This window comes from Gorilla gorilla, chromosome 2, assembly GCF_029281585.2.
Source record: "Gorilla gorilla gorilla isolate KB3781 chromosome 2, NHGRI_mGorGor1-v2.1_pri, whole genome shotgun sequence".
In the NCBI taxonomy this organism is placed as follows: Eukaryota; Metazoa; Chordata; class Mammalia; order Primates; family Hominidae; genus Gorilla; species Gorilla gorilla.
Window position 1 is genome coordinate 38035747 of NC_086017.1, and position 576716 is coordinate 38612462.

Below are 576716 nucleotides of genomic sequence, written 5' to 3' on the forward strand. Positions count from 1 at the left end.
TTCTTTGAAACCAAAATGAGAACAAAGACACAACATACCAGAATCTCTGGGACACATTTAAAGCAGTGTGTAGAGGGAAATTTATAGCACTAAATGCGCACAAGAGAAAGCAGGAAATATCTAAAATTGACACGTTAACATCACAATTAAAAGAACTAGAGAAGCAAGAGCAAACATATTCAAAAGCTAGCGGAAGGCAAGAAATAACTAAGATCAGAGAAGAATCAAATAGACACAATAAAAAATGATAAAGGGCATATCACTACCGATCCCACAGAAATACAAACTACCATCATGGAATACTATAAATACCTCTCCGCAAATAAACTAGAAAATCTAGAAGAAATGGATAAATTCCTGTACACATACACCCTCCCAAGACTAAACCAGGAAGAAGTGGAATCCCTGAAGAGACCAATAACAGGCTCTGAAATTGAGACAATAATTAATAGCTTACCAACCAAAAAAAATGTCCAGGACTAGATGGATTCACAGCCAAATTCTACCAGAGGTACAACGAGGAGCTGGTACCATTCCTTCTGAAACTATTCCAATCAATAGACAAAGAGGGAATCCTCCCTAACTCATTTTATGGGGCCAACATCATCCTGATACCAAAGTCTGGCAGAGACACAACAAAAAATGAGAATTTTAGACCAATATCCCTGATGAACATTGATGCAAAAATCATCAATAAAATACTGGCAAACCGAATCCAGCAGCACATCAAAAAGCTTATCCACCATGATCAAGGGGGCTTTATCCCTGGGATGCAAGGCTGGTTCAACATACACAAATCAATAAACGTAATCCAGCATAGAAACAGAACCAAAAACAAAAACCACATGATTATCTCAATAGATGAAGAAAAGGCCTTCGACAAAATTCAACAGCGCTCCATGCTAAAAACTCTTAAGAAATTAGGTATTGATGGGACGTATCTCAAAATAATAAGAGCTATTTATGACTAACCCACAACCAATATCATACTGAATGGGCAAAAACTGGAAGCATTACCTTTGAAAACTGGCACAAGACAGGGATGCCCTCTCTCACCACTCCTATTCAACATAGTGTTGGAAGTTCTGGCCCGGGCAATCAGGCAGGAGAAAGAAATAAAGGGTATTCAATTAGGAAAAGAGGAAGTCACATTGTCCCTGTTTGCAGATGACATGATTATATGGTGGTGATTCCTCAAGGATCTAGAACTAGAAATATCATTTGACTCAGCCATCCCATTACTGGGTATATACCCAAAGGATTACAAATCACGCTGCTATAAAGACACATGCACACGTATGTTTATTGCAGCACTATTCACAATAGTAAAGACTTGGAACAAACCCAAATGTCCATCAATGATAGACTGGATTAAGAAAATGTGTCACATATACACCATGGAATACTATGCAGCCATAAAAAAGGATGAGTTCATGTCCTTTGTAGAGACATGGATGAAGCTGGAAGCCATCATTCTCTGCAAACTATCACAAGGACAAAAAAAACAAACACTGCGTATTCTCGCTCACAGGTGGGAATTGAACAATGAGAACACTTGGACACAGGAAGAGGAACATTACACATTGGGGCCTGTTGTGGGGTGGGGGGAGGGGGAAGGGATAGCATTAGGAGATATACCTAACGTAAATGTCGAGTTAATGGGTGCAGCACACCAACATGGCACATGTATACATATGTAACAAACATGCACGTTGTGCACATGTACCCTAGAATTTAAAGTATAATTAAAAAAAAGAAAAGAAAAGTTGCTTTGGCTACAATTTGAAAACGTTCTGTAAGGAGGAAGGACAAGGCTAAGAGCTTACACTTTCATTAATTCTGTTTAAGGCCCAGATACCCAAATAACTTTTTTGATTTCTCACAAAACTCCAGAATCTTGGAATTTGGAAATAATTTTGGAGTTTACTTCTCTATTCTCCTATATCCTGTAAGAATGCCTCTTACAATACCTGATGCCTATAACTGGCTTTAATGAAACAGAAATCAGTGTCAGATTTTAAAGAGAAAACTTCCACTAGATAAAAAGGCAGGAGACTTAAAATAAAAAGAGCACAGTTATTGGAGAAAGACAGAGCCAGATGTGTGTCCTGACTCGTTAGAAGCTTTTTTTTTTTTTAATAATTTATTTATTTTTTTATTATTATACTTTAAGTTTTAGGGTACATGTGCACATTGTGCAGGTTAGTTACACACGTATACATGTGCCATGCTGGTGTGCTGCACCCACTAACTCGTCATCTAGCATTAGGTATATCTCCCAATGCTATCCCTCCCCCCTCCCCCCACCCCACAACAGTCCCCAGAGTGTGATGTTCCCCTTCCTGTGTCCATGTGATCTCATTGTTCATTTCCCACCTATGAGTTTTAACCTTGGGCAAATTTCTTAACCATTCTGAATATTCAATTTGCCATTGTCAAAATCAGGCACACCAAAGGAAACTTTTATACAGTTTCATAATAAGGAAAGAAGAAAATTATTGAAGGTCTCCAGCAATCACTGCAATAATGTTTTTCAGGCCATATGAATTTTTTGTCCTGAAAAATCTAGACAGGGCTGACTGTTGATGAAATATACATTCGCATGGTCTCCTTTACTGTTACAACTAGGATAGGGCAACCCAAATCTGTATGATTTACCACTGGTGCCAAGAGACTAGACCACAATCATCAACACCTCAAGGGGCCTCCTTTCTCAGAAAAATATACTAGCTCTAGTAAGTCACCATGAAGATATTACAGACACTCATATTAGTTTTCTAGAGCTGCCATAATAAAGTACCACAAACGAAGTGGCTTAAACAACTAAATTTATTGTCTCATAGTTCTGGAGGCTAGAAGTCTAAGATCAAGGTGTTGGCAGAGTTGGTTCCTTCTGAGGGCTGTGAGAAAGGATCTGTTCGGTGCCTCTTTCCTAACTCCTGGTGGTTTGCATCTTTGGCATCCATTGGCTTATACATGCATTGCCCCAATCTTTGTTTTCATGTTCACATGATGTTCTCCCTGTGTTTGTGTCTGTCTTTTCAAACGGAATTATTTTCGAATGGACACCAGTCATATTGAATTATGGGCCCACTTTACTCGGTATGACCTCATTTTACCTTAATAAATTACATCTGCAATGACCCTATTTCCAAATAAGGTTACATCTTATTTGGAAGTACTGGGAGTTAGGACTTCAATATATGAATTAGGGGGCAGGAGAAAATTCAATCCATAACAATGCTGAAATAAATCATCTTTATTTTACATTAGTTGATGTCCCCTAACCCCCAAAAAACATTCTGTTTAAACTTTTCTAGTGAAGAAAAAAACATTTTTAGAATTACTTAGGACATTCTGTTTTAAAAATATTTCTTAAAAGCATCTACCTTGTTAAAAAATATATATACAACATTATAAAAAGGAATTAAAAATGGAGTCGAATTTGATGCAGACCTCCCCACAGGGCTACCACTGCCACCACTTGTTCTCAAAGTTGACATTTGAATCTCAAGGGCAATCACAAACATGGAACTCATTCTGAAAATCTCTGTTGCCCTGTTGGAACAACTGTTCGTGTTTATAAGGCACATGGTATGATGAAGATTACATTTATTTTATATTAGTCTGGGGGCTGGCATTGTTGTTCTAAAAGTCTGAAGATGAAATTACAAATTTAAATAGTTACTCTTTGTAGCAAAGCCTGCTGTTTGCTATAGCAGATGCTGACAGTGTTCTGCCCATATCCTATAGGCACTCATTCACTGAAAGCACCTGTGACTCTCTGCCAGAAGGCTTTCTTTAAGCCTGTGTGTAGCGCAGACTAGAAGTGCTGGGGGTTAACACCACTGGGAGCACCCCTCAGCCAATGCTAGATGGGAGTTGGCAGATAAATGCTCCATTTTCTTTGCAACTTGGTTGGAAAATGTCTGCACTGACTTCCAGCAACTCTAAGAAATGTCTACCCTGACTTGCAGTGTTCCCAGCTGCATTAAGCTTCCGTTGCCCATTCTTGCAACTTGATTTATAATGTACCTTTTTTTAGCTGCCTTCCTTTTCTTCTCTCACTTCCCTACATACCCAGAATTTCCTAGTTTCATCCCCTAAATAAACCACCTACACAGTTGATCCTTGAACAAAACAGGTTTTAACAATGTGGGGTCCACTTATATGCAGACTTTTTTCAATATATTAGAAAACCTTTTGGAGATTTGAGACAATTTGAAAAAACTTGCAACGAACTGCATGGCCTAGAAATATTGAAAAATTTAAGAAAGTCAGGTATGTCTATTTTATCATTTGCTATCATAAAATGAACATAAATCTATTATAAAAATTAAAAGTTATTAAAACATATGCACACAAACACAGATTACACATGGAACTATTCACTGTCAAGAGAAATGTAAACAAGTGTGATGATGCAATATTAAATCATAACTGCATAAAATTAACTATAGTACATATTGTACTACTTTAAAAATGTTATAGCCACCTCCTGTTGCTACTATGGTAAGCTCAAGTGTTGTATTTGCTTAAAATTCCATGTGTATTAGTCCATTCTCATGCTGCTATGAAGAAATACCTGAAACTGGGTAATTTATAAAGGAAAGAGATTTAATTGAGTCTCAGTTCCACATGGATGGGGAGGCCTCAGGAAACTTACAATCATGGTGGAAGGTAAAGGGGAAGCAAGACACCTTCTTCACAAGGCAGCAGGAAGGAGAATGAATGCAGGAGAAAATACCAAGCACTTATAAAACCATCAAATCTCATGAGAACTCACTATCACAAGAACAGCATGAGGGAAAATGCCCCCATGATCCAATCACTTCTCACCAGGTCCCTCCCATGACACATGGGGATTATGGGAACTACAGTGGGGACACAGCCAAACCATATCACATGTGAGGCTAATCATTGCCGCATGAGCAGTTCATCTCTCCAGTAAATTTCATTTTGCAGTAAAGAGTGATCTCTTGCAGTTCTCACATATTTTTCATTGTGTTTAGTGCAACTTCGTAAACCTTGAAAAACACCAGGGGACCCAAAAAAGCTACCACTAGTGATGTTGGAAGTGCTCCCAACAAACAGAGAAAAGTCATGACATTAACAAGGAAAAGTTGAATTGTTTGATATGTACCATAGATTGAGATCTGCAGCTGTGGTTGCCTGCCATTTTGAGATAAATGAATATAGTGTAAAAATCATTGTTTAAAAAAAAAAAAAACAGAAAAGGAAAAGAAATTAGGGAAGCTGTCTCTGCAGCTATGCCAGCAGGTGTGAAAACTTTGCACTTTTTGTGTGAAATACTTTATCTCATATTGAAAATGCAGCTTTATATGGGTGAGGATTGCTATTAAAAAGGCATACCTACAGACTCAAACATAATACAACAAAACATGGTTGGCTGGGCATGATGGCTCAGGCCTGTAATCCCAGCGCTTTGGGAGGCAGAGGCAGGAAGATCATTTGAGCCCAGGAGTTCATGACCAGCCTGGCCAGCGACCCCCGCCTCTACAAAAATTTTTAAAAATTAGCCAGGTGTAGTGCTGTACACCTGTAGTTCCAGCTAATCAAGAGGCTTAGGTGGGAGGATCGCTTACGCCTGGGAAGTCAAGGCTGCAGTTAGCTGTGATTGTACCACTGTACCCCAGCCTGAGTGACGAAGCGAGACCTTGTCTCAAAAAAAGAAGAAGAGGAAAAGAGGAGTCATTATATGACAACTTAGAGCAAAAGGAAGGTGAAGGATCTAAAGTGAGAGAATTTAATGCCAGCAAAGGATTGTCTGATAATTTTAGAAAGAGGTTTGTCTTTAAAAACGTCAAGATAGTAGGAGGAGCAGCAGCAGCAGACAAGTTCTAGGACTATATGCCATTAAGAAAATTGAGAAAAAAGGGTATCTGCCTGAACAGGTTTTTAATGCAGATGAAAGTGCCTTATTCTGGGGGAAAAGTGCCACAAAGGACCTTTCTTAGTCAGGAAGAGAAGTGAGCACCAGAATTTAAGGCAGAAAAGGATACGCTAACTCTAGTGTTTTGTGCAATTGCAGTCAGGTTTATCATCAGAACTCCCTTATCTATAGAGCTGCTAATCCCAGAGCCTTGAAGAGAAAAGATAAACACAAGTTGCCAATCTTTTGGTTGTACAACAAGAAGTCCTGGACAATCAGAACACTTCTTCCCGATTGGTTCTATTGATGCTTTGTCCCTGAAGTCTGGAAGTACCTTGACAGTAAGAGACTGCCTTTTAAAGTACTTTTGATATTGGACAATGCCCCTGGTAACCCATAATCCTATGAGTCAACACCAAGGGAGTTGAAGTGGTCTACTTCTTCCCAAATGCAACATCTGTAAATCGGCCTCTAAATCAGGAAGTCAAAAAGATCTTTAAAGTTCATTACACAGAATACTCTATGGAAAGGATTAAGGTCTGCGGTCAGCATTATGAAAGAGAACCCCCCAATATAAAGAACATCCTGAAAGTCTGCAGAGATTAACCATTGAAGATGCTATTGTAGTCATAGAGAAATTTGTGAAAGCCATCAAGTTTGAAACAATAAATTCCTGCTGGGGAAAATTGTGTCTAGATGTTGTGCATGTCTTCACAAGATTTGTGGCAGAGATATTCAAGGAAATCATGAAAGAGATTCTGGATATGGCCCCCAAAAAATGGTAGGGAGTGAAGGATTTCAAAATATGGATCTTGGAGAAATTCAAGAGCTAATAGACACCACATTAGAGGAATTAACAGATGATGACTTGATGGAGATGAGTGCTTCCGAACAAACGCCACATGATGTGGAAGAAGATGTAGAAGAAGCAGTGCAGGAAACAAATGGACATTAGGTAATCCAGCAGAAGAGTTCCAATTATTCAAGACTGCTTTCGACTTCTTTTACAACATGAACCCCTTCTTTGATACAGGCACTGAAACTAAAGAAAATGGTGGAAAAAAGGTTTGTACCATATAGAAACTTTTAGAGAAATAAAATAGCAGAAAAGTCAGACAGAAATTATGATGTTATATTGAGTATGCCTGCCTCTCCTGTTTCCCATTCCGCTTCCTCTACCTCTTCTACCTCTGCCACTCTTGAGACAGCAAGAACAACTCCTCCTGCTCCTGCTCTGCCTCAGCCTACTCAGAGATAAGACAATGAGAATGAAGATCTTTATGATGATCCACTTCCACTTAATGAATAGAAAATACATTTTATGATTTTCTTAATAACATTCTTTTTTCTCTAGCTTACTTTATTGTAAGAATACAGTATATAATACATGTGATATACAAAATATGTGTTAACTTACTGTTTAGTCATCAATAAGGCTTCGGGTCAACAGTAGGCTATTAGTTAAGTTTTGGGGAAGTTAAATATTAGACATGGGTTCTTTTATTGCAATGGGGGAATTGGCACTCCTAAACCCCTTGTTGTTTGAGGGTCAACTGTACATTGTTTAAGAATTTGCCTCTGGCGTAATTCAAACTAAGACCATTATCTTCTTAACAGCTATTCTCTTCTTCCTTATTTACATGACTCCAATTTTGTGAAGTTCCTATCCTCCTCTGCAGTGCCATAGACTTTAAGAAACGTTGGCCCAGTCCCATCTCTGGAAAGGGTCCTGAGTGATCTAAATTGATAATGATTTCTTATTTTTCTAGGCATGAGCAGGCAGCTCAGTTATGACCAATGAGAGACATGCAGGAAAGTCAGCTATAGGACTCTGGAGACATAGAAAACACCAGTTTATTTTCAGCCTCTGGATTTTGTCATGTCTAGATGAGATACTAAAACTGTTGCAGCCATCTTGCAACAATGAAAAGAGGTATTGGGAGGACAGAGCCAACACAGTGGTAGGGGCAGAGCCATGAGAATACCCAAGAAGAGCCGGAGCTCTAGTTACACTGAACCTGGAGCTGCCCTTTCTTTAGAATTCTTGTTATGTGAAATAACTCTCATGCTTCTGATCAGTCTAGTCAGGGTTTTTTGTTACTTCAGGCAGTAAGCATCTAATTAATATATTTATGAGTAGAGAAAAAAACTTCACAATCCTTAGGCTGTGTAGAAGCTGGATGTGGCCACTGAAGCAGAAATCAAGAGCCAAAAGGGTCAAACAGACATCAGGACACACAGACCATGGGCAGGAGGAGAAAATAGGGAATAATGGTCAACAAGTAATAATGGTAAACAAAGCTAAAATGCACAGACTCCAAAAAAGTAGGCATCAAGGTTGGAGAATCTTACAACCTGTCTTATTTCTTTCCTCCCTTCCTTCAACTATCATTCACTGAGCACATACTGTATTCCAGTGCACATTTAGGAACTGGACATTCAGAGGTGGACAGGAACAATGGGGCCAGAGCCCTTGGGAGGCTTGCATCCAAGAGAATCACTGGCAAGTTAGAGCCTAGGATTACATTCTGGAGCAAGAAAAAGGAAAGTGGACACATGCATAGGCCCAGATAAAACTCTGGTTGCAGCTGAGATGCTATTTCTGCTGCTGTCTTCCACATGTGGATACCTCCATCTAGGCTTCAAAGGATCCAAGAATGACTTCTGACCCCAGACAAAAATATTAGGGAATAAGCCATGCTAAAGAAAGAAAACTCTTCAGAAGGCCACTATGGAAACCCTGATATTGGTAAAACAGCCCTCAGAGAGAGAAAAGTCACTTTTATTAAAAATATAACATGAGGTGGATAGTGGTGCTTGGCAAACTATTTTTCTCCTCAGGTAAGCAATAGTCTAAGTTGAGGAGGTCAAATAAGATCAACTAAACAGCTCTGTGGAAATCTGTTGGTAAGTTCATTCTCAGCAGGAGAAAAAAATGGCAGTAATGTCTGCCATGGGTACAGAAAAAATGGCAGCCATTTGGAAACCCATTTGCAATAGCCTAACTGCAGGAAAATGTGAAATAAGAGAAGTTTTGACTCCCATTCCTATGGGAGAAATTATTTTGTAGCTGAGAGACAAACAGAGCCAAAATATAAAACTATACTTATTTTTCTTCTTGTGATCAAACTTATGCCATAAAAACTGTGAATCTTGACATTGGCAAGTACGCATTCCTGAGTGTTGAGCAAAAAAATGAATCAGTTGACCTAAGCATCTCTTAAATGCAAAGTACAATATTACTTATACAATTTAAAAGTAGATTTTACCATATTATTTATGAGCCTGTGAGATTTACTTAAAGTGTACTGAATGTTTATCATTTGTACATTAAATCTGATAACACCTTTTCTTTGCATTGAATTGCAAATGGCTGTGTTACCTAATGTCGTTCTACTTTGCATATGCTCTACTTTATTTACATATTAAAAATATCCACTTATACACATTTATGCTCTCTTTTCAAGGCAATATGGCTAAGCATTTTATTAAAATGTATAATTATTGCTAAAAATAATTGTTAGCACATTATGAGAGCATAAAGACTAGTTTTTATTCATTTATTTATTCACTCATTCAACAAATATTTGTGGAATACCTGTTAATTGCCAGGTGTGAGAACACTGGGTTAAAAGCTAGATTTATCACCAAAAGTCTGTTTATAAACCTACTTTTCTACTGTAGCCTTATGATGGAACCAGTTAACCATTAATTATTTGTACCAAGGTCTAAATAATGAATCAACACAAGACAAAAAAAAGCCTTGATGGGACATGAGAACTAAGTTTTGGGGGCAAAAGCAGAGTTGGGGCAAGGCCAGATTCAGATCCTGAGAGTATTAGAATGAACAATACAAGACAGCGGCTGGACATGGTGGCTCATGCCTGTAATCCCAGCACTTTGGGAAGCTGAGGCAGGTGGATCACCTGAGGTCAGGAGTTGGAGACCAACCTGGCCAACATGGTGAAACCCAATCTCTACAAAAAAACACACACAGAAAAATTAGCTGGGCATGGTGGTGCACACCTGTAGTCCCAGCTACTCTGGAGGCTGAGGTGAGAGAATCACTTGAACCCAGGAGGCAGAGTTTGCAATGAGCGGAGTTCATGCCACTGCACTCCAGCCTGGGCGATAAATCGAGATGCTGTCTAAAAAAAAAAAAAAAAAAAAAAAAAAATACAAGATAGAAATAATCAAAAGAGACTATGAAGACCATGGAAAAATCTAAAGCCAATGACTACAGAAACTTACAAATAGCAAGGAAAGCACACTTTAATCTGTGCTTGGTTGGTGTGAGCAAATTCTCATTGACAGAGAACTGTGTTGAAAGCTCTGAGCTCCATTCTCTGAGAGGTGCATCTAGCAGCACCTACAAAGTACTATTTTCAACTACCTGAGACTTTACCACTTTGTCACAGAAAGCTAATCCTTCTACAATCTCTGTTTTATGTTTGTTCCTATCAAGTTTCAGTTGATTTCCAATTCAGATGCAGAATTCTGACACTATTAGAAAAGGTGTGATACGTATTTCTTCTCCCATATTAGACTATGGTACATCTTCTTTGACTCATGACCTAGCATTCACTTAGGCAAACATCCCTATCCTCTAAGATGCAAAAAACAGAATATTATATCATCAAAGCCAACAAGTTAGAAAAAAGGAGACTTGAAAACAGTAACAAGTTCCAAATTAAAATAAGCTCATATAAATGTACAAGGCTTGATGGATTGGGTAGAAAAGGTTGGCAGGCTAATACTCAGCGAGTCTTGGAATTGAAAAGGCAAACTCTGAGGCCGGGCACAGTGGCTCACGCCTGTAATCCCAGCACTTTGGGAGGCCAAGGTGGGTGGATCACTTGAGGTCAGGAGTTCAAGACCAGCCTGATCAACATGGAGAAACCCCATCTCTACTAAAAATACAAAATTAGCCAGACATGGTGGCACACGCCTATAATCCCAGCTACTTGGAAGGCTGAGGCAGGAGAATCCCTTGAACCCATGAGGCGGAGGTTGCAGTGAACTGAGATTGCGCCATTGCACTCTAGCCTGGGCAACAAGAGCAAAACTTTGTCTCAAAAAAAAAAAAAAAAAAAAAAGAAAAAGGAAAACTCTGTTCAATGGTATAGACACAGAAATTCTTTATTATTATTGTTCTCAGAGCTAATCAGGCCCTAGAAGCCGACATATATTAACTATCTCAGAAGAGATAGAACTATGTATCAGTAAGTCAATTACTTTTTTATGAGAAGAAATGGTCAATATCCTTACATCTCCTTTCCCAATTTCAAGGTATTTCTAAACCTCATCAACAGTTTTTTTGGGGATCACAAACTAAAAATAACAAAAGTCAAAGTTTCTTGATGAGTCTTTTATCCAGGCCTGGTGATATGACCATTCCATGTCATTAAACTCTCATGCCTAGCAGGTGGGGCTGTGGGGCTCTGAATAAGGCTTCATTTCCAAGTTCTACAGTTTTAAGAGTCAAGAATGAATACTGGAATGGTGTTGAGCTGACCCAGAAACTAATTTGTATGAAACAAGTAGAGAGAAAAGATGGAGGTTTTCAAAAGGAAAGTCATAACTGAGAAAAAGGAATAATTAATCTTTGAATAGACAGGAAATAAAATCCAGAGGGAGACTCAAAGTGCTGGGTTAGAGTCCAGGACTCCTTCCTGGGGGCACTTATGGGCCTCATCAATAAATGGAAAAGATCTGTCGAGGTTGCCAAGTAGTTCAGATACATGACACGGGAATTCCATTGACTGGAAACTTTGTGCTCCTGGAGTCTGTTGGATTAAAACTGACAGACTTACCTTTTGTTTTATTAAAGTCTGAAAATCACTACCTTTCTTTATACAACCTATGAATTTTATTAAACATTAATGGCAAGGCCGAAGTACCAAAAAGGAGGGACCTGACAAGCTGTTTGCTCAGTTTTACTATGCAATCCTGATGACATGAGAAAATAGATGATAAAAGTATTTAGTAGTATATTCTCATAGGAATTTTAAAGATTATGGATTAAGCCCAATACAGCACAAAGATTATCTCTGCTAGATGTTCTGTGTTTGCCCCTCAGCATCCACTCTGTACCTCATCCACTCTACCCTGTGCTGCAGGAAGCTGACATTTATGGATACATCAACCAGTTTAGCTCCTCTTCTGCCTTCCACTTCTGTCCGGCAGATGGGAACTACTAGCAGTAAATTAGAAAGTGGAAGAAGGATGAGATTATAGCAGCATAATTGAAAGACTGTGGCCTCAGAACTTATTAATACCCTTAAAAATTATGTTCATTGATAAGAGAAACTAAGACAAAAATTATATCTATTGATTTTACCATATGAGAAATTAAAACAGAAAAATTTACATTGATATAATTTATTTTAAAAAACAAACTCATTGTACATTAATATAACATGTTTATATGAAAAGTAACTCTATTTTCCCACATAATAGCAATTAAATTGGCATTGTTTTATGTTTTTGCAAATCTTCTTAATACCTAGCTTAATATAAAACAGCAGGATTTTCATATCTACTTCTGCATTCAATCCGTTGCAATATTACATCATGTGGTCCCTGGAAAACTCCACTGTACCCTCATGAGAACATTAGAGAAAATAAGGCAAATAACATCTCAGTATTAGTATAAAGATATTTTTGAAAATAGTTATCAGAGGTCTTGAGAACATCCAGGAGTCCCCAAAAAACCTGCTGGCTAGACTATGCCCCTGGGTCCGCTCTGCCAAGCTGCAAGTTGGCAGTGGCAATGTTCCCTTATCAAAACTGCATCTCCTATTGGGCAGCCAACCCTCTCCTATAGTTATAGGATAAATATTCCATCCTCTAGCCCTCTCTCCAAACCCCGGGGGTGATAAAGGCTCCCTGTTGTTGCTAGTCCTAGGGTGTTTCAAGATTCCTTGACTTGCCTTAATCTTGCCCATACCTTTGTAAGTAGGCCCTTAATTAAACTCTCCTCAATCTTTTGTATGTATGCCGGTGGTAGACAGATGTAAGTTGGACCTCAATGATCTCCATCTCCTAGTATTTGCCTTTGTGTAATCTCATCCTCTTGAGTAAGGGAGGACTTGTGACTTGCTTCTAACCCACAGAATGTGGCAAAGATGATGAGATTTCACTTCCATAGTTTTATTGTGTTGTGCAAGACTCTGTCTTGCTAACAGATGCATTCTAGTGATGGACTTGCTGACTTGATGAAGTAAGTGACCATGTTTGGAGATGTGGCCATATGTCAAGGAGCTGTAGGCAGCCTCCAGAAGTACAAGGCAACCTCTAGCCAACAGCCAGCAAGATGCTGGACCTCAGTCCTGCAGCCACAAGTAAATAAAATGTGACAACAATGTGACTGAACTTGAAAGCAATTCTTTCCCAGTTGACTCTCCAGATAAAAACACAGCCTCATCAATACTTTGATTGCAACCCTAATAAGACTCAAAGAGAGGAGCTGCCAAAAATGTACCCAGATTCCCTGATTCACAGAAACTGTGAGATACTAAATGCATATTGTTTTAAGGTGCTAAATTTGTGGTAATTTTTTACACAACAATAGATAACACAGTGCCATTTTCTCCCTAAAACCCTAACTCAATACACACCAATTAAAAAAAAAATTCTTTTTACCACTGTCTTCCTATTTTTATCAGCCTTTCCATTTATTTACATATTACCTAATGTCTACAAAGCCACTAGCAACTAAAAATGTGAAGAAGTATGTAGTGATATTGGAGTTAAGCATTTTAATCATTTAAAATCTTGCTCCAGTTGACTTTTTCCTGAGTTGAAAAAATTTAGTATATACTAGTCATACAAGCAAGGCCCATTTGTTTTTAACTTAACAATTATTCGTTATTCATTTACTCAACACATATTTATTGAAGGCTTACTTTAGATCAGGAAGTATTATAGGAACTCTGAATGCAGGAGTGAACAAAACAAGCCACCTAATCTCATAGAATTGATGTTCTACCAGAGGGAGACAGGCAGTAAACAAGAAAAATAGGTAAACTATATAACACATTGGAAACTGATCAATACAGTCAAAGAAAAAATGTCATACAAGGAAGGAGCATAGGGTGAGGTGGGGTGAGGAAAGAGGTACAATTTTAAATTAGTTGGCCAGGGAAGTATTATCTGAGAAGAAGACATCTGAGTAAAGCCCTGCAAGGAGGTAATAAAGGAGCCACGAGAAATCTGTAGGAAAAACAATCCAGGAAGACCAAATAGCAAGTGCAACAGCCCAGAGATGGTAGCATATCTGGTGTGGCTGAGCAAGGGTAAGAGTAATGGAGTTACAATCTGTAAAAGGGGAATGGAGATCAAATAGGGCATTTAGGTCATTGAAAGGACATTGACTTTTACTCTAAATGACACAGGAAGCCATTGAAAGGTATTGAGCAGAAGTATGATACGACTTGACATGTATTTTTAAATGCATCACTGGCTGCTGGGTTGAGATAGTCTACAGGGGACCAAAGAGGGAGCAGGGAAATGTTTAGGAAGTAAAGGCAATAATTTAGGCAATGGATGATATTGGGTGAACCTGAACGATAACAGTAAAGGTGATGGGATTTCTAGACTGAGCAGCAGGGTTTGCTGGTAGACTGGTTGTTGGTGCAGGAGGTGGCAAACGTGTGAGAAAACGAGAGTTGCCAAAGATGACTCCCCCTTTTTTAGCTTGAGCAACTGGAAGGATAGAGGTGGCATCAGTTGAGCTGGGAAAGGGTGTAGAAAGGGTAGGTTTGAGAAAGTCAGAGATAAGTTTGGATATGTTAAGTTTGAAATATCCATTAGATGTCCATATGGAGATGTTAAATGCTCACTTGTATATATGAGAATGAACCTCAGCACTATCAGCATTGGGCCAGATAATTTTTTGTTGTTGAGTGTTGTTCTGTGCATTGTTAGATGTTTAGTGACATCTTTGCCCTATGCCCACTAGATGCAAGTAGCACCCTTCCCCCCATCCTCCAGTTGTAACAGCCAAAAAGGCTCCAGGCATCCCTAAGTATCCCCCAGGTTCAGGAGTGAGGGACATAATTGTCCTGAAGTAAGAACCACTGTAATAAAATGAAGTTATAAAGAGAAGTCTGGCTGAAGATATAAATTTGAAAGTCATCAGCATAAAGGTGATATTTGAAAGCATTAGACCAGTTGATAGCATCAAAGTGTAGCAGAAAGAAAAAAGAGGTTAAAGAACTCCAATATCTGGAAGTCAAAGAAATGAGGAGGGACCAGCAGAGGTTCAGCAAAAGAAACATATAAGGAGCAGTCATGTGTGAGGAAAACTGAGACTGTAATGTCAAGCATGGGGGAAAAGATGTGCACAAAGGAGAGAATGTACAACTGTGTCAAATACTGTTGATAAATCAAGTAAAATAAGAACTGAGAGTTAATCATTGGGCTTAACACAAAGGTTACTGATCATGACATTATCTATTTCTGGGGTAAATGGAGCAAAAATACATTCCTAATTGATTTCAGAAAGAACAAATTATAGACATTGACTAAAAACATAAAAATAATGATAGATGTTGAGTATTTTTTCAATGAGTTTGCTATGAAGGGAAAGAGGGAAATCAGGCATCAACTAGAAGGATAAATGAAATGATGGGGAAAACAGAAGAGCATGTTTTGGTACTGATGCAAAGACAAATTCAGTTCAAAGAAAAAAATTTGAAGCTGCAGGAGAGGAGAAAATTATTAGAGTGATATCATTGGATAAGCAAGAGATAATTGACCATGACATGTAAATCATAATATATACATGTCAGTATATATAGTAGATGCCAAGGATGTTAAGTTTGAGATGCATATAGCAAATGCCCATGTTCTCTTGGCACTCTCCATCCTATACATGCCACAGCTCCTACCTCACGCACAACATGAGGGCCTTCACTAACTGGAAGAGCAAGTTTAGTCCACAGGTGTTGACCTCATCTCTTCCAAGCCGCCCTCAGCCAATGACAGATGGGTACTGGATATAAATACCTAAGGAAGTTTCTGTACCATCTCTTAGAGGTCTCCAGTTGACCTGGGCTCCAGTTGTCCATGGCAGCAATCTGCTCATTAGCACACATTTCACTTGCTGCTTTCCCTTCTCTGTCTGACTTCATCTGCTGATAGCGCTAGTGCTTCCCGGGATCACCTCCCAAATAAGCTACCTACACTCAGACTCTTGTCTCGGTGCCTGTATCTGGAGAAACCCCACCCAAGACAGTGTAAACTCAAATGATTTTTAACTAAGCCCTACCTACTAGTTAGTAGTACAGTCCTTCCTGTAAGAAAAATTGTCATTCCAGGCTAACTTCAAATAATGCCTTTCTGCCTTAACAAATTTCAATCCAGACTATAACACAATGGAGTATTTATCTTGACTAAAATGGCCCCATATCTGTGCTTGAGTGTCAGTCTTTGTCACATCAGTGTGATAGCACTAAGTGTTTAGCTTGAATAAAGTGGTTCCCCGTCCTTTGATAATACAACATGGGTCCAGAGTTCTCCTCGCTACAATTTTCAGCTCCATCAAGAGTAGCCTAAGACATCTCAGAATTCCCAGAGATTTTCAAAGTGTGTTTCATTTATTCTATTATGCATTCATTCTGCCTTGTCCGTTTGAACTGGATTCACCAGGGAATACAATTTAGTTAGCCATTTTTTTTTCTTTTTGCACTCTCTAGCCTGTCATTTTATTTTTACTTTAAATTGCGCTGCTTCCTCATTCTTCACCCACTCCACCTCACTCAACCTACATTTAAAATCTCATAGAGTTGGGCAACTATAATGTAGTTCCTTCTCTTTTCTTAACACCTGAAATTTCAGTTTGCATAGTTAGGTAATACCAATATTTATGTAGTGCTTCATACGTGCCAGACACTGTTTTAAATGAATCAATTTTTTCTTCACATCAACAACAGGTACTATTATTATCTCCGTTTTACAAAATTGAATTACTACTGATTTTGATTGGGATTTTGAATTTCATAGCACCTCAGGGCTAGAACTAACCTTGAAAGTTTTGTGTCCGGAATTGGTGGGTTCTTGGTCTCACTGACTTCAAGAATGAAGCCACGGGCCCTCGCGGTGAGTGTTACAGTTCTTAAAGGTGGCGTGTCCGGAGTTTGCTCCTTCTGATGTTCAGATGTGTTCCCCTTCTGGTAGGTTTGTGGTCTCGCTGGCTCAGGAGTGAAGCTGTAGACCTTCGCGGTGAGTGTTACAGCTCTTAAGGCGGCGCCCTTAGGGCGGGGCCTCTGGAGTTGTTCGTTCCTCCTGCTGGGCTCGTTCCTCTCGCTGGCTTCAGGAGTGAAGCTGCAGACCTTAGGGGTGAGTGTTACAGCTCATAAAGGCAGTGTGGACCCAAAGAGTGAGCAGTAGCAAGATTTATTGCAAAGAGCAAAAGAACAAATAGTCCACAGCGTGGAAGGGGACCGGAGCGTGTTGCCACTGCTGGCTGGGGCAGCCTGCTTTTATTCTCTTATCTGGCCCCACCCACGTCCTGCTGATTGGTAGAGCGGAGTGGTCTGTTTTGACAGGGCGCTGATTGGTGCCTTTACAATCCCTGAGCTAGACACAGAGGTTCTCCACGTCCCCACCAGATTAGCTAGATACAGAGTGTCCACACAAAGGTTCTCCACATCCCCACTAGATTGGCTAGATACAGTGTGGATTGGTGCATTCACAAACCAGGAGCTAGACACAGGGTGCTGATTGGTGTGTTTACAAATCTTGAGCTAGATACAGAGTGCCGATTGGTGTATTTACAATCCCAGAGCTAGATATAAAGGTTCTCCAAGGCCCCACCAGAGTAGCTAGATACAGAGTGTCCATTGGTGCATTCACAAACCCTAAGCTAGACACGGGGTGCTGACTGGTGTATTTACAATCCCTGAGCCAGACATAAAGGTTCTCCACGTCCCCACCAGACTCAGGAGCCCAGCTGGCTTCACCCAGTGGATCCCCCACCAGGGCGTGCAGGTGGAGCTGCCTGCCAGTTCCGTGCCGTGCGCCCGCACTCCTCAGCCCTTGGGTGGTCGATAGGACTGGGCGCCGTGGAGCAGGGGGCGGTGCTCATCGGGGACGCTCCGCCGCACAGGAGCCCACGGAGGGGGTAGGAGGCTCAGGCATGGCGGGCTGCAGGTCCCGAGCCCTGCCCGGCGGGAAGGCAGCTGAGGCCCGGCGAGAAGTCGAGCGCAGCGCCGGTGTGGGCTGGTACTGCTGGGGGACCCAGTACACCGTCCGCAGCCGCTGGCCCGGGTGCTAAGCCCCTTATTGTCCGGGGCCGGCAGGGCCGGCTGGTGGCTCCGAGTGCGGGACCCGCCAAGCCCACGCCCACCCGGAACTCCAGCTGGCCCGCAAGCGCCAGCGCGCACCCCCAGTTCCCGCTCACGCCTCTCCCTCCACACCTCCCTGCAAGCTGAGGGAGCCGGCTCTGGCCTTGGCCAGCCCAGAAACGGGCTCCCACAGTGCAGCAGTGGGCTGAAGGGCTTCTCAAGTGCCGCCAAAGTGGGAGCCCAGGCAGAGGGGGCGCCAAGAGCAAGCGAGGGCTGTGAGGACTGCCAGCACGCTGTCACCTCTCAGTTTGTTTAGGTAAGCTTTTCTTTTCTTTTTTTTTTTTTGTCTTTTTGGAGACCAAGTCTTGCTCTGTCACCAGGCTGGAGTGCAGCGTTGCAGTCTCGGCTCACTGCAACCTCCACCTCCCGGGTTCAAGCGATTCCCCTCCCTCAGCCTCCCGAGTAGCTGGGACTACAGGCACACACCACCACGCCCAGCTGATTTTTTTTGTATTTCAGTAGAGACCGGGTTTCACCATGTTGGCCAGGATGGTCTTGATCTCCTGACCTTGTGATCTGCCCACCTCAGCCTAGGTAAGCTTTTCTTGATAGAGATGTGTCCAAGCACCTCTAGGATAATTATAGACCTAAATCTTAGAAATAGCCTGCAGATTTCTGTAAGACTTAGCCTGGCCTTTCTGTCCTGCCAATCTGCCATAAATGCTCCTTTGCTCTAACGCTTCAGTCACAGTGGCCTCATTCTGTTTCTCCAGTGAGAGAAGCTCCCTCAATTTCAGGATTTTGATCAATGCTTTCCCCTCTGCCTGCCACTCTGTAGTAGACATAATAATAGCCTGCAAAGAAGTCCATGTCCTAATCTTCAAAATCTGTGACTATGTTACTTCATGTGACAAAGGGACTTTAAAATATGATTAAGCATCCTGAAATGGGAAGATTATCTTGGATTATTCAGGTGGGGCCAATGTAACCACCAGAGTCCTTATGAGAGGGAGGCAGGAGAATTAGAGTCAGTAAAGAAGATATGATCACAGAAGTAGTGGTCAGAGTGTTGCCATCACTAGAAGAGAGACTTTAGCCCTGGGATGTGAGCAGTCTCTAGAAGCTGAAAAAACAAGGAAACAGATTCTCTCCTAGAGCCCCCAGAAAGAATGCAGCCCTGCTGATCCATTTTAGATTCTAAACTCCATAACTGTAAGATAATAAATTTGTATTCATTTATGCCACTACGTTTGTGATAATTTGTTACAGCAGCAATAGAAACAAAAACACTCTATTTCACCCATCTCCCCTCTTCATTTTCCCTCTTACTAGTCTTTTAGACTAATAAGACTAAATATCTCTTCCTCAAGGACACTACCTTTATCACACAAACTCACCAAGAAATGCACCTGTTACATTTTCAAAGCATTCCATACTTTCCCTTCATGATACTCAACAATACTGTTTGATTATTTAATTAATATCTTTGTAACCTACCAGACCACAATTTCCATGAGGGTAGAGTCTATTATGTTTTTTTCTCATCATTATATTCCAGGCATCTCACACAGTAATATCACAAGCAGTCAATAAATTGTTGTTTAATGAATAAGTAAATAAGCAAAGTAATTAATATAGGATCTGAAAATGATTTGATAGCTCTAAGGCATGTAAAGATTATTGTTATAACTAACTGGTTAGCCCTCCAAATGAGAATCAATGCTATATACCAAAGGTACCCTAGGAGGGCGGGGCCAAGATGGCTGACTAGAAGCAGCCTCTGACCATCAGAGGCACCCATTGAAAAGAACCATAATACTGTGTGAATCCCGCACTGTCAACCAAGGTATCCAGGTTCTCCCAACAGGAATGATTAGGCAGCTGCTGTGATCCACAGAGAGGAAAAAAGAGCAGTGTGGTGTGGCAGCCCACCTGAGAGCCACACAGGTCAGGGGAGCCCCCACCCCCCAGCTAAGGGAGGTGGTGAGTGAGCATGCTACCCAGCCAGGGAAACTGTGCTTTTTATATAGAACTGTGTAACCCCTGGATCAGAAGATCCCACTTGCGAACCCATGCCATTGGGGCCTAGGGTCCCAACCCTGGAGCCATGCAGATTCTCAACAGCCTCTAAACTAGAATATGCTTAAGCCTGCTGAGTTCACAGCGGGGAGGGGGCAACCAGTACCACATCTGTGGCTTCCTGCTCTCTAAGCCGTTTCAGCTCCTTGGGGAAGGGGCAGCAGCCAGCACTGGGACTCATAACTACCTAACATGCTAAGCTCCCTGCACTGGGGAAAGGCAGCATGCATCTCTATAGCTCCAGGCCACACTTTTCCTCTGTTGGAGCCAGTGAGGCTGGACAACTTGGTCCCAAGAGGTGTCCCCCACAGCCCAACATACCAGCTGTGGCAGACTGTGGCCAGAATGCCTCTTTAGGACTGACCCTGACCCATCCTTCCACACTGGAATGGACCTCCCTGCAAGAAATCTAACAACTCCAGCCAGAGGCTCAGGGACAGAACCCTTATCTCCCTGGGCCTGAGCCCCTAGTGGAAGGGGCAGCTGTAGTCTCTGTGGACCAGCAGACTTAGCCTTTCCTCCTCGTAGTTCTGAGGAATCCAGGCAGCCCAGACAAGTGGGTTCCCTCCAGAGAAACACACTCCCTCCACCAAGGGACAGTCAAAGTGCTTCGTTAAATAGGTCCTGTTCCCTATGCCACCTGACCGGGTGAGACCCTCCAACAGGAGTTGTCAGACACCCTATACAGGAACAATCCTACTGGCATCAGATTGGTGCCTCTCAAGGTCAGAGATTCCAGAAGAAGGGGAAGGCACCCATCTTTGCTCTTCTCCAGCCTCCTTGAGTGACATCTCCAGGTGTGGGAGCAAATCAGACGAATAGGGCCTGAAGTGAACCCCCTGCAAATTGTGGCAGCCCTACAGAAGAGGGACCTGACCATTGAAAGGAAAACAAACAAACAGAAAGCAATAACAACAGCATCATCAACAACAAAAACGTCCCCACCAAAACCCCATCCAAGAGTCATCAGTCCTAAAGATCGAAACTGACAAACTCATGAAGATGAGAATCAATGAAAAAATGCTGAAAACCCAAAAGACTCTTCACCTCCAAAAGATCTCAGTACCTGTCCAGCAAGGGCACAGAACTGGATGGAGGATGAGATGGATGAATTGACAGAAGCAGGCTTCAGAAGATGGGTAATTAAAAACTCCACTGAACTAAAAGAGCATGTTCTATCCCAATGAAAACAAGCTAAGAACTTTGATAAAATGTAAGAGGAGCTGCTAACTGGAATAACCACTTTAGAGAGGAACATAAATGACTTCTTGGAGCTGAAAAACACAGCACAAGAATTTTGTGAAGCATACACAAGTATCAATAGCTGAACTGTCCAAGCAGAAGAAAGGATAGCAGAGTTTGAAGACCACCTTGCCAAAATAAGGCATGCAGACAAGATTAGAAAAAAAAAATGAAAAAGAATGAACAAAGCCTGCAAGAAATACGGGACTATGTAAAAAGACCAAACCTACAATTGATTGGAGTACCTGAAGGAGACAAGGAGAATGGTTACAAGCTGGAAAACACACTTCAGTATATTATCCAGGAGAACTTCCCCAACCTAGCAAGACAGGCCAACATGCAAATTCAGAAAATACAGAGAACACCACTAAGAGACTCTATGAGAAGATCAACCCCAAGACAGATAATCATCAGATTCTCCAAGGTTGAAATGAAGGAAAAAATGTTAAGGGCAGCCAGAGAGAAAGGCCAGGTCACCTACAAAGCAAAGCCCATCAGACTAACAGTGGGTCTCTCAGCAGAAACCCTACATACCAGAAGAGATTGGGAGCCAATATTCAACATTCCTAAGGAAAAGAATTTTCAATCCAGAATTTCATATTCAGCCAAACTAAGCTTCATAAGCAAAGGAGAAATAAAATCCTTTCCAGACAAGCAAATGCTAAGGGATTTTGTCACCACCAGGCCTGCCTTCCAAAAGCTCCTGAAGAAAGCACTAAATATAAAAAATGAAAAACCAGTAGCAGCCACTGCAAAAACACACCAAAATATAAAGACCAATGACACTATGAAGAAACTGCATCAACTAATGGGCAAAATAACCAGATAGCACCATGATGACAGGATCAAATTCACGCATAACAATAGTTACCTTAAATGTACATGGGTGAAATGCCACAATTAAAAGACACAGACTGGCAAATTGGATAGAGTCAAGACCCATTGGTGTGCTGTATTCAAGAGACCCATCTCATGTGCAAAGACACACATAGGCTCAAAATAAAGAGATAGAGGACAATTTACCAAGCAAATGGAAATACAAAAAAAGGAGGGGTTGCAATCCTAGTCTCTGACAAAACATTTTAAGCCAACAAAGATCAAAAAAGACTAAGAAGGGCATTACATAATGGTAAAAGGATCCATTCAACAAGAAGAGCTAACTAGTCTAAATATATATGCACCCAATACAGGAGCACCCAGATTCATAAACCAAGTTCTTAGGGACATACAAAGAGACTTAGGCTCCCACACAATAATAGTGGGAGACTTTAACACCCCACTGTCAATATTATACAGATCAATGAGATAGAAAATTAACAAGGATATTCAGGACTTGAACTCAGCTCTGGATTAAGTGGACCTAACAGACATCTACAGAACTCTCCACCCCAAAGCAACAGAATATACATTTTTCTCAGTGCCACGTGGCATTTATTCTAAAATCAACCACATAACTGGAAGTAAAACACTCCTCAGCAAATGCAAAAGAATGGAAATCATAACAAACAATCTCTCAGACCACAGTGCAATCAAATTAGAACTCAGGATTAAGAAACTCACTAAAAAACATACAATTACATGGAAATTGAACAACCTGCTCCTGAATGACTCCTGGGTAAATAATGAAATTAAGGCAGAAATCAAGAAGTTCTGTGAAATTGATGAGAACAAAGAGACAATGTACCAGAATCTCTGGGACACAGCTAAAGCAGTGTTAAGAGGGAAACTGATGGCACTGAATGCCCACATCAGAAAGTTAAGAAAGATCTCAACTGGACACCCTAACATCACAATTAAAAGAGCTAGAGAAACAAGAGCAAACTAATCCAAACGCTAATAGAAGACAAGAAATAACTGAGATCAGAGTAGCACACGTATAACTATGTAACCAACCTGCATGTTCTGTATGTGTATCCCAAAACTTAAAGTAAAATTTTGTTAAAAGGCACCTTAATTGTCTATAAAGTGTTATTCCTATATTTAAAAGGTACCAGAGGATGGGCACAGTGGCTCATGCCTGTAATCATAGCACTTCGGAAGGCCGAGGCAGGTGGATCACCTGAGGTCAGGAATTTGAGACCAGCCTTGCCAACACAGTGAAACCCTGTCTCTACCAAAAATACAAAAATTAGCGGGCATGGTGGCGCACACCTATAGTCGCAGCTACTCGGGAGGCTGAGGCACGAGAATCGCTTGAACCCTGGAGATGGAGGTTGCAGTGAGCTGAGATTGCTCCACTGCACTCCAGCTTGGGTGACAGAGTGAGACTCCATCTCAAAAAAAAAAAAAAAATAGGCATCAGAAGTTTATGGTCAGAAACATTGCTGGTTAATGAAAAATTGGAAACTCCTGCCTTGATTCCCTTGATCACATTTCAATGTTTCTATTTCTAAATTGTGTATTTTTCTTGTTTCCACCAATTCAAATATATGAAAATTTTGAAAAGAACATTAGTTCTGTAACTGCTTTAATAACTCTATTAGTCAAGATAATCCCTGCTATTTAGTAAAATAATCCCCAAGTCTCACCAGTTTTATACACAGATAAAATTATTTCTTGTGCTTACAAAGGCTGAAGAGAGTCAGCAGAGTTGTTCTCTGTCTGTGATTCAAGAATTCAGAGTCCTTTCACCCTGTGATGCCACCATTTCAACCTCTTGACTTCCAAGGCTATTGTGTCAGGACAAAGTACAAAGAACTCGTAGTTCTTGACTGCCTTGGTCCAGAGGTGACACAAATCCTTCCACTCACAAGACATTGGCCAGAACTTGAAACTTGGCCCAACCTAACTACAAGGCAGTCTGGGAAATTTAAGGGGACACCGGGAATATTTGGTAAGCATCATTTTCTTTTCTACAATAATTATAAATGTTTTTGGCAATGTTTCACTATTTATAAGTTATAAGTGAAACAAAATGTTGCTTCTCCAAGTATATTTTAATGCACATAGAAAATTCCAGCTCTTCAAAGAAGTACAGTGACACATTTGTAAACAGTCTTTTTGAATAATCATTTCACATTTTTCTCTTTTAATGAAAGATGTGTTCATATTGGCTTTTCTTAAAATAGCATATGCAGAGATGTGCTGGAGCTGGCTCGCACTAGTTCTGAAGCTGATTTTGCACCTCTTCATAACTCCCAACTTTGTGTTAGGTGATATCGTAATGGTAGCTTGAACGTGGTCACAAGTGAAAGTATTTACACCATGGAAATCAGCAAATGCGACAAATCAGGACTTGTGTTTGTTTTTCAAAGAGTCAGTTGTTAAACATTTGCTAGCATGCTACTATGTACACTGGTATTTAAAATGATTGTTTGCTCCTGGAAATCAGATTGTAACAGTGTTAAAATGACTGAGTTCTAAAATTTTAAGACCACATTTTTTGTTCCTGTGTGTCTGGCAATGCAGCATAGTAAAAGGCTCTAGTAGAAGGGTCAGAAAATCAAATCTATTCCACATTTCGCCACTGATCATTCATGAGTCCTTCACCAAATCAATCTCTCTTGGATGCGGTTTCTCTAGTGTAAAAGAAGGAGATTGTGACAGCTAATCTCCCAAGCCCAGTTCCAGGCTGAGTCAAAACATGACCTCTTACTCTGTGTTAAGATTGAAGCTACCTAGAAACACCTAATTATTTCAAGGGCAGAATATTGCAGTTTATTTCTGGATGTTTCTGTTAGAATTTGTTTTTTACTCTAGAAGTAGTGTGTGGGAATAGCACAAATATATATATATATATGAAATAATGGTGCTGTGTTATTGCAAATTGAATAAAACATTAACATTTCAAGGAATTCACATTGTAAGCTCTGTCGTCTTGAGAATTAATCTACCACATCAGCAGCATTTCTTTTTTCTTTTCAGGTCATGTTCTTTTATTGGCTTTTGTTTTAATTATACATTGCTGCATAATATCATCCCCAGACTTAATTACTTAAAACATAAACTCGTTTACTACAATTCACAATTTTCTGGGTCAGGGATTCAGGCATCAAATAGGATTGGTAGGTGGTATTCAGCTGGCGCTCGGCTGATCTAGACTATCCAAGATGGCTTTATTGATGTGCCTGGTAAATTGGCAGGTACAGCAGCAGGGCTGGGTTCACCTTGGCCTCTCTTTCATTCTCCAGCAAGATAGTCAGACTGCTATATGGCACCTCAAGTTTTCCAGAGACCAAAGCTGAAGATGCCAGTCCTTGAAAAGGCCAGGTCTGAAATGGACATATGTCACTTCTCCCATATGCTTTTATTGAAGCAGCTACAAGCCAGCCCAGATTCAGTGGGAGCAATGTCAAGTAATTTGTGAGCACTTTTAATCTTCTATAAAATCAAGACATATCTTAATACCACCAAGCCTTCATGAAGACCCTCTGCAATCCTGACTTCTCCCAAATATGCCACTGCCACCAACAACAGCAGAGAGAATAAATCTCTCTCTTAAGCTCCCACTACATCACAATTCCTGTTTTAAGGCCTGTGTTTTTTTATTATAGCTACTTTGCATTCTTGCCTTAGCGTCACCATTCATGTTAGGTGTTAACACTATGCTTTGCCCCTCTATACAAGCTTTGCTGTGTTTACCACAATATTAGTATATAGTAATTATACAAAAACATGTTAATTGTATCAATACATTACAAAATATTGTTTGTCTACAAAATTGTATATATTATGGCCAGAAACCCTGGTGCTTTATTTAACTTCTAGTAAAGAAAATATAGAATACACCCATGACCTTGCCAAAAATTTTGACAAAATCAAAATTTAAATAAATCTGTATCACAAAATACCATAAACAAAGTTCAAAGAGAAATGAAAGATTTGGAGAAAATATTTGTAATGTATATGATTAGAACATGAATTAGTATCCAAATTTTACAAGAAAACCTACAAAACAATAGAAAAAGATAAACCACACAAGAGAAAAATGTGCAAAGGATATAAATAAGCCATTCACAAAAGTAAAAATACAAATGACCAAGAAAAGATGCTAAACCTCACTAATAAACAGGGATTTGCAAATTACAATCACGATAATAGCATTCTGCATTTTAAAACTTGACAATATCAATTCTTAGCAATACTCTAAAGAAATGGGAACTGCTATATAGAAAGCAATATTCTAAAGAAATGGGAACTGCTGATAGAACTGAAATTGGTACAAATATTTTGGAAGCTAATTCAGCAGTATTTACTGAAACAAAAAAATATATATATACACCCTCTGTGACCCAGTAATTCCACTTCTCATTAACTTTCCTTGTTCCCATGCAAAAGGAAACATTTTTATATTGTCAAAATTATTGACAAAGTTATTATATTTTACTATACTTTAAAATAGCAGTTAAATAAAATGCCTGTTGTACTAGCCATAACCTACACATTTTTGTAGGCAGATATTATCTTGAGTGTATTAATATAATTGATCTCTTTCACATAATTATTATGTGTAAAGAATTATGTTAAAAGTTATTAAGTTATATAGAATTATTTTTAAGCATGAAAAAAAAACCGACCAGAAACAACCTAAATGATCATCAATAAAGGAAGTGCTAAACAAAAGATATTATAATCTCAGGTTTTAAAATGGGGGTATATTTTTGTGTATTAACATGTACTGGTCTCCAGGACAAATTACCAAGTAAAGTAGAACATGGTAGAACATTATATATAAAATTCATATATATATGTATATATGAATTTATGTTAAATAAAAACAATACAATATTATATATTGTTATGATTTTGTAATAATGACATGTAAGTGCAAAGAATAAGGTCTGGAAGAATATTTAGAGAGTTGTTTATAGCGGTGAACTGGAGAGATAGTGAGAGGGGCTGAAATTCAAAGCAGAGATTAAAAAAGGACTTTAGTCCCATGTTTCAGTTTCTACTAAGACAATATATTTATTTGTGACAAGTAAAAATAATTTTTAAAATTAATCACAAATATTTTTATTTCAGAACATTTGAAGAGGTAGGTTACTATATATCAGTAACAAAATGAGATGTCCACGTTTTATTTTTAAGTGAACAAAGTATGTTTCACAGCAATTTGTGTAATATAACTTCATTTGACTAAAGAAGGAGAAAAAAATCTGTTACATTGACATGTGTTGTATTTAAGTGGGAAATACATGGAAATGGAAAGATTCCCACAAACTGGTGTTGGTGATTACTTTGTAGGGGAAGAGAGTTAAGATGATAGGTAGAGAGGACAGGAGAAGATTTTTTTTTTAAGTGCTTCTGTACTGTTTCAATTTTATGAGCATGTACTATTCTTATAATTTTTAAAAATCCAATTTAAAGGCTGGGCGCGGTGGCTCACGCCTGTAATCCCAGCACTTTGGGAGGCCGAGGTGGGCGGATCACGAGGTCAGGAGATCGAGACCACGGTGAAACCCCATCTCTACTAAAAATACAAAAAATTAGCCAGGCGCAGTGGCGGGCGCCTGTAGTCCCAGCTACTCGGGAGGCTGAGGCAGGAGAATGGCGTGAACCCGGGAGGCAGAGCTTGCAGTGAGCCGAGATTGCACCACTGCACTCCAGCCTGGGCGACAGAGCGAGACTCCGTCTCAAAAAAAAAAAAAAAAAAAAAAAAAATCCAATTTAAAAAGTTAATTCAGGGTAGCCTACATGGCTAGTTATAAAACATCCTAAATTTCACATCTAAACCATGGACTATTTACAGGTCTCATTTTTGCTTAAAAGATGGAAGCATTTGTATGTAAGGGACTGACTTGAAGTTTATGCATTAAATCAATAGATAACAATCGTCTTAGTTCATGTGTTCACTGATCGGCCTCCTCCATTAGGAGTGAAGGAAATAGAAAAATGCGATGATTCTTTTCTAAGGGTTAGGGAAAATGCTCTAAAAGGGACTCATGGCTGGGTGTGGTGGCTCATGCCTATAAACCCCACACTTTGGGAGGTTGAGGCAGGCAGATCACTTGAGGTCAGGAGTTCAAGACCAGCCTGGCACATGGTGAAACCCTGTATCCACCAAAAAAATACAAAAATTAACTGGGCATGGTGGCATGTGCCTGTAGTTCCATTTACTCGGAGGCTGAGGCAGGAGAATTGCTTGAACCTGGGAGGCAGAGGTTGCAGAGAGTGGAGATTGCCCCACTGCACTCCAGCCTGGGCAATAGAGTGAGACTCCATCTCAAAAAAATAAAAATAAATAAATAAATAAATAAATAAATAAATAAATGGTACTCATTACTTTTTATTATGATTGCTTTGTAAATCTTCAGGCAAAGGGTGTAAGAGCTAAATAATCTGAACAAAATCTGGATCAAAAAATTTGATATAGACCAAATTATAAAGCAAGTCTTGGAAGAGACTGTAGTAATTGTGCAATCACCTTAATTAACATAGTCACTAAGGGGTAAGTGTGTAAACTGACATTGTTACTGTCCCACCCCTTTTTGCCCTCAGAAAAAGAAAAAGAGTTTTACAGAAAGTGTCTGTTTTGATGGTATCAAACATGGTAGGAAGAGCCTCTTCCTTTTATCATTTCCTGTTTGTCAGTTTTCTATCTAGGTGTCAGGTTTAAATTTGGAACATGCAGTATGCAGTGAATTATTCTCAAGCAAAAAAAGGCAAAGAAAAAGAAACAACACCTCAGATTATGCATTTGAAAATAAAATATAATTTAATGCATAAAGCAATGTTATTTTTTATAGTTTAATAACTAATCTGCTATAAATTGAGTTAAAATACGTAATGCCAGTGAGTGCCAGAATTAAATATGGCTCTAATTGTTTGTAAATTGTGTGACTGTGATTTGAAGCTTGATTTGGGAAATGCTGACATTGCAAGATTATAAAGTAAAAGTCATAATGAAGAATGATAAATTCCAAAATGGAGAAAAGTCAAAGTTGAAATGCCAAGAGAAAATATAAGGCAAGAACCTCCAAAGAAAATGATAAGAAGTGAAAGATGGCCAAGCACAGTGACTCACACCTGTAATCTCAGCACTTTGGGCAGGCCAAGCTGAAGATTGCTTGATCCCAGGAGTTTGAGGTTAAAGTAAGCTATGACTGCACCACTGCACTCCAGCCTGGGTGACAGAATAAGACCCTGTCTCTAAACAAACAAACAAACAATAAAACAGTGAAAGAGTATTCTAACAGAAAATAAGAAATACAATAGCACTGATCAAATCACAGGATTTGTATTGGATTCACATATACAAAAATGTAGCTCTCTCTTAGCTATTATGCAGAGAAAAGGAAGAGGGAAAAACCCTATTAGGTCTTCCTGATGATTGGCCCTAAGAATAATGAAGCACTAAGAGAATTTTCTCTATGCCTGTGATATGGTTTGGCTGTGTCCTCAACCAAATCTCATCTTGAATTGTAGCTCCAGTAATTCCCACATGTTGTAGGAGGGACCTGGTGGGAGATAATTGAATCATGAGGGTGGTTCCCCCATATTGTTCTCATGATGGCAAATAAGTCTTACGAGATCGCATGGTTTTATAAGGGGTTTCCCTTTTCACTTGGCTTTTATTCTTTCTTCCCTGCCACCGTATAAGACATGTCTTTGGCCTTCTGCCATGATTGTGAGACCTCCCCAGCCATGTGGAACTGTGAGCCCATTAAATATCTTTTTCTTTATAAATTATCCAGTCTCAGGTATGTTTTTATCAGCAGCATGAAAATGGACTAATAAAGCCTGTGTGAGCCTGAGTAAATAGTAGAGTATAGCCATATCTGGATTTTCTAGTACAATACCAGTTTATTTATTTTTAAATGTGAAATAATTGACACAGTCAAATGCACAAACCTTTAGTGTATAGCACAATTAATTTTACATATGTATACATCCATGTAACTATTACCCAGGTCAATATATAAAAGATCCTATCACTATAGAAGATTTTTAAAAGTGATCCTTCCTAGTCATTTCCTTTTCCTCCAAAGGTAGCCAGCCATATAACTCCTGTTATCGTAGTTTAATTTGCATGTTTTTGAACTTAGTATCAATGAAATCATACAATATGTAGACTCATGTGTTTGGCTTCATTCATTGTTTAATGACATTTCCATTGTTTCCATTTGGGAATCATTATGAATGAAGCTACTATGAGCATTCTTTAAGAGTGTTTTGGTGGACATATGTCTTTATTCGATATTCTTTGAGTATATACATAAGAGTAAAATTGCTGACTCATAGGTCGGATGTATATTTAACTTCATTAGAAATTTACAAAATTTTCCAAATTAAGAATTGTGGTATGCATTATATATTAGCCTCATTCCTGATCCTATTTTCTGCTCATCCTTGATTTTTCATATATATTTCTCATACTTTCATACTTTTTTTACCTTACTCTTTATCATGACTAGCTAGGTATTTAATTTTCAGAGGTGGAAAGATAACCAACAACTCAATGATAAATTTATAATTCATATGTCATGGTTTTCTGGTTGTCTATTGTTGTATAACAAACTCCTCCAAAATTTAGTAGCTTGAAACAACAAAAATTATTTGTTTTGCTCACAAATCTGCAATTTCGTTAAGGCCTATTGGAAATAGCTTGTCTGTACTCATCAGCTTGAATGACTCAGCTGTGGCTGGAGGGTCCACTTCCAAGACAGCTCCCTCACATGGTTGACAGGTTGATGCCTATTTCAGATGGGTGCTCAACTGAAGCTGTTAGACAGGGGTCTGGATATCTTTCCCTGTGGGAAACCCTTTCTCCATAGGGTTGCTTGAGCTTCCTCACATCATGGCAACTGGTTTCTAAGAATAAATGTTTTGGAAGAAAATAAGGAAATGGAAATTCCGATTTCTTAAGGCCTGGACCCAAAACTGACAAGTGTCACTTCTGTATTCTATTGGTCAAAACAGTCATGGAGCCTTCCCAGATTCAAGGGGAAGGGATATGAATGCCTACCCTCAATGGGGGAAATAGCAAAGAATTCTCAGTCACTTTAATCCACACCATATACTCTTTGGCAAAGCATAAAAATTATTTATATTCCTCCCACATGTAAAATACACTCATTCTCTGCCAAGAATGTCTTAGCCCATTACAGCATCAGCCTCAGGCTCAAGGCATTAAATATTGTCATCTAAATAAGGTTGTATTACCTAGCTCAGGTTGCCATAAAAAAATACCATGGACTGGATGCCTTAAACAACAGAAATATTTTTTCTCACAGTTCTGGAAGCTGCAAAGTCCAAGATCAAGATTCAACAATGTTCATTTCTGGTGAAGGCTCTCTTTCTGGACTGCAGATGACCACAATCTCTCAATGTCATCACATGGCAGAGAGAGAGAGAGAGAGAGAGAGAGAGAAAGCGCTCTCTTCCTCCCTTCCTCTTCTTATAAGGCCATAGTCCTATTGAATCAGAACCTCACCCTTATGACCTCATTTATCCTTGATTACCTCCTAAGACCCTATCATCAGATATAGTCCCACTGAGGGTTAGGGCTTTATCATATTAATTTTGGGTAACACAGTCCAATCCATAGCACACATCTAGCTGCTGATACTCAGGTAATGTTTCTTGAGTATAGGTCACTGAGTGTAGATCCTGTTGATCAGAACCTCTAAGTTAACAAGAAAAGTGTTCTCAACCTATAATAGTGAGAAAGAGATTGGATAACCATAATAGACAGTCACACTCAAAAAGGAAGGGAACAAAAGCATAGCAGTCACAGATCCATAGCAATTCTGAAGCCCAATCTGGCACATGGCACCAGTCCCTTTGATAAGGGTCTAGTTCTGCTGTGAGTGATTATCCGTGGCTCTTAGCTTTGACCTCTGGGCTCTAGGATCTTCCCTCTGAATTATTATTTCACATCAATTTAAAAAGGTCTGTGTTTGCAGCAAGGTAGATTTCTTAGCCTGCTTCTTAACCATATAAATTAATTTTATGTTATCTCTCATTCCAAGCTGCTTTGATTCCTTTAACAATTTTATAGAGTTGTATATCAATTTATAAAAAACTCCCATAAACAAAGGTACGCTTACATTTTTCTGAGATGAGCCCTTCTGTATCTGGGCCATGTGTAAGTCTGCTGTGGAACAATAACTTTAAGATTTCTAAAATCCATATTCTTTAGCTGAAGGGTCTATAAAAGGCTGTCTTTAAATCTTTTTGAGATATTAACAAAGGGTCTTACATCTGCATACTTGAAATATTTACCCTGAAATCATGTTCTGTTGATAGCTCTAGATTTTATCTTGCTGTTTATTACTCTGAAATATTTTACTGCAAGACACAGGGGTTTTAACTTCAAGACAAGCAAGTCCTGAATATTTTCTATTTCCTCTAAATTTGACTCAAAAACTTAACAGTTAATTCTTTATTTCCTCTCTCTCTTCTTACAAGCAGTTAAGAAGTTAACTTATAAATTATCACAATCAGTAGAAGCAGCTAGTTGGAACTTTCTACATTCTGCCTGGAAATCTCCACAGCCAAGTCCATGAGTGCTTTATATATTTATTCTTTCTATTTTCCCAGTTACCACAGACAGCAGTGTTGACAAACCATGTGACACAACATAACAAGGATCGTTTTCCCCTCATTCTCAAATAGCACTTTCCTCCTCATCATAGGAGCCCTCAGCAGTGGCCTCTTGAGGCCCTTTGAGCTTTCGTTTCCAGTCTCCTTGAGGCTCTTTCAACATTCACCCACTGCCCAGTTCCAAAGCCAATATCATATGTTTAACGTTTTTGTTATGGAGCATCCCTTTTCCAGGAACCATTGCTGTACAAGAAATTATACCAAAATGTAATGGTTTTGAACAACAGTCATTTAATTATACCTCATTTTTTTGTGGGTCAGGAATTTTGGCAGGGCTCAGCAGAGTGATTCTTCTGCTCCATGTTACATTGACTGAGCTAACTCAGTGGTACTGAGTTGCAGCAAATGGGTTGGTTTGGAAGGTCCAAGACAGCTTCTTCATATGTCTGAAGCATTTTGATGGGGATGGCTGGAAGTCTGGACTTAACTTGAGTACCTACATGTGACCTCTCCAGCATAACTGCCTCAGGGAGTTGGAATTCTTACAAAGCACATTAGGACTTCCGGTGAATGTATTCCAAGGAACCAAAGCAGAAGCTCCTAAGCTTATTCTGACCTGGGCTTGGAAGACCTACAATGTATTCCTTCTGCCACATTCTACTAGCTATGAGTGAGTCACAGGACCTGAAGGCCAAGGGCGAGGGGGTGAGGAGAAACAAGGAAGTTTGGTTCATTGGGGGGCAATCTTTGGAGACTTGATATATGGTACGAAATTAGTATGTTACTTGAAGACTAATAAGAAACATTGCAATGTCACCATTCTTTATCCAACCAACAAATTAGCATGGCCTACTTTTAGCTATTATGGGCATTCTCTGTGTTATGTAATCATGGGTAAATTATTTCAACTTTCTGTAATTCATTTTTGTCATTTGTTAAGTGTGGTTGATAATACCTACGTCACAAATTTGTTGGGAGATTATAAAGTGTTTAGTTGAGTGTCTAGCACAGAGTACATGTGACGCATAAAATATAAATATGCAATATTACTCATTATTATTCCTATATGAATTCTATCAAAAAGGAATTATATGTAACATAATAAACAAAAACAAACACAGAGAAAGTACTGAGAGCTAACAAAAGTCATTTTGTTTTATTGTTGAATCTCAGATATTTATAAATGGTATTTATAAATAGTGAGTAGAAAAGTGAGGCCGGGCACGGTGGCTCACGCCTGTAATCCCAGCACTTTGGGAGGCCGAGGCGGGTGGATCACGAGGTCAGGAGATCGAGACCATCCTGGCTAACACGGTGAAACCCCGTCTCTACTAAAAAAAATGCAAAATATTAGCCGGGCGTGGTGGTGGGCGCCTGTGGTCCCAGCTACTCGGGAGGCTGAGGCAGGAGAATGGCGTGAACCTGGGAGGTGGAGCTTGCAGTGAGCCGAGATCGCGCCACTGCACTCCAGCCTGGGCGACAAAGCAAGACTCCGTCTCAAAAAAAAAAAAAAAAGAAAAGTGAAAGGGCATTGATACAGTTGAGCTTACCTTAGGGCAATACTGATTTATACTTCTAAATCTCTCAATGATGCTGGTAGGTCTCAGAATTGTTCTGGAGAATGTTCCAAAGATGAGGTAAAAAGAAGATTCATGTCATCCATAGAGTCTTCTCTGGTTTAGACTATTCCTAAGAATGAAAAGTCATCTGCTTTACACCCCCAGGGAACTATTCTGTTTAAGAACCAATTGTAAATTTAAGAGGAACTTCAGAGTTATTAAATTTTTTACCCCAAATTTGAGAGCCTATAGATAATGAGGCCAGCCAATGTTTGCTCTAATGAGCACATTGTTAAATGTGATGCTCTTATGAAAGTGTGCTCTACTTTTGGAGTTGGTCAAAGCATTCAAAATCTTTTTTCTTTTCTTTTCTTTCGTTTTTTTGAGATGGAGTCTCCTTCTGTCACCAGGCTGGAGTGCAGTGGCACAATCTCAGCTCACTGCAACCTCTGCCTCCCGGGTTCAAGCGATTCTTCTGCCTCACCCTCCCAAGTAGCTGGGACTACAGGCATGTGCTATCACACCCAGCTAATTTTTGTGTTTTTAGTAGAGACAGGGTTTCACCGTGCTGGCCAGGATTGTCTTGATCTCTAACCTCGTGATCTGCCTGCCTCGGCCTCCCAAAGTACTGGGATTACAGGCATGAGCCACCACGGCCAGCCAGCATTCAAAATCTTAATCCTCAAGATCTCCTCCAAAGGAAGACATCTTCATTTCCAAGACCCCAAACAGACCTTTCTCTCAACCCATTTGCACTTGCTCTCTCTTAGGTCTGCAGATGGGCAAGTAGTAGGGCTGAAATAAGCTCATGAGGGCATGGCACTCCCCTTCCTCAGGAGACATGTTCGATGAAGACGAAGTTTCTTTTCTGGAATCTCTTTGAGAGGCACGAGTCACTGGTCTTGGTCACATTTCCCTCTCTTCTTTTCAACCCATTTTCTCCCAACACAGACATGTTTGCTGTCATAAAGTTGTAAACATATCTGTGATGCTACTGGAGCTAAGCATTTTCAGATGTGTGGTTAATTGAGGCCTTCTAGGAAGGTCAGATTAGGCCTGAGAACTAAAGTGTCCTACATGTAAGGGGGGTCATGTTGATAAATTATAGTCATTCTTATTTATTGACTGGTAGTACAGTAGCATGGAGTTGAGAATTTAGATTAGGAAAGAGTAACTAAATATGAATTGACTAGCCCATGTGCAATGATGCAAAATAATATGTTACCAACAGACTGATTAGAAATGTTGGAATGCTATGCTCCTGGTCCAGCTACTTGGATTTTTATCTCATTTTTCTTCTACCAAAAACCTGGTGGCTTGAATTTGCTTGCCTTACGTCATACCCAAACCAAGAGGAAAGGAGCAATTTGGGGCTATGGATTTATAATGGGAGGCACTTAGAAAACAGTTGGAAAGGCATTGATACAAGCTTGCAGATCTCTGAGCAACAACCTTGTTTGAGTGTCTTTCCATACAGAACCATGCCTGGAAGAATATTTGCATCCACATATCGAAAGAAGCAAGAAAGCATATGAGATGAAAGAGTCATTTTTCTGAATGAGAGAAGCAAATTTTAGTTCATTTTCAGTGCTTGGTTTATGTTTTAAAGAAGACTAACAACATTAATGATCAAGTGTAGGACCAAAGCTAATACTAATCTAGAAATTGTTATCTTTCATGGTGGATTAAAATCTGAGTTTATTTTTACTTCAAAAATGAATGTGGTTAAAGATCAACTTCTATCCCTTAGTGTCTCATTTCGGTCACGATACCCTTCACATCAAAGCTAATTCACTGAAATAGAAAAATCAGATCTCCAAAGAAGTGATGAGGCAGATTCTAAATTAACAGACTTCATCATTAGGGTAAGGGAGCAGCAGCAAATCAAAAGTCAGTTGGAGAGCTCATTATTATTATTGTGCTTATAATAATAAGTTCTCCATTATTATATTTTCATTATTATTTTGAGTTACTTGACTGCTTAGAAGTTTCGCTGTATTTAATTAACCTTTCAGAGGACAAGTCTATAATTTCTGGCTTTGCCCTATTGAAGTTATAGCAATTGTTAAAACCTGAAAAAGAGTTTCTGTTCCATTTTCTAATTCCATGAAAGACTGACTCATTTGTAAAATGCCTCCACATTTGTAACTGAAGATATGCACCAATTCACTCAGGAAACAAGCCTTGCTATACATGAGAGATCAATTGTTTTATGAAATGAAATTAAAAGTGTAAATGCTGTTAATGTTTTAAAGGTCAATTAAAAGTACTCCTTAAGCTCATTTGACCAAGTAGTTTTTTTCCCATTTTTTAAAATCACACCTGTGTTAAGGCATGCACTCTTTTCCTCTATCTGGTAAGCACAAGGTGTGGGAACTGGTGCAATAGATAATTAATCTTTATTGCTATCTATAGTTTCATAGTTAACACTGTCTTAGCAGAAGTGTGAAAACACATTCACACCTTTGAAAATGGATGATTAACTAATCAAATGACAATATGAATGTCAGACAAAATTACAGAAATGACTGCAAGGCAGAGCTATTTATGATTATAACATTCTATTTAATTATTAAGAGTGGATTGTTCAGTATAATCTGTGCTCCTCAAACATCTAGGCAGATTCTCAACTTTTTAATTGCAGGACTCCTCAAAAAAGAATGAAGAAAATTTTAGATTTCCCCCTAATTAAGGAGTTTTAAATACAAGAGGTTAAAAAGGAAAAGAGAGGTACAGTTCAAGACCACCTGCAAAAGGGAACCAAGAAGCGATAATCACATTTGAGTGAACTGTCAATTTTTTCCTCTGGACTTTGTAATTTCCGTTTAAAATGCAGAATAATCTGAATACATATTTGAATATTCAGTCTATCACAGCAAAGTCTCTTTTGATAGTCTGATGTGTAAAAATCTAAATTGGGAGGTGTATTAGTTCATTTTCAAGTTGCTAATAAAGACATACTCTAGAATAAGTAACTCTTAAAGAAAAAAGTTTAATTGAGTCACAGTTCCACAGGGCTTGGGAGGACTCAGGAAACTTACAGTCATGGCACAAGGGGAAGCAAACATGTCCTTCTTCACATAAGGGCAGGAAGGAAAGAATGAGAGCAGAGCAAAGTGGGAAGCCCCTTGTAAAACCATCGGATCTTGTGAGAACTTACTATCATGAGAATAGCATGGGGAAAACTGCCCCCATGATTCAATTACCTCCCACCTGGTCCCTCCCACCACACATGGAAATTATTGGAACTACAATTCAAGATGAGATTTGGGTGGAGACATAGCCAAACCATATAAGGAGGTAGGACCCTATATTCATTATCTTGCTAATTTTCTAAGTTAACTGTGTGTAAAGTTTAAGAAATGATCATTGGAAAAAGACAATGACACTCTCGGAGGAATGCAGATCTAATAATCGAATGTTTAAAACCAATATTCCATGAACCTTGAATTAAAAGCCTTTAGAATAAAAGTATCTATCCATATTTATATTTTAAAGCCAAAGAGTATATTAGTGGCTCATATATCATATTGCCTTATAGTGTAGTATTTTAAGGACATCTTAACTGCCCTCTAATGCCTTGAAATCTGGCTACATATCTGACTTATTACCCTGCCCCTAATTAGTAGTGTTTCATACTAAGTAAGCACTCTCGTCTATTGAATAAATGCTAATAGTAAATGATGAGACAAAAGTTGCCATCAAGTTGCATTTTTATGAAAAAAGTGGTTATGAAAAGCAAGAAAAAGCATGATTTTCACTTTATAAATTAGTCACACATTTCTTTGTTATACAGAAAATAAAAATTATACTAATTAGCAATCATTTATTAGCACTAAGTGAATATTCTGTCAGCTGTTTGACCTTGTAGTTATTATTGCCCACCTTGAATGTGTGTAGGGATGTAGGTATATACATATACCTATTTTCCCACCTGCAACCCACTGGTAACTTCTGTTGCCCTTTCTTTCTTGAAACCACCCTGGTCCAGATCTTTCCCATTTTTCTTCACCTTGACTTCTTAATAACATTCGACACCACACAATATCCTTCCTTTTTGAAACATTAGTTTCTCACCTCCAACATTAGAGATTATAATTCCACATGAGATTTGGTGGGGACAGATCCAAATCATATCACATACACATATACACATGCATGCACGCATACTTAGGGCACCACTCTCTGTCTCCCAAGCCTACTCCTTCCCTAGGCTTTCCACTCTTGGTGACTGAAGAGCTATTCATTCAGCCACCCAGGTGGATACCTGGGTGTCGCCCTTTACACTTCCCGCTCATGCACCCACACACCTAATCTCTCACCATGTTCTATTAATTATATCTCCCAAACATTTCTTGGATTTGTCCCCTTCCATTCATCCTCACTGGCCTGCCCCAGTCTGGGCAATACCTGTCTTGCTTCATATATCAAAACATCCTACTAGCATGTCTTGTTGCTTACATCTTTCCCCTTTCTGTTCATTCTCCTAACGAAGCCAAATGTCCAACAATGATAGACTGGAAAATGTGGCACATATACACCATGGAATACTATGCAGCCATAAAAAATGATGAGTTCATGTCCTTTGTAGGGACGTGGATGAAGCTGGAAACCATCATTCTCAGCAAACTATCGCAAGGACAAAAAACCAAACACCGCATGTTCTCACTCATAGGTGGGAACTGAACAATGAGAACACATGGACACAGGAAGGGGAACATCACACACCGGGGCCTGTTGTGGGGTGGGGGGAGGGGGGAGGGATAGCATTAGCAGATATACCTAATGTTAAATGACGAGTTAATGGGTGCAGGACACCAACATGGCACATGTATACATATGTAACTAACCTGCACGTTGTGCACATGTACCCTAAAACTTAAAGTATAATAAAAAAAGAAAAAAAAATTTTAAATGAAAAAAATTAAAATAAAAAAAGATTTTTTAAACCGTGGTCTTTAAGCTTTTTTGCCTACAAACCCCCCCATAGAAATTTTCAAAATTATATGTAATGTTTAATTATATGTGATGTTTAAGTAAAACTTATTTTACTGTAAATTTAAATAATTTCAAAGGCTAGAATATCTGATACAATGTAAACAGTGATACAGAAAATATAAAGAACATTTATTTGGATACATTCAAAAGAGGACACAGTTGTGTCCTCAAAAGTCATTTAATGCCTGCCATTGGCCTCTTTAAAAATACCTGAACAAGTTCACAAGTTCTTCTCTAAGAGTTGGTGATTTTATGGTTTTTTTCTCAAACTTATATTTCTATTATACTTCCTCCACAGATTTTATCTTAACAGAATAATTTTTAGTCTTTTACTGATTATTCTGTTACTGCAGCAAAAGCATATATATATATATATGCTGAAGTTTTCATTTCCTGTATCCATAAGGCTCTAAGTATTAAATAATTTCTTACAGATTGATTTACTATTATACATATCTTTCAATATAATTAATGAAAACAACAAATATACATTTAGAAAAATGCTTACTAAATATAAGTAAAATATTACATGAAAACCACCTCTTAATGAGATAAATATCTTTTTAAAATTAGTTTATGTGCCTATGGATAAACATTACTTATTTCTAGAATTAGGATTCAGAATAAATTCTATGCCTATGTTTGACCTTATACATATAATTTTTGAGAAGCGTTGATCCCATAAATACCTATATGGGCCAAGAAAGAATTTTATTATAGCAATGACAGCTATTTCTTTAAATGTTTTCCAAGTAACATACCAAAAATCACATGATATGTTATTTAAAATTACTTTACAATGATTTATGAGTTAGCAACTTAATTAGATCCTCCTTTAATCTTATGAAAAGCAAACCATTGGACATCCTGTAACTTGTGAGTTTTACCAGTCATTAGAGTTCTTTACTTGGCCAATATCTGAGACGTATACTAAAAAAGCTTCAGCTAAACTTATATGACAATTAGTTTTACTCTTTCATTTGAAGATGTCTTATTCATGAATCTAAAATTAGTCAAAGTCAGGCACATGCTTGTACTCTCTCTCTCTCTCTATGTGTGTGTGTGTATATATATCTATATATATTCCCACATTTCGCATTAGGGTGTTTTCTGTCATCTGTTTAAGAAAATATCTTAGCATTTGTGCTGTGGTTTAGTTTTCCAGGTCATTTCCTGATGCTTTAAAAAGCATAGCAGGTTGACATGAAGATAGGCTCTTGAGAATTATTATATATAGATAGTACAGTAACATAATTTCATGGTGAAAACAAATACAGAACTAGAGCAGCACATGCACATTTGAGACAGTAGAATTAATCATAAATGGAGGCAGATTTTAGGTTCAGGACATTGGATAAATGTATTTTGCAAAAATTAGTAGCAAACAGAAGAGAGGGTATCGCCATGTATTAATGATGGCTGGTCATTGTATTTATAGTATAAGCTACAACATATTTATTTTGTTATTCTTATTGTAATAAATAGGAGGAATGTATAGATGACTAAAGATGTTGATGACTGACAGCAGGAACCTTGGTCAAGTCAGAAGTTAGTGTGTTTACAGTATTCAGTAATTTCTTAGGAAAAATAATGAAATTGTTTCTCCACAATCTGAATCAAAATGTAAAACACAAACTTACCTTTGTTATATGTTCCTTTCACTGAAGCTGTAAAATCTTTAGAAAATGAATCAATTATTTTCCACTCTTTTCTCCTTGAAATCAGACCAACAAGACAGCTGAAAACACAGGTGAAGGGGAATTCTCTCATTGGTATTGGTATTCTTTCTCCTTACCCAGGAGGGGGAAAATATCCAGAGGGTTCACTTTGTTGCAGATGCTTACTTCCTAACATGCTTTTTACAATTTGGAATGCTCCAATACTAAAATAGATAAAGCAGGGATCTTTGACTTGCATTGTTTCCTGGATGAAGTAAGGTGCCACCCTCATCAATGTGTTTAATCAAATTTTTTTTTCTTTTCAGGTGCATTGCATTCTTTGATGATAGTTCAGGAATGAAAGAGACAAAACCAATAGGTAAAAATTATCATTACTCCAGCATCTTTGCTCTGCAGGATATCTGATCCCAAAACATTCTAACACCCTATTTCTGATACCACATTTTGCCCCTAATAAAAATATTTTTAATACAAGGACAAATCTCAAATCTTCCAAGTGAGTTTATTGTGTCTTGACAAGAGGAGTCTTCACCAGTACCAATATTCTGAATTGTCCATCTGTTTGGTGCCCCTGGATAACTCACCAAAGCAAGGTTCAGAATGAATGAGTGATATGCCTCATAAAAAAAAATAATAAATAAATAAAAATAAAAGAGGAAGAAAGATAATTATGCTAGGGCAAGAGGAAAAGGAAAACCATATGATGCCTTCATCACAAGTGTGTGCATTCTCTGGTAGAAAGTACAAAAGGAAGGTGACCACCTTAAAATTAATTACAAAAAACTGTTCATGCCTCTGACACCTTGAACCACAGTGAATGAGCCTACCCCATTTGGAAATCTTTTGTTCTAAAGACAATTTCATGTCATCTCACTGCTTAACATTTAAGTGGCCTCCCTTTGCTGTCAGGATCAAGGCCAACCCCATTAATTTTGCCTATAAAGTAAAGAGGTCCACTTTAACCTCTTCCTGTGTTTGCAACCTCACCTTTTACCCTTGCACTTGATCAGCCAGATTGAAGTTCCTCAGACTTTTCCAAACCTACCAAGACTTCTTTCCTTGAGAGTCTTTGCACACTTTCCTCAGTTTGGAACATTTTTCTCTTCTGCTCTTTTTAGCTTGACTTGCTCCTGTTGATCTTGCATTTTCAATGTTAATTCTTAAAAACCTTTCTGAACTGTCCACCCCTAGCCACATCCCAATCACTGAACTGGATTAGGCACTTATCCTATGCACTATGTGCTGTTATTGCCTCCTATCCCCACAAGGCGTTACCCACTTGTATTAGTCCATTTTCACGCTGCTGATAAAGACATACCCAAGACTGGGCAATTAACAAAAGAAAGGCAGTTATCGGACTTACAGTTCTACATGGCTGGGAAGGCTTCACAATCATGGTGGAAGGTGAAAAACACATCTCACATGGTGGCAGACAAGAGATGTGTGGGGAAACTCCCCTTTTTAAAACCATCAGATCTTGTGAGACATAGTCACTATCACGAGAATAGCATGGGAAAGATCTGCCCCCATGATTCAATTACCTCCCACCAGGTCCCTCCCACAACACGTGGGAATTGTGGGCGTTATGATTCAAGATGAGATTTGGGTGGGGGTACAGCCAAACAGTATAACTGCTTATCAACTTTATTGTAATAACTAAAATCTTACTTGTAGACATAGCATCTTAGGGCCAGGAGCACTGTTTTATTCACTACTCTATCATCAACTCCCATGCCAATGTCTAACATATAAAACCTGTTCAATATTGAGCATAGTTTTCAACAGACATAGAGAATTTACATATTCAAATAAATCCAGACTTTCAAAGTAGTTACTTTTTTCCTTTCTGTTTATTTTGTTGTTGTTGTTGTTGTTATTAATATCAACAAAAATGAGCTTAAACAAAGTGGTAACTCTATCTTTTAAAATTATTTTTATTTATTTATTATTATTATTTTTTGAGATGGAGTCTCACTGTATCATCCAGGCTGGAGTGCAGTGGCGTGATCCCAGCTCACTGCAACCTCTGCCTCCTTGGTTCTAGTGATTCTCCAGCCTCAGCCTCCCAAGTAGCTGGGATTGCAGGTGGGTGCCACCATGCCCAGCTAATTTTTGTGTTTTTAGTAGAGACAGGGTTTCACTATGTTGGTCAGGCTGGTCACAAACTCCTGACTTCAAATGATCTGCCCACCTTGGCTTCCCAAAGTGCTGGGATTACAGGCATGAGCCACAGTGCCTGGCCTCAAACTATCGTTTTATTCCATTGCTTAAAAATGGGAATTCCTCAGCATGAAACATACACAAACCAGTTATAATGATCCCAAGAATGCCTGTTAGGAATTCTGGGTTCTAGGCTTGACTTTGTCACAGACTACATTTCCACTGGGTAAGGCATTTAGGATCTACGTACCACTCCACTTTTAAGTCCTGTAGTTTCTTCCTACTGTTTTACTTTAATGTATATGGTCACCAAACTCAGCTACGGGCCATGAACACTGACTGAGATGCCTCACATGTACATGGAGAGACTTAGTAGGCAACATGGTGCTACTTTGTATTTGTGGAAATAGTTGATCTTTAAAGAAGGGTTATGTAATCATGATGAAGTGTCCTGGAAGAAAACAAAGTATCTCAAAAATGTTTTGGAGCTATTTCATTCTTCCTTTTAAGAGCCACCACTTTTCTGAAACTTTCTGTAAATGCAATAAATTGAGGGTCCAGAAGGATAGTGATAAGTAAGAAGGAATAAGATTATAAAATAAAGTTATGCCACATGTAGGCCTGTTGGGCCTGTAAGTTTGGAAAATCTGGAATCATTGAAAGGTTTTGGCAAGTAATAACATCATGAGATGAAAAAGGAGTTTAAAGGGTTTAATCTGACTGGGCATAGAAGGAATTGGAGAAAGAAAGCCTAAAGGTCTGAAATAGTTGGGAGGCTACAAAAATAGTCCAAGTGGAAAGGGGTGTGGTCTGCACAAAAACATTGACTGTGAGAAAATAAAAATATATGGTATTAGAGAAGGTTATGCAACATGATTTGGATTTAGGGAGTGCAGTGCAGAACTTAGGTTCAAAGATAATTGAGGTTTAAAATATGAGTTGAGTTGAGAATATTGAGAGAAATATGGATGACAGAGAGTAAGACTTTTTTCAGTGTGCTAAATTTGAGGTATTAATACAACATTTAAATTATTCAGTAAAGAGCTAGAGATGTAAACTTAAAATTGAGAGAAATCAAAACTCTAGTGTTATTTGGGAAACCTCCACATAAAATGCAACAGTTGCAGTCCCCAAGATGAATCAATCTAAGAGAAAGACCACAGAGAAGGTCCAGTTTCTCAAGATAAAACACAGTAGAATGGTCAATGTTTAAAAATGAAAAAGGGTGACTCAGAGAGTAAAAAACAAAACATGAAAACAAACAAACAAAAACAGAATTCATGGTAGAAGTAGGTGAGTCTAGTTCAGAGGAACAAAAAGGTTTTCAAAAAGCCCAGGCTTGGTGGTGGTGCATGCCTGTAATCCCAGTTACTCAGGAGGTTGAGGTTGGAGAATTGCTTGTGCCCAGGAGGTCAAGGCTGCAGTAAGTGATGTTCATACCGCTAGCCTCTAGCCTGAGCGACAGAGTGAGAGCCTTTCTCAAAAAAAAATTAATAAATAAAAAAAAAAGAGAAAGAAAGGAAGAACCTTAAGCTCCCTATATAACTGAGAAATACCATAATACCTGGGAGTAAGGACTTTCTAAGTGAATTTATTTGGTCCAAGTACAGTTAAAACTTGTAGTTTGAAACATGATGCAGTGGCTTAGCTGTCATCACTAACATCTAGTTCACTAGAAGTTGACAGTTTTTCTTTGTTGTTTTTAAGTTATTTAGCTTATAGGGGAAATATACTATCATTTATACTTAAACCTGACCTACATATTAAAAATAACCTACTAGTTCAATAAGGTGTATTTCACCCTGAAAGTAAATAGTGTATGCAATCTTCATGGCAAGCAATTTATATAATTGGAACACTTTCACTATAATTAGTGAAGAGTTGAGTTCTTTTCTGAGAACTCATCTGCTGCTGCCCTCTTAATGCTAAGTTGAACAGGTTGTCATTAGCAATATTTCACAGGTGGGTTGTGATTAAAATCTATTTATTTATTTTTGTATGCCCAGACTTTATTCCCTTTTATGATTTCAGAGTAATAAATAGCTTAAACCAGTAATATAAAGCCATACCTATTGTCTCCTGCAAGCCATGAGTCGAAGAATGAATTGAAGAATTATTCAACAATAAATCAAGGTCAGGAAAATGTGTTGAAGAAGAGCACTAGGGAAAGGGGAAAAAGGAGGGAAGGGAGGGAGTCTCAAGCAGGGGCTTTCCTCCAGATGACACTAACCGTAGCTGGATAGGCATTCATCTAGTGGTTATAGCTGGTTTCAAAATTCAGGAATCAATGAGCCAAATCAGATCAAGCAAAGTGGCTGTGCTATTTTGGTAGGAAGTGGAGGTCCAAGAGGCAAGTGAACAGAAAGCTAGAGAACCTAGTTTGAACCTCAAGAAGCAAAGGTATAAGCCAGAGAAAAGGCTGGACAGTGCTAGACAAAAGAATGATCAGCAAAGCCTGGGACAGAAGTCAGCTGCATAGGCATGTTGAATGTAAGAGCTGATGAATAACGCAGTAGCTGAAAGGAGTTGAAATGCTCCTTGGTAGAGTTTTTAGTCAGATTCTAACAGAGTGAAAGGAACTTTAGAAGATGTCAGAGTGATCATATATCTCATACATGATTGAACCCTTTTACAAATAATTAAGTTAAATTAACTTTTAATTAAATACTAACGTAATAAATGCCAAAGACCTATTCTTGCCAGACAGTATGTGAATCATCAGAAATACAAAAGTGAGGTATGATCCCTATTGTTAAACCTCATAGTCTAATGAAAGAGAAAGGCTTGAAAATAATCTAAATAAAGCATTAATAGAAAACATTGATACGAACACAGTGTGGGATTATCATTAGACTACCCTAAGAAAGTAAGGGAAAACTGGAGAGAGGAGGAGTATATGAGCTGGGTAGAAAAGACACTTTGTCAGGTATGAAGGCATTCAGTACAACAGTGGCTGAAGTGCTCTAGGCGTGGAGAAAACATGGGGGTGGAGTGTGAGGCATATGATGTGAGTGGAGTGCAGATTGATAATTGGGAGAAGCAAACTAGAGCCAGACAGAGGCAAGAGCTGCAGTTAGTCTTATCCATAAGGCAGCAGTTCTCAGAGTGTGATCCCAGGTTCAGCAGTGTTAGCATCACCTGGGAACCAGTTAGAAATGCAAATACTCAGGACTCAAGCCAGTGCTAGGAAATTACAAACTCTGGCAAAGTAGGTGGGGCCCAACAATCTGTGTTTTAATGATCCTTCTAGGTAATTCTGATGCACAATGAAGTTTGAAAACTACTGTGCAGGGAAAAGTGAAACCATAGAAAGTAGTTTAGCAAGGCAATGAGAAGGTCTTATTTTCCTAGGATGAAAACTAGCCAAAGTATGGAGACTGGACCAAATGAGTGGCTGGAGACTATGGCAACTGCAAAATACAAGAAAGAGAGGGTAAAATTCAAATACCTTAAATGAGAAAATATGAGTCAGAATTTGACATGGTGTGGCTAAGAAGGTACTTTATGGTCCGCCAGCGATTTGAAGTCTGTTAATTAGGGGAGCACCAAATAATCTTCTCTCTACATGTTTTTAGTCGTTGAAGCACTACTTTTTATTAAAAAAAAATTCTCATACCTTTCATTTCAACTTTTTCTATTTCTTATTTCTTACATAATTGGACACAAATGGCAGCCTAACTTTAAGAAGGGGAGTTCAGGAAGCCCTGGAGAGCCCTGCAGTCCTGCCTAGGGTAGATTCCCCTAAATCTTTGTGTCTTTATAATAAGCCCTGGAAATCTATTTGTTACAGATGAAGTTATGTCCCCTGCCTTAAAGCTCACATGTTGAAGCTGTAACCCTCAATGTGACTGTGTTTGGAGACAGGGCCTGAAAAGAGGCAACTAAGGTTAGATAATGTCATAAAGGCAGGACTTTAATTCAATAGGACTGGTGTCATTATAAGAAAAGGAAGAGACACCAGATCTCTCTCTCTCTCTCTCTCTCTCTCTTTTCCTGTGTGCACACAGAGAAGAGCCCATCTCAGAATACAGTAAGAAGGTGACCCTATAAGCCATGAAGAGAGGCCTCACCAGAAACTAATCCTGATGGCGTCTTGACCTTGGACTTCTAGCCCCCAGAAATGTGAGCAAATAAATGTCTGTTGTTCAAGCCACCCAGCCTGTGGTATTTTGCTGTGGAAGCCTGAGCTGATTAATTATTATAGTAAAAAGAACGTGGCCTGTGAACCAAACAGATGCGACTTTAAATCCTAGCTCTGTCATTCATTAGTTGTATCTTTGTGTCCCAGTTTCCTTATTGTAAATATAGGCAATGAGGATAATATTGCCTCCTATGGTCATTTATTTATTCAACAAGTATTTACTGAGTGCTTTTTATGTACCAGGTACTCAACAAATAATTGCTGTGCTCTTGAGGCTACAATGGCAATTAAGAAGAAAAATAATCCTTTCCTTCCTGGAACTTATGATATAGAAAGAAACAGATAACAACAAATGAATCTCACAAATTTATGTTAGTTTGTAAGTATAATCAGTGCTACAGCTTCTATTAAAAAAGCATGTCTCTTCCAAGGCCATGCCCCCTTCCTAGAGCAGCCTTCTATCAATGATCGGTTAATGCAGTAGTACAAAGTCCAGCTCACTTGCTCCAATTCAGGACAATTCTGAAGGGCCATCCCAGCTTTAGAGCTTTATGTGGAGTTGGCTTAGTTCTTATTATGACTGTACCACAGCTCAACTTCTCCCTCTCCCTAATGCTGTTTCTTTCCCTTCTTTTCCATGAGTATTAGCTTTCCAAAAGTAGAGCACTCACTAACAAATTTCCATGTGTTAATCTTCACCTCAGAGTGTGCTTCCCAGGGTCTGACCTGAAATAGCAGGTTCATAAGGAATAAATGTAAACTTGCTCTGCAACCAAGAATGGGAAATGAAGATTCTTTAGCTAAACCTGAGAGTGGGATATGGGCTCCCTCCCACAGCCCATTCCTCATCTGACTGCCCACAAACTAGAAGCCAGCAACCACAGAACCAGGAATAGACAGGCAGGTGACACTGTTCCTTGTCCTGACATGGACAGGTCACATATCCTGTTTTGTGCCTTTGGTAAGTCCAGTGGTCAGATGTGCAGAAACAAAGTCTCAATCTGGAAAAGATGAAAATATCATGTGTACCCTCACCTTATCTGTCTAGAATTTGTGTCAGTTGAAAAGACCAGGATACATTCACAGAAATAAGCAGGGAGATGGACAGAATAAATAGTCTAGAAACAGGCCCACGATGAGAGAAAGAACTGAAAAGGAAATGGTAAATTATTCAGTAAATATATCTAGAAAAATAGTGTTGAAAATTTGGTTAGTTATTTGGAGAAAAATTAAGGTAGATATTCAATTCTCACCATAAATAAACAGAAATAAAGGTAAGAAAAGAAGGTAGATGTAAAATAGAAATCGATTTCTTTTTTTAATTTGTGGGGCTTTTTTATGCCGCTCTAAGTTCTGGGATATATGTACAGAAAGTGCAGGTTTGTTACATAGGTATACATGTGCCATGGTGGTTTGCTGCACCTATCAACCTGTCATCTTGGTTTTAAGCCCCTCATGCATTAGGTATCTGTCCTAATGCTCTCCCTCCCCTTACCCTGGAAATCTATTTTTTTTTTAAAAAAAGAAAATATTGGGGACAGGATGGGTTATCTCTCTCTAAGAATTAAACAAATCAAAATCACAAAGGAAAATATACATGTGTAAGTCTGTCAAATTAGTATAAGTAAAAGAAAAACAATTACAAAGAATTAATGCTTCAAAAAGGATAGAAAAAGACAATACCCTTGACATAGAAAGACAATATATAAATCAGTAAAGAAATAGAAGTAGTATAAATTAAAATGGGAAAGAATATAGATCGACATTTCACAGAAGGCCAATTAAGGGCTAGTAAATACATAAAAATGTTTATCAGTACTAATAAAAAGTAAAAGGTTGTAACAATATGCCTGTTTGTAGCAATTTTACAAAAATATTTAAGATGACTTTACCTATTGCTAACAATTTATCCACAGTAATTAGCAAAATAATTTTACTCCTAAGAATTATCCTTCAGAAATAAACAGAGCTAGAGATAAAAGCTTTATTTTTAGAATATTTGTCTCGGTGTTAATTGTGAAAGAAAATTTAGAAACAACCTAAAACATCAACAATAAGTAAAAAGTGAAATAAATTTTGGTATCCATGTACAGCTTTGACGAAGACTTTAATTTTTTCTAAGCTTCTAATAATACAACTAAAAGGAAGTATGTATAGATATATTCAGTATATGTTTTATATGATTGATAATGATTCAAGCATAATCATGAATGATTATTTCCCTTTAATCTTTGCTTTTAAGTACCCAGAAATCAATACCTTTATACATTTATCCAACAGATATTTGGTGAGTGGCTTCTATATCTTAGGCACTGGGAGAAATGCTAGGTAAGGGGCTTTGGCATTTGTGAGTCTTTGGGTCTCTAGCTTACTGGCCACCATATGATACGGAGCTGAACTATGTATATAGAACCAAATCCAGAGAAAGTGTGACTGTCACACCTGGAGTAGCATAACACATGGGTCTTCAAAGAAAGAAGGCCTGGCATGAGTATTGAGAGCTGAAGTATTGAGAGCTAAGGGATTTTCAGCCAGAGAAGGTGAAAGCAAAGAAGAGCAGATTACAACAGGCAAAGAATAGGCAAATAGTAATATGGGGTAATCCCGGCAAACTAGTAGGCTGCTTCCTGTGCTTGGATTTTCATGTATTCTCATCCAGTTCTGTTGCTTGTATGATCTTATTCTATGGGCATTGAGAGAACCATTGCAGGTCTTTGTATTAATTATGACAATGTTTTCGAGTAGCAAGAGGCAGGAACCAACTTAAACAAACATGGGAAACAACGAGCAAGTGTTCTTTTAGACCAGATTGCATGCAGATTGATTGTCTTGGAATATAATCCCAAGAAGCAGGAGTGAGGAAGAGGGAAGAGTGAAAGAGGGAAGGACAGAAAGATAATACATGAATGTATCATTAAGTTTTCTACTTCACAGGTGACTGGTGCAGTTTACCACGAGACCTTTGCAGGAATCTTTAAAATGTGTTTCAAGATTGTCTGCCTGGGGAATTAAAAAATGGCACACATTTATCCATTGGATTCCATTCACTATTAATCAAGGTAGTCCTACCGGCGTTAACTTCCCCTACACTTCTAGATTGTATATGAACTACTACTGAGAGGGTCCCTGTGCATGTTCCATGGTGTAGTGTCAGAGAAGCAAATGAGAGGCACAAGGCTGAGGCAAGGTGCTGTCAAGTTGCACCTACATGAAGAAGGTTGAAGGAAGCTTGAAAAGAACCAGCCCCACGTATAAGATTTGGGCCAAGAGTATTTGAAGTGGTGCACAAGAGGTGTCCTATATATGTCTGTTGTGGCTCAGCAAAGAGCAAAGACACAGAAAGGCAGATATAGAGCTAAGCCTCACAGAAACTGGAACTGGAAACCAAACTTCTTCTGGACTTTCTCAGTCTTAAGTCTCTGTATCTCTTTGGTTGGGCTTCACCCTTTTCTTCTCCCTATAGGTAGCTTTCACTACATGGCAAAAACTAGTCTTTTAATGACTTCTACATATTTTGCATTTAACAATTGCAGACTCAGAATACAAACTGAGATGCTTAGACTCACATCTATAATTTCTAGGACAGAGTTTCATCAGCCTTTCATAGGCCAGGTATCCATTTTTGGACCAATGAATATGGGTAAAGAGAGGTGTCATGTAAGGACACGAGGACACTGGTAGAAACCATATAATAAAGTAGGGAAGGAACAGAAGAGCAAGATGCCAAGCAGACAGTACCAGAAATGTGTACCTCATGTCCTGAGTTAAGAAAACATCTCTTAAAGCATATAGAACCTGGAAGTACCTACAGCAAATAACTAGAAAGGACAAAAATAGTGTCAGAATTAAGGCAGGAGTTAGGGACAGGGAAAAGAACAGAAATGATATTAATAAAGAATAATTGATGGGCCGTGTGACCCACTTCAGTTTTACATGGTGCCCTTACATTCTCCATTAACAGGAATTTGTGCAAGAAGCATTTATGATGCCAAGTCCTGTGAGAAATGTAGGGGACTACCATAGCACATAAGACACAATCTCTCTCCTCAGAAAGCAGATAGTCATGTGACTTAGTAACAACAGCAATACCTTATTTTTATAGGACATCTTTCATCTACACTTTGAGATCCTTGGCTCCATGACACAGAATCAAATTAATAGAAGTTAACATAAACACTCTTCTTTACTAAAGGTCAAGGCCTGAGTTCTTTGGGATGTCTTCATTTGGACTTAATGCTTCATGTCTAATTGGTAAAGATACCAGAATCAGTGATGTGGGATTGTTTTGTTTGAGCATAGCACTGGGAAGAAAGCATTGAAACTTGATAGCAATACTTAACATTAGATTTTTTTTTTCTTGTATCTTCTTTGGCTCCAAATAGTAGTGGATAATCTAGCTATTTTAACCATATACATAGGGCGTGGCACTAATCCCACACCTATTCTACATGGTAAAAGCTTTGTCAATGAGGACTCCATTTGCCTTTCTCTTGTTGAAAATCTAATTATTCTTTAAGACCTACTCGAACATAAGCAAGTATATAAAGTCTTCTGAAAGTCAAATTAATTTTTCCATTCTTTGGGCTCCCATATCATCATCTATCAGTTGAATTGTAATTATTTGTTCATATATTTTTCTATCTCCCTCTAGACTTTGAGTCCTTAAAGGCAGAAACCTCATCTTACTGATCTTTATTTTCCCAGGATTCAGTACAGTGAGCGGCATACAGAAAATTCTCTGATCTGAAGGAGGAATGGTGCTCAATTAAGACATTTGTCCTCTTTCAGATTAGCAGGGCAGAGATACTTGGTGTTAAGTCACTAAAGTTTTCATAACTTTGTTTCCTCTAAATGAGCAAAAGGTCTCTGACTTGTTTTCAGTGCAGTTGACCCACTAACCGGCATGTCACTGATGTTTCAGGCTCGGTGTACAACAAAAAACACTCCTGTGTTTTCTTCGTCAGTTCCTATGAGAAATTCTACAGAGGATCATAGCACCCACACAAAGCCAAAATAGGAGAAATCCAAGATAAGTCATGTCATAGTATTATTATTACTTTTAAAAATTATTTCATTTTCTAAGAATAGAGCCTCTGACCCCAGAGAATATTGTGGTCTGTCTCAAAGGAGGCCACCCAGAAAACCATACACAGTAAAAACAAAACATAAAATATAAAAAGCCTTCTGCAGAGGTGAGAGGTGATATTTCACACTTTTTTTTCTCACCTGATAAATGATAGGGCACACTGCTAAATCTCCTTTGTTCATTTGAAGGTTGTTTCACATAATACTGATTTAAACCCATTGTTGTCTAGATTTCAGTCCTGAAGGCAGAGTAGCTCTGAATAAAACATTTTTAAAAACTATATATCCTGTAATAATAGTTTGAAAGAACAGTTTTCAAAAGTGAAAATAGAGAGGACAATCATCATAGTAACAATTGCTATAGTTTAAGAATGGCCTACTGTGTGCCGGACACCACTGTCAGCGTTTGTAACAGGGCATCATTAAGGCTCAAATCAATCATGCAGAGGTGGGTTATATTTGTACAGATGAAAAAATTGAGGCTCAGGAGGATAAACAATTTACCAAATGTTACATTTAAAGTAGCAGAGCAGCTATCTCTATATATACAACAACATGAATGAATCTCACAACCATGAAGTTGAGCAAAAAAAAGCCAGATAGGGAAGACTACACACTGTATGATTACATTTATATAAAGATCAAAAACAGGCAAAATTAATCAATGCTCAGAGAAGTTATGAGAGTAGCTACTTTTGTGGAGAGAGGTTTTACTAAGAGGAGATAAAAAGGAATGTTCTGGATGACTAGAAATGTTCTATATTTTGACAGAACATTATTTTGGGTGGTAGTTCAAAGTGTATAAATATGTAAATGTTCTATATTTTGACAGAGCATTATTTTGGGTGGTAGTTCAAAGTGTATAAATATGTAAATACTCACTTAGCTGCATAAAGATTTGTAGTCTTTACTGTATATAAGTTATATCTCAATTTAAAAAGTTAAGTAAAGTAGGGGAGAAAAATGAGTTTAGCTCTGTGTATTAGGCCATTCTCGCGTTGCTCTAAAGAAATACTAAGACTGGATAATTTATACCAAAAAGAAGTGTAACTGGCTCATAGGTTGGATAGGAAGCATGATGCTGGTATCTGCTTGGCTTCTGGGGAGGCTTCAGGAAACTTATAATCATAGTGGAAGGTGAAGGAGGAGCAGACATGTCACATGGCCAGAGCAGGAGTGGGAGAGAGAGGAGGTGCCACACACTTTTAAACAGATCTCACAAGATCTCATTCACTATAGCAAGGACAGTACCAAGAGGATGGTGCTAAAGCATTCATGAGAAATCTGCCCCCATGATCCAATCACCTCCCAACAGGCCCCACCTCAAATATAGGGGATTACATTCAGCATGAGATTTGGGTGAGTACATACATCCAAATTATATCACTCTGTTTAGTTCCAATGGTCCTAGTGAAAACTAGATACTTTTTCTGCATCAGTTTCAAGTTTTTATATTAACTACAAACTCTTACCCATTTTTCCAGGATAGCCCAAAGAAGTCTTTACAGGTAATTTAATAAACCATTGTATGTAAGTTAATGTAGCAGAAATTGCAGATTACAAGGAGGTTGGTTACGAAAAGTTGATATAGTAATCTGGGACTAAGTTTATAAAGAGTTTTGTGAACCTTGCTAAAAGAAGGGGTTTGAATTTTATTTATATAGGGAACTACTGAGGATTTATGTATGTATGTATGTATGCATGTATTTGTTTCAACTGGCAAGTTAGGTAGTATATATTTATAGTATACATCATGACGTTTAAAATGCATATTGTGGAATGACAAAATAAAGTTATTTAACATATTCATTACTCTACATACTTATCTTTTTTTTGTAATGGGAATGCTTAAAATTTATTACAGAGTAGCAATTTTCAAATAGACAATATATTGTTACTAACTGAAGTGATCATGATGTACAGTAGATCTCTTGAACTTATCCTTCCTGTCTAATGGAAATTTTCTATTTTTTAATTAACATTTCCCCAAGGTCCCCAAACCCCTAGCTTCTGGTTACCACCATTTTACTCTCTGTTTCTATAAGTTTGGTTTTTTCACACTGCACATATAAGTAAGATCATGCGGTATTTTTCTTTCTGTGCCGGGCTTATTTCACGGAAAAGTCTTTCAAAATTGAAGGACACATAATGTCCTTCAGGTTCATCCGTGTTGTTGCAAATGACAGAATTTCTCTTTTTAGAGCTGAACAGTATTCCATTGTGTATATATACCATGTTTTCTTCATCCATTCGTCTATTGAGGGACACTTAGGATGATTCCATGCCTTGGCTATTGTGAATTATGCTGCAATAAAACATGGGAGTGCAGATATCTCTTCAGCATGTTGCTTTCATATCCTTTGAATATATACCCAGTAGTGGGACTGCTGGATCATATGATAGTTCTGTTCTTAAGTTTCTGGGGAGCCTCCAGGCTGTTTTCCATAATGGCTGTACTAATTTACATTCCCACCAGCAGTGTGTAAGTGTTCTCTTTTCTCTATATCGTCATAAATGTTTATTATCTTCATGTATTTCTGCTATTCTAACAGATCTTAAGAGATATCTCATTGTGGTTTTAATTTGAATTTCCCTGATGATTAATGATGTTGAACATTTTTTCACATACTTGTCATTTATATGTCTCCTTTTGAGAAATGCCTATTAATGTCCTTTGCCCATTTTTATATTGGGTTATTTGTTTTCTTGCTATGGAGTTGTTTGAATTCCTTATATATTTTGGATATTAGCTCCTTATCATTTGTATGATTTGCAAATATATTCTCCCATTCCATAGGTTGTCTCTTACTGGGAATTTTATATAAGAAATTTTATAATCATATTTGCTGTTGTGGGTGAAATGGAATAGAGAGAATAAGTGGGAGGAAGAAATGCCTAGGAACAGAGAGCCAGTTCAGAACTGTTACAATAATATCAGCACAAATGGGCAGACCTTGGACTAGGAGTTATGACTCTGATTGGCAGATGAAATAAAGATATATTAAGGAAGGAGAACTGACTACATGTTTTGATCAATCAGATGTAGAGAAGGGACAGTCAGGAGCTGATTGAAGTGGATAGGTGAACTGAGTCAGATTAAAACAGGCCCTATTCAACAGCCAGGAAAACAGGGACAAAGTATTTTATTCTGGTGACAGGCTAACACTAGACAGGTTCTCAGGGCTCTAGTGAAGTGATTTGGGATTCAGGGAATAATTGTAGTCCTTTAAAAAAATTTCAATGCTTTTATCAGTTGAACTGTGTCTCCCAAAATTCTTGTGTTGAAGTCCTAGCCCCCAGCACCTCAGAATGTGACTGCATTTGGAGATACGGTTTTAAAAGAGGTAGTTTAGACAAAATGAGTCCGTTAGGATATTCATTAGAGTTGGTCCCAATCCAATATGGCTGATGTCCTTACAAGAAGACATTAGGAGACACAGCCACACAGAGGGAAGACCATGTGAAGACACAGGAGAAGATGCCATGTACAAATCAAGAAGAGAGGCCTCAGGAGAAAGCAACTCTGCCGACATTTTTGATCTCAGACTTCTAACCTGCAATTGTGAGAAAATATTTCTATTGTTTAAGCTACCCAGACTGTGGCACTTCATTATGACCACCCTAGCAAATAATAGAAATGTCAACATGGACCTAAGTCCTTTTAAACCAGAGAAGGCACAAGCCATGCAAACTGGGTGCTAAATAATACAGCTCAGAAAGTAGGCAGGGCCACCAGGGACCCTTGATTAGTGATCTTCTGGCCGAGAACTACTTCTAAATCCTATCCTCTGGTAGAGATGAGGCGTCTAATATTCTTTCAAGTTTGATTCTTACTGACTCAAATTTGAAATCTCATTGATTTCAAGTTTGATTCTCATCTGTAGCAGAGCCAAGCTGCAGATGAAAAAAGTCTTTAATTCTGATGCTAAGAAGAGGCAGAAGCAAGCAGGGGCTGACTGATAATCTCAATTTCAAAAAATAACTAGCTGCATATCAACATATAGCATAAAGGAATGTTAGATCCAGTTCAGAATTGACTCAAAAATAATCAAGATATTTGTTTCTACTTGCACATTCCTTTGCCTTCACATGCAAAGAGAAATTCACTGTGGTTCAACTGCTGTTATTACCCTGCATTACTGCAAATTTCTCTGAACTGATCTTTCTGTTTCATTATCGCCACTGTTAGCCCCCAATAATGAGGATCAAGGCAGATCATTTTAGGCATGAATAGGCACATTGCCATGATTTTCTCATTTGTCTGTATACATTTGCCAAAAAAAGGAATTATCCAGAAATCTTGACTCTTTGTCTTAGTCTCCTAAATCCAATTTCAAAGGATAGATTCTTCCTTTGCAATTACTCTCACATCCATCCTTTTACATTTTTATATATCCCAGTTGAGGCTCTTTTCATATCTTGCCCAAACCAGTACAATAGCCTCCTTACTTTTCTGCTTGCCTTTTAGCTCTTTCCTCGCTGCCTAAATTCATCCTGCACAAAACTTTTATAAAACACCTTTAGAAAATTTTGACCACAATGCTCTTTTCCTATATATTAACCTTCAACAGATTCTGGCTGCTTATAGTAACACATTCAAACACACCTCTGTCTAGTGTTTAAGGCTGTGGAAATCTGGACTTTTCTAGCCAATGCATAACTGCCCTAGCTTCCCAAATCCTCAAATGCATTGAAGTAGTTTCAAGCATTGCCCACCACATGCCTGCCACACAGCCCCGTGCTTCCTGCCACACAGCCGGGTGCTTCCCACCCCTGTGCTTTTGTTCATATGATTCCATTCCTTAGCCTGCACTCTGCCATGCTCCACCATGCTCCTTCAAGAACAGTTCAAATCCCAGATGCTTTTGCTCTCATTTTTCTCCCAGCATGAGATGCCCTTTTTTCTGTCTACTCATTCTACCCATCTTTCAAGGCCGAGCATAACTTCTAACTTATCTCTGAAGTGTTTCCTAACGATTGCAGCATTCAATCCTTTGAGAAAGGCTTTTGGGGGGTCACCAGTTACCAGACGTTGCCTGAGCTCTAGGGATCACAACTGGGTAAGACACTGTTCCTAATTTCCAGGATGATGTCCTCTCCTCTTTCCTTGAGCTCCTTTTGCAGTTACTACCCAAAGAATTGCCTATTAATAATGCGATGCCTCAGGAAATTTCTTCTGTTTTTAATTGCCAATTACATTCGCTTAACTTAAAAAATGACTTATCTTCCCTAGGTATAGATTGTAAAGACTCAGTTTCCCCCCAAAGTATCTGGTTTAACATGGGAGTAAAGAGAGATATACTATTATGTATCAGGTATTGGGCTACCGTTTTTGCTAGTGCTTCTCCTGGTGTGATACGTCTAGCAGTTCATTCTATGGGGCACACAAAACCCATGATATTACAGATACTGCTGCTTAGGATAAGGCTAAAGTAAATAGTGCCTATTTAAGTGTTTTTAAAAAGTGAGTTGATTTAAAAACAAATGTTAAATAGTAATGTTTCAAGTAATAGCTATGGCAAAAATGGTAGAAGTGGCCCTTTAAAGTCTTTCAAATGCATTATATGATATCACGTATATTCCTCAGAACAACCTTGTAAATTGGAAACCAAAGTCCAGAAAAATGAAAGAACTTACTCAACTCACTAAGATAACAGATCAAACTTTCCTCCTTTACCATAATACCCTTTTGCATATAGAAAGATTTAGTTTAATACTGGAATATGGGTGTCTGACCTGTGTTTTCATACCCCATCTCCTCAAAAAGATTGCTTTAGCTTTCTAAATCAAATCCTTCACCTTCAGAACAATAAAAGAGGCACACCAGAGTCATTTTGGTGTATTTCTAAGCATATTTACAAAATATACAAGGAAAAGGACCTGATTCCCTGGCTGGGTGAGTGAAACGTTAATTCTTCACCTTGGCACCTCAACCTACAGCTGTAATAAGGGCCGTTATGCCCAAATAGGCTCTTAAACGGAAGACCTGCTGAGCAGAGACCCACTTTCCCAGCCCTGCTCAACTGCCTCAGCTTTTCTGCCAACTGACCAGGCGGAAGCAGCAGCAGGGGAGGAGGGACTGCAGGTAGGTGGGGAGGGGATCATTTTGAAAGCCCTGAATCCCTTGCAGGGAAGAAGCAGCTGCTCCTTGTTTTTCTAAACATCTGTCCCATCTGTCCCAGGCCGCACCTCACCCTTTGGTGGCTCGAGCCAGTTAAACGTGAATTTGACAAGGAAGCACTTCTGAAGGCTGGTTTGTGAGTGGAAATGAACCTAAGTGCCACCTAGAAAGTTTCTTCTATTGAGAAGAGGTGAGTAGTGGGTCTTCAGCGGGACGGCTATTACCTTCCTTCATTTTACTCTCACAAAACATACAGCTTTTACTGATAGAGGCAGGATTTGTAACATCACCCAAATCATACTGTACGTCCTGAGGATATTATTTCACAACATAGAGGTACTTCTAGAGCCCACATTTTAACGTCTAGGAGAGCCACAGTCTTTGATTTGAAGGAGAAATAACGATATTGCACACACCATATCACCTTTATGGTAGAACAAGCTGTGAACAACTAGTGCGTGTGGCGTTTATCACATTTAACAGCGTGTTGCTTTTATTTGTCTCCTCTGCCACACTGCTCCTTGAGAACAGGGACGTTATTTTTATTGTTATTTTCCCCTCGTATTCAGAACCGTGGCTGGAACTTGGCAGGCATGAAATAGACATTTATGAATGAATGAACGTTAACGAAGAAAAGAAAAGGAACTGAATGATTCATTTGGTTCTCCGAAGGAGGGTATGGGGGACGGGGCTCGGACTTTGACCCAGTCACCGAGTGAGGCACAGTCCCAAAGTCCTGCAGGTCCGCCTCCAGTCACTGCAGACCCAGGTCTGCAACCGGTACACAAACCTCCCGAAGTCAGGCTGCGCGCGTCCTGCACGGTCCCGCCCCAAAGGCACGCAGACACGCCCCCTTTCCTGGTCATTCCCCCTGCGAAGTCAGTTCCACTCTAGTTACAGGATTGGGGCGGGGCCAGAAGGGCGCAGGCGCAACGGGCGGCGGAAGTAGGAGCCTGGGAAGGAAGAGGGAACGGTTTCTGGCGGTGCTTTGCAAAGGGCCGCGTTTCTGTTGCGGGAAGCTCCCGGAGGTCGTACGTGCGTCCGAGCCCAGGCCCCTCCCTTCCACTCCCCTTCCTGCGTGCCCCGGAGCCGCCAAGCGGCTACGTTCTTCTCGGCCTGCCGAGATGGCGCTCGACCCCGCAGGTACCGGGGCGGGAAGCGGGGTTTGCCGAGGGGCCTCGCCCCGGGTCTCACGCCGCGGGCCGTGCGGGCTGGAGGCCGACCTGGGAAAGGTGCAGAGCTCTGGGTAGCATTGCTTCCTCCAGCGTCTCCTCATACCCGGCGGCTGCTTCACCCGGTCTTAGGTCATCTTCTCACTTGTTGGGGATTATGGTTATCTGAGGTTGCGTTTGTTGTCTAAAGTATCATCCATTGTGGTTTCCAACTTAACGCGACTAGTCTCTTCATTGTCACCCTCTTTTCGCCCCTTAAGGTCACAGATGCATTTAATGTATGCTGCAGACACTCTAGCCCCAGAAAAATTTGTATATTTGTTCTGGCGCACAGTTTTACATTTCTGTTTGGGAGTTCATGGACCCCGAGTTCATCCTTGTAACCCAACTTAAAAACATATTTCAAAGGATCCATCACTATGGCAGGAGTCAGTTTCTTTGGAAAGGATCTTCAAAATCTTGAATGTTGTTTTAATCTCCTTGCTTCCAGCCACTTCCGTTTGCAGCAATAGTTAACTTCCCCTCGAATTCCCGTCCTTGTGGAAGGTCGCCTGCAGTATCTTTGCGTTAGGCTATTTTTGCAAGGGAATAGATAACATTTTTGGAGGGAATGGTAGTTGGTCTAGTCCATTTCTTTCATTTTATGGATACAGAAAGTCAAAACGTTGAGAGGTAAATGGCGTCAAACTTGGGAGATTCAGAAATGGAAAATGCTCTTTTGGAGCCTTCAAGGAGCATGAAAAATATATGTAGCAAAGAAATAATGTTTTAATTGAACATGTTATTACCATGCTAAGTGTTCTCTATTACCCAACAATAATATGTGGTATGGTAGGTCCTTTTAGCTCCATTTTACAGATTAGGAAACTGAGGCGAAGAGAAGTTAAGTGACTAGTCCAGCAGGTAGATTAGGGAGTACTCTAATTTGAAGCATAGAGGAGTTCTGGAGCATAATGATCATATTCATTTTGGACTAGGTGGTTATGAAGCAGTTAGCAGTTGATCTGGGCTTTGAGGGATGGAATTTCCAGTGGTTGGAGCTGGAGAAGAGGCAGCCCTATGAGCAAAGGTTTAGATAGTAAGGTGCACTGTGCGATGCTTGGTTTCAGGATGACTACCATGATTTGGTTCTTGAGGGTAGAAGGGGTAGAGTGTAAGTGAGGGGTGAGTAAGGAAGGTTCAAGTTTAGGCCCATATAATTTATGGTATCTTTTTTTTTTTATTTTACTGAAATGGAGTCTCACTCTGTCGCCCAGGCTGGAGTGCAGTGGCACTATCTCGGCTCACTGCAACCTCCGCCTACTGGGTTCAAGCAATTCTCCCACCGCAGCCTCCTGAGTAGCTGGGATTACGGGCGCCCGCCACCACGCCCGGCTAATTTTTGTATTTTTAGTAGAGATGAAGTTTCGCCGTGTTCGCCATGCTGGTCTGGAACTCCTGACCTCAAGTGATCTGCCTGACTTGGCCTCCCAAAGTGCTGGGATTACAGGTGTGAGCCACCGCACCCAGCCTAATTATGGTACTTCTGAACTTGAAGTGACCTTTAAAGTAATCTCATACAGATGAGGAGACTGAGAATGAGAGAGGTTAAAGATTTCCATATATCTACACTTTTTGAATTTAGACAAGGAAATTTGGGAAAAAAATCTTCATACTTGCTCTCTTCACTTGTTTACCTTCCACTTACTCATAAGCCACTCCAATCTTGTGTTGTACCCAAGGCCACACAGCTAGTTGCTGGTAGAGTCAAGTCTGGTTAGAACCTAGGTAATTTCATTTCCAGTCCAGTGCTGTAGACCATGCCACCTTTTGAGTATTGATTAAACAAAGACTTGTTGAGTGTCTGGTATATGTCCCATATTGTTCTGGGCCCTAGGGAACAGTAGTACATAGGACAAACAAAATTCCTGCTCCCAATAAAGCTTATCTAGTGGTAGAAAAAGACAGTTAACACCCCCTTTTCCTCCTACACAGACACGTGCGTGGGCACACACACATACACACACACATTTTTACAGATTGTGATAAACATGAAGAAAATAATGTCATGTGGTAGATGGTGAAGAGATTAGTCAGTGAAGAGCTTTATGAGGAAGTGTCATTTGAATTGGAATCTGAGGGATGAGAGGAAGCTAGGCAGAGTGTGCTTGGCCGTCAAGTAGCAAATACTTAAAATATTTAACTTGAACGTGGGTCAGAGTGTGGAGGGGATCCATAAGGAAAGATATTGGGAAAGTAGGTAGTCGCTAAATGCCTAGATATTGCAGAGGCTGCAAGGCCTTAAAGGCTGGCTGTGATAATAAAGCATTTGGATTTTTTCTAATGGCATCAAATGCCTTTAGAATCTTTTAAAGAGGGCAGTAACATAATTTATGTGTTTATTACCCTCGCTACAGTGGTAGCATGCATTGTAGAGGGGTCAGGTCATAAGTGGAAGAAGGGAGACAGGTTAAGGGATGGGAGCAGTAGTCCAGGCCAAATATGTTTGTATCTTAGCCCAAGATGGTAATAGACAGATGGAAAGAAATATACAGCGTCATGAGGAGAAATTGACAGGACCTGTGGTTGCATTGAATAAGGATGGTGAGAGAAAGGGAGGAAACAGTGTCTGGGCACCATGGCTCATGCCCGTAATCCCAGTGCTTTGGGAGGCCGAGGCAGGCAGATCGCATGAGCTCAGGAGTTCGAGACCACCCTGGGCAACATGGTGAAAACCCATCTCTACTAAAATACAAAAAATTTAGCCAGGCATGGTGGCACACGCCTGTAGTCCCAGCTACTCGGGAGGCTGAGGAATGAGAATTTGAGCCTGGAAGGCAGCGGTTGCAGTGAGCCGAGGTTGCGCCACTGCACTCCAGCTTGGGCCACAGAGTGAGACTTTGTCTCAAAAAAAAAAAAAAAAAAGGAGGAAATAGGGATAATTCCAGTTTTTTTTTACGTCAGCAGCTGGGTGGAAGGTCGTGGTCAAATCTAACAATGTGATTATTGGAAACTTCATCAAAGGAAGGAGTGGAAGCAATGGAAAGTAAAAAAGTGGAGTCAGCAAGTAGGAAGATTTTTTTTTTTCCCTAAATTGTTTTGTCTGTTTAAATTCCAGAATAAAATGTATGGAAGCCAGTTTTTTTTTTTTTTTTAAATTTCATGTTTATTTGGTTCATATGTTGAAGCTTAGTTTCACATTTTGATGTTTTACTGCTTTGTACAGCCCACGATGGTATTTGCCCATATTGAGTAAGTGAATAATAGATACACCAAATGAGGTTCATTTAGCAAAATCTGTTTTCCTGTTGGTTTATTTTGTATTTTCTGTGATCTTCATAGAAGCTTGATTTTCATTTGGCAGCAACTTTTAATTAACTTTGTAGGGTCTCTGTTTTCCTTAAGAAACTGTGAACCCAGCGAAAAAATGCAGGTTACATGCTTATACATAGTTTAATTTGCATTATTTTCCTTTTTTTGTTAATGTAGCAGTAATAACAGCAATCTTTGCTTATTGCCATGTTCCGGACAAATTTTCAGACATGATTATATTCTCAGATGATGGCCCATAGGAACCTGCACCTGATAAATTTGATTTTTCACTTTCTCTATCAACTAAAGTAATTCCTTTCTCCCTTCTTTGACCTTTCCCCTTTTTAGTTAGGTTCTCTTCCCTCTGTCAACATAGATTCATTCTCTACTTATGCAGGATGGGGCATGGCAGCCTAAGGGAAGTTTCCTTAATCAGGTGTGTGTGTGTCCCTGTGTCCTTCTATTGCTGTTTTCTTCCGGGAACCTAATAAAAGGAGGAAGATGGGACAGAGATAGGGCTTAGGGGGTGGAAAGTGGGTTCAAGAATTTCATGACATTCCATGAGAAGGTGTTTAAGGTATATGTGTCTTGGGAGGATTTAATTATGGATGTTCTTGGAACATTTGGGTTGCAGTACTCCAAGTTGGGGTTCTTTCAGTGGTTCCTGTGGGAATGTAGGTAAATTACCTTTAGGGGTACAGGAACAGTACTAGCCCTTACATTTACTAGAAAATTTTAGTTTTTAAGTTAGACATCTAAACAAACTTGAAGAATCTTTTTTGAGCATTGTATGTTTAATATGTAAAAGGTTGTGGAGTTGATTAGAAAAATTTTTTATTTTTTTTAGTGATGGGGTTTCACCATTTTGCTTAGGCTGCACTTGAACTCCTTGCTCAGGAGCACTTGAACTCCTGGGCTCAAGTAATCTGCTCACCTCGGCCTCCCAAAGTGCTGGGATTATAGGCATAAGCCACCATGCCTGGCCTATAAGAAAAATTTTGATTTTATTATTGACCCCATATCTCTAGAGTATCTTCTTAGACATAAATTACGTTGGTGGCTCAGAACAACAAAAAAAAAGACCTAACATCTACATTTTGTATATTTATAAATTAAAAGCATATTTGCCATAGAAAATACATTATTTTTGTCTCATCGGATTAACAACTCTCTGATGGTTGCTCTGTGAAATATGAAAAATACAGGCTTAAGCAAAGACAATAAGAAAGAAGAATTGAGATCAAAGAGGAGTGTGTGCCATGGCAGTGGGGTGGGAGTTGGGATTTCAGTTTTGAAGCATGAAATGATCTGTAAACCATTTCAAGGATTTTGAATTTTATACTAAGAACAATGGGAAGACACTGCAAGTTTTTAGGTAACGGAGTGACAAACAGAACTCTCCTTATTTTGTGTTGAACTGACTTTTGTTTAGATCAAGAATAACCTTGATCTCAGCCACATACTGCGTACATGATGTGTCTTTCCAGAGTATCCCATCTGGAGGTACATGGGTATCTGTCTCTCGTAGGTGATGTTAATTTTGATTACCCACTCAAGGTTTTGCCCTGTTTTGTTGCCGTATTTTCTCTGTTTTGCAATTAGTAACTAATCTGTGGGAAGGTTAAGACCTTGTAAATATTTGCTTCTCATCAAATATTTCTCTTTGATTTGGGGTCCATTGATTTTTTTTTTTTTATCTGATTCAGTCTTTCCCATAATGGTGGCAAAATAATGATTTTCTACCTCCAGCACACTCCCTTCACATTTACTAGATGGTTGTTGACATTTTACTTTAAGCAAGAGATTGCTTTGATTTTCATTGATTTATGAATTTATTATTGGTATTTTTGGTAAGGACTCATGAACTGCTGTATTTTCAATGGTTTGTACTCTGTTAATGTACATAAGTATTTTTTGTGTTCAAATTTCCCCAGATTTGGCCAGAGTTCCCTTTAAGCTAGCTTCTGGACCTTTGTCATATGCTCTCACCATTTTTTTGAGCATTTCCTTTTTATTCCCTCACACAAGATATCACTGCTTCATCTTGTACCTACCCTGGCCAATCCATACAATTAGTTATTTCTCTGAGAAGCCCTGGTTCCTTTTATTTGGGCACAGTATTAGAGAGTAAGAGCTGGTCACTAGAACTGCATGTAACTTGGGTGGTTTATTAATAGGTTGCCTTTAGGAAAAGAAAAAAAAAACCCTTAAGAGAGTAAGGAAAATAGGAGAGGGGAGGGGAAAAATCTGAGCAAGGATGTTGTTTCAGGTCTTAACCTAATCAGCTCTGGTGTACCACGTGGTACATACAGTTTATTGTGCCTTGGAGGCAAGGGAGCTGGGCTTTCATGCCATTTTTCAGTCATTGGTTACTGTAGTAGTTGGGAGAGGGACAGCAGCAAGGAAAACAGCAAAGGGCTACCATGGCCGGGGGCAGTCCTGAGAAGGTTGCAGATATGAATGCTCCAACATTCTCTGCTGCAGGAGGGATACCAGCTCTATCCTAAAAATAATTTATCTGAATCTATTAGGAATCTTAGTTGGATAGTAAGAGTTTTGATAGTAGTGAGAGTTCAGATAGTGACAGGTCAGATAGGAATGGGTACTTGCATACATGTATACATACACACAGGTGTGTGTACTGCATCCAGTAAAGTGTCACAGGTTGTGGTTAACAAGTTTGGATAACACTGGCTTAAGATATACCTAAGGTAGGCTAAGCTGTACTTTTTTTTTTTTTTGTCTTCTAGGCCATTGTACATGCTGTTCTCTCTAGAATTTCCCCCATCTTCCCTATCCCCAAGTCTACTGAATTCTTGTTCATTTTTCACAACTCAATTTAAAATCAGTTTCTTAGGAGACTTTTCCTGATTGCCACCACGTCCAGTTAAACATTTTTTTTTTAAGGTTTAGGATTAAAAACGCCACCAAAATATCATATAACCTATGTATAGAGTTGTTTTCCTTTTAGATATAAAGTCCTTTTCTTTGACGAATAAAAGGAAACCTATAGATGTGATGCGCCTATATGTAACAAATAATTGGAGAAAAAAAGAAAAACATGATTTGAAGAATGGGAATGTTCTACCTGTGTAATAAATAGTAAATATTTTTCATATGAATCCACCTCTTTAAATTCATTAGAGACTAGATAAAAGGATAGGTCAGTTAATTTCACCTAGATTATAGAAGATTGGCCACCTCCTCCCAGGGAGGTAGTGTACTGTTGTGGAATCAACACCGAATTTGGGAGTTAGTAAGACTGACTTATTGTCTCAGACTTTGTCATTAACCTGTCCTTAATGACATAATATGAGGTTTGAGGATGAGAAGTAGGGAAAGAGAGGTATCAGGTAATTGCTAAGGTTGCTTCAAGCCTTGAACTTTTATGATTCTAAATATTAATACTTGTCATAGGTCTCAAGGGGTTCTTGACTCCACACAGAAATAAATTCAAGTTTATGTCTTGTTGCCTGGATTAGTATCTTTTTTAATTTTTTGTTTGGGGTGTTAAAATCATATGTGTAAAATTCTGTAGATGTCAAAAATATGAGAAGTATTACCTTGTACTTGATATAAGTGGACCAAACAAAATTGTGCCCAAATAAAACTATTGATACCCAAGTTAACATTCTCCCCGACAATCCTCTATTCTATTTTTGCATTTTTTCTTTTTTTTTGAGACAGAGTCTCGCTCTGTTGCCCAGGCTGGAGTGCAGTGGCGTGATCTCAGCTCACTGCAAGCTCTGCCTCCTGGGTTCGTGCCATTCTTCTGCCTCAGCCTCCTAATTAGCTGGGACTACAGGCGCCCACCACCATGTCCGGCTAATTTTTTTGTATTTTTAGTAGAGACGGGGTTTCACTGTGTTAGCCAGGATGGTCTCGATCTCCTGACCTTGTGATCTGCCCACCTCAGCCTCCCAAAGTGCTGGGATTACAGGCGTGAGCCACCTCGCCCAGCCTATTTTTGCATTTTTAAGTAAGAAGATTGAAGGAAAAAATTGCTAAGAATGTGGTGTTTACCATCCTGCATTGTGTTTTGCTAAAGAACTGTTACTGGGAGATTCTTACAGATCAAAAGATATGTTAATTACCTAAACATGACTAATTGGAATGTAGAGTATCACATGTTTATGCTGCAGAATAAGGAACCTTGCTTGACTGATTCATTATTGTATACACAATCCCTGGTGTGGTGATTGGTACATAATAGGTACATACGTATTTGTTTACAGTGTATCTGTAACTATCAAATACTAAAACTCTTTTAAATATACGTGTCATTTGTTAAACAGTTAAAACAATTTTATTGCATATTTACCATATGCTAGGAGTTAGAGAGAATTACAAAGATGAGTTAGACGTGGTCTCTGACCTCATTAAAGTTAACTTTTACTTGCAGTAGTTCTCAGTCTAGCTGCATATTATAATTATTTGGGGAGCCTTAAAAAATATCAATGCCTGGCTTTTACCCCAGCATTTCTGATTTAACTGGTCTGGGGTGGGGCCCAAGCATTAAGAATTTTGTACAGCCCTCTCAGGTGGTTCTTTGGTACAGCCAGGGTTGAGAGCTTCTGGTACCAAAATCTGTCTTAGTCTACTCAGGCTGCCATAACAAAATCCCATAGACTCACTTGAGTGACCCACACAACATAGACTGGGTGGCTTAAAAAATGTACATTAATTTTTTTACTATTCTGGAGGCTAGGAAGTTCAAGACCAAGATGCAAGGAGATCTGGTTGCTGACAAGGACTCTCTTCCTGACTTGCAGATGGCTGCCTTCTCCCTGTGTGTTTACATGGCAGTGAGCGGGGAGGGATGGGGGAAGAGGAGGTTGAGGGAGGAGGAGGAGAGAACGAGAAGGAGAGAGAGCCCTCTGCTTCTTATGAGGCCACTAATCCTATCGAATTAAGGCCTCACCTTTATGACCGCATTTGACCTTAATTACCTCCCAAAAGCACTGTCTCCGCATACAGTCACATTGAGGGTTAGTGATTCAACATATGAATTTGGAGAATGGTAAACACAATTCAACTCATGCCAACCACTGATCTAGCAGGAGAAGATTGGATATATAGTGTGATGTGATGTGTTTAAGTCCAGGTGTGATTATAGCAACAGAACGAGTGCAGGCAAAATCTTGGGGTTAGAGAAAGGAGAAATCACTTTTTAGTGCTGGAGGTCAGGAAGAACTTTGGGATGGAGAAATGTTGAATTGGGTTTTAAATAAGTAAACTTTGATAACAAAAAATAAGAGGTAGAAGATGGAACATAAAGACTGAGATTGAACTACAGTTTGGCTTTACCTGTTACTTGCTGGGTAATGCTGCAAGATTGCTTTGAGCTTTCTGAGTCTTAGTTTCTTTTTATCTGCTTCTAAATGAGATGATGTTTGTAAACCAGTTCCATCCACCACCCTTTTCTTCTTTCTGTAAATATTTATCGTGTTGCTTCTGTGTACTATATAACTATAAGCTGATTTTTCAGGTAAGAAGGGTAACATAACCACTAGGTTGGCAAAATGAAGGTTTACATTGTGGGAAATTTAAGTTGGAATTGAGCTGCTGGTGGGACTTAGAAACCACCAGTAGATAGTTGAAAATGTGGGAAGTTGGAGATGGAGATGAGCACTGAGAACTCAGTATCATAAACACTATCTTTAAAGGTGGAACCTTGTGGGATTGCCCCAGGAGGATTAAGTACAGATATTACCTTGAAAGTGTGTATAGTTCTAGTATTGTTACCATTGGTCAGGATATTTTTGAAACTCCTTTAAGGTTTCCCTTTGGATTCTTCAGTACACTCGTCTTAATATCCTCATTTTGGCAAATCTTTGTTCTGAAAGTTAATTTGAATTTCAGCCAAAGTTTAACCAGAGACAGTCTGGTGAAGGTGATAGACGATCATCCTGGGAAATGCTGCCTCTTCCCTTGTCTCAGTTTGTTTTGTGTTGCTATAAATGAATACCTTAGGATGAGTAATTTATAAAGAAAGAAGTGTATTTAGCTCACAGTTCTGCAAGCTGTAGGAAGCATGGTGTCTGCTTGGCTTCTGATGAGAACATTTATGCTGTGTCAGAACATGGCAGAGAAGATCAAAGGGGAAGCGGGCATGTGTGAAGAGGGACCAAACGTGAGAGGTGTCCTGACTTTTACAACAATCCAGTCTCTTTGGAACTAGTCATTTTCTCTGAGAACCAGCCCCCTCTGAAGAACTAGTCCACTCCAGCAAGAGCAGGAATTCATTACTGCTAGAAGGGCACAAAGCTGTTCATGAGACATCTGCCCTCATGTCCCAAACACATCCCACTAGGGACCACCTCCTTACACTGCCACACTGGGGATCAAATTTCAGCATGAGATTTGGTGGGGACAAACCATATCCAAACCATATTGCTCCCACCCCAAAAAAGTTATATTATGGAACTGGTTTTCATGTTTACTTCAGATTAGCTCTGAAGCCATACCAAGAAAGATGATGTGATTTGAGCAAAGGCTGAGTCTTTGAAATAAGTGAAAAACCCTTCAATATAAAAATAATTCTATCCCATTATCAAAGTATTATATTTTCTTTATAGGAATTCTATGAAATATTGTAAGATGAAAGAAGAACCGGTAGTAACATGGTGGAGAGAGGCTTGAGGAACATTCATAGGATTGAGAATATTACACAATCTTCTAGATTTATATGAGAAAAAAAGTAAATCAGGCAATGTATTGCTAAGAAGGCCACAGGTATGCTGTCATTTATTACTTTCTCAAATGTCTGCTCCTGTCCCATAACACTGCTGATTTTCTGCCGGATATCAGTGGGAAATTGTGCTTGCAGGCGCAAAGACAGTCTTGAAGTTTTACCAAATAAAGTAAATGTGAAACTTGTTCATTTAAGAAATTATGGCCACAATGGCGGTTGTAACACAGTTCTAAAATTGGCATGTCTTATTGCATAAGTTAATTTCCTGCTTTGGTATACTTTTAAATATGTTGTCCCTTTCTGGCCTCCTCTTGGTTAAAGCAGTGTGGGTGGAAGAGGAACTTTTCACACCTAGCAATCTGCAGAATCTGAGGTCCAAGAAATAGGTGCTATTGGGAAATGGGCACATCTAGTGTGAACAAGGTGGTTAATTAACAGTGAAAGCTGATAGGACAGAGAAGCTCAGATGAAGCATACTATTGTGGGATATGGGTGTTACTTGACCCAGAAGCTAAGCAGAAATAGGCACATCTACCTCACTGATGTACTTTCCGTATTTTGTAAGCGTTTGAGCTTATACAAAATTAGATTGTTAGTGGCTGACCTAATATTTGATGTTTATTCTCTTTGAATATGTTTTTCAGCCAGCTGACAAATTGCTCCTCTTGCTTTTAAAAATATTTTTTTCCCATGGTAGGAAGCAGAATCAGAATTCCCTTTGATTTTACTTTCTGATAAAAAATTGAGAACTGAATTTTCAAATTTTGCTGGTTCAAATGGTGCTTCTGAAACACAAACTTACTGTCTAAAGGTTGTTTCCCTGCTTCAGCATAACTGTGGAAGCTCATTTAGCCTTGTTTGCTTAAGTCTCCTAAGGCCCCCACTCCATGTGCATGGTGGTGTCATTGAAGGTTTAGAGCCTGGGTTACATGATCTTGGCATTGGCACTTTATTAGAAGCTTGGGTCATTTCACCTCTGTGAGCCTCCACTTCTTTATCTGCAAAATGAAATCAAAATACTTACCTGAGAGAACTGTTATGAAGACTGTATGTATTCATTGCCCTCATCTTCAGGTTTCACAGACAGGCAGGCTGGAGCATTGCGGGGAAGAAAACATCTCTCCTACTCTTGATTTCCCTTTTTGTTTTTGTTTTGTCAGTTCTAGTATGGCTTGAAGGAAAGAAGGTGAATTTTCCTATTTTAAGATGTCTCTTCGTCTACCCTTCCTCATTTTACTCTGTCGTTATAGCAAGAAGGTATGAACAAACTGGCAAGAGGAATATCTGGTCATGAGCATACATATCTTTTTGCTGTTGAGAAAAACTGGAGTCTGCCTAGATTCCTGGTGTGAAGCACTTAGTGAGAACTAACAATTGAGAACTCTGGTCTCATTGTATTGTATATCATGCCTTCTTCCTGGGGCTCTGCCTTTTGAGGCTCTTCATAGCTAGTAAAGAAGAGGGACCAGTCGGACGTGGCAGCTCACTCCTGTAATCCCAGCATTGGGGAGGCTGAAGTGGGTGGATCGCTTGAGTCCAGGAGTTTGAGACCAGCCTGGGAAACATAGTGAGATCCCATCTCTATAAAATACACATAAAAAAATTAGCTTGATGTGGTGGTGTGTGCCTGTGTTTCCAACTACTTGGGAGGCTGAGATAGGAGGATCACTTAAACCTGGGAGGTAGAAGCTGCAGTGAGCTGTGATCACGCCATTGCGCCTATCCTGGGTGACAGAGTAGTATTCTGTCTCAAAAAACCCCCAAAAAACTCCCCCCAAAAAGCTAAACAAACAAAGAAGAGGGATCCAAATATAGAAACTATTGCTAATGAGAACACTGTTGCAAGTTTATTACAAGCATTTTTCATGTTTTTCCTACAGAGTAAACAGTAGCACCAAACTGTCTTCAGGAGCAAGTAAGTGTTAACTAGTAAATTTTTAAAAAAGTGGCATTACCTAAGTAAGTATCAAATTAGTTAAATTAGAATGTTTTCATTATTGAAAAGGCATAACTTGCCCTTCATATATCACATTCTTTGCTATTAAGGACTCTGTAATATTCTTATTTGCTTCACTGTTGTCTTGGTGGATTCATAGCAAGTGCTGTTGTCAGTAGCCTTATAATCTAGCACTGCCATATTGCAAGAACACATGAGCCCCAAAGCAAAATATGAGCTAACAAATTCAGCCAGTGAAAAAGGTGAAAATTGACTTCCAGGTGATGATAGAATGTTGAGAAGTTAGAGCTTTGGAAATTTTCCGTGGTGGTGTTATCCTGATTCTTTAATTCAGTATAAATTTATGTGACTATACAGTAGCAAACTTTCAAAATTTAATTTTTAGTTTTGCAACCTCTGTACAAATGTATAACATATATACACCAGATTGAGATTAAGAGAATCATTTTGTAATATTGTGAATAAAAATTGCCATATCTATAATATTCGTAATGTTGAAGATAGCTTTTTCAAAAATTATAATTAAATCATTGATATTTAGTGGCTGGTATGCTATCAAGTGGGAAAATCTTTAGTAGAATTTTCATATTTTTAATACTGTCATTTCTGATTTAATACCAAGAATTTGGAAAATTGAAATCAATATTAATACAATTCTGGAATTATTTATTTGCCCTAGGAAGTTTTAGAAGAATGATCAGATGTCTTGACAAGCCATTTTAAAAATGTGTTTGATAGGAATATTATAGCTTAGAATTCATAATGTAGGTAAATTTCTGTTATAATTTATTTTTGGAAAAATGGTTTGATATTACAAATCTATGTCTGTATTCAAGGAATTGATTCAAAATAATATTGCCTTAGTTATTTAAGACCATTGGAAGATTTATAGAGCAAATAGAAGATTCATCAGGATGCATTATGAATAAGTTGTATAGATGAAAATTATATATGTGAAAAAAAGTAACAATTTGAAATTAATTTTGTAAATAGATCAGTATAATCCAATGTCTTCTAATCTGTTTAATAATAACACTGAATAGTTACTGATGTCTAGTTATGATTTATTCTGTAGGCAAGGCAAAAAGGAATTTGTGGAGATAGTCTCAGTTTTCTTTTCTCTGTAAGTAAGCATCAGCTTTCCACTCTACAAGATGTGTCACACAGTCCCTTCAAATTCCACAGGTCCACAACTGAATTTCTCTCTTACCTGATCCTTCTTTTGTATTCCCTATCTCAATAAATGGTCATATCCTTTTACTTGAGGCCAGAAAACTAGGAGTCCTCCTTGAATCATCCCTTTCCCTCATCCCCTTTAGGCACCATCAAGCTTATAGGACCTCCCTCTGAATTTGTCCTTTTCTCTCCATCCATGCTTCCATTTCCTTCTCAGTGCTTTGTTTTGTTTCCTCTTTTTTTTTTTTTTTTTTTTTTTGAGACAGAGTCTCGCTCTGTCTCCTAGGCTGGAGTGCAGTGGCGTGATCTCGGCTCACTGCAACCTCCGCCTCCCGGGTTCAAGCAATTCTCTTGCCTTAGCCTCCTGAGAAGCTGGGACTATAGATGCGCGCCACCATGCCTGGGTGATTTTTGTAGTTTTTTTTCACTAGAGACAGAGTTTCATCATATTGGCCAGGCTGGTCTTGAACTCCTGCCCTCAAGTGAGCCGCCTGCTTCAGCCTCCCAAAGTGCTGGGATTACAGGCGTGAACCACTGTGCCCGGCCTGTTTCCGGTAGCTTCTGGCAAAGCTAAGGAAAAAGAGAATGTGTTAATAAATGATACAGCAAAGAGTTCAGCAAATTATGACCTATGGGCTAAATCTGGAAAGGCCTATAAGCTAGGAACGGTTAGTAACATTTTTGAAACGCTGTTAAAAAAAATGTATATATATACATGTACATACACACACACACACACACACGCGCACGCGCGACAGAGATGATATGTAAAGCTTAAAATATTTATACTCTGGTTCTTAACAGAAATAGTTTGTCTACCTTTACATAGGCAATGAAAATTAGAATACAACCACAGGTGTTGTAAAGAGAAAAAAAATCATGTGAACACCTTCATATCATTTTTTTGTTTGAAAATTTAGGCAAAATAGATAGTGTCATTAAGAAATATAATTTTGCTAAAACTTCAGCTGACTCTAGAATTAGTAAAAAGCCCTTACAAAATTGAAACAATAGTTACAATTCTCTTTGTGCCTGTGTGTCTTACACATGCACACATACATACACCAAAACGCAAGCCCTGATAGGTTGTGTATTGGTCAGGATTCCACCATGGAAATAATCAGTAGGAGAAAAAACATATATATATATCTTAAGATGGGTATATAGATATACACACATATGCATATATGTGTGTGTGTGTATATATATATATATATATATATATACGTATACGTGTTAAGAGATCTTGCAAGAAATTGGTTTATGTGATTGTAGGGACCAGTTGGGCAAATCTGAAATGCACAGGGCAGGCTGTCAGGAAGGGCAGGCTTGGAATTCTTGATCTTGAGCTGAAGCTGCAGTCAGCAAGTGTAATTCTTCAGGAAAACCTCAATTCAACTCTTAAGGCCTTTGAACTGATTGTATTAGACCCACCCAAATTATCTTTGATAATCTTCTTTATGTGAATCTGCAAAATACCTTCACAGCATCACCTGAATTAATGTTTGCGTGAATAACTGGGGGCTATAACCCAGCCGAACTGACAAATAAAACTGACCATCACAGGTGGTTTTTAACAAACTTTCAAGGAACTGAGAATAATCTTTGTTTTATACACAATGTTCTAGATAATATAAAGGGAGAGGAAGGTCCCTAATTTATTGTTTAAATAATGCAACTTTAACACCAAAACAATGCAAAGATAAGGGAGGAGAGTCATAGGCAAACACCGACATGGTGACAACTTGAAAAGATTTTAAACAAAATTTGAGCATCCAAGACAGAGGTCTTGCTAGTTACTACTTAACCACTTTTCTTTTTTTTTTTTTTTTTTTTTTTTGAGACGGAGTCTTGCTTTGTCGCCCAGGCTGGAGTGCAGTGGCGCGATCTCGGCTCACTGCAAGCTCCACCTCCCGGGTTCACGCCATTCTCCTGCTTCAGCCTCCCGAGTAGCTGGGACTACAGGCGCCCACTACCACGCCCGGCTAATTTTTTGTATTTTTAGTAGAGACAGGGTTTCACCGTGTTAGCCAGGATGGTCTCGATCTCCTGACCTCGTGATCCGCCCGCCTCGGCCTCCCAAAGTGCTGGGATTACAGGCGTGAGCCACCGTGCCCGGCCAACCACTTTTCTAAAGGATGTAGCCAGCAAGAATTAAAAAAGAGGATGCAAAACTGTTTCTGTGATTGTCTACATAGAAATTGGAAGAGAATCTATTGTCAAAATATTAAAATTGAGAGAGGTTTTATTGATTATAAGGACAACATAAAAAATCAATTGAATCTAAACACTAGCAGTAAATAATTACAACAGGTTATTTATGGAAAGATATATTTACTAATAGAAATCTAATGAAAGATGAACAGTAACTTTAAGGAGAAAATTATGAATCTTTTTGTCTACTTAGTAACCTAATTTCTAATAGTTATGTGTTGAAATCTCCCACTATGAGTGCAGATTTCTATAATTTTTTAAGCTAATCGATTTTAAATTGAGGTAAAATATACAGTGAAATTTACAGATCTTAAATGAGTTTTCATAAATGTATATACCCTAATTAAGACATTTTTCAGAGAGTACCTTTTCAGCTCCCATATATAACCACTGTTGTAATTTTTATCACCATAGATTAACTTTGCATGTTCTTGAATCATGGCAGTATGTACTCCTTTGTCTGCTTTCTTTTGCTCAAATGTTTTTGAGATTCACCTAGGATAGATCACCTATCCTACTGATAGTAGTGGTATACCAATAGTATCATTGTTTTTTATTGCTAAGTAATTTTTGGCCATTCTGAATGATGCTTCTCTAAATAGACTTGTACAAGTTGTTTTCTGGACTTATATTTTCTTTTTTTTGTTTTTGAGACTGAGTCTCACTGTCGCCAGGCAGGAGTGCAGTGATGCCATCTTGGCTGACTGCAACCTCCGCCTCCTGGGTTCAAGTGATTTTCCTGCCTCAGCCTCCCGAATGGCTGGGACTTTAGGCGCACGCCACCATGCCCAGCTAATTTTTGTATTTTTAGTAGGGACGGGGTTTCACCATGTTGGCCAGGATGGTCTCGATCTCTTGACCTCGTGATCTGCCCGCCTCGGCCTCCCAAAGTGTTGGGACTACAGGCGTGAGTGAGCCAGGACTTATGTTTTCATTTATCTTGCATAAGTGAATACCTAGGAGTGGAACATATTTAACTTTGTAACTCAGCAGTTTTCCAGAGAAATGTATCATTTCACAGTCCCATCAGCAAGATATGAAAGTTGCAGATGCTTCACATTCTCTCCAACGTTGGTGTTGTCATTGTTTTTAATTTTAGTCATTCTCGTGCTTACAAAATGATATAAGGGCTTTCATTTGCAGTCTCTTAATGATTAATGATTTTGAGCACCTTTGTATATATATATATATATATATTTACAATTTGCATATCATCTTTTGTGATGTGTCCATTTAAACCTTTTGTCCATCTTTTATTGAGTTTTTATTATTGATAGATAGGGGTTCTTGATATATTCTGGACTCAAGTCCTTTGTTATATATATATGAAATAAATTTTTCTTCCTGGTCTGTGGCATGCCTTTTTAAAATTTTCTTAATTGTGTCTTTTGATAAACAAATGATTTCATATTAGTGAAGTCAAATTTATAATTTGTATAATTTATTTTTACTGCCTTATGCCCTCTTTAAGAAACTGTCTACTCCAAGGAATTGAAGGGTCTTTTTTGTTTAATAGTTTTAGTTTTTACATTAGGCTTATGATCCATTGCTAATTAATTTTTGTGGTTACTGTGAAGTAGGGGGTCAAAGGGTTTAGCTTTTTTTTTTTCCCCATGTTAATACGGTTCTGCCACCATTTGTCGAAAATAATTTTATTTCTTCATAAACTAGCCTTGGTGCATTTGTCAATAAATTGATCGTATATACATGGAAGTATTTCTGGATTCTTTTTTTTTGAGACGGAATCTCGCACTGTCACCCAGGCTGGAGTGCAGTGGTGAGATCTCAGCTCACTGCAAGCTCTGCCTCCCGGGTTCATGCCATTCTCCTGCCTCAGCCTCCGGAGTAGCTGGGACTACAGGCACCCGCCACCATGTCCGGGTCATTTTTTGTATTTTTTTTAGTAGAGACAGGGTTTCACCGTGTTAGCCAGGATGGTCTCGATCTCCTGACCTCGTGATCCGCCCGCCTCGGCCTCCCAGAGTGCTGGGATTACAGGCATGAGCCACTGTGCCTGGCCTTCTGGATTCTTTTGTTCTCTTTTGTTACATTACTCTTTTTGGCTACCCAAATTATGCCAGCACTACGTCGTCTTGACTTCTGTAGTTTTGTAGTATGACTTGTAATCGGGTAGTTGCTGCATAGCATCTAAATTTGTTCTTCTGTTTTAGTGTTGTTTTGGCTATTCTATGTCGTTTGTGCTTCCTTGTACGTTTTTTCACTTTTTTATTATAACTTTATTTTTTAATAATATAATAATAATAATAGGAAACTACAAAATCATGCAGTTTCCATGTACCTGCCTTCTTCCCTTTCCCTAATGATGCTATCTTACATAACCATGATATGTATATTCTCAGTGGGTGTGATAACTACCTTCAAAAGGATAACAACTGACATTGGTGGAGACAGAAATCTTACTCTCTTAATGTATAAAACAATGTTACACCCGCAGTGCATAAACATATATGCTATATCTGTGATATTAACATTTCATAGGGGTACATTAGGAAAAAATGTCAAAAAAGGGTCCTTTTAGGGCAAAAATTAAAAAAGGTTGGGACAGGCTCCTATAATTAAATGTGGACAAGGAAACTGGGAATTGGCAATGGTATAATATTGTTGATTCAGGTACTAATCTTAGTCGAATTTCACCAGTTTTTACATGCAATTTTTTTGTTGTTCTATAGTTATATGACATCTGCATCATGAGGATTTTCTCCTGTGATTGTTTCTAGAAGTTTTTTTCTTTAACTTTTTATTTTGAAATATAGACTTACATAAAATTGTGAAAAATACTATATAGTCTTGAGTGTCCATCTCATAGCTTTCCCCAGTGGTGACATCTTATATATCTGTAGTACAATATCAAAACCAGGAAACTGAAGTTGATACAATACTGTTAACTAGATTATAGATCTTTTCAGTTTTCACCAGTTTTTACGTGTACTCATATGTGTGTGTGTATAATTCTGTGTAATTGTATACCATGTTTCTTTTTTTTATAGGGAAAGCGTTCAGAGTTTTAGTATTAAGTATGATGTAAGCTAGAAGATTTTTTGTAGATGCCCTTCATTAAAGACGTTCTCTTCTGTTCCACGTATACTGATTTTGTTTTTTATAAATGCATGTAGAATTTTGTCCAATTTTTTTTGTCATCGATATGATTATATGGTTTTCCTTTTTTGGACTGTTAATATATCTCATGGATTACATGGATTGAATTTTGAATGGTGAACCACCCTTGCCTCCCTGGAATAAGTCCAACATTGTTGTTATGTGTCTTTCTTTTTATGTATTGCTGAGTTTGATTTGTTAATATTTTGTTGAGGATTTTTGCATCTGTGTTCATGAGGCATACTGGTGTGTAGATTTGGTGTGTGTGTGTATGTGTTTTGTAAATACCGTTCTTGCTTTTAGTATCAAGGTATCTGTGCCTTCTTGAGTGAGCTTTGGTTGGTTTGTAGTTTTTTTAAAGGAATTTATTCATTTCATTCTAGTTGTCAAGTTCATTGGCCTAAATTTGTTCATAATATTCCCTTATTATTTAAAAATATTTATCATTTCTGATGTTTGAAATTTGTGACCTTAGTCTGGCTAGTGGTTTATAAATTTTATTGATCTTATCCTCTCTAAGAACCAGCTTTAATTTCATTGTTTTTTTTTTCTTTTATTTGTGTGGTATTCTTTATTTCATTGATTTATATTTTGATATTTATCTTTTCCTCTTTTGCTTGCTTTGTGTTTATTTTACCCTTTTTCTGGTTTCTCAAGGTAGAAACTTAAGTTAATACAAGACCTTTTTTCTTTTTCTAGATAGGTTTTTAGTGCTACAAATTTCCTGCCAAGTACTGTTTTAGCTGCATCACATAAATTTTGATATATTGTGTTTTTATTTTCATTCATATCAAAATACTTTCCCATTTCCTTTTTGGCATTTTCTTAGATCCATGGGTTATTTAAAAGTGTGTTATTTAGCTTACAAATATTTGGAGATTATCCAGAGATCTGTTATTGGTTGCTAATTTAATTACATTGGTGTCAGGGAACATAGTTTGTAGGGCTTGAAATTCCTTTAGATTTACTGAGATTTGTTTTATAGCCAGATTATGGTTTATCTTAGTAGATGTCCTGCTGTTATTAGGTAGAGTATTCTATAAATGTTAGTTAGGTCAAGTTAGTTGATAATGTTGTTCAAGTACTTCACAGTTTTAACAAACTTAAATATATGTTTTTGTAATATGATTTATATATTTTACATTTGTATATCATGCATTCAGTTTTTTTTTTCTATCAGAGCATATTCTCTGTTACATCTTGTGAGAGATTTTATTTTACAAAGAAGGTTACAAAATTCTCTCCCATTCTTCATGCTTTTCTGTAGTGTGGTTTTGTTACCAAGAATGGAATCTGATTTCCTTCCACCTGAGTGTGGGCTATCCTTAATGACTTGAAATCAGTATAGTGTAGCATGAACGAATGGTATTGCATGACTCCAGGTAGAGAGGCCATTGGTAGATGTTCTGGTTTACAGTCCTAACTGAGCACTTCTTTTGGCCATTCCAGGCCAGATGTCAGATACATATATGAAAAAATAAGTAATTTTGGAAGTAAATCCTCCAGCCCCAGCTTTTGTAGCTGGTGGGACTCTAGAGCAGGTGTTCAATTTGCCATTTTAGTCCAATTTTGGAAGTTGTGTTTAAAATGCACACCAGAGCCACCAGAACTTTGAGTGTTCCCAGATCAGGCCCCTCTGACCCATAGTTTATTGTTTATTGTTCTACATCACTAAATTTGATTAGTGGTTGTTGCACATAGTAGTGATTCCCCAGTGTACGAAGGGGATTGGTTTCAGGAGCCCCATATTTACCAAAACCTGTGCATTCTCAAGTCCCACCATGGGCCCCTCAGAACCCATGTGTATGAAAAGTAGGCCTGAAAAGTTGGTATACCATGTAGGTTTGCATCTCCAAAATATTGTATTTTCAATCTGCATTTGGTTGGATAATATGAGTATTAAGTGGACCCCCACAGTTCAAACCCGTGTTGTTCAAGGATCAACTGTAATAAGGAGGTTACTTCTTTTTCTGTAGGGTTTGAAGGTGGTAAGCATTTTAGTTCCTATATATCTGAATGTCCTTAACCTCACTCATAATTGGTAGTTTAGAGACTCTAGAATTCTTTGTAATTCTTTATAATTCTCTCTCAGAACTTTGAAGTTATTTCTCCATTGTCTTGTTGCATCATGTCTTGCCAGTGAGCCATGATGTAAATCTGATTCTCGTTCCTTTATGTAGGCAGTGTTGTTTATTCCCTTTTGAAGCTTTTAGGATTTTGGGGTTTCCGACATTTCATCAGAGTGCATTTAGGTAATCCATGGTCCATTGCTGTCTGAGGACTCAGGTCTTTGTATTTGCCTCAGTATATTTATTATACTTAACAATAATCTAAAATCTTCTTTCCTGTATTCTTTTAATGGGAAACTTTTTGGTCTTTTGGGGATAAATACCTATATATACTTTTTTCACCCATGGCCTGAAGGCAGCAGAGGAGGTGACCATTTGGCTCCTACTGAGTCACTTTAATTAATAACTGTTTAGTTTCCTCCAGGGAAGTTTTCTTGCTTTCCATATTTGCTGCTTCAGAGCATGGAGCAGCACCCACTTTTGGCATGCGTGTTTTTCCTGGATGCTCTATAGTAATATGATTACCTCATTTAATCTGATCGAATCTGCCTTTTTTTCTTTCAGAGATTCCTCATCTTTTTTGGTTCACTGAAGGCACTTATCCTTTGTTTATTTTTCAGGACTCTCTTAGCATTTAAGGAGCAGGTGGGACTCTAGAGCAGGTGTTCAATTTGCCATTTTAGTCCAGTTGTGGAAGTTGTGTTTAAAATGCGCAGAAATCACACATGCTTTGTTTTCATATGGACTTGTAGTTCCACCTTTTCTTCTGTTAGTTCTGTTTTAGGCTACTCTTACTACTAGGTAGAAAAACTACTTGTGTGTCTCTTAATCTTGTATCTCTTCATCTATTCTTGGATCTCAGTATCAGTGAAAATCCTCTTTTGTGGATTATATTAATAAGGGAATGATTTAGATGCCAACTTTGACAAGACTGCATGGAATATGTTATAAAGTAAAAATGTTGTAGTATAGTTTGCAGAAATTTTAAGAAACATGTTGCTTGTATTCCTCACATTTTTGTTGTTGTATATAAAAAAATCATTGCAAATAGGTTGAGTTTTAATGACTAAAATAATCACAATTTCATAAGGTTGTAAGTTTTGAGTATATTTGCATAGGCTTTTATTTTAAGTAAACCAGAGTCTTATTTTTCCTTTAATCTGGTGATTTGCTTGAGACTTTATTAAAGAAAGATCTTTTTTTTTTCAGACCAGCATCTCAGACATGTCGAAAAAGATGTTTTGATCCCTAAAATAATGAGAGAAAAGGCCAAAGAGAGGTGTTCTGAACAAGTTCAAGGTAACATTCAAATATTCATGTAAAGATCAAATTTATTTTTAATAATATGATCTGAATTTAATCCTTAGCCCCAGAATCAAGTAGTCAATGAATTAATATGTATGAATTGCTTCTCACCCTTCCGCTGAAATACCAGTATTTCAGCTTTCAGAACTTCCAGTGATGTTCAATTCATTTACAGTTTAAAAATATTTCCCTAAATTACTAGTAAAAAACATTTTTTGTTTTTTTACCCTCAGAGGTACAGTTATATACATAGAAAAACTTGGTATGAGTAATTTGGAGAAGCAAGTTATTCTTATGATTTTTACAGGGGAGGAAGAAACATCAAATCTAACATATACCTGTTTTCCATCTGTCACTATATTCACATACATATATATATTCTAAGGTGATTTTCTTTGGTGTTATTGTCTATTACTGAATTGTTAATAGAATCCTGATAGGACTTACAGTGAGTCTAGGGTTTTTGTTTTGTTTTATGTTTCTAAGTGGAAGATATTTATGTAAATACATACACTAGACAGCTACAAGTGTATGTTTTCTTTGGAAAATGTTTTAACATGAAATACTCCTATAGATCTAGAGACATCAGTGATTAATATGTAATATTCTAGTGAAACATGTAAAGAAAGCAGTGAAAGGTGAATAGTGAGGCCATAATACGTTTGTAAATGATGAGTTATTAGAAAAGCACATGGCAATATTACTTTAGAAATATCTTAAAAAAATTCTGTCTCTTGGAAGGGCCATCAAAAAGAAGTAATAAACTTTTATGGACATAGGCTATTTTCCTGGCTTTACTTCTTCACTTTCCCTGTGGTCGTCTTTATTGAGGGACCACAATAATTTTTAGTGAGGATGATGGGCTGCACTTCCACTGCAAGCTTCACTACAGCTGAGCAGGGCTGTGTCAACTCTAATTTCAGAACTGGGTCAATAACATTTGGATACTAGGAACGCTTTTGTTCCCTTCCCTGTCCTCTGCCCTTAGAGAGGACCTTTGCAATTGATGAATGGAGGCAATAAAATAAAGAGTAGTTCTTTGGAATCAACAATGTGTGATGGTCATTTTTGTTTCTTCAATAACTTATTATGACCTATTCCATTTTAAAACTCATATAAATAACCATCCAATGGTTTTACTCTTGATTTCTTGTGAATTAGTTTAATCAGAGTACCTTTCTTTAACCCCTACCCCCAGATGTCTTGAGACGTCAACCTATTGACACCTGCAGGTAGTGCATGTATGGCATTGGTAGGTGTCATGTTTGTGGTCACAAGAGGTACATCCTGCACATTCCTCATACAACTTAAAAAATATATATCCTGATTCAGTTGAGGGGAGATAAAACTTAAAAACCCTATAATAAAGTTGTAGGGCTTTTTACTGCTAGGAAAATTTACTTATTACTGATATATCAGTCTAAAGTTACACATATAAGTTGTATGTATGCTGTCATGTAGCATATTGTCTTTATACCTAGAATGAAAGAAAGCTAGCTGACTCAATTACAGATTTAATTTTTACTGACATAATTCCAAGGAAAATGCAGAATGATTGTATGACTTTGAGTTTTGTTTTTGGTTTTTGAAATGAAAGAGTAGAGTATGACTTTAAAATATTTATTTGTGTTACAAAACTAGTGTTTTATAATGGTACAGAAAATAAAGTGTTTAATTTTCACTTCATCAAAAGTTAAGTTGTTTAGGATGTTGACGTAGTTAAGTTTTTGCTGTTTTAATATACTTACGGTTTCTGAAGACTGAAAGCATCTTAAAATCTGTGACCCATTTGGATTAATTAAATGTATTCATCTATATTAGAATGTAATAATATAATTTGAATATCTTATAGATAATTATATATTGATTTTTTAGGCCATGTGATTCAAAACAATATTTTAGAATCTAAAATTGATAAGAGAATAAGAAGTCTTTAGTATTTTCTAACCATATAAATTAGGAAATCATATACATTAGAATTATTCAAGCAGCAGAAGAAAACTTCATTTAAACTCAACAGTTATACATAATTTAGAATTGGGACATTTCCACTGTAGTTTATTTACTGTTTATAGCTTTTGCTTTATTAAATAATTATAGGATTTTATATAAAAGCATTATATATGCCAATTGTATGGTTCTTAGATAAAAGATACAGGAATTTTAATAAGTGATCTGACTTTCTGCTAAATGCCTAAAACATGATTATGTAGGAAAGCTTTTCCGTTAGATTTTTTTTTTTAATGTCGTTTCAACCCAGCTGATCATAAGAATTGGGTCAGACTGCCAGCAACTTAGGTTTGTGAAGGGAATGGAACAGGTTTTCCATGGACAAAGAGAAATGAAATCACTTTCAATGAAAGAAAGATGCCTCATTATAGTCACCAACAGCAGTTATTGACAGCTACACTTCCTATTAACAAGGAGCATTTAACTAAGAGTTTGGCTGTTGGATCTTTGGACTTGATCTAATTTGCTAGCATTAATTAGTTTCTTTTGAGCACAGACACTTGGTGCTCACAGCTATAGATTTGGAGGGCTAATTAGGATAGAAAATTGAACAGAATTGGGTAAGGCATTAACCTTCAACCATTACCAGCTGGGACACTGATAAAGACCACAGAGTCCAAATGTTACCTATTGATGTGAGGAGTACCCTAATGAATATCAATTTCAGCCAGGTTGCTATATTCTTACTAGTTCTGTCTTCATTTTAATTTTTTAACCAGCTTACATGATACCCTCTTTATCTATACACCATTGGTTTTTACTTAATGTACACTGAATTAGTCTGAGTTGCATATTTCACCTAATGTTTAAATACAGTTAAAATTTGTCTTAAGCAATAGATAACATTTAGAATGTTTCATCATTATATACCCTTATACTTCTAAAATTTAATTTTAATCTGGAATTACATGATTCTAATTCTACAGTGAATTTGTATAAGTTCCAGTAACTATGCCATTTCAGTATAATGAAAACTATAACGTAATACAAAAAAATTTTAGCTTTTGGGTGACAAATAGTGTTCATATTATTCAAATGGTGTCAACTCTTGAATCTTGGTCTTTATAAAATATATTTTTAATAATGTAAAATAAACACAAAAGTATATGTTTTTGTTTTTGGTGTTTTTTTTTTTCCTTTTTCTTTGAAATGGAGTCTCACTATGTTGTGCAGACCGGTCTCCAACTCCTGGGCTCAAACAAGTCTCCCGCCTTGGCCTCCCAAAGTGCTGGGATTGCAGGCGTGGACTACTGCGCTCGACCTATGTTTCTTTTTGAAGAGAAGAATAGTGCTTAGCACCTTTCCTTTTTGAACTTTGATTTGATTAGAAAGGAGAATCCTGATCTTGCTATTGGGGAAACTTTGACAAGATTATAAACTCTGTTGGTATCAAAAGAAAAATTAATTGATTTAAATATAAAATTTAATTTTATAGTATTCTTTCTTTGCTAGTGATATTATTGGTGGTGAATAAAGCTGCTAAAATAAGTGACTGAAGTATACTGGTAGATATTAACACAGTGAACACTGAGTACATTGGGAATGGAACTGAAGGAAAACCCTAGAATGGCCAAATCGCTTTCTTACTTCCTCCCACTTTCCTCACCTTCCGAAAGCCAAAACAGTAACCTCCCACCAACTGTAATGATGAAATCATTGCTTTTTCTTGGATCTAGGAGTTAGCACTTGTGTCTTAGGGAGATGGTTTGACAAACTCTGGATTTCAACTTTTGTCTTTTTCTAGCTGTTTGACTTCACTAATTAAATGATTTATGTTTTCTGTTAGTAATACTTAAAAAATATTGTTTGCCATATATAGGTAAAGTGTGCATACTAGTATTAATACATTTTTCTCCATAAGAGGGAGAGTCACTGAATTATATAGTGTTTTGTAAAAATTCGTCATTATATTTCTTTGCTTTTTTTGAAGTGCATAGTTGACATTTGCTATAAAGTCTCTATATTGGATAATGACGTTTGCTTTAGAAATAATAACAGCCCTTTCTCTTTTTTGCTTTTGCTATCACAGGTAAAGACGGAAAAGTATTTTGTCATCAGGGATGGGTTGGAACTTACTTTAACCTAGCTGTATTCTCTTACTGACTCCTTTCATCCCTTGGGCCTTCTTTTCCCTTATTTTAATGTTTCTTTTGTATTTATGTTGCAGTCTTTATGATCTGTTGTCCAATGAGTGGGATATAGCTCTGAAAGAATTATATAAAGTACAAGGAAGCATGGGTTATTTGTTTGTTTGAAACATCACAGAGCTGTAGGTAAATAACAAAGAAGCTTGATAAAATGCGCTCTTCTGTCAATCACACAGAACTGAAGTATGTTGTATTTTGTGAAATTCCAAAGATAAGTGAATAAACAAAAAATAATCAAGTCAAGAATGCTTAGAATGTTCTTTAGGAAGTTTACAGGCAGATAATTATCAGAACAGCATTGAAATAGGTTGCAGGGCTGCAGACTATATACATGGTCAAAGTAATCACTCTTCTGTCCAACTGTGTTACTTGAAGCTGCCAAAAATCTGCCTTTTTATTTGTTGTTTGAGGTGTACCACTCTTATTACATGTATTTTTGTCATTAACCAGTACACCAGTATTAACTAATGCTGAAGTGGATATGCAACACATCTTGAGACTGGTTTTGATATACTAAAAGGAAAATAATCACTGCATATGATGAATAGCTGTTATATATGAGTATATTATACAGTCTAAGAAATACAAGTAGATATAAGGCACAGTTTCTGCACTTTGGACTTACACTGGACTATCTCATGGGTTCCCAATCACCATTGGATTGGTTGATTCACTAGGAAGACTGACAGGACTCAGCATATAATCCTATTCATAGCTAAAGGTTATTACAGCAAAAAGATACAAAGCAAAATCAACAAAGGGAAAAGGCATATGGGAAAGTTCAGAAGAAACCGTGGCACAAGCTCCATGAGTCTTCTCCTGGTAGAGTCACTCAGGGTGTGCTTAATTTCTCCAGCACTGTATTGTGACAACACATGTGAAATGTTGTCTACCAGGGAGGCTCATTAGAGACTCAGTCCCCAGAATTTTTATTGAGAGTTTGTCATTTGGGAACCCTCTGCCTAACATGTACCAAAATTTCAGATTCCCAGAAGGAAAGCAGGTGTTCAGCATAAATCATATTGTTTGCACAAACAGTTTGGGCACAGTGAGCCACTCTTATCAATTACGAAATGGTGGGGACACTCCCAAGATCCGAGTTCTCCGATGCCACCTAAGGGCCAATCTTGCAAGCAAGCCTTTTAAGGATAGTAGTGTCATGCCTGCTATGTTAACTCTTTTCTGCACATGGACATAATAAAAGTTACTTAGCAGTAATTATTTGTGTATGCCTATCATGCCTGGTGTTATGCCAATGGAATGATGAGTAATAGGCTTATATCAATCATAAATACAGCTGAATTATTTTAAAAATAACTGAACAAAGTATATAGCAGTCCTTATCTGTGGTTTCACTTTCCATGGTTTCAATTACCTGTGGTCAACTGAGGTTCTAGTTTTATCATTTCATATCATCATCATAAGAAGGGTTAGTATAATAAGATATTTATAGTACAATAAGATATTTTGAGAGAGACCATATTCACTTAACTTTTATTGTTACAAACATTCTATTTTATTAGTTGTTGTTAATCTCATACTATGCCTAATTTATAAATCAAATTTTATCAGGGGTATGTATGTAGAGGAAATAAACATAGTATACATAGGATTTGGTAGTATCTGCAGTGTCAGGCATCCACTAGGGGGCTTAGAACGTATCCCCCATGCATAACAGGGGACTACTGTATAATGGTTATTACTTACTGATCCAGTGGTTCTCAATTGTATGTGTTAGCTCATATGCTCATTATCAGACTCAATAGCTTATTATGATTATCTTGTTTCTGAAAACAGGACAGTTTTGCAATAAAATTATATGTAGCTGGACATAAATACCCTTGAATAAAATGGCTAGTTTTCTTCTCACAGAGGAAGATGCAGTATATTTTGGTTTTAGAAATAAATGAAATTTTACTTTAAGTTCTGGGATACATGTGCAAGATGTGCAGGTTTGTTACATAGGTAAACTTGTGCCATGGTGGTTTGCTGCACCTATCAACCCATCAACCCATTACCTAGGTTTCTTTTTTTGTTTGTTTGTTTGAAACGGAGTCTCTGTTGCCTAAGCTGGAGGGTAGTGGCGCAGTCTCAGCTCACTGCAACCACTGCCTCCTGGGTTCAAGTGATTCCCCTGCCTCAGCCTCCCAAGTAACTGGGACTACAGGCACACGCCATGACGCCTTGCTAATGTTTGTATTTTTAGTAGAGATGGGGTTTTGCCATGTTGGCCAGTCTGGTCTCAAACTCCTGACCTCAGGTGATCTGCCTGCCTTGGCCTCCCAAGTCCTGCCATTGCAGGTGTCAGCCACTACACCTGGCCAATCCATACCTAAGTATTAAGCCCAGCATGCATTAGCTGTGTATCCTGATGCTTTCCCTCCCTCCCTGCCCCCAGAGACCCCAGTGAGTGTTGTTCCCCTCCCCGTGTCCATGCTTTCTCATTGTTCAGCTCCCACTTATAAGTGAGAACATGCGGTGATTGGTTTTCTGTTCCTGCGTTAGTTCCTGCTGAGGATAATGGCTTCCAGCTCCATCCATGTCCCTCATTCCTTTTTATGGCTGCATAGTATTCCATGGTGTATATGTGCCACATTTTCTTTATCTGGTCTATCATGGATGGGCATTTGGGCTGATTCCATGTCTTTGCTATTGTGAATAGTGCTGCAGTGAACATACACATGCATATATCTTTATAATAGAATGATTTATATTCCTTTAGGTATATACCCAGTAATGGGATTGCTGGGTCAAATGGTGTTTCTGGTTTTAGGTCTTTGAGGAATCACCACACTGTCTTCCATAATGGTTGAACTAATTTACATTCCCACCAACAGTGTAAAAGTGTTTCTGTTTCTCCACAGCCTCACCACATCTGTTGTTTCTTAACTTTTTAATAATTGCCATTCTGACTGGCATGAGATGGTATCTCATTATGATTTTGATTTGCATTTCTTCAATGACCAGTGATGTTGAGCTTTTTTTCATGTTTGTTGGTAGCGTAAAGGTCTTGAAAAGTGTCTGTTCGTGCCCTTTGCCCACTTTTTAATGGAGTTGTTTGTTTTTTTCTTGTAAATTTGTTAAGTTCCTTGTAAATTCTGGATATTAGACCTTTGTCAGATGGGTAGATTGCCAAAATTTTCTCCCATTCTTTAGGTTGTCTGTTCACACTTATGTTAGTTTCTTTTGCTATGTAGAAACTCTTTAGTTTAACTAGATCCCATTTGTCAATTTTTGCTTTTGTTGCAATTGGTTTTGGCATTTTCGTCATGAAATTCTTGCCCGTGCCTATGTCCTGAATGGTATTGCCTAGATTTTCTTCTAGTGTATAGTTTTGGGTTTTACATTTATGTCTTTAATTCACCTTGAGTTAATTTCTTTTTTCTTTTTTTTTTTTTTTTTTGAGATGGAGTTTCACTCGTATTGCCCAAGCTGGAGTGCAGTGGCACAGTCTTGGCTCACTGCAACCCTGCAACCTCTGCCTCCCAGGTTCAAGTGATTCTCCTGCCTCAGCCTCCTGAGTAGCTGGGATTACAGGCATGTGCCACCATACTCGGCCGAGTTAATATTTTTTTCTTTGTTTTTTGAGATGGAGTCTCACTCTGTTGCTTAGGCTGTAGTGCAGTGGCATGATCTCAGCTCACTGCAGCCTCTGCCTCCTGGGTTCCAGTGATTCTCCGACCTCAGCTTCCTAAGTAGCTGGGACTACAGGCATGTGCCACCACACCTGGCTAATTTTTATGTTTTGATAGGGATGGTGTTTCACCATATTGACCAGGCTGGTCTGGAACTTCTGACCTCAAGTGATCCACCCGCCTCAGCCTCCCAATTGAGTTAATTTTTGTATAAGGTGTAAGGAAGGGGTCCAGTTTCAGTTTTCTGCATATGGCTAGCCAGTTCTCCCAGCACCATTTATTAAATAGGGAATCCTTTCCCCATTGCTTGTTTTTGTCAGGTTTGTCGAAGTTCAGATAGTTGTAGATGTGCAGTCTTATTTCTGAGTTCTTTATTCTGTTTCATTGGTCTATGTGTCTGTTTTTGTACCAGAACCATGCTGTTTTGGTTACTGTAGCCTTACAGTTTGAAGTCAGGTAGCATGATGCCTCCACCTTTGTTCTTTTTGCTTAGGATTGTCTTGGCTATATGGGCTCTTTTTTTTGGTTCCATATGGATGTCAAAATAGTTTGTTCTAATTCTGTGAAATTTTTCCAATTCCGAATTCTAGTGGATGCTTGACAATGGTAGTGTAATGGGAATAGCATTGCATCTATAAATTATTTTGGGCAGTATGGCCATTTTCACGACACTGATTCTTCCCATCCATGAGCATGGAATGTTTTTCCATTTGTATCGTCTCTGATTTCCTTGAGCAGTGGCAGTGGCTTGTAGTTCTCCTTGAAGAGGTCCTTCACTTTCCTTGTAAACTGTATTCCTAGGTATTTGATTCTCTTTGTAGCAATTATGAATGGGAGTTCATTCATGATTTGGCTCTCTGCTTGTCTATTTTTGGTGTATAAGAATGCTTGTGATTTTTGCACATTGATTTTGTATCCTGAGACTTTGCTGAAGTTGCTTATCAGCTTAAGGAGCTTTTGGGCTGAGACAGTGGGGTTTTCTAGATATAGGATCATGTCATCTGTAAACACTGACAGTTTGACTTTCTGTTTTCCTATTTGAATAACCTTTCATTTTCTTGCCTGATTTCCTGGCCACAATTTCCAATACTGTGTTGAAAAGAAGTGGTGAGAGAGGGCATCTTTGTCTTATGTTTGTTTTCAAGGGGAATGCTTCCAGCTTTTGCTCATTCAGTATGATATTGGCTGTGGGTTTGTCATGAATGGCTTTTATTATTTTGAGGTATGTTCCGTCAATACCTAGTTTATTGATGGTTTTTAACATGAAGGGATGTTGAATTTTATTGAAGGCCCTTTTTTGCATCTGTTGAGATAATCATGTAGTTTTGATCTTTAGTTCTGTTTACGTAATGAATTCATTTATTGATTTGCATGTGTTGAACCTGCCTTGCATCCTGGGGATGAAGGTGACTTCATCGTGGTGGATAAGCGTCTTGATGTGCTGCTGGATTTGGTTTGCCAGTATTTTATTGAGGATTTTCACATTGATCTTCATCAGGGATATTGTCTTGAAGTTTTCTTTTTTCTTTCTTTTTTTTTGAATTGAAGTCTTGCACTGTCACCGAGGCTGGAGTGTAGTGGTGTGATCTTGGCTCACTGCAAACTCCATCTCCCAGGTTCAATCGATTATCCTTGCCTAAGCCTCCCAAGTAGCTGGGATTACAGGCGCCCACCACCACGCCTGGCAAATTTTTTTGTGTTTTTAGTAGAGATGGGGTTTCACTATGTTGTCCAGGCTGGTCTCAAACTCCTGACCTTGTGATCTGCCCACCTCGGCCTCCCAAAGTGCTGGGATTACAGGTGTGAGCCACCACGCCCAGCCTTCTTTTTTTGTTGTATCTGTGCCAGATTTTGGTATCAGGATGATGCTGGCCTCATAAAATGAGTTAGGAGTCCCACCTCTTCAGTTGTTTGGAATAGTTTCAGAAGAAATGGTACCAGCTGCTCTTTGTACCTCTGGTAGAATTCAGCTCTAAAACCACCTGATTCTGGGCTTTTTTGGTTAGTATGCTATTTGTCACTGCCTCAGTTTCAGAACTTGTTATTGTTTTTTGTTGTGAGCACTTAGTGCTATAAATTTCCCTCTTAACACTGCTTTAGCTGCATCCCAGAGGTTCTGGTATGTTGTCTTTTTCTTCTCATTGGTTTCAAATAACTTATTTATTTCTGCCTTTATTTCATTATTTACCCAGGAGCCATTCAGGAGCTAGTTGTTCAATTTCTATTTAGTTGTGTGGTTTTTAGTGAGTTTCTTAATCTTGAGTTCTAATTTGATTGTGCTGTGGTCTGAGAGACTGTTGGTTATGATTTCAGTTATTTCTCATTTGCTAAGGAGTGTTTTACTTCCCAATTATGTGGTAAATTTTAGAGTAAGTGCATTTGGTGATGAGAAGAATGTATATTCTGTTGATTTGGGGTGGAGATTTCTGTAGATAACTGTCAGGTTCACTTGATCCAGAGCTAGGTTCAAGTCCTGAATATCTTTGTTAATTTTCTGTCTCGATGATCTGTCTAATATTGACATTGGGGTGTTAAAGTCGCTCATTATTATTGTGTGGGAGTCTAAGTCTCTTTGTAGGTTTCTAAGAACTTGCTTTATGAATCTGGGTCCTCCTATATTAGGTGTATATATATTTAGGATAATTAGCTCATCTTGTTGAATGGATCCCTGTACCATTATGTAATGCCCTTCTTTGATCTTTTTGGTTTAAAGTCTTTTGACAAAAAGTAGGATTGCAACTCCTGCATTTTTCTGCTTTCCATTTGTTTGGTAAATTGTCCTCCATTCCTCTATTTTGAGCCTATGTGTGCCTTGGCATGTGAAGTGGGTCTCTTGAATACAGCACACTAATGGGTCTTGACTCTTTATCCAGCTTGCCATTCTGTGTCTTCTAATTGGGGGCATTTAGCCCATTTACATTTAAGGTTAATATTGTTATATGTGAATTTGGTCCTGCCATCATGATGCTAACTGGTTATTTTGCCAACTTGTTGATGTAGTTGCTTCATAGTGTCATTGGTCTTTGTACTAAAGTGTTTTTTTTTTGTTGTTGTTGCAGTGGCTAGTAACAGTTTTTCCTTTCCATATTTAGTGCTTCTTTCAGGAGCTCTTGCAAGGCAGGCCTGGTGGTGATGAATTCCCCCAGCATTTGCTTGTCTGAAGAGAATCTTGTTTCTCCTTCACCTAGGAAGCTTAGTTTGGCCAGATGTGAAATTCTGTGTTGGAAATTCTTTTCTTTAAGAATATTGAATATTAGCACCCAGTCTCTTCTGGCTTGTAAGGTTTTTGCTGAGAGGTCCACTGTTAGTCTGATGGGCTTCCCTTTTTAGGTGATCTGGCCTTTCTGTCTGGCTGCTCGTAATATTTTTCCTTCATTTCGACCTTGGAGAATCTGATGATTATGCATCTTGGGGTTGATCTTCTTGTGGAGTATCTTACTGGGGTTCTCTGAATTTCCCTAATTTGAATGTTGGTCTGTCTTGCTAGGTTGGGGAAGTTCTCCTGGATGATATCCTGAAGTGTGTTTTCCAGCTTGTTTCCATACTGCCTGTCTCTTTCAGGTACCTTAATCAGTCATAGGTTTGGTCTTTTTACATAATCCCATAGTTCTTGGAGGTTTTGTTTGTTCCTTTTCATTCTTTTTTCTCTGATCTTGCCTGCCTGTCTTATTTCAGCAAGATAGTCTTCAAGCTCTGAAATTCTTCCTTTCAGCTATTTATACTTGTTGCAAATTCTCAGGTTGTGTTTTTCAGCTCCATCAGGTCATTTATGTTCCTTTCTAAACTGGTCATTCTGGTTAACAGCTCCTGCAATGTTTTATCATGGTCCTTAGCTTCTTTGCATTGGGTTAGAACATGCTCCGTTAGCCCAGTGAAGTTTGTTATTGCCCATCTTCTGAAGCCTACTTCTGTCAGTTCATCCATCTCAGCCTCAGCCCAGTTCTATGCCCTTGCTGGAGAGGTGTTGCGATCATTTGGAGGAGAAGAGGCGCTCTGGGTTTTTGAGTTTTCAGTGTTTTTTAGTTGATTCTTTCTCATTTTCATAAGTTTATCTAGCTTCGGTCTTTGATGTCCTTTAGATGGGGTTTTTGTGAGGATCTTTTTGTTGATGCTGTTATGCTGTTGCCATTGTTACTGTTAGTTTTTTTTTTTTTTTTCTTGTTTTTTTTTTTTTACAGCCATCTTCTGTAGGGCTGTTGTGGTTTGCTCGGGGTCCGCTTCAGACCCTATTTACCTGTTTCCCTCCTGCATCTGAAGGTGTCACCAGTGGAGGTTGCAGAACAGCAAAGATGGCTGCCTGCTTCTTCCTGTGGGATCTTGGTCTCAGAGGGGCACCGACCTGATGCCAGTGGGAACGCTTCTGTATAAGGTGTTTGGCAACCCCCCGTTTGGGTCTCACCTAGTCAGGAGGCACAGGATCAGGGACCCATTTAACAAAGCACTCTGGCTGCCCCTTGGTTCAGGGCATGTGCTGCTCTGGTGGGAATCCTACTCGTCTGGACTGCCCCAGTTTCTCAGAGCCAGCAGGGGAAAGACTAAGTCTGCTGATAGGAGGAGATCGTAGCCTCCCCTGCCCCCAGGGTCTCCATCCCAGGGAGATCAGAGCTCTGTCCATAAACCCCTGACTGGAACTGCTGAAATTCCCACTGGGAGGCCCTGCCCAGTGAGGAGAGATGCATCCAGGTTTGATCTAAACAGGCAGTCTGGCCACTATCTGCCACAGCCACTGGGCTCTGCTGTGGGAAATTCCTCCTGGGTCCAAACCACCCAGTCTCCCTGGCACCGGCAGGGGAAAATGGCAGACTGGAGCTGCAGTGATGGCTGTTGCCCCTTCTTCTGGGAGCTCGGTAGTCTTAGGCAGCAGCCATCATCTGCAGTGATGGCGGCCACCCCTCTCCCCGGGAACTCAGTAGTCTTAGGCAGTCCCAACCGCCTAGCCAGTCCCAGTGAGAAAACCTAGATACCTCAATTCCCAGTACAGGATTCACTTGCCCTTTTCATTCTTGGTGGGAGCCTTTGACCGCAGCTGTTGCAGTTGTTTCTAGTCAGCCATCTTGGCCCCAATGAAATATTTAAATGCTAAAAATGTAAATGACAAAATTAGTGAGAATTTTGTCAGGATGGATTAATATAGTTTTTTAAACAGTTTATGTAACTCATCTTTCAAGGTATAATTGTGTAAAATCTACATTTGAACACAAATGCGAAGAATTACGTATCTTGAAATTTTAAAATATTGTTAAAATGAATATATATTATTATAAAATGTCATAGCTTTTTTACTAATACTTCATTAACGATATTTTATTGTTCTAATCTTCCTAGACATTAACTTTGAATTATTTTGCTATAATAGACTTAAATACTTTCATGAGAAATTAATCTAAAATTAAATATGGCCTTTAAGCAGATGTGCTTGTATACACAATCTGAGTAGAAGATCACACTTCACTTAAGTTACCTGATGATCCTGCAGATGCAGTTGGCATTTTTTCCTGGTAATCAGAGCCTGACACTGGTAAACATTTTGCAAATACCCACAGATAATTATATTTTACTGAAATACATTTTTATAGGAATCTTGTATATCTGTTGGAAAAATAACAAAGGAGGCAGTTTGGTTTGTACAAAACTCTGGAATGTATTAGACTCTCAGATTTAAAACCAGTTATTAATAGCCCGTTTTTGAGGGTCTGGGGACAGAATTTGCTTTGAAGCGTAATGTACAAAAGAGATAAAAGCAGTTTTATTGTATTGTGCTTCATTTTGTTACATTTATAGAGCCAGCACATGACAGCAATGTGTGATTTTGATGAAGCAGATTTTAAATCAGAAGTTATAGGTGACAGTTGCAGCCTAGTATGTATCTCCTTCCACTTCCTTTTTGTGGTTTTCTCTTTTGGGAGATAGAAAGTATAGAATAAATTCTAAATCCTATAAATCAGCAGTTTTAAAGAATAATGATTTCTTATGATTTATTCAAATTTTCAGAATATTAAATAAATGTGATAGAGATTTTATTCTGAGGCCCATAAACAAGTTTATCTGGTGTCATATTTTAATACATTGGTTGTCTCCATTGTATTTGCATTTGGTAATACTGTTTGCATATATTTTAGTGTTAGTCAAATATTACATCACTAAAAATATAATTTTACAAAGCAAATAAATAATTTTCTGATTCCTTTGAGCACTTGAACCTTAGTGTTATGTGGAACGTACTCATTTAAAATATTTATTATTCCCTGTATGTCAGTTACCATTTTATAACAGTGAATAAAATAGACAAAAATCTTGAAAGTTATGAACTTTAGTGGGGGAGGGGAGGATAAATAATAAACATTATTAGTAAATATAAGTGCCTTAAAGAAAAATAAATTTCGATAAGGTCAGTGGGGAGCGCTGATGTTGAAAATGAGGCTGCAGTTTCTAATACGTGAGCAATATAGGTCTCACTGAGAAAGTGACATGTGGACCAAATTCTTGAAGGAGGTGAAGGAGTGAGATAATTCACATATCTCTGAGAAGAATGATCTTGGCAGAAGGAATATCATGTGCAAAGACCCTGAGGTGTAAGTGAAGCTGGCATGGCTAAGGGACACCAAAAAGGTCACTGTGGTTAGCTTGGAATGAATGAGGGGTAGAGTGAATAGGGAGGAGTTCAGCAAAATGATTGGAGGCAGAATCTTTCAGGGTCTTCTAGGTACTGAGGACTTGTAGCTAGTAAGGAGAAAAATGGAAAGATGAAGATTGCTTTGAACAATGAAAAGAGACAGGGTCTGATTTATAATCAGCTCTCATTGCTATGTTAATAATAGGTGGAATAGGGACAAGGGGAGAATTAGAGACACCATTTTTGTCTGATTGTGTGATTGTGTGGTTGATGTGATTGAGATACTCCAACTGACAGATGATGGTGGACTGGAGGGGTGGTAAAAATGGAAGTGGTGAGAATGAGCACATTTGAGATGCATTTTGAAAGTAAAGACAACAGAGAAAGAGATGGCTCCTTATTTGTCCTGAACAAGTAAAAGAGCAGGAGTTATAGTTAGCAGAGATGAAGAAGACTGTGTGTGGAGAAATTATATTATTTTATTTTATTATTGGTGGTAGATGGACTCAGAGTTTAGTTTTGGATATGTTAACTTTGTTAAATTAATAATATGTCTTATTAATTATTGCAGTGTGAAACCACTTTATCAGACAGTAGTAAAAATCTCTCTTATAAAGGGAAACAGAGGAGTAGAATGTTTGTACAATTGTGGTGGTTCTAATGTTTTTGTGCACATTATGCAGGTTCTCTTTTCTGTTAGTGAACTATCAGTAACATGTTCAACTTGGATAGTGATAGATTAAAAATTGACATTTGTATTCCTTTGCCTTCCTCTTAAGATTTCAGATAGACCACTCTCCCTCCAGAACAAACCATAACTACACTGATTTGTTAATTCAACAAACTATCCTTCAGTACTACTATGTGCAATACATGGTGTTAGATACAGTGGGGAATAGAAAGGCATGGTGTCATAGCTCAATAAAAAGAGTAAATTACCTATTCGGTATCATCTGACTTGTTAATATAGCAGGACCATTATTAGAATTCAGCTATCTTTATTCCCAGCCTAGTGTGTTTTCCATAATAATGTACCTTTTAACTATGTCAAAGATAGCAAATACAGTTCATCTGTGTCAACTTTAATCAGTTGATAGTGGCTGTCTAGCACATTGTGAATGGGGTCAATCAGAAAGAATGTCATTAGATCAATTAGCTATTACTTTATATTACCTAAACTTAGTATAATTTAAAATTTGATAATGAGTTTATTCAGTTTATAAAGAGTTCTGTTTTTGGCATGGCCTAATAGCTCCATTGCACAATTCCTTCTGCAGAAAACTACTATAACCTATGAACAAAATAGGAAAAATAACTACCCGAAAGCACTGGAGAGTAAACAAAAGCAGACAGAAAATAGAAGTCAAACATTGAAGGAAGGAAATAGCACTGGGTGAGTCCCTGCCAGGTAGGGTGGCTGAAACTCTTGACAAACAAAACCCCTCAGTCTTGTTGGTCTGAGGAACCAAGGACAGGGTTTGGTGTAGCTGCAGGCCTTGGAAAGTGTGTGTGCATGCATACTCAAAGTAAATTAAATTGCCTGCTTAAATGAAAAAGAAAAAAATTTTTCAGAAAAAACAGAACCCAAACTTTCTACTTGTATTACTCACAACATTTGCAGTAGAATGCAAAATTATTCAGTGTACACAGAAACAAGAAGACATGAACCATTCTGAAAAGAAATCAATGGACTAACTTCAAGATAACTCATATGTTGCTATTAGCAGACAAGAATCTTAAAGCAGCTGTTGTAATTGCTTAAGAACATAAGGGAAAATATGTTTGCAATGAATAAAAATAGGAAATATTAACAGAGAATTTGAAGCAATAAAAAAGACCCAAATAGAAATTCTAAAACTGAAAAAAAAAAGCTGACATAGAACTTTTAGAATGGAAATGAATAGGAATCATAACCTAAAGATAGATCAAGGAAATACCTAAACAGAGAGGGGAAAAAAAAGATTTAAAAAATGAGCAAAACCGTTACGGACTTGTAGGACAATAACATAAGGACAACCTTCATGTAAATGGAATGGCATACTTGCCAGAATGGCTACAATTAAGAGCACTAGCAACATTCACAAAACACACATCTGCCCAGTGACCTAGCAGCTCTTTCCAGGAGAAATGAAACTACGTACACAAAAAAGGCCTGTATGCTAATATTTATAGTAGTGTATCTATCAGTAGCCAAAAATTGAAAATAGCCCAGATTCGTCTCAAAAAAAGAAGGGATAAGACTAATTGTGGTGTACTTGTACAATGGGCAATAAAATGGAACAAACTACTGTTCTGTACAACAGTTGAGATGAATTTCAAAACTATTATGCTTAGTGAAATATAAGTGAAAAAAGTGTATACTCTTTTAATATTATGTTCTAGAACAGGCAACATTTATATAGTGTTTCAGAATAGACAAAACTAATATGAACAACAGTTGCACTACGTGGGAGTAGGACAAGTATTGATTGAAAAAGGATATTAAAGGAAGTTTCTGGAGTGATTTTAATATTCTGTAGTTTTCAGTGGTTTGTATTGCACAAAGGTATACTTTTGTTTCATTGAATGGTATATATTAATACTCATTTATTTCATTTTAGATCAATGTTATCTAATTAGAAAAATGTAGACAAATATTGAACTCTTATCACATGCATGATGAAGTATTTCTGGGTAAGAAAACATATGTAATGTATAGTGTTGACAAGATTTTGGAAAAGCAGGTATTTACACTGCTGGCCAGGAATAACGGCATGAAAGGAGCTTGTATTTAAAAAATTCACAAAAATTCATAAATGTGGCTACTCTCTCACTTAGCAATTCTACCATTAGGATTTTATCTTAAGGAAATGATAAGAGATGTACAATAAAATATGCATAAGGATGTTCAACATAGCATCATATATAATATGGAATATTGCCAAAAATGTAGTTGTCAGCAGAGTCTGATTGCTTATATAAATTATGGTACAGCCATAGGATATAAGATACATACATTTGTAGTCACAGTAAGTGTGTTGATCAGTGTGAGAAACTAGTTAACAATATATTGTATTTATTCAACAGTTGGCAAACTGCAGCCTGATGCCCAGATTTGGTCCACCACCTATCTCTGTAAACAAAGTTGTTTTGGAACACAGCCATGCTCATTTACTTATGTATTGCCTATAGCTGCTTTCACACTACAGCAGTAGAGTTGGGTAGTTGCAACAGAGACCATATGGCCTACAAAGCCTAAAATGTTTACTCTTTGGCTCTTCACCGAAAACATTTCCTGACTCCTGGTTTAATCAAATTAAATTCTAGAAACACAGGAAAGGCTTGCCTAAATTAACTAATTCCGTAAATTTATGAATACTTACCATGTATCCAGCCCTGCACGTAAGCTGTCTACATAAATGTGACTGAAACAGATTCAGTCTGCATTCTTATTGAGTTTAAGTATGGCAGGGGAGATAGTTATCAAATAAATATTCAAATTAAAATTGATTCTATAAAGGAAGAGTGCAGTGAGGAAATGTTAACAGGTATTATTTCTAAGTGTTGGTAATATTGGCAATTTTAAAACCTGATTCCTTTTCTGAGTTTTTTCTAGGATTTAAATATATTTCATTGGAAAAAGGTAACGAAGATTGAGTAGATAACTAGACATTGCTTCAGTAATTTTTAAAACTCCTGATATTGCTCTGAATGCACAGAATTAAGTTTAATTTACAGAATTAAGTTTAATATCATGTCTGTTAAATATTATTGGTTGCCTATCACATGTTCAATACTGTGAGAAGTGCTGTAGATACAGAGTCGAAGTCTGAGACTTGCTTTTGAGTACCTTATTGTGTGGTTGATAAGAGACAAACCAGGCACAGAAAATAGAATTACACCATATAAAACAATTTATAACAAAATACCTACATGTTACTTTAGAAAAAAATAAGCCAGTGAATTCTGATATAGGCAGGTGAGACTTAATGAAGTATGTGGGTTATCAACTGGACCTTGAAGTACGGCTAATTATTTGGCTGAGTATAGGGAAACTAGAAAAACATTTCAGACCAGAGACCCAGGATTTAAGGCACAGAGGTGAGAATGAGCATGTTTGTTGATACAGCAGCAAAGAGATTGACCTTAGGAGACCAGTGGTGCATTAGGGGATTAATGATGTAGATGAAGACTGAGAGTCAAGGCTGATTTTGGAGTGTCTTAACATTCTGAAACAGAAGTTTAGATTTGATTTCTGGTTAAAAAAAATCAGAAGAATTTGAAATCTGTTCTTTCTACCTCCCTTTATTCCTTTTTTTCCTCTTTCTCTTCTGTGTATTTCCCTTCCTAGGAAAGTACTTCATACAAATAAAATTGAAAGATTAATTTTACCACCAAATACAAGACAAATTACAAGTTTACTTTTTAAATTTTGGCTTTCTGCATTCTTTTAAAACTAGAAGCTCTTTTCCATTAACAGTGACAGACAGCAGTGTAACCATGTGTGTTTGCTAGAACTAAAGAGACGTCCCTATCTCAGATTCCTGTGGCATAACCCCTGGCATTTATTCAGAGTGAGGCTGTTTTAAGAGAATGAGCATTAACTGCAATGTAGTCCTACAGAGATAACTGAACAGTCTTTTTGTTATTGTTGTTCTTACAGGTGTCCTAAGGCATTATTCCTTACCTTCTCTGGAGAAATTGATTCACCAGATTTGTCAGATTTTTAAATGTAATATTTTGTTTTATTTGAAATCCTCAAAGCTAAAGAAATATGTTTTTTGCTCTAAGAATGGCTAAATAGCTAAACACAGTTTAATCTTTTAATTTAATGGCTACTGACTTGTGCTTACATAGTCTGAAAGTTCACATTGTCAGGCTGCTTTTTTCCTTCTAATCAACACCAGTAATTTTACTCTGCATTCTAATATATTACCTGTGTCATTATCTTTAAAATGCATGCACGAATGATCTGTTTACATTTAACTTTTTCATCCCTTTGATTCTTCATCATAACCTTAAAACTTTGGTTTTAATGACAACCAAATTCAAACCAGAACAAATTTAACTCTAAGTTCATATTATTAGATATCTTTCCTTGTTTCAGCTATCTCTACCAGCAGAGCTTAAGAAAATCCGATTTGACTTGACTAGACTTACTAGGACATATCTTTCTGTAAGATTTCCAGGTCATCACACACAGCTCAGCTTCTTTTTGACTTTCTGAACTTTGCCATGTATTTATTGCAAAGTATTTCTGTAGTTCAACCCTGTACTCATACCTTCCTAGTCAGTGACATTGCCAAAGAACCAAGTCTTGCACAGAATTAAAGTGATGGGCAGAATCTTTATGATATTTTTCAAAGTGCTTTATGTAAAATATTAGGTAATTGACTAGCTTTAGGTCAAACCATGGGTAAATATCAAGCACATGATTAGAAACCAGTTCTTGGCCAGGTGTGGTGGCTCACGCCTGTAATCCCAGCACTTTGGTGGGCTGGGGTAGGCAGATCACTTGAGGTCAGGAGTTCGAGACCAGCCTGGCCAACATGGCGAAACCCCATCTCTACTAAAAATAAAAAAAAAAATTAGCCAGGTGTCATGGCGCATGCCTGTAATCCCAGCTACTCAGGAGGCTGAAGCAAGAGAATCGCTTGGATGCAGGAAGTGGAGGTTGTGGTGAGCCGAGATTGCACCGTTGCATTCCAGCCTGGGCAACAGAGAGAGACTCCATCTCAACAACAACAACAACAACAACAACAACAACAAAAAAAAAAAAAAAAAGGAAGAAAGAAACCAATTCTCTGCGGTAATATATTGTCTTGCTTTTATAGTTGTCTTTTTAAGCCTATTGGGTCCTTGAGCATTTTATGTGGTGATTTCATTTCCATTCTAACTGACTGTTCCAGACAGGTGATATGCCTTTATGGTGACGGAATACCCTGGCTTTATTGACTCAGTAGGAACAGTTGTATTCCATCTCAATACAGATTACTGCAATTACGGTGTCTGCTTATTTCTTGTCACTCACCTACACAGACTGAACTAGACCATCCTAGGAGAAAAGTCAAAGCTGTATTTGGAAATTTGAAACCCTCTTTAAAAGCAGCTAGATGTTCATTGAATCCTAGATTGTGTCAGTACAGTGTACAAATTTAAATTTAGGATATGTTGCATTGTATTTTTTTCCTGGTATACCTCCCATAGATATATTTTATGCCTAGATCGCAAAATTTGAACTTTTGGAAATTAGAATATCTGAAGATTTGACTTAAGTGTACTTCGTGATGCATTAGTGTAAAAAATCTTAATTGTTCCTCTCCCTCTCATTTTGGCTTCAGAGATCATCTGTGGTTGACTTATTTATTGTTGAGCATATTGAGGAGCTCTTTCACTTCATTAGTACCCAGTGATTTTCAGAGTAGACCTAAATAGGTCTACTATTTACTGCTTCAGTGATTAAGGCTTCATGCAACTTCTTTTGTGTTATCTTTTTCTTTCATATCTTCCCTGGTGAAGTCTGTTTAGATGATGAGATTCAAATTGTCATATTCTTAGAGTAGAACCTTTACTTTGCCTGTACAATCGAAGTGTATTGGATCCTCATCTCTCACACACAGGCTAAATCAGTGATCCTCAAACGTTCATTGTACTTCAGAATTATCTAGGAATTAAAACAAAACAAAATAATAGTGCACATGTTTCTCTCCACAGAGAGATAATTGCATTTTTTTTCCCAAAGCTTTCAAGGTGATTTGAATGTGCATCCAAGGTTGAGAAATAATGGATTAGCCAAAGGAACAGAATGTCTCCTTAAAGCAGCCCATAGCAACAAACCATATAGATTTTGCTCATTTGTGTATCTTAAAGTTACATAATTTATTATCTAAAGCACTCTTCTATATAAGCCATAAGTTTTTGGCTGTTTTTGTTGTTAGATTTGTGTGTGTGTGTGTGTGTGTTTGCTATTTCTTGACCTTTACTTCCCTTACTTCCATCTTGGAGGTTAAAAGCCAAATTATCTAGGCTAGGTTTCAGGTTCTTTTCCAGTAGGCCAAGGATTCTTAGCAAACTCTTAGGAAATAAGAAAGTATGCTCTGGCAGCCTTAAACTTTGACCTCTTTTGTATCCTGTCAATTATATGGCTGCTTCCTTTACTAACCCTGTTGCACACAAACTTCACCTTCTTTAGCAGCTTCTTCCTACTCTGTGTTCCATGAGTGCATTCTTTGATGTTTCAGTTTTCATATATGGATTCTAATCCAAATGAGCAGAAATTGCTTTGTGATTATTGAGATTCCTAAGTACTTAGGATGTAATGCTAATAATTAATTGATGAATTTAGTGAAGAAAATGATTGTGACATGGAGAAAGAGTCTTTAACCAGCATGTGCGTGTATTCTCTGTCCTTACGAAGATGATGGTTCTGTTGCTGAGTACAGTAGCTAAGGAGGTACTGGTGACCTGCTCTGCTGGGGAGGAAGGACTTGTGACACAAAATACATATTTTCCTTCAAAAGCTGTTTATGGATGGAATTATAATTTTGTTCCAGTTAGTGAATACATATTGTAGAAAATATATACAGATAGAGTTGATTATGTAAAAGTCTTATTTGGGTTAAAAAAAAAACATGACTTTCTGTCAAATATCACATGTTCTCACGTATAAGTGGAAGCTAAGTAATGTGTACATAAGGGTACAGAGAGTGGAATAATAGACATTGAAGATCAGGAAAGATGTGAGGGTAGGAAGTGGGTAAGGGATGAGAAATCTATTGGGTACAGGGTACTGTATTCAGATGATGGTTACACTAAAAGCCCAGACTTCCTCCCTACACAATATATCCATTTAACAAAGCTGCACTTGTACCCCCTACATCTATACAAATAAAAAGTGAAGAAAAAACCCCATGACTTTTGGACCAAGTTATCAGTTATTATTATTCTGCATATTGTCCAGGTAAATTCTCAGCATTTTTTTTTTTTTTTTTGAGACAGAGTCTTGCTCTGTCGCCCAGGCTGGAGCACAGTGGCGCGATCTTGGCTTACTGCAAGCTCTGCCTCCTGGGTTCACGCCATTCTCCTGCCTCAGCCTCCCGAGTAGCTGGGACTACGCGCCCGCCACCACACCCGGCTAATTTTTTTGTATTTTTAGTAGAGACGGGGTTTCACTGTGTTAGCCAGAATGGCCTTGATCTCCTGACCTTGTGATCTGCCTGCCTCGGCCTCCCAAAGTGCTGGGATTACAGGCATGAGCCACCGCACCTGGCAGCATTTTCTTTTATGCTACCTTTTTTGGTGTATACATTTTATACTTGTATATGTCTAATTTTTGAGTTTCATTAAAAAAGGCTGAATCTAAGATATCATTGTTGGCCTTGCTAGCTAGTACATTTTTATATTGATAGAATAACTTTTTTTGCTATGTCAGTATTTTGTGTGGGCCTGTTTGAATATCAGTACTTCTTCCTCATGAAATAGGGTTAACTTAGTCGGGCAGTAAGGAACGTCTTGACATTTTGACTTTGAAGAAACATTGTTTTTCCTGTAGTGTTTTATACTGGATAGTTTATATAGGGTTGTTATTGAAATTGGATTCTTCACTTTTTTCCCTGTAAGTTTTAACATGTCATTTAGTGAATGTAAAGTTATGCAAAACGTTTATATTAAATAGACTTGTTAAGTATGTCTTTCCTATCTGCTACGTGATTCCTACTGAGAGTGTTAATATTCAAATATTCATTTATGAAGTCTGTTATTCAGGAATATACCTATTTGTACCATAGTCTTCATTGTTGAATGATTGCTGTTAAAGAATGTATTACATAATGATATTTTGCATTAGTGAATGGAATATATCAATTTTCTTCTTTCCATTTCCTTTTTGTATTAGAGGAGAAGTTCCAAGATATAAGGAAGTAGGTCATGGTATCTATAAACTGCTGAGGAACTGAAGTGTATGTTATGAAGTAAAGATTGAAGCTCAGTTGCCCTCTAGGGGTTCAATTTTAACACAGCACATGTAGAAATAATTTACTGAGATCTTGGGGGAAGGGTAGATCTGCTGAATGTGGGAGCCTATTTTTCATTTTCTGTTAGAGCCTGACTGGTCATTAAAAAGCTGGTTTTGATTATTTATTGCAAAAGAGAAGAATATATCCCAGTTTTGTAACATACAGACAGTTTAATGAAACATCCTTTTTGTTTGCTTAATTTTAAAGTCAGGGCTTTTGTGCTGGAATAATCCAACCGTCAACACATTTTCAGGTATTATTTGGTGACCAATTCTCGGATTCTTTCTAACACTCTTTTGTCTTCTCAGTGTCACCTCTATAGCACTTTTAAATCAGCTTCCTCCCTTATTCTGCCCAAATCCAAGAACAGACTCCAGTGAAGTGGCTTCTTCATGAATCCTCTCTACGTTTTATGAGATGTGATCATCATGAAACTTTTCCTTTTGGTTTCAGCACCTTTGACTGGCATCTTTGTCTAGATTAGTAAGACTATTTCTCTCAGTTTGAAACAGAATGGCTACTGGCTCTCTAGTTTAATTGATACCCAACTTTGTATTGATTGAGGTCCACATAATTTATGTTGGAATCTTTCTCTGGTGCAAAGTGCTCTACTTTGTAATTGCAGAGTTAGACTCCTACTGTTTTGGTAAGAGGGAGCAAATTTTTTTTTCCTATTATTGAAAATGTTAACTTTGACTTGTGTAAATAGTAAATATGTTTATTGTATGTGCAGATATTTACATATTTTAAATATTTAAGCACGTTTCTATACTAAATTTGAAAATTCACATGGTTATTGGTATACTTTAAAAAGATTTGTGTGTTTTAATATATGCTCTTTTATTCCCTTGGAAGGATGCTATAAACTTTACTCCTTTTAATATATATTGGTTTTTATTTTTACCGTTATATTGAGCTTTTCTATTTTTTTCCTGATGATTTTGGAAAAACCTCTATTATTAATGGTCAGAATCTTTAGTTTTTATCATTGATTATAGTAATTTTATTTTTAAAGTTCAGTTTTTATGTGTTATTTTACACTCTGAAAACCATGATTGGATTTCAATGTATATTAAAATATTAAATTGGCTATAATATAGCTCTGTGCTGTCCAGTATATTAGCCAGTAGTCACATTGCCTATTTAATTTTAAATTAATTAAAATTATATAAAATTTAAAATTGAGTCTCGTAGTGGTACTAGCCACATTTCAAATGCTCAGTAGCTGCATGTGGCTTGTGGATACCACATACGACAATGCAGACATCAATCATTTCCATCGTTACAAAAAAATTTATTGAACAGCTCTGGTATTGATATATGAATCTTCTTCAATGTGTTTTTAAAAATACGTTAATACTGGTAGTTTCCTGTGTAAAATGAAACATGAAAATGTTATATGTCTTTATTTTATTAAAAGAATATTTTGGAAATAACTAAATTAAAAATGATCACATGTGAAGTGAGTTTACCTTTATCATAAAGAGTAGCATATATTTCTGATTATGAGCCAAGTGATATCAAATAATTTAATAAAATTATATATTTTGACATGTGTAAATACATCTACTTTATCTCCATCTTGTGGTAGAAGTATCTGAAAATCCTGTTAAGAATATCATTAAAGCTTATTCATTTTTACATTGACTTATCCTTGCTCTTTCTCATTACCATAAATGTAACATTAAGTGTTAAATGTTTCTTTAGGAAATTTTGGGTCTTACTAAAGGAGCCAATTGAAAATAATTATAGGTTTTATAGTTACTATTGAAGGTAAATGTACAACTGCAACTGCCACATTTTGACTGTGTGTTGGAATATTAAAACAAGGAATATAAACATTTAAATCATAGTTGAGAGGAAAAACAAGAAAGCTTTAGCTGCTTCATTACAAATGTAGCTTTGTGTTGTTAAAGAGGATTATGATGAATACATTTATGTGATAAATTTATAAAGTTTGATAAATTGTTTCATACTGACTAATATTTTTTATAAATTTTATTTTTATAATTTTTTTAAGTATACTCACAGTCCTTTTGTGGATAATTATGATTGTAAGAATATTTTTGCAAGTAAATTAAAAAGTGATTATTAAAACACTTTGTAAACTGTAGCATTTTATACAAATACATAATCTTATCTTTTAAAAATATATAATATGAAATATTTGGTTGGGAAGACCATCTCAGAGGTTTAAGAACATATTTCCAATCAGGTTTATTTGTATCATTCATTTATTTTCTTTTTATTTTTTTGATGAGTTTCTTTAAATATATTTTTAAAATTTTATGTTCTTTGAGGTTTTTTTTAAGTTTTTGAATTAAGACTAATACAGTCTGCAAAGCAGTATTAATTTTGAGTTATGTTTCAATATAGAAAAGTCTCGATGAGTACTCTAAAAATTCTGAAAGAATTTTTTTAGTTAAATTCTAAGATTTCAGGAAGAATTTTGTGTAGCAAATAAACTTTAGCTAGGTATCATTTAGATAGTTTCTTTTTAAAATTCGTTTTGTTTATCTTACTAAGTATTGGGGAAGGAATAGTCTGTGAAATGGAAACACCTAAATTGTTTATTTAGAAGATATTCCAAGTAGGTAGTAAGATATAAAAGCCGAGTATAACATGAGATATTTGTAGGACAATGAGAAGGTTAGTTTAATTATATAAAACAATTTAGTTGCCATTTAGGGTCGTATTTTGGTGCTCCTTGAAAGCCAGGCAAAGAATTTTAGAATTCATATAATAGAAAACAGGGATTTTTATGCTGCAAAGATCTTTAGGGAGAAAGTCTGTGATCTCAGAAACTTAACGTTAGATGAAGCCTGTGAGGTTAACTACTACCAATGCAGGAATCTTTCTAACAATATGTGAGACTTCATTTTTAATACCTCTACTCTACTTCAGGCTTTCAGTATTTACTTCCTTCCTGCATTTTATTGTTGTGGGGGAAAACAACATCATGCTTTTAATAAAAAGGATATTCAATTTATGTAAGTAATGTAGAAAATATAAAATGCATTCCAAAAATTACTCTAAATTCTACCATTCACAAAGACAGACATCTCTCTGGGAACAAAAGGATAATACAAAGGGATTATATTATATACACTACTTTTTTAGTGGAATTTAGAAAACAAGATTTGCTAAAGTTTATGTAAATGTTTCTTGATAAAAGGTTACTTGCCTCCATTATAAGAAAACATATGAAACCCACTGACAAGTTTGAGTGATTATGTTTTAACTCCATATTCTAATTTTGAACAGTATTGAGTGATTCCCTTGTATGAAAGTACAGTTATACTTCCCCCACCTTTTCTCTTTCAGGTCCCGGTTTCTGTAAGTTGTAATTTTACATTGTCATAATTTATAATACTTACATTCTTTTCTGTAACCATAAATCCAGTGCTCATCACATTTTGTCTTTAAAAATTTTTTTTGATCTGTTGCTTGATTTTATTGCCAATAGTTAATTTAATTAGAGTCTTTGGGTTCTAGAATCCTTGATATCTTTCATGGTTGGGAATGACTGCTTGTTGCCTAATACATTTGTGACATGTAGAGTGGATATAATATTGTCAGGTCATATTTTCTGTACCTCAGAACTTTGTAGATACACATTGCATCAGTATTTTATGACATTAAATGTTGCTCTGGGAAGTGTGAGAGCAGCCTGATTTTCATCCCCACCCCACCTTGCAATCATCCTACCATAGGTGACGTGATTTTTCTGGTTGGATCCTAGAAGAATTCTTTCTGTATCCTTGAGTTTGGAAGCTTAACTGGGATATATCTTGTATCAGTTCTTTCTGGAACATACTGTGCCCTTTTGGTTTGTACATTTTTTTTAATCAGAAAACTTTTCTTAAATTATAATTGAAAATGTTTTTTGTTTCATTTTTCTGGGGGAATTTTTTTCCTCAGAGATAACCAATCGTCCTTGGAACTTTAAAATGAGGATTAACATTTGATGGTATTTACTGCATAACTAATTATTCCAAAATGTAGTGGCTTAAAAGAGCACATATTTATTAATCTCATAGTTTCTGTGAGTCAGGTATCTCGGTATGACAACTGGGTCTTCTGCTTCAGTTTCTCACAAGGCTGCAATTAATGTGTTGGCTAAGGAGGGTCTGTGGTCTCATCTGAAACCTTGACTGGGGAAGCATCTGCTTTGAAGGCCACTCATGGTTGTTGGCAGCATTCAGTCTTCTGTAGGATGCTGGGTTGATAGCCTTACTTCCTTACCACATAAGCCTTTTCCACATGGCAGTTTACTTCATGAAAACAGGCAAGCCAAGAAGACCAGAGAGAACATCTGGTAAGACATGCCACAGTCTTTTGTAACTCAGTCATAGAAGTGACATCCTGTCTGCATTACCATACTCTTGGTTAGAAGCAGATCACTAGGTTAGAAGCCTACTTAATGGGAGGGGTGACATGGACATGAAGGACATGAACAATAGGAAGCTGGGATCATTGGAGGCCATCTTGGAAGCTGTCTTCCACAATAGTTGCCTACCATGCCTTGGTTTTCTCTGTTTGCATTAACCTTTTTTTCCCCTCTATATTTACTGTGATTATCTTGAGTAATTTAAATAAAAATTTTCATTTGAATTTTAGCTGTGTCTATGCTATTCCTTTTATGTTTCTAATATATTTATTAGCACTGTTACGGATTTGTTTTGGTCTTCAATTTATCTCTTCTGTCATCTCACTCTGTTTTATCAACTATTCCTTGAAGTCTAGTTTTCTTGAATTTATGTTTTTATTAAGTTCTAATAGAGTGTGACATTTGAGATGAATCTTCTTTTTCCTTAGGCATGTTTGCAGAGTTGCCTTGCTGTTTCTCTGAAAAATTGTGGGTGAATGCTCTTTAACACTTCTGCCACCTTTTTCTGATGTTTGTTTTCTCCTGTGGGCTATATTGTGAAGTCTGGGGTGTTCTTTTATGTACTTTCCTGAAGCCTGAGGGAGGGGGAGAGGGAGCACATGGCCAATGCAGTGTTTTTGTTAAGTAGCCTTCAGGAATGTTTCCTCTTTTCTGTGGGGTTACCTTTGGGTTATCTTCTCTATTAAGTGTGGATCCCTGAAAAATGGCATACCCTGGTGGTTTTTCTAGCCCCTGCTGAAATCCTTTGAAGGTGGGTAGAGGTTTTTTTATACTAAGTGTTTTTGTTTTGTTTTGTTTTGTTTTTGTTTTTGCTTTATTTTTCTGTGGGGTATTTGTGCCCTCAGTCTACTTCTGTCAAAAACGAAGAGTGTTTTTAGCGGGAATTTGCAAGGTATTTTAACTCATTTTCTTTCCCCAGTGCATTCTAGGAGCTAGGATCCATGGCATGTTGAGCCTTGCCAAAATCTTTCCTTTTTTCCTACTTTTTGAAATTTATAGTATAATACTATTGCCCTTTTATGGCATAGGGGCAGCTAGCCAATTTTTGTCTTTTTAAAACTGTTTATCTTATAGAATATTGAGGAAGAGTTTAAGAGCTTACAATATCTTGCAGTTTTACCCAAAACTGTCTTCAATATCTTTTCAATTATTTTATTAGCATGAAGACTAGTTTTTTCTATCTAGAGAATTTCTTTTTCTCCTTCTTCCCTGATTTTACCCTTATCCTAAACGTTGTTGCTAGGTAAAGCTTTTTGAATTGATCAGTTTAGTTCATGTCATTCCCCACTGCTTATGATCAAGCCTAAGCTCTTTAATATTTAAGGTCACTTAGGTTTTTACTTCAGCTTACTTTAGTGATGATAGTCTCATTCCCTTTCTTGAATTTTCTTTTCTGGATAAATTTAAATATTTTCTATTTTCCCATAGATGCCTTAAGTAGATTTCTAAGATGTGGTTAGTATATAATAGGATGTTTGTATACATTATGGTTTTTAAAAAGACCTCTTAATCTCTTTATTGCCTTTCTGTAGGAATGTACTTATTTGTCAAGATTCGTCTAAAAATGTGGTCTCCAGAAATGAACATAGATGTGCTGTGAGCTCCTTGCAGTTGTGATTGCGACACTGATAATTAAGATTGGTTTAGTTGTTCTGTCGTACTTCATCAAATTGTTGATTCACATTGAATTTATGAAACGTCATTCTATTCTAAAATGTGAAAGTATTTTTAACTTAAATGTAGGAATTTGTATGTATCCAGGTAAATTTTACCTTTAAACATTTTTTTGCTCTGGTTGTCCATACTATTGAGAGTATTTTGAATCTCCCATCAGTTCTCTCTTGTATATATGCTAATCATACCTTTAGTGATTCCTATACATCTCTAAATAGTAATTTTGTGGGAACGTAAGTGCAGTAGTTCTATTACTTTGCATCCTTTTAATTTCATATAGTTCTGTTTTCTTCCCCGTGTCTGCCTGGGTGACATGAGAGATTAAAGACTGTGGTTGTTCTGTGTATGGGCTCAAGCTGGATGGAGGAGTTGATATTAGAGAAAAGAGAAGCTTTCCATTTGATTAAGCTACAAATAGAGGGACTTTTTTTTTTTTTTTCGAGTGGCTGGGGAGGTGACAGAATGGGAAGCATCAAAGGGAACTTTGGCAGAACTTGGTAATTGAAGAGAAAACCACTGAAGAGAAGCATGATGATGCCAGGAGTTTGATTTCAAATGATTTGTAAGAAACAGTGAACCAGGACACATTAAGTTTGAGGTAGATGGTTGTAAGATATCAAGAAGATACTCATCTTTAACGAAAATTTGCTTTTGAGGCGTATGTTCTAGATTTTAAAACAAAACACACAGTCTTTTAAAAATATTCTTTCTTTTTTTGAGATGGAGTCTTGCTCTGTCACCTATCCTGGGGTGCAGTAGTGTGCTCTCGGCTCACTGCAGCCTCTGCCTCCTGGATTCAAGCGATTTTTCTGCCTCAGCCTCCTAAGTAACTGGGATTACAGATACCCACCACCATGCCTGGCAAATTTTTGTATTTTTAGTAGAGACTGAGTTTCACCATGTTGGCCAGGCTGGTCTCAAACTCCTGAGCTCAAGCGATCCGACTGCCTCAGCCTCCCAAAATGTTGGGATTACAGGCATGAGACACCATGCCTGGCTAAAAGTATTCTTTTTTTTAACTTGAAAACCTGTGTAGTTCTGTAAAATCTTTGTTAACTGTCTTCCTAAGACCTTTTATATTTTACATATAACATTAAATTTGAACTATATGGATTTCAAATAAAAGAAGAGAATAATTGCTATTTTCGAAGAACTCATTTTAATTGGTTAGAGTAAATATGAAGGCAGTGATTTTTGTAAAATGGCCTTTAAAATATTAATGTCTGGTTATGTAGAAAGTGCTGTAACAGGATCATCTGTTCTACTATAACTTCGTGTATGCCTATTAATGATACATAACTGTGGAGCAATAATGTAAGTGAGCTCTGTCAAAAAAATTACATAAATGCATTGCAGTCAGGAGAACCTTACTCAGTGGTTATGTACACAAAATTTACCCCCCCTTGGTATGAAAAAATTTTTTATAATTGCTTTATTTTCAGAATAGGCTTCTAAAGTTGCGAATTGTATTATTGTTAAGTAGCAAAATTTGGGGGTAGTATTTCCTTTTTGTCATGTGAAATAAATTTTTCTCTTTTACAATACAGGACAAATAAATTTTTGTGAAACATTGCAGATGTTAGATGGATTTGGGAGAATTTTCCAAACTAAGTGGACGAACTTATATAGCTACATAAATAGTAGTGAGTACCAGAAGTTTATTAATTTGCTTGTATTACATAAAAATAAAATGCTTTAGTCGTGAGTTAAAAAGCTAATGGAAACTCATGTAGGCAAGTTAAAGTCAACATAAAGTAATAATACCAGAAATCCTAAATTTGCTGTATTTCAGTCATTTTTATGAATTAAAAAAATCTTTTTAACTTGTGGTTCTTTATTTTTTCCATTTTCGCTTTAGGAAATATGTTTGTGTTCATTGAGTTGGGTAAAATAGAAGACTTAGGTTCTTAGTGCATTTTGATATGACTCCTTCTAGATTTGTCATTCTAAAACATCAGACAGGATTCGGGTTGCCTATTACTCAGAGAACTAGTTATGTTAGAACTCAGGCTTTGGGTATTAACTGAACCCTTCTTTCTTTGTTACCCATAGAGAAGTTACAGAGATGCTTAGTTTATGGTGCTGATCATTATTGTTATTTTTTTTTTTAAAACAAAACAAAACAATCTGTAGACTGGAAGGAGCAAAGAATGCAGTGTTCACGCTGTGCTACCCCAGAAATACCTTTAGTGAATAATGTTTTTCTAACAGATTCATTTTAACGTGAGCTCGTTTTTACTCTTAAGTGTGTAAGCCATTTTTAATGTATGTCTTTTGTCTCCTTAGCCTTTACTTTCATTTTAGTGACATTGTGAAATTAAGCCCTGTCTGATTCCCACAAGAGTAACTTAGGTACTTTTACATTGGCGTTAGTAGCTATGCCTTCTCTTTAGACTAGGCTACCTTACCCATGTTGTGTTTAGGAATTCATATGAAAATTTATTCTTATCTACAGTTATTTTTTTCTTCATGCCCATTTTCCTTGAAAATATTTAAAAAATATGTCTTGTATAGAATTAGAAACTTCAGTATCTATATCACATCACTGGCTATAAAAACTATGTTACTGATTTATTTACTTCGTTTAAGTTTTTCCCCAAAAATCTCCTTAGAGGGGCCTACCTGGATGACCCTACTGAAAATGTAACCTACTAGGTCCTTCCTCCTATAACTTCCTACACCCCTTAACTTCTCTCTCTTTTTCTGTGACTCTTACCACATTGTAACATACTGCTCAATACTCCTTTTAGAATAAGAGATCCTGGTTTGTTTTACTCATATATCCCTAGAACCTAAAACAGGCTTGGTACATAGAAATGTTCAGTAAATATTTAACAAAAGAATGAATTAAGAAGATACAGTTTCCCTTGGTATCCACAGGGGATTAGTTACAGGATGCCTGTCCTTCTCCAGGAAGCCAAAACCTAAATCCCATGAATACTGTATTTTTTATCTGTGTTTGGCTGTGGATATGGAACCCACAGATAAGGAATGGTATTTATTGGGGGGGGGGGGGGAACCCATGTATAAGTGGACCTGTGCAACTCAAACCCATGTTGTTCAAGGGTCAACTGTATCATTTGGGTTATATTTCTCCTATTATATAGAATAAGAATTTTCATGCCCTAAACCAGTTACTTTCAGTTTCTTTTCACCTGGTCCATAGTAAGAAATACAGTTTAAAGTACAACCCTGAGTACACATACATATGAACAGATTGTTAGAAATCTGAATTACTCTCTGCCCCCAGCTGTTGTAAGACTAAACAGGCCAGGAATTATGCATATATTCAGTAAACTAGAATGTGACAGATACTTCCTATGAAAAAATGTAATGCTGAGACTCCTTAAATGGTTTGTTGATCACCATTGTAACCATGTAATATTTTATACTAAAACCAGATGACTTAGGAAATAACTTCCTGTTTGACATTAAAAAAATATGATTCTTTAGTTTTAAAGTTTGTACATTTTTGAGAAAGCTCTTTTTAGCTTAGTGTCAGCAAAGCAGCTGCTGCTTGAATTTACTTTCTAAAACACTGAATTATTCATTTCCATAAATAAAACTTCCTTAGTAATTATTTAGCATTAATTTATTTCTCTTTATTTCAGTCAACCCTGTTGACATTCTGTTTTAAAATTAAAAATATTCTTTGTGGAATTTAACAAATAAGACTGTGACAGCCACTTTCTTTACTTTCTTTTGTTTTCATAACAGGATTTCCAGATCCTGAGATGAGCTGTGTCTTATTATTTTTATTATTTTAATAAATGTTACTAATAAAATGTAGAACACAAGTAAATTCTTATTTAAAAATGTCTTCTAAGTGTCTTCTAAGATGAACTGCTATGATTATGACTTATTTAACATATATTGAATTCTAACAATGTAAACTTATTAGAAATACTTTAAATAATTATTTCATTGTATTCACCAATTGTTTAATAGAGTAATAGGGAAAAAAAGTAAGGTTTGTTGTTTTACATTTCTTGGTACTCTTCCATCTATTTTTGCAAATATGGGAATACCTCCTTGAATTTTGGGCTGCCTTTCTAGTAGCCTGTGGTGAGCCCTTCCACCTTCAAACTCTTATTAGTTATTTATGTGGCCTCCTTGGGCTATCAGTCTTTACTGCTGTGTGATATTTCTTGCCATCTTTCCAGAATTGCTGTTTTATTTATTTGTTTCTTTGTTTAATTTTAAATGTGTCACTGCCTTGCTTGGACAGTGACACATTTGGAGACTTCTTGAGGGCAACAGACAAACTATTTGATAGCTGAATACATATTTGGTAAGTTAAGAGAGGAGGGGAGAAACCCCCTTTATAAAGTAGCATCCATTCAAATGAAACATTCTTACCTAAAGTGCTTCTTGGAGCATATATTTAGAGAGGTTTAGTAACTGATCCATAAGACAATCAGTGTGGGCTTAAAGAAAATGTAAACTTTTAGGTAAGGGCCCATCTGAATCCCTGTTGAAATGTACTATAGCCACCATTACTGTGGCAGCCTCATAGGACCATGGAAGAGAATGAGGCCTATGGAATTAGAGATGGGAAAAGTCTCCATTTAATTCCTCTGTCCTAGGTTCTACAGTGCTATTTAGAATATAATTATGGAGACCTCTGCTTTAATAGTTGTTGAGTGGGTGATAGCAGTTTTAATTGGAATAACCACAAGTGTATAATTATTTTAGAGCTGAAATGTTCAAGAAAGCTTTTCCAGCAGATGACACAGACCATCAGCCTTCAGCTGGGAGCCATTACGCAGACATGTTTTGTTTTTCGTCTGCAGTGTTTTAGAAAACAAAGTTGGCTATTTAAAATTGTGAGATTTTACATAAAACAAAAATTCCAGCTTAGAAAAAAGATAAGTCCTCAGATCTGATTATTCTGTATTTCCAGTCCTACAAGACGAACAATGATCTGGAATAAAGTAACAGCTGTACCTTTAAACATGGACATGTGTTGTAGTGGTTCATTACAGTTTTTGTGCTTGCACTGTTCATGTATTTGTGTACACACACATGTATTTATATGTACATAATATATATAAAGATAGATATATTTATATGCAAAAACATATTTCTCTGAAACTGTGCTTCAGTCATAAGTAAGAAAACCAAACTGAGATGTTGGTCTGGTTCAAGAAAAACAGGATGGAGCCTTTTGTGAAGGTAAAGAATATTCTTTTGTGTTTAACATGCAAATGGCTCAGCTTCCAAGTTGCATAGGTAGCCCAGCCTGAGTCTACAGGACTCTACCTGTAGAGTAGAGTCCTACTCTACAAGTCTTGGAGAGTATCAGATCTGTCAAGTTTTGATTTTTATGCACTTAATTATAATCTGTAGGTAACTCATATGGCTCATTGGATATGAATTTTGGAAATCTATGCTTCCAGATTACTTTGCTTAATTCTTGCGTCCTCATACTTTTTCTGTGAAGGGATATATACCTAAGACACTAGGAAAAGCACATCCGAGGTAAGTAACACCGATGAATATTTAGTACATGGTTAATAACCTAGTTTGTGAGGTTTAGAAATAGTAAATTATATTTAATATATAATATTCTATATAAAATATACTTTTATATATAAAGTATACATATTACATACATAAAATATAGTATGCAATGTTAGTACATACTAAGTATTCTCTAAATTATTTTTATTTCTAAGAAAGTGTACATTTATCTGTGGTTCTGCTCTCTTAAATATATTTTTAAAAATTTGAACATTTTCATCTCAATTTTTGAGTTTGCTAACAAGCCAAAAATCATTTCTATTCGATTAATCCAACAAATAATTTACTCTTCTTTATCTTAAATTTGAAGAGAATTAAGAAATAAAAGAGGAGGAACATCTATTTCATGTTCTGTTTAGTAGTAACAGTTGCAAATATGTAAGCATTTTATTCTTGGATTCGCTAATTTCCCTGCTCAACAAAGATGGGTCAGTATGTTCTGTTTTTTTTCTGGGAAAGTCTGTAGAAATAATTTGGTTGTTTTTAAGCACCTGCATGCTTTTTGGAGGCAGTGGTGGTGGAAAGAGTATGATGTAAAAGGAGCTGTTTCTTTACCTACCTTACAAATATCTGTGCCTGAAACAAGCCTCTTCTCTGAGCATAATCAGTCTCTAATAAAACTGTATTCCTAACTACTTGAGCTGATAAATAGTAAGGTTGTTTTAAACAAGTCAAGTTTATTTTATGTCAATTTTCTATTTGCCCTGTGTAAGATATATTTAATTACTTTACTTCATCTCTGTGTTCAAATTAATCAGATTCTGCCACATATTGGTGCTCAAATTAGAATAATTCTTTAATCAACTGTGTTATCCATGCTATGGTAGAGTAGAATAGAAAATCTACTCGTGGCATATTGAAGATGCATGCATTTTATTTTCTATTGTAATTTAAAAGTAAAATCAGAAATACTGATTTCTACTTGACTGGAGAGATGATTTAGTTTGAATATCAGCCTGATCTTAATCAGGTGAGAATTAATTGAGTTGGAGGTATTAGATATTCAGTGATGTTAACTGAACCATGATCCATCTAGAGAGAAGCTTTCTTTTGTACTGTGTTAGAATTATCAAATAGCTCATGCACTACAATGTAAAATAATCTTTTCATGTTCATCCTTCTACCTTCTTGTCTCATTAAATGCACCACTAAATTCATTCTATACACAGACTAATCTTTAAAGTAGCAAGCTAATAAATCACAAGTTAATAGAAAATTAAAAGCATAATAATTTTGTCATAAGATGCTGCTGTTGTCACAATTTTATAATGATATATTTTCTAGTTATTAATTTTAAAACCAAGTGATTAAACCTCTGCTTTTCAAGTATACCTGGGACATTAAAAAAAAACTCTTAGTTTGCTTTTTTTTATGTTCAACATTGCAAGAAGAAAGTGAGCAATTCAGAAGTATTTTAATGTTTATCTTCAGAAATAAAAATAGAGTCTGTAACATTATAGTGGTCTGAAATGTGGCATGGGCTTTTCATTTATTTTAAGAGTGTGATAGCAATATCATAAGTGTTGTGAAAATATAAATGGTGAGATAACACCTCCATAGGACTTGCTCTTAAGTAGTAAAATTGTAAATTCTTTAAATAAACTGCAGCTAGAACTGAAAGCATCGATTTGCCTTGTTAACTACGGATACTATACTTATTAAGTGTCTAATTAAATTTAGTATAACATGTCTGTTATTTCCTCCTTTTTTTCCCTTAAAACCGAAAATTTGGACTTATTTGTTAGCAAAGTATCACGTTATCATTGTCAGATTTTTTCGATTTTGGCAGTTGGTGTGACAGTGTTAAATTAAAAGAAAGCCAATAGTGTGACTTTTGATAGTGTCATTTTACACTGGAATAGTGTTTTTTGCTTGGTATTGCTATAATGGGAATATTAGAATCTATGTAGCTGTATATTTTGTGAAAAGGAATATCCAGATTTATATTCGAGAACAATTAGCATTTAATAAAATTAACCCATAATTGCAGAAACATTCCTAGAGTGCGATGAACAGGGAATTCTCACGAGATACAGTAGGGTTCCCCACCTAGTTGTTACTAAACAGCAATTTAGGGCAGAATGGCCTGCTTAGGAAAAAATGAGAGAGAGGGAGCTGGCTTTTTCACTCTGCTCTTCGAAGCCGAGGCTCCTCTTATATAGACCCCACTCTCCCCTCTCCAGCACCCAAAATGATTTCTATCTCTTTCCTTCCTTCCTTCCTTCCTCCCTCCCTCCCTCCCTCCGTCCCTTTCCCTCCCTTTCCCTCCCTCTCACCCTCCCTCCTTCCTCTGTCTCTCCCTGCCTTCCTTCCTTCCTTTTTTTTCATAATATTCTGTAAGATGTAGAGAGTACCAAACCACAATACAAATGTGTTTTTTTTCAATTCTTGTCCCTGCCAGTTTTCCTCCTATGAAATAACCACAGTTATCAGTTTTCTTACATATTCTTTCATAGCCATTATGTACTTGCAGACATACCCCCCCAATGTGTACACATGCACACCCCCCAAACACAGAAATGATAACGTTCTGTACCTTCCTCTTTTCACTTTTAAGTCTTAGGGGTCATTCCCTATCAGTGTGCTATTTTTTTTAATGGCTACATAGTATTTCGTGATACAGTGTTAACACTTAAGCAGTTGATGTTACTGTGATAGATTTGATGACATCACCAAAAGCCACATTCATATAAAAATACTTTTTGCTTCTGGTAAGAGAAGACAAGATGAGGAATGGCTAATAATATGTTATTCTTTTCATGATTCCTTACAGATGGGAACCTATTTATTTACTATTTTGGAGACAAGGCCATGCTCTGTTACCTAGGCTGGAGTGCAGTGGCATGATCATAGCTCACTGCAGCCTTGACCTTCTGGGCTCAAGCGATCCTCCCACCTCAGCCTCCCAAGTAAACAGTACTACATGCGTGTGCCACCATACCCTGCTAATTTTTAAAATTATTTGTAGGGGCGGGGTCTCACTATATTCCTGAGGCTGGCCTTGAATTCCTGGATTCAAGCGATCCTCCTGCCTCAGCCTCCCAAAGTGTTGGGATTACAGGCGTGAGCCACTGCACTCGGCTTATTGATTTATTTTTGTTAAGAAAGACATATATGTAGTCTATATCTGAATTGCATGAAAAATTCTACTGCGATCGAATTTGGAGAATTTACTGTCCTTATGGATGCTGTTTTTTTTTTTAAATAGGAGATGCTAATGTTTTTTAAGCCAGTTGTTAAATAAATTTGACAAATGAGCATACTATAAAGTGGGTGACAAGGATTTGTTAATAGTCTGGAAATCACATACCTTGAGGAGGCAGCAATGTTTAAACTGGCGCTGAGCCAGGAGAGGAGAAAAAAATATGAATGTTATTTCCTATAGTGTATGATGAAGAGGCAGCATCAGACTTTCTTTTTTCAGCCTATAGTACTCCCATCCCCCATCAACACACACCAACCCCCATCAACACACACACACTATGGAACTGGCTACCTTGCGAGTTAAGGAATTTTCTGTCACCACGAATGTTTAAACAGTAAGATGGAGTAGGAAACACTTAGTGAAATAGATTAAGTGACCTCTAAAGGCCTTCACACTCTAACCTTTTTGATTCCAGAAGTCTAGAACAAGACAGCTGGTCCTGTCCAGGGCCCTCGATAAGTAGTATTTAATGGTCACTGTTGGCTCATACTTATTGCCAGAATGGGCTGTAGACCACTTGCAAGTATGAAAAAGTCCAGCAGGTTCGTTTATTACTTGTGTCACTAAAAACACGGATCCTACTTTCGTTTCTCCATTGTGTAGGTGATGAGAGAAGGCAAAGCATCTACTAGTGGCAAGAAATCCTAGAGGGCTCCATGTTCAAAAGTTTGCCCGTTTTGTTTTGTTTTGTTTTGTTTGTTTTTTGTCAGTTGCTTTTATCAATACCTATCAATGAATTGGCCTTTTAACATTGGAGACTATGTGGGACAGCAAAGAGGGAATATGTAAGAAAAATGCATTTGAGGAGACTTAGGGAATCTTCTATGTGATCTTTTAAAAAAGATAGAGGGATTTGGTGCTTTCGTTGTCCACACCAGGCTGTGTGAATGTCTCTCTTTCAAATTCTGGTAGCACTTAATATCTGAAACATGAAATTTAGCACTTCATTATATTTTGTTTGAAGAAGCCCCTTTCTAATGTGTAAAATCCTTATTTTAAATATTTAAATATATTTTATAGGAATACTGGAAAACAGTATGGAATCGGAGAGTTGAGGTATCTGATGCTATTTGATTTTATATGGTTGCTAAGTGGTCATTTAGCAAAAAACCAGCAACAGTGTCTACCTTATTCTTTCCTGTGGTAGTGATACAATGTGATGAACCATTGCCACTTGCTTCCCAGGTCTCATTTGTGACCTCATGTGTGAGATACCTGGCCTGGGTTAAGTCTCTATTGCGTGGGCATGGAAATTTCTGCCAAGCCTAGTTTTTCCTGTGTTCTGGAAAGGAATAAGTGAGATCCAATAGTAATTACAGATAACGTTTCTGAAGTTAAAAGACCTGGTTCTAAACCAATCTATGTATGCCACACTAATCTTGGAAATATGATGTAGCCTATTTAAAGTTCATTTTATTCATCTGGCAAATGAAGATAAAAATAGTGCTTACTTGATCGTGTTTTTGTACAATTCAAGTGAGCTAACACACATAAAGTACCTAGTATAGTAGTGCCTGGTACAGAGTAAACACTCAGTTTATCTTAGTTGCCATTTTCATGTTTTTATTGCTATTACTACTGACATTATTAACTACCTTGCAAAAAATGATTAGGAAGTTGTCATGGGAAAATGGAAAAACAAGAAAAAGGCCGCCTGAAATAAGACAGTTTCTATTCAACATTATTAATGTATTCTTGAATTTTGATTTTCCATCATGTATGTTCCTAGTGTTTTAACTGCTTCTTGTAAGAATCATATTTTAATCTCAAACTTATATTCTAATCAACTGAGATAATGAATCTCAGTATCCTCCTGAAACTTTTTAATTTTGCTATGAAGACCCGAAGTTTTGTTACTGTTTTTTTGAATTTTGTTTAGAATAAATGCTGAGTACAGCCTTTACTAAACTGAAGAGATAGTCATGATAAAGTACAATGTTGGAAATTTTGATCTTTGTCAAAGAAATTAGATAACAGTAATGGCAGAGATTATTTAGCAACATATTTTAAAATATTAGAGTGAGTTAAATCAACTAAAACCTGGTAGAAAATGAGAATTATTAACACTCCTTCAATTAATTCACTTATTTATTCAGCTATTTGTTCGATAAATATATATGAATATTTACAATTATTCATTTATATACAAATGCACAAATATTTATTTATTGAATAAATATAAGCTAAGCAAGAAAGCTTTGCTGAATGATTATTTTTTACCTTAGTCTTTATTTTCTTAAATATTTTATTTTGATTAGGTATTTTAATAGGCTTAAAAAGGATCAGTGGATAAGAAAATATGTTCCAAGGAAAGATATGGAAGATAACTAAGCCTAGAATGATCATAAGTTATAAATCGTAAAACAGTAGCCAAATCATCATCAGCCACCTGTTTGCATCTCACCTGAAGTATAAGGAACTAAAAATGTCTTTAGCTATGTTGTCCAACATGGTCACCATTAGACATACATGGCTATTTTAATTAAAATGAAAAATTTAGTTATGCAGTCGCATTAGCCACATTCAGCTTGGGCAACATAGTGAGACCCTGTCTCTTAAAAAAATACATCTTATTTAACCTAATATATCAAAAATAATATCTTTTTAACATGCAGCCAATATAAAAATTTTTAATGAGATATTTTATATTCCTTTTGTCACTGGATTTTTTTTCATTTTCTGCCTATGTTAGGTAGAATAATAGTCCCCAAAGATGTCTCAGTCATAATCCCTGAAACCTGTGAATATGGATATAAGGAACTAACTGTCCTAGAGAATTGAAAATAAAAGCTATGTTTAATGCATCACACATAAGAAGTAAGGATTTTTATCTGTTCTAATCCCCTCACTGGAATTATGTGAATCTAAGGTATTTCTGGACAGTATCGCTTAAAATTTTAACATAACAACTGTTGGGTGATTTTCATTCATCTTAGTGGACGTCTCAACAGCATTTGACAATAATGATTATTCCTTCCTTGACCCAAACTTTCCCAGAAAATATAGTCATCTGATGGATACATTTTGTTAGTTTTTATATTTTAAAGTTGTATTCAAATAATTTATAGAAGAATGAAGACAATGACTTTAGAAAGTATAATAAGAATTTAAACATAGCAAGCCCCAATTTTTATTCCCTATTTTACTTGTTCTGAAAGTTTTATAACTTGGAATGGTTTATGTCCTTTGATTGCCACTAACTGCTTATCATGAACCTGGAACATAATCTATTTTAAAGATTCTGACTCCATATAGCTCTAATACGTTCTAGTTTACCATTAATCTTTAAAATGTATTTTTTTTTTTACTTTAGATTTGAGGGGTACATGTGCAGGTTTGTTACATGAGTATATTGTATAATGCAGTGGTTTGGGCGTCTATTGAACCGTCACCCAAACAGTGATCATAGTAACCAATAGGCAGTTTTTCAGCCGTTGTCCTTCCTCCTTCCCTCCTTCCCTCCCATTTTGGACTCCCCAGTATCTATAATTTATATCTTTATGTCCCTGCATACCCATTGTTTAGCTCCTACTTGTAAGTGACAACATGCGGTATTTGTCTATTTCTCTGTTAATCCACTTAGGATAATGGCCTCCAGCTAAATCTATGTTGCTGCAAAGGATGTGTTTTCGTTTTTATGGCTGTGTAGTATTCCATGGTATATATGTACCACATTTTCTTTCTCCATTCCACTGTTGATGGACACTTAGGTTGATTCCATGACTTTGCTGTTGTGAGTAGTGCCGCAATAAACATACAAGGGCAAGCGTCTTTTTGGTAGAATTATTTCTTTTCCTTTGGGCAGCTATCCAGTAGTGGGATTATTCAGTTCTATTTTTAGTTCTTTTAGAAATCTCCAAACTGCTTTCCACAGGGATTGAACTAATTTACATTCTGTTTATAAGCATTCCCTTTCTCCACATCCTCAACAACATCTCTTAGTCCTTTGTTGGATGCATAGTTTGCAAGTATTTTCTCCTTTTCTCTAGGTTGTCTGTTTACCCTGTTGATGGTTTCTTTTGCAGGGCAGAAGCTCTTTAGTTTAATTAGGTCCCAATTGTCAATCTTCTTTTTGTTTCATTTGCTTTTGAGATCTTAGTCATAAATTTTTGGCCTAGGCCAGTGTCCAGAAGAGTTTTTCATAGGAATTTTTTTTTTTTTTTTTTTAGTTTGAGGTCTTACGTTTAAGTCTTTCATCGATCTTGAGTTAATTTTTGTATATGGTGAGAGGTAGAGATTGAGTTTCATTCTTTTGCACATGGCTAGCCAGTTTTCCCAGCACCATTTATTGAATAAAGTATCCTCTTCCCAGTGTTTATTTTTATTTACTTTGTTGAAGATCAGTTGGTTGTAGGTATGCAGCTTTATTTCCAGGTTCTCTGTTCTGTTCCATTGTTCTGTGTGCCTATTTTTGTACTGGTCCCATGCTATTTTGGTTATGATAGCCTTGTAGTATATTTTAAAGTTGGGTAATGTGATGCTTCCAGCTTTGTTCTTTTTGTTTAGGATTACTTTGGCTATTTGGGCTCTTTTTTGATTGCATATAAATTTTAGGATAGTTTTTTCCAATTCTGTGAAAAATGACATTGGTAATTTGATAGGAATAGCATTGAATCTATAGATTACTTTGTGCATTATGGGCATTTTAATGACATTGACACTTTCAATCCATGAGCATGGGTTGTTTTTTCATTTGTTTCATCTGTGATTTCTTTCAGCAGTGTTTTGGAGTTCTCGTAGAGCTCTTTCACCTCTTTGGCCAGATGTCTACCTAGGTATTTGTGTGTGTGTGTGGCTATTGTAAATGAGATTGAGTTATTAATGTGGTTCTCAGCTTGAACGTTACTGGTGTATAGAAATGATGATTTTTGCATGTTGATTTTGTGTCCTGAAACTTAACTGATGTCATTTATCAATCCAGTAGTCTTTTAGAGGAATCTTTAGCATTTTCTAAATATATAATAATTGTTGGTGAACTACTTACATCTTTAAAATGAATATTTTTTTTTTTTTTTTTGAGACAGAGTCTTGCTCTTGTCACCCAGGCTGGAGTGCAGTGGCATGATCTCAGCTCACTGCAACCTCAGCCTCCTGGGTTCAAGCAATTCTCCTGCCTCAGCCTCCTGAGTAGCTGGAATTACAGGCACCTGTCACCACACACGGCTAATTTTTGTACTTTTAGTAGAGACAGGGTTTTGCCATGTGTTGGCCAGGTTGGTCTCCAATCCTGACCTCAGGTGATCCGCCCACCTCGGCCTCCCAGAGTGCTGGGATTACAGGCGTGAGCCACCGCACCCAGCCAAAATGAAATATTTTTAAAAACACCAATGACTCATAATTTTGTTGAAGTTAAGATGGCCATCTTTTTGGCTCCATAGTTTTAAAACATTTTCACTTTTAGATTTACAAATACTATTTCCTTTTAATCACCTTTTAAATATATCTGTCTTCAGCATTTGGATCAAGTACATTTCAACACACAGATATCATAAAAGATGAAAGAATACCACATTGCCCTGTTTTTAGCACAATGGGATACAAGTTTTTGTTACATTATACTTCATGAAAAATCACTCCTGTTAAATGTCTAATGGGATGAGAATACTATATTTCCTTTTTGTCCTTAAAAATGTATTATTCAGGCCAAGTCAAGAGAATTGTTTGAGGCTAGGAGTTCAAGACCAGCCTGTGCAATATAGCAAGACCTTGTCTCTAGGAAAAATAAATAAAAAAAATTAGCTAGGTGTGGTGCTGCACACCTGTAGTCCTAGCTACTCGGGAGGCTGAGGTGGGAGGATCACTTGAGCCCAGAGTTCAAGGCTACAGAGAGCTATGCCTGGGTGACAAGAAAAAAAGTATTATTCACGCATCAGTTCCTGATTTTGAGAAAATTCATCTGGGATACTGTCACCTGAAGACTTACAGTCAATATGATTATGTGCTTATATGATCAATTTCATCATCTTCGTTAAAGTCTAGAGTGCTGCTCTTGGTTTCTTTGCATTCTTCTAATTCATCTAATAATTGCAAAACATCTTTTGGCCAGTTTTTCCCCCCACTGTGGTAATATATTAGTTTTCTATTGCTATTGTAAGAAATCATACAAACTTAGTAGCTTTATTAAGACAGTACAAATTCATTGTATCATAGATCCGTAGTTCTGAAGTGTGACAGGTCTCACTGGGCTAAAATCAAGGTGTTAGCAGAGCTGTGTTTGTTTCTGGAGCCTCTAGGGGAAAGTCTGTTTCCTTGCCTTTTTCAGCAAAGATGCAAGTATTCTCTTTTTTCCATCTTTAAAGCCAGCAAGATAGAATCTCTCTGACCCTGCTTCCATCATCTCATCTCTTTTCTCCTGTTCTCTTCCGCATCTGTCTTTCACTTTTAAAGACCCTTGTGATTACTTTGGGCCTTCCCAGATAACCTCCCTATTTTCAACTGATTCGCAAAGTTAATTCTGTCTGCATCCTTAATTCCCATTTCCTGTGTATCTTAACATATTCATGGGTTTCAGAGATTATGACTGGGACATATTTGGGGACTATTATGCTACCTAACATAGGCAGAAAATGAAACATTCAAACCTTAACTGTATTCAGTGAAAGCTTTAAAAAAAAAGAAAAGAAAAAGCTCCTTTTATATCTTCATGAACGATAATACAATACATTGAGCAATATAGTAAATGTGATGTAATAATGGAAGCTTTATTTCACTATTGCGTCCTTCTAGGGGATTTCATCATTTTCTTATCGTAGTTATTTTTAGCATAGTTAGAAATAACTGACAGGCCATGATGCAATAATTTCTGCTATGATGAAATAAAATGTTTGAAGATACAGGAAAAATAAGATCAATAAGTTATATATTTAATCTTAGCTTTACACGAAGATCAAATGATCCTAGTTGATAAAATGAATTTTATTTGTATTAATATGTCAATTTTCTTTAGATTTTTGGAGGCCTCTAAGAAAGAATAAAGTCATAAAATATTCTTGAAATAGTTATGGAATTACTTATAAACGAAATCTATAAGCTGAGCATGGTGGCTTACGCCTGTAATCCCAGCACTTTGGGAAGCCGAGGTGGGTGGATCACAAGGTCAGGTGATCGAGACCATCCTGGCCAACATGGTGAAACCCCATCTCTACTAAAATACAAAAAATTAGCCCTGTGTGGTGGCGCATGCCTGTAGTCCCAGCTACTCGGGAGGCTGAGGCAGGAGAATCGCTTGAACGTGGGAGGTGGAGGTTGCTGTGAGCCAAGATCATGCCACTGCACTCCAGCCCGGTGACAAAGCGAGACTCCGTCTCAAAAAAAAAAAAAAAAAAAAAGCCTGCAAAACTAAAATTGGGTCTAGTGGACCCTGATTTTATACTGAGGGTCAAATGCTTGGTTTCCTTGCTTTCTCTGGTGCCACATAGTCCTCTGTATTTTTCCAGTTTCTTCTTTTTCTCCTAGCGTTAAGTGTTAGGATTCCTCAGTGGTTGTCCAGGGCCTCTTTTCATTATTTTTGTTAAGTTACTACTATCAAAACAGTATCTTCAGAACCTGCTTCCAACTCATAGGTAACTGCCTTCTACTTGGATGTTTCACAGGCCCCTTAACTGAACATGTCCTAAATTCATTGTCATCTTTATTCCGTCTTCCTCCACCAAAACAGAACAAATTCATATGCTATTCCTTTTTGGTGAGTGTGTGTTATGTAAAACAGTGCTTTTGTTTGTTTTTCTGGTGTTTTTTAAGTCATCAACCTGGGCCATCATGCACCCAGCAAGAAAATTAGGGGTTATCCTTGACTCCTCCTTCTATTACACTCATAAATAACTATATTCCAAGTCCTGTTAGTTCTCTCTGGTTTCATTTTTATTCACTCACTTCTGTCCTTTCCTGCTTTGTCTGCCACAGGTTTAAATGTTTTTAGCCCCTTGGACTATTGTACTTTCTATCCAGTTTTCTTATTTCCAGTTCTGTTTCCTCTGCCTACTCTAGGGTTCTGTGCAGAAGAAAACATGATCTTGTCATTCCACTGCGCAAACCCTTTTGAGGATTTCGATAGCCCTTAGAACACAGCCTAAACGTTTTAACATTGCCTACTGGTCATATTTGGTACATGCCTTTTCTCCTGCACCTGATATTTACCACACACACAAACACACACACAAGCTAATAGCAAATATACATTTTAACATTGCCTGCTGGTCATACTTGGTACATGCCTTTTCTCCTCCACCTGATGTCCACACCACACACACACACACACACACACACACACACACAAGCTAATAGCAAATGTACAAACCATTCTGAATTATTCCCTGTAATATGTCCTGCCTGTTCACCTCCAGACCTTCTGTGCCCTTCCCTTTGTCCAGAATACTGTTCCCTCTCTTCATTTGCTAACACAACACAGTGTACATCATAGCTTAAGAGTATTTCACATTGGAATTCCCTCCTGAGTATGTCTGAGGTTCCCGTTCTGTGCTTCCATAGCACCCTCCCTGCCCAGAGCAGGTATCAACTCAACTGTTAGCATTTGAAGATTACTTGTCTTCCTCAGGGACTATTGTTAGCTCCCACAGAGTAGGAACCCTCTCTTTCTTACTCTACATGATAACCCCAGAAGCTAGCACAGTGTTTACACAGTAAGTACTTTGAAAATGTTTGTTGAATGAATGAGTGATATTTTATGAGCCCCTGAATAAATGAGAAAATACTTAAATATTGTAATTTATTCAATCAGCTAAAACATGTGAATCATTAACTCATTGGACAGTGTCTATTATAAACACAATAAATATTAGCTATTGTTGCTATCATGAAGACAGGAATGTAGATAATTTTTTCTTTTTCGTTCTACTTTGGTAATTAAAGAAAAACTAATGCAGTATTTACAAATGAATCTTTTCTTTAAAATTAAGGTAATGATTTGGTGATTTCCCATCTGCAGTGTATAGATTTGCCTTTGAAAATGGAAATGTTTTTAAAGATGTAGTGCAGTGAAGAAGCCACTGTTTCAATATATGCCTTGTGAGATAGCAATCCCCAACCTTTTTGGCACCAGGGATCAATTTTGTGGAAGACACTTTTCCAGTGGTTTTGGGATGAAACTATTCCACCTCAGATCATCAGCCATTAGTTAAGAGTCTCATAAGGAGTGTGCAGCCTAGATCCCTCGCATGCACAGTTCTTCACAAGAGAGTTTGTGCTCCTATGAGAATCTAATGCTGCTGCTGATCTGACAGGAGGTGGAGCTCAGGCAGTAATGCTCCCTCGCCAGACGCTCACCTCCTGCTGTCCCGCCCGGTTCCTAACAGGCCATGGAGTAGTACCAGTCTGCAGTCCGGGATTTGGGGGACCCCTGTTGTAAAAGATGTTTATCATTTCTGGACATTATATTTTTCCATTTGAACTAATGGTTTTATGGATCTTTAGAAAATTGTCTGTGGTACTCTTTTTTTTTTTTTTTTTTTTGTAGGGATGGGTGGCTAGAATGTTTGCTGGAAAAGATTTACTGGTGCACTTTTTTCAGCTTACTTGAATTTATCCTAATTTACTTCTCATCCAGTCTGGAATTAAGTTATATTTGGCTTTGTCTATAGGTTGGATTAGATTCTTTCCAAAAGCCAAACTACTTAGGTCATTGATGCAGAGGTCACAGGGAGACCTACAATTGTGTTACTAAATTTTATAGACTAATGCATATAAAGTCAGAACCTCATGAAATACTGTTCATGCTGTTGGTTATACAGAATAATGTGCTGTGTGTCCCTGTGGCCTTGATTTTCTTCAGCTGAGCAGTCATTAGAAAGAAGAGGACAAAAATACTATCTTCATTGTCTCTGCTTTGGTTCAGACCTTCATCCCTGCATTGAAAACTGAGGGTGACCTCCTGTTGTCTTCAGGCACTTTTTACTTCACAGCTTCCAGAAGGGATGATGATTACTGAGAGTGGCGCAGCACTTAGGCATCGTCTATAGGGACCTGACATTAGACTGTTCACTACAGAAGTCTTCACATAAAAGATAGCTTTTCTTGAGAAAATTTATTTGTAGATTTTAATTTATGTTACAGATTTAAAACTGCAGACACCTTTGTCTGAAGGGAAATCTTACTAAAAGTCAGCACTTAGACCCTCTTTCAAATTGTATCATTTTTAGTCCTATATTTGTAAAACCTCTTATAATTCAATAACTGTTCAAAAGATCTTTTCTACATTATGTTTAAAGTACCTCTCTGCTTTTATTCTTACCTAGTTTTATGGAAGGAAAGTTTTGTGATTCAGATTCCTGTTTGTAGAGTTCATATGATGTATTATGAATTTAGGGTGATTTTTAAGTCTGCCCTACTATGTTCTTTAATAAACAAGATGTCCTAATTTTTTTCCACCTATTAAGATGATGGTGCAGTTATGGAAATATTGCCTATAGCTTATATGTTAAAATTCTAAACTATATTGGTATCCAAATATGCCTTTGCTTTTTGTAATGCTAGGAGAAAATAGGCATCTTTTGAAGACTTTACTAGCTAAGGAAATTAAAGTACTGAAAAGTTAGGAAAAAGTGCTGTGTCTAAAGACAGTTGTGAAAAAATTCATTTTAAAAATCAAATTAATGGAGATATGAACAGAGTGGTTCTAATCAGAGAAATGAAATAATGGGGATTATTTCTTTTAATTTGGTGTGTTTTAAAATTGTCATCTCAGTGAATGCTTTAGTTCTAACTGGATAACTGCATTTGCAAAGTAATGATGTTGCTTGAAACTGACTATGTGCAGAGAAAGTGTAAAAGATGAACTATCTGCTATTTCTAGTTCAATGCACAGTTGTCATATTTATCCTTTCCTCAATTAAGGAACCATATTATTGGAGATTATTTAAGTATTAAAGTATATCTGGAAGTTCCATAAATTAAATAAGTTAAAAAATAAATTACTTCTGTTACTGTTTTATATGGAAGCTCCCAAGTTTTTTTATATCATAGTTAAACTGTACTATGATATGACTACTTGTACTTAATTATATAGACTACTTGTACTTAATTACAATGTGAATAATTATTTTGTCCATTATGTTAAAGTTAGGAGACTTTATCTCTTTATGTTTTTTTCCTAGATAATCTTGAGCCAAATTTAATTATATCCAAAGAATTTTTTTTTAATGTTTTTTTTGAGACGGAGTCTCACTCTGTTGCCCAGGCTGGAGTGCAGTGGCATGATCTCAGCTCACTGCAGCTTTCTCCTCCCGGGTTCAAGTGATTCTCCTGCCTTGGCCTCTCAAGTAGCTGGGATTACAGGCGCCTGCCGCCATGCCCAGCTGATTTTTATATTTTTAGTAGAGATGGGATTTCACCATGTTGGCCAGTCTGGACTCAAACTCCTGGCCTCAAGTGATCCACCCACCTTAGCCCCCAAAGTGCTGGGATTACAGGCGTGAGCCACTGTGCCTGGCTTCAAAGAATATTTTTACCAATAGTATATGATATTACGTGGTTTCTTTGAGATAAATTAAGAGTTTACAAAAGAAAGACACAGACTTTTATGTTCTTGATATCTTAAAGAAAAAAATATACTGAGTGCTCATTACTTTAAACCTTTGAATAACTTTTAACAATCTCTCCACATTCCTATGTTTATTGATATTCTTTTGTATTATCTTAAGATAGACTGAATTGAATGAAATTTGAATTTTATAGTTTTTAATAGTAATTAAAATTATTGATAGAATCAGATATACAAGCTCTTTAACATTTAATGTAAATTAAAAGATGGAACTGATTTAAATTGGATTTGTTTCAGAATTCCATTTTGGAAATCAGTTGGCAGTATTAGCAACATCACTATTATATGAATATATGCTAATGTATAATGAAAGAAAGGTCCTCATTAAAATCTTGTTGCTAAACAAGTGACAAAAACCTTGCAGATAGCTTAAGGCTTCAGGTCAGTCATATTTACTCCTGAAGAGATTTGGACAAGTGTGAAAGTATATAGACTATGCCTTTATTGTGATCAGAACACATAAATGCTATTTTGTACCAGTTCCCTACCAAGGACATTTTTATTAATATTAGACAAAGCAAGTCTTAATGCAAAGCCTAAGCATCCTATTTATCTAAGTAAGTTAAAATATTGGGTTTGTTAAATCAGAAAGTAAGCATTTGCTAACAGCCGTTGTGGCTGTGTTTTCCAGAAAAGGACTGAGGTTTGGTCAACTAGTGTGTTTTCATGAGACAAAATTCATGATCTAATTACCTTTCTTCCAAATATTATTTGGGTGAACTGGTCTGGTATAGGTACAGTAAGGTGACAGTAAAGGTAAGGTGGTGCAGGGGAATCCAGCCCATGGTTCATTACCGCTATTGAACATGGCAGTTCTCTTAAAGAAGCCTTTAGCTAGCTTTAGCTAATTCCGGATTAACTTTATATACATATTGTTTGAGGATTGCCCATGTCTTTTTATTTGGGATCGTAGTCTTTGCTTATGTAAAGGTAGATCTTAACATCATGCTATAAATAGAAAAATTAACATACAGGAATAGATAGGCATTCCAGAGTGAAAGTTAGTTGACTTTTAGATAGCCATGTGGCTACCCTTCAGTGTCTCCACTGAAAATGGGCTGGCTATAAGTCTGCTTTGCCTTTTGAGTGTTAGAGAGTCCTTAGTCAAAGGGCACAAAGGAATTTCCCTTGGTTTGATTTGACCTGTGTGCCAAACTCATCTGCGTCAAGAGGAACAAGAACATTTGTAGTTAGAATAAAGAAGATACTTGATTATGTTTAGAGTCTCACAGGCTGGGTTGGGAATGAGAGAGCACATGTTGGGACTGCTGAGACTAGTGAAGCAGAAGCCAAAGGGAACTAATCCTGTGTGTCCTTGAAGGGGAATACTATGTATCACTCACTTCATGTGATCACACACATTAAATTATTTGAATTAAAGTCATTTCTTGCATCCCTTGTTCCTTCTTCCTATTCCACCAATTTTCTTGGAAGTATCACTATGATGTTGTGAGTGGATACAGGTATCTATGCTATAGGGCTCTTCTCCCAGCAAAGCCCCCCTAATGAATTTTTTATGCATTTAATAAATCTCATTTTTGGTTGCTTGTGGTTTAAAAATATTTTTGTTACATAATTATGTATTTTCATGGACACTCCTAAGATTATCTGTCTAAGACAATTATAAATAATTCATAATCCCAAGTACTTGGAAGGATAACACATAGCTCAAGAAAAGAGAGGAATCTTGATTATTTTGTATTTTCAAAGTTACAAAAGATATTGAGAAAACACAATACACAATTTATTTTTATTTTTATTTTTTTGCCTACAGCTTCTTTGTAAGGACGATGTTTAAGATCTCACTTGGAAATAGTTGCTTACTTACAGTAGATTAGGGGTGGCAGAGTCTGGAACTAGGGCAGCCAGTGGTCAGAAGGAGGGACCAGAGTAGTTCATGAGAGTAGCTGCAAGAGATGAGGAGCAAAGCATATTGTCCTGTGTAAGGGATAAGACAGGACTGAGTCTGACCCAAAGCAAACACAAGACAGAGTAGTAAGTGGCCCACCTGTGGGTAGCATAGGTACCAGGCTTTTCTGGGTTTGTGGTCCTGAAAAGGCAGAATACCCAAGGTGCCAGTACGATTTAAAGAGCAAACTAGCAGAGTGGAAATTTGACAGAAAGCCATTTGAAGTATCTACGGCACCTAGAACTTACTTGGGAATGAAATGGGGGTCCTGTTATTAGAAGTTAAGAAACCATGGCAGGGTTGTGTAAAAGCAAAGGGATGCCTTGCTGCCATCAGGTGGGAATCCACCGGCTTTTGTTGCCAGGTACTAAGAAGACATGCAGAGACTAGACAACAGATACCAATGTCTGGAAACAATTCCCTTTCAAAGGAGGAGTCAACTCTTTGTATTTCTCCTAGAATATACAGTCGTGCACTGCATGACAGTGTTTAGGTCAATGACAGATTACATGTATGATGGTGGTTCCATAAGATGATAATGGTGTATTTTTACTGTACCTTTTCTATGTTTAGAAATGTTTAGATATACAAGTACTTACCTTTCTGTTATAATTGCCTGCAGTATTCAGTACAGTAACATATGGTACAGGTTTGTAGCCTAGGCTATACAAAATAGCCTAGATATCTACTCAGCTGTACCATCTAGGTTTGTGTAAGTACACTCTGATCTTTGGACCACGATGAAATTGCCAAATGATGCATTTCTCAGAATGTATCCTCGTTGTTAAGCAGCCCATGATTGTACTGTTTCTCTACTAGAAATCCTATCTCTACATCCTGTCTCTATGAAGTCTCCTTGCCCTTCATCTCAGAAGTCCTCTCTCCCTCTTCTCAAATCACATTTATTTCTACAAAGTGAATATCACTCATCTTATTCTGCCTTTTACTGGTGTACATGTCTTTTGTTGAGCACGGTACCATGTGCCAAGCACAATGTACATAATAGATGCTCAAGGCTGCAGTGAGCTATAATCATGCCACTGCACTCCAGCCTGGGTGACAGGCTTTCTTTTTTTTTTTCTAAAAAGAAGAAAATTGTGTGTGTGTGTGTATTTATATAGATATAATTACAAGTAATTTTTTCCTTCCAAATTTATTTCAGATTTTACCAAATGTTGCAAGAACTCTGGAGTTCTTATGGTAGTAAAATGCCGGAAAGAAAATTCTGCACTGAAAGAATGTCTAACTGCTTAGTAAGTAGTTGTCTCAGCGTTTGTGCTTGTATGTGTATTTGTGGTAGATAAGAGTATGTTACTTAACTCATTACATGTAATATATTCTGTACCTCTCCATACCAAATTTATCATATTGTTGGCTGAGTCTAAAGTTCCAGTATAGTCTTAAAAATGCAACATATTTATGAAAGAGTCTTTTCAAATTTTCTCAGCATTGTATCTGATTAAAAAGATGAAGTCAGCAGACAAAAATATATGATTTTTCACTATTTAGTAAATATTTTTTCATGAACAGTTTGATCTGTAAAATATAGTACAGACTGATTTTTGTTTATTCTGTTGTAAAGATAACTGAATGAAAATATCTCTGAGACTTCCTCCAGCCTTGTGATTTGTTGGATTAATATAATTTAACTCCTAGAAAGTTGAGATAAATCATATGGATGATAAAAAGGTAAATTTAGATTTTTGAAGTTAACCAAATTTACTTTTAAAATAATTTTATAATATCGTGTTCACTAATATTTTGTTGTAGTTCCTTAAATTTAAGTAAAAATGTGTGAAGTTCTTTGAATTCACATGCTGATTTATTCACCCATGTTCTATTGTCCACACTATTGACAGATAAGATTGCAGAATACTTTAGTAAGTATTGTTAATTGAATGTTGAGAGATCTTAGTTTTGGTAAGCCTTTGTTTCCTTTAATTTCTGTAGCCTGTGCGGCGTATATGTCAGTATGGTATGTATCTTAGAGGATTAAATAAAAATGTAATGAACACCTGAACCCTACTTTTTTTTTAAGTAAAATATGTACATATAAACTTATAGACCTTTTTTTAGAATGGTGGAGTTGGAAAAGACTTTAGAGATTATGTAAACTCATCTCTATATTTGCTATATTTGTAAATGATGAAACATAATCAATATTGATTTTTTTCTTAAGTTAATAATATCAACAGCAGCCCTTATTTATGGTCCAGGTATTGTACTCAGTGCTTTACCATATAGGAGTAAAAGTTCATTCTGTGACTTAATATTCTTTCAGTTCTATTCCCGAGTGCTTCCAAGAAATGTTTACTGAGTAAACAAATCTCTTAACCTTTTGTATGACTGAATTATTAAATTCTGTCTTATACATTGATTAAATAATTTTTATATCTCAGATTCAGTCATCATAATTGTTATTGCTAGTTTGACATATTATCCTTCACTCCAGTCGGGGGAGCTCTAGAGCAGAGTAGACAGGAATATAGACTGCAGAGAGGGCAACCTGGGTTCAGCTTCTGTATCAGTGAGAGCTTAGCTAGTTGTGTTACCTTAGGCAGGCTCCTCATTGTAAGAAGGAATAATTATATCTTATGGAGTGATTGTGAGGTACTGCATGTAAACACATTTACCATGATAGGTATTCAGTAAATGTTAACTCTTTTTTGATTAGTATTTGTTATTATTTATCTGAATATTAATCATTTGAATATCCTTCTCTCTCTCACCCCCTAGAAATACAAGAAGAAAATAACAGATTCTAGTCCATCTGAGGGGAGGAGAGGGGCTAGGAAGGATGGCTGTTTCTGCTTGTTTAGAAGAGATAAGCAGTGGATGTGACATTAACTGAAAGTAAATGGAAAATTATTAGGGAAAATTGTACTTGACTTTGAGTCCCCAGATACACTAAGAAATAGTATTTATTCATCTTTAAATAAGAAGGTGTTCTGCTTTGTTAATTACTATTGACATTTCCATGAAATGAACGTAACTGCTATCCTCTCTCATTTTGAAACATTGTTTTTGCTCCTTTATTTCTACCTCTTACTTTCATTTTTTCCTTAATACACTATGATCTGATTTCTGTCCTCACATCACTGAACCTGCTCTTTTTAAAGACTCTAATGGGCTGATGGTAGACAAATCCAACAAATTGTTCCTTTTCTTTTACTTGACCTGTCTGGCAATCCCTTCTTAAAAGTTTCCTCTGTCTTCCCTGATAATATTTTTTCCCATTTTCCCAAAATCTCTTTGTACTTCTCAATGTTTTTAATCTACTCCTTAATGTTGGTGATTCCCCAAGTTCTCTTCTCATTCTTAAATCTGAGGAAGTTTAGTTTGCACCCATGAATTCAATTACTTACTATAGAAAGTAACATTTGTTTCTTTGTTCAAGTCCAAAAATGAACTGGGCTCCTTTTGCTCGTCCTACAACATGTCTTTGTGAATTATACAGTAGTCTAGTATCTACAGTCTTGTCTCCTAACTCTAATTGGTTATTTCCTATTGATTTCTGAAATTTCCCGCACATCATCTCTTCCTTTTCATTCCTACAGCTCCTCCTTTGGCCTGCGCCTTCCATCATTTTTGCCTGGATTATTTTAACAGTTTATTGGCTATCTTGCCTCTAACCTTGCTTGCCTCCTTTTGTCCTATCTGCCACATGTTGTCAGATTCATCCAAGACACAAAACTGATCTTACAGGTGAGGTGCTCTATTAATTGTGCCCATTTTCTTCAGGATTGATTTTAATTTCTGAGTATAGCATAAATGGCACATCATGATTTGACTTTTGCCCATTCCATCTTCATTTCAGGCCTTTTCTCCTATGTGCATAATCTTCTATAGTGGTACCTATCTACTTGGCAGGTTTTCCTGCATTAATTTTTCCTCATCCATGTGCCTTCCCACACTTGCCTTCTATATGGATTTCTGTTGGTCTTTCAAAATACCACTCAAGCATTTCCCCTTGAAACCTCTGCCCTCCCCATTTCTTCCTTGTTTCCATGGTGCACTGGGCCATACCTCTGTCACAGTATTTTGTAGATTTAATTTTAATCCAGTCTTTACTTGTCCTTTACACCGTGGGTTCCCAGGACAGGAGCTGTGCTTCTCATTGCTCTATTCTGTGACAGTGCTATATAAAAATGAATGATTTGGTCTTTAGTTTGGTAGCATAAAGTTAACAGTGAATTTGTAACCATTACTAAAAGTGTACTTCTAAAGATTGAGCCTGATGAACCAGATGTCTGAATATTAGTAATTAAAGTAAGCTTACATTTAACACATGCAGGATTATTTACTTGAAAATATTTTCATTTCCTTCTCATAGCTATAATGATCCAGCCTTTTATGAAGAATGCAAAATGGAATACCTGAAGGAAAGGGAAGAATTCAGAAAAACTGGAATTCCTACAAAGAAAAGGCTACAGAAGCTTCCAACAAGCATGTAGGCAGATACTCAAATGACATTCAGGAACTCTAATATTCATGGAAGTCATTTTATAGTCCTTAAATAATGGACTCAAGCATATATGTTTGCTTTACCTTAATTATGGAAATATTAATTTTATCTGAAATAAATATTTTATTTCAAAGTTTTGGTTTCTTAAATGGGAAAGGAGTAGTTACTGGATTGGGATATGGTTTTCCTGGTCATTCTGGACCTTTTGAAAGTTTTCCCACAACTATAGTTCTATAACAGTGATACTGATTTCTTAGAGTTCAATATGGTCCTTATATTATTTTTTTCTAGTGTATATGCTAATGGCTAATCATGGGAGCCAAAACTAAAGAAAAGCAGGAATGGACAACCTTCAAAGGTGTTAATAATAACTAGGCAGTATAGCAGAATGGCTATGAACCAGAATCCTTCCTGATTCTACCACTTATTAGCTATACAGCTGTGGAAGTAAATCTAATACAGTTTGTGAGGATGTACTGAGTACTGCATATAGCAGGTACACGTACAGTGTATAAGACAGTGCTTCAGACCTGGTACATGCTCTTATATTGGTAGTTACTGTTAGTAGTAGTAGAGGCTTATTTGGAAACTATCTTAGTCCATTTTCTGTTGCTATGGGAGAATACCCAAGACCAGGTAATTTATAAGAAGAGTTTGTTTGGCTCACAGTTCTGGAGTTTATTTGCCAGCAGCTTCTGGCAAGGGTTTTCATACTGCATCAAAACATAATAGGGTGTAAAAAAATAGAAGGACAAACAAGTGTGGGCAAGCTTTTATAACAGCCCGCTCTCTTGAGAACTAATACCTGTAATAATGGCATAAATCCATTCACAAGGGCTCCATCCTCATCACCCTATTACCTCTTAAAGGCTCCATCTCTTAGTCCTGTTAAATTAGCAACTAAGTTTCCAACACATGAACTCTTGGGGGACACATCAAACCATAGCAGAACCATAGATAAGGAGATACCTACTTATATGAATTAATTTTACTTACATCTTTGATGTAGAATTTTCTAAAACATATGTTCTTAACCTGATAACTTGGCTACTGAGTCCTTTAATCTTTCATTTTGAAAAGTTATATTTCTAAGTGAATTACCATTCTGTAACATAGTAATGGACTCAGGAAGTAGTATAAAAAATTTATGTCCCCATTTAATAATTTGAGCTTTTATATTGTTTTTTTTCCCCCATGAGCTGTTAACTCTTCCACAGCCATTGTAACTAGTTTCAAGATAAGTAAATTTTACGTATATTTTCACAGTCCTCATTAAAATCACAAATAGAAATTACTACCCACTAAGACAAGGTTTAACTTTCCCTAATCCCATGAAATAGATCTGAGAGATTTTTTTTTTAAGAAAGAACTTAAATAGGACACTAAAGAATCAATTCAAGTTCCACACTTTACTCTTGAGTGAACCACTCAAAAAACTATTTTACTTTTATTTGAAATACAAAGAAACCACATTTTCCCAGGCCACAGATCAAAAGGAGGGAGATTACTAGAGCAGACAAAAGCAAAGCAAATATAGAAATCTAGAGACCACACAGCATAGGGGCAAACATGCCCATATTTCCACATTGACCTTTGGTATTGGTGCATTTCCTAGAGCACAGGAAGTTAACTGTTTTTAGAGATAAATGAAAATGGAAAAGTTACTTTAAGAAGCTAGTGAAATATACAATCTATTTTATAGCTTTGATTAAAATCAGAAGTAGCCCACTTCATGTAGAAAATTCACTTATGTACATGTTGCTTTCCCCATAGAAGCCAGATTAGATTACACAGTATAAATAATATGTTCATCCTCCTTATGTCAAAGACTAAACCATTCATTGTAGCCTTCAGAATACCCATGTGTATCCATACTGAAGATTTTTTTCACCTAGTACATCTGTCTCAGTTGTGTCTTGCTTGCTTATGGGTGCCTCTGTTGATATTATTCCCTGTTAATATGTGGTAACCCACAGGTTTTTTACCCCTTAAGATACACCTTCTCCAAGTAGCCTTTCTCAATTAATATCAGTACTTTGTTGTCACGATCCAGCTCTTCAAGTCTGAATTTTCCCATTTATTTTGGTTTTCTAATGTTTCACATAGGCACATTCCTGCTTTTAAGAATTCAGTTCCATTTTGGCAGCAACTCAGTAAGTCTTCTTACAGATGTAAATTTTACTTTAGCTAATAAGGGAGCAAGAGGAAGGAATAGGTGGCTTTTTGTTATGTTTTCTTCATTCTGTCGATTTATGGATGTACTGAATTGAACCTTATAAAAAGAAATCTAAAGATTCAAAGGAAGCTCTTTAGAGCAAGTTTCAGCTAGTATGAAAGAAGTCAACATAAAATATTCAATTTTAAATAGATTCATAAGCTACAGATGGGCCACTGTTTTTTGGTTGTTTGAATTTTACCTAGAACAGAGATATCAAGTGTAGATTTAAAAGCTTCTAGCTGGGTAAAAAATTTTTGGCTAATCTTTCCTTACTAAAGAACCTTATACATCATTTGTCTAACACTTTAAACTGTCACAATCACTGACTTTTTAGTATACCTGTTTGATAGCTATCATCACTGTACTGTTTAAATGGAAAATAATTTTCTCCACTCAAAAGCTGGTTTAACAAATGTCTATTGTATGAATCATATTAACAACCAACAATTAGTACCAGACTTTGAGATCTATAGGCAAGGACAATATTTCACATCCACTTCAATTTCAAACAAAAATATTTATTTTAACAGTTTCTTGGTATTGTTCAAAACATTAATCAAGCAATTATAAGACTTTTTTTCTTTACAAAGGAAAATTTCCAATTTTGGTTTTAAAAAAGGCAAACCAGTAAGCTACATTAGAGGTCAGATATAATATACAGCCTATGCAGCCACATGAGAAATAGTTTTTGCTGCTTTGTTATTACACAGGTAGTTGCTTCCTTCAGCTAAAGCCTGGAGTTATTGTATTTGTTTTATGCATATTGGGTTTGGTTCTATTACTTGGCAGGAGATTGTACTCCCCTGAGTCAGCTGTGTTCATTGGTCAGAATAAATTCCAGCATCTGACACCAATTCCATTAACCAGACAAGCTTGAATAAGTGTAAGATAATAGAAAAAAATATCTGGTGAATGGCGAACATTGTCTATGTATGTATGCTATTCAGTAATACAGTAGAAGAGATCTGAGATATTGAGTTCAAGATATATGAAACTGTCTATCAAAAAGGATAAAAGTCCTCCTACATGAAATACTTTAATTCAGGCAAAAGGTGTATGAACCAAGTAAATCTCCACCCTGAAAGAACTTAAATTTCCATGTGAAGCCATCTTTATTTCCTTCTTTATTTCCAAATAATTGGCCACTTATAATAAGTGTGGACATTTCATGATTGACAATATCAATACAGCCCAAACCCTGATTTCTATGATTAAAAATAATAACTTAAAATAACTTTCTCGATAAATAGAATATTACATTTCAACACAAAGTCTAACAATTTAGAAGCTGCTCTACACAACGTGCAGCTGTAGTCTCTTTGAAGAAAATGACTTTTTATCATTACACACATTTATGTTTATATTATGGCCCACAGAAGGGCAGATTAGACTGAAATCTGTGTGATGCTCCTTCTACTACTTATTGAATAGTGTGTAGGGTTACAATCATTTGTTTATACCCCAGAGTTTTTCAACTATTTCATTTTTTTTTTTTTTTTCCCAATTAGGACTTAAGGAATGTGCTGGGACAAAGTTGGCTTCAGTGATCAGGTTGTTTCAAGTCTCAGAATTCAAACTTCAATTCTAAAATTTTATCAACAAAACACTGTGACCAAAAAATCACTTTAAATCTTAAATATTGAAACGCAATAGCATATAAAGATGGTATAACCTAAGATGCTTTTATTTCATTATATTTTCAATATCTTTATGCATTATAACAACAGAAATGTAACCTATTCACATTGCCATTTGTTCCATTATGCAATTTGAAGCAACATACATGTTTTCCTTTTACTTTTATGAACAGATATTTAGACATTTCACATTTTGTAAAATCACGTCTACAATCTCCAATTCCATTCTTCTGAGAGGCAAAATTTTACAATTAATATGGAAGGCAGAGTTCTTTTTAAACACCTTAAGTTTACTTATTAATTAGTATAGTAGCATATTTCAGATTGTTAGAATATGGAGCTAGAGGGTGCTCTTTCATACTAGAAAACCAACTATGTTGGTTTTTGTCCTATTGTACAGTGTGTTCAAATATAGATACTGAAGACCTCTGCAAAATTTTAATCAAAATCCCCTTTCAGTTTGTTAAATAATTTCTTGGGAGGACCACTGAAAGAGATAAGTGTCCTCATGGTGAAATCGTGAATCTCTTCCAAATTAATTCTTATAAAGGCAGTTCTGATTATGTTGATCCAAGTAATGCAGTGGTGGAAGGTTGGGTAAAGGCAAAGTTTTAGTTTTAGTTTCCCCAAATGCTGTCTCACTTGATTTAGGAGGACTTGGAAATACCCAGGAATTGTCTTCCAGAGAATTTCTGCCATAAGAACTGTGTTCCTGAAAGCATGTACCATCATTAGGAATGGATCTCTCATTGTCTGTCCATGATTGGAGGATTGCTTTCTCTGATAAAACCTTTACATCTCCTGGTAAAGGGGAAGATGCGGTATGACAAAGAGCTTTGCCATTTGGTGAGAGAGGGGGATGTCTTGTGTATGTTGCAGTAAAATTCATCAAGTGCAGTTTTGTGCTGTCTCTTCCAAGGTCTTCACTGCATCCTACAGGGGCACAGGCTAAAAAGAAAACACAGACTAAATGTCAGTTTTCATGACAGTTGTGATCATAAAATTCGATAACACTTCACCAATTTGAATTCTAGAACTGGTGATGAAATTAAGATTTCCAAGTTAGTGTGATCGTTGAGGCACTGTGACTAGGAGATAAATGACAGATGATCTGAGTTTTAATCCTGGATCAGCAATTTGTGACTTTAGATATTTGTCTCTTAGCTGCTCCTGATGTCTCTTTCCTTGTCTGCAGAATGGATATAGAATTCCTGTCCCAACTATGTCATAGAGCTTTTAAAAGATGAAGAACTACATATTTTTAAAACTTGGAAACTAATACAGTTAAAATACAAATAAAGATCCTGTTCTTGGCTCTTATTGTGGCTGGAGAAGGAATGCAGACTGTTCACATGTCAGTGGGGACTGAGACAGTTCTTAAGTTTTAGCATTTTTTAGTTAAATATAATATTCCTTTGCTCAAACTCTTTGTCCACAGGCAGTCCAAAAGCAAATTTTTTAGAAATAATTGCATTTTTAATTGGTGAGACCCAAATGAAGTTTTTATATATCAAAGGCTTTTATGGATAAAGCGGTTTAAGTAAAATTTGTAAAATCTTGTTTCTTGTAAAACACAGCAAATGTTAATGCTACTGTGGTCACAATGTAGGTAAAGTAAAAAAAAAGAAAAATCAGCCAAAAAAAAAAAAAGTTTTGTACAAATACAATGGCCTAGAAAAAGACTACTTAAAAGCTATTATTTCACCACAGCCAGCACATTGGTAATACAGGTTTCTCCTCTCCCTCCAGCTCAGCCTACCAGTGTGGAAAGGTAAGTTTATCCTTAGCTCAAGAAGGATGGCCAAGTGTAACTAAGGCTTGACTTCATGTAATTTTAGAAGAAACAGATTAAATGACATTATAAAATAAGCTCATTGTTTTTCCTGGGAGGGTGGATATGGATGGAGGAGAACTGGAAGTGTAGTGTTTGGCTTTGGAAAAAAGGTGACACAAAGGTCAGGAGAAAGGTGGTTCTAGTCTCATCTCTGTACTCCTCAAAGCAATGAGTTCTGTGTAAGGAGTGGTGACCTTGAGCCTACCACTGTCATAGGAAAAGTGCTAGAAAACTTATGTTCCAAAGCACTGAAAAATATTATATTAATCAGCTAGGAAGGAACACAAGGATGAGCTATGTCCAAGTATGAAAAGAGCATTGCTCCTTTATTATTCTTTGGTAGTTCTATTTATCATGTAAACAAAGCTACATTGAAAACTCAATGCAGAATTACTCTGTGAGTCCCTTTACAGAGAGATCTTATTTGTACATTCAACCTTTGGTCTCATATATAACTCTGACCACTGGAAAACTCAAGGACAAAGTGAACCAAAAATTAAGCTGGACTTGCTAAAACACCATACTATTTTCCCTGATTTATATGTAACCAACTCTCTAAAAATGAAAAGGAGTTCTACATTCCATTTTCTTTCCCAAAATTTAACATTTTTCCTCACTAATAAACACTCCTGAGGAGAACTATTTATGACACAATCCTCTTGTGTCCTCTTTAAGACAATGTGAAATATAAATAAGTAATTTTAAACTAGATGGTGATAATCTTTTATAAAAAGTCCTATCTCATTTTTAAAAAGTAAATTTTAGGGCATTCAAATTTGTATCACACAACTTTTCAGAAATACACCTGTTATGTAATACTAGGTACAAATGTACTGATTTTTCTCTAAGGTATAAAAATAGCTTTGGCGAAAGTAGCTACTACTAGTTAACACAAAACTCAAGAAGTTAAATCAGTCAAGCAGTTAAATATGAAAGGCAAAGCAATGAAAATTTTTGTTTGGTTGAAGGGCATAAGGGGAGAACACCTAGTCTTCGTTGTAATCAGCTATATCCTTTATGGAAAGAAAAGCTTATAAGAAATGCAAAAACCCAAATAATGAATCAGTTTGTTTTCTTTTTCAAAACAACCTAAAAAGCTAGGTGTTTTGTGTATTCTGTAGCACTGGAATGAAAATTTGCTTTTGGTGTCTTTTTTTTTTTTTTTTTAAATATATGAAGTAGCTGTGGTAAAAGGTCAACTAGAGCAAACTTAACACCTCAGTCTTATACACATAAGCAACACTTGGCTGAGAAAAGCCACAAGGGGAAAAGAATACAGTACTGAAGAAAAAACACATCAGCAACACCTTTATGTGTGAAGTTGACCAGTATGAGACTGAAGCCAAAGCAGAGAATGGGTAGGCTGCGAATGTACTATATATACTTTGGCTTATCAATCTCCCATTTGATGAGATTTTGATAAGATATGACAGCTAGTTGCTCTTCAGGCAGTTTGGCTGGAATCAGTGGTTTCCGGTAAACAGTGACTTGCCTTTCTTGATTGCAGTTGAGGTTTTCAGTTTTCTTAGTAGTTCAGCTTGTACTTGAGTCACCAGATGTAAATTAGACATTTCTCTCTTCAGTTCCCAGTATGCATGCTGCATATTATCACTGAAATAAATTTTTTTACAAAAAGTTAATACTCATCATTCTTTTTTACAGACAAAAGGGAATAACTTAGAAATATGCAGATCAAGTTTCTGCTCCAATTAGTTTTGAGATGATGTAAACTGAAAAAAACAATTGAAAGATATTTAACTAGGGCATTAATAAGTGAAAAGATCTTGAAAGAATAACACTGTCCATCTGATATGTAGCAATTAACTATTATATTAAACGGTATAATAAAAATAAATATTATAACTGATAAGAGCTTCTTGCAGAGTCTCAGAACTGAGATTTCATTTTAGGCTGTAATGTGCAGCTATTAATTAGTAAGTAGTAAGAAATACGTTCTTTATTTGCAAATCTGATTAAGAGTAAAGTTACATTCATTCAAATACGGATCAATTTGTATTTATCTTTTGATTGACACTGTGAATTGAAATGATATATCAACTGCTGAATATATATCCAAGTCCACATTAAAATAAAATTTAGGTTTCATGCATTACATTCTTTATGTTTGACTGGGCTGTCTCATAATGTTGGTTCTAAACCAATGTGACATGACAGCACAAGACATGAAGAGCCAGATGATTTCCTGGTAAGGAAAAAGAAGCTAGAGAGGGAAGATTATATGAAACAGAAATAGAAACTTCAAAAATGCCTCTCCTGTTTTTATAATTAAAAGTATTTTACCTCAATTATCTAAGAAATTATAATTAGTGATTTTAAATCTAATTTTTATAGATTTTGTTTTCCATTAAACATTCGTATTCAGACATTCATGATTTTCTTTTTTTGCTTCTTAATTGCCAACTAAATGAAATTAAAATCTTCAGCATATATTCTCATTTTGTTGTACAGGAATATCACAAAATATTAAATGTAAGACTAAATCTTATAACATTAAAAAAAAATTATTACCCCTTAGATACTAGTGTAATTTTAGTAGTACAGATACAGAAATCAAACTAGACAAACATGTCACCTTATGCTTCAATTTTTGTGTTACCATAAACACTGAAACTTCAAAAGGATAACATTTTTGAAATCTAATATCTCAAATTACAGAATATAGTTTATATTTAATATATAAAATATTATTTTGAATTATGTAAGGTGAAATACCTTTTTGTCAATAAACTTTACACTGCTTTTCAGAAAAATCTGCTTTAGTCTGTTGTAAACATCATTTGTTAAGTTGTAGTATATTAGAAATCAGAGCTCTTTGCAAGTTTTTAATAGGTGTCAAATAATTAGTTCACAAAATTAACCATGTCTACTTCACCAAAAAACATCTGAGTTGTTTGCTACAATGAATGTTTCACATAGGAACCTGTCTTAAGTGTGAAGAGAGTTGTTGGTTTCTTGGTACAATTCTAGGCATTCAGTATGCTTTCCGAAGAGTTACTCACATTATATAGCAGTAAGTGTAAACACTGAACATGTGCTAATTCATTCATTCAGTCATGGTATGAATAATACAGCTTAAAAATAGTTTCTTATTGGCGCAAGACAGTAAATCAGTGCCTGTTTTAGAGAAAAGAGGAAATACTGAAGACAGTTCTGAGTACTAAAATACACAGCTAGGCATGGAAATAAGAGAAACAATTCTAGTAACGTTTACAGTGCCTAATACAAACTTTTCAGTTCAATTTAATGAAGACTGCTTAAAACTTAGGTTTAGTTAAAAACTAAGTCACTGAGTTTAATACACATGTAGTCTTGTTTTTTGCTCTTAATGTAACCTGAATTTAAAACTACAGATAGACAAATCTATAATTATTACTAAGTATAGCTCTCCCTCTTGTGGATAACAAAATAACTGCAGTTAGTGTTTCCCACTTTACAGTTAATATTAAAGTGCTACAATCTTCAAAGTGTGTAAAAAATTATTTTAAATTCTATCTACTTGAACAAAATGTTTAAACCATTATTTAAATGATATTGGAAAAGGCAAGTTGTCATCCCTAATTTTTAGCAGGCTTCCAATTAAACCTCTTATCTAGGTATTTCAAAGAAAATATATAGATTGTGACCTTCCTATCCTCACCGCAGTTCCCCAACTGGGAGTATAAAGTTTAGTTTTGCTTTAAATGCCACACAAGCAAAACGCTAGTAATATATATATAGTTGTCTATAAAGAACTTATACAACTACTTAAAATATTGAAATGTTACACTGAAACTTCTCAAATGAGAACTCTAAAAACAGATAAAGCACAAATAATGATGGCTGAGCACTTATTATATACTAGGCACTTCACCTACATTGTCACACCAACTTGGTAAAGTGAGTAACCTCATTTTACACACGAGGAAATGGGTTGAGAAGTCTACTCCAGTCTGCCATGTTGCTGTTCAAAGCTGTCTTTCACTTAACCCGGTCTAATGACTGATCACTGCCCTTTTGGAGTAACATTTTTGATATCATCATCAATTACCAAGCACCTACAATATGCTGACTGCCAACACAATCTTATAAGTTTTATACTTCTCAGTATAAAACTTCACATCTCTGACTTTTAAGTGAAACCTGCATGTCCACAACTGAAGGAGGGAGTACATGTCCTGCTTACAAAGTATAACAGCTAAAAGCCCAGCTTTCTTAATTGACACTATATATGGAACTCTTTAATATACAAATAACTATTCCTTGTATAAGAAAAATCCACTTACTTGAGTTTCTACTTCAGCCATACATATTTTTCTTTAGCATTTGAAAATTTACTGAACTATTACATCCTCCATCATCACAGTAGAATTAAACTATGGGATATTCTTAGCCAAGTTATAGACTTAAAAGTGTGTATTTTGACAACTGTGGTTCCCCCCAAACAAGTGGCTCTCATTTTTTATTGCAAGGCACAGCAAGAATCATTTTACACTGCAACCCAAAGAAAACAAGTTCTAAGAAACCATACTTACCCTTATTGTGTGTAATGCACTCTGGTATTGGTGTGTTCTTTCTGACTTATTCCATATTTTTATAATGCTTATTATAACTAATAAAATTTCACAGCACTAAGGAAACACAGAAGAGCCTGATAAACACTAACCTAATCTTTTTTTTTTCTAAACCTGGAATTTACATTTTAGGAAGTCATCTGTAACACAGTTCCACAATGTAAGTTTACAGATGATGAGCAAAAGAAGTACAGCGACTCCCTGTCTAGATCTGGTTCAAAAACTGAAGCCATCAACCTAAAGCCAAAATCAAAACAGGACACTGGCAAGACATTGGTTAAATTTCTGATAGGGCTATTATTGTTAAATGATGTTTTATACAAGGAGTATCATATAAAAGGCCTCCAGTAATTAAAAGGTTCACTCTATCTTAGAGAAACAGTATACTACCTCATTTGCCTAGCAATATGATGGAAGAAATACAAAAAAGGAGAGTTCCAAAAAAGCAAGTTATCTAAATAACTGAAAAACATTCCTTAAAAATATCTAAACCTTTAGTTAATGGTTTAATGGAAATATCCCTATGTACTTTCTCCAATATAGTAAACTAATCTGTCATCTGAATTGTTCCTCTTAAAAGTGGATGAAGTAACTTACAAAGATTAACAAAACACAAGAACATAAACTGCAAACAGGCGGAAATGATGAGGCGAAAAATACAAAACAAAACAAAATGCAGTGGAGAATGAGGTTAACATAAAAATGCATGACAAAAGTTGACCAACAGTAGGCCACAAATTTGGTTATAAGTTTTCTAGTACATAACCAGAAGAGAGAAACCTAATCAGTTTTGCAGTTCACATTGTCTACCTGATACAAATGCAAACCAATTTGCAAAAAACCACAAGTGTATATGAGCACTAAGAGAGCCACTGGAACATGCTGTAATTACACAATTCTTTACATACATACTGTTGGTATGGCTTTAACATGAAGTAACTTTTAAACTGAATTTAAGGCAATTATTTCTAAAAACTGTCCTCTGAATTGATACTGAGCTTTAAAGAATTGCGAGACTATACTCTGGAGCCACAATTACAGCTTTGCAGCCTTGAAAATATCTCCTTGGGACTACAACTTTCCCCAAATCCTGGCACAGAGATTTTTCAGTGTTTTGTTAGTTATCTGATGCCTTCAAACAGGTATTTTCTGGGGGAGTCAGGTTTTCAAGAAATTCTTAGTGGATATGATCCAAATTATGTAATCTCCCATGAATGGAAGCAGAAATTCCATTCTATATAACATGCTTCAAATGTACTATTTATATAGCCCCTGTATTTGATCTCTTTTGATGATATTTATTCATTCTCTACTCCTTTCTAAACTGATTAGAAGTGGCTTATAAAAAGGACAATACAGAAAAACAAGGGGAAACCTAGGTTGACAGGAGAAAAGATAACAAGATAATTTTAAGGAATAGTTTACATGGACACTATACTAGACACATTTTTCAAAAAAAGAAAAAGTTTCCTTGCAGTAAACTTAGATAAAATTCAAAGGCATAATTGAAGTGCTGTTCAAATGGCAGAGTTAAATAACAACAGAGACTGTACTGCCAGCTCACAAAGCCGAATAAAACAGTTACTGCTGGCACTTTATAGAAAAAGTCTGCCAACCCCTGATCTAGAAGAGTGGCTGTATCTCATTTCCTCAAATTGTTTTTCCTAATTGATCATTTCTCTAAAGCAGGTTTTTGATAGAAATTGGCCTGACACAATTCACATTATTTACTTAGGTCAGTAAACTTTGGAAGCCAAATGATAAAACAATGAAGTCAGATCAGTATTTTTTACTGGATGGAGGGTAACAATATAGAGAGGCTATCTTAACATAGTAGAAACAACAATTATTAGGTAGCTTAAAACACAGAACTGAAGTTACTTAAGTAAAAATGATACGTATTTGAGGAAAAAGGGTTGAAAAAGTATATGAACTCTGATGGCTACTTCTATTCTTATGCGAAGAGGGAACAGTCCTCAAAATTCATGCTATCCCATGATTGCGCCACTGCACTCCAGGCTGTGCTACAGATACTCTGTCTCAAAAAACAAAAAACAAAAAAAATAAATTTCATGCTATCCCAAAGACTAACAATGGCCAAGTAAGCTCTTAAGACAAAGGAATGTTATTATATATAATGAATAATTCTTCATGTACAAATTCAGTATTACAGAATACCTCCACATAGCTAGTTCCCTAAAATCATACCTAAAATATTACTAAATGTTCAGAAAGTTTAAGGCATCCTGTTTTTGTACTACTTAAATTCAAAGCTGTTATTAACAAATTTTATTCTACAAATTTATTGTGATCAGAGGTTACATCAGTATCCAAACAATATCCATTTTTTGTTTTTAAGGTTAAGTCATAAAAGAAATCTAAGGACCTACACAAAGTGAATTATGGAAGAAGACAACGTATTGTCTTAATGCTGAAGAGTGGTCATACCTTGAAATGCTTAGTCTTTGGAGATCTCTGCTCTTCAGATTGTCTTCCTGATATGGATCCTGTCATTTGTTTAAAAAAAAGAAGTTTAAAAGTTGTAATTTTTACAATTTATTTAGTCTCAGCTCTTTCTTACCAGAGACATGTTCAGGTTTTACAGAATATATCTGTAAGTGCAAAGAATAAAATTAGATTTTATACTCAATTTTAATGAAATACCTCCAATCTATAACAAATATCTCTAAATCACTTCCAATGGTTTAAGTATTAATGCTTTAATTTTCTTTAAAAGAATAAAATTGCTCTCATTCTGTAAAAGACCTTGTAATCTTACAAAATATATTTCTAAAGACACCAATCTGAAGTGTATATTCAAAAAAGTGTTACACATTTGTCACATTTCTGTTTACTTATGGTATGGGTGAATGAATTCTATGGGAAAATGGAAGTTTTTTTGGTATTTCACTTTTTCGTAGTATTACCAAAAACACACCAGAATTTTAACGGGTTACTGTTGTAAAACATCAGCATACATTTCCTCCTTCCACATGGATTAAAAATGACCTGGCAAGGACATCATGAAGTCCCTATATGCTTTTAAATTCAGTTGATTTAGGTTGCAGATATGACAGAAAGAACCTTCAGAAGATATTTTTAAATGACTTAGTATGTTTGAGACAACTCTAACACACTTGTTTGCAATGCATTCTCATTTAAGGATCTGTAACAAATGAAAATGATTATCACAGGTACTAATTCTCCTGGCAGATGTGGCCAGTATAAGCTCAGAATACAAATTTTAATTTTATTATTTCTTACTAATACAATCTAAATTATATAATTTGCAGTGAAACATTAAAAAGCAACACAAGGACTTCATGAGTACTCTGAACTTGAGAGTAAAATGTGAAAAATACCTAATCTTATAGGAGTTAAAACATTTCTGGATCTCTGATTTTAATACTCTAACAGTTAAGTTAAATCTTAGGGAGCCCTAAGGAGAGGGGAAACAGAACTGGCCCACAGGTCCAGGAGGTTTGACCACTAACAAGACACATATCCTTGGACCTTGTTTTTTCCTGTGCCTTACAGGAAATAATGGAATCTGATCAGATCACTTTTAGTATCTTTGTATCATGAATTAAAATTTTTTTTAAAATTAGTATATACTTATGCATATATGTTCATTGAAAACCTTCCTCATTTTTAAAGCCAACAATATAAAAAAATTTGACAGTTTGAGTGGGAAAATGTTTTTCCAACTATCTAACAATTCAGAGACTCTAATGTACATCAGCAGTAAGCTCATAGAGACTGTATCTAGTATTCAAAGACCCTTTTGTTGGCTAGTAATAGATCACCTGTGTCCTAAAGGTGGTAATGGATCTGTTCCCTAACTAGTGCCACATGATGTGGGAGTTTCATATAAGGTGAGGCCCATGGCTACAAAATCTTGGGAAATAATGTTCAAGTTATATAGGTTTCTATACTATAGCAGAACCTTTAATACACTACAGTACACTGTGAATCTCTAACTGGGCTACCGTTATTAGGGACTTTAGACGTCTTCTAAACCAACTTAATTTTACTGATCCAGTATCTCTTTTACTTCTTTGGCCCTAGAGTCTGTATTTCTCACAGGATCAATGGTTCTGAATATAAATGGCTGGAATATTAGGGGACACAGAAAGTCTAAAAGGCCCATAGTGCAACTGCCCCTGAAACCTCACTAACATGAAATACTAATGAACTGAGTTCCCTCACTAAATATTTAACAAACAAACAAACAAACAAAAAAACACTATTATATCCATGTAGGATGCTATTACATACTTCAGAAGGTTTTATAAAATGCTTCACTGAAAGCATCATCTTAAAAAATTTTTTTAATATGGCTAGAGTAATGTGAACATAAATTTCTCTCCTTGGCTTCCTCTCAGATTCCTGTCTCCAAGAGGACTCTGATCAGCAACATCACTGAAACAAGATGTGAAAGTATGCATCAAGATTTCAACTTGGAACCCTTGATAAACTTTTATTTCCACTGTTCCTTTTCTTTGTTCATTTCTTTTAGTTGTGAGTGAGCCCTTTTTAACTTCACAGTCTCACCCTACCCCTAATAAATGCCTGTGAAGGTGGGGGCCATGTTATAAATATTTCTTTTTCAATATTCCTCTCTTAGCTCATCTTCAACTGTTTAAAGTTTCCTGTCTCTCAGATTTAACTTAGTCGTCAGTTAAAGAAAGTGATTTCTTCTACCTCTAAAAGTCTGTTTCTGTGATTTGGTTACTTATGACAGATGAATTTAAACTAAAAGCAAATTTATTCCCTAGCACCATCTAGTGGAAAAGAATAACTAAAATGCTAAGAATAGAAATTTCAATACACATAAATACCTAAAAGTACTGCCCTTCTGGATTACTCTAATCAAATTTTTTAAAAAAGCATTTACCTACTGAATATACTATATAATGGCCACTATGATAACTGGCTGTGATTAATATATTAAGTCCTGTGAGCATGATAGTAATGTTTGATCAGGAGCATAAAACTGTGTCCCCTAATATTCCAGCCATTTATATTCAGAACAGTTGATCCTGTGAGAAATACAGACTCTTGGGCCAAAGAAGTAAAAGAGATACTGGATCAGTAAATGAAGTTGGTTTAGAAGACGTCTAAAGTCCCTAATAACTGCTTTATATACAATAATTTAACCTTCATGAAAAAAGGTATTTAATGTCTACTTTACAGAAAACAACTTCCCAAAAGTAAAATGGTGTTCCTAATGTTAACAGTTAATAAGCAACACCAAAATTATGAGCTAAGTTTCCGATTCCATGGTACTGCTTGCTACACTACAACAAAATATCCATCACGTATAAAGGCTATCAAATTTCCTTTCAAACAGAATATAAATAATGACAATTATAATTCAGAACTTCAAGGTCCATATCTTTTCCTGTAAACCCATCTTTTGAAAAGAGGCTTCTCAGTGGTGATGGTAACTGAGCTGTAGAACAGGATGCTGAGTCTTTGAAGGAATTGTGGTGTGTGGCCACAAGCTCAAAGCTGGGGGAATCAACTTTGTAAGTAGGAAAAAAACCACTTTGACTCTAATGGGAGTTGACAGTAATTTTTGTAGTGTTTCCCTTTTATCAGGGATGGGGGTGCCAAAGTGAGTTCTCATTGCCCAGTTCAGAGGAATTCATTTGGCCAAGGACTAGGCAGAGTGCTATATTATTATTAACGTCTGGCTCATTCTTATCGAGTGGTCACCTCTCATAAAAACTACATTAGAGAAGAAAGAAGTATCAGCTCCATCTAAGAACACTTGAGATTCAGGGCAGAATCTGGAAAGCAGTCAGGAAGTATGGGATGGAGTTCCCCTTTCAGATGGTGGCATCCCAGAGGAACAAGAAGAAACACAATTCCTCAATAGTGTTAGAATGCTTTGGTAGGCAAAATGGTTGAGTGGAGAAACATTATATAACTGGTTATACCTTAGTTTGAGATACATGAATGCATAAAATGGCTATTTGCACCAGACTACTAAGCTTTTCAATTTTTTGTAATAATTATTTAAAATCTGCATTTGGTGCATTGCTCTCACACTACCTTGCTTCTTTATCATTTCTTCTTTTAATCTCAGCACTGTCATGATGTCTGAAAACATAGATCCAAGCTTGTTAGAACCTGATGTAAAATACTGGGCAAACAGACTCTTGGTGAGGACCTAAGAGGCATCTTGTTTTAGTGGTTGACTTCAGGCTAAACACACTTCAGCAACTTGGCAGGTTTTTGTTATTTTTTTTCCAATTCTTGAATTCTCAGATATTTGCTGGTAGTTAAAGATGCCCCCAAAGTATTAGTCTTTTGAAAATAAGTAAGCTCTGTCATGTTTTCTTTGTTGGTAGTGTTTTTCTTTGTTGTTGTTTTAATTATAAAAATCGAGTTGTCCCTTATGATATCTAAATTAATGAAACTATTAAGTAAAATAATATAGGACTTAAAACCTGAGTTCTCTTTAAACTTTACAGAGAAAAGGAAATTGAAGGAAAGAGAGTCTGAAAGAACAGTTATAATAAACTAATAAGCTTACTAAAAATCAACCTTTTAAAAAACAAAATTGTATAATTTTGTGACAGACTAAAAGTATATGGCATGTCAAATTTTAGCAGAAATGCTTAAAGAGGTAGATAAACAAGAATTTTTTAAGGAATAGAACATTCTCTAAATAATTACAATTTATTTTAACTCTACAGTTTAATACAATCTTAGTTATAAATCCTACATATGATACACAAAAAATACTGAAATTCTCAATTTAATAATTCTGTAATACCGTTTGTTTGGCTTTCTGCAGTTCTATTTTGAGATCGCTACATTCTTTCCTCATCAGTTCCAGCTCTTGTTCCAAACCATGGATCTTCAGGTCACAGCTCAACTTTTCCACCTCCCAGTTTGATGAAGGTGGATTTAAATTCCTCATCACTACAAAAAGGATGGACACTGAAATTGTTATCTTTTCCTTCTACACTGACTGCAATTCTTAAAAATAGGTTATTCTGGTAAAATGTAGATAATAGAAAAACTAACATAAAACATATATGATCAATAGTTTTTTAAAAACAGTAATTATTAATACTTTCAAATATCTATGCTAAGGAGAATAAGAAATCTAGCAATCTTGTTTTAGAATTTCTAAAGACAACTACACTAAAATAAGCATATGCTAAAATTGCAGACAGATCAATATGCTGCATAAGATTAAAACAGTGATAAAAATAATAAACTGAATAAACTGAGGCTCAGCTAATCATTCCATCTAGTCCTCTCAGAGGTATGAAGTTTGACCAACAAGCTCAGAGCATGATGTCAAAACAATTTATCCTTAAACATTCCACTGCAGAAACTCAATAAACTGGATACTGCTTTATTCTTTAATTAGCACCTCAGTCTCTCTAGCTACAAAAAGCTCCAACTAGCTATGCTAAGAGATTGCATCTCAATCTCCTATCAGAAGGTCTCTCAGAGGCCCACTCTTAGCTTGTCTCATCATAATGAATATTCATGGGAACAGGCTATTTATCCATATGCCCCAGATCCAACTTTCCACCCCAACATTTCATCTGCACCTTTTAACAACCTTCGGAAAGAAAAAGAAATTGTAACAACTTCACAGCAGTGTGTTTAACTGTGGGCAAGATGTTCAGTAAGAAAGAACAGCCAGGACAACCAGTGGGCTAGATGATTTCACTTCTACTTCTTGCTTCTGGGCTTCTACTCTTTTCCTCTTCTGCTTCATCACAACCTAGACCTGAATAAAAACCATCACATTTTCTCTAGGAAAAGTGCAATATATAGCTAAGGAAAAGTTAAAGGAAGTTGATATTATGTGAAGGTAGAACAGAGAAATTAACATAAACCTAAAAATTAAAAAATAAGTTAAGGTCTTAGCATATGGATACGGAAAACTGTTGATATTACAAATAAATGGAAAAATATATTAATTCTGTTAGAATATTTATAACAAGTAACTGGCATACCCTGCTGAGTTTCCACCTCTGTCCTCAGCTGGAGGAGTTCTACTTCTTTAGATTGTAGCTGCTCATTCAATACTTTCAAAGATTCAGAGTTGTCTTTATTCTAGTTAAGTAGGGAAAATGCCAAATTACATTCAATAAAATCTACACGTTGGTATATTGTAATTTTCAGGAAGATATTGAAAAAAACACATTTTTGTCTTTAAAAGCAAGGTGACAAAATGAACTGTTTCTCAGAAATGTCTTTTTTTCTTTTTCTAATTTAGGACATCATTATTCACTGGCTTAAAAAAAAAAAAGACTAAATCTACCATGTCATAGTTTTTCAAAATAAGTCAGTGGTGTTAGATGTACTTAAGTCCTAAACATCATTACATACTAAATATTTTACATAAAAATAAGTTAAAATATTACTAAAATTTCCATTTTGCCTTGAACATGTATACAAAATTTTAATTACTAAATGTAAATATTTAACTTACTTCTAATTTTAAACCTCTTGAAGGAGAAAATTCATTTCCAAAATGCAGATGTCATTCGTTTCAAATCAACTTACCATTTTGTCCAGTTTGCTCTTCAAATTATCTCTATCAATGCAAACCTCTCGATATGCATGATAGGCCTTATTTACTTGTTCTCGTCCCACGGAACTTGTTTCTTCCTCAAATCGAGCTATTAGCTAACGGTATGAAATTAGAAGACAAAGCTTAAGAGAGTATTCTATAGATAAAAAATAAGTCAGTGTTCTGATGGCTCCATATCTTACTTCAATCGTAATAAGGGGATAAAGCCTGGATTCATTAGGTGAGTATTTCATTTCCACAAATTAATCTTTACATAGAAAGCAAAAATGTGTAGAATATTTTTTGAAGCCTTCTATGCTTTTACATAATCAGTATTTTATAATTCATGGTATCTGTTTTATAACATTAAATCATCATAACCACAACACAGTATAGATGTGATACACACTGCTTAGATGTTTTTTAAAAGTATCTAATTTCTATAATCAGAAAAAGCAGCACCTTAGGGCATACTTGACTTTTTTTTTTTTCGAGACTGAGTTTCGCTCTCATCACCCAGGCTGGAGTGCAATGGGGCGATCTCAGCTCACTGCAACCTCCGCCTCCCAGGTTTAAGTGATTGTCCTGCCTCAGCTTCCGAGCAGCTGGGATTATAGGCACACCACCACGCCCTGCTAATTTTTGTATTTTTAGTAGAGACAGGGTTTCACCATGTTGGCCAGTCTGGTCTTGGACTCCTGACCTCAGGCAATCCACCCACCTCGGCCTCCCAAAGGGCTGGAATTACAGGTGTGAGCCACCGTGCCCAGCCAAGGCATACTTGACTTTTTAAGAAATAGATGTGTGTGTTAATTTGTTAAATCCTTTATATTACAGGGTAGGAATTAATAGGATTGTTGGTCATGAAGTACAGAAATATTTCCAATGTTAACTATACATAAAATCCCATTTTTCTACTAAACTTTAAAATAAAGCTATGTGCTCCAAAATGTTACCTTCTCTCACTGTATCCCAATATGTTACAAATTTACATAATCAACATTAAAGTAAATATAATTCATATGAATACAAAGAAATTATAATTATTTTACAACCGACTCCTTTCCTCTTACTTCCCACCAAAAATGAATCAAACTCTACCAAGCCCCATCTTCAAGTTTTTTTTATATAGGATAATTCATTTCCTTGGATAATTAATTTATATTACACAGGACAATGCATTCTTTACCCTTTGTGGTAGCTGCTCTTTGTAGGATAAAAATGCTCTTATCTGAGCTGAAAAAATACAAACTAAGCTAAGTTAAAACTTTAAAACTCAAAAATAAAAGGATGACTGAAGAATATTCCTCATACATAAAGCCAAGTAGATTGGTGCTTTATATTGAATCAGCTACCTTACTTATATATTCTGTAACAGTTAGATATGTCACAATTATACATGGAAAGGTAAACAGAAAACATCAGTTGATCAATTAAAAGCATTATTCCTATTACATGTGTTAAAGAAGAGAAAGAATGTTGAAGTAAAGATTTCAGCCCTGGTAAAGATATTATTAAACCTATTGGACAATGTTCCAGAAGCTTCCTCCTTTGATACTTAATTTCCTTTGTTGGTATATCTTTTTTTTTTTTGCCCAGATTTGAAAATTCTGAATAAAATACATACAGCTATGGAGGTAAGTAAACCTGAAAATGAAAGAAAAATATTTGGAATATAACTCCAAGTTGTTAAATCCTCTCCTACAAATATTTACCAAGTACATGGTATGTGAAACACAGGATAAGTATAATGCCCAGAGTTTTCAGATTAGCAGTGAGTTATTCTTGGAAATTTAGTACAATCATGGAAGACAGGACAAAAAGTATTCAAAATTTCAAGTATTTTGAATTATTCCTTATGTCACAAACGCAATGAAGGTAAAAGATAAAAATTACCTTTTCTTCCAAAAATCTTATTCTCTTCTTTAACAAAGAGTTCTCTTTCTCTGAATCTTTAAGTCGTTTTTTGATGTCTTCATATGCAGTGACAAGAGCAAAATGGGAAGCAACAGATTCATCTCCTGCATATATTGAAACTGGAGTCACTGTATCTCTCTTATGGGCTTTTTCATGATTCAGAATACAGATATCATCTTCTACCAGTGCATCCATGACAACTGTTTAAAAGAAAAAAAATATGAGTGACAAATGTCTCACTGAATAAGAGAAAAGGAAAAAAAGTTATAGGTAAGAATAATGTAAATACTAGGACAATGTTTAAAAACCAGACTGCCTGGGTTGTATTCTAAACTCTACCATTTAGTGTCTGACTTTGGGCAAGTTGCTTAACCTCTATGCCTCAGTTTTCTTATTTATAAAATACAAGAAATAACAGCAAATACCTCATAGAGTCTTAAGAATATTAAATTATATCTATAAACCACTTAAAACCATAATTATTAGTATGTTCTATAAAAATCCGAAATACCAGTTTCATTAAAACAATCAAAATTTTTTAAAATCCTTCATCCCCAAATATATCTTCTCCTAACATTTCCACTTAGATCTATTAGTAGCAAGTTTCATAGCTTCTCAATTTATAAATTTTCAAAAGTTCTTTGAGTATAATTCATTACAACAACATATTAATATTATAGAAGTCTTAACGCGTACTCTACTATATCTTTCCATACCAGTAATTGGCTATGTTTGTTGTATATTTAGAATAGAAGACAAATTAATTAACATTTGAGTGTCCAATATGTCCCACTATAATGCACTACATTCTTTTAATATTATCTCTTTTAATTATCTGAACAATTCTATGAAATATGTATCATGTATATTTTATAGCTAGGTCTTAGAAAGTTGAATTAGCCCTGTTAAATCTAGAAGAATGTTAAGCTCTGTGAGGGCAGAAGCTATGTCTGTTTTGCCCATCATTGTGTCCCCAACTCATCACTGTGTAGAAGTTGCTCAATAAATATTGATTACTGAATGAAGAGTGGGTAGAGTAGGATTCAAATCAAACTCTGGCTCCAAAACCTAAGAGAAGAGCTCATTACCTTCATTGTTTAACGAAAAACTGACTTGCTCTGAACATCTACTTTTGCTGTTAGGTTCAGCATTACTTCTCTGAGAGTTAGGTTCCGGAAAAACATGATGGAAGGAGAAACTGTGGCTAAAACCTTTTAAGACCTCCTGGGAAAAACAGAATAAGAAGGACTTCAGATCATGCAAGAGAACCTAAAAAGTCCTTTTAAATATTTTTTAGTTTAAAATAAAAAACTAAATATAGCATTCTAAATAAAGATTATCAATTGAATTTCATGTATCTTAGATCAGTAATTATTACTAGAAAGTGAGTTTTTAACTATCCCTTGCTTGAAATAAAATTTGGTTACTTACTAATATCAGTCACTGTTCAAGAACATTATAGATGAAGAAACTGAGGTAGGAGGAATTTAAGTATTTTTTCCAAAGTAACATAGTAAGTGGAGAGTTGAGATGTAAACATAGGCAATTTAACTACAGCCACGTTTCCAACCCGTGTTTCACTATGCCTGCTTTCTTCCAAAATGTCTAATCTCCCTCCTGTGTCAACTAATCCCTTTAACATTTCTTTTGCCTTATTTCAGATCACATGAATACTAACAAAAGGTTTTGTGTTTTTCTGGGTCTGGTCTTATATCATTATATTTTTGCTTTTCTAATTGTACAATTAAAAACTTCCAATTGTTGTCAACTAAAGCAACAGCTGGGAGCATCTAAGAAATTTGTATCTAGAATTATAAGAAAGGCAGGTTAAAATAAATGTGTATACTACAAGTCTTGAGTAGGTAAAACCTGCCATCCAGTCAATCTTCATTAACATCAATTTAACATTTTCTAACCATACAGGACAACTCCCACTCTTAAGGTACAATCTTTCCCAGTTTTTCAATAAAGTCCAAGAACAAGAATAGACTATGCTATCTACAGTATACCAAAAAAGTGGCAGATTCTCAGAACCATAATTAACTCATGCTGCTTCTGATGCAAGCTGCATTTTCTCCTAATGATGAAAAGTTTAACTTTTCTTCCTCTAAAAGAGTTTACTTTTCAGTCTCCAGATTCAATGATATTCCAAAATAAGAGCAAACATCATTCCAGTCATGCTACTGCTAGCTGAAACTCTCATTATTTCCTTTGAAAATAAAAGTACAGGTTACTCTCATATTGCAAACTGAAAGTATGCATATATATCTTCATATAAGACTCTTACACATACATACACACACACACACACACACACACACACACACACACTCCCCTTAAAAGTAGAGCAAGTAAAATAGTCACAGACTGCTAGGTAAGTGGTAGAATGCAGCCTGGTTTAAGGAGAGGTAAAATTGTGCCCACAGTAGACATCTGACTTAAATAATTTAATACTCAACCCAATGGGCAGGATTTATTTGATGTGGATTTTTTCTAAAGACAGCTGAAAACAAGAAATAACATAAACTGCTCTACGAAGTCAAAAACAGATACCCTGCAGTTTGTGTATTTTAAGGATTGGGCTCATGCACTTCTGTTTTACACAAAGTTCTAACTAGCTCAGCTGTGATTTACTTGTTCATTTTTATCATGAAACAATCATTTACACAGCAAGGAAAACCCAGAGTGAGAGGCAGAGTTGTGCAGAAAAATTATTATTATACCATAAAGGTAGGTAATAAATTTGAAACAACAGAATGTTATGGGGGGTCTGAGGGATGGGGAGAAAAAGTGGTTTTCAAAGAAGATACCACAAAAGAGCAAATGTCTCTTAAGACTGTACTCTCATGTGAAGAGGATGGTTTTTTCATTGTACTGTACTTATTGTACTTACACCTTTACAGTTTGTTAACTTCCAGCAGGGGAACAAGTTCAAAGATCTAAGTGTGGGGAGAAAGGTTGAGAAGAGGAGTGGCAGGAGATGAGATTAAAAAGGCAGGATGGAGACAAACTGAGATGGTCCTTCCTGGTAGAGGCACTGTGGATTTTGGTGCTTATTCTGCTGAATTTTAAAAACACAGGCCTGAAAATGATTAAAGGGTGTGAATACTTACAATGTTGATTTTTTTTTTTTTTAATTCACAACCAGATGAACTATTTAGCATTATGCTAAATGTTTACAAACATTATCCCATTTAATTCTCAAGACTACCCTATGAGGTACAAAATCTTATCAAACTCATCTCACAGATGAGAAAACTGGGACCTGGAAAGGTAAAGAAGCTTAGCTAGGATCACATAATTAGTATGAACCAGGACTTGGATTTTAGAGCCTGAGCTATTAATATTTTCCCCTCTCCAATGAATCTTTTACAAAATCTTACACTCCTACAAAACTAGGAACCCCTCAGAAGGCTTACAAAAGTACTTTACATGGAAGGGGGTATATTGATACAATAATGTCACATTTTATACAACATGATAGCTAGTCATTTTTAAGACAATATGAGTAGTCAGACTGGTTTACCTATTGATATGCTACCTTTTTATTTATAAATCAAAAGTTGCATATATGTTGTCTTTGTAAGAAAACAATGGCATAAAAGGATTTTTTCAAGTTTTATACCATTATTCTATATATTTATTCTATACACTATAAACATTACTTAGAATACGCGGAAAAGCAGCATCAAATTGCTTATCTGTCCTAAAAGTTATGTAAGAAATAGCCATATATTAAAACACACAATGTGCTAGCACCACATATATGTATCAACTTTTATTAAGTTTTAAAATAATTGTCATTTAAATTTCTTATAAAATGGAAAATTAAAATTTTAATTACTATCCCTGCAAAAATCAATATGAAATCACAAGCATGAGAATATTAATACTTATCATATTAGTCTGTACAAACCAGACTTCTGGAGAGTAAAAGCTACATGTCCAGGGAAAATGAGATCTTAGAAAGGAAACAATACAAGGCAGATATCCCATTATATTTATTAATATAATGAAAGGAAAACTGTTAGCAAAGTAAAAAGTAGGCTACGTGTTGCCTTTGGTGTTATTGCTATGCAAGCATCCTTTATAATATGTATTTCTACAGAGAAGTAAAGGCAGCTGTGGTAATCAGTCTCATAATAAAGATTCAGTTTTATACACTTTTGTTGCAATGAAATGGCTGTGGGTGTGTATCCAAATCAGCTGGCCCATGAAGTCTGATTTTCTAGATAAATGGTAAAAGTGTAACTGGCTATTATTCTATTTGACAAACTAGACCAAGCTAGTTATATCATTTAACATTTGAAGAAACTTAACATTATACTGAGTCTTATTTATCATAATTTAAATGTTCTTAAAATAATAAATCTTTGTTCGCATTAATCTTTAAAAAATAAGTGCCATGAGCAGAATATTGTTATCAAAAATTAAAATTACCAAAGACTAGATAGTATTTTAAATAGTCTAGCAGAAATTGAACTTTCAAAACTTAGCAAACATCAAAACACTGTCCAAAGACAAGCTTAAGTGGACTTCTCTCAGTGATGAAAATCAGTAATAAATGTATTCCACAGGGACATTCCATAAATAAATTTTGCTTTTCCAAGGGCATTCTAAGAAGCTGGAGATGACTGAGGGCAGTGTTTGACAAAGGTGTGGACCACTGCCTTAGAATTCCTCTGCGTTCTGTTAAAAAATACTGATTCCTAGCTTCCACTGCAGATCTATGCAAATCAGAATATCTGGGGTGAAAAACTGCAAAGTGCACTCTGAATAAGCACCCAGGTGATTTTAAGTCACATTCCAATTTGAGAACCACTCATCAGAAAGAACAAAGCCAAGCAGTTACCACGTAATTTACAGAATTCCAATTCTTAGTATCCTTGAACATTTGTGGGCACAGTTAGTTCTATGTTATGAATTAGTAAACACCCTTTAGATTTTATTTTTAATATTATAGAAAGTAATTTCACATTCATCATCTCATCACAATATAGTGGGGTGTTAAATAAAGCACATTTATAGGCAAATGTATCTATATGTAGTCATGCAAACATTTTATATATTTGGCAATTAAATTTTGTTTCTCCTTAGAGGTTTACTTAAATATAAAAAGTGAATTAGAAAAGATTGAGGTAAACACTATTGACAATTATTTTTGAGAACAATGAAATTTCCAAGAATGATAGAAAGGGCACAATTTGTCAGATAAAGTAGGTAGAAATAACAACAGTACTACCTGAAGCTTGGGGAGAAACACAGGAAAAAAAAGATTCAAACATTATTTATTAGAATCATTTTAGAAGATCTTAAATTTCAGTCTTCATCATGGCAATCAACACCAAGAGAACTCTCAGTTGTTCATATGCTACGTATGTCAAAGTTTGGGATACTAGAAAACATATCTGCTGATATCAGACTGGCCATTTTTCTAGGAATAAATATGATTATCCTGTCATATTTCATCATCTTTATATCTGCCATTTTCATATTTCATCATCTTTATATCTGCCATTTATTGATCACTTACCAAAGTCTTAGAAAAGTTAAATACCTTACCTATAGCTACACAGCTAATCAGTGGCAAAGGTGAGATGTGAACCTAAGTAAGCTGTCAGAAGTCTATGGTCTTAATACAACATTCAGGGAGGCAATATAAAAGGGATTCTGGTTATCCTAAGAATATGGACAAGGCATAACTATGTCAAAAAGAACACCTTCCCAGGATTCAGAAACACAGATTCTAGTCTAGGATTTGCAACCCTGATTATAGTTTAGTTCGCTTTACCTCTCTAGATCAAAATTTTCCCACCTATACAGAACGATAGGGTTAGACTACATCACTAAGATGCCACCTTACTAAATTGTGGAGGCAAAAGTTTAATACAAATACAGAACAATGGCAACCTAAACAGAGAGAAGGGAATTCACATTTATGCCAGGAACTGCATAAAAGGTATGGTACACACATTATCTCAAGTCCACACCAAACTTGGCAAGAAAGGTATTAGCACCATGATAAATGAGGAAACTGAGGCTTAAAAAGGTGAGGTAAATTCACCTCACCACATCAGTATGTGACAAAACTGAAGTGTGAATCAAGGCCTATATGGTAAGCTCTTTATTCCATATTGCCTCCTGAAGTAAATCATATTTGGAATTTTCACCACCTTTCTACCTCTGAAAAGTTAGGATATTCCCAAACCTATTTCGTACAATCAGTCAAAATACTATGGAGCAAGGATTAAGTCTTACGAAGACGAACAGACCAATGCTTATTCCCCTTTCTCAATTTGTAAAACAGCCTAACTAGTTTATAAAGAAGGGTCAGCAAGTACCTCTTTTCAAAACATCATCTCTTAATCTGTGTACATTAGCAATAAAAAGCCCTGTAATTCAATAAATGTCCAAAAATGTACTCAGCATTAGATACACAATATGAAGAAAAACTCCAGTTCCATTTTTATGACTCTGAGTTATCCAACAAACTGCGTTAGTCCAGAAATCAGTTTGTATTGCACAGATCAAGACTCTTCCAGAGTTAGCACAGGTATGAAGAGCAGTCTACTTCTTTTCATCCCTTTCATACAGTAATACCTCTAATGCAACTGAGCATCTACTATACATTCAATGTTACTGGTGTTATTGAAAATTATTTTCTAACAGTGATAAGGCAACTATACTTGCACTCTGAATATAAGTGCCATAAAAAAGAAAAAGATTGGTTCTATTACTTCATGGATTATAAAAAAAACTTCAGCATTTTACTTAATAATAATGACAAGGTTCTGCATTGGTAATTAATAGTAGCCAAGCCTTTATGGTATACCAAGCAGTGTGCTTCACCTTTTAGAGAAACTATCTCATTTGTTCTTCATAAGCATTCAGTAAATCTATGTAATACCTCTGAGGTTGTAAAGAATCTCCTCAGATTACAGGTGGAGAAATTGAGACATGAAAACATTAGAAAGTAGGGGAGCCAGAAATGAAAATCAGGCAGCTGACTCCAGAGCCAGCATAACTCTTAGAAACTATGCTTTGGTGCCTTAGAGTATGTATTACCCCCATTTCAGAGATAAGGAAAATGAAGAAAAAGTTTAGCCTCTTACCCATTGTCAAGTAAATGGAAAAATCAGCATTCAGATACTGGTGTTCTGACCTAATCCAGTGTCATTTCCCATTATGTTATGCTGTCTCTTTAATATTAAAACCTTCTACTTGCGTAAGATGTCTGGCTTACAAACAATATCACATTAAAATTTGGAAATATCCTGTAAAGGATGCACTGTTCTCAATTTACAGATGATGAAATGATCACAAGATTGGGCACTTAGATATGGCGTTTTTAGAGAAATGAAATTGTGCCTTGAGATCTTGCTCAATCCAATTTGAAATTCCAATCTAAAAACCAAAATGTCTTCTATACTTAAGGAGAAAGGGTCAATTTTAATTCTGGTACGTCTGTCTTTGATCACTTTAGCATATTTCCATCACCTCTTGGAGCAACTGATGGTTTGATTTGTACTAGAGTTTTCGTGGGTATTTTATCTCGCTTTCGAGTATTGGGGTTTCTTTTGTGTAGAGGGTGTTAGCCTACCTTGCACGTAGTAGTAGTTACTAAACAAACAGCCGAAGGCTGGAATGAATACCGTATACAGGTTAGACATTGGAGAAACGACGAATACCTGTTAGCCCTCGATCAAGTGCAGGGGGTCGATATTCACCACTCAGATGCCCCAGGGAGTACCGTCCTAGCCAATGTCCCTCTTTTCTTTCTGATAATTTGTATCGGAAAGAAGCATTTAGCAGTCTCAATGAATGAAAAAAAACTGAAGGCGCCCCAGTAAGAGTACGAAAAGAAAAGGAGTAATTAGAGAAGTGAATGACCAAGAAGGGCCTGGACAGCTGGGGGTGAGGGTGACAGGGGAAAGGGTGTGGACAGCTGGGTGTGGGGGTGACTGGGGAAAGGGATGCCCAGGAGTCGGCCGCTCCCTAGTCAAAGGAGGGGGAGCGGGAGGGAGTGAGAAAAAAATGACGTGTCTTTTTGGACCGGCAACAGCAACGGAGGTTGGCCGCGGCATTGCCCGCATCCCTATCCTCCACCCGGCCCTGGCGAGTCACTCACCCAGAAGCCAGGCTACGTAGGGCCGCCCCCAAGGCCGCCGAGTTTCGATTCCTTAGTGTTTGGAAACGGACCGAAAACAAACCGGGTCGCCAGGGGTCACCACGGGCTTCCGGTTTCTTCGAAGACACCGCCGCTTCCACAGCGAAGGGAGCTGCTCTGGGAACGTCGCGGAGGGAGTCCCATTTCTTCTGACTCGGCAGGAGCCCGGGACGTTCTGGAAGGAGGGACGAGCCGAGGCAGGAGGGGCCGGGCCGACGCGGGAGAAGGCCCGTTACCCAGCAATACGCGCGCGAGACCCAGGCCCGCCGTCGGGACCAGCACGGGCCGGAGGGAGGGGAAGCACTCCGAAAAGTGATTGGAAGTGTGGATCAGCTCTCAGCCGGAAAAGGGGCTGCCGCTGTCCGCGGGCTCGGCACCAGGGCCGCGCGAGGAAACCGGAAGTCAGGCCCGAGGGAGCTGGGAGGGCGTTAGCGAAGCCAGGTTCGGTCGTGGGGGTGGGGAAGTGCAGGAGTGGCGCGCGGCGTACTACATGTCCCGTGAGCCTCCGCGGCGGGACGGGGCGGGGCCGCGGGACGCCAGGAGGCGGAGGCGGAGTGGAGTTAGGTAAGAGCGTTACTGGCCGCCTTGTCTGTTGGGCCGAGGTACCCCTTCAGGGGCGCCCTCTGGTGCGTCTTTTTCACTTAGTGTCCTTTTGGGGGGTTCCCGGGCCGTGCGGTGCGTGCTGGCTCGGCTCAGTAGCGCTGTTACAGGCTTACGAGCTGACGTGGCTGGGAACTGGGAAGTCTGTTAGAAGCCGTTCCTCTGTAGCCTCTGTTTTCTAAACTAGTTGCAAGCCCTCAGGCGATCACTTGAGGCACAAGCTCGACGAATTGCGTAGGGGTCTGTAGTTATTCACAAACGACACCGCGACTTCTAGCACACTGCTCAATTTATGGAATGAGAGACAGGGAGAAGATGCCAGAGTATCGGAGTTGCGCCCGGCTTCCCTGGAGTTGCCACCACCTTGGTTATTTCTAGATGATAGACCGTCCCTAGCTGTGGAGTCACAAGTAGTTGAATTAATTACAATCATTGAAGGTCGCAGCCAGGTGGAACCCCTGTAGCTCTAAGGTATTATTGGTTAAATAAACAAATAAACAAGGAACAATAATTATAGAAAATTTAACGTCACTAACCGCCGATTAGCAATACGGACATTACTCACCACCGCCTTAAAGTAGTATTTTGTCATCTGTCCGCTTAACTATCAGCCCAACTGTCAGCCCAATAGGATGGATTTCACTCAAGGGTTTATATGAAAATTCGTTTTTATTGTTGTTGAGCCTCTCTTTTTTGGTTTAGATTTAAGTGAAAATTTATAGCTGTTAGGAACAAAGACCACAAGTTGAAGTTTTATGACATTTTTAAAAATACTTAGAAATCTGTGTTAGTGTTATCGTTGAGAAAGGAAACGATTTGCTTCAATTTACTGGGCTGGAGAATGGAAGAGAGCAGTGTTTTTAATATTTTGAGCAAGTATCAGTCCTTAACTTTTTTGATTGCTTCCATGATGCATTTTGAGAATTTTCAATTTAAAACAACCATTAGGTGTATGTTTTTACAAGTAGAGTTTTGAAGAATGCTAGCAAAATTGGTTGAGGCATCACAAATTATTAGAAATAAAGTGGTAACCTGGTTTTTAATTTGAAGGTGTAGAAATATTTTTGAATCTTCGTTCACAATTTAAAATAATTTAAGAATTGTTGAAAAGGCAGGGGACATCATTTTTATCTTTTCTGAGTTAAGTAAAGATAAAATGTTGTCATAAATCAGTATTTTGAAGTTTATCTGGTGAGAGAGTCAATTTTTGTTTCACAGTGCACACTACACAGTGGGTTTATTAACATATAATGGGTTTATTAAGAAATGTATTTGCTTAACCAGGATGTACAAATTTTATTATTTTAGTCAAGTAAAACATCTTAATTTTTCTTTTTGGGTTGTAGAACCCCTGCTAGATTATGACAAAATATAATCCATATAATCATTGGATTTAGCTGCAAATGGTCACTTTCCACCCTGTATCTGCTTCAATTAACTTTCTCAAATAAAATAAATTATTAGAGAAAACTTGTTACACAGTTCATATATAATCATGTATTAAAGGTTTATTATCAGGGAAAGACCTCTGATAAGTTAATTAAAAGATACAGTCTTGATAAGGACATTTTATAGGAAAAGAGAATGGTTAGATAATTGTTAAGCTCTAAGAAAGAAAAGAATTTAGGGGTCCTAAATGATAATCTTAACTGATAGCCAACTAGTTCAGTGAGTGGTTGGTTTTCCAGAGCATCTTGATTCCATTGAAATTTATTGGAACTTTGCTTAGGGATTTTTTTCAGGAATTTTCATATTTTCCCAAGAGGGAGTTGTGAATTACATCATCTAAAAAGCTGTGTCCAAGGCCAAGTTTGGGACAGTTTCTTTTCTTTTAAACCATTACATTTTTTGTAGCTACAAATTCAATCTGAAATTTTCAAAACAAGTCACTGCTTTAAAAATATATATATATATTTTAGAATGGCTGTTTTGGACTGAATTGAGCACTCTTGACACCAGGCACTTTAAAAATTGTCCTGTCTACATGTTGTCGCTCATTATAAAAAAAAAAATATATATACACATATATATATTACAAAAGCTCTTTCTCCACTTTTTTCCACCCCCTACACCAATTCCAAGATCTAGATGTTCTCCATCAGGGAAAGGGCTCCTGAAGGACATGATACTGGCCGAGACTGGGTTCCCTTTTTCACTGAATTAGATTGGACTTCAAAGCAGTATCTTAACAAAGAATATGGGCCCTAGTACAACTTCTGACTGTAGCTTAGCCTTTTTTCTTATTTTTAGGTAATAAGGTGCATTTTTAGAGCTTCAAATCTTAGGCAACATGTAAAAATAATGAAAAACCTTTTTTTTTCTTAAATGAGGACTTTGTCTATATCTGAGCTGTGAAGAATATTTACAGTAAAAAGAAACAGTAAGTGCAATTTTTAAGAAAAATTTTTAAGTGAATTTCTGATTAGTGATTTAAATTGTATATTTAATTTGATTAATGTCATATTACCTCAGGGGTCATATTTTTTGTTTCTTTGTTGTATATTCTGAGGACTGTGCTTTGGTGCACCCCGGATAGATGTGGCTTTTGATTGTCAGAGGAAGAAGACTTAATATGTCAATACCACTAAATTGAAATGGCAGTGTCTGTCTTTTCATATTCATATCAGCTTCAGTGTCATTCCATCGGTGTTGTTTCAGAAACTTCTTCCTCTGTTTTCCTGACATATCACATGTCCAGGTTACTATCTTTAGGGTATGAGAATAGTTTTAGTGGCAAGGATAAAAACAATTTCAAGAATACTACCAAAAATAAAACCTGGTATTTGGGCATACACAATTGTCTTCCCTGTTTTCCCTGTACTTTCTCCCTCCCCCGTCTCCTCTGTCTCCTTACCCCTCCTTTCCCTCTATCTCAGATGTATGCACACACACACACACACACACACACACACACACACACACAGAGAGAGAGAGAGAGAGAGAGAGAGAGAGAGAGAGAGAGAGAGAGAATTATGTATGCCTTGCAGTGCATGACTTCTGTTAAACTGTGTGTATCCACACCTGTGTGCATCTTAAACCGGCAGTCTCTGAACCGGGCAACATACATCCTTTACCCTTAACCTTGAGAGGAACATAAAGGCTTTCCCGGGGGGGTTATATAGTTAAGGATAGTTTAAGAGTATTAATTCTCAGATTGTCAACTTGCATGTATTCATTCCTAAGACTGATCTTCCTCAGAGTGTACTGAACTAGACATCTTTTTGCTTTCCTCTTTAGCAGTTGTCCCTCTCTCACTGACAAATATGGGGATACCTTATCTGACCTAGATCTTGATAGTGGTGTTTAGAAAGTGAATGACTGTAATGACTGAGTAGTTAACTCTTTTGCAAAATTGGTGAGTTACAGTTGCTTTAGAAAATAATTGCAGAAGGACCAAATTGAGTTATCAGTTGATCATTAAAAATAATTTTTGAAGCATACCCATGTGTGATTTTTGGTATATAACTTATGAGTTCACACAAATGATTATTACTATGACCAGAAATCGTTACACTCGCAAATGTTTGGAACGGAAGAATAAAACATATAAAAATAGAATTAACCCGAATTCTGTTTCTTTCTAGCAATGAGTAATATTTATTTTGGGGTATATGGCCTAATGAGGGAGGGGGCAGAAGGTCCTGTCCATTATTTTTATGACATGCATTTCCAATAAAAGCTTTTTATATTTTATAGGCCAGGCACAGTGGCTCATGCCTGTAATCCCAGCACTTTAGGAGGCTGAGATGGGCCGATCACCTAAGGTCAGGAGTTAAAGACCAGCCTGGCCAACATGGCAAAACTCCATCTCTACTAAAATACAAAGATTATCCAGACATGGTGGCTCACTCCTGTAGTCCCAGCCACCTGGGGAGGCTTAGGCACGAGAATTGCTTGAACTCAGGAGGCAGAGGCCACAGTGAACTGAGATTGCACCACTGCACTCCGGCCTGGGTGACAGACCAAGACTCCATCTCAAAAAAAAAAAAAATCCTTTTTATATTTTATGATAATTATAATTTGTTATATGTTTAATACTCATCAAAAGTGTTCTAGTCGTTTAATGAGGACACAGTATTGGAACTTATGTTCTTGGAAATTTTAAAATTTACTTTTTTTATTGTAGGGAAGTATGATAGGGTGATCAATTTAAAATGTTTTGAAACACTAAAATATATTATGTTGGGATAAGCTAATGTGGAGGAAGTGAGATGGAAATATGAATTCAAGAAAAAGAGGCATGATATTGAGTTCCCAGCTGCTAAAGGAGAGCTTGTTCATGTAATTTTCAAAAAGATGCATGATGGTAGATTTTAAATTACCATGGCATTTACATTTCATTTATAAAAGAAATTATGACTTTGACTCCAGCAGAAAGTTGTGTCCTAGACATACAATCTGTGCTTCGCTAAGAACTTTTTGACTTAAAAATGTTAGCATTCAATAGGAATTGTTTGCTGACAGAGCTTTTTTTTTTTTTCAAAATAAAACATGAGTGCCATAATTATCTGCACAATGATAAAATGCAGTGATTTTTCAGACAGAAACATGGTGAAGAAAAATTAATGGTCCTAGAAAGCCTTTGACATGAACAATCACAGGGAGAAGAAATGTGAGACCAACCAACAGGAGAACAGCAACAGAGGAGGTTGGTAGATTGTAATAGAAGACTCAGTGGAGGGAATCCTATACTTCTTATTAAATGAAGTAAGAGAAACGCTCGTCTGAGGCTTTGCAGTTATACTCTTTTGCTAATTGAGATATGAATTTGTTCATTTATTCAATATTTGACCAATTATTGAGCACCTATCATGTGCCAGACACTGTTTTAGGCACTGGGATGAAATAGGCAAAATGGCTTTTTTAAAGTACAAGGAGGTAAAACGTATTAGAGAAACCAGTCACATTGACAAAGAGCTGTGTGAAATTTAACAACATGATAAGAAATTCCCTTTCATGGGGATATCACCACGGATCCCACAGAGATACAAACTATCATCAGAGAATATTATAAACACCTTTACGCAAATAAACTAGAAAATCTAGAAGAAAGGGATAAATTCCTGGACACATACACCCTCCCAAGACTAAATCAGGAAGAAGTTGAATCCCTGAATAGACCAATAACAGGCTCTGAAATTGAGGCAATAAAGAGCCTACCAATGAACAAAAAGTCTAGGACCAGATGGATTCACAGCCGAATTCTACCAGAGGTACAAAGAGGAGCTGGTACCATTCCTTCTGAAACTATTCCAATCAATAGAAAAAGAGGGAATCCTCCCTAACTCATTTTATGAGGCCAGCATCATCCTGATACCAAAGGGTGGCAGAGACACAACAAAAAGAGAGAATTTTAGACCAATATCCCTGATGAACATCGATGAAAAAATCCTCAATAAAATACTGGCAAACCAAATCCAGCAGCACATCAAAAAGTTTATCCACCATGATCAAGTGGGCTTCATTCCTAGGATGCAAGGCTGGTTCAACATACGAAAATCAGTAAACATAATCCATCATATAAACAGAACCAAAGACAAAAACCACATGATTATGTCAATAGATGCAGAAAAGGCCTTTGACAAAATTCAAGAACGCTTCATGCTAAAAACTCTCAATAAATTAGGTATTGATGGGATGTATCTCAAAATAATAAGAGCTATCTATGACAAACCCACAACCAATATCATACTGAATGGCCAAAAACTGGAAGCATTCCCTTTGAAAACTGGCACAAGACAGGGATGCCCTCTCTCACCACTTCTATCCAACATAGTTTTGGAAGTTCTGGCCAGGGCAATCAGGCAAGAGAAGGGAATAAAGGGTATTCAGTTAGGAAAAGAGGAAGTCAAATTGTCCCTGTTTGCAGATGACATGATTGTGTATTTAGAAAACCCCATAATCTCAGCCCAAAATCTCCTTAAGCTGATAAGCAACTTCAGCAAAGTCTCAGGATACAAAATCAATGTGCAAAAATCACAAGCATTCCTATACACCGATAACAAACAGCCAAATCATGAGTGAACTCCCATTCACAATTGCTTCAAAGAGAATAAAATACCTAGGAATCCAACTTACAAGGAATGTGAAGGACCTCTTCAAGGAGAATTACAAACCACTGCTCAACGAAATAAAAGAGGACACAAACAAATGGAAGAACATTCCATGCTCATGGATAGGAAGAATCAATATTGTGAAAATGGCCATACTGCCCAAGGTAATTTATAGATTCAATGTCATCCCCATCAAGCTACTAATGACTTTCTTCACAGAATTGGAAAAAACTACTTTCAAGTTCATATGGAACCAAGAAAGAGCCCGCATTGCCAAGTCCATCCTAAGCCAAAAGAACAAAGCTGGAGGCATCACACTACCTGACTTCAAACTATACTACAAGGCTACAGTAACCAAAACAGCATAGTACTGGTACCAAAACAGAGATGTAGACCAATGGAACAGAACAGAGCCCTCAGAAATAATACCACACATCTACAACCATCTGATCTTTGACAAACCTGACAGAAACAAGTAATGAGGAAAGGATTCCCTATTTAATAAATGGTGCTGGGAAAACTGGCTAGCCATATGTAAAAGCTGAAACTGGATCCCTTCCTTACACCTTATACAAAAATTAATTCAAGATGGATTAAAGGTTTAAATGTCAGTCCTAAAACCATAAAAACCCTAGAAGAAAACCTAGGCAATACCATTCAGGACATAGGCATGGGCAAGGACTTCATGTCTAAAACACCAAAAGCAATGGCAACAAAAGCCAAAATTGTCAAATGGGATCTAATTAAACTAAAGAGCTTCTGCACAGCAAAAGAAACTACCATCACAGTGAATGGGAGAAACCTACAGAATGGGAGAAAATTTTTGCCATCTACTCATCTGACAAAGGGCTAATATCCAGAATTGACAAAGAACTTAAACAAATTTACAAGAAAAAATCAAACAACCTCATCAAAAAGTGGGCAAAGGATATGAACAGACACTTCTCAAAAGAAGACATTTATGCAGCCGAAGGACACATGAAAAAATGCTCATCATCACTGGCCATCAGAGAAATGCAAATCACAAACACAATGAGACACCATCTCACACCAGTTAGAATGGCAATCATTAAAAAGTCAGGAAACAGCAGGTGCTGGAGAGGATGTGGAGCAATAGGAACACTTTTACACTGTTGGTGGGACTGTAAACTAGTTCAACTGCTGTGGAAGACAGTGTGGCGATTCCTCAAGGATCTAGAAGTAGAAATACTATTTGATCCAGCCATCCCATTACTGGGTATATACCGAAAGGATTATAAATCATGCTACTATAAAGACACATGCTCACGTATGTTTGCTGCAGCACTATTCACGATAGCAAAGACTTGGAACTAACCCAAATGTCCATCAGTGATAAACTGGATTAAGAAAATGTGTCACATATACACCATGGAATACTGTGCAGCCATAAAAAATGATGAGTTCATGTCCTTTGTAGGGACATGGATGAAGCTGGAAACCATCATTCTCAGCAAACTATCACAAGGAGAGTAAACCAAACACCGCATGTTCTCACTCATAGGTGGGAATTGAACAATGAGGACACTTGGACACAGGGTAGGGAACACTACACACCAGGGCCTGTTGTGGGGTGGGAGAAGGGGGGAAGGATAGCATTAGGAGATATACCTAATATAAATGACGAGTTAATGGGTGCAGCACACCAACATGGCATATGTATACATATGTAACAAACCTGCACGTTGTGCACATGTACCCTAGCACTTAAAGTATAATTGAAAAAAAAGAAAAAAAAATCCCTTTAATTTATTTTTTGCCAATAGTTTCTATATGTGCCTATAAAGAAAAAAAAATCCATTTTTTCCTACTTAAAATGGGAAGAGAAGAATAATTCTGTTTTGAGGCTTTCATTTACATTATAAAAACCAGGAAGACAAAGCAATTATTCAGAGGAGAGCCATTTTATAAAGCTACAAATAAATAATAATGAAAGGATGACATTAAAATTCATTAAGATCTATAGAAGAAAGTTAAGCTACATTTTTCAAATACGTTATGTAGCAAAGGAGAAGGAAAACGTCCAAACTCACAACTCACAAAATACAGAAGTGAAATTTTTGATTTGGTGTGATGGTTAATTTTATGTGTCAACTTGAATGTGTGCCGTGGGCTGCCCATGTATTTGGTTAAACATTATTTTTGGGATGTCTTTGAGTGTCTTTAGATAAGATTAGCATTTGAATAGTAGATGGAGTAAAGCAGATTGCTCTCCACATTGTGAGTGGGCAGCATCATCCAATCCACTGAGGGTCTGACTAGAACCAAAGGTAGACAAAGGGAGAATTCGTGCTCTCTCTGCTTGAATATTTGATCTGGGACGTAAGTTTTCTGCCTGTGGACTAGAATTTATAGCATTGCCTCTTCTGTTTTGCAAGCCTTTGGACTTATACTGAATTATACCACTGACTCTCCTCGTTCTCTGGCTTATATATGACAGATCATGGGAGTTTACCTCCATAATTGCATAGGCCAATTATATATATATATACACTATATAGTTGGTATATTTTATATATATATATATATATCTCCATACATATATATCTGTGCATCCTATTGGTTCTGTTTCTCTACAGAACCCTGACTAATATACTTTGTAGTAATTACAAAATTAGATATGGTTTCCTAGAGTAAAGACAAAGACTTTGAATTGCCTATGAATCAGTACTCAAGTGATTCTTAAGTCTCCCTCAAAAATGTGTTATTTATTCACTGAAATTACCTTATTAATTATTTACTCTTGGTAATCATTCTATATCATTCCCTTTTGGCTTTAGTAATCCCTTCCCTCATCCCACAGTCAAATCTGTTCACCTAGTTTTATGGGTTTTACTCCTTAGCTGTCTGAACTATTGCAATAGTTTTCGTTTTCAAATTTTTTTCTTCAAACACATTCTTTATATTCATTTCAAAGTGATCTTTAAAAACTGTAAATGTTATCATTATGCTTCTCTTAAATTCCTGAAATGACTCCTTAACATTTTTTAAAAGGACCTTCTTAATATAGCCGAGCCTCTTTCTCCACTAGCTCTTATAAATACTGCCAATGTGGGCACTGAAATTGGATATCTTTACATACTTACAAGATTTTCATTCAAGTGACTCTGATTATTCTTTTACAGTATTTAATGTCTTAGATTATCATTGATATTATAAAAATAATTGTCAAATTCTCAGAGAATTGGGGAACCCCAGGAAAATTCTCTAACATCCGTTTGAAAATTATGAATCTGGTTCTCACATGTTTGTCCTAGATGAAAACATATTTTCAAGGGAATCTTATATGTCTGGATAAGGAATTTTACTAGAATACGTTGAGTCTTAAATTTATTTGGAATATGTACCAATAAAGCATCATCACTTTTTCAACATCAAGTGTTGTGTAGTAGAATTCAAAGCGACACATTCCCTTTGTACTCGAAATAAAAAGGTTTTTCTCCATAGACCATCCAAAACTAAGAATCCTCAATGTTCTCTGAAATCTTCGTAGTAGATTAGGTTGCTATCTGAATATTATGGTCAGAAGTTGGAGGAGGAATTTATATCTCATTTTACCCCCCCAACAATCCTTTTTCTGAAATAATTCAAATTTTCTGTTTGAAAAGTGTTTTGTTTTCCTAACAATTTAATTTATTTATTGTCTGAAGTGAGATAATGTGTACAAATAGCTGTGCTAGATAACAAGTTTAAAGATCAGAGAAAAGACAGAAAACTATTACTTCCCAGAAATACTTAACTGTACATTGAGAAAGTCATTGATATGTTGAATCTAGTAACTGAGGTGATGGCTCAAAATTAAGTAATTGAGTTTTAGAAGCCAGATTATCCTTTACTTGTATTTTTAAGTTTGATTCTTTAATACTGTATTGGATGAAAGTGGAAATGGTCAGATCTGCCACCCAAATTGTTGTGTATTTTAAATTCAGGATTTATTAGTAACAGAAGTATGATTTAAAATTATTTGTAGCATTTACATTTATGAAAAATATAACTGTTTTTTGACAATAAGTATTGTATTCATTAAGTTTGAACATTTTTCTATTTTGGTCAATATGTTCTTATGAAGATACAAAACACAGTATAAAGAGTGTAAGACAATTAAAATTTGTTCTATGCAACGAAGCAGAAGACAACTAGGATTTTCTAGTAGAGCTAACTTACTTGACAAAAATATGCATGAGAGTGTCTTTGATTTCATGGATAAAAATAATAGCTTGAGTTGAAGAAAAGAGAAAAAGGCCTAGAGAAAAATATGTATCTTGACAGTAAATGAATTATCAGAATACTTCATAATCCTGACTCTGTAAATATAAATTAGCAACAAAAAAAGTTTGAAAGTTTATAAATGATTTTCATCCTTACAAAAAACTGTAGAACAAGTTATTCATTGTTTTTTTAGGAGAGAAAAAACTATAGCACAATCAGGAAATTATCAACTATAAAATGTAGCATTAGGCATATTTATGAGATATGTTCATGAAACATTCCCTTATATAAGAGGTAATTAAAGATAGTGTCTTTTTTCCCCCCTACACATCGTAGATTATGATTGTCCCATCTTCTCTTGGCTAAACTTTTGAAACCTTAAATATTGATTATAATTCATAATTTCATTTGGTCACTTCTCATGTTTTAATAAGAAATTGTAGAAAAAATTAGAAATCATTGAAATTTATTTGTTTTGCTAACAGGATGATATGTTTAAAACCAAATATATCAGTAATTACATTAAATGTAAGTAGACTACTCAAAACAAAGATGTCACTTTGGATTAAGAAAAATCATTGTGTACTGATTATAAGAGATACATGGGAAAGAGTGAAGGAACAGAAAATATTCATAATGTATATATTAATGTAGCTTGGTATAATTATAGTAAGATGAAACAAAGCAGACTTTCAGGAAAAAAAGTATTACTTCCACCAGAAGATAAAACAATTCTGGCCGGGCGCGGTGGCTCACGCCTGTAATTCCAGCACTTTGGGAGGCAAAGGCAGGTGGATCACGAGATCAGAAGATCGAGACCATCCTGGCTAACATGGTGAAACCCCGTCTCTATTAAAAATACAAAAAAAAAAAAAAAAAAAAAGCCAGGCATGGTGGCGGGTGCGTGTAGTCCCAGCTACTTGGGAGGCTGAGGCAGGGGAATGGCATCAACCCAGGAGGCGGAGCTTGCAGTCAGTCGAGATTGCGCCATGGCACTCCAGCCTGGGCGACAGAGCAAGACTCTGAAGAAAAAAAAAAAAAAATTCTGTTTGTATGCATCTAAAGAAACAGCCTCATAAGAAATGAAGTAAAAATTGATGAAACCAAGGGGCAAATCTAAAAGTAGATTTTAATATACATCCCTCAGTAACTCATAGAATTAAACAGGAAAATAATGCATTAAGAAAAGAGATAACTGGATTTAAAATGATTTACATCACAGCCACTAGGATGGCTATTATCAAAAAAACAAAAACAAAAACAGTAACTATCCTAAAACTCATATGGCATGTCAAGGGACCCTGAAAAGAAAAAAAAGCAGGAAGACTCATACATTCTGATTTCAAAAATTACTATCAAGCTACGTTAATCAAAACAATATGGTACTGGCATAAAGATAGACATATAGACCAATAAAATTAGAATAGAGGGCCCAGGAAAGTTATTTATGTTTCGTATGCACCTAACACACATAGCCCAAATGTAATTTTAGGCTATATGTGTTAGGTACATACGAAACATAAATAAATTTTGTGTTTAGGCTTGGGTCCCATCCTCAAGATGTATCTTTATGTATATACAGATATTCTAAAATCAAAAAAAAAGGTCAGAAATTGGAAATGCTCTGGTCTCAAGCATTTCAAATAAGGGATATTCAACTAGTACTGGCATAAAGACAGACACACAGACCAATGGAACAGAATGGAGAGCCCAGAAATAAGCCTACACACTATGGTAAAATTATCTTCAACAAAGATGCCAGAACTACATAATAGGTAAAGGATAGTCTCCTTCAACAAGTAGTCTTGAGAAAACTGGATATTCACATGTGATAGAATGAAATTGGACCTTTATCTTACACCATACACAAAAATTGACTCAAAATAGATTAAATGAAGCATATGAAAAATATAAGGAATTAAACTATAAAACTCTAGAAGAAAATGTAGGGGAAGAGCTTCATAACATTGGTCTTGGTGATGATTTCTTGGATATGACACCAAAAGCCCAGGAATAAAAGCAAAAATAAACAAGTGGGACTATATCAAACTAAAAAGTATCTTCACAGCAAAAGAAACAACAGAGTGAAAAGGAAACCTATAGAATGGAAGAAAATATTTGCAAACCATGCATCTGATAGGGGATTCATATCAAAAATATATAAGAAATTCATACAATGTAATAGCAAAAAAAAACTGATTAAAAATGGCAAAGGACTTGATTAGACATTTTTCTAAAGAAGATATACAGATGGCAAGGTTATATGAAAAGATACTCAACATCACTAATCATCAGGGAAATGTAAATCAAAAACAATGAGCTGTACCGTCATACCTGTTAGGATGGCTATAGTTTTTTTTAAAGGCAGAAAATAAGTGTTGGTGAGGACGTGGAGAAATTGTCATCCTTGTGCACTCTTGGTGGGAATGTAAAGTGGTGCAGCTGCTGTGGAAAATGTTATAGAGGTTTCCCCCAAATTAAAAGTGGAACTGCCTTGTAATCCAGCAATCCTACTTCAAAGGTATTTATCCAAAAGAATTAAAAAGAAGATCTGGAAGAGATATCTACATTCTCGTGTTCATTGCAGTCGCTCACAGTGACCAAAAGGTGGATACAAACTAAATGTCCATACGCAGATAAATGGATAAAGAAAATGTGGTGTATAAATGGAATGGAATATCCTTCAGCCTTAAAAAAGTTTCAGTTATATAAGATGAAAATGTTCTTGAGATCCATTGTACAACAGTGTGAATATAGTTGACAATACTGTACACTTAAAATTTTTAAAGAATAGGTTTCATATTATATTATTAAAAAATAGTTCAATAGAAGCCACAGAATGGGAGATATTATCCAGAATCTGCAAGGAACTTAAGTGTACAAACAAAAAACAAGCCCATTAAAAAATGGGTAAAGGGCATGAACAGACACTTTTCAAAAGAAGACATACATGCGGCCAACAAGCATATGAGAAAATGCTCAATATCATCATTACAGAAGTGCAAATCAAATCCACAATGAGATACAATCTCCCACCAGTCAGAATGGCTATCACTAAAAGGTAAAAAAATGACAGATGCTGGCGAGGTTGTGGAGAAAAGAGAGCACTTATATACTGCTGGTGGACGTGTAAATTAGTTCAACCGTTGTGGAAAGTAATGTGGCAGTTCCTCAAAGAACTGAAAATAGAACTACTATTTAACCTAGCAATCCCATTTCATTCCTGAGGAAATATAAATTGTTCTATTATAAAGACACATGCATGTGTATGTTGAACACTATTCAGAGTAGCAAAGACAATGAATCAACCTAAATGCCCGTAAGTAGTAGTATGGATAAAGAAAATGTGGTGCATATACACCATGGAATACTTTGCAGTCATAAAAAAGAATGAGATGACATCCTTTGCAGGAACATGGATGGAGCTGGAGGCCATTATCCTTAGCAACTAACACAGGAACAGAAAACCAAATACCACATGTTCTCAGTTATAACTGGGAGATAAAAGATGAGACCACATGGACAGAAAGGAGAACAACAGAGGCTGGGGCCTACTTGGTGGGGAGGGTGGGAGGGAGAGGTTCAGGAAAAAAACAAAACAAAGCTGTTGGGTACTATGCTTAGTACCCGGCTGAGGAAATAATCTGTACACCAAACTCCTGAGTCACGAGTTTCCCTGTCTAACATGTACCCCTGAACCTACAATAAAAGTTAAAATATTTTTTAAAAAAAGAATAACAAAATAACTGATATCCAGAATATACAAAACTTTATTTAATAATAACGCAATGACAACCAAGTAGAAAAATGGTCAAGAGACTTAAACAAGTACTTTACCAAAGAGGATTTCCCAGTGGCCAATAAAAAAGAAAAGAAAAAGTACTCAGTTTTTCTTATAATAGCACTGGGCTTATTCTCATTCTTGGCAGGTTGTTTCTACACTTTGAATGAACATATTAATGTTAACCATATCTTTTATTTTTTATATTCTGATGCTTTGGCATTCTGGTGTTTTGCTGACCCTAGAAGCACAGCCCCACTCAGTGTTTGCCCATTTGTAGAGATAGTAAGCGACTGGCCTTGGAATGTACTTTTCAAATGCAGACCAACCAATCCACAGCCCACACCCCACCCACCTCCTTTATCAAGCTCTCACTCTCCATACCACTATTCACCTGTGCTAGTCACCCCAGAGATAGGTACCAGAAAACTAGGGTCAGCCCTTATGTCCCAGAGCTTCCTGAAATCATTCAAACTAGCCAATCCTTATGGCTTGCCTTTCCAACTCCTTCTCATAGAAACCACAATTAAACTTCTTGCTCACAGTCCTCCCTCTCCTTCTGCCTCCTGACTGATCCTAGTCCTTCCTCATCTAGCCCTCTGTGGTGGTGCACACTCCCTCCTTTTGTGAATAATAAACTGTCTTTTCACAATGGCAATTATCTTGTGATCTGTCAGCCTTACTCTATCTCAAATTTCCTGTTAATAGCCTATATTTTAAATATAGTCTTCCTATAATTCATACTGTCCTAATCCATATTCAGTTAGTCATCTGTTAGATGTAAGTAGAATCACAGTAAGATCACTACACACCAGAATGGCTAAAATGAAAAAGACTGATAGTATCAAGTAATAGCAAAAATGTGGAATGACAGAAACTTTTATATATTCTTCATGGGAGTATAAGTTGGTACAACCACTTTGGAAAGTAATTGGCATTATCTATTACGTATGACCCAGCAATTCCATTTATAGGTATATATCCAACTGTTAAGTGTGCACATTGCACCAAAAGACATAGAAATATATGAAAACATTCTTTTTATTTTTAACATCACATTTTCTTTATTTCTTCATTGGCTGGTGGGCATTTATGCCCATTCCATATTTTTACATTGCAAATTGTGCTGCTATAAACATACGTGTGTAAGTGCCTTTTTCATACAGTGACTTTTTTTTCCTCTGGGTAGATACCCAGCAGTGGGATTGCTGGATCAAATGGTAGTTCTTCTTTTAGTTTAATCTCCATACTGTTTTTCATACTGATTGTATTACTTTACATTCCCACCAACAGTGTAAAAGTATTCCCTTTTCACCACATCCATGCTAACATCTATTATTTTTTAATTTTTAGATTATGGCCATTCTTTTCTTTATTATATTTTAAGTTTTAGGGTACATGTGCACAACATGCAGGTTAGTTACATATGTATACACGTGCCATGTTGGTGTGCTGCACCCATTAACTCATCATTTAACATTAAGTATATCTCCTAATGCTATCCCTCCCCCCGCCCCAAACCCCACAGCAGGCCCCAGTGTGTGATGTTCCCCTTCCTGTGTCCATGTGTTCTCATTGTTCAGTTCCCACCTATGAGTGAGAACATGCGGTGTTCGGTATTTTTGTCCTTGCGATAGTTTGCTGAGAATGATGGTTTCCACCTTCATCCATGTCCCTACAAGGAACATGAACTCATCATTTTTTATGTCTGCATAGTATTCCATGGTGTATATGTGCCACATTTTCTTAATCCAGTCTATCATTGTTGGACATTTGGATTGGTTCCAAGTCTTTGCTATTATGAATAGTGCTGCAATAAACATACGTGTGCATGTGTCTTTATAGCAGCATGATTTATAATCCTTTGGGTATATACCCAGTAATGGGATGGCTGAGTCAAATGGTATTTCTAGTTCTAGATCCCTGAGGAATCACCACACTGACTTCCACAACGGTTGAACTAGTTTACATTCCCACTAATAGTGTAAAACTGTTCCTATTTCTCCACATCCTCTCCAGCACCTATTGTTTCCTGACTTTTAATGATCGTCATTCTAACTGGTGTGAGATGGTATCTCATTGTGGTTTTGATTTGCATTTCTCTGATGGCCAGTGATGTTGAGCATTTTTTCATGTGTCTTTTGGCTGCATAAATTTCTTCTTTCAAGAAGTGTCTGTTCATATCCTTCACCCACTTTTTGATGGGGTCGTTTGTTTTTTTCTTGTAAATTTGTTTGAGTTCATTGTAGATTCTGGATATTAGCCCTTTGCCAGATGAGTAGATTGCAAAAATTTTCTCCCATTCTGTAGGTTGCCTGTTCAGTCTGATGATAGTTTCTTTTGCTTGCAGAAGCTCTTTAGTTTAATTAGATCTCATTTGTCAATTTTGGCTTTTGTTGCCATTGCTTTTGGTGTTTTAGACATGAAGTCCTTGCCCATGCTTATGTCCTGAATGGTATTGCCTAGGTTTTCTTCTAGGGTTTTTATGGTTTTATGTATAACATTTAAATCTTTAATCCCTCTTGAATTAATTTTTGTATAAGGTGTAAGGAAGGGATCCAGTTTCAGCTTTCTACATATGGCTAGCCAGTTTTCCCAGCACCATTTATTAAATAGGGAATCCTTTCCCCATTGCTTGTTTTTGTCAGGTTTGTCAAAGATCAGATGGTTGTAGATATGCAGCATTATTTCTGAGGGCTCTGTTCTGTTCCGTTGGTCTACATCTCTGTTTTGGTACCAGTAGCATGCTGTTTTGGTTACTGTAGCCTTGCAGTATAGTTTGAAGTCAGGTAGTGTGATGCCTCCAGCTTTGTTCTTTTGGCTTAGGATTGACTTAGCAATGTGGGCTCTTTGGTTCCATATGAACTTTAAAGTAGTTTTCTCCAATTCTGTGAAGAAAGTCATTGGTAGCTTGATGGGGATGGCATTGAATCTATAAATTACCTTGGGCAGTATGGCCGTTTTCACGATATTGATTCTTCCTACCCATGAGCATGGAATGTTCTTCCATTTATTTGTATCCTCTTTTATTTCGTTGAGCAGTGGTTTGTAGTTTTCCTTGAAGAGGTCCTTCATCTCCCGTGTAAGTTGGATTCCTAGGTATTTTATTCTCTTTGAAGCAATTGTGAATGGGAGTTCACTCATGATTTTGCTCTCTGTCTGTTATTGGTGTATAAGAATGCTTGTGATTTTTGCACATTGATTTTGTGTCCTGAGACTTTGCTGAAGTTGCTTATCAGCTTAAGGAGATTTTGGGCTGAGACGATGGGGTTTTCTAGATATACAATCATGTCATCTGCAAACAGGGATAATTTGACTTCCTCTTTTCCTAATTGAATACCCTTTATTTCCTCCTCCTTCCTGATTACCCTGGCCAGAACTTCCAACACTATGTTGAATAGGAGTGGTGAGAGAGGGCATCCCTGTCTTGTGTCAGTTTTCACAGGGAATGCTTCCAGTTTTTTCCATTCAGTATGATATTGGCTGTGGGTTTGTCATAGATAGCTCTTATTATTTTGAGATACATCCTATCAATACCTAATTTATTGAGAGTTTTTAGCATGAAGGGTTGTTGAATTTTGTCAAAGGCCTTTCTGCGTCTATTGAGATAATCATATGGTTTTCGTCATTGGTTCTGTTTATATGCTGGATTATGTTTATTGATTTTCATATGTTGAACCAGCCTTGCATCCTAGGGATGAAGCCCACTTGATCATGTTGGATAAGCTTTTTGATGTACTGCTGGATTCAGTTTGCCAGTATTTTATTGAGGATTTTTGCATCAACGTTCATCAGGGATATTGGTCTAAAATTCTCTTTTTTTGTTGTGTCTCTGCCACCCTTTGGTATCAGGATGATGCTGGCCTCATAAAATGAGTTAGGGAGGATTCCCTCTTTTTCTATTGATTGGAATAGTTCCAGAAGGAATGGTACCAACTCCTCCTTGTACCTCTGGTAGAATTCGGCTGTGAATCCATCTAGTCCTGGGCTTTTTGTGGTTGGTAAGCTATTAATTATTGCCTCAATTTCAGAGCCTGTTATTGGTCTATTCAGGGATTCAACTTCTTCCTGATTTAGTTTTGGGATGGTGAATGTGTCGAAGAATTTATCCATTTCTTCTAGATTTTCTAGTTTATTTGTGTAGAGGTGTTTATAGTATTCTCTGATGGTAGTTTGTATTTCTGTGGGATCAGTAGTTATACCCCCTTTTAACATTTTTTATTGTTTCTATTTGATTCTTCTCTCTTTTCTTCTTTATTAGTCTTGCTAGCAATCAATTTTGTTGATCTTTTCAAAAGACCAGCTCCTGGCTTCATTGATTTTTTGAAGGGTTTTTTGTGTCTCTATTTCCTTCAGTTCTGCTCTGATCTTAGTTATTTCTTGCCTTCTGCTAGCTTTTCAATGTGTTTGCTCTTGCTTCTCTAGTTCTTTTAATTGTGATGTTAGGGTGTCAATTTTAGATCTTTCCTGCTTTCTCTTGTGGGCATTTAGTGCCATAAATTTCCCTCTACACACTGCTTTGAATGTGTCCCAGAGATTCTGGTATGTTGTGTCTTTGTTCTCATTGGTTTCAAAGAACATCTTTATTTCTGCCTTCATTTCGTTATGTACCCAGTAGTCATTCAGGAGCAGGTTGTTCAGTTTCCATGTAGTTGTGTGGTTTTGAGTGAGTTTCTCAATCCTGAGTTCTAGTTTGATTGCACTGTGGTCTGAGAGACAGTTTGTTATAATTTCTGTTCTTTTACATTTGCTGAAGAGTGCTTTACTTCCAAGTATGTGGTCAATTTTGGAACAGGTGTGGTGTGGTGCTGAAAAGAATGTATATTCTGTTGATTTGGGGTGGAGAGTTCTGTAGATGTCTATTAGGTCCGCTTGGTGCAGAGCTGAGTTCAATTCCTGGATATCCTTGTTAACTTTCTATCTCGTTGATCTGTCTAATATTGACAGTGGAATGTTAAAGTCTCCCATTATTATTGTGTGGGAGTCTAAGTCTAAGTGTCTTTGTAGGTCTCTAAGGACTTGCTTTATGAATCTGGGTGCTCCTGTATTGGCTGCATATATATTTAGGATAGTTAGCTCTTCTTGTTGAATTGATCCCTTTACCATTATGTAATGGCCTTCTTTGTCTCTTTTGATCTTTGTTGGTTTAAAGTCTGTTTTATCAGAGACTAGGATTGCAACCCCTGCCTTTTTTTGTTTTCCATTTGCTTGGTAGATCTTCCTCCATCCTTTTATTTTGAGCCTATGTGTGTCTCTGCACGTGAGATGGGTTTCCTGAGTACGGCAGAGTGATGGGTCTTGACTCTTTATCCAATTTGCCAGTCTGTGTCTTTTAATTGGAGCATTTAGTCCATTTACATTTAAAGTTAATAGTGTTATGTGTGAATTTGATCCTGTCATTATGATGTTAGCTGGTTATTTTGCTCGTTAGTTGATGCAGTTTCTTCCTAGTCTCAGTGGTCTTTACATTTTGGCATGATTTTGCAGTGCCTGGTACCGGTTGTTCCTTTCCATGTTTAGCGCTTCCTTCAGGAGCTCTTTTAGGGCAGGCCTGGTGGTGACAAAATCTCTCAGCATTTGCTTGTCTGTAAAGTATTTTATTTCTCCTTCACTTATGAAGCTTAGTTTGGCTGGATATGAAATTCTGGGTTGAAAATTCTTTTCTTTAAGAATGTTGAATATTGGCCCCCACTCTCTTCTGGCTTGTAGGGTTTCTGCCGAGAGATCCGCTGTTAGTCTGATGGGCCTCCCTTTGAGGGTAACCCGACCTTTCTCTCTGGCTGCCCTTAACATTTTTTCCTTCGTTTCAACTTTGGTCAATCTGACAATTATGTGTCTCGGAGTTGCTCTTCTCGAGGAGTATCTTTGTGGCGTTCTCTATATTTCCTGAATCTGAATGTTGGCCTGCCTTGCTAGATTGGGGAAATTCTCCTGGATAATATCCTGCAGAGTGTTTTCCAACTTGGTTCCATTCTCCCCATCACTTTCAGGTACACCAATCAGACGTAGATTTGGTCTTTTCACATAGTCCCATATTTCTTGGAGGCTTTGCTGATTTCTTTTTATTCTTTTTTCTCTAAACTTTCCTTCTCGCTTCATTTCATTCATTTCATCTTCCATTGCTGATACCCTTTCTTCCAGTTGATCGCATCGGCTCCTGAGGCTTCTGCATTCTTCACGTAGTTCTCGAGCCTTGGTTTTCAGCTCCATCAGCTCCTTTAAGCACTTCTCTGTATTGGTTATTCTAGTTATACATTCTTCTAAATTTTTTTCAAAGTTTTCAACTTCTTTGCCTTTGGTTTGAATGTCCTCCCGTAGCTCAGAGTAATTTGATCGTCTGAAGCCTTCTTCTCTGAGCTCGTCAAAGTCATTTTCCATCCAGCTTTGTTCCGTTGCTGGTGAGGAGCTGTGTTCCTTTGGAGGAGGAGAGGTGCTCTGCTTTTTAGAGTTTCCAGTTTTTCTGTTCTGTTTTTTCCCCATCTTTGTGGTTTTATCTACTTTTGGTCTTTGATGATGGTGATGTACAGATGGGTTTTTGGTGTGGATGTCCTTTCTGTTTGTTAGTTTTCCTTCTAACAGACAGGACCCTCAGCTGCAGGTCTGTTGGAGTACCGTGCAGTGTGAGGTGTCAATGTGCCGCTGCTGGAGGGTGCCTCCCAGTTAGGCTGCTCGGGGGTCAGGGGTCAGGGACCCAGTTGAGGAGTCAGTCTGCCCGTTCTCAGATCTCCGGCTGCGTACTGGGAGAACCACTGCTCTCTTCAAAGCTGTCAGACAGGGACATTTAAGTCTGCAGAGGTTACTGCTGTCTTTTTGTTTGCCTGTGCCCTGCCCCCAGAGGTGGAGTCTACAGAGGCAGGCAGGCCTCCTTGAGCTGTGGTGGGCTCCCCCCAGTTCGAGCTTCCTGGCTGCTTTGTTTACCTAAGCAAGCCTGGGCAATGGTGGGCACCCCTCCCCCAGCCTCGCTGCCGCCTTGCAGTTTGATCTCAGACTGCTGTGCTAGCAATCAGCGAAACTCCGTGGGGTAGGACCCTCCGAGCCAGGTGCGGGATATAATCTCGTGGTGTGCCATTTTTTAAGCCCGTCGGAAAAGTGCAGTATTCGGATGGGAGTGACCCGATTCTCCAGGTGCCCTCCGTCACCCCTTTCTTTGATTAGGAAAGGGAACTCCCTGACCCCTTGCGCTTCCTGAGTGAGGCAATGCCTCGCCCTGCTTCGGCTTGCACACGGTGTGCGCACCCACTGACCTGCGCCCACTGTCTGGCACTCCCTAGTGAGATGAACCCGGTACCTCAGATGGAAATGCAGAAATCACCCGTCTTCTGCGTCGCTCAGGCTGGGAGCTGTAGACCGGAGCTGTTCCTATTCGGCCATCTTGGCTCCTCCCTGCTTTTGTTGATTGTTATAAACTGAATGTTTGAGTCTCCCCTAAATACAAATGTTGAAACTCTGACCTCCAGTATGGCTAAATTTGGGGTGGGACTTCTAAGAAAGTAATTAGGAATAAACGAGTTCATAAAGGTGGTATCCTGATCTGGGAGGATTAATGCCCTTATAAGAAAAGACACCAGAAAACTCACTTCCTCTTTTCTTGCATACATGCCAAAAAAAAGCCATGTGAGGATCCAGCAACGAGGCATCAGTCTGCAAGCCAGAAAGAGAGCCCTCACCAGAAACCACATCAGCCAGAACCTTTACCTTGAACTTCTAGTTTCTAGAACTCTAAGAAAATTAATTTATGTTGTTTAAGTTACCCAGTGTGTGATATTTTGTTATGCCTCCCCAAGCAGACTAATAGATTCATTGTGTTTGTTTTTTCCTTGCTTGTTTTTTAGTTTATTCATTTCTCTTATACATCATTTTGTAAAGTTCAAGGTGCATCCTATGAAAAATTATTAGCTAAAGTTTGCCTCACATTAATATTTATTTTTTATTATTTTGATAGCCTATCAATCCATTTAAACAATTTTGATGGTCAAATTTAAAATATCTGTGATATTGTGTTGATTCTTTTAAAAATAAATAGCCTTTTATATTTATATTTTTATGAGTTAAAGTTATATGATTATAGATATTCTAAAATGCTCTACTGTTTATTAAGCCTATGTTTTATAGGATACCTGTTTTCTTTTGTTGGATTTGTTTCTTCTCTTTTATTGTTGGCTCTTCTCTTTGGTTTTTGTGATTGGGTGATCAACTGTATTTTAGATTCATTGCTAGTCTGTTTATGAGTTCTCTGCTTACTTTAGTTTTTCTCCAAAAAGGAGAAGGAGAATTGGTGGGGCAGACTCCTGGATAGGGTGAGCCAATAGCTTTTTCTGAGCAGTAAAAACTTCCTGTTCCTCTTGAATATCGGTAGACTACTGAAGGTCCTGTTTTCCCCCTTCCGCCCAGCATCAGCTCTCTCTGCTTTACCTGGCAACAGGCATCTCTGTTGCTTTTTCTTGGCCAAAGAGAGATTACCCTATATGCTGTTACTTCAATACTCAAACCAATCACTCTTGGTTTTCCCAGATCCCTCCAATATTCACTATCTGTCACTTGTAGGCTTAGCAAAACCTTGGACCACCTCTCATCTTTGTAGGCGTTTTCTTCTGTGCATGTTCTGCACATGGTTTTCTTATCTTTGTTCCCATCTGTCTTCTTTCATGGAAGAATTCCCCATCATTTCTACAGATCTGAGGGTACTATTTTTTTAAAAATATATATATTTTAGAAGTTACGGAAATTTACTCTTCTGTCATTTCCTGGCACTTGAAGTGAGATGCAAAGGCTCTGGCAAGTATTTAGTCATCTGTGTTAAACCAGTCTCCAAGACAGTTACATTTTAAAAATTGTTTTATTTTCATATAATTTCAGAGTTACAGAAAAGCTGCAAAAATAGTAGAAAGACTTCTCAGTTACTCTACATCCAGTTTTTTCAAATATTAACATTTTATTAGATTTGCTTTATTTATCTTTATGTTTTTGTGTACATCTATCTACTCTATCTGAATCATTTAAGAGGAATAATTTAAGAATAAGTTGCAGTGATATCATAAAAAATGGCAGAATAGGAAACTCAAAATAAAATCTGTCTGCCCACTATAACAATGATTAAACTGGCAAAATCTTTCAGAATTGACTTTTTTGGAGCTCTGGAATGTAATTTTAGAATCTAACCAAAAACTTAGTAACACCCAGAAGAGTGTGTAATAAAGAAGGAAGCTGCTAGATTTCAGTAAGAGAGTTTTATGGCATTTTCACTTACCTTCTTCATTAGTCAGGGTTCTACGGAGAAACAGAATCAAGAAAATGTGTATGTATAGAGAGATATTTATTTCAAGCAATTGGCTCATGTGATTGTAGAGGCTTGGCAAATCCAAAATATGGTGGGGTAGGTTAGCAGGCTGGAGACAGAGAAGAGTGGCAGTTTGAGCCGAAAGGTAATCAGTCTAATGGTATAATTCCTTCTTGCTTGGGGCAGGTCAGTCTTTCTTTTATTAAGGTCTTCAACTGAATGGATGACGCCTACGTACATTGTGAAGACAACCTGCTTGACTCGGAGTTCACTGATTTTAGTGCTAATCTCATCCAAAAACACCTTCACAGAAATATCCAGAATAACATTTGACCAAATATCTGGGCTCTGTGGCCTAGCCAAATTGACACATAAAGTTAGCTATCACAAGTCCCCCCCTTGTCAACCTGACACCTGTACACATCTCCTTAAACAATACTTAATCTGCCACTAAAGACTCTAACAAGATCATACTTTTGCCTAATATGATACAACTATCTTGCATACAACTGAAAACACACTAATCCTTTTTCCAGAAGAGGTTGCAAAGTCCATGTGTGATGTTTGCCCTTTTCCTAGATATCCTGTAACATAAATACTTTGATGTAAAGTTAATAGTACTTAAATACTATGACATGAAGTCAATACATCTTATATTACAAGATAATGGGATATTAGGGGAAGAAAACAAGGATATTTGGCTTATACTCACATATATTCATAATAAAATAAGGAAGAACTACTCATGACAATTAAAATTCTCATTTTTGTAACTGGTCATGTAGTCATAACTGGCACCTTCTGCCCCTACCTATTTTGTATTTTCTTTGCACCTTCAGCCAGCATCTCAGCTGATAACCCAGTCCTTCATTCCTGAGTGATGTGGGCCATTAAGTACTCCTGCCTGTTTTGGGTTATTATAATTTTCTCTTAACTTTAGTCACAGTACGTGGTAATACTGAGATGCCCTAAAGGATTTCTCTTGTATTGCAGACATACTGTTTCTTCTTCCATTGTGAGGCAGTATCCCAGTTTCTTTTTGGAAGTCAGGATCAATCAACTGATCCATCACAGCTCCCTTCTTTGTTGATTTAGATCAATAAGGAGCCCCTCAGCCTAAACTTCCAGTTGAATGGAATCATTGTTGTGTCTCCTAGTGGAAGCATTTTTCCCTCTGGAACGAAGACCTCTAGGCCGACAGAGCATGGCATCTTGGGAACAGGAAGCAAAAATGTTACTAGTGGACCACTAGGGGTAATAGTGAGTAGTGATACTCCCATTGCCACCCCTTGATTCATGGATACAAGATATAAGGGTACCCCTTCAGGGCAGTCGTAGAAGCTTTCAGATCACTGATGGAGAACTTGAGCTAGAAATTTGAGTCCCTGAGCTCATCCTTTTTCTTTCTTTTTTCTTTGTTTTCCATCACTTTGTCCAATAACATGAGGAACAACTGTCCAATCTCATTATACTCATTAGTTTGACAAAAATGTTTGAAGATACTGTATGCATGGTTGCCCAGATCTTGGCTTTTATAAGTGCTTAATTAGGAGCATCCATTGGTGATATTTTGCTTACCTCTATTGCCATATCATGCCATAGACTAAAATTGCTCTCTTTAGTAATGGAAATGGAGTTATTAGTGTCTTTAAATCTAATCAGAGAGCAATTACAGAATTCCCAGAACCAATTTAGGAAACGCATCCTTAAGATTTTCTTCTTTTAGAACAATTCCCAGTACCAGAATCTGTCTTAGAGTTCTTCAGAGAAACAGAACCAATAGGACATGATATATTTATAAAGAGAGATTTAAGGATGCATCTCATGCAATTGTGGATACTTGGCAAGTCCAATTTCTGATGGGGGAGGCCAGTGGGCTGGAGGCTCAGGGAAGAGTTGCAGTTTGAGTCTAAAGTCAGTCTTCTGGTAAAATTCCTTCTTACTCAAGGGATGTCAGTGTTTTCGTAATTAAGGCCTTCAACTGACTGAATGAGAACCACCCACATTATAGAAGTTAATCTGCTTTACTCAAAGTTCATCAATTTTAGTGTTAATCTTCTCTGAAAACACCTTCACAGGAATATCCAGAATAATGTTTGGTCCAATACCTAGGCACCATGGCCCAGCCAAGCTGACACATAAAATTAATCTTTTTTGACATCCTCCATTTCCCAGTTTACAGATTGGCCATGGGAATGTCAGCCCACATTCTTGATGTGAGTTGCTAGTGCCAGAGAGGGCAACACAACAAAGAATATCATCTTCACAGAGTAAAAGTGCAGATGTGATCCCTCTTAATACTTCATGGTGTATTTCAAAAAACAAAGAATTATTTTTATTATTACTTAACCATAATGTAGTTATCAAAATCAGCATCTTAACATTGATCAAATACTATTACCATATGAGTATGTCTTAAAAGTACTTATTACAAATTCCAAAATTTCCTACCCAAAGTTTTTACCAAATTTATGCTTTTGTCAGTGATATATCAGAATTTCAAATAATTCTTTATTATTTTAAAAATGTGGGTATTATACAGTTTTAAATTTGCTAGATTGATGTATAACTTCTTCAGATTCATCCCAGTAGAACACCTGCCTCTTTAGTGACTACAGACCTCACTTCCCTTCTCTGGAGTTTTGGAGTCTATTTTCTTCATGGAATTTTGCTAGGAACAAAAGAAAAGTCTAACTCTGTAAGTACTTGAGAAACTCCAAAATGTTTTTCTCTAGTATATAAGCATTTTTATTCCCATCACTGTTCTCTATTGCACATATGCAATTTTAAAATGTAAAAAAATTCACCTGTATAACTTCTCTATGAAATAATAATTTTTCAGATAAAATTAAAATACTAGGAGGTTAAATGACTTTCCCAAAGTTAGCCACAAATTAGAAGGTTGTGGAATATTCTTACACTTTCTGACTTTGAAGTGGATAACATCATTTTGGGTTGGTTAGGTGGAAGAACAGTGAAACACTCTATCAACATTTGCCAAAGGGAATTCATATCTGCTGTCTTTTGTTTTAAAGACAGTGATAAAGGCATCTTTCATGAGAGATGAGAGGTACCAGGCTAGACTAGGGCCCCAGATAGGGATTGAAGGTGATGAAGTGTCCTGGATGTTAATGATTGACAAGAAGCACAACTTTTAGACTAAAATTATTTTCAAGTTAAGGGAGATTACATAAGAATTGGAGATAGAATAAACTTTAAGCCCAGCACATACTGCAAAGTAGATAAGGTTTTTAGCAAGTCTTCAGAACTAACAAGACTTAATGACACAGTTGTGATAAAAGGGTGACTGATGAAATTTGTAGTCTGATATGTGGTTAAAAAGAACATAGAAGAGGATATAGCAGGGAGTCATGCCAGCAATATGGAGCACTACGTGATTCCAGCCTTCAGTTCCATCAGTCCCCTCTCCCTGCCACACACACACACACACACACACACATGCACACACACACACACACACACACAAAGCCAATGAGACAGCCACCCATGAATGAAAATAGCCCTGGGAGGGCTCAGTAGTCCAATTAACAACCTCCAGCAATGCAGTGGAACAAAAAATAGACGATATTCTGAAAGAATAATTGCAGAAATGGGCATACCTGAAATGCCTGGAGATGGCTAGGGATACAAAAGAAGGGCAGGGGCTACTAGTATCAGCAGTGTGGCTTATGCTACCACATGGCAGCCCCTGTGGAAGCCATGGACACCTTGCAGTTTTCACGGAATCCTCTTAGTGTTTGTCAGCATGACCTCTAATGCTCTGCTCCACAGAGGATACTGACAGCTTTCACAACTGAGGTAACCAATAACATTGCCACTGCAGACACCCAGAGAGGGAGATGCTTTTGGGTCCCTCACCCTCATCCCCTAAGAAGGAGCGACTATTTTGCCACCCCAGGACCAGGCCACCACCCACCCAACCCAGTACATGCCCCAGCCCCTAGAGAAAGACAGGAAGAAAGGAGCAAAGGCCCACAAAACAGCCAGAAAAAATTTAACAAAATGGCAATGGTAAGTCCTTACTTACTGTTTGCTATTTACCAATCAATAATTACCTTAAATGTCAGTGGATCAAATTCTCCAATTAAAAGACATAGAGTAGCTGGATGGATTTGTTTTAAAGAAAGATCTGATAATATGCTGCCCACGAGACTCACTTCAGCTTTAAGGACATATAGACTGAAAGTGTGGAAAAAGACATTTCATGCAAACAGAATCCAAAAGAGGCCAGGGCTACACATATTAGACAAAAGAGACTTTAAGTCAAAAACTGTAAGAAGAAACAAGGTCATTATATAATGATAAAAGAGTCAATTCATCAAGAAGATATAACATCCATAAATATATATGCACCCAACATCATACTACCTAAATATATAAGGCAAATATTAATAGATCTGAAGGCAGAAATAGACAGGAATACAATAATAGTAGGGAATTTCAGTACCCCACTTTCAACAAGGGAGAGATCATTCAGACAGAAATCCAATAAGGAAACACTGAACTTATACTACACTTTGGACCTAATGGACGTAACAGAAATGTAGAACATTCTATCCAACAGTAGCACAAAACACATATCCTTCTCACACATGCACAGAACATTCTCTAGAGTAGAGATAATATGTGAGGCCATAAAACGAGTCTTAACAAATTTAGGAAGATTGAAATCATATAATTTCTGACCACAATGGTATAAGATCAGGAACCAATAACAGGAAGAATATTATAAATTCACAAAATGTGGTAATTAAACAACATGCCCCTGCACAACCAATGGCTCACTGAAGAAATCAAAAGTGAAATGAAAAAAAAATACTTTGAGATAAAGAAAAAGATATCATTACCAAAACTGATGGGCTGATACAAAAACAATACTAGGAGAGAAAAATTTATAGCAATAAATACATACATGAAGAAAAATGAAAGAGTTTAAATAAAGCTTACACCTCAAGGAATGAGGAGAAAACAAACAGCCCAAAGTTAGCATAAGGTGGGAAATAAAGATTAGTGCAGAAAAAAAAATAGAGATTAGAAATATACTAGAAAAGATCAAAGGAGAGAAGATCAAAGAAACTAAAACTGGTTTTTTGAAAGGATAAACAAAATTGACAAACCTGTAGCTCAACTAAGAAAAAGGAGAGAGAAGACCAAAATAAAATAAGAAATGAAAAAGGAGACATTACAACAGATACCATAGAAATACAAAGGATCATAAGAAACTACTATGAACAATTATATGACAACAAATTGGATAACCTGGAAGAAGTGGATAAATTCCTAGAATTATGTAACCTACCAAGACGGAATCATGAAGAAATAGAAAATCTGAAATAGACTAATAATAAGTAAGGAGTTTGAATCAGTAATCAAAATTTCTCATCAAAGAGATGATAACTTTGCTGCTGAATACTACCAAATATTTAAAGATGAATTAATATCAATCCTTCTTAAATTCTTCCAATAAATTGAAAAGGAGGAAACACACTTCTAAACTCATATTACAACATTAGTGTCACTCTCATACCACAATCAGACAAGGACTCTACAAGAAAAGAAAATTACAGGTCAATATCCCTGATGAACGTAGATGCAAACATCCTCAACAAAATGCCATGAAACCAAATTAAACAGCACATTAAAAGGATCATACACTATAATCAAATGAGATTTATCTTTGGGATGCAAAGATGGTTCAACATATGCAAATGAATAAATGTTATACGCCACATTGACAGAATGAGGAACAAACATTATATGATCATCTCAATAGATGAAAAAAGCATTTGACAAAATTTAACATCAGTTTATGATAAAAACTCTTAACAAAATAGATATAGAAGGAATGCACTTCAACACCACAAAGGCTGTGTATCACAGTTGTATGGCTAACATCATACTCAGTGGGGAAAGGTCTAACGTTTTTCTCTAACAAGACAAGCATACCCACTCTCACTCTCACCGCTTCTGTGCAACATACTGGAAGTTTTAGCCAGAGCAGTTAGGCAACTAAAAGGAGTAAAAGATATCCAAATAAAAAAAGGAAGATGTAAAATTATCTCTGTTTCCAGAGGACATGACATTATGTATAGAAAACCCTAAAGACTCCATCATAAAACTGTTAGAACTAATAAATTTACAAAAGATACAGGATATAAAATAAATATAAAAATTAGTTATGTTTTTGTACACTAACAAGAGCTATCAAAAAAGTTATTCAGAAGAAAATCCCATTTACAATAGCATCAAAAAGAGTAAGATCCTAGGAATAAACTTAACCATGGAGATGAGAGATCTGTACACTGAAAACTATAAAACATTGATGAAATAAATTGAAAAAGAAACAAATGGGAAGATATTTCATATTTGTGGATTGGAGGAACTAATATTGTCAAAATATACTTATGATCCAAAACAATCTACAGATTCAATGCAATTTCTATCAAAATTCCAGTAGCATTTTTCACAGAAATAGACAGTAAAATCCTAAAACTCCTTTGGAACCATGAAAGACTCTTAAATTTATAACAGAAGCAATCTTGATCAAGAAGATTGCTGTTTTCCATACTGTTTTCCACCACAGTTGCACTATTTTACATTCCCATTTACATTACAGTGCAAAAGGATGCCAATCCACATCCTCACCAACACATTCTGCTTTTTTGATAATAGCCACCCTTGCAGGTATGAAGAGTTATCTCATTGTGGTTTTGATTTGCATTTCCCTGATGATTATTGATGTTGAACATCTTTTCAACATCAATGTATGTGGGACATTCATATGTCTTCTTTGGTGAAATGCCTACTTAAGTCCTTGGCTCATTGAAGAACAAAGCATCACACTTGCTGATTTGAAATTATATTACAAAGCTATAGTAAGCAAAACAGTATGGTAGCATCATAAAAATAGACATATAAGCAGGAGGAAGAGACCAGAAATAAACCCATGCATATACAACCAATGGATCTTTCACAAAGGCAACAAGAATACACAATGGGGACAAGAATAGTCTCTTCAACAAATTGTCTTAAGAAAACTGGATATTCACATGCAAAAGAATTAAATTGGACCATTATCTTACATCATACACAAAAATCAACTCAAAATATATTTAAAAATGAGACATAAGACCTGAAACTATATAACTCCTGAGAGAAAATATAGGGGGAAATCTTTATAACATTTGTCTTGGCAATAATTTCTTGGATGTGACACCAAGTGCACAGGCAATAGAAGCAAAAATAAAGTGGGACTACATCCAATTAAAGTGTATCTGCTCAGCAAAGGAAACAATCAACTGAGTGAAAAGGCAGCCTATGGAGTGGGAGAAAGTATTTGTAAGCCATACATTTGATAAGGGGTTAATATCCAAAATTTGTAAGGAATTCATACAATTCTGTAGCAAAATATCAAATAATTTGATTAGAAAATGAGCCAAGGACTTAAGTAGGCATTTCACCAAAGAAGACATATGAATGTCCCACATACATTGATGTTGAAAAGATGTTCAACATCAGTAATCATCAGGGAAATGCAAATCAAAACCACAATGAGATAACTCTTCATACCTGCAAGGGTGGCTATTATCAAAAAAGCAGAATGTGTTGGTGAGGATGTGGATTGGCATCCTTTTGCACTGTAATGTAAATGGGAATGTAAAATAGTGCAACTGTTGTGGAAAACAGTATGGAGTTTCCCCAAAAAGTTAAAAATAAAACTACCATGTATTCCAGCAATCTTACTTCAAAGGTATTTATCCAAAAGAATTGAAAACAGGACCTGGAAGAGGTATTTCCAATCCCATGTTAATTGCGGTAGCATTCACATTAGCCAAGAAATGGAAACAAACTAATGTCCATCAACAGATAAATGGATAAAGAAAATGTGGCTTTTACATACAATGGAATATTATTTAGCCTTAAGAAGGAGAAAATCTTGTCATTATGACAGCTGAGTAAGCCTGGAGTACATTGTGCTAAGTGAAATAAGCCAGACACAAAAAGGCAAATACTGTATGATCCAATTATATTTAGAATTTGATAAAGTTGTACTGATGGAAACAAAGTAGAAGGGTGGTTACCGGAGGGCTTGGAGTGGAAAAATAGGGAGATGTTGATCAAAGAGTACAAACTTGCAGTTATAAAATCCTTAAGTTATAGAGACCTAATGTACAGCATAGTGACTATATTTAATAATATATACTTAAAATTTGCTAAGATATTAGATCTTAATTTTTCTTATCAGAAAAAATAATAGATAACTATGAAAGGTGATTGGTTTATTAACTTGATTGTGGTATTTTGCAATGTATCTATGGCAAAACATCATGTTATATACCTTGGTATATACAGTTTTTGTCAATTATACATCAATGAAGCTGGTAGAAAGGGCAAAGGAGCTGATAATGCAGCAGGGGCAGTAGAGAGTTTTTGAGGAAAATCGGAAAAGCCAGAATGGATAAATCATGAAACATTAGAACACAACAAATTTTAGAGATCATCTAGCCCTATTCTCTAATTACAGATAAGAACGCAGAGGTCCTCTAGAGATTATACAGCTAGAAAGTTGAATAACCAATATGAAAAATTATACTTTTGACTTCAATTCTTGATATTTTTCTACTGTCTCTGAAATATTACAAAAATTTAATCCATATCGTTAGAATTATTTTATTAATCATTTCAAGTTCTTTCTGGAGGTAGGCAGGACACAAATAAGTAATATTCTTTTAATCCTGTTAATACTTTAAAAATGGCATTATGTGAACATTTCATTTTTAAAATGAAGGTTTGACTGAAAACACATTATATGTTCAGTATTGCAGTCTTATAAGCATTGTTTACAAGTGAGATATTATCTAGAAAGTGAAAACGATGAAAATTAAAATTATAATGTCAAAATTCTCCAACTCTGAAGACAGTGATACAGATACTGTTGTTTTTCTCAAACCCAGGAGAGTTGCATAAGCTATGATAGCCTGTAGCTAAAAATCGATATATATCTTCCTATAACCAAAGTATTGTAGAGCGAAAGTATGACAACTTTGGAAGAACAATCATTTTTCTCATTCACATGCAAACAATAAAAGCAATTTCTATCATAAGTAGCCATTTATCTTCATTACTATTCCATATGTATTTATTCATATTGTTTCATTAAATTCTAGTATTGGGCTGGGCGCAGTGGCTCACACCTGTAATCCCAGCACTTTTGGAGGCTGAGGTGGACAGATTGCTTGAAGCCAGGAGTTTGAGACCAGCCTGGCCAACATGGCAAAACTCCGTCTCTATTAAAAATACAAAAATTAGCTGGGCGTGGTGGCACATGCCTGTAATCCCAGCTTCTTGGGAGGCTGAGGCATGAGAATCATTTGAACCTGAGAAGCAGAGGTTGTAGTGAGACAAGATCACATCACTGCACTCTGGCCTGGGTGACAAAACCATACTCTGTCTCAAAAAAAAAAAAAAATCTGGTATTGTTCAAAACTCCTTGCATGTGTTGTGATTTTACCTTTTTGGATACATCAGTCACAAAATAGATACACATTGTAATAAAAATGGATGCTTCATAAGAATTTATATTGGCTATACTCCATCTTAAATACCTTTGTTTTAATGAACGCAAAAACTATGTAATATTTTAATTCAGGAAGAATTGATCTTATTTTTTAATTTTTTCAAACTCTGCTATAACATTTAAAAATAACATGTATGGGCTGGGCGCGGTGGCTCATGCCTCTAATCCCAGCTCTTTGGGAGGCCAAGGCAGGTGGATCATTTGAGGTCAGGAGTTTGAGACCAGCCTAGCCAACATGGCGAGACCCTGTCTCTACTAAAAATCCAAAACTTAACTGGGCTTGGTGGCAAGCACCTGTAGTCTCAGCTACTTGGGAGGCTGAGGCAGGAGAATCACTTGAAGCCAAGAGGCAGAGGTTTCGGTGAGCCAAGATAGCATCACTGCACTCCAGCCTGGGTGACAGAATGAGACTTTATCTCAAAAATAAATATATAATTAAATAAAAATAACATGTATGTAATACAGAAATCTTTGTAGAATTTATGTAAAATCAACACAGACTTCTTATTTTTTATTTAGCTTATGAATTTCACTTAAAGCTATACCTACCTATAATAATCGTACTGTTATTAAGTTGCTTAGAACTATTTAGTAGGACTCTACAGGCCTTGGTGTTCTCTTTAATAAATTCAGGTGAACTAGTAATGCTTATTTCTGCATCATTTCTGTTGTTCTAATGAAGTTCTCATTATGTTTTGTATGCACAGTTTAGTAGCTTTCTTACTAGGTAATTGTTCTGTTTCTGTTTTCTCTGCATCTCTTCCAAAACACAAATTAAATGTAAGACATTGTCAGTCTGGCTGCTATAACATATTACCGTAGACTGGGTGGCTTCAACAACAAACATGTATTTCTCACAGTTCTGGAGGCTAAAAAGTCCAAGATCAAGGTGACAGCAGGTCCTATATCTGATGAGGGACTGCTTCCTGGTTTTCAGATGGCTATCTTCTCACTGTATCCTCACATGGTGAAGAGTCGAGGTAAAAAGAGCAAACTCTGTGCTATTTCTTATTGTAAGGACATTAATCCCATAATGAGGGCTGTCCTCTAATGACCTAATTACCTCCCAAAGGCCCCATCCTCAAATATAATCATCTTGGGGGTGGGACACAACACTTTCTTAATTCCTAGAATTTTTACTTTATAGTTATTTAAAAAGTTATTTTGGATGGTGGACGGGAGGCAGGACTAGATTGCAGCTTCAACTCGGATGGATAGAACAGTGTGTGGAAGCTCACATCATGAATTTTTGATCCAGAACGACTGCAGGAATAAATCAAGAAACCTGAGAGGATCCACAGACCCTCTGAAGGAACCAGATTGCTCCTGCAAGACCTGAAAGACACCCCAAATACTGTGAGTGTCCAAACTATGGAAGTGGGAAAGGGAAATTGTCTGCCCCCAAATACACACCCCCATGGAGGAAACTGAAGATCTAGATTACGGGAGGAGATGCTGACCTTACCTGGAGCTGAGTCCATTTATAGAGCCGAGTGAAATACACCGGTAGCGGAAGCAGCAGGAAAAGACCTGTGAGCTCGCTGGGTCCCCTAGAAAGCCATATCTGCCTGGCCTCACAGGAGTCCTTCAGCGGGGTGGCCAGAAGCACTGAGAAAAGGCCACAGGGAGAAGGAAATATCCAGCTGAACTTTGTAACGATTTGAACTGATCGAGAGGCCTCCTTGCCAGAACTCAGAGGATGGCACGAATCCGGTGTGCAGACTCTACAGGCGGGGAACAAGGAAAGCCATATTTGCTTTTGCAGCTAGGAGGCAGGTAGCCTGGGGCAAGTTCTCAGCCCCGTTTGCCCACTGCCTGGAAACAGACTCGGTGATGTTGCTGGGGGCATGGTGGGGGTGACACTGGCCCTTCAGATTGTTTGGCAGCTGGGTGAGGCCTGTGACTCTGGTTTTCCTCCACTTCGCTGACAACCTGCATGACACAGTGTAGACAGCCATAATCCCGCTAGGAACATAACTGCTTTGACCTGGGAACCTTACCCCCATCCTCCACAGCAGCTGCAGCAAGACCCACCCAAGGAGAGTCTGAGCTCAGACATGCCTAGCCTTACCCCCACCCAGTGGTTCTTTCCTGCCCACCCTGGTAACGGAAGACAAATGGCATATACTCTTGGGAGTTCTAGGGCCCCACCCACCACCTGTTCCTTTACATACTGCCACAGCTGATGCTCTCTGGGGAGTGTTACCTCCCGGCAGGAGGCCAGCCAGCACAAAAGTAGTGCATTAAACCACTGAAGCTAAGGAACCTCCCAGAGTCCATTTCATCCCCCTGCCATCCACCAAAACAGGTGCTGGTATTCGTGGCTGAGAAACCCAGAGATGGTTCACATCACAGGATTCTGTGCAGACAACCCCCAGTACCAGCCTGGAGCCTGGTAGACTTGCTGGGTGGCTAGATCCAGAAGACAGGTAATTACTACAGCTCAGCTCTTAGGAAGCCATGTCCATAGGAAAAAGGGGAGAGTACTACATCAAGGTAATACCCCATAGGACAAAAGAATCTGAACAACAGCCATTAACCCTAGACCTTCTCTCTGACAGAGACTACCCAAATGAGAAGAAACCAGAAAATCAACTCTGGTAATACGACAAAACAAGGTTCTTTAACACCCCCAAAAAATCACACTAGCTCATGAGCAATGGACCCAAACCAAGAAGAAATCTCTGATTTACCTGAAAAAAGAATACAGGAGGTTAGTTATTAAGCTAATCAGGGAGTCACCAGAGAAAGGTAAAGCTCAATGTAAGGAAATAAAAAAAAATGATACAAGAAGTGAAGGGACAAACATTCAGGGAAATAGATAGCATAAACAAAAAAAAATCAAAACTTCAGGAAACAGTGGACACACTTATAGAAATGCAAAATGCTCTGGAAAGTCCCAGCAATAGAATGGAACAAGTAGAAGAAAGAAATTCGAAGCTTGAAGACAAGGTCTTTGGATTAAACCAATCCAACAAAGACAAAAAACAACAACAACAAAAAAGAAAGTATGAATAAAGCCTCCAAGAAGTCTGGGATTATGTTAAATGACCAAACCTAAGAATAATTGGTGTTCCTAAGGAAGAAGAGAAATTTAAAAGTTTGGAAAACATATTTGGGAGAATAATCAAGGAAAGCTTCTTCAGCCTTGCTAGAGACCTAGACATTCAAATACAAGAAGCACAAAGAATACCTGCAAAATTCATCACAAAAAGATCATCGCCTAGGCACGTTGTCATCAAGTTATCTAAAGTTAAGATGAAGGAAAGGATCTTAAGAGTTGTGAGACAAAATCACCAGGTAACCTATAAAGGAAAACCTATCAGGTTGACAGGAGATTTCTCAGCAGAAACCCTACAAGCTAGAAGGGATTGGGGCCCTATCTTCAGCCTCCTCAAATGAAAGAATTATCAGCCAAGAATTTTGCTTCCAGCAAAACTAAGCTTCATATATGAAGGAAAGATACAGTCTTTTTCATACAAACAAATGCTAAGATAATTTGCCACTACCAGGCTACCACTACAGGAACTGCTAAAAAATGCTGTAAATCTTGAAACAAATCCTGGAAACACATCAAAACAAAACCTCTTTAAAGCATAAATCTCACAGGATCTATAAAATAAAAATACAGCTTAAAAAAACAAAGACGGCTGGGCATGGTGGCTCATGCCTGTAATCCCAGCACTTTGGGAGGCCGAGGCAGGCAGATCATGAGGTCAGGAGATCAAGACCATCCTGGCTAACATGGTGAAACCCCGTCTCTACTAAAAATACAAAAAATTAGCCGGGCGTGGTGGCAGGTGCCTGTAGTCCCAGCTACTCGGGAGGCTGAGGCAGGAGAATGGCGTGAACCCGGGAGGCAGAGCTTGCAGTGAGCTGAGATTGCACCCCTGCACTCCAGCCTGGGTGACGAGCAAGACTCCATCTCAAAAAAAAAAAACAAAAAAAAAAAACAAAAAAGACAAAAACAAACAAAAAAAGCAAGGTATACAGGTAACAAATAGAAAGATGAATGGAATGGAACCCCACATCTCAATACTAACATTGAATGTAAATGGCCTAAATGCTCCACTTAAGAGATAAAGAATTGCAGAATCAGTAAGAATTCACCAGCCAACTATCTGCTGCCTTCAAGAGACTCACCTAACACATGAAGACTCAATATGCACCTAACACTGGAGCTCCCAAATTTATAAAACAATTACTAATAGATCTAAGAAATGAGATAGACAGCAACACAGTAATAGTGGGGGACTTCAGTACTCCACTGTTAGCACTGGACAGGTCATCAAGACAGAAAGTCAACAAAGAAACAATGGTTTTAAAGTATACCCTGGAACAAATGGACTTAACAGATTTATACAGAACATTTCATCCGACAACTGCAGAATGTACATTCTTTTCAGCAGCACATGGAACTTTCTCCAAGATAGACCATATTATAGGCCACAAAACAAGCCTCAATAAGAAAGTTAAAATTATATCAGGCACTCTTTCAGACCACAGTATAAGAAAACTGAAAATCAACTCCAAAAGGAACCTTCAAAATTATGCAAATACATGGAAATTAAATAACCTGCTCCTGAATGATCATTGGTTCAAAAATGAAATCAAGATGGAAATTTAAAAATTCTTCCACCTAAACGACCATAGTGATACAACCTATCAAAACCTCTGGGATACAGCAAAGGCAGTGCTAAGAGGAAACTTCTTAGCCCTAAATGCCTACCTCAAAAAGTCTGAAAGAGCACTAACAGACAATCTAAGGTCACACCTCAAGGAACGAGAGAAACAGGAAAAAAACCCAAACCAAGCAGAAGAAAGGAAACAACCAAGATCAGAGCAGAACTAAATGAAATTGAAACAAACAAAAAAATACAAAAGATAGATGAATCAAAAAGCTAGTTCTTTGAAAAGATAAATAAAACTGATAGACTATTAGCAAGATTAACCAAGAAAAGAAGAGAGAAAAATCCAAATAAGCTCAATATGAAATGAAATGGGAGATATTATAAATGACACCACAGAAATACAAAATATCATTCAAGGCTACTATGAACACCTTTACACACATAAACTAGAAAACCTAGAAGAGATGGAAAAATTCCTGGAAAGATACACCCCTGTTAGCTTAAATCAGGAAGAATTAGATACCCCGAATAGACCAATAACAAGCAGCAACATGGAAATGGTAATTAAAAAATTACCAACAGTATAAGTCCAGGATGAGGCAGATTCACAGCAAAATTCTGCCAGACATTCAAAGAATCGGTACCAATTCTATTGACACTATTTCACAAGATAAAGAAAGAGGGAACCTTTCCTAAATCATTCTATGAAGCCAGTATCACCCTAATACCAAAACGAGAAAAAGACATAAGCAAAAAAGAAAACTACAGACCAATGTTCATGATGAACATAGTTGCTGAAATCTTTAACAAAATACTAGCTAATCAAATCCAACAACATATTTAAAAAATAATCTGCCATGATCAAGTGGCATATCAGAGATGTAGGAATAGTTTAACATATGCAAGTCAATAAATGTGTGATATACCACATAAACAGAATTAAAAAGAAAAATCACATGATTATCTCAATAGACACAGCAGAAGCATTTGACAAAATCCAGCATCCTTTATGATTAAAACTCTCAGCAAAATCAGCATACAAGGAACAAAGTTCAATGTAATAAAAGCCATCTATGACAAACTCACAGCCAACATAATACTGAATGGGAAAAAGTTGAAAGCATTCCCTCTGAGAACAGGAAGAAGACAAGCATGCCCACTCTCACCACTTCTCTTCCACATAGTACTGGAAGTCCTGGCCAGAACAGTCAGACAAGAGAAAGAAATAAAGGGCATCCAAATCAGTAAAGAGAAAGTCAAACTGCTGCTGTTTGATGATGATGTGAGTGTTTACCTAGAGAACCCTAAAGACTTCTCCAGAAAGCTCCTAGAACTGATAAAATAATTCAGCTAAGTTTCAGGATACAGAATTAATGTACACAAATCAGTAGCTCTTCTATACACCAACAGCAACCAAGCTGAGAATCAAATCAAGAACTCAACCCCTTTCACAATAGCTGAAAAAAAAAATTTCTTAGGAATACACCTAACCAAGGAGGTGAAAGACCTTTGCAAGGAAAACTACATAACACTGCTGTTAGAAATCATAGACAACACAAAAAAATGAAAACACATCCCAGGCTCATGGATGGGTAGAATCAATATTGTGAAAATGACCACACTGCCAAGAGCAATCTACAAATTCAATGCAATTCCCCATCAAAATACCATCATCATTCTTCACAGAATTAGAAAAAAAAATTCTAAAATTTATATGGAACCAAAAAAGAGCCCACATAGCCAAAGCAAGACTAAGCAAAAAGAACAAATCTGGAGGCATCACATTACCTGATTTCAAACTATACTATAAGGCCATAGTCACCAAAACAGCATGGTACTGTTATAAAAATAGCCACACAGACCAATGGAACAGAATAGAGAACTCAGAAATAAACCCAAATACTTACAGCCAACTGATCTTCGACAAAGCAAAAAAAACATAAAGTGAGGAAAGAACACCCTTTTCAACAAATGGTGCTGGGATAATTGACTAGCCACATGCAGGAGAATGAAACTCGATCCTCATCTCTCACCTTACACAAAAATCAACTCAAGATGGATTAAGGACTTAAATCTAAAACCTGAAACTATAAAAATTCTAGAAGATAATATTGGAAAAACCCTTCTAGACATTGACTTAGGCATGGACTTCATGACCAAGAACCCAAAAGAAAATGCAATAAAAACAAAGACAAATAGCTGGGACTTAATTAAAGAGCTTTTGCATGGCAGAGGAACAGTCAGCAGAATAAAAAACCCAGAGAGTGGAAAAAAATTCTTCGCAACCTATACATCTGACAAAGGACTAATATCCAGAATCTACAATGAACTCAAATAAATTAACAAGAAAAAAAAAAACATCAAAAAGTGGCCTAAGGACACGAATACACAATTCTCAAAAGAGATATACAAATGACCAACAAACATACGAAAAAATGCTCTACATCATGAATGATCAGGGAAATGCAAATCAAAACCACAATGCGATACCACCTTACTCTGCAAGAATGGCCATAATCAAAAAATCAAAAAACAGATGTTGGCATGGATGCAGTGAACAGGGAACACTTCTACACTGCTGGTGGGAATGTAAACTAGTACAACCACTGTGGAAAACAGTGTGGAGATTCCGTAAAGAACTAGAAGTAGAACTGCCATTTGATCTAGCATTTTCACTACTGGCTCTCTACCCAGAGAGAAAAAAGTTATTATATGAGAAATGTACCTGCACATTCATGTTTATAACAGCACAGTTTACAATCACAAAAACATGGAACCAACTCAAATGCCCATCAATCAATGAGTGGATAAAGAAACAAGAAACAGTGATATATATATAATGAAATACTACCTAGCCGTTAAAAAGAATGAATTAATGTCATTCACAGTGACCTGGATGAGATTGGAGACTTATTCTAAGTGATGTAACTCAGGAATGGAAAACCAAACGTCATATTCCTCACTTACAAGTGGGAGCTAAGCTATGAGGATGCAAAGGGATAAGAATGACACAATGGACTTTGGGGACTTAGGAGGAAATAATGGAAGGAGGGTGAGGGATAAAAGACTACAAATAGGGTGCACTGTATACTGCTTGGATGGTGGGTACACCAAAATCTCACAAATCACCACTAAAGAACTTACTCATGTAACCAAATACCACCTGTTCCCCAATAACCAATGGAAATAAAATATTTATTTTGAACTCATTTAGACATATATTCTTATCACATCTCACATAAAAAAAGAAAATATAAGTGAAATAAATGTGGTTTTGGAATTCCTAAAGCTTATTCATATAAAAGTACTTTTCCTAAGTCTCTTTTCAATTCAGTCTTTGATGTTGATCTTTCCACATAATATTGCTATGGTCTGAATGTCTGTGTTCCCTGAAATTGATATTTTGAAATCCTAACCTCCAATATATTAGGAGGTAAAGCCTTTGGGAGGTGGCATTAGGTGGTAGGCCTTTGCAACCTGAACATACTAAGGCAGGAAATTGATACTGAGAAGTGGAGGTGCTGCTATAATAAATTCCTAAGAATGTGATAGTAGATTTAGGGTAGAGGCTTGCAGAGTTTTGAGGGGCATGCCAGAAAAAGCGTACATTGCTGTAAACAGAGGTTTTTGTTTGTTTGTTTGTTTGTTTGTTTTTGTTTGTTTGTTTGTTTGTTTGAGACAGTTTCGCTCTTGTTGCCTAGGCTGGAATGCAGTGGTGCAATCTTGGCTCACTGCAACCTCTGCCTTCTGGTTTCAAGTGATTCTCCTGCCTCAGCCTCCCGAGTAGCCAGGATTACAGGCACCCACCACCACGCCTGGCTAATTTTTGTATTTTTAGTAGAGACGGTGTTTCACTGTGTTGGCCAGGCTGATCTCTAACTCCTGACCTTGTGATCTGCCTGCCTCAGCCTCCCAAAGTGCTGGGATTATAGACATGAGTCACCCCACCCGGCCAACAGACTGTTAAGAATGATTCTGGTGAGGGCCCAGAAAGAAAAGAGGAGTGCAATAGAGAATGTCTCAATCTTCTTAAAAAATACCTAAGTAATCCTGAAGAGAATGTTGGTAGAAATATAGACAGTAAAGGCCATTTAGGTGGGAGGCCATTCTCAGATGGAAATAGGAACATATCATAAAGCAATGGAGGAAAGGCCATCCTTGTTATAATGTGGCAAAGAACTTGGCTCAATTGTGTTCATGTTCTAGTGTTTTGTGGAAGTAGAACTGTGAGTGATTAAATTGAATATTTGACTGAGGGAAATACCTGAGCAAAGTGTTGAAGCTGTGGCTTGGCTCTTCTTGACTGCTAATAGTAAAGTATAAGAGGAGAGAAGTGATTTGAAAATGGAATTGTTTATCAAAAGAGAAGCAGTACTTAAGGATTTGGAAACTTCTCAGCCTACACATATAGTAAAGAATGAGAAAGCATGTTCAGGAGAGAACATGAAGGGTGTGGCTAAATGACCATCTGATAAAGAAATTGGCAATCTCAACAGAAGCCAATATCTATTATCCAAGAAAATGGGAGAATGACCCTGAAGACGATTCAGAAATCATCAGAGTTCTCGAAATGCTTTTGTAGTGAATGTTGTCCAGTCATAGCATGAGAAAACCATATCTGTGCACTTTTGGGTGAGCTTATACTTTAAATTATCAAGTCTATTCATGTATAGGCAATGACAACTACATCATGACTTTGAGAGGATATTGACTGGAAGACACAGTGTGGTTGCTGAGATGTTTAAATGTAAAAATATGTGCCTTGGAAATTATGAAGTATATTATTTTTTGTGATACTCTTAGTTTTAAACAGACAGTGACTCCTCTTTTCTTCCAGGATAATAAGATCTATTAACCTAACATGGTAAATAACACTCTTCTGAGGTTTTTCCACTCTCACCTGCTATGACCTTTGCTTCCCTTAAAAAGTGTTCTAACAGCTCAGCTCAATATTTTTGTACGTTACATGCATGCAAGTTTTCATGGAATTTCCTTTTCTTTTTTTTTTTTTTTGACAGACAAGGTCTTGGTCTGTCACCCAGGCTACACTGCAGTGGCATCATCATAGCTCACTGCAGCTTCCAACTCCTGAGCTGAAGCAATCCTCATGCCTCAGCATTCTGAATAATGGGAATATAGGTGTGCCCTATAACACCCAGCTAATTTAATTATTTTTGATACGGATTGCGTCTCACTATGTTGCCCAGGCTGGTCTCAAACTCCTGGGCACAAGTGATCCACTCGCTTTGGCCTTCCAAAATGTTGAGATTACAGGCATGAGCCATCGCACCTGGCGAGTTTCCTCCTATGTGCTCCTTTGCTCCATCAGCTTGGTAAAGTGAACTACTTACTTATCTTTTCAGGTTCAGCTCAAATGCTAGCTGCTCCATGCATCCTTCATGGAGCCCTCTTATTTTAAGAAAATTATTTTCTCATTTGTGTTCTCCTAGGTATTTGTACATCTAACATCACACTGTATTACATTTATCAAGTATTTTATGGAACTTGGTATCTATGTTGTTCTGAGTCAAGAACAGGGATTGTTTCTTTTTCATCTTTTGTTCACAGTGTTTAACTTTTAATAGGAACTCAATATTTGTTTGAATTGATGTTTAAAGTCATCCATTTATTCAAAAAACATTGAGTATCTATAGTGTGCAAAATAATATGCTAGGAGTTCAATATAGGGTAATAAGTAGTACTCTTATTATCCCCAGGTAAGGGATCAGAGATTTTGGGTGGTTAACTAATTTGCCTAGTAAAGAGTGGTGGAGTTGTCTGGCTGAAAATTGAGTGTCCATAACCATTCATATACATTTCCTTGAACTTAAGACTTTATAATTTTAAATAGCCACTCTGTGTTTTCTATTTTTAAAATTTAATATTTTGTTTTTCTGCATTTTCTAGTTCAATATAACTAAGTTATGAAATAAAAAATTAAAAACAAAAGTTGAATGAAGCAAATATTGTACTCAGCATAGCTTTGCATTTGTCATTGTCTTTATAAACTAATTCTCGTCTACTTAGGTATGATTATATAGGGATCCCTTCAAAGGCTCTAGCATTCTTGTGAACACATTCACTTCCTCATTGTCATTTGCATCTTCTATATGTGGCAGGAGTTTTGAAAACCAGCAAAGTGTTGGAGAAAATGTAATGGGATCAATGAGAATCTGGTTTGAAAAGAATAAGCATTTTATGATCTATATTCTAAATTCTGTTAGCCTGGATAAAACTTATCAAATCTAAAATAGCAAGAGGTTTAAGTTAGATGCAATTGAAAATGAGTATCACTATTTAAGTAATAATGACATTTTCTTAGTGTTAGTTTATCTTCTCAGTATTATCCACTATGAGACCCACCGTCCTAAGAAAATCTGAAAACCTTATCTACCATTAAAAAGTAATCTTTTAATCCCCTTAACATTTTATAATAGACTGTCATAATGAATTTTCATAAGCTTTCCATTGATGTGATGCCACAAACTTTCCCCTTTATAGCAATCCATTGGTTGCAAGTTGGACAAAATCCTACATGATTGAGTGACAGTAATTACTTTCTTCTTTCTGTCATCTCTCTCATACTTCATTATTTGCATTATTGTCTAGTTTTTCTGTTTCTTTTTAGAAATTTTCTAAAGTAACTTTATTTTGTGAGGAATAGTTTAATCTAGATAATATATTCTATAAACTTGTTTAGTTAGTTAAATGTAACTCCAATATATTGCATTATGCTAATTGTAAATGAGTAACTGAAAGGCACATTTGTGAAACCCTCTTAAGTTATGGCATCTCCCACCTTTTCAGCAGGAGACCTCACATATGACCAGCTTACATATGGTCTTAGTGAATATTCCAGTGTCAATTTCATATTAAGTATTAGTAAAGCCTATTTTTCTTACTTATTAAACAAAAGTAAATAGAATGTCCTTGAATGAACTTGTTATTGATAATCTCATTCTTTCTAGATCTGTACCCCAACTATTTTCCCTCAGCTCAGTTGTTCACGTAGACTGTCAATACCTGCTTTAGACTTAGAATTTTCTGAATCTTTTTTGGTACAGGGAAATACATCTGAAAGAAAGGAATACAGAGCCCAGAAATAGATTCATGTGCACGTATGTGAATTAGGATAAAGAGCCATTTCGGACCAATTACTAAAAGATGAATAATTAAATAAATATTATTTGATCATTGGTTAACTACTTAGACAAAAAGTAGAGTCTTCCATCTTATTCATTCACAAACACAGAAAATATTCCAGATACTCCAGATGGCTTAATTTTTTCTTTTCTTTTTTTTTTGAGTCTCACTTTGTCACCCAGGCAGGAATGCATGGTGCGACCTTGGCTCACTGCAACTTCTGCCTCTCCGGTTCAAGCGATTCTCCTGCCTCAGCCTTGCAAGTAGCGGGGATTACAGGCGCCTGCCACCACACCTGGCTAATTTTTGTATTTTCAGTAGAGGCTGAGTTTCGCTATGTTGACCAGGCTGGTCTTGAACTCCTGGCCTCAAATGATTCACCAGCTTTGGCCCCCCAAAGTGCTGGGATTATAGGCATGAGCAACCATGCCCGGCCACTGTTTTCTCCCTTTCTCTCACCATCCTCATTCAGTGAATACTGTTAGGTGGCAAAGAAACTGGAAAACTTATGGAAAAATCTAAATGAATATTGTAGAAAACACACTAGTGATAATTATGACAAATTTTGAGGTATAAATGCAAAATAGAACTATGATGCTGGCAAGAAATGAGAGAAAGGCACAAAGTTCATCTGGATTAAAGCATTCTGTTATTCTGAAGAAGGTAGAGATATTGATTAATTTATATCTTGTTAAATCATGTATTAAGAGTAGTATTAAGGGTAACTATTGTAATAAAAATAACATAAACTTGTCAAAACCAGTATAGAGAAGAAAAATATTAATTTGTTTTAATACAAGTTAGGAAAGGAGAAAATAAGTAAAGAAATAGCATAATAAATAAAAGGTGCACAAAAATGCAAGTATATCAGTGTCAAAGTAAATGAACTAAAATCACTGGTTAGCAGATCATATCTTAGATTGGATAAAAATGCAAATCCCAACTATATATTGTTTACAGGAGGCAGAGACAAGGAAACCCATAATATTAGAAAGGGTAAAAGTAAAGGGATGGTAAAAGTTATAACTAGGACCAAGCCAATCAGGAACATAACTACTATCTTAATTGCTATGTTAATAGTGGACCAAGTAGTTTGGTTCCACTAATTAAACTAGTAGATTGGCAAAGAATATTATTAGGGATAAATTGCATCATTACATAAGATGAGGAAGAATTCACCAACAAGATGTAACAAATCTGAACATGTATATATTTAATAAGCAAAGAAACCTGACAAAATTATGGGGATAAACTGACAAATCCACAATTACTATGGGAGATTTTAACATAGCCCTTTAAGTAATTAATATATCGACCATTTAGTATGGATAGAGAAAATTAACCCCACAATCATAAAATTTTATTTATAATTGTTGATACAAAGCTTGGTATAATGATTAAATGTACACCTTGCACCCAACAATTGAAAAATATGCATCTTTTTTTGCACACATATAACATTCACAAGTGTTGTTAAGTAGGGCCACAAAACAAAACAAATGCCAAAAAAATCAATATCACACAGATTATATTCTCTAACCAAAATACAATTACACTAAAAATCAATAATAAAATCTCTTAAATACCCCTACCTTCTGAATTTTTTAAATTAAGTAACTCTTGGGTAAAAGATGAATAGAAACCTTGTGTTTAAAATTAAATAATAAAGCAATACTGAGATAGGAATGTATAACCTTGAATGCTTGTATTAGAAAAGACTGCAAATGAATTAACTAAGCATCAACTTAAGAAGAGAAAAATAAGAGCAACAGAGAATGTCCAAAGAAAGTAAAAGGAAAGAAAGAATTAAGAAAAGTGCAGCTATTCATTAAATAGAATTCAAAAAACTGAAGGAACTCAAATTCTGGTTGTTTAATAAACTCTGACAAGATAAATGAAGAAAAAAAGAGAGGGCGTAAACAAACTTCAAAGTGAAAGAGAGAAATGTAGTAGATATACTAAAATTCATAAAATTTATGTTAAAATTAGAAAATTCCTCCCTTAGGCAAACTTTCCCAAAATGGGGGGACATTTTTTACTTTATTTAATGAAGTGATTTTATAATCTTGATATGAAAACCAGACAAAGACAAAAGGAGAAATAAAATAATAGACAAATCTTATTTATACACACATGTAAAAATATTAATTATTAATAAACAAAATACAGCAATGTATATTAAAAACTTATGAGGCATAACCAGGTAGGGATTATCCAGAATACAAATATAGTTTATTATTCAAAAATTCATGAATACAATGTGTACCCAATTAATATATTTTAAAAGAAATCCATATATTTATCTCAGTATATGCAGAAAAGAATTTGATGAAATTAAGCACCACATTATGATTAATATCAACAAAAATATCCTTTTGGTAAGCTGGTAATAGAAGGAAAACAACTTTCTATAGCCTTTTAATGGTCTCTACAAAAACCGTACTCCCAACATAACAAACATTCGAAGCATTCTCTTTAAAATTAGAAAAAAAAATCTACTATCATGGCTTCTAGTCAATGTTATATCTGTCTTAGCCAGCATAGTAAGACAGCATATGAAGATTGGAACTAAACAAGCAAAAAAAGCTGTTACACGCACACACTTCATGTGGAGTGAAAGTCTAGCAAAGGGCAGAGACTCTGTGAGTAACACATAACCTGGCTCCAAAGTCTAACCTCAGTCATTTCTGCTTTACCGACTGGTGACCCAGAAAGTAGAGAAAAAATTTATTCACTTCAGTTGCAATCCACATTGCGTTTTTGCCCTTATGCATTTTCTCATGAATTAAAGAATTAAACACATTAAAACAAATATCATTAGTAAAAGTTTATATCTTCTCCTAGATTTGATTCTGTTTTTAGACTTTTTCACTCTTTCAACATGAAAAACAGTGTTACACTGAATGTTTTTGGTCTTGGTATGTATTGGTTGGTCTTTTTAAAATTTATTTTATTACATTTGCATGAGTGGGATTAGTAGGTCAAAATTTTCGAACTATGGCTATTGAAATACATGGACAAATTTCTAAAGCAATTTGCAGTGGCCCTGGTAAGATATGTGACAAATGTAAGTAAGTGAGCTTCTAAATATATGATTAACTTATAAATTAAAGGATTCTTTAAATGGTGCTTATACTTGGATAGTATGGTACATTAGTCTTTTTATTTTTAAGAAACAGACTTTGTATTGCAAAATAAGTTGCCAATAATTAGTTCTACTTGTATTTTATTTATATTTATTTATTACTATATACATTGTTATTGAAGCCAGAAATTGAGGGCTTTGTTACACAATTCAAACTTTTTATATGTTTAAAATTTTTCTAGCAAAAAACTCTGAGAAATTTAATTAATAATAAATAAAAGCTGAAACTATATGAGACTTATTTAATTTTAAAAATCTTGCATTTTTGTATGTTGAAATATTTTGCTGCATTTGATTTCCTGAGACAGAAGAAGAGAAGGTTCATTTAGTCATGCAGTATATGTACTCAAGAGGCGGTACAAACTAATGGGTAAGATCACAAACTTAGAATCAAACTGCTGAATTTAAATTCCAGGTCTACTGTGTACCAGTTACAGGACCTGAGACAAATTGCTTTACATTTCTTAGCTTCAGTTTTGTCTGTAAAAATGAGCATAATAAGGTTGTTGGGAAGACTATATGAGCCATGTGTATAAAGCACTTAGAATAATACCTGGTGCATAGTCAGCATTCAGTAAGGCTTAGCTGTTATCATGGGAAAATGTACTTGATGTATACCAGATGTGTGCTATATATTAGGTTAATAGAAATTATAGTCACCTCTACTCCCCTTTGGCTCCATCATATTTTTCTTATTTTTAATTTTGGTGCATTTTATGCTCAGAGTGATTGTTGTTTCTATTTTGTTCCTTTATTTCTCGGTAGGTGGAAACAACGTGTTCAACATATGTAGTCTTTGTAGGATAGAGAGGGGGTGGGCACAGAAGATATCAAAGAGGAATTTCTCTGATTTTTGGTTTGGATTTTCTCTCCTTATACTCTTGAATCCTCATTCTGTTATTTTCCTCTTTCTTATTTTTCAGATTAAATGCCTTAATGGATAAAGAAAAATTGGATGGTAAGGTTGAATATGGTAACTATGCAATGGATTCCTCAGTGGAAAACATGTATGTAAACAAAGTGTGGGTTCAATGTGAGAATGAAAATTGTTTGAAATGGAGATTGTTATCAAGTGAGGATGCAGCCAAAGTTGATCATGATGAACCATGGTACTGCTTCATGAACACTGATTCAAGATATAATAACTGCTCAATTTCTGAAGAAGACTTCCCTGAAGAGTCTCAGCTTCATCATTGTGGATTTAAGATTGTCTATTCACAGCTCCCTCTTGGAAGCCTGGTTTTGGTAAAATTACAGAATTGGCCAAGGTAAGGTTTGTATAGTTTTATGACTTTTGAAGTGTAGTCTTGCCAGGTTTATGAATATTAAAAATATTTTTGAAGACTAAATATTTTTCTTTTGTCTACTTGTTTCTTGATTTCTTATCATTGCTCTTTTCCATACTTCTTTGGATTTTTTTCTAGCTTTTTAAATGAGAAAGTTAGGTAACTGAATTTGAATCTTATTTTCCTCCCAATATAGGCAATTAAAGCTATAAATTTTTCTCCAAGTAGTGTTGTAGCTTCATCCTACAAATTTTGATATACTGTGTTTTATTATTCATTTTGAAATATTTACTGATTTTCTTTGTGATTTCCTTTTTGAAATCCGTTTTTTAGAAGTGTGTCTTTAAATTACCAAATATTGGGGAATTTTAATGTGTCTTATTGCATTCTAATTTAAATCTGTTGTAATCAGTTCCACTGATTCTGATTGTATGGCCGACCATACCTTCTTGTAGCATATCTTATTAATGTTTCATGGTCATTTGAAAAGCATGTATTCTATAATTGTTGCCTAGATCCCTAAAATATTTTTTCTTTAGATTTATGTAGATTTATTATATTCCAATATTTCTCATTCTAGGATGGTTTTCCCAACTATGCAGTGTGCACTTTCAGTATATAACTTCAAGTCTTATTTTTAGCTAAGGTTTATTAAATTACAACCTATTATATTTGTTCTGTTGCATTGCTTTGATTTTCTTATTTTAGGGTTTTGATATTACTTATGGTGGCTATTTGTCTATCGTTTGTATTACCTTTTCTTGAACTGTTTTTCTCTTTTCAATTTCTTAAAATTTAATTTTTTTTCTTTTTTTTTCTGAAGGTATTATCAATTGTTCTTGTGTTTCTTCTAGTTTAGTCTTTTTTGTCAAAATTACAAAAAAAAATTTCATTAGTCATGTTTCTTCTCTTTTCAAATCTTTTTCTCTTTCTTTTAATTTTAATTTTAGGTTCCGGGATACATGTGCAGGTTTGTTGTATAGGTAAACTCCTTTCATGGGGGTTTGTTGTGAAGATTATTTCATCACCCAGGTTTTTTTTTAAATTTTATTATTATTATACTTTAAGTTTTAGGGTACATGTGCACAACGTGCAGGTTTGTTATATATGTATACACGTGCCATGATGGTATGCTGCACCCATTAACTCGTCATTTAGCGTTAGGTATATCTCCGAATGCTATCCCTCCCCCCTCCCCCCCCCCCAACAACAGTCCCCAGTGTGTGATGTTCCGCTTCCTGTGTCCATGTGTTCTCATTGTTCAATTCCCACCTATGAGTGAGAACATGCGGTGTTTGGTTTTTTGTCTTTGCGAAAGTTTGCTGAGAATGATGGTTTCCAGCTTCATCCATATCCCTACAAAGGACATGAACTCATCATTTTTTATGGCTGCATAGTATTCCATGGTGTATATGTGCCACATTTTCTTAACCCAGTCTATCATTGTTGGACATTTGGGTTGGTTCCAAGTCTTTGCTATTGTGAATAGTGCCACAATAAACATACGTGTGCATGTGTCTTTATAGCAGCATGATTTATAATCCTTTGGGTATATACCCAGTAATGGGATGGCTGGGTCAAATGGTATTTCTAGTTCTAGATCCCTGAGGAATCGCCACACTGACTTCCACAATGGTTGAACTAGTTTACAGTCCCAGCAACAGTGTAAAACTGTTCCTATGTCTCCACATCCTCTCCAGCACCTGTTGTTTCCTGACTTTTTAATGATCGCCATTCTAACTGGTGTGAGATGGTGTCTCATTGTGGTTTTGATTTGCATTTCTCTGATGGCCAGTGATGATAAGCATTTTTTCATGTGTTTTTTGGCTGCATAAATGTCTTCTTTTGAGAAGTGTCTGTTCATGTCCTTCGCCCACTTTTTGATGGGGTTGTTTGTTTTTTTCTTGTAAATTTGTTTGAGTTCATTGTAGATTCTGGGTATTAGCCCTTTGTCAGATGAGTAGGTTGCAAAAATTTTCTCCCATTCTGTAGGTTGCCTGTTCACTCTGATGGTGGTTTCTTCTGCTGTCTAGAAGCTCTTTAGTTTAATTAGATTCCATTTGTCAATTCTGGCTTTTGTTGCCATAGCTTTTGGTGTTTTAGACATGAAGTCCTTGCCCATGCCTATGTCCTGAATGGTATTGCCTAGGTTTTCTTCTAGGGTTTTTATGGTTTTAGGTCTAACATGTAAGTCTTTAATCCATCTTGAATTAATTATAAGGTGTATATTATACGGTGTAATTATAAGGTGTATAATTATATATTAATTATAAGGTGTATATTAATTATAAGGTGTAAGGAATGGATCCAGTTTCAGCTTTCTACATATGGCTAGCCAGTTTTCCCAGCACCATTTATTAAATAGGGAATCCTTTCCCCATTGCTTGTTTTTGTCAGGTTTGTCAAAGATCGGATAGTTGTAGATATGCGGCATTATTTCTGAGGGCTCTCTTCTGTTCCATTGGTCTATATCTCTGTTTTGATACCAGTACCATGCTGTTTTGGTTACTGTAGCCTTGTAGTATAGTTTGAAGTCAGGTAGCGTGATGCCTCCAGCTTTGTTCTTTTGGCTTAGGATTGACTTGGCAATGTGGGCTCTTTTTTGGTTCCATATGAACTTTAAAGTAGTTTTTTCCAATTCTGTGAAGAAAGTCATTGGTAGCTTGATGGGGATGGCATTGAATCTATAAATTACCTTGGGCAGTGTGGCAATTTTCACAATATTGATTCTTCCTACCCATGAGGGTGGACTGTTCTTCCATTTGTTTGTATCCTCTTTTATTTCCTTGAGCAGTGGTTTGTAGTTCTCCTTGAAGAGGTCCTTCACATCCCTTGTAAGTTGGATTCCTGGGTATTTTATTCTCTTTGAAGCAATTGTGAATGGGAGTTCACCATGATTTGACTCTCTGTTTGTCTGTTATTGGTGTATAAGAATGCTTGTGATTTTTGCACATTGATTTTGTATCCTGAGACTTTGCTGAAGTTGCTCATCAGCTTAAGGAGATTTTGGGTTGAGATGATGGGGTTTTCTAGATATACAATCATGTCATCTGCAAACAGGGACAATTTGACTTCCTCTTTTCCTAATGGAATGCCCTTTATTCCCTTCTCTTGCCTGATTGCCCTGGCCAGAACTTCCAACACTATGTTGAATAGGAGTGGTGAGAGAGGGCATCCCTGTCTTGTGCCCGTTTTCAAAGGGAATGCTTCCAGTTTTTGTCCATTTGGTATGATATTGGCTGTGGGTTTGTCATAGATAGCTCTTATTATTTTGAGATACGTCCCATCAATACCTATTTTATTGAGAGTTTTTAGCATGAAGCGTTGTTGAATTTTGTCAAAGGCCTTTTCTGCATCTTTTGAGATAATCATGTGGTTTCTGTCTTTGGTTCTGTTTATATACTGGAGTATGTTTATTGATTTTCACATATTGAACCAGCCTTGCATCCTAGGGATGAAGCCCACTTGATCATGGTGGATAAGCTTTTTGATGTGCTGCTGGATTCGGTTTGCCAGTATTTTATTGAGGATTTCTGCATCAATGTTCATCAAGGATATCGGTCTAAAATTCTCTTTTTTTGTTGTGTCTCTGTCAGGCTTTGGTATCAGGATGATGCTGGCCTCATAAAATGAGTTAGGGAAGATTCCCTCTTTTTCTATTGATTGGAATAGTTTCAAAAGGAATGGTACCAGGTCCTCCTTGTACCTCTGGTAGAATTCAGCTGTGAATCCATCTGGTCCTGGACTTTTTTTGGTTGCTAAACTATTAATTATTGCCTCAATTTCAGAGCCTGTTATTGGTCTATTCATAGATTCAACTTCTATCTTGTTTAGTCTTGGGAGGGTGTATGTGTCAAGGAATTTATCCATTTCTTCTAGATTTTCTAGTTTATTTGTGTAGAGGTGTTTATAGTATTCTCTGATGGTAGTTTGTATTTCTGTGGGATCGGTGGTGATATCCCCTTTGTCTTTTCTTCTTTATTTGTCTTGCTAGCAGTGATATCCCCTTTGTCTTTTCTTCTTTATTAGCCTTGCTAGCAGTCTATCAATTTTGTTGACCTTTTCAAAAAAAAAAACAAGAGAGGGAATCCTGCCTAACTCATTTTATGAGGCCAGCATCATCCTGATACCAAAGCCTGACAGAGATACAACAAAAAAAGAGAATTTTAGACCGATATCCTTGATGAACATTGATGCAGAAATCCTCAATAAAATACTGGCAAACTGAATCCAGCAGCACATCAAAAAGCTTATCCACCATGATCAAGTGGGCTTCATCCCTGGGATGCAAGGCTGGTTCAACATACGAAAATCAATAAATGTACTCCAGCATATAAACAGAACCAAAGACAGAAACCACATGATTATCTCAAAAGATGCAGAAAAGGCCTTTGACAAAATTCAACAACCCTTCATGCTAAAAACTCTCAATAAATTAGGTATTGATGGGACGTATCTCAAAATAATAAGAGCTATCTATGACAAACCCACAGCCAATATCATACTGAATGGACAAAAACTGGAAGCATTCCCTTTGAAAACGGGCACAAGACAGGGATGCCCTCTCTCACCACTCCTATTCAACGTAGTGTTGGAAGTTCTGGCCAGGGCAATCAGGCAGGAGAGGGAAATAAAGGGCATTCCATTAGGAAAAGAGGAAGTCAAATTGTCCCTGTTTGCAGATGACATGATTGTATATCTAGAAAACCCCATCGTCTCAGCCCAAAATCTCCTTAAGCTGATGAGCAACTTCAGCAAAGTCTCGGGATACAAAATCAATGTGCAAAAATCACAAGCATTCTTATACACCAATAACAGACAAACAGAGAGTCAAATCATGGTGAACTCCCATTCACAATTGCTTCAAAGAGAATAAAATACCTAGGAATCCAACTTACAAGGGATGTGAAGGACCTCTTCAAGGAGAACTACAAACCACTGCTCAAGGAAATAAAAGAGGATACAAACAAATGGAAGAACAGTCCACCCTCATGGGTAGGAAGAATCAATATTGTGAAAATTGCCACACTGCCCAAGGTAATTTATAGATTCAATGCCATCCCCATCAAGCTACCAATGACTTTCTTCACAGAATTGGAAAAAACTACTTTAAAGTTCATATGGAACCAAAAAAGAGCCCACATTGCCAAGCCAATCCTAAGCCAAAAGAACAAAGCTGGAGGCATCACGCTACCTGACTTCAAACTATACTACAAGGCTACAGTAACCAAAACAGCATGGTACTGGTACCAAAACAGAGATATAGACCAATGGAACAGAACAGAGCCCTCAGAAATAATGCCGCATATCTACAACTATCCGATCTTTGACAAACCTGACAAAAACAAGCAATGGGGAAAGGATTCCCTATTTAATAAATGGTGCTGGGAAAACTGGCTAGCCATATGTAGAAAGCTGAAACTGGATCCATTCCTTACACCTTATAATTAATATACACCTTATAATTAATATATAATTATACACCTTATAATTACACCGTATAATATACACCTTATAATTAATTCAAGATGGATTAAAGACTTACATGTTAGACCTAAAACCATAAAAACCCTAGAAGAAAACCTAGGCAATACCATTCAGGACATAGGCATGGGCAAGGACTTCATGTCTAAAACACCAAAAGCTATGGCAACAAAAGCCAGAATTGACAAATGGAATCTAATTAAACTAAAGAGCTTCTAGACAGCAGAAGAAACCACCATCAGAGTGAACAGGCAACCTACAGAATGGGAGAAAATTTTTGCAACCTACTCATCTGACAAAGGGCTAATACCCAGAATCTACAATGAACTCAAACAAATTTACAAGAAAAAAACAAACAACCCCATCAAAAAGTGGGCAAAGGACATGAACAGACACTTCTCAAAAGAAGACATTTATGCAGCCAAAAAACACATGAAAAAATGCTTATCATCACTGGCCATCAGAGAAATGCAAATCAAAACCACAATGAGACACCATCTCACACCAGTTAGAATGGCGATCATTAAAAAGTCAGGAAACAACAGGTGCTGGAGAGGATGTGGAGACATAGGAACAGTTTTACACTGTTGCTGGGACTGTAAACTAGTTCAACCATTGTGGAAGTCAGTGTGGCGATTCCTCAGGGATCTAGAACTAGAAATACCATTTGACCCAGCCATCCCATTACTGGGTATATACCCAAAGGATTATAAATCATGCTGCTATAAAGACACATGCACACGTATGTTTATTGTGGCACTATTCACAATAGCAAAGACTTGGAACCAACCCAAATGTCCAACAATGATAGACTGGGTTAAGAAAATGTGGCACATATACACCATGGAATACTATGCAGCCATAAAAAATGATGAGTTCATGTCCTTTGTAGGGATATGGATGAAGCTGGAAACCATCATTCTCAGCAAACTTTCGCAAAGACAAAAAACCAAACACCGCATGTTCTCACTCATAGGTGGGAATTGAACAATGAGAACACATGGACACAGGAAGGGGAACATCACACACCGGGGACTGTTGTTGGGGGGGGGAGGGGGGAGGGATAGCATTCGGAGATATACCTAATGCTAAATGACGAGTTAATGGGTGCAGCACACCATCATGGCACGTGTATACATATATAACAAACCTGCATTTTGTGCACATGTCCCCTAATACTGAAAGTATAATTTAAAAAAAAAAACAGCTCCTGGAATAATTGATTTTTTGAAGGGGTTTTTGTGTCTCTATTTCCTTCAGTTCTGCTCTGATCTTAGTTATTTCTTGCCTTCTGCTAGCTTTTGAACGTGTTTGCTCTTGCTTCTCTAGTTCTTTTAATTGTGGCGTTAGGGTGTCAGTTTTAGATCTTTCCTGCTTTCTCTTGTGGGCATTTAGTACTATAAATTTCCCTCTACACACTGCTTTGAATGTGTCCCAGAGATTCTGGTATGCTGTGTCTTTGTTCTCGTTGGTTTCAAAGAACATCTTTATTTCTGCCTTCATTTCGTTGTGTAATCACCCAGGTATTAAGCCTGGTATCCCTTGGTTATTTTTCCTGATCCTCTCCCTCCTCCCACCTTCCACCCTCTAGTAGGCCCTGTGTCTTTTATTCCCTTCTACATGTCCATGTGTTCTCATCATCAAATATTTTTCTCTAATCACTTTCTCACTTTTTTTAGTTTTTAATTATAATTCATGTTGTTTTTTTTTCATTACTTGTATTACTTTCTTAATTTGTATTTTCTCAACTTGAACTTTCAGGTACAATTTTGATCTTTGTAAGGCCATGCCGCTGTGATAAGCTTTCACTTTTGGTAGGGGTATTGTTTATTTTTACCATAACAACTTTATATTAGATTCTGCTATAATCTTTTCTTCTTGAGTACTTTTATATGAAATTAGTTCTTATTTGTTCAGAAGGCAAGAGGGAGTAATAACTTTTTTTCAGTTCATTTTCTCTCTGTTGTTCAGATTGGTTTATTCCTATTGTTCTCTTTTTAAGTTCACTGATTCTTTTCTCTGTTATATTCATGCTGTATTGAAAGTATCCATTCAGGTTTTAAAAATATTGTATTTTCAGTTCTAAAATATTCATTTGGTTCTTTATATTTCCTATTTATTTACTAGACTTTATATTCTTTTCATTTTGGATCTTATTTAAACCTATTTAGCAGGCTGATTTTGCTACCGCGTCAGCAGGATATGTGGGAACACCTCTTTGTTGCTCCCACTTGGGAGTAAGAGTCAAGGTTCCCCACTCAGCCTCTGTTGATTTCCAAGGGAGGGAAGGGTGCCTCAATTCCACTGCGCAGAGGTGAGAGTTCAAGCTCCCCACTCACAACTCTAGCTAGTAGGGGTAGGATGACCTTTTTATTGTTGCCAGGTGAACTTCACTGACACCATAGCGGGAGGGTCTTATTAACCCTGGAAGGTGGTAAAAATCTTGGCTTCCTACTAAGCCTTTTCTGCCACCACCTGAGCAGGAAGGGTGCTCCATTATTGCTGGGTGATTTGCAGTCCAGGCTCACCACTGGCCTTTAGTATGGGGGTAAATGTGGAGGCCATATATTTTCCATGATATTTTTCTGGGATAAAGCAGTTATTCTGTGTAAGTTTTCTGTCTTGCTAGGCTCCCCCTATCCTGGTCCTTTGGCTAAAAAGAGCAGGCTTCATTGGAGCTTTTTTTGTTTGTCTGGTTGCACTCACTGGTGTTTCTGGGTTGCTGACTTCTTCAGTACCCAGCTGAGGAATATAAAGTGCAAGAAACTCACTGCCATGTCATTCCTCAAGTCACAGGATCCCTAGCTAGTCTATCATTTTCTCTTCAACTTTGAGAATCTTTTTATGTTTTTTTTTCATCTATAACATGCAGATTTTTTGATAGAGGGAGAAATAGAAAGAAATGAATGTGTTTCATCTTGTTGAGAACCATATGTTGGAGAATAGTTTGTGTGTGTGTGTGTGTGTGTGTGTGTGTGTGTGTTTTAGCTTCTTTTCCCCTAATTCAAAGTTCCAGAGCCCTTATTTTATTGTTTTCTCAAAGTATCAAAAATATGACCCGTGTTCTTAAATTTCATAGGTTTTTCTCTCCCCCATGTTTATTTTTAAATTTTTAGCACTTTACATTTTTATTTATTTTAAGTAATTGACTTTATCTTTTAGAGTGGTTTCAGCTTTGCAGAAAAATTGAGTGGAAAGTATGGAGAGTTTCTGTATGTCCCTTTCTCCCTCTGACACCCACAGCTGCCCCACCCTCAATATCCCACACTGGTGTGGTACATTTGTTATAATCTATGAAACAGCATTCACTCATCATTATCAATGAAGTCCATAGTTTACATTAGGATTCATTCTTTGTGAATGAATATTCACAGAATATATATTCTGTGAATTTTGACAAATGTATAATGACATGTGTCCACCATTATAGTATATACAGAATAGTTATATTGGCCTAAAAATCCTCTGTGTTTCTCCTATTTACCCTTCTATCCCTCCAAACTCTTGGTGACCATTTATCTTTCTACCATCTTCATAGTATTGTCTTTTCTAGAATGCCATATAGTTGAGATTGTATAGTATTTAGACTTTTCAGACTCTTTTTTATTTAGTAATATGCATTTACGTCTCTTCCATGTCCTTTTATGGCTTGATTACTCATGTATTTTTGCTACTGAATAATAGTCCATTGTCTATACGTAGGACAACTTATCTATCCATTCGCCTACTGAAGGATATCTTGGTTACTTCCAAGTTTTGGCAGTTATGAATAAAGCTTCTATGCACATCCATGTGCAACCGTCTATGTGGACCTGTTTTCAGTTCCTTTGGGTAAATACCAAGGACTGCAATTGCTGGACAGTATGCTATGAGTATGTGTGTGTGTGTTTTTTTTTTAAGAAAATGCTAAACTGTCTTCCAAAGTGGCTGTATTATTTTGCATTCCCAACAGTGTTGCTTCACCTCCCTGCCAGCATTTGGTGTTACCTGAATTTTGAATTCTAATAGGTGTGTAGTGGTATTTCATTGTTTTAGTTTGTATTTTCCTAAGGACATATGCTTTTGAATATCTTTTTATATGCTTATTTGCCATCTTGTATATCTTCTTTGGTAGGGTGTCTGTTCAGATATTTTGCGCATTTTAAAATCTGGTTATTCATTTTCTTATTGTAAAGTTTGAAGAGTTCTTTGTATATTTTGGATATCACTGTCTTCTCAGATATATGTTTTGCAAATATTTTCTCCCACTCTGTGGCTTGTCATCTTATTCTTTTGACAGTGACTTTGCAGAGCAGGTATTTTTTTATTTTAATGAACTCTGCTTTATCATTTTTTTCTGTCGTGGTTGGTGCCTTTGATGTTATATCCCCACTTTTATTTGTATCTTCTTTTTCCTTTCTTTCTTATTGATCCTGTCCTCTTCAGTTTAGATTTTGCTCCCAGCAGTTTCTCATCTTGTGAGCTATTTTTTTTTTTTTTTTTTTTTTTTTTTGAGACAGAGTCTCACTCTGTCACCCAGGCTGGAGTGCAGTGGTGTGATCTAGGCTCACTGCAAGCTCTGCCTCCCGGGTTCACGCCATTCTCCTGTCTCAGCCTCCCGAGTAGCTGGGACTAACTACAGGTGCCTGCTACCACACCCAGCTAATTTTTTGTATTTTTAGTAGAGACGGGGTTTCACCGTGTTAGCCAGGATGGTCTCGATCTCCTGACCTCGTGATCCTCCCACCTCGGCCTCCCAAAGTGCTGGAATTACAGGCTTGAGCCACTGCGCCTGGCCCCTGTGAGCTTTTATCCTGAAACGGATCTTCGTTGGTTGCTTCATAGGGCCCACACTTTTCCAACACTTGCAGATTTTGTTGCAATCCACCTCACAGTTTTGGCTGCTGTTCTTAGTTCAACTTGCTGCACTTTGCAGTAAATGCTTCTTGCAAGTTTGAAGTCCTCATTCCTCCTCCTCCCACCCTCCTTCCTCTCAGATAGATGCTAATATTATATGGATCATATAATTTTTAGTAGTTTGTGCCCATTTGCTCCTATTTTGCTGTTCATGTGGGTAGCTTACCACTTAGTTTCATCATAGGTGGTGTGCGTCAGGTTTGGTTTTGATATTATAGTTGCCCTACCTGTATTTATGGGGAAATTTCAGGATATTCTAAAACTATACCACCATTGCTGCTATCTTTCCAGAATTCCTTACTATTTTACATTGCATTTTTCAACCTAACATTCTTAAAGCTGTATATTCTGGCTCACTACCTTGTTTTCATTCATGTTCAACTATTCTCCATGAAGAAAATAGGATGTTGGCTTTCATAGAGAGACTATGGTGGTCTTATTCCAACACACACACACACACACACACACACACACACAGAGCCTTTAAATCAATACCTAGATGTATGTTCTTGCTCTATCACTTATGGTTATGGACTGAATTCTGTTCTCTCGAAATACATATGTTGAAGTCTAACCCTCAGTACCTCAGAATGTGACCATATTTGCAGATATGATTCTTAAAGAGGAAATTAAGTGAAAATGAGATCAAAAGTAAGATGGGCCCTAATCCAATATGACTGGCCTCCTTATAAGAAGAGGAGATTAGAACACAGACGTGCACAGAAGAAAGACCATGTGAGGACATAGCAAGAAGGTGGACATCTATAAGCCAAGGAGAGGGGCCTCAGAAGAAACCAAACATGTCAATGTATTGATCTTATATGTTAATCCCCCACAACTATGAAAAAATAAATCTCTATTGTTTAAGCCACCCAGTCTGTGGTATTTTGTTATGGTAGCCCTAGCAAACCAATGTGCTTACTATCTTTGCACATATGGGAAATCAGGAAAAATGTGGCCTTTGTTACTGAGGGCTTTTCTAAAGATCAAATGTGATAATGTTGTTTAAAAATTATATTGTTAATTGGCTTCCATGTAATAATTAGGAGGGACATCAAGGGGAAATAGATATGTAAGAAAAAATATTTTAAAAGACATGAATATGAACACTTATTTTATGAGAACTTATGAAGGTATTTGTAGTCCCACATAATTTTTCTTATCTCTAATTAACATTTTGGAAGCACAGTATTTGTATTCTCTAATGAAAATTCTGAAGTTTTAATTCTAACTCAAAAAATAGATTTTTTTTTGTCGCTATGTCTGAAATGCTGTGTTAGAAATTTGATTAAAAATTTTCTTTTGCAGTGTTGTGCTAGTCGCTGAGGCTTAAGACTTAAAAATGAAACATGTTTTACCCCAGTACCTCAATTATCTCTAATCTATGATTAGGGACATCAAAATGCCCAAAAAATAAGCTGTATCTACCTTCTTATTTACTGGAGAGTAGAATGCATCTGGCTAATTTGTCACATATATTCCTCTTTATAAACTAAGTTGAGAATACACCTAAAATACAGATTAAGAAACTCAAATCTACTTATATTGCTTATTCAGTAGCACAAATATATAGAAAGATAATAACAGGATAAATTACAATAGAAAAATATAAAGATAGCATTAACCAACTAAAAACAAATATTAGATCTTAATTAAGCAATGCCATAGATGTTGAAGTTCCAAGTGGAAAGATTAGCTGCAGGCCTCAGAGATGCCTAGTGGTGTAGCATTATCTGTGTCAATTCTCTTTAGCCCATGGCCTTACATGTAGCTTCTAAGGCTCAGAAACTCAATCTTGTCAACATATCAGAGTTATTCTTTCTCAAAAAATTTGACTCTCTATAATAAAGCTAACTAGAGACTGATACAGAATCTAGAACTGCTTTATATCTATATAATAAAAACAAATAATTGTCAAGAGAATAGCACTTTCTTTTCCTATGTGCAGACTCCAGGAATAATCAAATTATAACAGTTATATCTACTTCTACATTCTGGCACAGCATATATTTATGTACTTATAAAAATATACATGTAGGCCAGGTGCGGTGGCTAATGCCTGTAATCCCAGCACTTTGGGAGGCCAAGGTGGGAGGCTCACCTGAGGTTGAGAGTTCGAGACCAACCTGACCAACATGCAGAAACCCTGTCTCTACTAAAATTTCAAAATTAGCTGGGCGTGGTGGCACATGTCTGTAATCCCAGCAACTCTGGAGGCTGAGGCAGGAGAATTGCTTGAACCTGGGAGGCAGAGGTTGCAGTGAGCCAAGATAGCCCTATTGCACTCCTGCCTGGGCAACAAGAGCAAAACTCTGTCTCAAAAAAAAAATTATATATATATATATATATATGTATATATAGCATTTTGCCTTTGCGTTTTACCTTTATATACTTGAAGATGGAAACATCTGTATGTACCAGAAAGATAAAACTCTCCACAATGTTTAAGCAGTTTTGTTTTTTAAAAATTGATCATACGCTATTGTATTTGGCTAGAAAGAGTCTGGACTCTTTAGAGAAAAAAAATGGTGCATATCTCACTTAATTCAGGAAGATACATTGTCAAGCAGAAACTAGGCTCTGTTACGGTAACTACTTCAGGAATATTTACACAGATATTTGACAAAGGTCTGTCATAAATATGAAAATTAATTTATAGAAAATATGTTTGCATTATATTGTAGTCCAGTTTGGTAATAAAATATGGCTTGAAGTTAACAAAGCAATCAAGTGATACTTTTTAGACACAGTATATAAATTGATAAATTGAGATTTCTACTAGATCCTTTCAGTATTATAAAGTATTAATTGATTACTTTCATTTGCATTATTTTGCATATCAATTAATATACTAATAATGTGTGTGTCTGAAAGGAAAACTTCCCTTTTCCATCAGCCCCTGCAATTAGGTACAGTCCAGAGATTTCTTGGCAAATATAATATTTAGTCATGATTCCAACTCATCCATTTTGTTTCCAACAGTTTAGGGAAAAGCCCCAAGTAAAGTTTGCTCTCCACTTATACATCCAAACCACTATTTAAACATGAAGTCATGTATTTCTAATTGGCTATATGGCAACTGAAACCATGATTAAACTTCAGCTTCTATGGGGGCAATAATTGTCTTATTAAAGATCATTTCTACTGGATAACAAATATGTAAGACATGAGTTTCTTCCTGATACATTTGCATTCCCTTGAGCTTACTTGTCCTGCCAAAACTTGCCCTTTCCTCCGATGGATTTCAATGACTGGTATCTATTTGATTTTGTTGCATTTGTGCATTTTACTTCTCACCACCCACAGATTCCAAAATTGATCATATACTTTTCTTGTAATTCTGATAACTTACCGTTGGGTTGCCCACTCCTCTCCCTTTCATCATTAAATCTCCTGATAATGCTTCAGAATTTCTCATCTGAGTAAAAGGAAAAATAGAGAAATGGAAGTGCACAATGCATTATCATGGTTGACAGTGTCTGAACTCAGAATGAGGTCAGTGTAAGGGCAAAAAGTGGACATCAGCTTTCTTCAAACACCTCAAGTCTGAAAAGATGATGAATGTAGGAGATGAGGAGAAGTAATCATGTTTTCTACATCTATTGTCTCTGCTCAGCTTTTCCTTTAGTTTAGCACATTCGTTTTTAACTGTGACGTACAGACTGCGTCAGAGAATTTCCCTCTGCCTCATGAAGAAATACTGAAATGCCCCATTTATTTGGCCATGTGACAGTATCTTTCACAATTTGTCTTTAGATTGGCATGCAAGATTTTCTATAATTTAATATGGTTAAATATGAACAGAAGCTTTCTCTTTCATTAGCATCTAATTGTTTTTGAGGGTCATCTCTGTTTTTATTTATATTTATAAAGTAATAATTTAAAATGAATACTCTTGGGCCCAATAGAGATGTGATTTATCAAAGACTATCAAAATAGCCATTCATGTTATACATAATAACTGCAAAGTACTTCCCACTTTTATGACTTAAGTGTGAGAAATCTTGAGACTATTTTATGCTGAATGGAGTAGGTGCTACTTTTAATTTGATATTGCTTGACAATAATCCTTTTAGAAATTTTAAATCACCAACTATTAAATATAAACCCCTTACATTTTACAGTTTTAACACTGTAATGTAACGATTATGGATTGGTTGCTTTTAAAATACATGTTAATTAGGTTGAAAGACCCATTGTTTCTAAATTTCTGTTAAGTTGGGGTCTCCATTGCTGCTGCCATGGAGTCTCCATTTCTGCTTCTTAGTGAGGTCTTCTTTCTAGTGTGTTCCTTCAGTAATGTAAATTTCCAATGTAAGTTTACAAGGTAAACTCCACTCAAGTTTGCTCTTAAGGACAGCCTAATAACAGTCGCCAAACAATGAGATACTGTGGTGTGAACCTGATAATAACCAGAGAGTCTTCTTCATTGAGGTCCTGACGCCACAATTGACTTTCTGTTATCACTTAGAGTTCTTTTAACGTATTAGGCTTCTTTGGGTTCCAGATAGTTGGAAACAATGTGTAATGCTCTAGACCTTCTTCTTCTAAAACCTACGACTGCCAGGTAGTCCTCTACCTGTGCTTTCCCTAACTCAGAGGCACAAGAGCCATAGGACTCTGCTCAGCCTCTGGGGAGCAACTGAACATCTACTTCATTCTCACATTCCACCATCTCTGTTGACTGTGCACCCATGTCACCACATCCTGGCAGTAGAGTTGGGACTCATCAACTTCCTAAAATCCGAATTTTTATGTCACTAATACCAGGCATGAAATATTTTTATTAGTTTACTTTGTTCTGTTAATTATGATCAGTAATGACATGATTTGGCTCTGTAACCCACCTAAATCTCATCTTGAATTGTAATCCGAACTGTAATCTCCACATGTTGGGGGCAGGACCTTGTGGGAGGTAATTAGAACATGGGAGCAATTCCCCCATGCTGTTCTCATGATACTGAGTGAGATCTCATGAGATCCAATGGCTTTGTAAGGGACTTTTCCCCCTTCACTTGGCACTATTCTCACTTCTCTCTCCTGCTGCCATATGAAGAAGGATGTGTTTGCTTCCCCTTTTGTCCTGATTGTAAGTTTCTTGAGGCCTCCCCAACCATGTGGAACTGGGGAGTCAATTTAACCTCTTTCCTTTATAAATTACCCAGTCTTGGGTATTTCTTCATAGCAGCATGAGAACAGACTAATACAGGAAATTGGTACCACACAGAGTGGGCTGCTGCTATAAGGATACCCAAAAATGTGGAAGCAACTTTGGAACTGGGTAGCAGGCTGAGATTGGAATAGTTTGGAGGGCTCGATACAAGACAGGAAGATGTGGGAAAGTTTGGAACTTCCTAGGGACTTGTTGAATGACTTTGACCAAAATGCTGATAGTGATATGGACAATGAAGTCCAGGCTGAGGTGGGCTCAGATGAAAACGAGGAACTTCTTGGGAACTGGAATAAAGGTGACTCTTACTTTGCCTTAGCAAAAAGACTGGCAGCATTTTACCCTTGCCCTAGAGATTCTGTGGAACTTTGAACTTGAGAGAGATGATTTAGGGTATCTGGTGGAAGAAATTTTAAGCAGCAATGCAATCAAGAAGTGACTTGGGTGCTCAAAAAGCATTCAGTTTTATGTATTCATTCACAAAGATATGGTTTGGAATTGGAATTTATGTTTAAAAGGGAAGTAGAGCATAAAAGTTTGGAAAATTAGCAGCCTGATGATGTGATAGAAAAGAAAAACCCATTTTCTGAGAAGAAATTCAAGCCAGCTGCAGAAATTTGCATAGTAACAAGAAGCCAAATGTTAATCACCAAGACAATGGGGAAAATGTCTCCAGGGCATATCAGAGGTCTTCATGGTAGCCCTTCCCTTCACAGGCCCACAGGCCTAGGAGGAAATAATGGTTTCATGGGCCGGGCCCAGTGCCTTGCTGCTTTGTGTAGTCGTGGGACTTGGTGCCCTGTGTCCCAGCCATGGCTAAAAGGGGTCAAATGCAGCTCAGACTGTTGCTTCAAAGGGTACAAGCCCCAAGCCTTGGCAGCTTACACGTGGTGTTGGGCCTGCAGGTACATAGAAATAAAGAATTGAAGTTTCAGAACCTCCACCTAGATTTCAGAGGATGTATGGAAATGCCTGGATGTCCAGGCAGAAGTTTGCTTCAAGGATAGAGCCCTCATGGAGAACCTCTGCTAGGAGAGTGCAGAAGGGAAATGTGGGGTTGGAGCCCCCACACAGAGTCCCCACTGAGGCACTGCCTAGTGGAGCTGTGAGAAGAGGGCCATCTTTTTCCAGACTCAAGAATGGTAGATCCACTGACAGCTTGCACCGTGCAACTGGAAAAGCCACAGACACTCAATGCCAGCCTGTTAAAGCAACTGGGAGGGGGACTGTACCCTGCACAGCCACAGGGGTGGAGCTGCCCAAGGCTGTGGGAGCCCACCTCTTGCGTCAGTGTGACCTGGATGTGAGACATGGAGTCAAAGGAGATAATTTCAAAGCTTTATGATTTGGCTGCCCCACTGGATTATGGACTTGCATGGGGCCTGAGGCCCCTTCGTTTTGGCCAATTTCTTATTTGGAATGGGTGTATTTGCCCAATGCCTGTACTCACATGGTATCTAAGAATTAACTAACTTGCTTTTGATTTTACAGGCTTATAGACAGAAGGGACTTGCCTTGTCTCAGATGAGACTTTGGACTTGGAATTTTGGGTTAAGCTGGAATGAGTTAAGACTTTGGAGGACTGTTGGAAGGGCATGATTGTGTTTTGTAATGTGAGGACATGAGATTTGTGAGGGGCCAGTGGCAGAATGATATTTTTTGGCTCTGTGTCCCCACCCAAATCTCATCTTGAATTGTAATCTGAATTGTAATTTCCAAGGTTGGGGGTGGGACCTTGTGGGAGGTGATTAGATCATGGGGCAGTTCCCCTATGCTCTTCTCATGATAGTAAGTGAGTTCTCATGAGATTTGATGGTTTTATAAGGAGCTTCCCCCCTTCACTCAGCACTTCTTTCACTTCTCTCTCCTGCTGCCATGTGAAGAAGGACATGTTTGCTACCCCTTCTGCCATGATTGTAAGTTTCCTAAGGCCTCCCCAGTCATGTGGAACTGTGAGTTAATTAAATTTCTTTCCTTTATAAATTACCCAGTCCCAGGCAGTTCTTTATAGCAGCATGAGAATGAACTAATAAAAGTAATAACTTTTTTATTTGGTTATGAGTTGCATAGATTTATTTTATAACTTTGCTATCAATTGATAATTTAACAGATTAATAACCTACAGTCCTCAAATTCAAGCAATTTATGGATATTTTATTTTTGTGATTTCAGATTCTTTACAGCATGATATGTATACTTTCTTTAGATTTTAAAATTATCTAAATAATTTAGTTTACAAATAGTTACCTTAATGAAGCAAATATATCTTTGTATCATTTTTTCTCCTCTCAGTTGTACCAAATATCTTATATATATATGATTGTATTTGTTTGCTAGGGCTGCCATAACAAAATGTCACAGACTGGGTGGCTTAAACAACAGAAATTTATTTTCTCAGTTCTGGAGGCTAGAAATCCTGAGATTAAAGTGTCTGCAGGATTAATTTTTTTTTAAGACCCTCTTCTTGGCTTGCAGATTGCTATTTTCTTGCTGCGCCCTAACATGGTCTTCCTTCTGTGCATGTCTGTCTTCACTTCTTCTCCTTATAAGGAGACCAGTCATATTGGATTAGGGCCCACCCTAATGAACTCATTTTAACGCCACTACCTTTTTTAAGGCTCTCTGTTCAAATATGACCACATCTGAAGCTAGGACTTCAGCATACAAATTTGAGGGTGTGGGGAGGACAAAATTCAGCCCATAATGATGTCACTTTACAATTTTTTAATTTGCCAAAAACCAAAAATGTGTAAAGTATATGTTTGTTTGAACTTTATAACAACACAGTGAGGAACCAGTTACTATGAGGTCTAGATACGTGCTTGGTGCCTGTATTAGTTTGTTCTCACACTGCTAATAAAGACATACTTGAGACTGGGTAATTTATAAAGAAAAGAGGTTTAATTGACTCACAGTTCAGCATGGCTGGGGAGGCCTCCAGGAACTTACAATCATGGTAGAAGGGGAAGAAAACACATCCTTCTTCACATGGTGGCAGCAAGGAGAAGTGCTGAGCAAAGAGGGAAAAGCCCCTTATAAAAGCAGCAGATCTCATGAGAACTCACTCACTATCACAAGAACAGCAACACTGGGGTAACCACCCTCATGACTCAATTACCTCCCACCAGGTCCCTCCTACAACATGCGGGGATTATGGGAATTACAATTCAAGATGAGATTTGGGTGGGGACACAAAGCCTAACCATATCAGTGCATCTTGTCTGGTTTATGGCAAAACCAGAGAAAAATGTTGCTGGTCAAGAGACTTGAGCATGTGTTGGTCTTTGCTGTACCACTAGGAAATGTTGGAAAAATCTAAGCATTCTGTGTCTCAGATCACTGAACTATAACATGTGGGGGCATACGAAAGGTAGAGGGGTACAGGATTTGGGATTATGAACATCATTGTCTAAATGGGACTTTACAGTGCTGCAAAGTGAAGTAACACTTGACAGCTGTACAGATTTTTGAATGGTTTGGTATATTAGATATGCATATTTTATATCTTGATCTGTAAAACTCCATCATATTTCTACTGTACATTCCTTAATCATAGCTTACTGACCTTATTTGCTGTCTTCCCTTCCTGCTTTATTCTCTGAACAGTAGGTCAGAGTGTAGAATGATTGGTTAATTTTTTAACACTTAGTTGATATATAAGTGCAATTTTGCCATGGATGGTTTTAGCCTAATAATTTACATTGTGCTATTTAAATACAAGATGATAATTTTGATTTTAGAGTTGTAGTTTTAAAAATAAAAAGTCAATTTTTTGATACATTAATACTAAGTATTAAAGAAATTGTAGACTTAATATATATGTAAGATAAATAAAATATCTAGCTATAGTTTCAATGTATTATCTGAATGAAAAAAATAGATATTATTGAGATGAACTCATCTGTATCTTTTTCAGTTTTATTTCACTGAAAGCACACCATCATTCTATCCTTGGTCTTGATACAGTAGCAATCCTTATTGATCAAACATCAGATAAGAAAGGCCTTTTGTTATTTTAGTAACTTTACTCTTTTGACTATGGTATCAGATAATCCTTATCAAATTGATTTTATCATAGAGCTGGAGAAAACCAGAGATCATATGGTTGCCCCACTTCAATAAGCAAAGCATATTCTTACACACACACACACACACACACACACACACACACACACACATACCCCCTACACTATACACCACACATACTTTGGTACTCTTTATCAAATGGTTGTGTAGGCTCTTAACCAGCAAGGAAATGTAATTTATGAGGCTGAATATTTCATCGTTGGGCTAATTATTCTTAAGTCCTTTTCTTTTTTTCCTTTCTTGAGTTGAATATAGCCTCCCTGTGGTTTCCCTCCCTTTGGTACTGATCCTGCTTCTGAGCCATGACTGTGATCTAATCTAGTGGAAAACATTTGGGTTTTGGCATTAGAAAGTCCTTTTTCAAACCATGTTTTCACCTTTTATTAACAGTCTTCTTAAGAAAGTTACAGAATAGCTCCAAGACTCAGTTTTCATTTAAATAAAGAAAACAGGCTGGGTGCAGTGGCTCATGCCTGTAATCCCAGCACTTTGGGAGGCCAAGGCGGGCGGATCACTTGAGGTCAGGAGTTCGAGACCAGCCTGACCAACATGGTGAAACCTCATCTCTACTAATTAGCTACTAATTAATGGTGGCAGGCGCCTGTAATCCCAGTTACTCGGGAGACTGAGGCTGGAGAATTGCTTGAACCCAGGAGACAGAGGCTGCGGTGAGCCGAGATCACACCATTGGACTCCAGCCTGGGTGACAGAGCAAGACTCCCTCTTAAAAAAAAAAACAAAAAAACCCAAAAAACAAAAAAACTTACTTCATCACTTCATCAGGTTGGTGGGAGGATCAAATTGATAATCAAAGCCTCAAAGGAGTGCTGGGAACACTGACATCATTAACTTGTCTCAGTAAGTTGCCTCTTCCAATTCCACCCCAGTTTTTTTTTTTTTTTGACCACTTTTAAATATCTGTGATATTCCTCCTCAGTTTCTCTTATAATACCCTTGAATCAATTTTCATTTTACTGTTTAAAATTACACAAATTATTTTTAAAATATTGAGCAAATATATTACTTAAAAATTCTGATTTTCTTAGTGCTAAATTTGTTTTTATTTACATTCACAATCAGGAATTTTTACAGTGATTATGTTCCCATAAATTTTTAGTTTATTTCAAACTTCCTTTTAAACAGAACATGATAAACCAAATAAAATGAATAACTTCTTAGGTGTGGGTTTTCTCACTTCAGAGGTTTTTCAGGACTATTCTCTAATTTCCTGTTCAGACTCCATATAGAATTATTATTTCAGTTTTTGCTTATCAGGGGTGTTAATGACAGGAGCTCTCTGCTGCATATGATGAAATAGAAAAACCAAATACAACCAAAAAAAGTAGAATAGAATGGGTAAAAGTGGGAAATGAAGACCAAAGAGAAAAATGAAACATATCAATAAATTTGTAGAGGTTTATGTCATGAAATAACATATCTCTAAATGTTTGTTTTTAATAAAGAATAAATTTTATTTTCAATGTTGAAGATTTTTTAACAGTGTGGTCACATGGCAATGCAGCAGATGGAGGAAGGAGACAGGATGGAACTGCAGAGCTCTATTTCTGCTTTTCCCACAGTAGTTTCACTCCACAGCATTATCAAAGCCTGAGCTACCAGGATTCCTTTGGCAGACCTGGCTCAGGAAATACCAGCTCTCTCCCACGCCATCAGAAGCCATGCTTAGTGGGTTAACATTTTGCTAATTAATCGTTTGATTTAGAGTTAATTCAGCTCTACATGAATTTGAGGAAATCTTTCTTTTTCTCTTATCTTTTCTATCATCAGTGCCTAAATATCTCTTATTGTCCCTGGAGATCATTCTTTTGCTTTATAATTCTTTCCTCATGTCTTATCTATATCTTAAACTTGTGACCATTTCAAAGCTTTCTATAACTATAAAATACAATTTATTACTTGTATCAAACAAATATCCTACCTTTGAAAGATATAAGTAGGAATATATGTTTTGTGAAAAGTCATTAAAATTCAAAGGAGGAAGTTAATATGCGATTGATAGACGTGTTGATGTCTGCCTTTTTAAAAGCATCAAAATAATTACAAATATTTTCTTTTGAAAGTTGGCCAGGAATACTTTGCCCTGACCGTTTTAAAGGGAAATATGTAACTTATGACCCGGATGGAAATGTTGAAGAGTATCACATTGAATTCCTGGGCGATCCCCATTCAAGATCATGGATAAAGGCAACATTCGTTGGACATTATAGTATCACATTAAAGGTACGTACAGTAACATCAAAACTTTATTCTTCTTGCACTTATTTTTAGTTGTGGTAATTTTTATCTTTGATCATAAAATATATATAATTTGCTTTTAGATTGATATAATGTATGCTATTTATTTAATTCAAATATTTGTATTTTTAGTGTTTTTCTCAAAGAAAGTATGGATATAAAATAGTTGTGAGAGTTTTAAATTTTATTTTTCTTTCTGTCTTTTTTTTTTTTTTTTTTTTTTGGAGACAGAGTCTCACTCTGTCACCCAGGCTGGAGTGCAATGGCGCGATCTCGGCTCACTGCAAGCTCCGCCTCCTGGGTTCATGCCATTCTCCTGCCTCAGCCTCCCGCATAGCTGGGACTACAGGTGCCCGCCACCATGCACTGCTAATTTTTTTGTGTTTTTAGTAGAGATGGGGTTTCACCGTGTTTGGCAGGATGGTCTCGAACTCCTGACCTTGTGATCAGCCCGCCCCGGCCTTCAAAAGTGCTGGGATTACAGGCGTGAGCCACTGCGCCCAGCCTTAAATTTTATTTTTCTAATGGTAATATAATAAAAATCAACTGAAGACTTTATGTGATTGCCTTTTGAAACAATTTTAAGACTATCATTTGGTAATTTTTAAATTCTCTTGAGAAGAGGAGACTCTATGTTATAGCCATAGCTCACAGGAAAACTTAATTATGGATTGCAACCAGTTTTTCAATTTCAAATGGAATATTTCATTTATACTAACTCCTTCAGTATCTTTTTGACTCTTTTTAAACTTTAAATCTCACATTATAATTAATAGATAGATTATTAGATTAGTGTAAAAGTAACTGTGATTTTGCTATTACTTTTGCACCAACCTAATAGTTTCTCAAATTTATGAGAATAGGTAAACTGGACCTATTTCCACATATTTGGTTTAATAAGTATAAATCAATTAAATGATCTGTGTTTATATTCTAATATTGAAACTTCTCATCTGCAAATCATGCTTTCATTAAAACTTGATAAAAAGTGGATGTCAGAAATGTGGATACCTTTTACTCAATTTGAATATTTTCTTTTTTTTCTTTTTTTTTTTTTGTGATGGCCAGCCTTGAATTACTGGGCTCAGGTGATCCTCTTGCCTCAGCCTCCCAAGTAGTTAAGTCTACAAGCAGACATTACTGTGCCCAGCTGGATGTTTTTTGTTTGTTTTGTTAATAGATGTGTACATATTTAGAAATACAAATATGTACATGTACGTATTTAAAACATGCAATTTAATCCACAGTAAAATTAAATCTGTGAAAATTAGGGGTACTTTTTAATGGGTTTTTACTATATCTTTGGCAAATATATAGTAAAAACTATGTATTTTATACTATTTTGTTTGGTATTTTATACTATTCAGTTTGAAGCAGGTAAGAGAGAAGGCTGTTTTTGTGAAAACATTTAAGTATGGAATAACACCATATAAATCAATTTCATGCTAGTTGTGATCCAGTCATCTTTATACGAGGCATATTCTCTGCTCTGACGTTTTGAATGTGCTCCTAGATGCTTCTGCTGGCAACCATAGAAGACAGGATAGAGTATTCCATCTTGGCCCCTTTATAAAGGATAGGGGAATCTTTTAGCTGCTCATGAAGCTGACCTTAGAATCTCACCTCAGGATAGCTGAGATTTCCTTTCCTTTGAAGATGGAGATTGTATTGACTCCAATTTACACTCTATTGTCTAGAATTCCCAGGGATTTAATCTTTTATGGTCCTTTCCACTTTGGAGCTCCTATATCCTCAAATGCTATCTCTATACTGCACCACATTGATCTAGATATTAAATACATGCCCCCAACTTCAGAAAAAAAAGACAAAACCACTTACACAAAAAGTACTGTATATTTAGACAACGTAGAGTTTTAAAAATTTTTTTCTAGAGGAGAAGTATGTAAATTGTACGAGTTGTCTGATCACTTTTTCTAAAACCAGATGAAGAATGATAGTCATGTATAATTTTCACTGGTTATTGCTAAATCTTAATTCATACACTATTTCAACATCATTTTCCTCTAAATTAATTCTTCTAAATTAATTAACAACTAATTAATATTTCGGGATTTTCACCAAATATGGATGCTCTATATTTTGCAGTGCATATGTGAAGGTGGTATAGACATAAATTTGCCTACAAAGACCTGCATTATATGCATTTAAATTAATTTTTTTTGTTTTATTATGAAAATTTTAACTTTTATTTTGGCTCAATCATGTTTGTCTAGTCTTTTAAATAGTTAATTTAATAGGTACATGGTTGCCTTATGAGACCTCTGACTTAATTAATTTTATTAAGAGCACAACAGTACTCAGTCATTCTCTAGTCATACAGATGATAGTGTTTTCTCCTAATAAATGGAACTATTCATTGATACACTGAGATACACTCCAGAAAATAGTTGAAGGCAATATTTTTATTATAGATTTATAACTGATGTTAGTTTATATATTTTAGTTTTTAATCAGTAGCTATAAACATAGCTGAAATCCAGCCTCCTCTCTTATAAAGAAGCCTTGATATTCTTGAAAGTATTCAGAGATGGGATTCTGGGAAGATGGTAGAGTAGGAAGCACCATGAATATGTCTCTCCACCTAGACAACAATCAGACACTGGCAGAATCTGTCTAATGTAACTATTTTTGAACTCTGGAGTCTATTGAAGGCTTGAAACTTCCAGGAAAAGGCTTGGACTGTATGCTGCAGTTAATTTCCATCAACTTCAGCTCTTAACACAGTAGCAGCTACCAGTCCCCATTCCCAGCCGTGTGGCAGATAGTTGCACATGTTTCTGGAGCATCTTGCACATAGCTTACAGGAGCTGAGGTGGGCAAAAATGACCCTGTTTTTCAAATATTAGGGATCTGTGCTGTAATCACTGATTGCTGCTTATGATCACAAAGGTACAGACAATGAAAGGGGCAGCTAGCTACTGTTACTGTAATCTCCCTCATTTGTGCAAGCCCCTCCCCCTTCAGCTGAAGTGACTTCCAGGAGATTTAAAGGGCTGGCACCCTTTTGCACCACCACTTTCATTTTTCCATTTTTCCTCTTGTGAAAGCCAGACATTAAACATAGGACATTTTAAACCAACTGTATATACAGGGAAAATTAGAAAGTGACTGCACAGGCAGAGGGAAAGGTGCAGGTTCAGAAAAGACCTGAGTGGACTTAAAGTTTTAGTTCAGGCTGATCCTTGGCACAAAGATAGCCTACAACAATAAAAAGATAAACAAAAACAATAACAAAAACAGCAAATTGTGGGGAAGATGATGAATCTGATTTTCAAACTTACCACATTATTAGACTTAAATGTCCAGTTTTCAACAAAAATTCATAAGACCTGTAAAGAAACAGGAAAGTATGGCTCATTTAAAGGAAAAAAAATCAACAGAAATTGTCCCTGACAAAAACTTCATGGCAGATCTACTAGACAAATACTTTAAAGCCACTGTCTTAAAGATGCTCAAAGAACTAAAGGAAGATATTGAGAGTCAAGAACATGAGGTATGAACAAAAGACAAATATGAATAAGGAATTAGAAAACCTATAAGAAAACCAAAAGAAATTTAGGAACAGAAAAGTACAACTGAAATGAAAAGTTCACTATAGGGATTCAAAGACAAATTAGAGCAGAGAGAAGAATCGGCAAACTTGAAGGCAGAACAATGGAAATTATTGAGTCTCAGTGTATTAGTCAGGGTTCTTTAGAGGGACAGAACTAATAGTATATATATATCCTAGTATATATCCTATGGTGTGTGTGTGTGTGTGTGTGTATATATATATATACACACACACACACACACACACCATAGGATATATATATATACACATCATAGGATGTGTGTATATATATATATATATATATATATATATATATATATATATATACACCTACATATAAAGGGGAGTTTATTAAGTATTAACTTACATGATTACAACATCCCCAATAGGCTGTCTTCAAGCTTGAGGAGCAAAGAGAACCAGTCCAAATCTCAAAACTGAAGAACTTGGAGTCTGATGTTTAAGAGCAGGAAGCATCCAGCACGGGAGAAAGATGTAGGCTGGGAGGCTAGGCCAGTCTCTCCTTTTCACATTTGTCTGCCTGCTTTATACTTGCTGGCATCTGATTAAATGGTGCCCACCCAATTAAGGGTGGCTCTGCCTTTCCCAGCCCAGTGACTGAAATGTTAATCTCCTTTGGCAACACCCTCACAGACACACCCAAGATCAATACTTTGTATCCTTCAATTCAATCAAGTTGACACTCAGTATTTACCAACCATCACAAGCCCACCCCTTGGCAACTGGAACCTATACACATCTCCTGAGATCATACATAATCTTCAAATAAAGACAATAATAAGATCGTAATTATGCCTAACATAATACAGCTATCCTTTGTACAATCGGAAATGCACCAGTGCCCAACCCAAATACTCTTACATAAAGTTAACAATACCTAAATGCTGATATGAAGTCAATAAATCTTATGTCACATAAAGGAAAAAGGAAATAAAATGAAGATATTTTCTTAGTACAAGTGTATACATGAACAAACATGTTTTTAACAAAGAAAGAGGAAATACTCATGACAATTACAGTCCCATTTCTGCAGCTGGTCACGTGGTTGTAGCTGGTATTGACGACTACCTTACTACCCATTCTGTATTCCCTTTGCCTTCAGCAAGCATCTTGGCAGGTCATGGTTTTTTTTCCTGGTGAAGTGACCAAAACCTTCATTCCTGAGGGGTCTGGGCTATTTGTAGTCCTGCCTGGATTGGGCTGTTGTAGTTTGCCATTGACCTTAATCACAGGGCATGGTAATACTAAGAGAAACTCTCATAGATCTCCTGTTTTCCATGCATACTCTTCCTTACCGCCATTGTGGAGTAGTAGACTGATTTCATCTTGATAGCCCAGGTCAGTCACCCAAGCCAACATTGTAACTCCTTTCATAGCCTGTTGACTTAAAGGTAGGAGAAGCCCAAAGTGTCCAGGTGGCAATCTTAACTTCCAGTTTAATGGAATCGTTGTTGTGTCTCCTGATGGCAGCATTCCTCCCTCTGGAACTAAGACTTCTAGGCCAGCAAAACATAATGTTGCAGAAACAGGAAGCAAAAATTTTACTAGTGGATCACTAGCAGTGATGGTGAGTGATGCCACTTCCATTTCTACCTCTTGATTCCTGGACCTGTGAATCCTGGCTGTGGGAGAAACAGTACCATATAATGGATGCTGATTCAGAACATATGCAGCCTTCTGGAGAACTTTGGCCAATCCCTGCAAAGTATTGTCACCTAGTTGGCATTATAATTGTGACTTCAAATGGCTATTCCACTGTTCTATCAATCCAGCTACTTCAGGATGATGGGGAACATGGTAAGACCAGTGAATTTTATAAGCATGAGCCCACTGCCACACTTCTTTAGCTGTAAAGTGAGTGCCTTGGTCGGAGGCAATGCTGTGTGGAATACTATGATGGTGGATAAGGCATTCTGTGAGTCGATGGATGATAGTCTTGGCAGAAGCATTGTGTGCAGGTTAGGCAAACCCATATCCAGAGTAAGTGTCTAGTCCAGTGAGGACCTCTGCCTTTTCCATGATGATAGAGGTCCAATATAATCAACTAGCTACCAGGTAGCTGGCTGATCACCCCAAGGAATGGTGCCATATCGAAGACTCAGTGTTGGTCTCTGCTGCTGGCAAATTGGGCACTCAGCAGTGGCTGTAGCCAGGTCACCCTTGGTGAGTGGAAGTCGATGTTGCTGAGCCCATGCATAACCTCCATCCCTGCCACCATGGCCACTTTGTTCATGGGTCTATTGGGTGATGACAAAGATGACTGGGGAAAGAGGCTGAGTTGTGTCCACAGAACAGGGTCATCCTATCCACTTGATTTTTGAAATCCTTCTTTTCTGGGGTCACGTATTGGTGAGCACTCACATGGGATACAAATATCTTCACAGTTTTTGACCACTCAGAGAGGTCCATCCACATACCTCTTCCCCAAATCTCTTTGTTACCAATTTTCCAGTCATGCTTCTTCCAAGTCCCTGACCATCCAACCAAACCATTGGCTACAGCCCTTGAATCAGTATATAATCACACATCTGGCGATTTCTCCTTCCATGCAAAGTGCACAACCAGGTGCACTGCTTGAAGTTTTGCCTACTGGGAAGATTACCATTCACAACTCTCCTTCAGGGATGTCCTAGAAAGAGGCCGTAGTGCTGCAGCTGTCCACTTTTGAGTGGTGCCTGCATATCGTGCAGAACCATCTCTTCTTCTGTCAACTGATCATAGGGAATTCATCATGAGGCCATTAGTGCAAGCTGTGGGAGAGAAGGCAGGGTGGCAGGACTGGAGACCGTGGGCATTTGAGCCACTTGCCCATGTACCTTACTTGTGCCTTCAGGACCTGCTTGAGCCCGATCACATGTACCACTTCCATTTGATTATGGAATGCTGCTGTGCACAACCCATTTTATGGCTAGATGGGTCAGAAAGCACCCAGTTCATGATAGGCAGTTTAGTTCACCCAGGCACTTGATAATCCATAGTCAAATATTCAGTTTCCACCAAAGCCCAGTAACAGACCAAGAGCTGTCTCTCAAAAGGAGAGTAGTTATCTGCAGAAGATGGCAGGGCCTTGCTCCAAAATCCTGGAGGCCTCCACTGTGATTTACCTATTTGGGCCTGCCAAAGGCTCCAGACAGCATCCTTATCTGCCACTGACACTTCAAGCAACATTGGTTCTGCTGGGTCATATGGCCCAAGTGACAGAACAGTTTGCACAGCAGCCTGGACCTGTTGCATAGCCTTCTCCTGTTCTGGACCACACTCAAAACTGAGAGCCTTTTGGATCACTGACTAAATGCACCAGAGTAACACACCCAAATGAGGAATACGTTGCCTCCAACATCCAAATAAACCCATTAGGCATTGTTCCTCTTTCTTGGTTGTAGGAGAGTCCAAATGCAGCAACTTATCCTTCACCTTAGAAGGAATATCTCAACAAGCCCCACACCGCTGGACTCCTAGAAATTTTGCTGAGGTAGAAGTTCCCTGAATTTTAATTGGATTTATTTCCCATCCTCTGGCAAGCAAATGTCTCACCAATAAGTCCAGTGTGTTTACTACTTCTTGCTCACTGGATCCAGTCAGCATAGTGTCATCAATATAATGGACCAGTGTGATATCTCATGGAAGTGAAAAGCGATCAAGGTCTCTTGAATAAGATTATGACACAAAGCTGGAGAGTTGATATACCCCTGAGGTGCGACAGTAAAAGTATATTACTGGCCTTGCCAGCTGAAGGCAAATTGCTTCTGGTGGGCCTTATGGACAGGAATGGAGAAAAAGGTATTTGCCAAGTCAATGGCTGCATACCAGGTATCAGGAGATGTGTTAATTTGCTCAAGCAATGAAACCACATCTGGTATAGCAGCTGCAATTGGAATCACCACTTGGTTACACTTATGATAATCCACTGTCATTCTCCAAGATCTATCTGTCTTCTGCACAGGCCAAATGGGAGAGTTGAACAGGGATGTGGTGGGGATCACCACCCCTGTGTCCTTCAAGTCCTTGATGGTGGCACTAATCTCTACAGTCCCTCCAGGGATGTGATATTGTTTTTCATTTACTATTTCTCTAGGTAGAGGCAGCTCTAATGGCTTCTATTTGGCCCTTCCCACAATAATAGCCCTCACCTTACCAGTCAGGTAGCCAATGTGGGGGTTCTGCCCGCTGCTAAATATGTCTATGCGAATTATGCATTCTGGCACTGGGGAAATGACCGTAGGATGAGTCCAGGGACCCACTGGACCCACTGTAAGTCAGACCTGAGCTAAAACTCCATTAATTACCTGACCTCCATATGCCCCTACTTTAACTGGAGGACTACAATGACATTTTGGGTCCCCTGGAATCAACGTCAGCTCAGAGCCAGTGTCTAGTAGTCCCTGAAATTTCTGATCATTTCCAGTGTGCAGTTACCCAGGTGAAAGCCCAGAGGTCTCCTTGGGGACATGTGGAAGAAAGGTTCACTGCATAAATTGTCGGTAATTTAGTGGGGTCCTTCCTCAAGGTGACCCGGCCTCCCCTTCATTCAAGTGGTTCTGGGTCTGTAAACTGGCTCAAGTCTGGAAATTGATTGAGGGGGTGTGGTTCTCTGTTTTTCTAATTCAAATTAGTCTTTTGTCCATTCAACCTAGAAGTTTTCTGCTTGTATAAATTAAGTAGGAAATGCAGTAGGCTTCGTATCATTTGCACTTATAGGAACATTGTGATTAACTAGCCAATGCCAGAGCTCTATACAAGTCAGACTATTCTGATTACTGCTTTGCTTCTGCTGTCCATTACAGTAGCTATGCCCACCTTGCCTTTAATGGCTGAGTATCATCACTTGGCCTCTGCCACCTTGGGATCCGATGATCCTCATTGTATTTAAATTTTGTAGTTGAGTAACTGTGGTTCCCACTGTTAGATCTGACATACAGAGAAGAGCAATTACAGGGCTCCTCAAAATTGCAGATGCTGCCCTCACAAATCTGTTTCACAAGGCATTGGTGAAGGGTATATCTTCTGGACCCTCCCAGCTAGGATGAGTAGGTCTAAGTGACTAATCCACTCCACCATCCCAATCTCCCTAAGCCTTGGGACCCCTTCCTCTACATTGAACCAAGGGAGATTAGGTACTTCCAGCTCACTCACAATGAACCATCTTTTAATCCATGTTTCATGTGACCAAGCAAATAAACTATTAGACCTTTTTTTAACTCCCCAAGCTGCAACATTAAAAGCAGAGTCCCTACTTAGTGGTCCCAAATCAATAAATTCAGCCTGATCAAATTCTGTCTTCCTTCCACCATTATCCCACACCCTTAATATTCATTATTATGCTTGTTCACCAGATTTCTGTTTATATAAATTAGAGAACTCAAACAGCCCTTCTTGAGTGTAGCACGCCTCCTCATGGTCACACTCTCAACCTCACCTCTAGGGGTCCACCAGGACTTTAGTCTAGTTATAGGTCTAGAAAATAACATGAGTGTTGAGGGTGGCTCCTGAGGAGAATCAGCATTATTTTGCCTGGCAGCTGTGTCAGGGGAGGCCATCACTGTTGTCTCAGGCAGTGCAGGGTTTATCTCCTCAGACAAAGGCAGAAAGGATGATGGCAGCATGGGTCAGGGAGAGGAAGTTGCCACTACAGAGTTTACAAATCTAGTGTCCCCAGCTTCATCAGGGTCCTCCCACATGTCCCCATTCCACATTGCAGGGTCCCATTCTTTTCCACTCAATGCCTTCACTTTTAGAGTAGACACCTGGTGAGGCTGTGCATGCACCTGTCTTTGCAGGTCAGCCACTCGCATGATAAGAGCTTTCCACAATTTCAGCTCTTCCTCTACAGGAGATAAGACTCTCACTCAGGGCAATCTTAGCAGATTTGAGGCTCAGTATCTGCTTCTGAAGCCAGGAGTTAGAATTGCTGAGTTCATCGTTTGCTTTCATCACTTTGTCCACTGAACCTAGGAGGGACCAACCAGCTTCATTGTAGTCCTTGGTTCTCCAGATATGGTCAAACGTATTATGTATAGAGTCACTAAACTTCTTGCCTCACATGGGCAGTGAATCAGGAGTGTCAAATCCATTTATTTGGCTAACTCTCTAAAATGTTCACACCAAGGAGTATCAGTGTTTCTATACTGATATGCTCTATAGAAGTAGAGTCGTTAGCATTTTGGGGTCTATCATATTAAGCAGCCAAGTCCAGAAACCCCCAAACCAACAAAAGAGCTCCATCCTTATATATAGGTATATATCCTATTATATACCTATCATATATATATATATATTTGAGTTTATTAAGTATTAACTCACCACTTGGGTTACAGAGTGAGGCCCTAACATTATTAGTCTAAAAGTTAGTATATGTAACTTTGGTTTATAACTCCACATTTTGTTTTCTGCATAACTTAAGATACTGATGCACTGCAAAGAATTATTAGTTTATATTTTTGGGCAAACAACATATAAAGATGAAATTTCGTGACAACAACTGAAAGGGGTGGGGATGAAGCTGTTAAGGGAGCAGAATTTGTGTATGTTGTGAAGATAAGCTGATATAAATTCAAATTAAAGTGTTATAACTTTAGGATGTAATCCTCGTGTTAAACACAAAGAAAACAGCTATAGAATATATGCACAATGAAATGAGAAAGGAATTTAAATGTTTCAGTATAAAAAGTTAAACACAAAAGAAGCCAGTAAGGCAAGAAATGAGGAACAAAAAGCTGTAAGACATGTTGAAAACAAATAGCAAAATGACAGAAATAATTCCCTTATTAGTAATTATTTAAATGGGTTAAATTCCCCAGTCAAAAGACAGAGATTAGTAGAATGAATAAAAAGACACGATCTTACTATCTGCTCTCTAACAAGAGATTCACTTTAGATCCAAAGACACAAATAGACTGAAAGTGAAAGAATGAGAAAAGATGTTCCATGCAAATAGTAACCAAAAGAGAACAGGGGTTGCTATACTAATATTGGACAAAATAAACATAAATGTTACAAGAAACAAAAGAAAGATATTTTAATTAATAAGATGTTCAATATAGCAAGAAGAGATAGCTATTATAAACATGCATCTGTTAAAAGATTATTAAAACATATGAAGCAAAATCTTCCACAATTGAAGGGAGAAATAGACAGTTCAACAATAATAGTTGGAGACTTAATACCCCATTCTTAGTAATGGATAGACCACCAGGCAGAAGATAAGTAAAGAAATCGAGAGCTCAAACAACACAGTAAACCAACTAGATTTAACAGGCATGTACAAAACACTCTACCGGACAGGACTAGTATACATATTTTTCTCAAGTTCACATGGGACATTTTCTACAATAGATGACATGATGGACTACAAATTAAGCTCAGGAGGTTTTTAAAAGATAGATATAAGGCAGAGTATTATCTCGGACCACAATGAAATGAAGGTAGAAATAATAACAGAGGTAAAATTAGAATTTGTGGGAATTAAACACCGCAAGACAACCAATGAATCAAAGAAAAAATTATAAGGGAAACTGGAAAACACTTAGAGATGAATGAAACACATCTTAGAGAAAGTGAAAACACAACACACTAAAACTTATAGTATGCAATGAAAGCAGTACTGAGGGAGAAATTTATACCTACAAACACTTATTAAAAAAACAATAAATATTTCAAATCAACAACTTAACTTTACAACTTAAAGGACCAGAAAAAGAAAAACTAAATCCAAAGCTACTAGAAGGAAGGAAATATTAAAGATAAGAGCAGAGATAAGATATATAATAGAAAAACAATAGAGAAAATCAATGAAAACAGAAGTTGGTTCTTTGAAAAGATCAATAAAACTGTCAAACCTTTAGCTAGATGGACTAAGAATTAAAGAGAAAAGACTCAAATTACTAAAGTCAGAAATAAAGCAGGGACATTACTACCAATTCTACATAAATAAAAATGACTATAAAAGCATACTGTGGACAGTTATACAGCAACAAATTGGATAACCTAGACGAAATGGACAAATTCCTGGAAACACAAAATCTAGCAAAACTAAAGCATGAAGAAATAGAAAACCTGAGTAGACCTGTAACTAGTAATGAGATTGAATTAGTAATCCAAATCTCCCAACAATAAAGAATCTTAGACATGATGGCTTCACTTTGAAGTCTACCAAACACTTAAAGAACAATACTGATCCTTCAAATCCTACTTTTCCAAAAAACTGGATAGGAGGGCACACTTCCTAACTCGTTCTATAAGGCCAGCATTACTCTGGTACAAAAGACAGATAAAAACACTGCAAAGAAAGAAAAGTATAGGCCAGTATTCCTTATTTACATTGATGGAAAAAGTCAACAAAATACTAACAAACTTAATTCAGCAGAATAGTAAAAGAATTATACACTATGGCCAAATAGGATTTATCTTGGAATGTAAGAATAGTTCAATATATAAAAATCAACTAATGTAATACACCACATTACCAGAATGAAGAAAAAAAAGATCAGCTTAATTAATGTAGAAAAAGTATTTGACAAGATGCAACAACCTTTCATGATTAAAAAAAAAACACTCAACAAACTAGGAATGGAAGGCTACTATCTCAACATAATAAAAGCCATATATGAAAACTCATGGCAAACATTATATTCAAAGATGAAGGATTAAAAGCTTTTCTTCTGAGATGAGGAACAAAGCACAGATGCCAACTTTCACCATTCTATTCAACATAGTTCTGAAAGTTCTAGCCAGAGCAATTAGGCAAGAAAAAAGAAATAAAAGATACCTAGCTTCCACGAACATTGTCTAGAGGCACTCAGAATGGTCCAGCATTTGACATACCATCGTAGGGTTTCCTACAATACAACCACTAATAAAACTAGGCTGTCCTGAACCCCTGGCAATAGAATTGTTTACCTTTATACAAAGAAGGTTGGGAAAGCACCAAATCTGCATGTGGTGTGTGCCCAGGCAGACTTAGAGGGGTTCGTGCTGTGAGGCCTAAAGTTCTTATGAGATTGTCCAAAACAAAAAAACATATCAGCAGGCCCTATGGTGTTTCCATGTGTGCTAAATGTTTTCATGACAGGATCAAGTGTGCTTTCCTTATTAAGGAGCAGAAAATTGTTGTGAAATTGTTTAAGGTACAAACACAGAGTCAGAAAGCTAAATAAAAAATGAAGCTTTTTTTAAGGGTAATAAAAATTAAAAGGCTTTAAAAAAAGATCAAAATTGGACAGAAAGAAGTAAAATTATCTTTGTTTGCAGGTGATATGATCTTCTGAGTAGGAAACCTTAAAGATTCCACAAAAAATATTAGAACTAATAAGTGAATTCAACAAAGCAGCAGGATTCAAATACAACAAAGAAATTCAGTTGCATTTCCATACACTAAGAATGCCAAAAGATAATTATAAAAATGATTCCATTTACAATGGCATCAATAAGAATAAGCTACCTGAGAATTAACCAAGGAGATCAAATACTTGTACAATGAAAACTACAAAACATTGGTGAACAAAGTTAAAGAAGATATAAATAAATAGAAATATGTTCCATGTTCACAGATTGGAACTTACTATTGTTAAGGTGTCAATACCGGCCAGATGTGGTGGCTCATGCCTGTAATCCCAGCATTTTGGGAGGCTGACTGAGGAGGATGTAACACTTGGGGCCAGGAGTTCGAGACCCGCCTGGCCACCATGGAAAAACCCCACCTCTACTAAAAATACAAAAATTAGCCAGGCATGTTGGCACATGCCTATAATACCAGCTACCCAAGTGGCTGAGGCATGATAATCATTTGAATCCAGGAGGCAGAGGTTGCAGTGAGCTGAGATTATGCCACTACACTCCAGCCTGGGCTACCAAGTGAGACTCTGTCTCAAAAAAAAAAAAAAAAAAAAAAGGCAATACTACCCAAAGCAATGTACAGAGTCAATGCAATACCTATTAAAATCCTAATGGTATTTTTGCATGAATAGCAAAACCCAACCTAAATTTATTTGGAATCTCAAGGGACCCTGAATAGCCAAAACAATCTTGAAGAAGAACTAAGCTAGAGGACTCACACTTCCTGATTTCAAAACTTAGGACAAAGCTACAGTAAACCTATAGACAAGTGGAATAGAATAGACAGCCCAGAAATAAATTCTCATGTAAATAGTCAAATTATTCTTGGCAGTAGGGCAAAGACCATTCAATGGGGAAAGGACAATCTTATCACCAAATAGTGCTCAGAAAAATTGGCTAGTCACATGCAAAAAAGTGAAGCTAGACCCTTACCTAAAATCATGTACAAAAACAACCTCATAACAGATCAAAGACCTAAATGTAAGACCTAAAATTCTAAAGTCTTAGAAGAAAACACAGGACAATAACTAGTGGCATATACCAACAATGGAATATTATTCTGCCTTAAATAGAAAGGAAATTCTGACATGACACATCATGAAAGAACCTTGAGGATATTATGATAACTGAAATAATGCAATCACAAAATGACAAATACCATATGATTCCATTTATATGAAGTATTAGAATAGTCAAAATTATGGAGACAAAGTAGAATGGTGCTGCCAGGGGCTGAGGGAAGTAGAGAATGGGAAGTTATTGTTTAATGGACACAGAATGTCAGCTTTCAAGATGAAAACAGTTATGGAGATAGAGGGTGGTGATGATTGCACAACATTATAAATGTATTTAGTAACACCAAACTGTACACTTAAAATAGTTAAGATGGTAGATTTTATGTGTATTTTATCATGATAAAAAATTACAGAAGTATGTGTTCAGCATTTATATTACTCTAGTAATTACTCATAGAAATAACCATGAACATGTGCTGCAGGGCTATGTTTTTAAGCTGATGCATGGTATAGAATTCTTCCCCATTAGTACAAATGATTTTTCTTTTATATTTAGTAGGTACATATCTGTGGAACCCATGATTTAAAAGTTTATTTTGTAGCTTGATAGATTACATGATTTAGTGTAGTGTTTTAGTGTAGAGTAATGTAGTGTTTGCTCTTCATGCAAGTCTTGCTGTGCATTAGGAAGCTTTACAAAACAAAAACAATAACAAAAACACAGAAATGTCTGAGCCTCACTCTACTGGATCAATTAAATCAGAATCTCTTGGAAAAGGGCCAGGCATAAGCACTTTTAAGTTCCTTAAGCATTTGAAGTTCCTTAAGTTTTAAGGAGAGAGAACCTCTGATTAAGTTTTTCTCAACTTGAGGCATTACAGTTTTGTTGGTTTTATCCCTACTAGTGTAGTAGTCTAACTTTGGTTATGGTTTATAGCTTTCTGTTGGCTTTCTTTGGAGTACTTCTTTTGTTAGCCTTTCTCTTTCATTTGCCTGGACTGGAAATTATGCTCACTGCCATAAGCTTACATGTCTAACCCGATAGTAATCAGTTTAACTGAGCACAACGTTGAGGTCATTCTTGTCATTCAATATTATTTATAATTTGTAGATATTGCTGATTCAGAATTTTGACTTAATGTTTATAGCATGTTTAAGTTGATCATCCAGCTTGTAGGTGGCATAGAGCCATTATAATTTTTCTTGGGCATAAATAATGTATTCCTATTAGCAGTATAGTACAACCAGTAATTGCTTAGACTGCACTTTTGTAGTTCTTTTATGTTGCCAAGAAAAAGTAGATGGTTCATCTCTGATGCTAAGATGCTCCTATAGTAAAAATGTAGCTTGTCTTATCCATGATGTGAGTGGATGTTTTTGGCCATATATCTTAGTGGTCTGCTTATCATTGTATGTAAGATATTCCTATATACATATAGAACTATTTTGGGTGGTACCAGAGATCATTTGGGTGTTTATCCATTGTATTATGACGTTTACCCATATTGTCTAGGGAAATGGAAAGGGAGCTTTGCCATATTGCTAAACTTGAGCTTTATAGCTCCAATAATGCTGCTTTCTAATTGTGATAGTCATTAATATTGTTGATCAGCTTTCCAGATCTCTGCCTTCCTGCTGCAAAATAGACTTGCACGTTTGACACCCTTGTTGTAGGTAGAACCAGTGGCTTGTGAGTGAAAGTGATGAATATCACTTGTTTGAGCACTTCACTGCTAGTGAAATATCATCCAGAGTTCTTTCTTTCCATGGCACAGTGACTGGTAATGTTTGAGGTGTCGGTTTGCTGTTGCCTCAGCCTGGATCCTGAGGGACTGCATTCAACATGTGCTGTGATGACTCCAATAACAAAAAGAGGCCACAAATGTTTATATCAATCATATATTGGGTCTATATATGTAGGCTAAAGATAGGTAGATCTTTTAAACATAATATTTAAAGTCTAACAGCCATCCCTTGAAGGTAGACATCATCACTATTTGACATATGGAAGAAATGGAGACTCAGCCTAAATGTCTTCTCCAATGTCTGTCAGCTAAATGACAGCGCAATGGTTAGAATCGATATATCAAGTCCAAATTCTTTTCTCTTTGTACACTATGCCAACATATATATGCATAAGCAGTGACCTGATTTATTTTTGAATGTTTTCTCACATTTGTACCTACAATGAGGAAATTTTTTGTTTTTAAATACATGTTGAATGATGGAAGTCTCTGGTAGACTTGCTCTTTACTTGCTGCTCAATGCTCCCCTATGGAGGAATAAAGACCAAGAAGAACAGGCAGAATTCTTATTTTCAAATTCCATTTGCAGTGGTCATTTGACTAGTACATCTGGATTAACATCTAATTAAAAAGTGTATTGCTTCTAAGATTCATTAGGATCCCAATTCTAAGATGTAGTCTGTGATAAGGATTAGTAAACGAGTTTATAGCTTCATCATCTGGCAGCATTTTGCCATCAGAGTAGTGGAGTGAAACAGGATACAGATTTATTAGCCGACACACTGGAAAAATACATTGGAAAATAAAAACTAAAAACTAAAAAACTCTTGCACCATGTTCCTACTAGCAAATAATCTTGTACAGCTACCAAATTCTCAGCAAAATTTTATTATGCTAATCCCATAGTTGGCATAAAATTTGCTGTAATTTTGCGATTATTAGATTCAACCTTTGTTTGTTTTCTAAACATCATTTTAGGTTTTGTCCTGGAGAAAGGTTGAAGGAATTAGAGCATGACTCTATAACTGTGACATATTTGTGAATAATCTTCCAAGAAAAACTTTGGTAGTAATTTACAATAGGAAAAGAATAAAGTTGTCAAAGTGGTTAACATGGTGGTTAAAAAGGCAGACTCTAGAATCAGGTTCTTTGGGCTTGAAGGATAGCTCTGCTACTTACTAATGCTTGACCTAAGACAAGTCACTTAACTTTTCAAATCCCAGATGCCTTATCTTATTTATTTATTTATTTGTTTATATTTTGAGACAGAGCCTCACTCTGTCACCCAGGCTGGAGTGCAGTGGCACAGTCTCGGCTCGCTGCAACCTCTGCTGCCCCAGTTCAAGTGATTCTCCTGCCGTTCTCCTGCCTCAGCCTCCGGAGTAGCAGGGATTACAGGCGCCTGCCACCGTGCCTGGCTAATTTTTGTAGTTTTAGTAGAGACGGGGTTTCACCAGGTTAGCCAGGCTGGTCTTGAACTCCTGACCTTGTGATCCACCCACCTCAGCCTCCCAAAGTGCTGGGATTACAGGCATGAGCCACTGTGCCTGGCCACCTTATCTTTAAAATAGAAATTGTGATAGCATCTGCCTTATAAAGTGGATATGAGTGTTAATTGAGATAATACATGTAAAGCATTTGGCATGTGCTTGTCACACAGTAGGCTCTCAATAAATGTTAGTTGTTAGTATTCGTTGGAAGTAACAGGTTAAATATATAGTCAAATTATCTATTTCCTTTCCCTAGGACCCCATCTCTATAGGGGAGAGTACCAAAAAGATGCTGAGAACAATAAGGTGGAGAATAGTATCTTTTATTTTGACTAAGATCATATATAGAAAATTACGTGATTTTAATGGTCTTTATCAACAAACACAATGCTCCCAGAAATTGAGAGAAGTAGAGCTAGTTGATCATCTTATTCTTTGATTCTTCAGTACATGACTGAAATGAGACCATTGCTGCAATGTTTTCATAGTTTAGTGTAAACAGAAGTGTCAAGAACTATTGAAAGTGGGAAATAAGTTAGAGCCTTCTTAATCTGACTCCTTGGTGAATGAATAAGCCCAATATCAGCAGTGTTTCCAGCATACTTTGGATTTGTTTGATGGAATTTGGAAGGAGAACAGGAAATACTATATTTCATGTTCTTTGCAACTGAATGAAACCAGTTTCTTTCCCTATCTCTATTCTGCTTTTTGGATTCACTCACATTTATATATGCTGACTTCGCAGAACCAACTAAATTGTTGAATTCACCTCTATCATCTCTCAACTTCATCTCTTATGAATTTAGATAGCTGTGAACTTGTACTGAAGTTAAAAGTCCAAACCAAATAATATGACCAACTTTACTCAGTATATAAAGAATGGAACAGGTGGCTACCTTTTCCATCATCAAATGCATGAAAAATGTATCAATTAGGTTTCTCATATTGACCCTTCAATGGAACAGCAATATTCTTTTCTAAGAAATTGCAATATATAGCTTTCTCAGTTTTCTAAAAGTGCTTATTTTCTGTTAAAGAAAAAAACATGAATCAGGTCATTGTTTTTAAGCCAATATACAAGACTCACAAAATTGCCCTGAGAGTCATTTCCCTTATAAGTAAAGTTGCCTTATAATGAGATTTTTTGTGTTGGGGTTCTTAAATTAGTAAATAGCTGGAGAGTAACTTCTTGTTACATTCTTCCATCAAGAATGGTGAAGTCTAAAACTCAAAATCATATAATTGTGAAAGTTTATAATTGTGTATATTTATAATTGTATATATTGTTTATCATTTTCCTTTCATTAATTCTTCCTTCTACCTTATTTTTACACATCAAAAGGAGTTTTAATAAAGCTTGACATATATATTGCATTAATAGTGCTGATATCATGAAGCAGGACTTATGTAGGGAGTATGATGTCCTAGCATTTTTAAAAATGAGATATTAGGTCATGCAAATATTTGTAAGAAAGAGGAGGATATATTATTACATTTTGTGGATTTCCTCCTTTGTTATCTTTGTCATTACAAGCAAGTGTTATTCCCTTTCATGAGTATGCATTATACTTCTTCATCTTACTTTTTCACTTCTAACTTTTATTTTGAGTTCAGGGGTACACGTGTAGGATGTGCACGTTTGTTACATAGGTAAGTGTGTGCCATGGTGGTTTGCAGCACAGGTCATCCCATCACCCAGGTATTAAGCCCAGCATCCCTTAGCTATTCTTCCCTATCTTCTCCATCTTCCTATTCCCCACCCTCTGACTGGCCCCAGTGTGTGTTGTCTCTCCCCTTGTGTCTATTTGGTCTCATTTAGCTCCCACTTAAAAGTAAGAACATGCAATATTTGGTTTTCTGTTCCTGCATTAAATGGCTAAGGATAATGGCCTCTGGCTCCATCCATGTCTGTGCAAAGGACATGATCTCATTCCTTCTTATGGCTGCATAGTATTTCATGTTGTATGTATACCACATTTTCTTTATCCAATCTATCATTGATGGGCATCCAGGTTGATTCCATGTATTTGCTATTGTGAATAGTGCTACAGTGAACATATGTGTGCATGTGTCTTTATAATAGAGTGATTTTATTCCTTTGGGTCTATACCTAGTAATGGGATTGCTAGGTCTAATGGTATTTCTGTCTCAAGATCTTTGAGGAATCACCACACTGTCTTCCACAATGGTTGAACTAATTTACATTCCCACCATCAGTGTAGAAGTATTCCCTGTTCTCTACAACCTCACCAGCATCTGTTATTTTTTGGCTTTTTAGTAATAGCCATTCTGACTGGTGTGAGATGGTCCCTCATTGTGGTTTTGATTTGTATTTTTCTAATGATCAGTGATGTTGAACTTGTTTTCGTATGCTTGTTGGCGGCATGTATATCTACTTTTGAAAAGTGTCTGTTCATGTACTTGGCCCACTTTTAAATGGGGCTGTTCGTTATTTTCTTGTAAATTTGTTTAAGTTCTCATAGATGGTGGATATTAGACTTTTGTCTGATGAATAGATTGCAAAAAGTTTCTCCCATTCTGTAGGTTGCCTGTTTACTCTGTTGATAGTTTCTTTTGCTGTACAGAAGCTCTTTAGTTTAACTAGATCCCATTTGTCAATTTTTGCTTTTGTTGCAATGGCTTTTGACTTTTGTCATGAAATCTTTGCCCATGCCTATGTTCTGAATGGTATTGCCTAGTTTTTTTTTTCCAGTGTTTTTATAGTTTTGGGTTTTACACTTAAATTTCATCTTGAGTTAATTTTTGTAAATGGTGTAAGGAAGGGGTCCAGTTTCAATTTTCTAGATATGGCTAGCCAGTTCTCCCAGCAGCTTCTATTAAATAGGGAATCCTTTCCCCAGTGCTTATTTTTGTCAGTTTTGTTGAAGATCAGGTAACTTAGATGTGGGGCCTTGTTTCTGGGTTCTCTATTATGTTTCATTGGTCTATGTGTCTGTTCTGGTACCAGTACCATGCTGTTTTGGTTACTGTAGCCCTGTAGTATAATTTGAAGTCAGGTAGCATGATACCTCCAGCTTTGTTCTTTTCGCTTAGGATTGTTTTGGTTATTCAGGCTCTTTTTCAGCTCCATATGAATTTTGAAAGAGCTTTTTCTAATTCTGTGAAGAATGTCATTGGTAGTCTAATGGGAATAGCATTGAATCTATAAATTACTTTGGTCAGTATGGCCATTTTCATGATATTGATTCTTCTTATCCATGAGCATGGATGTGTTTCCATTTGTTTCTGTCCTCTCTGATTTCTTTGAGCAGTGGTTTGTCGTTCTCCTTGAAGAAGTCCTTCACTTCCCTTGTTAGCTGTATTCCTAGGTATTTTATTCTTTTTATGGCAATTGTGAATGGGAATTCATTTGCGATTTTGCTCTCGGTTTGCCTGTTGTTGGTGAATGCTAGCAATTTTTGCATATTGACTTTGTGTCCTGATACTGTGTTGAAGTTGCTTATCAGCTTAAGAAGCTTTTGGGCTGAGATAATGGGGTTTTCTAGATATAGGATTATGTCATTTGCAAACAAAGATAATTTGACTTTCTCCTTTCCTATTTGAATACTATTTCTTTCTCTTGCTTGATTTCCCTGGCCATAATTTCCAATACTGTGTTGAATAGGAGAGATGAGAGAGGCAATCCTTATCTTGTTCCAGTTTTCAAGGGAATGCTTCCAGCTTTTGCATTCAGTATGATATTGGCTGTGGGTTTGTCTTTTATGGCTCTTATTTTGAGGTATGTTCCTTCAATACCTAGTTTATTGAGAGTTTTTTACATGAAGGGATGTTGAATTTTATCAAAGGTCTTGTCTGCATCTATTCAGATAATCGTGTTTTTTGTCTTTAGTTCTGTTTATGTGATTCATCACATTTATTGATTTGCATATGTTGAACCAACCTTGCATCCTGGGGATGAAGCCAACTTGATCATGGTGGATAAGCTTTTTGATGTGCTGCTGGCTTTGGTTTGCCAGTATTTTGATGAGGATTTTTGCACTGATGTTCATCAAGGATGTTGGCCTGAAGTTTTCTTTTTTTGTTGTATCTATACCAGGTTTTGGTATCAGGATGATACTGGCCTCATAGAATGAGTTAGGGAGGAGTCCCTCCTTCTCTATTTTTTGGAATAGTTTCAGTAGGAATGGCATCATCTCTTCTTTATAGCTCTGCCCTCTATCTTTCCTTTAAAGTATCTTCTAGTAAAGGATCAGGTCCGGTCCATGAATTAGGTGAAATCCAGTATCCCCAAATCCTAAACAGTGCTGACTAAACTAGTTTTGAAAATAAATTTAGAATTATCACTTCTTTACCATTTGTTTAGTTCACAGAATATGTACTGATTCTGCATCACATATTTAACCATCTTCTTTACCTAGATTTCCCACCTGCCCTTATGATTCTATCATTAAACATATAATCTGAGCATCTGTTTGTAATAAACACAACTAGAGTTTCACCTTAAACACATATGCTATAAAAAATAAGCAAATATGGAGTAGAAAATAGCATCCAAGTATACTAACATTTTTTTAGGTTCAGGTCTTCATATCCATTAATATTGTGGCTTAAAATTTTTTAGGCTAATCCTGAGTTTTTAAAGGCTTAGTGCAAATGAGTGCATGCTTATTCCATGGCTGATTTAAACCTGTACACTTCTTGCAGTTCTATTTAATGTCTCTACCTGCAGCAGTCTGCCTGGCTAGAGCAGTGGAAGATAGCAGCACTTTAGATAAGCACTGGCCTTAAAAATTATCTATTGACTCTATGCTCATTTGCTTCTTGTGCTGTATTCATCAATATATTACTAATACTTCACTATCATTTTACATAGCAGAGTTTACAACTTTTTTTTGCTACAGACCTGATGAATTTCAGTTTTGTTAAAAATAAAAATTCTACACCTTGAAATCAGAATATATAAAATACTTTAAACTGTACACAGTGTTTTTATTCTTTTTAAAAATTGTATTAAAATAGATATAAGATAAAATTTACCATCTTAATCATTTTTAAACGTACAGTTCATTGGTGATTTAAGTTTTTTACTACGATTAATTGTCCTAAAATTTTTTTCCTAAGCAGTATAAAAGTGACCTGATACAGAAAATGCCACATGGCAGTTTCTCATCGTTTTCAACACCACTTAATTTTTTATGATATGGGCTAAGAAACTCTTTATAACACCATCTTTGATAGTTAGGCAATAGAATTACCTTGTAGTGAAACAATATCGTTTTGTAGCAGCTAAACACACAAACTCTCTAGGTTGTCTGTTATGAATTACAGCTCTGTCTTACTCTCCATGTAAACTTATGCAAGTTCTAAACTCAGTGCCTCTGCTTTCTCATCTGTAAAATGAGGATTCTAGTGCCTACTTTATAAGCTTGTTAAAAAGCTAAATGAGTTATTTGTGAAGCGCTTAGGATGGTGCCTGTCAGTACTATATGAGCATTGAAGAACTTAGTAAGTTTAAAATATTTGGTTCATTAAATTGTAGAACTCCTATAGAAATTAAATATATACACAGCCAACTTCTCTCTATTGTGAATAGAGTGTCTATCTCATTTTTTGGACTGTAGACATCAAATGATAATCTCGCATAGTCTTCATTTGTTGTTAAAAATGCTAAGGTTCAGGTTAAGTGACTTGCCTGAGGTTACACAGCAGCAGAACCAGGACTCAAGCCCAGATCTTATGATTACAAACTCCAGGTTTTTATACTGTATGTCAACCTGCTTGAAATTTACATTGGGGCATCTGCTTCTCATCTTCATAAGCATACCAAATTCATAATAAGCTATCATTTGTAAACTGGAAAGCCGCACAGGCCTTCTTATTGATCAACTGTTGTTAATTCAGCCAACCTGATTAATTAGTTTAACCTTTAACCAGGGTCTTTCAAAGTTGAATAAAGATGTGAAAGGTCTTTTCATCATGCTTAGTGCATTGATTTCTTGCCATGGATTTGAAGGCTCTTCATGTTGTCATTAAAACCTAGGATTTATTTCATTCCCTTTTAACATAGCAGTAACTGGTTATTATTAATACAAATGTTGTTATCCTGTTGCCATTGTTCGTTTTGTGTTTTTTTGTTTGTTTGTTTATATTTGTTTGTTTTGATCTACTCTTGGTTCCCAGGCTTGCTGGTCATCACATTCTGCTGTAGAGCTCCTTAAAAATACCTATTCTTGGCCAGGCACGGTGGCTCATGCCTGTAATCCCAGCACTTTGGGAAGCCATGGCGGGTGGATCATGAGGTCAGGAGATTGAGACCATCCTGGCTAACACGGTGAAACCCCGTCTCCACTAAAAATACAAAAAATTAGCCGGGCATGCTGGCAGGCGCCTCTAGTCCCAGCTACTCAGGAGGCTGAGGCAGGAAAATGGCGTGAACCCGGGAGGCGGAGGTGGCAGTGAGCCAAGATTGCGCCACTGCACTCCAGCCTGGGTGACAGAGCGAGACTCTGTCTCCAAAGAAAAAAAAACCAAAAAACAAAAAACGTATTCTTGAAACCACTCTCCTTGGTAAATCTCAAGAACCACTGTATAGCAGATTATTTTCCCAAAATATCTTCTGTGTGGTACTGGAATTAACTAAAGAACATATTTATGTGAAAGTGTATTGTTTGTATTGTGTTTATTGTGTTTACTCTATGGAATGTATGAAAGTATTTATGAAGCTGTGGTACTGAAGAAGCCAGGAAAATCTTGGGCAGGATTGTGACATTAAACTCCCTTGTCCTTTTAAATATGTTTCTTCTTTTGGTGGTGCCTGATTTTCTCTCTGCTGTGACATCCAGAGCCCTCTCACTTTCTCTTCTCAAAATCTGATTTCAGTTCTATCACACTGTATGACTGGCATATTGGTGGTATAAAAATTGTTTTCCAAAAGGATGTCACTCCAGATAGTGGACAAACCTAAAATGACAGATTGGGGCTTCTTTAAAAAAAATTGCCACATGTAGCAGTTGTTTATTCCTTCTAGATAGGAAAAGAGCTTAGATATTCAAAATTTTTAGTAAATATATGTTAAAGTCTAGGTGAATACAAAGCTTATCTAGTACCTTGTGATTTTTCTGATTGGTTCATTGGAGCCATTTTATCATAAACTGCTTCATTTCCTACCTCCCCAGCCCTACCTGCAATGTTGCAGGGAGTACCCAGTTAGGAATTTGGTCTTCTGTCTTGATATTTTCCAATATTTCAAGCCAAGTAATGGAATTACACTATAAAGATTTGACTCCCAAATTTTCTAATTATTTTTCTCTGGCTAATTTCTTCTCTAGTGCCCATTGCATTCTTGGCATTATCTGTCAATCTGATGTAAGGGATCACACTAAACAGAGCTAGACTTTTTTTTTTTTTTTTTTTTTTTTTTTAGCTTTAATAGTTTACACTTTCCAGTGGCATGAAGAGCGGGGTACATAAGTTGTTTTGATCTTAAAATTCTGCTGGGTTAAGGAAGCAAAATTACTATTTGTGTCTGTAGGAAACTTAAGCAGAGTAAGCAACAAGTCAGTAATAGTTTTTAAGCAATATTTGCTTCAAGTATTCAATAATTTGCATAAGCTGTCTAAATAAACCATATTTGATTATTTGAAGATTGTATGAACCTATGTTAAAGTGACAGGTGAGTGGGAAGGCAGATATTATTAGAAAGCCAAGGAGGCTAACTAAATCTATGGAGTCTCTGATGCACATGGGTATAATGTGGCAATCTTCTAGTTTGTATCGAAGGAACAGGAATGTTCTTACTGTCTGGATTACTGGTTGCTGTTGCAGAAATCCAGTTTAAAGAAGACAAGATATCCTAGTGATTAAGTTTCTACTGAACTGCTTAAGTGAAAACGATCTGCCCAACAGAGGAAAAGAGCGATATCTTTGGCACAATAGTAAATAGAATGATGCGTCAGTGCAATACATGGTTAGAGTCAGCTACACTGCAACTTTGAATGTATAAATAGCAGTAATTGACATAAATCTCTAGGCAGATACTTTATAATAGGTGGTAGTGTTGGTTTTTAAACATTTAGTGGTGATGCAGTCCAAAGGATAATAATTTTTTATTTCTTTAGATTATGAGATCTATGACTTATATCCACATGTTGCTAAAGACATATAAGAAATAATTTAAAGTAATGATCAATATTTGAAATCATATCAATGAATTTCTGAAGCTCTATAAAGAAGATTGTAAGTATGTGTGATTCCAGTTTTCCAGATTTTAAATATATAAACATTGTGTCTAAAAGATAAATTTTCTAAATTGGAGGTGCTTATATTTGCAGTTAGCTTTAATATTGATATTTGAATTGATAATTTTAGATTATAGATGTTGTCATTGTACCTAGAGTGTTGTTATGAGGTTCTCCCATCCCCCAGATTGGTCATACTAAGAACATTTGATTGAATTACTTTAGTTTTAAAGTTAGGTACCATTTTTTATATAATATTATACTTGACATTAGACACACATTTTTTTCAAGAAAAAAGTGCTACCAATACTAGAGGATAAATCAGTGACCTATGAAATACTTTACAGACCTAAATTGTTTACCCAAAATGAAGTTTTATATTATTTTAGTATCACTGTAATACCAGGTGATCATTATGTTTATAAATTTTTCTTTTTCCTTTGTAGAGGCTAATCACATAATTCAGGATTAAAAAATGTAGCAGCCTTTCATTTTCATCTCCAGTTTCCTGACTGGGTTGTTTTTCATGCCACCTTGAACGAAATATATCTATTTATACTACTCAATAAATATTTACTGAACTCCTATTATTTGAAATTCTTCTAGGTTCCAAAGTGAACAAAATAGACCAAATTGAATGCCCTCATAAAATTTAAATTAGTGGAATAAGACATGTAATAAAGAAATAAATAAGAAAAACAGTATAGTATGTTAGTTATTTTTGAGTGCTACGTAGAAAAATTAGGGGAAAGCAATAGGCAGAGTTAAGAAGTAGAATACCAAGGGGTGGGAAGGAAAGACTGTCACCTCCCTATCTATTCTAATATTCAAAGCCACATAGCTAGGACATTCTTCCCTACAATTAACCAGACACCACTGGTTGGTTGTTAATAATTTTTTCTTGATTGTATTTTTCTCTTTCTTTTACTGCGAAAAGTAGTCAGGCCCCTTACATTCTCATATGTTGGGAGTTTTCTGTTGTGGTGGTCAAAAGCAGGGTTTCCTTGTTTTCCGGATCTGAGTTCCTTGAGGGTGGGCAGGGCGGACTGGGAACACAAAGGCCAGGGCCACTGCGAGGGAGACACAGGAATAGCAAGACAGAGAAGATAGTCTCTCACACTTGGAAGAGAACAGAAGTCTGTCAGTGCCCTGGGCATGTGGCAGTACCCTGAAGAAGAATAGCACCATGGTATACCCAGGGAGGTTGAACCCATGCTATCAAGGCTCCTAGCCTCTGAAAAGATTCTTTTGTGAAGGTGTGGCAAAGAAGATGTTGGGCTGCCTAACTTCGAGGGACTTGAACAAAAATAATATTCATGTAACCATGATGGGCTGAAGAGCAGTGATCTGCCCTCATTTTTCAAGCACCTTTTAGGCACAATGACTTTCTGATTTATGTGAACCTAAGTAATGTAAAAGGTGGCCCCAAAATGACAGAGATCAAATTTCTCATCCTGGTTGGATGAGCACTGTCACATTCAATTTGATTTTGCAAATATGAGGTAATATGACATTGCTTATACGTTCAAGTTTGAAAATTAAGATTTATCCTGCTACAACACCAGGTTATTATTTATTACATCTTGATTATTTCTCTTGTAGAGGAAAAAAGTCTTAAAATAGGAAGCAACAGAACACATGAATTTCTGCCAGATTGCAAATTTCTCTCCACTGGCCTCACTGGTGGACAAACCCTTATGTATTTTTTTCCTTGATTTTTTTTTACTCCACATTAGTATGCAGAAATAGCACAAACCTTGTTCAGTGAGTCCAAAGTTATTGAAAAGAAACATTCAACTTATTCTTTAAGGAAATGGGAAAGGAAAAATGAGGTTAAGGCTTTCAGTTGGTCAATAATACCTGATTAAAACAAGATCACATAGAACAGTGGTTTACAAACTTTTCACTTTTGGACACAGCTAGGGATTTTCTCAGACATAGAGCATTATCTTCTCTGTCTAGCCGTATGTTTAGTCTCAAACCTCACTCTTGCTCCAAACATTTCCATGCTTATTCATTTATCAAAAATAATATTATTTATATTCATAAGTTTACATAAATTTTTAGTCTAAGTGTCTTTCTTCTCTTTCTATAATTATTACTTCCTTTATCCTCCACTGAAAATTTAATAAAACTGATTGAGAAAACTCAAGTTGCCAAAGTAATATAAACATATTAAGGATATAATATCCTTTCTTGGAATCATAGGATTTACTGGAATGTGATGATCATGATACCCACTCCTTCCTATAGTCTCATCTGGAGTTACTGGTATTAACCCTTGACTTTATAAGCTAGGTTCTTGGAAGTTTTTACTACAGAGCTGCCTTAAAAATGTTTAAATTTAAATTTTAAATTAAAAAAATTAAAATTTGTCTTTTTTGCTTTGGGTTGGGAGAGAAGCTAATTTGAAAATTCTAAAATTAATAGATATACTCAGATTTTAGTGAAAGTCTTTAGAACCTCAAGCTAAGTACAAAACTAATTATTTTTGCATTGCAAAGTGAGGTACAAGAGTATGTATGCAGGATTTACAAGGAGGTGCCAAACTTGCTTGGCATCCCTTAACCCAATTTTACAAAAGGGTAGAGGTTGAACATACAGAAATTTTTTGGTGGTGGTACATGCTTGTAGTCCTAGTTACTTGGAAGGCTGAGGTGGGAGGATCCCTTGAGCTCAGGGGTTCAAGGGTCCAGTGAGCTATGATCATGCCACTGCAGTCCAGACTGTTCAACAGAGCAAGACCCTCTGAAAGAAAGAAGGAGGGAGGGAAGGACAGAGGGAAGGAGGGAAGGAAGGAAGGAGAGAAGAAAAGAAGAAAGGGAAGGGAGAGAGAAAAGAAGGGAAAGAGAAGTAAAGGGAAGGGAAGGAAAAGAGAAGGAAAAGAGAAGGAAAGGGAATGAAAAGAAATCAAAAGGAAAATTTTGGGGGAGGAAATTTTGGTATATTGTGGCATTTTCTCTATACCTCCTTCCTCCCTATCTTGGGGAAAAGAAGATGGTCATTTTTCTTTACCTCATATGTAGTACAAGGGTGTTTTTTTGTTTATTTTATTATTTTTTATTTTTTTGAATGCCTGATGAATGTGTCTTGGAGCTTGAGCAATACAGTATATTGATATAAAACTTCTCCCTGAGAAATCTACACACTGAAAACTGAAGACAGATGGTAGCACTGGAATGGCCAGCATTATTCCAGTTTTCAGGAGCAATGATGCAGACAACATGGGAAGAGCCAGGGGTCAGTTTAAAAGGGTCTTCACCCAAAAGGGCTTCCTGCCTTCATGCAACCTAAGCAGAAAGAGGCAGAATATGATAATGAGATATAGGTTGAAAGCAACCAACTAAAAAAAAGACATTGCTCCTCTCAAGGAAGTTGGCAATCAGATGTTCCTAGTTGGGAGAGAAGACCCTCTAACAACCCGCAAAGCGCACTGTAGTAAAAAAAAAAATACTTCAAGCCCAGAGAGCACCAATCCTAGATTGCCATAATAGAAGATAAATAAATATATTTTCTGCAATTTCTTTTGTATTCTCCATATCTAACTCTTTCAGCCACAGAGGACTCAGAACATAGTGGGGGAGAAGAAGAAGCATAGATGGACAAGGAGAACCACTGGCAGCCTGAAGTGTACCCCTAGCTTGTAGGGCACAGGAGCTTTAACTTGAAATGAAGTCTAGAATTTTGTTTCTTACATGCTAGAGGACACTTTGGATTTTTAATATTGGGGCAGTAAAACTAATTGCAGGACATTTTATTATTTTAGTGTTATCAGAAACATCACAGGAACTGCTGTAGATTTTAGCCATGGCTTAAGAAACATCTGGATTACAGTTGAAAAAGTTTGAATGGCAGTTGCTTTCTGCTTAAGCTCGAATCCTATTTTGAATAGTATTTGTCTTTGAGAATAATTATTTGTTAAATATGAACTTAATTATCTATTTGATTGCTGGTTAGAAAGGTAAATGTAAATGTTTCCATGCTTTCAAAAGATAATTTTTCTAAATGTAGTTTTTACCTTAGTTTTACCTTATTTATAAAACAGCTTTGTTTCCTTTGCTAATTTGTTTCTAAAATATAATATAAATGTGTTCCAAACCAAATATTTATCTCTTTAAATGCTATTGTATTTTAAGATGGAACTTAACCATAATGGTATTACTGTAGTTCATTCAAGCATGATGTTCACTCATCTTTCACAAACTTTATCCAGTAATTAGTATATGGAATGAATCTATTATGTTTAGTGAGATGCTGAGTCTTTGCTTCTTTCTTGTCAATCCAGAAGCCTTTCAGTGAAAGATTCAAATTGAAAGATTATGATAATGTCTAAAAGAGCTAAGTTTATGAGAATGATTTCAAACAAACTTGTTTGTTAACTTCTCAAAATAATGGAGTTAAATAAATGCGAATTACTTCAACATCTCACGAAAAGAACATGAACTCATTTTACATTTTTATTTTAATTAGAGAAAAAACTGGTTCAGGTGGGAAATTTGAATTTTTAAAAGTAGGTAGGATTGCTACTATTATGTAATATTATTCTGGTCTAATTGGCTAATATAATTAACCAAAGAAAGAATCAAAAGTGCCCACACAAGAAAGGAAGAAGAAAAATTACATTATTGTATACAATTATATACCTGTAAAACCCAAGGAACTCAAACAAACAAACAAAAAAAACTATGGTAAACAAAACTATTATAAACAATAGGAAAAAACGATTAAAAGCATAAGAAAATTCAGTAGTGTGTCAGGTCATAGTCTTTCTGCCTTAAAGACACAAGCCCACGAATGTTCATCATAGCATCATTCACAATAGCAAATACATGGAATCAACCTAGATGCCCATCATTGGTGGGCTGGATAAAGAAAATGTAGTACATAGACACTATGGAATACTATGTAGCCATAAAAAGAACAAAATCATGTCATTTGTAGCAATATAGATGGAGTCAGAGGTCATTATCCTAAGAGAATCAGTGCAGGAACAGAAAGCCAAATACTGCATGTTCTCACTTCTAAGTGGAAGCTGAACACTGAGTACACATGGACACAAAGATGGGAACAGTAGACACCAGGGCCTACTTGAGGCAATCTTCTAGTAGGGTGGGAGGACAATGAAGATAGAAAAACTACCTATTGGGTACCGTGCTCATTGCCTGTGTGATGAAATAATCTGTACACCAAACCCACATAACACACAATTTACCCATGTAATGGACCTGAACATGTGCCCCCTGAACCCAAAATAAAAGTTGGAAGGAAAAAAAAAAAGAAGTAACCATTTTGAAAATATGAAGAGACTAAAATTCTCATTTATAATAGCAACAAAACATAAATAATACACTGGTGTAAGCCTAAGAAGCAATGTGCAAGATCTGTGTGAATTAAACTTCAAAATGCTGCTAAGAGACAGAAAATAAAGCCCGAGACTGGCTGTGGTGGCTCATGCCTGTAATCCCAGCACTTTGGGAGGCCAAGGCAGGCAGAACACCTAAGGTCAGAAGTTCAAGACCTGCCTGGCCAACATGGTGAAACCCTGTCTCTATTAAAAATACAAAAATTAGCCAAGTGTGGTGGCACACACCTTTAGTCCCAGCTACTCGGAAGGCTCAGGCACGAAAATTGCTTGAACCCAGGAGGTGGAAGTTGCAGTGAGCCGAGATTGCACCACTGGACTCCAGCCGGGGTGACGAGCAAGACTCTGTCTCAAAATAAAAATAAAAATAAAACATGAGTAAATGGAAAGATATAATCCTCTTCTCTTCTTGATGTGGAAGATTTAATATGGAAGATGTCAGTTCTCCTTAAATTAATTTAAATGCCATCTCAATTAAAAAAAACAATTGAGACTTTTGACAAAACAAACTAATTATAAATTTGTTGGAAGGTTGAACAAAAGAGTTAGGCCTATAAAATATGATAGATATAACAAGATGTCACTAGTAAAGGCAATATGGTACTAATAGTGATTTGACAGATTAATAGAAATATATAGAAATTCCACAAATAAACTCAAAAGTACTTGAAATTATAGTTAATGGTTCAGGTTGTATTCAAATAAGAAAAGTTGTATTGTTTAATAAATGGGATGGGTACAAATAGTAACCTGTGGAAAAAAATGTCCAAACTAGTTCTACAAGGAAGAAAGACTTAAATGAACAAGAAAGAAAACGCAAAAGTACTAAAATACAAACTACAAACAGAGGAGAATATTTGTAGTACATAGAGGAAAGGGATATTTAAAAAATATATAAAAATATTATTTTACAGTCAATAAGAAAAAGACCATTATACATACTAACACAGGACTTGAATCATCATTCCATATAAAAGAAAATATAAATGGCTTTTAAAAAACAATCACAACCTACTGATTGTAGATCTCTATGGCATTGAGAGAACATAGGCTGTAGCCAGGTAGTGGTTACAGTGGGCCTTGGGCGAGACCCAGTACTGTGCTGGCTTCAGATCTGACTCAGTGCATTCCCAGTGGTGGTGGCCACAAGGGTGCTTGTGTCACCTCACCCCCTGCCCCAGGTGACTCACGGAGAGCAAGACTCTGTTTGTTTGTAAGTCAATCAAGGAACATGAGTCTCTGCCTGATATTCTAGAGAATTCTTCTAGATCTTATCCAACACCCTATGAGTCTGCAAGAGCCATAGCATTACTGGGCTTACGGGGCTCACTAATGCAGATACAGCTTAGATCACAACACTCAAGCTCTTTTAAATACCTGGAAAGCTTTCCCAAAAACAGCAGGTGGAAACAAACCCATATCGTGAAGACTACAATAAATACCTAACTCTTTAATGCCCAGACACTGATGAACATGCACAAGCATCAAGACCATCCAGGAAAACATGACCTCACCAAACAAAGTAAATAAAGCAACAGGGACTAATCCTGAAGAGATATGTGACCTTTCAGACAGAATTCAAAATAGCTATTTTGAGGAACTCAAAGAAATTCAAGATAACACAGAAAAGGAATTTCGAATTCTATCAGATTAATTGAAGAAAGATTGAAATAATTAAAAAGAATTAAGCAGAAGTTCTGTGTTGAAAAAATGCAATTGACATAGTGAAGAATGCATCAGAGTCTCAATAGCAGAATTGAGCAAGCAGAAGAAAGAATTAATGAGCTTGAAGACAGGCTATTTGAAAATACAAAGAAGAGACAAAAGAGAAAAAAAAAGAACGAAGCACACCTACGATATCTAGAAAATAGCCTCAAGAGGGCAAATCTAACAGTTATTGGCCTTAAAGAGGAAGTAAAGAAAGAGATAGTGGTAGAAAATTTATTTAAAGGGATAATAACAGAGAATTTCCCAAACATAGAGAAAGATATCAGTATCCAAGTATGAGAATATTATAGGATATCAAGCAGAATTAACACAAAGAAGACTACTTCAGGGCATTTAATAATCAAACTTCCAAAGGTCAAGGATAAAGAAAGGATCCTAAAAGCAGCAAGAAAAAAGAAACAAATAACAAACAATGGTACTCCGATATACCTGTCAGCAAACTGTTCAGTGGAAACCTTACAGGCCAGGAGAGAGTGGCATGACATATTTGAAGTGCTGAAGTAGAAAAACTTTTACCCTAGAATAGCATATCTAGCAAAAATATCCTTCAAACATGCAGGAGAAATAAAGATTTTCCCAGACAAACAAAAGCTGAGAGATTTCCTCAACACCAGACCTGTCCTACAAGAAATGATGAAAAGAGTACTTCAATCAGAAAGAAAAGGATCTTCCTGAGCAATACAACATCATCTGAAGATCCAAAACTCACTGGCAATAGAAAGTACACAGAAAAACACAGAATGTTATAACACTGTAACTGTGTTGTGTAAACTGCTCTTCAGTAGAAAGACTAAAAGATGAACCAATCAAAAATAGTAACTGCAACAACTTTTCAAGACATAGAGAGTAAAATAAGATATAAATAGAAACAATAAAAAGTTAAAAAGAGGGAGGAAGGAGTTAAAGTTCACAGGTATTTTCTTTTTGCTTATTAGTTTGTTACATGTAAGAACATGTAAGCAGTGTTGTTATCAGCTTAAAATAATGGGTTATAATATTTACAAGCCTCATGGTAATCACAAATCAAAAAACATACAACAGGTACACAAATTAAAAAGCAATAAATTTAAATTTGCTACCAGGAAAAATAACCTTCATTAAAAGGAAGAGAAGAAGGAAGGAAAGAAGGAAGACTGTAAAACAACCAGAAAACAAATAACAAAATGGCAGGAGTAAGTCCTTTCTTATCGATAATAACATTGAATGTAAATGGACTGAACTCTCCAATCAAAAGACATAGAGTGGCTGAATGGATATAAAAATAAGGTCCAATGATCCATTGCTTACAAGAAACATACTTCACTTATAAAGACACAGGTAGACTGAAAATAAAAGATGGAAAAAGATATTCCATGCCAATGGAAACCACAAAAGAGCAGGAGTAGATATACCTAATACCAGACAATATAGGTTTCAAGACAAAAACTGTAAGAAGAGACGAAGAAGATTATTATATAATGATAAAGGAGTTCATTCATCAAGAGGATATAACAGTTGTAAATATGTATATATATATGCATGTATATGTGTGTATATATATATGAGATATATATATATATATATGTATATATATATGCACCCAACACTGGAGCACCCAGATATATAAAGGAAATATTATGAAAGCTAAAGAGATAGATAGATCCCAATACAATAATAGCTGGAGAATTCAACATCCCACTTTCAGCATTGGATAGATCTTCCAGACAGAAAATCAACAAGGAAACATCAGACTTAGTCTGCACTTTGGAACATATAGACCTAATAGACATTTACAGAACATTTCATCCTATGGCTGCAGAATGCACATTCTTTTCCTCAGCACATGGATGATTCTAAAGATAAACCATATGTTAGGTCAGAAAACAAGTCTTAAAACATTCAAAAAAATTGAATGTATGTCAGGTAACTTCTCTTACTACAATGCAATAAAACTAGAAATAAATAAGAAGAAGAGTTTTGGAAACTATATAAACACATGGAAATTAAACAGTATGCTCCTGAATAACCAGTGGTTCAATGCGGAAATTTAGGCCGGGTGCAGTGGCTCGCGCCTGTAATCCCAGCACTTCGGAAGGCCGAGGCTGGCAGATCATGAAGTCAGGAGACCGAGACCATCCTGGCCAACATGGTAAATAAAACCCCATCTCTATGATAAATACAAAAAGTAGCTGGGTGTGGTGGCGCATGCCGGTAATCCCAGCTATTCGGGAGGCTAAGGCAGAATTACTTGAACCACTGAGTCAGAGGTTGCAGTGAGCCGAGATCGCGTCACAGCACTCTAGCCTGGTAACAGAGCGAGACTCCGTCTTAAAAAAAAAAAAAAAGAAGGAAGGAAATTTAAAAATTCATTGAAACAAATGATAATGGAAACATGACATACCAAAACCTATGAGATACAGTAAACACAGTACTAAAAGGGAAGTTTATAGCCATGAGTGCCTAAATTAAAAAAGAAGAAAAGTTTCAAATAAACAACCTAATGATACATTGTAAAGTCCTAAAAAAGCAAGAGCAAACAAAACTCAAACTCAACTGATTTTCTTTTACTCAAATTAGTAGAAAAAAATAAATATTGAAGATGTAGAGATGAGATAAGTGAAATAGAAACATAAAATACAAAATATCAACAAAACAATTTTTTTGAAAAGCTAAAGAAAATTGACAAAACTTTAGCCAGATTAACTAAGAAAAAAAGAGATAAGACCCAATAAATAAAATCAGAGATGAAAAAGGAGACATTACAATCAATACTACAGAAATTCAAAGGCTCATTAGTGGCTACCATGAGCAACTATATGCCAATAAATTGGAAAATCTAGAAGAAATGGATAAATTTCTAGACCGTACAACCTACCAAGATTGCACCACAAAGAAATCCAAAACTTGAGCAGACCAATAACAAGTAACAAGATAAAAACTATAATAAAAAGTCTCCCAGCAAAGAAAAACCAAGAACCTGATGGCTTCACTGCTGAATTCTATGAAACGTTTAAAGAATAGCTAATACCAGTTCTACTGAAACTATTCCAAAAAATAGAAGTGGAGGGAATACTTTCAAACTCATTCTATGAGGCCGGTATTACTCTGGTACCAAAACCAGACAAACACACATCAAAAAAGAAAACTACAGGCCAATATCTCTGATGAATATTGATGCAAAAATCCTCAACAAAATACTAGCAAATATAATTAAACAACACATTAACACGATGATTCATTATTATCAAGTGGGATTTATCCCAGGGATGCAGGATTGGTTCAGCATACACAAATCAATCAGTGTGGCATATCAAAAGAATGAAGGACAAAAACCATATCATCATCTCAATTGATGCTAAAAATGAATTTGATAAAATTCAGCATCCCTTTATGATAAAAACCTCACAAAACTGGGTATAGGAGGAACATACCTCAATATAATAAAAACCACAGACACACAGCTGGTATGTATCATACTGAATGGGGAAAAACTGAAAGCCGTTTCTTTAAAATACGGAACATGACAAGGATGCCCATTGTTATTCAACATAGTGCTAGCTAGCACAATTAGACAAGAGAAGGAAATAAAGGGCATCCAAATGTGGAAAGGAAGAAGTCAAATTATCCTTGTTTGTAGGTGATATCATCTTATATTTAGAGAAACCTAAAGACTTCACCAAAAAGCTGTTAGAACTAATAATCAAATGCAGTAAAGTTGTAGGATACTAATCAACATACAAACATCAGTGGGATATTTATATGCCAATAGTGGACAATGTGAAAAACAAATAAAACAGTAATACCATTTACATTAGCTGCATATAAAATAAAATACCTAGGAATTATCTCAACCAAAAAAGTGAAAATTTTCTACAATGAAAACTGTAAAACATTGATGCAAGAAATTGGAGGACAGAAAAAAATGGAGACATATTTCATGTTTATGGATTGTAAGAATCAATATTGTTAAAATGTCCATACTACCCAAAGCAATCTACAGATTCAATGCAATCCCTATGAAAATACCAATGACATCCTTCACAGAAATAGAAAAAAAGAGCCCCAATATTTATATGTAACCACAAAAGGCTCAGAATAGCCAAAGCTATCCTAAGCAAAAGGAACAAAACTGAAGAAATCACATTACCTGACTTCAAATTATACTATAGAGCTATAGTAACCAAAATGGTATGGTATTGGCATGAAAGCAGGCACACAGACGAGTGGAACAAATGGAGAATGCAGAAATAAATCCATACATCTACAATGAGCTCATTTTTAACAAAGGTGCCAACAACATACATTAGGAAAAGGACAGTCTACAATAAATGTTGCTGGGAAAACTGGATATCCATATGCAGAAGAAAAACTAGAACCCTATCTCGCCATAAATGAAAATCAAATAAAAATGGATTAAAGACTAAAATCTAAGACCTCAAACTATGAAACTACTACAAGAAAACTTTGGGGAAACTCACCAGGACATCAGTCTTGGCAAAGATTCCTTGAGTAATATACCCCACAAGCACAGGCAACCAAAGCAAAAGTGGACAAATTGGATAACATCAAGTTAAAAAAACTTCTGCACAACAAAGGAAACAATCAACAAAGTGAAGAGACAACCCACAGAATGGCAGTAAATATTTGCAAACTACCCATTTGACAAGGGACTAATAACCAGAATATATAAGAAGCTCAAACAGTTCTATAGGAAAAAAAAAGCCAAAATAATCTAATAAAAAATGGGCAAACGATTTGAATAGACATTTCTCAAAAGAAGACATACAAATGACAAACAGGCATATGAAAAGGTGCTCAACATCATTGATCACCAGAGAGGCAAATTAAAACTACAATGAGATATTATTTTACCCCAGTTAAAGTGGCTTATATCCAAAAGACAGGCAATAACAAATGCTGGTGAGGATGTAGAGAAAAGGGAATCCTTGTACAGCGTTGGTGGGAATATAAATTAGTACAACTACTATGGAGAACAGTTTGGAAGTTCATCAAAAACTAAAAGTAGGCTGGGTGCAGTGGCTCATGCCTATAATCCCAGCACTCTGGGAGGCCAAGGTGGTTGTATCACTTGAGGTCAGGAGTTCAAGACCAGCCTGCCCAACATGACAAACTCCATCTCTACTAAAAATACAAAAGTTGGCCAGGTGTGATGGCGCATGCCTGTAATCCCAGCTACTTGGGAGGCTGAGGCAGGAGAATTGCTTAAATTCGGGAGGCAGAGGCTGCACTGAGCCGAAATCATGCCACTGCACTCCAGCCTGGGTGACAGAGTAACACTTTGTCGCAAAAAAACAAACAAAAAAATAGAGCTACTGTATGATCCAGCCATCCCACTCCTATGTATATACCCAAAAGAAAGGAAATCGGTTTATTGAAGAGATAATCTGCACTCTAATGTTTATTGTAGCACTGTTCACAGTAGCCAAGATTTGGAAGCAACCTAAGTATCTATCAGTATATGAATGGTTAAACAAAATGTGGAACACACCATGGAATACTATTCAGCTATGAAAAAGAAGGAGATCCAATCATTTGCAACAACATGGATGGAACTGGAGGTCATTACGTTAAGTGAAATAAGCACAGAAAGATAAACTTTGCATTTTCTCACTTATTTGTGGGAGCTAAAAATTAAAAGAGTTGAACTCATGGATATCAAGAGTACAAGGTTGGTTAACAGGGGCTGGGAAGGGTAATGGAGTGTCAGGGGGATGTGGAGACGTTTAATGAGTACAAAAAATAGAAAGAATGAATAAGACCTAGTATTTCTAGCACAAAAGGGTGACTATAGTTAAAAATGATTTAATTTTACATTTAAAAATAACTAAAGAGTATAATTGGATTGTTTGTAACACAAAAGATAAATGCTAGAGGCGTTAGCTATCCCATTTACCCTGATCTAATTATTACACATTACATGCCTGTATCAAGATACCTTATGTAACCCATAAGTATATACACCTACTATGTACCTACAAAAATTAAAAATTAATAAAAGAAAGATTGGCAAAGATGTCGAAACTTGGAACAGAAGTGTTCTGCAAGGTGTGGGGAAATATATTGAATATATTGCTTGTGGCATTGTAAACTTTGACCTCCTCATTCAAAAGTGATTTCACAATAACCTCCAAAATTTAAAATATACATACATTAAACCTGTAATTTTATGTCTTGGAACTTATCTTTCAGTATACTCTCAAGTGGGCAAAATGACATATGGACAAAATGTTTTTATTTCAGCATTGCTTCCAACAGCATATTAGGAACAACCTAAGTGTCCATCAATTGAGCATTGTCAAATAAATAGGGGTACATATATGCCACATATGTGGGTATACATACATCTGTTTTCTCATTCTTTCAGTTCTCTCATCCATATTTCTTGGCTTTAAATACAGCGTGTGTATGTGTGTGTGTGAGTGTGTGTGTGTGTGTGTGTGTGTGTGCGCGCGCGCGGGCGCGCACATGCGCATTTGTGTATGTGTATATGTAATTCCTAAAGTTTTTCTGCAGTTAAGTTTTCTGTCCTGAATTTTCATATCCAACTGCTACTTGACATCTCCACCTCGATGTCATAATTATCTTCCTCTTGGGTATTGAGAAGTCTCATGTCAGTATGTCTGAACTATTTGTTGTTGTTGTTGTTGTTGTTGTTTGTTTGAGACGGAGTCTCGCTCTGTTGCCAGGCTGGAGTGCAGTGGCACGATCTCAGCTCACTGCAACCTCTGCCTCCCGGGTTCAAGCAATTCTGCTGCCTCAGCTTCCCGAGTAGCTGGGACTACAGGCACATGCTACCACGCCCGGCTAACTTTTTATTATTATTTTTTTATTTTTTAGTAGAGGCAGGGTTTCACCATGTTGCCTAAGCTGGTCTTGAACTCCTGAGCTCAGGCAGCCTGTCCAACTCGGCCTCCTAAAGTGCTAGGATTACAGGCATGAGCCACCGCGCCCGCCCCAAACTCTTGATCTTCCAACAAATCTTTCTTTCTTGACAGACTCTTCATCTCAGTAGAGAGCAAATTCCATCCTTTTGCCCGCTGAGTTTGAAAGTCCTAGAGTAATCCTCCATTTCTCCCAAAACCAGTTTTCAAGTGGTCAGGACGTGCTTTTTGCTCTGTCATCAAATTATGTCCAGAATCCTAACACTTTTTACTACAGTAACTGTTACTGCCCTGGTCCACACTGCCATCATTTCTTGCATAAATTATTGCAATAGCCTCCTAACTAATTGTCCTACTTCTATACTTGCCTCTGTATAGCCTTTCCTCATCAAAGCAATGAGAATGATTTCTTTAAAAACAGGAATTCAAATCAAATATTACTTTTATGCTCAGAACTCTGCCATAGTGCCATTTTCACTCAAAGTAGTAGCCAAAGACCCTACAATGGCTTGCAAAGGCCTTGATGATGTGGCCCTTGTTAATTTTCTGAAATCATTTCCTATTACTTTCTCTCTTCATCGTTTAGACTCAGCTACACTGGATTCTTTGATGCTTCTTTAATATACATGTACTCTCCCACATTAGAGGATTTTTTTCTCTGCCTGGAGTATGCTTTCCATGGATTTATATATGGCTAACTTCCTGTCCTCCTTCAGGGAGATCATGGCCTAAATTCACCTTTTTGATGAGAGTTACCTTGACCACTCATTACCCACCCCTCAGCACTCATGATCACCCTGACTTTGCCTTACATTTTATTACAGAACACTTATCACCTCTTATACTATAGCCTTATGTTTTATGCTTGTTATATATTGTCTCTTCTCATAGGCTAGAATGTAAGCTTTGTCTGTTTTCTTCAATGATAGATCCTGAGAGTCTGGAATATGTTGAATCAATAAATTCAGCAATCTGCAAGAAAATTTAAAAAATCAATTATATATAACTATTCATAACATTCATTATATATTTATATGTTGTAGAAATATATAATATTATATAAATTGTATAGTTCTATAAATATATAATATCTCTGGAAGACTGTAAAAGAAACTAGCAATAGTAATTTTGGGAGAAGTAGTACCTGGGATGGGAAGGAAGGCACATTCTATATTGTGAGAATTTGCACCTTATCCCTTCTTGAATTAAAAAAAAGTAATTTAAAAATACAAAGCACAGTTGAGCCTAATTTGGAAATTAAAATTCCTCTTAAAATAGATTCTTAGTTTTTTGAGTTCCTTAGGAGGTTTTAATTTGTAGTACCACTAGGTGGCACATGCCTACTGATAAGTTCAAAGACTCCCAGACACAAGTGTTAAAACAAACCTTTTCAGTTCCCCTAAGTCATCAAAGTTTATTTTAACTATATGGCACTGATTTTTCTCAAGAATTTTCTTTAATTATTTTCTTATACTATTTCTGTAGGGCAGCAGTCTCCAACCTTTTTGGTACCAGGGACCAGTTTCATGGAAGACAATTTTTCCATGGACTGGGGGAAGGAAGGGGGATGGTTTTGGGATGATTCAAGCACATTACATTTATTGTGCACTTTATTTGTATTATTATTACATTGTAATATATAATGAAATAGTTATATAACTCACCATAATGTAGAATCGGTGAAAGCACTGCGCTTGTTTTCTCGCAACTAGAGGGTCCCATCTGGGGGTGATGGGAGACAGTGACAGATCATCAGGCATTAGATTCTTATAAGGAGCACACAACCTAGATCTCTCCCACGTGCAGTTCACAATAGGGTTCATGTTCCTATAAGAGTCTAATGCCACAGCTGACGTGACAGGAGGTGGAGCTCAGGCAGTAATGCTTGTTCATCCCCCACTCACCTCTTGCTGTGCCGCCCAGTTCCTAACCGGTCATGGACTAGTACTGGTCTGACCCCCTGCTTTAGGGAATATTATAGCAACTGTTCCTACACTATTCCTATATACAGAATAGTGTAGGAACTGTTTAGTGCTATAAGCTTTAAAGTGATTTTTCACCATAATTTCTAATTTAATATTATAACATTTGACTTGCAGAAATGTCTAAAATCTGTGAAGGCTAGCTTAGACATCCTTAAAATAATTTAAAATTTCCAGTATTTAGTGAATTGTATCTGCCTCTTTTCATCTGTTTCCTATGAAATAACTTACTTAATGAATGAAATTCATAGATTATGTGTCCAAAAGTAGAGTTTTGTTTGATCCTATTGTTTCACTGCTTTTATGTCAAGTTAATCAGTGCCCAGGACCAAATGCAATTTATCAGCCTCTTTCTGAGTACTTTGTATAATATACCATGAGGTATAGGCAAATGGGTACTGTGGAGGATGCAAAGATGAAATATTATGTATTGCCTCCATCTTCATGGACCTTTCATTTTATGGGTAGTGATGTCATGAACACAAATAACTGTAATAGAAGTCAGAAAGTAGTAAATCAATAAATGAAGGTATTTATGTGTAGTGGGAGCACAGAGTTGATATTAATTTGGGGACTCTAAGAATATGGTGACATTTGAGAAGAGCTTTAAATATATAGTTTCATTCTCTGAATTAATTCAATATGAGTCTTATATAGATTTACACTTCTGTGTAAAGGGTGAATTATCTTATACATCTGAGAGAAAAATATAATCTTTATAGATAGGTGTTAATTATAGGTTAATAAAATAAATAGCCATATTCCTTTTGCTGGTAAAGTATTCAAAATGAAAATGATGGCATGCATTTTATAAATATAACATTTAAAAACATTATAAAAATCCTTTTTGCCGAGTTTTAAAATAACACTGAAAACATTATTGGACTAGGTCAATTTAATATTTATTTTTGACCCAGATATTTTTTCATTTTGTTTTTCTTCTTAAAATATATTTTTTGAAAACTAAATGTGCATTTAGAAAATGTGCTGTATCCAAGTAAAATAACTTACTGAGTTCTTATTATGCCATGAAACTATAATCTATTATTTTATTTCATACTCATGAAACCTTATGATGTATGTAGTGTTATCATTCACAGTTTTTAGATAAAGAAACTAGGGCACAGAAGGTTTAAGAAATTTGTATGCATATGTTAATATCTGCTGTAACACTAAAACTAGATGTGAATAGAATTTTTTATTTTTTATTATTTTATTTTTTGAGACAGAGTCTTACTCTCTCACCTAGACTGGAGTGCAGTGGCACAATCTCGCATCACTGCAGCATCTGCCTCCCAGGTTCAAGCAGTTCTCCTACCTCAGCCTCCCAAGTAGCTGAGAATTACAGGCGTGAGCCACTGCACCCTGCCAAATTAATTTTCTTCTAATAAGAAACTTGCTTTTCAATTTGTACCACTGTAGTATAATTGCTATGTTTTTTAAAAGGAAATCAACATTATTCTTATTAAATCTATTAATATGAACTACTTTGTGACGTTGAGGGCCTTTTTGTAAGTTTCTAAGTGTGAGATGAATAACATTATCATGATTATCTTAGTGAACCAAACATCTGACCCTTTGACTATTAACTTGCAAAATTTTCACAATTTTGCTGAATTCTAAAATAATATTAAAATAATTAGATACCAAAGTCTAAGAAATATGTTATACAATGCTCCAAATTAGATTTTGTTCCAGCTTAATGGGTGGATTTTAAAACAAAGTTATATATTTAAAAATGAATTTTTTTCTTTTTTCTGTATTTATATAGCCAGAAAAGTGTAAGAATAAAAAGAAGTGGTATAAAAGTGCACTACAAGAAGCATGTCTACTCTATGGATATTCTCATGAGCAAAGACTGGAAATGTGCTGCCTATCAAAACAACAAGGTGTATAAATATTTTTTCTTTATTACTCTGAAATAAGGATTTATTCAAATGCATGTTTTCCAAAATATGTTTGCTCATTCAAAAGTCTCTATCTCTTTCTCTTCATAGGGAAATAGTATATCATTATTTATTTGAAAATTATTTTTATATCAACGAATAGCATATATTTTGTCCCCTAAAACAATTTTCAGTGACTAAACATACACTCTTTTTAAATGCAGGAGTTCTTGTTAGCACTTTTGTTATCTATCTTCTTTACCGTTAGACTATCTACATAGATGCCCTTGTGTATTTCAAAGGCATATATTTCACAATGGGAACCATAGCTTTAAATATATTCCTGGCATTAAAATTTCACTTGGATATGCTGTATTATTACAGAACAAAGTATTTTCAAAATGTTGCATTTTGAAATAAGTTCAGGGCAGGAGTAGAAGAGAAACTTCAACTTAAAAAAAAAAAACTAGGTGAAAAATTGTGATAATATTTTAGGTTATTTTCAAAGAAAGTTTTATTGAATTCTCAATACTATGGTATATAGTTAGCTTTTTAAGTGAAACCATTTGAAAGATTATAGTAGGTTTGACATTTTTTGTATATATTTAACTTTTAAGTTCAGGGGTACATGTGCAGGCTTGTTATATAGGTAAACTTGTGTCATGGGGATGTGTTATAAAGATATTTCATAACCCAGGTATTAAGCTTAGTACACATTAGTTATTTTTCCTGATCCTTTTCCTCCTCCCACCTTCCACCCTCTGATAAACCCCAATGTGTGTTGTTCTTCTCTATGTGCCCATGTATTCTTGTCAATTAGCTCCCACTTATAAGGGAGAACATGCAGTATTTGGTTTTGCTCCTGCATTAGTTTGCTAATGCTAATGGCATCCAGCTCCATCCATGTCCCTGCAAAGGACTCATCTCACTCTTTTCTATGGCTGCATAGTATTCCATGGTGTACAGGTACCATATTTTCTTTATTGCAGTGTACAGGTGCCACATTTTCTTTACCACATTTTCTTTATCCACATTTTCTTTACCACATTTTCTTTATCCACATTTTCTTTATACCATTGATGGGCATTTAGGTTGAGTCATTGTCTTTGCTATTGTGAATAGTGTTGAACATACGTGTGCATGTGTCTTTATAATAGAATGATTTATATTCCTTTGGGTATATACCCAGTAATGAGATTGCTGGGTTGAATGATATTTCTGCCCCTAGGTCTTTGAGCGATCACCACACTGTCTTCCACAATGGTTGAACTAATTTACACTCCTACCAACAGTGTATAAGCATTCCTATTTCTCCTCAACCTCACCACCATCTGCTATTTTTTGACTTTTTAATAGCAGCCATTCTGACTAGTGTGAGATAGTATCTCATGGTTTTGATTTGCATTTCTCTAATGATCAGTGATGTTGAACTATTTTTCATATGTAGGTTGGCTGCATGTATGTCTTCTTTTGAAAATTGTCTGTTTGTGTCCGTTGCCCACTTTTTAATGGGTTTTTTTTTTTCTTGTGAACTTAAGTTCCCTATAGATGGTGGATATTAGACCTTTGTCAGATGGTGGATATTAGACCTTTGTCAGATGTATAGATTGCAAAAATTTTCTTCCAGTCAGTAAGTTTTCTGCTCACTCTGTTGATAGTTTCTATTGCTGTGCTCTTTGGTTTAATTAGATCCCATTTGTCAATTTTTGCTGTGTTGTAATTGCTTTTGGTGTCTTCATTGTGAAATCTTTGCCCATGCCTATGTCCTGAATGGTATTGCCTGAGTTGTCTTCCAGGGTTTTTATAGTTTTAGGTTTTACATTTAAGTCTTGAATCCATCTTCAGTTAATTTTTGTATATGGTATAAGGAAGTGGGGCAGGGTCCAGTTTCAATTTTCTGCATATGGCTAGCCAGTTCTCCCAGTACCATTTATTAAGTAGGGAATCCTTTCCTCATTTTTTTTTTTTTTTTTTTTTTGAGACAGAGTCTTGCCCTGTTGCCCAGGCTGGAGTGCAATGGCGTGATCTCAGCTCACTGCAAGCTCCACCTCCCAGGTTCAAACGATTCTCCTGCCTCAGCCTCCCGAGTAGTTGGGATTACAGGCACATGCCACCATACCTGGCTAATTTTTTGTATCTTTAGTAGAGATGGGGTTTCACCATGTTGGCCAGGCTGGTCTTGAACTTCCCATTGCTTGTTTTTGTCAGATTTATTGAAGATCAGATAGTTGTAGGTATGTGGCGTTATTTCTGAGTTCTTTATTCTGTTCCATTGATCTATGGATATGACACATTTTTAACTCTAAAAAGAAGATGATTGCCACATAAAATGATAACTTTTATTTATTTATGTAGATGGAGTCTCGCTCTGTTGCCCAGGCTGGAGTGCAGTGGCGCGATCTTGGCTCACCGCAACCTCCGCCTCCTGGGTTCTAGCAATTCTCCTGCCTCAGCCTTCTGAGTAGCTGGGATTACAGGTGCCCGCCACCACGCCCAGCTAATTTTTGTATTTTGGTAGAGACGAGGTTTCACCATATTGGCCAGGCTGGTCTCCAACTCCTGACCTCAGGTGATCCACCCACCTCAGCCTCCCAAAGTGCTGGGATCACAGGTGTGAGATAGTTTTTATTAAACTTAGATATGTTTAAATTGTTTTCTGCTTAGTGATTATAATCATTTTATATTTTACAAGCCCCTTTTTGTCTTTATTACTTTAAGTTCTAAACAGATTACTCTATGGATAGAAGGATCCGGACTTTGATGCTGACTGAATTTTAAAGTAGCAATGATTTTTTTTTTCTCGTTTGGAAAACTTTAATTTATATTTACAAAAAATGTATATGTGAAAAGATTTTATTTGAGAAAAAATTTAAATTTCAACCCAACCACCTAAGTTTAGGATTTAAAGCAAATAAGTAGGTTTGAAAAGAGTGGAAAATGAATGACAAGTACACTACTCAGGTTTACTCTGAGACCAGGAGAAGAGACATTTATTATTACAAATGCGATTTTATTCCTGTGCTGAAAATATAATGTCTCTGTTTATTAGCAATAAAGGTTGAACTCACCGTATTGTCACAAATACAATTTTATGCCTTGCACAGACTATACATTTCTCTTAATCACAAAAGCCTTTTAGACATTTAATTTTTTGAACATTAATAGTTTTAAGTAATATAGTCATTTACTTTTTAAACTTGCATCTGTTTCTCACCAAGAGTAGACTTGCTCTCTCAATTAGCGGTGGGTCCTTTGACATTCTTGCCTGTCCGGAGACTCTGAAGAAGGATTATTTCTGATTGGTTTTGCAGCAATAGCTCATTTTCTTGCTGAAAGTCTGATTATTTTTACAAGCAGAGTTATATGTAATTCAGCCTGGTTCTTGAGAGCCATATGCCTAACAGCTTTCATTTAGTCTCTTAAGTAGTCAAAATGGAGGGGCATGAACTTTCAGGACTTCACAATTCCAGGAGTTTAGTCTTTGCAGTAACAGGTTCACAATTCACTATTCACTGTCTCCAAAATAGTCATGTAATCCTTGTGTCTGCTTAGCATCCAGCGTAGATTCTGGTAAAGTATTCAGCTTCTTTCTGTATTCAAAAGTAGTTTTGAGAGATAAGTAGCCACTGTTTAGATATTTCACGAAAGGTGAATAACTTAGCAGCAATCCACTTTTTAACCCAGCAACTTTAAAGGTTTCTTCACCTAACAATTTCTTTTTCCAACCTAGAAATAAATTACCCCAATATTTAGCCTATAGTCTTCCTACCATGCAGAAATTGGTACAGTATTTTATCTGATGCAACTCTCTCATTGTTGAAATATGCAGGATCTTTAAATATATGTAAATATGGACCCAATCAGATTATAACAGTCTCACCCTCATAATTTAGTTGCACTGTTTTTGTTGTAATAACTACTGCCGTAACTAAGTAATTCTGCTGGGGCTAGAAAATTTTTTTATCTTATGTAGAAACATTCATTTTAATTATACTTCTAAAAATAAATAGACCATTATCCATATAATCTCTTTATAATTCAGCTTTAGGATTTTATAAGATTAAGACTTTCTTACATGCTCTACATTTTGGAATTGATGTCCTTATTTCTCACTTTTTTCCAGAATTATTTATATTGTAAAAAAATTGACTTGATTTTTTAGAGCAGTTTTAAGTTCACAGAAGATTGAGTGAAAAGTACAAAGAGTTCCCATATATCTCCTCCTCACAATCCCTAAACACACAACCTCCCCGACTGTCAACATCCCATACCATGACATCTATTTGTTACAATTCATGAACCTACACTGACACGTCATTGTCACCCGAAGTCCTTAGTTTACATTAGGGTTTACTCTTGCTGTTATGCATTCTGTGTGTTTGGAGAAATGTATAATGACCTGTATCCACCATTATAGTATCACATAGAGTAGTTTCGCTGCTCTAAAAATCCTTTGTGTTCCAGCTGTTTGTTTCTACCTCCCCCTTATTCCCTGGCAACTACTGATTTTTGTTATCTGTCTCCATAGTTTTGGCTTTTCCAGAATGTCATATGGTTAGAATCATATGATATGTCACCCTTTCAGATTGGTTTCTTTCTCTTAGTAATATGCATTTAAGTTTCTTCCGTGTATTTGCATGGCTTGATAGATCTTTTTTAAATTAGTGCTGAATAATACCCATTGTCTGTATGTGCCGTGATTTTTTAAAATCATTCACCTATGAAAGGACATCTTGGTTGCTTTTAAATTTTGGCAACTATGAATAAAGCTGCTGTAAACATATATGTGCAGGTTTTTGTGTGGACAGATGTTTTCAACTTCTTTTGATAAATACCAAGGAACACAATTGCTGATCATATGGTGAGATATGTTCAAATTTTAAAGAAACTACCAAACTGTCTTCCAAAATGACTGCACCATTTTGCATTCCCACCAGCAATGAATGAGAGTTCCTGTTGCTCCACATCCTCATCAATATTTGGTGGTGTCAGTGTTTTGGGTTTTGGCCACTCTAGTAGGTGTGTAGTGGCACCTCATAAGTGTTTTAATTTACAATTTCCTAATGACATATGATGTTGAACATCCTTTCATATACTTATTTGCCACCTTTCTATCTTCTTTGGTGAGTTGTTTTCTGAGATATTTTGCTCATTTTTCAATCGGATTGTTCATTTTTTTTGCTGCAGAGGTTTTAAGAGTTCTTTGTATATTTTAGATGTCACTCTTTTATAGGTCTTCTGCAAATACTTGCTCCCAATATGTGGCTTATCTTTTCCATTCTCTTGACAGAATCTTTGGCAGAGCAGACATTTTAAATTTTAATGAAGCCTAGTTTATCAATTATTTCTTTGATGGACCTTGCCTTTGGTGTTGTATCTAAATGTTATTGCCATACATGAGGTCATCTAGGTTTTCTCTTTTATCTTCTAGGAGTTTTATAATTTTGCATTTCGCCCTATGATTCATTGTGAGTTCCTTTTTGTGAAAGGTGTAAGATCAGTGTCTAAATTTACTTTTTGTGTGTGTGGATGTCCAGTTGTTCCTGCACCACTGGTTGAAAAGACTGTCTACTCCATTGTATCACCTTTGCTCCTTTATCAAATATCTATTGACTATATTTATGTGGGTCTATTTCTGGGTTCTTTATTCTGTTCTGTTGATCTATTTGTCTGTTCTTTTGCCAATACCACACTGTATTGATTACTGCAGTTTCATAGTAAGTCTTCAAGTTGGGTAGTGTCAGTTCTCCAGCATTGTTCTTCTCCTTCCATATTGGGTTGGCTATTCTGGGTCTTTGCCTTTCCATAAAAATTTTAGAATCAGTTTGTTGATTTCACAAAATAACTTGCTAGCATTTTTATTGGGATTATATTGAATTTATATATCAAGTTGGGAAGAACTGACATCTTGACAATATTGAGTCTTCTTATCCATGAATGTGGAATATCTTCAAGTTTATTTTGTTCTTTTTTGATTTATTTTATCAGAGTTTGGTAGTTTTTCTCATTTAGATCTTGTATTTCTTTTTAGATTTATGCTTAACTAATTCACTTTGAGGTTTGCCAATGTAAATTCTAATGTGTTTTCATTTCAAATTCTACTTGTTTGATACTAGTATGTCAGAAATCTATTTATTTTTGGATATTAACCTTGTATCCTGCAACCTTGCTATAATCTATTATTAATTACAGGGTTTTTTTGGTCTATTCTTTTGGATTTACTACATAGACAATCATATCATGTGCAGCGAGAGTTTTATTTCTTCTTTCCAAATGTGTATATCTTTTATTTTCATTTATTGTCTTACTGTGTTATCTGGGCATTCCAGTACAATATTGAGAAGAGTGGTGAGGGAGAAAACCCTTGACTTGTTCTTCATCTTAGCATGACAGCTTCTAGTTTGTTACCATTAAATATGATATTAGCTTTAGATATTTTGTAAATGCTCTTTATGAAGCTGAGGAAGTTCCTGTCCTCCTTGTTTCCTGAGGTTTTTTTTTTTCATACGCTTTTCTGTGATCTGCTTACACGGTCATGTGATTTTTTCTTCTTTATGCGGTTGATGTGATTGATTGATTACATTAATTGGTTTCCAATTTTTGAACTACCTTGCATTGAATGAGTTAGGAAGTACTTTCTCTGCTTATATCTTCTGGAAAAGGTTACGGAGAATTGGCATAATTTCTTCCTATATGTTTGATAGCATTCACCAGTGAACCCATCTGGGCTTGCTGCTTTTTGTTTGGGAAGGTTATTATATTGATTCAATTTCTTTAATAATTGTAGGCCTATTCAGATTGCCTGTTTCTTTTTGCGAAAATTTTAGCAGAGTGTCTCTTTCAAGAAATTGATCCATTTCATCTAGGTTATAAAATTTGTGGGCACAGAGTTGTTCACAATGTTCCTTTATTTTCTTTTAATGTCCATGGGATTTGTTATAATGTCTACCTCTTTCATTTCTAATATTAGTAATTTGTGCCTGCCTGCCTCTCTCCCTTTCCTCCTTCTTCCTGTCTCCCTCCCTCCCTTCTTCCCTTCCTTTCTTCCTTCTTTCCTTCCTTCCTGCCTGCCTTCCTGCCTGCCTTCCTGTCTTCCTTCTGTCCTGTCTTCCTTCCTTCTTGCCTGCCTGCCTTCCTTCCTCCCTTCCTTCCTTCCTCTCTAGAGTCTCAATTTTACTGATCTTTCAAAGAGCTAGCTTATGGTTGTATTGATTTTTCTCTGCCTACTGTCTTCAATTTCATTGATTTCTGCTCTTTTATTTTTTTTCTTCTGCTTACTTTGGATTTAGCCTGTTCTTTTTCTTCTAGTTTCCAAAGTAGAAGCTTAGATTATTGATTTTAGAGCTTTTTTCTTTTCTAATAGATGAATTCAATGCTATAAATTTTCCTCTGAACATTGCTTTTGCTGCATCCCATGATTGATAAGTTGCACTTTCATTTTCATTGAGTTCAAAATATTTTAAAATTTTTATTGAGTTTTTTTTTTTTCTTTGATCTATGTGTTACTTAGAAGTGTGTTCCTTAATCTCCAAGTATTTTGGATTTCCATCTATCTCTCTGTTACCAGTTTCTGGCTTAATTCCATTTTGGTCTGTGAGAAGACATTGTATTATATCTATTCTTTTAAATGTGTTAAGGTATTTTTTATGGCCCAGGATGTGGTCTTTTTTTCTGAGTGTTTCATGTGGGCATAAGAAGGATGTGTATTCTGCTGTTGTTGGATGAAGTAGATTACAGATGTCAAATATATCCAGTTGATTGATGGTGCTTTTGAGTGCAACTGTGTCTTTTTGCTGGATTTGTTCATTTCTGATAGAGGGTTGTTGAAGCCTCTAGCTATAATAGTAGATTTATTTATTTCTCTCTGCAGTTCCATCAGTTTTTGCCTTTCATATTTTGATGCTCTGTTGTTAGGTGCATGTACATTAAAGGTTGCAAGTCTTCTTGGAGTATTGACCTCTTTATTATTATGTATGACCCTCTTTATTCTTGATAACTAAACTTGCTCTGAAGTCTGCTCTGTTTCAAATTAATATAACTCCTCCTACTTCCTTTTCATTAGGGTTAGCATGATATATTTTTTCTTTTAATTCATCCATCTAGGCCATTAATGTTTAAAATGATTATTTTTAATATCATCGATTAATAGTTGTCAATTTGTTATTATTTTCTATTTATTGCCCTTTTTCTTTGTTACTGTTTTTGTCTTTCACTCTTTTTCTGTCTTTGTGATTTTTAGATTTTATATAATTCCATTTTCTTCCCTCTTGACATATCAATTATCAATTATACTTTTTTAAAACTTTTTTGAGTGGTGCCCTTTTTCTTTGTTACTGTTTTTGTCTTTCACTCTTTTTCTGTCTTTGTGATTTTGAGATTTTAAATAATTCCATTTTCTTCCGTCTTAGCATACCAATTATCAGTTATACTTTTTTAAAAACTTTTTTTGGTGGTTGCCCTAGAGTTTGCAATATACATTTACAACTAATTCAAATCCCACTTACAAATAATTATCCTGTTTCAGGAATAGTACAAATATCTTATAATGACAGACTATGCCTTCTCATCCCTGGTATCATTGCTATCATTCATTTTACTTATATATAAGCATATATGCACACACACACATAAGATGTATGCATAAGTATACATAATTAAGTGTATCATGATTATTTTAAACAAACATCTATTAGATCAATTAAGAATAAGAAAAGTAAAAAGTTTTTACTTTACCTTTACTTATTCAGTTTTCAGTGCTCTTCTTGTCTTTGTGTAGATCTGAATTTCTAACCTATATTATTTTTCTTCTCTTGGAAGAACTTCTTTTAGTGTTTCTTGGAAGGCAGTTCTATTGGCAACAAATGCCTCCATTTCTTTTTCTTTGCCTGGGAAAGTCTTTATTTCTCCTTCACTTTTGAAAAATAGTTTCACAGGCCATGCACTGTGGCTCAGGCCTGCAATCCCAGCACTTTGGGAGGCTGAGACAAGAGGATCACTTGAGCCCAGAGTTGGAGACCAGCCTGGGCAACACGGTGAGATTCCGTCTCTATAAAAAATTCAAAAATTAGCCAGGTATTCATCTGTAGTCCCAGCTATGCAGGAGACTGAGTGGGAGGATCGCTTGAGCCTGGGAGGTTGAGGCTGCAGTGAGCCATGATTATGCTACTGCACTCTGACCTGAGTACAGAGTGAGACCCTATCTCAAAAGAAAAAAAAACAACGTAATTTCAGAGTGTAGAATTCTAGGTGGCTGGGTTATTTTGTCAACACTTCATTTTGTTCAACTCTTTTATCGATTGCATGGTTTTTGAGGAAAAGTTGGATGTAATTTTTATCTTTTCTATTGGTAAGTTTTTTTTTCTCTGACTTCTTTCAAGATTTTATTTTTAATCTTTTATTTTCTGAAATTTGAATATGATATGTAGATTTTTGGCATTTATATTACTTAGTGTTTCCTGAGCTTCTGGATATATGGTTTGGCATCTGATGTTAATTTGGGGGAAATTATCAGTTATTATTGTGTCAAATTTTTTTTTTCCTGTATCTCTTTTCATTCTGGTATGCCTATTACATGTATGTCACACTTTTCTAGTTGTCCCACAGTTCTTGTATATTCTGTTATATTATTTTTTTCAGTCTTTTCTCTTTTTCAGTTTTTTAGTTTTGGTGGTTTTTATTGATATATCCTGAAGCTCAAAGATTGTTTTCTTAGCCATGTCGAGTCTACTGATGAGCACATCAAACACATTCTTCATTTATGTTACAGTACTTTTGCTCTCAAGCATTTCTTGTGAATCTTTCTTAGAATTTTCATTTCTTTGCTTATGTTACCTATCTGTTATTGCATATTGTCTACTTTTAACACTGTAGCTTTTAGCATATTAGTCATAGTTGTTTTAAATTCATGAGCTGATAATCCCATCATCTCTGCCGTATCTTGATCTGGTCCTGCTGCTTGCTCTGTCTCTTCAAATTTTCTTTTTTGCCTTTTAGTATGCTTATAAATTTTTATTGAAAGATGGGCATGATGTTCTGGGTAAAATAACTGCAATCATGATAGTTTAGCAGTGCAGTGGTAAGACATGAGGGGGAGGGAAAGCATTCTATGTTCCTATGATAAAGTCTCAGTCCTAGGCTGTAAACTTCATAAGGGCTTTCCTCCAACCCCCCTTTTTTTTCTTCACCTACATAGGTAGTAAAGGATGGCTAGAAGGGGCTGGAGTTGAGTATTTTGCTTCCCCCAGGGCAGGCTGGGGTTAGGCTTTGAAAATCCCTCAATAGGTTAGGCTCTGGTAAAATAGTTTCTCCTCAGGGCAGGCCTTGCTAAGAAGTACAGAATGGTCTGACATATTATTTCAAAATGGTTACTTTTCTCCTCCCCCTGATGGAAGCCAGGAGATATTTCCCTAATCTTCTCTGTGAGAACCTGGTAGAGCTCCTACACGTAAAACTCAATAAAAGGGTGTCCCTCCCACCATGACTAGGTGCCCCTGGAGTTTTTGTCTCAGGCTTGTTCCCACAGAGCTTCTAGCAATTTGTCAATTAAAGTTCAGGTTTTCCTACCCCTATACTAGTTTCCACCCTGCTCAGGTTGGTTGTGATTCTCTGTATTTACCTGTCTTTTTCTCCAAATTTGGGGACATCAGTTTGCCCTGTGACCTCACTTCTCCAAAGGATCTAAGAAGAGTTGTTCATTTTTCATTTTGCTCACCTTTGTACATGTTGTTGGACTCTAGTGGGGACTTCTTATCTCCTTACATGCCAGACCAGAAACTGGACTGTCCTCTATGTTTTTACGAAAATGCTCTCATCTATCACATTTAAACAAACAAAAACTGACAATTTTTAGAGTCCATGAATACACAAGGTTTAAAAAAATTATTGAAATAAGATAAATCATTGAATTATGTTAATATTTGTATTTCTCCCTAATATGGTTGTAAGTAAAAAATCAATAACATCTGTTCTGGGTCATGAGTCAAAACCACCTCTACTCATTTAGAACATTTTCATTTACTACCTGCAGCTCCTGTTTTGCACTTTAAAAATATGACTTGGATATAGCTCAAAGGAGGAGTGAAGGCCCTTTTCATTATCCACATCTACATTTCCTGTTAACTGCTTTTCACTCTTTATGATGAGAGTCCCTACATGCAGAGATTTCTGAAGGAAGGAAATTAAACCTTTCTCACAAGAGAAAATTTAGCTTTTAGAAAGTTGTTAATTTTTATTAAAGTTGAACATAGACCTACTGTTATTATTAGTAAAGAAATTACTACTGATCATAATGTTTTAAGTATTACATAAGAATTTTCCTTTGGCATTTGAAAATCAACGTGGTTGTTGATACTCCCCAAGATACTCTACTTTTATTGGAAGATGGTTTTTATAACTTTTGAACAGAAAAAGCTCCTTGAACAACAGTTCACATATTTCTGTTCCCAACTTATTGCCTTGTTAGAAAATTTACATAAGAATGAGGTATATTTTGACAGGAAACATAGCAAACATCCATTTTGGTTAACTCTCTCTATACCATCCAGATACATAGACTCCAATTTTAGTTTTTGAGTTTCTTTTTGTTTAATTTTAACTATTTTTAATGATTGATATTTCATCATGACTTTTATCCTTATTAGAGGTTTTCAAAAGAACAAAGAATAAATTTACTTTTTTTTAAAGATACAACAAAACTTATTCCATCTTGTAATTACCATAAGGTTCTACTGGGCCCTTTACACATGATTAATCCCAAAATATACTATGAGATTTTAGTGATCTTATTTTTTCCTATTTCTTGAAACATGCTGCTATTTTATTATTACTCATCAATTATTTCCAACTATGTTAAAAAGATGAAAATAATTATTTAGATAGAAGAATGGTGGAGTCACCTAAAAAGATGATACAATAGTGAAATACATAATCACTAAAGTGTTTTTCCTAGTATTCCAAAGATCAAGATCTCTCTCTTTCTTTCTCTCTCTTTCACACACACGCGCGCGTGCACACACACACACACACACACACACCCCATGTCTATTAGCTAAAATGGAAGTGAATATTTGTTGATTATCTGTTATCTTCAGACATTGTTTTAGGAGTTTTAATTAAGTAGATTATATTATTTAAATCTCACAATATTCTAGTGAGGTAATCATTTTTACTCCTGGACCTAATTAAATGAAAGAGCTTTTGTACAACAAAGGAAAGTATCAACAGAGTAAATAGCCTACAGAATGGGAGAAAATATTCGCAAACTCTGCATCTGAAAAACGTCTGATGTCCAGCATTTATAATAAGCAAAAAATAACCCCATTAAAAAGTGGGAAAAGGACATGAACAGACACTTTTCAAAAGAAGACATATATGTGGCTAATGAACATATGAAAAAATGCTCAACATCACTGGCCATTAGAGAAATGCAAATCAAAACCATAATGAGATACTATCTCACACCAGTCAGAATGGTTATTAATAAAAAGTCAAAAAATAACAAATACTGGCGAGGTTGCAGAGAAAAGGGAATGCTATATACTACTTGTGGTAATGTAATTTAGTTCAGTGACTGTGTAAAGCAGTTTGGCAATTTTTCAAAGAACTTAAAACAGAACCATCAATTGACCCAGCAATCCCATTTTTGGGATCTATACCCAAAGAAATATAAATCATTCTACCATGAAGATACATGCACACATATGTTCCTTGCAGCACTATTTTCAATAGCAAAGACATGGAATTAACTTAGATGCCCATCAATTGTAGACTGGATAAAGAAAATATGGTACATATTCACTATGGAATACTGTGTAGTCATGTAAAAGAACAAAATAATGTCCTTTCAGCAACATGTTTGGGACTGGAGGCCATTATCCTAAGCAAGATAATGTAGGAACAGACAATCAAGTGCTGCATGTTGTCACTTATAAGTGAGAACTAAACATTGAGTACACGTGGTCACAAAGAAGGAAACAATAGGCACTGGGGCCTACGTGAGGGTGGAGGGTGGAAAGAGGGTGAGGATTGAAAAACTACCTATCGGGTACTATGCTATATAGCAAACCTGTACATGTACCCCTGAAACTAGAAGTTTAAGAAAAATAATTATTACCCCTGGTTTATCAATAAAGAGAGTCTAAGAGCATATACATTGTTTTATATCTTATACTAATATAGTAGCTGATACCAAGTAAATGATCAGTTTATTTTAATTAATAAATTACATTAATTTTTTAAGGTAAAATGTATATTTCAGATTCATATGAGATTTTGGATGAAATACATATACATTTTTAATTATAAGTAATATTGAACACTTACTGCATATAAAATGTGGTCCCTGCTTTTGAGGAATATTCTAGTTTCACAGAATACTTAGACATGTTCATAACTAACCATAATACAAGGAAGAAAGTTTCATGGCTTTATATGACTATGATTTTGCAAAAGAGGTGGAGTTTTATCCTAATCAGAGGAATATCTGTAGTAGCACATAACCTTATACATTCATTAGTGGAGAGAAAGGGTGTTCCAGAAAGAGGGATCATCTTAAATATACAGCTGGATATAGGAAAGAGGATAGTTTACATGTAACCACCAGGTTGTAGGCATGAATATAGTAACCTGTTACTCTGAGTTCCTATATTTTATGACAACAGTTGTAACCAATAGATACGTATACACACATACATACTTTAGCACATCTCAAAATAATATCCTGGGATAGTTTTTTATGAACTATTTCATTACTAATTATTCTGTTTTTAGGAGTGGTATAATGAGAAAATGTACTAAATTTAGGAGTGGTATAATGAGAAAATGTACTAGTAGTTTCCATTCTTGCTGAATCTTTCTCTGAGGCACTGTTGGCAGCTCAGTGGTCCCAAATGGAGACGGCAGACATTCTGGAAAAATTAGAGGCTTGCGATCAGATGGTTCTGGCCAAGCTGCATGACCTCAGGCAGGGTACATTATTTATCTCAGCTGTGAAGTGAAGAGAGACTGCGTACTTTACAAGGTTATAATGAGAATTAAATAAGATATCTATATAAAGTCCTTGTCCCATGTCCAGCATATAATAGATAGATATGAAAATGGAGGCAGCTGGGATTCAGTTCTAGATCCTATATACTCCAGAGCACACAAGCTCCCCAGAACCTAGAAATAAGATATACTAGACACCAACTTGAGGACATCCAACTAACCAACTTTAAGAGAGGAGATTTGCCAAATAAGTATAAAAATGTTCATATTATTACTTTTGGATTGCATTGCTCTACTAAACAATGGGCAGCTCAGTTTACTAGCATATTAATTAAAGGGACAACGGGAACAAAATACTGTTATAATAGTAATGAGAAAGTAGAAAATTCTAATTGTGTAACTCAGTATTTATTTGAACAGGAACATAGGCACTTTTTTGAAGCAGCCATGTTTCATTGTCTTACAGATAAATCCGAAACACGTGACAAAGTTGCTGCACTGGTCAAGAAAAGGGTAAGATTGTGTTTTATTATATAAAAATACAAACTTCAAATTTCATTTAACACTATTCTTTAAAGAAAATTATATTATTTAAAAACAAACAATGACATACAATCCATTTTTTCTTCTGAATGTTACTTCAGTATATGTTTCCTTTCTTAGGTTAATACTAGGAAATTAATATTTATGGTTACTTATATTAATGTTATCGGACTGTCAGAAATTAGAACAATAGAGAACTATAAATAAACAAGTAAATGAGTGTTTTTACTTAAATTATATTTCATATACATACTCATATACTAAAATATTTTTATATACTATATTACTCTAATGTGTATACACAATCTCATAGAAAATTTAAGTAGAATTTACAGCTCAACATGGTGTCTACCTTAAACTTAAGTAGAGAACAATATCAGCCATCTTAATGAATTTTCTGAACCTGGAATTTTTTAAATGAAAATTGTCAACAGCATTTTTAAAGAATTATTACAATTTAATACATTATTTTGAATATTGTATTCAGAGAGTTGTTTAACTCTACTTACTGTCAAAAACTTGGTTGAGATAGGATGAACCTTGACATTCTCCTCAAGAGATGATGTTCTTACCACTAAACAAAGAGAAAGAGTTGGTGCCTAAAACAAATACTTGTGGACATATACTAGTGCCACAATAAAAGGAATTATGATAGAATGAAAAGCCTATGGTGAGATTTCCCGTGTTGAGTGGTGAGGCAGAGCAGATCAAGGGAAGGTCAAGTGTAACCTCAAGGAACAGAAAAGGATGTTGGGCATGTATCTATAGATGATTAGGCAAAGGATGAGCATCGTGTTTGTATTCTTTGTACATTTTATGAGTCCTTCTAAAATCAGGTTTTGTTTTATCTTTTTGCTTTTTGGCTTATAAATATAGGAATCTTGGCTTTTCACTGGCTGAATAATGTTCAGCTCCTTTGCAGAGAGGAATTCAGTATCATAGAAAACAAGGTTGCCCTTTATAAAAGAAAGGATATAAGTCTTGTGTGTTCATCTGGAGATTTAGACAGGAATATGTGAAGTAGTGCAGTATTGTTAATGTGGATAGGTTTATTTCAATCTTTGCTAAATGATATTTAGAATCAAAGACTATAAAGATAGTAACTAGTGTTTCTATATGTTGCTTTTATTTGTACCAGTTGTTCTTAACAAAGGCAATACTATTCTCAGGCTCAGTGCCATGGGCCAGATCTGACCTTTAAACTATTTGTTGGTCTGCAATGAGATATGTACAGAAAGTAAGAGTAATCATTTATGAACTTGTATGGTAATTTGATAGAATTTTTTTTTGTCTGTTGAATCTGATAGTATAAAATGGAGCTTGTATTTTTTAATATGTCTTTGTTTTTTATTTAATTTTTTCTCTAGTAACTCATTTTTATTTTATTTAATAAAAGTATGGATCTCTGATAGACTGGGGAAAAAACTGATCCTTTACCACAGATAGTTTGAGAGATACTGTCTTAGGGGACATTTTAGAAATTTTTGGAGATGCTGTGGGTTATAGTAATTTTGGAGAATACAAGGTGTTTTACTAGGCAAGGATTAGAGACACTAGATATTCTGAGATGCATGGAACAGGGCTGTGTAAAACAACTGTCCAACATTTGGGATGATTTTGGATGTTCTGCTGGACTCGACAAACTACAAATATAATTTTATATTGAGTTAATACAAAATAATACTGAAACACAGCATGTTAGGCTAAAAGCCAAGGAATGAGAAGGCTTGTTATAGAGAGGCAAACTGACATAGAATAGACAAATTAAATGGTTCTCGAAATTATTGACTATTTTACTGAACACTTTGTAACATTTTCAACTATATATTTAGCCATAAAAGGTAAAAGTGTAGTTACTGAGAAACCGTGGAAGGAATTTACAGATATGTAACAGGAAATTTGAGATGGCTTTTGTCTTAAAACTAAATATTACTTACTAAATTAATAGAGATACATGAAATGCATTGATTTCACTGAATTTTTAAAAACAAATATTTAGAAATATTTTTAGTGTTGCTAGCAAGATTATACAACATTTCCACAAACATTGTCTTTCACTTCAGACCCCGAGGGGAAAACAAGGCAGACATTATTATCATTGTTTTATAAAGAAGGTCATTTGTGGTTAGAGAAGTTAAGGAACTTACTCTAGCCACATGGAACTTTTAGATATTTTTATTTAATCTTAATTAGTTTTTCTTAGTTCCTATTAAAATATTGACAAGGTAGCCTCATTAAGATTTGAATGTTAATTTCACTTAGTAAGGTAGCTTTTATTTTTCTTTACAGTTTAGTTTTATGGATATTGAACACAATATTTTTAAAGACAGCACTGTTTTATACAAAATATTATAGATGTATAAAAGAAAGCTGTTGGTATGAAAGCAAAAGATAATGGCAAAATATATTAGGTAATTACTAAGTGCCAGGCACTACATACATGTTGTTACATTTTATTCCAACAGCAATTATGGGGCATATTCAATACTATCTCTGGTTCACAAGTGAAGAAAACAGGCATAGGGATGTTGACCACTGCCAAAAACACAATGCAAAGATGGATGATAAAAAGTAAGTAATTGCTTCTAGAGCCCCTCATCCTGGGTTGAAAATCTTAGTAGTTTGTATTTTGTTTATTTATATAAATACGTAAGTACTTATATACATTATATAATGCATTATTTATGTAATACAGAGTATTTGTATACATTATATAATACATTATTTATATAATACATAAGTATTTATAGAAATAAACAAAATACAAACTGTTAAGATTTTCAACCCAGGGTGAGAGGCTCTAGAATCAATTATTTACTTTTTTATCATCCATCTTTGCATTGTGTTTTTGGCAGTGGTCAACATCCCTATGCCTGTTTTCTTCACTTGTGAACCAGAGATAATACTTATATATTTATATAAACAAATGTGTATATACATGTAAATGTTTTGTGATTGTTTTATTTTTTACAATGAGATCTTATTATATATGTTACTCTATAGATTTAAATACTTAGATTAACAAATATAGACCTGTTTTTAACATTCTGCATAGCATACCATAGTAGATATATCAAAGTTTTATTGACCAGTCATATATTGATGAATATGTAGATGTTTTCAAATTCCTGGTGTGGTGTGGTGCTTCTATAAGAAATGATTTAGTAAACATCCTTGGATATATATCCTTAAATGCTGGTACTATTATTTGTATAGGATAGATCCCAAAGAAGAATTGATGGATCAAAGCTACTCACAGTGTTTCCCTGCTTCCCTTGAATCAGGAGTGGACCTTGAGGAATAAGTTGTTAAAGTTATGTGTTGGCCTGTGCTGAGTTGTAGTATCAGTTGTTGCCACCTCTTTGAACCAAGATACAAGAGTGTTGCCATCTTCAATACTATTCCTAAGTGCCTATTTTGATTGGCATTCCTGGGGTCAAGTATGAGACTTCTATCTACAAGCTTCTGCCCTTCACTTAGCTCCCTTTTTTAGCTCTTCAGCCATGTGTGATAGAGGTGTGTAGTACACGTGCACCTGCCTGATCACCTCTGCCCCACTGGCAGCAGTCTGAATGAAAGAGACTCTGAGTAAGTCACACTAATCTCTCTGAGTTCCACTTGATAAAAAGGAGTGGGTCTAGATTCTGTAAGTCCCTTCCTACTCTAATATCCCGTGAACTATAAGATATTTACAACAGCTCATTAAGTATCTGTAGAATATCATAATACTTGTTCAGGCCAGAATTAATAGATATAATAAATATCTGAGTCAAGTGGGCCTAAGATAAATAATAAAATAAGGGCTAAAAAACAATAGTGTACCCAGCTGATGGTGTTACCTGTAATAGATTTTGAAAGATGTTTGAATAGATATGTACATGTATGTATATATATTTATATACATATATACGTGTGTGTGTGTGTGTGTGTGTGTGTGTGTGTATTCAGGAAACAGTGTACTGTGGTGGAAGAATACAAACTTATAATTGAGACAACTCTGTCTGCAAGAGCTAGTTCTGCTACTTCGTTGTTGTGTCACCTTAGGAAACTTAACCTAAACATCTTTTAGCCTCATTTAATCAGATCTCTCTAAATTGGCAACAATAATAATTACCCTGTATATAGACGTTAATATACAAAGCAATTATAATAACATATAGTTACTATATTATGATAGGTGGTTAATAAATGCTAGTACTTTTCTTCCAAATTTCTCCTTAGAATGACATAGGAAGTAAGGATTTAAGAAAATTTTAAATTCTCAGACTTATAATAGTATCATAGTTCTATTAAACAGTTAGGATTAGCTATGCCTTTTTTTTAATTATACTTTAAGTTCTATGATACATGTGCAGAACGTGCAGGTTTGTTACATAGGTATACACGTGCCATGGTGGTTTGCTGCACCCATCAACCCGTCATCTACATTAGGTATTTCTCCTAATGCTATCCCTCCCCTAGCCAGCCACCCCCCAACAGGCCTCAGTGTGTGATGTTCCCCTCCCTGTGTCCATGTGTTCATTGTTCAACTTCCATTTATTAGTGAGAACATGTGGTGTTTGGTTTTCTGTTCCTGTGTTAGTTTGCTGAGAATGATGGTTTCCAGCTTCATCCATGTCCCTGCAAAGGACATGAACTCATCCTTTTTTATGGCTGCATAGTATTCCATGGTGTATATGTGCCACATTTTCTTTATCCATTCTATCATTGATGGGCATTTGGATTGGTTGCAAGTCTTTGCTATTGTGAACAGTGCTGCAATAAACATACGTGTGCATGTGTCTTTATAGTAGCATGATTGATAATCCTTTGGGTATATACCCAGTACTGGGATTGCTGGACCAAATGTTATTTCTGGTTCTGAGTCCTTGAGGAATCACCACATTGTCTTCCACAGTGGTTGAACTAATTTATACTCCCACCAACAGTGTAAAAGCGTTCCTATTTCTCCACATCCTCTCCAGCATCTGTTGTTTCCTGAATTTTTAATGATCGCCATTGTAACTGGTGTGAGATGGTATCTCATTGTGGTTTTGATTTGCATTTCTCTAATGACCAGTGATGATGAGCTTTTTTTCATATGTTTGTTGGCCACATAAATGTCTTCTTTTGAGAAGTGTCTGTTCATATCTTTCAACCACTTTTTGATGTGGTTGTTTGGATTTTTTCTTGTAAATTTGTTTAAGTTCCTTGTAGATTCTGGATATTAGCCCTTTGTCAGATGGATGGATTGCAAGAAATTTCTCCCATTCTGTAGGTTGCTTGTTCACTCTGATGATAGTTTCTTTTGCTGTGCAGAAGCTCCTTAGTTTAATTAGATCCCATTTGTCAATTTTGGCTTTTATTGCCATTGCTTTTGGTGTTTTAGTCATGAAGTCTTTGCCCATGCCTATTTCCTAAATGGTATTGCCTGGGTTTTCTTCTGAAAATTGCCTAATTATACCCTTACCCATTTTTTCTTAGGCTTATATTTTTTCTGATTGATTTATAGGCATAGACACTTATTAATAATTTGTCAATATGTTACAAACATTTTCTGATTTTCCTTTTAAATGTTTTGTAGTTCTTTTTCTGTATTTATATAGTAAAATTGTCTCTTTTGGGGATTTCAGTGTTTTTTTGACATGCTTTAAAAGACTACTCTTTTATTAATATAAAATATGTTTCACAATTCACTTGACCTTTCTTCTATTGTTATCGGTAACACTGATGAAAAGCTTTATCAGTATAGCTTCCTCTCCTACCCTATTCGTGGAATTTTTTTTTTAAGGACAATTCCCAGTAGAAGGATTTTGTTGAAGTGCTATCACCATCAGTGCTTGCAAATGCCATAATTGTCACTGACAGGTATTAGTATAATAAAGATGTTGTTGCCAGTTTACATAATAATTTGTTGTTGTTTCTATGATACTAAGTAAAAGAAATCTATGTACTAATTTAGGGAAAAATTTCATGTTTATAATACTATATGCATCCATGTAGAAACATAGTTTGGTTCTCTATCCATTTTTATTTAGTTTTTTCAGTAGAGAATTTTACATATTTCTAATTAACTCTATCCCAGATATTATTACTAACTGGAAAAGGATCTGTTTTTTAATTTTTTGTTTACCTACAGAAATTATGTGTATCTTTTTCCCTAACACTTATTAATGCCAATAATTTAACTTACTATTTGAACAACAAAATTAAGGACCACTTTCTTGATTTATACATTTCAATATGAGGAATTTCAGCTATTATGTTTTCTGATAAAAAGTATTTCTCTCCAAAGTTATTACAAAAAATTTTCATAACAAGCAGAAAATTTTCATTAGCCCAATTAAAAGGATAAGTTGCTTACATTTTATGACTAGATGTCTGGATATTTGTGTTAATTGCTAAGCTTGCTATTAATATGGAATTCATGTACTGCAACTCACTTAATTTATTTGGCTTTATATGCATCCTTCCCAGAAGATAAATATATTATAGCAGATTCCTACTGCTGGGTTCTAGCCCTAGGCAGAGAGAAATCTCAGAAAAGAATAGCAAGGAGCAGAACCCCTTGGGAAGAGTTGCAGTCAGGCTTCAAAACCCATTTAATTTCCTTTTGTATTCTACTTTGTGGGCATCATTCACCTTTCCATAGGCCAGTTCCCCCAGACTTGAATCATTCAGGTATTCCATCACCATTTTGCCATTTTCAGTACTATTACTATAGTTTTCTTTTAGTTTTAAGAGAAGAAATTTTCAACAAGTTGAGTTTAAAGATCTAATTGACTTTTATTAGTGATTCATGAATCTGGCAGCATCTTATCTATGAAATAGAAGGGTACTCTGCTGGGATTAGCAGAATGATCAGCTTTTGTAAGGCAGCTCCAGCAGGAAGAAGGAAACAGCATTGTGCAAAAAATGAGATTGGTTAACATCAGGTTACTTCAAGTTACTCTCCTTGTGTGGCTTAAAGCAGAAGAGACTTTCTTATTATGCCAGCTCAGATTGACTGGGACCCTTGTTATTGGTTGCTGTGAAATCTCCTGGTTTTTGGAAGACTGGCTTATGTCTCAGTTCAGTTTGATTACGTGACACCTAGTGCGAGTGACTCCATTCTAGTTTGGTTTGGATTATTGGAGCCTAGTGCAGGGGCACAGTCCACAGCGACGACCTCCTATAAATTTTATTTAGCCAACTTGACTCAACTTTTTCATAATTTATTTTTTTATTGAAGTAAAATTTAAACACAGTGAAATGCAGAGATCTTAAGTGCACAGTTTGATAAATTTTTCTTAAATATATTTACTCATAAAACTATCATCCCCAATCAAAATAAAGAATTTTCCTTACCCAGAAAGTTTCCTCATGTAAATTTTTATCCATTTTATCCATTTATTACTTTAAATCATCAGTGTAAATCTTAACATAAAAAGTTCATTTTTCTTTTTTTGAGACAAGGCTGTCGCCCAGGCTGGCATACACTGGCGTGAACACGGATCACTGAAGCCTTCACCTCCTGGGCTCAAATGATCCTTCTGCCTCAGCCTCCCAAGTAGCTGGGACCACAAGTGTGCACCACCATGCCTGGCTAATATTTGTATTTTTTTTGTAGAGACAAGGTACTCCTGGGCTCAAATAATCCTCCCACCTTGGCCTCCCGTAGTGCTGGGATTACAGGCATGAGCCACCCACATCCCACCAGAAAGTTCTTTTCATACTAATTTCATTTGCCCTATGCTCAAAATCTGTAGAGGGAAACTGCCTCCTTACAGGGCAGTATTAAAACGCCCTTCCAGAGGGTGATTTTAACAAGATACTCTTTAGTAACTTCATAACTAACCCTGCTTGATTAAATTGCAAGACTTACCTCTTTTATCTTGAATTAAAGTCTATAGGAGTTCTATAGGATAACAATTAGTAGTAAAATATTACAATTAGAGAAAATAGATAAATCTCTGATTCCAAATCCTTTTATACACCATTTATGAAGGCAAGCAAAGAATCCCTTGCTTCAGAATACCAATTTTCTGGTGCAGATTATTGTATTTGCTCCTTAAGTTAAAAAAGAAAAAGTCTATGTTGAGACTTATATATTTGCTTAACCCTTTTTTGTATTTGATTTTTGCTTCATGGATCTGTCTTCAGCCAAACTGCCTACTTGCGGTTTTCACAAAATGGCCAGTGGGAGTGGGAGGAGCTGAGAAGTACAGGGTAAATGCGTGTCAAGGGTGAGTATAGCAGAGTTGAAAACTCATTTGTTTTTCTCCCCTGGAGAGAAAACAATAGTAAGTTGTAGTGCGAAGACAACATTATTCCCCAAGTTCATAGGGCAAGTAGTGTAAGAAATGTTGGCTAGCAACTAGCTATAAGGGGAAGTTTTTCCATCCACAGGGCTGCTGGGCTGCTTATTGTTGCTAGGGTTGCAGTTGTAACGGGCTGTTCTAAGAAAGTAGAAGTGGAGAGGGGTATAGTGATGCCTTCCTAAACCAGTGTTTCTTTCCCAGTGCAGTGAGCGGTTTGTCTGAGAAAATTCAGAGTTTAATTATGCAAATCTGGTTTTTGGTAAACAAAAATTGAGGTTTATCTATCAGTGATTTTCTCTAGCCATTTAAAACTTGTTTTCATCCTTATTACTAAAAAGCAAACACAAAAGTATCCTTTTTGAATGTCACTGTTTATAATGACTAGTTTTGTATTAATTTTTCTCTGTACATAATGCCCATTTAAAAATTCAGTTGAGATTAATTTACTTGGAATTTGAATTTGATGACACTTAAAATCTGGTGCTGCAGATTCTAAAAATTTGAAACTTTTCAACCATAAGTCTCCCTGTTTTCTATTCTATATTTTAACTTTGAGCCACAAGGCAAGAAATATGATTCCACAAAATGTGGCTGCCGTTTTTTTAAGAAACAAAATCTTCCTCAAGTACCAGTTATCAAATGGTGAACAGCTGCCAGATGTTGTCCTTTGTTATTTGGACCTAAGGTTGTGGTATGCAGTTTTCTTCAATGCATTTTGCTGATTATATTTATTGAAAATGTAATCCTTTCTCTCTGATTCAGAGACACATAAGTCCTGTTTCCAACTTCAGACTCCACACAAAATGAATCTGAGTTTCCTCTGAAGTCTGGAATATTTCTTGCTCACCATCATCTTCACTCCATTCCATTAAAACCAAAACCAGTATTACCAATCAATAGGTTATTGCTATAATATAGAATAGGAATTTGAATAATGAGTTTGTATTTTATAGATTGTAGCAATTACACTAGTTATATTAAGTGATTTTTCTATGCCTAATAGTTACACTACTATTCTGCTTGCAAAGGGGAGAGATATCACTGGAAAAAATACAATGTCAGTGAAAAGAAAATTGGCTTATAGCAGAATTCAAGCCTACAGTTTCAAATTTATAAGCATTTGGCTTTTGTCCACAAGTCTTTCAACTTTTCATTTATGTTAAATGACACAGACCTATTTTCTTTCTTTAAAAACCTATAAATTACTACTTCTAAAATTATTTAAAATTATAATGATTTTGAGATGCTATTTGTCTTTTTGTTTATGTAGTTAATACCTTTACTTTGCCAAGCAGGGTGGCTCATGCCCATAATCCTTGCACTTTGGAAGGCTGAGGCAGGTGGATCGCTTGAGCCCGGGAGTTCAAGACAAGCCTGGGTAACATGGTGAAACTTTTTCTCTACTAAAAATTCAAAAATTATGCCAGGTGTGGTGGCGTGCATCTGTGGTCCCAGCTACTCAAGAGGCTGAGGTGGGAGGATCCCCTGAGCCTGGGAAGTTCAGGCTACAGTGAGCCAAGATTGCGCCACTGCACTCCAGCCTGGGTGACGGGAGTGAGTCCCTATCTCAAATAATGATAATAATAACAATAATTCTTTCACTTTGTCCCAGAAATAATTTGCCGTATCATGAAATATTTATGTTAGAGATACATCTTAAACTTATACTCTACTACACTAGACAACATTTTTAAAATAATTTTTAAATGTTTTAGTTGTGCTATTGTGGAGAGTCTGTCTATTCCTATGTATGAGAGAGATCTTCTTATGCATTACACTGAAGGTAAATGCTTAAAGCATTTGACAATGATCCATGGGTTGAATAATCAGGCTGGTTATCCTTACTATTCTAGCTGATATAGAGAAAAATTATAAAACAAATAATGAAACATTTGACATTCATTCTTTTGTCCAGAAAAATAGCATAATGTGGATACTATAACCACTGAATATTCTCTGCATCAGCTTTTTAGAATTTAATTGAAACACATAGATTCTAGAAAGTCTTCCCTAAAAACAGTATGTTCTCCCAGCATTCCCCTTGCTAAGATATCTGTTGTTTTTAGGGAAAAACTGTACCCAAGTAGGAATTGTTTCAACTGATTTGGATTTTCAAAAAGTCTACAATTAGAGGTCAAATAATCTAATTTACTGGCTTTATTCAATCAGCTAAGCAACTGTGTCACAAATTCTGCTTTCCATGGGGTTCGTCCCTCCCCGGACACCCTGTCTGGATTAGTCCTTAGTATTCTTAAACTCTTTATAATTATAAGTGAAATCTGTTCTATTACAAAAAGAAATACCTGGATTTTCATGGTCTATCTCTGGTATATATAGTCAAAGACCACTAAAAAATAAATTAAATGTAAGGCTTTAAAAATTATTAGTGAAGCACCAAATCATAGAGCTCCTTGAAGTTTCCTGGTACTCCTATCCTCAGCCAGGATTGTAAGTGTTAATCAAAGGCCTTTTATGCCTTTTGTTTAAGGTGGGCTGATGATCAACTGCTATTTTTAGGGAAGGTGCTCTCATGTCTCAGCTCACTGCTTGAATACACACTCCAGTGTTCTCTTTGATAAGCCCCTCAAAGCAGAGAAATCCACAGTGCTTTATTGTAAACTTACACATGGCTGAAGAAGAGAGTGCAGGGAACAGCAAGATATTTATAAGTCTTATTGCCAGGGACTGGTCTCTCATATTGTTCAAATCTCATAGGAATGCAGAACTCTATTAAAGGTTGACTAGACTGGAGCATGTAGCAATTGATGATTGACATTTATATAAGAAACACTAGATTTGTGTTCTTTCTATTGAAATAGTGTCTAAAATAGGGCCACCAAATGATCATTTTAATCCTCCCCTCCTTTTCAAAGGAAAGTTGAAAGCAATCATTGTCTAGGCCCAAAGACTTAACTATATTATCTCTACTGTCTGGATACTCAGATTAAGTAATAACCATCATTTGCAGTGCTACATGTAACTAGTTTTCATCCTTATTCTAAGCAGATTTTTCAAAGGGAAATGAGGATATTGGCTTTTTCTTTTATATGACTTTTAACAAGGAGTTTGTGTACATTATTCAAAGCACACAGATTCACTTTTAGAAATTCTGTCAAAGCAAGCAGCTCTTTAGTGATTATTGACTGACAATTACTCTCAAAAGAAGATTACAAAACATATTTATGTCTTCCCTGAGCATAAAATACTGAATCAAAATTTCACACCCTCGGATTTAAAAGAACTAACAGACTCATTCTTTTTGTTTAAAAATTAAAAAAGAAAACTTCATTTAGCTGAATAGTGACTTAAGGAAATGGGCAGTGTCAAGTCAGTTTATGCAGATTATATAAATCTAATGTAAACACAGTTCTGTGGATTTTCTGTCCTTTGCAATTAAAGGCAATTCTGTCATTTGCCATTCCAGTCAGCAATCCTAATTATCATTAAATATATGTATAATATATATAATATATAATATATATATTTAACAAATATATATTTTTAATATATATATATAGTCTTTCCATGTAACCACATTGTTTTTTACACTCAACAAGGAAAGCATTAATACTTATTTGGTTTATTTAAAATCAGTGACACATAGTGTTATATTTGTGTGGATAGGTGGAAAGCATTAAATTAGTGCCTCAAAAACTTTAATTTGCTTGAGAGTCATCTAAGGAGCTTATTTAAACACAGATTCCTGGGCCCACTCCCAGAGTATCTGATTCAGTAGGCCTAGGGTGGGCATAAAAATTTGCATTTCTATCAAGCTAATTCTGGCCGTTACTCTGAATAGTACTAGGCTAGACAACATAGGAGAATCAGCTATGCAACAGTAGTGAGAGAGGTGGAAGGGATGGGATAGGTAAATATTACAGTATCTACCTGTAGTGGGTTGAATAGTGGCCCCAAAAAGATATATCCATCTGGAACCTTAGAATATGACCTTGTTTGGAATAACGGTCTTTGCAGATGTAATCAAGGTAAGGATAGTAAGATGAGATCATCTTGGAGATGATCCCTAATTTTAATGTGTCACCAGATACAGACTTCTATCCTATATTACTATAAGATAATACATTTCTCTTGTTTTTCCATTTGTGATAATTTGTTACAGCAGTCCTAGGAAACTAGTGTACTACCCAAGCTCCTACTATACCAGAATGCTAAGTTCCCTCAGTCATATGCTATAAACAAAAAGGGTAGAATCTGGACATTGGTCCAGAGGTAAACAATGATTGAACAACTAAATTGGCAAGCAGAGTTGGATATTTTCTGAAATGTTATTTAATCTTCCCTCAAATACTTTGAGGTAGATATTTCTTGGCATCATTTAACAAAAGAAGACCTTGAAATGCCAAATAGTCATTTAGGCCACAAATATTTATTGTTTACACCAGACTTGCTGGCTATTGGAGTGGTCAAGTGACTTACAAAAGTGACATAGCCAGTAAGTGCCAGAATAAGCACTTAACTCTAGATCCTGTTGTACCAAATGCTGTGCTCTTCTCCATCACATTTTATCAAAGGCTCATACTAGGAAGGCAGAGAGCATTTTGGTAAATACTGACTTGTTCATTTCAGTCATTGTGGAATATTTAACAAAGTAGAAAAAGAATTTTTTTCAGCAGGAATCTCTGTGATTTATGGTAACTGTTTAATGGTATTTCCATTAGTACCGATAAAGTACTTTTCACTTGTTATCTTTTAATCTTATTTCCTCCTGTAGTAAACCTTTTTACTTTATATTCAAACATGCAGATAATTTAAGATGATACTTAATAACAATATAGAAATAATAGCTCTACATTGTCTTTGGAGATGGAGGTCAGTGATTTAGACTTTTCAATATTCTTTTTTTTTTTTTTTTGAGATGGGGTCTCCCTTTGTGGAGTACAGTGGTGCAATCTTGGCTTCTATGAGTTTATTACAAATTTTAGTTAGCTACCTTTTGGGTTTTGATTTCACATGTTATTGCATTTTTGTCAGTGAATGTGGTCTATAAAATAGTGATTACTTTAATATTTTTGAGACTTCCTCTGTGACCCAGTAGGTGGTCAAATTTATAAATGTTTCAGGCTTGGAAACAATATTTATTCTTTAATTATTCAATGCTAGGTTTAATATATGTTCATTATATTAGGCTTATTATTTTTGTGGTTGAATTATCCTATTCACTATATTTTTTCTGCTTTATTATTTTTTGAGAGGTAAATTGTGTAAGAAATTTTAAGAGAGGTAAAAAAAAAACCCTGTAGATTCAGCATTTTCTATTTGTAATTCTGTGTTTTCACTTTGTACATTTTAAAGCTACGTGTCTTAGTTCATTTAGTGTTGCTATAAAGGAATACTGGGTAATTAATAAAGATTTATTTGGCTCAGGGTTCTACAGGCTATACAAGAAGAATGGTGCTGGTATCTGCTCAGCTTCTGGTGAGGGGCCCAGGATGCTTCCACTCATGATAGAAGGCAAAGGGGAGTCAGCAGGGCTCTTTTTAACAACCAACCGTAGTGAGAATTAATAGACTGAGAACTCACCCACAAAGGAGGGCATTGATCCATTTATGAAGGATTTACCCCTATAACCCAAACACCTCCCATTAGGCCCCACCTCCAACACTGGGGCTCAAATTTCAACAAGAAGTTTGGAGGGAACAAACATCAAAATTATTGCACCAATATTTTAGATGATAGACAGGTCAAGACAATTATATTTTCTGAGTGAATTTTTTTTAGCATTTGGTAATAACCCTTTTTATCTCTGATTGTGCTTTTTGACTTAATGTCTGCTTTTTTCTACATGAAAATAGCTGCATGAGGTTTCTTTTGTTAATAATTATGAATATGTTCCAGCTCCTCACTTTCAACCTTTTTGTTTTGTTTTGTTTTGTTTTGTTTTTGTTTTTTTGAGACAGAGTTGCACTCCATCACCCAGGCTGTAGTGCAGTGATGCAGTATTGGCTCACTGTAACCTACACCTCCCAGGTTCAAGCAATTCTCGTGCTTCAGCCTCCTGAGTAGCTTCAGCCTCCTGAGTATTACTGTTGTATACCATCACACCAGCTAATTTTTGTACTTTTAGTAGAGACGGGGTTTCACCTTGTTGGCCAGGCTTGTCTTGAACTCCTGACCTCAAGTGATCTGCCCACCTTGGCCTCCCAAAGTGTTGGGATTACAGGCGTGAGCTACTCCTGTCCCTTTCAACCTTTCCATGTCATTCCGTTTTTTAAATTACAGATTTATTGAGATTTAATTTGTATATCATACAGTTCATTTTTTTAAATGTACAATTCAGTTTTTTCAAAGCTTTGCAACCAACATCACTAGCTAATTTTAGAACAGTTTTTCATCACCCTGAAAGGAAACTTTATATCCATTAGCCATCACTGCCCATTTCCCACCTTGCCCTTTTCCGTGGTAACCATGGAATCTATTTTCTGCTTCTATAGATTTGCCTTTATTAGACATTTTAGATCATATAATACTTTTATGTCTGGCTGTTCACTTTTCATCTATATTGTGGCATGTGTCAGTACTTCATCATTTTTAATGGCTGAATAATATTTCATTATATGGATATACCACACTTTATCCATTGGTGGACATTTGGGTTGTTTCTACTCTTTGGCTATTATAAATAATGCCATTATGAACAATCATGTACTGGTTCTTGTATGGGAATATGCTTCTATTTTTCTTGGGTATATACCTAGTATTGGAATTATTAGATCATAGGGTAACTCTAAATTTGAGGTTTTGAGGAACTACTAAACTATATTCCAAAGTAGCTGTACCATTTTATATTCCCACCAGCAATAAATAAAGATTTCCATTTCTTCACATCCCTGTGAACACTTGTCATTGTCTATTTTTAAAAAAAATATTAGATATCCTATTGGGTTGAAGTGGTATGCCATTGTGGTCTTGATTTTCATTTCTCTAATGACTAATGATATTAAGCATCTTTTTGTGTGCTTATTGGCTGTTTATACATCTTTGGAGAAATGTCCATTCAAATTCATTGTGCATATTTTAATTGACTTATTGTATTTTTATTGTTGTGAGTTCTTTACATATTCTAGATACAATTTCTTATCAAATATATGATTTGAAATTATTTTTTTCTCATTATGTAGATTTTTTCACTTTCTTGATTGTGTCCGTTAAAATCACAGAAGTTTTAAAATGTTGATGACATCCAATTTATTCTTTTGTTGTTTGTGTTTCTGGTGTCATAGCTAAGAAACCATTAACTAATCCAAGATTATAAAGATTTGCTCCTGTGTTTTCTTCTGAGAGTTGTAAGTTTTATCTCTAACGTTTACATTTTTGGTCCATTTTAACTTTTATGTATGATGTGAGGTACAGGTTGAACTTCATTTTGCATGTGGATATCCAGTTGTCTGAGTACTATTTGTTGAAAAGACTATTCTTTTCTTACTGAATTGTCATGGCACCTTTGCTAAAAATCAGTTGACCATATACATGAGAGTTTTTTTCTGGACTCCAAATTCTATTCTATTGATTTATTCTTCTGTTCTTATTCCAATACCATACTATCTTGATTACTGTAGCTTTATCATAACTTTTGAAATCAGGAGATGTGACCACCTTCTTTTAGCCACACCCTTTGCAATTGCTCCTTCTAAAGAAGAGTATATTGCCCCACTGCATGCCTTTGGCTGAACTTTGTGACTTACTTTGGCCCATGGAATAACGTCGGAGTGACAGTGCGATAATTCCAATGTAGTCCTTAAGAGGCTTGTGTATTTTTGCTTTTCTTTTGACTTTTGTAAATCGTCTTTTTCTTTACTCCATTACCAATTTGTCTTTTTTTAGGTCAGTGTTTATTTAGATTTACATAATGTTGAGCACTTAATTTACTTATCTTCACTTCTTTTTGATTTTTCTAGATTAATCTTCTTCCTCCAAAGTACATTCTGTAGTAGCTCTTTCAGCAAAGTTCTATCTTTTTAGCTCTACACTAACCCAAGTTTACCCAGTGGTCTTAGGAAAATGCAAGTCATGTAGGGCAGAGCTACCTACCTCAGCCAACCCTAGACCTACAGGAGAGCATTCCTAGCTGTTTCACTGTGCATCAGAGATGCCCCACCAAACCAAGAGGAACCTCAACCAACCTGAGGACATAAGAAAAGAAGCCACCAGCTTCTGTAAGGAAAGTCTAGGATCTTCCATGAGAAGATGATGATGTACAAATTTCTTAACTGTATTAGTCATTTACAAACACTGTGCATGTCCACTGAGGATTAGTAGGGATTGAAACAATTAGAACAGAATCTCTACTCCATGGTCACTAAGGGAACCAGATTGAGTCTCTACCACCTGGTAGCTACATTCTGGAACTTGTAGCCTTTTCAGCTGATGAGAGTCAAGGCTAAGAATCTACCCCAGATGTCAAGAAAGACCCTGGGCATAATCAATGCTGAAGTGAAAAGGATCAACACTGGAGAGAAAAGAGGGGAGGAGGTAAATATATGACAATCTGGAAGATGAATTGAATTTCACGGCAGTAAGGGAACTCAGGAAGTCATTCAACTATCCAGATGTGAACCAACTAGGAGCAAATGTCTATTCTTTATATGGGTCATATTGTTGGATCCTAACTCATGGGAACTAATAGCTTAAAGTGAGTTTCGAACAAAATTTTGAAACTTGAAAATATAGCAAATGAATGTACATAATGTAAACAAGATTTTAAATGGAAAGTACTTAATTTGAAAAATTTTTTCAAAAATGTTTTCAAAAATGTTAGCAGCAAATTCTGATAATAAATGTGCTGAATAGACAGGCATTATCTGTCTATCCAAGTGTTAAATCTATGAATTTTTCTATCCATTGAAGTACATATTTTTAGACATAATAGAAATGAATTTTCTTTAAAAAATACAAATTATATTTCTCTTCTTTTGGTGATTATCCTTAAATATGAACATGCTTAATAGGTTTAACAATGTAAACCTAATCACCATCACTCTTCTTCTGAATAATTCAAGGTTCTTAAGATGCTTTCACCTTTGTCTAACCCCTTTTCCTCTTCCATTCAGTTGTCTACTTTTGTAAATCCTCTTTGTTCTTTACTCCATTACCAATTTGTCTTTTTTTTAGGTCAGTGTTTATTTAGATTTACATAATGTTGAGCACTTAATTTACTTATCTTCACTTCTTTTTGATTTTTCTAGATTAATCTTCTTCCTCCAAAGTACATTCTGTAGTAGGTCTTTCAGCAAAGTTCTATCTTTTTAGTTCTCACTGTTGAAAAATATTATTTTAAAAATTGTAATTTTTTTCATAATCATGGAAATCAATCACAAAAAGCAGAGAAAATAGTATTAAACCTTTTTATACTCCTCAGTATCAACAAACACACACATATGGCTACCTTCTTGAATTATAGTTTTATTGGATATTGTTTAATTGAAGATATGTTCCTGGGATATTGTTTTGATATGGTGTCTATTACAGCCTAACTGTCTTACCTTTATAGCTTGGCACCATGGGCTTTTACAAATTGACATGGAAAATTCTCTTTTTTTTTTCTTTCTTGAGACAGAATCTTGCTCTGTCACCCAGGCTGGAGTTCAGTGGTACAATCTCAACTCACTGCAGCCTCCGCCTTCAGGGTTCAAGTGATTCTCGTGCCTCAGCCTCCCAAGTAGCTGGAATTACAGGTGTGCACCACCATGCCTGGCTGATTTTTTTATTTTTTATTTTTAGTAGAGACAGCGTTTTGCCATGTTGAGCAGGCTAGTCTCAAATTCCTCACCTCTGATCATTAACCTGCCTTGGCCTCCCAAAGTGCTGGGATTACAGGTGTGAACCACCATGCCTGGCCTAATTCTGGAATATTCTTAGTCATTATCACTCCAAATATTTTATCTTCCATTTTGTTTCTATATTATTCTTATGCAACTCCTTTCAGAAATATTCTTGACCTTATCATTCTATTCTCCATGATTCTTAGCTACTTTTCCAAAAAGTATTTTTGTCTCTCACTGCTATAGATTTGGCGATCTCATCAAATCTACCTTCCAGAATAGTTATTCTTTCTTCAGTGTATCTAATCAGCTCTTTAATTCATCCATTGAATTTTAAATTCAATGACTTGACTTTTTTTTTTGATTCTAGAAGTGCTATTTGGCTCTTCTTAAAAATTCTTTCATGGCTCATAGATATCATAGAAACCTGAAGTTGTTCATTATAGTTTCTAATCCATTTTAACCCTTTAATAACTTAAATACTTATTTTTAATTTAGGTTTATTGCTGTAATACAAACATACAAAATGAAAATCACAAATGTAGATAAAATTAGATGAATTTTTATAAAATGAGCATTCCCCTCTAACCAGCACCAGATCGAGAAGCAAAACATTTCCAGAACTCCAGAAGTGTTCTCATGCCCTCTTCTAGTGACACTTCCTACCTCCAAGGTAACTGCTATCCTGACTTGTAGTGCCACAGTTTAGCTTTGCCTGTTTTTAGTTTTATGTCAACTGAACTATACAGTGCAAATATAATTATTTTATGGGCTTTTTCTTCTCCAGATGATCTATATGCTCTTAATACTTGTGAATTACAAAGACCCTCTATACATTTTTACATTAATTTCTTGGCTCTTTTGCTTACTTTTGTCTTGGTGATTTTAGAAGTCCTGGCTAAATCTTCGTGTTAATTATTCGATTGGGAAATCTCAGGAGACATGAAATTGGATTTCTCACTTTAATGGTGTAGACCTAGTGTTTTCATTCTTTTAGGATTATTGCTTTTTGTCATGTAATTCCCCATGTCAGACTGCTTACTACCTTATTGCTTTTGTGTCCCGGTGAGTGAAGTTTTTCCTATTTTCTTGTTATGGACAGAAAAAATCCTTGAAGTCCCTAGGCTTTATGGAACATTATTAGCACAGCTCTCTAACCAGTGTCACCCTCAAAACATGTCACTTATCTTTGCCTAGACATGAAAAGCCCAGCTCAAACTCCTTTGGCTCCTTATCCTGGTACAAATTTCTTTTGGGCCCTCACTATGTCAGTTTCCACCTATATATTAATAGCTTTGCATTTCATGTGCTTCTGGCATCTGATTTTTTTTCTTTATCTAAAGGTTATATATGTGTGTACAACTTTAACGTGTTTTTATTACTATTTTTATGTGTTTGTGAAGTTATGTAAGGGGGAGTGGATAATATGGGAGGTAGGCATCCAAATCAAATCAGTTTAGCACTCCTGAAAGATGAGCAGATCCATGCAATTGCCGTGACTATGCAGTGGTTGACTAGACGTAAAGATGTTGTTTAGGGTTATCAGCCGGGGTGTTTCTTCTGACCAAATTACTTGAACTGCATGGGACCCATTATTTTACTGAGCTGATTTAGTCCTATATGAACTAACTCATATTTTTGTTTTTGTGTTATAGAAGCAGACTTCTAAAAATAATATTGAAAAGAAGAAGCCCAAATTTAGAAAAAGGAAAAGGTATGCTTTTTGAAATTAAATAGTATTATGATAAAATTGACATATATATTGGATTTAGTTTAGAAACACCCCAGCTGATAATCCTAAACAACATCTTTATGTCTAGTCAACCACTGCATAGTCAGGGCAATTGCATGGATCTGCTCATCTTTCAGGAGTGCTAAACTGATTTGATTTGGATGCCTACCTCCCATATTATCCACTCCCCCTTACATAACTTCACAAACACATAAAAATAGTAATAAAACACGTTAAAGTTGTACACACATATATAACCTTTAGATAAAGAAAAAAAATCAGATGCCAGAAGCACATGAAATGCAAAGCTATTAATATATAGGTGGAAACTGACATAGTGAGGGCCCAAAAGAAATTTGTACCAGGATAAGGGGCCAAAGGAGTTTGAGCTGGGCTTTATTGGAAACAGAATCTCACAATCCTTGATTCTGTTTCACTTGGAAAATACTGTGTTTACAGTTTTCTAAAATAATTAATAGAATTATAAGTAGTAGTCTTAGAAGTACGGAAAAAGCTTTATATTCATGAAATATTTTGAAACAGAACTTTTAAAGATTAATATCTTATGCGCAATCAGAAGAGAATGAGGTTTTTAGTTTAAAAATAGTTAATGTAAACCAGAAACAGGTTTTCATAGTGAACTAATAAGTCACAGATGACAAATTTTAGTGTTTATCGTTGAACCAGTCATTTTTTAAAGAATGGTAATCAGTGCTGTGTTAGGAGGGGTCCTACTCAAAAACAAGGACTGACACCAATAGGTAGCCCTTCTTTGTACTTTTTCAGAGGATGAATAACTAAATTTTAAAAATGGACTTCCACTGCCTTATTTCATTATACTTCACAGTAACCCTATCAAATTGTTAGGAAGTATATTATAATCTCCATTTTAAAAAATGAAGAATCCCTAGCTTGGAGAAGTTAGTGACTTTCTCAAGACCTTATGGTTAGAGAAAGTACATTTGAGCAAATTTTTTTCTGACTCTGTGTCAGCAACATAGAATTGTGGAAACAGTATGGATTTTGCAGTCTGACAGAGTTTAGTTCTACCATGTTCCACCATTTACCTAAGTTGTCAAATTTCTCGTTTTTCTCTGATACCTCAAATTCTCAGTTTCTTTATATAATGACAGTAACAATTAGTAGGTGTTTTGGAGGAGGATTATGAAAAAGCCAGTGTAAGGTGCTTGGTAAATTGTTAATGCTTTGCACCTAGTGAGAGCTCAAATCAGTATTAGTCTTTTTTGTTTTTCACTGCAACATACTTTGTTACTACATGAAACAACCAAGAGAATTACCTTTAGAAAATATATGCATTTATAATCTACAGTTACCAATGAATAGGCATAAATGGTCATTTAAATATTCATGATTGATCTTTCGAAACTAAATCTGTCAAATTCTTTTTCTAGGAAAGCAATTTTAAAATGCTGTTTTGAAAATGTTTGTTCTGATGATGCCTTATCAAAGGAGAACATGGGTATGTGAAAGCCTGTCCTGCTTTTAGTTCTTTAACCTATATATAATTCCACAGAATGTAGTTGTAGTCCTTTGAAGGAAAAAAAAAGATCTCCTGTGTGTGTGTGTGTGTGTATATATATACATATATACATGTGTGTACATATGTATACATTTTTACACATATATGTGTGTGTATATATACACATATATATGAGAAATATTAATGAATCATTTTTGTTACTGATTTACATACCAGGGCTTTTAAATTTTCTTTAGGTTTCTATTTCCTTGAATTGAATTTTCTCTGTCTCAGTCATGTATTTAATTTTTTAAAATAACACACCAGCCAGGCACGGTGGCTCACGCCTGTAATCCTAGCACCTTGGGAGGCCAAAGCAGGAAGATGACTTGAGGTCAGGAGTTCAAGACCAGCCTGGTCAACACGGTGAAACCGGTCTCAACTAAAAATACAAAAATTAGCTGGCTGTGGTGGCATGCACCTGTAATCCCAGCTACTCTGGAGGCTGAGGCAGGAGAATCACTTGAGCCTGGGAGGCGGAGGTTGCAGTGAGCCGAGATCACACCACTGCATTCCAGCCTGGGCGACAGAATGACAGAACGACAGAACGAGATTCCCTCTCAATAAATAAATAAATAAATAAATAAATAAATAAATAAATAAATAAAGCACCAGCAGCTGTGGGAAGAAATACCAACAACTATACATTTCAATCCAGACTTCTTCATTCCAAACTTACTGGGATCCTAGGAGTGCCAAAGGGAGAGAAGAAAGAAAAGCAGAAGACTGGGGCTTCCAACTAAATTGTCGTTGGTTAGAACACAGTAGAGTGAATGTGGAATGCAGGGAGAAAGTTTTAGTTTTCAAAGGCAATTTCCTCCTACATTTTCTTTAGTCTTGAAAAGCAGTGAAATGCTTATTTGCAATGTGGAACTTTGGCAGTCATGTTCAAAGCCCATTAAACCCTGAGGAGTTATCAGTGATATATTCCCTTTTCCTTGAAGCCACTCCCAGGGGATCCTATGGCATTGCATTTCAATTGGCTAAATAAGTCAGTCGTTGTAGTCTTATTAAAAGAAAGGAAAGCCAGGTGCAGTGGCTCATGCCTGTAATCCTAGCACCTTGGGAGGCTGAGGTGGGAGGATCCCTTGAGCCCAGGAGTTAAAGACCAGCCGAGGCAACACAGTGAGACCTCATCTCTACTAAAATTAAAAAAAAAAATAACTGGGCATGGTGGCACATGCCTGTAGTCCTAGCTACTGGGAAAGCTGAGGTGGGAGGATCACCTGAGCCCAGGCGTTTGAGCTTGCAGTGATCTATGATCACGCCACTGTACTCCACTCTGGGTTACAGAAAGGATGAAGTAGTTATTTTTAAAAAATAACTTCTTTTTTTACACCCAGAATGTAAAGTAGGAAAACTTTTAGACTCTAACACCTTTCTTTTAGAAAATAAAAGAAAACTAAGTACTTTTTCCTCCTCATCACCCTTCTCTTTTATTAAAACACTTTCAGAATTTCAACATTGACATAGCCTTGCAAATTTATTTAGGATTTTTTTTTTCAGTGCCAGCTTTGGGGTAACCCAACCAGTAGCTACTATATAAGGGAATGTGTTAGTCTGTTCTTGCATTGCTATAAAGAAATACCAAAGACTGGGTAATTTATAAGAAAAGAGGTTTTAATTGGCTCACAGTTTTGCAGGCTTTCTAGGAAGCATGGTGCTTGGCTCCTGGGAGCCTTCCCAGAAGGCTTATAATCATGGCAGAAGGTAAAGGGGGAACAGGCATGTCATATGGCAAAAGCAGGAACAAAGGAGGGGAGAGTTGCCACACACTTTTAAATGACCAGATTTCATGAGAACTCACTCACTATCACCAGGACAGTACCAAGGGGATAGTACTCAATCATTTGTGAGAAATCTGCTCCCGTGATGCACTTACCTCCTACCAGGCCCCACTTCCAACACTGTAGATTACAATTCAACATGAGATTTGGGCAGAGACACATATCCAAACTCTATCAGGAGGAAACAGCTTCTTAAACATTTAATAGATAAGTCGAGGTGAAAGAAAACTCCATAAATTTTGTATTTGAAAGTTTTTAAAATAGTGACTGAGTTATTGAGACAAACTGTGAGTTATTTCTTATCAGGAATGGAAAAACAACACTGATTTATTTTCTACACATTAATTTTTAAAAACTAGATATGGGGCTGGGCATGGTGGCTCATGCCTGTAATCCCAGCACTTTGGGAGGCAGAGGCAGGTGGATCACCTGAGGTCAGGAGCTCAAGACGAGCCTGGCCAACATGGTAAAACCCTGTCTCTACTAAAAATACAAAAATTAGCTGGGTGTGGTGGTACGTGCCTGTAGTCCCAGCTACTTGGGAGGCTGAGGCAGGAGAATTGCTTGAACCCGGGAGGCGGGGGTTGTGGTGAGCCAAGGTTGTGCCACTGCACTCCAGCCTGGGTGACAGAGTGAGACTCCATCTCAAAAAAAAAAAAAAAAAAAAAAAAAGCTAGATATGGACTTCGCTATTACAGATACATATTTTTTCTTTCATTTCTTTTTTTTTTTAACTTTCTCTGAGTAATGGAGTAGCCGTAATGCTACCACTTCACTCTCAACAATAAATTGAAACAAGTCAGAGAAACTACAAGATAATCAGTGTTGACAGAAGATGATTGGTCATGCAATCAGCAAAGGCATTCATTTTGTCCATATCTTTGGAGGATATCACTGACCAATTTTGATAACATAGTTTGTAGATTACGGTAACTGCTATTTTTTGAGAATTATTTTTTAACTTCATTTACAATATAGGAATACTTATTTAGAAAAGCAAACCTCCCACTGCTCTGGAAGCAGAAGCTGACAGCAGTCAGGTTGGTGTTGTAAACCCTAGTTGACTTATGAAGTCATCCATTACTTTGTGTAATTTTGATCAAAAGGCAGTATACATATTTCTTCAGATCACTTGAAAACAGAGAGCCTACAATGCCATTTGGCAATGATATTTATTATCATAAACTGATTGTATTTTAGCCTGACATTAGAAATATAAAGATGTTTGTTTGCCATTTTTTCTTTTACAGCATAGCTTCAAATCTATCTTCTCAACAGTGTATTAAATGTCATTGTCAATTTCCATAGACTCAGAATGTAAAGTAGGAAAACTTAACATTTGTGAGTAGAACTGGGGAATTGGTGTGAAAATAACCATGAGCAGTCATCTATTAACAGGTTACTAAATAAGAAATCTGTCTTAAAGAGGATGTTAGTTTTATTAACAAAAGTGCTTCAATAAAAAACTTACATTCCTCTAGAAAATCCTGATTTGATAGACATGACATTGTTATATTTTTAAATAAACTCCCCAGGTGATTATTATGCCCACACAATTTTGAATGCCACTGTTTTAGAATCTAGCATTCTATACTTTGTGTTCTTAGGCCTTAGCAGTAACCCTAGAACACAGATCTATGTGGATGCAACTAACATGTTAATTACAGGCTTTGCTTGTTTGTTTGTTTTTAAACATGAGAACTTTTTATAAGATGTGGAGTTGCTTATCAGAAAGCTTGTTTCAAACTATTTTGAAAGAGGTTTTCCATAGAGAAAACCTGAAATTGACTAGGAGGAGGTGATAGCTAGGAAGGCTTATTAGTCTATGCCTATTTTCTTGTGTTCCTGCCCCTTAGTAGGTAAACAGTAAATATTTGTTGATTGAGTATGAAAGTGCTTGGGGAAAGCAGTAAATATTGACAGAAAAATTATTTTCAAGATGAACTTGTGTTATGAAAAATATAAACTTAAAGTAGTTTTCCAGTACTGTAATGACAACCAAGAAAGGGAAACCTATCATAACCTGCTATGATTTTATTTAACATTATTTAATAAGTACTTTAGCAGAATTTAAAATTTTCCTACTTATGTCCTGTTTGGGTATTTTCATTTTCCATGACCTTTCAGCTGCTCTACTAGGTGTGATTTTTGCTGACTTGCCCATGAACTGCAGATAATAGAAGGTGGTATATTAGATTTTACTAAAAAGTGGAAGATGAAGGGATGTGTACTCACAGCCTTTCTCTCTGAATTACGTTGTTTTTGGAAGAGCTTCTTAGATGCTCCATCTGCCTCTGATGCAAGACAGCAGGCCACATGTGGCCTCCTTTCTTTGAAGCAAAGGCTTCACTAGGCCCTATATAAAATGAAAATGTTTGTTTTATTTAAGTCAAGAATTCAAATGCATATTTTTAATCAGTAGTTAAGTCTAGAGTTATAGTAGGCTTTTATTTCTTTGGTGGGGATATTGTTTTATCTCAGCAAGGTCAATGAATTACTAGATTTTTTTTTTTGCCTATTTTTTTTTTTTGAGATGGAGTCTTCCTCTGTCGCCCAAGCTGGAGTGCAGTGGTGTGATCTCAGCTCACTGCAAGCTACGCCTCCCGGGTTCACGCCATTCTCCTGCCCCAGCCTCCTGAGTAGCTGGTACTACAGGCACCCACCACCACGCCAGGCTAATTTTTTTGTATTTTTAGTAGAGACGGGGTTTCACCATGTTAGCCAGGATGGTCTCAATCTCCTGACCTCGTGATCCACCCTCAGCCTCCTAAAGTGCTGGGATTACAGGCGTGAGCATGTCACAGTGACACGAAAAGACTTTTATAAATGCAGTATTTTTTTAAAATAAAATTAGATTAGGCAATTAAGATGTGTTGCAATTTGGATTGGGAAGGCACTAGCCTGTGTTCAGCCTAGCCACTTAATTACGAAACTTTTCCTTTTAAACAGTAGTTTAATAGTCTATAGTAGAGATTGGCAAACTGTGGTCACCAGCTGCTGCCTGTTTTTGTAAATAAAGTTTTATTGGAACATAGCCACTCTCATTTGTTTATGTACATGTCAATGGTTTGTGCTACAATAACAGAATTGAGTTTTTGTCACAGACCATCTGGCTCCCAAAGCCTGAAATATTGGCTCTCTAGCCCTTTAGAGAAAAATTTGCTGACACTTTTTCTATAAATAATATAATTTAGTTTGGTGCCCTTGGCCCCTAATTAAAAAAAAATTCTAATAAGCTTTTGATATTTCACTTCTACTTTATGGTTTATACATAGCAAGACTATCACCTACATTTTTCAAGGAAGAATTGTAAAAGATTCACCTTGAAATTCATAATAATTTTGTATCAGGAAGAAGTCATGTATGAAAATTATATGAAACATTTATATTTTACCTTGTGGCATTTAAAAGATTTCTTCTTTCTGGGTAGTTAGGATTATGAATTAGATTGAATTAAGTGAGATGTAGCATTTTTACTGTATTAATCCTGTTTTTTTAGTTGTCTGTGAGACAGAAGTTTTACTAAAAGAGCTGGAGCAAATGCTGCAGCAAGCACTGCAACCCACAGCCACACCTGATGAGTCAGAAGAAGGACATGGAGAGGAAATAAATATGGGAGAAAAGGTAATATTGATAGTTATTTTCAGACCTAAATAACAACTTCAAATTCTTTAAACAGCAGAATTGTTCCTAGTTGTACATTTTAAATATATAAAAAACTCTTTTCATGTCTGAAATTTGAGTCCTTGATTATCATGAGGTAAATAATAAACTAGTAACCTGTTAAGAAATCAAAACACATCTATCAGTATTTGAAAAAAAATCTGTGTTTAAGTAGAGGAGTTCTTTTCATTTTAAATCTTTGGGACTGGAGTGAAGAAAGATGGATGATGCTCGCTATAGCTGAAGTAGGCCACTCCAGAGAGAATTCCTCCTTGCTGCCAATCTTTACAGTCAGGAGAGGGGGCCAGGATAACAAGAGCTCACTGGAAAATCTGCCCCGTCTGGATTATGCACCAAGATAATCTCTACAGGGACAAACCTTATCATTAACATACGGGAGGTAGAATTTTTCACTGGAATAAGTTTTACCATTTATATGTAGACTCCTCCTTTTTTAATTTTTTCATTTGGCTTTCTATGTTGAACTCAGAAAGGCCAAATGTGCTTGCTTTATTCAATGTCTCTGCAATAAAATGAGTTTGTGATACAAGGCTCATGCCATTAGTACAGAGCAGCGATGTGGTAGGTGTGAGAAAAAGAAGTCATAGGGTAGACACTTTCACGTGGCAGTGCAGCTGTTCCCTAACTAGGAAAAAAAATGGCAGTGAGGAGTTCTGTAACCTTAAGGCTTTATTCATTCATTCATTTAGGTATACAATGTGCCTGGAGTCAAGAGAGCATATTGACACTGACTCTGAAATATAATCCTGTGTCCCAATCCTGGTCCTGCCAATAAGGACTTATGTAATTTGAAAAAGTGGCTTATCACTTACCTCAGAGGATTGTTTTGAGGATTAAATATGGTAACAAACACCGCATGTTCTCACTGATAGGTGGGAATTGAACAATGAGAACACTTGGACACAGGAAGGGGAATATCACACACTGGGGCCTGTTGTGGGGTGGAGGGAGAGGGGAGGGATAGCATTAGGAGACATACCTAATGTAAATGACAAGTTAATGGGTGCAGCACACCAACATGGCACATGTGTACATATGTAACAAACCTGCATGTTGTGCACATGTACCCTAGAACTTAAAGTATAATTTTAAAAAAATGGTAAACCAGGAAAAGTGCTTTGCATAGGAACAAACACCCAAGGTTTTGCTATTATTAAAGACTGAAAATTGGCAATGGCAGTTGCTAGAGAGAATAAGTGCTTAGATTTTCTTACTTCATCTCTCTTTTCCCACATTCACAATTTGAGCAACTGCCTATCTCGAAGTCTGTCTGTTCCTAGATGTAGAAAAAGATGGATTTATAAATGGACAAAGGGGTTTATACCTTTAAGCAGACTGCCCAGTTGTATGATTTCATTCAGAATGTCAATAAAAATAGAGATTATTCATAAACATGTCCTTTATTGAGTTAGAAATTAATAAAATATACAGAATGTATTACTATGGAGATTATTATGCTAAAGGAAAGTAATATTAACGTTAAGAACTCCTACTTAGTTGAAAAACATAACCTTCTTAATCAGCATCAGCAATATCAATTTTTACCTGAATGTTCATGGGTTGTAAATGCTACTTTTCCATTTGGGTTCCTTTCCAAAAAAAAGACTTGTTTTCCGTGTATGGGTCTTTTGCAGAACAAGACTTGCAGATTGGTATCATACATCCTATATACGTATAATTAATATACAAATCATTCTTTTTCAGCAAATGTGTGTTTTATTCGAATACCATATGGTTTTGTGCAGTGTTTTTCAGTGTTAGCAGTTTCTTTTCAAAAATACAGCCAGATTGATCTTTATAGCGATGTCCTGGAGCTTTTATAGGCACAGAATTGACTTCTGTTTTGCCATTATAAGTAGTAACTTGATAGAACAGAGAAATACTTCTGATTTTTATTTCTTAAAGTAAAATACATAGCTTTAACCCATCACCAGGCAGGAGCCTGCTTGTTGTTTTAGATTGTTGTATTATTTTATGCTTTCAAACAGCATTTCAGAAGTGTAAAAATTAGCTATTTTAACTGGCTAGTGGGCAGGTGAGTGCCTCCTGGTTACTGATTCATAAGCACTCTGTACACTGAGCTTTGTAAGTCTGGCATTCATGCCAGATTCAGGATATTTGGGTTCTTGTTCACTTTTAAATGAGGAGAATAACAGTGAAAACAACTAGCAAAGCTGGAGAAATTTCAGTTTAAAAGTAAAGAAGTAATCACATGTTGGATTTCATTTATTTATTTATTTATTGTTATTAGAAATAATTAATATGTCTCCCAAAAACAACTCCACTTAAAGCTGGAGATGTGTTGTTTTTAGGGGAAGGTGGCCTCTTATAAGTTAAGTACTCCAAAGAGACCTCTAAGAATTTTAAAGTCCTGAGCACGTTGATTCTCTGAGCAGATATTGTATAAGCTGTTTTCAAAGTTGTAAATTTGATAATGTTTTCATCATTCATTTCACCTGTGAGTTTTCAATTGGATTATCTCAGGCATTTACATCAATGGATGAGAGTAAAAACATGGAAAAAAGCTTATACACATAGATAATCAAAACTCATTTCTATTTGTCATTGAAATGTTTTATGAAATTATTTTCCTACATAGAGTCACCTTCCTAATTATGTTCTTCTTAAGCTAATATTAACATTGGGTGACATGCCCTGACTTGGCAAGCAATCGGAGGAAATAAATTTTAGATTTTTATAAATCCACCTGAATAATTCACAAATTGAATAATCCATATACAAATAAAACTGAGTTTACTGAAAAATTATTTATATAAAAGGGTACATTTTTGTTATGTGAAAATATTTATATGAACTACATATATACTTTTTCCCTTGAATTACATGGGGAGTGAACCCTATCTTTAATAAACTCTGAAGTTATAAATCAAATAAATCCACATATGCATTGTTTTTACTAGTGTCCTTTCCCACTAAGCAAGAGCAAATTATCACTATTTTTAAGTAATGCAGATGACCTTTTGACAAGATGACCACAGAAAATGTGACTAAAACAGTCACATTTTAAGTTGTATTCCCTATAACAATAATGTAAAAAATAAAACAGCATAGAAAACTCACATAGAATTATCACATTTTTCCAGAGCATAAAATTAAAACTAAAAATGTATAAGGCTGGGGAATAGACACAGACCTAAATAATAACTTTTTCTTATATAAATACATTCATCCTGCATTATACTATATATAGTGATTATTATTTGAACACTAGAATAACAGAAAAGTTTGTGTAGCTAATGTGGCTTGCGGAATTACTACTTTATGTTTTGTTCAAGTAATCAGGTAAATTTGACATAGTTCCGATTAATTATATGGTTGTTTTGCAGTTATCTAAATGCAGCCCAGAAGCTCCTGCAGGCAGTCTGTTTGAAAACCACTATGAAGAGGATTATCTTGTAATTGATGGGATAAAATTAAAAGCTGGAGAATGTATTGAGGATATAACTAATAAATTTAAAGAAATAGATGCTTTGATGTCTGAGTTTTAGAACATTATACATTTTTCAAGTTAATTATAAAAATATTGGCATCTTTATATTTATCCACAGTTAAAACTTTAAAAATGTTTAGTGAAATAGGTATAAATTATACCAAAGTTTATATTTGCAGTAACTTTCTACTTCATATTTTGAGAATGGCCATGATTTTTAGAGCCAGTCAAATGGTATTTAAGTTAGTGTTAAAAATTTAGAATTAAAAAACCCTGATATTTGTATTTATATATTTCTTGTTTGCCTTAATTTTTAAATGGTTTGTGAAATTTGCCTAACAAACATATGCTTTACAATGATTGTTTAGGCCCTTTGTTCAAAAATGGATAACTTAGAATGGCTGGCCAAGCTGTTATAATTCTCAGAGGTAATTCAAATCTAATAAACTTAGAGAATGTATATTTGTAGTGGAATCAAACTATTACAAAATAAAAAGAAATAATTTTTTAAATAATTGTTTAATAGAGTTGGAACTTTTCCTAAAAAACAAAATTTCACTTGCTACTTATACTGGAATCAGTTATTTCAACCATGGTACCCAAAACTGATTGCTTAATAGAGTCTCTGGGAGATTTTGGAAGATCAAAATCCTGGACCCTTCCCTGCTGAATCAGTGTCTTTGGAGGTATCATCAGGAAGATGGAAAAATGTAATTTAAAGTGTATAGAGAGAAGTTGAACATATTCATTATAAGAAATCTAACAATATAGAAAGTAAAAACTCATCATTTTTCAGGGATTCTCATGAACAGTTTTAGTAGATATCCTTCTAGATCTTGCTTTACATACACTGAAATGTGTGGGCATTCACACCTATCTTTAGTTCCTGCTCTATCTCTTTCTGGTGGTATGGGGTGGGGAAAAGGGCATTCCAAGCACATAAAAACCAAAGCTTTAGGAGAGAAGAAGTGCACGAGAGCATCACCACAGCAGTGAATTTTATTGTGAGTTGCCTCATATTGCTTTAACAAGGAGGCAGCACATGTCTAGATATTAAAAACAAATAAGACACCAAACAACCAACATATCACTCATTGAGTGGGTTGCTTCTTTTAAGTATTTTTAGATTCTATGATAATTATGTAGAGTGGAGAGTGGAGATAGACTCACAATGGTGAAATATCTTATTTGTCAAAGTAAAGTATGTATGTATTTCTGTCCTCATTGTTTTCCTCATGTATTCCTTAGCATTCTGATATTGTGTCATAGGATGTTGAGTTGTAAAGCCTATCTGGGTTCATATTTTACATACTAGCTTGTCTTAAGTCATATAACCAGTAAATAGAAGGCCTAGAAGTTGAGTACATTTCTGTCAGGTTCCAGATCCCATGCCATTGATTATCATCTATAATGTCTTGATGAAGCTTTTAACTAGCTGGGTGGTGGAATGATAATCTAGTTTCCTCATATGTGAAATGGGGATGGAACTATGTAAACCAAGCACTGTTGTGAGGAATAAATGAGATATTTTTTGTGAAAGTGGTTTGTAAATCAATTTGATCTTCTGTTTACTCTTTGCAAAGAGAACCAAGCATGTGTTTAAATATATTGCAATTAATAATTACTGAGATAAAATGTAACTATACATTTGAAATGATCACTTTTCTTTCTGTTATATCATTTAATCTACTACTCATCAATATCAGAGTTCTTTCTTTCTCATTTATGAAATTAATCTTTGGAAACCATCACAAGCAACATTATGATCTTCTGTCTATCTTTTAAGGTACAGCTCACTGTTGAGTTTTAGAAATGGCTTTAAATAACTTTGCTTTCTTAATAGACATTCAGTTAAAAAGGGAAAGGTGGGGGAAAGTCTTAGTTTTGATGAGTAGTGGCTGGTTTCTGTGTCATTTTGGATGCACTTCAGCAAATGGCCACATGCCTTTTGCAGGAAAGCCATGCTGTTTTTAAGGATGTGTTCCTGCAGCAAGTTGGAATTTGGGCCCAGGCTCAAAATAACTTTTGAAAATCAGGGAGTTCACCAAAATATTTGATCAGCATTAGTCTCATTCATTGTTGACGCTTCCTTATTATGACATGTAGTGAATTTCCATAAATCTTAAATTTTATGAAATGAACTTCTTGCAATTTGCAGAGGAAAAGGACAAGTCAGGAGAGAAGTGTATGTATTTACTTTTATTTATTATACTTTAAGTTCAGGGATACACATGCAGAATGTGCAGGTTTGATACATAGGTATACACGTGCCATGGCGGTTTGCTGCACCCATCAACCCATCATCTACATTAGTTAGGTATTTCTCCTAATGCTATTCTTCCCCTAGCCCCCCACCCCCAACAGGCCCTGGTGTGTGATATTCCCCTCCCTGTGTCCATGTGTTCATTGTTCAGCTCCCACTTATGAATGAGAACATGAGATGTTTGGTTTTCTGTTCCTGTGTTAGTTTACTGAGAATGATGGTTTCCAGTTTCATCCATGTCCCTGCAAAGGACATGAACTTATCCTTTTTTATGCTTGCATAGTATTCCATGATGTAGGTTTCTATTAAGAAAGCAAAGTTATTTAAAGCCATTTCTAAAACTCAACAGTGAGCTGTACCTTAAAAGATAGACAGAAGATCATAATGTTGCTTGTGATGGTTTCCAAAGATTAATTTTATAAATGAGAAAGAAAGAACTCTGATATTGATGAGTAGTAGATTAAATGATACAACAGAAAGAAAAGTGATCATTTCAAATGTATAGTTACATTTTATCTCAGTAATTATTAATTGCAATATATTTAAACACATACTTGGTTCTCTTTGCAAAGAGTAAACAGTATGTGCCACATTTTCTTTATCCAGTCTATCATTGATGGGCATTTGGGTTGGTTCCAAGTCTTTGCTATTGTGAACAGTGCTGCAATAAACATATATGTGCATGTGTCTTTATAGTAGAATGATTTATAATCCTTTGGGTATATACCCAGTAATGGAATTGCTGGGTCAAATGTTATTTCTGGTTCTAGATCCTTGAGGAATCACCACACCGTCTTACACAGTGTGGAACTAATTTAGTGGTTGAATTAATTTATACTCCCACCAACAGTGTAAAAGTGTTTCTACTTCTTCACATCCTCTCCAGCATCTGTTGTTCCCTGACATTTTAATGATTGCCATTCTAACTGGCGTGAGATGGTATCTCGTAGTGGTTTTGATTTGCATTTCTCTAATGACCAGTGATGATGAGCTTTTTTTCATATGTTTGTTGACTGCATAAATGTCTTCTTTTGAGAAGTGTCTGTTCATATCCTTGGCCTACTTTTTGATGTTTTTTTTTTCTTGTAAATTTGTTTAAGTTCTTTGTAGATTCTAGATATTAGCCCTTTGTCAGATGGGTAGATTGCAAAAATTTTCTCCCATTCTGTAGGTTGCTTGTTCACTCTGATGATAGTTTCTTTTGCTGTGCAGAAGCTTTTTAGTTTAATTAGATCCCATTTGTCAATTTTGGCTTTCATTGCCCTTGCTTTCGGTGTTTTAGTCATGAAGTTTTTGTCCATGCTTATGTCCTGAATGGTATTGCCTAGATTTTCTTCTAGGGTTTTTATGGTTTTAGGTCTTACACTTAAGTCTTTAATCCATGTTGAGTTAATTTTTGTATAAGCTGTAAGGAAGGGGTCCGGTTTCAGTTTTCTGCATATGGATAGCCAGTTTTCCCATCACCACTTATTAAATAGGGAATTCTTTCCCCATTGCTTGTTTTTGTCAGGTTTGTCAAAGATCAGATGGTTGTAGATGTGTGATGTTATTTCTGAGGCCTCTGTTCTGTTCCATTGGTCTATATATCTGTTTTGGTACCAGTATCATGCTGTTTTGGTTACTGTAGCCTTGTAGTATAGTTTGAAGCCAGGTAATGTTATGCCTCCAGTCCACCTTTGTTCTTTTTGCTTAAGATTGTCTTGGCTATACGGGCTCTTTTTTGGTTCCTTATGAAATTTAAAGTAGTTTTTTGTAATTCTGTGAAGAAAGTCAGTGGTAGCTTGATGGGGATAGCATTGAGTCTATAAATTACTTGGGCAGTATGGCCATTTTCACAATACTAATTCTTCCTATCCATGAACATGGAATGTTTTTTCATTTTTTTGTGCTCTCTCTTATTTTCTTCAGTGGTGGTTTGTAGTTCTCCTTGAAGAGGTCCTTCACATGCCTTGTAAGTTGGATTCCTAGGTATTTTATTCTCTTTGTAGCAATTGTGTATGGGAGTTCACTCATGATTTGGCTCTCTCCTTGTGTATTATTAGTGTATAGGAATGCTTGTGATTTTTGCACATTGATATTGTAACCTGAGACTTTGCTAAAGTTGCTTATCAGCTTAAGGAGATTTGGGGGTTTTCTAAATATACAATCATGTCATCTGCAAAAAGAGACAATTTGACTTCCTCTCTTCCTATTTGAATACCCTTTATTTCTTTATGTTGCCTGATTGCCCAGGCCAGAACTTCCAATATTGTGTTGAATAGGAGTGGTGAGAGAGGACATCCTTGTCTTTACTGGTTTTCAAAGGGAATGCTTCCAGCTTTTGCCCATTCAGTATGATATTGGCTGTGGGTTTGTCATTTGTCATAAATAGCTCTTATTATTTTGAGATACATTCCATCAATACCTAGTTTATTGAGAGTTTTTAGCATGAAGGGATGTTGAATTTTATCTTATGCCTTTTCTGCATCTATTGAGATAATTATGTGGTTTTTGTCATCGGTTCTGTTTATGTGATGGATTACATTTATTGATTTGTGTATGTTGAACCAGCCTTGCATCCCAAGGATGAAGCCGACTTAATCATGGTTAATAAGCTTTTTGATGTGCTGCTGGATTCAGTTTGCCGGTATTTTATTGAGGATTTTCACATCAATATTCATCAAGGATATTGGCCTGAAATTTTCTTTTTTTGTTGTGTCTCTGCCAGGTTTTGATATTAGGATGATGCTGGCCTCATAAGATGAGTTAGGGAGGAGTCCCTCTTTTTTTATCATTTTGAATAGTTTCAGAAAGAATGGTACCAGCTCCTCTTTGTACCTCTGGTAGAATTTGGCTGTGAATCCGTCTGGTCCTGGGCTTTTTTTTGGTTGGTAGGCTATTAATTACTGCCTCAATTTCAGAACTTGTTATTGGCCTGTTCAGGGATTTGACTTCTTCTGGGTTTAGACTTGGGAGGGTGTAGGTGTCCAGGAATTTATCAATTTCTTCTAGATTTTCTAGTTTATTTGCATAGAGGTGTTTATAGTATTCTTTGATGGTAGTTTGTATATATGTGGGATCAGTGATATATACACAAAGGATTATAAATCATTCTACTATAAAGAAACATGCACATGTATGTTTATTGCAGCACCGTTCACAATAGCAAAGACTTGCAACCAACTCAAATGCTTATCAATGATAGACTAGATAAAGAAAATGTGGTACATATACACCATGGAATACTATGTAGCTATAAAAAAGAATGAGTTCATGTCTTCTGCAGGGACATGGATGAAATTGGAAACCATCATTCTCAGCAAACTAACACAGGAACAGAAAACCAAACACCACATGTTCTCATTCATAAGTGGGAGTTGAACAATGAGAACACATGGACACAGGGAGAGGAACATCACACACTGTGACCTTTTGGTGGGCAGCTGGCTAAGGGAGGGATAGCATTAGGCAAAATACCTAATGTAGATGATGGGTTGATGAGTGCAGCAAACCACCATGGCACGTGTATACCTATGTAACAAACCCACAACTTAAAGTATAATAAAAAACAAAAACTTTTAGAATGAATAAATGAATTCAGTAAAGTTGCAGGATACAACTTTAGTATACAAAGATGAGTAGTATTTCTGCACACTGATAACAAACTAGATGAAAAAGAAATCAAGAAAGCAATCCCGGCCGGGCGCAGTGGCTCACGCCTGTAATCCCAGCACTTTGGGAGGCCGAGGTGGGCAGATCACGAGGTCAGGAGATCAGACTACCCTGGCTAACATGGTGAAACCCCGTCTCTACTAAAAATACAAAAAATTAGCCAGGCGTGGTGGCAGGTGCCTGTAGTCCCAGCTACTTGGGAGGCTGAGTCAGGAGAATGGCGTGAACCCGGGAGGCGGAGCTTGCAGTGAGCCGAGATCATGCCACTGCACTCCAGCCTGGGTGACAGAGCAAGACTCCGTCTCAAAAAAAAAAAATAAAAATAAAAGCCATCCCGTTTACAATAGCTACAAAAACTTAATAAAATAAAATACCTAGAAATAAACTTAACCAAGGAGGTGAAAGATCTCCTACAAAACTACAAAACACTGATGAAAGAAATTGAAGAGCCAGAAGTAAAAAGACACCCCAAGTTTATGGATTCAAATAATTAGTATTGTAAAAATGACATCACTACCCTAAGCAATCTACAGAGTCAATGCAATTGCCATCAAAACACCAATAACATTCTTCACAGAAATAGGAAAAAAATTACAAAATTATAAAATTTACACAGAATGAAGAAAGAACTTAAATAGACAAAGCAATTCTGAGTAAAAAGAACAAAGCTGGAAGCATCATACTACCAGATTTCAAAATATGCTACAAAGCTATAATAACAAAAACCACATTGTACTGGCATAAAAACAGACATAGAGACCAAGTGAAATGTAATAGAGAATCCAGAAATTAATCCATGCATTTATGGTAATCTGATTTATTATAAAAGCACCAAGAACACTCTGTGATGAAAGGACAATCTCTTCAATAAATGATGCTGGGAAAACTTGACATCCATATACAGAAAATGAAACTAGACCCCTATCTCTCACCATATATAAAAATCAAGTCAAAATGGATTAAATACTCAAGACTCAAAGCTATAAAACTATTAAGAGAAAGCATAAAGGAAATGATTCAAGATCTTGGTCTAAGCAAAGATTTTAGGACTAAGAATTCAAAAGCATGGACAGCACAAACAAAAATAAATGGGACTATATTAAATTTAAAAACTTTTGCATAGCAAAGGAGACAATTAACTTAATGAAGAGACAAACTGATAACCTGTAGAATAAGAGGAAATATTTGCTCATTTGGCAAGGGAACAACATCCAGAATATATAAGGAACTCAAGTATTCGACAGCAAACAAAACAATTAAAAAATAAATAAACAATCTGATTAAAAGGTGGGCAAAACTTCTGAATAGACACTCCTCAATGGAAGACAAAAGGCCATCAAGTATATGAAAAAAAAATGCTCAACATCACTAATTATCAGGAAAAATGCAAATTAAAACCACAAAGAGATATCATCTCATCCCAGTTAAAATGGCTATTACAAGCCACAAAAAAAAAAAAAATGCTGATGAGAATGCAGAGTAAAAGGAACTCTTTAACACTATTGGTGGGAATGTGAATTAATACAGCCATTATGGAAAACAGTATGGAGGTTTCTAAAAAATCTAAAAATATAACTACTACACTGGGTATTTATCCAAAGGCATAAAAATCACTATATCAAAGGGATCCCCATACACCCATGTTTCTTTCAGCACTGTTCACAATAACAAAGATAGGGAATCAAACTTGGTGTCCACCAACAACTGAATGGAGAAAGATAACTGTATATATACACACTGGAATACTACTGAGTGGTAAAAAGTGAATGGAGAAAGATAACTGTATATATACACACTGGAATACTACCGAGCCATAAAAATGAATGAAGTTCTGTCATTTGCAGCAACTTTGGTGGAACTGGAGGCCATTATGCTAAGTGCGATAAGCAAGGCACAGAAAGATAAGTATTTCATACTCTCACTCATATGTGGGACCTATAAAAATTAATCTTATCGAGGTAGGAAAATGGAATGACAGTTACCAGAGTCTGGGAAAGGTGGGGGAGAGGATGAAGAGTGATTGGTTAATGGGTACAAACATACAATTAGACAGAAGGCAAAAGGTTTAGTGTTTGATAGCACAGTAGGTTGATTATAGTTAAAAAATTATATATTTCAAAGTAGCTAAAAGATAAGAATTTAAATGTTCCCAACACAAAAATATGATAAATGTTTATGGGGATGGATTCGATCATTGCACATTGTATGCATATATCAACATATCACATGTACCCCATAAATATGTATAACTATTACGTATAAATAAAATAGACTAATTTATAAAAGAATAAATCTGGCAGTCAAGGGGGGGAATTAAATGTTAAAAGAAATGATGTGTCACTTGATTTAAATGCTAAATGTCCTTTTTGCCAATCACTGTTGTGATGAATACTAGTGCAGAGTCATTGGGTTAATAAACATTTTGGTGAACTGATAGAATTTAAAGATCCAGAGAGTTATATTCCAGTTTGGACAGGGGTAGGGATTTGGAGGTGCTTTAGAGAATGAAGCCAGTGTTTACAGATTCCTTTTATGAAAGTGGTCATGTAGCTTTCCTTCCTATATCATAGTCATGATCAGTGAATTTTTTGATATTAAATTACTTAGCTGATAATTTTTAAAATCCACTTTTCTTGGATTAAATTGAAATTTATTGCAATGAGAGCATGAAAACTATTTCATTTTTCATTCACATATTTCACCACAAATACACATATTTTGTGTGTTTGTAGTCTCTGTTTGTAATGTCTAGCTTTGTATGATGGTTCTTGCCCCAGCCCTTGCACTAAGTATTTAAATTCATTCAAAACCATTATTGCTCATAAATTTTACCTTACACAAAATAGATTATAAATACTTTTACGTCAGGGTCTGGGACTTATGGATTTTATAATCCTTTGACCTAGCACAGCAAGCAAGGGCTTAAGAAATATTTGTTTAATAAATGAATAAATCAAGTTTATGTTATTAAAATGCCTGGAACAAATACCCTTCCTTGCCCAAGTGAAGATTAAATTTGCCATCTAACTTAGCCTTTCCAATTATGTAAGTCTAAATTCTCAAAACTGGATGAACCTTGAATGTTTTCACATTTTAGCACTCACACATGGCCACGTATGCTTTATTACTTATTTCATGTGTGTGTCAGCCAGTATTTAAGATGATTCTCAACTTCTGGTATCCAAACTCATGTAGTCTCTTTTTACATTGAATAGGGCTGAGCTGTATAACCATTAAGATATTGCAAACATGACAGAATGTAACCTCCAAGTCTCAGTCATAAAAAACAGCGCAGCTTTTACTTTGTTCTCTTTTGGAGAAGTCATCTGGAGGAATCCAGCTGCCACACCATGAGGACACTCTAGCAAGCCTATAAAGAGGTCCATGTGGTAAGAAACTGAGGCCTCCAGCCAACAACCAGCACTAACATGACAGCCACGTGGGTGAGCTCTTTTAGAAGTAATCCACCAGCCTCAGTCCAGCCTTCAGATAAGCACAACCCAGGCTGACATCTTGACTGCAACTTCATGAAAGACCCTGAGGCAGAACTTCTCAACTAAGGCTTGCCTAGATTCCTGACCCACACTCATGTTTTGGGATAATTTCCTACACATCAATATATAAATAATGCAATATTTGATGGGCTTGTCTCACCAAATAGATTGTAAGCATCTTAGAGAAAAGAACCATATGTCTCATTTCTCACAGTGCCTGGAGTAGCATTGAGATACTTGTCTCAATAAATGATGTTAATGCTTCACAATTACATTCTAGTCAAGTCAACAAATATTTATTAATATCTACCAGATACTCTTCTAGGGGCTAAGAAAAGAAGTAAACCTAAAGGGACAAGGTAAAGTCTAATGGAGAAGACAGATAATTTAAAAATAGATATGGATCAGGTCAATGAATCAATGAAGATACGGAGCTAAGAAGAAAACCAAAACAAGGATGGGGGATGATACTTTATATATTTTAGACAAGGTGTCAGAAAGGCCTCTCTGGTTAGACATTTGTGCATAGAACTATGCACGTACCTGGGAAAGAGCATCCCAGGCAGAGGGAACCACAAGTTCAAAGGTTATGATACTGCAAAAGCATGGCATATTCAATAAGGCCAATATGGCTAAGGCTGAGTTCACTATTTGCTTCAGATTTCACTATTTAGTTAATTGAGCTTCTCACGAATGCAACTTTACATTTGAATCTCTCACAGTGGTTTGGATCCCTCTCTTCCTGAATTTGAACATGACACCAAATATTGGTCTGCAATAAACAGATCTATTCATGTAAGTTAGTCATTTTATAAACACATGAATATGGCTAATAAGTCAAAATAAGCTAATATTTGTAATTGGAATGAAGAATTAGAAAATTTACTGATTGCAATCTTCCTGTTATTATTTCTGCTCTTTGAAGCTTTCTGATTTTGTTAAAGCCATTAGTGCCCACCAATAATTTATATAGCCTTTGTAGTAACACAGATGTGTTTGAATGTTACTGACATCGCAGGAAAGAATCAGGCTCAATCAGTATATGTTTATGAAGAAATAACGTCTCAAATTGGCAAGTGATTAGCTCTCCCAACAGAAGAACAAATAAAATTCTGTCATTCTATGCTGTGGACTTTACTTCTTTTCCTTCACTTCTGAAACACATATCATGTTGAATCAAATGATCACTGAATAATGAATTTGGCCTTCATTACAGTGTGTTAGTTATCATAAATAAATGAAATTATGTGTGCATTTCATGGACATCCAATTTTTTTAATCTTATATTTCACCTTAGATAACCAAGTGAAGTGTATCCTTATTTTAAAAGTAAACACTCCTTTCAGAGGCATAATGCAGAATTTAAACTCACATTTAACATTTTTAATTATATGTAAATAAGAACTCCTGCAGGGCGTGGTGGCTCACGCCTGTAATCCCAGCACTTTGGGAGGCTGAGGAGGGAGGATCACGAGGTCAGGAGATTGAGACCATCCTGGCTAACATGGTGAAACCCCGTCTCTTCTAAAAATACAAAAAATAAATTAGCCGGGCATGGTGGCGGGCGTCTGTAGCCCCAGCTACTCGGGAGGCTGAGGCAGGAGAATGGCATGAACCTGGGAGGCTGAGCTTGCAGTGAGCTGAGATCCCACCACTGTACTCCAGCCTGGGCGACAGAGCGAGACTCCATCCCCAAAAAAACAAAACAAACAAACAAAACTCCTCATAGTTTTACTACGACAGTAGCTGGTGTTCTCTCTTTAAAAGATGAGTGATTTTCTTTCTTTCTTGCTCCCTTTTATAAACATAATCTTGGCAAATTAATGAATTCTTTTATTTGTGCTATAATGCTGAAGAGTAAACTTCACAGAGGACACATGGGGAAAGTGGGGAATAGGGAATAATAAGGCAGAACAAGGGAGAATCAAAAAGAGGAAGCCAGAAAGAGAGATACAGAGATAGAAAGATACGAAGACAGAAAAATTCTGTAGCTTGTGTGCATGTGTGTGTGGGGAGGAGGGGTAGGTGTGCATTTGTGTGTGTGTGCAGGCAAGACAGTGAAGAGGTAACTACTGAGATATAGCCAGAATGGAAAAAGGACCACCATTTAAAGACTAGGATTTGTTGGTGAGAAAGAAGAGTAGTTTGTTATTTTTTAAAAACATAATACTGAAAAATGTAATTACCATACATGCTTTTTCTTCTTAAATAAAAATGAGGCCATTCAAATTATAAAACGAAAAATATTAAAAATTCCTAAAAATAAGTGCATCTATTAAGTATTTTACCTGGAAGCCTGTTACCATACATTTTTATCAAAGCAAATTAAAAGGTATGAGGGCTAGGCTTGTGTAGTGTCATTTATAATTGAGTTTTCCCAGCTCGATCAGAATTTCTTTTGATAACCTAATTAGATACAGACAAAGGTATTTTAAAAATCTTTCTGTGATTCATATTTACTTAATATGAATTGTTTCACTTTGAGACACTCGGCTCTGATAATAATTTATCAAAAAAATTAACTTTGATCGAATCTAGTAAATGAATTTGTAAAATGTAAACAAATTTCAAACTTTCTTACGACTTTTTTTCATGAGTTATAATGCATACATTTAGCATAAACTTAAGCATGTGCTGAAGTCTATTCATCTTAAATTGCACAATTTTTAACGATATTTAATCTTTAGCTTCAGGACATTCAAACAATTCTTTGGAATTTTCCAAACCCCTAGAATTTGGTTTTCTAAGTAGCAAGAACTTTAAAAAGTCATTCTCCATAGAAATGATTATCTCTTAATGACAATTTTAAGAGAATTTTGGTATGCTTTTATTGAAGAGAAGAGTTTTTAAGAATCCCACCAATGTTTTAAGTAGAAAAATAAAAAACAACCAAAGAAGTAAATTCTCACAAATATTTTCCCTAAAGGACTTCCTTCTTTTAGAAACTATATTTCAAGGGAAATCTAATCTGTGTGTACTTGATTCATTTATACACCTTCAGAGACATTTCAAATACCAACACTTTTTAAGAGTCTTCTTATAAGTCTTTTCCAAGACATTTTTATTTGGACTAGAAGTTCATGTTTTGTTGACACTAAATGGAGCTTGGGATGAGAGAGAAAAAGTTAGCTCAGAGCCCACAGAGTTCAAGTGACTCCAAACAAGGTCAAAAGCATTCTTCTAGTCTCAAATAAGATTGTAGTGAAGAATAGAAGTGTTCACTATGTGATAGCATGTTTAAGCCAAAGATTTAACAAAGAAATAACACATTATCCTGAAACCATTAAATACTTAAGGCCTAAAGCAAATTCTATACAAAGTAGAATAAGTTGGAAATTCTTACATTTGCTTGGTTTGTGATTTAATTATTATTATTTTTTTTTAGACAATTTTTTTTTTTTTTGGAGATAGAGTCTCACTTTGTCACCAAGGCTGGAGTGAAGTAACACGATCTTTGCTCACTGCAATCTCTGCCTCCCAAGTTCAAGTGATTCTCCTGCCTCAGCCTCCTGAGTATCTGGGATTACAGGTGTGTGCCACCATGTCCAGCTAATTTTTGTATTTTTAGTAGAGATGGTGTTTAACCATGTTGGCCAGGCTGGTCTCAAACTCCTGACCTCAAGTAATCTGCCTGCCTCAGCCTCCCAAAGTGCTGGGATTACAGGCATAAGCCACCCAGCCCAGCCAAGACAGATATTTTTAAGACACGTTTTTGTAGTTTTCGTATTTGTATTGCTAATTGTCTTAGTGTTTCCTCCAGAAACAAATATTTGGGGGGTAAGTGTTTTATTTGGGAGTTGGTGCTAGACAATACTGGGAGGCGATGTGAAGAAGTGACACAGGGAAGGTGGACACTAAGGGTGTGTTATCAAGCAAATTCCCATCATGGGCAACTAAAGCTCAATGCTGCTGGGGAACTCTGAGAGCCAGTGTGGGACATACACCTCAGAACTGTGCCACCCAGAGTGTGAGGAAGCTAAGCTATTTATATGCCACTTCCCATTGGTCACTGGTTAGAGACTGTTCCTGGAAGGTAATGATTCCCCATGCTTCTGGCCTGCCATATACAGCAGAATGGACTGAGGTGGTCAGAATCAAGGTGATGTGGGATGCCTGGACAACATCTACTACACTGACATCTGTTCTATTTTATTTCAGAATAATAACCAAAGGAGGTTTATGGTGGAGGATCAAGAAAAGCTCTGTCTGAGTTAGTGAGTTTGTTAAAGCAATTTTTCAAGCAAAAGAAAATTTGTGATTGAGGCCAAAGAGAATTTGAGAGCCTCAATTACTCAGATTTTAAAAACAACACTTAATGTTTACACTTAGTGTTTGACGCTTCATTTTCCTTCATATGGATAATAGCTAACATTTATTAAACACTTCTTATATGCCCGACACTGTGCTAAGTGGTTTAGCTTTTAATAAAACATTTAGTCCTCACAACTACCCAATGAGATAGACAATATTGTTATCTTTGTTTCACAGATGAGGAAACTGACACATAAAAAGATTCTGTAATTTGCCCAAGATCTAGTAGCAGAACAGGAATTATAGTTCAGTCTGGTCTCACAACCATGTGCAAAAGTTCCTAGGTCTAGCAGGAAGTTTTACACAAACCCAGCTACCAGAGAATAAATCTGGTCAGGCAGAATACTCACACAGCACATCAGGCAAAGCAAATTTATTACTCATAGACAGGCAGCAAGGATAGATAGAAGCCTGGAATCCATGAGGAGCCAGTTCTTCAAGATGCAGGAAAGCTGCCCAGAGTGGAGAGAGTCTGGTCTGTGCATGCCCCACTTTGCATTGCAGCTGAGGGACCACTAAAAGCACTTTAGCACTTTGCTCTGGGTTTTATACCCTGAGTGTCACTTGAGTCTCTGAGTGCAAACACTGCAGAACATCCTAATTTAGGAGGAATGAAGGCATGGTCTAGGATATTCTGACACTTCCTTCTTATTTCAGAATGTTGCATTCTCAGTACATTTGGCCTGAGAATTGCAAACAAGGGGGAAAGAGCTGGCTTGGCCAATGCCATCCAGGGATCTGCCCTCCTGCACTGTGGTCTTCAACACTGCATATACTGTTTTGCTAGATAATCTAGCATTTGTGGTACAATGGTTAACTCTGTTTCAAATTGGTTGTGCCAGTAGGGTACCCAGACTAAACATGATTTCTGGGTGTGTCTGTGAGGTTGTTTCTGGATGAGATTAGCATTTGAATTGGTGGAATTGATAAAGTAGATTGACCTCCTCAATGTGGCTGGACATCATCCAATCTGTTGAGGGACTGAATAGAGCAAAAAGTCAGAGAAAGAAGTAATTCACCCCTTTTTGCTTTCTGCCTGCCTGTCTGAGCTGGGACATCAGTCTTCTTCTGTCCTTGAACTGACCACCATTGTCAGTCCCTTGTTCTCAGACCTTTCAACCTGAAGTAGAATTATACCACCAGCTTTCCTGAGTCTCCAGCTTTCCAACAGCAGATTGTGGGACTTCATATATAAATGAAGGTATTTATTATGAAAAAATGGCTCACACAGTCATGGAGGCTGATATATATATGCTTCTATTTCTCTGGAGAACCCTGACTAATACAGATTTTTGTTTGGGTACCAAAAATGGTTCCAGAGGAACAGAATTTTAGGGATGACTTTTCTAAATTGGTCAAAGTGTTGCTGAAATTGGATCTCTAATCTACTTAGATTTGAAGATGCTAATGACTCTATTTTCAGTAGTAAAGAGAGCACTGATAGTCCATAGTATGTAGTATTTATAGAGATAAACAAAATATCTCCATTTGATACCCTAATCAACCACTTAAAGGAGCAAGGAGTTGGGTGACTGTGTATATTATATGTATAAATATTTTTAGAACTCTAATGAATGTAATGAGGTTGGCTGGTTGTGCATAATGTCCCTGGACAAAGTGTTGAAAGTAAAGGATAAGCTCAGGGATTCTCATTCCCAGTGCAAGTGCCACATACATGACCTGAAAACATCTATGTGTGCCCTGAAGAAGATCCTTATTGCCTGTAGCTTCAGGACTGAGATTGCTGAAAAATCAAATAAAGAATCTTATCCTGTTATTGGTTGAATTACAATGCAAGTTGAACTCCTAGCCTTGTAGCATGTCTGCTGTTAAACTGAGGGCGTTGATTGGGAAGGAATGGGATTCTCTATGTTGAAACAGAGATGTGTGAAAAGACCCTGATGAATCTGGGGACCCTGACCCCCTAAATTCTGATTAGTGTTTTTGCCAGTAGAAGTCGCCTCACTAGTTATGGTGGCCTTTCTACCCTCTGTCTGAGCGTATTGACTCTGCATTGCCTGAGGAAACTAATAATGGCCTCTTCTGATGCAGTTGCCATGCAAGACAATGCTGACTCTCCTCAGGACCCACCCCCAGAACCCCTCTTTGCTTCTATAATGATAACTATACTCAAGCCCTACCAGGACTTTGAAGGTGAGGTACAAAGAGTGACCCATGAGGAGTTGCACTACACTACAAAAGAACTATGTGAGTTTTCTAATTTATATAGACAGAAATGGGGAGCATATGAGGAAATGAATGTTGAGGGTGTGGAATAATGGTGGAAAAAACATAAAGTTGTATCAGGCTGAATTTGCTGATACAGGCTTACTAAGCAGAGATTCTGCATTTAATGTTGCAGCTTGGGAGTTAGGAAGAACTGTAACTGTTTTGTTGTTTGGCTAAAACTTGGACTATCAGGGAAACCGGCCCCCAATATTTCAACGTAGGTTCTTTCTATTTTCCGTAAGTGTCAGCTGGTCTGAGAAATAAAGAGAAAGTACAAAGAGAGAAATTTTGCAGCTGGGCCGCCGGGGATGACATCACGTATCGGTAGGTCCATGTTGCCCACCTGAGCTGCAAAACCAACAGGTTTTTATTAAGGACTTCAAAAGGGGAGGGAGTGTATGAACAGGGAGTAGGTCACAAAGTTCACATTCTTTAAAGGGCAATAAAGATCACAAGGCAAAGGGCAAAGCAAAGATCACAAGGCAAAGGGCAAAATTAGAATTACTGACGAGGGTCTATGTTCAGCTATGTATGTATTGTCTTGATAAACATCTTAAACAACAGAAAACAGGGTTTGAGAACAGAGAACCGGTCTGACCTCAAATTCACCAGGATGGGGTTTCTTCCCCATCCTAATAAGCCTGAGGGTACTGCAGGAGACCAGGGCGTATTTCAGTCCTTATCTCAAGCACATAAGACAGACACTCCCAGAGGAGCCGTTTATAGACCTCCCCCAGGAATGCATTCCTTCCCCAGGGTTTAATTATTAATATTCCTTGCTGGGAAAAGAATTCAGTGATATCTCTCCTACTTGCACGTCCGTTTATAGGCTCTCTGCAAGAAGAAAAATATGGCTCTATTCTGCCCAATCCCGCAGGCTGTCAGACCTTATGGTTGTCTTCCCTTGTTCCCTAAAATCGCTGTTATTCTGTTCGTTTTCAAGGTGCACTGATTTCATATTGTTCAAACACACATGTTTTACAATCCATTTGTAAAATAGTGGTCCTGAGATGACATACATTCTCAGCTTACGAAGATAACAGGATTAAGAGATTAAAGTAAAGACAGGCATAATAAATTATAAGACTATTATTTAGGAACTTATAAATGTCCATGAAATCTTCACAATTTATGTTCAGAGATTGCAGTAAAGACAGGCATAAGAAATTATAAAAGTATTAATTTTGGGAACTGATAAATGTCCATGAAATCTACACAATTTATATTCCTCTGCTGCGGCTCCAGCTGTTCCCTCTGTTTGGGGTCCCTGACTCCTGCAACATTGGACCAAAAGGTGACCTATGATGAGGGAATTAGAAAGGCCAGACCTGCCTTGGTTGAATGTTGAGGAAGAGATTCAATGGCTTAGAGAGATTGTAAGGTTAGAGTGGAGTTTTCATTTAAGACCTACTAACCCACTGTGGGAAAGCCCAGAAGATGTAGCTTTCATCAATACTTTGAGAGAGAAATTTGTGAAGGGAGTCCCAGCTACCTCTTCAGAATTCCATGATCACTCCACTCATCACTCTAGGCCAGACCTTACAGTAGGGATTGCAGTGATTGAATTGGGAAATTAAAATGCAATGGGAGTAATTGAAGTAATTGAATCCCTGGGTGGCAAAGGCCAAGTGGCATCACGCAACTGCTAAAGGGAAGGAAGACATTGTTACCATAATGGACAGAAGAGTCAAAGCGGCAATTAGAATAGCCTGACTCACAAAGACTTAGGGTGTTGGCTAATTGATCATGATGTCCCTAGAAGTGAAACAGAAAAAAGCCTACTAAATTCTTATTTGATCTGTATAAGCAGAAATGTTCTACATCAAGTGAACAAAATTCTAACTTGAATCATAAACACAGAGTCACGACTCCTCAATCAATTTCCAGACTTGAGCAAGATTACAGACATAGAGTACCATGAATGAAGGGGAGGCTGGGTCCTCTTCAGAAGAGACCATGGGACACTGCCAAAAATTTACTGTTAACCTTCCTCATAGCCCAAAGGAACTTTTGGCCTTTTACTGGGGTAACTGTGCACTGGGGAGAGGAAATAATCAGAACTTTGGGGAATTACTGGATACTGGCTCTGAACTGATACTAATTCCAGTAGACCCAAAATGTCACTTTGGGTCCACTGGTGAAAGTAGGGGCTGATGGAGGTCAGGTAATCAATGAAGTTTTAGCTGAAGACCATTTCATAGTGGGCCCTGTAGGTCCTCAACCCTAGCCTGTGGTTATTTCTCCAGTTCCAAAATGCATAATTGAAATAGTTGTACTTAGCAGCTGGTGAAATCCCCACACTGGTTCCCTAACTTGTGCTGTGAGGGCTATCGTTGTGGGAAAGGCCAAGTGGAAGCCACTAGAACTGCCTCTACCTAGGAAAATAGTAAGTCAAATGCTGTGTGAAGGTTTTTTTTGTTTAAATAAGAACCTTAATCCTATTTATAAGGGAGAAGCCCTCAAGATCTAATCACCTCTTGAAGGTCCCACCTCTTAATACTATCACATTGGCAACACCTAAATTTTGAAGGGTATGCATTCAAACCACAGCTTAGCTCCTAAACCAGATGTGGTTTTATTGCTTGAGTAAATTAACACACCCCCCAACATGGTATGAGGTTATTAATCTGGCAAAGGCCTTTTCTCCATTTTTGTCAATAAGGCCTTCCAAAAGCAGTGTGTTTTCAGCTGGAAAGGCCAGTAATATACCTTTACTGTCCTACCTCAGGGGTGTATTAACCTTCCAACCTTTTGTCATAATTTAGTTCACAGGGATCTTGATCATCTTTACCTTCCATAAGGTATCACACTAGTTTATTACATTGATGACACTGTGCTGATTGGACCTAGTGAGCACAAAGTAGCCAATATTCTAGAATTATTGGTAAGACATTTGCATGCCAGAGGGTAGGAAATAAACCCATATAAATTCAAGGACTTCTACTTCAGTTAAATTTCTCAGGGCTCAGTGGTGTGGGACATGTCAAGATATCTCTTCCACGATGAAGAATAAGTTGTTGCATCTAGCCCCTCCTACAACCACAAATGAGGCACAATGCTTAGTGGGCCTCCTTAGATTTTTGGAGGCAATATATTCCTCAGTTGGATGTGTTTCTCTAGCCTTTTTACTAAGTGACCTGAAAGCTTCTCATTTTGTGAGAAGCCCAGAGGAAGAGAGACTCTGCAACAGGTCCAGGCTCCTGTTTAAGCTGCTTTGCCACTTGGGCCATATGATCCTGCAGATTCCATGATGCCTGAAGTGTCAGTGCATATAGAGATGCTATTTGGAGGCTTTGACAGGTCCTTATGGGTGAATCACAGTATAGACCTTTAGGATATTGGAGCAAAGTCTTGCCATCATCCACAGAACTATGGTCCTTTTGGGAAATACCTCTTGGCCTGCTACTGAGCCTTAGCAAAGGCTGGGTGCTTAACCATGGGCCACCAAGCTACCTTGTGATCTGAGATGCTCATACAAACTGGGTTATTCTTTCTCCCAGCCTGCACCTCTGGCTTTTTGGGGAATTCCCTATGGTCAGTTGACAGTGGAAGAGAAGGCTTGGCCTTTGTTAACAGAGAGTTCTGCATTACGTGCAGGCACCACCTGAAAGTGGACAGCTGCAAACCTATAGCCCCAACCTGGGATGTTTCTGAAGCACAATGGTGAAGAAAAATCTTCCCAGTGAGCATAACTTCAAGAAGTGAATCTGATTGTTCACTTTGCTTGAAAGGAGAAATGACCAGATGTGCCATTAGATACTGATTCATGGGCTAGGCTAGTGGTTTTGCTGGATAGTAATGAGAGATTTGGACATGATTGGAAAATTGATAACAAGGAAATTGGAGGAAGAGGTATATGGATAGATCTCTCTGAATGGACAAAAACCATGATGATATTTGTGTCTTATGTGAATGCTCACCAAAGGTGGCCTCAGGAGAGGAGGATTTTAATAAGTAAGTGGTTAGGATGATTCATTCTGTGGATAGCAGTCAGTCTCTTTCCCAGCCTCCCCCGTCATCACCCAAAGGGTTCATGAATAAAGTCATTGTGATGGCATGGGCTCAGCAACATGGACTTCCACTCATCTAGACCAACCTTGTTACAGCTATTGCTGAGTGTGAAATCTGCCAGCAGCAGAGACCAACATTGAATCCCTGTATGGCACCATTCCCTGGGGTGATCTGCCAGCTTCTTGGTTGATTACATTGGACTGCTTCCATCTTGGAATGAGCAGCATTTTGTTCTTACTGGCATGGACACTTATTCTAGATACAGATTTGCCTTCTCTGCATGCAACGCTTCTGCTAAAACTACCATCATTGACTTTTAGAATATTTTATCCACACTCATGGAACTCACAGCAAAAAAAAAAAAAAAAAAGTGTGGTAAGGAGCCCATGTTTATGGAATTCACTGGTCTTATATTTTCTACCATCTGGAAATGGTATGGCCTTTTGAAGACTCAGTTACAATGGCAGGGGTGGGACAAGGTTCTGTAGAAGGCTGTATATGCTCTGAATCAGTGTCTGATATGTGGTGCTATTTCTTCTATACCCAGGATTCACATTTCAGGCATCAAGGAGTAGAAATGAAAATGGCAGTACTTGCCATTACCCCTAGTGACCTACTGGCAAAATTTTTGCTTCTTGTTCCTGTGACTTTATGCTCTGCTGGCCTAGAGGTCTTAGTTCCAAAGGGAGAAATTCTTCTACTAGAAGACACAACAGTGATTCCATTGAAATAGAAGTTAAGACCGCCCCCAGCCATGCTGGACTTCTCATGTTTTTGAATCAACAGATAAATAAGAGAGTTACTGTGCTGGCTGGAGTGATTGACCCTGACTACCAAGGGGAAATTGTACTACTACTCTACAATGGAAGTAAGGAAGAGTATGTAAGGAGTCTCTTGGTATTACCATGGCCTATGATTAATGTCAGTGAAAAACTACAACAGTCCCATCCAGGCAAGGCTACTAATGGCCCAAGACCCTTTAAGAATCAAGGTTTGGGTCACTCCAACAGGTAAAGAATCATGACCAACTGAGATGCCTTTTTCTACTCATTTTTTTTGCACAGGACTGATAGGAGGGAGTCATTTTTTTTTTTTTTTTTTTTTTTTTTTTGAGATGGAGTCTCTCTCTGTCGCCCAGGCTGGAGTGCAGTGGCAGGATCTCGGCTCACTGCAACCTCTGCTTCCTGGGTTCACGCCATTCTCCTACCTCAGCCTCCCAAGTAGCTGGGACCACAGGCACCCACCACCATGCCTGGCTAATTTTTTTGTATTTTTAGTAGAGACAGGGTTTCACTGTGTTAGCCAGGATGGTCTCAATCTCCTAACCTCATGATCCACCCGCCTCGGCCTCCCAAAGTGCTGAGATTACAGGCGTGAGCCACCGTGCCCTGTCCAGGAGGAAGTCATTTTTTGAAGCACGCATTCTTCTTTCTGTACTTATACTTTCACCTAGTTTTCAACCCTATGGGAACTTGTGGTTACCTTGAAGTCAAAATAAACTTAAAAATAAAATTATAGAACAGAAAAGCACTTTTGGGACCAAATAAACCCTCTATGTGTGAGAATTCTAAAACATGCAGAAGTTGCATACATTCAGTACAACAGACCGAAAAGTTGTAGACGAGGCCACCTCTTTCTTGTTCCTTAGGATGTAAATGACAGCAAAAACACTTTGGGTTATTTTATACATAGTGCATAAGTTAAATTTATTTTATATGCTATTTTATGACCTGAAACTGTTTAGTAAATTGGCTAGTATGTCTCTGACTAATATGGTAATGTCAAAATATCATTCCTTGCAGCATATTCATTTATGTATTTTTAGATGAAAATTGTTTATATGCCCCCCAAATGGGGTGGTGGGTTGGGGAGGAGCTGTTGTAGAAAAAGCAGTATAGCTTCTCAAGAGTTATTAAGTCAACAGCTTAAGTGAGGTAAGACTATGTATTGGCTTTTTAAAAATTTAAAATAAATAAAAACCTGGCACGTGGGGACTTTCATTTATAATTTTGTATACTTTTCTGAGTTATAAAAATGTTGTCTTTAAATTTTAAATTTTTATAAAAAAGGTGGAGGGAACCAGCTTAGGCTCTATTTTGCCCTCCCATCTTTTCTGCCATGTGACAAGATTCATCCCCTCCAGAGAGCACAGAAACCAAGCACCATCTCAGACAGAGTGATCATTCCCCTCACCAGAGACTGAACTAGCCAGAAACTTGATCTTGGACTTCCCAGCTTCCAGAACTGTGAGAAATACATTCTGTTTATAAATTACTCACTTTGTGGTATTTTGTTTTAGGGATACAAACAATCTAAGACAGTGGGGAGACAGACTCTGCCTCTTAGAGAGAGGAATGACAAATTCATATGACATGGGGAGGTGAAGAACGAGGGTCCTTTATGCAATTTATCATGGTGCTATGGCAGAATATTGGTTGTGTTGACTGCTGATTGTTGTTTGCCCCATGTCCATTCAATACATTAGTTTCTTTTAGCCACCTCAGAAATAACAAGCAGGAACCACCTTGGACATTGCTGCATGCCAAGTCCAGCTCATAAGTATTGCCAAAGGAATGAGCTCGACAGTGTCCTGGTTTAAGATCCAGTTCTCATGACCATGGCACTAGGTAGGGAAGGCAAAAGAAAATGAACTTAAGTCTGATTTCTTTACACTGACAGTTCACTGGGACAGTGGGAGGAAAACAGGTCTCTTGTAATCCAGGGCATCTCAAAGAATATGCTTGAGGTTTAGTTTTTATTCAAATCCCCAAACTTCTCTTTTAACTCCACCTACGTTTCTACCTGACATCTTCTTTGGGGAAGTCCATACCCCTGGACATTCTGGAAATGCTACCTAGTTCCATTCTCAAATTAGGATTTTTACGTTCACCTCCTTGTATCACCATGTCATTAAAATATAGGAGGGGGAATTGCTGTCTTGGGACATTTTATTTGGTGGTGGCATCTTCAGGGCTGAAGGTTACAATGGAATATGCTTGCTTACGGCAGGCTTTACCTGTCTAGAGAAATGCACATCTTTTTCTAATTTGCACACAGATGTTATATAGGCCAACAATAGCCCAGACTTTCCTGGTTTTCCGTTGGTGACAGCTCTAATGCTGGTGATTTTCTTCCAAGTTAGTACAAACCACAGATGCCTTTGTGGTTCAAATTATTCAAAGAGCAACTTTTACCTTCTAGTATGTAGTCACCAGTTGCTCTTAAATTAACCTATATTTTTCCTTGTATTATTGTGCAAACCTATTTTCCTTCAGAATGTTAACTCTACTAATTTCCCAAGTACTACTTGAACTTGAGCATGCTAATATATTTTATTCTCAATTTTACTGCCCATCTCTAGCTGAAACTGATTCCCGTTTCTTGTATGAGAAAGAAGCTTAACTAATACATTAGCTAAAGAAATACCGCAGAGAAACAACAGGATTGCTTAATCAACATGGCAGCTTGATCTGCAAAAGTTAAAAAAAAAAGAAAAAGAAAAAGTCAAAGTAGTCTTGGCTGTATTAGCAGCATCAGGCAATTACAGAATCTGCTGCAATAAATGGCCAAGGTTATGGCACCCATAAAGTTTAATTTGCATTCTGAATATTACCATGTGTTCATGGAGAATGCAAAGCAGGCTCTGCAGGTTGTGAGCAGCTGAATTACAGTGCATTTCAGGATTTCTTTGGTCCATGCATGGGCAGGAGGAGAATGGCTTGCTGGTGTGTGGTCAGCCTCAACCTTTGCCTCCTTTAGCAGGACATAGGGAACATTAAAGCAGATGGCCCTTCTGGGCTACCCTTGGAGGACATAGAATCACCAGATGGTCTGATGTAAATTGTCACTGGGTGCACTGCAGCCAATCAGATTATCTGGGTCATTTTGGGGATTAATGTAGATGGTCAGAAGATTGATTAGGTTGCCTTGGTTGGAACCTGCTGGTATGGGAATGAAAATGATTTAGCCAATTGTGCCAAATGTGTGTTATTCCAAGTTGCCCAGTGAGAAAGTGAGCTGGCGTTGTGCAGAGACACTGAAATTGGATGAGAACCTCATTGCTAAAGAACATACAGGAAATTATATTTCCAGATAAATGAAATATGTAGGAATCATACCACTACAGGGGGAAAGGGTTCTAAGCCCAGAACATTTTCCCACAGCTTCCTCACACTTACCTATCTTGCATGCATCCATGGCAAGGGAGGAGGTCAGGGCTCTGATTCGTTCTGATAAACTTCTCTGCTAGGCTGTATGGATCTCCTGCTCATCTTTCCATTCCTGGGCACCTTCCACGGGTCAGCGTTTCCCATAAACCCATGTGGAAGCACTCTGTTACCAATTGCCCAGGTTGTATAACTGGGATTGTCCTTCCAGGATGTCTGTCTGCTCCACTCCTAACTGCTCTGTCACAGCCATGAGCAGAACAGGCATCAGACTTAGAAAATCATGGGGAATTCCTTTTTAGTGAAACAATGCATAATTTTAGGATACGAGGAGAGAGTGAGAGAGGAAGGGTGAGAGGGAGAGAATGGCCAAAAGTGTTTCCCTATTCTTTATTCCTTAAAAAATTGCAGTGCCAAGCCACATTCAAACATAACCCCACTAGAAGGTGAATCTTCGGTTGTCAGATTCTCCAGCACCTCAAGACTGGCTGAGTTCCCTCAGTCTTATAGGTGTTGTGTGGCTAGAGAGGGGAGGAGAGAGGAGCAGAAGGTAGGGGTGCTCCTTACCTGAGGTTGAGCCCCTTCAGCACCAAGGCTGACCATTCTAGCTGGGGAGCTGTCCTGGCCCATTTTGTTGCAATGCTGAGGGCAGGAACTGGGGACCATCTGTGACATCCAAAACAGAGCTTTCACCTCATTTGAGATGCTGATGAACAAGGATTTAAAATATTTACCTCATTTCTTTAATAAGTGAGTTAACATCATTTTTTAAAAACAAGGTTTGTTTTTAGGAAAGAATTTTAGTTGTAGATCTCTTCTGTAATAAAGCAGAGTATATATATACATCAAGAAAAAAATTTTTAAAAGCCTACATAAATGAATGATGCACACTAAACAATTTAAAATTATTCCTATATAAATCACTCAGAGAAAAATATAACATAGGAATAAAATAAAAATCTTCATAACCTCCCAGTTGGGTTTTAGTATATTTCCTTCTAGTCATTTCTCTATGTGTATAAGAAAACCTTTTTAAAAATTGGATCATTGGTGTATATACACACACCACACATACATACTTTTCCAATCAATCTGTATTAGTTTACTATGGCTGCCATAACAAAATATCACAGACTTGGTGGCATAAAGAACAGGAATTTGTTTCTCACACTTCTGAAGGCTGGAAGTCTGAGGTCAAGGTGATGGGAGGTTTGTTTTCTCCTGAGGCCCCTTTCCTTGGCTTGTCAATGGCAGTCTTCTCTTAGTGTCCTCATGAGACCTTTTCTCTGTGCACTCCTGGTGCTCTTCCTCTTCTTATAGGGACACCAGTCATATTGGATTATGCCTTTATTGAACCTAATTACCTCTTTAAAGACCCTACCTCCAAATACAGTCACTTTGGGAGTTAGGGTTTCACCATATGAATTTTGAGGGGACACAATTCAGTTCATAACACTGTTTAACATTATATAATAATCTTTCCTCTATATCATTAAAGTCTTGAAAATATTTCAGTGGCTATACTATAACTTACACAATCTTTTCCTATTATTTTAGTTGTTTATAATAAGCAAAGTGTTATTTTACTTATAAGTAATATTGCAGGAACATCTGCTTGCATAAATGTTAAGTGTGAATATTTGCCTTTCAAGTAAATTTTAAGCTGTTGGGTAAAAGGCATCAGGGAGAGAGCTGTGGTGGGGGACAGACCCAGGGGTGCCTACGGGTAGATTGTCTTAGTTTTCTCCATTTCACATGCCATTCTTGGACTACAAGCCATTGACCAGCACAGGCCCCAGGCCCACCAAAAGATACTTACCCCCTAACTGTGATGCCATCCCAGTGACAGGAGGTGCCTGCCAGCTCCGATTTGTCCATCTGCGGTATGGTCCCTGTTATTGACTTTTCTCTGATCCTCTACTTCCCCTTCTCTGGAACTTTACTTCTCTAGCTCTTCTCATAATTATGCAAGGTCTCCTTACTTTGGCACACTCCTTACTCCATAATAGTAAGAAGAGTTTACTATATGCAGAAGAGCTTACTATATGGTAGGGTGCAGAACCGCCTTAATAGTAGGGTGGTTCTCCATTCCTAGTTGAACCCTAACTGATACAGGCAATTTGTCTCTCTGTACTTCAATATCCTCATATATAAATTGAGGCTAATATATGGGGTGGCATTTAGATGTTCTAAGGTACACTTAGAACAGTGCCTGGCACATAAAAAAGACTCAATGAATTCAGTCTGTTATCTTCATTATTGTTATCACCTTATACCCAGGTACCTGCTTTAGATTTGTAATTTAGTCCAAGTATGGCTCTTAGCTTCTTTCTTGATTCCAATAAAAATTGGCTTGCAGAAACATTTGCAAAGCATAGTTAATTTTACTGGTCCGGCGTAGGAAGATATGAAGGGAATTTTACATCATGGTATTACAAGGAACTCCAGGTTGGAAAGCTAACTTTCTTATTCTTAAATTTTCTTCTGCTGCATGCCCCTGGGCATTCCCACTGGTACTTTACCCAAACAACCCAAAACACCTACCTCATGCCTCTCCCCAGATGTTCCCTTCTTATCTGCTTTCCTCATCTCCTCAAGTCTTTTTTCTCCCTATCCTTCCCAAGAGCAAATCCTACTTCTTGATTTGTCCTGTCAAGCAGCTTGGCAGTGGTTTTATTACTTAAATTATTTCCGTGGTCCTTAACCAGGGGCAATTTTAGTACCAATGGGGTATTTTGCAATGTCTAGAGACACTTTTGGTTGGTTGTCACAACTGGGAGTGATATTGGCATCTAATCAGTATAGGCCAGGGATGCTGAAAACATCCTACAACAAAGAATTATCTAGTCCAAAATATCAATAGTGCTGAGATTCAGAGACCCTGAACTAGTGCAACACTCATGTTCTCAGAGCCTTAGTGTTACCCCAATTAGCTTACCAAGACAGTTTTCCAAGAAAAGACAGCTCTCTTTCCTATATAAATTTTGGCCCTAGCTATTAAGAAAATACATTTCCGCCCAGGTGCGGTGGCTCACGCTTGTAATCCCAGCACTTTGGGAGGCCAAGGCAGGTCGATCACAAGGTCAGGAGTTCGAGACCAGCCTGACCAACATGGTGAAACTCTGTCTCCACTAAAAATACAAAAAAAAAAAAAAATAGCTGGGCATGGTGGTGCACACCTGTAATCCCAGCTACTCAGGAGGCTGAGGCAGGAGAATCGCTTAAACCTGGGAGGCAGAGGCTGCAGCAAGCTAAGCTTGCAAAACTGCACTCCAGCCTGGGCGATAGAGTGAGACTCCATCTCAAAAAAAAAGAAAAGAAAAGAAAATACATTTCTATCTCTGCACAAAGAGAAGTTGTAGCTTTTCCTACACTATTATGCAAAACATGCTTCCCTTGTTCAGCTCTAGGATTAGCTTCTAGATCTGTGCTGTCCAATATGACGGCCACTGTATACATATGGTTATTATATTACCAAAAGTTAACATTAAAAATTCAGTTCCTCAGTCATACTAGTCACATTTCAAAGTGGCTACCAAATGGGATAGTGCAGATATAGAACATCTTCATCACCCCAGAAAGTTCTATTGGACTGTATGATTGTAGAGCTTCTTACATTGCCCCTAGACATTCCTTATCATTCTTCTTTTAAATTTAACTTTTAAGTTCAGGTGTACATGTGCAGGTTTGTTACATAAGTAACAAACGTAAGTGGCTTGTTGTATAGATTATTTTGTCACCCAGGTATTAGGCCTAGTACCCATTAGTTATCGTTCCTACCTTCTCCCTCCTCCCATCCTCCATCCTTTGATAGGCCTCAGTGTTTGTTGTTTCACCATGTGTCCATGTATTCTCATCATTAATCTTGCACTTATAAGTAAGAACATGCAGTATTTGGTTTTCTGTTCTTGCATTAGTTTTCTAAGGATAATGGCTTCCAGCTCCATCCATGTTCCTTCAAAGGTCACGATCTCATTCTTTTTTCTAGCTGCATAGTATTCCATGGTATATACATACCACATTTTCTTTATCCAGTCTACCATTGATGGGCATTTAGGTTGACTCTGTGTCTTTGCTACTGTGAATAGAGTTGCAGTGAACATACATGTGCAAGTGTCTTTATAATAGAATGACTTCCAGTCCTTTCAGTATGTACACAGTAATGAGATTGTTGGGTCACATGGTATTTCTGTTTTTAGGTCTTTGAGGAATCACCACACTGTCTTCCAACATGGTTGAACCAATTTACACTCCTCCCAACAGTGTATAAGTGTTCCTTTTTCTCTGCAATCTCGACAGCATCTATTATTTTTTGACTTTTTATTAATAGCCATTCTGACTGGTGTGAGATGGTATCTCATTGTGGTTTTGATTTTTCATTTCTCTAATGATCAGTGAAGCTGAGTTTTTTTCATATGCTTGCTGGCCACGTATATGTCTTCTTCTGAAAAGTGTCTGTTCATGTCCTTTGCCCACTTTCTAATGGGGTTGGTTTTTTTGCTTGTTAATTTGTTTAAATTCCTTATAGATTCTGGATATTAGACCTTTGTCAGATTCATAGTTTGCAAAAATTTTCTCCCATTCTGTGAGCTGTCTGCTCACTCTGTTGATAGTTTCCTTTGCTGTGCAGAAGCTCTTTAGTTTATTTAGATATCATTTGTCAATTTTGCTTTTGTTGCAATAGCTTTTGGTGTCTTTGTCACGAAATCTTTGCCTGTTCCTGTGTCCAGAATGGTATTGCCTATGTTGTCTTCCAGGATTTTTATAGTTGTGGGTTTTACATTTAAATCTTTTTAATCCATCTTTTTTTGGATTAAAACAACACAGATTTATTTATCACTCACACTTCACGTCTAAAGCATGTCACTTGAGGGATGCTATATTAGCATAGTCACTCAGGGACACAGGCTGACAGAGAGTTGGCCATGTGACTGACATCACCGTCTCAACATTCTAACAGAGGAGAATGCAAGGGGAATCACATACGAGCTTTGAAGTGCTTCCATCCAGGAGAGACACCTGTCACTTCCACTCTTCTTTAACAGGCCAAAGGAAGTCACACAGCCATGCCTAACTCCATGGGGTTAAAGAAGCATAATCTTCCCTTGTGTTGGGAGAAGAGGAGAACCAGAACTACTAGTAAACACTACTGACGTGTGCCTCACCATCCATAATCTACCTCCCTAATTCCTTTCTCCCCTTCTTCCCTCTCTGATCTTCTATCTGAACTCCATTCCATGATCCCTTGCCATTCTGATGTTATCCCCTTCCATCCCTTTCTTTGTTTTGTTTTGTCTTTGTTTTTTTGATAGTGAGCTCTTTTTTTCTTGAATAAGTTTTTGGGGAACAGGTGGTGTTCAGTTACGTGAATAAGTTCCGTAGCGGTGATTTCTGAGATTTTGTTACACCCATCACCCAAGCAGTGTACACTGTACCAAATGTGTAGTCTTTTATCCCTCACCCCACTCCCACTCTTTCCCCTAAGTCCCCAAAGTCTATTGTATCATTCTTATGCCTTTATGTCCTCATAGCTTAGTTCCCACTTATGAGTGAGAAGATACAATATTTGGTTTTCCATCCCTGAGTTAGAATAACGGTCTCCAATTCCATCCAGTTTGCTGCAAATGTCATTATTTCATTTCTTTTTATAGCTGAGTAGTTTTTTGTATATGGTGTAAGAAAGGGGTTCAGTTTCAATCTTCTGCATATGGCTAGCCAGTTCTCCCAGCACCATTTATTGAACAGGGGATCTTTTTGCCATTGCATGTTTTTGTCAATTTTGTCAGAGATCAGATAGTTGTATGTGTGTGGCCTTATTTCTGGGTTCTCTATTCCCTTCCCTTGGTCTATGCTTTTGTACCAGTACCATGCTGTTTTGGTTACTGTAGCCCTGTATGGTAGTTTGAAGTTGGGTGGCATGGCCTCCAGCTTTGTTCTTTTTGTTTAGGATTGTCTTGGCTATTCAGGTTCTTTTTTGGTTTCACATGAATTTTAAAACAGTTTTTTTCTAGTTCTGTGAAGAATGTCAATGGTAGTTTAATAGGAAACTATAAATTGAATCTATAAATTGCTTTTGGCAGTATTGCCATTTTTACACTATCGATTGTTCCTATCCATGATCATGGATTGTTTTTCCACTTGTTTGTATCATTTCTGATTTCTTTGAGCAGTGCTTTGTAGTTCGCCTAGCAGAGATCTTTCACCTCCCGGGTTAGCTGTATTCCTAGGTATTGTGTGTGTGTGTATGTGTGTGTGGCAATTGTGAATGGGATTGTGTTCCTGATTTGGCTCTTGCCTTGACTGTTATTGGTGTATAGGAATGTTAGTGATTTTTGCACATTGATTTTGTATCCTGAGATTTTGCTAAAGTTGTTAATCAGCTTAAGAAGTTTTTGGACTGAGACTATAGGTTTTTCTGGATATAAGATAATGTCATCTGCAAAGAGAGATAGTTTGACTTCCTCTCTTCCTATTTGAATGCTCTTTATTTCTTTGTCTTGCTTGATTGCCCTGACCAGAAGTTCCAATACTATGCTGAATAGGAGTGGTGAGAGGGCATCCTTGTCTTGTGCCGGTTTTCAAGGGGAATGCTTCCAGCGTTTGCCCATTCACTATGATGTTGGCCATAGATTTGTTATAGGTGGCTGTTATTATTTTGAGGTATGTTCATTCAATACTTAGTTTATTGAGAGTTTTTAACATGAACGGATGTTGAATTTTATTGAGGGATTTTTCTGTATCTATTGAGATAATTATGTGGTTTTCTTTTTTGTCTTTAGTTCTGTTTATGTGATGAATCACTTTTATTGATTTGCATATGTTGAACCAATCTTACATCCCAGGGATACTTGATCATGATGGATAAGCTTTCTAATGGCTGCTGGATTCAGTTTGCCAGTATTTTATTGAGGAGTTTTGCACTGATGTTCATCAAGGATATTGGCCTGAAGTTTTCTTCTTTTTGTTGTGTCTCTGCCAGGTTTTGGTATCACGATGATGCTGGCCTCATAGAATGAATTAGGGAGGAGTCTCTCCTACTCAAGTTTTTGGAATAGTTTCAGAACAAATAGTACCAGATACCCTTTGTAAATCTGATAGAATTCAGCTGTGAATCTGATTCTGGGCTTTTTTTGGTTGGTAGGCTACTGACTACTGACTCAATTTCCACGCTCATTATTGATCTGTTCAGGGATTCAGTTTCTTCCTGGTTCAGTCTTAGGAGGGTGTATGTGTTCAGGAATTTGTCCATTTCTTCTAGATTTTCTAGTTTATGTGCATAGAGATGTTCATAATATTCTCTGATTGTCATCTGTATTTCTGTGGGATCAGTGGTAATATTCCCCTTGTCGTTTCTAATTGTGCTTATTTGAATCTTCTCTCCTTTCTTCTTTATTAGTCTAGGTAGCAGCCTATCCATTTTATTAATTTTATCAAAAAACTAGCTCCTGGATTCATTGATCTTTTGAATGGTGTGTGTGTGTGTGTGTGTGTGTGTCTGTGTGTGTCTGTGTGTGTCTGTGTCTCGATCTCCTTCATTTCAGCTCCAATTTTGGTTATTTCTTGCATTCTCCTAGCTTTGGGCTTGGTTTGCTCTTGGTTCTCTAGTTCTTTTAATTGTGATGTTAGGTTGTTAAACTGAGATCTTTCTAACTTTTTGATGTGAGCATTTAGTGCTATAAATTTCCCTCTTAACACTGCGTTAGCTGTGTTCCAGAGATTCTAATATGTTTTGTCTTTATTCTCCTTAGTTTCAAAGAACTTCTTAATTTCTGCCTTAATTTCATTATTTACCCAAAACTCATTCAGGAGTAGGTTATTTAACTTCCATGTAATTTTATGGTTTTGAGTGAATTTCTTAGTGTTCCTCACCATTCTTTTTTGTTCACTTTTGTAAATCTCCATGTCTTTCGTGATCCAGTCAGCAAATCATAGCAGGTGTCACTCCAGCACCAGAGTGAGCTGAAAGTGCCTCCCCTGGGAAGGGATTCTGCCTCAGATATTAGGAGAGTAACTCAAAGAAACTTGGGGCCTTTGAAGGGAATTGTAAACTCCTCAAGGCCAGGAGTTTACAATTTCTTTCCCTAAGGACCCAAGGTACATAGCATGGTGTCTGACACATGGGCAGCATTTAATAAATAATTAATTTAGTGAGTTGAGTGAATTACATAAATCCTAACAAGTTACATATCTGTGTGTTGGCCTGTATCTTGGCACTCCAGAATTAACCAGACTTGGCCATCAAGTTGGTTTGTTGTAGCCAAAACCTACATGGTAGGGAGGGGTAATAAACAGATAATGGGAGATTGCATGGGATTCTGTTTCCTTGCCAGCTAGGTGGACTTCGTTGTTATTTGGCTGATTGCTTAACCTCTATGGGCCTCAGTTTTCTCCTTTGTAAAATGAGGATCTAATTTTTGACTTTCCTACCTTCTGTTGTGTGTGTGTGTGTGTGTGTGTGTGTGAGGTTTGAATGAGGTAATTTAGTTAATAGCAGTTTGTAAAATATAGATACCAGTAGCTTTTATTATTATGGCAATTACACAGGCAATGGTCCTGGTTAAAATTAGCAGGGGCCATATATTTCTTCCCCTTGTAGAATTCTAGCTTTCAGACTCATGGTAACATTTGTTTATCTTACTACTGAAAAGATTTTTTTGGTTGCTTTGAGCTCATTCCTTGATCTTCTTTCTGTTTCCTCATTAAAAAAGAAAAGAATAGCTAATGAATTACAGATGCTGTAAATGCCAAGCAATGACAACAGCCGCTATCAGGGGTCCAGTATCCTTGCCTTCCACCGTATCTGTCTCTTCCACTTTCTCTTCAGTCTGGCATTTAACACCACCCCTGATGACATTATGGTTTCATTTTTAGAGAACGGTGTTACAGAAGTTAACACTTTTGTCATTATCCATTGAGCTGATTTTGAAATTCCTAAAAGGGTTTAAAAGCAAGATCAGCTGACTTCAGTTATAGCAGATATTATAGGTGAAACATGCTCTTCTGAAATGGCTGTTATGTCTACATCTACATCCACACTGAAATTCATCATCTCCAGCTGCATTCTCTCTACATTTTGGTGGGGAGAGGGGGACCAAAGTTTGGTGCTTTCAGCTGTGAGACTTCCAGGTTTTAGGCAGTATTTCTGCAGCATACATTTCCAACACCTTGCTCTAATTGCAATGCTCTTTGTTTCATTTTACTCATATCCTATCTATCTTCCAAGGCCCATGTCTTTCTTTCTTCTCTCTTACTGCTGGGACTACTCCTCCAATTATTTCCTTCCCCGTAGTGAGAGAATGATAGAAACTTAAGGCTGGAAGGGATCTAAAAGATCCTCTAGTCTTAAACATCCTATAACCCTTCAATCTATCCCCATTAGTTGTTCAACCTGTGCTTGAACAAACTATTACATCACACCAATTACCTTAGAGTTCATACAAATGGTCTAATTGTTTTATAACTTAGTTTTCACTCCCCAGTGAAACAGTCATGAGTTGTTCCTTTATTATCTCTTTCAACCCTTAACATATTTGTATTGGTTGGGATTGCTTTTGACTGTATGTAGCAGAAATCTGAATAAAGTTGACAAACAAATAAAGCTTTATCTTCTCTCATAACAAGAAGTCTTGGAGATGGGCCATTGTTGTTGTTGGCTCAGAGGGTCAATGATGTTGCAGCCAGCAACATTTTTGCTATGATCTCTTTGCTGCAGCTCTTTCCAGGTACCATGATTACATTTAAAGCAGAAAGAAGGCAGTCACATCTATAACTTTTTGTCATGATAGCAATAGCTTCTTCAGAAAATTTTCATTAGTTTTATGCTTACGTCTCATTGACTAGAGTGATCATATCTGCAAGACTGGGCTGTAGAAACTGAAATGAGATTGTCATGTTTGGTGTATCCCAATAATAATTCATATCCTGGGGATAGGCTTATTGCCTCTCTCCAAAGTATTTGGGATCTGTTAGACAGAAAGAAAGGGAGAATGCTATTAGGAGAGCTATGGTCATAAGCTGTGTTCCTCTAGAAGCTAGTCATGAGACAACTTTGCAAGCAAAAAGAGCTGATTTAGGAGATGATCCCAAGAAGCATTGGCAGGAGAGTGGAAAAATGAAAAATGGATGGGTAGAAAGATGTATTAATGAGCAGGTTAGTGCTGTGGGCAACTGCAGCTCAGTCCTACTCAGGACCTCTGTGAGACAACGTAGAGCTTTCCTACCTGAGGGGCAAAGAAGCTAGAATATTTAACCAGTCATTCCCATCCATCATTGGTAGAAAGTTGCTCCCAGCAACACTAACTTCCAAGCACCTCCAGCCTATCACTTGTATGGACTAAGCATCTTCCTCAAGCAGAGAGTTTTAGATGCTTTTAACAAGAGCAATCCATGTACTCAGACATGGTGAGTGCCAAGGGACATGCAGTGTCTGCTAAGCTACCATCAATGCCTGTCACAGTACTTACAAGGTACTCAATAAATACTTTAATTCAATGAACACTTATTGAGTACCTACTACTTGCCAAGCACTGTGAAAGATATTTACTAATTGATTTATTCTCCGAGGGACCTTTTTAATACAAACAAAAACAAAACACACGGTCTTTGTACTCAGATCTCGATAAATTATAAAATGCACTTTCCCTATGTCTATGACCCTTCTCCTTTCCCTATTCAATATTGGTGTATAAACTTTTTGTTCCTATCGAAGGAATCAGTCAGTGCTAGAACAGCCTGTCACTGCACATAGTGTAATTCTTAGGAAACAAGCTGTTTTATTTCATAAAATGTTCAATGTTTCTGAGTTCTACTTTGTCCTTAAGAGCAGATATTTACTAACTAGCACATTAGTTGCTTGAAAAAAAAAATGAATGTCTCTTTTTCTTATTCTAGCGTGGAGATTTACTGCCATGAAAGAAACACCATTGTTCTTTTCTTAATAACTTAAATGAGGACATGGTTGTCATGAATGTAGGTGTTGGCTTCAAACCTCCCTCAAAAGTTATTCTTAGGAACAACAGGAAAAATGCAATCATCCTGTCATCCCAGGCTAGCTTTGCTCCAGTGTGAGATTCTCTTGTGCTGGGTGGATTGAGTCTGATTATGGTGCCATGACTATTTTGCTTTCAATTTCTTTTGTCTCCCTTCTTTTCTGGCTCTGCCCTTCTGCACTCATTGACTACGAATTTACTGGGTATTGTAGTGGGATTGATGCCTCTCTAGCATCTATTACACTCCTTTTCTATTATGGTAGGCATATGGTTTGGTAGGACTGACCACCACACTCATACCAAAGGGCAAGATGTGATTGGCTTGTGTCAACGAGATATTTTCCTGGTCATGGTGATTAGTTCATCGGGGGTTATGTACAATGAGTATGGAGCCAGCCTGAGAACAAAGATGGCACAATATAGAAAGATAGATCCAAGAGAACAGAAGTGAAATAAAGTTAGAGCCCACTTCAAACTGTTTTAGAAACTATATTATTTCTATACATTTTAGTTCCATGAACTAATAAATTTCTTTTGTTGTTAAAACAGTTTGAGTTGGTTTTCCTTGACTTGCAGCCCAAAACATCTTGACTAGAAAAAAAAAAAAAAAACAAACGCTGCAGTTTCTTTCTTCATCCAGCCTTGAATTGGCCCTACCTTTCACTCTGTATTCTCCTTTTGTTTCTCTGGGTTCCAAATCTGGATTTCAGTCACCCAATATCCAGCCTGCCAATATCTTCCCAAAATGTGGCCAATACTTAACCATGGAAAGACCCAGTCGTCCAGCTTACTAAGACCTTCTGAGGCATGGAGAATTACCATAAGACATATGCCAAGTATATCCCCAAATTGTGTCTTTCGACTATAAACTCCATAAAGGTTGCCTTATTCTAAATTATATAAAAACTGTGAGGCAAGAAAATGTTTGACAATAAGCCTAGTTCTGGAATTGGTGTTCACAGTCTTTAGTTCTCCTATTGTAAACCAAAATTCCTTTATTTATAAATGGTGAGTGATTAGCTGTGGAATCTGGGCAGTGTAATTTGCAGCAAATTACATTTAGTGTAGTTCACCTTGTGTTGATCTCTGAGGAAGAAATCATTTTCACTCACAAGAGCTAGTCAAATACAAATCTATCCCTTTCATAAAACAGCTATTTTTCAACATACCCTAGAGAACATGAGAAGAAAGAGCCTTACCTGGACATATGAGAGAGTTACAGTAAGTATGAGGAGGGTTTTCTTCATGCAAGGTGTTTTAAGAAATAGAATGGGTGAGGTTAGTAAATGTCAGTAAGGTTAGTAAATGTTATTTATTTAGAGATCCTTAAAAACAAAGTAGTTTTGTGTAGGTGAAGATTTGCTTAATGACAATGAAAAATAGAGTCTTTAGCTGTCTGATGATTGACACTGAAAAGCATATACTTAGTTTCCTGTAAAAGACCGAAGAGAGCTTTCAGAATAAATAGCACTATAAACACAGACACAAAAATTTGCACTACCTGGAAAGTATGGGTTCTTTCTTTTTTTCTGTTCAACAAAAATCCCATAGAATTCATTGGCCTCTGACATTTCAATGCATAGTTGGTAAAAACAGGTCAGGTTTGGTTGGCGTCTGACTACATGGCACGTTGATTTTGCTCTTACTTTGGCCATCTTTTGAAGCCTTGCTTGGTGTACCCACATGTGGTCAGAGAACATTTATATTCTGCTCAGTGATCTTGACATTCCTAATTTAGAAGCAATAGGTACATCTAATGACTCACTCGGTCCTGTTGATTTTGCTTCTAATTCCCTCTAGAATATAGCACCTCTTCTTTCTTTTGTGGTTGCTCCCTTATTCAAAATCTTATTTCTTGCTTCTCTTACAGCTCTGGTCCCCTAGTTGGTTTCCTTGCCCTCTTATCTTACTTTTCTCTATAGAGTTATCATGAAATCTCCCACATCTTATTCCTTGCTTAAAATACCACCATCATTACCATGATATAGAAGCACCTTCACGATCTGCGTCCAGACAACCTTTCCACCCACCTCTCATTTCTCGTTTACACACTTGAGGTTCTGCGATGTACCACATTACACTCATCGTCTTGCTCTGTACCCATTGTTCTCTCCGCTTTGAACAGCAAGGATGCTCCCTCCCTTTTATTATTTCTTGTTGACATCTCCTCATCCTTCCAGATTCAGCCCAGCCACTGCTTCCTCCCTGACACCTCAGACTGAGTTAGACACCATTTGGGTTCCTACAGCACGTAGTGCTGATTGTCAGTCTCCTGAGATCCTGGAGGGCTGGAGCTATGTCTTGCATTTCTGTATTTCTGGCATAGTTCTTAGAGCCTAGTACAAGTGCTCAGGAAAGGTTTGTGAAATGAAGGGCTGAATGAATGAGGTAGAGATTATGCTTAACTTGCTCTCTTAGGGAATGAGAAATGAATAAGTTAGGGTCATTACGCACTCCTGAGGGGTATGTGGTTGAGCATAAGTTATGCCTTTGTAAGAAGAACATGGTTAGCTCTGTTTGGGATTGTTAATCAAAATCTAGACTTCTGACTTCCTGTGCTACACAAAAAGCGCAATGCCGTAGAATTCCAACATTCAAACATACTGAAAGAAGACCAGGTGGCTAGAGCTTGTCCAACTCATACAGGCAGTTACCTAACTGATACAAAGTTACTATGCACCCTGGAGTTTCAGACACCCAAGTAAGAGCTGAAAATTGGGGTAGAAATAGTCTTTATTAGCGTGTCCGCAAATAACCCCAAACTAAAATCCCCTGCATGATATGAAAATATTTCAATGGATCTTTCAACAGTGGGTCTATTAAATTTTAAATTTGCAGTTCGAATAGAGTCTAATAATACCTAGTAGATATTTATAAATGTGATGAGAGCTTTATGTAATTATATTATTTAATCTCCACAACAACCCAAAGGTATAGGAAATGTTATTATCCCCATTTTACAGGTGGGGAAATTGAGGTTCAGAGAAATTAAATAATTTAGGTGACTTTCCAAAGTCATACATATACTGGTAGTGGAGTTAGAATTTAAAATTATATTCATCAGACATCACGGACTTGCACTCTTAATTAGCTACTTTTTGCAGTCTTAGCCAGGAGGGAAAGCAACATGTGCACATTTTCAGTTCTTTTTATTGATACTGTATCAACAAAAGCATATGAAGTTTTCACTATCTAAACAAGGTAGCAAGATGTGAAGCATCAAATATTTAAAACTAAGAATCTGGAAGTAAATATGAAGGGAAAATATTATTCTAGCTATGCAAGGCATGGGTTATTATTCACAAAGTGATAGATGAGAAAACTGAGATCAGAAAGAGGGGTGGATAAATTGTCCAAGGTCACAGAGTGAGTGGCTGAAGTGGGATTTGAAGAAGGCATGACTTACTCTGAAATCCTCACTGGGCCTCAGTTGTTGGGTGCTGGTAAGGCTCTTATTTAAATTTGTCATGGAAACATAGAGCAGGAATAAACTTAATGCCAGAAATCCTGCCTACTGCTTACCATATGACTAGAAGACATAGTTGAAACAATAATTTTTTACCACTCTAAGATACTATTCTGGAATTAAAGTGAATTAAAAAACACAATGTGGTACTACCTCATACCCACTTGAATGGCTACTATCAAAAAGACAGAAAATAAATGTTGGAAAGGATACAGAGAAATTGAAACTCTTTTACACTGTTGGTGGGAATGTAAAATGCTATAGCTGCTTGGAAAACAGTACAGTAGTTCCTCCAAAAATTAAAAATAGGAATTACCATATGATCCAGCAATTCCACTTCCGTGTATATACCCAAAAGCACTGAAAGCAGGAACTCAAAGAGATATTCCTACGTGAATGTTCATGACAGCATTATTTACAGTAGCCAAAAGGTGAAAGCAACATAAATGTCCTTCTGTGGTGAGTGGATAAACAAAATGTTGTGTGTGTATATATGTATATATATATACATATATACACACACACACAAATATATTTATATATAACAGTGGAGCATTATTCATTCTTAAAAGGATATGAAATTCTGACACATTCTATGAAATGAATGAACCTTGAGGACATTATGTTAAGTAAAACAAGCCCGTCAGGAAAGGATAAATACTGTATGATTTCACACATAGGAAGTACCTAGAATAGTCAGATTCCTAAAGACAGAAAGTAGAAGGGTGGGTGCCAGGGGCAGGGTTTGAGGGGAATAGGGAGTTATTCTCAATGGGTACAGAGTTGCAGGTTTGCAAATGAGAAGAACTCTAGAGACGGATGGTGGTGGTGGTTGCACAGCAATGTGAATGTATTTAATGCCATTGACTTGTATACCTAAAATGGTTAAGATGGAAAATTTTCTATGTGTATTTTACCACACTTAAAAATAATTTTAAAATGAGCTAAGTATTACCAGTCAGAGTTCAGTCAGGAAACCAGTTACCACTCTAGCCTTTCAAATGGAAGAGAGTGTGATAGATTCAGTCACACATGGGATGGCCAGCAGAAGATGATGAATTCACCCAGAGGTTATAGCAAGAGCAGGAGGCTGTTCCCACCCCTAGGGCTAGAATTCCACAGAAAGGAAGGTGTATTACCTGGTCCTAGAATCTGGGGCCACATAGTGGTAACTAAAACCACAGTGGTGGGGGTGTGTGGGGCTGCTGCCCAGCGAGACCTAGGGCAACTGAAGGAGGGTCTGTCTGTCTGGCAAGAGCTGGAGCCACAGAGGAGATGTAGCTGCTGCTGGATGCAGCTGAGGCAGGAGAGAGGGGAATAAATACCCTAGCATCTCCCCTCCTTACACCCTGCCATCTTCTACGAGTACCTCCTATGGACTGAAACTATCCAGAGATCAGTTAGCAAAAGAGCCCAGATATGTAGTTTCCTGTGACACAGAGCAGAGCAGGGAACACAACAAACAATGAGAAATTGATGTAAGAACAACCTGGCAAAACACCAGCACACTAGTCTGTGAAAGGCTTCTTTCCTTCTTGTTTAAAAAGCAATTTTAAAAAATCTCTCTACATTGAGTTTCAAATACCTCAGTGCTCAGTGATACTGATTATTATTAAATTAATTCACTTTCTAGAAGTTAGACACATTTATTAAGAGTCTATATATATTTGAACAGAGGTTTAGCTTTGGTTATCATTCAATGGTTCAGAAACTATCTCTTGGCCAACCAACTTCAAGTCATCCTGAGCCAAACGGCATACTGTTTTGTTTTGATTTGTTTGTAAAGTGTGAGCTCAGATGAAATAAAACTCTTGCTCTTCCTTTAAAATCAGATTAGCGTTCACTTTCTTCTCTGGCCCTCTCTCGTTACCTTTCACTCACCCCAAACCTAGGTTAGTGTTTCTTTCCTCTGCAACCTTGGCACCATGAGTTTACTTAGAGTATAATACTTATAATAATAATTTTAACATTTTGTTGATTTGTCTATTCTTTCTACATAAGTCTGCAAACTACTCAAGAGCAAAGACATTATGTGTGTGTGTACATACAGTATATGTATATATATTTTCATAGATATGTGTGTGGGTGTACTTTGCTATCTCCATCACTAATAACTAACATTAACCATTTCAGGGCCAGATACATAGTAAGTACTCAATACCACTTTTTAAAATAAATAAATGAATAATTGTTTAATGAAACACAATTAATAGGTTTCAGCAACTGTTTGGATGTGGGGAGCTAGAAAGAAGAGTCAAAACTGCATGTGAGCTGTTCAGCTTTGATGATTAGGAAGAATTGTGCTGTTAATATAAATAACAAAGAATTGGATAAAACCTGGTTTTAATAAAGAGCTTTGTGAATTTGGTTTTTGAAAAATTCTAATAGACAATCAGAAGTATGGAACTGGCCTCAGAAGAGATGTAAGGGCTTAAAGATAAATTTGAAAGTCATCTTCATAGATGGGATTTATAGAGGAATCATCATGTAGCAGCCTGTTTTTTCCATATATTGCTGCAACAGGGTTTTCTCTTATCCTACATGTTCTTTTAGTACTTTACTACTTCCATATCAAGAGATGGAGACTATGTCCTCTCCCCTTGAACCTGGGTAGGGCTTTGTATTTGCCTTGATCAACAGTGTATAGAAGAAATGGCCTTGTTCTAGTAGCTTTCTGCCTTGTTCTAGTAGACTCTTTGCTCCTAGAACACAGCCACCATGTTGTGAGGAAGCCCAAGCGGCCTTTGGTGACCTCATGTGAAGAGGAACAGAGACCCCTGGCCCATAGCCCTTGAGCCCCAGCCAACAGCTAATACCAACTTGCCAGCCACATGAGTGAGCCATCTTCAATGTGAAGCTTTCAGCCCCCACTGGAGCTGCTCCAGCTGATGTGGAATAGAGCTGAGGCATGTCACATCTACCAAGCTTTGTCTGAATTGCAGTTGTGTGAGCACCATAAACGATTTTTATTATTTTAGAGTATTAAGTTCTGGGGGTAATTTGTTATATAGCAAGAGACCATTGACATATATAGGTGGAAAGGATCATGAAATTTGTGTCTGAGAGGCCTGAATTCAAATGCCTGGTTTTGCTATTACCAGGATTGTGGCTTTAGGCATTCTATTTATACTGTCAGAACCTCACTTTTCTCAGGCATAAAATGGAGCTAGCAATGCTTATTGCAATGATGCTGTTATGATAAATAAAAGAAATGTTATACATTAAATGCCTAGTGGTGTGTTTAATCTCTCTGGTGATTAATAACGAGTGCTATTTCAAGAAAGTTAAAGTTTTGTGAGCTCTCAAGAGAATATTCATGGAGTAGAACAGGTCACTTGGAGATGGATAGGGAACAAAGAGTAAAAATGAGAGTTGGTGAGGGATTAGTCAGAAAAGGGGGAGGAATTAAGACTGTGTAAGATTGATTATTTCACTCAATTTTTCTTCAGAAAATTTGAAAGTCCTCAATTTGAAATTTGTTCTTGATAAAATTTGAGTGAAATAAGGGACAGACAGATGATGAAGATAAAGGAACCACAAAGGCATTGATTCCTGCAGTGGAGAGGTGATGAGTGACACACAACAGAACAGTGTCGACAGAGCAGAGGGCTGGGAGCCTGAATACTAAGGGGTAAAAAGAGAGGGAATAGTGAGAAGAAGCAAACAGTTGGCATCTCTGTATCTCTTAATTTCTAAGCATGTATGTTATTCTAAAGGTATGTGAGAATATCAAAATATGAAAAAGGTGTGTATCACCCACCAAAATTTCTATTTCTCCAGTATAGCAGTCCTTCTCTTTTCTCTAGAAATTTATCCAGGTGCACCTTCTAACTCATCATCCACACTCTTCTGGTTCTCCCTAGAGGAATATTTATTATGTTTATTACTGCCTCTGTGGGTTATTTTTTCTTATGTGTTTTGTATTTACATTTAAATTATCATTTTCCAAAATGTTGCATCTAATTATTTGCCATAGTTGTACATGTTTGTTATACTCTGATTTCAAAATGGAAAGCAAAGTGTACAGATAAAGAACATAATGACCAGGGGATCAATATCTAGAAATAGGAGAAGAGATGCAAATGAAAGCATACCATTAAAAACTACAGATTTCCCACCTTCACTTGATTATTTGATACTTTCAGTGTGCAATTAACTAGTCAGAAGATATCTACTATTGTAATCTCAGTTTTTGAGTTGAACACATTACACGTTATTTCACAAATAGGGAAATGGAGACTCAGAAAAGATACCTGTGTGAAGTTGCAATTACTCACCTTCCTACAATAGCTCAGTGAAATTGACACAAACATGTGATCATAGTAAACCCATGGTGAAAACCTAGTTTCCAAATAGACTGTTCTTGTTTTACTTTTTTGAAGACTAAATTTTCCGAGATGAGATGCAAAGTCATTCACATAAAAGGTTTTTAATATTCATTCTCAAACATTGATTTAGCTCCCACCATGTACAAGGCACTGCATTAGGTGGGCCTTCTAAAACATACTACATGAGGGTATGAAAGATAATTTGTGGTTTAAAAAGCCAAATTATGAAAATGTAATATTTATTAGGCACTTGTAAGATAAAAGGTACTTGCTAGAGCACCTCCTCTGCAAGCTTTATACCTTCGTAAAATTTCTGGTTTGCTCAGGAGATATGAGCATGATGCTAATGAGAACCGGGTCAGGAGTTTAATTCTTGACAGCTTTGTACCAGGAATGTTAATTCTGACCAACCATGTCTAGGTTGTTGTTAGTTGTAGTTAGTTCTGCAACTGAGGGAAGTGTGGCTGGTAGAGCTAATGGTGACCGAGCAGTCATATAGGGCCAGTAAGTGGATACATGAGGCAGGAAATGGAGTTATCCATGGTATGTTCCAGAGTTCTCCCCCGCCGCAGGAGACAGCAGTCGGCAAGGGGGATTGGGACATGGGATATAGGATACAGGGCTGAAATTGAAGCAGGATTCACTTGGGAAGCATAACACTTCTTCCCCATATCTATTTCTTTCCATATGTGTGGAGTTCAACTAGCACAGCAACCCTGGCCTCTCTCAACTCTTTCACTCCCTCTGCCCCAGGAGAGGTTTCTTGTCTGCCTAGTGAATTTGGGAAAAGATGGACTGAATTTGCTGGCCTCCTCCTTTTTCTTTCTGGGAGCTAGCTGCCTGCAGGGCACATGCCTACACTGTTTGTGACTGGATGAATTTGTCTGCCTGATCTTAGTGTTCATAAATAGGAAGACCATTTGCTTACAGATACAAGCTACATCCTCCAACCTAGATGTTATCAGTAACAGAGGTGATATTTTGGCCCTGGATATTCTTTGGCCTTATTTCTCAGCTTAAGAACTTGGGTTGGTTATTTATTGGGTTCCCTTTTTAAGACTCCTAAGGGATACACAGGGAGAACACTCTGGTTGCTGAAACTCCTGGGGTAAGTGGGTGTGTACTGACTTTTTTCTTTCTGGTGCTCTCATAGTATTTTGTGGCATACCTTAAGTATCCATATTGCTGTTGTTTACAAAGCAGAGACTACCACATGCTTCATCTCTATGGCTCCAGTGTCCAGCAAAGATCCCAGTAAATGTAAATATGCAACAAAGATCCCCCATAACCCCGTCTCTACCAAAAATACAAAATTAGCTGGGCGTGGTGGTGCATGCCTGTAATCCCAGCTACTTGGGAGGCTGAGGCAGGAGAATTGCTTGAACCTGGGAGGCAGAGGTTGTGGAGAGCTGAGATGGCACCATTGCACTCCAGTGTGGGCAACAAGAGCAAAAGTCTGTCTCAAAAGAAAGAAAGAAAGAAAGAAAGAAATCCCCAGTATGGCAACCAGGAATCCAAGCTGGGAGGCCCAAATCAAAGTAAAGGGCACAGAAATAATCAAATGTGGGAGATCATAGGAGAGGGACTGCATTTCTGAGCACCACACCTAAACATTCAGAAGCACCAATTGTCAGAACCAGCTCAGCGAAGCTGACATTCTGCACAAGATTCAGGAAGCCGAATGGGCCAGCTCACTAAGGCAGAATTGCTCTGATATTGTTTGGGCAGAATGTGACTGCCCTTCAAACTGAAAAGGTCTGGAAACATTTTCGCGTGACCCCAAAATTAAAGTTCAGAATCCTGGGAATTCTTATGTCCCTAAACTACACGTAAAATTTTAGTCATCTCTTAAGAAACGTGTGTGTTTGAGCAAGTAAAGGGTGGTGCATCTTCCAAACATTGCTCAAGACAACTATTAGAGTTTGTGGCTTAATTTTATTAAGATATCAGCAAAGGTGTAGAAACACAGAACCGAGAGCTTGGCCCTCTTTGTTCATCACTGAAGGAGTAAATATTTTTGTCTTCTTTCATCCTCACTCTGCTCCCTCCCTTTTCAACTGGATTGATGTGGATTATGAATAAACTTGCCCTCCGTTTTTGAGAAAACGACGTCTGAGTGAGGTGGGTCTTAAGAAGCTCTCATGAAAGTCAAGATGTTTTGAATGGTGTCTGAGCTCCCGGCCAGCCTCCTGAAATCATATTATCTGAAGTCCCTTGGAGTTTCTTTCCTGAGGACAACAACAACAGTCTATTTATTGGTTTCAGTTGCTATGAAGTGACCATCCTGCAGAAGTGAGGCTGTTGCCCTTAGCTACACATTTCTTTGTGGGAATAATTTTGAATCACACAGTACCAAATCAGCAGCTGGGCAAGGCACAGACCCTGATGAAATATTTTCCTAGTGTTAGCCTCCCTTTATAAGACAGGTTGTGGCTAATTCAGCTTAGAAGTGATGCACGTCATTTTTCAATCAAAGAAAAGGGCTGACTTTATTTTAACACTATCCTCTTCCCTCTCTAGTAGGGATTTGCTTATTTTTATTCTGCCTTCCTGAGGTGTGTCAGTTAAAATACTAATCCAGATCTCTGGAATAATTTTTTTCCTGATCATACCCACCTTACATGGTTATTGAAAGGATTATAGGGGATAATATACAGAGCACACTTAAGCAATGATAGGCAGTGCAATTATAAGTGTGGTTGTTGTTATTCTTATCCCAGAGAAGAGAAAGCTCGAGGGGGCTGGTTTCTGTTTTCAAATCATGAGTGTTTTTGTTTTATCCCCTCTCCTCTCATCTCACCCCATCCCATCCCATCTCATTCTATTGGTTCCATAGATATTTAATATCCAGACTAAGTGTTGAGTACATTTCTATTTTGGATTTCATTTGCTATCTTCTAGTACTGTTAACTCTATGATCTCTCTTTTGTTTTGCATTTCACCTTCCATTTTGAGAGTAATCTGCAAGTTTTGATATTTACTTTCAACATAGATGCACTCAATGTAATCAACTTTCCATTATACGCCAACAAGATGCGGGGTCGGGGGGGATGTCTTTATGTATCCTGTACTCTGAATCCATTTGCAGTCTTTTGTCTCTTTTTCTTAAAGCAGTTTCCAAATGCATTCTATGTCTGCTGATGTTTGAAAAGGCTGTAAAATTAAAGCTAGGCAATTATGAATACTATGAAAAAGGTTTTGACAACTTTTGGTGGCATTTAATTCAAGTTAAACTTCTCTCATTCAAAATAATAAGCATAATGTTACTTATTATGTAAATGAGGTGGCAAAGGCAGATGTTTTTCTTCCTGGTGCATTCACTGGGGATTAATACATACAAAAGCTGAGAAGGAGGGGCTGGTGTGCAACCTGGGAACTGGAATAAGGGTTGAGCAAGAGGAAAGATGATTACTCTTGAGCTGTGCTGTTCAATAGTGGAGCCGATAACCACATAAGGCTATTTAAATTTAAATCAATTAAAATGAAATAAAATTAAAATTCAGTTTCTCAGTCATATTAGCCAATTCATTTGTTCAATAGCCACATGTGGCTGGTGGCTACTTATTGAAGAGCACAGATGAAGACCATTTCTATCATTGTAGAAAGTTCTACTGGACAGTGGTGCTAAACCTAGGAGGGTTAAAACAAAGGGAAGGATGCTTGTAGATTCCTCTACAATTGGAACTTTATGCATAGGAGTTCCACAAGGTTCTCAGAATGGATGTACATCCACGAAGAGCCAAGAGATTTAGGAGTTAGGATTAAGTGGCTGGTATATCTTTTTGTATATCACGGGGATACACTATATCTGTGCTTCTCAAACTTTAAATGTGCATACATATCACATGGGGATCCTAAGGTGCAGACACTGATTCAGTAGGTCTGGGGTGGGGCCTGAGAGTCAGCATTCATAAACAGCTCCTAGGTGATACTGAGGAGCACCCAGGTGATGATCTGTGAATTGCACTTTGGGTAGCAAGGTGCTAAAGCCCTTAATAGCAGAGACTTGATTTACAGCAACATCCCTGAAGATGGTTAACCAATCTGACACAGGAATCTTTAATCACGGCAGGCTGGTGCCAGGGTACATCTCATAGCCTCTTAAAATTGAATCATTTCACATCAAAGTCCTGCTGGAGATAGCAGAAGCTGCTGTCATGTTACCAAGAAGGAAAAATGGCTCATTGGAAAATACTGAATACACTAATTTGAATCTATGATAATTGGAATAGTACTCTACCTTTCTAGTTCTCCATTTTTGCAGATTAAGAACTTTTTTTTTTTTAAACTAGCATAGAAGAAACTGCTGCTCCATGGAAACACTGATTTGCATACATAAAAATTCAGTCTATAGACATCCTTCTCAACCTTGTCTGCACAATTGGAATCACCTGGGGGAACTTTTAAACATTAACATGTTAGATTTCACCCTCAGATATTTTAATTTAATTGATTGTGGGGGAGGAAATCATGTTTTTTGAACACTCCCCAGGTGATTCTCACATGCAGTAGCAGAGAATCTTTGATCACAGCAGTGGATCTCAAACTTGAGCATGCATCAAAATCATGCCTTGTGAAAACATGGATTGCTGGATCTCACCTGTAGAGTTTCTAGGTCTAGGATGGACACTGAGTGTGCATTTCCAACAAATTCCCAGGTGCTACTGCTGCTGGTTTGGGAATCACACTTGGAGAATCACTCACAGGCAGCACTGTTTCTCAATCTTGGCTACACATTGTAATCACCTGGAGAGGTTTAAAAACTACCTGTGCTTAGATCCCACCCCAAATATTCTGATTTAATTTTTCTGGGGCCTAGTAGTCTAGGCATTGAAGATTTTAAAAAGTTTCCCACGATTAAAACTTGAGAAACATTAATGGTAATAAAGCAAACCCATTAGGTCTGGGGACTAGAAGCACTGGCTTTACCTGGATGTTAGAAATTTAGACTCTCACATCCAAACCCAGACCTGCTGAATCATAACCTGCATTTTGACAACATTTTCCTGGTGACTTCATATACATTAAAGGTGAGAAGTACGACACTAGATAGCCTTTTAAAGTAACAATTTGTTGATCGGTGTGATTTAAAGAAATTCTTGTAATAATTTTTTATAGTCCCTAAAAATATTGGGGCACATAATTTGGTCCAAACTCACTCCAAATTATTGTAGCTTTATTAGATTGCCACTGCACAGACAAGCACTTGTCAGCTTCTGTTTGCCTTGCAACCGAAGACATTAGTTATCCCAGCAGAAAGAAACTGTGGACTTTCAAGTCTCAGGTAGAAAGAAGGTCAAGAATAACCAAGTTTTTAAGAAACTAGTTCCACATATTTTCATCAAGTTTATTATTCAAAGTGAGTTTTAGGTTAATGCCTTTTGAGTTTAGAAAACTGTATGCTTTTATTACCAGAGATACAATATAGATAAATTTTCTTTTTTTTTTTTGGAGATGCTCTTGTTCTGCAGGTTGGACTGCAATGGCGCGATCTTGGCTCACTGCAAGCTCCGCCTCCGGGGTGCAAGCGATTCTCCTGCCAGGGTCCCCCGAAGCAGCTGGGATTACAGGCACCTGCTAACCATGCCTGGCTAATTTTTGCATTTTTTTTAGTTGAGACGGGGTTTCACCATGTTGGCTAGGCTGGTCTAGAACTCCTGACCTCAGGTGATCCACCCGCCTCGGCCTCCCAAAGTGCTGGGATTACAGGCATGAGCCACCATGCCCGGCCGATAAATTCTTAATTTATGAAACTTTTCATTATGCATGACTAAGATCCTGGAGGATGAGAGGTGGTGGAGAATATAATGTCTTAAAAAAAAGTTGCTAAATTGTGTTTTCCTAGTGAGCCTTTCTTGGTAGTATTTTAGGGAAATAATGAGTGCCCATAGATGATTATAATGTAGAAAGACCAACCATGTGATGTGCCAGAGCACTGGCTCTTAAACTTAAATGTGGTAGGAATCACTTGTTAGACGTAGATTCTGATTCAGTAGGTCTAGGGTGGGGCCCAAGACTTTGCATTTCTAACAAACTCCCAGATGTTGGGAAGCTTCTGGTTCATGGATCATACTTAGTAGCAAGGAGTTAAGAGTGACTGCTCTCCCAGGACACCATTTTGTAAACTCCAATTTCAGTGACTCAAAAAATCAAGAGGTCTGGTATAAATAGGAAGAAGGGTGATGTTGTTGAAAGTGCTGATTTACTAATTTAAATCATTTGGGAAGAGAAAGTCAAAGGTCAAAATTATTCATAGACCTATCATTAATGGAAAGTTAATTGAGAAATGAAGAGTCATTTAAGGCAACTGCAAAATAGTAACACAAATACCTCAGATGACTAGTAGGGCAAAATTTTCAAAATGTTGCAAGCTGTCTTCATGCTTGAAGTAGCAATTTACATGCATAATTAGGTGCAATCAACAGTTTTGAAATGTAATATATTTTCCGAGTCCATATTTACTTGTGACAGATGCTTAAAAAAAACTGTCCCCCAAAAATAGAGGGGCAGAAGAAAGGAGAAATATTTGCATTTAACAATAAGAATCTTTAAAAGGACATGTCTAAATTTAGAACAAATTTAATTGAAGTATTGTATCTTTATTTTGATTTAATCTTCATTTAAGCCTTGAAAGAAGTTCACAAACGTATTTTGGAAGTAGCAAGCATGGAAGAATAATAACTTACCAGTCAGCTATTCCTGCTGCTGTCTGAACTGACATGTGATTTTTATTGCTACACTGTAGGAAAAAAAAAAAAACAAAAACCTGACAAATTCAAACCTTTATTGCACAAAATATTATTGACTTTCTTCCTGTCTTCAGAAGGGGCTTCATTCTCTAAAGATACCAAATATCTTTTAGGAAATTTAAATAAAGGTGATTTAAACCAGTAGCTTTTATTTTGTAAATCAAGGTCTTCAGATGAACACTCAGTGTGAACATGTATCATCTTACTGTTCTCGGTATAACAATGTTAGGTGCTCGATATGCACAAAGACACTCTGCTAAGCACATTACACATATAATCTAATTTACCATTATAAACGTTCTATAATGATTGTTGGTTTATTACCAGGTACTGGGGAGGAGCTCACTCTATTTTCAACAATTCCCAATTTAGAAAACGAACTTGAAATCTGATTTTTAGAAAATCTGAAGAAAAAGAGAATGGGTAATTTGGTCCCTAAACTTTTTCTTCTTTTTCAAAAACTTGTTCACATTGCATTACCCAGATTGGTTGTCTACGCTGATGAAAGTGGCAATTAATTTCTGTCACACATGCAGAGTCAGATTAAAAGATAGCATTGAGGAATACAACCTAATGATGTGTTCTTGTGTAACTGCGTCTATGGGACAGTGTGTCTTGATATGTAAAAGTTGTGTTTAAGTTAATGCAAAGCATTCATGGGATGAGCAATGCAATTTTCCAGTTTCATCAAGCAAGTGTGATCTGTGATATATGCTAGGGGAAAAAAGCCATCCTCTGCCAAGAAACGCATGAATAGTTCATTAATCTGCTGATCCATTTGGGAGCATTATGGAATTCAAAGCTCAGAACAATGGGCTCTATTTAATATTGAACAGGTTCTTGATAACCCGCCATTTCTCTCCAGAGCTGCTTGAAAGTCCCTCCTGGACGTGCAGAGTTGCAGTGGCAGTTCCCATGAAGTTGTAAGCTACTACCCAAGATCAAGTGGTGTTAAATTGAGAAGTCATCCTGTTCACCTGACTAGTGGTGAACCCTGATTTAAGAATTTCCAAGTCTACCCTCGCCATCTCTATTTAAATTTATAGACGCAACGCACTGCCTGCCCTGGGGTCACCACCGAAGCCTCCTGGTGGAGCCCTGCCCTGCTGAGGACGCTCTTCCAGCACAGAACTCACCACCAAAAAGAGACGGCGCCCAGCTGGCGCCCGCCCCGGGCACATTGCAGTAAATGCCTGGCAGCGACTTCTCGCTTCTCCTTCCTCCTACCCCATCGACCCTCTGTTGCCGACCTTTACGCCAAACTCCGGCGCGCCGCGAGACTCGCGTCCTCGCTGTCCCCGAGGGGCCCCACCCCTTCCCGGTTCTAACCTGCGACCTGGCCAGAGGCAAGGGTAGGTCGACTTCCTGCCCGGAATTTGCCGTTGGCTTCTCCTTCTCTACTCCAGTTCTCTAGTGCAGGGCTGTGCGGCGCGGAGCCGCCAGCGGCAGAACAGACCCCGGAGCGGAGCTCTGGGATACACACACGCGCAGCCCGGAGGGACTGACCCCGGAGGCGCGCTCGGCCGGGAGAGGGAGGGGACCAGGGCCAGCGCGGAGGCGGGGGTCACCTGGGGTTGGGGGTGGGCGCACCAGCCCTCCGCACGCTCCTCTCTTTCTAGTCCTCGCCGCCACCACCTCGCACAGGTCGGAGATCCCTCCTTTCCTTGGCTCCTTTGCGTTGGGGAGGGGGTAAGGCTGAGGGTCGGCGCTTGGTCAGCGGGCGGGGAAGGTAGATTTCACTTGCACCTGACAGTCCCTATTCTTGCCAGCTTCGCCGGGCAAAGCCCGGCGACCAGGTTGGTTCTTCCAGCAACTTTGTTCAGAAGGTTGGTAGGGAGGAGAAACGCCAAGGGGCCCCAAGAGACGCTGGAAAGCGGCTAGGAGCGTGGGCCGGGCTGGAGAGCAAGTCCCCAAGCGGCCCTGAGGCTGGGAGCGCGGCTGGGAGGCGCCGCCGCCGCCGCCGCCGAGATGCGCTCTGCTTAGCGGCACTGCCGGGGGCGCCTGAAGGCCAGCGCTCCAAGGACACGCGGCCACCCGCTCCTCGCGCTCCCTGGCCCAGACGCCGCCAGGGCCGGAGCCAAGCAGGCGAGCGGAGCTGCGGGGAGCGCGGGCGAAGGGTGGCAGAAGGGAGGGCGCGCGGGAGGCGGCCCCTCCTCGGCGAGCCATGCGTGCCACGGGCAGCTGAGTAGCTGCCGGGCGCCGCTGCCAAGTCTCCACTCCGCTTTTGTCTTGCCCTCCAGTGAATGGGAAGATGGAGATGGATGTTGAGGGAGTTTCTCCGCGCCCGGAGCCCATCCCCCGCTCCCAGGGGGCTGGCGGAGCCTGCCAGGCGCCTCCACAGCCGCCCCAGCCCCAGCCGCCGCCGCAGCAGCTGGCTCAGGATGAACTGCCCGGCGAGAGTGCAGGCGCTGAGGACAGCGACGATCCCGAGACGAGACCCAACGGCGAGAAAGGAGAGAGCAAGGTAGGTCCACAGTGTTGGCGCTGTGATACCTTTTGAACAAAACCAAGGAGTTGCTGTCGTGGCTGTCACTTTAACCCCTCCGCTCCCCAACCCCCTTCCCTGGTTTGTGTGGGGGTGGGGGTGGCAGATGTGAAGAAGGCTTAAGATTTAAGGGAATCCATGGGCGATAGTGACTTTCCGAACTGGAGGGTATGTGCAGAAGTCTGTCCTGGTTTCAGTGTTCAGCGGTGTGTGCAGAGAAAAGTCTTCTGGTACATGCGGTGTGATGCTCTGGGCAAGCACAGCACCTCAGTAGAGCAGTGATGAGACCTTTGCTTGCCCTCGCAGTATAACTGAGGCTTATTTGGATGATATAGGTCTAAGAGAAACATTTCTTTAGGAGCTGCCAAGTGGCTTCTGAGACTCCTTGGAGGGTGGTGACATCAACCTAAAGATAACAATGGGAGCAAAGTTTGGCTCTTTTGCAGAATGGAGTGCCCTGCTTAACCCCGCTCTAAGCTGGAGGTCCTCCTCCTGACCTGGCATCCTCCTTCTAGGAGGGCAGGGATCAAGTGCCTGGCAGCAGATGAGCCCTACAAATCTTTTGCAGCCCTGCTGTGTCATTGTAGACCAGGGGATAGCTGCTACTTGCTGTGGAAAGAGGAGTTCTTCAGGTAATTGGATTCTAGTAAGAAATGGCTTGAATGTTATTTTCTGGTGCTGATGTCTCTTCCGCTGAGAAAATTGTAAAGTAGAGGAAATGGCATAGAAAATACTGCCTTGGTAGTATTAGTAGGGTGTGTTTATTACAGCTTTGTCTCTGAGCAGTCTTCCTTCACACACTCGGAGTTTAGTTTTGTGGAAGCTAATGTTGCTTTGTTTTATGTGTATAAAGTGTACACTGTATATTTGTTAATATATTTTGAAACTGGCTGGCAATATTGGGGAAAAGTTGGTTCAACAAATCAGACTATTGGAACCAAATGAGTCAGTCAATCTATTTTCTCACTTTTGCTCACTTAAGGAAGTGTGCAGGAAAATGGGCGCTTCTGCTAGTTAGAAAGGAATTGTGTGTCATGAAGTGCCCCTTAACGGAGATTGCCTTGGTTTCTGTTAGAGCTTTCCTAAGATACTAGAGGATTAAATAAATACTGGAAACATGTCGGGATCACATTGAATTGCTGTTCTGTGTTTGGAGACAGGCTCACTTAACAAGTTCAGATTTGCAAATGTTCAGAATTGTTTTGCATTTTGAAACTGAGCTAAGAATCAAAATTGTTGTTTATCTTCCAAAATCAATATTGTTATTTAAATGGAAGTTTACCAAGGAACTAGAATTTGAACACACTCTAGATGCGACCGGGGTGCCTTACAAATGCATACAAGATTTACATTGTGAAAACTATGATGAATTTTAATATTCTGATATCCTCAGCTTTCCAGTCGCTCTTGATTTCATGAATATTTAATTTTGTCATGACTGCATATTTACTACTTTAAATGACTGTCTGCACTCAGTTTTATGAAATAACCATAACTGAGCATCATATTACCTAATTGAACTTTAAGTGTCTTTTGCAAAATAGGTGTGGAGAATAATTAAAATATACAGCCAGTACTGCTATTTCCATATTGTTGATTCATATGCCCTGAGCATGAGAAATTCCTGCCATCAGCAAAAATCTGTGCTTATTTGTTTCCCTTTGATGCACCATGCAGACTGTCTAATGTTCTACCGGTTGTGAGGAATAACGAAGGCAATGCACTAGAAATATGACAGCAGGTGAAAAGAGGACTGAAAGCGGGTTGATTACATTTAGTTAATTAGCATGTTCAGATAATTGAGTATTCTGATGATGTGATTTGCTTCATGTTTGTCTGTAATTTCTTGAGGTGAAAACAAAATACTACTTTTTTTTTCCCTCCAGGTGTTTGTCTTAAAAAATTATGTTGCATCTTTCTCTTAACCTAGAAATCAGCTGTGTTAACCCTTTGCTTGCCTCTAATGCTGTCCTACTGGTTCTTAGGAGTCTGAGGATGGTTGCTGTGTTTCAGACTTTAATAACTGTTCTTGTCTTTGATGGGTACTAAGGCAAGTTATAAATTGATTTTTCTTAGAAAATTCTTATTTCATTAGTGGGAAGTCCTTTGGATGTCTGACCAAATTATTCTATTAAAATATAAATAGAAGACAAACTGGTATAAAGTGAAATGGGGTTTTATCAAGCTATTTGGGGTGAGATGGTGGAGTTTATCACAGTATGGTTTTCAAACAGTAATGTACAAACATAATGTACCAGATGATTATGTTTTCTTTTCATTCATGAAAGCAATAAAATACAAATTTCAAAAACTGAATTATTTACTTTAACTTTACCTTAAGGGTATTATAAGTAGGATGTGAGTAGATATGCCCTTTGAAAATAAAGTATCAGAGACTAATGGCGTTTTATTTTAAGATTCTGCTTTAGGGCCATGATTTATTCTCCTATGAATTTATCTCAGTTGTCTTATTGGAAAAGAAATCAGAGCTTAGTGCCAGATCAGCTTGTCTCCTAAATTGCAGGTTCATGGTCATATGTCCTCGGAAAGTCTATGAAATAGGAAGAGAGGTTAGAAAACTGGATCAGTCAAGGGACTTTTTACGCCCAAGTTTCATGATGTGACTGGTGCTTTCTGTCCTCGAATAATGTTTCCTGATTCCTCTCTAGCAAATACTCTTCAAAGAAATATTAAAGCAGCTGCATATTATATTGCTTTGATTCCATGAACTGGGGAGGAAACAGACCTGAAATAGACCATCTATTCTTCCTCTGTGCTTTAAGGCAGGTTTATATTAAACCCTTACAAAAAGCAGCCTCTTCTCTTTGCAATGACATCCAAAGATAATATTATAATCACCTTTGGTGACCTAATGAGATATTTCTTTCTTGTCTTAGCAAAGAAGATTAAATGATCATGGTCCTTAAGTAAGAGACCTTCAAATTCTTGAAAGTGCTCTTGATTCTGTATTTGATCATCCTCAGAACTTTCTTAGAAAGTTTTTTCCAGGCTCTAAATATTGCATCCTTTCATTGCTTTTTAAAATTCTTCTGAAATGCTTTGGTTATACCAAATAACTCTTGGATGGGTGTTTCTGAAACTTTCTTTGGAAAAGTTAAAAAAAGTTTCTTGTGTCAAGGACCTGCACTCCAGTGTCTTATTCCCTCTGTATTATGAAGTTACTTATGCAAATGTGGAAATTCTTCCCACGATCTGATCTTAGATGCTAAAGAAAAATGATTATTTGTTTCCTTCAGGTTCATCTCTTTCATGAATATATGAATGGTGCTTTCTGTCCTCCCTTTTACTTCCTTCCTCACACCCTATGCCTGCTTCACCTCCCCTCTGCCAATACTATTTACTACAGTGTTTTATATAGAAGGTATGTTTATGGCCCAGATGTGAAGCATTATGAGCAAACTCTCTTTTTTGCTCAGCTCTTATTAAATCCTTGGTTTGCAAGATGTGTTATTCCCATGGCTTTGGATTAGAGGAACTCTGTACTGTTGCTACCAATGATACATCATTGATGAAAATGACTCAGTTCTCACTTCAACTGCATTCCATCAGTAATGCTGTTCTAACAGTGATTCTTTAGGAGCATACTGTAGGGACTCTTACCGAGCATGTCATTACATTTGTGAAAGCCTTTTATTTTTGAAATAAATTTACATTTATAGAAGAGATGCAAAGATGTATCCTTTGCCCAGTTTCCTCTAATATTAACATCCTACATAATCAAGGTATGTATATTACAATAAAGAAATGAATATTTGCACGAAACTACTAGTTAACTTGTGTAGTAAATTTTTTTTTCGAGTGAATGTGTAACATATAGTTGCTTTCCATTCTATTCTTTTAGTCTTTAAGGTGGTCTTTATACGTGAAAGGCTCTGTGAGAGGGTATTTAAGAGTCAAATTTAACTTCTGGGTGACGATCTCTCCCTTTTATCTGTTGAGTAGGAGCAGCTTGCAAAGTGCAAAGTCGGAGGTCCCTGAAGTTCTGCATCAACTGCAGTGAGCCCTGGGGGAGTTACAAGTTTGGCAAAGCTCTTGAGTGCTGTTAATGTGTGAGGAATAATGGTCTTCCTTTTTTGTTTTAACCTGAAAAACATTCCTGCTCCAGGTAAGATAGGGTTTATCAGTACACAGAGGACAGCAAAGTCTCAAGTGGCAGGCAGAGGATAAAAGGCAATGGATAAATTCAAGGTAGTTCACTTTGATGCCTAACCCCTTGGGTGATTGTTTGTGGCATGAAATCTAATGGAAGCCTTTTTGGATTTACATTGTATATTAGCCAGGTGAACTCTGACTTCTGGCACAGAAGCAGAAACGTGTCCACAATAGGTAGGACGTCAATGTAATTAAAACTGTTGACTGCGAAATAAAAAAAGACCCCAATTTGATCCTGGCTTTGTCTTTTATTAGCTTTTGACCTTAGACAAGGTCTTAACCTTTCCAAAGCTTAACCTTTTCATCTGTAAAATAGGAATAATTATAAATTATTTTACAATAACCATCTATGGTTATTGTATGGCTCGAACGACATAAAATGTATAGAGTTTTTTATTCAGTGCTTCATAGGTAATGGCTGCTCAATAATAGTGAATAAATTTTATGAGTTGGGGCTTCAAGTCTCCCTAATTTTTTTCAGTTTACCAGAGGGTTCTGGGACTGGAAATGACACAGACATACTTTTCTACAGTCAAACCAAGTTGCTGCTCATCCACCTGGTTTTGCCCTGTGGTCCTTAAGATGTTCTCAGGTCTTGGTGGGCAGAAGATTAGCAAATAGTTATCCTGACTTGTCAATAGTCTGCTGTTTTCTCATCAGGAAAACCAAGGAAGAGCAGAATGAAAAGTCCCTATATCCTACCCCAGACCCCAGAAATATGCCTAAGACACTAGGAAAGCAAATGGATTACTCTGCTTTTGCACATTATATTTACGGCTTTTCAGGAAGATTAGGTGGCAAATCTTAAGACTTAACAAATGATTGAGTTAAAAAGTTGTATCTGTTAGGATTCTTTGGTTGCAGGAAATAGAAACTGACTTTACTGTGAGCAAAATATTGTAAAATTTTAAGGTAATTACAAAATCAAAGGGAAAATGACAAAACTAGTTTTGGGGAAATGCTGACACAAGAGTTGCTCAGATTTAAGTAGTAGAAAGTACTGAAAGGTTTCTTAAGGGCGCTGACATAAGAAAAATAAATCCTAGCGGTTTTTCGCCTTTATGCCACTCTGCTAAAGACCTGGATTTTATGGGAAGGTTATCTAACTGGCCTCTCTTGGGTCAGATAGCTGCTTCTTGGCCAAGGTAAGGTGGGAATCCTTAATGCAGGTTCCTTCAAATTGTTTCTTTTGGATGGGGTTTAATTCTTGGAAAAATAAATCATGGTGCTGTTATCAGACCAAAGAAAATGGATATTACTTGCCAAAACAACCATTATCACCCCTTTCCTAGATAGAGAGAGGCAGAGAGAAAGAATGAGAAAGAGAATGAGAAAAAATGAGAGGGAGAAACAGACATATTTAGACAAGAATCTGGAACATTTTGTAGCATTGTATTCCTACCATTTTAAAAGAAAGAATACAGAGGAAAGTATGGAATCTATCACGTACTTATGTGCAGGAGGAAGGGCAGAGAACTTGATCCTTATTTATTTATTTATTTATTTAGACAGAGTCTTGCTCTGTCACCCAGACTGGAGTGCAGTGGCGTGATCTTGGCTCACTGCAACTTCTGCCTCCCAGGTTCAAGCAATTCTCCTGCGACAGCCTTTTGAGTAGCTGGGATTACAGGCGCGTGCCACCACCCCTGGCTAATTTTTGTATTTTTAGTAGAGATGGGGTTTCACCATGTTGGTCAGGCTGGTCTCAAACTCATGACCTCATGATCTGCCCGCCTCGGCCTCCTAAAGTGTTGGGATTACAGGCTTGAACCACTGCACCTGGCCGATCCTTATTTTTATATGCAAAATGAGACTCCTAGAATTAGGAAACTGGATTGGAATGCATATCCCACTGGGTCTCGTCTACCTAATCTCCTTTCTTTATTTTTACATAGGAGAAAATTGAGGTCCCATAAGTGATTTGCCCAAAGGCAGAGCTGGCACTTGAATACCTTTTAACCCGGAACCTGCATCCAGGTGACATAAGTCAAAGTCCCTCCTCTTCTTAGGAAACTCTAATCCTCTCTGAGTTCTTATATGGTTACATGAAACATTGGGAGTCTGCTTTAGAATTTCAGAATTCTTAGTTTCTCAACTTATAAAATGAGATCAGCAGCACACATCTCCTGAACAGATAATCTGACAATGGGTGCAACTGGGCCCTCATGTTTTAAAATACAGACCTTTCATGGTACTCCTGTCCTTTAGAATAAAATATATTAATAATTTTTGTTGGCCTGTAAATTAAAGCAAGTTGATTTATTGCTCAAATTTCTAAAGCTTTTTCTTTGACCTTTGAATTTACATGTCAAAATGTTTCTGTCCTCACATTTTGACCTTGTACCATACTGAGGAAGTCCTGTAGGTGGTGGAATCATGGACGGTGTTAGTTTCTCATCTTTGGGTGGCAAGTGTGGGGAGTAAGTTGTTCATTCCTGGGCACACATTCTTCTGGCACCATACCTGGCACATACGTGCTCAATAAGTAGTGGTTATGTTGAATTCTGCATTGATGCATTCAGTCAACATGTATTAGCTGGAATTGCAAAGTTAAAGAAGTTAAAAGTCCGCCACAGTTCAGTGGGGGAGACACACTTATACACAGATCATAATGCTATAAGACGGTGAGGGCCATGAAAGAGATGAGAATAAGAGGTATTGCAGAGAGGGGTTCAGCTGCCCTCCCTGAATGGAGGCTGCATGGAAAGGAGCCATTTCACCAGGTTTAAGAGGAGTAGGAAATGCAGAGCAAGAGCTTTCCAGATAGAGGGAATGGGTCAATATCTGGAATGGCTGAGAAGGATTCAGAAGTTTGTCATAGAATTGAGTAGAGGTAATAGCTGGAGGTTTATTTATCATGAAGGCCTTGTAATGCCATGCCAGGAAGTTTGGACTTTATCTTATAAATAGGTTGAGAATAAAACTTTGAGACTGTCTTAGCGGTCTAACACTGTCCAGCAGGGGTTTCCAGACTTGGGAATTCCCTACATCGTAAATGTAAAAGAAAATCTAGATACAAAGATAGAATTAACTCCTGTTTATTGTATGACAAGAGAGGATGTTACATTATTTCATAAATGAAGTGCATTTAAGCACCAAAAATGATAAATAAAATTTATGTCAGGATAGAGTAGCCTTTCTTGAGAAAGAATAGGTAGCAGCCTTAACTCAACCCTCTCCCAACCCATCTCTCTCACGTGCATCCTGTCTTATCCCATCATAGCCCATCACACCCCACTGTCCTCATTGTCCTCACTTCTCTGTAGACCTCTATGTACTTCCTTATGGATAGGGGGTTGGGAACTGCTGGGGGCACCCGTGTCAAGCCTGAGATTGGGCTGAGGCATTTTTGCTGAGTTTATCTTCTTTTTCTCATGGGCACAACCATGGCAGAGTTACTGTCAGTGGTAAGAGGGATTGATGTTCTTAGACTAGCCTATTGTTTTTACCTCTAAAAAGTAATTAAAAATAAGACGTTCCTGAGCTCACTCAAAAACATAACTGGAGGCAGCAGGAGGAGTAGTGATTCTCGTAGCATATTCTTAAAAATTGAGGCCATTTAACATGTTTTGTAAGATAAAGTATTGACCTGTCTAACAAGCACTCCAATGAACAGCCAAACGAAATGAGACTGTGGGACACATAGAGACACTGCTCAGCGAGTGGCTCCTTTATTTCCTGAGATTTGTCTTAAATAATCAAAGGCACAGGTCACAATTCATTTGCAAAAACTAGTGACTGGCTCTGTGCTGTCCATCCATCCCATGCTTCCTCCTGTATGCTTTTCCCAGACTTGCATCCGCCTCCCCACGTTAGACCCTCTTGTTCTGTACAATGTTTTATTTTTATTTCTATTTTTTATTGTACTTTAAGACCCAGCAATCCCATTACTGGGGATATAACCAAAAGATTGTAAATCATTCTACTATAAAGACACATGTACACCTATGTTTATTATAGCACTATTCACAATAGCAAAGACTTGGAACCAACCAAAATGCCCATCAATGATAGACTGGATAAAGAAAATGGTGCACATATATACCATGGAATACAATCTGTTTTTTAAGTAAGATTAATTGCCATATAATTTACAGACAGTAAAACTTACGCTTTTTAAATCTACAGTTTCGGTTTTGACAAATGTGTACACCTGTGTAACCACCACAATTAGGATGTAGGATGTTTCCATCATCCTCAAAGAGTTCTTTTGCGTTCCTTGCTGCATAATTCCCTCACCTTTCCCCAGCCTTTTCCAAAATTTTCTGTAAAGTGAGTCAGATAGTATATAGCCCTTTGTATCCAGCTTCCTTTGCCTAACAAAATTTGTTTGATATCCACCCATTTTATTGTACATATCAATAGTTCATTTCTCTTACTCGATAATATTTCATTGTATGGATGTATACCACGTGTTGCTTTTCTGTTTACCTGATGATGTACATTTGGGTTGCTTACAAATTTTTGGCTTTTATGAATAAAGCTGCTATAAGCTTTGTTTTGTGAGTGTGAGGACATTTTCATTTCTCTCGGATGAATTTCTAGGGATGAGATTGTTAGGTCATATAAGTGTGTGTTTAACTTTATAGGAAGTTGCCAATCTATCGTTAAAAGTAGCTCAACCGTTTCACATTTCTGTCAGTTCCAGTCCCTGAGAGTTCCAGTTCCTCCACATCATTGTGAACACTTGGCATTGGCAGTATTTTTAATTTTAGCTATTCAAGTAGATGTACAATGATATCTCATTGTGGCTTTAATTTGTATTTCACTGTTAAATAATGATATTGAGCATCTTTTTATGTGCTTAATTGCTATTTGTATGTTTCTTTGGTAAAAAGTCTGTTCAAATCTTTGCCCCGTCTTAGAAAAAATTGGGTTGTTTATATTCTTTATTGAGACAATCTATTATTTTCACATAGATTTAGGTTTCAGAAACCCTGGTGGAAGTTTGAGGAGATTACGAAGTGAGGGACATTTCAAGCTTTATTAGGGTTGTTGGTGAACTAGCATTTATTGGGCATTTATCATGTGCCAGTCACAGAGCAAGGTAGATTCACATCAGGTGGTCTCATCTTATGCTTTACAGTAATCCTGAGAAATACCTATTATTAACCCTGAGGTCACACAGCTAGTATATGTCAGAGAAGGAATTAAATTTAAGTCTTCCTGATATACTGTTTCCACCTCCTCAGGTATGACTCCAAAGCTTGTTCTCCACAACTGACTGATTAGTTTCCCAGCCAAATCCCTTGCACTGCTCTGGGTGCTTTAAAAGTAGCCCTCAGGTGAAATCACACTGCTGGCACTGACATGCAAATCAGAACATTGAGCTTAAGGCAAAGAGAATGCTCCCAGTTTTATTTCAGTCCCGAAAAAACAAAACCTATCCATTTCAGAAGATAGAAAAGTGAGAGTTCGCCAGAGAAGTTGAAGGTCTGAGGTGTTCATTTACATGTCAGCACCCAGGGATGTGCATCTCTCTCAGCTAAATTGCACTGCTGTGTTACCCACGGGCCTAGGTTTGGGGTCATTCTTGGGAATTAGGCCCCATTTTAAACCCCAGTTTTGTTTCTACAGGCTGTAAGGACCTTGGGCAAACCATATGAACGCTCTGGTCTGGATTTTCTTATCAATAAAGATGATGGATAAGGTCTTCTTACATACCTGAAGTTATAGGATGGAATTACTAGTAAGGTTACTAACTCACCTTAGTTTAACATTGAAAGTTCTCCATCTCAGGTAAACCAGAAAACTTAGTCACCCTCCTTATAGGATGCATGTAAAACATCTGTGCCTTTGTAGGCTCTCAGGATATGAGAGCTGTCATTGTTGAATGTGCTTTGGGGCATTCAATCTGTGAGTCTGAAAATGACTCATTGTATTTCAGAACTAATGAGGCCCTATGAATGATTCCAGGTTCTTCAAATTGACTTTAAAAATAGTTCAAAGCAAGGCTCTGGATTTGAATTGGAGGAACAATATTACCTTTCTGAATAAGTGGCCATGGAACTTTCTGAGGCAGCTCCCCAAAGCCTCTAACCACAATGTAAGTGTGTTTTAGGATGCTAGCTGTGTTTTAGAATGCTAGTCTCTCTGGCTGGAGAACGGAAAGCTCTTTGAAAGAGTGCTTTCACTGGCAGAACACAAATCAGCTCAATAATTTTTTCTTTAAAGTTGCATGGTTGGTAGGGTTTGTGTCATTAAGAATCTGACTCAATATTTCCCATGGTAACCCTCATTTGGGAAAAAAAAAAAACTGCTCTTGTAGGAAAGAATGTGGGACTTGGATGGTATGACATTGAATCCTGGATCTGCCCTTTCTAACTGTGAACTCCTGGACAAGTCACATTTTCTTTGAGTCTCAGTATCCTTTACTGTTCAGGATCCTTTACTGTTCTGTCTAGACCAGAAACTCAAATTCAGTAGTGCATGAGCAAAGCCTATTGTAAATTCTTGCATGAATCTGAATGTACATCTGTCAGTCACTCTGGTTTTGTTGGATAAATGAGTCCTACCTGCATTCATGGTTTTCTGTTATTCTATTTAAGGAATTGAACAAAGGAACATCAGAATTACAGGAGCTGGGGGATAGGGTGCAAAGGATCTTGCGGTCATTCCTGAGAAGGATATCCTCAGATGATACTGCATGGGTTCGTGTGCCCAGGAGGTCCAAGGGGCTGGATTTGAGTGGCAGGACACCACCAGGGGCCTCTTCAACTGACCCTGAAAACTTGCTCTCCTGCCTGTCTTGCTTGCTCTTTGGATGAAAGTAATATAACCTTTTTAAAAATATATATACTTTGAAGATTTTTGAGCTCACAGTGTCCTACCCTAAGCCTTTGCTAAAGCCATTCCCTTTGCCTAGAATGCTCTTCCTTCCCTCTCTTTCACTTTCTTGTCACCCAGTTAATTCCTACTCAGCCTTCAAAATTCAGTTCAATACCTCAAGGAAGCTTTCCCTGATTTGAACCTTTCCCTGCATACCTCATAAGTCAAGTTCCTCACATACAGGGGAATAATACACACTGGGGCCTATTGGAGGTTGGAGGGTGGGAGAAGGAAGAGGATCAGGAAAATAACTAACGGGTACTAGGCTTAATACGTAGGTGGTACAATAATCTGTACAACAAACCCCCATGGTACGAGTTTACCTGCACATGTACCCCTGAACTTAAATTAGAAAAAATAAGTCAAGTCCCTGTTGATGGGATATCACACATTCTTAGTTGTGTAATCCGTCTAATGTATGTCATGAGGATAGGGACAGATCTGTATTTTCAGGCAATTTCTCCAATCCTAACGTAGTAGCAATCATATCAGGGTACCCGTTTTGATAATCTTTTATCTAAGACTTACTTTCTGGGACAGGATGGTTGATGTTCTTATGCAGCCCACATTTTAGTGGGAGAGAGAGATACTAAACAAGTAAACAACTAAATAAACATCACAGAAAATAAACAACTAAAACAAATACTTGACACCAGTGGCCCCTTAGCTGTAGGCACATAATCAGACCCCCTGTCTAACCATGTTTATTCAAGACAGCAAACAAATAACCATAATCCAGCCTGTTTTCTGGAATGGCCATGTATCTTAGAGCCTAAGAACCTGGGCTTGTCTACTTCTTTCTACTTTGTTTTCAGGGTTTAAGTTCTGCTCACCATATTGGCATTGGGAAATATGCAGCAAATGCGCCACCAGCTCCCTTCCTGGGTTCAGGTTAGTCATTGCAAACTAATCACAGCACTCTTTGCTATTGAGTTCAGCCTTCGCCTTGGAAGCAGGCATTCCTTAACAATCAATTGGGGGTGATGTACAAGATGAAACTCTGGTGCTGTCCTTGCTAGGCTTACAGCTTTCTTAGCAATGGCTTCTCTCTTGTTTAGACCAGACACTCAATCTTCAGTGCTCCCCTCCTCAATTTCTAAACCTGAATTATTCAATATAATGGTCAATTGACACATGTGGCTATTTACATTTAAACATGATTAAAATTTAATTAAAAATTCAGTTACTTATTTGCACAGCTCCATTTCAAATGCTTAAAAGCCATAAGTCTAATGGTTGCACAATGCAGATATAGAGTGTGTCTATTATTGCAGAAAGTTTTATAGGACAGGGATGTTATAGACTCTGACTTTACCTCTCCTAGCCTGCCTCAGCTGTTGTTATGAGAAGCTGTGAAACAAATCCTTTGACAAGGACGGACATTTTACAACTTCCCTGGGTTTGCTTTAGGTTCTTGGTGACTTACAAATTGTTTTAGAATTACCAATATTGTTGTGTATAAAGGCAGCTTAGAGCAAGATCTCTTTCAGAAACTTTGGCTAGTGGGGTTACTATTTTTACTTGGGTATTCTCTTGAATCTTGGTATTTGCCCTTGACCATTATAGAAAGCAATCTTTGGTAAAGTGGTTCCAAGCGATGGCTTTTCTATTACTCAAGTTCAAAGCCTTTATTAGTGGGTAGTGGAACCACTGCCTGAAGCACCATTGACATCTCCTCTTAGCCATTTACTAATGATTGTCTTCACACTGCGGGGATTACTATAATGGTACTTATTGTCAGAATACACAGGCAGAGAAATCTTGCCAAGAGCCCAAATCTAAGATCATCAAAGAGCCTCCATGCTTGCAACAACAACGTAGGGAATAATTTTCAAATTATATAATGGATAAAGAATACTAAGTTACAAAGTAACACTCTTAAGGTGTTTGTCCTATTCTCTTCTTACATCTTACTGAATAAAATTTCAAATACGTTATGATTGCTAGTGGTTTTAGGTATAGATAAATAAGAAAAAGAGTGTATCTGAAAAAAAGTCTGATAATAGATATTACCTTTTTAACCCTTCTTGTATTTCTTCTTTTAAATCCATGAGTGAGAAGAGTAATCTTTTTAAGATTGGAGGAAGGATTGGAGGAAGTCTCCTGATATGAGACTTGCTGTGCCTTTGTCTGGCACATTAACTGTCAGCAGGAAAAGAGATGGGAAAATGGCCCCAGGGTGGATTTGGTGAATTTCCTCCCTGTTAGCTAGGATGAAAATTTGAATGACACCTTGAAGTGATCTAAAACTCTTATTTACACATCCAGTTAGCTGGGAGGCCCCTAGGCATCCCATTCAGGATGTAGCAATGCATGGAAGACAGTGAGAGTGGGAGATGTCAGCCTTCTCTCCTCCATTTCAGCAGTGGCAGATAATCTGAACCAAGGAATGAGAATACAGTTGATACAGAGAACAATAATCAAGAAAGAAAAAGATATATAGCTAAGCCAATAAGAATGACATCTTTCTGGTATTTTTACATACCATTTAAATAAGTATTAAAACATAGAGATACAGAAACACTAATATATTTGCCAAAAGTTAGAGATGTAACCAAGGCAACCATAATTGCCCTTTAGTTATTACCTTCTTATTTCTTTATGTTTGAACTAAAGACATGAAGCTAGAGCTCATTCCAGAGTCCTGTGCATCAGGGAGTTCACTTTCACCACTGAGATTTACTAGTGAAAATATGGACTCTAGGTATCTGTGATGTCAATAGCTTCAAGCAACTTGAAACCTAGAAGGGCACATGAATAAGGAGCAAGAATGAGGAAAAATTGCAGTAACTCCTTGCTGTAACTATTGTGTCTTCCCATGCTCACTACTCAGAAATGTGAACTCACTTTCTGTTTGTGATTGTAGCAAAAGCACTTAGCTCAGAGTCACGCCAGCTGGGAGTCACAACCTAAATATTGGGTGGTCACGTGTCCATTTGTTCTACTTTCAGTTTCCAGGCAATTTTGGAATTCAAAGAAACCTCCTTGTTTATGGCACCAGTCCCTGAATTCTATAGAGATTCGGTATCTGTAGCAATATCAACATGTCAGATGTTGCTTCTTTGGTTGTGTATCCTTTTAGTGAAGGAAGAAGAGGTAGACAAAAAAGAAAATCCTTGAGGGACAAGCAGTATTGAAGACCTAACATTTCACAGCTGCTGTGATGTTTGAAAATTTATGTGAAGTCTTTATTTTGATGCAACAATTTAATTGTGGCCTAGAGCTGAGATTTGCATCTCTGAGGCTATTCAATGTAGAGTTACAACGATAAGGTAACACCATACACTTCACTACATTGTTTAGTATTTTTTTTTTTCGTTTTTCTTTGGTGTCATTTGTATAACAGCTGTCTTTGAAAAACTCCAAGTTCTATAAAGGGTTAATTTTGCACTGGGTTAGCAACTAAGGTCTAACCTTCTTCAGGGCTAGATTCAGTGTCTATTTGGTGTCAGGTAGGTGAAGCAGTCTGATGTTTGAGTTGAGAATCATATCACTCTCTAAAAACAGTCTGGCTTTCTGCTGATGATTCATCAGAAAAATGAGCATGGTAATTGAATTGGGGGTTGAAAAGGATCACAAGGAAAATAACCACATTCGACTTTTGGCGCTGTCGTATGAAATCCTGTTAATGTGCTATACATAAAGCAATGATCTCTCATAGTGGACTCTTTTAGCAAATGCAGGCACTTATTTTTTTTTGCTCTGATGAGTTACAAGAGACTGTCTATCACTGCTGTTGAATCAGGGTGGGATTTGGAAACAGAATTGGAAAATGAGACTCTCTGAATGCCTGTGATGCCTTTTATGTGTTGATCAGATTCTGGGAAAGAAATCTGGGTTCTAAAGGAAAAGATGACAACTCAGAGAAACTCAAATGGTGGAATTTTCTCAGAAAAGAATTAATCCTCTTTTTGAGCATGGTTGTGATAAAAACTGTTGCAGGACCTGTAGCTGCTTTTCTTTGGAAAGATACAGGTTTTGCTTCCAACTGTATGGATAGTTGGTTTGTACAGGTTGGACAAAATAACCATCTTTTGGCAAGTTATAGGTTTAACTCTTCTCTAGAAAGGCGTTTCTCCACTGGGGATGATTTTGGCCCTCCCTCTAGGGACATTCAGTCATATCTGCAGACATTTTTGGCTGTCACAGCCATTGGTGGGGTGCTCCTGGCATCCAGTAGGTAGAAGCCAAGGATGCTGATAAATATCCTGCAGTGCACCTTGCAGCCTCCTACAATGCCAAATTATCAGGCCCAACATATCAGTAGGGCTAAGGTTCAGAAACCCTAATCTGAAAAATATTCTGGGACTTTGGGGTCTTGTTTTTGTATATCCTTTATGAGAATAATATTTTGAGGGGAAGTTTTAAAACAGAATGTGTAAGGCTTTGTCTTGTTATGAGGTAGTCAGGATCCCCAAGTCTGTAAATATATCCTTTTTCCAGACCTAATTGTAAGAGACTAGTATGAGGAGAAAGTTTCCTAGACCAAGAATTCCAAGCGTTGTCTTTTCTCTAATAAAATTGAGATTTGCGGGGACCCTTTCTGTTGTTTTGAAGGTAGAAGACGGGAAACTTCTCTAAAAATCATAGTCTCAGACTTTAATGAAGGTTCTGTCTCTCTTTTCTTTTTCTAGAGATGGAGTCTCGCTGTGTTGCCCAGGCTGTTCTGGAACTCTTGGGCTCAAACGATCCTCCCACCTAAGCCTCCCAGAGTGCTGGGATTACAGGTGTGATCCACCATGATTGGAAAGATTGTGTCTTGATGCCAAACTATATATGCTTTGGGTTTCTAAACCAGTGATTTCAAATTGTGTAGCAGTTATACTGTCATTAAATTTTGCTACAAACATTTTCTTATCTTCTACAATATGGATTAGTCCATGCTTATGAATTTTCAAACCAGGAAAAACATTGTATCCCAAATAGTTTACTTAAAAAACACATGCAACCTAAGGCTCAGAATACTTACCTCTGTAAAGTACTGGAGACTAAATTAGTCATGTTAAAAAAAAAAAGAAGGCTACTTAAACTTATCCAGTGGGTAGAAACTTTAAACAAATGCATGCACAGTGCAGATTTTACTTTTTAATTTTGGTAAGCATGAATAAGGAAAATACTTTATTAAGAAGGAAAACTCTCTTGATTCCACCTTAAATCTTGAAAGATTTAATCTATCAGATTTGTTACTTCGTCTCTTTACTCACTAAAGTTAAAGTAGCAGTCAGTGTGAGATGGCCAAGAAAGGGTTCCATATCAGTTGCTATACCCAGAGCCCAAAGTAAGAAGCGTGACACTTTATTTCAGGTATTGGCTAACTCTTTCTGCAAAGTGCCAAATAGTAAATATTTTCAGCTTTTTGAACCACACAGTCTCTGTCTCAGCTATTCAACTCTTTTATAGTGTAAAGCAGTCATAGACAAATGAATGGATGTGTTTATATTATAACAAAATTTTATTTGCAAAAACAGGCATTAGGACCAATTTGGCTATCAGATCGTAGTGTGTCCGCCACTGCTTTATTTAATTCATGCAGTTTTATCATGAGCAAATGCATGATTCTTGTTACATTTTTTCAATGGTGAGGATTATTTATGAAACTACGATACTTTCTTCAAAGCCTCCAGATTGGGAGTCATTGCAGGATGCACTTAAGTGTAGGTTTATAGGCCACCTACAACCTAAAAGGCAGAGAAAATGCCATACCCACAAATTGACTTTGTTAAAACATGATTCAGTGTTCATGGAAATTATCTTATGGGATCTGTTAGGTTATTATAAAAATACAACCGCATTCTCTAATATTTGCTAGATTTCAGAATTAATGAGAAATCAGGTTGAAAAAAAAAAAAGATCAGCCATTTCAAAAGAGGATTCCCTGAGGACATGAACTGTGCCATGGACTGCTAGTCAGAATAGTGCATGAGATGAGGACAGAATTGTCAGACATTACTTGACACTGTCCTTGGCAGTATGTGATGAGGTCTGGAAGCGTGTTGCTCGGTTATAGTCTGGGTCTTCCTGATAGAGTTTTCTGACAAGGAGTTGTGTTGCTAGTCCTTGTCAGTGTGCCACCTACTGTGATGTAAGAGCAAGTGATGGTTCCTGCAAACTGTAAAGAGGGTAATGAGCCACCACACGTTCTTTGCTTTCTGTTTTCAGTAATCACGTCAATATGATCAAACACTGTGGCACTTCCAACAAGTCAGCCAGTCGCAATGTGGAGGCAATGAGAGATTTTTTTCCTCCTCTTAAGTGCCCTCAGTCAAGAAAGATGAAACTGAAGTAGTTTGGTGTGAGGGTTCTCAATCATAGGATGGTAGTGATGCAGTGTGCTGTGTAGCAGCACAAGCATCAAATTGCCCTGAAGTCTTCATTTTATGTGAAATGTGAGGCTCTTAAGAAATAGTCTCTGATTCCCTGAATGAAGTATATGCTCTGTTCAATTAGCCGTGTTTTCTTCAGTTCTGCCAGTCAACACCCCTTCCTCAGAATGAATTAAACCTTTAAATTTGCCATTCACATGAGCCAATGACAAGTTCATGAGTAAAACCTTTGCTGCCTTGTTAAAAAGAGCCTGTCACCCAGGTAGAACTGATTTTATCTGTGACTCAGTTGGAGAACACTCAAGGTAATACACGATGCCTGGCACAGTTTATTCCCCTATTTCCAGGAAGCATCAAACATAATTAAAGATAGGCAAACCTTTTCAGCCTAAAGTAGAGCTAACTTTCTCTTTTTTACTCTCTGTCTCTATATTGAACAAGCTAGTAAATTCATTATCTATTGGAGAATAATAAATTAACCTGAAACTTAGCAGCAAAAGGAACAGTAAGTATTTATTATCTCACATAGTTTCTGTGGGTCAGGAATTCAAGCAACTTACCTGCAGGGTTCTGGATCATACTGTCTCATGAAGTCGCAGCACAGATGTCAGCTTGGACTACAACCATCTAAAAGCTTGACTGGACTTGGATGATTGGCTTCCAATATGGCCCAGTCATGTGGCTGGGAAGTTAGTGCTGGTGGTGTGTGGGGGGCCTGAATTCCTTGCCACCTGAATCTCTCCATGGGGCTTCTTGAGTATCCTTACAACATTGTAGCTGGTTTCTTCCAGACTAGTGATTCAAGTGAGAAGAAGGTAGAAGCCACAATGTTTTTTTATGAACTAGCCTCAGAAGTCATACTCTGGCATGTTTGCAGTACCAAATTGTATACACAGAGCAGCCCTACGCAGTGTGGCAGGAGGAAGCACAGAGGTGTGAATATGAAGAGGTGAGAATCATTGGGGGCCTTCTTGGAGGTGGGCTCCTATAGCCAGTTACTTGATCCTTAAATCATATTGCGGAGGTATCTTCCTACTCTTTTAAAAATCATCCCTGATCCCAAATAGGGCCTTCTCAATTCTGAACAGGCATTTTATTTCATGTGTTGCCTTTGCATGCTCATAAATGGCTCATAAATTCCTTAACCCGTTCTTAATTTTCATTTGCATAGAGATAACAATTTTAGTAAAGGTTCTTTCTAAACTTAGGAAGGTCATAACTAACCTAGGCTTTTCACATAAGCAAGAATGCGAAGCTTAGCATATATTACACCAATTTTTTTTTTTTTTTTTTTTGCTGTTAATAACACCTGTCAGATATCCTGGCTGGAAATTTTAAAAGATGCTGGTTGTTCAATTTTTAAAAATCCTCTTAATATGTTGTGATTACATGTATCTAGATTTTCTTTTTGTCTCTTGCTTAGTATCTCAACTGGTCTTAAATCTTTTTTCATGTAACTTTCCTCTATGGAATCTGCATTAGTGCTACTGACAAACCTAAAGGTGTGTAATGTCTCACACATAATAGAGCTTTATTTCTCACTTTCATCACAGTCTAAAATGTGTGTTCTTGGTCAGTGGGTGGCTTTCTTTATGCAGTGAACCACTGGCTCCTTTCATCTTTTGCTTCTGCCATCCTTGATGGCCACATCATCATCTGCATCCAGTCTGAGGAAAGGAAAGAGGGTGGAGATGGTGATGCCACTGACATTCCGCTGGAGGGAACCAGTTATATGGCTATGGCTGGTCCAGGGGCTAGGAAATGTGATTACTCATGAGGCAGTTGCTTCGCAGACACAAGTGTATTCTCTAGAAGCAGGGGTTGTGGGGAGGATTTTATAGAAGGGCAACCATCTCTGCTTGAGATCCCAGGCTCCAGAACTTAGCTGCCTTGGAACATTTTGTAAGAACTAGAATTATGTATATTTGAGATTTTGTGACAAAAGTTAATATTACTTCACTTTATAAGTTAAATTTAAAATAATGTGAACCAAATTCTATAATAAAAATTTCAGCAAGAATCACTTAAATTTCAAAGTTGGAAGCCAAGCACATTGTAAAGTGTTTATACTGTTGATACATGGAGGGAAGTGGGCATCACTTTGGACTGATAAATATAAATATTGGACTGATAATATTTTAATATAAAAATAATATATATATATAATATAAATATAAAGCTCACTGTCCTTTTGAGGATTATTCTGGAATAATGTGAAACTTTCAAGATATCCACCCTTTCATAGGGAAGCAATCAGCTTTGTTTACACAAAATATCCTCAAACTTATATTTATGTCCCTGTTTCTAGTAATACGTCAGTTTGGATATATCTCAACCATCTATTTTCTCCCCAGTGTTAGCATGGTCATCTTCCAGTTGAGGTACTTCTGGGCTGTGGTTGCCATTGCTTTACTAATTGTTGTTATTATTATTAGCATTACCACTTATCCAGCACTTACTGGGGCCAGGCATTGACCTAAAATTTTGCTTATCTTTTATCTAATTTAATCCTCACAAAACCTTGTAAAGTAAGCACATCACCCTAATTTGACCGTTACACTGAGTTTCAAAGGCTAAGGTGCAGTTAACGGTGGAGTTAGGATTTAAATATATTCTGCTTGGTACAAAGCCCTTGCTTTCTTTCACCTTTTGGTGTATATCAGACTAACTGCAATATAATAAGTTTGTTTGACTTTTTGTTCTTATATCTCTGGGGAAAATTAAATCATGTTTCTTGATCCTTAAATCACATTGTGGAGGTGTCTTCCTACTCTTTTAAAAATCATTCCTGATCCCAAATAGGGCCTTCTCAATTCTGAACAGGCATTTTATTTCATGTGTTGCCTTTGCATGCTCACAAATGGCTTAAACAATGTTTCCGCTACCCTTTCTGAGAGCGTGGGTCTCCTTTGTGAATAAATTTGCAAGCATCTTGAAGAAAATGGAGTGCGAGCCATTAACCATTTTGGCTTTTTAGAGAAGAATCCAATCTTCTGTGACAGAATGGCAGGATTGATAATTCTCGTGAAGGCACTTTGGAAAGAATTCTATTACCAACTTTAGCAACCCTTTTCATTCTGTCCCACACTACCAACTCATCGGTAAACTGGTAAATGGATTCAGCTGATACAGATTTTCCCATTTGCTGGGCTTGCAAACCCATGTTGTCTTCAACAGCTCTTTTCTTGGTCTAGCCTCATTGAATCAGTCTTTGCAAGTGGTAAAAAGAACAAGCTTTTAAATCAGACAGCTCTGAGTTGGAATCCTGGCTGAGAACCTTTGTAACTGTGTATGGTGTTTGAGAAATTACTTAATCTTTCAATACATCAGTCTTTAATTTTGTAAATGGAAATGGTAATGCCTAAAGACCTAAACAAGGACACATAAACAAAAATGCTTGGTGTCAGAAGACCAGTAGGTCCCGAGAAATTCTACTGCTACATGAATTTGTTTAAAAAACAATGTCAGTTAGGAATGCAGCAAGTAACAATAACAGCAACAACAAAAGTATGAAAAATAGCTAGAGAAATCAGGATTGATTTTTCTCACTTAGTAAGTCTGTAGATTGGTGGCTAGCGATGTTGGTTCAGGACCTCTATGGCATCAGGGCTGTAATCTCTGTGATTCTCTTGGCTTTGTCCTCGGGCTAGCAAGATGGCTTCTGAAACTGCAGACATTATATTCGTGTACAAGATGAGAGGAAGAGGGAGATATCAGCTGTGCTTTTCTCTATTATCAGGTAAACACAAAAATTTTTCAGAAACTCCCCAGCGATTTTTAACTGATGTCTCATTGGCTGGGTTGTGTCAGATGACGATTCCCAGCTGCAAGATGGGCTTGGACGGTGACTATCTAGCTTTGCCAGCTTCAATAGGGGAGTTGAGCAAAGACTCTATTCATAGTCTCATTTGTTGATAGAGCGGCGTGGGATTGGGGGTATAGGAAGTATAAAAGAGGAATGTGTACATGTTATGTTGTGAAAGAAAGCATAGTGGAAAAAATGACTGCATAGCAGTAGGACTGAGGCTTAAATATCAGAGAGGAAAGGAGTGTTTCAGAAAGATCCTAAAGAATAATGATAGGTAGAGAAAAGAGTGGGGGTTTCCAGGCCATAGAAATGGGATGCAGTGACACATGAGCACTGTGTGCATTTCATGTTTGGAATTTAGTAGAAACTTGGTGGCTCTAGGTTGGTGTGTGTGTGGGGGGGGTGGTGGGTGGGTATGATTTAGTTGGTGTTGTGGGGAGTGTTAAGTGTGGAGTGTGTTAAGTGTGGAAAGATAAAGTAAAACTAGACTTTAAAGAGCCTTGTGCATAGCAGGAAGCAGTTTGGACTTTGGCAGCTGGGGAGGGTACTAGATGGCTTTAACATAAGCTTAGGTTTGAACTGGCGTGAAGATGTATCTAATGCAGGTTATGGGGTATTGGACTACTGCTGTGAGGAAAAAAATAGAGAAGACAACAAATACCAGAGAGCTTTAGGCAGTGGGCATGACGAGACTTGTCCTGATTTGCTTGAAGAATAACAGAGAGGGAGGAGTTAAGAATAACCCTGAGACATCTAGCTTGGGTGCATGATGGTACTATTGAGTAGAGGAATAGGAATACTGGAAAGGAGCAGGATTTGAGGGAGAGAATAATGATTCTGGCTTTAAACGTATAGAATTGAGTGGGCCTGCAGGAGTTCTAAAGATTGGAGATTCGATTCTAAGGGCCAGGAGAGAGGTTGATGGAAGGTACAGTTACAGAGGAGTAACTGACATCAACCTAGGGCAGCATGCAGAGTGCTAGAGCAGCATGCAACCTAGGCCAAAAAGGAAGAGGCAGAAGAAGAGAAGAAACGAAGAGGGAGTGGCGTTCTGAAGAGGAGTGGGCATCCAATAATTCAGAGAATTCATGCAGAATGGAAGAGACAACACTGATTCTGAACACTAATTTAACTTCATTTGTTATGTCTCTGACATGTTTCCTTTTCTGGATGTTCCCTTGTCTAGACCCTAATTTCTTTGTTATCTGAACTGTTACATCTACTTTCTGTTTAGTTTTGTACAAAGTATTAAGCTATTTTCTCTACAAGATATTTGTAAAACTAAAATAAATGCTGGATTTTTTCTGCTTAAAAGCAACGTAGGCTCATTATGAGAAAAATCAGAAAACACTGATAGGTAAAAATAAGAAGAGGAAAACCCTCATAATCCTACTACCCAGTAATTACCACTGCCAAGATCTTGGTATATATTTTTCTTGACTAATATTTTTAAACACAAATACACACACAATTTAACATAAATTAGGACACTCTGTACACATTGTATTGCAACCTGCTTTCTTAAATATCACATTATACTGTATCATAAAAATGTTAAATGCTCATCTAACAGCATTACTTTTCATGGATGAATAATATTCCACTCAATCTCTATAAAATTTGAGACAATTCTTTCCTTAATGTTGTACTTTAAGGTTGCTTTTAATTTTTCCCTATTATAAGCAGGGCTGCAGAGAACATTCTTATAGATAAATGTTAGTATACTTTAATGAATAAATGTTAATGCGAGGAAGTATCTTTAAAATAAGTGCTTAGAGATCACTGGCTCTTCCAATATCCTTTTGAGTGTTGCACTCAATTTCCTCCCACATACCCAAATGTCTAAAAAGCTCCATTGTGGACTTCTCCTGTTCTTCTTACAATTATTATGAAAGTAACTCTTTGCTCTTCTCTGCACATGACTTGTTCTCATGATACAGAGGGTTTCCTGAGGAGCCACCAAAGTGTTTGAAGGGATGTGAAGGGAGAACCAGAAGCAAAGGTCAGACAGAACAGCATCTCATCCTGAAGAACAATTTGATAATGCATTTCCAATAAAGGAAGAACTTGTCACTGAAGCAGGGTCAGCTGTTATCCTCTGCAGTCAAAAAGAGAAGAAACAGGTTAAATCTCTAGGGTGGGTGATTTAAGTTACCTACATGAAATCATTTCCTGGTATTGTAGGCTATTAAGCTTTGAGATGTGCTCCTGGGTGTGACTTTGGAGTCTTATTGGGAAAGATTTAGGCATTTTTAGAATCTCTTTTGGCAGGGGTGGTTAAGTGGACTTTTGTCAGAATGAGATGCCCCTCTCGGTGACCTCTGAAGGCCGCTGTTAAGCCCACGAAGTCAGTCTTCAACCTGGGAGATGTGCCATTACTCATGGTTTATTGCTCTTGGGTCAGGTGATTATCATTTAAGCCTGTTTTCTGTGTATGTTTGTGTGAACGACTCTACAGAGTTGATTGAAATCTGAAGCTATTTTTCCACTTCAATTCTTTTGTGCATGAATAGTGCTTCTGTGAGAAAAGAGATCAGTGTTGTTTATTGTTGCTACTTTTGTTTTCTTATAGCTGGAAGCTTTTTCTATCAATACAAATTCCGATTCTTTATGAAAGATCAGAGTTAGTCACATGTAATCTGTATATCCAGGGTTACTCTAAGTGACACCATTTTCAACCTTCTGTAGAAATCACTTTGATTCTAATCTGTTTCTTCATTTCTTATATTTTGGGCTTGCGTTAGAAATATTTTCCTTTTTCTTTGGGGCTGAATGCCTGATGGAGAAAGTACAGGCGGACAGCCGAAAATTTTTTCCCTCTAAATAAAAGATCACAGAAGGTGCCTGAGGAGATTTAGACCTCGGGAAAACTAAAATGAGCATTTTAATTCACTCTTCTGGGACTATTTTACATGTTTTTGGTTGGAGGGGAGCTTTGTGACCCTCTCCTTTTTAAAGTATTCTGTCAGTGAGTACTAATTTGATTTGTTAGTGCTATATCGATGGCAAAATGTGATTAACAAGTGAGGAAGATAGGAGTTTTGAATCAGGGGACTATGACCGTGTCATGTTGGATTTTTAGCACTGAAATATTTATTCAGTTGTAGAAAAAATATTTAGAAAGTAAGTTCTCCTGCCTTTTTGGATTTCATGTGAAAAATGAAGGTATGGAACTGCTGTCTCCCCGAAAAGTTTCCTGATTTTTGTGCTCTTGACTGCATCTTTTTCCAGTACCGATAAGTCAGTTTGTGATGCCCTCCCCTTGAAAATAATGATATTGGTTTCACCAGGAAAGTACCATTGTGGGAAATAGCTGATCAGTTAGAATCAGTGCAAATATGTGCAGAACAGTGAGGAAAGAAGAAGGCTCATTGACCTGGGACTCTGGAGACTTATGGTCTATTCCTGGCTGCCTGGAACTAGCTCTTAGGCATATTTTCATTTTTCTGTACATGGCCCAAGTAGGACAGACACTATTCTGAGAGCCAGGGACCCTAACTTCTCACTTACAACCTTCTACTAATTTACTGCATGTATGAGTCTAAGCAAGGCTTTCTCCTGTCATTTTCTCCTATGTATAACTAATACGACTACTTCCAAATTATAGACAAATTTGAGTAAGCATTTAGTATCAAGGATTATAAAATTTATTTAAGTGCTCCAAAATGCTCTGAGTATATTTATGTCACTTTCTAAATCACAAAACAAATCCAAACATGTAAAATGAGGAAGTAGGTGTTGATGATTACTAAGATACTGGATTTTTTTCATTGAATTCCTGAGTTGTGAAGAAATTCATAAGAAACAAATGATTACTTGTTTGACAATCTGGAAGGTAAACATGGGCATGTGGGAAAACTTGGCAAGTAAAAGTCAAAGGATTACAGGTATGGTTCCTGTCTGCTGTGAACTGGCAGGTGCAGCGGAAACTGAAAAGGTGGGGGAAATATAGAGTCTTTTGGAGGCCAAAGCAGGCAGATCACTTGAGGCCAAGTATTCGAGACCGGCCTGGTCAACATGGTGAAACCCCGTCTCTACCAAATATACAAAAATTAGCTGGCTGTGGTGGCACACACCTGTAATCCCAGCTACTTGGGAAGCTGAGGCAGGAGAATCGCTGGAACCCTGAAGGTGGAGATTGTAGTGAGCTGAGATTGTGCCACTGCACTCCAGCCTGGGTGACAGAGCAAGACTCTTGTCTCAAAAAAAAAAAAAAAAAAAAGAGTCTTTTAGAGAGGGCTTATGTGTATTTGGTATTTGTTGCTCTTTCCTATGCAAGGCTTCTTCTCACTGGTTTTATTTTCATTTTCCTCCTTTACTCTTCCATGCCCCTTTACCCCATTTCAATTCTCCTTTTCCACATAGGCACCTACTCTAGAGGAGCCGTCATTAAAAAAGGTGCACCCGTATAAAATATGGCATCTTGTTTTGTGTATTATACTATGGTTCTCGGTTGGTTTCTTAATTTACTCAAAACTATGTGTTCGATATCAACTTATATTTTGTGTATAGCTGGTTTGCTTCAGTAATAATTATATTACAAGTATGCATCCATCGTATTTTACTGATTCATTTTCTCAGTGGTAGGCGGTCTCACTCCCAGCTATGACAAGCAATACTTTATTGTGTCAAAATGTTTCTGTGGTATATGTTTCAGGTTGGATTGTCTGGTTATAGCACATATAGTAATGTGTATCACTCTCAAGTATGGTTTTTTTTTTATTGTTAGTGCAAGCACATTTGTGAGAAACATATATGAAAATTATTCTTAACCATCACTTAAAATTTTCCATTCTCATGGGATTTAATTACATTTCTTACATTAATAGTAAATTTGAGCATCTCTTTTTGTGTTTGTGGGCCATTTGGTTTTCCCCTACTGTGATGTGATGTGTATGTGTGAGATGATGTAATTTTGGATAACATAGTGATGTAAGTTTGGAAGCTGCCCTCATTCTTAATAGCTACCTTATCTATCTAAAGGAATCAACTGCTAATCCCATCAGTAAGTTACTCTTAGTAAAGACAAAGGGTTAGGGCTGGGCACCGTGGCTCATGCCTATAATCGCAGCACTTTGGGAGGCCAAGGTGGGTGGATCACCTGAGGTCAGGAGTTTGAGACCAGCCTGGCCAGCATGGCGAAACCCCATCTCTACTAAAAAAATACAAAAAAAAAAAATTAGCAGGGCATGGTGGTGTGCAACTATAATCCTAGCTACTCAGGAGGCTGAGGCAGGAGAATCACTTGAACTTGGGAGGCGGAGGTTGAAGTGAGCCAAGATCATGCCATTGCACTCCAGCCTGGGCAACAAGAGTGAAACTCCATCTCAAAAAAAAAAATAAAAATTCAAAGGATTAATAAGATTCCCTCCTCCTCCTACCTCTATTACCAGATAGAGAGTTAAAAGCTTTGTTACCACCAGTTTCTAAAAGCTAAGAAAAGTTTCTGTGCATCTCATTGCAGGCAAGAAGTTTGACCCTATTAATGGAGGCACTAGTCTGATAGAGACTATCCAAGAGAAGTCACAGTCAGAGACTCTAATTTCTCATATAACCCTCTGTTAACGTATTGAATAAATTTGTTTATGTAAGATTGTCTCTCCTTATGTGTCATATTTAAAATAAATAATAGGAATAAATACTCCGAAGTCACGGGCACATTCAAGTATGTATCTAATATCAAGCACTATAACATTTTCACTTTTCCAGGGCTGGCACATATGTAAGGATCTTGGAAGATGTCTCCATCATCCACACAATAAGACAAATAATGCTGAATAAACTGAAAAATTAACAACTCTTAGAGCTCTCAGAGAACTGAAGGGTCACAGGGCAAATTGCCACCCCCAAAATTGGAGAGACAGGGAAATACAGAGAATTACAATTTTACCAGAGTAGAAACCCAAAAGGAACAACCACTGGGGAAGGCAGTGCTACAGTAGGGACACCTAAACTATCATTAGTGAATTGCTGGAGCCTCACCGTGGACAAGTTAGAGAGTTAGGAACTCCAGGAAACCTAGTTTTAGGGGGTTGCTCTCATGCTTTTGTGAGTTTTATGTACAGGAGCTCTACCAGGTTCTCACAGTGAATACTGGAGAAAAAAATCCAATTATACTTCTGACAAGGGGCACATTTTTAAATATGCCCAAGTGTTCTGTTCTTCTTAAGATCTTCCCTCGAAGCAAACCATTTCACCAAAGCCTAACAGACTGGTCTTTTATCTAAGCCTAAGAGACCATGGGGAAGGGAAGCCCCTTCTGGTTTTGCCTGACCTGTGTTGGGCAGTAAAAGGGGGCACAGAAAAACATTTGTGAAGTTTACAACCCAGAGGCATAGGTTCACTAAAACTGAGACTTACTCACAGGACTGCAGAATGTGTCCCCACCCCTCACAGCTCAGCACTGCATCACTACAGACCTATTTACTGCAGCTCCTTTTACCCAGTAAATGTCTCGTTTTCAACAAAAAAAAATCACAAGGCATACTAAAAGACAAAAAAACACAACTTGAAGAGACAGAGCAAGCATCAGAATCAGACTCAGATATGGCAGGAATGTTGGAATTATTGGAAAGGGAATTATTAATATGCTAAAGGCTCTAATGAAAAAAGTAGACAACAAGCAAGACCAGCTGGGTAATGTAAGCAGAAAAATGAAGATTTTAAGAATCAAAAAAGAAATGCTACAAATAAAAACTATTGTAACAGAATTGAAGAATGCCTTTGATAGACTCATTTGTAAAACTCTTAAGTGCCTCTAATGTTATGAGTATACAGTATTCAAATGACACTTTAAATTTTAAAACAAGTCTCAACTTTACTATCTCTGTGAAACACCTTGCTTTTTACGTGATACATTCTGGTGCTGCTTATTTCGTTCTTGACTTTGAAACGTTCATGGAAGGGAAAAGGGGAGTTTTTGAAGAAATAGTATGGGAACCAGAACATTATGCAGTGCCTTCAAAGGTACGATGTACAACTACACATTTATTCTGGGTGAATAAATTTTCATTTAGAAATTATTTGGTGAAAATTATTTTTGTCTTAATGAAGTTGAGTTCAAATTGTGGCATAAAAGATTCTGACATCAGCTTTAAAATTTGGATACTTAAAATTTGGGAGGTGTGAAGATGAAAATTAGAAAATAAAATGTTATGAAATGCTAAGATATTTTATTTAAGATTTACAGCACTTTTTTGGTCAGTATATTCTATCAATACTTTTTTCCCCCAGAGAAATCTTGCATTTCATGTTTTCTGATGCTGTATAAGTGGTTGCTTGTTTTTAACTGACAATAGCCATCAACTATGTTTGGCTTATGCAAAAGACTGCAAATTAGGCTGGGCATGGTGGCTCATGCCTGTAACCCCAGCACTTTGGGAGGCCGAGGAGGGCAGATCACTTGAGGTCAGGAGTTCGAGACCAGCCTGGCCAACATGACAAAACCCTGTCCCTACTAAAACTACAAAAATTAGCTGGGCATGGTGGTGCGTGCCTGTAGTCCTAGCTACTCTGGAGGCCGAGGTATGAGAATTGCTTAAACCCGGGAGGTGGAGGTTTCAGTGAGCCAAGATCATGCCACTGTACTCCAGCCTGGGTGACAGAGTGAGACCCTGTCTCAAAAAAAGAGTGCAAATTAAAAATAAAAAGAAATAGGAACAGTCAAAAGAAATATGTTAGGAGCATTTTATAATATGTAAGGATAGCAGCAAAGCACATTCTTAAGATGGACACTGCTTTTGTTTTATTATTTTTTCATGGGATCATCAAAAACATACTTTTCTGCAACTTTTGCTTTTGTCAATGACATATTACCAGCATCTTTCCAAGTCATTGCAAACACATTTGTCTTATTCTTTGCCTGTTTTATAAATATAAAATAATTTGTTAAAACATTGCCTATTTATGCCATTGCCTACATATTTGCTTTTAAGTAGAGTGCTTCAGTAGTCATAATTACATAAGGTATCTTTAAGTAGTCATGCTAGTGTTTCTGTAGGGTAAATTGTTAAAATTATAGAGATTACAAAGTCATGGATTGTCGTTATTTAACATGTCGATAGTGACTGTCAAATTCCCTCCAGAAAGGATGCTCTAGCCTCCTTTCCTCTGAGAGGAAAATGCCTATTTGTCACACATTCACCACAACTCAACATCATCAATCTTTGTATTTTTTGTCAATCCAATACCCTTCAATTGGTATCTGTAGGATTCTGGCTCAAGATGACAGACTGATCACATACATCTGACTCTTCTTTCTATTAACATTACAGATTTTTTTTTTTAAAGAATGGAACTATAATAGCACTGAGCAAGAACATTCCTTAAACTATCAATGGCCAGAAGTTTTGAAGAATATGTGGAAGACAGAAAGCATCAGTTCAATCAATGGACTGATGGAGAAAGCTCAGTAGAAATCAAAATTCAGAGCAGCTTCAAGTCTGGGGGTCAATAGAGAGCTAGAATGAGCCACAGAGAAATCATCAAAGTTACTCATTTTATAGAGCTGTGTTTCCAATAACATGGACATTTGGTTGCCCCTCTGGGCCTTTATTAATTAGAACAGTTTCAAGGAATAGGCTTTCGCTCTTGAGCTAAGATTGAAGAACTGCTTCCTAAAGAAAACAATTTGTCTGGGGGTAGCTCTCAGTGAGAATATAGGAGTCTATAGTGAAGCAGGGTGGTGTATGTAGGAAGTCCTGATCTCCATAACAGATATAGTCAGGTACACTGAAGAAAAGGTAAGTGCCTGCGAAGGAAATACAGCAAAGGATTCCATTCCTATGGTAATTGTGTCTGTCCTCATTCTCTTTGCATGCCTCATGTCCCGGCAAACTCCAGGATGGGCACCTATTGACATCTCAAGTACACCATTGTCCCACCTAGAGCCTGCAGTCAGCCCTTTCATTTCAAGGGAGAGATGCCTGTGGAAGCAAACATATATAGCTTTAAAGTAAGTCCATGTTACAAAGGTTAGCAGACATTTGATGAAAACACTGAGGAAAATCTTGAAAGAATGAAAATAAACAGAACAACTAATCTAAAGTAAATAGAAATAGTTTTAATAATGGAAAAACTTTAATGTTCTCAGAGTAAATAGCTTTCATCCTGAAAATAGCAAGAGTTTATGAAAATAGGAAAAACAGGTTGCTGACATTAAAAAATCAATGGAAGGCATAAATAATCTAATGGGACTGAAGACCATGTTGCTGTTCTTAAAGATAGCATCAAGGAAACCTTTGATAATGCACAGCAAAATGAATCAGAAAATAAGGAAATAATACTAAGATGGGAGCAGAGGTCTAGACATCTAATGTGACTCTAATGGGAACTCCATAGAACAAGAAAAAGAAAGAATAGAAAAAAGGACATAGCCCAAAAATAATAGAAGAGTGTTTTTTAAGCAAAAGAAACATAACTCTTCAGACTGAAAGATTCCAGTAAGTACCAAGCAGAATGAAGGAAAAGAAAGCCTACTGCTAACTTAGTGTTCAGCTTTTGGTAATTAACCACTCCTCTACCATATATTAGAACTGGCTGGTTAATGCTACTTAGGGATCAGCATGGAAGCTGGGAGAGATTGGTTCTTAACCTTTCTGAGATATCTAGCATGTAAGGACTCAGTGATCATGAAATGAAAAAAGGGCCATTTTTGTCCTATAAGGAGAGTATCAGCCTGAGAAAGAATCCACCACATAGAAGACCAGGTCTGAGAGATAGAAAGAAAGAGACACAGGTCTAATAACATTGAAATTATCAGTCTGGCCATATCTGATTTTAGTACTACTGCATGATTCATATTAGGGACCAAAGAGTTTGAGATGCGTTTCTGCATGAAAGTTGTGAGAATACATTTAATGTATCCTAGAGGAATTCTAGCACTCTGAGGATAAAGAGAAGATCCTAAAAGCTTCCAAAGAGGAGAAGAAACAAATTACTTACCAAGAAATAAGACTTGGAATGACATTCTACCTTTTGTCAGCAACACTGAATAGCCAACAAAAAAGTAGTGTTTTCTTTTTTCTTTTCTTTTTTTTTTTCTTCTGAGACGGAATCTCACTCTGTTACCTGGGCTGGAGTGCAGTGGTGGGATCTTGGCTCACCGCAACCTCCAGCGGGTTCAAGCAGTTCTCCTGCCTCAGTCTCCCAAGCTGGGATCATAGGCACCTGCCACCTTGCCTGGCTAAATTTATTTATTTTTTTTGTATTTTTAGTAGAGACAGTGTTTCACCATGTTGACCAGAGTATTTTCAGAATATCGGAGGGTGGGGAAAGGTTTGAAGCTGGCATTCTATACTTGTCACATTACCAATCAGGCATGAAGGCCAATGAAGATATTTTTGGGTGTGCAATAATTCAGGAAGTTTATGAAAAGATTGTAATAGGAGGTATTTCAGCAATGTGGTGAAAGAGTAAGACTTAGGAGAACTAAAGGAAGCTAGAAAGAAGGTAAGAGGTTAATTTGTGTGGGGGCCTGAAAATGTCTCCTCCAATGAGAAGTGATTTAGGACAACAGATTCCTTGTGTATTACTCTTCTTATTTCTAAAGTGAATAATAGCTACACGTTTATAAAAATCATAAACATTCTTAATTGGTTTTCCATTTTTAGAATTAACCTATATGGACAAAGCACAGAAGACTGACTTAACAATCTAAAGGCAAAATGTATATGCTTTAAAGTGCAGTGATTGCAAATGGGGGCAAAATGATTTGCTTTAAACAACTATGAAATAAATGTAACTTCTCTGAGCAAAATCTTGTGGAACTGGTGTCTGTCTGAATAGAGGAATGACCATAAGTCTGCATTAGAGTCAGGGCAAAGGGAGAATGGAGACACATCAGTTGGGAACGTTGTTGTATCTGACCTGAGACAGGCTCCGCAGAAAAGGGGCTGAGGTGTGATAAGTCTAAGAGGGTCAGACCAGCGGTTGTGCTCCTGGTTGGGACCAGTGTTTGCTCTCTAGGAAAGCATTCAGACCATTAGATTATTACCCCTTTCCCTAGGACCCTTTGTTACCTAAAATTGAATATGTAATTTTTTTGTTGATGTGGTTTTGGTTAGAAGGCGTAAAATGTACTCACTTTTCTGAGAAAGAGGATTACATGTGATAAAATGATGCCTTGTGTCTTAAATATTTAAAAATAGAAGGGGGGAGAAAGCTGAAATGTTCTGATTTCACTTTCCCCATTTGAAATTGGTGTGAAAGGGCTTAGCCTCTTTTCAGAGAAATAAGAGTCTCACGCTCAAAGTGCATAAACACAGAAAAGAGAAACAAAACGTGTTAATTGGTGATTAAAGGAGAAAAGTTCAATATTTTTTGACTGTATGGCAAAAGCTTATATTCTCAAGAATAAACATTTCTAATGAGATCCAAAGACCACAGGGCAAAAGAAAATGGGGTAGCAAAGGCTTTTTAATAATCTAAAATAGCTAGGGAGAAACAAAGACAGTTTTAAGGCTTTAGTGAAAGTTATTTGCTATTGTGTTGGAAAAAAGAACCCAATGTTTAGACTGAATTTTTTATTTTTCAACCACTTGAGTTGGTATGATTTTTCGAAATCATTCTTTCTCCTTCTCTACTGTTAACATGTAGCTATAATTTGGTTTCTCTGACTTGGGATATTTTAAGGCAAAGGAGATATGAAAGCTTGAGGATATGGAATGGACTTTATCACAGGCTAGGGTTAGGCAAAAAAGAAGAAATGAAGTCATTTTTCAGGGAGCAACTGGAGAAGAACCCAGAGCTGTGCTACTGAAAGTGGACACTCAGTGGTCACTAAATGTCATCAAGGGATAACTTTATGAAGCATGCATATGTGATGGAAGCATTGTCAGTTAAAGTAGTATAGAAGAAAAACACAATATTTAGAAATTGATACATATTTTTTAAAAAAGAGAATGATCCAAGAAACATACTTCTAGAAATGAGTTCATTAAAAATAAAAAAAGTTATGTAAAAGGACATGGGAAGAAAAATGTGACAATAGAAAAGCCTTGTGTGGCTCTTATCTGTATGTGTTAGCAGTGCTAGAATAATAATGGTGAAGGTACCAGTAAGAGAAAACATTCTAGAGATTTATAAGTAATACCTTTTAAAATAGTTATTGGACACCTTTGTTAGTATATGACAACCCAAATGAACAATCATACCAATAGACATAATTTACACAAAAAGACATGGAGTCTATTGAGAGAAGCAGGCCATACCCAAAATAATAGCTAATATTTACAGAGTTCTTACTCTGTGCCAGGCACTATGTGAAATGCTTTTGATGTATGGTCTCATTTAATTCTCATTGCGGTTTTTTGAGGTACCGGCCTTGTACAGACGAAGCTTCAAGAGATTGAACAATTTTGTAAGATCTCACCAATAAGTAGCAGTCTTGGGTTTTGAATTCAGATCCTCTGAGTTTGTAGCCATGTTCTGAACCACTCTGTTGCTATAAGGGTGTTACTGCTGCTGCTATTAAAGGGATATAAGTACTATTTTCATAGAAGGAACAGAAATTTCACTGATACAAGGAGTAACTTTTTACCTCAAGGGCCTACATTTATTTTCACCTCAGCTTCAAATAAACAATAAATAAAAATCAAAATGACAAATGATGGTTGCAATTTCTGAGTACTTCGTACATGCTGGGTAATGTATTTGACGTGTATCATCTCATGTAATTATGCTATGAACTCTGGGAGGCATTAAGTCAAATGATTAAGGAGGCAAGTCAGAGTCATACAGCCTGGGTTCAAATACCATCTCTTGGCATTACTAGCTGGCTGCCTTCAGCAAGTCGTATTTTCGCTGAACTTCGAGATCCCCACCTGTAAGTGGCAATAGTAATACCACCTTCCTCATAAAGTGGTGAGGCTTAAATTGCTAATCAGAATAATGTATGGAACATAGTAATTGCTCAACTGTTAGTTTTTTTTTTTTTAATATTCTAATCTAGGTGAGAAAATGGAGACTCAGAAGTTAAATAACCTGCCCAAGGTCAGTAGTTCTCATATAACAAAGATGGGATTCTGATCTTTCTATGCCACGAACCTCAGTCTTTGCTCTTGAGCCCTCTGTTGTACTACCCTCCTAGGATCTGACCTTACAACTCTGTTTTCTAAGTATCATTCAGGGTGCTTTTCCTCCTAATTTAATCTATGAATAGGTTGCCTGTTGAGCATGGATATGTCAAGGTTAAGGCAATGAATAAATTAGGAAATTGACACAGTTGCAGATGACCCATTTTTTAAAGATTGAATTTAAAAGCACTTTCTCTTCAAAAGAAACTGGATTAAGTAGAACTACCCGATTTTACTAAAACATAGAACATCTATTTGAAGAAACATTTAGAATATTTTATTTCCAATGGTGGCTTGTTCATAAATGCATAACGTTAAAAAAGGAAGCAGAGCTTTTAGTTTCAGACTTTGAAGTTTTTTAAAAAAGAAGCACAATAGGCTGTATAATCCATATCCAAAGTGCAGGATAGCATGAAGAAGTACAAATAAAGCATGTTTCAAATGGTTATATTCAGGGGAATCTTGTTGTAAGGTAGTATTAAGAGGTGGTGTAATGAGCTCTTTATAAGTTAACTATGTGACCTTAGGCTTTTATTTTCTGTAGGTTTTTTTCTTTTAAAAATATTTTAGGAAACCATGATATATCAGAGACCATGCATTGTATAATGGTGTGCATTTAACTAAAAGGAAAAAGGTCAAACTTGGCCAATGGCAACATCCAGAATATCCTGCCCCAAACCTGCTGGGGATCTCATCACAGAAAGACATTAATTTTGTGAATTTGTCACATTCAGGACCCAATCTCACTAAGCTCATGCACTGCTAGTGGTTTCTTCTCTCAGTTGTGGACTCAGAAACTTTTTACCCTAATGTATAAAACAAGAAAACCAATTGATGAAGGTACAGTGAATCCCAAGACACATGTCACAGCTAACCCATATTCTCCCTGTAGGCACAGACAACAAATTATAGTCAGCTGGTTGCTTAGCGAGGCTATAACCAGCTGAGGTGAGTGAGTTACATGATTTAAGTATTTAATGGCATGAGGATAAGATGGTTGATTACATCAATTCCACAAAAGAGCAAGACCTGCCGCTAGGACCAGATTCTCTAAACTATACTTGGATGGGCACTGCCAACTATGTCTCCTCTGTGTGACCCTGGGCAAGTTCCTTGTCTCACTGTGTCTCAAGTTCCCTACCTGTAAAAAATGTGTGAGTAAATGGTTTGACAAAATGCTTGGCCATGATATTCCATTATCATCTTCACTATATAGACTTCAACTGCCAACAGTCTCCTTTCTTCACACAGAGGCCATTGTATCTCTCGAAAGTGACTTTGCACATCTCTGATTTTTAAAGTTTAGTTCATAGAGGAAAACATTTTTTTCTGACTTCCAAGTTCTCGTAGGTTCCAAATAAAGAAAGCAACGATAATGGTTTTTTTTTGTTTGTTTTTTGCTTTTTTTTTTTTTAGAGGGTATCCATGTAGCCAAGTTAAAAGTGGTTAGGCTCGTTCAGTGTTGATAAAACACATGGTATCCTGCCAAAAGTCTGTAGAAAGGAGACCTGTCTATGTAAACTATCTATTTGTAACTTCTAAAAGACTATCCTCTGGTATTGTAGCTTTTCTTTCTTTCTTTTCCTTAAATATTTGTATCAGGATAAAAAGCATTGCCTTTCCTCAAATTTTTCATGAATGTGTTTCACTTTCCAATAGAACAGAGCATGAGCATGAGCTTGCTGTTTTCCTCCTGATTTTAAAGACTGTGCTTGCAGGGAACAAAGAGTAGAGAACAAGTGGGCCTTTATGCTGCAGACAGTTGATAATTGACACCTGCTTCCAAACAATTACTGCATGTGCAATACTTAATTCAGCTGTTTTTTGGCTTTGGCTTTTTATGAGAAAACAATTTTAGCATAACACTGTAAATCTCTTTTCTCTCTTGGCCTCAGACTGTGTATTTAGAAACTATTATCCCCTGTTTGGGGTCAGATATTTGCTGGGGTAGTGCATTGTCTTAGTCTCTTTCTGCTGCTATAACTGACTACCACAAACTGGGAAATTTACAAACAATACAAGTTTATTCACCTACAGTTATGGGGGCTGGGAAGCTCAAGAGCATGGTGCCAACATATGGTAAGAGCCTTCATGCTGCCTCCTCCCATGGCAGAAGGACAGAAGGGGAAGAGAGTACACATGACAGTCATTAGCAAGAAGAGGCCAAACTTGCTTTTATAACAAGTCCACTCAGTTGATAACTCACCCACTCCCACGATGATGACATTAATCCATTAATGACGGCCCAGCCCTCATGAGCTAATCACCTCTTATTAGGCCCTATCCCTCCAATACTGTTGCATAGGGAATTAAGTTTCCAATATGGGAACTTGCGGGGACACATTCAAACCATAGCATGCCTGATCTAATTTCTTTTAGAAAAAAGTCAGCTGTTACCTATGGAAGTGTGGAGTTGGACTCATTAATTTAGTATTTTATTTTGAACATTTGGCAGCCATTTACTTGTTTTCATTCAAATCAAAGAGAGTTCCAAAGTAAATCATTTTCATGTTACGCGTCTTGACTTCACAGTGTTTCCCCTTGATGTTTCTGTGAAATGTGTTATCCTGGATTAGTACAAAATCAGGCCCCAATGCTTCAGTATTAAATATCACACAGCTGTATTAACTTTTTATGAGATGAAACTGAGCTGCAAAACATTATGTGTGGATTTTGGAGGGGATTGTTTCTGACTGGTGAGTTATGATGGCCGGGTTTTTATCTATAGTACTAGAGTTGGGCTGATCGGATTAATGCATTTTAGGCATATAAACCTGAATTATAAAGAAGAGAAATATGTTCTCATTGCAAGCAATTCTTTATAAGTAATGATGTCACTGTATGAGCTTTTTAAGCTACTAAAATATAGTCCGGATGATTGGGAAAGGCTTACATTTCTCGATTCCCTGGGATCATAATGTGCATATCTCTAAAAGGAAGCAGCATATAATGGCCTTGCAAGGGCTGTCTGTAGTTGATGGGACACCCAGTGCCATCAAATCATGGGCTGCACTAAATGTGATTAGGAGCTGTCACAATACATTTAGCCCTCATCGGTTAGAGAGAGAATCGGGGCCAAAGGTCATTTTCTACAGCAAAGTGGGCATTTAGTGCTTTTATTTGCACTAATGGTAAATGATAGTTAATGAAAATCATTTATAAACCTTGTCCAAACCAGTGTTTCTCTACTGAAAACAGCGGCTGGCTGCCTCTGGAAAGGACTGTAATTGCAATATGGTTGACGCCATGTGATAGTAATTGGGCTTATAGCTTAATGAAGTCTGTGTCCAGTAACTCATTTCCACATAGTGGGAAAACAAGCCAAGGTAACAGCCCTCCCTGATGAGAACTTATATTACTGCTTCATCTAGTTGACTTTTGTCACTTTGCACTTTGAAGTGAAATATTACCACCTTTGAAATGTGGTGCCCAGTCTGAGGCCTCATACTTTTGAATCATGGTCGACACATACTCTAATAATGATTAATAGCCTTTCCAAGTATTCTAGTTGTTTTAAAGGTCATTTAATCTTTATGTAGCAGCTTAATTGAAAGTTTTTATCCTTCTTATACACCTGGCATTCATTTAGAGGGAAAGAAATATAATTACAGCAAGTTGATGAGAAATAATTTATTAGGCATTTCTTTTCTTTCCTCAGATTTTCATCTTACTCATAAAAATTTTCATTCATTATATTTCTTTCCCAATAGTTGGATAAAGTTTCTTCTGGTGAAATTTAATGATGGTAGCTTCTTGAGTCGATTCTATTTCATCAATCAGCTATTGGGAAACGGTGCCAGGCTACTCACTCATACTTTCTTTTAAATCATGGATATCTGAGGGAGAGAACCACCTGCTTGAAGGACTACTACGGCCAGACCTTCCTATCCACAGGTTCCACATCTGCAGATTCAACAAACTGCAAATCAGAAATATTAGAAAAATACAGTAAATAAAAATACAATTAGGAAACAATGCACTATAACAACAATTTACATAGCATTTACGTTGCATTAGGTATTGTAAATAATCTAAATCTGACTTAAAGTTAATGGGAGGATGTGCATAGTTTATGGGCAAATAGTATGACTTTTTATATAAGGGACTGAGCGTCTGCAGATTTTGATACCTGTGAAGGGTCCTGGAACCAATTCCCTGTGGATATTGGGGGATGACTGTATGACGATGAGAATGTTTCTGAAGACTTTCAACAGTCTGAAGGTGTATAAATCATCGAGGATGATTTATACAGAACAGCTAATAATAACAACTGTTTATTGAGATTTACTATTTGCTGAACACTGGGCAGGGCCTTTGATGTGCACGATCTCATTTAATCTTTCTAGTACCTTTATGAGGCCCATAGGGTCTCCCCATTTTACAGATGAGGAAAATGAGAAAGAGAGGTAGGTATCATGCTCAAAGGAGGCAGCTAATAAGCAGGGCTGCACCTAGCCAGTGTGGCACTGTGTACAAATTAGAGAAAGGCTCTCATTTCAGTGATGGCTTGGCTGGCAGAGCACAGTAAGGCTTTTGACCCCTGCTTGCACCTGCTGCCAGGTACCCGTGTATATTGCACAATCCATACAACTTATGTGGCGGCCCAGTTGGTGAGTGACAGATCCTGAGTTAAAGCCATAGCAGTAGACCATTGCTGTTCAATGGAAATAGAAATGTAATTTAAAATTTTCTAGTAGCCACATTTAAAAACGTAAAAAGAAGGAGGCAACGGTATTTTTAAGAATACGTTTTATTTAACCTAATATGTCAAAAACATTGTTTCAACATGTAATCAGTATCAAAATGGTACATTCTTTTTATTTTTAGTGAACTAGTCCTTGAAATCTAGTGGGCATGTTACATGTATAATACTCTCAGTTTGGACTAGTTACATTTCAAGTGCTCAACAGCCACACATGGCTAGTGGCTTAGACAGAGACAGTGCAGTTCTAGAGCTCCAAGTCTTAACATCTTCCCCTGCACTCATATTGTTCCAAAAAAAATAAAAAGCTGAATTCAATCAAAGCATCCTCAAAAAAAAAAAAACTTATTAAAAAAAGTAAGGCAGATCAGAAATTCCAAACCTCTGCCTGTTAGCAGTATACTCAAGAAAGCTTGTTTTTGCATACGAAGAGTATATTTGCACTATTATTAATATATTACATATTATATTAATATAGTTACATGTTGAGGATATGGAGTCTGAGTATCTATTAATGGATTTTCAAAATTCTGTGGATCTTTTAGGTGCTGTCTTTTGCCATTCCTTTTGTCTTTTGCATTTTAGTGAGAAGGTGGGCGAAGAATTCAAGAAGAAATAAGACCGAAACCAAAGAACTTTTGAATTTCTCAGCATTACTCTGGTAAGAGTAATGCAGTCCAGAAGCTTAAAGATATTTTTGGATGAATGGTTCAAAGATATTAGATGATGTTTATTCTCTGAAGAGTTAGACAACGTTACCAGAGGCACAAAAGTGCAGGCTGAGTGAACCCAGCTTTTCAACTTGCAGTGGCCGCTAGCATGATTTAGTGAGTTAATTTTAATTTACAGAATTTTTTTTCTTCCATCTACTTTATTCTTTTTGGTAATAGAGTATGAATCAGGCTGAATGTCATCAGTCTGTGACTAGTAATATCTTTTTGGAAAATGCTCAAGATTCTTTTGAAACTCTCTGGAAAGTGGTGACATCACTTGAAAGGGTTTATAGAGCTTTAATTACTAATTGATTACTACAATTACAATCTGGGAAAATTGCCATACAATGGAGAGTGGTACTTGGGTGGCATGGCCTGGTTTCCTTGAAGCAAGGACAGCAGTGAATAGTGTAGCATTTTGGGAAGAAGACAGGCATTACAATCTTAGGTTTGCTATGACCTCTTTTAATTTTCTTATTGGAAACATGGGAGAATGATCCCTATTACGATTGTCGTGAGGAACTAATGAGAATTTATGGAAAGCATCAAGCTCTGTGCCGGCAGAAAGAAGACAATTCATAAATTGCAGCCTTCATCCTTTCTAATAAAACTTATTATCATAACTTTTTGAGCTGGTTATATATTTTTTCCCATCAAAACAAAATTATTAACAATTATGGTTTATTGTTAACAAAACCTACCATCCAGCGCTCAGGATCATGATCCTACCACATAGCTTATGCTACTAAAAACACAACAGTATCATTCTCAGAAAAAAGAATGAATTGAGAAGCTGTCAAAATAAATTCAAATAAAGATGATATGAATTATATAGGATTATACTGGACAAAAATACTTTTTTGGCTCTCATAGGAGTGGAAAGATTTCCAAAAAGCTAAAGAAATGTGTATATTTTTTCTACAAAACAGTGCTAAAAGCAATTATAATCTGTTTTTTTTTTCTTATTTCTTTTTTTCTTCTCTTTTTGCCCTTTTGTCCTCCCTTCCTTCCTTTGAGGAAATGGGTTAAGTTGGTGAAAGTTTAGGCTTGAAGTTTTGTGTGTGGAGCAGGGAGCCTTGTGACTAAAATGTTTTAACTCACAGATCAAGGTGATGTATGTGGGTTATGGCCGTGGGGATATTTTTATTCCAGAACTGTTATTATTTTGAGTTACCAAGGTCTGGATAATTGTGTAAAATGCAAATGGTCCCAATCCTAATTTGTATCTGTGATTAAGCTGTGTTGTCCAACTCTTTGGAGTGGCCACCAAATACCCTTAAATAATGGTTACATATTAGAGTAAGAGCCAAAGAAAACAGCACCTAGGTATAGTTGAACACTTCACTTAAGTATCACTTAAGAACCTCTGGTGTAAGCAACAGATCCCAATTCTGTGCAAGTCAAGAAATAAGAGAGTTTAGAGAAGGGCTGCTGAACACATAGATGCCAGAATACCTGGATGATCCATGGCAATAGATTAGGAACAGGCGACTCTTGGCGTTCAGCAACAGGATCTACCTAATTTTTCATCATTTATCATCTTATGCCACTTTACTAAAGATTAGAAGTTACAGTAAAGCGTCCAGTGACTGAAGCTTGGATTACTTGACTGCCCCTTGGATGGGCCGTGGTATAACTGGCTTTATAATGCCACCAAGACTGAATATTGCATGTGGATGCTGAGTAGCCAAGCTAGTCAATTGATAAAATGTCTACCACAGATAGAATTTTCACTCAGGAGCAACTTCTATTAACAACTGCTTCCATTTACACTAATTTTCATTTAAGTCTCAATAATCCTAATGCTTTAATTCTTCTTGCTTCCTTTCATGGGGTCTGAAGTCCTTCTGTGGCTTAGTCACTGCTGAGTCTCTGGTGCCTTGGTACTCCACACTTTGCCACAAACTCAGCAGCTGTTGAAAATTTCTCAGTGGAATGCTGCAGTTTTCTTTCCAGTTTTCCTGATCTCCATCTCGTTTGCCAAAAAACCAAGAGAGACAAGAAAAAAAAATTATGGCTTAAGAAAACAAAACACAGCTCATCATGGTCTTTATATACTAAGCTTCTGTTAATGATTCATAGTAGTATCTTAGTCTCATCTCTCTTTTCTTATTTTCTGCACTTGAAAACTACCTTTAAAACACACACACACACACACACACACACACATGCACGCACATACTCATACACAATGACATTATTATATAACTGTCGTGGAGTTTAGCTTTTTTTTTTTTCCTCCAGCAATGAAACCTGATGAGTACCATTGTAAGTTAATGCCCATAGATCTTGTCAAACATGATTGTGTGGTTGATGGATACAGTGAAGAGGTCTGCCTGGTGTTTCCCACACATCTCTTTGAGGTGCTACAAAGATAATGTTGACATTTTAATATAGTGTCAATACATATTATAATTCAGAGAACATTTTGCATAATGTTAGGCACATAATAGGAGGTCAGTAAATTCATGTTATTGATTGATTGATGCAGCACCTGTACAGCATAATTACTTATCCTTCAAGACAATTATTAGGATCTGGCTGGTAACGGAAGCTATGAAATACCATAGTTTTGTTAGAGCTGATTTCTTTTCTTCTGGAAAATGGTTGTCATTTTTGAACTGTTTTAGCCATAGCTGTTGGTTTAGGAGATTCCCATAGTGAGACTATGAAGTGAACTGTGGAATACACAATTTGTGTTACTGCATCATGTCTAAACAGTTATATGAGGGAAATAAGCCAAACCCTACACTGCTATAGGAATTCTTGCATATGTCCTCAAACTTTCTCAATAATTTGTAGATTGTGGCTGTGGTTTTGCAGTCCATCATTCATCTTTCCTTATAATTTTTTACAGGTAACTCCTATTCTAGCATTTAGGCATGTGAATGTGTGATACCACAGCCCTAGAAATGGGGATCTGGTAGATTTAAGCTAAGAAAATTGAAACTATTGGTAAAGAGGAGTGGATTATTAAAAACCAAATTTCATAGAGATTCTTGTAATGCCCTAATCACAGTTGAATCCGGTAGCACTCTTTCACCAATTCAAGATAAATAAAATGTATTGGCTCACATAAGTCAGACATTCTGGGGTACGACTGATTTTAAGGCTCAGTTGTCTTCAGGGCTCAGATTTAGTTCCTCTTTATCTCTTGGCTTCATTGTCTGTGTATTTGCTCCATTTTTTTTTGTTATTATACCTTAAGTTCTAGGTTACATGTGCACAACATGCAGGTTTGTTACATCGGTATACATGTGCCATGTTGGTTTGCTGCACCCATCAACTCGTCATTTACATTAGGTATTTCTCCTAATTCTATCCCTCCCTGAGCCCCTAACCCCCTGACAGGCCCCGGTGTGTGATGCTCCCCACCCTGTGTCCAAGTGTTCTCATTGTTCAGTTCCCGCCAATGAGTGAGAACATGTGGTGTTTGGTTTTCTGTCCTTGTGATAGTTTGCTGAGAATGATGGTTTCCAGCTTCATATATGTCCCGACATGAACTTATCCTTTTTTACGACTGCATAGTATTCCAGGGTGTACATGTGCCACATTTTCTTAATCCAGTCTACCATTGATGGACATTTGGGTTGGTTCCAAGTCTTTGCTATTGTGAATAGTGCTGCAAAAACATACGTGTGCATGTGTCTTTAATGTAGCATGATTTATAATCTTTTGGGTATATACCCAGTAATGGGATGGCTGGGTCAAATGGTATTTCTAGTTCTAGATCCCTGAGGAATGGCCACACTGTCTTCCACAATGGTTGAACTAATTTACACTCCCACCAACAGTGTAAAAGTGTTCCTGTTTCTCCACATCCTCTCCAGCATCTGTTCTTTCCTGACTTTTTAATGATCGCCATTCTAACTGGTGTGAGATGGTATCTCGTTGTGGTTTTGATTTGCATTTCTCTGATGACCAGTGATGATGAGCATTTTTTCATGTGTCTTGTGGCTGCATAAATGTCTTCTTTTGAGAAGTGCCTGTTCATATCCTTTGCCTACTTTTTGATGTGGTTGTTTGTTTTTTTCTTGTAAATTTGTTTAAGTTCTTTGTAGATTCTGGATATGAGCCTTTGTCAGATGAGTAGATTGCAAAAATTTTCTCCCATTCTGTAGGTTGCCTGTTCACTCTGATGGTAGTTTCTTTTGCTGTGCAGAAGGTCTGTAATTTAATTAGATCCCATTTGTCAATTTTGGCTTTTGTTGCCATTGCTTTTGGTGTTTTAGTCATGAAGTCCTTGCCCATGACTATGTCCTGAATGGTATTGCCTAGGTTTTCTTCTAGGGTTTTTATGGTTTCAGGTCTAACATTTAAGTCTTTAATCCATCTTGAATTAATTTTTGTATAAGGTGTAAGGAAGGGATCCAGTTTCAGCTTTTTACATATGGCTAGTCAGTTTTCCCAGCACCATTTATTAAATAGGAAATCCTTTCCCCATTGCTTGTTTTTGTCAGGTTTGTCAAAGATCAGGTGGTTGTAGATGTGTGGTGTTGTTTCTGAGGCCTCTGTTCTCTTTCATTGGTCTATATATCTGTTTTGGTAGCAGTACCATGGTGTTTTGGTTACTGTAGGTTGTAGTATAGTTTGAAGTGAGGTAGTGTGATGCCTCCAGCTTTGTTCTTTTTGCTTATGATTGTCTTGGCAATGTGGGCTCTTTTTAAAAAAAAGACATAGACTGGCAAATTGGATAAAGAGTCAAGACCCATCAGTGTGCTGTATTCAGGAGACCAATCTCATGTGCAGAGACACACATAGGCTCAAAATAGAGGGATGGAGGAAGATCTACCAAACAAATGGAAAATGAAAAAAAAGCAGAGGTTGAAATCCTAGTCTCTGATAAAACACTTTAAACCAACAAAGATCAAAAAAGACAAAGAAGGCCATTACATAATGTTAAAGGGATGAATTCAACAAAAAGAGCTAACTATCCTAAATATATATGCACCCAATACAGGAGTACCCACATTCATAAAGCAGGTCCTTAGAGACCTACAAAAAGACTTAGACTCCCACACAATAGTAATGGGAGACTTTAACACCCCACTGTCAGTATTAGACAGATCAATGAGACAGAAAGTTAACAAGGATATCCAGGACTTGAATTCAGCTCTGCACCAACAGGACCTAATAGACATCTACAGAATTCTCCATCCCAAATCAACAGAATATACATTCTTCTGAACACCACGTCACACTTATTCTAAAATTGACCACATAATTGGAAGTAAAGCACTCCTCAGCAAATGTAAAAGAACAGAAAGCACAACAAACTGTCTCTCAGACCACAGTGCAATCAAACTAGACTCAGGATTAAAAAACTCACTCAGAACTATCGAAATATATGGAAACTGAACAACCTGCTCCTGAATGACTACTGGGTAAATAATGAAATGAAGGCAGAAATAAAGATGTTCTTTGAAACCAGTGAGAACAAGGACACAATGTACCAGAATCTCTAGGACACATTTAAAGCAGTGGGTAGAGGGAAATTTATAGCACTAAATGCCCACAAGAGAAATCAGGAAAGATCTAAAATCAACATCCTAACATCACAATTAAAAGAACTAGAGAAGCAAGAGCAAATACATTCAAAACTAGCAGAAGGCAAAAAATAACTAAGATCAGAGCAGAACTAAAGGAGATAAGAGACATAAAAAAAACCCTTCAAAAAATCAATGAATCCAGGAGCTGATTTTTTGAAAAGATGAACAAAATTGACAGACTGCTAGCAAGACTAATAAAGAAGAAAAGAGAGGAGAATCAAATAGATGCAATAAAAAATGATAAAGGGGATATCACCACTGATTCCGCAGAAATACAAACTACCATCAGAGAATACTATAATCACCTCTATGCAAATAAACTAGAAAATCTAGAAGAAATGGTTAAATTCCTGGACACATACACCCTCCCAAAACTAAACCAGGAAGAAGTTGAACCTCTGAATAGACCAATAACAGGCTCTGAAATTGAGGCAATAATTAACCTACCAATCAAAAAAAGTCCAGGACCAGACATATTCATAGCCGAATTCTACCAGAGGTACAAAAAGGAGCTGGTACCATTCCTTCTGAAACTATTCCAATCAATAGAAAAAGAGGGAATCCTCCCTTACTCATTTTATGAGGCCAGCATCATCCTGATACCAAAGCCTGGCAGAGACACAACAAAAAAAGAGAAATTTAGACCAATATCCCTGATGAACATCGATGCAAAATCCTCAATAAAATACTGGCAAACTGAATCCAGCAGCACATCAAGAAGCTTATCCACCATGATCAAGGGGGCTTCATCCTTGGGATGCAAGGCCAATTCAACATACACAAATCGATAATCGTAATCCATCACATAAACAGAACCGACGACAAAAACCACGATTATCTCAATAGATGCAGAAAAGGCCTTTGACAAAATTCAACAGCCCTTCCTGCTAAAAACTCTCAATAAACTAGGTATTGATGGAACATATCTCAAAATAATAAGAGGTATTTATGACAAACCCACAGCCAATATCATACTGAATGGGCAAAAACTGGAAGCATTCCCTTTGAAAACTGGCACAAGACAATGATGTCCTCTCTCACCACTCCTATTCAATATAGTGTTGGAAGTTCTGGCCAGGGCAATCAGGCAAGAGAAAGAAATAAAGGGTATTCAATTAGGAAAGGAGGAAGTCAAATTGTCCCTGTTTGCAGATGACATGATTGTATATCTAGAAAACCCCATCATCTCAGCCCAAAATCTCCTTAAGCTGATAAGCAACTTCAGCAAAGTCTCAGGATACAAAATCAATGTGCAAAAATCACAAGCATTCCTATACACCAATAATAGACAGACAGAGAGCCAAACCATGAATGAACTCCCATTCACAATTGCAACAAAGAGAATAAAATACCTAGGAATCTAACTTACAAGGGATGTGAATGACCTCTTCAAGGAGAGCTACAAACCACTGCTCACCAAAATCAAAGAGGGCACAAACAAATGGAAGAGCATTCCATGCTCATGGATAGGAAGAATCAATATCATGAAAATGGCCATACTGCCCAAGGTAATTTATAGATTTAATGCCATCCCCATGAAGCTACCAATGACTTTCTCCACAGAATTGGAAAAAACTACTTTAAAGTTTATATGCTCCATTCTTTTCTGGTCACAGACGGCTGCCAGACATGGCATTGTGCCTGTTGTGAGAAGTGGGAGTTTCTTTTGTGGAAGTTTGAGCAGTCTTAGTGGCTCTGAATAGGTAATGCATCCATCCCTGGATAATTGATTCACTGTGGTCAAAATGAATACCAAATCTTAATTGGCTTGGGTCTGAGGTTTGTGCCCCATGCCTGGAGTTTGGGGTTGTATTCCTTCTCAAACTACATCCAAATACGTTCACGTTGACACATTGTATATATAGTATCTAACATAATATAGATAAAATAGTAGGACATGATGAAAACACTGATGTGGCTACTTTTTGGCATTGTAGGTAGGTTAAGCTTTTTTGCTCTTCTTTGTGGTTTCTAAATTTTCAGATGTGAGAGTATAAAATTTTCATAAGTAGAAAGATATTAATTGCGATTACACTATAGTAGTAAAATAATTTATTTTGGATTCTTTAAAAATAATTTAAGATTTTTTTCTTCCTGACTTTTCCTTTGCATTTGTCTTAGAAAATCCTTGTCACTAATAAGTTAAATATTTGCCTATGGTCTATCATTTATAAATTATTTTTTCAGTATCTTTGAAATTTATTTGGGTGTATGGTATAAGGTGAGACTTTAATTTTATTTTCTTTTTTTCCAAATTGGCAAATTTTTGAAATTTTATTCTTTCTCCATTGATTTGGTAGGCTTATATTCTTGTGCTTTTTTTTTTTTTTAAACTATGCCAAGGTTCTTCTAGAAAAATTCTCTGTTGACTTTATGTTAGCCAACCCCATACGGCTGAAGGAAAGAGGTAGCCAAGTGTGAAGATTTGAGAAAACAGGAAAGAAAGCTCATGTTCCCTGCTTGGATAGCTGTATGGTTCCTTTGAGGTAGCATTACTTCCAAAAACCAAAACTCTACAATCATGTGACAGCATTGTTTCATCTCCCCAAATCATTCCTACTGGAACGCCTGTTAATGTAGGAGAAAGCTGCTGATCAAACATGGGAAGCCATTTGTAAACACCTGGGAGAAATCAGTGAGCAGCCCTGCCAAATTCACTTCTAGTCCCACGTGGCAAACTTTACAGATTCAGAACTCTGTGGAAAATATTCATTACTGTAAAAAGTAGTCCTTGTTTGTGCATAAACAAGACATTTACTGGAAATGTGTTTTAATTGTTCACATATTTGCCGAGAACCTTTTCTAATTTTGCCAACAAAGTTTTATATTTCAGAACATAATTTTCACCATTTTGGAACAGTTTTTAGTATGGTCTTAAAATGAAAGATTTTGATGTAATACAGATATGAAATGTTATAAATGATTTAAAAGAAACTTTCCTAGCATCTCCCATAACAGTGACACCTGAAAAAGATAATTGCAGTGGACATTCCATTGGTGATACAATCAGAGAGAGTTTTTAAAGGCTTAATGATCTTTCCATTAGTATGTTTAAATCCTACATGGAAGCATCCCTGGAGTTATTTCAACTTTAGAAGCTCCATTGAGGTCAGTAAGAATCTTGCTTTGGAAGAACTGCATTTTTAAAAATAATATTGAATATTTTGTGCTTACCCAAATCAAGACTACTGTGGATTTTTTTCAATAAAAGGCTGTAGAATTCTGTTTATTTCAAAATCTCCTTTCAGCATTCCCATTATAGTTTGCAACCATCCTAACTCAATTTTCTTAAAATTACTTCTCATACAAATATCAATGTTATTCTTTTTAAAAAACCAATTGCATTCAGTGTCATGTCTCCATCACTTTGTAGGAGATGCAATCTCGATGAATAGGCTAGAGTTTTCTCTCTTGAGACTTATGGACTGAATGAGACCGTCTGCATAGATATGTTTAGCATCTTATTTAGATATTTTTTAGTGTGTGTTCAACTGATAATCAAGACTCAGGGCTGTTAATAGATGGGTTTCTCTTGTAAGTGAACTGTGTTTCCTATGGTGAAAAGCAAAATTCCCTATGCCAAATCTCCGAACTCTTAGGATGTTGTATATATAAAGTCAATTGGCATGCTTAGTTTGAGTCTCTGTGATAAAATATCTAGAACATGTCAGATGCTGGCTCCCCCTGTAAGTTGGAAATAGGTCATGTCACATCTTAGGTGTATCAGAGTGAGTTCATGATCATATTCCATTTTGGACTTATGATTATGAACCTAAACTTGAGCCCATGTATGGGGCTGGTTAAAAGTTATTTTATAGATATTCCACTCTTCTTGGCTTCTGAGCCCAGCTGTGCTGTGATGATTATTGCCTCCATGTTGAATGTTCTCCCTGCACTCCTGCTCTGTCAGGGGAAACACTTGCAACACTTTGGATATGGCTAATTCTTATTTATTGGTTTGCATGGTGTGCCATGTGCTTCTGAAAACAAGGTCACTGTATTATAATTAAATGAAGATTATTTGTCTGTTGCAAATACTTAGCAAAAACAAAACAAAATTCAACAAACTAATGCCAAAAGTACATTATTATTTGGGTCACAATGATCTAATGCATATTTATCTATGTTCCTCAATAAGAACATTCATTTGTTTTCTTGTTTCTTGTGAGCCAGAATTGTCATAATTTCTATAACCCCAGTGCAGAATTCAGGATTCAGCCAGATGAATGGAAACCCAGCTGATAGATGAGAGCAAAGCCTGATGAGGAAGGGACCTTTATCTGGGTGAAGGGAAGGTGATGTGATCCTTTGGGTGGGAAGACATCTTTCACTCTTAGGATATATCCTTGTGTGTTTAAAGCTGTGTTGTACATTTACAGAGCCACATGGGGGGTCATTAATCTGATTGAATGGTTGATGGGGAGCAATTGCCATGGACTTAGGGCTTTGAAGGGGCCACTGCCGTCAGAGGTCCAGGAGAGCCAGGACAAAGGGGCTGCTATTTCAGGATATCCACAGAGACAGCGCACCCACAGAAGGAAACTTGTTCTAGGGTTCAGGCCTGAGCTTAGGAGCAGCAAACTTCTTTCCAAAACAAGAAATAATTATACGGGTGGATTTTGCAGAACTAGTGTAAGTAATAGATTCCTCTTAATATGGAACTTCAACTATTTAATTTTCCTTTAAAAAAAGCTGAGCCTTATCTTGTTAAAAAGAAATATATTTTAAGTATAAAAATGACTATGGCACACTTATTTATATGTTAAACGAAATTAATGCTAACATGCTTTATTGTTAAATTAATTATATATATTTTAAAAATTAGATAAATGTTTAGCTGTGTATGGGTGTGATATTAATTCATTTGTAGGGGATTTAAAAATCATTATTTTGATAGCTGGTACTAAAGTTTTTTTCTAGTGACAAAATTTTGTTTGTTTGTTTGTTTGTTTGTTTGTTTTTTGAGACAGCGTCTCGCTCTGTCACCCAGACTGGAGTGCAATGGCGTGATCTTGGCTCACTGCAATTTCCCCCTCCCGGGTTCAAGCGGTTCTCCTGCCTCAGCCTCCCAAGTAGCTGGGACTACAGGCGCCTGCCACCATGCCCAGCTAATTTTTATATTTTTAATAGAGACAGGGTTTCACCATGTTGGCCAGGATGGTCTCGATCTCTTGACATCGTGATCCGCCCGCCTCGGCCTCCCAAAGTGCTGGGATTACAGGTGTGAGCCACCGCGCCCGGCCAAAACTGTTTTTGTTTAGGGGAATATTCGGGGCTAGGTGAAGCCTTGAAGTCAATGTTTGTGAGAAAAATATTAAACAAATAGCTAAATATATTTGTATACCCAATGAGCAAGAATGGCTGTGGGAGAGGTGCATGAAAGAGAGAAGATAAGAGAGAGGAAGGAAAGAAGAAAGTGAATGAGTCAGACAACATGGTGGGATGATGTCGTCTACAAATGGAGGTGGCCATTTAGAAATTCCTGGTGTTAGGTAGGCTAAGAAACATTTTAAGTTATATTCCGTGGCAGCCAGCAAGGTGGCAATACCTTGAAGGGCTGGGGCAAGATTCTGTAGGCTATATATGCTCTGAATCAGTGTCCACTATATGGTGCTGTTTCTCCCATAGCCAGGATCAAGGTCCAAGAATTAAGGGGTGGAAATGGGAGTGGTACCTCTCAATATTACCCCTAGCGAACCACTGGCAAAATTTTTGCTTCCTGTTCTTGAGACCTGATGCTCTGCTGGCCTAGAGGTCTTAGTTCTAGAAGGAGGAACGTTTCTACTAGGAGGCACAACAGTGATTCTATTAAACTGAAATTTAAGACTGCTGCTAGCCACTTTGCATTTAAATCAACAGGCAAAGAAGGGAGTTACTATGTTGGTGGGGGTGAGTGATACTAGGGATCAAGAAGAAATCAGACTGCAACTCTACAATGCTGGTGAGGAAGAGGATGTCTGGAATATAGAGATCCCTTAGGGTATCTCTTGGAATTACCACGCCTTGTGATTAAGGCTAATGGAAAACCACAACATGTTAATCTAGGCAGGACTACTGATGGCCCAGACCCTTCAGTAGTGAAGGTTTGGGTCACCCATCAGGTAAAGAACCATGACTAGATGACCAAATGATCAGTTACAGAAATAAGGACTATAATTGCCATTAATATTTCCTCCTTATTTTGTTATGAATACTTTTGTGTGTATATATAATTATATTATGCAAATATCCTTGTTTTCTTTCCTGTCTTATTCTCTTATCATGTAACACATGTTGACTTTACATCAGTATTTAAGTATTGTTAATTTTACATCATGGTATTTAAGTTATAAAATATCAGGACAAGAGTAAATATCACTCAAGGACCTTACCTCCTCTTCTGAGAAAGAGCTTAGTTGGCACTTTTGGTTGTATGCAGAATAAGAGAAATTATGATGCTGTTATTGTCTTTCTTTGGAGACTAAGTATGGCTTATGCCAAATAGACAAGGGGTGAGTTTGTGATGGTTTTTTTTTTTTTTTTTTTTTTTTGAGATGGAGTCTTCCTCTGTCGCCCAGGCTGGAGTGTAGTGGTGTGATCTCAGCTCACTGCAGCCTCCACCTCCCGGGTTCAAGCGATTATCCTGCCTCAGCCTCCTGAGTAGTTGGGACTACAGGCATGTGCCACCATGCCCAGCTAAATTTTATATTTTTAGTAGAGACAGGGTTTAGCCATGTTGGCCAGGTGGGTCTGGAACTCCTGGCCTCAGGTAATCCACCCACCTCAGCCTCCCGAAGTGCTGGGATTACAGGCATGAGCCATTGTGCCCAGACAGTCTAATGGTTAATTTTATGTCAACTTCACTGGACTGAGGAATGCCCAGATAGCTGGTAAAACATTTCTGGGTATGCCTATAAGGGTGTTTCTGGAAGAGATCAGCATTCAAATTGGTGAACTGAGTAAAGGCATGTGGCTTTCTCCAGTGGGGGTGGGTATCATCCAATTTGTTGAGGTCCTGAATAAAATAAAAAGGCAGAGGAAGGGTAAATTTGCTCACTGCTTGGGCTAAGACATTCATCTTCTGCTGTCAGACATGACCTCCTTTTTCTTAGACTTTCAGTCTTAGATCAGGACTTACAGACTTCGCCTCCTTGTTCCTAGACTTTCAGACTCAGATCGGGACTTACACTAATGGCTCCCAAGTTCTTGGGCCTTTGGATTTGGATTGAATTCCACCATCAGGTTTTCTGTTTTGCCATAGTACAGACACAGGTTGTGGGACTTATCTGCCTTCCTAACTGCTTGAGCCAATTCTTATAATAATTTACGCACACACACACACACACACACACACACACACACCCTGTTGATTTTGATTCTTTGGCGAATCCTGACTAATACAATGTGAAAAAGTCTAATGCTCAAACTTTTATGTGTGTGGCTGCTTTTTAAAGCTATTAGTAAAGGCTGGCACACACCTCAGTGCATGGTTGGGGTAACACAGTGGCTGAATTCCAAGACAGGGGTGGCAGAGAGGCGAGATCAGTGCTGCACGAGGTAAGTCTTGTGTGAGATGTGGAATAAGTCCCATGGACCCATAGTGGTCTTGAGACAAAAATCCCCTAGGGATTTGAAGACAATTTCTGGAGAATACTGAACTTTCTCAAGGGCAGGATAAGAGGAGATGGAGCCAATTTTATATAAATCAGAAAGGAAAGGATGGGTGGAAGGGTAGATGGGTGGGTGAGTATGAAGTAGAAACACATTGCTTGGTTAATTTAGAATTCCATTACTCAAGTTTTCATCTCTACAGGGCAATGGTGTAATTCCGGCCAATGTTGTCATAAAAAAATAAGGAACTTGAGGGCAGTTTGGTGAAGGCTATTAGAGGCTTTCTGGTTCAGAGGGCTCCACATGGACACACTCGAATGGTCAGGGCCCACTAGATGTAAACATGAAGCCCTCTTGAGATCCAAGGAGTAAATAAACCTAATACTGAACACCTCTCGCTCTCTGCATCCCAAGGAGACAGCTTTCTTTAGTGCTCCTCTGCATTATCCCCACCTGCTAATGCCCAGAGGGAGAGAGAGAGAGAGTGAAATACATTTTCATTTCTCTGCCCTCATTTTAAACTCTCTCCTTCAGCTGATTTTGTCAGAAACAGTTCTATGACTTTTTAGAGGAGACTGAGGATGCAATTAAATGTCAATGAGTTGAATTAATTAATGTGGGTTACTATGGCATAAGGGCAGTTGTTCATTCATTTTGGTCCTATTGAGATATATAACTCCAAAATATTGGTTTCAACAGCTTTTTTCCCCTCGGTTTGCTAGCAGCTTATCACCAAACAAGTCACTGAACTTAACTAATATGCACACGTGAGGAATATTTCATAGGTAACCATGTGGATTTTAATTGTACATGTCTTGATTATCCTATGCAGGAACCATTTTATTCAAACTTTTACTAATAAGTTCTTTGGCACTTATCTGGTACTAAGGAGAGTTAAGTTATCACAAAGGAAATATAAACAAGTACTTGGCTTTTGATGACCTTTTGGTATTATGTTCTCTAGTTGTTTCACATGTGTTACTCTTATAATTGAGCCCTTGTCATATTCTGCTTGTGTTCTCAGGGGTACCTCACATTCTTTGGGGATGCAAAGTAGACATTGAATAAACATTTACTGAATTGCATTCAGCTATGAAGGTAATTCTGCAATGACATGATGTATAATCTCTTAGCGTAGCTCTTGGTTTATCTGTTGTGTTGAATCTTGACTATACATGCTTGAATCCATGCATGCTATAATTTCCCTGTCAACTTTGAACTATGTGCATCTCTTGGGCAGAGATTTAATAGATTGATTAGTGTAGAAATGGGTAGAATAGTGTAGGTGCTAAGAACCAGGCTCCCTGGGTTCAGGTGCTGGCTTGCTTGCCTGAATAACCTTGAAAATTTACTTACCACTCAGTGGCTCAGTTTCCCAATTTGTAAAATGGGAATAATAACAGTTCCTACCTCATAACCTTGATGGGAGAATAAAATAAATTTTTATATGTATGTGTATATATTTTTATGTGTATGTATATTTGTATATTTTGATATGTATATATATTTTTATATGTGCTTGTATATATATGTATATATATTTTGATGTGTGTTAATGTACATGTGTTTATATATTTTGATATGTGTGACATATACATATACACATAGCTCTAAGAATAGTATATGGCATGTAAGTGTTATACAATTGTTTGTTATTATTGTTACTATTAAAAATTTTTAGTGTTTAATATGGTGTAAGTCAGGGCATGTCTTTTTTTCTCTTTTTCATTCAGGAGGCTTATTCTTATTGTTTATTTGGACAGTGAGTTGCTATAAAAACTGGAAATATCACTATAATTTGGGGTTTTCCCTGAGGGTCTTAGGGTGGTACTAAATAACAGTAGCTTTTGCCCAGCCTCTGGAAGCACCCGTCTGCCCAGGACCAGCACTGCTCTTATGTTAAAAGCAAAAAGGCCTAAACTTGTCTAGGAACTCCCCACCTGCGTTCATCATTCTTTGTCTAGCTGCAGCCCGAGTGGGCGCATTTATCCATTTTGATTAGAAGGTGAATCAATAATCAAGCATACAGGGTCCCTCAGGCTCAGTCTTAAGAGCTGCTTTCAGCTTAAGGAAAAGGAAAATATTCTCCCTCCTTTTGTATCATTTCTTACCGGAATCAGACGTTGGATGAAGTGCCTTGGGGCCCTGATGAGTGACATATGAAGATTCCTGCACACCCTCCTACCTTTACATCATTTGAGAACTCCAGGTCGACTACATGATTTGTTTGGTTGTATTATAAATCTGAAGTGCCACGTGACAATGCCTCAGAAATGTTTTCAGGGAATGTGACTTTATGAGGCTTCAAGGGCTGGTTACAATGATGTTGACCAAATAAAGAAATAATCAACAGAAAACTCGTGTGATGAGTCATTCAACAAATTTTCATTGAGCACTTAGTATATTCCAGACCCGCTATGGCCCAAATCTATGCCTGTTTTTTTATATGACCTACAAGCTAAGAATGATCTTTGTAGTTTTAAATGGATTAAAAAAATCAAAAGAATATTCTGTGAAATGTGAAAATTATATACAACTCAAAATTCAGTGTCCATAAATAAAGTCTTACTGGTACCTTGCCACATCCTTTTGTTTACTGCTCTCTCTGTTGCTTTCTGCCCTAAAACAGCTGGACCAAGTACCTGCCAAAAAGATGCTATAGCTTCAGAGGCATGAAACATTTACTATCTGGCTTTTTTTTGTCTGAGACGGAGTCTCACTCTGTTGCTCACCTGGGCTGCAGTGCAGTGGCACGATCTCGGCTCGCTGCAGCCTCCGCCTCCCAGGTTCAAGCGATTCTCCTGCCTCAGCCTCCTGAGTAGCTGGGATTACAGGTGCCTGCCACTACGGCCAGCTAATTTTTTGTATTTTTAGTAGAGATGGGGTTTCACCATGTTGGCCAGGCTGGTCTCGAACTCCTGACCTTGTGATTTGCCCGCCTCGGCCTCCCAAAGTGCTGGAATTACAGGCATGAGCCACTGCACCCGGCCTACTATCTGGCCTTTTAAAGAAAAGCCTTATCAACCCCTGGCCTTCATCAACAGATGCCCTACCCTCTGCTTCTCGCTGGGGTTGGCCAAGCAGAGGGCAAGGGAGCACAGACTTTGGGGAATTAATTCTCCAGCTGCCTCTCTTTGGGGTCTCTGTCAATTGCCTAAATTAGCTCCTGAAGGTCACAGAGCCTGCCAGGTGGTCTTTGGAATACAAAACCCTTTTCATCTTCATGTGCCAGCATCTGCTTTTCCCCTTACCCTTCTAGGCTTAGGAGTGTTAATGTCCCTCACTCTTCCTAGGCCCTGGTTACTACACCATCCCTATGGTTTCTCCACACTCTGTCCCCACTTTTGTAAATAGTCCCTTTATTAAGCGAACCTCAATTTGCAAGGTTTGTTTGTAATAATGTTTTTCTTGCTTGGCACCTCCTAGGTAATAATACGGAAATAAACAAATCAGAGATTAAGACAATTTAATGAAAATGAAATATTAAATAAAACATGAAATAGGGTGATGTGGTAACGGAGAGAGTGAATGGCCAGAGAGGCCTCTTGGGGAAGTGAAGTTTGAATGCTGAGAAGAAAAGTGTGAGGAAGCGATCTGGAGAGATGATATTTCAGAGTGGAGAAGCACCTGGTGTACAATTTTTAAGGTGCTTAGATTATAGGAAGGAGGCCTGTAGGCTAGAGGACAGTAAGTCATATAAAATGAGGAGCGAGATAAGCAGGAGCCAGTTTCCATATGGCCTGATGGGTTAGCAAAGATTAACTATTACTCAGATTCCATGTTATCACACATGTTTCTCATGTAAATCTAATGAAAAAAGGTGTTAGTCATGCTGATTCAAATAGTTTTATGTAATTGTAATTTTTTTGTAAATTAGATGTGAGATAAGTATTTTATTATAAATATAAAGGGAATATTTAAGGAAGTATGGCATAAAAGGATTTAAAAAGAATCACACTGGCTATTTTTTGGAGGGGAATTGTTTGATGGCAAGAAAGGCTCTATAAACACTGGTAAAAGGCTGAGCTTACTGCAGTAATGAGCAGGTCTCCAACCAGAAGGTCATAGCTGAATGCTGCTATTAATTTCTGTTCTGTTATCTTCCAGTGGAACTTTGGAGATGTTATGGTACTTAGGCCTGGTATTAAGGAATGGAAGAGTTTGTAAGTGGGACCATGATGATTTGAATTCAGTTTTATTAACCTCGTGGCATGTCTTGCTTGGTTTTTCACAGAGAAGACATTGCATTTCTTTCCTTTGTTTCTTTGGGAGATAATGTCTTATTTTCTGCATTTTTAATTCCTTATAAAGCTTTAAAAATCTTAATCTAACCCCTCTTCAAGCAGCAAAGAATAAAAGTCAGTTTTTGGATAGATTTTTATATTTGGTTTCTGTAAAACAGGAAAAAAAAGTACATCCGCATAAGCAGTTTGTGATTGTGTTTTGATTGTACTAACTGGTTTTGATTGTGTTCTCTGTACTCTCTTAATTGTTTCTCTGGGTTTTTTGGTCAGGGTGCTGTGGTTAACTTTTCTATTCTATTTTCAGTGTTTCAGCCACAGTAATTTACAGGTGATGCCTCATAAAGGCTGGTATTCATTCTCCCTGTCCCCACTCTCCCAACCTGTTCTCTCTGCTCAACCCCTGCTCAGCTGCAAAACCCCTTCTATTATAGAATTAGATCCTTGGGGGTATCTTCTGATCATCCCCAACAACCTGCAAGAGGGAGATTTCCTTAGTTGGGATCGCATTGCAGGGTGGTCAGAATTTATTTTTTAACTTTTATTGCAGTTTCAGGAGTAAATGTGCAGATTGGTTTTATAGATAAACTGATTGTTGCAGAGGTTTGGTGTATAGATGACTTCATCACCCAGGTAATAAGCAGAGTACCCAATAGGCGGTTTTTCAAATCTTCACTCTCCTCCCACACTCCGCCCTCAAGTAGGCCCTGTTGTCTATTGTTCCCTTTTTTATGTCTATGTGTACTCAGCGTTTAGCTCCCACTTTTAAATGAGAACATGCAGTGTTTGGTTTTCTCTTTCTGTGTTAACTTAGTATCGTGGCGTCCAGCCCCATCCATGTTGCTGCAAAGGACATTATCATTCTTTTTTATGACTATATAATATTCCACGGTGTATATGTACCATATTTTCCTTATCTGGTCTACCATTGATGGACATTTGGGTTGATTCATTGTCTTTACTATTGTGAATAGTGTTGAAATGAACATACATGTGCTTGTGTCTTTATGGTAGAATGATTTATATTCCTTTGGGTATATACCCAATAATGAGGTTGCTGGGTTGAATGGTAGTTCTGTTTTACATTCTTTGATAAATCACCAAACTGATTTCCACAGTGGCTGAACTAATTTGCATTCCTACCAGCAGTGTGTAATCATTCCCTCTTCTCTGCAAGCTTGCTAGCATCTGTTATTTTTTGACTTTTTAATAGTAGCCACAGTGAAATGGTGTCTCATTGTGGTTTTGATGTGCATTTCTAGAATGATTAGTGATGAGCATTTTTCATATGCTTGTTGGCCACATGTATGTCTTCTTTTGAAAAGTGTCTGTTTGGCCGGGCGCGGTGGCTCATGCCTATAATCCCAGCACTTTGGGAGGCCAAGGCGGGTGGATCACGAGGTCAGGAGATTGAGACCATCCTGGCTAACATGGTGAAACCCCATCTCTACTAAAAATACAAAAAATTAGCCGGGCGTGGTGGCGGGCACCTGCAGTTCCAGCTACTGGGGAGGCTGAGGCAGGAGAATGGCGTAAACCTGGGAGGCGCAGCTTGCAGTGAGCGCAGATTGCGCCACTGCACTCCAGCCTGGGTGACAGAACGAGACTCTGTCTCAAAAAAAAAAAAAAAAGAAAAGAAAAGTGTCTCTTCATGTCCTTTGTGCACTTTTTAATGGGGTTGTTTGGTTTTTTGCTTGTTAATTTTTTTCAGTTCCTTATACATTCTGGATATTAGACCTTTGTCAGATGCATAGTTTGCGAATATTTTCTCCTATCCTGTAGGTTGTCTATTTACTTTGTTGTTAGTTTCTTTTGCTGTGCAGAAGCTCTTTGGTTTAATTAGGTCCCATTTGTCAATTTTTGTTTTCGTTGCAATCGGTTTTGGAGTATTCATCAAAAGTTTTTGCCAGGGCTGATACCTAGAATTGTATTTCCTAGTTTTCTTCAAGGTTTGTTTTTTGTTTTTCTTTTTTAATAGTTTTAGGTTTTACGTTTAAGTCTTTAATCCATATTGAATTGATTTTTGTATATGGTATAAGGAAGTCATCCAGTTTTAATCTTCTGCTTATGGCTAGCCAGTTATCCCAGACAGGGGGGTCAGAATATTTTGTCACTTCTCTTTCTGCCCCTCTTCCATGTGGCTTTGGCATCTCCACGTAAGAGATTTTGCCCCTTCTCAGTTGTCAGCCTCGTGCTGCTTGGTTGTACAGTGTGAGCCCAGTAAGGATCCTTCTTAGATACCTTGGTGAATTTCAGAAGACTCTTCAACTACCTGTTTTTGTCTACTTAGTGTTTTCTTTTCTCTCAACTTCTGCATTTCACTTAATTTTGCCTGTTTCCTATGGTATAAGTGGTAAGCCTTTTGGTAAGGGCTGCACATAGTTTAAGACAGAACCGTAAGCACACTTCATTCATTTATTTAGCAAATATTTATTGGATGCTTCATATGCAGCAGGCCTGGTGCTAGTGATTGAAAAGTCTTTGTCCTCAAGGAGCACATAATGCCATGGAGGAGCTGGGCATCCAAGCTAATACTTATGATTAAATATGGTAAGTGTAATAGAAAGATGATGATGATTATAGAGGCAGTAAAATGTTGCGGTTGACAGCCCAGATTCTGGAGCCAGACAGCCTTCATTCAAATCCCAGCATCACCCATAACACTAGTTATCTCTGTGTTCCTAGACAAAGTACTTGAAGTTGGTGTACCTGATATTCCCTACCAGGGAAAAGGAGATAATTTAAGGGTTAAGTGGGTTAATACAGTAACACAACTAGAAGAACGCCTGACATATGGCTAAATGATCATTATCTATTGTTATTAATAGCCCCTTCTAATCCTGACAGGATTAAACTTTGAAAGAGAGGATAGGATTTAATTTGGGATAGTTGCCACTTGGAATCTGGAGAATTTTTTAATAAGCCAATTTCTGGCTATTGGGATTACACAGTAACTAAAAAATTGGGATTGAACCCTTAAAAATACTTTCAAAATATTTCCCCTTGCATTTATGTATTAAACTCAAACCGTCTCTATCTGATTTGCTGTGTTGCAAGAAGAAGAAATGAATCTTTCCTGTTTACTAATGGAGCCAGTTGCACTGATTCGAGGGAACATTTTTCATCTTGTAATCCAGTACTTCAGTGCCAACCTCTTTTTAAATTAGCTATCTTCTCTGTGGGCATTCTAAGGAAATAGGTGACTGCAAAGGCAAAATATTGGTTTTAATTCCCATTTTTCAGTATTGCACCTTGTAAGCGACATATGCAAAGGGAGAGCCTTCAGAAATTCCTTTAAGTATTAAGTATAGAACACAAGCATCAGGAGCCTAAACTTCAGCAACCGCTCTGCCTGTCAGTAATCCAATGTTCCAAATGTTTTTCTGAAGTCGTTACTCCTGTCAAGCTCTTGTTGCCATATACTTTTCCTTGGCATCTTGAGGGACTGAGTCTGAGACACCTTCGAATCCTCATTAATTAGCACATATTAGTTGCTCAATCGTTGTTCATTGAATAAACAGATGAATAAATTATTTTAGTGTCTGTTTCTGTCATGTAATATGTCTAGCAACTACCTATCTACAGAACATATAATATATCTAGCAACTACCTATCTAGAGAACTTTCCTTTTCTCCTTCTGCATGTTGTTTGGAGATAAGAAACTAAAATGCTTTATCCCCTGGTAGGACTTCTGAATCCAGTTGTGAAGTTTGGCATTGCATAGTCACAAAGAAGCATCTAAACGGAAAGATTGACACTGAAGTTCAGACTGTGCTCTGCTCACCAAACCATGTGCCCTGACCAGAGGCTCTATCTAATCAGAGGATTGGAGTTTTCTCTCCTACAGACAGGCATGTTGTACTATATTTTTTGCCCGGAGAGGGCACGTTTATCTAATATGTATACAAGTGATCATATAGCTTAGTAGTGGCCATGGCAGTAAATTCAGAATTCATTGCTATGTTCTATGATTCCTGAAAGCAGAAAAGGAATAGGATGAGTAAATAATGTCCTCTTTCACTGAGCCTATTTCTCAAATTAGATCTGTCATAGTATGAAAACCAGCTGCTGCTGCTTCTGTCACTCAGGTCTGTGATCACCACACTTCAGAACAGTTTGCTGTTATTTTCAGGTAGTTTCATAATCATATGGATAACTCATTAACAGTCTTTCCTTGCTACCAGAATATTAACTTTAAAAGCATCTCCTACTAATGATAAATTTTTAGCACCATCTGTATGTAGGTGAGCTGGAAGAAACTTAAAAGGAAAAGCCCCACAGAATCCCTAATTGCCCTCTTAGCCAAGATTTTTTAATTCATGCTCCTGTTGAATCTGTTGCAGGAACTGCTAACGATTAGAAAAATGAATAGTTTATGTCTTTTCCCTGTGCATATTCTGTTGGCTCTGCTAATGACTAATGAAGGGGCTGGAAAGCAGGGGGCACAAATCAGCCAGCTCCTCGTTGAGCTCCTGCTGGGATGTGACTAGTACAAAAATTGAAGAGAACTGGGCCCAGCTTTCACGGAGTGTGAGTCTAGCCCACAGGCCAACAGCTTCATGCAACTAACCTTGCTTGTCTCTGAGCTGGTGGTATGATTTTTAACTGTATACTTGTATTCCACCCCCCACCCCGCCAAAAAAGCTGATGGATTCTTGGGTTCAAGTGGGTAACTTTAACGAAAGAAGGAGGCTGGTGGGATAAAAGAAGACATGATTAGGATGAGGATGGACAAATGAGGACTAGTTCCCTCTAAAGGGAGCAGAACCCAACCCCATACACCAAGATGTTTCCAGGCATTCCGTGTTTTCAAAGGAAACTGGAAAAATTTACTTTTTGATGTGAAATCTAACATTTAAAAAATGTTGGCTTAAACTCTTTCAAATCAATATAGGACAAATAAAGCATTGCTAAGAACGAACCATGTCTAACCCCTGGAGGAGGAGGAGGCCAGTTCAGTCAGGGTTACCCAGGGAAATAGAACCAATAAGAGATCTATCTATCTAGCCACCTATTTATCTATGTATAGATAGATAGACACATAGAAATATATATACATATAGACATATATATATAGGTATGCATATAGAAAATATAAACCATTGGGGCTAAGGGAACTGAATCCTTGCACAGTCAGAAATCTGCTTATAATGTTTGATTCCCCCCAAAACTTGACTAATAGCCTGCTGTTAACCAGAAGCCTTACTGATAATATAAACAGTTGATTAACACATATTTTATATGTCATATGTATAATATACTGTATTCTTGCAATGAGCTAGATAAGAGTACATGCTAGTAAGAAATTTTAAGGGAAAGTATATTTACTGTTCATTAAATAGTAGTGGATTATCATAAAGATTTTCATCCTTGTTGTCTTCATATTGAGTAGGCTGAGGAGGAGGGAGAGGAGGAATTGGTCTTGCTGTCTCAGGGGTGGCAGAGGTGGGAGGCAGGTGCACTCTGTGTAACTTTTAATTGAAAAACATCCTTACATAAGTGGACCTGTGTAGTTCAAACCTATGTTATTCAAGGGTCAACTATATATATAAAAAATATATAATATGCATAATATATCAATATATAGAATTTATAAATAAATATTTACATATTTTTAAATATAAAACTTTAAAATATATGTGCATTTAGTTTAGAAATATATATATATGTATAAAATTAGTGAGATTTAGTGTAAGAAATTAGTTCATGTTTTTGGAGCTGTCAAATCTAAAACCTGTAGGTCAGGCCAGCAGGCTAGAAACTCAGGATGTAGTTGATGCTAGATTCTTGAGGCAGATTTTTTTTTCTTTTCTGGGAAGCCTGTCTTTGCTTATAAGGACTTCAGCTTATTAAATGAGACCACCAACATTATTGAGGGTAATTTCCTTTACAGTCAACTGATCATAGATCAGTTAATCACATCTCCAGGATACCTTCCCAGCAATATCTAGATTAGTGTTTGATTAAACAGTTGGGTACTGTAATCTAGCCAAGTTGACATGTCACACCCAGGATTTGGGGAAGATGCTTCTAGAACAATGTCATGTCGAACACTTAGCACAGGGCCCCACACACTCCATAAATATTGCATTTGAATGCAATCAGTTCTTATGTCAGCCAGAGGATGAATTATCTGGAAGTGAATAACATTTAAAGCTTCAAGGCCATATTACCCAGGCATCTTCAGATAAACAGAACCAATGGGAGATGTATGTAGAGAGAGGGAGGGAGAAGGAGAGTTATTATAAGGTATTAGCTCACGCCATTCGTGGAAGCTAAGTCCCATGATCTTCCTTCTGCGTGATGGAGGCCCACGAAAGTCCATGGTATAATTTGAAGACCTAGAGAGCCTGACAGTCAAAGGTACAGATTTCAGTCTAAGTCTGAAAACCTGAGAACACTCGGGCAAAAGGAGGGTGAATCCACCCCTTCTCCATCTTTTTGTTTTACTTAGGCACTCAGTGGATTGGATGTTGCCTACCCACAGTGGGGAGGGCAGTCTATTTTACTAAGTCCACAAATTCAAATGCTAATCTCTTCCTGAAACATCTTCACAGACACACCTAGAAGTCATGTTAATGAGTTATCTGGGCAACCCATGGCCCAGTCAACTTAACACATAAAGTTAACCATCAGAAGGACCTCTCACTCATACAAGATCCTTCCAAAGTGCCATACCTAATTTTGTGTTCATAATATTGGATCATTTATCTTGGTCGTCCTCCACTGTGTAAGTGTCAGACCCCTCAACACCTGCCTCTGCCTCAGTCAGCTCTGCCACTGTGTCTATGTGCCCTCCAGCCAGTCCCTCTCTGTTTCTGAACCTCAGTTTCTCCATGTGTAAATTGGAGAAGAAAATTCCAACTGTCTTCTGGGGTTCTTTGAGGGTTAAGAGAAGATGCTATAAACTTATGAACATACAAAAAACCTAAATGCTTTATCCTAGTTTCTGCTTCTCAAAAGTGTTCTAATATTAGTATTTTAGTAGCTAAAAAAGCATCATCAACTTCCTGTACTCAATAAAATAGGTAATTTAAAGGGAGAATACACAATTTCCCACCCCCAAGAGACATAAAGAATAAATTTCATTTTCAATAACTAGTTTTCCAAGTGCTTCATATTAAAAATGTAGGCATCACCTAGCAAGTTGAATGCTAATTAGCACCCTCCATTACATGTTGCCTGGGGCCTGCAACTGTGCAGAGGGTCTCACACACATGATTATTCAACCTCCTTCTCACAGTAGCAGTGAGACAGATGTCACCATCCCCATTTTCCAGAATGGGGCAACTGAAATCCAGAGAGGTTAAATTTGATTTGCCCAATATCAAGTTAAGCAGCAGAGCTGAGATTCAAACCCTGCAGTGTGCTGCTCTGTTAGCTGAGGAGAGCAGGTGCTTGGAGTGGCGAGGAGAGCATTTGCTTATGGTGGCTATTTAACCAAGTAAAATTAGGCCCTAAGCACTGGCTTAAGAAATGAAGTCCTCTGCTGCCTCTTAGGGAGCTACTTCAGGTCTTCTTTGTGTAGGCTGTGCACTGCCCAAGGCTCCTGATCCTGGCCAAGTGGGGTCTGAAATATAACATATGCTTCACTGATAAACTGAGATTCCGAAAGAACTGCAGTAGCCTAGAGGGATGCCATTTTCTGCTGCACATGTCAATGTGTAGAGCTGACGGCTCTGGCCAGCCTTGAATATCTTCTCTGCCTTTCTATGAGTCTTTCATTCACAGTTATTTAAAAGCTTTCCTTATTCCTTTCTAAGCATTTGAATCTTGCCAATCTTATGGATCATCACCTTTGTACAAATTCTCCTGAATTCCTAGGTCTGCTGTGCTGCGATCTTAAGTCCTTCTCAGTTCCACTTCATTCATAGATTCACTCATTCATCAACAAACTTTTTCTTTTTAGAGACAGAGCTTCACTCTATCACCCAGGCTGGAGTATAGTGTTGTGATCATAGCTCGTTGTAACCTCGAACTCCTGGGCTCAAGTGATCCTCCTGTGTTGGCCTCCCAAAGTGCTGGGATTACAGGCATGAGCCACTGTGCCTGGCCAACAAACATTTATTATAGTATGTATTAGGGTTCTCTAGAGGGACAGAACTAATAGAATATATGTATATATATATAATATATATATTTTATATATTATCTATATTATATATAATATAGATAATATATAATAAAATTTATATATCATATATTATATAATATTGTATATTATATATATAATACATATATATTAGGGGAGTTTATTAAGTATTGACTCACACGATTACAAGGTCCCATAATAGGCCATCTGTAAGCTGAGGTGCAAGGAGAGCCAGTCCAAGTCTCTTAGTCTTAGCTAGTTCTTAGTCTCCGAAATTAAGAACTTGGAGTCCGATGTTTGAGGGCAGGAAGGGTCCAGCATGGGAGAAAGATATAGGCTGGGAAGCTAGGCCATTCTAGTCTTTTCACATTTTTCTGCCTGCTTTATATTCTAGCTGTGCTGGCAGCTGATTAGATCGTACCCACCCAGATTAAGAGTGGGTCTGGCTTTCCCAGCCCACTGACTCAAACGTTAATCTCCTTTGGCAACACCCTCACAGACACACCCAGGATCAACACTTTGCATCCTTGAATCCCATCAAGTTGACCCTCAGTATTAACTGTCAGATAGTATGAGTCCTGTACTTTTCTAGATGTTGGAATTAGAATAGAGGTAGACTCAGATGTAAGTGAGAAAGTGTCTTTGCAATCAAAAAGTTCAAATTTGTGGAGGGAAAAGAATTATAAAAAAAATTGTTATAATAAATGTGTATTGCATGTTTACTATGTGCTTGTTTTGTTCTAAGTGCTTTGCTTGTATTCATTCATTTCATCCTTCCAGTAATCTCATGAAGGTTGGTAGGACTACTATCCCCAATTTATGTTAGATCAAACCATGTGAAATTGCCATTGCCTTTGATATCGGTCAAAGCAGTTGTAGGATAGCAGTTTAATATGGTTTGGCTTAAGAGACTCGGAACTGTACGTACAGTTACATCATTTGCCCAAGCCACTCCCATAGTGAGTGATGGAGCTAGGTTCTGAACCCAGGTAGTCTGACTCCAGAGCACACGTACCTGACCCCACATAGGCTAAGCTGCCTGATAATTGGAGTGTTGGTGCTCAGAGGTGGGATTAGCTGCTTGCTTTGCCTGAAGAAATCATAGAAAGCTTTCCTACAGTGGCATGTGGGCTCTTAACATTCCTTGACTTCATGCTCCCTGTCTACCACTATATTCTAGGTTTATCAAGGGCAGAACCCTGTTACTTACTCATCACCTACATCATGGCACCTGGTCCAGTGCTTTGAATTTAGGAAGAATTCCATAAAAAATATTTGTTTACTATTACCGTCAGTGTGTCTTGGTTTTCTAAGAGACAAAATGTGAAAAAGGAAGAGCGCGGGGTTGAGCCTGAGAATTCGGGGCTTAGGAAGAAGAAAACATTCCCAAAGTATCTGAAATAAATAAAGATGTTCTTTGAAACCAACGAGAACAAAGACACAACATACCAGAATCTCTGGGATGCATTCAAAGCAGTGTGTAGAGGGAAATTTATAGCACTAAATGCCCACAGAAGAAAGCAGGAAAGATCCAAAATTGACACCCTAACATCACAATTAAAAGAACTAGAAAAGCAAGAGCAAACACATTCAAAAGCTAGCAGAAGGCAAGAAATAACTAAAATCAGAGCAGAACTGAAGGAAACAGAGACACAAAAAACCCTTCAAAAAATCAATGAATCCAGGAGCTGGTTTTTTGAAAGGATCAACAAAATTGATAGACCGCTAGCAAGACTAATAAAGAAAAAAAGAGAGAAGAATCAAATAGACACAATAAAAAATGATAAAGGGGATATCACCACCGATCCCACAGAAATACAAACTACCATCAGAGAATACTACAAACACCTCTACGCAAATAAACTAGAAAATCTAGAAGAAATGGATAAATTCCTCGACACATACTATCTCCCAAGACTAAACCAGGAAGAAGTTGAATCTCTGAACAGACCAATAACAGGAGCTGAAATTGTGGCAATAATCAATAGTTTACCAACCAAAAAGAGTCCAGGACCAGATGGATTCACAGCCGAATTCTACCAGAGGTACAAGGAGGAACTGGTACCATTCCTTCTGAAACTATTCCAATCAATAGAAAAAGAGGGAATCCTCCCTAACTCATTTTATGAGGCCAGCATCATTCTGATACCAAAGCCGGGCAGAGACACAACCGAAAAAGAGAATTTTAGACCAATATCCTTGATGAACATTGATGCAAAAATCCTCAATAAAATACTGGCAAACCGAATCCAGCAGCACATCAAAAAGCTTATCCACCATGATCAAGTGGGCTTCATCCCTGGGATGCAAGGCTGGTTCAATATACGCAAATCAATAAATGTAATCCAGCATATAAACAGAGCCAAAGACAAAAACCACATGATTATCTCAATAGATGCAGAAAAAGCCTTTGACAAAATTCAACAACCCTTCATGCTAAAAACTCTCAATAAATTAGGTATTGATGGGACGTATTTCAAAATAATAAGAGCTATCTATGACAAACCCACAGCCAATATCATACTGAATGGGCAAAAACTGGAAGCATTCCCTTTGAAAACTGGCACAAGACAGGGATGCCCTCTCTCACCGCTCCTATTCAACATAGTGTTGGAAGTTCTGGCCAGGGCAATCAGGCAGGAGAAGGAAATAAAGGGTATTCAATTAGGAAAAGAGGAAGTCAAATTGTCCCTGTTTGCAGACGACATGATTGTTTATCTAGAAAACCCCATTGTCTCAGCCCAAAATCTCCTTAAGCTGATAAGCAACTTCAGCAAAGTCTCAGGATACAAAATCAATGTACAAAAATCACAAGCATTCTTATACACCAACAACAGACAAACAGAGAGCCAAATCATGAGTGAACTCCCATTCACAATTGCTTCAAAGAGAATAAAATACCTAGGAATCCAACTTACAAGGGATGTGAAGGACCTCTTCAAGGAGAACTACAAACCACTGCTCAAGGAAATAAAAGAGGATACAAACAAATGGAAGAACAGTCCATGCTCATGGGTAGGAAGAATCAATATCGTGAAAATGGCCATACTGCCCAAGGTCATTTACAGATTCAATGCCATCCCCATCAAGCTACCAATGACTTTCTTCACAGAATTGGAAAAAACTACTTTAAAGTTCATATGGAACCAAAAAAGAGCCCACATCACCAAGTCAATCCTAAGCCAAAAGAACAAAGCTGGAGGCATCACACTACCTGACTTCAAACTATACTACAAGGCTACAGTAACCAAAACAGCATGGTACTGGTACCAAAACAGAGATATAGATCAATGGAACAGAACAGAGCCCTCAGAAATAATGCCGCATACCTACAACTATCTGATCTTTGACAAACCTGAGAAAAACAAGCAATGGGGAAAGGATTCCCTATTTAATAAATGGTGCTGGGAAAACTGGCTAGCCATATGTAGAAAGCTGAAACTGGATCCCTTCCTTACACCTTATACAAAAATCAATTCAAGATGGATTAAAGATTTAAACGTTAGACCTAAAACCATAAAAACCCTAGAAGCAAACCTAGGCATTACCATTCAGGACATAGGCATGGGCAAGGACTTCATGTCCAAAACACCAAAAGCAATGGCAACAAAAGACAAAATTGACAAATGGGATCTAATTAAACTAAAGAGCTTCTGCACAGCAAAAGAAACTACCATCAGAGTGAACAGGCAACCTACAACATGGGAGAAAATTTTCGCAACCTACTCATCTGACAAAGGGCTAATATCCAGAATCTACAATGAACTCAAACAAATTTACAAGAAAAAAACAAACAACCCCATCAAAAAGTGGGCAAAGGACATGAACAGACACTTCTCAAAAGAAGACATTTATGCAGCCAAAAAACACATGAAAAAATGCTCATCATCACTGGCCATCAGAGAAATGCAAATCAAAACCACAATGAGATATCATCTCACACCAGTTAGAATGGCAATCATTAAAAAGTCAGGAAACAACAGGTGCTGGAGAGGATGTGGAGAAATAGGAACACTTTTACACTGTTGGTGGGACTGTCAACTAGTTCAACCATTGTGGAAGTCAGTGTGGCGATTCCTCAGGGATCTAGAACTAGAAATACCATTTGACCCAGCCATCCCATTACTGGGTATATACCCAAAGGACTATAAATCATGCTGCTATAAAGACACATGCACACGTATGTTTATTGCGGCATTATTCACAATAGCAAAGACTTGGAACTAACCCAAATGTCCAACAATAATAGACTGGATTAAGAAAATGTGGCACATATACACCATGGAATACTATGCAGCCATAAAAAATGATGAGTTCATGTCCTTTGTAGGGACATGGATGAAATTGGAAACCATCATTCTCAGTAAACTATCGCAAGAACAAAAAACCAAACACTGCATATTCTCACTCATAGGTGGGAATTGAACAATGAGATCACATGGACACAGGAAGGGGAATATCACACTCTGGGGACTGTTGTGGGGTTGGGGGAGTGGGGAGGGATAGCATTGGGAGATATACCTAATGCTAGATGACGAGTTAGTGGGTGCAGTGCACCAGAATGGCACATGTATACATATGTAACTAACCTGCACAATGTGCACATGTACCCTAAAACTTAAAGTATAATAAAAAAAAAATGTAAAAAAAAAAAAAAAAGATAATGAAAAGTTCCTCTAACTCAACAATAATTAATAGTAATAAATAATTCATAACATTATAATAAACTTTTTAGTTTATTTAGTTCCTGGATAGGTGAGCACTGGCTATTCAGACTATGAAAAACGAGGGAATTTGATTTGTAAAGAAGTAGATTTTTACAAGAAAGCTTCCTGCTTTCTAATCTGTCTGTTCTAGCCTAACTTTGTCACATCAATGCTTAATGCTTGATTTCTTTATAATGCAAGGGTTATCCTCATAGAAAGAAATCTCAAAAGGGTTCGGTGTCTTAAGTGTATTACTCTATGTTAGGACTGAGAAACTATAGTTTTTTTTTTTTTTTTTTTTTTTTGACAGAGGTAGAGATTAGAGCAGAGAAAAAAGATTTAAACACATTTCCATAGGCTGACTTTAATTGTGGCAGAAGCCCCTTAAGTCACACTTAATGATTGTTTTCTCCAAGGAGAGCATTCTTGTGTGCATCCAATGTTGACTCCATTGATAATATGTACATAGTCTCATTCTAACATAATCTAAATCTGCTAATTATGGAGTGGTTTGTGTTGGTAACCAGATTCTTTGCTTTTGCCTTCTAGCATATTCCTACATTTTTTTTTTTTGCCAACCATGGGAGCACAAAGAAATGACTGGAACTTTCTGTAAAATTTATGAGCTGGTCTTATTTTTATGATAAAAGATTTGCTCTTCAGTACACCCTCTGGCAAATTTAAAATTTTATTCAAATTAGGTTAAATCACAGCAGACAACTAAGAAGCATATTGTTATTCACCTTAAATTCAATTCTAAGCAACTCACTGTCTGAGGTTTATAAAGTCCCCAAAATTGTAATATGCAAACCTTGAAATATCCCATTCAGTGGTCAAAATGCCACTTATATGTGGTTCTCAAGTAGGGGAGGGGGAATTTTGCCCTCCTTGGGGACAGTTTTGTTGTCACAATTGTAGAGAAGGAGACTGACTGCTAATGGTATCTAGTGAGTAGGGGCCAGGGATGCTGCTCACAAACACAATGCACAGGACAGGCCCCAACAGCAAAGAATCATCCCAGCAAATGCCAATAGTGCAGAGGCTGAGAAACCCTGAACTACATCATTATATGAAAGAAACTGATTTTAGATGCATATATCAAGGTTTAACATTTAACAGATGGAAGAATATCAGATAAATATCTAGATAACTTGCTTTTGATAATTGTGTGCAAAAATGAAAAAGCGATCACATTATTTGTAGTAACTCACAAATATAACTTACTTGTTTGAAAGCCTATTTGCATCTTTGTCCCAGCTTTTTTAATCTAAAGAATTTGAATTCAATTCTTAAAATTATGTGGGCCATGAACTAGGATGATGAACTAGGACTAAGGAGTTTTGTAAAGTATCTATTTATTTTTTTCTTAGCCAATAATTTGTCTTAATTTTTAAGATCCTTATTAATTTCCGAACCTCTCTTTTCTGGGCAAGAGACATTTGGGGTCAGTGTCCACCTTTTGTTTAAACCTCTTTCTTAGGTTTCTTCTCAGACTCCACTGTCTTGTCTGGCAGCGTGAGCTCTCTCACATCTTTATCATTGCTGTTGTTTTCTGTGCACCAACAATTATGTTTACTGGAAGTGTCTTCATCTTCTTTCACTAGGTAATGCATAAAATCTGCAGAGTCCTAATGCTCAGTGTGCTTATGGTGCAGTTTGGCATGGCCTGCCTTGCTCTTGCTTTGTGAATTGTAAACAGGGAGTCATGTGGACTGCCCCCGTCTGAAGCTCTGTCTGGAGTCCCCCACACCTTGGTTCTTGGGATAGTTCTCCCACAGCTCGCATCTAGATGGATGAGTGCACAGGCACCATCACTGTTCTGCGTCTCACATACTTCTAAGAGGCTTTGTCCTTTACAGATCTTGTCCAAGCCACGCATGCTCAGAAGCTGTGGGGTGGCAGCCAGTCAGTACATGTGCTACAGTGTAGTCTGTCAGGCCATCCCACACACTGTATTTTGGAAATTGTCAAGTTAAACTGGAACAACTGTCACAACCTCTTTAACAGGCATCTGATAAGGCCATCTGCTGCTAACATGGGCTACCCATTATCTTGTATTTGAATGTGCTCCAGTTATTCCTATCCTTCGTTATTAAGAATTTCCAAATATAGATATAGAGCCACCAATACTACCTTCTCATGTTTGCCTGTATTTCAGTTGGTATCTATTGTTGGGAACCTTATACTACTGTCAACTTTACCAAACCCTACTTGGCTTGCTGAAAAGAGACCTCTAGCTTGGCACAGATCCTTAATGTTTACTTTTCTTTAGAATTCACAAGGCACACATGTTTATTTTAGATAAAGATTGGAAAATATAGAAAAATATAAAGAAAAAAGTACTTATAATTTTACCATTTACTGTTAAAATTTCAGATACATTGCTTTACGTGTATCTATGCATAAATGGATATGAATATTTTTAACAAAATAAAAAATCATACTATTATTGAGCTTATTTGACTTAGAATATGAGTCATTTACCCAAATATTTATGTATATTGAGAAACATTTTAAATGACTGCACAGTATTTTAACAGATAGCTGTACCATAACATACGTGTATAAATATTTATTTCTTTACTGGTTGCTTTTGTTCAATGTTTACATTTGTTCCACTCTTTTCACTGTGACAGTCACCTGCAAATGTACACATCTCTGGTTGTTAACCTCAGAGGGTAAAGTCCTAGACATGGAATTAGTTGGTAAAAGGCTGTGAACATTTTTAAGAGTTTTGATATATGTTAACAAACACCCTCCAAAAGATGTTTGCCACTTATTTAATTTTCTTATTCTGAATTAGCTAAAACTTTCAGCAGTCACCATTGATTTTCTATCTTTCTTTCAGTAGGGATTTTTCTACTGTCTCACCATTAAGGATATTTTATTATGGAAGTGTCTGCTGTTCCATTTTTTTAAGTATTTTCATGTTTTAATTAGGAATGGATGTTGGATTTTATCAAATGCCTTTTGGACATCTATCTATGTTATCAAATAATTCCTATCATTTGATCTGTCAACATGAGGGATTATATAAATGTGTTTCCTCACAGTCATCTTTGCCTTCCTTATCCTTTAGGTTTTCCTGGACTCTCCTACTATGGGGTGAGCAGGCCTTCTGTGTGGGAAGGGAGGTTATGGAAAAGTTCTGTTGCTCGTGGACTGTCAGATAAGGCTGCACACATTGTCCTTGCACTCTCAGCTTTTCCGGAAGCTGTATGTGTATAGTTTCAATAATGGTGCCTGGGAAGTTGTTTCCCATCTGAGCAGTGCTGCAGCCTCCAAGGCTGTTGATCTGAGGCAGGATAACTTGATTCCAGGTAGGATTTCCTGTCTTTCTCAGTACTCTCATATGGCATTTTCTTGCCAGAACCTTAACCTTGAGGGAGACTAATGAGGCATTTTAGCATTTCCTCTCATGCCAGTTTTACTGCACTGCTTTCTCAGGAGCAGAAGTTATTGTCAAATTTTGATATCTTCTTTTAGCTCAAAATAAATCGGGTATGGAAAATACACTTTGAAGTTTACAATGGAAATTTGGAACCATTGCCTGATCGAAGTGTTGATGATGTATTACTCATTGTTGATGTACTCATCTTCATCACTGCTTAGATTAATTTTATAAGCCTAAACTTATAGCATGGTATACTCTAGTACACTTGGATAAATCTTTCTAAAAAGGAGACAAAAAGATACACATTTAATGTACAGTCTTAACCATGTGATGGATAACAAAAAAGTGCTGTATTAAAATATTTCTGTTTTTATTTTCAAGAATTAACTGATGTAAAAATAATTTAAAATTGTAACACAGCTGAATAGATCCATGGGTATAATGGAAATGAATGTGGCATCATTCTAAGTGTGTGGCATTATCTAACAAATTTTAATTTTAGCTCTTCCAATTATCTCAGTCACTATCTAAGACTGGAAACTAGGTTAAATATTACATGATTCATTTTCTTAAAAGGGAAGAGAGAATAATGTTTTAAGACCCCATTTTTGAGAGCTTTCTGCATACTAGTCCACGTTCATGGTGGAAATTTGACGTCCACAAGGAAGTATGCCCAAGCTTTTCAATCATTTTACACATCTCCATAAATCTATAAAAATAAACATGGGAAATCTTGTGAATGTATTTAATGAACTTCTAGACATGTGTTCCTTTGCGGTGGAAAAAATATAATTTGAAACCTTACGATGTGTTAAACACAGGAGGCCAAAATCACTGTGATTTAATGAAAAACAAATTTAAGTTGAACAACTCTAGAATATATAGGGCTGGGGAAGTTATCAAACAAAGCATTATCTGTGAAAAAAAGTCTTTATAGATAGAAGGGAAAACAGACAGCTAGATGTTGACAGTGAATGCCAAGTTTCAACAGTTAGCTTTACTAAAGCCATTTATTTCCAGCAATTCTCAGTGGGGTTGATCACACTTCTAATAATGCTTGTGAATCATATTTCAGAGCTACTCTAAACATGAGAGAATCATTCACAAGTTACAATTTTAACTCATAAGCTTAAAGTGATGTAATAATGGATAGATAACTTCATTTTAAAAAATTTGAAAAGAGGATATTTTGATTGAAATATAACCAGTGCCTGTCTCAAGTTTTTGTAAGGTAGCAATCTCACATAATTGTATCATCCTGAGTGTGATAGTATGGAAATTGCAGGTTGAATGTGGACCTATTTTTCTGTATTCAATGAATATATTGCTGTAAAGCTATATGTAAATCACCTTAAAAAATCAATCGAATCATTTTTGATATGTTAGAGGATCTCTGAGAAAAAAATCCATTTGGGAAAGATTTCATAGACTGCTGTGTCATCTCCTAGTTTATAGTATTTAAATATGGATTTTCTCAGACTTGTTTAAAGTGTGCATTGTAGCTAATCGTCCTGACATCCTGATTTGACTTAGCTATGTGACTATTGCACATTTTTGGAGAGGATGGGATGTAAAAGCAAAACGGTATGCGAAGTTAACAACTAAGAGAGGGAACAGATTCCTGCATTGTATTTTTTGTTTGAATCTTATTTTTTCAATGTTACATACAGATAATTTTGAAAATTATACAGTTCTGTAAGATTCACAATAACCAACTGTAGTCCTCTTTCTCCCTTTCTACTCAGCTCAATTCCTTCCTCCCAGAGTCAACCATTTCTAATGTTTAGAGCTGTTTCTCTTGAGTTTTACCTTAATCTTTCCAAAAAAACAAGCTTATACCATCATTTGATTTGATTCTGGGTTTCATTTTTTTTCTTTTCTTATTTTCTTTTGCTTTTACTATGCACCATGACACTCAGTGTTTTTGAGTGTTAGACATTAACTATTGGCATTCTTTGAAAGGGAAAGGCTAGGCTCTTTCCTTCACCACAAGTGAAACAGATTCTACCTACCTCTCCTTTAGAGGTGTATAATAGTCTTTGTAAGAATCAATGTTTGGTTTTACAATATTTGATTTTGTAATTGTGATGGGATATTAAATTGTTTCATCCAAGAAACCATGTAACAAAACACAATTTCAAAGTGAGGTAGAATACCAAAATGAATGACCAAGAACCAGTTGCTTGTACATGGTAGGGAAGGAGAGTTTGCTGTGTTGGAGGCATTACTGAGATAAATTAAAGATCCAGTTAAACGGAATGATATACCCAGAGCTTGTTGAGGCAAGCTGGGTATGTCCTGTGAACATATGTGAACCCCAGTAGGGAGGGCTAGCCCAGAGCCCTTGTTACTCTGGCCCAAGAAGACCTTGGGTGTGTGTATGTGACTGTGTGTATGGGGGGTGGTTAGGTGGGGCGACAATGTAGAGGGAGTCTGTGTTGAGAGGTGGAGGGGTAGAAAGAGTCTGGGGGATCTAATTGCTTTTTTATAGAGACTTTTAGCCATTCTTCTTGTTTTCTGCTTTCCCCCGGTATTTCATAGGTATCTATTGCTCCCCAAACCTGGATCCTTCTGGGGCTTGCAGTACAAATACTTTTAGAAAGGGGCTTCCCCACTGCTGACATACTTCCCCTGGTCTGCTGATTTCACATGCTCGCCAGCCTTCAAAAGTAACTGTTGTTTTTTTCTCTTCTTTGTCTTTTTTTGCCTTAAAAAAAAATCTCTATTGTTGTGATTGGTGGGGTTTTGAGTCAGAGTGGTGGTAGACATATGTGTTCAATCTGTAACATTTACCTGGGGTTTCAAAATTTATTCTAACATAAAGGTGTATAAAAGGAGTATGCCCATAGGATAAGAAGGTGAATAATTATTGAATTATTTTGAGGAAAAGGAAATATTTGAATATCGTACCTTTCTTTTGTGTTCCTGATCTTGATCAGCTGTTTTGTCTGCTTGAAGAAGGCAGGGAGGTTAAATGGTCATATCCAGAGTGGGTAACCATACTCCTCAAGACAGTGCTGTCTGGGACGGCAGCCCCTGTGGAGTTGCACCACACACATATTCTACCTGTACAGATTCAGCTACACCAATTCTAAAGAATAAGGGCTTACAAAGTATATCTCTTTGGCCCATCAGGCTCCATATTCCCTGTCCCTTAAAGCTTTTTAAAAAAATAAAAAATATGAAAAAAATCTAGAAGAATCAATTCTTAGCTTTAGTGCTTTTAAGGACTCAGTGATAGAAATATAAAGATAAATTTAAAAATTATTCAAGGGTCACTTTGTATATGCTTAATTTTTCCTTAAAATCTGATTTTAGATTCCCAATTCTTGTGTCAGATGAGAGTCTACTACAGTCATTCTACTCCACTATACAGAACCAAAATATTGAATGTATGCTTATTCCTGTGGCTGTATGGTATCATGGGAAAATCTGAGTCTTGTAATTTATATGACCTTGGGTTTAGATTCTAGCTTTTCCATAGTGGACATATTATTTAACTTTCCTGAATCTTTGGTTTTCTTGCCTGGTTGCAGTTTTCTAGTGGTTGCAGTTATAAATACTTAATAGGCTTATTTTTAAGAGTTAATATTAGACAATATTTTAGGCATGGTGAAGACTGCTGTGTATACAGTAGATGGTTAAAAGATTAATTTCCTTGTTGACCTCACAGCTGAGAATTAACTCACTACTTTTCATGAATCAGGTAGCTGATTATTTTCAGGATGTTGATGTAGGCCCAAGAATATGTACTCACATTTATTGAGTACTTACTACCTTATATTGTTCATGTTCTTTACTGATTTATTTAATGACTTATTTAACTCGAATTTGAATTTTTAATTCTCAAAAACTCTGTGAGTTAGCTACAATTTCCATTTCTATGTAATAGATGTGTAAACTGAGGTCCATAGAGATTAAATAGTTTGCCCAAGGTCACAGAACTGCCAACTGGTAGAGCTGGAATTTGAACCCAGAATAATGATAGCATTTCCCAGCATGATTTAGGAGAAAAGATAAACTCTACTTTTTTCTTTGGCCTTCTGGAAAATTCATATTAGCTCTTGTATTTAATGTAAAATCATAGGAAATTTTTTCTATAAGGGAATAATATGAAATACATACTAGGTTGGTGAAAAGTAATTGCAGTTTTTGCAATTAAAAGTAATAGCAAAAACTGTAATTACATTTGCCCCAACCTAATAGATTGCATTTTTAAAATTATATATTGAGGAAACCTTACTCAAAACTAGTTTAGGCAATAAAGGAGATTTATATGGAATTCAAAGAATGGTTAACTTACAAAACTGTAGAAAGAATACAAGTCAGCTCAGGAACAGCTGGTGCCAGAGAATTAAACCCCACCGGGACTTTCTTCCCATGTTTCATCTGTGCCTCTCTGTGCCTGTTGACTCCTCCCTCTCTCATTGTAGACAGGCTTTCTAGTTAGTGCAGAAAGCATAGCTGCTGACAACCTAAGTGTAACATTTTATATGACTTAAGCCAAGTGAGAGGGCTCAATTTCCTTCTCAGATTCAGGTTGTAAAACCCCAGGGAAGAACTGAGTCAGAGCCTCATCCTTGGAACACTTAACTGTAGCCTGAGAATGCAGTCCTAAAGAATATGGCTTCTCTTGAGGCAGCCTTGTAGGCTTGGGATTATGGAGGGTGAGGGCAGCTGAATCAGTCAGGAATACTTTTGGCTGCAGGTAAGAAAACAGAGTTAACTAATGGTGGCTTGGTCTAAAGGGATATTTATGATTCACTTATTTACCATTATAACAAAAAATCTGAAGTTAGGGTTGAACCATTATGTCAGTGATATTATTAAGAACCTTATAATGTTCTATTTTTTCACACTGTCTTCCCTATATAGGCTTTTCTTAATTCTGCTTGTCATCTCTTCATCACAAGGTGGCTGCCAGAGGTCCGAACATCATGTACACATTCAAGGCAAGAGAGAAAGTGCATGGTTAAGCAAAGTTTCTTCTTTCTTCAGTCTCTCTTATCTCTTTTCTTAGGAGCCCACAGCAGACTTCCCTTTTTGACTCATCAGCCAAAATGGAGCTGTGTGACTGTCTCTACCTTTGAGGGAGTCTAGGAAAAGCAGCAACTCGCTTATTAACCTGTGTTGCGAGAGGCAGTAACTGAGTAGGGGTTAGGAATGGCTATTGCTTTAGCCAGTCAACAATGTCTGCCACAGTGGGTGAAGAGGTGGACACAATTGTCAGTTGCCATGAGGACAGGAAGGATGGATATTAGACAGTCTCATGTACTACATGACATAGAAAAGTCATGAGCGTAGACCTCAGCAACTTTCAACTATCTTCAAGAGAGCAGACCCAGCCAATTTTATTCTTTGTTTGCCTCCCAAATAGGACTTGGGGGCCTTTCTGTCTTCTGGTTCTGCTCATGTGATGTCCCCTCAAACTCTTGTTTTTTCTTCTCCTCTAGAGCTGGCAGACCTTGTAGCCTTATTTCAAGGCTCACCTCAATCTGCCAAGCTCATAGATGATATCTCATCCCTTTGAATTCCAACCACTGCTTGATCACACAATCCACAAGTTGTGTAATGTACTACTTGATGACAATTTACATTTTGCCCTTTTATCCTGTAACTTAGCTTTTGGCACCAAGGAATCTGATTATCTCAATTAGATTGTAGGTATTTTTATTTATTAATTGGCAAAAATTGCATGTATTTATCATGTACAAAATAATGTTTAAAAATATGTATACATTGCAGAATGGCTCCATAGAGCTAATTAATATGTGCAGTATTTCACATGCTTATTTTTTTTTTGTGGTGAGAACATTTAAAAATCTACTCTCAGCAATTTTCAAATATACAGTACATTGTTATTAACTGTAGTCACTATGATGTGCAAAAGATGTCTTGAACTTATTCTTCATATCTAACAGAGATTTTGTATCCTTTGACAGTCTCTCCAATGCACATCCTTCCCCCACCCACCAGCCCTTGATAACCACCACTGTACTTTCTACTTCTGTGAGTTCAACTCTTTTAGATTTCACGTATACATGAGATCATGTGGTATTTGTCTTTCTGTGCCTGACTTATTTCACTTAATGCCCTCCAGGTTCATCCATGTTGTCACAAATGCCAGGATTTTCTTATTTTTAAAGACTGAATAGTGTCCCATTGTATATATATATATGTATATATATATATACACTACATTTTCTTTATCCATTTATCTGTTGATGGACACTTAGAATGATTCTATATCGTAGCTACTGTGAATAATGTTACAGTGAATGAACACAGGAGTGCAAATATCTCTTTGACATACTAATTTCATTTCCTTTGGATATATACCCAGTAATGGGATTGCTTGATTGTGTGGTAGTTCCATTTTTAATTTTTGGAGGAACCTCCAGACTGTTTTCCATAATGGTTGTACTAATTTACATTCCCACCAACAGTTGTTCCCGTTGAACTCTTGTCCCACCAACAAGGATTCCCTTTTCTCCACATCCTCACCATCACTTGTTGTCTTTTGTCTTTCTGATAATAGCCATTTTAAGAGATATGAGTTATATATTATAGTGTTTTAAATTTGTATCTCCCTGATGATTAATGATATTGAGCCTTTTTTCACATCTGTTAGACATTTCTATGCCTTTATTTTTTTAAACAATAAGAGATGAGGTCTTGCTCTGTTGCCCAAGCTGAAGTGTAGTAGTACAATCATGGCTCACTGCAGTCTCCAATTCCTGGGCTCAAGCAATCCTTTGGCCTCCCAAAATGCTGACGTTGTGGGCATGAGCTGCCACACTGGCTTGTATGTCTTTTGAAAAATGTCTATTCAGGTCCTTTGCCCATTTTTAAATTGGGTTACTTGTTTTTCTGCTATATAGTTGGAATTCTTTATATATTTTGGATATTAACCCATTATCAGATGCATAGTTCACAAATGTTTTCTCCCATTTCAAAGGCTTTTTTTCTTCACTCTGTTGTTTCCTTTGCTGTGCAGAAGCCTTTTAGTTTAATGTAATCCCATTTGTCTTTTTTGTTTTGTTTGCCTGTGCAGGTTATAGATATCTTAAACAGAACAACCCTTCCTCTATTTCTTGGTAAAGACCATGGCAAAACACAGAGTACGTGGTAGGTACACAATTAATACATGTTGGCTAATTCCCTCTATAAAATAGTGTTTATTCCATAACTAATCCATGAAGAATAATTTTAATCTATGGCATGCTTTGGAATAGGGGCTTTACAAGAGAGAACTGGGAGGAGAATATTCCTTTAGTGTACAATCCTTTGGCCTAGGTCAAACTTGGTTTTAGGGCATCTACTTAGATGACATCTTTCTCCTCAAAATTCCTGATGGTGCATCATCACACAAGTAATACTCAATAAAGGCTATTTCTTTTTCCACTTAAAGCAGCTGTTAGATTTGCATTATAGACAAAACAGCCACTATGCGTGTCCACTGTGCTATTTTGCTCCTGCCTGTTTTTGAAGTATTTTCAGTAATGCCGTGGGTTGTTGCATTTTACTTTCTCTGGAGTCAAGTGACTATTATGCAAGGCAGAAAAGGAAAGGAGAGAGTTTGATGTAAACACTGTGGTTTTTCAAAAGAAGTCAAGTTCTTTAGAGAAAGGGGAGAGAGCAATGGGAAGTGCTGCTCAGTGTGAAAAGGTGAGATGCTAAAAAACAGTGCAGCCAGCAATAGGTTCTGTGTTTGCTTAGCATTTGATGAATGAAAATTCTATTTGTATTTGAGGATGATAGAATTCGAAATGGTCATATTTCAGCTTCATAATGTTCTTGAGAGTATAGCTGCATTTTTTTGCGTCTTTTTTTCTTTTCATCTTTGATGTCCAGCTGGTGTGTTGAGACAAGAGTATGATTATGGAATTGAATTTGAAGAGCGGCACTAAATCATTCTCACTCAGTACTTGACCTTCATCCTAAACAGAATAGATTTCATGGGAGGAATCAGGTTGGAGAAGTTATAATTTAATTCTGCCATGGGTCAGACAGAAAGTTAAGTCCTTTAAGTTCCTTATTCTGTGATACTGCTTAGTGATGTTTTTGAAGAAAGCAATTTTTAATATTAGAATCATTTTCTCTCTCTCCCACATTTATTTAATTACTTTAATACACAAGCCCATTTTAAATAAATTTTTCTTGCTAGCATTCCTTTCTGCATCTTTTAGAAAATGGTAAATTTTTAAACTTTTGGTGAATTAAATGGAAAAAATTGTACTGCTTCTATTTTGACATGCCAGGTGACAAGTACTTAATACTTCAAAGATGTAAGCCTGTGGTTTCCCTGTTTAAAGGTTATTGGGAATCAGATGTATTTGTTTCCTTCTTTCTTCACCTCAAAACAAGATAATAGATGAGGATTACTGTGAGATTTTCTTCTGTACCCTTTTTTTTAGGTTTTACATAACCTTGTTTTGTATGCTTCCACTAAGAAAACCTCATCATTTCTTCCTTGTAGCATTGTCTTTACTGAACCCTTCCTTCAGGAGGAGTTCACCACTCTCACTGAAGTCAGATTTGCCACGTCCACAGTATAACACTACTGTGTCTTTTTCCCCTAGAAGATAAATCTTATCTCTGATGTGGATACTCAGTAGCTGTATCTCCAAAGGGCTATTGCTTTGGATATTTTCTTTGCAGAGGTAGTCCTGTCTACACATTCTTCTCAATTCTTTAGTTAATATGTATATTTTAACTTCTCTCCAGGCATCATCGCCAGCTCTTATCACTTAGCCTTCTTTTGCCTCACATGTTCTGACATGTTCAAAATGGAGTGTTCCAAATTGTACCAGCCATCCTAATGAGGTTGGCTTGTTGTGTTCTTCCCCATGAGCAGCACCTTCCATGTGAATCTCAGCGTGGTACTGACCTATTATCCCTCCCCATTACTCATTCCTGACTCTGTCTTCCTACTCTGCACTCACTCTGCAAGTTTAGATTTAACCTCTTGCCAGTCATTTTCAACCCATCCAATTTTTTGTTCAAGAATGGTTCTTAGTTAACCTTCTTCCAGCTTTCGTGTATTAATTTGGAATGTTCTAAGAACTCCTTCCTTCAAATGTGACCTGATTTATTTGGTGGGTAGTTTCATATTGAAGGAGATGATAACCATGGGTGTTATGCCCCCTTCCTATGAAACTACAGATAATTCATTGGGCTACTTGCCTTTGGGCATAGTGCATATAATGGTGTAGACAAATTTAGAAGTGCTTAATAGCATAATTATATTAATTTTTCTGGGTTGCTTGAGGTCACAGAAAACCAGCAAGCCCTGAGCCAATTCCAATATATGCTTTTATATAACAAAATAATGATGAAATAACTGTCTCTAGCATTCCTGTGACATGCAACTATAGATACAGTATTTAAAAGGGTCCAATGAAGGGAAATATCAAAGGCACAGTTTTCATATCCAGGATTGCACCATAGGTCCCCTGACCCACATAAAACTCAGAGGCTCATAGAGGCCAGCAATCTCAACTTACCACCCAGTAGTTCAGTTTTTGAGGGCAGAAACTTGATTCTCTGCTCTGTCCCCTATGGCACTTGCCACAATGCTTTGCACCTGGTGGCCATCCTTTAAAAATTTGTCAAATAAAATGATGAGTTCAGAGATTGAGGGAGCTATACATGCACCACAATATGTTCCTGACAGAGCACATGAAGCAACTTGCTTCATGGCATGACTATCTGTGACTAGAAGCCAGACCCTCTACTCCTGTTCTGGCACTCGTTCCACTGAATCTCAGTACCACTTCTGGTTTCATCACCATCCCTGTAGACTCTTGGTCCTCCCTAATGTTTCTCCAAGGAAAATAGTCTGGTTTGCAAAACCTTAAATATCTGAGCTCACACTGGTTGCCATCCCATGATAGCAGGCTATGTGTCTGAAATCTATCTTGAAGACATAACCCATTCAAAAATATGGTTTGGAATACATAGGTATTGGAACCTTCCATTTTTTCCATTCTCTTGATTTGTGTCACTGACCATAATAACACATATCCCTTAAGAAGCAGTGGGCACCATTGTTGGGAGAGATTTAATGGGGAGTTTTCATTACTTCTCTGTGGATTCCATTTTTAAAAATCTTGCGGCCCATTTGGCTTATTGCACTCTATCACCTTTCCAATACACCTAAAAGACCCAGATGGGTCCACTCACTCCTGACCTCTTGTCATCAAAGATTCATTCTTTGATCTGACAAACATTTTACTGAGCATCTACTTTGTGCCAGCCACCATTCTAGGTCCTAAGAATCTCCACTCTTGCAGAGATTGTATTTTGGAAGGAAAAGGTAGACAAATACATAATCCAGACTAGTTATTTCATCCTTTCTGTTTTTCCTTCACTCTTAAGCTTGACCTTCCATTAGAATTAATGGAGCTGCCTATATTGAATGTGTCTCTAGGCATATAAGACTAAATGACCCATGGAACAAAGTGCAATGGCTGACATTTTAGAGAAAGAGAGGAAAAGAGAGAGAGAGTGTATGTGTATTGTGTGTGTCTGTAAATGTGAGAAACTTATAAGCAATAAAAGTGCAAGCCAGAACTGGATGCCATGTTTAAAGAAAGAAAACTTAAAAAAACTGAAAAAAAATTCCTCTTTTATCCCAATTATACCTTTTCCTTCAGGAAGACATTTTCAAGACAGGTAAAAGTTAGTGTTCCCTGCCTGCTACATACTCAGTTGAATTATGTAATGTGTTTTCTATTTGTGGGCATTCCGCATATTTGTTATCTGGGATCTGGGATTGGGGATTTTCTCTCTCTCTCTCTCTGTCTTTTTAAATTAAATTAACTATTGGCTCATCAAGGTTGAATGGCGAAAATTTAAGCTAGATGTATGGTTGAGGTCATTAGCTTGCAGATGGTAACTAAAGGCTTTTTTTTTTTTTTTTTTTGTGACAGAGTCTCGCTCTGTTGCCAAGGCTGGAGTGCAGTGACATGATCATAGCTCACTGCAGTGTCAACCTCTTGGGTTTAGGGAAGCTACTCAGCTTCCCAGAGTAGCTGGGACTACAGGCATGTGCTACCATGCCTGGCTTATTTTTTTTATTTTTTATTTTTTAGGTAGAATTGAAGTCTTGCTATGTTGCCCAGGCTGGTCTCCAACTCCTAGCTTCAAACAATCCTCCTGCCTGGGCCTCCCAAAGTGCTGGGATTAGAGGTGTGAGCCACCACACCTGGTAATAATTAATATCTTAAGAATGATTGCATTTGCCCTGAGGAAATGAGTGTGCAGTGTGAGATGAGAAAAGGGTTGTTACAGATCCCATGTGAACAGCCACATGTGAAGGTCCAGGAAAGAGATCCTCAAAGAGACTGAAAGGTCGATGTGGAATGGAATCAAAGTGAAGACACTTTTAAGAGTTAATTCTATAAAATGCTGAAGAGAGGTCAACAAAGCTACATACCAAATGACTCCATTGAATTTAGAAGAAATATCAAGTGAGAGGGCCAAGGACCTCTGAAATAAGCACAGCGAAATGAAAAGAATAGAACTGCAAGAAGAACTGGCCAAGAAAAGCATAGGAGGGATGGGTTAGAGCCATGCTTAATGCCTACTATAACGTTTCCAATATGTGTGAATAGGTTGTTTTTGTTCTTCTGAGTGGTGGTTCAGTGAAATCAGAGAAGGCTCTCACATTAGCAAGCTCTCCTTTGATGTAGCCCATTTCTGTGGGAAATCCATTTCCAAGAGGAGACTCTCCTGTGCTCTGTTGAAAATCAGCCTCCAGGAAACCCATATGGGAATTCTGAGGAGAAAAGAAAAGCTTCTAGGGAGATGTTTTGAAATCCTTTGAGCTGCATATAATCAGTGTAAACTTTACATGTATATTGACTGTACATTCGGAGCACTTTAAGCAGTAAAGACCTCAAAGGCTCCAGTCCATCATGAGAACAAACAGCAATTTAAAGCAATATTTTCCCAGAGAAAAGAAATCAGGAGGAACAAAGATGCTGGGGTTGGGGCTTTTTTCCCTGTTCATTTGTGAGAAAATGTGCTTTTGATTGATAATCTAAAGAAGACTGTGTTCAGCATAGCATATTTTTGATGGTTAATGAATTTGGAGAATAGTAATTTAAAACATTTTGGGTGGTTCCTTCAGGCACTTTTTCCAATACGTCTTTTATTCTTTCCAATACCTGGAACATGAAGAGTGAGAATGAAAATAATTGCCCTTGCTCTCCTTTGCTCTCCTTCCTGTGAGTCTGACTACCAGCAAGACCTTCTATTCTCATGAATTCTTCGCTTTCATTTTTTAGTAACAAGGCTGCAACTTTTTTGTCAAAGGCAAGAGTATGCTGTCCTGTAGAAGACAGGACCCATGATGAATCCAACATACTTCTTTTTGCATCTTTTTCTTTGAAATTCAACTAGAGCAATTTGTTTATAGAAATACTGAATGGCTTTAGAGAAAATACTCGCTTTCTAATTCAGATCAATATACTGGAATGAAAACATTATTTCCTCCCATTTGTACTTTTTTTTTCTTCATGTTTGTATTTGATTTTTGTGGTCACACATTTTGCATTGGTGGCACTTGGTAGCAAGACACTATGCAGATAAGATGCTACTGAGGACTATCAGACCATGGAAACTTAATAGCATCTTGGTAATGTATACAGCTTATGTCTGCTCAGATTCACATATAGCCTAATTTCCTATGCTACTTAGAAAAATAAAAACAAGAAGCAACACCGTTATACAATAAACCACTAATTTCAGGCTTCATTTACAAACAAGTAGTACGCTGCTGTTAAATAAACACTAAAGAGCTTTCTATTATCCAGTTATTGTTGAAAATATTGGTCATGTAATAAGCCAGCTAGTCAATATATTTTTGTTAAATTAAGATTGACATTTAATAAGAAATTAAAGATATTTAATAAGAAAAATGTGTGCTAAAATCAGAGTCAGAATACATCATTGCTTAGCACTAAAGTATGTTAACCTCTTTAAGATGTCACAACAGTATTTCAGATGCTGTCCAGTTTTTCATGGACATAGTTACTAAACGGCATGACATTTCAAACACGTTAGAATCTTTAAAAACTGCATACCCTTCTCTTTACTCTGGTTTCTGTTTTACTATCAGGAAACCTGAAGAACAATGAGTATTACTAATGGGTTGACATTTTTGGAGGTATATTGTGTGCCAGGAAGTATGCTGGAGATTTTTAATATATTTTCTCTAATCCCCACAGTAATATTCCTATTGTATGGATTAAAAAACTGAGGCTCAGAGAATTTAAGTAACTTGCCCAAGAGTATGTAACTCCTAGTGATGAAGAAGAGATTCAAATGCAAGTCCATCTGCCTCTAAATTTAAGACCCTTTCCATTGGAACAACTACATCAGAATCTCTAGGGGTAGGCCTCAGGTGTTAATATTCTTTAGGAGATAGCCTTGGAGATTTTAACATAGAGCTTTGATTGGAAAAGATTGCATTTGTACCTTTTGTCTTTCATGAGCACAAGTAAAGAAATCAGCTTTGCTAATGTGGTTTCTTTATGGGGACAAAGCGATATAGACTAGCAAAAGTAGGAATATCTTCATTTTGCATTTTCTTCAGCTTCCTGTTTGGAGTTGCTCCATTCCTTACAACAAGAGGAAGAAAGTATGTGTTATATGTGCAAATATATGTGTATATGAGACTTGCTATGTGTACATCATTCATGTCTGTAAGAATGGAAAACTATTTAAAATGGCAGATATGTAGATGAAATGTTTATATAGAAAAAGTATACAGAAAATGTTGAGCAAAACTATGTACTCACTGATCAAAAGGGTTAAGGAAAAAGAAGTGATATGAATATAGACTGTAATGTTGAATAGTTTCTGTGTGCGTGCTTGTGAAAGCTCTTTGAGTTCATTATTTTAGAAACTTAAAAAAATGAATTCAGAGCAGAAGTCACTGGATTTGACAATTGGATATTTAATCTCCTGGCTCTTTAACTGCAGATGATAGAAGGTCACTTTGTTTCTGGGTGGTGGGGGATAAAGAAGGATTTACTTGTTCATTTCTCACTCAACATCCTTGGTATTTGAAGCTTAGGTCAAATAATATTGTCCAAGAAGCTAGTCTGTCTTAAATATGTCACAATTTGTTAGCAAATTCATCTAGAATGTTTAGGGTTTTTTTTTTCTTTGACTGACATGGTTTTCGTAGTAGTGGAAAATCTTTTCCCACTTTCCTCTGCTCCCTAGGCAGGCCAGTGAACCCCTAAAATAGTTCTGTTGGCATCCTTGCTTAATATTCAGTTTGGCTCTACTCTGTATTTTGCCTGCAAATCAAACCCTACTTCACTCCTTTCAGCCCCCACTTCACTCCTTTCAGCCCCCAATTTATGGCCTTAGTACCCATGATTCTTTGCCGATCCTTGAGAATGTAGCTATCACAATTACAACAGAACACTACCTGTTCTCAAATGCTCATCAATGCCACCAGCACAGTTTGCTTGGAGGTGCCCAACTGTGTTATAATGTTAGTTTATTTGGAGTTTCAAGATAGGACGATGCTTCATGTCATTAGGTAAGGCTAATAGAATCTAATATTATCTTTATCTCAATTTTCATCATTTTAATTAACTATTGGTTGTAAGGAGATTCAAATTTCCGGTCATTTTAATGCATATTCTTTTGTTATACAGTGGGGAAGCATTACTACTAAGAGTTAATTAGACCCTACTAGTTATATAAGTTAATTTGGGAAACTTAAAGAGTTTCCCAAAACTAGACATACAAAGATTTTAGTAGATGAATGGGATTTGTTCTGTGTCCTCGACTAGTGAAGAGTTTAGAAAAGTACACAGCCATTATCAGGGCTGGAGTGAGTGATGTGATTAATCAAAGAGGTATTCAGCTGAGGAGTTACAAGCTAATTTGGGGTCCCTCTGCTTTCTGAACCAAACCATTTGTTGTTTCTATTAACTGTGGGGTAAATGAAAATTTCAGGATCGTGAACAGTTCTATCTAGTCTCTTATTCACTAACAAAGACAATGCTTACAAATAATTTGAGTAATTTTCCAACTTCTTTCAGCTTTCTACCTGAATGTGGGTCTTTTCAATAAATCCAAGAATCCAAGGACCTGAAATTCCTGTTCTCCTTTAATGACAGGGGCCAGACAGGGACAGAAGAGGGTCTCACAGCTCTCTAGGTAGTTAACTGTTTGCTAATCTTCTCTTCACCAAAGGAGAAGGGATGGCCTAGACCTTTTATCATTTTCTTGGTGTCAGAGGTATGGCTCTTGGGAATAATTTTAACTCCTACCTAATCCAATTTTGACTTCAACCCACAAAGTCCTTTTATGTTTTTTTTGGGGAGGATTAGGGGGATAGGGATATAAACATTAATGTTCTTCTCTAATTTATAGAGGAAGAAATAAAGATAAAACAGGCAGGACTCCCGTACAAATAATTTTCATGAGAGCATTTGCAAATATTATTTCTTCTTTTTAAAAACAAGCATGCAGATATCTTAGAAGAAAGGGCACCTTGGCCTTTGGTCTTCCTTTCCTAGAATAATGGTTATAACATTACTCCCCTGTGTTCCCATGGGAAGGAAAAAGCAATACAAGAATTGTGCTAATGGGATTTCAAGCCCTATGGGCACCAGAGGATAGTGCCATTTGTAGATGAGCTTACTCATGGAAGAGATAGGGGGAGAAGCTAGTATGATGGGGTAAGGGAGGAGCAGAGCGGGACAGGGAGAAGCAGGAGCTGCAGCCAGAGTCTGAGAACAAGTAGGATTTTTCCCAAGGCAACTTTTTGGGCTTCCAGACTATTGACCTTCACCTTCCAATCTTTTGAGTTCCCTCACAGGCATGAAATCCAAGAAAGCTGATCAAAAACAACTTAAATAAGCAAGATCCATGCAGTACTGTTAAGGTCCCTGTGTCTGCTTTTCATTGGCTTTTCTGTTTGCTTTCCATTTGGCCTATTTGATTCTCTTTATATTCTGGGCACATAGAGAAATGCATATTTTTGTAGTAGGTCTGTTCTATCTATATTTGAGTTTGCAGGAGGGCATGCCATTTAGAAAGTTTTACTTAATACGGGCAATAGTGAGAGAAAAAAAAAAGACAACTTTGTGTGTGAAGTAGTAGCCTTGTTTCAATGACATTTAAAAGATGGATGCTCACGATCATGCATCTTTCCAAGCTAAGAAGCCAGCATATCTTGAGAAAATGAATGGATTCAAGAGGCTGGTTAATACATTATCTTTGTTTTGCTGCCGGCTAACAAGGGAGAAATGTTACAACTTGGCCAATAGGTTGTCCTGCTCTTGTTTTTATGTTGATGTAAAGTATCGAATATGCTGAACACTAAAAATATCCTGTATCACTTTAGTTCCTGGAGGAAACTAAAAATAGAATGGAGAGAATGAATGAAACATAACCAAGCATTATTTACTCCCTTTCCTTCTTTTCCTATAGGAATCTCTTTTCATATAGGCCCTACTACATCAAGATTCCTAACGTCTTGTTTCTTGCCCTTGGATGAGGTTCTCTGGGGGCTGGAAATAGTGTGTTCAATGGCTTCATTTCCATAGCTTTCTCTCAGAGGCCATCTGAGGTGGGAGTTTAGAAACTTAAAGACAGAACTGATTTGCAAAAAGGAATTCTCTTACAAGAACAGGACTTTCAATTATGATCATTTACATTTGATCAGATTAAAAGGGCAGGGGGACTTTGAGGTAGTCTGTCTTTTGCTTTTGAAAGCTGTGGAAGAAATGAATTACTGACAGATTGCAACCATGGTGATGATAAAGAAATTCATTTGATTATTGTGCTGTCAAAACAATGCAAAGTTTGAGAAAATATTTTAGAAGCATATGGAAATATTAGGACCATTTTAAACATTCATTTCATGTCCTTGCCCAAGTCATGCTATAAATACATATCCCAGGGGGAATATACAAGAGTTAGGATGTAATCTTTTGAAAGTAACAATAAAACCAAATCAAACTGGCTTGAGCAACAGAAGGGATATATCAGCTCACAGAACTTTAGAAGGTCAAAGGTAGAGCAGGCTCAGGCAGTATCTGATCCAGAGTCATTAGGACTCTGACTTTATTGCTCATGATTCTCTTGGCCCTGCCTTTGCTGGTATTTTGGCATCATTGAGAGTCTGGCTGTCGGCATTGTAGCAAAGGGCTGCAGCAATTTGAGGCCTTCTGTCCACACATGGTCCTGTCCAGACAAGGTGAAAAGGTGGATATGCTCTTGTTTCTTATTCCTAGAAAGGACCTGAGGCTCATTCTGCTCAATCCACTTGGCTGGCTTAGATTAGGACACATGCTAACCCCTGGAGATGGGGATGGAGTTAGTATTCCCAGAATCACACAGAGTCTCCAATGTAAACAAGGAATGTCAGAAAGAGCTGAATGGGTGCTTGGGATGCAACCAACAAGTGTCCATGATGACTCACTGCAATTAAGATTCTTTTAAGTTTCGGCTGGGTGTGGTGGCTCATGCCTATAATCCCAGCATTTTGGGAGGCCGAGGCGGGTGGATCATCTGAGGTCGGGAGTTCGAGACCAGCCAGACCAACATGGTGAAACCCCGTCTCTACGAAAAATACAAAATTAGCTGGGCTTGGTGGCACATGCCTGTAATCCCAGCTACTCAGGAGGCTGAGGCAGGAGAATGGCTTGAACCTGGGAGGCGGAGATTGCAGGGAGCCAAGATAGCACCATTGCCCTACAGCCTGGGTGACAGAGCGAAACTCCGTCTCAAAAAAAAAAAAAAAAAAAAAAAAGATTCTTGTAATAGGTCAAGGAAAGAGAATTTCACGATCATTCCCTTCCCATCATTTTCTGTTAGAACATATTTTTGATGATTGTTAACACATAATTATCTATTACATTCTTCAAGATACCCAGAGAGGCCAAATTCCCTACTTTACGCTAGAGTGTGGTATGGTATTTCATAGCCAGTGCATTCACCTTACTTTTTCCCTTAACTCTTGGTGGAATTTAATCCCATTTTTCTTACTTAATACTCACTGGAAAGAAAGAACAGCTGGCCTAGCCATTCTGTATGATATCCTAAATCTGTTTTCACTGTTTTAGTATCACTTTTATTAGCTTTGCCTCCTGATGTCACAGTAAGGTAATGGCCCTTGTTTTCTGTGGTCCCCAGTTTACTGATTTGAGGCAGGTTTAACTGACATATCAGAGGTCTTACTCTGAGTTACATGAGACAGGTGATATTAACGGCTACAGCTCCAAAGTTGTAGGAGATAGCAAACTGCAGCCCATGGGCCACATCTGGCCTGTGGACTGTTTTTGCAAATAAAAGCTTATTGGAATACAGCCACATTACTTTATTTATGTATGTCTATGACTGCTTTCAGCACTACAGTAGCAGTTGAGTAGCTGTGGCAGACACTGTATGGCCTGAAAGGCTTAAAATATTTACTGTCTTGCCCTTTACAGGAAAAGTTTACTGACCCCTGAATTGAATGAGCCACATTCTTCACTTTAAAAACTGTGAAAGATTTTACAGCTGGATATTACTCTTCCCAAGCCTTTCTGTTTAGGATTTGTCTTTCAAAGTGATCAAAGAATGTTGGAGATACAAATAATCTGAGAAGATTCATCTAGTCTGGAATGTCTTCCATTCCACAGATAAAAGACTGAGCCCCAGAGATATCACGTGGCTTATACAAGCTTCCACAGCATATTAGAGATAGACTAGAGTGCCCTTTATTTCCTACACAAGGTTTGTGTATTGGAAGAGTACCTAAACATACTGTCACCAAAACAGGATCATTTTCCCTCATCCCTCCTCAAGGACCTTATTCTGTCAGTTACCTCGTCGTTTCTGTGTCTTCTATTGCTTCCTCTCCACTGTCCTTTCAAATTATTATTAATAGAATACTCAGGACTTAAATATTGTAATAAGGACATTGCCATCACCTATTTCATCTAGACGTAATACCATGCTTCTTCCCTTCCCTTCATTGCCCCCAGTGGCACACGACTCACTATTTTACTCCGTCAAGTTCCATTCTAAATTCAGCTCTTCTAAAACTGTTCCAGCTGGGGTCGCAGACAAATCTGTGGGACGATATGTAGTCTTCGTCTGTCCCAATTTTTGTGTAGCATGAAAACTCTTGACACCACACACTACAAACTACATTTCATGGGAGTCTCTTTTTCTCTTGTTTTTGAACCATGATCCTATTTTACTTCTCTTCCTACCTTCTGATAAGTCTCTCTCCCACATTATTCCTTCTCTGCCTATCTTGTGTTTTCCCAGGTTTCATACTTAGAAGCTCTCCTTAGCAATCTTGTACTTTGTTGTGGCTTCCAAGACTGTCTACTGAACTGAAGAATGTCTCTGAATGTAGCAGAAGTAATACTCACCAGCTCTCCCTCCGAATTACTCCTCTATTTGACTCTTCATCATCCTCTTCTTCATTCTCATGACATTTCAATACCTAATATATACTGAACACTTGTTATCAAGCAGGTTCAGTGCTGAGAGCTTTTGAAAGTAGAAGAGCACTTTTAAAAGATTGAAAATTATTTTCAACTTTAAAAAAATCAACAAAAATTTACCAAGTAAATACATTCAGGTAAGCAGCATCCACATCAGAAAATAACATCTCCAGCATTTTAGGGGCTTCTTTAATGCTTTAATGCCCCCTTCCTGGTTACTAACCCTCTACCCAGTGATAATCATCCGGACTTTTTTTTTCAAGATGGAGTTTTGCTCTTATTGCCCAGGCTGGAGTGCAATGGCATGTTCTCGGCTCACTGCAACCTCCGCCTCCCAGGTTCGAGCAATTCTCATGCCTCAGCCTCCCAAATAGCTGGGATTACAGGTGCCCGCCATCACGCCCAGCTAATTTTTTGTATTTTTAGTAGAGACAGGGTTTCATCATGTTGATTAGACTGGTCTCAAACTCCTGACCTCAGGTGGTCCACCCGACTCAGCCTGCCAAAGTGCTGGGATTACAGGCTTGAGCCACCGTGCCTGGCCAGTCATCCAGACCTTTTAACATTTATTAGTTTAGCCTGTGTCTGTGTGTTATTTAAATGGGGTCATACAATATGTAGTATTTGGTATCTGGCTTCTTTGCTCAATTTTATGTCTGTAAGATTTGTCTATCTTTTTATGTGTAGTTGTTGATTGCTCATGCCCATTACTGTATAGTGTCCCATTGTATGAATAACTACAATTTATGTATCTATTTTTCTGTTGCTGGAAATGTTGCTTATTTTTAGTTTTTTATTATCACAAGCAGGACTATTAGGAAATTTTCATATATATATATATATATATATATATATATATATATATATATATACCATTCAGCACCCATAATACATGTTTCTATTGCATATAATCCTAAGAGTGAAATTGCTAGGTCATAGAACATACATATATGTTCAAAAATTGTACTCTCAGTTTATATTCACACTACCAGTATATGAGAGTTCTTGTCCATGTAGCATATATTCTAATTTTCAAAATGGTTCTGTGACATAGTTAAATTTTATTGTCGTTTTTCATTTTAAAAAAATCCGAATCTTAGACAAGATAAAAGACCAATGTCATGTACTATTAGTTTATACCCCAATGCAGTCTGACCCCAGAGCCTGTATAGTTTAGTAAAGTGTCCAAGGGAGAGAATACAGTCGTGAGTTCTTAGTTTCCCTTTCTGGTTGGGTCAGTGAAGTCCCTTCCTCACCCCTCTTTTCTGTTTATCTCTAGAGACAGAAACTAAAAACAATGGCTACAGGACGCTAAAAGCCTAAAACAAAACAAAACAGAACAACAACAACAAAATAAGTTGGCTTAGACAAGCTTGCAAACCACTATCCTTTCTTATGCCTCTAGGTTAAGGATGTTATCATATACAGGTGTCCTCTGCTTGGTAACTTTCACAGCTCATTTCCATAAAGCCAAATGCCAGCCCAGTGTATGTCACCTCCTACTGTGGCCAACAGATGGCGCTAATGGTGGTTTGAAACTTGTCACTTGGGGCTTTTGAGCACATGAGCTCAGACATAGCCTCTTAGAACTAGTCTTTCTCTATAATGGTCTGAGCTGACCTGAGAGCCAGAAACTTTAGGATCATTTCTCTCTCCCACCCCACCTAGTTAAATCCCAAATCCCATTCATCTTAATCAGAAATAATTCCTGAATATGTACCCCCCTCCATTCTCTCCTTCCTCTGTGTGTGCTCTCCTCCTGTCCCTTTTTTTTAGCACTTATCACAGGTGGCTATTTATGTATCTGCATTGCCCTGCTATGCTATGAACTCCTCAGGGCAGAGACTGGGTCATATTCATTCTGTGTCCCCGGTGTCTGACAGTGCCTGGCACAAAGAAGGTGCTCACGTTGGGGACTGAATAAAGTTCCCCTGGCAGAAGCCCAAAAGGTTCAAAATGACTGTTCTTTCCTGTAGTCACAGAAGCTCAAAGGGCATTTGGCTTGCCCTGTATGCTCTGAATGGTCTGGTATCGTACTCTGACCTATGGGAGATCAGGGCTCATTATCACACAGGCTTCTGGCCAACAGTGTGGCTTATTTGTACATTCCATCTCTCTTCTTCCAGAAGATGAAAGATAGGACATGATACAAGCTACGAGATCATTTTTTTAAAGAAAAATGGGTGGTTGTCATAGCATTTCTGGTGTCAGACTGCAGATATGATCAAGCTGTCCATTTACCCTGGTTCAAATTGAATTGCTGGTAATTAAGAATGGGGAATGGGGTTAGGTCCATCTGAGATCAGACAGCAGAACCATTAAGGACAGATAAATCCCTTTATGAGAAATAAAGAGACTCCTGGTTATTAGACTGTATGTTTGTGGGCTAGGTGTTTGTTTTTAATCACAAAGTTTTGTACACTTGGAAGAGGTTAGGTAAAAACATTAAGCAGATTAACATTTTACAAATATTTTCTTTCCCTGACCTTCCTTTTCTACCTCCTTCCCACAGTTACAACTTTTCAATGTTAGTGCTGATATTCTCTCTCTCTAGTATATCACTATGTTGGGTTAGGAGCCAGACTGCTTGGGTTCAGCTCTTGGTGCCACCCCTCCTATCTATGTGATCTTGGGCAAATTAACCTCTCTGAGCCCCAGATTTCTCATTAGTAAAGTGAGTTTACTATTATAATAGTACCTTCCTCATAGGGGTGTAATCGGGATTAAATGAGTTTTAATACATCTAAAACTCTTAGAATAGTGCCAGCCCATATTAAGTGCACTTGGTAAATATTGGCTTTTTTTTTTAAATCACACCAGACATAGCTGTTTTATGGAAACATTTCCACAGTAACCATGAGCAAGTTCATTTATTATTATGTTTCATGTTGTGGTAGCTTGTATTATTAGGGTGAAAAATGGCCAAATGTAAATGAACTTATATTTAAACGATTTTTATCTCACTAATTTTACTGGATAATTTCTATACTTGTTACATAATATGAGCAGAATCCTATACTCTCTACACATGCCACCAAAATTTCTTACGTTTGTATTGCATCTTAAAGTTTATAAGTGATTTTCACTTATAAAATCTCATTTGAAACTCTAAGAAAGCCTTGCAAGATGGACAAGGCTTTTCAAATATTCATTCCTATGTTATTTAAGAGATAAGAAAGCTGTGTCTTCCTGTAGTTAAGGGAATTTTGCAAGATCTCAAGGATAGTAAATGACAGAGCTGGGATTACCATCCTTCTGGTCCCAGTAGCTCACTCATGGTCAGGGTCTAGGAGCTTGTGGACAAACATGCACATGAGGGAGCTTGGTGAGCTGCAAGTGGATGTTGTGTATGTCCGTTAGTAAAATGTGTGTACATGCAATGGCTTCTACCTAACACAGAAATTAGGTATTAAAAACCTTCATAAGAGAATTCACAGTTGAGGCCATTATTTCAAAACTAAGAATGGGCAATAGAAGTCCCAAATGAGTCTATGCAAGCCTTTAAAATTTTATGTTACTAAAGTAACTTAAGACAGTACCATAAATTAGGACTATCTCACTGAGAGTTTACACATTTTTAGTGAGTAGCAAGTAATTCCAGGATCTCCCTTGCCAACATTTGCAGCACGTCACCTTTATGGTTTTTGTTTGTTTGTTTTGCAGATACTGACATAGCACACTGCAATTTTTTTCTGGGTCTACTCTGCCATCTAAATGTTCAATGCCTGTCTGGTTTTATGACTTCATATTATTGATTTCTGCCATTCCTGGGGCCTGCATCTGTCAGCCCCTCTTAGACACCTCTAAGCTTTCTTCCTTGGCTCAGACACAGCCAGAATGCAATACTAAGGTTCTAGTCTACCTTCCCTTACTTCCTTTGTCTTGCTCAAGTCTTCTAAGACCAGTCTTCCTTTTCTGCTATTTTCTGTATCTCCTGTTAAAATTCTCAAACCCCAGAACATCTTTATTAATTTGTCTTTAAAAGACTGACCTAGAACTGAAACCTTCACTGTTTCAGAATAAAAGTATGGGTGCCACAGTTTTGCATAAGCTTTCATTCAATTCAGCTAAAAAGTACGCATGGAGTTTCTATGTATGCTATCCTAGTTCCTCAGGAAAATTCCCTTTGAGGGCCTGGACCTTTGTGATTCATCCAGGCTCATTTGGATTCAGTTCCCTTTTCATGGGATGCCTGTGGAATAAATAAAGTATAGCTATTGTTTACTGTTATTAATTAAGTCTGCCAAACTTTTCTTTTTTCAGCCCCACCTTTCACCTCACCAAAGCTGAACACCTGTACTACCAAAAGCCTCTTGATAGAGCTATGTTTTTATTTGAAAAATGCTAGCTAGCTCTGTAGATATTTCCTTGTAGGAATGTTAAGGAGAAATATATCCGATTGTATTGCCAGTTGCTTGAAGGGATGTTGTAATTGATGACCCCGTACCCATGAGTTCTGACCAGGGATAAGTAATAAAAGCATCAGAACCTCTTTCTCTTCCTGATGAAACAGTGTAGTAGATGCTGTGATGTGCCGCCCAGGTGCCTGCTTTAGGACCCAGGCATTCGTTTTCTCAACTGCAGCTAGTGAGGGACACTGTTCTCACATGTCATTCTCTCTGCCCAGTTGCTCACTGCCTCTGGGAATTGCTTTGCCCAAGGTTGTGATTGCTCCCAGGAGGAAAGGGGCAGAAAGTATCCAATAACCTTTTATCTAGCACACCAATGCCCAGCCCCTTGCTTCAATTTAAGACGACTGTAAAGGACCTTGCAAGCGTTCAAACTCCCCACTGAATCCAGAGACCTCTGATGAGAGTGTATCACAGTATAGGTCCTCTCTCTACCTAATCCCGCTTCCTTCCCTTTCCTCCAGAATTGATCCCAAGGGCACTCCCGACAAACCTCTTGCACACAAATCTCAGAGTCTTAGGCTCTGTTTCCCAGGGAACTCAACCTCAGAGAATTAATCTGATTATCTGTGCAGTAGGTTGGCTGAAAATGGAGGGCAAAATCCCCCCAGAGTCCTCCCACCATTGCCGAGCAAATGGCACTGGTCCAGAATTGTTTTGACCGTTAAATCTCATATTTGGCAGTGAGATATTTCTTGACATGGAACTTCATAAGGAATACTGGAAGTATTCAGTTCTTTAACTTATATCTTTTAGTGAAAATTCCTTTTTGTTATACACACACAACTGCCCTCCCCCCCCAAAGAATGGTTTAGCTTAAAATGACCCTAAATTTGTACTTTTAAAATATCATCCTCAGTGTTGAGGTTAGGCAAGCAGCAGTGAACGTGGAAGACATGACCCCATGGGGGGGAGAGAGGCAAGTCGGGAGATGGTTACAACACGGCCAGAGAGCCTGTGATTCGGGCAACTGTGCTGTCCTGAGAGGATACGTAAGAAAAGTAGCTAACTGGAGTTGAGGAGATTTAGAGAATGCTTTTCTCTACTTGCTGAGGGCCAGGGATTGGATTGGTAAGTGAATCTTGGGATCCTGAGGGAGGGGTGGAGGTTTTAGGGAGAGCCTTGAAGAAGAGACAAGATCCTGGTGGGCTTGAGTAATGAAGAGAAGTCCATAGTTCTGTCCATGGAACACAGGGTTTGAGGTGGGGTGAGGTGACAACAGAGGCTGAAAAGGTGAGCGGAGGTCAGATCCTGCAGGGCTTAATGAGACAGGTTAGAGAAACCGAGCTGTATTCTCTGAGCAATGGAGAGGCATCAGTGGATTTTAGGAAAGGAGTGAGCTAACCATATTTGCTTACTTTGTGAGTCTAATATTTGTGAGTTGGATTATGATCATTCATAATATAGATCAGTAGAGTCAAGTTGACTGAAAAAAATTAAAATCAGTGCCCACAAAATAATCAAGATAAAGGATCGTTCTTTTCCATGTGCATTGATTGTGAGAGGCCTGCATTTAAGGACACAAGTGGATCTCAAGAATACCAAGGACAAGAGAGAATGGGACATCTGATGGTGGAGGCATGTGAACTAAGAATACTGAAGCAGCCATTCTGTGTGTGTGTGTGTGTATGTGTGTGTGTGTGTGTGTTCTGCTCTCTGCCTGGACAGCATTACTTCTGTTCCTTTCTTTTTCTTTTCAGTGTATCCTTGTCTCTGTCTTTTTTTTTCTCTGTCTCTGTTGCTTTAAATTTTCTCTCACTAGGTCTCTCTCTGCCTCCTTAGGCAAAACAGGCACCTAAAACATATCTATTAAAGAGTTTCCCCTGAAGGACAGTTCCCTGAGTCCGTTCGTAGCCACAGCATTTCTGGGTTACCAAAAATGCCTGGAATGACATAGCTGAGTGGCTGGGAGCTCCCAGTCTTCATGGGAAGTCATTTTCTATCATTGACAGTTTTAGGACTGAATAGAAATCATACATTTTTTTTCTGTTATTTTATTCATGTCTAAGCTTCCTTAATTAAAAAATGATTACATTCTCCATGGAGTAAATATTTGATCTTAAACTTAGCAGATGCACTGGCATCAGTACTTCTCAGGAAGCTTTCCCCAAACTCAAATCTGCTGTGAATGACCCAACCCAAACTCTACCAATAAGTCACAGTTTTCCTGCAGAAACTCATTCTTTTTCAGATTGCTAAATTGTGGGGGAGCACCTGAAGACAGATATTGATCTGTTAAGATAAATGAGAGAAAATGACCAGAACAAATAAACTTTGGGGAACCAAATTATAGAAACCATCTATCCCCATCAAAATCCCTGCTCCATTCAGCTGTTCTTCATTTTGAGAACAAAAAAAGGACAAACAAACGTTGACTGATAGACTTGTTAAGGTTTGAAGTTTGTTTTTGTGTAAAGATATTATTGGAGCTACTGCTGCTTTCTTGATGTTTGTCGTGTATTTTTTTCCCCAACTCTGTTCTGTCTGAAGTAAGATGTTACTTCACTCTGGCAATTGGGATTGCCTAATTGATGTTGCCAAGGAAGAGGCCTCTCTTGGTTTCTGTGTCACTCTTCTGCACTCAGAAATGTCTCTAATCCCTCTAATGATTATCTTCACGGCATGCAAGCACATCTTACCCTGAGAGTAGAACAGTGGCTAAGGAAACAGAGTGAAATCTTAGCCAGAATGTTCAGAGCATGGAGTTACTTGAACAGACTGCCTCTTGATTAAGCTGGAATATTCTACAGTGTACATTTTCACGCTCATTAAATGAAGTTTACTCAAATATTTTTATATAAATGAGTACCTTCTCAGTGTAATGACTCTTTGGAAGGGAGTGAGGGTAACATGAAAAAGTTGAGAGAAATAGGTAGGCTCTTGTTTCAGGTCTGTTGTGGATATTGTGACACAATACATTAGGCAAGTCCCTTGACATTTCCTGCTAAAGGAGATCAGACTGGGTGGTCACTTTCCACAAATCTCGTGTTCTGGATGGATGCATTTTGGGACCTGATCTAAGACAGTTGTTCACTTTTGTAAGTAGTTCCATTCTCATTCTAAAAGTCAAGATTATAGAAGAAACTATGTTCATGAAATTGGTGGTTCTTATTCCTCCAGGAAGCAAAAATTGATGCGTTTGCCATTTTAGCTGTAGAAGAGTGCGGTGCAACATGTTATTACTTCTCTGTGCATTTGTGAGTGAGTGGACATATCTATGGGTGTATGCCTGCATATATGCATACTTGTGTGTTTGGGGAAGGATGGGTTTTAAGGGACCGAAAAAAGAACAGTTATACCAGCAAAATATGGTGGACAGCTTAAGGACCAAGCAGGCACTTTTCCTTTCTCTGCTTTTTATATCAGTTTTTATGCTACAATTGCTGCCTTCTATTTAATAGAATTCCTCCACCTCTCCATGATTATTTTCTAGGTCTTCCTGGTGGGAGTTATTTCTGTTTCTTACGCTGTACCCAGCAGGTCCTCAGTAAAGACTTGTTGAATGGAACTGAATATAATTATGTTTCAAATATTAGCTCTTAGAGGTAGCAATTTTTTAAGGAATCTCAAGTGCCGAAGTCCTTAGGGGTAGGAAAGCCTCGAGCATGCAAACTGAGTTATGCGGAAGACAGTCATGCTGCCTTTTGTGCTGCAAGACCTGCTGACTTACTCAGTTGTTCTCCTGATTGCTCTAAGAAGTGCTACATTTACTCTCCTCTGCCAAATTTGTAGGGAACATCTATTAATACAGTCATGCATCACTTAGTGACAGGAATGTGTTCTGAGAAATGTGTCATGAGACAATTTTGTTGTGTGAACATATAGCCTGTATTTACACAAACATAGATGGAATCGCCTACTTACACACCTACCCTGTATGGCATAGCCTATTGCTCCTAGACTATGTTACTGGACCTATTACTGTAATCAATTGTAACACAGTGGTACATATTTGTATATCTAAACATTAGAATAGGCACAGTAAAAATATGGTATAATCATATGGGACCTCTGTCATATATGTGTCTATTGTTGACTGCAACATCGTTATATATGGTGCATGATTGTACTTAGGATTTGTTCATGGATTAGTGGTTTCCATCTCTACTGTCAGCATCCTGCTGTAAGACACCATAGTTTCTTGCCATGATGATGTAGTAATCCCCTAAACTAGTGGTTTTTCAGATCTTGATATGTGTCAAAATCACCTTGGAGGGTTTATTGAAACACAGATTACTTGTCCCCACCTCCAGAGTTTCTGTTTCAGTAGATCTGGGGTGGGGCTCTGAAAATCTGCTTTTCTAACAAGTTCCCAGTTGATGTTTATGACATTGGTCCTCAGACCTCACCCTGAAAATCTGCACCCTACATAGTCTACATGTCTCTTTTCTTGGACCAAAGCTCATTATGTGTGCAGAAGCTGGAGTGATCTGTTATAAACATAAATTAGATGGCATTATTCTCTCTTAATACCTTCCAGAGTTCCTGCCCCAGCCTATGAGGGTGATATGGTCTGGACCTCTATTGGTACCCAAATCTCGTGTTCCACTGTAATCCCCAGTGTTGGAGGTGGGGCCTGGTGGGAAGTGATTGGATCATGGGTGTGGATCCTTCATGAATGGTGGGTCACCATCCCTTTGGTGCTGTTCTCGTGATAGAGTTCTCATGAGATCTAGTTGTTTAAAAGTTAAGCCGAGTGCAGTGGCTCACACCTGTAATCCCAGCACTTTGGGAGGCTGAGGCTGATACAACACTTGAGGCTAGGAGTTTGAGACCAATCTGGAAAACATGGCAAAAACCTGTCTCTACTAAAAATACAAAACCTAGCTGGGCATGTTGGTACATGCCTGTAGCCCCAGTTACCTGGGAGGCTGAGGCACAAGAATCGCTTGAACCCGGGAAGCAGAGGTTGCAGTGAGCCAAGATCATGCCATTGTACTCTAGCCTGGGTGACAGAGCAAGATTCTGCCTCTAAATAGATAAATAGATAAAGTGTGTGGCATCTCCCCCCTCTCTCGGTGCCGCTTCTGCCATGTAAGATGCCTGCCTCTGCATTGCCTTTCGTCACGAGTAAAAGTTTCATGAGGCCTCCCCAGAAGCAGAAGGTACTATGCTTCATGTACAGCCTGCAGAACTGTGAGCCAATTAAACCTCTTTTCTTTATAAATTACCCAGTCTCAGGTATTTCTTTATAACAGTGCTAGATGAACTAATATGGAGGCCTGTGTATTCTGACTCATGGGGCCACCAGACTGGACCCTGCCTGACTTCCCAACTTTGTCTGCCCCATCTGCACCTTCCTCACCATTCTACTGTATCACCTGCCTCCATTCAGGACCTGACCATACCACCTGTTCTTTCCAACTCTTCACAGAGTCTCTGCTTTTGGTGAGAAGCCTTCTGCTCTCCTTTAATTTCACCTATTAGTACCTGAACATCCTTTTCCTCTCAGCAACATTGTTACTTCTTCATAGAAGACATCCCTAACATACAAGAAAATGTTGTATAGTAATACTGCTTATTCCTTTTTCCCCTTTTTAGTCTTTAGCACGATATTTTATGATATTAATTTGTGTTTTGACCTTATGAATAACTGTATTTCACCTTAGATTATAAACTCCATGAAGGAAGGGACCATATATGTTTTGGTCACTGCTGAATCTTTAATGCATAGCAGTGCCTGACACATGGTAGATACTTAAGAAACATTTTTTCAATGAGTGGTTGGATGGGTTGTAACAGCAATCAGTTTCTCTACTCACAAAACTTCTGACAAAAAAATGAGTAGTTTTCCATATATTGTACTTTTCCAGTTCCCTGGGGATACCAATTGGATATACACACAATTTAATTCAATTCTGACAGTAACTCAAGTTAGCATCAACCTCATGAGTTAAGAGCTCAATCCCTCAAGACTGCCCCCTACTTCAGATGCCAGTAATAGGTCCCTAGATTACTACCCACATCTTACCTGACATGGCTACAAATGGGGTGTCTCATGACCCCTCCTCAGGTTCAGTGATATGTCATGATGGCTCACAGGACTCAGGAGAACACTTTATTTACCGTTACTGGTTTATTATAAAGGATATTGTAAAGGATACAAATGAACAGCCAAACAAAGAGGTATATAGGATGAGGACTGAAAGGGTCCTGAGTGCAGGAGCTTTTGTCATTTTGGAATTGGAATATGCCACCGTCCTGTGACGTGGATAAATTCACCAACCTGGAAACTCTCCAAACCCCTTGATTTAGGCTTTTTATGGAGGCTCCATTGCTTAGGCATGATTGATTAAATCATTGGCCATTGGTGATTGACTCGATCTCCAGCCCCTTCCATTCCATAGAGGTTGGGGGTAGGGGTGAAAGTTCTAATTCTTCAATCTTGCCCTGGTCTTTCTGGTGACCCACTCCCATCCTGAAGCTATCTAGGGTCCCCAGCCACCAGTCATCTCATTTGCATACTGAAAGATACCACTCTGGAGATTCCAAGGGCCTTAGAAGCTGGGTTAAGAATCAGACTAAGGCCAAATATTATAACAAAGGATTCTCCTATTTCCCTTATCACTCAGAAAGTTACAAGAGTTTTAGGAGCTCTGTGTCAGGAAGTGAGGGCAGAGACAAATAGATATTTTTTATTACATTGTAGATGAATGTGATTCTGAAGTGTTGGAGGTTGTAGAAAAATCTTAGAAGAGGAGGGAAGGAGTACCTGCTACCTAGCATTTGTCTATTGCTATGTGCACTGCTTTATCTGTCAAATGAACATATGCAAGGTCTGTTTTTGAAATTTTTGCCAAAGAGCCCAGAATTGGCAGATGCAATCAACATCTCCATCACCAACACTCTGCTTGGTCATATTGAGACGGGATAGTTCCCTTGAACCCCTTCGCAGGCAGGAACTGGAGTGGCTTGTTTCACTCAGCTCGCCACTGGCCACTCCTCGCCAGAGGGATCCTGCAAGCCAGTGCAGGAACTGGAGCTAACAAATGCTGGAACCAGCCGGTCGCTCCTCTCTGGCAGGAGCAGGCTCTGTGCAGGCCCTGCAGCAGCATCCAAGCATGTTACAACCAATGATCTTCAGCTCTGCCATCTGGGGATGGCCAAGTGCCAACCAGCTCAGTGGAGGGTCAGGATGGCAGCCCCTGCCCTCTTGGCACCGGGGTTCTTGTTTGGCGTCCAGGAAGAATCAGGTCACACTAACTGTTTGAAAGGTGATGAATGCGGAAGACTTTATTGAGTGGTGGGTGGCTTTCAGTCCAAAGGGAGTCTGGAAAGGGGATGGGAAGGTGATATTTCCCTGAAGCCTGGCCATCTCTGGCAGGGCCACTCTCTGAAGCTGCACCATCTGAAGTTAGTGGTGTCTGTCTGTAGTCTCCAGTCCTCAGTTGCTTCTCTGCCCGCCGCTCAGCCGCTTATATCCTCAACGCTCAGCCATTGGTGTTGTTCCGCCAGTTGAAGTCTTTTATGGGCACAGGGTGGGGGAGGGCAGGCCAAAAAAGCAACATTTGGATGGAAAAACAGGGTCAGCTGTTTTCAGTTAGGGCCTCAGTTCCCAGCTCTAGGGTGAGGTTTAGCGGGGAGCCCAGCCATTCTGTATCATTATCAGCTCAAAACAGTGTCTCCCTTAAAACTCCTTCCTTGGGTAATCTGATTCTGAAGTTAATAAAACCATGTCTGTGACTGAAAGAACTAATTCGTGTATCTTTGAAATGTAGTACCCCTTATGTATAATAAGGTCAAAGTTTTCAGAAACATTTTTGGCTCAAAATAATGGAATTATTTCGAAGATAGTCTTGTGGAATTTCAAATACCTTCCTTCTTGGGGTTGTCCTTTCCTTTGGCATCGCCTATTTCTCTGGGGAAATTTTGCCCCTTCTTGGACTCCACACCTTGCTTGTGTCTTTTCTCGCCAATCTTCTCTTCCTAGATTCCATCCATGGAACCTGTGCTTAAGGAAAATCAAAGCATTCCTCAGAGTTCATGGACAGATAGGGTCATCGCAGTTACATGACAAAGCAGATTATGAACCCGAGTCTGCTATTTACTCACTTACTCTAGCACAGCAGTAACCTCCCTACCTACATATTGAATTCCAATTTTCCTTTTGAGTTATGTGCACTTCAGGAGTTAGAGGGGAGTGATCATGCAGGGGCCACATTATCAAATGCAGGTAACCTATGGGATCAGTCTAAAAGTGACGGAGGCATTTAAGACAGAAATCCACGGCCTTTACCACCATTTGGTCCATGCAAAGGGGTGGTCCCAGAGTGATGTGTTTTGCCTCCAGGGTTTTCAGAATTTTTTTTTTTTAGAAGTTCAATTTAAGGGAAGCACACTGTCAGATGGAAATAATAATTTGAATTTGACATTGACACAGTTCACTTAGGTGCAAAAATTGCCAGGGAGTCCTAGAAGGTAAAAGTGAGGTGAGGAGTCAGAGAAATTTAATACATCTGGAGTTAGTGTGATACTGTCAATGACCATAGGCAGTACTTTTTTTTTTTTTTTTGGTCTGCTCAGTGTTTCTTTTCTGGTATCAGAACATGTTTCTTCATTGTGGAGAACTACCCCTCCCACCCCTCTTCTCCCCATTCCTCCTGCTTTACAGCCTTATTGTTGGAAGACAATTCTTGTGGATCTTTCATATTTCTGCACATCTTGTGTCAGCTCTTGTTTCAGAGGATCTTTTCAAGGATGTTTATAGTAAACAGCCTTGGATAATAGAGATAGGGCCTCCCTGCAGGAAATGGCTAGGTTTGTTTCCTGACTAGAATAATAAAGATAATATCTCCCTCCAGGGTGAAGGGTGAGCAGGTTTGCTAGCAGCCTCCTTCTAAGATCAGGGGTTTCCTAAACTTGAGGCCCTCACATATGAGGCAAGTCAACTGTATGTATGCAGCACCTACCTGGGCCACTCTGTATGTTTTTCAAGGGACTTGTGGAGCAAGGGGAGCCAATGTGAATATGAAGCACAGACTGCTTTCTGTGCCATGAGTAATCAAGTTTTTTTGTCTCTGACCCAAGGGTCTAGCAGCATGTGTGAAGCTGTGGGAGGCTCTCTTCTTAACTGGCAAGGAAGGTAAGATCTCAGACCCCTCATGGCTCTTGACAGCTGACTGTTGGTTGGAAAGCCTGGCCAGTGAGAGTAGAGCAGGATCCTGGCCACAAGGATCACTTTGGTATAGTTGGATGACAAAGATCAGGCCCATAGGAAGGGTCTTCAAGGCTTTTGCTGGAGTTACTGGGCAAGGGATGTAGAATAGGAGCCTAGGCATCTTTGTGGTTACCTGGGGAGAGCCCCTTGAGAATGAGTCCCTTTACAGAGTAAAGCAGAGTCAAGAAAATGAGAGAGGGGAGGGGCAGAAAGCAAGGGAAATTGAATGAGGTTGAAATTGAGATTGATTTTATTTGGGAGTGTTGATTGAGAGCCTGGATATCGCCCTGCCTTTTCTGTTATATAAGTCAATACATTCACTTTGTTTGCTTAAGCCAGTTTGTGTGGGAATTTCGATATTAACAAGTGAAAAAGTCCTGTCAAATACAGTTGCAAAAGAGTGGGTTGACCATCCCAAGGGGGACCACTACTCTAGAGGTTTCTACTCAAGCTTTTCCTGTGTGAGCATATAACCTTCAACTGCTTACCCACTCTAAAATACATCTAAGCAATGGCTATTAGGGTATAGAACTTGAGCTTGGTGCCTCTCCCCAGATGGCTCCCTGAGCAGTTATCTCGTTTTTGACGCTCTGCTTATATATCTGTGTGTCTGCTTCCCCAAGATGATGTGAAAAGTAAATCAAAACAAATGCAGAATGCTATGGAGAGACAAGATGGGTGCAGTAAGAAAGGTGAAAAACATGGAAGATGGCAATGCTTTGGAACTCCTGGGGCCACACCCATGTAAAGAAGTGAGGAATTTGGGATTGTAGAGGTTTTTGCCTCTAAATTCATCACTCAAAGCTGTTCTGTGGCCCTGCAGAGAAATGATAATCAAGTTATTGTTATTATTATTCTGTGGGAAAGCACTGTAGAGTTTAGGGTTACACAATGAACCCTGTGAGGTGAAAAGATTGGCAGCTTCTTCTCTTAAAAACAGCTTTGTTTCTGAAGTGGAGAAAGATTATTTTCTTTTGCTTTTCATTTCTTTATGTTATGTTGTGTGTGAGCACAAATATGCATGTATATTAATGTATAGCCATGACCATGCATATGTTTGCATGTGTATACATGTGCATGTACATGTGAGCCTATGTGCACATATGTGTATGGGCGAGTATGCCTGTATATGTATGTGTATCTAGGCATTTATCTTTCTAATTTGGATAGCAGAATTATAATCATCTTTCCAATATTTGATTAATAATTTCACATAATTCACAGTGTTTCTTTTACCAAATGTCGTTTTACCTTTCCAGTAATAGTTTCAGTTTGTAGTTGGAGAAGAGGCATAAAGAAGAAGCAGATAAAGATTATCAGGTAAAGTTGTGGCAGGGGATGCTAATAGATGAAAAAAAAAAAAAAGAGGATCGGAGGTTTAAAAAAAGTGAGCAAAGAACCAGTTCAATTACTGAGACTTCTATGAAATCCCATGCAAGGCTGCTTCAATTCCGTTGCCAGACTTTTTTTCTGACTTCTTGTCGTACAAACCATGTGTTGGTCTCCTAGGCAATGCATCACTCTTCTGAGATGCTTTGCTCATACATGTTCAGGCTTCCCTCCATGCCCTCATGTTTTCTGCCTCTGCACTTATATTTATCCCTTGCCTGAAATAACATGCTTTTCCCTTCTGAGCCCTATGTGTCTTCATTTCACCCCAGACAGACTCACTCACCCAGCCTCTGGGTCTAAATTGCCCCCTAATTTACAAAACCACGTGACCCTTCCAGGTAGATGCCATGTCTTGCTTTCTTTTTGACCCAAAGCAAGGAAAAATGTTGAGTGATGCTTCTCACTTTCAACACACACACACACCTCAAGTTAATTCTGAGATCAATTTTTTGAGACTGGGCCTGGGACATGTCACCAGTGAGATGAAGATGTATGAGAGTGCAAAGAAGTTGGAGTTCTTTTTCTTTTCTTAAGAGGAATTTTCACTTGCGAGCAAAATTTTAATTGGATGTCTAAACTTCCAGATAAGCTTTTGTTCAACATTTGTCATGAATTTATAGGGGAAGTAAAAAATCAATATTCTGCAGTACTTCTTTCATCCCAAGGAGGTTGAAAGACTTTAGCTGCAAAGTGAGGAGATCAGAAGAGAAACAGATTTATTAAAGAAAAAAACACCTCATCTTACCAATATCGTTTGGAAGAACAGACCCTTTCTGAAGCAATTTCTGATCTCCTTTCCAAAGGCGATCACTATTAATAGGCAACCATGAAGACGAGAAGCAAGAAGAAGTTTCACAGAGAAAAATGCAGAGTGCAATTTTCTATTCTCTACTCTTTTGTAGAAAGAGATCCCAGTTGTAAGTATGAACAATTTGCAAACATTTAAGCCAGGAGTTCTGCCAAATTTAAATGCCTTTGGCAATCAAGACAAGAAGCATCTCTCTCTGATATAACTCCAAATAGCTGGAAAATGACAAATAGGGCAGAATTTCCCATGCCCAGCTTTCATGGGACCCTTCCTACACACACTAGGTTTCTTTGTAGAACAGTAATGTCATTTCATAACTTTTTCACTAGCTGCAGTTTGATGTATATGTTTGAGAATTTCCTTGTTTCCTTTTGTCTGAATGCTTTGATATTGTAGGGGAGAAAAAGTCATAACTTTTCCTCACTCATCACAAGGTTTATGACTGAGTCCCGTAAAAGAAAAGGAAGATTTAGGCCAGAGAAAAGCAAAGCAAATTTATTTGCCAAATATTATGGGATATGAGAGTCTTCAGAAATGAAGACCCCCAAACGTAGGGAAGATCATGTATTTTTATGCTTAGGTTTGATGAAGAATGGACAGACATGTAGAAGTATGATTAGATGAAAAAGGAGTATGACTGAATGGTAATAAACTGGGGGTGGGGGAAGTAGCAAGGTCTGTTTCTTGAGATTGTTCTTGGCCTCTCTGGATAGCATTCCCTCCCTTTGGATATAGGGCAGATCATCTGCCACACAAGAGGCTTCAGGAAAGAAGTTCAGAGAGATCTTTCTGCTTCTGTGGCTTTCTCAGTTTCCTTCAGCTTGAAATACTGAGTATTGTAAGGTGCCACATTTGGGGCTAGTGTTTCCTGTACCCCATCAGCATCGTATGTGAAATGGTTTTATTTTTTCCAAAAACTGTTATGAATTTGCTCTAGCAAAATCCACATTCTTATTTCTTATTAAAACAGTCCCACTTAAAGTTTTTAAGTCTCAGTGTTAACAATGTAAAACCTACTTAAGGAGTGTAATTGGATTGTTTGTAACTCAATAAATGAATGCTTGAGGGGATGGATAAAACAAACAAAACAATGTAAAAACTTCAAACTTCTATTTAGTTGATATTTCTTAATCTCAGCTGTCCTCCCTCCCTCTCAACCCCATCATCCCCCTAATCAAGGCTAAACTTGTGGCTCTGGTGGCTAGGAGTGGTGGGGTCTGGGTTATGGTCTGTTCTCTTATGCACTTTTTGCTCTGCCTTCTTGGAATGATGACTCTGATTGATGTTGAGGGCAATGAGGAAGGGGATGAGATGAAAATGTTGCCTTGTATGCCTGTCCATAGTGAAGCTGCATGACTCTTCTTGGTTGGCCCTAATTGCTGACCTAGTTTGCGATTGAGTCCATGAAATCCTTGAGCATGGGTGGTGGCTCCATCAGGCCTCCTGATAACAGTCTCATCTTAAGTGGCTCCCTATGCAAGACTCTACTCCATCTTCTAGTTGATCCCTGGCTGAACACCTCCCATCCTTTGCTGTGTCCTATAGCTGTGCCTGGCACGAGTATAATACAGTGTCATCTGTGTTTACAGTGTTTCCATCTCTGTTGTCTACTGGTATGTTCAGCTCTAATTTACACACATTTCAGGAGCAGGAAACTTTCCCTTTTTATACCATATCCACCCAGTGCTCTTTACCTACCTCCAGTGGTATAAGGACTTGCTAGCAAGCTCAGTGACTAAACTGACCCCAATTAAGGTACACAATTTCATGGAGCCTCCCTCCCTTTCCAGTGTTGGGAGAGAGGAGAATAGCTAATCTTGAGAAATTCTTCAGTTCCACAGCCTCCTTCTTTTACTCTTTACTTTTACACCAATAACGTGAATGTAAGAGGTGGGAATTAGGTGGGGGTAGTTAATGCTGAGTCTACTGACCTGTTACCTTCGTTTCTTCTCTTCTCTTCTCTTCTCTTCTCTTCTCTTCTCTTCTCTTCTTTCTCTTCTCTTCTCTTCCTTTCCTTCTCTTCTCTTCTCTTCTCCTTTTCTTTTCTTTTCTTTTCTTTTCTTTTCTTTTCTTTTCTTTTCTTTGATGGAGTTTTGCTCTTGTTGCCCAGGCTGGAGTGCAATGGTGTGGTCTTGGCTCACTGCAACCTCCGCCTCACGGGTTCAAGTGATTTTCCTGCCTCAGCCTCCCAAGTAGCTGAGATTACAGGTGCCCCCCACTATGCCTGGCTAATTTTTGTATTTTTAGTAGAGATGGGGTTTCACCATGTTGGCCAGGCTGGTCTCGAATTGCTGACCTCAGGTGATCCACCCACCTCCCAAATGCTGGGATTACAGGCATGAGCCACTGTGCCTGGCCCTTGTTACCTTTCAACATGGCCTGTGGGATGGTGGCTAGGATGTGGAACACTTAAGGCATCTGCTCTAGATTACTGGGACAGCAGAACTCTGTACCTAACATCATCTTTTTATGCTATGGTTAATGCCTTTTACTGAAAAAAGGAAAGAGTGAAAGGGAAAGTATCAGAAAGAAGTAATGAATATTTTCCTTATAGTGGCCCAAAAAAATAGTAAGGAAGAGCCTATTAGACAAGGAATATTTGGATCTTACTGGGAGAGACTAGTCTCTTTATTCCTAGATCCCAGCATAGTGCCTGACACATGCTTGCTGGGTAAATATTGAAAGAAACTTCCAAATTGCCAAGGTGCTGGAAGGTAATTGTGTGATTTTGCTATACAAAGACTAAATTGGAGACAGAGCAACCCTGGAAGAAACATGTTCCCAGTTTTTGTCTCCCCCAACTCTTCCTGAGCTCCAGTGTTTGTTTCCCTTGCCCTGCCCACATAAAACTGCACAATAGAAAAATTGGAATTGTCTTTGAAGTGACCATAGTGAATAGTGGTGGTTGTCAATGCTAAATAGCTATTTTGAAATCTTGGATTTAGCTTGCTATGGCAAAATGAGTGGCATTAAAGCCCTCACTTCTAGAGCACAATGGAGTTAGGGATATATACCTAGAAATAGTGCTTCACAGCTACATTAAGTAAGAAAATTAATGTCAGGCAGTACCACCTGTAAAAATGGACCCAGTACCTTGGGTCTGAAACTTTGGAAAACTTCATATTCATCAACACACACACAAACACACACACATACACGCTCACACATACACTTCAATAAAGAATACACGATGCCTCTGTTACTCAGGATTCAGCGCTCAGTGTTGGCAGCTAAACATCCACTCTCATGACTACTAACACTGTTCAGGCCCCAGGGAAATGCTTTCCCACATCTCACCCAATGTTCTCGAACAAAAGATGACTGCATCTGAATGCCGTGAAGATTTGTGGGTTCTGCTGTCTGAAACAGGCCCTGCTTTGGAGTGTGGGGAAGATTTGAGCAGCAAAAGCACTTCGGTAAGAAAAAAGACTAATTAAATTGTAAAACCTTTCTCTCAGTGTGAGTGTAGTAGTGTATTGCATAAAAAGTATTATTTTTCAGTAGAATCAAGCCTCCATTTCCTTGCTTCTCTTCATGGTTCCAGAGGTACCTGGGAATTAGTGTTCTCTTTGCAGTAGTTGCACATGGTGACTGGAGAACATTTGGCAGTATTGAACAACTACTGATCCCCAAATCACTGTCCATCAACAAAACGTCCAGATGTGTACAATAACACTTCAGTCATCTTTGATATTTTGCTGACTTTTAGTTAGATAAAAGTTATAACTTTACACACATTTTTAAAAAAAATTATAGTCATAAAGTCTTTTTCAAGGTAGGAGAATAGAATACATTTATGTTTTCTAGACTCATATATAACTTAAGATATGTAGGTTTTTATTTGTACTTTTCTTCCAAGCCCTACAAATATTAGGGTTGGACCTAATGTAAAATATTAGGTCAGAGTAGTGGCCTCATAAAAGTAAGTTTACTTTCTCTTGCCTAAATATTCGTCTGTCACCATGAAAGAATAGCTGTATCTCTGAACTTTATTTTATGGGGGTGGAATTATAGGACAATGGCTAAGATTTTGCCAGTGTTAAGTAGCCTGGTCTTTTCCCATGAAACTCAAGACTAATTTCTACAGGAGAAAATGGACTATGATCCCTTTGTTTTCACTAAAACTGCATGTTCACGAGGATCAATAACAGGCCAGATTTGGGGCTTATTTCTTTGTATTTAAATATATTCTTTTCCCAGCATAAATATAAGCTTACTTGGTGGGCAAAATATGCATTTTGTCTCACAATTTAAGGATCATTTTTGTCCTTAACAACGACAGCAGTAAAAACAATAATATTAACTGACTATGGAGAAGCACTTTACAATGTTCAATGTGCTTATATATATTTTACCACCTGTTAATACATTAAGAAAGAAAACTGTGGCTTCTGACATTCTGATAGATCTAGTTGCAAAGTTAATGGCAATATGCAAGGGTTTTTACCTCTATTTATTTCTATATTCTATTAACAAACTGAGGCTAGACATTAATTTCCAACTGGCTTATGCATTTCAGAACATTTTAAATTTTGTTTTCTTTTCATGGAAATGAAAATATAACTATAGTTTTCAGAGAATGTTTATGCTGCAATGGTTTATTTTTCATTCTGGCAAATCAATAGCTAACTCTCTAGGGAAAGCATAATTTGGCAGTTAGGTTGTTTGACCTTTCATTTTTCAGAAGTCTTTGAGGCATTGCATTTGTTGTTCGTGATGGTATGTTTGGAGTTTGTATCCATCTATATAAAGAGACACAATAAGAATACAAGCATCAGGCAAGCAGCTGAGAAATCTAGGTTCTTGGCTTCACTTTTCCTAATCTTTCTGAGCTTCAGCTCATCTGTCTAATCACATTAAGATGTTTGCCCACCTATGTAACATAACTATTGTGAAGAACAGACTGGATGATGGATGTGAAAGTGCTTTGAAAACCAATCACTATGGCAAATAAATGGTATCAGAAGTAAATGATACTATTATAGGCTAGGATGGGCACATTAAGCCCTGAGGGCCAAATCCAGCTTGCTACTTGTTTTTGTAAGTAAGATTTTATTGGAACACACCACATCTATTTGTTTTTTTTTATTATTATTATAATACTTTAAGTTTTAGGGTACATGTGCACAATGTGCAGGTTAGTTACATATGTATACATGTGCCATGCTGGTGTGCTGCACCCATTAACTCGTCATTTAGCATTAGGTATATCTCCCAATGCTATCCCTCCCCCTTCCCCCCACCCCACAACAGTCCCCAGAGTGTGATGTTCCCCTTGCAGTGTCCATGTGTTCTCATTGTTCAATTCCCACCTATGAGTGAGAATATGTGGTGTTTGGTTTTTTGTTCTTGCGATAGTTTACTGAGAATGATGGTTTCCAATTTCATCCACGTCCCTACAAAGGACATGAACTCATCATTTTTTATGGCTGCATAGTATTCCATGGTGTATATGTGCCACATTTTCTTAATCCAGTCTATCATTGATGGACATTTGGGTTGGTTCCAAGTCTTTGCTATTGTGAATAGTGCCGCAATAAACATACGTGTGCATGTGTCTTTATAGCAGCATGATTTATAGTCCTTTGGGTATATACCCAGTAATGGGATGGCTGGGTCAAATGGTATTTCTAGTTCTAGATCCCTGAGGAATCACCACACTGACTTCCACAATGGTTGAACTAGTTTACAGTCCCACCTAAGGTGTAAAAGTGTTCCTATTTCTCCACATCCTCTCCAGCACCTGTTGTTTCCTGACTTTTTAATGATCACCATTCTAACTGGTGTGAGATGGTATCTCATTGTGGTTTTGATTTGCATTTCTCTGATGGCCAGTGATGTTGAGCATTTTTTCATGTGTTTTTTGGCTGCATAAATGTCTTCTTTTGAGAAGTGTCTGTTCTTCATATCCTTCGCCCACTTTTTGATGGGGTTGTTTGTTTTTTTCTTGTAAATTTGTTTGAGTTCATTGTAGATTCTGGATATTAGCCCTTTGTCAGATGAGTAGGTTGCAAAAATTTTCTCCCATTTTGTAGGTTGCCTGTTCACTCTGATGGTAGTTTCTTTTGCTGTGCAGAAGCTAGTTTAATTAGATCCCATTTGTCAATTTTGGCTTTTGTTGCCATAGCTTTTGGTGTTTTGGACATGAAGTCCTTGCCCATGCCTATGTCCTGAATGGTAATGCCTAGGTTTTCTTCTAGGGTTTTTATGGTTTTAGGTCTAACATTTAAGTCTTTAATCCATCTTGAATTAATTTTTGTATAAGGTGTAAGGAAGGGATCCAGTTTCAGCTTTCTACATATGGCTAGCCAGTTTTCCCAGCACCATCTATGAAATAGAGAATCCTTTCCCCATTTCTTGTTTTTCTCAGGTTTGTCAAAGATCAGATAGTTGTAGACACGTGGCGTTATTTCTGAGGGCTCTGTTCTGTTCCATTGATCTATATCTCTGTTTTGGTACCAGTACCACGCTGTTTTGGTTATGTAGCCTTGTAGTATAGTTTGACGTCAGGTAGCGTGATGCCTCCAGCTTTGTTCTTTTGGCTTAGGATTGACTTGGCGATGCAGGCTCTTTTTTGGTTCCGTGTGAACTTTAAAGTAGTTTTTTCCAATTCTGTGAAGAAAGTCATTGGTAGCTTGATGGGGATGGCATTGAATCTGTAAATTACCTTGGGCAGTATGGCCATTTTCACAATATTGATTCTTCCTACCCATGAGCATGGAATGTTCTTCCATTTGTTTGTATCCTCTTTTATTTCATTGAGCAGTGGTTTGTAGTTCTCTTTGAAGAGGTCCTTCACGTCCCTTGTAAGTTGGATTCCTAGGTATTTTATTCTCTTTGAAGCAATTGTGAATGGGAGTTCACTCATGATTTGGCTCTCTGTTTGTCTGTTATTGTTGTAAAAGAATGCTTGTGATTTTTGCACATTGATTTTGTATCCTGAGACTTTGCTGAAGTTGCTTATGAGCTTAAGGAGATTTTGGGCTGAGACGATGGGGTTTTCTAGATATACAATCATGTCATCTGCAAACAGGGACAATTTGACTTCCTCTTTTCCTAATTGAATACCCTTTATTTCATTCTCCTGCCTAATTGCCCTGGCCAGAACTTCCAACACTATGTTGAATAGGAGTGGTGAGAGAGGGCATCCCTGTCTTGTGCCAGTTTACAAAGGGAATGCTTCCAGTTTTTGCCCATTCAGTATGATATTGGCTGTGGGCTTGTCATAGATAGCTCTTATTATTTTGAGATACGTCCCATCAATACCTAATTTATTGAGAGTTTTTAGCATGAAGGGTTGTTGAATTTTGTCAAAGGTCTTTTCTGCATCTATTGAGATAATCATGTGGTTTTTGTCTTTGGTTCTGTTTATATGCTGGATTACATTTATTGATTTGCGTGTATTGAACCAGCCTTGCATCCCAGGGATGAAGCCCACTTGATCATGGTGGATAAGCTTTTTGATGTGCTGCTGGATTGGGTTTGCCAGTATTTTATTGAGGATTTTTGCATCAATGTTCATCAAGGATATTGGCCTAAAATTCTCTTTTTTGGTTGTGTCTCTGCCCGGCTTTGGTATCAGGATGATGCTGGCCTCATAAAATGAGTTAGGGAGGATTTTCTATTGATTGGAATAGTTTCAGGAGGAATGGTACCAGGTCCTCCTTGTACCTCTGGTAGAATTCGGCTGTGAATCCATCTGGTCCTGGACTCTTTTTGTTGGTAAGCTATTGATTATTGCCACAATTTCAGAGCCTGTTATTGGTCTATTCAGAGATTCAACTTCTTCCTGGTTAAGCAGGAAAGTTCCAAAATTGACACCCTAACATCATGATTAAAGGAACTAGAAAAGCAAGAACAAACACATTCAAAAGCTAGCAGAAGGCAAGAAATAACTAAAATCAGAGCAGAACTGAAGGAAATAGAGACACAATAAACCCTTCAAAAAATTAATGAATCCAGGAGCTGGTTTTTTGAAGGGATCAACAAAATTGATAGACTGCTATCAAGACTAATAAAGAAGAAAAGAGAGAAGAATCAAATAGACGCAATAAAAAATGATAAAGGGGATATCACCACCGATCCCACAGAAATACAAACTACCATCAGAGAATACTACAAACACCTCTACGCAAATAAACTAGAAAATCTAGAAGAAATGGATAAATTCCTCAACACATATTTGTTTATATATTGTCTGTGGTTGCTGTCATGCTGCGATGGCAGAGTGGAGCAGTTGTGACAGAAACCACATGGCCAGCAAAACCTAACATATTTGCTGTTGGATTCTTTTCAGAAAAAGCCTGCCAACCCATGTTAGAGACCACAGACTATTTGGTTGGAATTCTCAGATGTGGGGAATAAATAGCATCTAATCTAAAATTTTAGGAGGTAGCTGTAGTTCCTCTTCAAGTGATGAATGAATGCTTTTTTAAAAAAAATTAATAACAATGGCTAATAAAGAAATAATGATAGAATTAGAAAATATCAATTTTTATAGACTTTTTGAAATAATTGATGGAAGCCAAGGATTGTCAACGAATATTAAAACTTTTGTATAAGGTGTTGTTTGGGCAAAAATATGCTTATACTGTGTTGAAAACATGATGCCACAGGTTACTTACTAATTGTAAAAGGAAAAACAAAACCTTCTGTAGGGGAGAGATCTGGTGGTCACCACCTTAGCCATTTGATCAGGCTCTTTATCAGTAAAATTGAGACAGACAGATGTGGTGTGCCTTCTAACAATACACAAAGTTTTGAAAAACCATTATCCATTAACTATTCTTGTCAAAATGTGTAAGGTAGACTTAATTTCTAGTTTATAGGAAATACTGAGAATATAGGACTCAGTTAAATGACACCAAAATGAAACAGACAAATCAAAAACTGAAACCATGGAAGAGCATTTCTAGGTTGTTGGTGCTATAACAGCCAAATGTCACGTGGGAACCTCAATTGGGTTCAGTGTAGAAAAAGGAAAGCTATAAAGAGTCTTATGGGCCAGCTGGGACATTTGAATATGGACTAGATATTGAATATTGTTATATTAGAGAACAATTATTAATTATATCTTGTTAATAAGATAATGATATTGTGGTTATACAGTGGACATTGTGCGAAGTTTTTTGAGTTACTTTCAAATGCTTGAGACAAACACACACACAAACACATACAAAACGTGGCAAAAGAATATATGAGAGTTCATTGTACTGGTCTTTTAAGTTTTAAACTTTTGAGCATTCCCAAAATAAAAAATGGAGAATCAAATTCAATAAGCAATTATTGCCGGTGAAATAAAGAACCCAGGAAATTGACATCTAGTAGAAGGGAGTCCTGGGTTTCATTGCCATTTGGTTAATAATGGTGAGCAGTAGTGTTGTCTCTGGTGTGCTTTATCCAGCCACTCAAGTGAAAAAATCAGAGATAAAACATTCTCTTTTCATGATTTTTTCCCTGCAGATGTTCATTCCTGATGGTAATTCATCTTACAGCCAGGGAACCCACCAAAGCAATATTTTTCCCTTATAAAATTTCATCTTACTAGTTGTCACCCATCATTCCAGGCTGTTGAAATCTTTAGAATTTTGATTGGCCTATTCAATCGTTAGTTATCTTTCTCAGTCTTGTGACATCTGAATGGTTGATGAGCTCACTTTCTATGTCTTCATCCAAGTAGATAATGAAGATATGGAATAGCAACTCCTTCCTGCTCCCTAGTAGCTGAAGACAAAGCCTCACAGCATTCTAGTGCCTGCTCCCTGCCTGCAGTGGGGAGGTGGGGAGCAGGCACTAGATGCTCAGCAGCCCAGATTGGGCCCTGTGCTTCAACTAGCTACAAACATAGCCTGCCATCTCTGACCCAGGACCCTTTCTGCACCAGCCCCTTCAGATCCTCTTGGCCTCAACACTTTTTCCACCTGCTGCTGCTGCTGCTGCTGCTGCTGTTGCTGCAACTTTCCCAGCATGAGCTTTTATTGGCTCCATTCAGGCACATCCTGATCATGAGGGGCCTCTCACCTTGTGTCCTGAGACATTCCTATTAACATCAAGGCAAGAAATACCCCGAGGAGGACCACAATCCTGCCGAAGCGTGTTCACCCTGGAAATGTGAGGGTCTCCAGCCCTATAGGGCAAATCTTTGAGCAAAGGGAGACTGAAGTCTGAAGATACATTCATCGCCGTTTCTCCCTCTAGGCAGACCCCTGAGCTGACTCATGAATGTCAGAAACACATATTACATAATAAGATCAACTGTTCTAAATTTAAATTAATTTGGCCATATGTGAATTATACAAAATCCAAATGTCTTGAGAAACAATACTTACCTGGTGATATTTTTTGCTGTTCTGAAGAGCAACAAATACTTATTCTAAGTCAGTGGCTCATGATTAATTATATCTGTACAAAAGTGTTTTGCATGTTTTTCTTGCTCCTGCCATTGATTGCTTTACTTTGTATATACATCCTTTTATTCTTTATGTCTGTCATTTTAAACATTTCTAGAAGTTAAGAAATGCGATTAACTGGCTTATATATTGTTGGTTATGAATTATTTTAAAACATCATTATTTCATATATATATAGCTGAACCATTCTTATTTATTTATTTAAGAGACAGGGTCTCGTTCTGTCACCCAGGCTGGAATGCAGTGCGTGATTGTAGCTTACTATAACCTCAAACTCCTGGCCTCAACCAATCTGCCTGCCTCAGACTCATTGGGATTACTGGTGTGAGCCACCTTGCCCAGGACCATTTGTTTTTGGTGTAGAATTATGACTCGCCAATGGCTCATTGGGAAGCAGTATGGGGCAGTGGTCTTGAGCACACATTTTAAAATAAGATTTTTGGGGCTCACATCCATTCTGTGCAATTAACTATCTTATTTTGGTAATTTACTGTATTTAATCGCTGTGCCTCAGTTTCCTCATCTGTATAATGAGCATGATACTGTCAGTATTTTTTATAGGCTATTGTGAAGATTGAGTTAAATATGTATAAAGCAATTATGAAAGCACTTGGTATTAATAAATACTCAGTAAATGTGAGCTGATATTATCATATGATGGTTATTACTACAATTATTATTACCACTACTATCATTAAAATTATTTTTTCTAGAAATTATCATCCCTTTAGCCATAGGATATACCTATAACTAAGATGTAAGCAAAAGTAGTCTCCTGAGCAGCTAAAATAAATGCCATAAAATTATATCACTAAATACAAGATCTTTACTTAGATCTTCATTCAGAGCATATTTACTCTTATGCTGCATTCAATGCTAATAAGTTTTTAATCTATTTTTCTGGATCATAGATAATTGGAAGCATCTTATTAGAAAGCAGGAGAATAGGGCTGTTCTTTCTAAGGTATACTTAGGGAAAGCTTTGTGGTGACAATTAACTATAAAATAGGAGACAATACAGGAGAAAATCACAAGATCCTGTAAAGCATGATGACCATGAGTATTAATTCATCTGACAAATATTTATGAACACTTTGTGCCAGGCCTTGTCCTGGACCAAGAAAATGCAAAGGTGAATGTAATCGACAAGGCCTTGACAGGAGACTGTGTTCCATGGCAGGGGTTGGAGGAATTAAATACAGTCATCCCTCAGTATCTGTGGGGAACTGATTCCAAGTCCCCTCCTGCAGGTATCGAAATCCAAGAATGCTCAAGTCCTTTACATAAATGGTTTAGTATTTGCGTATAATTTAGGCACATCCTCTGTATAGTTAAATTATCTCTAGATTATGTATAATGCCTAATATAATGTAAATACTATGTAAATAGTTGTTATACTGTATTTTTAAAATTCGTATTCACTTTGGGAGGCTGACGTGGGCAAATCACTTGAACCCAGGAGATTGAGACCAGCCTGAGCAACATGTCAACACCCCCTCTCTACAAAAAATACAAAAATTAGCCTGGTGTGATAATGCATGCCTGTAGTCCCAGATACTTAGTGGGCTGAGGTGGGCTTGAGCCCGGGAGGTTGAGGCTGCAGTGAGCCGTGATCAGCACCACTGCACTCCAGCCTGGGAGACAGAGTGAGACCGTCTCTCAAAAACAATTTTTGGTAACATTTTCATTTTTACATTGTTTTTGTTTGTTATTTGTTTTTTTCTAAATATTTTTGATGCTCAGTTGGTTGAATCTGCAGATGCAGACTCCACGGATATGGGGACTGGCTGTGCCACTAAAGAATGCAGTGCATAGGGTCACATGGTAGAAAGCAACTGAGATGGCAGTGGGAGTACTTTGAAAAAGACTGGGGTGAAACCCGGAGTATGAAATGAAAACAGCCTTGTCAACAGCTCAGGGACAAATATTCCATGTAGAGGAATAAGCAAGTGTGAAGGCCATAAAGTATGAAAGAGTTCAGTGGATTCAAACTATAGAAAGAAGGCCAGAGAAGATGGAATGTGACTAGCCCAGGGCAAGATGGTGGATGACATGAGCTAATATTGGAGAGCTAGGAAGGGGTAAGCTCACAACTGGCTTTAAAGATGGTAGTAAGGATATGGAATTCTATGATACAGACTCCACTGATAGGTTACAAGCAGGATAGCGATGTGATGTAATACAGTCATACAGTCACATGCTGCCCAATTATGTTTTAGTTGATGAAGGACTACATATACAATGGTGATGCCATAAGATTATAATACCATACTTTTACTCTACCTTTTGTATGTTTAGATATGCTTAGATACACAGATACTTACCCTTGTGTTACAGTTGCCTACAGTATTCAGTGCAGTAACAACATGCTATCTAGCTTTGTATCCTAGGAGCAGTAGGCTATCCATACGGCCTCCGTGTGTAGTAGGCTGTACCAACTAGCTTTGTGTAAGTATACTCTGTGACGGTCACACAGTGACGAAATTGCCTATTGATGCATTCCTCAGAATGTATCCCCATCATTAAGGGATACATGATAGTGTGTGTCTGTCTGTCTATCTGTCTGTCTATCTGTCTATCTATCTATCTATCTATCTATCTATCTATCTATCTATCTATCTATCTATCTATCTACCCACCTACCTACCTATCTAGATACAGATATAGCAGGTCCTGGTTTCATTCAGCATCATCTCATTATAACATTGATGAAGAAAAAAAGTTGAATCATAGCTTGGGTCGCTGTCTGTGTGGAATTTGCACGTTCTGTCCACGTCTGTGTGGGTTTTCTCTGGGTGTTCTGGTTTCTTCTCACATCCCAAAGATGTGCACATTAGGTGAACTGGCATGTCTACATGGTCCCAGTGTGAGTGTGTGTAAGTGCGTATATATATGTATGAGTGTGCCCTGTGTTGGAATGAGATCCTTCTAGGGCTGGTTCCTGCCTTGTGCCCTGAGCTTCCAGGATAGTTTCTGGCCACCTATGACCCTGTAATGGAATAATTAGGTAAATGATTATCATACTTGTTTCTATTAATCTTTTAAAAATGTATGTATAATTCACATTTATTTCAGTGTTTCAATATTAAAAGTGTTTAGGTTTTTATTTAGAAGTTTAGTGACATTTTGGTGATCAAAAGTATGCCATGGGAACTTAACATTTGTTTATATCAATTATCTTATGGTAAAATTGGTTTCATTATGCCTCGTTTCACTTCAAGTTGCAGTTTCCAAGAACCTATCAATGATGTTAAGTGAACAGTTACTGTATAATATAGATGATGATTGTCACTGCTAAACAGAACGGATTGGGAAAGGGTGAGATTGAAAACAGAAAAATTACTTAGGAGACTTTTGAAGCAGTTTAGTTGAGAGTTGATGGAAGGTTGAATTAAGATACTGGTGGTAGAGAAAGAAGTTCTTATGTTTGAGACATATTTTAGGGATGGACTTGACAGGATTTCTGAAGAATTGAGAGAGTGCAGGAGGAGAGGGATAAGCAAAGGTAGGAGTCAGAATCAGGTGACTGCTTTTCCTTCATTTGAACATCTGGATGATAATGGTGCCATTTCCTGCGATGAAGAGGCACAGAATAGACTGAGGGCATGGTGTTTTGTTTGGATGGTTATTTAGTAGACAGCCAAGTAGAGCAGCTAGACAGGCACTTAACTATGCATTTGTATGGAAGGAGAATAAAGGATGGATGTCTTGTATATCTCAAGAACCTCTGAGGGTTGATACACGAGGGAGCATAGGAATATAATGAGGCTGTAAGCTTTTTGAGATAAATATTGGTGAAGGTTGATATTGATGTGTTAATTTTGAAAACATCAAATGCCTAACTAGGCAACAGTTGATTTTAATATTTATAAAGGCCTATTAAAGTTCTCCCTAAGTGAGATAGGCCTCTTTTATTAAGAAGCTAGGGGAAAAAAATCAGTTTTTTTTTTTCATATGAGCACTGCAGTTTACTCAAGCCTCCCTCATATTTACTAAAAACGTGTTTCCAGGAGCCCCTAAGCAAGTCCTTTTGCATTTGTGCATCCTGGGTTTCCTTTCTGAAGAACAGAGGTAAATGAACTCAATGATCTCTGAAGATACACTAGATGTTAATTTTGTTTGTTTGTTTTAGAATTCTGGGTCTCAGGGCCTCCTTTAGTTAAAACAGCCACTCTTAAAAAGGACTCAGAATGACTGAAACATTTAAGGGATGGCAAAGCTCTGAGTTTTATTATGTACACTTACCAAGGTGGGCAAATGTTGGAATGCCAAGATCATTTGGCCCCTGGCCAGGGAGACTGAGTTCCATGTTGGAGTGGGGAGGGTAGAGATGCATCTCCCTTCGTAGCAAAGCAGCAGGGGCCTTCTCAGCTACGTTCATTAGCAAAACTGCTTCAGAGCCCTCTCTCAATCTGTGAAATCTTTGATCTTAAAAAGGAGTTTTGTCTTTTTTATTTTTTTAGTTTAAACTTTATATGATGTTAGCTTCTTAACAAGCAAATTCTGCCTTCCTTCTCCCATAACCACCTTTGTAGAACTGCACACTGATTTATTTTGCTGGCGAGTACAGTGATTTTATTATCTTTCACCATGTGTAGGACGGCTCTATGGCAGTTTTGTTCAAGCCCTTTGGTGGGAGAGCCTGCCGAATTTGTAAAGGTGTCATTATTTATTCTTTTAATATTCTCAAACAGCAGCAGTTATATTGCTTGCTTGAAATAAAGGCATTAAATTCAAGACCATGAGAGATTGCCATAGGATATCTGCAGCAGGAAGTATTTGCTATTTTCAACATCAATTTCTTGACCACTTGAATCATATCTTAACCTTTTGCCAAATATTGACTATTCCTGTCAGATTGGGGCATATTGCCTTTTGTTGAAAACTAGTTGAACAGATCATGTCAGAAATGAAGGAAGAATGAAGTTTGCATGATTAAAATAAATCGTAAGATCTTTGCTCAAGTTCCAAAAGACTGGAGAAGGGGAGATGAGTTGAAGTTCTTTGGCTCTGGCCAGCAGGGACAAATATTTTCCTGTAACTAGACTGTTGAGCTGAGAATTGTGGCCTCATTAAAATAAATAGCAGAGACTTGAGAAACTTTGGGGAAACTATAGACTGATGTTTCTCGGGGAAACTATATAGTGATGTTTCTCTGGGAATTGTTTCCGGGGAAGACTGGGGTGATAGGCCTATTGCAGATTGCTTGGTCTGTACTTTCTGAATCCTACCCATTCTTCTTCTTTTACTGTTTGTACACTCCCAAACAAGGCTGCCTCTATGTTTCTTTTTTGTGTAAAATAAATGGTTAATCTTCTGCTTTTAGTGTCTGCGTCCTTGTATATCTTTTAGATGGAGAGAGACAGTGCGTCTGGGCTTTTATACTGTCTCCACTACTTACAAGTATGTCTTTTTCTAAGTTCAGTTTTCTTGCTTATAAAATGGATTTGATTTCTACCTCAATGTGGGGATTAAATACAAATAGGAGACAACAAGGATTGAAAAGTATGTGGGCTTTTGAGTGCATCCTGGTTTTGAGTCTTATTGGCAGTGTCATTCTGGGCAAGTTATTTTACCTTTCTAGGCCTCAGTTTCTCCACATGTATAATTGAGATAATGTCTGTGTTGCAGGGTGGTTGTAAATGAGACATAGAAAATACTTAGCTCAGTGCTAACTGAAACAGGCACAATAGGGAGTAGCTGCTATCATTACAACATTTTATATACATACCATGGAACCGGGCTCTAAAATAGTTTAAGATATTTCAAAATTCAGTATAAATTGGGCTGGCCCTGAGCCTGTATAGACACACATATATAGTTAGCATCTTATCATGTCCTGGTCTTGTAATGCAGTTTTATGGCACTGACTTTAAAGGAAAGCATTGCAGCAGACCCAAGAACCTGAAGCCATGAGTCTTGCCTCATACAGAAGCATCAAGTACCAGGAACCTCTGCTACAGGGACATCTTGGTGGAATTTAGTGCTTTGTAGTCATCAGTTGTCAGAGAAGATATGATTCGATGGAGTCCTAGTATCAGAACTTCCACAGCCAGTGTCAGTTGGGTATCAGCCTTGGGTATTTTTTTAGGGCCATCTTTCATATGTGAGAGGGTAGTTACAGATGGTCCATAGTATTAGTCTCGAGGTCTTAGAATTTTCCCATCATGGAGGCATAGGGTGTGGATTCACTGGCTGGTCCCTGGTTTGTACCTGGTTTTCCAATAGAGAAGCAATTACTCATGTGGGCTCTGATAGCAGGATGCTGATTGACATTATATGAAAGAAGGATTCAGTTGACAAAGATATCTGGAAAATGAAAGGAATGTATCTTAGAGTACACTGCTAGACATGAGTACTAGCTCCAGATATTCTATCTACTACCCTTTGCAGTGTGTTAATAATATTAGAACATTTTATTAAACTCCCACCAGATGCCTAGCACTATGCTTGGCATTTTATACATGTTATCTCTAATCCTTCCCAAGCCCTTCAGAATCCTTTGCTGTACCTCGATGCTGCAGTTGATAAAACCAAAGCTCAGGTTACATGGCTTCATCATGCCCACAAAACTAGGGGAAGATCTGGGCTTCACATCCAAGTCACACTGTTGCCAAAGACCAGGTTTGTTGCACTCTTGGGGGTACTGTGTGTTATATTCCTGAGGGAAAAGAAAGACACTGCCTAAAATGATACTTTGAAAACCATACCTCCACTGGGTTGATCTGAGGACTGCTGAGCTGGTAGTTATGCCTGGGGAAGAAATAACTCTCCGTATGATCCACTTTCTTGTGAACCACAACAAGAAGAGGGAGGTGGTGTTTAATATTTAGCAAATGATAAGGCATGGATAGAAATCAAATTAAAGATCCTGGGCTTAAACCTGAAGCAGGGCCTTGGAGGTCACCTGATTGTGTCAGTCACAAGGAGGCCCAGAAAGTTCCCAGAGATGGGGCAGTCAGGGTGAGGAACACCTGGAGGGATTTGGGACAGCAACCATATTCCAATTAGTTTAGAGAGTTTTGTTTTTTTTTTCTTATTTTGATGTCTAAGTATGAGTCAGTTGCCTACCAGCTGAACACCAGCTTTCCAGTGAAAACCAGTTCCAGTGAAACCAGTCAGTTTGAGGCACTGCGATGTTTCCTAACTTGCCAGGTGACAAGTTGCACACCTGCTCCTATTGCTATAAAGCCTTGTTTGTTTTCTAGTGGAGGGGGCAGGAAGACAAGTGGCTCTGCACAGAGAATTTTTTGTCTGCTTCAGCTGTTTTCTTATTTTAAAGCCAATATCAGTAGAAGTAGTCCTTGTTTTTTTCAGCATTGTTTACTTTCCAATATTTATACGGGGTTATCTATCATGCCCTTCCCTGGAGCACTATTTTATAAAGGATAAGCAAGTTTAGCTCCTTCAGCTTCTCCTAGATTTTAAATAAGAGAAGCATTCTACGTGTTCCTTTTTTTTTGCCTATAGTGATTAAGATGAAAGCGAAAAAATATCTCAGCTCCTCTAATTGTCTTCCCCATGAGTGATTATTTTTATTCTTCTAGATTCAAAATCTGGTTTAAAAATTCTGTAAAACACATTGGTTTTTACATGAAGTCAGTGATTCCCCATGTTATGTACTTTGTTGATAGGAACTTAAATACTTGGTTAATTTAAAATGCAGAAGGTGTTGAACCTGTTTGATTTGGTTCCCAGATTTTGCTTTCGTCCCAATTCCATATGTAGTTAGAGAGAGGTGTCAGGGGCTCAATGATCCATTATGCTCCCCCACATTTATTGGGGTGCTCTTGCACCAGGGGATTACTGGAGGCTAGAGGACTTTTCTGGATGTGGGGTGGGGGCAAGGGGTGTGAAGGACTTGTAGCTATCTATTTTCTATATATTCTCTGTATAATTTTCACCTGTAAGAACAATAGCATTTATAAACAGAATGGGAAAAGATTTTTATCAAGACTCTCTACTTTTCTCATTTGTCAGAAGGGACATTTTATGGCTGCTTTCTCCAAACTTTCAGAGTAAATCAGTAGCTAAACGAGGACTTTGTCACTAACCTCAGAGTTGATGATGGAGTTGTGAATTTTGTCTTGTTAAAATAACTTTCTATTGAAGCTTCCTTTTCACTCCAATTTTTGGATTTTGTGATCTCCCATCTATTCTTTCAATCCCAATAGGGAGCTTATTATTTGGCAGTTTCCTCTGAAACATTGTGGTTCTGGAAGTTGACTCTGGATTGATCTCCACTGATCCTGTCAGCAGGGACCTTGGGACCAGCCTGTCTCCCATTAAGACCTATTCTTCGACTAAACCAAATTCCCTGAGGAAGCTGGGCTGAGCTAGCTGGGACCACATGTGACGTTATAGGGTGGTATCAGGCAGGCAGACTTCTGATGGCCCATTCAGTTTCAGTAGATGCCTGGATTTTCTACTGGCACTGAGCCAGAGGCTGCTAGACTCAGAGGTGCCTCTAACCTCACTTGGTGACTTCATTTTCAAAACCGAACCTGAGAAACTGGCAATCTGTCATATCTAGACTCAAAAGCAATGGGCCACAATATCTTGTCTGTATAAGGCATTCATGCTTCTTTGCCACATTATTTGATAATGGTTTCATGTCATGAATGCACAAGTAGAGAGATCTTATGGAAAATATATTGGCATGAATAAGGACAGGCATATATTTGCTGTCACCCTTCTCTAAAGGTGGAAGAATAACCTGGTGTAGAGGATGATGGAATCAGAGTTAAGAGATGTAGGTCCTTGCCATGCTGGCACGAACTAAGTGAGGCACTGGACTTCTTTGTGCCAAGGATTCATGGAAAATGCCATGGGAGTCATTCTCTGGTTAACAGAGGTCACCTGAGGATCTGAGTAAAAACTGTGATGTCTGTTGCCTTTATAGGCAAAATGAATAGGTTAAGGTATTGACTGTGAAGTCCAGGGGAAGTGATGATGCTGAAAGGTAACATGTAAAGTGATGGTGGGAAGATGAATATCAGCATAGATGAGGAGTGGGAACCAGCAGTTCTTTAGCAGTTTTGTTCAGGTTATGGTCGTGGGCTTGGTGATTGATCAGGTGTGTTCCAGAGTAGGGCAGGAAGATGCAGAGATACTATTTCAAAATCTAGGAGTAATGAATGTCCGAAAAGGAAGAAAAATGAACTTATAATGCCAAATTGAGAAAAATATAAAATGATAAATATATTAGGGTTCTCTAGAGGGACAGAACTAATAGGAGAGATGTGTGTATGAAAGGGAGTTTATTAAGGAGTATTGACTCACACGATCACAAGTTGAAGTCCCACAATAGGCTGTCTGCAAGCTGAGGAGCAAGGAACCAGTCCAAGTCCCAAAACCTCAGAAGTAGGGAAGCCAACAGTGCAGCCTTCAGTCTGTGGCCAAAGGCCCAAGAGCCCCTGGAAAACCACTGATGTGTAAGTCCAAGAGTCGAAAAGCTGAAGAACTTGGAGTCTGATGTTCCAGGGCAGGAAGCATCCAGCATGAGAGAAAGATGAAGGCTGGAAGACTCAACAAGTCTGCTCTTCCATCTTCTCCTGCCTGCTATATTCTAGCCACACGGGCAATTGATTAGATGGTGCCCACTCTGATTGACGGTGGGTCTGCCTTGTTCAATCCACTGACTCAAATGTTAATCTCCTTTGGCAACACTGTCACAGACACACAGGAACAATACTTTGCATCCTTCAATCCAATCAAATTGACACTATTAACCATCACAGTAAAGGTTCTTCTAATAGAATATTGCCTCCATTATGTCTGCTCAAGTATCAGGAAGTAGAAGTTGAGGCCGCAGGGAGAGGACCACCCAAGCAGAGTCTTTGCAGTGGAGAAGCCGGTTAACAGAGCAACTCAAAGGGCTATTTCAGACAACGTTCAAGTAGCAATTCCTCGGTAATTCCAATTTCTTTATCACATTTTTTTTTTTCCTTGAGACTGAGTCTCACTGTGTCACCTAGGCTGGAGTGTAGTGCTGTGATCTTTGGCTCACTGCAGCTTCTGCCTCCTGGGTTCAAGCAATTCTCCCTTCCTCAGCTTTCTGAGTCGCTGGGATTACAGGTGCCTGCCACGACACCCGGCTAATTTTTGTATTTTTTAGTAAAGACAGGGTTTTGCCATGTTGGCCAGGCTGGTCTTGAACTCCTGACCTCAGGTGATCAGCCTGCCTTGGCCTCCCAAAGTGCTGGGATGAGTCACTGTGTCCAGCCCACACCATCTTATGTTGCTGAGATTTATGCCATAAACTTGAGTGCAATTTTTGATTCATTATTAGTTTTAAGGAAATATATGTGAAGCTGGTTCCTCTACCCCAGCTTCTGGTGGTTTAACACAATGATAGAGCACAAGGACATTGGAGTCAGATGACTGGATTCAAATTCTAGCTCTGCCCCTTACTAGCCATGTGACTTTGGGCAAGTTTCTTTCTCTCTCTCTCAATGCCTTTTTTTAGTCGTTTGCAAAAGGAAGATGATAATAGTACCTACCTCATAGGGATGTTGCAGATTTAAGAGACAGAAGATATCTAGTTCATAATAAGTGTTCAATATATGTTAGCTACTGTTATTATCAGTATTAGATTCACAGAGCTCTTTTAGGACTAACTGTTGTAGTAGAAGCATCATGAATTGAACACTGGGACAAACCTGGACTTGAATAGTGACTTTTACACTTATCACCTGGGTGACCATGGGTAAGCCATTCAACTTTTTTGAGTTTCAGTTGTACCCACCTGCAAAATGGTGCTCATGGTACTTGCATGCAGCACTGTTGGGGCTTTAGGAATGGCTCGTATGTGTAAAACATGAGGCACAGTGCCTGGTTTGAGATGGCTTTCTCATAAATAGTAGCTACTATCATTATTGTTGCCATTTTTTTCCTTGTATATAAACATAGGCTTAAGATTACCCATGGGTAGGAAACATAACTGAGATTCAAGGGCTATCATTTCCTGTCCCAAGGTTAGTATTTATATTGAGATTCTATTTATTTGCACTACTGGCTCAAACTTCTTGTGCTTTCTTGACTTTGGCCTTTGGTATCTCTTCTGATCTTTTAAATCTTTATCCTTCTAGGCTCATCTAGATATTCTGACTTCTTGTTGAGGCCCTGCCAATTCATCCTTGATCCAAACAGCATAGCACCTACCTGGATTTAATCCTAGCTCCAGTATTTACGTTAAGCATATGACTTAACTTTTCTGAGCCTCAACCATCTTTCAAATGGTCATTCTAATAATGATCTTATTAGATCTTTGTGAGGCCTAAATAAGACAAAGTATGATAAAGTACCTAACTATATCCACCATTCAGACGGTGCTCTGTGTTAAATTGGTTGCCCTGGAAACAGACTCTGAGGCAGAGATTTATATGTAGATTTTTGGGGGCAGTGATCTCTGGAACAATATCTATAAGAAAGTGAGGGTCACAGGATTAGGCAGAGGGGAAAGTTGAATTGCAGTGCAATTGCAAATGAGGCTTCAGCCAAACCCAAGGGAAGACTCCAATTGGGCTGATCCTTTAGGATTATCCCAAGGGGGCCCAGCTTTTGTTACTGCAACATCCAGTCATTGGATGGGGGCTACCTAGGGTGGATGGTTTAGCGTGGAGCTCCCTTTGACCAAGGGCAGTTCCTGGAGAGGGGTGCAGCTATGAGCTGTCAGTAGGCAGCACTTCTGATAGCTGCAGGATTGCCTGTGTCCTGAAGGGGATCTGGGCACACAGCACAGTATCCACTATATGCTCAGTAATTTTAAATTGCTTCTCTTCAATTCTTTGGCATCCATTTCCTTTCTCTTGTTGTAGCTCTAAGTTTCACCCTGATTAGCGCTTGTCTTTTTCTCTAGAGAGTCCCCAATTCCGATGTTGCTCCTTTTGAGATGAAATAGGTTATTTTATGATTTTCATCTTTCTTAGCTTGGGAGCTAGTTGCAGCAGGGGTTGAGGGGTGAATTAGGGAAACCAGTTATTCATCTCTCATTGTCCAATGAATAAAGACTTAAAGTGGAGGTGGTATCTTTCCTTTTTAAATTTAATGGCCACGTCTGAACATTTGATGTTGAATCCACTCAATTTTGTGATGAACAGATTTGTAAGGCTGTGTCTATGCTAAATGTGAAAGAATGCTGTGATCACTTAATGATGTATAAGAGTATATAGGCCTAGTATACTCTCACAACAGAGGACACTTCTGTAACCCCAGGCGTGTAGGAGTTTTTCCTCCCACACACCAGTCAAGCAATTCTGTGGCGGATTCTCCAGCAGACACCACCTGGGTGTCCACTAATTCAATTCGATTCTGACAGTATCTACCTGGAGAGAGTGTCACATCCCACAGGTTGAGGACACAGACCCACAAGACTTTCCCCCACTTCAGATGCCAGTCGCAAGTAATAAGTTGTTACTGATACTTCTGACCAGCCACACTTCCCAAGTTCAATTAATTTGCTAGAGTGGCTCACAGAACCAAGATAAGTACTTTACTTTTGTGAACTCATTCATTATAAAGGATATTACAAATGATACAGATTAACATGCATAGGACAAGGTATGGGAAAAGGAGCACAGAGCTTCCGTGCCCTCCATGGGCATGCCACCCTCCAGAACCCTCCATGTGTTCAGCCATCTGGAAGCTCTTTGAGGGCCTGTTCTTTTGAGGTTTTTTGGAGCCTTCACTATGTAGGCATGATTGGTCAAATCATTGCCTATTAGCGATCAACTTAACCTTCAGCCCCTTTCTCCTCCCTATGGGTTAAGGAGTAGGGCTGAAAGTCTGAACCCTCTAATCGTGCCTTTATTTTCCTTGTGACCAGCTCCCATCCTGAAGCCACCCAGGGACCCCCAGCCACCAGGCATCTCATTAATATACAGAAGAGACTCATATCACTCCAGAGATTACAAGGATTTTAGGAGCTGTATGTAAGAAACAAGGTGAAGACCAAATATATAAAAATCCCATTATACATCACAGTGTCACATGATGTCTGCTATGGGAGTGGGTTAAGAGACTGGGGGTACTCATGCTCCATTTTTGTCATTTTAAATATAGAGCTTTGTCTTCCCTTTCAATGTTAAATATGAAAATGCTTTGGCTTTTTCTGGTCTTCTGAGGTAAATTTCTATACCAATGTTCACAGCTTATTTGCCCCTTTAAAAATAATTAAGCCATATGCCTACAATTGTTTCTCAGGTCACCTTAATCACTTCTACAGCTTCAGCTCCTGGAAAACTTTCCTTAAATAATTAAGACTTCATTAAGAAAACTGGGCTACTTTCACAAATGCCTTTTTTTAAAAAAATTAATTTTAACTTTTTTGTTGTAGCAACCTGCCAGATCAACACAAATGCTTTTTTATTTGCCTTCCTGTTAAATCGGGACTCACCTTTTGTGAATATGTTACATTAATGCATGTTTGTTTTATGGATTTGTTTAGTGTATCCCCTAAGGAACATTCTTTCTCTGCCATCCTTGCCTGTCTTCGATTGTGTAAGGTCCCAGAAGGCAAATACTATGTCTTTTAAAATTGTATTGTACAGTGCTGTGCACAAATGAACAATTAATTCTCAAAATACTGACAGTGGAAAAAGGCACAAAGGAGCTGATAATATCTTAAATGATTTAAATGATGTGTTTAATGCATTGGTTATCCCCCATTTTTTTTTTCTAATAAAAGCTGTTGGAAAGAAACAAGATAATGTTCAAAGTATATTGAGTTTCTCTGAACTAAAGTTCTGGTTAAATTAAAATTATTATTAAAAGATCAGTCTTAGGTGTTTCTGTCTATATCCACAAGCTGTTATTGTTGGATGCTTTTACCAGGCTCTTTAAATTGTCCTCATGAGCTTAAAAGCCTGAAGAATAGCAATGGTGGCATTGGGGAAGGCAGAGGATCCATACTTGATGTGGGTCAAGGGTGGTCAAATTTTCTGTAAAGGGCTACACAATATGAATATTTTCAACTCTGTAGGCCATAAGGTCTATGTCACAATTACTCAACTCTACTGTTGTATTATGGAAGCACCTGTAGACAATATGTAAATAAATCATGGTGGTATTCTAATGAAACTTTATCTTCAAAAAGAGAGGAGGGTCAGGTTTAGCCTGTGGGCTATGATGGCTAACACCTGATCCAGGTGATTAGACTAGATTCCCCCGATTACTCCTGCACTGATTCTGAAATACATCACTAAATTGAACCAATGGCAAGAGAGACACAGTTGAAAAGTCAAGAATGTGAAAACAGTTTTAATGACTTATATTCACAACATTTGTTGCCTTGTTTGGTTACTCCTGGGCATGGTGCTCAGGAATGCTCAATAAAGAGTAGGTTCCCCTGGGACAGTTCCTAGTTCCCAGGGTCGTGGGTACTTCCATTTTTAAGATCCTGGTCACCAGGCGGTCTCAGTATGGTCTCCTTCACTTACTAACTGCCAGATTTGGGGAATCCACTGGTTTTCTCTGCACCTAACCACATTTTTCTTTCCTGGATTAAGCGGATTGTGATATCTTCCCTACTGACTTTAAGGGTTGTTATAGTGGCTGAGTGAAATATTGCTCAAGCACACACTTCATCACACATTCCTATTTAAAAAGAAAATATTAAGTTTGCTTCACCCGCTTTTTCTCTAAACCTGAGCATGGTACTTGGTTGATTTTTTTTTCTCGGCAGATTTGTATGTCTGTGTTTGAGTGATATTAAATATCCAAATATAGTTAAATAATTGAACGATTCTTAAGCTTTGCTTCACAGTGGACTCACCTGCAGCATTTGAAAAAATCCTGATGCCTTGGTAACACCTCAGATTAACTGAATCTGAATCTCTATGAGGGGGACCCAGCATTAATATACTTTTAAAACTACCCAAGTGTATCATTTTCTGTTGTTACTGAAAAAATTACCACAAATTTAGTAGCTTAAAATAACACAAATTTATTATCTCACTGTGTTGTAGGTTATACATCTGACACAGGTCTCATCTGAGCTATAGTCAAGGTGCTAGCAAGGCTGCATTCTTTTCTGGAGGCCCTAGGGCAAGCTTGTCCAACCCGCCGGCCACATGCAGTCCAGGACGACTTTGAGTGTGGCCCAACACAAATTTGTAAACTTTCTTAAAACATTATGAGATTTTTTTATGCTATTTTCTTTTTAGCTCATTAGCTATCATTAGTGTTAGTGTATTTTATGTGTGGTCCAAGACAATTCTTCTTCTTCCAAAGTGGCCCAGGGAAGCCAAAAGATTGGACACCTGTGCTCTAGAAGATAATGCATTCCTTTGCCTTTTGCAGACTCTAAAGAGGCCACCCATGGTCCTTGGTTCATGGCCCCCTTCCTTTTCAAAGTCAGCAACAGCAGGTCAAAATCCCCTTTTATCTCATCACTATGACCTTTGACTCAACTCGTTTTTCTTCCTTTCCCCCTTTTAAGGACTGTTACATTGGGCCCATCTGGATGATCCAAGTTAATACCTCTGTTTTAAGATCAGCTGATCTTTAACCTTAATTCCATCTGCCATGTAGCCTAACATACTCACAGGTTCTGGGGAGTATGATGTGTACAGCTTTGGAAGCCCATTATCCTACTTACCACATCAGGTAATTACTACTCTGATAGGGAAAAGTGTATGAGCCCTAACTAGTAGAAGCAAATTATTCCCACAAGTGTTCTGTTGATGGCCAGTGCATAAGCATTCATTCCTTCATTGATTCATTCTTTCAATAAATGGTGATTTCCTTTTGTGTTCTTGGCATTGATTCTAGAGATACAATAATAAACATTGTGGTGAAGGTCTAATGAAAAGAAAAATATATTTAAATAGAGAAAATACAGATGCCTTGGGTCCTCCTAGAAAGGGTCCTTTCCCAAATTTTGAGACCAGGCTAGGATTTGTGGAAGAAGTGATGTGAGGATTACATATGTACAGAATATGGAATAAAAATAGCCTTAGTAGCTCTTCCAGACACTTAATGCATTATTTTTAATCCTTACTACAAACTTCAATAGTGCATACTATTACTGCCATTTTGCAGATGTGGAAACTGAGTCTCATGAAGGTGAAATAATAATAATAGTTATTGTATTATTCTGTGAAATCATGTGTGTAGTTCTATACTAGGGAATTTTAGAATGGCCATCATTCCTTTAAACACTGAGCTAATATTTTGCTGTCTTCCAAGTTCAAATGTCTTCCTGAAGAAAAAAAAAGAACAGAAATCTGATTCACCCTCTATGGTTATAACTGACACATAGCCACGTAAGTGTTTAGCCTTGTGGCTTGTTTTCTGTCCGAACCAGAAGAGTACCATGTTCTCAATGGAGGCGTAGTCAGTATGGATTTTATTGGGCATAACAGGACTCCCAGCATACAGTCACTGTAGTACCACTGTCAACATTACAATTCATCCCGGTATCAAAGTGACTGGATATGAGGATCTGGTGCCTTCTGGATTTAAGCAGTGAAGGGTCATTTGAAGATTTCAGTGCCTGCTGCTCTTTTGAAAAGTGAGTAGGAGAACCCAGTTTAGTGTTTTTAGACTTACTTAGCTCCTCCTTTCCATCTTAGGCCTAACAGATCCACTTGGGGTGCTTCTACCATGAGTCTGTTTTTATTAAGTCATTTGACTTTCACAAGTAGCCAGATTTAGTTTCTTTGTGACAAGAATATAGATAATGCTTCCTAGGCTAGTCATTTCTTGTCTATCATATCTACAATCACTGAAGGAAAAACCTACAGTGTATAGAATATTGGGATACATTGGAAATTTCTAAAAGAGGCTTTAAAGAATTTCTTTGAGTTGCTTCATTCTAGGCATTGATGCTTGAAATTTAAAGATAAATAGGAAGGCTACGGTTTAGTGACAAAATGCAGATAATTAAATGAAGGAAATAAAAGTGCATTGCGATGTATTAAGAAAGGGCTTCAGGCCAAATTTTAAGACCAGCTAAGGATTTCTGGAGGAAGTGATGCTCAACGGTGATATAAGGATTAGATAAGTAGAGAATGTTGGATAATAACTGCCTGAATGCCTACTCTGGGCAGTTAATAAATTATCTTTAATTCTCACAAAACTGTGCACAGTGGTTACTATTACCACTATGTTGCACTAGTGGTTACTATTACCACTATGAGGCTCCTACAGAGCAAGTAACTTTTAAGGTCTCATAAAGAAAATGACAAAACTGGAATTGGGCTGGGAAAAGACTAAGCTTCAGTACTAATATAATGGCCATTAGTCATGTATTTAAATTTAAATTACTTTGGCTGTTTAAATTCTTGGATATTTAAACTTATTTTTTTAATTAAAAAATTAAAAATAGTCTACATGGTGCAGATATGTTACTAACCCAAAAAAGTTCTAGAACACCTTTAAATATTTTCTAAATACCCTAGAGCAATATTGTCCAATAAAACTTCCTGCAACGAAGGAACTGTTCTTTAATCTGCACTACCGAATGTGGTGGCAACTAGCCACATGTGACTGTTGAGTACCTGAATAAAGCGTAAAGAAGCATAACAGGACTCCCAGCATACAGTTACTGTGTTACCACTATCAACATTACGGTTCATCCAGGTATCAAAGTGATAGATATGAGGATCTGGTGTCTTCTGGATTTAAGCAGTGAAGGGTCATTTGAAGATTTCACTTCTTTACACTTCATTACACTTCATTCAGGTACTCAACAGTCACATGCAGCTAGTTGCCACCATACTGGGTAGTGCAGATTAAAGAACAGTTCCTTCGTTGCAGAAAGTTTTATTAGACAGCATTGCTCTAGGGTATTTAGAAAATATGTAAAGGTGTTCTAGAACTTTTTTGAGTTAGTAACATATCACTACCTTGTAGGCACCTAGACTGTCAGAACCAGAAGCAGACTTTATTTCTATATGAGTAGCTATGTTCTACCCTTACTAGTCACAAGGTAGATAATAAAAGACTCAAAAAGAGGCTTCACCCAGCCTGTTCTACTAATACGTGGAGAGTGGGACAAGAATTTGGGGGTTCATATGGTTAGTATTTTCAGGGGACCACGTGTTTCTTGTGCAGGAAATGCAAGTGGTGACCTTAGCATGGGGATAACAGCGGGCTATTTTAGCAAAGTGAAGCACTGCTACTATGTATTGAGAGAGCACCTAATAAATCAGTTAAATGTGTCAAATTGGAAATGATTAAGATAGTTTTCAAGTGATATCTAAGCATCCATTTATAGATAAACTAGTAATATACTAAAAGAAGTTGTTCTTATAAGAATATTCATTGATACAGATCCTTAATAGTAATATTCATCAATACAGATCCTTAAAATACTCCAGTGTTATTTCTTTCATCTTAGTGGAAGCTTACCTTTCCATAGTGCTCTCAACTTATCTAAGGAACTTTATAAGTTTTAAATCCTATCATCTTCAAAGTCAACCTATGAAGAAGGATGGACAAGTATTATGATCAGCAATGACCAGGTGAGGGAAATAGGGTACTCAGAGGTTTACTTTCCTGTTCAAAGTAGGTGATCTGGGGTTGATTCCACATCTGTTGGTGCCTAATCTTTGGATATTTCCAACAGCCCCAAAAAGGAAAGAAAGCAACCTCACTTATGTAAGGAAAATGAATCTATAATTACTATTTTTCCCATTGTTTCAAAAGTTTACCCCCAAACACTTCATATTAATGAAGTTTTACTGCTCTCCAGAAGATGTTGACTCATGCTGGATTGAAGAGAATCCAGTAGGCAGTTTGTGGAGTCATTCAGTAAATACACATGACTTTTTGTCTCAATGTTGGAGCCGTAGGAGACAATGAATAGTTGCTGTTTAATCACCTGGTAAGGACTAAGTAGTAACCAAGTGTAGGCACCTAAAGTGGATCTTACTTTGCTTATTACTGAGAAACACTCATAGTTTCTATCACTGCTACAGGCTGTTAAAGTGGAATGGGTTTGTTATTGATGGTCTATGTAGCAATTCCAGTGTGATAGATACCAGCAAACACACATGGAGTGAACTGTCTTGCCCTAGTCTACAAATAGAGATCAATGACTATTTTATTTGCTCAACCCTGCCTCCGGTCCATGGCTGTGGCCTCCATCATGAAGTAGCTGGAATGATTAATGATCTATTGGAGGTATTAATGCCTCTTGTTTTGGTACTCTAATTATAGAAGCAGATTGGAGCCAAGCTTTTAGAGTGGGTTTGAGATTGAAAAATATTTGAAAAGCAGATGATTGGTCCAACACTTCCACTTCTTTCAATTTAACCATAAATCAGTTGTGAGTGATTTTTTCACTGTAATTTTTCATAGGTTTTGAACTTCGGTAATGAACATCCCTGTCCCATAGTGAAACTGTGATTTTCCTAGATCTTGTTGGAAAGAAGATGAAGATTTATGAAGGGGGATAGAAGGAAATATATTGCATTTCTTTTTATCCTCTGCTTGGTATTTTTCTCTTCCTCTCCTGTACTTCAACCCCTATAAGTCTCAACTTTCATGCATGCCACACATGGCATATAGTATTTGGAAACGGGAAAGCTGCAGTGTGTCTTGACCTACTTTCCAGTGACTGTACAATTACAAATAAGAAGTTGATGCTATATAAAGTAGTACTACATTCTACACTGAAAAGAACATATGAGAAGCAAAGAGTGCATTTGCCCAAGCAGCACCAATTTTTAAAACTCATTTGCTGAGTTTGTTGACTTAATTTTTTTTTTTTTTAAGTTGAGGATGGCTCAAGGCATTGCTATCACCCAAGAAGCTACCATGAGGACTGTGGAAAAAATTCTGGGGAACCCTAGGTGAAGAGATAGGTTTAAATTGGAATCAGTTTGACAATTTTTCCTTCCCTAACTAGAACTGCAGCTTACCCCACTGTGGGTAATGTAATACATCAGTGCCTCATGAAAATCTGGCTTGCAAATTGTGGAAAAGCACAGGATTTTTTACATTTGTATAATTTTTATTTTTTAAAGTATTTTATTATCTGGGAAGTAGATTGGCAGCAAAGGGCATCTTAAAATAGATTGTTTATAGACACTCAAATGCAGCAAATGCACATGTTTACCTTTATACCATAGCACACGGAAAATTCCACCAGGTCTTTTAGGGTATTCAATTTTTGTAGCTGCAACACTAAAGCCCTATGTATTTGAGTAATGTATTACATTTATCATTTATTTAAAATATGAGGTTCATATATTAACAGCTTTGTATTCCAATTCTATGAATGGAAAGAATGATTCCCTTCTGTATTAGGTTTCTCCAGAGAAGCAGAACCAATAGAGTGTATTTAGAGATATATAGAAAGAGATTTATTAGGAGGGACTGGCTTATGCAATTAGGGAGGCTGAGAAATTCTATAATCGGCCATCTGCAAGTGGAGGCCCAGGAGAGCTGGGGGTATAGTTTCAATCCAAACCCTAAGGCCTGAGAACCAGGGGAGCCAATAGTATAGATCCCAGTCCATGTCTGAAGACCTGAGAACCAGGAGTGCTGATGTCTGAAGGCAAGGAGAAGAAGGAGGTCTCAGCTGAAGCAGAGAATTTTTTTTTCTTTATTTTTAAATGTTATTTTATGTTCCAGGATACATGTGCAGAACATGCAGGTTTGTTACATAGGTATACGCGTGGCATGGTGGTTTGCTGCACCTATTGACCTGTCCTCTTAAGTTCCCTCCCCTCGTCCCCCATCCCACAACAGGCCCCGGTGTGTATTGTTCTCCACCCTGTGTCCATGTGTTTTTATTGTTCAACTCCCACTTATGAGTGAGAACATGCGGTGTTTGGTTTTCTGTTCCTGCGTTAGTTTGCTGAGGATGGTGGCTTCCAGCTTCATCCATGTCCCTGCAAAGGACATGATCTTGTTCGTTTTTATGGCTTCATAGTATTCCATGGTGTATATGTACCACATTTTCTTTATCCAGACTATCACTGATGGGCATTTGGGTGGATTCCATGATTTTGCCATTGTAAATAGTGCTGCAATAAACATACATGTGCATGTGTCTTTATAGTAGAATGATTTATATTTCTCTGGGTATATACCCAGTAATGGGATTGCTGGGTCAAATGGTACTTCTGGTTCTAGATCCTTGAGGAATCACCATACTGTCTTCCACAATGGTTGAACCAATTTACATTCAGAGGGAATTTTTTTTTGTTCCATTCAGACCCTCAGTGATGCCTGCTCACACTGGGGAGACTAATCTTCTTTACTCAATCTACCTATTCAAATGCTAATCTCTTCTAGAAACACCCTCACAGACACATCCAGAAATAATGCTTACCTGCTATGTTGGCATCCATTAGCCCAGTCAAGTTGACAGGTAAGATTAATCATCACACCTTTCTTCTTTCCTTCCAGCCTGCCTGCCTACTTTTCTTCTTAAAATATCTACTGAGCCATTATTATGTACCAAAACAGTAAGTTAGTCTTAGGTGGCTGGGTAGTGGGAGGGAAAGGTAATATTAAAAATAAGATTCAGTCCCTGCCATCAAAGACCTTTCACTTTAGTTGGGGAGAGTAGACAGCATAGGTTTTTATTATTTTTGCAGACAACAGAGTCCATTTTGAACCAAAAAAGAAAGAAAAAACTTGTTTTGAGGGCATTGGGTAGCTAGCAGAGTCTTTGGAAGGCCTAGGAAACCAGTTTTTTTGGTTTGTTTTTGTTTTAAGAGACAGGGTTCTCTCTCTGTCCTTTAGGCTGGAGTTCAGTGGTGCAATCATAGCTCGCTGCAGCTTGGAAGTCCTGGGCTTTCCTCCTACCTCAGCCTTCCAAAGTGTTGGGATCACTGCACCTGGCCTGGAAACCAGGTTTAAATGCCACATAGCCAGATACAAGAGCAGCCAGGAGAAATGCCAAACCACCTCTCCAAGGGAAGTCCCACTGCTTTACAGTATTGAGCAGAACCCTCTGCCAGAGCTGCCACAAAAGAAGAAATTCCTTTAACACCACACTTGCAAGAAGAACTAATGTCCCAAAGTGAATCTTTGTGAGTTTTGAGTGACCTTGTGTTGCCTTTTTTTTTTTTTTTTCATCTCCAACCTCCTACAGGTCTACCTACTTAGCAAAACATACGACACATCTGCTTTCTTATCTGCAAAAAAGTCCAGGGAGTGTAATTGTTGGCTTTCCAGTTTCTATTACATAGGAAGTTACATCAGGTGGGTTGAAATGCATATGGAGGGAATGATCCCATAGTATCCACCTTAGGGAGACAGGTTAGCAAATAACTGGAATAAATTGTGTGTTATGCTGGAGTAGATAATAGTTCTGTGGGAACACCCAGTGAAGGCACCTGTCTCAAGAGGAAGGAAGGGTATTCAGGGAAGCATCTTGGAGTAGGGCTACACTTGCTGAATCTTGAAGGGTTTCAGGACTTTATTAGTTAGGATAGGATAAGATAGGTACATGTTATAGAAGCAAACAGCTTCAAAATCTCAGTGGTTAACACATTCACACAAAACTCCTGCAAAGTCTGTGCTCTGGGGGGCACCGGGTACAAATTTGTGCAGCCTGGTGGCAAAATGAAAACACTGGGCCCCTTTTCTAAAACTTGCGAGACAGTGACAGCAGAGCATTAAGCCAAGCACAGAGCCCATCCGAGGGCAGGGTCCTGGGTGATCACATAGGTTACATGCCCATGATGCTGGCCCTAGGTGAGGGTCTAGGAGACTCTCCAGAGAAGCTTTCTTCTACTTGGTAATTCAGTAATTCATGCAGCTTCAGTCTGTGGCTCTGCCATCTCAACACAACCTCTTCCACATTTGCCAAAACTGGGCAAGAGAGAGACTGGAGGGCCACACAGGGCATTTCACTGCCTCAACCCGGAGTGATGCATCTTACTTCTGCTCACTTTTCATTGGCTAGAATTGATCACGTGGCCTTGACTGACTACCAGGTGGCTAGGAAGTGGAGAGTCCTGCATGCCTAAGAAGGAGAAGGCAGGTTATGATGAATCAGCATCATCTACCCAATGGATCAAAGAAAAGGGAGTGCTAAAAACAATATCTTTGTTATTTGAAAATACTATTTGTATTTGAATATTAATAAATTTAGAGTGGCTTAAAAATTCAAGAAGCATGTTTGCTTTTTGCCAATCTACTCATTTTGAATAGAACAATTTCAAAATTAATTTTTTTTTTTTTTTTGCTAAATCCAAGTGCTACTCGAATAATTAGCAGTAACTGGTGAAAAACTCTGAGGGAGTAAGTAATAACTAATGAAAAATGTTTCTATTTTAGTATGTATATATCTTGTCTTAAGATACAAATTGTATTTTATTGAAAACAATGTATATGAAAAAGAATCAAATAAAAACATTCTCTTGAATTTTTAAACTTTCTTTAACCAATGAATATACTCAAATATATGTGCTCAGACAAGAAAATAACATCAGTGAAATGATTCTGAAGAGTTTACCTGCTTCTGTCAAGTGTTCTGAATTTTCTTTATCTGTTGTGTACTCAAGTGTATTCACATATAAAATCCACTTCTAAACATGGGAAATAGGTGTTCAAAAGAGCTCACCCTTGTGTCACTGATGCCCTGTGTCTATTACTCTGACACTTTTATCTGTGAATTAAAACAAAATTGCCAAGTCCAATAATGTGGTACAGACAATAAAAGGAGCTTAGATAAGAGATAAATAAATGTGGTTCATGGCAGACATGTTGGGGTATCTATCGACAGGTATATTTCATTTTTCCAATGAACTCCTGTCGCTTGTTGTACACATTTAATTTGCACTCCTTTAATTGTATTCCTTTAAATTCAATGTTGCTCTTTTTGCCACTTCCACTACAGTATTGAACTACTATTAGAATGCTTTCTTTTTGAGGTTGTACTGTGCTTTATTGGAAAGAAAACTGGACTTAGAACAAATCATTGGATTTGTTCTGAAGTAGAGCCCAAACGCTTACCAATTATGCAAATTTATCTTTTTTGTCTATAAAATGGGAGTTATAGTTATGATGATCATAATAACAAATGTGGTGTTAAGGTGATCACTAATTGCTTTTCTAACTCAATGAAGGGAAGGGATTTACACTCTAGACTGTGAATCAGGAGTCAGCAAACTATGTTCCACAGGTCCACCTACTTAGCAAAACATAGGACATTGCCTGGCAAATTTGGCTCTTCACTCATTTTTTTTCCACTCATTTTGTTTTTTAATAGGAACACAGACATGCCTTTCATCTATGTAATGTCTATGGCTACTTTCCTGCTCTGACAGCAAAATTGAGTAGTAGTTGTGACAGGCACTGTGTGGCCCACAAAGTCTAAAGTATTTACTGCCTGGCCCTTTACAGAAAAAATTTTCAAATCGCTGATCTAGAGAGTCACCAAATACCTGTTTTGATTTGAGAAAATGTAGGAATACTGCCTTAAAGGGATATGAGGTGGCCTTTAAAAAAAATCTTTGTGCTCTATACTAGACCTAGAAAATCTCCAAGGACAGCCTAACCCAGCTTTCAGCTGCTGAAAGAGGTGTAACATTTATCTTTTCACTCTTGAAGTGCTACCTAGGGGGCCACTGCTGGCAGAGGTCATTATGCAAATGCAGACTCATCTCTCCGTGATACTACATGTGAGGCATTTGCACAAATGTAGATTGTAGTAAGGCCTGAATATAATGTATATACTTCAGTCACTTTTATGAAATTGTTCAGTCATCTGGACATTTTTCACTGTGTTTACCAGGAAATGTGAAATAGAGAATTGAGCAATTTTCTCATCAATTTGATCAATGTAGAACGGCAACCTGGATGCCTTTAGTCTTTTTTTTAAATGCGTTTTTTCCTCTCAATTGCTAGAATTTATTTATTTATTTTACTAAATTGCCCAGTTAATTACTTCAATTTTCCAATCTATCTTACCATCGAAGGCTAACACTGTTTGAATTTTACATGTGGTTGGTACAATTGAGGTCTGTACCTAAAGTGTAAGATTTTCAGTGTAGGATTCATGTTTGTTTATCCACCTTCTTGCTTGGTCCTTTTGATCTGTAACCTAGACTGCTCAAATCTCACCTTTGAATCAATCAAGGAGATTATGGAAACACAAAAGGAAAGGAGGAGAGAGATTGGAATGAAAAACCAACAACTGACAAATTTGGAGAAATAGTGCCCTAGTGGCAAAGGAGAAGATACTAGAAGACCATAGGCTGATGCTTTGGAAATAGTTAAGTAGGGCATGAGGGGAAGCAGAAACAGCCAACACTTTAGAAGAAAGATCAATGAATAAGAGGAAATACTTTAAAAAGGATAAGCAGCCAATAAAGTTATATTTGAGAGTAACCAATCCGAGAAAATAAAACTGGTTCTGAATTCCAAAATTGTTGTGATTTGAAGGGAGAATCTTGAGCAGGCTTCATCCAGTCCTACCTCAATCAAGTGGGGGAAATTTTCTCATCAGGCTACTGCCTGTTCAAGAACTCTCTTATCTTCAGGGGTTGGTACCTTCCTTGTTATATAAAGAATTGCCTATGAACAGTTGGGCAGATGGGGCGAGGAGCAAACTTTCAGGACAAGTGGACATCAACAGGTAATATATTAGTCACTGTGGATTGAAGGGCTTTGGTGATATCAAAGAAATATAACTGGATGATATGATCTTACAGCCCCTGGCCGTGGATGGTACTTGCTTTAGGAGAGAATACTGATTTCTTGTTCTCATACCTTCCTGTTTATATAGCCTTTCTCCTTCCTTCCTCTTTTTCTACTCATTTGTACAAACGGTTTGTACATTTTGAAGAGTGGCTTTTGAACTTAGTAGTATAGTGTTTTTGCAGTCTTTGTTTTCTGGTTTCCCCAAGAGTGACTCATGCATTCTGAAAAAGAGGGCTTTGGGTCTGAGGAAGGAACTCTGTGGGAAGAATAATACTTTAAAATACTATAACCTGCTAAAAGTGGTTATTAGCTTTGGTGACTTAGAGTTTATTGGTGACTTTAAACATTGAAGTTGAAGGGAGCCATACTTTAGGACCAAGATTCAAAGAGCATTCAGAAGGATTTTCTTTTTGGTTGATTAGTTGGTAAGTTATTTTTAGATAAGAAGTTATAAGTGGGTACAGAAATGTACTAGAACATTACAGAATGATGGGGAAAATCCACACAGATCCAAGTCTCAGGCACTACAAGTTCAGGAGGCATCTTTCACAATAAAAGCTGAGAACCTATGATTAACAGAGGAGAAGGGCATTAACCAGTGTCCGATTAGGTCAGGTTCTGAGGAGCAAGATGGACAGAGGTTATTGAAAGTCATAGGCTGGGAGTAGAAATAAATTCCTGCAGAGGAAGTTTTGCAAGTGACTGACATGTTTCAAAAGCCCAGGCCTCTCATAAGTGACCTTTTTTAATCGTAAGAGGCTTTCAAATATTTGATGAGTAAATGCCTGAGGAAGCAGTAGTTAACTTGGATCTTGAAAAACATGTAGGTTAGCATGGCAGCATAAAGGAAGTATGAGGTCATTCTAATTAAAAGGAGTTACCTGAAGTAGGATAAAAATGGTATATGTATGGCATATTCTGAAGACTCTTAGCAAACTGATATATATTAAAATCAATGTATTCCAAAAGTTGATGTGAGATCTGAGGGTCTGATTGTAGCTTTGGGTATGTGTGTATGTGGGTGTGTGTATGCTTTCCATTGAGTGCAAGTACATAAACTATTTACCAAGCTAGGTTATAAACTGGAAGGCTCAGCCTACATATTTTATCTAAAGAATCATAACTCCTTTAGTGTAGTTTTAACAAAATTTTTTAATTCTTTTTTTTTTTTTTGAGACGGAGTCTTGCTCTGTTGCCCAGGCTGGAGTACAGTAGTGTGATCTTGGCTCACTGCAACCACCGCCTCCTGGGTTCAAGCAATTCTCCTGCCTCAGCCTCCGGAGGAGCTGGGACTACAGGCACCTGCCGCTATGCCTGGCTAATTTTTTTTTTTTTTGTATTTTTTAGTAGAGACAGGGTTTCGCCCTGTTGCCCAGGCTGGTTTTGAACTCCTGAGCTCAGGCAGTCCGTCCACCTCGGCCTCCCAGAGTGCTAGGATTACAGGCGTGAGCCACCACGCTGGCCAACAAAATATTTTAATTATTTGTTTTCTTTCACTTACCTAACTAAAGACTTTCTTGGCCTAGATGTGTGCAAGTTTTAATGTTCTCAAGAATCACTTGAGGGTTGTTAAAAATGCAGATTCTGATTCAGAAGGTTTAGCAGAGAGACAGAGGCCTGAGATCTACATTTCTTACAAGCTCCCAGGTGATGCTGCTGCTGCTGCTGCTGCTGCTGCTGGTCTGGGGATTGTACTTTGAGCAGAAATTACTAAATGGAAGTGGAAAGAGTTTGGTAGCAAAAAGGTGTTTAGTTTTATCATCGTAATGGCTTGCGTGGTTGAATTCTGTCTCTGAGACCTGTGAACTATATGATTTGGACATGTTATTTAAGCTGTTTGAGTCTCATTTCTTTATCTGGAAAATAGGGATAATGATACCACCTTCACAAGCATCATTCTAATAGATACATTTCTCCTAGGTCTATCTCATTCACTGTTTTATCTTTGGTAGCTAGAATGCCTGGCACATCACAAATGCTTCATAAGCACTTATTGAATGAATGAATTGAATGAATTAATGAAAAAATAGGTTTGATTATGAATCTTACAATGTAAATAGACTATACAGCAAAGGATCTCACCCTAAGAGACATTTTCATAAATGTTGATTGCTTCCCCATCTCCTTTGCCCTCTGAAATAAAAAGCCAAATTTAGATGCATGTTTCAAACTGATGAAGCAACAGCATATAAAACAGGTCTTTGCGATATCTCAATGAAATAACAATTACACTTCAGATAATAGAAATTTGATTGATTGATGACAGAGTAGTTTTCATAATGTTATTATTACATATAAATGGATAAGGGTAAATTAGGCAATCACTTCTCATACATTGATCATGTAAATATATACATATGTCTTATCTGTTGCTGGAGCACTGGAAGGGAAGCCACTGTAAGAAAACACCAACTTTTTTAGAATTCTTTGGATTCAGAAGACACTGGAACCAGTTACATAGCTGATATTGGGAATAAAATTTGACAAGCCTGGATTACCTACTCATAGACTCCCTACTTTCTCCAAATGTCTAAATTTGAGTTTAGCAACCTTGGTCCTTTCAAAGTGCAACAGCCCTGGAATATGAAAAGTTAAACTAGTATGCTTTAATAAGTATTGTTAGCTGGTTTATAGTGAGGAAAGAGATTAGGCTACTAAACTAAAATACCAGCTATGGGTCAGGAACTGAAGTAGATAGTGGAGGGATGGGGTGAGGAAGGCAGAGCCAATTTTCACCCTCATGAACCTTATTCTCAAGAGCAGAGCAGGGAGACCCAGGAAAACAGGAAGAGACCAACAGCTGTATTGTTTGATTGGCTTTCAGAAATGTGTTCCCTGAGATGAGTTGTCCTTTGTTGGTTAAATGGGCTTAAGACCATTTCTGGTGGGGTTTTTGCTGTTCTATTAACTGCTGTATCATCAGCACTTATAACAGTGAAGATTATATGGTAGGTTTTCAATAAACATTTGTTTAATGATGAAAAACTTTGCAGGAAAGTACTCTTAGTAAATTCATGTTAACGATGACTGAGAACTTACAGTTCTGTGCACACCCAGAACAAATATATATTATCATTTCTGCCTTATATGTAAACAATGTGTAGGTTTTAGCCATAATTAATTTATTAATTAAGGTTAAAAAAAGAAACACCCCTAAACTATGAAACTATCTTTTTGCTAAGGCACTTGAATAGGAGCAGCAAAAAATTAACAGAAAATAGTGCTACTGACAGTTCTCCATATTGAGAATTTTCTTCTTGACTTAGTACTTTTAATTTTTGTAGTAGCTGCCACTGCCGTTAGTGGCAATTATATTTTTTGTGTTTATTGAAGTTGACAATAGATTGAGTTTGTGTATTTATTTTGTTCCTAAAGCTGATTATTATTAAGTGTATTTTTTAAAGCATGGTTTGCTCTTCTGTAAACCTTCTGGGGACACCACCACTCTCACTTTCTTAAGTACAGAATTATCAACAATGTTGCTACTTACTAATTTGGTCTAGTCCTTATGCCATAGAGCATTCATTGCCAAAGCAGGAGGTACCATAATGTCAATAAAAAACATGGCTGGTCTAAAAAAAAAAAAAAAAAAAAAGGAAGGCAGATATGCAGTTTGTAAGCCATGTGACTAGTAGATCTCTATAATTATGATTACAATTAAGATCATTTTAATAGGGAGGTAAAGAAGTGATATGGTTTGGCTGTGTCCACACTCAAATCTCATCTTGAATTATAGTTCTCATAATCCCCACAGGACATGGGAGGGACCAGGGTAGAGATAATTGAATCATGGGAACAGTTTTCCCCATGCTGTTCTCGTGATAGTGAGTAAGTTCTCACGAGATCTGATAGTTTTATAAGGGGCTTTTCCCCCACTTCGCTCTGCACTTCTTGCTGCTGCCATGTGAAGAAGGCTGTGTTTGCTTCCCCTTCCGCCATGATTATAAGTTTCCTGAGGCCTCCCAAGCCCTGCAGAACTGTGAATCTATTAAACCTCTTTCCTTTATAAATCACCCAGTCTCAGGTATATCGTTATCAGCAGCGTGAGAATGGACTAATAAAAGAAGGTTTCATCTTACAGTGTAGCAGTGAAGGCTCTTATTTTGGGCTCATCTCTGGCTGGTAGGGAATTAGTATCCACACAAGCAGGTCAGGCTTATTAAATGTTAAGCAAGACATCTTGGGCAATTCCTGCAGTTATGATGATGAGTGAGCCCATGAGATGTCTGGGTAATCAGGTAGATGGGATGGCCCACTAATTCCAAACACAGCCAACCATACTGAGATTAGGAGTACTTACACATATAAACCACATCAATTGTAGTATTGTCACTTTGTGTGTGTGTTTTTTACATAACTGGGATAAATGTTTAAAAATGGTAGAGGAGGAGAGGGATAAAACAAAAAAACAGTCGAAACAAGTATTTTTTTGTCCTGGAGTGATAGTTATATAGTAATATTGTCCCAAGAAGTCAGTTTTTTCTCATTAGGAAAAGTGAAGGTGAGAAATAACTGCTCTTACCATTTAATAAGTGAGGTAAGTGTGAGCAGAAATGACACACAGAGTTTTATAAAAAATTAATGTGTGGCCCTGAGTGATGGGATCTGTATCTGGGAGGCAAAGGGTGGAGACTAAAGGGGCCAAGTAGACCCAAATGGAGAAAATGACCTTGAGAGTAGGTGCAAAATAAAACAGAACAACAACAACAACAACAAACCATGGGCATGAAACCAGTATGGAGGAGAAGAGACATTCCCCTAGGCAAATGGAGCCTATCTCCCTGTAATGTTCAAATATGTAAAATACAAAGATGAAAGGGAGGAGGTAAAAGGAGGAAGAGAGTCCTCTGCTTCAACTAGCCACGTGTCTGTTATTGGGCAAGGCATATGATCTCCTGGAATTCAGAGTCATTTTCTATTAAGTGAGGTAAAAGGACTATAATGAGTGATTTTTATATTGTCCTGTGTAGATTTTAGAGATGCTAGAAAGGGGCCTTCTCAAGGAGTAGGTTTGGTTCCAAAGTGGTTGAAAACCAATGATCCTAGGATGATCTCTGGATCTAACAAATTAGCATTTTTTTACTTTTATCATCTCTTTAATAGGGAAGGCTTGATGATGAAATACAAAATAACACTTCCATTTTATGCTTCTAATTAACTGAAAAACTTTTTGTACTTGCTTAGTAATCTGTATGTAGTTAATTTGATGATTTGCAATTAACATTGTGTTTCCAAAGTCTTTTTACTCTTATACATGTCTTGATTGGAATAGAAGTCCCTGAATTTATTTTTACTCATTGAACCACTAAGTTCCTGTAACAAATGTCCAGGATAAAATACAAATTGGACTAAGGTCCTGAAAAATTGTTACACAGGTTATGTCTTCAATAAGTTACCTGTTATATATAAATGATCCTAATTAAGACAGGCTACGAGCTCAGTGCTGGCATTAGACTTTATTTGTTTGGGTAATATTTTCACTTTGCTCTCTTATCTCCAGCAATGTAAAGATAGTTTAATAGATCAGCACTCATAAAGAGGTGCCAACATATCAGAGGCTTGTGGACAAAATGATATGAATCCTCATAGTGGCACTTTATGGGAAAAGGAGAAGGTAATAAGATAGGAAGGGCTAAATAGAAGAGAAAACAGGGCAGGGTGATGGTAGAAGAGACAATTAATTCCTTCTGAGCTGATTTTAGGATGCATCAATGACTATACCCTAATGAGAAAGGATACAGAGAAAGAGGAATCTATATGGCAGGCAAAAATAAGATATGGATCAAAAACTCTCTTCTATATGTTCATAATGCTGACTCACAGGATCAAAGACTTTCTGAATGTCGAATTGGCCTTCTGGGTACAATGAAGGACACAGTATAAACCTCATCCCAACTCATTCATGATGAAGAGTGCCTTTTTAGAAAAATTTTCAGATCATGAGGCAGAAAAATGAACAGAATAGTCTAATTTAATTCCTATTATTTTATTTTTGCCAATGTTATTTGAGTAGAAAACTGCTTTAAAAAATCTTGTAGGAAACAGCTTATTTTTGATTTATGGCTCACTATTTTGGAAAACTGTTTGGTATATAGATACTGCTGGACCTTTTCCTCTCAAAATACCTGACAATATTCAGGAAACAAATAAATAAGTTAACGGACAAACATAATTACTTTATGAAGTATATTCTGATAAGCAGCTGCCACCAGACAGAAAGATCCACTATAAAGGCTTTCTTTGCTCCTCGATCCCTCAGCACCTTGAATTTGCAATAGCTGCATCTCATTATCCTATCTCTGTTACTTTCAGGATAGGTTTGCATTGATAGCATTCTGAAAAAGGTCAGTAACTATCTCGAATAATGTCTTACTTCCTCCATATTAAAAAAAAAATGCCAAAAGCACTTATTGAATTGTTTTCATCTGGCCGGTAATGGAGATTGGTATTTAACGTGTTTTTATGCCCATACATAGTTAATCCCATTATCGTAAACAAAATGAGGCTGGTAGCCTTATTTATAGAAATGTATTTTAAAAGAGGAAACAGTTGGGGCTGGAGAACACTTTCTCAAGCTTTTAAATGCAATTAATAGAGTCTCAACTTGGAAAGCTAGAATGAAAATTTTCTCTTCTAAATGTAGGTTGAACACATTATTTTGTGCATTATTATCTGTATAGGAACAATGATAAGATCAATATATTTTGGTGCCAAAGAGTTCCCCCTAATCATGTACCTTCTCTGACTCATTCAGCTAAGTATTTTGAAAACCCCAAATCTTATTCCAGAGTAATTTGTCAGCCATATGTCAAAAAAAAAATGTGTAAGCTGTCGAAATTATCACCCATGGAGATACTTTTAAACCCTAAAGAAAATAAACAGATACAGTTATAAATGACATGGTCACCTCTTTATTCTGTTTTTTCCCTTCACTTTTTTTTCTACTGTTATCAATAAGGTAAGTTACACTTCTGTGACTTCCTAGTCTTCCAACAATTTAAAAGAGTCTTAGAATTATTTTTGGCATTTTAGGGCTTAATACACCTGACTAATGATGTCTTTTATAACACAGGAATTGTTTTGCTGCTTGAGAGCTCTAATGTACTTAAAATTGATAGAAATAACTAATCTACTTGGGGTGACAAGTTAGAGTGTATAGTGTATCAATTGCATGCTCAAATTTTCTTTTCTTTTTTCTTTTTTTTTGAGACGGAGTCTAGCTCTGTTGCCCAGGCTGGAGTGCAGTGGCACGATCTCGGCTCACTTCAAGCTCCGCCTCCCGAGTTCACGCCATTCTCCTGCCTCAGCCTCCTGAGTAGCTGGGACTACAGGCACCCACCACCACGCCCGGCTAATTTTTTGTATTTTTGGTAGAGACGGAGTTTCACCGTGTTAGCCAGGATGGTCTCGATCTCCTGACCTCGTGATCCGCCCGCCTCGACCTCCCAAAGTGCTGAGATTACAGGCGTGAACCACCGCGCCCGGCCTCAAATTTTCTTTTCAAAACATGCAAAGATTTTATTTTCCATCACAGAATAAAGAATTTACAGTTGGGTTCCCTGGACTGGAATTTTCACCTCTTGGAATGTATGTATAGTATCTTGTATTGGGTGCATTTCACAGTGTAACTGTCTTCTTTTCAGCATCAACACTCAATGAGAATGAGGTCAACCATCACAGCTGTAAACAGCCTGATTCTATGAATTGGAAACTTCCATCAAAAGGCTATAACACTGATTCATAGCTTATTTTTTCACCCTCGCTCCAGTTATTTAATTTATCTTACCATTACCATAAATGTTTCTGGCCTTATCATTGAAGACTTTTGTCCTCTTAACTGTAGCATTTGTTTCATTACTTTTCCTGTCCTACTTTAATTTCCAGAAAATTGCATAGATTTCTTTCCTGTGATTTTTTTCCCCACTCACCCTAACCTCCTAGAATGCTGCCTGCTAGTCTTCCTGAATCCAACCTTCCCTTCATTCTCATCCTTTGTCTGAAGCCTTCTCTGACAAGTTTGGAGACCACTTTGACTATATCATCAACTGAACTAAAGAAGGTATTTTCAGGATTCATAGAGTATTGTCTTGTCATATTTCTCTATGTTTATATCTCGTGTATAGTCTAGACTCCTGAGCTCCTTAAAGGTGACTTCACTACCATAGTTTGTGTATATCTTCCTCAAACAGTACATATAGTTGCATATAGTAGTTGAAGCAGTTAGGCAAATTGAAAATTAATAATTTAAATCGATCTCCTTGCCTTTATATTAGTCTGATACCCTAAATCAGAAGATTGTAAGCCTATTGAGGGAAGTTCCTATTCAACTTTCATTCTCCAGCACCTTGAGCCTATCATATGGTAAGCATCTAACATTGTCTGTTGAGTTGAACTGAATCATCTCTAGTAACTGGATATAGCATACTTGTTTTAAAGATGTTTGGAAAAGAAGAGATATGACATAGCATTCCTTGATAACTTGGCTTCTTATCATTCTTTGTATTTAAGTTAAGTTACCCTAGCTGAGCCTGACAATGAGATAGCTTCTATTTTGGCTTAGCCAAAATTTTGGATATTGATGATGATTTGACTGAAATCACTACCTCTGATGAAAGTTATGTTATTCATGTATGCAGCCTTCCAATTTTATTTTAAATATGTTAAAATTTTAAAAAATTATCCCAGGATATTTTAAATTATAAGATTGGAACATATCCACTGAGAGTTTTAAGCATAGCTTTTAGTACTGGAGGTTTAAATGTATTACGTAGGTACCTTTCCAAATTTCTCATTCTAAATCTCAGCTTTATCTAAAGAATGTTGAAATCACAAGCAGAAAATGAATAAAAGTGAAGTCATTGCCCTTTGACCGATCAGCCTGCCAACACCTCTATTTTGTCTGTGGTAACTGGTTGTTATACAGCCTCAGTTGGCCCCCTCTGGTGGCAGTTCCCTGATCTACCACCTAAAGCCCTTTTGGTGTATGGTTTTGGTGTATGGTTAAAGCCATTTTGGTGTATGGTTAATGACCTACGAACAAGCTGTCTAGACATAGCATTAAAAGTCATAAAATGCCATCTTCATTTGCTCTGTTATCAGCAGAGACATTCCAAAAGTCCGTGTGAAAAAAAATCCACCAACAGAAAACCAACACTGAAATTTCCAGATGACTAGATTTTAATTTCCATTTTCTGAAATATAGATATAAACACTGAGATAAAATATACTGGTATTAAAATGTCCTCAAAAAAGTAGAGGCTAGGAAAGCTAGAATACACAAAATGCCTTTCTTCCACCCCTAGTAGTAGTTTCAACAGTCTCCATAACCTAAAGCACTAAAGGCCCTTCCCCTGTACCTCAGACCTGAGAAATTTGTTGGACATAGTATAGAGCCTGGATTTTACACTCAAGTAAATATGCTCTGTGTGTTCCCAAAAAGACCAATATTTATATATCAAGCTCACCAAGTTAAATTTACTTTCCCACATTAAGCCTGCATGATGAATGGCTTTATCTTGCTTATTACAGCCTGTTAAATCATAAATCCCTAGGAAGGAGAAAGAGGAAAAAAATAACTTGAATGAAAAAAGCCTCTGAGGGACAAACCATTACTTTTTAAGGTGGTTATACTGCATCACATTTGCTAACAATAATATGTAAAATACATTGGAAACCTATTTGCTCTTATTTTCTTTCCATTTTAATTTCTGTTGTTAACAACAACAAAAAAAGGAATATCTGACTAACCTGATATTTCCATTTCCCTATTTTGTTACATACATAATATAGTGTTCCTTGAACCTATTTTATTTATATTCTCATTTGTTAGGTGAATAAAAGAATGCATGAATAAACATGAGTATTAAAGCATTTTCATATCCTGGTTGGAATGCCCATTCCACTTACTGAAATTTTAGCCCCCATTTCTGTTTTAAGAAAATTCTCTATTTCTCAGAGAGGCTTTCTCTTGCCTTTGGTTGGAGGTTTTCTTTCCTTCTACCACACTTTGTATTTTGCTTGGATTACTATTTTAATCTGCTTTGTATCAAAGGCATTTAAGTAATGTTCATAACAGTAAAGTATTGTGTTCAATTCTCAACTACACACTTAGTGCTTTTGTATGTTTCTTTCTTTATATTCCACAAAGTAGAGCATAGGGCATTAGGAAGGTAGGGTAGTGTCAGGGTGACCCTATAATTTACTGCCCAAATCGGACACTTTTGAGATAGAAGGGAGTGGTATTAGTCATTATGCTGGACAATAGGCAAAGCCCGGACCCTCCTGGGAAAGCCAGATGTATGGGATCCCTAAGAAGCATGAAATATTGAAACATGAATGAGAATTGTGCATCAGGCACTGTGTTCAGGTCTGTTTTCTTATACCTTAGAGTAAAATAGACTGTAGTGGTAGCTTGTGATTAAATTGTGCTTTGTGTAGATAATGGGGTTAAACACTTAGACAGGAGAATAAACATATATGGCAAATTATTAGATGGTTCAGTCTTCAATGCTGGCAGGTGAGAATAAAAATAAAATAGATAGTGTCTATTGTTTAGGTTTATTCTGTATACTGGTGGCATACATAAAATAATTGTTTAAAGCTTAGCATTATAGTTGTGTACGTGTATGTCTCCATTTCTAGAAGATGAACTACTTCAAGGCAGAAAATGCACCTGATTTATATTTGTATCTCTTATATTTCCTTACATGTGCATAGTCAACACTGTAGGCTATGAAATTGGACTGAATCTTGAAAGAGTTCTGCTGGTTAAACCTGTGTTTAATGGAGGCTCTTCTATAAAATTCTTGACTAATAGAACTAATTCTTTACTTATGAGAGACCTATTCTTTTTAAAAGAAGCCATCCCATTTTTGAGTTGCCATATTTATGGGAAAATACCACCTTAATTTAAATGAAAACACATCTTGTTATAATTTTGATTTGACGTATTGTTTGAGTACTCACCACAGACAAGGCATTTTTAGTTTACCTGCTAGTCCTCATTTGACCTTCTGGATCTACCCAGAATAAATCTAAATCCCCTTCCTTTCAAATAGTTGAAGTCTGCTATTACGGTCTCCTGAGTTTTTTCTTATCAAGCCTATCTTTCTCAGGTTTTTAAATCATTTTTCTTATGACTTATTTTTCAGACTAATTGCTATTCAGTTCATCTTTGAAAGAATCCTACTTTGAAAGTCTCCCTTAAAAAGGAATACTCAGTTCAGAGTAAAATCTTCTAGCTGAGGTCTGAGCAATGTATAGGAGTTGGTTACCAAGGCTGCCCTGTAGTTGTGTATATTGTGTGCTCTGTGAGAGTGCCTGAAAAAGGAGGAAAAGGTATGCTAACTTCCAGCCTGCACTCCAACCCACCAAGTCACATGCCTTGGCTCAGGGTTTTGTCTTTGCACAGGAAGAGCCTCCATTTTTTTTTTTTTTTTTTTTTTTAGCAGAAAGGCATCATATGGGTTTGTCAATATAAAAATCTGTTACTCTGACTGATTCTCACCTTGCTTAGCTCTTAGACTCTGAACATCTTTATAATACAGCATAAGATTTCCTATGCTGTTTTGGCAATCATATCATATCATTTTGGCAATCATATCATTTGTGCAATATCATGACCCTGTAGCTAACTAAAGTTCCCGGGTCTTATTTATATGAGCTTCTGTTAATCCAAATTTCTTCTATTGTACTGACATTGATATATGTCATTGAAAAGGATAGCAACTTTCTGCAATCTGTACAGATTTTCTTCCACATTGACTTGAGGTCATTAATTAACACTCTTTGAAAATATTTTTTTCAACCAGCCATTAGTCCATCTTACTATTAGTCATTTCTCTATCTTCTTTAAAAGCATGTCTTGAAACAATAAAATCTTTCACTGAGCTTATTGTTTTATGTTTATAGTACTTTCCTGAGTTGACCAGGCTTAGCAACTATATCTAGGCAAACCAATGCTAATTTTGATAATCACTTCTTTTGAAGCATCTACAATTTATTTAATATGCATATTAAAATTGTATTGAGGCTTGATATCAAGGTCAGCAATTTCTGGAGTCTGTGTTTTTTTTCCATTTCTCATTTCCCATTTATTTTGAAAACCAGAACATTCATTTCTTTCTGAGCACCTGGCATCTTTCCTATTCTCTTTAAATCTTCTTGGGGGTTCTGTGAAGATGACTGCATTTATCACTCATTTTTTCCACCTATCCCTCTTAACTTCTCTCTGGAGCATCACAATAACCAATGTAAGAAGACTAGAGGAAACTTGAGGGTATGTCTGTGATTCCACATTCTCCAGAGAGTTCTAGGAAGAAAGCAGGTACAAAGCTTCCTTCTCAAAGATATTGGTCAAGAATCAAGAAGTAAGCAACAGAAAAGACTTGCTTTACCTTAATTATTGGGTGGGTCGAGATGATGACTTTTGAGATTTTGTGAGGAGCCCACACCTTCCTGCCTGCTGCTTTTGCTCTTTGCAGGGTTCCCTATCCTGCTGGATCAATTTAAACATAGTATTTTACTACATGGGAAGGCTGAATATCTTCCAGTCATCACATGTAAAAGAGGAACGTTACCTGTACAATAAAAAACTTGATGTTAGAAAGGAACCATTCCCACATCCCAGGAGAAGGACCAGCTCATTCATAGCTGGCCTAACAACATAAGATATACGCCTTCTATTGACTCATGGGTTCCCTCTGCGTGAGAAAATCCAACAGCTTAATCTCTGCAAGTTACTGTGGGAGCACTCAACCGTGAGAAGAAAAGCAAAATTTCAGCTCTGAGAGGAAGACTAAGCAGACTAATTCAGTCAGGATATACTAGACTTTGCTGCAATAACAAACGACCCCAAAAACTAAATAGCTTAAAATAAGATTAATTTTCACTCAAGGTCCATGTTCACTGTTCACCAAGGGTTGCCTGGAGGGCTCTTCTCCATGGCATTAGCATCCTTGCTACAGATTCAGGGTGATAGAAAAGCCACTTACTGGAACAATGGTGGTTGCTCTGACAGAGAAAATTTGACATATGCACTGGCTCTTAAAGCTTCTGCCCTGAAGTTACATGCAACACATTTCTCACGTTTTAATGGCAAAATCAAGTCACCCTTAATTTCACATGCATAAGAAGTGCAATGTCACTATGCTGATGAAAAGAGAAAGAACTAAAATTATGTAAACAGCCAAATGAAGCACTTGAAAATGTTTTTCTATTGATATGGAAATAATAGAATTGACACATGGAAACTTTACCAAAAAAGTAAGATGATTTAAAGGACATGCAATTAGAATTCTTACATTCTAGAATTAATTAAAAATGCTTTGCAAATTTAAAAATTCAATAGACAATTTGAAAGGAAAATAGTCTCTTCTGAGATTCCTGGAAGATCAAATATATGGATTATCTCACAGCATAGAGCAAAAATACAAAGGAGCAAACATTTGAGTGAAAAATATAAGAGGCAGATGATAGTTCCAAGACACTTAAATTGCAAATAAAAAAATTTTCCAGGAGGAAAAAAGAAGCAGATTGAGGAGCAACAATAATTAAAACAAACAAACAAACAAGAAAAGCTCTTTGATATAAAGAAAGACTTGAAATTTCTGTTTGAAAACTTTCAAGATCCAGAAAGTTTCCCTGAAGAAAAAAATTGTGTGTACACAGATATATATATGTATATATGTATGCACACTCATATATCTAACATATTTATACACATGTGTACATAAATGTGTGAATACATATATATATATTATAGGTATGTTGGTGTGTGTACACTGGAGTTATACATAGGATATGTCTGTATATGTGTTGGGGGATATATATATGCAAGAATATACATAGATAGACATATCTATTTTCTGGTGAAATCCTGGAAGGACAAAGAGACCAAGAAATTTTCTAAGCTTCCAGAGAGAAAATATATTTCATTTAGGGAAAGAGAATCAGACCAGCACTATCTTGTAACCACTGAAGTTAGAACAATAGAATATCTAGGAGTTATTGAGGGGAAGAGAAGCAGCCTGAAATCCCGTCTGATATTTCACTTACCTGAATGGGAAAACTTCAGAGGGCATGCCATTCTTTTTTTCTTCATCTTTTATTTTAAGTTTAGGGATGTGCAGGTTTGTTACATAGGTAAACATGTACCGTGGTGGTTTACTGAATAGATAATTCCATCACCTACGAATTAAGCCCAGCACCCATCTGCTATTCTTCCTAATACTTCCCCTCCCCTCATGTCCCCCTTCCTACAGGCCCCAGTGTGTGTTATTCCCCACCTCATGTGTCCATGTGTTCTCATCATTCAGCTCCCACTTATAAAAGAGAACATGCAGCACTTGGTTTTCTGTTCCTGTGCTAGTTTGCTGAGGATAATGGCTTCCAACTCCATCCATGTCCCTGCAAAGTATGTGATCTCATTCCTTTTTATGGCTGCATAGTATTTCATAGTATTTAATGGCTTCCATATCCATCCATGTCCCTGCAAAGTACATGATCTCATTCCTTTTTATGGCTGCATAGTATTTCATAGTATTTAATGGCTTCCATCTCCATCCATGTCCCTGCAAAGTACATGATCTCATTCCTTTCTATGGCTGCATAATGTTTCATGGTGTATATGTATCACATTTTATTTATCCAGTCTATCATTGATGGGCATTTGGGTCGATTCCATGTCTTTGCTATTGCAGATAGTGCTGCAGTGAACATACACGTGCATGTATCTTTATAATAGAACGATTTATGTTCTTTTGGGTACATACTGAATAATGGGATTGCTGGGTCAAATGGTATTTCTGGTTCTAGGTCTTTCAAGAATCACCACACTGTCTTCCACAGTGGTTGAACTAATTTACATTCCCACCAACGGTATAAAAGTGTTCCTATTTCTCCACGGTCTTGTCAGTATTTGTTGTTTCTTGACTTTTTGATAGTAGCTGTTCTGACTGGCATGACATGGTATCTCATTGTGGTTTTCTTTTTTTGGTTGTATCTCTGCCAGGTTTTGGTATCAGGATGATGTTGTCCTCATAGAATGAGTTAGGGAGGAGGAGTCTCTCCTTTTCTGTATTTTGGAATAGTTTCAGTAGGCGTGGTACTACCTCTTCTTTGTATCGCTGGTAGAATTCAGCTGTAATCCATCTGGTCCTGGGATTCTTTTTTTTTTTTTCCTTTTTGGTTGGTAGGCTATTTATTCCTGCATCAATTTTAGAACTCGTTATTGTTCTAATCAGGGATTTAATTTCTTCCTGGATCAGTCTTGGGAGGGTTTATGTGTCCAGGAATTTATCCATTTCATCTATATTTTCTAATTTATGTACATAGAAGTGTTTATAGAGGTGTTTATAGTAGGTTTGATGGCTGTTTGTATTTCTATGTGGTCAGTGTTTATATCCCACTTTTTATTTCTGATTGTGTTTATTTGAATCTTCTATCTTTTCTTCTTTATTATTCTAGCTACAGGTCTATCTATTTTATTAATTTTTTCAAGAAAATAGTTCCTGGATTCATTGATTTTTTAAAGGATTTTTTGTATCTCTATATCATTTAGTTCAGCTGTGATATTGGTTATTTCTTGTCTTTTGCTAGCTTTGGGCTTGGTTTACTTTTGGTCCTCCAGTTTTTTTAGTTGTCATGTTAGGTTGTTAACTTGTGATCATTCTAGCTTTTTGATGTGGGTATTTAATGCTATAAATTTCCCTCTTAACACTGCTTTAGCTGCGTCCCAATGATTCTAGTACATTGTCTCTTTGTTCTCATTAGTTTCAACGAACTTGATTTCTGCCTTAATTTCATTATTTACCCAGGAGTCATTCAGGAGCAAGTTGTTCAATTTCTTTGTACTTGTGTGGTTTTGAGTGCATTTCTCAATCTTGAGTTCTAATTTGATTGCACTGTCGTCTGAGAGACTGTTAGTTGTGATTTCAGTTCTTTTGCATTTGCTGAGGAGTGTTTTACTTCCACTTATGTGATCAACTTCAGAGTAAGTGCTGTGTGGTGATGTGATGAATGTATATTCTGTTGTTTTGGGATGGAGAGTTCTCTATATATTTACCATGTCCACTTGATCCAGAGCTGAGTTCAGATCCTGAATATCTTTGTTAATTTTCTGTCTCTATGAGCTATCTAATATTGTCAGTGGAGTGTTAAAGTCTCCCACTATTATTTTGTGGAAGTCTGAGTCTCTTTGTAGGTCTCTGAGAACTTGCTTTATGAATCTGAGTGCTCCTGTATTGAGTGCATATATATTTAGGATAGTTAACTCTTCTTGTTGAATTGAATCCTTTAACATTATGTAATGCCCTTGTCTTTTTTGATCTTTGTTGGTTTAACATCTGTTTGGTCAGAAACTAGGATTGCAACCCTTGCTTTTTTCTGCTTTCCATTTGCTTGGCAAATTTGCCTCCATGCCTTTATTTTGAGCCTGTGTGCGTCTTTGCAAGTAAGATGGGTCTCTTAAAGACAGCATACTGATGGATCTTGGCTCTCTATCCAGCTTACCAGTCTGTGTCCTTTAATTGGACATTTAGCCCATTGACATTAAAGGTTAGCATTGTTATGTGTGAATTTGATCCTGTCATCATGGTGCTAGCTGGTCATATTGTAGACTAGACGTGTTTATGTGGTTGCTTTATTGTGTTACTACTGGTCTGTGTACTTAAGTGTGTTTTTGTAGTGGTAACAGTTTTTCCTTCCCATATGTAGTGCTTCCTTCAAGAGCTCTTGCAAGGCAAGCCTGGTGCTGATGAATTCCCTCAGCATTTCTTTGTCTGAAAAGTTTCTTATTTATCCTTTGCTTATGAAGCTTAGTTTGGCCAGATACAAAATTCTGAGTTGGAAATTATTCTTTTTTTTTTTAAGAATGTTGAATATTGGTCCCCAATCTCTTCTGGCTTATAGGGTTTCCACTGAGAGGTCCAGTATTAGTCTGATGTGCTTTCTTTGTAGGTGACCTGACCTTTCTCTCTGGCTGCCCTTAACATTTTTTCTTTCATTTTGACCTTGGAGAATCTGATGATTACATTTCTTGGGGTTGATCTTCTCATGGAGTATCGTACTGGGGTTCTGTGGATTTCCTGACTTTGAATGTTGGCCTGTCTTGCTAGGTTGGGGAAGTTCTCCTGGATGATACTCTGAAGTATGTTTTCCAATGTGGTTACATTCTCCCCATCTCTTTCAGGTACCCCAGTAAATCAGAAGTTTGGTCTCTTAACATAATCCCATATTACTTGGAGGTTTTTTTTTTTTTATTCCTTTTCATTCTTTTTTCTGTGTTCTTGTCTGCTTGTCTTATTTCAGAAAGATGGTCTTTAAGCTCTGAGATTCTTTCCTCTGCTTGGTCTATTCTGCTATTGATACTTGTGATTGCATTGTGAAATTCTTGTGTTTTTTACCTCCATCAGGTTGGTTATATTTCTCTCTAAACTGGCTATTCTGGCTATCAGCTCCTGTATTATTTTATCATGTTTCTTAGCTTCTTTGCATTGAGTTAGAACGTGCTCCTTTAGCTCAGCAAAGTTTGTTATTACCCCCCTTCTGAAGCCTACTTCTGTCAATTCAGCCATCTCAGCCTCAGCCCAGTTCTGTGCTCTTGCTGGAGAGGTGTTGTGGTCATTTGGAGGAGAACAGGCACTCTGGCTTTTTGAGTTTTCAGCATTTTTGCATTGACTCTTTCTCATCTTTGTGGGCTTATCTACCTTCAATATTTGAGGTTGCTAACCTTTGAATGGGTTTTTTTTAGGGTGTTTTTTGTTGACATTATTGTTTCTGTTTGTTTGTTTTTCTTTTAACAGTCAGGCCACTCTTCCATAGGGCTGCTGCAGTTTGCTGGGGGTCTGCTTCAGACCCTAGTTGCCTCCATTTTTCCCATGCCTGGGGGTATCACCAGTGAAGCCTGCAAAACAGCAAAGATGGCACCCTGCTCCTTTTTCTGGAATCTCCATCCCAGGTGGGTACTGACCTGTTGCCGGCCTGGAGTATACCTGTAGGAGGTGGCTGGAGACCTATGTTGGGAGGTCTCATCCCATCAAGAGGAATGGGATCAGGGACCTGCTTAAAGAAGCAGTCTGGCTGCTTTTTGTTAGAGCAGGTGTGCTGTGTTGTGGGGGACCCTTCCTCATCCAGACTGTTTGGATTCTCCAATGCTGGCAGGCTGGAACAGCTGAGTCTACCAAACCACAGAGGTGGTGGCCACCTCTCCCTCCAGGAACTCGGTCCTGTCTCAAGCCTCCAGCCTGTTGCTGTTGACTGGCTGGAATTCCAAGTTAGAGGGTCTTAACTTATGAGGTGCTATAGAAGTGGGGCCTGCAGAACAATGCTTCTTGGCTCTCTGGATTCAGCCCACTTCCTAGGGATGTGTACAGAGAGATCTCCTGCCTTGCTGGGGATCCCAGGGCCAGAGTATGTAAAACTCTTGGGTCTCTGTGCGTGTCTGAGCGGGGGCTCTTCTGAGACTCCACACAGCTCTGTGTATCAGACTCCAGGTCCTGATGGTGTGAGCTCACGAGGGGATCTCCTGATCCATGGGTTGCAAAGATCCCTGGAAGAAGCATGGTTTCTCCAGCAGGGTTGCAAAATCACTCGCCACTTCCTTTGGCTGGGGGTAGGGTTCCTTTGGTTCCATGCCACTTCTGGGTGGGCTGTTGGCCCACCATGCTTTTCTTCATCCTCCATGGGTTGAGTCAGTGTGTGTAGTCAGTCCCAATGGGAGAACTTAGACACTTCAGTTTAAGGTGCTAAATTCACTTGCCACTTTCATTCCTCTCCGTGAGTGCCACAGACCTTAGCTGCTTCGAATCGGCCATCTTGGCCACTCTGTCTGCCATTCTTATACTCCGTCTGTGAAAACATTTGGTGAACTAATATAACTAATTGAAAATTGAACCAAAGTAGACATTTCCGGATAGGGGAGACAGTACACTGAGGAGAGATGAACAGAAAATTTCACAATACATAGTTAAATATTTATTCATCATAATAGCCCCATAAATTTGGTATTCTTTGCCCAACTTATAGATGAGAAACTGAGACTTAAAGCTGCCTGGCATTCAGAGTGGAAGAGCTAGGATTCAAACTAAAGCTCTTTGTGTGCAGAGTCCAAGCTCTTAACCACTTAATCATCTTACTTTTCTTGAAGCCTTTGATATGGGGAGAACTGCTTAAATCAAACACAAAATCCAAGAACCACAAAAAAAAGATAAACACTTTTTTTGCTGAAAATGTTTGGCAAAAGATATCAAGACAAAGTCTAAAGATCAAAAATAGAGTAGGGAAAATATTTGTAACAAATGACAGAACAAAAGTTCATATAATATATAACTCATCTGATCAGACTAAGTGATAAAAAGTAAATGACTAAAGTTGAAAAATAAGCAAAGTACATGAACAGGCAGTTCACAGAAGAGAAATGCAAATTGCTGGTACCTTTATGGGAAAAAAAAAGATCCCCTATCTCATTTGTAATCTGGGTATCACAAATTAAAACAATAATGGACACAATTTTTTATCTGTTTCATTGGTTAAAATAAAAAGCAGGTAGAACATTCATCATATGACTGGTGAGGACTCAGTTTAAATATATATATATACACACACACACACACATACACATTCATATGCTTATAATCACAGTATAAATTTTTACAGTATGAAAAATAACCTGGTGGCATTTATGAAAATTAAAATTGTACACATCCAGAAAACCCTCTGGGAAACAATTCTTCAGAAGTCACAGCATATTACATTAAAACATTAGTGTACTGGTAAATGTTTTACCAGTTGCTTTCCAGAACAAAGGAGAAGAAGGAGGAGAGAAATGAAAGGAAGGAGGAGGATGAGGGAGGAAGGAAGGGAAGGAAAAAAGGAAGGAAGGAAGGAAGAAAATCTCGTTGTAGTACTTACCACTGTCCATGCTGTAAATACTCCCATTATGGTCAAGTCTAGGTTACTAATGTGCCATCCCTAAATGCAGAATTGGGGAGAGATGCACACAATTGGTTGTATTAAGTCTATATGAATGGGCTCCAGCACGCCACTGCATTAAAATATGTGCATAAGGACCTCGATTGCAACATTATCGTGATCCCATAGCTATGTCTTCTGTAGTCTCTCTATATGGTTAGAATTGTTAAAAAAAAAAAAGCACTTAATATTTGTGTAGTTTTTGAAATTCTTATAAAAGTTTTAAAGAATAAAATTCACTATATGTTTTACAGATACCCCATAAAATATTTCAGTATTTTAGAATCTGATTTATTTGGTCCTGGAGTCTCAAACTCAATCAGTCAAGTGCTCTATTACTATTTCCCCATCATCTCTTAGACATTGTAAAGAAATCTGACAGCTCTATTAATAAAATGAATCTTTAGCACTTCAAGGTTGCCAAAGGAGTGATAGATAACTTCTTTACTAACCTTGGAGGATGTGTGTGTGACTGTATTAAGGAAGCTGTCAGGTTTCCTTTCTGTTTTAAATGCACTAGAATTCAAGTTCCATGAGGTCAAAAGACCATGTTTGCCTTATGCACCAACATTTTTTTCCAGATGCTGGTGCAATTCCTAGCATTTAGGCATTAATAAATAATTTAAGTAATCAGCCAGTAAAATAAATAAACGAATATTCTCCTTGTTAAGTTTGGCCCTTTTTGTTTGAAAACCATCCTGATAGAGAAAATGACTGCAGAAGAGTGGTCTGGTTTTTTCTTCTATTAACATTAACTGTACCACAATTAACTAACCTATCTTTTGTCTTTCTTTTTGGAGTGAGCTTTAAAAAAGGACTCATAGAAGAAAAGGCACTTTTATTTCTTCACAATTTTATCAAAAGTCCTTAGTTCTTTCTCTGCTTTAGCCTTCCTGAGACTTTGTATGCATTCTTCACCTTGGACATTTTTTCTTTCTTTGTGAAGAGTCTTTGAAAATATAAGCCTATGAGAGATCTGCCTGTGCAGCCACTTGGTTAGTATTATTTTTTCACAATCCTTTCTTTTAAGGTTCATTTGGATCTTTATGATAATATGATAATTTCCCCCTTTAAGAATCTCCTGCCTCATTTGAGCCACTTTCCTTTTAAATTTGTCAAGCCGCTTTCCTGGTTCTACTTCTTTGGGTTTGATAAGCAAACCAAAAATCTTTCAGGATCCTGAGCCTACTGGACATAGGTATCATTAGAGATTGGACAGTTTTTCCTAGTTTTATATCTATCTTTGTTTCTTCACCTCAAAAGCCCTTAGGCTGTCATATATGGGACAGACATTGCATTGTCTCTTCACAGATCATGATTTATGTAGTGTTTGCCGAATGCTCACTACATGTCTGTCTGAGTCAGTATTGCCTATTACAAAGTTCTCGGAAAAAAATGTCAAAATATCTAATACAGTGCAGTTCCTTTGGGCACTTAAATAGTATGTGTGTATGTGTGTGTTGTGTACTGTGTAAGGAAAATATTTACATTTTTTAAAGGAAGAAAGTCTGAAATAGATTGATGTTTAGGTAATTCCAAGTCCTTTTAAAATAGTATAGTATGTGAGCTGTATTTGAGTCAGCTAATCAGGGCAGCAGCTGTGGAGGCTTGTAGACTGAACTTTAGAGTAATACACACAGCAACTCCTTAAACTTTCAGAACTACTTTCCAAATTAGAAACTAACCTGCAGGGGTGTCATAAAATTTGTCGTATCTCTAGACTGCCTGTTTTTTCCTTTTTGCAAAGACAATAAAGAGAAGGGCAATCGGAAACTTGGAAAGAGAAAGAGGGAATACTCTGTACTTAATAGCAGGCAGACAACAGAGATGTATTTTTCTGTTAGTGTGAATGTTAGAGAAAGTGAAAACTTAAATATAAGAAAGATCACATAGAGTTTAGACACTCATAATGCTGGACAGATGGCTTTGAGCAAAGCGTGTCACCCAACACATGCACACACACACACACAGCAAAAAACTTAAGGATAGCACAAGGACTAATTAGTTGTGTGTTTGTGATCATGCTTAGATTGTGAAGTGACAAATAACAGTATAAGGTTTGTGGATGTGCCACCTAATTGTATCTAGCTGTTTGAATTTCTTTTGCTATTGTTCTTTCTGTTGTTTTGGTAAATATAAAGAAAGGTAGTTAGTTGTTTTAATAAAGAGCTCCATTTTATGAAAAAAACCTTTCCTAAGTGAATGAGTAGGTAATAAATTACCTAAGGAATGATTGCGCTATTTATATCTCTATTTTGGTCCATGAAGCCATTGTTAAGCCACTACTGTTCAGCTTGCAACTGAATATCTGAATTGTAACTACATTTTAGAAAGAAATAAATAGCCTCATTATGTAAAGTCATGCCTATAAAATGACAGTAAACTTCATTATAATTAACTTTTGTACTCTGATTAGGAACATATAAACCTGTCAGAGAATTTTTATCCTGAAATCTGTGACCTAAACATTTCATTGTCTGAGCTCAGGGAACAGAACTGGAATCTCTGAAGAATATGGGTTACTCTCTTCTTCACCCATATAAAATGGACATACAGTAGTCTCCCTTTATCTGCAGGGGATACATTCTAAGACCCCCAGTGGATGCCTGGAACTGCAGATAGTAACAAACCCTATACAGTATATACTATGATTTTTCCTATATGTATATACTTATGATAAAGTTTAATTTATAAATTAGGCAGAGTAAGAGATTAACAACAATAACTAACCATAAAATAGAACAATCATAACAAAATACTGTAATAAAAGTTATGTAAATGTGGTCTTTCTCTCCAAATGTCTTATTGTACTATCCACCCATTTTTGGATTGCGGTTGGCAGTGGGTAACTGAAACCATGGAAAGCTAAACCACAAATAGTGGGGGACCACTGTGCTCTTTGCCCCTTGCCAAATTTTCAAGGGAATATAAAGAACAAAGTCTTTAAAGCCCTAAAATGATATATAAATAATCATTTTATTCTAACACTTTCCTTGAGCAGACAAATAGGCCCTGTGATTTGACAGGTTCCTTTTCGTCTCCATTATCTATGATGGTAATGCATAAATCACACTCTAACGAGCTCATATGTTAATATCTTCGATAGGATGCTTGATAGATCTGGCAGCCTGGATGGATGTGATTTCTAACCAGCTTCATATTCTAGTTGTGTAACAAACTAGAAGGGCGACAGCAATCCAGTTTGGGCTTTTCACTTTGCCAGGTATAGTAATGAGTTCATCTCTACTTTCTCCTGGGAAAGCACTGAGAATTTTAAGAGATAAAGGTGTTTTAAAATGATGATCAGACATAAATTTGAGCCATAATTTAACAAGTTATTACTAGGATGCTTACTAACTGCAGGACATTTTACTATGTGTTTGGTAGGAGAAATGTTTCCAAATGCCAACAATACTCATTCCCTTTTCTGAAGGAGCTTAAAATATCATCAAGAAAGTAAAGACTTTAAAGTTGCTTAGTGTGGTTATTTCCACAGTTTTGAATAGTAACTAAGGACATACCTGGATGGAGGTATAAATGGCCACCTGAGATTGCCATTTGTTGAATCAATGGACCTGAATGGGTTGGGTCAGTGGCTGACTCCTAGTTAGTATTAATTAAGTCTTTAAACAAATGGAAAACTTAGAAAACATGAGAGAAGTAGCAGAATGAGGTAACTCTCTGAGAGAACAAGACTTTCTAAGATTGCTCCAAGCACCTGCTCTGGGACTGGTTAAATGGTGATGGAGCATATGTTTAATATAGACTTTCTGACTAGACTGATCTCACCATAGGTGGTCATGGAGCCTGGATGGGAACATGAGAGAAAATAAGGGGAGACTGTGGAGTGTTAGGTCCTTAAGGGGGACAAGATATGTAGAACTGAAGAGAACAAAAGATGTGGAATGCAGATGAATGAGAGATAAGTAGGAATGAGAGGTAGTAGGCAATGAACAAATTATTATTAAAAATAGGGCCCTATTTTCTGGCCCATGTTAAGTAAACTACATGTTTTGGGAACTTTCAATTTTGTTGATTCTTTACAATACTGTCTCTCACCTTGTTTTCTAAATATTTATGAAGTTTTGCTTTCAAAGTTAGATTCCTGAGTGTTTTACCTAGACATTATTGATATACATAAGCCCTGTTTACCTAAACAGTGGTTTGGGATAACTTTATCTATTTAAATAGGGTAGCATTCTTTTTCTGCAGATGTCAAACATATTATTGGAATCATGAAGGATGTTGGTTTCGGTGCTGTTATAGGAAAGATAACAAAACTCTAATTTTATATAATGAATCAGAATGCAGGCCATTTCATGCAGTAGGTTTTCTAAAAATAAAAACTAGTTAATCCTTTGAATTTCATGGAAAAATACAAACTTTTTTTGGACTTTATATAATGGAGAAAATCTGCCATATTTTTCTTCCCCGTTCCTCTCCTACTTTATCAATAAATTAAGATACAATCATATCAACTTTATAAATCACTAACAACAAAAATGATCCCAGCCTATTGATTAATATTGAATATACTGATGAAGCCAATATAAAATAAGAGCACTTTGTGAACCAAGAGTTTAGTTGAAACTAGAACTTCATGGATAAGTTTGCCAGTCAGAAGTCAGGAGACCTGTTTCTTGATTCTGAGTTTGCTACACACAACTGGGGCTATTGATAAACCATCTTTCTCTCTAGGTCTCTGTATCTATGTCTGTAAAATTTAGAACTAAAAGTTTGTTGGTTACAAATAATAATAATAACAAATATTTATTGAGCTCTTACTCTGTCAGGCACTGTGCTAAGCCCTTTGTTTGTATTATCCCACTTAATTCAAACAATAGCTTCTTTGAAGTAAAATTATTATTATCCCAAATTTTCAGCTGTGTAAACAGAGATGCAAAGTGGACTATGGTATAATATACTAGGCAGTGCACTGAGTGCTGTTCTTGTATCATTGCCCACTTTGATATAATCCTCACAATAACCTTGAGGTCTACCTCCATTTCAGAGGGTAGGAAATGAAGACTCCAGGAAGGCAAGTGATTTGCCCACCTTTTCTTCATAAGAACACAACAGATCTAGCACAGATGTACAAGTTTCTTGACTCCTAGGCTGACATTTTTACACTATACACTGCTTACACTAAAACCATTGAAATCTGACATTTTCCATGTCTATAATTTTATCTATAGAAGAAGCCTAGGAATTTGGCAACTCACAAGCTGAATCTGGCCCATAGCTGTGTCTTGTTTGCCTGAACAGTAATTTAAAAAGTTTGTCATTGCCAACATTTTAATGTTAGGAAGCTTCCCATAAACAATCTTGATTTTTGTCTTCTCTTGAAAAAATAGGAAGTTCCGGCCCCTTGTAGCCTCATAGCAAGTGATCGCTGGAACTGAGTCCCACACTCTCAGGTTTCACACTGTGCCCACCCAACCCTCTTCATTTGCCTGGGGGCCCTCCAGGGCCTTTGTATTCATATGACTTGTGGGCTACATCGAATAATTCTATTTCTTCAAAAATCATGGCATTTGAAGGTTTGCAGCACAGCACAGCAAGTTGGTTATTCTACTTGGCTTCTTTCTCATGACATGTATGGGAATGAAAGTCATAGTGGTATGGTTGGTTTATCTTTCACAGGGCTTTTACATCCTGAACATTTCTCCAATGTAAGTGACATTTCAAATTCAAGAAGGCAAGCCCAGTCATAACTGGCACTGTCACTGTTCGAGTTTGATGTTGGCACCTCATGTGTTTGCCCTGGTTGAGTAATCTGTTTACATCTGGGTAGGCCACACACAGACAAATGTGAACTCTGTTTATATTCATTTCCTCCCTGGGAACTTGGTTCCTGTGAATCGCAGCTTTGGAAGGCCTGATAGATTGGAAATTTACTGGTATAGACTTGGAAGCAAAAACTTTACGTGAATCCGTTTTGGGAGCTGACCTGAGTAACCTTCTTTGGGCTACAGCAAAGGGGACTTTCCCATTGACAGGTCCAGTTGATTAGAACAATTGTATGAATGCCATGCATGAATATAAGATGATCAATGTAATCAAGACACTCAGTAATCCCATGTTACAGATGAGGCAATTGAAACCCAGAATAGAGTTAGCTAGATGAGTGCCTATTATATATCATAAATATGTCTTAGTAATGAGCAGAATTCTCTCTTATTTCCTGGGTGTCTCTCCCAAACATGTAACAACCAGCTCCACTCCCAGCATTCCCAAAGAAAGACAGACTCACCCCTGCCAAACTTCACTGTTTCTGCCTTCTCCATTTCCTGTGAGCATCAGTATGCAAAGGTTCAAGAGGGATAGGATTAAGTTTAGAAGACCAAAAACTCCTGGGTCTGGCCTCTGTCTTACCCTGTGGGTCAACAGCCTCCTAAGGCCTCCTTCCCCAGTTGTGATAATCTGGCAAAATCCTTGCAGTATTGGCATCAGTAAGCTGCATCTTAAATAAAATCTTACATTTAAGACTTTGTTGAGAGCCCCCATTCTTCAGATATAGAGCTAGGAATGCTGGAAGTCATTTAGAGAAAATTGTCTCCTTTTACTCTCCTTTCCTCATCTCCTCCCACCTCCAGCAGTAGGTTACAGGTAAAATTAGGAGAGGAGTAAATGGAAAAAAACGGGAAGGTCTCCAGGAGGTGAATCAGTGGCACCATTATTATCAGGAATACTTGTCTGGAACCTATTTTTGGAAGCACTGGGATACCTAATCCTGGTTTGGCAGAACTGCAAAATATCTCCTTGCAGAGACCATCTAATTTTTTATTCAGAAAATATAGTCACTTTAGTCTCCAGCATTCTGCTGGGCATTATGAAGCTTACAAAAAGAGCATGCAGAAGGGATGGCCTCAGCTTTCAGGGAGTACATACTCTAGTTGCAAAGTCAGAAATGTGTACAACAGTGTTTATGTAAGAGCCTTAGTCTTCTTTGAAGCACCATCAGCATCATAAAAACACTTAACATGATCAATATTCTCATATCCATTCCTCATTAATAACACCTAGAGCTTCTCAAAGACAAATGTATTTTTGAGGTGAAAGAAAAGGGATGATATAAAACTAAGGTGAAGAGATGTTAAGCTGCCTTAGGAGTAGAGACTGGGCTGATTTAGAAGTGACTTTATAAAAGGTAATCTTTAATATTCAACTACTTTAGACATTAATGAGACTACCAAGGGGTAATGTTTAATATCTTAACTTACTACAGGTTAAATAGCCAATGATAACTTCTATGCAAACTTGAGCACAATTTGGGATAGTATGGTATGTTTTTAATGCCATTCTGAAGAAAGTGCTGAAGTCTTCCTTATGTATGGGTAATATTGTTGGCAACACAAGATATCATTTTTATGCGATAATGGCACTCCTACATGTAAAAATCCCAGAGAGTGAATCAGCCTTATGGAATGTGTTTCCTGTTTTCTATTTTGCCACTGTTTTCTTTCAGTAGACATGTAGCTTTGAAGGTGAGTATAATTAAACATTCCTTGGTATTGCATCTCTCATGCATATATGAGAAAATTTAGCGGCAAATTTCTTCTCTAAAGAATGTGCAAAACACTTTTGAATTGACCAGCTCTTCTAGTACTTTACTCTGAAACTTGGTTGTTCTGGCTCTTGTGTCTATTTTCAATACATTGTATGTAAATGATGATTTATTTTCTAAGTGAATTTATCCGACTGTCAGATGAAGCATTCTGCGTGGATGGAGGTGGAAGTTAGAGGAAGGTCACGAGAATACGTTCTGTGTGCCTTCACATTTGGTGCTTAGAGGTCTCTGGTTATTATTGTGCTTCCCTTCCATGCCCTTCTTAATTCTGGCTTTTATCCCAGCCATTGTGACAGCTGTTTGTAATTCTGTTTGCAGTTCGTTTCTGGATGAATTACGCATTGCTCTGTCTGCTTGTCATTGTTGTGGCCTCTTCAAGTTCCCATGTGATGGGAGAACAAAACAGTCTGGGCTCTGTAAAGGACTCGACTTTCTATTCAAATTGGAATTATTTTTAGAAAGCTTCTGTAGAATCTAAAGTTTCCTCAATCAGCAGGATTCATATAAAGCCATATGTTGGTGTGCTTTCCTCAGAAAAAGCCTTAGAAAAGTTCTTTAAGAATCTCACAGCTTGTGGGAGGCTGCATTCTGTGGGCAGGCCTGCCCCACGCACCTGGAGTCATGGCAAGGTTTCTGTGAGGTGCTGAGTATGTGAGGTCTTCGGTGGTAATTTGCTCTTGAGGCACTAGACTCAACCAACAAGGGCCAAAACTATATTACAGTGAACTCTGTTAGCAGCCAAGTTGAGGATGCAGAGTGATCTGTTTAATCAATACTTTATCTGGATTGTCAGTTGTAAAAGGCTTAGAAATAATGCAACAAAATACTCAACTCTGAAATAACACCGAGTGTCATTTCACCTTTGTTTGATTCAGAAGTTCCTTTAGAATCTTTGTGTCCTTGGGGAGCTAGTTAATAAAGATTCCAGGTTTAGAATGTTTGATAAATTAGCCTTTATTCTAGTTAGGGAGGGAAATAGACAAGTGGAAATGCCATAAAGTCCTCCTGGCCCAAGAGGGAGATGAGAGGCCTAAGCAAAAATAAGGTATTTGCGGTTAGTGGCATTGGTATTACTCATCGCTCACCGCTATTAAATACCCCATAAATATTTCACTTCTGGAGTATAAGGTGGGTCAAAGTAGGACCTCTTCTTTACCTATATTGGACCCTCACCTATTAGCACCCTGTTCTGTAATATGCTTTGAGATATTTAATAATTCTATTGATTTGCAGCAAAGGCCCAGTGTTTTCAGGAAAGATCTCCCAGAAATGGGCCTCACATTGGTCTGTCTAGCTCATGTAGCCCAGTTCACCCCAAACTGGACTGTCACTCAGAAACAGGTCAAGAGAATGTATCTGATTACACAGGATTTCATGTTGCAGTGGCCTGGAGGGCATAGCATGTGCCACAGGACTGATGTTCTGACTTGGTGCCCTGTCTCAGGGCCAGCTCTCATTTTAGGCTTCCAGGTTCATCCTTCAAAGGGTTGGAAACAGCATCACAGTTTTTTTATCTTAGGAGATTTCTCACCCTTGACAAGCCCGCAGGACAAACAGACCTGACCTCCATGGCCCCTTGTCTGTCAGCCCTGGTTAAATGAATATTCACTCTGTGGAGCATCACACCAGGCATCGTGGAAAATTATAGAAGAAGGAGGTGCTGCACTCCTGGCCTTTGAGCATCTTATCAACTTACAGGAAAGACAAAACCAGCACACAACAACATATATAAAAACTTAAATGTCAGCTGCATATATATATATATATATATAGTTATTTATAAATTCAATTGACATAGCCTGGAAATACATATTTATGTATACATATATCTATATGTACATAAAGTTAAGGCATTTCTGAAATGACTGAAGTGACTAGAATTAGAAAAAGGTAGTTTTCTATTGGCTTAGTTTTAGTCCCCCAGAAGTGACCCTGAGACAAGGACTTGAGAGCAAGTAGTTTATTTGGGAGGTATAGCAAATGCCAGTAAGAAGAGAGGGAAAGAATGACAGGAAAAGTAAGGCAGACAGCAAAGGGTATGATATGGAGCCAGCTATGACTGTGCACAGCTACAGCTAAAGCCTATGAAAAAATTCTGGGAAATAATTTAGAACATTTGCCCTGGACTCCTATCAGTAACTGGTTGAGGACTCCTCTCAAGGTGAGTTAATACCCAGATATTCATAGATCACCATACCTGGACAGAATAGTTTCTCGAGAAACAAAACAAAACAAACCTCATGCAAAGAGATGCAGTTAATGGCAGTTTCAAGGCTGGTCTTTGTAAGACCTGAGGGATACAGTAAGGGACCAACATTCTCTGCTACATTCACACATATTAGTGAGAAAAATGGTTTGGAAAGGAGAAAGGGATTTTGAACATTTAGGAAGCCAGTGTCTATAAAGACCCAAAAGTAATGATAGATAACATTCAAACCAGTACAAAAGGCTTCCTTATGCAAGTTCCTCAAAGGAGTATGCCTCAAGTGGCATAGGGAAAAAGATCTGGGAGACCAGTTGAACCAGACAGAAAACGGGGAGCAACTTGGGGTACAAGGATTCAGATTGTGATGGCTGCCCTAAGTTAGGATTCCCTGTGATCCACTAGACATGTTTCAGCTGCAAACTATACTGGGAATAGTGGGTAGGTTAGCCACATTGTGGATTATGAAGCATCTACTTTATCTGTGGCATGAAGTTCTGACACATCACAGGAAACATTTCAGAAGAATGAGAGCTGGGTGCTATTGGAGATGCAATGGGTCAGCATGTCCTTCCTTCAACTCACCTAGGTCAAAGAGGTGGGCAGTTGCCAACAAGCACTGGAGGTTTTATACTAGGTCTCCTGTATTTTTAAAGGATAAGACTGACAGCACTGGGATGGTGGGCATGGGGCTCATGATGATTAGTAGTACCTCTAAAGTGCATCTGATGTAATATAGTCTTCTCTTGAATTGCATTGTATGTATAGATCTTCTCTAAGGAGCTGGTAGATGGGAAGTTAAGACTGGCAAAGACAGAAACACTGCAGAGGGCTCTTGTTCATCTGACACTGGTTAGTTATGACATATTGCTACAGAAGGCTTGTAGCCTAGGCTTTAGCAAATGCCTCCTACAAGGACTCCTGTGTGTCGATCTTTGTTAATGGAAATATCTATGTGTTTTATGTAACTTTTAGCTGCCCTGGCAGATGTGCCCAGGAATGAGCTCTCTGAGAATGCATCTCAGGGTTAATTATTCTTTAATATGTAAAATCATACTAATATGGTTTGGATGTGTCCCCACACAAATCTCATCTTGAATTGTAGTTCCCATAATCCCCACGTGTTGTGAGAAGGACCCAGTGGGAAGTAATTGAATCTTGGGGGCAGTTACCCTCTTGCTGTTCTCTTGATAATGAATGAGTTCTCTTGAGATCTGATGGTTTTATAAGGGGCTTTTCCCCACTTTGCTTGGCATTTCTGACTCCTGCTGCCATGTGAAGGAAAGTGTGTTTGCTTCCCCTTCTGGGATCATTTTAAGTTTCCTGAGGCCTCCCCAGCCATGTGCAACTGTGAGTCAACTGAACTCCTTTCCTTCATAAATTATCTAGTCTTGGATATTTCTTCATAGCAATGTGAGAACAGACTAATACAGTAAATTGGTACTACAGAGAGTAGGTGTTGCTATAAAGATGCCCAAAAATGTGGAATCCACTTTGGAATTGGGTAACAGGCAGAGGTTGGAACAGTTTGGAGGACTCAGAGGAAGACAGGAATATGTGGAAAAGTTTGGAACTTCCTAGAGACTGGTTGAATGGCTTTCACCAAAATGCTGATAAAGATATGGACAATGAAGTCTAGGCTGAATTGGTCTCAGATGGAGATGAAGAATCTTGGGAACTGGAGCAAAGGTTACTCTTGGTATGCTTTAGCAAAGAGACTGGTGGCATTTTACACCTGCCCTAGAAATCTGTGGAACTTTGAACTTGAGAGAAATGATCTGAAATAGGAATGTGCATTTAAAAGGAAAGCAGAGCATAAAAGTTTGAAAAATTTGAGCCTGATAATGCAATAGAAAAAATCTATTTTCTTGAGAGAAAGTCAAGCTGGCTGTAGAAATTTGCACAAGTAATGAGGAACCAAATGTTAATCACCAAGACAATAGGAAAAATGTCTCCAGGGCGTATCAGAGATCTTTATGGCAGCCCCTCCCATCACAGGCCCAGAGGCTATTGAGTAGGAGCCTACATGAAACGATCTCTAAAATATAGTAAACTTTCACTATCCAGTATATCCAGTATGCTAGTACAAGTTTACTGTACCTGCACACATTGCTATTTAAGCTCAAATTAATTAAGTATAATTTAAAATTTAGTTTCTTAATCATAGTAGCTTCATTTCAGGAACTCAAAGCTACCAGTGGCTAGTGACTTCTATATTAGACAGCACAGAACATTTCCATCATGGCATGAAGCTCTGCAATAGAACTATAGTGAATGAGCAAAGCATAACTCAAAAACCTCATTCCCAACACATAAACAAATCTACAAAATAACCGGCTAGCATCATGATGACAGGATCAAGTCCACATATAACAATACTACTAACCTTAAATGTAAATGGGCTAAATGCTCCAATTAAAAGACACAAAATGGCAATTTAAATAAAGAACCAAGATCCATCAGTATGCTGTCTTCAAGAGACCCATTTCACATGCAAAGACACACATAGGCTCCAAAATAAAGGGATGGAGGAAAATTTATGAAGCAAATGGAAAACAGAAAAAAGCAAGGACTGCCATCCTAATTTCTGGCAAAATAGACTTTAAACTACCAAAGATCAAAAAAGGCAAGGGCGTTGCATAGTGGTAAAGGGTTCAATTTAACAAGAAGAGGAGCTAATTATCCTAAATATATATGCACCCAACACAGGAGCACTCAGATTCACAAAGTAAGTTCTTAGAGACCTTCAAAGAGATTTAGACTCCCACACAGTAGTAGTGGTAGACTTTAACGCCTCACTGACAGTATTAGATAGATCACAGAGACAGAAAATTAACAAAGATATTCAGGACCCAAACTCAGCTCTCCATTATGTGGACCTGATAGATATCTACAGAACTCTTCACCCCCAAAAAACAGAATATACATTCTTCTCATCACTGCATGACACTTACTCTAAAACTGACCACATAATCGGAACTAAAACTCTCCTCAGCAAATGTAAAAGAACTGAAATCATAACAAACCATCTCTCAGACCACAGTGCAATCAAATTATAACTCAAGATTAAGTAATTCACTCAAAACCACACACCTATGTGGAAATTGAACAACCTGCTTCTGAATGACTCCTAGGTAAATAATGAAATTAAGGCAGAAATAAAGAAGTTATTTATTTCTTAAATTTATTATTATATTTATTAAATAAAGAAGTTATTTATGAAACTACTGAGAACAAAGATACAATGTACCATAATCTCTGGATGCAGCCAAGGCAGTGTTAAGAGGGAAATTTATAGCTCTAAATGCCCACATCCAAAAGCTAGAAAGATCTCAAGTTAACAACCTAAAATCACTTAAAACAACTAGAGAACCAAGAGCAAACAAACCACAAAGCTAGAAAAAAACAAGAAATAACCAAGATCAGAGCTGAACTGAAGAATCTAGAAACATGAAAAACCCTTCAAAAAAATCAATGAATCCAGGAGCTGGGTTTTGGAAAAAATATTAATAAAATAGATAGACCTCTAGCTAGACTAATGAAGGAGAAAAGAAAGAAAAATCAAATAAACACAATCAGAAATGATAAGGGGGATCTCCCCACTGACCGCACAGAAATACAAACAGTCATCAAAAAATACTACAAACACCTCTATGCACATAAACTAGAAAATCTAGAAGAAATGGATAAATTCCTGGACATATATATCCTCTCAAGACTGAACCAGGAAGAAATTGAATCCCTGAATAGAACAATAATGAGTTCTGAAAATTGAGGCAGGAATAAATAGGCTATTGACTGAAAAAAGCCCAGGGCCAGATGGATTCACAGCTGAATTCTGCCAGAGGTACAAAGAAGAGCGGATACCATTCCTATAGAAACTATTCCAAAACACTGAAAAAGAGGGACTCCTCTCTAACTCATTCTATGAGGCCAGTATCATCCTGATACCAAAACCTGCCAGAAATACAACAAAAAAATAGAACACTTTAGGCCAATATCCTTAATGAATATCGATGTGAAAATTGTCAGTAAAATACTAGCAAACTGAATCCAGCAGCACATCAAAAAGCTTATCCACCACAATCAAGTAGGCTTCATCCCGGGGTTGCAAGGTTAGTTCAACATAGGCAAATCAAAAAATATGACTTATCACATAAACAGAGCTAAAGACAAAAACCACATGATTATCTAAATAGATGCATAAAAGGCCTTTGATAAAAATTAACATCCCTTCATTTTAAAAGCTCTTAATAAACTAGATATTGAAAGAACATACCTCTAAATAATAAAAGCCATATATGACAAACCCACAGCCAATATCATACTGAATGGGCAAAATCTGGAAGCATTCCCCTTGAAAACCAGTACAAGACAAGTTTGCCCTATCTCACCACTGCTATTCAAGATAGTATTGGAAGTTCTGGCCAGGGGAATCAGGCAAGAAAAAGAAATAAAGGGCATTCAAATAGGAAGAGAGGAAGCCAAACTACCTTTGTTTGCAGATGATACGATCCTGTATCTGGAAAACCCCATCTTCTCAGCCCAAGAGCTGCTAGATGATAAGCAACTTAGCAAACTCTCAGGATACAAAAGTCAATGTGAAAAAGTCACTAGCATTTCTATGCACCAACAACAGATAAGCCAAGAGCCAAATCACAGGTAAACTTCCATTTACAACTGCTGCAAAAAGAATAAAATTCCTAGGAATACAGCTAACAAGGGAATTGAAGGACCACTTCAAGGAGAACTACAAACCACTGCTCAAAGAAATCAGAGAGGACAGAACAAATGGAAAATCATTAATTCCATGTTCATGGATAGGAAGAATTAATATTGTGAAAATGGCCATACTGCCAAAAGCACTTTATAGATTCAGTGCTATTCCCATTAAACTACCATTGACATTCTTCACAAAATTAGAAAAAATCTATTTGGAAATGCATACAGAACCAAAAAGAGCCTAAATAATCAAGGCAATTCTAAGCAAAAAGAACAAAGCTGAAGGCATCACACTACCCGACTTCAAAGTATATTACAGGGCTGCAGTAACCAAAACAGCATGGTACTGGTATAAGAACAGACACATAGACCAATGGAACAGAATAGAGAACCCAGAAATAAGACTACATACCTACAACCATCTGATCTTCCACAAACCTGACAAAAACAAGCAATGGGGAAAGGATTTCCTATTCAATAAACAGTGCTGGGAGAACTGGCTAGCCATATGCGAAAAATTGAAATTGGACCCCTTCCTTACACCATATACAAAAATCAACTCAAGATGAATTAAAGAGTTAAATGTAAAACCCACAACTATAAAAACCCTAGGCAATACAATTCAGGTCATAGGCACAGGCTAAGATTTCATGATGAAGACATCAAAAGCAATTGCAACAAAAGGAAAAATTGACAAATGGGATGTAATTAAACTAAAGAGCTTCTGCACAGCAAAAGAAATCATCAATAAATTAAACAGATAACCTGCAGAATGGGAGAAAATTTTGCGACATATCCATCTCATAAACATCTAATATCCAGCATGTATAAAGAACTTAAACAAATTTCCAAGAAGATAACAACCTCATTAAAAGTGGGCAAAGGACATGAACAGATACGTCTCAAAAAAAGACATACATGTGGCCAACTAACATATGAAAAAAAAGCTCAATATCACTGATCATTAGAGAAATGCAAATCAAAACCACAATGAGATGCCATCTCACACCAGTCAGAATGGCTATTATTATTAGGTTGGTGCAAAAGTAATTGTGGCTTTTGTCATCAAAATTAATGGCAAAAAAACACAGTTACTTTTGTACCAACCTTCTAAAAAGTCAAAAAACAACACATGCTGGCGATGTTGTGGAGAAAAACAAAATGCTTTTACACTGTTGGTGGGAGTGTAAATTAGTTAAATCGTTATAGAAAACAGTGTGGTGATTACTGAAAGACCTAGAAGCAGAAATATCTTTCAACCCAGCAATCACATTACTGAGTATATACCCAAAGTAATATAAATTGTTGTATTATAAAGATACATGTGCATGTATAGTCATTGCTGCACTATTCACAATAGCACAGACATGGAATCAGCCTAAATGCCCATCAATGATAGACTAGATAAAGAAAATGTGGCACATATACCCCATGGAATACTATGCAGCCATAAAAAGGAATGAGATAATTTCCTTCGTGGGGGCATGAATGGATTTGGAAGCTGTTATCCTCAGCAAACTATCATAGGAACAGAAAACCAAATACCCTGTGCTTTCACTTATAAGTGGGAGCTGAAAGATGACAACACATGGACACGTGAGGGCGGGAAACACAGACTGGAGCCTGTTGGAGAGTGGAGGTGGGAGGAGGGAGAACATCAGGTAGAATAGCTAACAGATGCTGGGCTTAATACCTTGGTGATGGGATGATCTGTGCAGCAAACCACAGTGGCACACTTTTACCTATATAACAAACCTGCATATCCTGCATACATATCCCTGAACTTAAAATGAAAGAAAAAAAAAACCTAGTCTCCAAACCTTGCTCTGCGCTTTATTAGTCATGCATCCATAGGGAGATTACTTAACATCTCTGTGCCTCTGTTGCTGTGTGAAATAGGGATAGTCAAGATAGCACATCACAGGGTTCAGGTGAGAATTAAATGCAACATTATTTATAAAGTTATTAATGCATTATGTGGCACATTGTGAATTCTCAATACGTGTTCCTAAAATGGGAGAGCGTCTCTGTCTTAGTCCTTTTGTGTTGCTATAAAGGAATACTCAAGAATGGTTAATTTATGAAGAAAAAAAGGTTTATTTAGATCACAGTTCTCATGGCTGGAAGGTTAAAGATTGGACATCTTCATCTGGTAAGGGCCTCAGGCTGCTTTCACTCATAGCGGAAGGCAAAGGGGAGCCACATGTGCAGAGATCACATAGTGAGAGAGGAAGCAAGGGAGAGGGAAAGGTGCCAGGCCCTTTTAAACAACCAGCTCTTTCAGGAACTAGCGGAGTGACAACTCAGCCCAAAAGAGGGCAGTAATCTACTCATGAAGGATCCTGTCTCTTGACCCATACACCTCACCCCAGGCCCCATCTCCAACATTGGGGATCAAATTTCAACATGAAGTTTGGAGGGTACAAATATCCAAATCACTGTAGTCTCTTAGCTCCAACATTATGTGAGTTTCTAAACGCTGTGCCATATCTGTTTTCTCCCTGATGTTGATAATTTATATTTGGAGCACACCATGGAGGCAGGGAGTCCTACAATAACTCACAAGGTCATTTTATTTAACATACATTTATACAACTCATACCATGTGCCAGGGTCTAACGTAAGCACTGGACACATATTTATTTCATCTTCCACACAAGCCTATGTGGTAGGTATTCTACACAAAAGCCTACACATTTCTATACCTGCCACATTTTGTGACTTATCTTGATAAGTCCTGTGGGAATGGGGAGGAGAGAATAAAGATGAAAGAGTAAGATTCGGCTCTTAAGGCAGAGGGTAGAGAAACAAATAATCGTAGAGGGTATATTATCTCAGGCTATTTTGCGTGCATTATTTAATTTCAAGCAACAACTCTGTGAGATAGCTGATACTCCCATTATATAGATGTGGAAATAAACTAAAGAGGTTTTATAACTAGCTCAACATTGCACAGCTAGTTCATTGTGAGAAATGGGATTCTAACTTGGGCCTAATTCCAAATCCCATACACTTTTCACTGCATCTTGATGTCTGTTAATAGGAAAGATAATATGCATATATAAATATAAAGTATAAATAAAATAATATAGATAAATTGTCCTAGGAGTTAAGGGGAGTAAGGGATTACTCCTAGCCAAGAGGGTCATGAGAACCTTCATTGAAGAAGGATCATTTGAAATAGGACCTAAAAGTGAACAGGATGTGGGCTGGTGGGATTGGGGGAAGGAGATTCCAGGTAGAGGGAAGAGCACAAGCAAAGGCTATGATCGGATCAGGATAACATGTGGAGTTGGTAGTGATGTACCAAGGAGGGGAACCTGCCTGGGTGGGATGCAGTATCTTTCACCAACATTGTTTAGAATTGCCAAAGCGCGGTCATAACAAAGAGCAGTCTGACTTTGTTTAAAGGCATTTTTATTACTGCCTTTAAATTCTACAGATAATGTGCCTGCTTTATTATGTGTACCCAGGACAGACCACTCCTGTCAACCTCTATCCTTTGGTATGCCTTTGGGTTTGTTGGAATAAGTTTCTCTTGAATTCTGTTCTCTATATGTCTTTCTTGGTAGCACTCCAATTTCTGCGATTTCTAGCCTGTGTTATTCCCAGCCTGTGTTATTTCTGGCTTGTATTCTTCACTATGTGATTTTTACCCTGTGTTCCAGGAAGACAGGTTCTTTCAGGGTCAAAGAGGTAGCCCTAGGCTTTCTATAGGTTTTGGAAAAGAAGGGTCTTAAGTGGAGCCAGGTGTTTCTCATATTCCAGGTCTGGAGTTCTTCTGTCTCAGGCAGGAAGCCTGGCTGAAATAAAAACTTTCTTCAGGATCTGAGTGATACCCTAAAGTCCACAAGCAATGCTAGATTGAACTAAATGACATGGGCCATGGCACTGGAAGAATCTTCTTAGAATTCTTGTCACGTGGTGGGAAGTTAAGAGTGGGCTGACTTGAACATTGAAACCATTAAAGGGAAGACCATGTGGTTGATACCCTCCCTACCCTCATCCCCTGGCCTTTCCTTGACTACCACCCTGGGGCAAAGGAAGAAGGAGGATCTCCTGCTAATTTTCAACTGCGTTTTGCTCTCTGTTATGTAGTACTTCAGTGACATCATCCACTCAGGAGAGTTGGGGCGAGGCTGGCTGAGGTTCTCAAGGAGCTGAGTTTTGAGTTCAGGTGCTCGTGTAGCAGTGGAATGATGCCTCCTGACCTTTCAGACCTTTGAGACCTCTGGGCGGTCTTAGAAATCACTTCAAGCCTCCAGTCCAGGATACGACTGCCTAGGGGAATTCCAGGGAAAGGTGGCAGGTAGAGTATCCTTTCTGAGTTTTATTCTCTCGTCCTCCTTTCCCTTCTTTCTATGTGTCTGTGTTGCTCCGTTGTGTCTCCTCCTCAAGATTCCAAAGAACATTGATGCCAAGGTGTTTATTTTATGTTCTTGTCAACAGAGATGCCATGGACTACAAGGTGATGAATACCACTATGAGCTCACTACAAGATCTCAAAGATTTCAAGCCACTGGCTGTTCCAAAGCATAAAGCCACCCTTCTGGAGCAGTGGCGGGAGGCAGGCTGGGAGGAGGTAAGGAATCATCCACTCTTCCCTCTACCCCTTGACTCCATCAGCCTTTAGCTGTCAGATTGTTTGGGCTCATGCCTGATGGGCTTTTTCCCATGTGTTCTTCCACAGGCCCCGAGTTTTGGCCAGATGATGGACCACCTCCTTAGGTGTCCGGGGAGCTGCTGAAACATAATGAGGAAGATGCTGCTGATCCAAAGGATAAAAACACAGAAACTAGAACCAAGAAGCACCTAAAGTGGACTCATGCCCAGCATCCCTGCAGACTGACTTTCTCTGAGCTATAGTTCTGCATTGGACTGTTTTTCCTTTGCTATCACCTGCCCAACACACAATCCTGGATGCTTTTGATTGGTTGGATTTCTTTTTTTTTTTTTTTTCCTGCCTTTTCTTTTTCTTTCCTTGACCCTGGGAATTATAAACAAGAAATTGCTTTAAAAAGTATTGTTCTGTGCTAAAATTAGCCTTGTTTATGAACAAGTTTTATCCCTAGGGATTTCCTGAATTGCAATCCCAGATTACCTTGTAAATGGGGCTGTGTTGTTTGATTTGTATAGTACTGATCTGTAGGTTAAATACGTTTCCTTTCTTTTGTTTCATTCTTTTTTTGAAAGTCTGGATCCAGGTAATGGCCTGAGTCACATTTGCTTAGCTACTGAAGCGATCTCAATGTTATCACTTAGAGTTGAAACATAATCAAACATACGTTATACCTGGGGCTCTTGCACACTATTTGATATATATGTTACTCTACAAAGAAACACAAACCTTGTATGTTGAAATGTAATTCCTGTCTGATCCTGCAGCTAGAATGCTAAAGAAATTGCAAATATCAAAAGTGACTTCAAATACCCTGAATATAAGCTAGTCAACAGTAAGTGGATGGTTCCAGAATACCATATTCTAAGACAAAGCAGGAATTAGAGATCAACTGACCTCATCCATAATGTTGCTCAGGTCTGTCTGTGGATCTGTCCATTTTGGAGTAAAGAACAAGGCATGCTTCTGTGATTGTGTTTATGAAAACTGTAGTATTTCAGATTTATGTTTTGCAATTGTGCCTGCCTTGCAATAAAACACCTTCAGTTGACTCAGCAATAAGGTCTCTGTCAATTTCCTGCAAAACTGTGTCCTTATTGGCTTTCTAAAAAAGTCCAGTGTAGACCTATCAGTGGCGACCTGCTAGACATTTCAGCTGGATCTAGCATTATTGCTCTTTCAGAAATAGCACTAGAGCTGTCCATTGTCTACACATGGGGTCAGAGTTGTATGGTCAGATTCTCAATTCTTCATATTACCATCAGCTACAGAAATCTCTAGTCACAGCCTAACCCTGTTACATATATGTGCTGCCATCTGCCATTGTGTTCTAACTCTGGAGTCCCTATTTATTTCTGAGATTTTAGGACAAGCCAAAAATCCTCTGGACCTCAGTGTCCTCATATACAAAATGGGAATAATGATACTTGCTATGATTGTGGTGATAAGTGCCTATAAAAGGACATCACATGGATGGTACTTTGCACATTGTAAATTCATTGGGATGTGGTAATATTCAATAAATGGTGGTTATTTTATTTGTTAATAAAGAATTGAATGAATTTCTAAATCTCTTACAGTTGACCTTTAGTTGAGAACACTGTGTAACTTCTGAATAGTTTCTTAGCCCTCTTTACTTAAAGCCCTTGGAAAAAACATGAAGATTCATGAGACGGAAGTCTGGAGTGGAGAATCTGCTGCTGCCTTCCTTGGCCACATAACCAAATACCTCAATTCCTTAATTCCTCCTTCTGAAAAATAGGGCAGATGTTTTACCTCCTTCACAGAGATGACACTATCCTGTTCTCAGAAAATGATATACTGTACACATAACTGTATGAGACACCACCTTTTCCACTTATTTGCATCATCAAGCCCATGTCATCCAAAGGGAGGTGAGTATCCCTCTAAATACTGACAAGAAGAGCTCATTAACTAACAAGAATAATTCAGACCATCAAAAACCGAATCAAACTTGATCTGTCACTTTAGTGGAAAGCACTTTTGAGAAAACCCTGGTATTCTCTACCACCACACCTGGGATTTCAGGGTGATGAAAATGTGCAGCAAAGACAAGAGCTAAGATATTTCATTTTGGACTGGGTGGCAAATGAAACAGTCATTCCCTGATTGCCATGGTACAGATTATTGTCCCACAGACATTATCCCTGGACTTCAAGACATGCATAGTAGAAAGAACATTTTCTACTTTCTACCCTGAAGTCATTAAAATGACAATAATACTTGCAATAGCAAGTTAACAGTTATTGAGCACTTACTATAGACTGGGAATTAGGCAAAACATTACAAGCACTGGCTCATAATCATCACAGTGATTATATGAGTAGGTACTCTCATTACCCCCATTGCCTACCCGAGAAACTGAGGCATGAAGTGGTTAGGTAACTGAGCCAGACCACCTAGTTGGTGAGGGGCATAGCTGGATGAATCAGTCAGGTTGTCCTGACTCCAGAGCTTGGGCTCTTCACTGCCATGCTCAGCTGCTTCCTCATTTGGGCTTCAGTCCCTGTCTGATTGCTTACTGGTTTGCGAATGTAAACCTCACCTTTGGAACCTCACTGTCCTTATTTGTGATTTCGGTCTATTCTCATTCTCTCTCGCCTGCTTCCCACAATTATTGCCTATGTTCTTGGAAGAATGTGTTCCACCTACCATGAAAAGTAAATATTTTATTTTTTAAATAATATTTTTAAAATTAAATTCACTTCTAAATAGGATCCATGTTAAGCCTACCTTATGCTGAATTCTACTTTCTATTTAGCAGTTTGAGGTTTCAGTGTATCATATCCAGAGAAAGTCCTAATGCTTGTGAATGTTGAGCCCAAAAGCTATATAACAGGTAACTGAGAGAGTACCAAACTAAAAGAGAAACAATATTAGAGTCTTGAGCAAAACAATACCGACTCTAACCTTAGTTCCCAAAGTCTTGATCAAAGGATGTCCCTTATGTCAGACTGAAATAACCTCTTTCCAATTCCCTCCAACAGCTTATCCAGAGGGTGGTAATATGGTGTATCTGTTTGAAGGACCACTGGAATTGAAAGCAGGTTACATATTTCCAAGCAAGTTGTAGCAGCTGCAACTGGCATACTGTCCAATTTTTTTAGGGCTTCCTTTAACTGGGGCACCTTTGTACATCATAGGCCAGAAGTGCTAGGGCATGTATTCCTTGCCCCACCTGAGACTAGCCCTCAACCAATGACTGAAGACTGTTGGGATGTAAATACCCCAGCCCCTCACCCCTTGGTGGACTGAAGGATGCATGTTCTATACTGGCTCTGAGTTCTTCTGTGAGGTGATGCTCCAGTTGTCCATGGTGTTAACTAGTTGCTAGCCTACTTTTGTTGGCCACCTTTCGTTCTCTGTCTCACACTGTTCTCAACTCTTAACCATTGCTTCCTAGAATCACTCCCCCAGTAAGTAATTTGCACAAACATTCCTATCTTAGAGTCTGCTTCTGGGAGAAGCCCAAGCAAATTCAAAGTTCTGGTGCTGGTCAATTATAGATGTAATAATGCACCAGAGGAAATACAACAGTATCGTTCAAGACTAAATAGTCTCTTTCTTTGTCCTTCTACTGATATTTTGCTAATATCAAAGGGGTTAAGAACAGGAAGGGGGGCCTTAAAACCTGAGGCTCAATTGCCAGAGAACAATTTCCTTCTTGCAAAATAGGCACCTTCAGAAGTTATGAGATACTTTGGGCTGGGCGTGGTGGCACACGCCTGTAATCCCAGCACTTTGGGAGGCCGAGGCGGGCAGATCACGAGGTCAGAAGATCGAGACCATCCTGGCTAACACAGTGAAACCCCGTCTCTACTAAAAATACCAAAAATTAGCCGGGCATGGTAGTGGCGCCTGTAGTCCCAGCTACTCTGGAGGCTGAGGCAGGAGAATGGGATGAACCCGGGAGGCAGAGCTTGCAGTCAGCCGAGATCGTGCCACTGCACTCCAGCCTGGGCAACAGAATGAGATTCCGTCTCAAAAAAAATAAATAAAAAATAAAAAAAAGTTATGAGATACTTTTTCTTTAAAATGAAAGACTGAACTAACATGATATTAATACCAGGCAAGAATCACCTGATGGCAAATCAAATTACAATTCACAGGCTAGAACAAGTAATTAAATATAAGGGGGTAATGGGAAAAGGAGAGAGTCACAATCCCAAAGCCCCTCTCTCACCTCTCAAGGACTCCTATTTGCCTTTGAATCACTTCTGCTTCAATTAACATTGATTGAACTTGCCTAGAGTGCCTGGCTCTTGTCAAATCCCATTACAGGAGACTCCAGGATGCTATCTGTCGCAAACCTTTGTTGTACTGGGACGTTTTTGTGGGAATATTGAATATTGTGTGGAGTAGCTAACACATTGATCAGGGATGTAATACAAGAGGTTTGTTTTTTCTAGTATGGCAGTATTATAAATGGGATTTCATTTTGCCATTATTATTATCAACTAGAACCAATTCTCTAAGTTCAAGTTATGATGCTCTAAAAAGCATGTCAGACTGACCCACCACTGCTTTTAGAAATAAACATTGAAAATGTCAGCCCTGTAAAGTGAGAAAATGTGACTGAATCTTCTTTATAGACATCACACACTGAATTTACTTGTTTTGTTGGAAGGAGACACACCAAGAAACATGTTTTCTCCATGGGGTTCTCAGTAAAGGAGTCTCTGTTTATTTTATTGGAGATGTAAGAGGAATTAATAGTATTTATCAGTCTGCCTTAACTCTTTTTGTCTCACTCTTGCAAACGTCTTGAAGGGTGGGGCTATATTTTATGCATCTTTGTTTTCACTATGTGACTGACAACAGAGCTTTCTTCATGTTAGGTATCTACTCCATTTTTACTTGAAATAATTAAACTAGATAAGGGAAACTGTTTATTTTATAGATTTCCAATGGAATTTTAAGCCATTAGTAGTGTGCAGCCAGCCTTATGCTTACTGGAGGAGGCAAGGAAAATCAAAATCCCATCCTTGGATGCATGCTTAGATGTTCAGGGGCTAGATTCCTATGAGGAAAAAAAATCAGAGAATAACATTGTTTCTAGGATGTTTTTATGACCAAGAACATTTTATGCTGGGAAACACTATTATAGGTACCTTTTTAATGCTTGCATTTTAATCTTATTAATTTTTAATTTTTAGAAAAACATTTAAATGCTCTTGCTACTAATAAAACACATCTTATGAATGGAATCATCTTAGATATTTAAATGCTGATTACAAATTTAATTAGACAAATTCTCCTAAGTATTTTAATAAAATACTTACCAATTTCATTAAGTCTCACAAACTTTAAAAGCAGATGGCACCCACATGTGCATGCACAAACACAATCAAAATCACAGTCACAATGGGATTCAAAATTTTTATTTCTACACTTAAGCTACTAAGTAGTATTTATACAATGGATTTATGTCTCCATTATTCACAAACTTGTTTTATACCTTCCTTGTTTTTTTCTACTTAACTGTTTATACTTTCCTAGGTTTCAGTAATCTTGGAGACTTGAAAGAAAAAGAATGTAGTCTCGGCCCCGTTGGTTTTGCAGATTCTGGATTATGAACCACATGATTTTTGGTCGATACATGGGATTTTATTGGATCCCTTCAAAGTTGATACAGCCAGTCCTGGGCCAGTGTTTTCCAGCTTGAGTTTTTTTCTGAGAGTTAGAGTTCAGTTGCTATGTCAATGGCTGTTGGAAGCTCTTGTCTTATACTAGAAACATGGAACCTCTTCTGAAGGTTCCCATGTCCATCAAATCTTAGTTCCAGGCAGTAAGCCTTTACTTCATGATGCTTTAGTTTCTCAGTATTTTTGATAAAAGCATCTAGTGGTTTCATTATCCAAGAGATGAAGGGATGAGTCTGGGCAGCAGATTCTCTTCTTGTGATCACTGCATCATATGTCAGTTTCCAACACACCACTGGAATTTTTCTCCTGACTGTTATGAATGACCGTAGGAGCTGATAACTCATCTGGTCTACCAAGATAAATCCACAAGTTTTCTTGAGTTATTTGACTTAACATTCACTGTAGATTTTTTTCCTATTTCTTGAGAAAAATATAGATATTGAAACATACATCAAATAAAGAAACCGAACATCTGCACATGTCAATTTTCTAATATACTTATTAAAAATATTTTAAAAATATATCTTTCTTTTTGTTTTTCAATGACCTCTTTGTACATCTACTGTTTCATTGTTAGGTACTTTTATAGACTGAAGTATGTGAAGGCTTTTCACAGACATAAGTTATTCCAATAAATTATAATTATTCTTGTTCAAATTATTATACTGTGAGCACCCCAATAAGCTGTCTCCATTGTCTTTTCAGCATTACTTCTGAGACATTTTTGAAAGTTTCTTGCTTAAAAGCGATGAGATTTTCCATATCCATATTGTTTACTCTTTATTGGTACCTAAGGTTTTAGTCCCTGAGAAGCCCTGACTCCTAATAATAAAGAACAGCACTAGGATTGTGTATTAGCTTTATCCTCAGGAATATGGTGATAGTCAAAATATTACTTCTTTTTGTCACTTTAATGGAAGTGCTTGAAGAAAATATTCAGTCGTGTCCCACATAATGATGTTTTATATATATGATGGTTGTCCCATAAAATTATAATTAGACTGAACAATTCCTATTGCCTAGTGATGCTGTAGCCATCGTAAGGTTTTGGCACAGTGCATTACTCATGTGTTTGTGGTGATGCTAGTGCAAACTAACCTACTCCTCAAGAAGAGGCTGGGGCAGGTTCTTCAGGAGGTATTCCAGAAGAAGGCATTGTTATCATAGAAGATGACAGCTCCTTGCTTGTTACTGCCCCTGAAGACCTTCCAGTGGGACAAGATGTGGAGCTGGAAGACAGTGATATTGATAATCCTAACCTGTGTAGGACTAGACTACTCTGTGTGTGTGTGTGTGTGTGTGTGTCTTAATTTTTTTTTAAAGTTGAAAAAGAAAAAAATAATTTAACAATTTGAAACAGAAAAACTTTAAGAATAAGGATATAAAGAAAGAAAATACTTTTGTTCAGCTGTACAATATGTTTTAAGCTAATTGTTATTACACAAGAGTAAAAAGTTAAAAAATTAAAACATTTATAAAGCAAATAGTTATAGTAAGCTACAGTTAATTATTACTGTAGAACAAAAATGATTTAAAATAAATTTAGTGTAGCCTAAGTGTACAGTGTTTATAAAATTCACAGTAGTGTACAATAATATCCTAGGCCCACATTCATTCACCACTCATTGACACCCAGAACAACTTCCAGTCCTTCAAGCTCTATTTATGGTAAGTGCCCTACACAATTGTACTATGTTTAATCATTTACACCTTATTTTTACTTTTCTATGTTTAGATACACAAATAACTTTCCATTACAATTACCAACAGTATTTAGTATTATATGGTTCAAACCTATACAATAACATGCTCTATATGTTCATAGTCTAGGAGCAGTAATATATACCATGTAGCCTAGATATATAGTAGGCTATACCATCTAGATTTGTATAATTGTGCTCTGTGGTAGCATGATGACAATCACCTAAGGACACATTTCTCAGAACATAGCCCTGTCATTAAAAGACACATGACTCTATTTTAAGATCAAAAGTTTTCATTAACATTTCTTAACATGAATGGTAATTTTTTACATGCCCTAAGTATTTATCTAATATTAATTGTGAACATTGAATTTCCTATACCATGCCATCTTGGATCATTAAACTGGAATCACATTCTTATTTATTAGCCTTATATGTTTTATTGATCACCATTTTGTAGTTCTTTTATTGACAAATATAAGACACCATCCAATTGGAGAAAGCCATGAGATACACCAGAAAGATCAGTTTTATCATCTGTAAATGATATGAACTGATGAGATTTAGGATAGAGTTTTTCATCTTATGGGTGATGAAATGCTCCTTGGAATTTTTATCAGTGGTCTAAGGCAATGGTTCTCAAAGCACGATCACCAGGACGGAGTGCTAAAAGACAATTGTTGTGCCTACCTCAGAATTATTCCTAAATCAGAGGTGGAGGCTGGAAAATTTGCATGTCTGACAAGTTCCTAGGTGAGACTGATGTTGCTGGCAGTGAGACCACACTCTGAGAACCAATGATCTAAGGAACATAAAATGAGGCTTGTTGGCTATGTAGAAATAGCATTTGTTGCCTTTAACTTTGAAGCCATTAATCAAGCTGAAGATTAAGTAAGAAAAAGAAAAAGTAACAACTTCTAAAAAGACAAGTCTTTGGGCTATAAAAATTGATATTATTTTGAATCTTGTGTGTTCCATCATGTCTACCCTTTCCTCATAGTTTCCATTCTCTTCTGGCAACTGACTGCTTAGGAGCTGTAGATCTCATGCAGAGACTTAGAGACTGAAGTGCAGAGTGGTATAAAAACCTTAATAAAAGCCGAACAGAATTATGTAATTCATGTAGAAAATTCCCTTCATGTAGATAAACACTAATGAAATTGCTTCCAAAAAATTCTTCGGAGGAAGGGAAAAATAATTCACACAATCAAAGGAATTTTATGCCTTTAAAACCAGATCCTAAATCTTAATTTTACTTTTTAAGTTTGAAACGTACATCTTGTTTCCCTTTATATGACCTGTTACAGAAGGAAGTCTATCTTCCTAAATGTTTAAGCAAGTGCTAGGTGTGCTGTCACTTCAAGATGAATAATAAATAGCCATAATAAATGGATGTTGTGGGTGATATTAATAAGACATTTTCGATCCTGCAGGAAGAGTCATGCTGGAAGATAAATAGATGCATTTATTTATACTATTGTTAGGAACTTGAACTTTTAACCCACAGAGCAGGTGTTCAATCTATTTTGGAAACATCTGAAAAAAACCTCTTGTTTTCTTGTTCCTCTGTCTGACCCCAGAAGGTAGATGTTCCTAAAGGTTCTGCCTTTTGTCTTTGTCTCTTGATCTCTTTATTTTTCTCCTAGTGAACTCTTCTACAGTTTAAATCATTATTTCTGTAGGGATTGATTCCACAATCCAAACTCCCTTCAAAATTGAATCTTCATTTTTAACTACCTATAGTACATCTCTGTCTGGATGTGCTTCAGGCAACTCAAATCACCTGCCTGTAAAAGAACTGAGTTCTTCCTCTTCCCAACCCAGCTTATCCGTTTTGTTTTTCCTTTTCCTGAATATCAGTCACATTATTTGCTTCATGAAAATTTCTCTTTTATTGTCCTACACATCCACATGATTAAGCCTCCAGTATGTCTCTCTGACATTAATATCTTTGTTTCATCTTCTGACAAATCTATATCTTAGGCACCTAATGTTGCCATTCAAATTATTGTTATAGCCTTTTAACAGGTTTCCTCCTTTTCAGCCTCTCTGCACTGCAATCCATCTTAAATATCATTGCAACAAAAATATTCCCTGGTATAGAAGCTTTCATGATTCCCATTATGTAATGAGAGATATATTCAAGCCCTCTTTATCCTGTTATTCCAGAACTTCCAATATATAGCCCCAACTTTCTTTCTCATTTTTCTCTCCCACTATTCACTTATGAACCCTCTCACTCACTCCATTGACATAATCTCAATCTTCCAACATGTCTTTAAATTTAATCATTTGTTTGTGTTATTCTTCTTTCTTTTCTTTTCTTTCTTTAATTTTTGTTTTGTTTTGAGACAAGGTCTCATTCTGTCACCCAGGCTGGAGTGCAGTGGTGTGATCTTGGCTCACTGTAACCTCCGTCTCCCAGGTTCAAGTGATTCTCATGCTTCAGCTTCCTGAATAGCTGGGATTACAGGTGTGCACCACCACACCTGGCTAGTTTTTGTATTTTTTTAGTAGAGATGGGATTTCTTATCATGTTGGTCAGGCTGGTCTCAAACTCCTGACCTCAGGTGATCCGCCCACCTTGGCCTCCCCAAGTGCTGAATTACAGGTGTGAGCCACCATGCCTAGACTCCTCTTTTTTGTGTGTGTCATTTTCTTCTTTCTTTACCTATTGAAATCCAACAGAATCTTCAAAGATGCATAAGAATTGCTTCTTCTCTGCAGGATGTTGCTTGATTCAGCCCAACTGATATTAGCTTTTCTTTCTTTTCTCCCACCTTACTCTGTGGAGCTTTCACATTCTGACTTGTGCCTTATCCCTAGTGGTTCTGATGGTGTGGAACATTATTTGCTGGATCCTGGAGTCCCAAATCCTGTTACGTATCTATGTGGGGAAATACCAAGATGGACACACTCCTAGCCAATGCATGCTGTTTATAATTCATCAAATATTTCAGGGCCCTGTCATGGCCAAGCACAGTGCCAGGCATTGGACTTACACTAAATCTGGACTCTCTTAGAGCTTATGTTCTATAGGAGGGACAAAGACAAAAAATAAACCAACATATTGTTATTGTGCACATAAATAAACCGACAGATAGTTATTTGTGCTAATAAGAATACAAGACAGTGATGTTAAAGAGAGTTGTGGGTGTGAAATACATGTAGTTAGGGAAGGTTTCTCTGAGGTGATATTTAAAGTGAGACTTGAAGAATGAGAAAAAGCCAGCCAGGCAGAGGTCTCTGGGAAAGTGTTCTAAACTGAGGAACAGCACATGCAAATCCATGAGACAGGAATGAGCTTTGTACGTTTAAGGATGAGATAAAATTTGACCACTGGGATGGTCTACATCCCATAAATGAAAGTTGTATGAGATAAAATCTGAGAAATTAGATCATGTTGGGACTTACAGACTATCAGATAGAGTTTAGATTTTATTCTAAGCATTGTCTTAGCTCTTTCATATTGCTATAACAAAATACCATAGACTGGGCAATTTATGAGCAACAGAAATTTATTTCTTACAGTTCTGGAGGTTGTTAAGTCCAAGATAAAGACACCAGCAGCTTTGGCATCTGGTGAGGGCCCAGTCTCCACTTTCAAGACTGTGCCTTGTTCCTGTATCCTCCAGACACATGTATCCTCACATGATGGAAAAAACACATGGGGAAGAGAGTGCTCTTTTTAATTTCAAGCACTTTTATAAAAGCGTGATTCCCATTCATGAGGGCAGAGCTTTCATGACTTAATCACCTCCCAAAGGCCAACCCTCTTAATATTGTTGCATTGGGGATTAAGTTTCAGCATAATTTTGGAGAGGAAACCATTATTCAAACCATAGCAGCAAGATGAGAAACTATTAAATAAGTTTAAAGCAGGAAAATGCCTGTGGGTATGAAGTTACAGTGGCACAAGAGAAAAAGCAAGCAGGCTGTTTGTTTTCCTAAGGTGTTGACTCCAAAGTGATATTTGGAAACTAAGTTGGGTGAGCTGGCCAGCCTATAGTTAGGTCTCAAAAATGCCTTTTCCTCTGTGGTCTAGATTAAAAGCAAGTTAAACAACCTCTTTGGCTTCCTTCCCCATTGGCCACAAACTACCTTGGCATTTGATCTTTTAAAATTCTATGGAAAAAAAAAAAGACAGGAAAGAATAAACTAAAAGATAAAGAGCTCAAGGACTGTTCTACTTTACCAGTAGCATGAGAAAACTTTCAAAACAGAGACATTCTAAAAAGACAGGAAATCCAAAAGGTGCAGTTTGCGTGGACCTTATAGTTTTAAATGTCTTTGCTCATAACACTGTAGCTTTCATGACTACAGCAAAGCTCCGTGCTCTAGCAACAAGGCCAAATAGTGATGTTGACCTATGCCCCGTGTCAGCATCTTGTGTCAAACGTAGACAAAAGAGGTCTTGAGTTCTTCATAGAGCTATTCAATTTCTTTTTTAAGAATGACAGGTATATAATACAATGGGTACACAATATAAATTTTCTAAATCGAGCCAATTTTTTCTACCATTATTATAAAGAACACAACTCCTCTTGACACAGACACAAACACACATTTCAAAGAGAAGTCCATTAAAAACAACAACAGAACTGGGGAGAACAGTGGGACATTATTTAACACCAGTCTGCGTACCCCAGATTCAGGGATTACTGGGAATGTTAAGCCAATTATTTTTTTAAGCCAATGTGTTTAATCAGAGACTTAGAGCTAATAACACTAGATTTTTACAATATTAGTAGAATTCTCTTCCTGCTGTCTTTTGTGCTCAGCTATTTTTTTCTATAAGTGACTGACCTTATTGTGCAACTCACTGGAATAATCCCTATAAAAAATGTTAAAGGATAAACACTATTTGGAAGCTTTTTAATACTTTTAGAATCCTTTAAATCCTTTAGAACTTCTGCGTAACATTTTAGGCTTTACTTGGTCTGACTCTTGTGACTGCTGGGACTTTCTATGTGACTAAGTAATCAGATAAGATTATTAATTTGTTGATAAATGACAAAAATGTAACATACCATTTTTCTCAGATTAAAAATTTTAATTTAGCCATTATGGCCTTAAAACACAGAATAGTTAATGAATCATAGTATTATTTGACATAGTATATGTGTATTTTGCCTCAAACATATGCTGGTACCAATGCTAAAATCAAAGATAAATGGGTAATAGTCTATGACTTTAAAAGATCACAGTCTGAACTCCAGTAAAGTCTCAGGGAGGAAATTTTAAGAATTGTCATTGACCACTTAATTCCCTCTGCAGAGTTTTTCCCAGTGGTGATCCATCTTCCCTTAGAAATCCTCAGTGCCACTGTACTTGTTATCACTCATGGCAATCAATGCCATCTCTGGAGATCTCATCCTTATAGTCTGGTGAAAATCTATGTCTTGATGAGTTTATCCATGGATCGTGTTTCTAACTTAGGAAATTCAAATGTCTACAAAGGCTTGGCAGATAATTTACATGAGCTAGGCAAGCCAGCTATTAACATTTAAAAGTTCAAGTATTATAAAAAATGGTATAAGACATGTGACCAGAGCATGGTGAAGACAATAGTTGTGTGGTAGGGACTGTGGTCAAAACTGAAGAGCATGCCATCTTTCACTGTCATTTATTGTTTTTTTGAAGAAATGTGGGCCAGATATTATAATCTTTTTCAAGAAAACCAGAATTTGGCAGCTTTATTTGGCATCTCCTGATTTTTAAATTGGCAACTGATTCAAAACTTTTAAGACATTCTGGGGGACAACATTTTGAGAGACAAACACATATCTACAGCTAGATTTGGCCTGTAGGCTATTAATTTTTAAAACTTTTCTAAACGCCACAGGTATAAGAAATAAACCTATATTCTCCTTCACTTGAAAGATTCTATGGTTGATACTATGTGTCAACTTGATTGGATTGAGGGATGCCTAGATGTCTGGTAAAGTATTGGTTTTGGGTGTCTTTGTGAGGGTGTTGCCAGAGGAAATTAAGTTGGTGGCCTGGGAGAGGAAGACCCACCCTTAATGTGGATGGACACCATCCAATCAGTTGCCAGCATGGCTAGAACAAAGCAGGTGGAAGAATGTGGGATAAGTTCTTGCTGAGTCTTATGGGTATCTTCCTTCTTCCTGTGCCAGATGCTTGATGCTGCTCCTCCTGCCCTTGGACATCAGTCTGCAGGTTCTTTCGCCTTTGGACTCTGGGACTTGCATTAGCAGCTTCTTTGGGACTCTTGGACCTTTGGCCACAGACCAAAGTCTACAATGTTTGTTTCTCTGGTTTTGATGCTTTCAGACATGGACTGAACCATTATCAGCTTCTCTCTTTCCCCAGCTTGCAGGTGGCCTAGTACAGAAAATTGGTATTGGGCGGTAGGGCATTGCTATTAAGATACCTAAAAATATGGACTTGACTTTGGAACTGGGTAATGGGCAGAGTTTGGAAGAGTTTAGAGTGCTCAGAAGAGGACAGGAAGATGAAAGAAAGTTTGGAACTTCTTAAGAAACTGGTTAAATGGTTGTGACCAAATTGCTGATAGTGATAGGGACAATGAAGTCCAGGTCTCAGATGGAAATGAGGAACTTATTGGGAGCTGGAGAAAAGGCTTCACATGTTATTCCTTAGCAAAGAGCTTAGCTGCATTCTGTTTATGCCCTGGGGATCTATGGAAGTTTGAACGTCATAGTGAAGATTTAGGGTATCTGATGGTAAAAAAACTTCTAAGCAGCAAAGCATTCAAGATGTAGCCTGGGCACAGTGGCTCACACCTGTAATCCCAGCACTTTGGGAGGCCAAGGTGGGGGCGAATCACCTGAGGTCAGGAGTTCAAGACCAGCCTGCCTAACATGGCAAAACCCTGTCTCCACTAAAAACACAAAAACTAGCCAGGTGTGGTGGCATACACTTAGAAATTCAGAACATCTCTTAGCAAAATCCATTTCAAAACAATATGGATTGTAAAATCTTCACTAATAATTTTAATATGGTCTTATCTTTTTTGTTTGTTTTCATTTTTTTATTTTTTATTTTTTTTAATTTTATTATTATTATACTTTAAGTTTTAGGGTACATGTGCACAATGTGCAGGTTTGTTACATATGTATACACGTGCCATGTTGGTGTACTGCACCCATTAACTCGTCATTTAGCATTAGGTATATCTCCTAATGCTATCCCTCCCCACTCCCCCCACCCGACAACAGTCCCCAGAGTGTGATGTTCCCCTTCCTGTGTCCATGTGTTCTCATTGTTCAATTCCCACCTATGAGTGAGAATATGCGGTGTTTGGTTTTTTGTCCT

At 37.4% G+C, this 576716-nt stretch overlaps 4 protein-coding genes, 2 long non-coding RNA genes, 1 other non-coding gene and 1 pseudogene across 21 annotated transcripts in view; 3 read left to right on the forward strand and 5 right to left on the reverse strand.

Annotated features, from left to right (window-relative positions):
- LOC129532432 (uncharacterized) overlaps positions 1–17335 on the reverse strand; it is an 84763-nt gene extending 67428 nt beyond the window's left edge. The window contains exon 1 of the long non-coding RNA XR_008678173.2: positions 16922–17335. This is a non-coding gene — a long non-coding RNA (uncharacterized lncRNA). The remainder of the gene's footprint in view (positions 1–16921) is intronic.
- A 42297-nt stretch (positions 17336–59632) lies between these two features.
- On the forward strand, positions 59633–137980 carry CMC1 (C-X9-C motif containing 1). Of its 13 annotated transcripts, XM_055383246.2 has the most exons (8): positions 59650–59877; positions 69776–69932; positions 71052–71148; positions 71772–71806; positions 81634–81723; positions 112739–112834; positions 134545–134635; positions 137716–137980. In XM_055383246.2, exons 5-8 carry the CDS (start codon positions 81681–81683, stop codon positions 137834–137836), a joined length of 351 nt encoding a protein of 116 aa, XP_055239221.1. In that variant the 5' UTR covers positions 59650–59877; positions 69776–69932; positions 71052–71148; positions 71772–71806; positions 81634–81680; the 3' UTR covers positions 137837–137980. The 13 variants fall into 13 exon arrangements, with proteins under 13 accessions (XP_004033830.1, XP_055239221.1, XP_018879784.1 ...); XM_019024239.3 differs by lacking the exon at positions 71052–71148; XM_055383248.2 differs by lacking the exon at positions 112739–112834 and having other exon boundaries at positions 59654–59877.
- Positions 137981–140562: 2582 nt separating this feature from the next.
- AZI2 (5-azacytidine induced 2) lies at positions 140563–166846 on the reverse strand. 3 transcript variants are annotated; one of them, XM_019024233.4, is made up of 9 exons: positions 166704–166829; positions 159664–159799; positions 158555–158775; positions 156652–156774; positions 156099–156198; positions 154895–155043; positions 150556–150614; positions 145029–145147; positions 140563–142650 (listed from the first exon to the last, which is right to left on the reverse strand). In XM_019024233.4, exons 3-9 carry the CDS (start codon positions 158768–158770, stop codon positions 142238–142240), a joined length of 1179 nt encoding a protein of 392 aa, XP_018879778.4. In that variant the 5' UTR covers positions 158771–158775; positions 159664–159799; positions 166704–166829; the 3' UTR covers positions 140563–142237. The 3 variants fall into 3 exon arrangements, with proteins under 3 accessions (XP_018879778.4, XP_004033826.5, XP_055239219.2); XM_004033778.5 differs by lacking the exon at positions 159664–159799 and having other exon boundaries at positions 166704–166846; XM_055383244.2 differs by lacking the exons at positions 159664–159799; positions 166704–166829 and adding an exon at positions 165688–166576.
- A 317-nt stretch (positions 166847–167163) lies between these two features.
- ZCWPW2 (zinc finger CW-type and PWWP domain containing 2) lies at positions 167164–326826 on the forward strand. Its single transcript, XM_019024234.4, has 9 exons — positions 167164–167306; positions 216121–216465; positions 238201–238360; positions 281474–281591; positions 296038–296084; positions 315828–315886; positions 317317–317384; positions 322731–322855; positions 326263–326826. Exons 1-9 carry the CDS (start codon positions 167233–167235, stop codon positions 326422–326424), a joined length of 1158 nt encoding a protein of 385 aa, XP_018879779.3. The 5' UTR covers positions 167164–167232; the 3' UTR covers positions 326425–326826.
- LOC109026337 (large ribosomal subunit protein eL34-like) lies at positions 244178–251122 on the forward strand (annotated as a pseudogene).
- A 44377-nt stretch (positions 326827–371203) lies between the features above and the next one.
- Positions 371204–377640, reverse strand: LOC101145389 (uncharacterized). Its single transcript, XR_010132781.1, has 3 exons — positions 377352–377640; positions 375960–376012; positions 371204–371501 (listed from the first exon to the last, which is right to left on the reverse strand). It is a non-coding gene; the product is annotated as an uncharacterized protein (transcript).
- Positions 377641–377735: 95 nt separating this feature from the next.
- Positions 377736–378465, reverse strand: LOC134756363 (uncharacterized). The gene has a single exon (XM_063703457.1). The coding sequence runs from the start codon at positions 378315–378317 to the stop codon at positions 377736–377738; it is 582 nt and encodes a 193-aa protein (XP_063559527.1). The 5' UTR covers positions 378318–378465.
- A 6584-nt stretch (positions 378466–385049) lies between these two features.
- Positions 385050–392492, reverse strand: LOC109026175 (uncharacterized). The gene is made up of 3 exons (XR_002005136.3): positions 392356–392492; positions 392096–392249; positions 385050–385216 (listed from the first exon to the last, which is right to left on the reverse strand). It is a non-coding gene; the product is annotated as an uncharacterized lncRNA (long non-coding RNA).
- Positions 392493–576716: the final 184224 nt, after the last annotated feature.

Coding starts and splice junctions, on each gene's coding strand:
- ZCWPW2 (XM_019024234.4), top strand. CDS start 167,233: ATGTCCCGTGAGCCTCCGCGGCGGGACGGGGCGGGGCCGCGGGACGCC. Junction 238,361..281,473: donor ATTATAGTATCACATTAAAG/GTACGTACAGTA, acceptor GTATTTATATAG/CCAGAAAAGTGTAAGAATAA. Junction 317,385..322,730: donor CTTATCAAAGGAGAACATGG/GTATGTGAAAGC, acceptor CTGTTTTTTTAG/TTGTCTGTGAGACAGAAGTT.
- CMC1 (XM_055383245.2), top strand. CDS start 111,107: ATGTGCTGTGAGCTCCTTGCAGTTGTGATTGCGACACTGATAATTAAG. Junction 111,279..112,738: donor AGGAATTTGTATGTATCCAG/GTAAATTTTACC, acceptor TTTACAATACAG/GACAAATAAATTTTTGTGAA. Junction 134,636..137,715: donor AAAGAATGTCTAACTGCTTA/GTAAGTAGTTGT, acceptor TCCTTCTCATAG/CTATAATGATCCAGCCTTTT.
- LOC134756363 (XM_063703457.1), bottom strand. CDS start 378,317: ATGGGCTCCGGGCGCGGAGAAACTCCCTCAACATCCATCTCCATCTTC.
- AZI2 (XM_055383244.2), bottom strand. Junction 155,044..156,098: donor AGAGGTGGAAACTCAGCAGG/GTATGCCAGTTA, acceptor TCCTTTTTGTAG/TGATGAGGAATTTAAATCCA. Junction 145,148..150,555: donor CAAAGACTAAGCATTTCAAG/GTATGACCACTC, acceptor AATTTATTTCAG/TGATAATATGCAGCATGCAT.